Genomic DNA, 574,942 nt, shown 5'->3' with positions numbered 1-574,942 from the left:
AGGTCTTAACACGAATATAACATCTGCAGTCGAAGAAACCTCATATTCTGACTCTAGGAGAAACAAAGGTGAACTCAACAACATCCAAGGTCCACCTTCTATATCCTGGATACTACTTACAAACCCTATTCATGTATAATTTTGCACTCGCCGTCTTCGATAGGGACGACATATCTTGCTAGCGGGAAGAAAATCTTGAGCCTTCAGAATTCGATGTTATGTGGTTTAGAACAATGACTCAAAGAACAAAAAAATTCTTTTGCTTCTTATACAGACCTCCTAGCGATACCCGTTTCAAGCAGTTATTCTCAAACCTTGCCGATAAAATCGATTACCTGCAATCAAACTAACCAAACGGAGATATTGTTATGGCTGGATACTTTAATGTTCATCACATCGACTAGTTGAATTTTTCCAACAAAACTGACGATGAGTAGGCGGAAAGCAGAAACTACTGCCAACAGTCACAGACTGATCCAACTTATCAATGACTAAGCTGGAATTTCTGGAATCATTAGTGATATTCACCAACACTCACAATGACACTGTCTGTCGTGCGTTTCCATAACCTTCAGAGACTGAAGGTAAACTCAGATCCCGATCGATATGGTGACCTTGCTAACCAATTATACTTGATTCTAACAACAAAATCTGATCTGTACAACGCGACTACTCGGAACATCAGATCACAAACTAATTACAGCCACGAATGAACTGATAATTTGAACTAAGAATCTATCAAGACCACGTAAAGTTTGGCCAAATGTTGGTCGGCCAAATGGAAGCATTTAAAGTATGCCTTTTTTATAGTTCCTAGGAATGATCTTCTTTCTCCCATAATAACGTCTAACGTCTGTTCCTTCATCGAAATCTCTCCTCATTTGGTTCTAGATTGTCAGTACACCTCTTTAGTGGTCAACATCTACTCCGTGCTCAAATTGGAGATTTATCCTTTGGTATTTTCCAGTCTATCGTCTGTCATTCGACTTATATGGTTTTTTCTGTTGAGATATCATGTTTTCCTGTGAGATTAAAGATATTTAATAATCTTTGAAGATCATATTATGGCGTCATCATCATAGCAGAGGATTTTCATTTCTCTGTCAATCATTCCGTAACCTTTGCCGAGCCGCACAACCTTTTTTATAATTTCAGATTGTCTCGTTTTTTTTGTAGTTTGCAGCTACCTTTGTGAACGTTGTGGATAGTGCCTACATTGTCTTGATGTTAATTTGGAGCAAGTATTCTTTAGACACAATGGAAACAAAATGTATAGATAATGACTTAGTCTTGTATATTTTGGCGCATACTGTATATTATAGATAATAAAAACTGTAGAGTAAACAACTTTTGATTAGAAAATGAATAAGTAGACAAATGTCAGGGTGAAGAAGTTACAAATAAATGACAAGGAGATAAATCAAGATAACTTGAAAACATTGCTGCATTATAAAGAAAAGAACCTCGAAGTTTCAAGTGCTGTAAATTGTGAACTGTGTGTGAAGACTATAGAGGTAATCAGGGTTTGGTTGACTTCTTGAATGGTGACTTCCACGTTATTCCTTATGCGCAGTTTGCTGGTTTTCTCAGTACCTTATTCTTTAAATATCTTGGTTAGATTGTCTATAGATTTTTTTTCTGATATTTGACTCTATTCGCAAAGTTTAGTTATTTCTTTTCGTTGTTGTCTTAGCACTCACGAGTATTGTTCTCAATGTTAGCTTTTTATCTGCCTAACTAGTGAGTTAATCTCGTTCCTAATCATCTCGTTCATAGGTGTTTCTTCTATTTTTTCCCCTAGTCTTTTCTGATATACATCCCTTGTTGATTTGTTCCACAGGATATCTATTCTCTTTTTTTCCATTGTTACTTTTTCCAGTTTTTTCCTTGGGGATAATTGTATTCGTCCTTTCGCCAATAAAAGACTGTAAAGTCGATCAATGATATGTGTTCTCTTGTGTTTTTGAATGTATACTTGTATATTTCTTTGTGCTGGAATATATATTAATTATTCTTAGATCTTAATAGTCTGTTTGCCGACGCGGGCGTTGAAATCTCCTAATAATATATTGGCTTCCTCGGCAAGTAGAAAATTCAGCGTGTTTTGTAGGTATAAAGCCTCCTTATCGTGTTTGGGTTTGCCGTCTTCTGGGCCATAGTATGTTCAGTTTTTATGTCCGATGGCAAGTTTTAGTATTGTTTTTATATTTTTTATGTATTAGTATGCTCCTCCTTTTGCTCTTTTGTCTTTGCCCACTCCACTTAAATAAATTCTTCGTTCACCCCTTGATCTCTTTTATTGAGTGACATTCCAGATGGTTATTCTCATTATACGTTTGTTTCTTCATTTCTGAGTCATCATCGTTGAATCCTTCCATATCCGAGACTTTATATCGGTACTTTGGGCTAGTTATCTGTTTACTGAGGGTTGGCTGCTAGCCTGGACCCTCAACCCCCTGTTTTTCGTGGGCTTGGGACCAGCTACTCAATTTATCCAGAAGAACTGCAGGCAGATTTTGCTTGGATTCCTATGGCTATTAAGTGTGTGCTAGCGAGATTTCGGAAATAATCACGGTTGGTATTGAAGCCTATATTTTTTACTCCTTCAAGGGCTTTGAGGACGACAATAATCCATGGTTTGATAAAAACTGCAGTCAACAACAAAGATGCTGTTTATCACAAACTCTAGCACCTAAAATCTTGAAAACTACCTGTAAGCAGACAATAGATGCTTGCAAGAAACTATGTAATTAGAGAGTAGAAAATAAAATCCTCAATTGCTCAAATGGATCAGAGATCAAAGCATTCTAGGTCAAGGTGGTCAAGCTGATATGGGATATGTCAACATAGAGCAGAAATATAGTTGGATGAAAAGATCTTTATTGAGGGGAGAATGAGCGAAAAGGAAAAGAGGGCGTCTTTGGAAAAAACAGATAGAAGCATTAGCTTGACTCCAAGACTAGGATCTATAAGGCATATTGAGCTGTTTAACAATATATTGGTAGTTTAAGACGTTTTCTTACTTTTTGAGTTTGAAAGGTGGTTACTATCGCAACATACATTATCGGACCCACTACTGATAATACTCATACATACTAATACAATCGCATTTGAGCTTCATTCGTTCTATATCTCTATATGTTTTTTTTTTATTTTATTCACCATTCTCCTGAGGTTACTTGAATTTGATCAATGTCCATGTCTCACAGTAACCAACTTCCACTCTTTCTACTAAATTTGTTTATTCTGTATTAGAATATTTTTTTATGTAAAAAGCAATCACAAAAGGGTAAACTCGAGTAATTCAAGTAGTCCCTATCGTGTAGAGATGCCTGTGGATATTGATCTTGAACTTCTGAGTCAAGCCTAGTTCGTAAGCACGTTTCTCCAATTTCAGAAAGATCGATGCACGGCTATCCACTTAAGAAAGACCTTTACTTACCTTCTCCTCGTTCAGAATTAGTTAAGGGCTCAATATTTTACAATGTAAAAAAATGCACAATCATTTGCCAATTGAAATCAAATCGATATTATCTTTTCCCGCATTCCGCAATAATTTGAGGGAATATTTACTGGAAAGTGCCTTCTACTCTGTAAACGACTGTATTCTAATAATAATATTTAATTCCAGACATGCTATATACTGGTTTAATTTTTGCTATGGACTTATATACGACTTATATACTAATTATTACCTATTACTATACCTATAAATTTGTTACTCAATGTGGTTTTATTCTGTATATTGAAATTTTATTTTATTTGTATCTTTATTTAGTTATTTTCATGTTTGTTTTTTAGTTTTTACAAGTTTTTGACTACAAATTGTAACAAATTTTTGATGATAAAGCATTTCTCTCTATATATAGTTGTGGGTTGGAGCATTTTTTTATTTCGGCAGTAGGTACTGCCGAACATTATTTTTAATATCAGTAGTGTAGTTATTATTTCCGACAACTTTGTTTTAGTTGGTATTTGTCTAAAAATTCTTAATAGTACTAATTCAAACTATATGCTAATATAGTTTATTTTTTTTCCTCTTCCTTGTCGAACATTCGGCATGGTGCCCCAAGCCTTACCATTAAATTAGTTTATGTCTCTGTTTAACTATGCTTGTCCTAGCTGAAAGGACTATCATTATATAATAGAATTAAAAATCTTTATTACTTTAAATTTCAAGTGTTTTCGACGTATCTTATAAAACTTAAAATATTTTCAACGTATTTATATACCTATAAGCGAATAACACATTATTATTATTATTGTAACTATATATTTGTGAACGTATTACAGTTAAATATTTCATGTTTTCTTGTATATTACGGAACTACACGGCTTCAGTTCTCTGATGAAATGGAGTTTGTCGGTTCAATGTTCTCGAATAAGCGGTCATTGCCTGCTATCTTGTCAGCCAAGTCTTCAGCACCGGTACATTCAGCAGTTACCTTGTTGGACCTTGCCACACTCTCGCCGAAGACGACCTTTTTTCCAATACACGTATATAAATTATTTACTAAAAACAAAGAATTGAAGACTCTCACTATGCTATAGACCTGGGCTATGTATTTAGCTTTTATTAACTAATAATACATATGTTCGAAATGTGTTTGAATTACAGATTGTATTGGGTGTTCTAAGTTTAAACTTAAAAATCGGTTGAGACGAAAGCTTGTCGATTTAATTTAGAATTACTACGAGGATTGTTCTGAAAGGTTTCGATTTCAACACATAAAAGTTTGAGAATATATGGGATTGTGTTCATAAACTATATTGAAGAAGGTGAAATAATGACAGGAAGGTATTAAGCAGCATTGCTTGATAAGATAGATAAAGAGACGTGCTTTATTGTCAAAAAATTATTATGATTTGTAGACTGAAGCTTGTAAAAACTAAAAAACAAACAAAAAAATAACTAAATGAAGATGAAACAAATAAAATGAAATTTCAATATACAGAATAAAACTACAACGAATAACAAAATTATAGGTAATAATTCGTATATAAATCCATAGCAAAAATTAAACCAGTATGCAGCATGTCCAGAATTAAATATTATTATTAAAATAGAAGTCGTTTACAGAGTAGATATGCCCTCAAATTATTGTAGAATGCGGGACAAGATAATACCGATTTGATTTCAATTGGCAAGTGATTGTGCATTTTTATACATTGTAAAATATTGTGCCCTTAACTAATTCTGAACGAGGAGTAGGTAAGTAAAGGTCTTTCCTAGGTGGATAGCTGTGAAACGATCTTTCTGAAATTGGATAAGCGTGCTTACGAATTAGGCAAAAGGATTCAAAGATAAATAAGAAAGGAAAAGTCAGTATTTTTAATCTTCTAAAAGAGTCCCTGCTATTTAGTCCAAGTGAATATCTAACAGCTCTGTTTTGTAGTTTTAAGATTCGCTCAAATTGAGTACCCCAGAAGGCAAAGGCATATCGGATATGCGACTCAACAAGGATATAATAAACTGTTTAGGTGGATAAGTTCAGTTCTTTGGAAACTGATCTCCGCGCAAAGCAGGAGGAACGTGATTTTTTAGATAAAGTGGCAATATGTAACTCCCATTACCAGGAATTGTTCACAACAAGCCCTAAGAATTTTACAGGGTGATTAGGTCACTGGATATGGTCCTATGAAGTGCCGTGAGATCAGGGATGGTCCAAGATAAACTATTATCGTCTGCGAAAAGACATATTTTACCACTATGTCTAGATAGGCGATGTCGTTTATAAAGAGAAGAAACCAAATAGGGTCTAGTATTGGGCCTTGGGGCACTCCACATTCTATTGGCTTACAAGAAGTCATCGTTATATCAACCCGTACAAGCTGACTTCTGTTGGTAAGTAAGACTATTTTTCAAGTAAGATAGTGCTTCAAAGTGTATGTTTTGTTAATGATTTGATCAAAAATGTATTTATTTTTTAGATTTTTTAATTTTTAAGCACAATGGAAGACCCGCTTTCAGTGTTAGATGATGAACAGCTTGTGGATCAGATATCCAATTATCTAGAAATTTATGAACCTAAACATGAAACCTACAAATTGTACACTAAAAAAGAAACAATATGGTTAAAAATTGCAAAAGAATTGAATAAAACTAGTAAGTATTTCAACAACAAATTTATTGTTATATAGGTATGTAGGTACATTGTTTCTTTTTGTGTAGCGATTGATGATTGTAAACAAACACTATTCATTTATCATTTCATCCTGCCATTTTACTGCACCTTCATTGACAAAGTAATTTGTGAATCTACTTCTAACGTCAAAACCTTCTGCACGAGCAAATCCCCCCGTACCTTTCAACGGTATCATATTCTCAGTAGGAAGTGGGAAAATTTCGTCTTCAAAATTATTTTTTTTTGTTTATTTGAAATATATTCTTCGCGCAACATATTGTGCAAACAACAGTATGCTAAAATAATTAAGTCAACTGTTGACGATTTCACGTTAATTGGTATAAAAAAAATCCTAAAAACATAACAATAAAGACCAAAACAATTCTTAGTAAGCCTTCTTGCTCTCGAAAGTCTATAATTGAAAACTGCTTTTTTATTGTCCAGTAATATTTATTTTTTGGGATATATATTTTCATAACATTTTTATCTAACTTAATTGCATCGTCGCCAACTATAACATAAGGCAGGATTATGTTGTTGGAATGAGGAAGTAACTCAGGTTGGGGAAAATTGAATTTGTCGCTGTAGATTTGTTGACCGGTTTCAGATTTTGAAAATATACCTGCATAACCTTCTTTGCCGTAAGATCCGATATCTACTAGAACGATTTTCTAGTTAGCATCAACAAGTGCTAAAAGAACTATAGAAAAATAATTCTTGTAATTTCCCATCAATAGCTGCAACGAGGTTGAGGAAATCCCAAATTTACTTCTGAAGGTGGCGGTAGATACAATGGCTTTAGTTTTTTACATATATTTCTTAAGACTTCTTGGATAAATGTGCTTATGTAGCTGTGACTTATACGAAACGCAAAATACAACGATCTGTAAGAATCTCCTGTTGCCAGAAATCTGGAATAAAAATACCGAAATATATATTTACTTTGCAGGTACTGTATGTAAAAAAAGATGGAAAAACTTAAGAGACAACTATTATAAACAAAAAAAGTATTCAAAAAAACCAACCCGAAGTCAAGGAAATGGCTTAAGAAAAAGGATTTTTAGACGTAGTGGAACACGAAAGAAGGTACACATTTTTTTCTGTAAGATAAGTAATTAGTTGTTCAGTAAATATTTTGAATTTTTGTTAGAAAATTTTAACATTAAAAAAAGTTAAGTACATTTTTATGGAAATTAACAAATCGTAGTGGAAAAAGAATGTTTCATTACTGATTTTAACGTAATTAGTACAAAATTAACATTGTTTTAGATTATTGACGAATGCTGAAGTTGAAAAAAGTAGGGATCAAACTTCGCAGCAAAATGAATTACATGAGGAATCTCATAGGTAGGTACCAGTTAGACGGCAAAGCCAATGACACATTTATGGATGTCACTGAATCTGCAATTGATTTAATAAATCCGGCTAAACATACCGCAGAAACTGGTAGTACTTCATCGACCTTAATAGAGGTTTCTCCAAAAGATTTACCTCAGAAAAGCGAAACATCGCAAATTCTCACTGCAATAAATAAAAATAATTTGGAACGAGAGGCAATAATGAGTCAACTAACTGTTCCTCCTGTACCTGCTGGCGATGAAATTGGTTTACTTTTCAAGACCTTCGTGAAAAAATTTCTCCTATTTTTGTTGGCACAAACAAAAAATAAAATTTTTAAAGTGATTTCTGATGCTGGAATGAAGTTGCTACAAATCATCTCCTCATCCATGCACAAACAAATATCAATGCAGAACACCTCTGCCAACTCCCTCACCTAATACTTCTTCTACTGTTAATAATAACTGGGAACAGGGCCATCAAATTATGTACTCGAATACTAATAATAGTCCCCATGAAGGTCAACTCAGTACAGTACGTTATTGTGCAAATTTTACCATAAATAATGAAATTTGTTAGTTTTTGTATTATCATCATTATAAAAACATAATAGGTTTGAGAATACCCATTTCTTTTGCTTTTTTAATTTTTAGAAAAATATGTTGTATAATTAAAATTGAGGTATATCAAAATTTATTTGTGTTCTTTTATTATTCCTCTTCAAAAGTAACATTTTTTTCTTTAAAAAATAACAATTTTACTTACCTTAACGTCACGCCTAATTTTTCTGCTGGTGTTATTGGTTCCTTAACACGATTATAGGGTGCTTTCAGAAGATCGTACCCTATTAGTTCCAATATGTAGTTAAACTGATGGAGGGAAATTCGGAAATATTCTTTAAATTTTGATTCATTATCAACCAAATGTTTATTAATCAAAATAGAGTGGAATCCTTTATACTGCCTATTTTTAAACATTAGCAATACCTTTTCCCGCCTTCTTTCAGACTCTAGAATAGATGAAGCAAATTTTCATTTTGAGTCTGATAATGTAGAAGCATTAAAATCACTCTTTGTTTAGAAATATTCATTTTATTATTATAGGTGTAGCATAAAAATAATTCTTAATACAAATGCGACTGCTATAAAATGAAATTTGTTGACGAATACAACAAGATCCGATCGGAAGAAAACATCTCTTTGTAAAATTCGTCGACGAATATAATCGTTGCGACTTTGGTCACAAATGTGTTTGAGCCAGATTATAACAATGCTTAGGAACCCCATGAAGACATCAATAAATGTCATTATAACAAAACTTAAAAGATAAAACATTATTAATATAAAATATTAATACAATGTAATACTTTGCATTGAAAAACTGTCATATTAGGGCAGCAAATTATGACTAAAGCACTTGAGACAAATTTGTATAAGCCATTTCCTCATAATACTCCGGAGCGCCATGAAATTATCAAAAAATGTCATTATTACAATAAAACTCAAATTTTAAATCCCTATTAATATAAAATATAGCTTTTAAAGACTCTTGTCATACTATGGCAGCAAATTGTGACTAAAGCTCAATAAAGGACACAAAAAAGGACAATAAACCCAAATGCTCAATCCTTACCAATATAAAACATAAAAGCATAAGACTTTGTTTCGATATGCAGCAAATTATGAGCAATCGTCTAATAAATATGAGCCAGTTTCTGAAAAGACTTAGGACCGCCATGAAAACATAAAAAAGTGTCATCTTATTATAAAAACAAATTCTAAATCTCTATCAATATAACATATAACCGCGTAGACTTTGCTTTGAGAAATTCTGTCATACTATGGCAACAAAATGTGACTAGACCCTGGACGACAATATGTACAAGCCATTTTCTGGAAGTACTTAGGAACACCATGAAAACATGAAAAAATTATCAATAATATAAAAAAGCTAAAAGCTGAATATCTATCAATATAAAATATAACCGGGTAGACTTTGCTTTCAAAAAATCTGTCATACTAATGCAGCAAATTATAACTAGAATCTGGGAAACAAATGTGTGAGAGCTCGTTTCAAAAAATTCTCAGAAATCCCATGAAAGCATAAAAATATTATTATTATAATAAAATTCAATACTAAACGTCTATTAATGAAAAACTTAACAGCGTAAGATTTGCTTTGAGAAATCTGTCAAGAGCCAGTTTCTAAAAATATTCAGAAAATCAATAAAACTCACAAAAAATATCATTATAATATCACAAATAAAATGTTGAATGCTTTTAATATGAAACATAACATCATGACACTAGACTTTAAAAAACTGTCTCACTAGGGTAGCAAGTTGTGACTAGAACCGTTGCGGCAAATGTATATGAGGCATTTTTAAAAAAAATCAAAAATTCCATGAAAATATAAAAAATATCATTATTTTAATAGAACATTATATGTTCAATGTCTACTAATATAAAACATAACAGCATGAGACTAGGTTTTGAAAAACTGTCTCACTAGGGTAGCAAATTGTAACTAGAACCATTGCGATAAATGTGTATGAGCCAGTTTCTACACAAAACACCGAAACGACAAATGTCATTATTTTTATTATGGTGTCGCCTAGCGTAAAACTTTGGTTCAAAAACTCTGTCATATTATGACAGCAAAAAATGACTAGAACCCAGGCGATAAATGTGTATGAGGCAATTTCTAAAAATGCTTTGCAGCCTACCTCTTGGACTGGTTTTGAGACAATACTTTTTCACTAGGTGGAAGCTAGTATTTTCCTCGGTATTTTCATAAAAAGTTGACAGTTGGATATGTATTATAGTTTCCTCCTTTACCCAAATCAGCGACCCTGGTTATGTTGTGTCAGTGATAAGCACATTCTCTGCTATTAGGTTTCTAGAGTATTGCCTTTCATCTATTTAGCTGCATTACTTTCAATAACTAGTTTAAGAGATATGACTTTGTTTTCTCCCTCGTCTACAGCTTAAGGTGCCTTAATCTTCGATTAGAGGACTCCTTCTGCAGGATCAGGCCTTGTGAACCATTGAGTGGCTTCAAGCTTTTAAATAATTATTGCATTCTACAAGTTAAGTTCATTAATAACGCATTTATTCTCATATCCTCACAAAGATTCAAGACATTGGTAGATATAAGCAACACTGAATTATCTATAACTATGTAATATCTCAATTAAAATAAAAATGTTTGTTTGATATTATAATTAATTGAATTATCATACAACTTGACTTACCTGTTTTATACTGAATTTTCCTACCAATACAACTTTTCCCGCGAAAATTAATTTCCGCGTCTCCTTGGCGGGAATTTTCACATTTATTCCTTGACTACTAAACTGTAGAGTGGGCTGTAAGAAACTAAGTGTGAGAAAAGCTTACATAGGGACAAAGGTCCAATCCCTTACGGCCCACTCTATAGTTTAGTAGTCAAGGTATAAATGTAAAGAGCGAAGATTTCCGCCAAGAAAGTTTACCCGCTGTTATTAATTTTCGCGGGAGAAGTTGTTTTAGTGGGAAAATTCAGTATAAAACAGGTAACTCAAGTTATAAGGTTTAAGTTTACCTTCAGCCACTGAAGGTGATAACTTGGTTATCGAAATGCGCGCGTCAGACAGTGATTGTTAATGTAGTGGTAGTGTAAACAGTGTTTAGTAAGTTCGGCAATAATAGCTACCTTTACTGATCAATGGTGTGGATACAAGTCAAAGGGAAAAAAAATTCAAATAAAGTGTATAATTTTAAATTTATACATAAATGATGATACATTAGATTAAAATTTGGCAATTCCATTCTACAATCTACTTATGAAAGCTAGCTGTAAATATTGTTAAGCTGCTGAGTACATCGTATAAAAGTTGATCTACGAGACAGCTCTTTTAATTTTGACGCTCCAGTATATGTACAAGCACTACGAAGACCTCCTAAAATATCTAAAATTGTATTTTGCACTTCTCCTTTGTAAGGTACTTCGACAGTTTTGCCCTCTGATGCTCTATATTCTGCTACTCCACCTAGAGGTACAAAAATGGATTACACTTTGGATGATACACATTTTATAATTAGATAAATGTATACCTGCATGTTTATCCATTGCTGTACTAGATGACATTCCATAGAATAACTTGAATTTCTTCCCATTTTTTTCTATCACCTCACCATCACACTCGTCATGGCCAGCGAACATTCCTCCGGCCATTACAAAGTCAGCACCAGCTCCGAAAGCTTTAGCTACATCGCCAGGACAAGTACATCCGCCATCCTAAAATATAAAAATCTTACTTACTAGTTCATTGCGTATCGATGTTTTAAATGTCATTTGACCAAATTTTAGATGAATCTGACATTTAGATTAGTTAGTGAAAAAGGAGGAAAAGTTGCGTAAATATTTTCTCTGTCTCATGGAATGAATGATTTGTACTCGGTAAACTACTTTTAAAAGTGGCCATATAAAAAACGAATGATGAACTATCGAGTTTATATATCATTGTAACTAATTCAGAAAGGTCCGTGATCATGTACTTGAAGAATAAAAGTAAAAAATCGAGTGTTTCATTGATGGACTTTTGAATTCATATGGACTCTTCTTATATTTACTATATAGTCCAGATACTCTTTCGCCAAACACCAACTGCAGGTACTAGTTGCGATTTGATTTCTGTCTAACCTTATTCGAGGTAGCTGAGAGGAATTAGAGCCACCTCGAGATCGAAGGTATGAGATGGTATACATGGAAGTGAAATTAGAGTACTTGGGTCTTGTAATGAGGGGACAACTGTGCGAATTCCAGAGATTGATGATGCAAGGAAAGATAGGGGGAAAGAGAGGTATAGGACGACGAAGAATATCATGGCTGCTAAAGTTAAAGGAGTGGATTGATTGCACACCAAACCGATTGTTTAGAGGAGCTGTGAATAAAATACAAATAGTCATGATGGTCGCCAGCCTTCGTCAGAAGATATTTATTATTTTATAAATAAAAAAACTAAATTTCATGTGAATGTAATAATTAACAATAAAAAAAATATAAAAGTTTATAAACAATTGAGTTAGAGGTTTGTTTTAGAGCTCAATTTGTTTAATAATTGGTAACTAACAAAGAAATTTTAAGCATTTTTATTGTATCGTCAATAGTTATTTTATTAACAATAAATAAAAATAGAAAGAAAACTACAAGTCCAAAAATACAATATGTTTATAAGTTATATACAAAATATGGACTTATTTACTAATTATTACCTATTACTATTACCTATTAGTTAATAATTATGGTTTTCTTCTGTATATTGAAATTTTATTTTATTTGTTTTATTTTTATTTACTTAATTTTATGTTTGTCTTTTAGCTGCAAATTGTAACAATTTTTTGACAATTAAGAGAAATAGACAACCCAAATAACAAGCTTTTGTAGTCGTGGTTGCCTTTATGTTTGCGTTATTAGAGATTCACTTTATCCCATGAGAGCCCAAATAATTTTTTTTCACTTTTTTCAACTCTAACTAGTTTATATACCAACATGTTACTAAAGTAATACAAAAAGTACATTTTTTTCTATATGAACGTTTTTTAAAAAAAAACAACAAAACAAACTATTCCTGATGGCCTTATTTACATAAATAGTTTTTTAACGCTTTTTTTATTATTAATAAAAAAGTGAAAAATTTTTCACACGAGGATCTTAAACCTTTTTAAGATTAGGGTTAGATTCATAGTTTTGAAATAATCAGCGTTTTCATGTTAACATTCAAATGGTGAAAATTAAGTAATTAGCTAAAAAGCTTAATTAATAGAAAAAACTTGTAATAAAAAGTTTTTGTTGACGGATTATTGTTAATTGAAATGTTTACTTGGTACCCAAATTTTTTTATTCCTTAATATCAATATTTAAACAGTTAAAATAATTGTTTTAGTTCATGAGTCAGATTGGGATGAAGCACGCATTTTTACCCTTATTTTCTCCGCTAAATTAAAGTTATAAATATTGTCGGTATAATTCCAGGAGGTGGGACATTTTTTAGGATATATTCTGCTCTTTTTTTCAAATTTTGATTATCTCAAATAGTTTTTGAAATATATAAAAAAAACAAACCCATTATTTTTTTGTTTTACTTTGTTGTTTCTAACTTTTGCATTTGTTTCCGAATCAAATGAGATCAAAAGCATAATTTTCAGTGGACCAAGTCAAATTTGAACGAAATAGGACTTGTGAACCAGACATAACAGTGAGTCAGTCAGGACATGTTTTTTTGTTATATATATTTAGTTAGTCGCTTCATGACGTGCATATGACATTAGAAACTAATTGGAAACTAATTCTCTTATTAAAACAATATTTACCCACCGAAATAATGTGTCCTTGTAGTCCATGAGCAGAATCTGCACATTCTATAACAGCTGAAAGTTGAGGATACCCAACTCCCGTCTTCATTCGTGTTGTACAAACTGATCCCGGACCAATTCCAACTTTAATTATATCAGCTCCAGATAAAATCAATTCTTCTACCATTTCACCTGTTACCACATTACCTGCCTTCAATGAAAGTGGTTGTTATTTTACGTAACAAATATGGAATTGTGTGTCTTAATGTACAGAGTGTTCTGGGCCTTGAATAAAAAAATTTGGAAGTGAGTAGGTCATGTGAAAATAATGCTGAGTCATGAAAAAAAAAGTCCTCGCGCCACCCCTCGTTTCTGAGTTATAGGTCTTTAAAATTGCGAAATCAGAACTTATGTTTAAATATATTTTCTAAATTACACATTCGAACATTATGAATTTTTAATGGATTATCACGAATATCCATATAGTGTGTTTAACGGAATAAATAATTCTACTAGCTAAAGGCCATTGAAAATTCATAATGTTCGAATGTCACATTTAGAAAATAAACTTAACTTATGATTAGGTTAGGTTAGGTTAGGGATAGTATGACAGAATTTTTTTATGTCTCAGTATTATTTTCACGTTATCTACTCACTCCCGAATTTTTTGCATCAAGTTCCGGAACATCCTATATAAAATAAGGCATAAGTTAATATAATCTATATAAGGTGTTTGGTAGATCCTTGAACAAACGAAAATGTACGGTAAGTGGTGACCATAAAAATTTTTTTATAGGTTTATTAGCTGCTTTCATACCTTTCAACCTTTGTAACATTTTTATAGCTAGAGCCAATTTTTTATTAGCATCTTAGAGGATAATTATTACAGATTATTGTAAACAACTAAATTATGGATCCCTAAACCTAAAAAAAAATCCGAACCTACCCTTTTTGTTACATTTAAAACAAAACAGTAAGTGATGGAAGGCTTCAGATTTTTTAAAAAGCGACATATAATTAATTCCTACAAGGATGGTCCCAGAATTACCTGGCCTAACAAAGGAAGCACAAAAATTTTGGAAAAAAGTGTATTTATTTTTCAACGTAATCTCCTTTTAGCACCATTCACTTTTCTCAGCGATGTTCAATAAGTTCGATAACTTTTTTATAATAAGAATCGTCAAGCTCCTCAAAATAGCCATTAACTTCCGATATCACCTCTTCATTATTGGAAAATCTTTGATCACCGAGCTATGATATATGAATATATATGATATATGAAATAATCACTAGTACTTTTAAAAAGATAATCCATCGTACAGGGTGAATAACATGTGTTGTGTAATGACATCAACAACTTTTAAAAAATAATCAGCGGACAACCCGATTAAAGAATTGAGGCATTAAAAATTTGATGGAATTTATAAAAATAACATCGGAAATATGGCGACTTTCTGCAATAATACACACAAGTCTATGTTCTCTATAACTCATGTTAAAGTGTCATACGATACTGCAGAAATGTCTTCAGGTATTGCAGCCTTCAATCGAGTACGAGCACAGATGTCCCTGTAGGTGAAAAATCTGCAGGCAAACCGCTAATAGACTGGATAATGTGAACGACAATGAATTCCAAGTGACCTGATTTGAAGAAGTCTCCTTACGGTGATAAATCTGGGAAGCCTATAGGTTAATAGTGATCGCTATAATGTGAGATCTCGTGATCAGAAAACATTTCTCTAATGACTTTCATAGATGTATTTCTTGTATGGGCCGTTGATCTATTAAAAAACCATATTGCTGCTCTGTTGATCCTCAAAGGTCTATTCTACAAAATGACATCGCAATCACGACAAATCATGAAATGGCTTACTTTCGAATTGAAGCACTATGATTGTCGATTGCTCAAACGAGGCTGGATAGGTTTTTCTGCTAATGTAGTTTTCGAATATTCTGAGTTCTTAAAACTGTTCTTATTATGTTTGAAGAACTTAGAAAGAGAGGGATTGGTTATTGAAGTGACACACTACGCAATGGAGACAGAAATGAGGGAAAATTTCAAGACAGTTATAAACTATCATTTCTGTAAATCCATTGGTGTCTTTAATAATTGAATTGGAGCTTGGTTTTTAGCAGTTTTTTTTATTCCTTGATACCTCAAGAACCATAATTGTTCATAGGTTGTCCTCTGTTATATCGCTTTCTATTTTGTACAGAAGTGAACAAAACGAATGAAAAGTGAATCGTTAACAGAAAAGAATATTTAGGAGCACTCAGTTGTTGCCTCACCTTTTCTGGATATTTTTTTTCTCTATTCATGCGATGTCTGGGTTTTGATATAACTCATGGCAATTTCTGTGCGAATATTTTTCTACAGATGTCTTCGTTGCCATGGTTCACATAATTCTTACTTATTGCCATATAGAAATATCAAAAATTAATGATATCCATGTTTCAGATATAGCTAAAGCATGTGCGTCAATTGAAGATGGCATATTATACAGAGTGAGTTTAATATATGGAAAGCCTCAATTATCTCGGAAACGGCTTGTGTACAAGGGTCTTGTGATACGGCCGGTATTACGGTGGTATTTACATTGTTGTCAGATATTTCCCTTTTCTTCCGGAAAAATAATGAAGTTTGTATTTTTCGTTCTTCGAAATTCTTATTATTTTTCGTCTAATATTCTCTAAACCTACATGCCATAATTTTGGAGTTATGGCTACATTTGCATTATTTACGCCGAAATTAAAATCATACATTTGGGTGGCTACGACTACTACAATAACAAATTTGACGTTTCAATAAATTATTATTGTTGAAGTTTATTGATTATTGATCGTTTATCTGAAAAAGAACGAATTGATATTTTACTGATATTAGAATATGGCAACAGGCATAGATGTCAACAAGAAACGTGTAATATCTTTAATAATTTATATCCTAACCGAAATCTCATAACAAGATCTATTGTCAGTAAATTAATAAAAAAATTTAACGAAACTGGTCCAGTAGAAGATTTATCCAAATCAGTGCGCAGAAAAACTGCATCAACTTAAAACAAATATTTAGATGTTTGTGCCCTGCAGAGAACTTTGATATGCGTAATGAAAATTTTACGTGATAATAAATTCCATCCATACAAAGTAGCAAATACTCAAATTAAATGAATTTATTCAATAGTAGCCATCTAAATGTACAATATTTATTGTAACTTTGGTGGAGTTAATGTAAATGTATCTATAACTCCTAAATTATGGCATTTAGAGAATATTACATGAAAAATAATCAGTATTTCTTAAGGATTTATATTAACACAAAAGATATAGGGTGATCCATTTGAAATAAAAAAGTTGATTATTTTTCCGGAAAAAGGAAAGATCTGACAATGTTGATACCATCATAATAACGTCCGTATCACAAGACTCATGAGCATAAACATTTGTAAAAATCGTATGTGATGTATGTAGAGTCATAAGAAGAAGAGGTGAAGTTTGCAAGTTATTTAACATTTCCTGGAAAACGTTCCATGAATACTGAAAGGGGTGTATTCAAATCCGTTAAGCGACGAAATTTTCAATACTACACCAGATTACACGAGAATTGGAATAATACATTATGGGTAAATGTTTTGTTTTATTGATAGGAGTCGATTTTGCATCAATTCATTTGACGGAATAGAACCAGCAATTTAATTCCACTCCCACTCTCGTTTTTGCTGAAAGTTAAGTAATGGTTCAGGATGGAATGTGTTCGAAACAAGAGCAGATTTACTAGCGATCTATGGTGTGTAGAATGCCTATGTATATAACCGGGACGTTCTGCAGGATCCTGTCATGTCATTCAGCTCTTATAACAAAACAGACTTTTCACTCATGCACTATAATTCTCATCACAATAAACATAAATGTAATGTATTAAGCCAGTAAATTTTCCAGACCTTAATTCATTGAGTGTGATATGAGAAGAGTCTCTGTAGTAGATAAACGGTTGCAATCAAGATTTGGGATAATAATAATTCCGTATGTATTAAATTTGATAATATACTTACGATGATAGTGTGCGTTGGGAAGGCTGCTCTAACTTTTCTAACATAATCGACAAAATGTTGAGAGTAACCATTCGCTACATCTAAACAAATAAATGTTACACCAGGTACTGCGTTCAGTATATCCGATAATCTAACAAAATCGGCGTCAGACATTCCTGAACTGGCAGCTACATGTTTCAAACACTCCGGGTGATTTTGAGCAAATTGTTTCCATTCATCTACGCTATAGTACTTGTGGACACAAGTAAATAAACCGTTCTATAACAAAATGTTTTCTTAATTACAAAAGGCTTTTATATCCTGATAGAAATTAAGAAACTTCCTCAATTCACAATGTTATGCTTTTAATACAGTTTACTATAATCATAATACAGTTAGTTGGCCGTATCTAAAAGGATCAAGCCCCTATCGCAAGTGGAATTTAACACACTGTTTGTTACTATTACACCTACACTCTAAAGTATATACAGGCTAGTCCTTCGAGCCTTCGATGTGACTGGCTGTATTTACTAAACTGACTTTAAATATACTTAATGTTCATGAATGAGGTCAATAAACTATATGTCTATCTATCTACCTACCTATGTATTTATACTGTCTGGTCCTTCGAGCCGGATATGACCTATGGAAGGCGTTTATTAACAGCCAGCTGTTTCCCGCGACTAATTCGTAAAAAAAAATAAGCAAAGAGAATGGAACACTATCTGAAAACTTATCGAAACGCCCGTTAGATAGAGAGATTCTTAGTTTTGATGTAGTAGTAGCAGTAAACAGTATATTCGCTATAAATATCACTAATGGTTCCAGAAATTCTTATCAGCATCTATTATATTAATCATTTTTAAAGACCAATGTATCAAGAAAAAATTGTTTACTCAATTTGTTTATACATTCAGAAGATATTGAGGTAGTTGATAAGAAGGGATGTGGATAGTTTTGATGTCGTATAGACTAAGCCGTTGAAAGGAAGGCATGTGAATGGTTGCTTACCAATTAGGGTCGATTCCTAGGTAGGATTGAAATCCAAACAGGTATATTGGAAGGATCAATAGTGAACCGATTCCAATTTGGGAAATCAATGAAAGAAGAAATAGAAGATTGTCATTTTTTTTAAAATAATAAGATCTATGGATCAGTTTTAAATATTTGCTAGATATATTTATTCTATTAAAAAAAAAATAAAGACCACAATTTAAAATTATTGCTACCATCCACATTTCGATAAGAATATTGTATTTTATTATAAATAGAAGATAAAATATTGTAATGGCAATAAATACTTAAAATTACTCTATATACTATTCCAGAATACACATTTGAAAGAAAGACGTATGGATGGTTGCCTATCAAATAGACCAGATTCACAGTTGGGATTCAAATCAGAACAGGTGTCTTGCTCATCAGTAAACGAGCGTTGGAATGTGGGAAATCGATAAAAGAAGAAGTTAAAGAAACAGAATATTGTCAATTTTTTTAATCAGTTTATCATCATACTACTTACAAATTTCGGCAAAATTGTTTAAATTCGACCTCATATACTTTATAGTAGGTCGAATAGTAGTAGTTTATAGTGAGGTCGAATCTATAATGTAGATGGGTGAACATGAACATCAATTATGAAGAACTCGATAGACTAAAATAAGAGGGACTTGATAGTAATGTCGCCCTTTTGTGTTTTGTATTCGGTATGGTGCCGATAAAGTAATAGCAATAGCAATTCCGTGTGTTGGAATTTCATAATCTTCATAATTATATGGATGACCCAAACATTTGCTCTGCTCGTTTTCCTCATCCGATGCAAATATTCTTGGATGGTGGACCAAGGTTAGATAAGGGTATTTAAGAGTACCGTCATTGTCCGACATGGGTTTGCTCCCACTTCTGCCCTTAGTATATCGTTGCCTAATAATGTTGGTATTCCTGACCGATGGGAATTAGACAGATCAAAATTATTGTATTTGAACTTAGAGAACCGTCTGTGGCATTTACGAACAGAAGCTCCTATATAAATTCCAACAAATAGCGAACACGTACAACATGCAAATATCCACAAAAAAAAAACAAAATCTCTGGCAATATCTAAAGAACCGAGAAGATGTAAACTAGCGATCTACGATCAGAGTGTAGAACAAGTGATGTCCTTCACATATCTAGGGACAAACATAACAAGCGATAGAAATCTAAAGAAAGAAGTAAAAGCACAAACAACGAAGGTAGCATTAATATCAGGATACCTTAAAGATTTAATTTGGCGAAATAAATACATGAGCACAAAATGTAAAATTAGAATATATAAAACTTGCGTAAGGCCGGTCATGACATATGCAATAGAAACTAGAGCGGAGCACACAACCACTAAACGCCTCCTAAGAACAACAGAAATGCGGACTCTGAGATCAATAACAGCACATACGTTACTCGATCGGAAGAAAAATGAAGAAATAAGGGACATGTGCGATATTCAGGTTGTAGTAAGATGGGCAAGGATCCGCAGAAGAGAATGGAGAGACCATGTTGACAGAATGCCAAATGAACGGTTAGCAAAAATTACAAAGGAAAAGAAACCAGACACAACTCGACCTCCTGGACGACCACCTATAAGGTGGTATTGAAGCTAGTCCTCAGCATCCCAACTACTCCTGGCAAACCCTTGATGAAAATACAGGACCTAGTCCTAACGTAAGAAGAAGAAGAAGAAGTATTTCGCCCCAAATTGCAAAAAAGTCTAATACTCCAATATTTAGAAATAAAAAAGTCACAATAACCTTAAAACTTAGTCGATATGACTTCAAAGGACACACTGACCTGACAAATAACAATCATGTATCGACATGCGCAGAAACGATAATACTTTTCAGCCTCCTAATAATAAACTACACAAAGACTGTTAGATGGATTATAATTTTGGAAATCAAATTTGTATATTTACATAATATTAAATACACTGTTTACTACTACGAATACTTACAATTACACTATCTGACGCGCGTCTTTATAACCAAGTTATCGTCTTTATAGACTGAAAGTAGAGTGTTGGTATATTGGTAGCAGTCGAGTGGGTTCAGTATGAATATCACGGATAGTTCCGGAAATTTCAATTTAATCATATCTCGGAATATCATCAAGGATTGAAATTATTGTAATTCTTACTTTTGCAAGAGCATGTGCCATCTTGAAAGTGCCGACAGTGTCCATATTTGACGCCATAACAGGGATGCCTTCATAAGTTTGTTTTGAATTTTTAAATGTAATATTCCTGTATAAGTTAACCTGAAAAAAAATGTGTGTAATTAACAATTATAATTGGTTTGTATTATTTCTGGAAATATTATCAAATTACATGGAGCCAACACGAACCTTATCTACTAATTTTATGAAACGGTGTGTTAGTTCTATTATCAATTTTTTTTATCCGAAGATAAGGGCATCCGCACCATCAGTGGCCATACGAATCCGACGGTGTGTGAGGCTGTACCTGTACGACCCACTAAAACCCTTCCTCTTTAATCTATACCTTTCTGAGGCTCCCATTCTGGACCCGCGTTCACATTCCACAGAATGGCTGTTTTTCGCTTTGCTTTTGCTCTGTTAGTTCAATGTTTTGTAATATCTTTAGCTGCTGCTTGGCGTGATCTGGTCATCGACTAAATCGTCCCGTTTCTTCGTCCGTACGCTACAACGTCCCAGTTCTCTTCTTTCGCGATCATAATCTCTACGATATTCTCGGAAGTGAATTTTCCGATCTACAAAATTCCCTTATGAAGATTACTTTTTTCAGTTTTTCGACCAGAAACATCGAGAAGATAAACCGTGATGAATTTACGGTTTTATAAAAAAAGTGGCATTAAATCATCGATCAGAACAGTACCGATATCACTGATTAGTGTTTGAAATCCGAACTTATAATGATACATGCTGATATTTTCAGGATGAGGTTCAGAAACTTTTCAGACAATCTTCGTACTTAAGTGAACATCAGTATTTGATTTGCTCGAAATTTTGATCTTAAAGATGAACTCTGACCTGGTCGTGAGACCGTTTAGAGCGAAACTAGAACTAAAAAACAATTTGGAGCCATTTACGGAAGACTGGATACAACAAAAAAGTTACATACTTGGGTTCCACAGGAATTAACGTCGAAATATATAACGAATGATTTCCTTTTGCGAATCTCTACTGAAACCAACCAAAATGGACGATAAAAAGATTACGTAAGACAATAATTTGCCAAAGACATAGTAGTTGGAGCTCAAAGAAACCCGTATTAATGCGAAGGACTGTGATGGTTGACGTTTGTTAGATTGGAAGAATATCGAAAAAAAAAATTGATTGATGGGAAAGGTGATGTATTTAACGTCCTTTTACATCATTAGCGACTCTTTACAAATTGAGATGTTTAGTCTTAAATTTGTGATGCATGTTCCACTTTCTACAAAATTCCCTTATGAAGATTACTTGTTTCAGTTTTTCGACCAGAAACATCGAGAATTTCAACACTTATAAAATTATGGTTTTATCAGAAAAGAGATCGATCAGAACATTACAAATATTATTGATTAGTGTTTGATAAAAAAAAAACCGAAATTTTTGCCAGTCAAGTATAATCTTTGTATGTCTGAGAGACTCTGGCTGTACTACTTACACTTCATTCCCATTATGTGAGAATTCTAAACAACTAGTGATGCCGCCATGTCATTTTTGACGACTTATTATCATAACACATATCGACCAATAAATCTTAGTTCAATATCATTGTAACACCTGTTTAATAAAATATGATTTTAATAATTTCAAGTTATGTTTCATCATTCGTTGCGTAAACATTGTATATCATTTAATATTTCCCACTTAGCTGCATAGATATTTGATACTTTAATAATTAAGTACATGGAAAACCCAATAATCAACGATAAGACATGTAAACACACATTCGCGAAGTGAAGTATCCGATAAAGTTTTTCTTTTTATAATTTTCTAAGATATCTCTGTACTTTGTTCAAATTGTATAATTTCCTTTTGACTCTCACATGCGTTAATAAATACTGGAGACCTCACTATTAAGTAAATGCCACGCAGTTGGTATTTATGTTCAATTTTCAAATGTTATTTTCCTAAATATAAATAAGCTGAAATAGACTCGTTCATTATACAAACGAATTACAAAATTTCGTTTAAAATCCTGTAAAAAGCTTTATAAAACACATGAAACATATTTTAAACGTCCTTGTAACCCTCTGCTTTACATGTTGTTTACAGTAATTGCAAAAGATGTTTAGAATGTAAACAATTATTTGTTTATCCCAACAATAAATAAATGTCGTTATCTATATTTGATTAAGTTTGAGAGAAAATTGAATATAAAATACTTAGGTACAAAAATTTGACTAGTTAATCCTGGCAAACTGACAAATTTATAAAATATCCTTCTTAGTTTGTTCCTTCTCAGTCAAAAGGAACACTTTTAGTATTTAATCTTCTATAAAATTATATCTAATCAAGCTCATGTAAGAGTTCAAATGAAAATACTGAAAATGGAAAATTTGTACTCATAGGAACCACCAAAAGTCCATTTTTTCGTCATCAAATAGACTTAACTTCCAGTACTTGGAAGTGTTGCTAAAACTCTCACAAAGACGTAACTTTTATTACTTGAACATTCTACACAATTGTCTCACTCAAGATTATGTCAAAGTATGTCAAAATATTAAGATAAATTTCTTGCGAGCAAGAAATATTGCCAATATTTTTATTGCATGCAAGTTGCAATTCTAGGGAGAGGTCCAGTTACTTTTCGCGTTTATTTTGCAGCCTGATAAACATGCGAGGCAGCGGCAGATATAATAGTTGCCATTTATTCACTAACAACTTTTTTCTTGATCATTTCACATTTTGTTATTTTCATTTTTAAGCCTGTCACAAAATATTAAATAAAATTTGCGTTAGGAATTTGTTTAATTTACATATGGAATTTTTGTTAGTGTTGGTAGTGGTAATGTCAAACGTCGCGAAATATTAATCTATGAAATATTTTGACTTTTGAAAAAATTGCGTGCAATATCTTGCCAGTTGTCTTGCACCATGTCAAGCTGCCTTTACAGAAACCTCCAAAACCCCATTCCCTTACTGTCCCACATGAACGTTACTTTCAGTAACTGAACCTCCTATGAAATTGTCTGGACCAAGCTCATGTCAGAGTTCAAATGAAAAAGATCAAGATTTCATAGTTACAGAAACCTCCAAAGCCCCATTTTCTTACTGTCTCTCATAGGCACAAGTTTCAGCACTAGAAGCTCCTACGAAATTGTCTTGATCAAGCTGGTGTCAAAGTTCAAATAAAAAACCACTAAAACTCCATTCTCTTAAACTCTCACTCACAAAGGCGCAACTTCAGTACCTGAATCTCTTACAGAATTGTCACGATCAAGCTAATGTTATATTTCAAATGAAAAAGATCAAGATTTCGTTGTTACAGGAATCACTAAAACCCCATTCTTCATTGAGATTCCCTGTGTTTTCAGTGACAAATAAAAAGACAATAAATGATAGTGCGTTTGAAATTTTCAGGTGGTAGGATTTTTAACAGGACTACTTGATGGATATAAAGAAAATTTTTAGGTCTATGAATATTTACATAAAATGATTATTTTTACTCTGAATATAGTTTTTAACCATATTATTAAATAGTTCTCCATTATTTTCAAGTATTACAAGAATATCATAAAGAGAATCGGATTGGCTATAATAGTAAAGCAAGATAGGGTAGAGTTGGAGAATTATTTAATTTTGAAAAAATAATAAGATTTCAGGAAGTAGGGTAAAAATCGTATTTTGATAAATAATGTAAAACCACAAGTGAGTTTCAGTATAACTGCCACTTTACACATTAAATCAAATATAGTGTGAAATTTAAAAAATATATGGAAGAATTGAGGCCTCAAATTTTTCTCAAAAATGACTTTAAAATGACGGTTGGAATTTTTGTTGATACACGAATTAAAAAAAACTTTATTTCATTGAAGAATTTTCAAAACTACTTAATAGTGCTCATTAAATAAATTAGAATAATTAAAAAACAGTAGACACCAATATTAAGGAAATTAAAAACAAAGAGCTTGTTATAAAATCTTAGAAGAGGTTGTAGAATCTCTCTAAAGAACTTATGCTGCACGTTCATTTCAATAAACATAAAAACAACATACAGTTGCATACAGAAGAATAAGGAGAGCTTTTTCATCATCAAAGCATATACTTTGAACAGTGTTGAAGTCCTGACCAATACAATGAATTTATGCTCAAAATTTTGAAAATACTTTATTTCAAAAATGACTAGAAAGTGACCGTTGAATTTTTTGTTGATACAAGAATTAAAACTTTCATTGAAGGGTGTCCAAAAAATGTTAGAAGAGATTGTAGAATTTATTTGAAAGAACTTTCATTTGAATAGACCTGAAAAGAACATTCAGAACTTTTTCATCAACAAAGCATGTACTTCGAACAGTGTTCTAAGTCCTAATATAATGAAAATGTATGGGATTTAGGGAGTAATACTTATAAACACAAAATGTAATGTAATAAGGATCATTTGTTGACTTTTAAAAAATTATATATGTTATTTTCATGAATCAATGAACTCAATTTTTGGTCTATAGTAATAAATATTTTGATAAAGAACGAAATTAGGTCGAAATGTCAATAATCTTATGTATAAAAAATAGCTTTATTCACTCATACAGACTCACAATTCAGATCATATAAAGAGATTTGAGTATTAAGAAACTAAATTTATTTATTTACATTTATAACTAAAAATCTAAATTTGAGGTTCTTAAATATTGATTAACCATTTTCCAAAATACAAAAGCAAATTTTTTTAGTCCATATATACATATATAGTTTTGTCGATTGAAAATTTTTCGAAATCTCATACTCTTTTATACAAGTGAAAATTCGCAATGGACCTGTATAATAGTATTTTTCAAAGAACTTTTTATATATAAAAAATGAGGTAAGAACAAATTAATTGATTATAAGTAAAATAGCGCCAAAATAAATTTCCATTTTTGAAAATCAATATAAAATTGCGTACTTACATCGTTTCTACTTTTTATCGTCGATCTTTTAGGTCTCAGAAGAACGTCTTTAAAATCTAATTTAATTTCATTTATAATATTAGGCATATTTTATTTTGTCGATATACTAAAATAAATAAATTAAAATAGCATTCAGCTGACTGTGTTACGTCAGACTGATCGGGAGACTTTTAACGCATTCAACCGCAACACATTTCGCACTATAAATCGTATCGACGTTAGAAGTGGCTAAACAACCAACTAGCCTAGATTTAATATCGCACTTTCCAATGAGTCTGAAAATGTTGTCGGGTTTAAATTTTTATCTAGTACTAATAATAGCGCTGATATAACTTATTAAAATATAATATTTTTATTACGTCCTCAGTTCTTCTGGCAACGTTTGCTTGCGTCACCAGCGCCGATCAAGTTTCTTCCGACAAGCTACAGCAGCATTCACATGTTTTATTTTATTATCCTATCGCGTCGTATTAGTTCTATTTTTTGTTAGGATGTAGAAGCCTGAATCGACAAAAGTTCGTTATAAATATTGAAATATTGTATTGTATAAACACCACTATTACTGCCCCAAATAAAATATTTTTTAGTATCCTTAAGGGTGTGATGTACTTGATGTGTGATTTGATGTTAGGTACTTTCATTTTCTAAATAGCATATTAAAAAACTTACGATACAGGGTAGCTTGACGTATTATAAAAATAATGTAATATTTGTATGGTGTTACTTGTGATTAGATTTTTTTGTTTTTTGCATTGGCGTGGCGTCCAGACGGGAACTAACCTGAATATTGTTGAAGAAAAAAAGGACACCACTGGTTTTTTCAGAACTAATAACTTTTAAAATTCATGTTTAACATTTAGAAAATATTGACCTGTAGAGTATTTTTTAAAATGAAAAATAAAATCGGTCTAATTGTCAACTACTGTGTGAATATTAAAAGCATTATAATATTAATTTTAATATAATTTTGGAAAAGAAAAACAAATTTTAAAGTTTAAAACTGTAGGATTGTTTTACACGACGACCAAAACTATGTTGGGACGTGTTAAAATCAGACGGGTTGAGCCAAAATTTAATTTACCTGTTTCAATAGAGTCAAATTATACAAAAGATAGATTGAATTTTTAGCAGAATATCTATACGATGTTATTCCAGAACAACTACCTTTATTCAAATTTAAGTTTCGTTATTTTAAATGTTTGGCAACTTTATTTAAACAATTGTCTCGTACTGGACCACAATAAGGTTATTGATCGATACGGTTTAAAATTTTTGACCTATAAATCACAATTATTATATTGTTGTTAAACATAAATACCGTTAAAAGTGGTACAAACTGATTTGTAAAGCACAAAACCTTCAAGGTCTTTCTCTCTTAAGATCACAGATGATTTCCACTTTCTCTTTACGTTAACTTGAAAATTTGTCAAAGGAGAAACAATTATATTCAGGGTTATTCTAAATGTTGGACCAATTTTTAAAAATTCATATTTATTAAAGTACAAATAACCAGGGTGGCAAAATAACGAGCTTTCGTTGATGGTAGCATGGAAGTTCACGATGAAATCTTGTCTCGGCACAGTTCAATGTTTTGCAAACTTACCTCTATAAATTTACACCTCAATTTTTTATATTTATTGTAAATAGTGTGGATGTGTTTGACAAATTTTGTTAATACTCAGGATTTGTAGTTTAGTTTAGACTTTCCTGAAGGTGTCTTCAATTGTGCGGTTGGAAGTTTTGATCGATGAGAACATAATCTAAAAGCTAAATTATTCTTGACAAAAAAATTTAATTCCAGTTCCAACTCAGTTTGAAAGTCAAGATGAGAGGGGAAATTTTAGTTAAGCGAGCAGTTCCAAAAGCTTTTTATTGCTGATTACACCAATTGTCTTAAGAAATAGTAAAAAAAATAACAAAAATAATTAGTATAAATTATAAACCGACAAACAATACATATTCAAATTCAAATATCTACTTGCTTCTCTTGTTTTGTATGTCCGTAAATAATTCGAAACCATGTAACGGATTTTAACGCGGTTCAAACCAATCGATAGAGCGATGCAAAGGGAATATTTTGATGTATGATGAGTCGAGGTTTGGTGGAATACATAGAAGTTCAACACATATTCAAAATCAAAAATCTACGTTCTTTTACTGCTGTAATAAACTCCAAAAGATGGGAGAAAGAATACAACGCAAAGTAGACAGTGAACGAAAAAGTAAAGACTATGATTATTGGATGTCTTATAATATGGATAAATTAGTATTTTAATAATCCACCCTAAATTTCAGAAAGTGATTCTTAAATATGTTAGTTTTTGGTCAAAATGTGAATAAACTATGGATAAAACATCCATTTTATTATTTGTATAGTACTAAAAGGTTGGTTAAATGTAAATGTTATTAAGTTGTTGAGTACATCGAACAAACGTTGATCTACGAGGTAATTCTATTAATTTCAAAGATCCTGTATATGTGCAGGCACTTCGAAGACCACCTAAAATATCCAACACTGTATTTCTGACTTCCCCTTTGTAAGGTACTTGGACGGTTTTTCCTTCTGACGCTCGGTATTCTGCAACACCACCTAAAATTGATGATACTTTGATAACATTATAATATTTGACATAAAATTTTTATCATAATTCATTTTATATAATATTAGTCCTGTATAGTAGATGGAATATATCGAGTGTCTGTACCGAACTGGCATTCTTTACCGCATGGATACCGACACTTTGTCATCAAATAGAAACATTCAGATTGGACGGTAGGATTAGTTTTCGGTACGATTTGCTCTCGGTATGCAAGATCAGTCGAGGCTCTGCATCATCCGAGTGAGTAGTTGTGCAATATTTAACATTTTTCTGCATTTATTGTATGAAATAATATCTCTAGAGTTGGAAATATAAAAATTGGTGCTAAAGATTGAAAAGTACCCGTGTCTGTATAATTACACATTACCTGATTTCACGTATGGAGCTTGAGGAAGCTTGGGTAAAGGTAAAATACGCTCAACATATAAATAATAAGTCTCATTATTATTACTAAACTCATTAGTTACATTGCCATGGAAGGACAATTGATGGCTTTATAAAATAATTTGATACCTGCAGACAACTATACTTTTTGACCTTTGAATTTATAAGTGGGTTCTTCTTGCAAATCAAATTGAGCTGCCCAGGATTTGTGGACCGGCGTGGCGTACTAAACACCGTAATTTATGCGAATAAAATTGTATAGCACACACACACTCTTTATTATTTTGAATATAGTTGTGTAATTAAAGCATCAAATTGATGTTAGAAGCACCTGAAATTTTTGCGTCATCAGACGGAAAGTACATTCAATTGTTTTTCTTCCCCTAATGAGTCTGTAATTGAATATTCTATTATTTAGCTCCATCGCTTGATAAGGGTGCATTATATTGTGCCTCAGTGGAGATACAGCAACTGCCACAATGAAGTAGGGTACCTCCTGTTTTGTCTTAGCGTGAGGCAAGGGTGCAGAAATAGGAAGTAGAAAGCCGTCTCTTTCTAACCAGTAACTTAAAGCAGATACGTCTCGGTATTTTGGCGAAATTCCGGGAGTTACAGTGACCCTTTTTACGTCAGTGTCTCGCACTGCCACACTGTTAGTATAAACTAAATTTTTAACATCTTTCGAGGTGAAGTGTTGAATGAATGCAACTACATTCTTTAGAGTCTTTTGACAGCCTTTCTTGTTGTTGCATTTAGAGGTGGTTAAATTAGGTTAGGTTAGATAAAATTTTGCACTTACATGACCAGTAGACAACTTTTTTAAATGTTTATAATATATTTAATATACCGCTTAAGAAAAATCGCAGGTCGCCAGAATGATACGCCAAAAACGCACCTCTTTGAATTTTTTTCAATGTAAGCATGTCGAAGCATAACGAAACGATATCGATAGATCAGAGAGCAGCCTATGTTTGCAAATGGTCAGGGCTGGCGAAGCCCTTTATAATGAGTATTTTATACCACAATTCATTAGCATATCGCTAGAAATATTTCTTATAAGCAAATAACTGTTCCTAATCCAAATAGTGTATTTTTTCTTTTTTCTAACCTAGTGGAGGTTTTCAAGAGTAACTTCAGCTATTTAGGCGTAAAATATTTAGTAGATTGAGGTTGAAATGTTACCGCAAAAATTCAATAAGATTGTCAAGATTTACTTAAATAAAAATTGTGTAGCTTTCAACACATATTTTTTGGAATAATGTTATTGAATGATAAATTTATGTAGTTAGTTTTTGTTGTTATACAGTCTAAAATTAGGTTGGCATCCCTGCTTTTATGTTAAAGATATCAGTAGATTAATTGAGTTTTTATGTTCATTGTTTAATCCAATCCTGTTTTCTACTAAAGAAATACATTTTTTCTTCTTCTTCTTCAACGTATTGTAGACCTGTAGTTGCCAGCTTCTCATTCTTGAGATGTTGATGTCTATGAATCCATCCATCTTTTTGGAGGTCTTCCTAAAGATCTTCGTGTCCCTGGTTTACCGTTTCGTGCGATCTTTGCTAATCTTTCTCTGGTCATCCTATCCACGTGTTCGTTCCAAGCTCTTCTATGTTTACGTCCCCATCTGACTATGTCTTCCACCTCACATCCGTGTCTTATGTATGTGTTTCTCTTTCTGTCTCTTAGTGTGTATCCACATATGTTTCAGAGTATTTTCATTTCTGTTGCTCAAATTATGTTTTTAGTTCTTTTGTTGTCCACCATATGTTAATATGAGTCTAGCGTAGGTTTTGTATATTTTAACTTTTAAGTGAAAAAATAAATTTCAATACTACAATAACTACTTTTAGTTATTACTACTGCACAACAGTTTATATTTTGCGTTTACCATAAGACTATTTCGAATGGCAATTACAAATAAGGGTTCCAACCTAAAACTTGTATCCATTCATTTATGGTAATATATCAAATATTCAAATTATAGAGAACAATATCTAAAAACAATGAAAGTTTCTTTATCAACATATAAATGTATACCTGCGTGTTTTTCCATTGCTGTACTGGATGACATTCCATAGAACAGCTTGAATTTCTTCCCATCTTTTTCGATAACTTCACCATCACACTCGTCATGGCCAGCGAACATTCCTCCGGCCATTACAAAGTCAGCACCAGCTCCGAAAGCTTTAGCTACATCTCCAGGACAAGTACAACCACCATCCTATTGAGAATTATTGGAAAATTAAACAATAAAATCATTGTTATATTTTTACACTTGAATCGGTGGGGTTTGGATTTGATTGGCAGTTCGCGACTAGCCGGCATCAAAAAATGTCTGACATTTTTGACAATCGAACAAACCAATTATTCTTATTGAACTTAAGTTCTGAATCAGAAACGTATGATGCTGAGGAGAAAATGTTGTTTTATTCCTTTATGAATAAGAAATTTAAATTACCTAATAACTTTATTCTATCGAAGAGAAAAAACGACTAAAATGAGTGATACTGATTTTGCTAATTATTTCCGAATGAATCGATACCAGTTAACTGAAGTACATGAGAAGATCTGACGAGACATCGACATTCTTCAGTTTCGTATTCATATCATCACCACTTTTTGTATCGTAAAACTCTCTGTATTCCTTTACCACCTCTATTAACTTTTCTTCTGTCATTTTTTCGTAACAAAATTCAGGAAAGACTTGCTAGTTACCCACACGTGTGGTACAGCAAACTGTGTCTGAACTACAGCGGGATACATCTACGAGCTCACGCGTGTCGTATCAGCTTGCGCTGCGTCAGCAATTCGCGTCAATATAATCAATCTTATAGATTACTAAACTACGTGCTGTGCTGAGTCATCTCGCACGTGCTATATGTGTCCCAATTTGAGCCTTGCCGTACATTTACTGAATTTGAACAATAATTTCTACTTACAGATATAATGTGACCCTCTAAACCATGAGCAGCATCTGCACACTCGATAACAGCTGAGAGCTGGGGATATCCAACGCCAGTCTTCATTCTCGTTGTACAAACTGATCCCGGACCAATTCCAACTTTAATTATATCAGCTCCAGATAAAATCAATTCTTCTACCATTTCACCTGTTACCACATTACCTGCCTGATACAAATATAACTTCAAAATTTTTTGGCAGAAAAAACTTATTACATATTTGTTGTTCAATTAAGAAGAGAGAAAATATAATCGGTATGATGAAAGTTATTCAAAATAATTAAAATTATGTAATTATTAGACAGGATTGATGATTTTTTTGATAAAACTATTCTAAAATATATAACAGTCCGCCATGATATGCAACTTGAGTTGTATAGTTTACTACAATTTCTACAGTAGAACTCCGTGCGCTTTATTCGGGCGGAGGATTTCAGCACGTGTTTTATTTGATTTTTCTATCAAGTCAATCGAAAGAATACCCAAAATATTGTAGCTACCAGTCTTTTGGGCTTTTCGTGACATTTGCTTTTTTGACACGGGCCTGGTTCTCACGGCAATACTCTAGAAATCGCTCACAACATTCTACTTGACGCTGCTTTGCACTACGCCGACAATTCTAGGAATCCACCTTGCACTGATTTTTATCATATTTAATTTATAAATAATATTTATTTAGAGCACTTGTGACGCCGGTCAGTGGTCACAGAACAATTGTTCCACTGATTTAATGTTTTCTGAAGTAGTTATCGTCATAGGACCTCCCACACGTGGGTCATCTTCCAATTATTCTCGTCTCCAGCGAAACAACCAATTTTTAATTGTTGAAAATTACGGCCACAAGTCACCGTAAACAGCCTCCATTCTGTTTTTGATTTGTGTTGGTGTTCAACCTTCTTGTTGTTGAAACTTTGTGTAAAGCTGGTTGAGACTCGTAACAACGCACTCTTTTTACTATATCAGGTCAAGAACTCAGGAACCACACTACGCACTTTTGGAGAGCTTGATGATGCTATGAAGAGGTGGTTCTTGCAGAGAAGGTTCCAATATTGAAACATACAAAGGTCGGCATATGTCAGGCAACACATTTGCATCAAGGGAAAAAATGCAGCGTCAAAATGAATTTATTAAAAGGGATTCGAAAAAGGGTTACTGTAAGTGTTCAAATTGATGCCCATTAAGATCAATGCATTTTCGGAACGTTTTTTAACGAAGGGCTTGTCAATCTGTCTGTAAAGATTTGAAGTTCTCCCAATAACCACACTGTAGATTGGTTTGGCTGCTCAACTATCGCCAGAGCTTCTGTTTCCATATTTTAGTTAGTTGTTACAGATACAGGTTGTCCAGAAAGCGGCGCGATGGCAACAAAGCCCTTTTTTAAGAATGGCTGGTACGTTTTCTATACTGTTGAACGATTTGGTAGCGGCGAGTTCGGAAATTGTTCCGCGAACGTACGACAGTATCCTTAGAGACCAGCTGTATGAGCACCTGGTAGTGGTTTGGCGTCTCAAAGACATTGGTGCGTATGATTAGAAGTATGACGATAGGGAACGGCTCTGGTACACACAGAACCTTACAAAGGTTCTCACTATGTTCTAGCACCTAACTAATTGTCTCATTTTAAGAAACATCTCATAAATACGAGTAGAGAAATTGAGGTCCTTTTTCATTGAAGCATTAAAACGTAAATAATGAAATTTTTGGTTCAAATATGGATTTACTTACAATAATAGTGTGCGATGGGAATGTTGTTCTCACTGTAGACACAAATTCAACAAAATGTTGTGAATAGCCATTAGCAACATCTAAACAAATAAAGGAAACATCAGGAACTACTTCTAATATATCAGACAGTCTTTTAAAATCATCTGCCGACATTCCAGCACTGACGGCCACATTTTTTAAACATTCCGGATTTTCTTTGGCAAACTGTTTCCACTCATCTACGCTATAGTATTTGTGTATACAAGTAAATAATCCATTCTGGAACAAAATATTGTCTTTGATTTTTTTTTCTTATTTTCAGTACAATTTTGGTTCTTATTAAATTATAATTTGATGTCTGGTGCTACATAGGTGCCGCTATATATTTTGAGATACAAGAAAACTAGCTATTCAAAAGCTTAATCTCAGTGATATTTTGGAATGCTCTCAAGAAATAGGGTACTTGCATGCTCTGAGAAAAATATAGTTTTGGGTAGTTTATATACAACTTTTTTTGTTTAATGTTTAAACCTATATTTATAGGCAAAAAAATTATTAGAAATTCAAAAATCTTGTAGGTAGTTTAAACATTTTAGTAAGGCCGCCATATTGCGTGACATCATAAGTATAAAATAAACACTGAACATATAATACAAAGTAAATACGACAATTATTGTTTCGGTTATTCTAAAATAGGCGTTATTATTAAACTTTGATTGATCTGAAAAATGGTATATAAATCGTATTTTGTATTTGGATGTAAAAATACCACGACTAAAGCACCAGATAGTTTTTTATGATGCCAAGAAATTCGAATATACAATAAGGATGGTTTGAAAGTGTTGGTCGTTTTGAGGATCTTGTGAGATGTAATTATTATTGTTGCCACTGTTTACACCATCGCTACACCAACACTCACAATCACACTCTCTAACGCACGTTTTGATAACCAAGTTATCGTCTTCAGAGATTAAAGGTAAACTGTATTAAAAGTATTTTTGTTGCCAGGATCATTTTTCAATGTAAGATTCAAATTTATCTTGTTTTAATATTTTATAGTAAGAACTTAACCTATAAAAGGTTTAATCACTTTATTATTATATATAGAAAAATATTTTATTTAGACGTAACTAATAAATAAAAATAACAGCACATGCTACGTTGCCGGTAACGATAACCTCGTGATCATCAAGTAGACATCTGTTCAATGTTTTTTTAAACTGAAAACCAATGAGAATCGTTTTGTTATGTAGTTGAAAATTTAAAATTTTTGCGATTTTCAAATGAATATTTTGATATTGTTTTTTCAATTTTAATTAAATATTTTACTTTACAATATTTTATATCAAGAACTTATAAAGTAAACAAAAAAATATATACTCTTTGAAAAAGTATGACAACACTGATCATGCATTGATCATTGTTTTGGTTCGCTATTTTTCTTCGTTGAATACATTTTGGTTAGGTTAGGCGACGCACCATCAAATCTTTTACTCACCGCAGATGATACTTTGATTTTACTTCAGTGTAAATTAGTTGAACACTCCACTAAAAAACTCAATAACTTACAAATTATAACATAACCTCTCTCTTTTTTCTGCTTTGCCATTTCTAAATTTTTTAACTCAACGCTCAAAACGCCTCGGAATCCATTCCACTTGGGTTTACGACTATAAAGCTCTGGACTAAGTAGAACGGGAAAGATCGTCGTCGTGATTGTCATGAATGCTTAGTGGAATGCACCCGTAATCTGTTGAATTTAAGTTGGACGCGAACGAGGGCGTCATAAAATAAATAAAAAAATGTATACTGTTTAAAAAATACAGTACAAATATTGATGAATGAATTTATCTATCTTTATGTGATGATTATCCACTGATCATTGTTTTGGTTCACTATTTTTCTTCGTTGAATAGATTTTAGTATTTGATGCTAACAATTAGAATAATTTCAACCGTTTTAAACGTATGCTTCTGTTATTTGAAAAGTTTAGAATTATTCATTCACTGATAAATGTATCTTAACAACAAAAGTTTTTATTTATATGTATGTACGAGTATTAGTTTCTTTAGATGACTTTTCCCTAGTTCTCCCGTTTTATACAACAATGTTCTTATTGGTTTATGTTATATAGTTTGTATAAATTTTTATTCCATATGTGTGTCATATTCATTTATATACACGTACAATAGATTTTTTATATTGGTTACATTACACTTATCTGATTATTGTTTTACTTTCCAATTTGAAAATTTTTATTACTTGTTTATCTTCATCAACATCAGGAATGACATTTACATATAATATTATTATCTTTTTTGGACATTATTGAATTTACTTACTTTTGATAAAGCGCGTGCCATATTGAAAGTTCCAACAGTATCCATGTTTGAGGCCATAACAGGAACTCCATGATAAATTTTTTTTGAGTTACGAAAGGTAATTTTTTTATACAAGTTAACCTAAAAAATATGGAAAAAATTGAATGCTGAGTGTTTATAAAATTCGTCAAATTAATAGATTAGATTAGAAATGAGTTTTTTTTCAAATTCCAAAATTAATATTTCCAAGTAAATTGTAGGAGAATATAGAAAAATGACTTGTGGATAGAATATTGTAGTTTCCCCCCTAATTATTTAGTGTATGCAAGTACTAGAGAGCTAGTAATATGACCAAATATGTATGACAAAATGGTTGAAGCTGGTTGAAAGATAATAGTAAACATAGATAGCAATAGAGAATTAATACTTCTGATTAATTTAAAATAAAATATACTGAAATATTTATTGCCACTTCTATTTATTTCGCATTTTTAAAAAAGAGGACAATGAAAAAGAGGTATATTTCTTGTTATAGTTTTAATTTTTGATTGTAACATTGTGTCTTTTCAGCAGCAACAACGGAAAATGTTAAGGAATTAGCTAGTGCCATTTGTTGCAAAATATATGAGTAACAAATTGTTAATTTGAATTCGTTTCAGAAAAAATCGGTATAATAAACGTAAAACAGGCATGTAATAAGGAGGATTTGTAAATGCCAGCGGTAACGCTTTCGTTGACGTTACGTTCGACTTCCCGTTGGCTAAATTATAACATAACCTCTTGAGTGTTTCGCTTCTTTTCTTCTGCTTTGCCATTTCTTAATTTTGCTTAGTGGAATGCACCTGTAATCTGTTGAATTTATGTTGAACGCGAACAAGGGCGCCAACGTAGACACGAGCGTAAAAATTTATAAATTGACGGTTAACATAAATTGAGATAACGCGCAATGGCGGCGATAAGATACCCCACGATTACATGAAATAATTATTTTTAAATCCAAATATATATTCTGCTGTATAACAAGCTCCTCAAGATGATTGTTTTATAGTATACCTTTACATTAAATTGTGTGATGTAAATTAAATTTATGCTGATACAATAAGGTTGCGAAATAATTGTCATGATAAACGAAGAAATCATTCTACTCCATTTGTAATGTATTATTTTATGTGCTTCAAATACATTCATGGCAGTTTAAACCACTCCATAATATTCAATAACTGTGTAATTTCATAGAAAAAGGCCAAATTACAGGGAAAAGAAGAATGTATTCAAATAAACAAAACATTTAGCACCCTTCCAATATTATAAATAATTTTTTTAGTCTAACTTGGTCGAATTTTTACTATTTAGTATTTTTGAGTGTATAAACCCATTTTAAGATGAGAATTTTGAGATTAGAAATGAATACCTAGATAGAGATCTCTATGAGAATTTTGTATTATAAATTTTTTGTTACGGCAGTTTTTTTGATTTCTTCATAGTTTTCGAGTTATTCGCGTTTCAAAATTTTTTTTCAGTCGCAAGTTCCAAAATTTGGAAAATCCATGCCCGTAATTTTGTTAAGAGTTGCTAGACTCATTCAGAATCCCAAAACCGCCCAATTTCATTTAAGGTTTCAGCTCAAAATCACAAATATTGTAAAATTATTTGAAATGTACTAATACTGATTAATTTTTCAAACAATGACCCTTATAAAAAAATTTCCAGATATTCATTGTTACTAATAAAAATTATTGGGGACAAGTATTATCCGACTTATAAATATCAATATATAAAATATTATTACCTATAAATAATATATTACTACCATATTATTCATTAGGTACCTATAGTGAAAATTTAAAAATTTTTACAACTTCTATTGGTTAGAAAATTAGTATATTACACTACAAGCGACGAATGTTTTCTGCCCTGTGCGTCATAATAACCTCGGCTTCGCCTCAGGAATCATGACGCGCAGGACAGATTTGAACTTTCGGTCCGTGTAGTGTATAGATTTTTCTTCATACTTCAGTCGAAGGTACATACTTTTATGCAGTTAACAAAAGTTAAACAATTATTTTCGCCTCGGGCATCATGACGCGCAAGTACTTACTATCGACCGAAGTATGAAGAAATAGTATATTACTTAACGAATTTGAAAAGTGACACATTTCGTACCAATTACTGTATTGCAGGAACTGCGTTGCGGCGATTGCTGAAACGTAACGAGTCCGAAATACAGGTAAAAAATTCTTGAAAAAACGTATGTTTTAAATAAGAAAGCCAATTAAACAACATCACACATGAGTTGAAAGGTATTTCAACACATGTGTTGAAAAATATATAAACACGTGTGCTGAAAAGTTAAAAAAATCCTACAAAATATCCATTAAACTACTTTATACATTACCCAGTAATAGTAATAACACTTAATTTTAACGTTTAAATTATCTTGCAGACACTAGTATGTATTTGAATACAAATCACAACAAACTTTATTGCAAACACTAACATAACCTCAAAAAACCATATTTTCTACTTCTTGTCTTCTTAAATTTGACCTTTTGCCTTTTAGCATCCAGCCAGATTGATATTATATTCGCGTATCCCTCAATCGTTCGAGATCATATATAACATAAAAAAAAGAAGCATTTCAATACATGTATGTTTTGTTATTTTTTAGTATATGTGTTGAAATATGGTAAAAATGAGTGTCCAATCTATCATTTTCATAAGTGGTCGTAGGAAGTAGCTATTTGTATAACAAGAAAGGAAAATGCTATTTTTCCTGTCGAGAAAATCTACGACTTTAACCCGTATAATGAGGCTAGGGAATGTATATTTTGGACAGAGGTAGAGGAAAAAATATTTTTACGAATTTTCAACCTAATCTAATCTAAGTTGATTTTTAATAACAAAATGTTTCTTTTAAACCTATGTTCGAAGAGTTATCACACTGAATTCTGTTAATAATGCTAAAACATTATTAGATTATACGTAAATATGGAGTGCAATTAAATAACTAAAAAGTAATATTATAAAAAAAGATGCGTTAACATATCTATAGTTTTTAAAAACAAAATGTCAACTTACATCGTTCCTACTTCTTATTGTTGATCTCTTAGGTCTCAAGAGGACGTCTTTGAAATCCAATTTAATTTCATTGATTATATTAGGCATATTTAGAGTTTTTGCATTAGAACAAAAATTATTTTCTATTGATATAAACAGACTAATAGTAATATCACTAATGAGTAATCAACTCTTTTCACAATCGGCGGTAACCAACAAATATAAAGATAACCTTATGAGCGGATAACGTTATCAAATCGAACACTAGTTAAATGTGGCTACTAAACCAACAAAACTGCATTCAATTTGAACTTCTACTGAATGTTCAATTGAATAATCAATGTTGATTGAGAATTATATACAAATATATATTATATATATTATATACAAATATATTATATTATATACAAATATATATATATATATATATATATATATATATATATATATATATATATATATATATATCTCCAAGAAAGTTTTTTTTAAGTCTATCAACATTGTAGAAAACCTTTCTTCTCAGGCTTTTAACAGAAAAGAGATGGAGTTGTTTAGGTTTTGCTGTTACAGGCGATGGAGAATTGATTGGATATATTGAAAGTGCCATTCAGTATCTTTCTCATTGAATTAATTTTCGCGGGAGAAGATTTATTAGTGGAAAAATTTAGTATAAAACAGGTAAGTCAAGTTATTAGATTTTAGTTTACATTCAATCTCTGAAGATGATAATATGGTTAACGAAACGCGCCCTAGACTGTGTAATTTTGAGTTTTCGTGTAGTGGTAGTGTAAACAGTATGTTCAGTATGGATATCGCCAACTGTTCCAGAAATTCTAACTTAATTACTAAAACACATTACCCCTATCTCAATGCTATTATATTATCTGATATTTCGAGTCTTCCATGGGATGTTAGGTCATATCCGGCTCGAAGGACCAGATAATGTAATTGGTGTAGCGTTGGTGTAGGTATCAAAATAATTACAAACTTTGAACAAAAATTTTTATTACAAATATACAAATTATGTTTTTCTTAATATATTATCGTTTCCTTTTTTGTGCAGCTTTTCCAAATACTTTGCCTTTCTTTCCTGTTTTATTATCCTTTCCTTTTTTCTTCATTTTTTGTTGGAAATTACTTTCGTAACGCAGCTTTTTAACTTTCTTGTTTGAAGTATCTACCAAATCGGAGAAATGAGATTTCCTTTTTTTCCCCACGTTTCCATTACTCTGGAAACTTTCATCTCTAACTGTATTAATTTTCTTTTGTTTTTGTTTTCTTTTCGCCAATCTCGCCTGAACTAGCGCTACTTTATTCAGTTCATTGTTTATTCTATCTTCAGAATCGTTTTTGTTTTTTCCTTTCTTTTTAATCTTATTTTTGTCGGTCACATTTTTCAAACTGAGTTTTTGTTTTTCTTCTTTTCTTTGTTTTTTCGTTTGGAACCACGGACGTACTTCCTGTTTTTCACCTTTCAATAATTTTTCAGCCCGATTCGCTTGATTTTCAGTTTTACTCAACAACCTCTCCTGATATTCCTCTTGTAAAATTTTATTTATTTCATTTTCTAGCGATTGAATTTTTGTTCTATATTTTTCTAGAATATCAGGTGGAATTACTCTGCTTTTTACTGGATTTTTCGCACGTTTGATCACCTCTTTCACCATTTTTCTTTCCTTTTCTCCAGCCAAACTTACGGATACACCCGCCCTTCCTGCTCTAGCAGTTCTACCAACCCTATGGATATAATGCTCAACGGTAGCGGGCATAACGAAATTTATAACCGTTTGAACTCCTGAAATATCAAGACCTCGAGCAGCTACGTCAGTTGCTATCAAAACGTCAACTTGTTTATTTTTAAATCTTTCTAAATTTTCTAATCGTTGGGGCTGCGTTAAATTACCGTGTAATTCAGCCACTTTAAGTCCTAATAGACCCAAGAGTATATGCAAACGGTGCGCTTGTTTCTTAGTTTGAACAAACACCATACAATGTTCCCGGAATGTTCTACAAACAAGAGCTGCTAGTATCGGTTCTCTATCAGTTTCTTTATCGGATCTAATTCTTATAAACTCTTGCCTCAAATTGAAAGCCACGTCTCTATTGCTATCGACGAATAATCTAACGGGTTTACTAAGAGACACCGCTGCTAAACTTTCTACTTCTTCTGTCATAGTGGCAGAAAACAACATCGTCTGCCTCTTTCTGGAACACTGTTTGATAATTTCATTCATTTGTTCGGCAAAATATTCGTCCAACATACGATCCGCTTCATCTAAAATAAGTACTTCTATCGAATCCAAACTGAACGTCGGGGTACTCTTTAAATGATCTATTAATCTACCAGGTGTTGCTATAACTATGTCGGGACTTTTTCTCAAAATATTTTCTTGGGTTTTAAGGTCGAGACCTCCCACAGCTAAGCCAACCTGTATGTCAGTAAACTGACATATTTGCTTAGTTACTTGGTATACTTGAACACCCAATTCCCTAGTTGGTACTAGGACTAACACTCTTATTACTGGAGTGCCATCAGATGGCCTGTAAAGAAGTCGTTCTAGAGTTGGTAACATGTAAGCGGCTGTTTTTCCTGTACCCGTTGCAGCGCAACCACATATATCTCTACCTGAAAATAAAAAAAAAACAACGAAATTAATCACAATCATATACATGGTGGTCCAATGAAAGGTACCTACTCTTAATAACAGCTGAATTCATAACTTTCGAAAGAAATGGTGAAACACTTCGAGAGTGATTTCAAGAAAAACACATTTTACCATATTATTGATTATGTAAAGGCATCTTTCCACCCATATACACTGTGCCCCAACAAAAAGTATTCATGCTAAATAGTTAAATAGATAACTTTCTAAAAAGTGGTGGAACACTTAAAACTGATTTCAAGGAAAATACTTTTATACGTAGCATCACCTCTTTTTCCATCTAGACAGCAGTATCCACCCTATCTACTGAAATTATTTAATATTTAAATGAGGCTTCAGCAGCCGTTGCAGTAATTTTATGTTAGAGTGAACACAGCGGAATACTAATAAGTAAATCAAACAATGAATTTAAATAAATTAGATAAGTGTTTACTAATAAATGTTAGAGAATAATTTAGAACAGATCGGCTTTAGGAGAAACCGCAGCACCGAACTGTAAATCTTGATAATAGTAGAATATACTGCTCAAAGTTTCAACCAGAAAGAGTTTACATGAGTAATTTTCCCATACTTCTCAGACGAATCTCGGAAAAAAACACTACTAGAAGAGAAAGAAGCGGAAACATCAGATGACGTGACGTAGATAACATTAACGAATGAGTATTACAACGGAAAAACAATGGACTGGTAAAAATAGCAAGAGATAAATATCCAATTGAAACACAGGATTGAGATCGACCACGAAAGAGGTGGAGAGAGGACGTTAGAACCAGAATGAGTAAATATATCGAAGAAGGAACATGCGTTTAGAAGAAAGAAGAGGAATTCATATTGTTACATACGCGCTCACTGAAGTAACCCGTGGAACTGACCCTGTTCTATTATATTGATGCATGTTAAAGTTTGGCGAATGCGTAGGGTACTTTTTGTTAGATCTGTTTACCTATCTTTTGTTACATGTCTACATTATGTTGTGACTGTTTTGCAGAGAAAATTTCCAACAAGAAATTATTTTTTGTTTGCAGCAAACTAGCGATTTCCAGTAAACAAAATATCTGGAAAGGGATAATAATATTTAAATTAGGCTCTAGCAGCCGTAGTAGTCAGTAAATAATTTCGTGTCAAAGTGAAGACAGCGAAATAGTAATAAGAAAATCAAACGATGAATTTAAATAAATTAGATAAGTGTTAGTAGATAGTTTAAGCTTTAGGAGAAACAGCATTGAATAGTAAATCTTGATACTAGTAGAATATGCTACTCAAGGTTTCAACCAGAAAGAGTCCACAGGAGTAATCTTTCTAGACATAAGCAAAGATTTCGATCGATTATGGCACGAGGGCTAGCTTCTGAGCACTTACTTCAAAGAGAGGAAGTTTCAGGTGAAGGTTGTAAAAAAAGAAATCGGAAGAAGTCAGAAAGCAGCAGGCGGAAGTACCGCAAGGAGCTGTGCTATCACCGATGTTGTATAACTTATACACAGCGAACATCCAAAAAAAGGAGAACACCATGACAGCGCTATATGCGGACGATACCGCAGTAGCAACGAGGTGAAACACATCACGAAAAGACTCCAAAAGGCTGTTAACGAAATACATAAATGGTGTAAAACATGGTAAAGCGACAAAAGCCGTTCTTTACAAGAAAAGAACGAGAAATCAAAAATCAACGACGAAGTAATCCAGTGGACAAAAAGGCCAAATACCTAGGCGTAACATTGGATTAAGGTCTTACTCTCAGCGAACACGTGAAAAATACAGAGTGAGACAAGCCAGAGCAATACTGTACAGATTGATCGGTAGAAAAAACAAGCCGAAGACAGATACAAAACTCAGGTTTATCAGGAGTATAATAATACAGATTATGCAAATCGAACGCAACAAAAATAAAACAGGCCAACAAAACAACGCTGAGACAAGACAAGACAAGAATGACTTTCTAAAAAGTGGTGTAACATTTAGAACTGATTTCAATGAGAATACTTTTATACGTAGCTTCACCCCTTTTACGATCTAGACAGTGGTATCCACTTTTTCTACTGCAATAATTTTTTAAGAAAGCAGTGGAACGGTGTCTCAACGAAGAGTGCCCACCCTAATTCACTGCTGAGGTGAAAACTTCCTAAAAAGTGATGAAACACTACTGATTTCTAGAACATACTACACCCTAATACCCCAATACATATACACGGTGTCTCAACGAAAATTATGCATAACATCAAACCTCTTTTTATATATAAGGTGTTTCAACGAAAATTACCCAGCATAGATATCCGCTGAGGTTATAACTTTTTGAAAAAAGTCGTGAAACACTTGGAGCTTGATTTCAAGTAGAATAAAATAAAAATAAAGCTACAATAAAAGTTTTAAGTGGGCACCTTGCACATCTACACAGTTCCGGAGTTTACGGAAGATATTTACTTGAACTTGGAAGAGCATTCTAAGATTCTGCTTTTAGCGTCACAATATGAGGGTTATTCTATCTATAGTTTCGTTCATTGTATTTACCGGTGTTGCATATACCAAGCTTTTAAAATATCTCCATCGTGCTTGAACCACATGTATCTGCGAATGTTTAAGAGGAATATCACATAAAATGGGTGGGAAATCGATTTGGAGACATTCTAAGTATAGCTGACCATTCAGGTTATTATCAATATTAATGTCCCGAGTGCATGTAAAATTGTCGATAATTTAATTTTGAGAAATTATGAGACAATTTGACATGCACGAGAGGGCATTTTGGCAGACTATTTCCTGAGAAAAATTTAATTTAAAATAAACTTAATTCTGTGTTTAAAATTTGTTATTCTTTAAATTATAATAAGAAGTGGTGGAAGCAGCATAGAAACACCATCGTCGGCCTCCAGTAAAGTTGTATATTCTAATTGCATTTTCAATAATTGTTCATTTTCTTAAAATATAAAATTAAAACCAAATGATGTTTATTAATCCTAGACGAAAATTTGGCACTAGTGCAAATTATCGATAATTTGCACTAGTGCAGTATTATCGCTGAAATTTGATCGTTGCTAGGTAAACATAAAATATTACAGCTTTTTGGTTGGCTTAAATTTTTCGAAGGAAATAGTCAAAAAAATATAGACCAACTAAATTATTACCTACTATTGCTGCCCCCACATTTACACAAAATCGATGTTGATTCTTTATTTGGATTGTACAGTGAGGATTATCATCTGCCCGTAAATGTAAATTATGGGAATTTATATAATCGTCTCGTGAGACAACATTCTAAATATCCTCTGTAGACTCCGGGTAAGATGCCCACTTCGAACATTTTTTTGTTTCTATTTGATAAGTTGTAGGCTAACCAACTAAATTTTTCTATATTTCAATTTTTTTCTTATGTAAATAACACGATGTTCGACAATATGTAGTTCAGTTAGAAATATTTGATTGTGTTTTAATACCCCCGTAAGTATTTTCAATAAATAATTACAATTTATGATAATTTTCTTCAGAATGTTTCTTTATGGCGAACGGTTCCTTGTCATGTACAAAGATCTAAAAATCTACATACCTCCTAAACCATAAATTTCATCGAGTTAAATAAAGAATAATTTTTTGTTAAAAAATCGATTGAAAAAATCATTTTAGCTATCTTTAGATTGTACAGGTTGTCCCTGTAATGCTGGGGCCACAATAGCGGCAAACGTCAATGCCCATTAGCGCGATGATTTTTTTACCCGCTAAAGTGGGTGGCTACACTCAACATGAATGCCCATCATTGGCGGTAGAAACTGCTTTAATTTTAGTTGAATTCAAGCAAGATGGACGTTGACAGAGCTCTGTATTTCATGAGTGTAAATTTTTATTATAAAGACTTTTTAATTCTGTTTAAATTTCTTTTTCATTTCTTCAATAGTTGTTTTAAAAGGTAATCATTCCATTATTCGTCACCAAGCATCACTTTGCATTCCAGGATTCTTGAAACTTTTCGAGTTGTAGATCCCATAAACATAGTTCTGTTTGTAGAATCTCGAGAAACGCAATTACTTTCTTGTTACTCCACTCCATAGTTTTTTGTACGTAATTCAAAGACGAACATGTGCGATCTGACAAACACGCACACTGTCAATACGTAGTGTGGCCGCTATATGGTATTAATTCTTGCGTTAATTTCTTTGATGTACCGCCACTTGAGCTATGGCCTAACGACAAACGGCAATGTTAATGCCGTTGTTAAATTATCACGTTAAGTCGTGGCTACACCTACGGTTAACGTCCATTATCGCGATAATTAATGGCATTTCTCGTTAGTGTGGCTCCAAAGTAAAAGTTACGAATTTTTCAACTATTGGACATAAGCCGCCCTTGGCATTAGGACGTCAAACACACTTCATTAAAAATTCATAATGTTCAAATGTATAATTTAGAAAATATACTTATGTAGAAGTTCTGATTTGGCAACTTTGAAGGCCTATAACTCAGAAACGAGGCGTTGCATTAGACAATTTTTTTATGTCACAGTATTATTTTCACGGCACCTAGTCACTTCCGAACTTTTTGCATCAAGTTCAGGTCTAGCATCATTTTTAAGCACATTTATAATAAAAAAAATTGGAAAAATTGTTCTAACAGAATATTTGCTATAAATTTTATTAAACATGGTGACCACAGAGTTTTTAAAATAAAAGTCCCTGACTTTTCCAGATCTAATTTTAAAACTGTTTAGTTTAGTTTAGAAAATATTCGATAAGTATGATTAATAGATAACTGTATTTAAAGAATATTACTTAGAAGAAGTGTAGTAAATAAGAAATTACCTTCTATTTTACTTATATTTATTAAAAAAATATGAAAAATTAACACTTTTAGCACAAAAAAACGAAATAGCATATGTGATACATATATACTCTTTTCTTTATAATACTATTATTATAATTATTCATTTTCATCATCTATGGATGAAATATCTCGATGACTAGTTTCGACAAGAGCTTTCTTTTTTTCTAAAAAATTTTTCAATTGCTGTTTCTTTGAATATTTATTCTTATTATCAAAGTCATCTAATTCTTTATCTTTATTCATTTTTTTAAAATTTTTCTTCATAATGGCTTCTTGAATTCTTAATCGACTGAATCAGACTATTCGATATTTCAATATTTTCAATGCCAACATTTCTCAATTTATCATAAATTAATCTTTAGGCGATGAGCAAATCTTCTTGAAGATTTTCAATTAAGCAGTCTTTATTCATAGAAAATCCTCGTTCAAGAGATGAGTTACCATGAAAAAATGTAAAAATAACTTTTATGTATTTGGTCAATTCTTTAAAATCATCTGGTGTAGCCATAATATTATCTAACCACAAACAATTTAGTTTTTTATCATCTGACTTAAAATAATCGCTCAATGATCAGCTGGTATTTTTTACGCACACATTTTCGAAAGATAAAACAGATGGTACTGAATAGTACAATGAAAAGTACGCTAGACGGTATGGCAATTGCATGCGCGCCAATTTTTCAATCAAACGAAAAAATTATAGTAGTTGAATAATTTTAAATAATCCTAATTGAAAATTTTCAGTTTTTCCAGATTTTTAGAGAAATTCCCTGACTTTTCCAGTGTTGTGGTCACCATGTTAAAATGAAAAAATTCTCACCTAATAATGCCACTGGGATAGTAGCAGACTGAATAGGCGTGGGATGTACAAATTTCATTTCAGCAATAGCTTTTAGTAGAGGCCTAGACAAATTCATTTGATAGAAACTAATATTATCTTCCACACTCAATTCAACGTCCTCAAAAAATGTTTCATTGTTATTTCCATTCTCCACATTAACTTTTTTCTTTTTCTTTTTTTCCTTATGTTTTATTTTATCAGGTTTCAGTTCATCATCTGATAAAGATATATCAGACTCTACAGCATCATTGATAGTTTCACCCATATCTGCAGGTTCTTCTGCAATCTGAGGACCTCTAGCCTTTTTGATTTTGTCATCAGTTTTCTGTTTTGCTTTTCTCTTGATATATTTAGTGAGATCATTCCATGTATCTTTGTTATATTCCTCAGTTGAGCTGACAAAGTTAAAATCTGTGTCAAAGTCATCTTTGCTTCTAGTTTTTTGTTTAGATGGTTGGAACTAAAATGGGACAAATAATATTATATAGTATAGTAAAAGCACCAGGCAATGTATAATTCTTCCAATATCAATTGCAGAAGACAGTTATACTAGGAACAAAAAATAAAGAATCAAAAAATGTAATAAACGAGAAATGAAAAATAATTAGAAAAAAAATAATGTGAAAGACAAATAAGAATAATAAAAAATTTGAAACAATTGTGAAAAAAATGAATAATGGTTAGATGAAAAAATGGGAAAAAATATACATCTGAATTGGTAACTAAACACTAACAATACTGTACTATCAAATGTAAGGTAACAAATTCATGTATAAAATACTAACAAGTGATAATATAATTTAAAAAAAACACTAGCAATACATAAAACATTTGTCTGGCCTTTTGGCTCGGTCCAGTGCCATCTTCCTAGGAAGAAAAAATTTTAAAAAATCTGAAATATAAGTTATATCCTTTCATGTATGAAATTCCTATGAAATATTCATATTGATACCAATTCTTATATAAACTAATGATTACAATGTGATAGAATATATGGAAAAGTTTCATATTAAGCTTGGTTTATGCAGTCAAAATTAAAAATTAAACTAACAAATTAAATTACTAGTTGAAAGACACTGAAATGGTACTTGTAGTACATGCAGAAAATTAACAGTACATTTAAATTAGAATTAAACTATGAGTTCCTCAACTAGTTCTCAGTTTTATTATAAAAATAAGAAAAAGCATTGCCTGAAGTCAGCAATGTCCTTTAGAAGATGGAACATGATAGACAGTGTCTGGAGCTTTCCACATTTTTATGACGAAAAGGATCTATACAAGGAATTGTATTACCACCAAGAAAGTTTTTTAATTTAGTTATAATTTTGATTACATAAATTAAGCTTTTGATGGTATCAAATTATAGGATTTTACCTCGACTTCTTCATCACTATTTTCAGACAAATCCTCCACTTCTTCGTCCTCTTCGATAGTCCTTATGATGGTATCATATTTCTTTAGCGTTTTTATCATTTTACAATAGATATTTTACTTTTTTAACTTTGTTGTACACATAACCCAACTTCCAATAAACACACGTGAAGCTGATGTATTTTGTGTCACATATGACAAAGGGAAACTTATTTCATTTGCTACATTCACAGCGTCATCTATGGTTACATATGAAGCTTGTAAAATGGAAATTTATGAAAACGAAAATAAAATTCAATACTATTTATCCTCACATTTTTAAAAATAAAAACTAGATAGTATTGCATGTTTTTCTCGATTTCCGCAGTTATTTTTTCATAAATAATGTACAATATTTTCGGTACATATATTTTAGAGCAGATTTTAATATTGGTAGAAGTGAACCGATCTAAATCTGTCATTTATGTCACAAATGGATCATGGCTGCTAAGAATATAGCCAGTTATTTGTTTATTGTTTTAATTATACATCAAGCTACAGGTAAACAAAAAATATACGGCTTTAAATATTGCCTTAATTCAATCACTTTACAATATATAATGATCTTCTAATAGTTTCAATACTAACTTGGTTCTTAGAAACCAAATAACCATTAAACAACTTGTTTTGCTTCTAATATATATGGAAATTGAAATGTCCTTAGTTTTTTGCATTAGCTAACTCTATTTTCCACTTAATGTATTCAATATACTAAACTAGAAATAGTGTGTAGTTCCTACCGTGTACAACTGTTACTGCTAAATAAATTCTACTTGTTTTGCAGTTTGTTCAAAAGCTTGTATTAATAATAATAATAATAATTTTTTCTACTATTTACCATTACTTTTCTATAACTGCATACTATCATTTTAAGTATACTCGTTGAATCACAAGCTTTAATTGGTATTTTGATTACTTCTGCAGTTAAAAAACAGCTTGAAACGTAATTTTTTTCATAAATTAAAAGTCAAATGTTAATCATATTGAAGTGTGTAGTTTACTCTATATCATTTCCGAAGTTTATACATACACATTTTATTTTTGGTACTACTGAAAAATTCATACCTATTTTAGGAGAGGTTCAAAGACAACCAGAACTAAGGGAAGATTCAGAAGATGATTATGACCTAATTAATATAAATGATCCTGGTGAACCTCCTCCTCCTGATCTCATTACTAAACAACATAATCCAAATTCCTTACAAAATACAAATGTTAAACGTTATAAGTGCCACTCTTGTGAACCACCAGATTGTTCTAAACCCACCATTTGCCAAAATGCTGTTCAGTGCTGGAAGTCCCGTGTTAGGGAAAGTAATGGAGAAGAAAGTATTACAAGAGGGTGTACTATCTTGCAAGAACAGCTTCCTCTTTATTGTAGAGCTGGTTCGATAACAGTCCAACACAAACGACACGCAAGTGGGCAATTCAAAATAGATTGTTGTATAGGAGATTTTTGCAATGACGGAGAGTTTCCTGAATTACCTCCAGTGGTTGAAGAAAGTAATCAATACAAAGAATCAATATTTTACGGACTGAAAATATTTGCGGCTATTTTGGGACCTTTGGTCTTGTTTGGTACTATTGGTATTATTATTCTTTATTTTATGAGAAGATATTATAGAAACAGGTAAGTTCAGTCATAGTATTTGATATTATACTTATGAGAGGTAACTGTTATTGTAATTGTATTCTTTTTAAGAAAGTTATGAATAATGTTCAATTAACATTCATTGGACATGGTCAATAGGAGAAATTACTTAATCATTATAATGCAATTTTAACATTAACCCCTCAATGCAGCTTTTTCTCAAAAACCCCAAAAAAGTCAATTTTGGTATACTGTGCTTTTATTCCAAAAAAAGGCTATATTTAACTCTTTAATAAATAAACGTTGTAGCTCACAATCCCTTGTTTATGATAAATATTGATAAAACGGTTTTTTTCTTTGCTTTCAAATTATTTTTTCCAATTACATTCGAGTGAGAAAAATTAAAGCAGCATAAAATACAGCACTGCTCAAGTTAACTCGATCATACAAGTTAAGAGGTTAATTAGTTAGCATTAACAATAACTAAACCAACTTTTAATGAAGAGAATAACAAATGATTTTCTCAAATAAGGCAAAAGAGATATAAATAAACACTATTAAAAATCAATGTATTGACTGGGCAAACATAGGCAATACATCAAATAATATTGGAAAATGGTAGAAGACAGAAAATAGTGGATGAAATGGAGGAACGTGAGACCAGAACCTTAACCAGCCACTTAAAAAGGTAAAAAGTAAATCAAAAATTTACAATAAGAAGACAATAAATACAGATGAGGAAGGATAATGCTAAGGATAATTTTTGGAAAGGTAAAGGTCGTATTAGGAAGCTGGATAAGAACAAATTAGCTAGACTACAGATATAGACTAGGAATTCCAGATACATGATGAGCAAAAAACATGTTAGGAGAAAGTGAACTAACACAACTTGAAAAATAGCATAAGGTAAAGGCACCGATAATTGTTACAATTAGAATCTCTTATGGTATTTAAGTGTTTTTTTGGAAATCCAATAATTGACACCTATTATTCAGTTGTTGACACACCAGTAATGGATAAGTAATACCAATGATTGACACCTTATCACATATCACATTATCAGTTAAAGCAAATGGCTGCTACAGCTTAATATCACAGGAGTAAGAGGCTGGTTTGGCGGATAGGGGACTTTTTGGAGGTTTTTTCTTATACCATTGTAAAGCAATAAAATATGCCACCCAATTAATATTTCCAGCTCATCCGAGATATTGCAGTTTGCTACCATAACTTAATACTGCAAATAATCCAAAAGAATAGTTATCAAGTTAAATGACCGGGAGGTATTTCCATAAAAATATCATATATCATACCATCTTAAAGCAACAAATTAGCAACAAAATATGACAGCAGGCTCTTTTCGCTAGCTCCCTCCGTTAACGAGACCTTACAATTGGTTACCTTAAGTTAATATTATGGTAGGGGACCACTCATTTATTGGGAAAGGCTGGAACAACAAAATCAATCATCAAGTAAGAAATTTGGTACCAAATAGCAACAAATTATGAACTGGGTCTGGAACTTGCCCTCCAAAATGGCATAATGTATATTTGTAATGGAACCAAACGGTTTGTTTGCACTGACTATAGATTTATTTGTACTCTTGTGTTCATAGAAATCGGCCCACTGTAAACTTTTGACTTTAGTTATATATATTTTTTAAATATTGATCAGTTAAAAAATATGCTATTTTAAAAACAATTTAATATGCTTTAATGTAAATATAAATTTATTAAAACTTATTTCGACTTCCTATGTGAAATTAATACATTAAGCAAATTAAGCTTTTTTATAATTAACATAAATAAGATTATTAATAATTTAAAACTTAACCTTAATTTCTTAATAATAGGGATGACCTCCTCTTGTCCTAATAACATCTCTCATACCACTAGGCATAGATCTAATCAAGTTAGCTATTGTTTCTTGTGGGATGTTAGCCATTCTTTAACTGCAACAATAAGTTTTGGGATCGAGTTTGGGGTAGGAAGTCTAATTTTTTAGCTCATCCCATAAATGTTCTATCACATTTTTTGACTGCTCAAAATTGTCTTTCCTTGTTCTATTAATAATAGTTCCAATTATTATGTCAATATTACTTATACTGTCACCGGGAAACTGCGTTATGGAAGTTAAAATGGAAATATAACTTAAGGTACCTCACTAGTAACGACCTAAATGCTCAAATTCTCGCCCATCATTTTCGATACAAGCGTTTATTCTTTGAAGAGTAGATTGAACAGCAGTCTCAATTTCTGCTCTCGAAATTCTCTGAATAGTAGTGGGTCTAATTGCACAAACAAGGTCCTATTCACCTATCAGGGTAAGCATTATCTAAAAATTCTCTAACTTGTCTGGAGAAATACGCCGGACACACATCGTGCTGAAACAACAAAGACCTACGAGTAGCTAAATTTGAAAACATAAATAAATAGCGCCCTCTAGCGTATACGTTACTCATTAGGTGGTTTCGAAATTATAACTCTTACATTGGTAGAAAGGAGCTCTCTTCAAAAAGACTAAGTTTGCATAGATAGGTTAAGTAGAACTGGACTTACATGCGTTTTTTCATAATGAAGTTCCCGTTTCCCCCCACCTCTTATTTTAAGAGATAGACTAAAACTTGTAAAATCAAATATACACTGAATTTCTTGAAAAATCGATAATCATAGTTTAAATGCATCTTAATTAGGAAAATTTGTAAATTATTCATTTTACAATTTTTGGTATTTAATTACGCCCTCTAGCGGTGGACCTACAACTCTGGAAATAATTTCCAGGTTTTTCTCGAGGTTACTTTTGTTATAAATTTTTTTTCCCAAATCTGTACTATAAATGGTTCCCGAGATATGGCCGATAGCCATTCTTATTGGGACACCCGGTACATGCGGCGATCTTTCTCAGCCAGAACTAGTTCACCTCTGGGACATAAATAGAATGACGGGTGTTCTAGAACATCTTGGTCATTTTCTAGTAGATCAAGTGTTTATTGAACCAATGTCTAATTTTTTCTTTGGCGATTAATGATCGAGCTCTGTCAATTCATTCGTTCTAAATATTTTAAATAAATTTGTGGATATTCACGTTGAAATAACTTAAACGGCAAAGTGTTCCAATTGTAGCCACTAAATGTTTATTTGATATTTGTTGATTCGTTTTCGGCCATTCAATGAATTAGTAATCAAAAATAAAATTGAATAAATATTTGATAGCTAAACTGATACTATAAATCCTAATAAGTGTCCCTATGCTTAATTTTTTACAAAGTAACTTCTTACAGATCAAACCAACCTTAAAGTAACATACCTCGTTCCTTATAGAAAACAAACTGAACATACTACTATTTCTAATTACAAGCTCATACTGAGAATGCATCAAACGCAGTTGCCGAAATTTTATTGTGGATCGATTTCTACACTTGCAAGTTTATATTACATACCAAATACTATTTATACACCATTCTATTCAATAATTTTAAAGAATAATGATGAAATTCACTTCATCTACAGTGTACTTACTATGTAATAAAGAGAATAATTTAAAAAAATTTCTAAAAATTCATTAAATTTTTCAAAATCCATTTATATATAAATAAAAATACAATTGACAATTAAATAATTTGGTTTTATAGAATGTGTAATGAAAATAGAGATGACCCAGACACATATTATGCTACCGATGAACTATTGAGAGCTACAGCTGCTGGAGATAGTACTTTAAGAGAATATTTAGAACAATCCATGACATCTGGAAGTGGTTCAGGTTTACCACTCTTAATACAAAGAACCTTGGCTAAACAGATATCATTAGTGGAGTGTATCGGTAAAGGGAGATATGGAGAAGTGTGGAAAGGATTGTGGCATGGAGAAAATATTGCTGTTAAAATATTTTTCTCAAGAGATGAAGCGAGTTGGTCTAGAGAAACAGAAATTTATAGGTAAGATTGTTTTACTCAAAATTAATATCAACCAATAATTTTAAATACTTACTTATATTGATTTGATATTATGTTTTATGGAAAATTAGTGGAATACAAGTCCTCTAATTTAAATTATTATCCTTTCGCCAGGTGCTACGCCTGTCGTTGGACAGCAGACAGGTGCTTTCATTATTATAGGAAATGGAAATTTCCGCCGACTTTTGTGTTCAAGTTATTTTAACTAGTATTAATCCTCTACAATAAAAGCGTAAAAGTAAACCTCAGTCGTTCAATGAACAGTTAACAATGAAGGGAAAGTTGCCAACTGTCGTTGATATTCAAGTGTCAACTTAGTTGAGAATCTTTTAGCAAAGAAAATTACATTCCTGGGCACCTGAGGAAAAATATATTGGCTATTCATCTAGAATAATCAATGATGATTTTGATCATATAATGAACGTAGCTGGGATCAACACACAGATATTGTTTACTTCAGGGCTACTAACAAAAAATCCTCATCGAAGAAATATTTGTCTCTGAAATCCTAAAAACTGGTTCAATATGTGATGAAAAAACCTTACCGTTGATGTGAAAGCTTCTCTAAGCCTTCGTTATCAGAAAAGATCTGTTGAAGACGTTGAAGAGACTGCTACATCTTCAGTTGCAGTGCCCAATAGAAAGCGACCAAGAGGTTAGTGTAAGCAGTGAAAAACGTGAAATCGTGTGAAAAGTGTTCAGCATTTCTGTGTTAGAAACATTCCAAAATAATATGCGAAGATTATTTAAATATCATGAAAGGTATTCCTAATATATTGTGGAATAAATATATGATTTTATTTCAAATAAATTCATTTGTTGTGTATGGTTATGTTGAGGGATAACGCTTACATCATTGGGTTTATATTTACACTAAATACAATTTATATCAACATCACTTCTATAAACAATTCTATATACTACTGTAAAGTAATATTTTATGTGATTTATAATTGTCTATATATATTTTCTTTCATGGTCTCTATTTATCTGAGACTAGTAGTAAACAATTCACGCTTCTGTTCAATTATACAGATATTTTGTTCACATAAACTCCTTAACTAACTTTTAAATGTTTAACAATATATAATTTTGGTTTCTATCAACCTTGTCCTCGCGTCGATTCAGCTTTGTATGATCTTAGGGGTTAATAACCACCATACATTTATTTTTTCGTTAATTTATATTTTATTTTAACCTATAAAAACAACAATCTTTTACTAATAACAAATAAAATAAGCAGTAAGGGTGAATTAGGAAGTGAAATAGAATAGAATTGTGTGCTGTCCAGAATACGGTTAGCATCTGGTGGTATTGCAAAAGTCTAAATACCTAGCGGATCTGTAAATACATTATTGTAATACTAATCTCGTAATTTTTTGGTTTCATGTTTTAGCACAATACTACTTCGACATGAGAACATATTAGGTTACATAGGATCTGATATGACATCACGCAATTCGTGTACTCAATTATGGCTCATTACACACTATCATTCTTTAGGTAGTCTCTATGATTATCTTAATCATACTTCTTTATCTCATCAGCAACTAATGAGGCTGTGTCTATCTGTAGCTAATGGTCTTGTACATTTACATACTGAAATATTTGGAACACAGGTATGTAATACTTTGCGGATTGAAACTCTTTTAAGTGAAATATTAACATTATTATTTTTATGAGAAAATTTCTAACTTGAGTAACCTTACATTAGTAGCTCCCAAGATAAAGGGATAATTAGCACTACTTCCAGGGAATTCCACATCTATCTAAATTCAATAGTCAGCTTGGTGTATTTTTTCATGTTTAGTAGTTTCCTAAGAAATCAGTTTTATTGGAAACACTGGTATTCATGCTTAGAAAATATTGCTATTTATTGTTTGGTTTTAATATGATATTATCGTTTTGACGAGAAATAATTATTTTCAAAGTTGTTTTGAATAGTTTTCTTAATTATAAATCCACTTAAAATTTTTTTATACTTTTCATTGCAAGTTAAGTTGTGTTCAGTGTCTTTGTATGGAATAAAGTTCAGTATAAATTTTATTTCAGTAATTTTGTCAAAAATAGAATTTCTGTCCAAATTTGAATCTATATTTCTCATATATTCTAGCATTATTTCCAACAATTTCTTTCTATGGTCTTCCTCTTTTTATTCCTCCTTAACATACCGGCTATTATTTCTCTTCTTCTGTTTCCATATCATTGTTTGCTTAGATTTATGACAGATAATGGCAATTATTATGTTGGAATTTTATTCTGAACACATTGTTTCAACTACCATTACACCAATACTCACAATAAACCAGTTTACCTTCAGTCACTGAAGACGATACCTTGGTTATCGAAGCGTACGTCAGACAGTGTAATCTTGAGTGCTGGTGCAGTGGATAGTATGTTAAGTATTGTAATAGTTACTTGTTACGTATTGAGAATTAACATGATTTTTAGGGAAAACCAGCAATAGCACATAGAGACATTAAAAGCAAAAATATATTAGTGAAAAACAATGGTACCTGTTGCCTAGCCGATTTTGGGTTAGCTGTAACTCACTTCCAATCCACCGATGAATTAGATATTGGATCTAATCCGAGAGTTGGAACAAAACGATATATGAGTCCCGAGGTTCTTGACGAGACGTGAGTAATTAACCACTATAATTGAATCTGTCACTCACCAATTAATTACAATTCAAGCACCCAATCGAGCACATGATTGCACAATGCATTTTGATTGATTTAAATTTACATTTGTATTGCTTAAAACAAAATTTTCTTATATTATTGCATTGAGAGGCAAATTGGAAATATGCATTATTACTTGATAAAAGGGCTTGAGAAGATAGTCAAAAATATAGTTTCAGAAAAGTACTTCTGTAGTATTCGTATTTTTTATTAAATTAATCAAGTATCTTGTATTTCGTATAGGGCAACAAATAAACAATTATTTTGTGACATGCTTTCAAATTTGACCCTTGACACAAAACTTACCGAAGTTTCTTCCAATTCATTCTCGTGTATCAAGTTCATGTGTCCACGGGTTTCATGCACAAAATGCTCAATACATTGGAAAGAAACTATTGTACAATCTGTACAAAATCCGATTTCAGGAAATCAGGAAATAAATAATTGTTATAAGAAATTTGAGCTTTCACCAACTTTGGAAATTTAGAAATTTATTTGATTTATGCAGACGGTTAATGTTTTAAATTAAATTTTCACATTACCAGTCAACTTTAAGTACACAGTATATTAAATTGTTACGTTTGTGCTGATGTCTCTTACAACAGGGTGTTTAGGAGCCTTGAAAACCGGGAAAAAAGACGGGAATTTTGCAGAGCCGGGAAAAACGAGAATTTTCACTAATTTTGAGTGTGTCAACCAGGTATAGCTAATTGGTTATGGTTTAGCTTAAAAACCTTTCGACCGATTTTAAAAATCGTACCGAAACAACATTTTGAACCTCCTTCTTAACTGCACTCTTATGGGCACACGTATCTTTGGTTGCCTAACTTACGGGCTCTGATGGCGCCTGGTATTGACACCAGTTTTGGGATTCCCCTGACGCTATTAGGGTTTCATGCTGTTTTTTACAAAATTATTTTAAAGTGAAGTTTAGATTTGGTGCAAGGTTACCTGCCAATTTGCTTTATTTATTTAAGAAATGCGATTAAGGTACATAACCGAATATTTTATGTTTCATATTAGTTTTCAGGTATTGTAAGTCAGGGTTGTTTTGCTTTAAACGTTTTGTATGTACATTTAAAACATATATTTAAAAACATTTAAAACATATGTTTAAAAATATTTAAAACGCATAAACAGTCGTTTTTTTCACAAATTCTGTATCTATAAGAAAAAATCATAGTCAACCATTCAGCAAAACATGATGTAAACCATTCTTCTACTAAAAAAGTATGTAAATAAAATAGTGGGCAATAAAAAAAATTTTTTTCGGAGTAATTTTTAAAAAGTTGTTTGAGACAATAAAAATCGCTTAAAACATAAAAAAGAAATGTTGGTTGCTTTGATTTCCATCCAAAATTCTGTTCTGTTCGATGGGTGGAAAACATACCTGTTTCTGAAAAAAATCAGTCAATAGATAATAATCTACTATTGGTTGCACTAGCATTCTTTCAGTCTCTATCTGAAGAACTAGAAACATTCCTTAAAAATTTTGGTTGGCCCCTAACTCCATTTCTATATGAAGACCTGATTTCAGTTCTGAATAACTTAATGAAGTGGTTCGTTGCAGGCGAAATTTTTCAAAGCACTCCTATTTATAAAGACAGACATTTCCAAGAAATAACCAAACTTAAAAAGGAATGGCTTTGAAGTCATCGAGTCAAAGATGAGAACATGTTGGTCTTTCATAAGGATTGTAGAAACTGTTAGATGTATATGGTTTCCAAACTTTTGGAAAATACCCCTTAGTGTTCAAATTTACTAAAGCAATTAGTTTCCTTAATCCCTATAAGACTGGCAAGGATCAAGATCACTCTGTGCTACTGATGTCTGCAGTATTTGACTTTTTGTTGACTGCAAACAGATGCAACGCCACTACATTCGAAGAAGCAGTTAGGGCTTTTAGAGAAAAATGCTAAGAACATTTTTTGCTTAAAAATTTGTTCCTCTATCAATGTCCGCGGTTATATCAAAATTTTCATCTTCTAGTTGGGGTGAAATTTACCTCTATGGCAAAAGCACACATCGGTGTAGAGTAAATTTTGATTTTTGAGGTATTCCCCACATGATGTCAAAATTTCATTAAAATCGATTCAGGTTCATGGAAATCGAAGGTGAAAGCCTTGGTAACCTGGACTATATATTGAGGCTTTTACCAAAAAGGGACATACATTTTGTTATAATGAATATTAATTTTTTTTATAGATCAATTAATATAAATTGATTAAATAAGCGAATGAATATTAGAAAATATTATTAATTGATTACAAAGAAATTTTTTTATAATAAATGTTCAGTTTTTTTATAGATCCTTTAATATAAATTGGATAAATAAGTGAATGAATACTAGAAAATATTATTTTTTGATTACAATCAATACAAACAAATTTTTTTATAATAAATGTATAAATTTTTTGTAGATCAATTGAAATAAATTGAATAATTAAGTGAATAAATACTAGAAAATATTATTTATTGATTACAAACATTACAAACAAATTCCCCTTGAATATTTTGCTCTTCCACGCCTTAAATCATTGTACCAATTGTATCTAATTTCTTTCATTAAATATCCAAAGGTACATTTTTCAAATAAGAATCATGTTATAGAAGCTAATAAAAACTTAACAATTTTACATGTTGAATGTTATTTTTTAGGATACGAATGGATCATTTCGATTCGTTTAGGAGAGCAGATGTTTATGCTCTGGGATTAGTGTTTTGGGAGATGTGTAGGAGGACAATCAGTAATGGCATTGCCGAAGATTATAAACCACCTTTTTATGACGTTGTACCTAGTGATCCAAGTTTTGAAGATATGAGAAAAGTTGTGTGTGTTGATTGCCAACGTCCTAATTTACCCAACAGATGGGCCAGTGATACGGTATGTAATATCATTTCTAAAAATGATTTAGCATATAAAATCTCACTAACATTTTGGTAGTATTGTAATGTCCCAAATTTTTTTCGATTTGCCTTGGCTTCTTTTTGTAGCTAACTTGATCTACCGTATTTTTTACTATTTTATTATCCCCTATTCAATGTAGTTGACCCCTTATTAACTTATTGTTTCTCCTCAATGTAATCTAATATTTTCATTTTTTTTTAAACATTTATTTCTCACCTCTAAACAGATAACAATAATCTGGCATCAAGGCCTTAAATTATCAAATATCATAACAGAATACAAATAAATAATGTAATTCTAGTCTTTTCTATTATTTCACTCCATTTCTTAATAGCTTCTTAAGTTCTCTATACACAGTTTTTTGACTTTCCTTTATTTCTGACTTAAAAACACTGTTATATGCAGTTATACTTGCAAATATTGGAGAGCTTTGAGCTTTTTTGTACATAAACAATTGTTTCTAAGTGCTTCTTTTTTCCGCAGATTGTAATTGTAGTAATCTTGATTTTGTTTTAATTTAATATCAGTTTTTATTAGGTTTTTCTGTATTTTATGTATGAGTTCTATTTGCTCATTTTTTTTAGTTTGTAGATGTTTAGGAATGGATAGTCTTTATATAGTGAGTTACTAGGTGTGTTATATTTTTACACAAATATAATTTTGATTGCTTTATTTTGCAGTCTCTGTGATTTATCATTTAGTGCTACAGTGGTATTTCCTCAGCATGGGATAAGGTACCTTATATGTGGTTCAATAAAACTGTTATACAGAAGGTACCTAGCGTTAGCAGTCAACACCTAATATTCAAGACACTGTTTATATTATGTTTTCCACATGTAATTTCCACGTCAGATTTTCTGTAACTCTTAACCCTAAGTATTTCTTTCTAATATAACATCATTTATTTTTATTACCATTATCACCATTATTGATGATTATTTTTTCCAACCTGTTGTACAACCATATATACAGTTTTTTCTATATTCATTGTTAATTTATTATAATACAACCATTGATAATAACGTTGAAGATCACTACTAATATTTAGTGAAGATTGCACTTTAAAAGTAGAATGGAAAAAAACAGGTGCTGAATATCCAATCATAGCAGCCAGAGCTTTAAAAATTTTGGTATCGTTTGCTACTAATTATAGGTTTGAAAGTGGTTTCTCAACTTTGCTGACACTAAAAACTAAGGTCAGAAATCTTCTCAATGTGGAACATGATTTGAGATGTGCTTTAAGTTAGAGGAAACCTAATATAATACCAAACTTGTAAAAATGAAACAGTACCAACCTTCACACTAAAATTTATAAATTTATTTTATGTTTTCCGAGTTTTAGAAATTACCTAGCTTATGACTGTAATTCAGAGTAAATTTTTTATGTGCTATTTTTTTTTATGTTTAATAAAGCCTATCTAAGTATTTGTATATTATTTGATTTCAACGTTGGGAGGAGGGGTAAAATCAGTGACTCTAATTAGGTCATAACGGTAACAGACTTAAAAAGGTTAAGAACCACATCTAAAGAAAATTATTATTTTTAGTTACTAGCTGGGATGTCGAAACTTATGAAAGAATGTTGGCATCAAAATCCTAATGTCAGACTTCCGGCACTTAGAATAAAGAAGACATTATTGAAATTAGCGAGCGCAGATACAGTCATCAAAATGGAAGATATGGAAATTTGTGTTTGAGTAAGGTATTTTAACAAAGAGCAATTTGTTGGTAAAAAACATTTTTTAGATTAGAATACAATTATAGGAATGAACTGATAGAAGTTTTGTAATGTTTAAGATTTATATTTTTTCCCATCATAATTTCATGAACTGAATAGTAATAGTTAGAATTAACGGTCTTATTTAACAATTTAAACTATCTTTGATTCTTTCCTATAATTGTTTGTTAGACCAGAGCAGAAGCCATCAAAAATAATAAAAAGTGAAAAAAATATGGTAGGATAAAACCTATTAGGCAGAGAATGTAAAAAGAATGAAGGGAAAATAAATCGAGAGACGATCTGAGTTCGGGTAGTGGGTGGGGGTGAGCTTTTAAGGTAAAAATGTTATTTTTTATTTGTTTAAATTTGCACTTTGATTACTCAAAAAATGTACAAATATATGCTCAAATTGTCATGGTTCTGCAAAATGCTCCAATGTAAAAGACAAAAACTATGAGGGAGTTGGTGATTCAGATGAAAGTCTGGATAAAGTATCAACGCAGACTAAAAATAATAGCGCAATCTAAAGATTATGAAACGCCATCGAAGAGACAAAAACTTATAGATAAGTAATTACAATTCAAGATAAGATAATTCTAAATAACAAGTTTATTGGATTTAAAAATATTATAATGCATAACGTAATCAGTATAAAGTATGTAAATTCAACATTACGACTTACTTTTATGAGATTTTCTATGACATAAATGTAATAAGAATTTAATAAATTAACTATTTTACTAAAAACAATGGCAGCAGTCGCAATTTTTACATGAAATCTCCTTTAAATCCAAACTTTAATATTTAGAACAACTATTTTCGCATGGTTTTTGCAATCTTTATGTTCTATAGATTTGCAATTTTTGTCGATTATCAATATAAGATATATAAGTAATAAAAGTGTAAATTTTAATAAATAGCTCAAAATTGTCCATAATGAAAAAGATATTTAAGATTCGAGCTTTTTTGGTTATTTTGCATTTTCTAAATAATTTTCCATAGTATTGTATATTTTTTTATACCATCAGAAAGTAGGGATTTCAACAAACAAAAACCCACCACATTAAAAAAATAAAAATAGGGTAAAAAAATAAATATTTTAAATCAGAACACTTACAGTGTGTTTAAAACATAGAACGGTAAGTTTTTAACAAATTTCGTAAAAAAAATTGTTTTAAAAGATAAAACATGAATAAAACTAAAAACAATAGTTGTAGATCTTTTGATTCTTTACAACTCTACCATTCATTTTCTGTAGAACTTCGAGTTTTGGCAGAAATAAAAAAACATTTTTTATCCAGAAAAACTCGCCACCACCCACTACCCGAACCTCTAATAGATTTCATTCTACTATAATTTTTTTCAGTTACAAAAATGATCGACCCTGGTCTATGTAGCATTGTAGAATCTACAATTCTAAAAGGTTTGTTGTGATATGGAACAAATGATTTCCATATTTTTACAGTGGTCATGATTTTTATTAGTAAATTATACTAGAACTGAACGATATTATTTTTGTTTTGAATTTTAGACTAATGCAAAAGTTGAAAACGGTGAAAATAGAGATATAATTCAAGAAATACGCGCGGTAGATCATCAGATTCAGAATTATGTCTATATAAATGTAAATTCGGATGGGTGGAAGTCTTCCATCAATCAAATCATAATTTTTGACAATTCAGTAGAAATAATTGTTATGACTAATATTCCAAAAGTCGGCCTTTTACTAATTGGTAGTTGAAAAAGAAATTAAACGCACCAGTTTAATTAATCTAAATATTTACAATATAAACACAAAATAAAACTAAGTTACATTGAGATAATAATGAACACCTACAAATTAATCGAATATGACCTTAACATAACCTTAATTTGCCGTATTTTTTCCATAAAAGTTTGTTTTTGCTGGAAATGCATAAATAAGCTAAGCTCATACCTCAAAATTGAAACAGAAAAAAATCAGTAAAAGAGAATAAATGCATATAGGTAAACCCTAATACCGCGTAGGCCCTCCTCTACTTCTTATCACTGCGTCGCGGCATGCTTGATATCAAATGTTCAACAAAAGCTTGGGGTATATTCTCACATTTTCAATAGCGACCTCTATGAGTTGGTTGTGATTAGAAACAGAGAGACTCTGACTTCGAATCCTTTTTTTAAGATAGTCACATAGATGTTCTATTAGGTAGCCATTCTAATAAAGGGATATTGACATCATGTAAGTATCCAATAACCTGTCTAGCCACGTGAAGACGGGCGTTGTCCTGCTTGCTTAAAAAAATTCGGTTCAATGAACGGAGCAAAAGGCATTACATATTCGACAATAATGTTGCCTAAGTAATATTGGGCACATGTAGACCTCGTACGTATAGGGACCAATTCCGTAAGAGCATCGAAGCGAATTCTTTCCAAACCATTTTAGAGCCACCACCAAAAGGCACTTAAGGAGAGATATTACAGTTGGCAAACCTTTCTCCTTGCTTTCGCCAGACACGCTCACGTCCATTTGGAGCTTAAGGCTAACTCTAGTTTCATTGGAGAACAGAACCCATTTCCAATTATTGATTTAATCTTTCATATCCGAACTTCATGTTCACTGGTAATCAAGAGTTTTTTAGCTGGTCTTCTATTTCTTCCGCTCCATGTAAACGTCTTCTAACCGTTAGAGACGATATTTCAAACATTTGATAATTCATTTCATAATTCATCCTGGTCTTCGATGGTACGAACGTATCGACGAGTGGAGGGGACAGGAGTGCTAGCAATCCACACTCTCCATTTATTATGTATTCATCCCGTCAAGTCCTTTGACTTATCCGAAAAATCGACAGGGACGTGAGCGCACCGTTCACATTATCGCACTCGCGTTCCCTTTTGTAGAGAGTGTGGATCGGGCATAAAATCCAGCTTCGAGATAAACATTAATTGATCGTGACTTGATATTTGGGGTCGTGCTTTTAAAAAAAAGCGCCCGATTTAGAAAGATTTTGTAATTTTTGCATATTCCGATTAAGATTACTTGAAAGGTTGATGTGATTATACTTTTATACTTTATACTTTTATGCATTACTTGAAAATCCAGCTCTCAAAAGAGCTACTACGACCTCCTTGGTAATATAAAAATAGAATAGGATTGCTTCTATTCTATTAATATTATCCTTGATTGATGTTAAGGAAATATCATAATGCATGTTTTGTTAACCATCATTTGCCATCCGTAGATAAAAATTGCTACCTTACCAACTACCTTATCATGTAAATGTATGGAATAAGACTAACAATTTTTCCGATTAAGAGCTTGATTCCACTCGACCCCACTTTCTTTCCGCTTTTGACATTATTTGACAATTCACTTGCGGTCTACCGTGACGTGTTTTATAAGGTAATACTGAATAACATAACAAAACCAAAGGAGCTCTATTTCTTTAATTTGAGTTTTTATCAGTTTCATATTAAGGGTCGTTATGATGTTTTGATTATGGATTCTATCTGTGGCTTTAACTTCAGAAGGTGTCAGTCCTGTACGTTGAGGTGGTTAATAGACCTTGAGCGTAAACGTTGAGCTCTGCCGTTTTGCTGACTTCTGTTTTTCTGATATAAATCCTCTAATTATGGCATGGTGAAGCTTTCTGATTGAAAGGTTTGGTTGGTGTAAGAAAATAGAATTTTTCCACCATAGAAATTAAATATTTTTTCAAAATTCAAATAATTCCCTAGAATGCAGGCTAATCTCGCTACAATGAGAAACAAAATGATCAAAGTGAAATTAAAATAGTAAATTTATTAATTAGAAAAATTTATAAAACTTGTTCCTGATAAATTATTTGCCGATATTAGATGAATATATTTCAAAATAATTTTTATTTTTCAATGACGTTATTTGTACTAAGTAATTTTAAACATTTTTTTACTTGCTCTAAAAATTATATGTCCACTTGAACTCACTGCATATGGATTTATTATTAAAATTATGGAAAGTTATTCTTCTTAAAAAGTTCTGCATAGTGTAATACTTCAAATACAGGCATCACTTATCAATATTGTTCAGTCGTGTACATGTATTTTTAAAAATATGAATTATATTGTATCTACGTTCATTTTTAATAATATAGAAAATTGTTATATATATATATATATATATATATATATATATATATATATATATATATATATATATATATATATATATATATATATATATATATAGATAGATATATATATCCAAAAAGGAAACAAGTAACTCATTTTTTTATCAAATATTTGATAAGCGCAATCACAATTTAACATGTTTAACATTATGTTGTATATTTTACTGAAATAGTGTCCCAATTATATAAAGAATTATTTTTTTAGGATGCTACTCTCATATTTCATTATAATTTACAATTGTAAATATATTTTAATGATAACTACTTTTGTTTCTATAAAAATTGAGGTTACTCCACTTTTGAGCGAAAAACGAATTTTTTAACATACATATGACTGAAAAATTTCAATGATTATAACTTTTGTTTTACATAATGCAAAACTTTTTTTTAATTAATAATAATATATTTCCCATATAGTGCAAATTAAAGTGGATGTATTGTATATTCTCTACTGACAATCAATATTTAGACTATATGTGAGTTATTAATTTTTTTTATTCTCATAGTTTTCATTTTTTTGTGTTATAAGTTGAGAAAAACAAGTAATGAATTTTACAAATTAATTATAATTCAATGTGCCAAACTATTGAATATGTTCTAATATGACTAGTATGTCGAATTTAACTTAGCTCTAAGGATTTAATTTAGTTTACTGATTGTCGTTAATGCCTTAGTGCCATTTTCACTTTATTAATACGTTTTTATACTCATTATTGTTAACGTTTTAGAAGTAACAAAGTAATACTTTAAATTGTAAAATAATTATATAGGTTTCTCTTATGTATAAAAAATGTTTCCCAAAGTTGTATGATCAATACTTTCTAAGATGTAGCAGGTCTTTTCTCTTAATCAGATACTCAATTCACTTATCCCCTCGTTTACACTGAAAATAGGTTCACGGCAAAACCATGTAAAATCAAATTTCTGATTTAGTCATTTATTTAAGTAAAGATTTTTTAAAAATCCACCTATTGAACTCATTATAGATTAGAATCAAAGAAATATTCAAGGAACTTAATGTGTAATGAGTTATTGGTTGTTATCAGTCTTTTTCCTGATTTTCATGATGTCACTTTCATTGTTTGAACATTTCTGATGCTGAATTTCTGGAACTGTTGTTAATATTCATACTAAACACACAATTTACTAATGGCTTATCTTTAACTTACCCTTTATTATTATAAGCTTTTTATGTCTCTAAATTAATTAACCAGTACCAAAAAATGATTTTCTTTAGCGTTTATTCAACCAAAGGTTAAGAAATAAAACTCTTACAATTTCAATTATCCTTTATTGAAAACAAACGTAAAAATCAGTCCTTTTAAAACTAATAATAAACATTTTAAAAATCTTGAGAAGAAACAGTCTTCTGTAATAATTTACTGCACAATTGATGCTTTATTAGCGTAGGCTGGACGTCTTCTTTTGCGTTTCATGCCAATAGGAATAGCTCGTACCTCTGTAGGGGGTTGGACATGCTTAAGCCGAATTGCCAATTCAACGAGATGCTTGCAAATATAATCTTTGAGAAACTTTGGGCAATTGCATGTACTGTATAACCAATTTGCTTTTTCTTGGAGCATTATTACTTCCCACTCGCTAAATGTTGCTCTTTGTATTCGTCAAAGGTCTCCCACGACCTTTCATAATTTTTACAATCCAAATCCGACCCAGATGGAATTCTGTATGAGCACATTAGCTCAGTGTTAATCTTTAATGCTTCGACAATTTTGCCCATTGGTAACTTTATGTCCCCATCTTTATATACATTGTCTTTCAGTATTAATTATGTATTCGTTAGACTAGTCCTTGACTATTTCAGAAGCAATTACTAAGAACTGCGCCAGAAGATGACGCTCACCAATCGTGCCACCATCTTTTATAGTTTTATTGAAGGTATCCCCTTCATTACAAAACCAGTCCAATCTTTTAATTTTTGTTTCCAACAATATAACTTTTCATATACTCTGTCATGTTTTTTATATTGTGGAAGCATAAATATTGTCACTAATTAGACAAGATTAAAAATTTATAATACTCTAATACATAAACTCACGTGGTAAAAAATTATTAGGATTCATATTTTCTTAATGTATAATGTAGTTCAGATTGCAGAGTCTCTGTTATTACCATCACTGTTGCTAAAAATTTTTTAACAATATATATTTTTTTCAAAATTCGTTATTTTATAAACCATATCAAACAGAAACCATTTAGATAGGGTGATAAGTGTACTATGATAAAAAACCAATAATTTTTGCTTTGAATTTGGAGTAAGTAATTTCGCTTTGGGGCTTTCGATGATGCTGTGCCTTTTCAAAGTATGAATTATCATACATTTTTTCATTTAACTTGATAAGTGTTATTCAAATAAATACTTGAACTGTGTTTGTTGTAAAACATAAAATGTGATTTAATCAATATACGAATATTTGCAAATTATGAGGCTTGGTGCAAAAGTCATGTTTTTTTTATAATACCAGTCTGGTTGAAAAATGTGACATTTACAGATCGAACGACGTTTTAACTACATGTGTGGAGAATGAATAGCACTAAAATATCGTAAACCTCTAATTTATTACGGTTCTATACAAGGTATTATGGTTCAAAAGAATGATAATATAGTACACATAAAGTTGACATGACAAACTTGTGTCTAAAAACTCTCAAAGTAGTTCCCCGCTACTGTCACACGCTGCTAACGGTGTCTAAGGCACTGTATGTTAACCGCTTACCACGTTGGCTCCTTAATCTCGTAAATAAGATCAGATGTCGATGAGTGCTCCAATTCTTTTCATCCCCAACGTTGCAGGGTTACTTCTATCTCGCACAGCATTCACCAAATGATTGAGTCCACAGCCCTCACTGCACTACTACCACCTATCACGGATCGATGTGTTGCTCTACATATTCACTATACTAAAATAGTTGCCTTGACTTGTATTCCAACCCTCGAAGTTTTTTATTTACATCCAAATATCGGTGTTTTTTTTTATTGTTCTACTTTCCATCTTGATGTCCATTAACCCATTCAAAATTTTTTATCGAGTGAATTTAGAGATATTCTATTAAACTCCGTTTTTCTAGTTCTGATATAACAATTTCTATGATAGAAATTAAATTGAATAGTATATTTTATCACTTTTATTGTCATAATTTGGAAACCCGAGAACCTCGGTCAGTTCTGATACTTTTCCGCATAGTTTGAGGAGAAATTTTTGTATGTTTTATAATAATGAAGAGAACGGTTTTTATACATTCGGTTTTTGTGTTTAGTATACTTTGTTACTTTAAACAGTATATAGAGAATATGTTGAATTTTAGAAACTTATTATATTTAAATGGTTAGGTTAGTTCTGGTCTAGAAGCTTAAATTTTAGGCATTTTTGAAACTAATGTAAAAAATTGAACCCTGGTTGACATGTTTACAGTCTTTATAGTAATCTGGAACAAAAATTTTGGAAAATTCTTAATCTGTAAAGATGTTGCTATCGCATTAACCTTAGCCAAAAAAAATTGACAAAATGACGTCGACTTATTAATTTTTTTGCCTCTTTTTTGACCAATTTAAATTTTTAAAAAATACTCCAAATTGAAATTTTTTGAAATGCAAGGCATACGCGTAAGAGAGATATATAAAAAAGATTTCCACCAAATTTCAAAGGAATAGAACTTGAGATATCACGTCAACCACTTCAAAAAAAGTTGTTTGAGAAATAATTCTAGTAGAATAAATCGTTCCACTCGCCGGCTCAGACGCTACGTCACAAAATTTACTGTATCTCCAGAAATAATGCGAGTTTTTTAAAATCTGTTTAAGGACATATTTTTAAGGGTCTAAGCTTTGAAAACAGTCTAAATTCTAGACCAGAATACCCCCTTAATACTTGTTTAACGTGTTTCGACATATCTTGTGTTGCTTTAAATATTCAGGTTTTTCTTTTGTATAAAGTTTTATAGAAGAGTTCAGTAATAGTTGATAATCATCCCTTACAAAATGAGTCAGATTGCTCTTTATTTACAAAAAAATATGAATGTAACTAAATTTTTGATATAATTTAAGTATGTTGAACACCAATGTGTTTGTTATCTGATATTAGGGACCTCAAGCTATCCGATATTAGGAGCCGCCATGTGTACGAAATGAACACGGTATTACCTCAAAAATGCCATCTAGAATAGAATAAACTAGGCCTGGTTGCTTGTGCTACAATATTTGTAAAATTGATTAATGTATTGGAAATGGAACTTTCTGTACAACGCTTTCAGAATCATTCGAGTAGATAGTTATCGAGGACAGAGCTGGTGAAGGTTGCGGCATTGTTACAGTTACAACTGGTGGTATGTTTCTCAATTCTGCTTCAAACACTAAGTTACTTATGCCAATTTTAAGACGAACTTGTTTATTGTAGGAAAGTTTTTTTCCAGTTTTAGCTAAACTTAAGAAAAATTAATCGATATCATCACTGGTAGTTTGTACTGCAGTTTGATGTGGCGGTTGGATCTGAGTCCTCATGAGGTTATTTGATTTCATTATATCCACTAAGTCACACATTGACTTCTTGTTTTTTTGCCTGAAGGTGGTCTAGAAAAAGAATAAACATTTGGTGTATCAAGATCGTTTTGTTTCCTTTATATTTAAGGAAGCGAATTAGGAGATTTGCTCGTTGCATGATCTTCATCTCTATCGTTTCAGTAATAATAGTCATACATCTGTCTTCACTTTGACTTTCTACGTTACTATGTGATGCTTTCGGATCAAGATGGAGTGCCAAAAAAGACATTTTATTTTCGAATTTCTAAACTCGGCACAGGTGGTGAATATAACCCACAACACTTTGTAACTCTTCTGATGAAAATCTGACCAACGTAGATATTGAAAACACGCGTTATAACGTGTTAAAGCGTGTTCTCGGTAGATGTATATAAAATAACGTAATAGATATTTATGTATCACGTGTTAATGCGTGTTAACACGACACGTGTCATTAGCTTAAACAGTGATTTCAATTCAAGTGAAATAGATAAAAAATGCCAAATAATCACTGCGAGAAAACTCCGTTGAACACCTTTATTGCAGGATATTTTGACACAATGAGAAATAATATGTATTTGAAGAAACCTAACTCTGAAAACATTTTTAATTAATATATTGTTATTTCTATACTCCATTTCTTTATATTCGTATGAGAATATTCTTACTTTTAATTTGTTTGTAATTAAAAGAGAAATCTGGTTCATTTTGTAATCAATCATAGTATATTGTAACTCAGTACCTTTGTAAATATTATGTTGTATATAATGTGTACATCATAACGTAAATATCTTGATATCATATCTGTTTTCGAACTGCTCAAATTAGACGAGCTTTTTTCGTGTAAGTTAAGCAGTTTATTTAATATTTCTTTTATAATTGATTCATATCAAATCAGTAAATAATTATGAAAATACTCAATACATACTCAGTGTTATCATAATCAGTATTTTGTTGTATTCGTTAGGTTTAAATAGAAAAACATATGTTAACATTTTGTATATACGTTCATGTCATCAAATGGGATATTCCTTGAGCAATATATTTAGTTTCGAAATTATCTCAGACTTTTATTCATCTACAAAAATATTAATTTCAGGAATCCTGTTTTCCACTTACTTTCCAGAAATGACACTGTCTCATGGAGATAACCGTATTATGTCAAGCAGTTGTAAGCACGCCACTCATCAGTGCGTATTCGTGTACCTTCTTTCACATGTTTTAGATTGAGTAGAATAAATGTCCCTCTATCTCGGCGATTATCCGAAATCTTTTTTTTTTTCTAAGGATTTTTAAGAACATTTACGGATTTACGGTCTTTACGGATTTGATGTGCCGAGAGAAAACAATAATGGTCAAAGACTTACATTGGTATAGCAATTTTATATTCCACCTCAACTTACACACCCAACTTCAACACCATTCGTCATCGGCATGAGACGGAAGTCTAGCTCATATTGACCGTTTTTTTTTTATTTAATCAAAAATTACAAATATGACTACGAAACTATCAAAATTAGTCCTTGGTTTCTTGTTCGATTTTCATTTATTTATCATAAGATTTTGCTCTATAAGTACCATTAGCAAATAAAAGTTAGAAATTTTATTTTAATTCCAAGAACCTCTTCTACACAAATTTCCCCGAAAATAGGATCTTAGAGTTTTCTATATACTCTGGATTGAGACGGAAGTTTAGCTCATATTGATATGAGATTTCTTTTTTTTATTTAATCCAAAATTATGGATATGACTACGGAAATATTAAAATTAATCCTTGGTTTCCTTTTTGGGTTTTTATTTATTCAAACAAAGAGAATTAGTATATAATGTTTGGACAAATATTTTACGTACTAAATAAATGATATTCTCCTTTAGCTAGAATATTAAAAAGTGCTGAAAAAGAAAAAAATGCGATTACTTATTTTAAACAATTGACTTTCATATTTGACTATAAGATTTTTCAAAAGACTATTTTTTGACAGGATTACTCACTTTAAAATCTGTGGTTGCAATACATTTAGTCATCTTTAAAACTAACGTGGTAAGAACTTTTTCACCTGCAAAAATAAGAAATTACAAAAAATAGAATTAAATTATCCGACCAAGTTAAAAACTAATAAATTTCAACAATTTGTATCAAATATTAAAATACAAGACGTAGACTAAAATTTTTCATATTATGATGTTATACAGTGCGTTTCTAAATTGCCGTGACAAAATTCAGGAGGTGTTTGCTCGTATGAAATAGATGGGTCTTTCCTATAACATTTCTTGAATCAACCCCTTTCCGAGATATCACCTTTGAAAGGTGGTGACTAAAATTGAGTGTTTATTTTTTTTCTTCAAATTTCAGTAATGTTAAAAACTTGAAATTGTGTAATTTTCATACACTCACAAAGAGCTAACTACTTACATTATACGGGAGTGAATCGTATTACATTTTACTTCTTTATTAAAAAAATTATAAATTATGTTATTAACTTTTTCTCTGCAGCTATTGGTTTAAAAAAATTCAAGAATGAAAAATATTTCTAAATAAAACAAGGATTTTAACTTATAATTTTATTTTATAATACTATATCTTGAAAAAAAAGTTTTGATATGAAATAAAGTAGGGATCGATAATTTCATATAATGTAACAGGAATATTGAAAAAATACCCATAGTTAGTCCTTTGCGAGTGCATGAAAAATACAGAATTTCAAGTTTCTAGCATTACTGATATTTCAAAAAAATAATAACAGCTCAATTTCAGTCACCACTTTTTAAGGGTAATATCTCGGAAAGCGGTGGATTGAAGAAATTTTACTATAGAGTAGACCCATCTCAATTTCATACGAGCAATTTCCTCATAAATTGAGAAACACCCTGTATACAACACGGGAGAATTACCGGAAGAATAGCTCTAATCGGTATTTATAAGAATTCCCAAAAAACAACCAATCCAGAAGTGTAACGGTCACAGTTTGATAAGTCGTATAACTATGGTCCATTTTTATTAACGAGAGAGTAATAAAACATAATAATTTATCTAGAATTTAGTATGCTCATTTAAATATTATTACAGAAAACAATATATATATATAACAGTAAGCTGTAGAGAACAATAGAAAAAGGTTTAAACAAGCCAAAAGCCCTGTGTATGATAGATTACATAGCCGTATCATAAGATTTGCTCTGATGAGACGTAATAACATCGAAACTAGTCAGGCGATAAAGGGAAACGTTAAAAAAATAATTCTTTTTAAATGAGTGATATTAAACGGTTGTTCTTCACTTGTTCTTTGAGGCCGTAAATAGTGTCATTCAGAAAACTAGGAAAACACAGTAAATCATACATAAAATTGAACAATATTACAATATTACTGATGGAATATTAGTTGCACTAGTCCATTATCCGACTCTGGATATGAAAGAAGTAGCTCTACTTATTCTATTAAATTATTGTATTAAAATTATTATTTATGAGCGTGAAATTCTTTAAAAGTCAAAGTTTAAACCCTTATACCTATATATCTAGTATGACTCAATGCTCTTCATATCTTTGGCAAAAAAATTACCAGTTTACCAATTATCAGTTGTTTGGAAGTTATAAGCAAGTAACGAAGAAAGTTTGGTGGATACTCTACATTAATCGTTTTGATGCTTCGACGAAGTTACCTAAAAAAAACTCGAAGTGAATGTCCACACAGTCGTGCAATTTCCCTAAGAACTCATTGTGTTCAAACATTGTCTTACTGCGAATCCTTTGATTCCGATCAAAAACCAAGAATGATCGGAAGTTTTAACTCTACAATATCTTATTTGTCTCACTTTACGAGTAGAAACATGGGGATATGGAGGTAAAGGTAGGAATAAAATACGATTTATTTGCATAACTACCAATTGATAATCGGTGGAGTCGCTTTGGCAATGACAATCATTGTGACTAGAGATTTTGTATACATTTAGATTATATTTTGAAAAATAGTGATTAATTTCTTGTTAGGTTTGTTATACTATAATATTTAAATTGAGCATTACCTACAGTTTTGTCGTGACAAGTTCTAACCAGGTTTGTTGATAAATCGGCAATATTCGATGGGGCCATTTCATGCAATAGCTCGAAATCGATATTTCCTTTTTGATCCATCTGCAAAATGAGAGTAAGGAATTTGATATAAACCAAATTTTTGTCATCAAAATAATAGTGAAGTCACGTTCCCACGGATCGAAGTGTATTGATCGATTTAGTGGTTTAACAAAAAACGTTTTATACAAACATAGCTGATCAACTTTTCCGTGAATTCACAAAATTTCAGTTCCATCAAGTTTTTATATCTATTGACTATATCTTGATCTATAGGACTTTTCGGGACCTATGATCGGGTTAATATTTATTCATTCATACATTTTTGTTTGGAATCTGATCGAAGCAATCGTTCCATAGCCATATTTTATGATCCTTACTGACCTAATATATACCGGATATAGGTACCCTGGCAGAATAATGATTGATTTTATAGAAAAATCGTTAATGGTTAGCTGCGTTTTCATTTGTACTATCAGAAAATATTATTAAGCAATTTAAGCCTTTCAAAAAAGTGAAGAAAGAGAAAAAACCGTGCCCATTGTAGCGGCTGATCCGCCCTTAAATAATCATTGTATTCTCGGTTTTTAGAGGGGTGCAAATATAGAATTTTAAATCATTAGATGGCACAAATTTTTCTTCACTTTTTGGGGGGTTGCAAACTATTTAATAATAGTTTTCTGATAGTAGCCATGTACGATTTTTCTATAAAATTAATCATTATTCTGCTAGGGTATTTCTAGTCTAGTACATCATGGGTAAATATTTAATTCCCCTTATCTATTATTAATTCTCATGAGCAGCAGTAATTAGCATGGTTTGTTTTTGAAATTTTTGGTTTTGTAACAAATTATGTAAAAGCTCATTGATGTTAAAAATTAGTGTCAAATCAAAACAAAGAAAAATCACAGAGATATAATAATATTCCTTGGAAAAATTGAAAGTACGAAAATAAAGTAATAAAAAGTGTTTTGTAGATCGAACAGGACGTTCGAAAACCATATTTTCCGAAAAACCCTTACTTTAAACTCGTATTTGAATAGACAAAGTTGCCTTTCTGTATGCAACATTCACTTGCGTAAATAATATTTATGCAATAACTATGGCGCGGACTGGATTCGTGAAATGCGTACGATAATTTTTCCTATACCAAGTGCCATCCTAAAATGTTACTGATGGTAGAATATAAATGGATTAACATGGTAATTTGATGCTTACCAAGCCAGATGTAATCCATACGCAGGTCCAGTATTCCTACAAATTTGAAATTAATTCGTTAACCACAGTGAATACGAGGGCTGCTACTTAAGTTTTGAGATATGGCAACACCGATGTGAATATGCCAAATCTAACATTGTAATCATGAAATTTGACATTTTTAATGGTGAACGTACTCAGAACGTGTTGTCATACGAGTGCATTTGAATTATTTACAAATACTTGAAACATTAATCTTGGTCAATAAATGGAATTAAATAGCGAATATTTTCGTGTGATGATTTTCTGACTTTCGACGTAGATTAAACGAACAGCAGGGTACCCATTAACTCGCTTCGACTTTTGGTGAAGAAGCACCATCACGAGCCACCGTGTTTTTCTGTTTTTCCGATTTCAATCATGATTGCACTTCGCTAAAAGTTGATTTGCGTGAAGGTCGACCAAAATCGGCTGTTGGGCCATAAAACCTCGATAATGTGCATAAACTGATATTGCAAGATCGTCAAGTAACATACCGTGAAATTGAGGCATACATAGGCATTAGTTCCACTCGCATACATACAATATTGCATATTTGTTCGCGTCGGATACAGCAGAATTGAAAAATACTAAAAAAAAGCTTATGTCGATTGGTGCAAATAAATGCTGGAAAAATTCAATCACAGTGCTTCATAAGAAGTTTACAAGATCGTGACCGGCGATGAACTAAACAACAATCAACTGTATGGATCCTTCAAGACGAACCAAAACTAACAAACGTTATTCGTACAAAAAGCTCATCGCCACTGTTCCATTAGAGCAAGGTAGAGCGGTCAATTCTGAATAGTACACCATTTGCCATAAGTGTGCGAAAAAATCAAGGCCATCAATTCCAGAAGATGAATAATTCTCCACCACGAGAATGCGAGCTCTCACACAAACGTTTTTGAACAGTTAAAACATCGAATTGATGGAATGGAAAAAATGCTTCGAAAATTGTTCAATCTCATGCAAAAGTGTATTGATCTCAATGGAGAATATTTTTAAAATCAATAAAACCATATCCAATTATAAATATTTATTATTATTTGTCAAAACTTAATTAGCAGCCCTCGTATGTCACCAACGTTTCCATAAATTATAATAAAGTTATAATATAAATATTTAGTTTTTCATAACAATAACGGCAATATTAATAAACTGCGCGTCAGCGAAAACGGGCCACCTTATCCCATTTGCGAAATGATCAATTTTTAATAATTTTTATTAATTCAGTGAAATGGGTTAGTGTGTATAAGAAGCAGGCACACCGGCCCTCTTCAAAGGAGAAACAACTCGGAACCAAGTAAACGATATAATTGTTAGTTGCTGGTTACTGGTCAAACACTACGAGTGAATGAAAATTGTGATTTAAAACGTTTGCGTTGTAACATTTCAAGTGATTTTGAGTTTTAGACGTTTCGTTGTACTAAAGTAGCCTCCATAGTCATGCCATGGATGAAAAATATCGGAGACTGTTGAGATTGAAATATTGCTGGATATTGGAACGAGTCAAAAGAACAGTCTGTACTGTGATGTCTCACCCATGTTCTGTCGTTTCCGCCATCTGTCAAATGTTGTGTGTGTTTATTTTCTATGATCGCACCCATTATCTGTCTTATTGTCTATGATACAATATCATATGTCGTTACTGCCAACTTGGATGTCATCTGTCATGTTTGCTGTGTTGTCTTTGTCAACTGTCGTTTCTGTCATCTATCGAAAGATCACAAAGAACACACCAGAGATTTCTGTCGACCGGCTCTCACCAGCGACGGCCGGTACGGGTGGAAAACGAAAAGAACAGCTTGGATGGATCGCAAATTGGCTTTCAACAAGCTCACGGAATATCAGTTAGTACGTCTACTATTCGACAAAGGTTCAAATAAAGTGGTTTGACAGCTTGCACTCCAAATAGAGGACTCTTGTTTACCCAGCTCACAGAAGGCGCAGACTTGATTATGCTTGTAGACAAAACAAAAGGTATTGTTCACGGATGAGTATAGAATGTGCCTGTATGGCAAAGATGGTAGAAATAAGGTGTACAGAAGCTTGAGAACGGTATGCTGCCTGTACTCGATTACCACAGGTTGCGTATAGGCGTACTGTTTTGGGAAGGTATTTCTTTTGATGCATACACGGACCTTGTCGTGACTGTCAGAGGCGCAGTAACGGCACAACGATATGCTGTAGAAATCTTAGAAGATTATGTACTACCATATGCTGGATTTATTGGTAATGGTTTTCTGCTAATGCAAGATAATGATCGACCGCATACGACAAGAATGGTAACGGAGCACCTTGAAGAAGATGGACCAATTTTTCTCAAGCAAACATTCAGATCGCATCCTATATTGAGGTGGCAATACGCTTTTTTGGAAAATAAACCTCTTCACTTTTTTTGTGTGCTTTGTTCAATTATTGTAATGTCAACTGAAAGTGTTGTTACTTAATAAATTTATAAATTTTCGGAAATAAAAAATAAACTACATATAAAAATTTGGATAAATTTTCAAATTTTTGGAATGGCCCGTTTTCGCCGACGCGCAGTATAAACGGGTATCAGATAGACATAATCTCAGAATGCTTTCGTACTCTGCACCCTACCAACAACTTTTGGCCGGTGTATAGTTATTCTATTCTATGTTTTACAAAGAACTTTTTCTTCAAATAAAAATAATAATAACTCAAATATGTACCATTAGTTTTGGGTCACGATCTAAAATTCCTTTTTTACCTTCCTCTATAGATGCTTCTGGCACACCGGTTTTATCTACACATACTTTGTGCATTGTTTCTGTTAAGTTTTTCAGTTTTGGATCCGTAATCTGAAACATAAATGTTCAAAAAAATTATATAAGAATTAAAATGGTGAAGTACTACTTAAATTGGAACCATATGGAAAACTTTTTTATTAGGGGTTTTATGAAAAAAAGTTATACTTGATAAAAAGTTCTGCATGGTCCAAATATTAAAATGCAACTATCAGATATCTATTTTTCAAAACAGTATACGAGGTTTGTCAAAAAATTTGAATTTTGTGTAAGAGTAAAAAAAACTAACAAATAAAAATTTAGTTTCATGTTTGGAACTTGACAAGTATTGAACCAATTTTATCTAAAATTCCTATGCAAAGCCAACGCTCCCATTTAATTTGTTTGCTCAAATGTGTTATTGTTTTTTTATTTTAAGTACAAGTTGCATTTTCAGTGAAGACAGAGAGAGAGAGAGAGAGAGAGAGAGAGAGAGAGAGAGAGAGAGAGAAATGCTTTATTGTCAAAAAATTGTTACAATTTGTAGACAAAAGCTTGTAAAAGATAAACAACAACCATAAAAATAACTAAATAAAGATACAAAATTATAAGTAATAGTAATGGGTAATAATTAGTATATAAGTCGTATAAAAGTCCATAGCAAAAATTAAACTAGTATGCGGCATGTCCGGAATTAAGCAATATTATTAGAATAGAGTCGTTTATAGAGTAGAAGGCACTATCCTGTAATCCACAAATTATTGTGGAATGCGGGAAAAGATAATATCGATTTGGTTCCAATTGGCAAGTGATTGTGCATTTTTTGTATTGTAAAATATTTAGCCCTCAACTAATTCTGAACGTGAAGTAGGATTAAAGGTGGTGCTCAGCATTCCTAAGCGGATAGCCGCTGATTTCAGCGCAAATCAGGGTGAACTTAATTTTTTAGATAACGTGGCAATATGTAACTCACATTTATAGGAATTGTTCACAACGAGCCCCAAGTATTTTACAGATTCAACGACGTGGTGGTGTTATTTAATAAAAAAGGCAGCAATGTATTTTTATATGATAAAAAACATTAGTTTTAGAAACGTTGTAACAGAGAATATTAGAATCACACCATTATTGTAGGGTGATTAGGTCAGTAGATAGGGTCCTATCAAGTGCCGTGAGATCAGGGTTGCTCCAAGAGAAACTAATGTAGTCTGCAAAAAGACATATTTTACCAGTGATGTCTAGATAAGCAATATCGTTTATAAATAGAAGAAACAAAATAGGGCATAGTACTGAACCTTGACACTCCACATTCTATTGGCTCGCAATATGCCATCGTTGTATCAACCCTTACAAGCTGACTTCTACTTGAATAACTATGCAAAGCCATCGCTTCCATTTGTTCGCCCAATTAATTGTTATTGAAATACAAGTTGTCAGTCAGTGCTTTATTGTTTTATTTTTTCACTTAGATTAGTTTTTTATGTGAATACCATTTATTATTGGCAACAAAAAATTCTGGGGCTCTTTAAAAACTTTGGAATTTTGTAATTGTAATTTCTAGATGATATATTATGGAATTCTTCTCCTTCGTTAAGTAAAATAAATGAATATATATATATATAAAGTTCAAAATATTAAAACATACCTCCATTAAAGGATTTGAAGTTGCTGTTGCAAATATAACAAAAACTAGAAGATCCCGAAACATGGTGTGCGACTTTTTTAATAATGACATGCATGATACCATATTTATATGTTTTCAATTAATTGATATATATATTCATACCAATTTATTTAATTATAATTCAATTACTGTTAATTACTAATGTGATTATACAAATTTTTATTGAAGACAACACGAAGTTGTATTGGGTAGTCTATTCTTTCAACCTTTGGTGTGTGGGTTATTATCATAATATTTCTGTTTTTTTAATCGAAGCTGATTCACATGATTATTTTAGAGAAAAATAGACACTTTCAAAAGATAGAGACATATAAAAAGTATTTTCTGATTCTGACTTAAATAAATTAAATTCAAATTTTTCTTTACTAAAAATCGATGTTCATTTAAGTTAATGTGTATTATTACTAACCATGTACCTTTTGCCATTTTATTGGTACTTTCATAATTTCATCGGTGAAGAATTTATGTGGTTTAGTGGGAAAAAACTTAGCCACATTATTTTCCATTTATTCCATCAAGAACGTTTTATAATGACAACGGCTGATTATAGTCAGACGGTGCAATATTGGGGCTATATGGTGGATTTTTGACAGACGTTTTGGCGTTGACAGACTGGGGGCGCTTCTTGTAATATGGTGAATTGTTGATAGTGTAGTATCGAATTGACTGTTTGACCAAGATTAAGGATTTCACGTAAATCGTCAATCTCGATTTAGTAGTCTTTTGTGTTACTTCATTATCACACTCAGATGCTTAACGATCTATCAATCAATATTATTTTTTGAGAAGTGGATCCATTTTATTACGCTTGAAGAAAGTATTCAATTCATGCGGGAACCAAACATCAAAGATTTTTTTATGACCAGCATTTCTTTAATGATACCAAACTGTTTTCTAATTGACATCTAGTGCATTAGCGATGTCTTGGAAGCTAACATGCTGATCTTTCAATATCAATTGCATTAGAAAATCCAAAAAGAGCAAAGTATTATTAAAGTTGGGAACAAAAAGAAGAAATCTTTTTGAAAAGACGACAAGAAAAGTTATTCTTCATAAAAAGTCCAAGAGTCAAGTACTTGTACTCATTTTTGACAATTGTTATCAAAAAAATTTTTTCTGCCATGAAAAAATTATTTTTTTTTGGGGTTTATTAACTTCTCTGTATCAGCATTGCTCTGAAAAATTTAGGAGATTAGCCATTTGCGTATAGAACGATTTAGGAACGATCTAGGATCCACTGACAGCAAACGTCAAATCGCTAGTTAGATTTTATAAAATACAAGAAATAACGGTTATAAAAGATAACAATTATCATCCATACAAACCCCAGTTTGTGCAAACTTTGAAAGAAAGAGATTATGACAGAGATTATTAGCGAACTATTCCTGAAAAACCGTCAACGTGCATGGTTCCAACAAGACGGTGCTACATGCCATACCACAGTAGCTGTGAGGGAATACCTTGAATCGACTTTCAATAACAAAGTAATACACAGACATTCGCACATTTTTTGTCTGGCTAGATCTCTAGACTTAACCCCTCTGTATTATTTCTTATGGGGCTACTTAAAACATAGGGTTTACCAGCAAAGTCCTTTTCAAAATATTGATCATTTGGAAAGGACAATTACAGAGGCATGTCAGGAAATTACTGCAGATATAATCAAGCATGTATTAAGGGAATTTAATAGACGAACCACTAAATGTTTAGAAAGAGATGGTGGATATGTTGAGGCTTTAGTCAATTGAAACAAAAAATAAATTATTTTACTTCCATTTTTTTATTATCTTTTGTTCAAATATTGAAAAATAATTATTCGAAGGATTCATTATATTGTTATGAATGTTATTTAATACTTATTAGTTAACTTTTCATTTGCAAAATTAAACTATTCAATTGCAATGTACATTGTTGCATAACTTAATAATGAACCGAAAGTATATCATGTCTTTCAATAAAATATGAACAAGATTTACATATGCATGTATTTTATTTATACCCAAAAATATTTTTCCATGGCAGAAGGGCAATATTGGATATCTGACAATAGTTTTAAATTGTAATTTTCGATTTTGTAAAAAATAAAAGTACCTTAATCTTGGGTGGAAATCATGTTTTTTGACGAACCTCGTATATGACTGATAAAAGATGTCATCTGATGGTTGAATTTTACGTTTTAGGCCATGCAAAACTTTTTTGTATATCGCATATTAAATGAAAATTTGGAGAAAGCTGTGCGGAAGATAGGTGCCCCGTTTGGTCACAATGGAACAAAAAAAAACGCCGTGAAGATGTTTCCATCGAGTGTTTGGTAATGCTTCACAGATATAAAGCCTAATTTTAGCGCCGTTTTATAATCATGGATGAAACTTGGGTTCATCATTTCACACTTAAAACAATTAAAACCATGGAAGAACTAGCTCCAAAGAAGGCAAAAACCGTTCCATCTGCATGCAAGGTCATTACATCGGGTTTTTGGGATGCGCGTGAGATAATTTTTATTTACTATCTTGAAAAAAGAAAAACTATCAACGATGAGTATTATGCGAATTGATTGTGACGTTTGAACGAAGAAATCAAGCAAAAACGGTCACATTTAGCTAAGATGGAAGTGTTGTTTCATCAAAACAATGCAGTAACTAACACATCCGTTATTGCAGTGACCAAAATTGATTAATTGAAGTTTGAATTGCTACCTCATGAACTCTATTTACCAGATTTAGCGTCCCGGATCATTTTCAGTTTCCAGACTTGAAAAAATGGATCGGTGGTTCAAGATTTCCCAACAATAAAGAGGTGATTTCAGCAGTTGAAGGCTATTTTGAGGAGCTTTATGATTATTATTGTAAAAAGTGTATCGAACTTCTCTGGAAAAAGTGTATGGAGCTAAAAAGAAAATAAATATATTTCTCTCCAAAATGTTTGTGTTTTCTTTCTATGACCAGGTACTTGGACCATGCTCGTATGTGAGGCGATGTAAGGAAAAGGCCGATGTAACTTGCGGCAAAGTGTTTTTTAGCAGCAGGATAACGCATCCAAGCTTCGCAACAGCATTAAGAAGTTGCATAGTGAATGATTTTCTTTGGATAAGTGAGTTATATTTGTGATAAATCAGAGGATGGACAATCTTTCTTTTGAGATGTATTATAAGTACTCGTACATGCCGAGGAAAATCTGTTTAACATATCTCTCAAGGAGACAAATACCAAGAATGTGTTAAAAGGAAAATAAACTTTAGTGTACTTGAATGTGATCAATACAAATAGGAAGCTATTTTTTTATTGAAAAACAATAATAAATTTTCTATTGAAAGAGAGCCAGGAGCAAGGCAAAGGAATCAGCCATTATATATTATATTTTGTTGGTATTCTTTTATATTGCTTGTGAATCTGTGTTTGCACTATAAAAGTTCTTCCCCCTTGCATTGGCAGAAGATTTGAAGTGGAGATTTTCAATACTATATAAATGTTTGACTATTTTCAAAAACTCAATATCTAAGAGATAAACTTTTATTTTTAACTTGCCTATTATCAAATATAAATAATATCTCTATTTTCATCAATTAGCTAATAATCTTTTGTTTTTTTTTTCGATCTTGAATGAGGTTGTGTTTACTGTCTGCGATGAAATAGAGGAGAATGGAACGACATTTACCGGAAGAAAACGAAAAGAAAGCTCTTGTAAATAAAAACGTTTCTCTCTGTTTGGGTATTTTTTTGTTTGTTTTCTGTGAGTTTTTCTATTTGTTTTATGATTTGTTATAGGAGTAAGATTTGTTAGAGTTGGCCCTGATATAGGAGCTGCTCCTCTGCAGGGCTGGGGTTGTGTTTGCGGTCTTGGCTGGAAAAGTGAACGACATTTTCCGGAAGAAAACGAGAAGAAAGCTCTAGTAAATAAAAACGTTTTCTCTGTTTGGAAATTTTTTTGTAAGTTTTGTTTAGTATGTTTTTTAAAAATTTTGTTTTTTTTTCAAAATTTAAATGGGGCTGAGCGGGTACAGGTACAGTTGCGGCTGCATCATCCCCTATCGTCGGCCATTTGGCTGGTGATCCGGTTCACCAGGTTACAGGGAAACCGTAAGAAAACCTGAAACACCGACAATGTTTAACAGAGGTGCTAGTGCCTTTTATATTAACGCTGCTATAATTCCATGCACAAGAGTGAGTTTAATTTGATGGACGATGCAGAGCGGAAGATAACGAAAAGCAACAAGTGGATAAGCAAGTGTCACACTCCATTGTAATATATTTATTATAATATATCTCATTGATAGAATGTATGGAATAAGACAACTCAATAGGTATTTCGAAGAGAAAATCATTTTATCATTAACAAGAGGCAAATGGAACGAGAAGGTTTAATTAAAGCTGCCTATGTTGTTTTAAAAAATAGCACGAATATCTATTAAAATGTAATTTAAATGGAAGTAAATATTATTCAGTATCAAGGTGAAGCAATTATTTGGAAAAATTGCTATATTTGAAGTATTAATATTTGTTGCATGTGTGAGTAATTACACATTGCGATTCTCAAACTAATCTCCTCTACCGCTTTTAATTAATAAAAACATTAATTTATTCCACAACTTTATTTCAATTTATCATCATTTTACAGTATATAAAAAGTACATTCTTCTTGAATTTATGAAAAGCTGTGCTACAAACATTCACAAATGGCGCTCAAGGAAAATTTAAATTTGAAGTTCCCATTAAATTAAATCGCGCGTTTCATAACTGCCATTTAGCCTAAATGTTCTTTACTTTAGCACATTAATGTCTCTTTTAGCAACAGACGTCAAATGCAAACATATACTATGTTTTAATTCTTTAGTTAAGCCCGGAGTCTTTTTCATAAGTTTTAAAAAATAAAAGGTTTATGACACATTCGCTATATATCTTGTTACATTAAGTTCAACTGTATCCGATGCTCGGTTTCGGACAATTAACATTGTAGTTCGTTGGCCAGGTTCCGTTCACGACTAGATAATATTCAATAAGGGCCTTATGATACTAGCGGATTGCGAGCGTTTTCAAAGCGGAGCAGGTGCGATCACGCGCTGCGAATTCGTTGGGGACGAGATCGCTGCGAATAGTAGCATAGACGTCATTTTGTACTGTCTCGTACAAACGCCAACCCGTATGCCCCACCTCACTTCAGTCCGTAACGAGACCAGAATGTGAGAGGTCGTAGGTGCTCACTAGTCTCGTCGTGACATCATTGGCATCTTGGGATATTGATACAGAAAGATTTATAAGTGAAATTTAAAATCATTACGTAATATGGGACCAAGAAAGCAGAGAATTTAATGATCATAATTAAAAAAAAAGGGATGGGAAGAGGATAAAATGATTACAAAGTTAATGCAAAGGATGAACGAGAGGATGAATAAAGAAAGTGAATCCAAAGACAACTTTTTGTTGTCTCTGATTGAAGATTTAAAATCAATTCATGCAGACTATAAAATGGATACTTTACCATAGCCACCCCGGAATAATTCATTGCAGCCAATTAATTATTCACCAAGTGTTTATAACGTGAACAGTAAGGCTAAAGATACAATTTATAATGATTCTTTTTACTGAATAGTAATTTCCTAAATCCTGGTACTTACCACCTTTCATCATAATCCTAACGTTTTATCACCAAATTAACAAATTCAAATTAGTATTTTCTGGTTTCTCTTATGACCTTTAATTGAAATTAAGTTTTTCACTAATGCACTTTTTCTCATTTCAAATCAAGAGAGAGAGAGAGAGAGAAATGCTTTATTGTTAAAAAATTGTTACAATTTGTAGACGAAAGCTTGTAAAAACTAAAAAACAAAAATAAACAAATAAAAATACAAATAAAATAAAATTTCAATGTACAGAAAAAAGCCACAATGAATAACAAAATTATAGATGATAGTCATAGGTAATAATTATTATTAAAATAGAAGTCGTTTACAGAGTAGAAGGCACTTTTCAGTAAATATGCCCTCAAATTATAGCGAAATGCGGGAAACGATAATATCGAAATGATTTCAATTGGCAAGTGATTGTGCATTTTTTTGCATTGTAAAATATTGAGCCCTTAACTAATTCTGAACGTGGAGTAAAGGTCGTGCTCCGCGTTCATAAGGCGGCAATATGTAACTCCCATTTCAAGGAATTGTCTACAAAAAACCTTAAAAATTTTACAGATTCAACGTGGTGGTGGTGTTATTTAATAAAAAAGGCAGCAATATATTTTTATATGATAAAAAACTTTAGTTTTAGAAAAGTTGAGACAGGGAATATTAGAATCGCACCTTGATTGAAGTGTGGTTAGGTCACTCGATATAGTCCTATGAAGTGCCGTGAGATCAGGGTTGTAGTGGAGTGATGGATGTTTAGGCTGGATTAGACATTATTCAGGAGGGAAAGTATAACATCATTTATGCATTTGTTACTTAAAACCCCAAATTGATGGGTAGTAAGTATTTTATATTTAAACAGAAATGATAAAAGCCTCTTTTTGTCCAATCTTTCTATGATCTTAGATAACATGAGGAGGAGTGCAATTGGTCGATAATTCGATGCTTGATTTTTATCTCCTCCTTCATGCAGAGATCTAATTATAGCCGTCTTAAGGCAATTGGGGAAAGTGCCATTTTGAAATAAAACGTTAATCTTCACACCTTTCTCGTATTAATTTCGTAAGCTCTGCAAATTAACATATCTGCCCTCCATGATCTCACAAGAAAACTAATGTAAAAAAACTAAAGGAGAATCTGATTCGATGATGTTCAGATGGTAAGAAAATCATAGATCACCTATATGGGTGATTCCGTTCTAACTGTGATTTTTTGTATTCAAAATTTCAAGATTTTAAAATTTAACTTTTCTAACTTTTTTATGCATATTATTCATCTATTTTACTGTAAAAATAAAACTCTAAGAGGAATTTACTACAACTTCAAAGTATCACGAGCAAGACACAAATGTCGGATTTTGAGTTCCACGGTACTGACTCATTTATCCACGGTACTGACATGGTAACTTAAGATATTAAACAAGTGCATCAATTTTCCTCAGTTTGATCATAAACATTAGAATTTATAAGGTAATTAGTTTAAATCATTTGTTACGACAAAAAAAATTAATAATTTATCGGTAAATTCTAGGAATGGACATGACACGATACTGACATGGTAACTTAAGATATTAAACAACAAGTGCATCAATTTTCCTCAGTTTGATCATAAACATTAGAATTTATAAGGTAATTAGTTTAAATCATTTGTTACGACAAAAAAAATTAATAATTTATCGGTAAATTCTAGGAATGGACATGACACGGTACTGACATTCAAGTGATGTAGTATAAGTTTTCTTTAAGTGGCAAGTTATATTGTATAAAAATAATGTTTAAATATCTTAAGAATTATTCAATTAACACAAAATTTTTATTAATTGATTATTAATTAATGACTAGTACAAAAAAACAATACAGGACATTGAATATCACAGTTAGAACGGAATCACCCATATTTACATGGATAATGACAATGTTATTTGTTCTAAACAAAATGACGTCGACGGGGGGTCTGAGTCTGAACTACTTATATGGAATACTTCATAAAATAGTTACAAAATAAGTTTTATTAATGGCGCGTAATTTAAGTAATTTAAAGTTAGTTCATACTTTTACCTCAGAACTAATACATTTTCAAATTTACCTATATTTTTATTTATAATATTTTGAAATAGCGTATCTAAAAGATATAGTATCTTAAAAGATGGAATTTTGAGAATTATTAGGAAAAAGACGGTCAAAAATTGGCTAAAAGGCAACACTATATGATATTGAATATAAAGTTGAATTATATTTTCAAATAAGAAGTGGGAAAAGACTGATTCAAACACACATAACACTTTTATATTTTTTTATTAAAATTAATAAATTTTTTCTAACATACAGTCCAAATCTTTTAGTTAATAATATAATAAATAATTGAAAAATTAACATATAAATGGTAAAAATACACACATCACACAATCATAAAAATCACAAATACAAACATTCAAACCAATATATACAATTATTTTAAACTGAGAAATGTAAGCAATACCAAGTAGTTTGAAACAAAAATAAGTGTCTACCTTTGTTCAAATTGTCCAAAGTTCAAATACAAATCATTCAATGACGGAATGAATGTTGTTCCGAAAAGTTGAACTTCCCAATTTTTGCTAAAGCTTTTTCTTGATTATCCTAATTTCTAAAAGGATTTTTACCGACAATGGTTCATTTTTTCCCAAAGCCCCCTCAAAGTTGTAACAAATTTACTAAATATCTCCGAAAATTTTTATTCTAGAGGTGTATTATATTTATAATTGTACGCCGGTGTATCATTATGCGCAATGAGCTTTTATATATGTAAATAAGAACTCATGCGCACGCCTTATATCTTAGCAGATGTAGATTTTGTTATTCTTACCAATAGCCAATAATAAAGGCTTTTATAGCGATAATTTGATTAACCGCGTATCTTAAAAAGAGAAAAACGTTTAAAGCACGCAATGAATATAAGGTAATCTACATTTTTTAAGAGAATTTATTCTTTAATTTCTTATATCTTCTAGATGTTCTTGATTTTAGGTCTCTTCTGTTTTAAAATTACTTTTTTTTAATTTTTAAATGAAAGATAAAAATAGACGTTTCTACTTATTTCAGTCTTTTTCCAAATATTTTGACGCCTTTTATATTGAATACGGATTGCGTTACGAAAATTTTTTACCGAGCAAACCCCAAATATTTTTCAGTTTTCTATCAATCATTTAGAGGGGATCACCTTTTTTTGAAACACCCTGTATATATAACCTTTTTTGTAGAACTTTTCATAAGCTTTATTATTTGTTTGCAGATTTTTTTCTCTAAAATCAATATTTTTATAGAGATTTAGTAAAATTGTTATAACTATGAATGCGATTGGGGGCAAACGATTTTTGCGGAGCTGCGGATTTATATTGATGAATAATATATATGAAAAAGTAAGCAATACACATAAAAAGTCAAAAAAGATATTAGAAGAAACTTAAAAACGAATATAAATCTTTTTAAAGTGGGGTATGGGGTTCGCAATAAATTAATTTCGTTTTAATTTTGGAAATTAAAAAATTACTATTGCGTTAGAATAATTATTTAACGAAGTTGGTAAAATATTTGATGAAAACCGACATTGGAATGTTTAAAAATCTAAAATCGCATTTTCTTCAAAAAAGGATTTCCCAGTTCAAAACAGTCAACAGTAAGTACATAATTCTAAAAATATATCAAGTACAAATAAAAATGTATCATAAATAATTGATAAATTTGGTTATTTTCAATTGAACGTTGAGAAACTTGCCAGTCATGTAACAGTAGAAGAAATTAAGTTTGGTGTTTTATCATCTAAAGCTGCTTTCTTATTTAATTATTTTTATTGCTATATTGAAGCTTGGAATAATGGTGTTGTTTCTATAGGAATTGCTCTTTAAGTATACTGTATTTAACTTTTATTCCATTGACTTTCGATGTTAGTTTTTAAATGAAACAATGATTTTATGACTCTTCGTTTTATTAGATAGTAAAGAGTGTTAATCAATGTTCACTAGATGTTCAAAAATTTTCAAAACATTGCTACGCCTCATTCAATTAGATATAGGAGTACAATTTAGATGAAGTACTAAGAGTAGAATGTTAAATTCTGTATTAAAAATTTCAAGATTTATATTCAATCTACCTTTCTCGAAATCATGTACCTCCTTACTCTATATAATTTCTCTATAATGCTGCTACTTTCAGATTTTGGTACAGAGTACCTAATTCATTCACTCACGAGCCACCACTGAACTGGAATATCACTAAAATCATTCAAAGGATGAATTATTTGAAGGGGAAGGAACTGTTTCATTCAATAACAAACATTTTTTTAGAAAAATAGATCGAACAGAATCTTCTTAACATCTACTTTTTATGAACAACGTGTAAAATATGAAATAGAATATTTATAATGTATGAATAGAGGTGATACTTTTCTATTACAAATATAAATGGTTAGGTCGAAAAATTTTCATATTCGTTCTAGGTGAAACCGTTTGTACACATCAACGGCTTTGTTCATATACTCACAATCACCTTCTTGGAGTGTTTTCAACGTTAAATCTCAAATAAATAAAAAGACGCATTTTAATTTGCACTTTCATGATCTGTAGGTTTACTATATCCATACTTAACTAAAACTTATTTATTAAAACCTTTTTTTCCTATCGGGTGATCGCACACACCTCCCCCTGTAACATATTTCTGTTTCGTGCGATACCTCCGTAGAAGTTGATGTTCTTACCAGTTTCATATCCCAGGGCTCAACTTGAAATGGAAACGTCTTCTTTTCTCGTTTTTCTTCGACAACCGGAAGAGTTGTAGGAAATTCTTGAAGAGTAGTAAATTCTGTCGATGATTCTGTAACATTAATAGTAGGAGAACTTGCTTCCGTTAATTCTTCTGGGAATGTTGGATTTGAGGTAGTGGTGACGACTGATTCACTGTTTATTTCTATTTCAGTAGATGTAGTTGGTGGGACTGTCGTTGAAATATCTCTGGCCATTCCGAACATTTCATAAATAGAATCTATGAAATCCTCCTCACCTTTTGTAAAATCTTCTGTAGTAGGTGTAGTGGTAATTGTCCCAATTTTGTCGTAATTAGTTACAAAGTCATTGTCAATATTTTTAGTTGTCGTTTCTTGGGTTATATATTCAGTTGTGCTTTCTTTATCCGTATAAGTTGGCATAGTACTATACGCTTCTCTATTATCATTTTGATTGGTTACTGTATAATCAGTGAAAAGATCGTTTGTTGTTGTTTCATTTTCCACCTCAATATCAGCTGAAATAGTATCGTTATCGTCAGTTTTGATCTCTGGGTTAGATATTGATTGACGTTCTAAATGTATATAGTTTGGTTTTTGATAATTATTGTGTTTTTGTTCATAATTCACTTTTTCAATGTTATTAAAAGAATTCAATACTGAAAAATAATTTTGAGATTCCGATGTTTCTAGTTTGTCTACTGGTCGTTGTTTAACTAATTTCCATACTCCTTTCCTTCTTTTTTTCTTATTTGTATCTTTCACTGATTGGTTATCAAAGCTATTGATGGCGTCAAATTTCTCTTCAATTTGTTTTGAGGTATTTTTGAAATTTTCGTCAATATTTTCCGTGGTAATTTCTTCTGAAGATGCTTTGATTGGTAAAGCATACGGTTGATCAGGAAATGTTGGTTGTTCTGGTAGCGGTTCCATACTTGGCAGATCTTCCGGCTTTTTTATTATGTTACCATGAGTTTTATCTGCAAAAAATTTTTAATAGGATTGAAATATTGGTTTACAATACAAATAAATTCAAAAAGTGTGTTCATCAAGTAGCTGTTGATATTTTGATACCTGTTTATCAAAGTTTTTTCAAACAAATCAGACTATATGCATGAGTCGATTAAAATTAACTTATTTTTACGGTTCACCTTGTATATATTTTTTGTTTTGCTTGCAGCCATTCTCGACCGTTAATTGAGATACAGCCTAAATATCCTTCTTTTATATCTGCCCATATGTTGCTTTGTTGAGCAATTTGATACAAGTTGACCCTGCTTCTTTCCTGATTTGATTGACATTTGGGCGCTCATTTGATTTCTTGACGTCTCTTGGGTAATATTGTTTTATCTTTATGGTGCACGTGTTGTCGGTCCTTCTTGCTAGCATTGCTACTCGAAGGATTTGATTCTGTGGATAAAACCTGTTACTTCAGTCATACACCTTTGCTCAACCTAGGGTTTCTTTATGAGATTTTGTTCTAGTGGCCAAGTTTTATAGCCGAACGTAATTACTGGTAATATCAGCTTTCTTCTTAGTCTGGGCTTTATTTTAGACTTAAAGATACTTGCTACGCAATATTAACTTTCTGTTAATTTCTGGATATAGTGAACCAGAAGTCATATCATGATGGTCTATCATTTCGATGTGCATGACCTTTTTTTTGTTCCGGTTCATCTTAATGTCTATTTTATTGTGAACCAAATTGAGGTCGTTGATCTGTTGTTGTAGTTCTTTAGAATTGTTTGCGATTAGGAAAATATCGTCAGCGAATCTTAGATAGTTCAGATTTTATCCATCTAACCTTTAGATCTTTTTAGTTCCAGTCCAATTTCCTAAAAATTTTCTTTAAGGTGTCGATAAAAGTTTCTAAGATATTCTAAGACTGCTCTGCATGTGGGGAACTCCTCTAGGGTATACTAGCTGTCATTAATTTTGTTTGAATGTTTTAAAATTTATCAATATTCACTTTAGTAGTACATCACCCCACTTAAGGGTTCAAAATTACTCAACTGAAGTTTTTTAAACAAGATTGATTGAAAGGATGAGCACAATAGAGTAGCCAGATAGTTTTACTGATTTATAAATTTTGACTTATTCCTTTCTAGGATTATCTGTAGAAAAATGTATACAATACAAAATTTGACTTATGCAGATGGAATGAATTATTTGAACTTCTATTAAACATTTATTTAATAAACCGTTCATAAATCGAAATATAATAATAACTTAATAACACACTGAATGTTACAAAACACTATAGACATTTTTTTATTAATATTAGTTCCATATAGTCGATTCCAATGTAGTATGAGACGTTTTTGTGAAAAAATTCTTGACTTTTACTACAAAACTATTACCTAGTGTGATGTAAGCAATGTGATAAATAAAAAGAAGAAGAAGAAGTCCTAAGGTTTGGATACTGCCTCAAAGAAAAGTTCGTACATCCATTTTCTAAGAGTGAAGTTTGAAAATTTAGAAATAAATCGGAAAATTTAATTCCTTGATATTCATTACTGCTAGATTCATAATTGCATTCAAATGATTCTCATGCATAGTAAAAATTAATAGTTTTTATTTGCTCCTGTAAAGTTCACCCAAAAGGAGTTACGCATTCTGATAATTAAGTCTATGTGTTTGTTTGTTTGTAACTGTCCTTTGGACAAAGAGCAAGTGACTTATTTAATAATAGAAATTTCGTTCGACAGAGAATTCGAGCCTCCGATCTCTGTGTTGGAAATTAATCATTTCGATAACCTTACTATCTACACAGCTGCGGCTCGAAACAAGCTTCGACGAGATTTAGTTATATAAACAGCGAAGCCTTAATATTAGTTTGGTATCAATTAGAAAACTATAAAGCGAGAAATAAATATAGTTTAAAAAACACAAAAAAATTTTTAATCGAAATTCTATTTGAATAATGAAATCTTTCAACACTTTTTCATAAAAATACAATTAAAAAGAAATGGTTAAAAAACGTATGTCTTCAAATGATGTTTGTTCTATACGGTAGTTGATAACTATAACCGCTCAGATCAATATAAAAAATAATTTGAGCGGTACGTTCACGAAATATATCTATAATGCTTTTGAAAAGAGTGCGTATTCAATTATAGAACTTACCATCGCTAATGTTATCTGAAAGAAAAGCATCATGCCAATTTTCAGGAGAAGCTACGACGTTGAGTCTTTTAATAGATGAATGCGGTGCTTGATCTTCTTCATATTCTTCTGGAGCTACTGTTATTTGGAATTCTGGTCTTGGAGTCGTTGTACCTCGTTTTTCTTGAAAGAATTGAGGATAATTTCCTCCTTCTACTTCAGCTTCTTCATCTACATTTTTCTTGAGATTCTCGGGTATCCTATAATGAGTTTTACCCCTTGATCTAGAGTTTATGTTCCTTCTTGTTGCTTGTTCCGAACGATCCTGATGAGAAACAGGTTTACGTACGTTTGCTCTTGTTCTTGCTCTAATTCTGGGTCTTGGAGTTTCCGTTTCAACTTCTCTACTTGTATATTTAGGTATTAATTCTCCAACAAATTTTACCGTAGAACTATCAATGGTAACGGGTACCTCATAATCTTCTTTATGTTGACTTGGGGTCTGATAAGTAAATATCCTGGGCGATGCAGGTGTTGTTACAATTTCTTTTTTTAAGGTCGGAGGTGGTCCAAAGTTCGGCTGTCTGAAAAATCCAAAGAAGTCTTCACTGGATTCTTCTTTTTCGATAGGCTTTGGAGTAGTCACTTTTCTTGTTACTTTCTCTGTAGTAGTAGATGTAATTCTTGGCCTGTCTCGAATTCTACCCCTAACTTTCACTTTAGGAACTTGCTCTTGTTCATACCGATAAGTTTCAGCAGGATGTGTTACTTGAACGTTTATTACAGGTTTTGGGGAAGAAGCTGTGTTTTCGTATTGTAAAATTGGTTGAGCAGTGGTTATTCGTATTTTAGGGTACTCATCACTTAGTACCGGCTTTTCAGATTTTTGATCTATTTGTTCATATTGCTGATAAGTTACTGATACATCAGGATGAGTACGTAGAGTTATTGGTGTAGCTGAGATAGGAACTTGATGTACCTGAAACAGAATTTATAATAAGCTTATACATTATTCAAGATCATGATGGTATTAACAAATTGGAAAGTATATACAGAAGACTGATATTTTGGTGGTTTTTGAAATATAAATAAATAAATATAAATTTTTCCATAAAAAATGGTATTATCAACTTACAGAGCTAAAATTTTGTATAGTTTTTCTGGATAGTCTCTGTCATACTTTACACACTTACGCCACCTCTTTCGATTCCTTTTTCGTAAAAATCTCTGTTAGGTAACCATTCGTGCGTGAAGGATTCTACCTACGCATTGCTTTCGAATCGCAGCCCGATAAGTGCCTCTTTCAATGGATCAAATAAATAATAGTCCCATGGTGACAAATAAGCACTATAAGTGTTTTCTAACTCAATTCGTTAGAAATTTTTATCGTAAACCAAGCTGTATGCGGTCTAGCATTGTCTTGCAGCAATATCGCAATACCGACTGGAATATTGCGTCGTTTCAATCTGTAGATACCAAAACTGCAAAGACTAGTAGAGTACTACCAGAGAAAGAAGCTGCTAATACTCGTAGGATGCGATGCAAATGCACACAACACTGTTTAGGGTAGCAAAGACACCAGCAGAGGTGAGCAACTCTTAGCATTTGTTCTAACATTCTAAAATTTGTAACAAGAGTAAGGGAAGAAGTTTTAGATATAAAAATGAGTAATTTGAACCTAAAAAACTGGTGGGTATAGAATTAGCCGTCTCTCTCTGATCACAAAATAATCATGTTCGGACTAGAGATAGATTCCACTGAGCCAGAAATCAGTAGAAATCCCAGAAAAACCGATTGGGAAGCATATAAAACCAATCTACACTATAACCTTGGGCGTAACCAGATCAGTAAGGCTAAACACCATATGAGTCTGAAGCAAGACCTCACAAAAGTGAGTGAGGCCATACTCGATGTATACGAATCGAGTTGCCCCATACAAAAAAGCAAAAAAGGTAGCGATGCTCCCTGGTGGAATGATCGTAAGTCCAAGCTAAAAACCGAAACACGAAACCTCTTTAACAGAGCAAAGTGTTCCAGGGACTGGCAGAGTTATATCAGTAAACTCACTAATCACTATAAACAAATAATAGAAGCAAAGCCAAAAAGCTTCAGAAAATTCTGCGAGGAAATTGACTTCACATTTGCGGTTTCAAGACTTGACAAAGTCTTGGCGAAGGACAAAGTCAATACAACCATGGCATTAAGGAAACTGTAAAACCAAGTGGGATAAAAACATCATACAAGAAATGAACAGAAATGCCATTAAGTGGTATAGGAATGTATCAAAAAAACTGGAATAAGAATGTACGGGCCCAGAACTAAACATTCTGAAAGTTTGGGTAGCGCACCAAGCATTTTTCAAGCAGAAATTTATGCAATTGAAAAATGTGTTCGGTTCAATCTAGAGAGGAACTATCGCAAACTCGTTTGGGATTGCCTAGAAAAATTAAACGAGCTAGGTAAGAAAAATAAAATTACCCTACAATGGATTCCGGGACACATCGGAGCGAAGCGGGATCAGATAAGCCCTTCGTGGGACCTGACTCTCTCTGTGGCATTAGCTAGAGAGCAATGGAAAAAGCACTGAAAAAGAAAGTAGATAGGAGCAAAACCAATTATTAGGACAACAAACAAAGGCTGCGACAGACAAAGACTCTTCTGGGAAACTATAACCAGAGTAGATTTGCAAAATGTATCAACCTAAGTAAGAACAATCTACGAATACTAACAGGAGTTCTCTCGGGGCACTGTCGTTAGACCCAGCAGATAATGAGGGGTGCAAACTTTGTTGCACAGAGGACTAAACCTCTATCCATATTCTCTCGAAGTGTGAAACAATAAGGAACTCCAGAGCACTGTACCTGGGAGCGTGTGAAATAGAAGACGAAGATCTCTGGAAATTGAAGGCATCCTACATTCTAGACTTTTTAAAAGGCGTGGGATTAATGGATCAGCTGTAAACATAGGGTTCTCCAGTGTCGCAGCAAGAAAGGAGAACACAATAGATCCTTTGGGTCGCAGTATATACGAGACACCAAATCCATACATACATACATTAATTCACAATACGCATTGCTACAATTTTTCAGATTGATCATTGAGTTTTGATTTAGAAATGCGATTACTGTTAAAAAATCCATAGTCGTATCGATACATCCATCAATATTATGATTAAGGACTCAAACTTCAGGATATTTTTTTTATGTTTATGAATGATATTTTCACAGTATCGTTTAAAAAAATAGTCCCGGTCTAATAAACTTATCAGAAGGTTTAAGAAATAAGAAAGTAAAGAATTCTAGAAAAACAATTTTTTCAATATTTCGTTTTAATCCTTATTAATTTACCTCGTTTTCAGTTGTCGATATTCTCTCCGTTATAGAATTTGGTGTGGTGTGTCCCCTGGTTCTAAATCTCTGTTTGGTACTATAACTTTTAGTACTATAGTCAACATCAATTGGATATCTTGTACGTTCGGTTGTTACTCTTGCACTAGTTGGTCTCCTTCTGGATACTGGTCTTCTGGTAGTACTGCTGTCACTATATCTACTTCCTCCTCTTGTACGACTGCGTGTACGGCTGTGATGAGCGGTAGTAGATTCTATAGGTTTTTCGGTAGTTGTAGTTGTAGTCGTTGAAATAATTTTCTCGGTAGTTGGTAAATATGATGGACCAGTATAAATAGAATTGGCTGTCGTCGTGGGTACCAAGAGATTTGGAATGAGTAGTGATCGAACGGATGGATCATCAAAAGGAGTCAAGTGATGTATTGGTTTTTCCTCATACTGTTCCTGTTGTTCTTCCTTATATTTTCCTTGAGATGTAGGAATGTATTGATTGGTATAAGGATCGACTTCAAATTGTCCTTGTTGCTCGTATTTTGGAGTGGTTCGTTGATTGTTTAAAATTTGGCTGTCCATCAAATTTTGATTCAATATATGCGAATGCTGCTCAACTGGTATTTTGTCTGTATATGAATTTTGATTAGAATTTAAACTATAAACGTTTGTTGGAATATTTTCAATTTCTGTAATAGAATCGGAATATTGAGTAACACTCGGTTTTTCATTCGAAATTGGCTCTATCTCGACATCAGTTTGAACATCGTAATACGTATTAGTTGGTTTTTTATATTGAGGAGTAGATTTATCTCTTACATGAAATTCTTCGAGCACTGTATAATGTTCTTCGGGTTGAGGTGTAGTTGTCGTCGAAGTTGTTGTAGTAGTTGGACGAGTTCTTACTCTCCCTCGAGATTTACTGCTAGGTTTGGTAGTAGTTTCAACGTAGCTATCTCTTAGGATCGATAATGGTGTGCTAGAAAACCGGTGTAACTCTGGATCGAATTTATATTCTGTATTTTCATCTTCTTGACTTGGACGTATCCTTTGTTTGCTTTGATTTCTTAAATATTTATATTCTTGTTCATCGTTTTGAGTTGGTCGAGATCTGTAGTTGTTTTCATATCTATAATCAGTGTCTTCATCATGTTGACCAGTTTTATAATTATTCTGATTCTTGATCCTAGGTTTTTCTTCTAATTGAGTATTAATTTCATGTAGCTCGAACTCATTTATCGCTAATTCTAAGGGATTCACATCAGGAAGTCTACCTTTTTGTTTATTTTCACTTGAATGTGTTACTGTTTTTTGTCTTGATGGAAGTTGGGTTACCGTTTCTGTTTTAGGTTTGATATTTACAATTTCTTCTTGTTGATCTTGCGTTGCATCTTCGAATGAAGTTGCAATGGGCTCGTACCGATTTGTGTTTTTGGCACTATTCTTATTATCAGTATATTGTTGTGTATAGGCAGGTGTACTTATTCGTTCCTGGTCAAATACAGGTTGTGATGATAAATATGAGGGATTTCTATCAGGAACGTCATACTCAACATTTTCAGATGGTCTTAACTGACTGTAGATATCACCATTGCTAGAAGGAGTCGTTACTGTTGCTATTTCGTCTATATATGCATACTGAAACGGTCGTTTTGTTGGATGTTTTCTATTTAGATTATCTAGATTGTTCGAAAAGCTTTTCATTGGTTGGGTATATTCGGTTTTTTGTGATTTTTTGTTATAACTGGAGTTTGGTATCGAGAATTCTTGTTGATTTTCGTTTACAGCAAAATGCAGCAACTGTGGTTGTGGTGATGGAAACTGCTGTTGTGGTGATGGAAACTGCTGTTGAGGTGATGGAAATTGCTGTTGAGGTGATGGAAACTTCTCTTGAGGTAATGGAAATTGCGCCTGTGGTGATGTAAATTGTTCTTGAGGCGATGAAAACTGTTGTTGAGGTGATGAAACAAATTGTACTGGTTGATAATATGATTGTCCAATATAAGGTTGTATATTTAATGAATCATAGCTGTTTTTAGGTTTAGATGTGGTAGTTGAAGAGACATCTTTAACGATTTGCTCAACGTTAGAATTACTATACTGATTAGGTTTTATAGTAGAGCGTTTGCCCTGTAATTCGTCTTTATTTGAAATAACTACTGATCCCACGTGAGGAGCTGGTAAAGGTATTTTAGAAAAACCAGGAGGTGCTTTAAAACTAAGTGGAGCTACAAAAAACGGCAAGCTTTCTATATTTCTGTTTAATCTGCTACCATCAATAGCGTTGAGATATGGCAATGGAAACTTAGAATATTCTGATGATTCCAATGTTGACGGTCCAATGAATATTTGAGGTGAATCATGCTGAATACTATCCTGAACTGCTATGGATTTAGCATCTTTCAAAGCTTCTAGAACGTCTGAAATAGCAACTTGTTGTTTTTCACCTTCGACGTATACAGCTAGAGGAGGTTGATGTGGTTTTCTTTTTTGTATCGGCTTTGGAGTTGTGGTTGTTTGGAATAAAAAGGAATCTCCGTGATGAATTTGTTCCTGAAGCTTTGTGGCTTGTAAAGCCTGTTGTATAAAATCTTGTTCGATTGCCGCTAGACGGTGTTGCTTGTCAGGTTGATTATCGTATTTAGGTGATTCAATCTAAAACAAAGTAAAAAATTTTAACTTTTACAAATGGCTTCAAATTCAATATATTTAAGCTTCTCTGAATAAACTGCAAAATTGATTTGTCTTGTACAATTTGTCCATAATGTAATGTAGCGTACTTTTTTCAAATAGTGTAGGCCATCTGCATAAGTAGAGTGAAAATATACTGAGTTATCGTTTGAAATTGTGATTATTGAAAAATGTATGTATCAAAAATCTTATAGATGATCAGTTCAAAACATACAAGTCGAATGGCATGTTACATATTACTAGTGTGTAAGCCAATTTACTGGTTTATTTCTCAAGATCAACTTATCGTCAATCTCGATTCCAATAAGTCGACGTTTTCACACTACATCTCGCTGGATCAATATAATCCTTTTTTGATGGAAGAAGATTCAAATATGCCACTACTGTGTAAGCATTTCTTAATTGTGTATATTTCTGGTTGTAATGGAGTCTATTGTCGATTATTTTCACTCAATATGTGCTTATTCACAAACACGTTGAGCCAAAACCGAGTCTTATCCATGACCACATCGGAAATCTCACTGAACAGCAGTTAAGGATTCGTCATTGCGCGCAAAACTGTCATGGACGACTACGAGTCGTCGGAATTGATACTTATTTTCACAATGAATCTGGATAAATCCATAGCGTGATTGAAGCGTCAATATATTCAAGATTATTTGCAAGAATTATGGAGTAGAAAGAAGGATGAGTATCTCATATGAAAGAAAAGTTTAAAAAGTGTCCTGCTGTACGTTAAATTACAGTTCAAAAACCTTTCATAATGGTGTAGACAGAAGATATGGTATGAATGTAACAATTGTAGATGAGTTAAAAAAATTAACATCATCGTTCATTATTGAACATTCCAACAACTTGTGTTGTACAGAAGTTTCAAAGTTGTCCAAGAGTGAGCAATTTTTGGCGCTTCCTCATTTAATACATTTTGACGGACACTTATTATACTAATATACTAATATACTAGTATATATACTAATATGAACAGTTATTCATTTTACCTGTTTATAAATAGTTTGGCTGTCTTGTGGAACTAGTCGACTATTTTCTTTCAGATTTTCCAATGGGACATAAACTAATTGCACAGCTTCTTTTTCTATACCAAAATCCGTCTTCGTATTTTCACCTAGAACTTGTTTACTCTGTTGCAGAGCCCTGTTAAAGTTTGCATATGTACCCTCTGCACCACCGTTAGAATTTTGATAAATCTTATTATGCTGGTTTACTGTTTCAGGACGTTGGTATTGAAAACCAGCTCCACTGGGACTTTGGTATTGAATATTAGGTATATTCATGTCTTGAAATTGAACGTTTCCTGATAGTTCTTGATTAATTGATACAGGATTAAATGCTTGATAATAATTGCTATCATTATTGACAGGAATGGTGAGTTGTGGAATATTATTGAGTACGTTTGAGGATGGTAAACGGTCTCTAACAATCGTTTGTGAATTCTGGAAATATTGTGATTGGGGTGGTGGAGGACGATATATTTGTTCACCTTGCTTCGGATGATACGGAAATTTTGGACTACCTGAAACACACAATATTTAATTAAATCTATTAATGTTCAGGGAAAATTTTTTTTCAGTTCTTAATAAACTATAAACATCAGCCTATTCTCCTTATATATAAGTTTTTTTTTAAGTAGATATAATATTACGAAGCGCGAAAAACATAAGTGATGAAGTGTGTGAAATAAGCTAGAAATGAAAAAAAAAAACATAAGAAAAACAGCTGAAGAGAAAAGAGAGAAAGAAGGGGAGAAGGAACTAGCAAAAGTAGATTATAATAAACTGCTCGTGAATGGAAAACTATGAAAGTGGGATAAGAAAATAGATAGATAGAAGCAATAAATAGGTGTCAAAAGGGGATAATCTACAGTGATAGAGCAAGGACATAAATAGGACAAGAATCAATAAGTGCGATAAAAAATAACGGAGTATTAATAACTCAGATGTGGTGAAAAAAGAGAGACATGGAAATAGGAACAAAGAACGCAAGAAGTACGTAACAAGAGGGAGTTTTTAGGAGACTGAAAGAAATAATGGAAACCACAGCTTACGAATATTAGCTTTCTAATGAGCTGAACAAAAAGAACAAGGAATAATTCGGTTAGCAGATTATACAACGTTTATCAGTGAAACAGAAAATGGAAGCTTCGTACGACACAGTTTGTAGACAAAAAATATGTGAATCAATGGAATACCTTGGAATACCAATTATGATAATGAAGTTAGTAAGCATGACTTTGGAAAAAACTACAAAGTAATGGTTAATGGTTTAATATCATCTTTCAATGTAGGTAGAGGATTAAGATAAGTTGACCTCCTCTCGTCGTCGTTTCTCAACATAATATTGTATGTATGTATTAATATTGGGAGTATCATGTACACTGTGACCCAAAAATCTATTGGGTTCCTCTTTCTTGCTGCGATACTGGAGAACCCAGTGTTTTAATTCCACTCCATTTAAAAAGTCTAGAAAGTGGGATGGCTTTAATTGCCTGATATTTTCGTCTTCTATTTCACACGCTCTCAGGTGTGGTGCTTTGGAGTTCCTTAATGTTTCACACTTCGAGATAATATGGATAGAGGTTTCGTTCTCTGTGCAACAAAATCTGCATGCCGCATTATCTGATAGGTCTAGCGTCTTTAGGTGTCCATTGAGGCAGTGCCCCGATAGGATTCTTTATATTATTGGTACATTATTTAAGTTGATACGTTCAGCAGATCTCTGGTTATAGTTCCCAGGGAAGTCTTTGCTAGTCCCAGCCCTTGTCGGTTGTCCCAATAATTGGTTTTGCTCCTATCTACCTTCTTTTCCAGTGCTTTTTCCATTGTTCTATAGATGGTTCCTCAGAAAGGTTCAGATTCCATGAATGGGTTGTCTGCTCCCATTTAACATAATATTAAAGGCCATTATGAAAAAAAAGTCATATCATACTACAGTGAAGTTTTAATTTTTAATTTTAAATGTGATTTTTGATCATGTTTAGAATATCCAGATCAAATCTGTTAAGCTTCATCACTTAAAAAGTTATTATTAATATATTATTAGGCAAATTTATTGATTGTATTTATACCTGTCACTGAAAACAATGCGTACTAATTATGTCTTATATTTAAATCAAGTACACCGGTACCGTTATATAAATAAAGACAGTGTTTAACTTTTATATTATGTCTATTAAAAACCTCTTACATAACTGATATATTGTTATGCAATCCTAACAAGAGAACGCAAGTTTATGGTATACGAAGCTTCTAGTAGGACGACAATCTACTAAAGAGCAAGATCACGTCAAGTGGACACCCCAATTTCCACTTCATCATAAAAATAAATTTTTTTCATGAGTAGTTACCACGAAAGGTTAATCCCCCGAATGATTTTGGAGAATTTTGATTTTAAGAATAATTTTTTTACATCTGGAAAATTTTTCGGACTTTCCTGAAGAATAATTATTATCTTCATTATTTCCCGTAATAATTTGCCAATTCAAAGTGATTGTTGGTAGTGCAAAATCTGCATTGAGAGGAACAAGTCTTATGGCAGATTTTATTCCATTTTCTTTGGAATAACCTTCAGTTTTTGTCATACAAAAATAGCGATCATCAAAATGGTTGGTGTGTTTTCGCTTTACCATTAGAACTGCAAAAGAGAACTTTCTCTCTTCCTGTTTATTCACTGAATCAATCACACACTACAGCTGCTACAGCACATATAGGCAGCCCTCTGTTTATTTTCATAAATATTTTCTTGTCGCAAAAAAAGCTTTTTAACATCACAGGACTTTTTATTTCAAAAACCAAATACGAACTATGAGAGAATGTATAATCTTTTCTATGAAGTTTTCCTGCTTATAAACACATGCCAATTTAATAACCTCTCATAAAATTAATATTTTAGTGAAAATATGTGTGACAGAAACCGTTTAAGCTATTATAAATATTTCCTAAATTTCCGTGATAAATTTTCTCTTTTATTCATATGCTATACACTTTTCTTTGATCTTTATTAAACACCAACTATACCAGGATTGGTACTTAAATTGTTGAAGCATTTTTCCAATCTCTCCAAAACATGTGATTTGAATTCATCAATCGCTTCTTCAGGTGTAGAAAAACGTTGACATCGCAATTTATTTTTGATCTGCGGGTATAAGAAGAAATCAATGGGTGCCAAACAAGAACTGTACGTATGTTTTGACTGCGTCAAAAAAGTTTTTGTTTGATCTGATGTATGAGAGATCGCATTGTCGTGGTGGAGAATGATTCGTCTTCTGTGATTGGTTTCCCTGAGCCCTTCTGGATAATAAATGCTGGTTTAATTTTCAAAATTGACCGTTCTACGTTGATTTAATTGATCGGGAGCGAGATGTCCAGCTATACCGCAAAAAACAGACGCCCATTTGCTTCGAAGTGTTTCGTGCGCGAAAAAATTTTGTTGGATTTTGCTCGTCCTGAGAGACCATTACAATCATCGATTTAATAGTTTAGGGTTCATATGGATTCATATGAATCATGATTCTTCGCCTGTCATGATTTTATTGACATATTTTGAAGCACCACGATTGAATTTTTTCTGCACCAATCAAACGTGCTTTTTTGAGCGATTGTCAAATTAAGCGGCATCTAACGCGAAAAATCTTTTTAACAACCAAATATTTATGCAATATTGAATGTGTGCGAGTGGATCTAATACCCAAGTATACTTCAATCCTATGGTATGTCACATGAAATATCTTGAAATATCAATTTACGTCCAGTATCGATGTTTTCTGGCTCAACAACCGATTTTGGTCGACCTTCACAAAATTAAACCTAAAACGAAGTGCGACCACGATTGAATACAGGAAACAAGTGAAACACGGTGGCTCGTGATGGTGCTTCATCACCAAAAGTTGAAGCGAGTTAATCAGCACAATCCCATTTTTTGACCAAGATGTTTCAAGTAAATATTGTTACGCACTCGTCCACGATATGGTCCGTGGAATTGGTTCTGTTAGGTTATAATGGAACTCTAAAATTTGGCGAAAACGGCGGCATGCCATAAACTAGTGAATATTAAATCATTCAAGTAGTGATAAGTTAATTATTATATAAGTATATATATATATATATATATATATATATATATATATATATATATATATAATAGTATATAAGCTAAGTAAGGGTTCAAATAAATGAAATCAGTAAGAGACAGAGTCTATAAATTCACCCCAAGAATAGAAATAGTGTTAATAAATAAGAAGTTTGTAAGTGGCAATAAAGCTTGAACCTATTATAATTATGTCGAAATTTTATTTAACATTTTGAAAACTACTTATCGGATTCTAATTTCAATCGCAAGCTATTATAAGAAAAAACCCAAACAATTGCTTTTCTCTTTTTCAGTAACCGTATGTGTTCCATTCTTGGCGGAGTACTTACAATGTATCTAATGCTTCCACCTACCTCTGTTGTTCTTTTAAGTAATTTAGAAAACTACTCATATATAATCATATAATCAGTATGAATATTATTCAGCAACATACCGATACACAAGAAATTATGTAATAAATGACGAATAAACTTACCATTTTGTGGGAGTGACGGAGGCAGCTCGAATTTGTAGGTGCTCTCATATTTGGGCACGTTATACCTATCCTTTTGTTTAGGCCTTGACTGGAAGTTTGGTCTACCTTTTTTATAATTCAATTCATCAGGAAAAAATTTTTGAGATGGCGTGTCAAGATTTAGTACTCGACCTTGCGCCTTCTTTTGAATAATTTCTTCACCGGGTTTTTGGGTCACTGGAATCCAATCGTTAGTATCGTATGATCTATCATTTTGTGTTGCTACTAAGCAAACAAGATGAGCGGTTATTGCTAAATACAGACGCTTCACTTTCTGCAATAAAAAGTTATGTATAAGATGTTGACATCTACTGGGTTCAAATAATACAGGTACATCGAAAATATTCTTGCATGTATAGTTCTTCCAATATCAATTACAGATTATAAAAACCTTTGTCGACAATTTTGTTTGATCTACCATAGGCGTAGATACCTAATTTTATAAATTTATTATTTTTATAAATACTTTTAAAAATATGTATATCTTATGTACTTAATTGTAGGCCCGCTTGGAACTTAGAAAAAAATCATTGTTATACCTCGTTAACTTACTACAACTGAGTATTAAATTATAAAACGTAAATAGACGAGTACAATGAACCTGTCTGTAAGGAAGTTTGGTTTAAACAGGATACCAGACGTGAACTGATCCTTTTTTGTACTCTATTCGTCTATTAGAACATCGGTAATGAGTGTTATGATGGAAAATATGTGTTTCTCCCACCCTTAAAGTACTTTCGGAGCACTAAACAACAACCTTATATGCGCGACGAAGTTTTTCAGGTGTTTTTGGGGTGGAGCTCCAATTCTAAATAATTAGCGAAAAATGTTATAAACATGAAGTATATTCTATAAATTGTTCCCCTTTTTTTTAATTAATTAGCTCACTATACCCGCATGAGGTTCCTTTATATGATTTAACAAATTCTATAGCTTCCTCATGTTCGGATTTATATCTTATCCTTCGCCATTGGGTATTGAAGCTTGCATCAACTTCAATAGAGAAAGTGGATTTTAATAAATAGTTGTATCCAAGTGGTTATGTCCCAGATTACTAACTTATTTATGGTTGTAGAATGTACGTTCTAAATTATACATTTCTTTTTTTATCATTTCTATACGTATCTGTTAGTTGATCGTTCCTTAACGTAATGACACGTTAACTTCTATATGTACCGGATGTCACAATAAGATTAGCTCTGGGTTATATATATGAAACATTCCGTAGAATATTGATTTACAAATTAAAAGGAAAATAGAAACTACAGAAATGGATGTAATAAGAAGGGCATGTAGGACATCAAGATTGGAAAGAGTGACTAATGACAGAATTATGGAATGTGTGTGGAAGAGACAGTTATAACATGTATAGAAAGTAAAGAAATTGTATGGTACGGGCATGTCCACACAATGACAGAAGCAAGATTACTAAGTGAAGTAATGAGATGAATACCATCAGAAAACTAAGGAACCAAGGAAAAATGATTGGAAGCAATAAAATGATTAATAGTCTTTTTCAGCTATATTATGAGCGGTTTCTTATTGGGAACGTGGCAATGAAACACCACTGAAGTGGAGTAACTTCAATATATTTTCCGAGCTTTCGAATTCTTATGTATTTATCGTCTGGGAAATAATTAATTAAGATTTTCGGTGGTTTTATTTGTGTTATTAAAGGATCAATTGTATCTTCAAGCATGTTTAGTTAGACTTCATCAGTTAAATTTACAGGAATAAAAAGTGGTCCTATGATATGATTTCCTAATTTGCCCCACCAGACGTTTATTTATTGAGAATATTGGGTATGAAATTCACGGAATAAATGTGGGTTACCATCATACCAGTAACGGCAATTGTGCCTATTTAAAGCTCCATTCAAATCAAATCTGCATTCGTCGGAAAATCAAATGTTAAATAATAATTGCGGATCTTCAATTAAACGCTGGCTCATTGTTTCACAAAATTGCAGCCTTCCATCAGGATCATCCTCATTTAGTTCCTGTACTAGTTTGATTTTGTACGGATGAAATTTGTACGCTTTTAAAATTCGTATTATGGACGAACGGAAGACACCTGAGGCTTCAGCAAGTTGAAATCCCATTTTCCTTTAAATTGAATAATTTAGAAATGATTGTAGTTGTTCTCACTCGTAACAATTAAAACTTATTTGTATTTTTCGTTAATACCAAAATTATCGGATTAATGTCTTTAAAGCTGTTTTCGCATTAACTGTTTCAGTAAAATTCAACACATAGGGTCTCATTAGACAGACAATTTTGTGCCCTTTCAAATAATATATCAGTCGACCCCTCTTTCTATTTAAAATCTCAGGGTTGTTACTCATCCCCGCTAGGGGGTTAAAGGCGCAGATCGAATAATATGTTTAAAATGTGTTCTCGACGTGTCCGAGCATTTTTTAATTTAATTACAAAAAAAGGAGAAAAGCTAAGTGCAAACTTTTCGTTGAACCACCCTGTATATTAGTTCTTATCTAACACAATAATAATTATAAAATTAGATAAATATATTCATGGTACTTTATAGTCACATTAATAATAATTAAATAATAAATAATTGAAGATGATACCTTAATGGGATTAAAGTTGATGGTAATAAATAAGGGTTGTTCTGGATTACTTGAATCTATCTTACTGAAAATTGCCTAAATAGTAACTAAATAAATCATATCACAAACATATTCCTCTCTACCTATATTTAGAGAGTTTTTATCACAAATATTCAGATTTAAGCACGTTGCTGTTAAACATCAATACTTTCTTTCCTTGCAAAGAAATGCATTGCTTATTTAAAGTCAATAAATTAAAATTCGAGTCTTTTATTCTTAACTCAACAATTCAACGAAATTCTTATGTATTAAAATGTCAATGTCATAGTACACTTTTCATTTCATGGATCGTGCTGTAACTGACAATCGTTACCTTGAAAAGTCGTGACCTCTAGAAACATTTAGTAGAATGATTCGTTCTAATGTTGAATACATGAAAACGAAATGAAGAAGAGTGTAAACCAAGTTCTAACAGTAAGTGACGGTCATCGACAGCGGTTATTTACATATTTATGAATGATATTTTTGATACTAGGAATTTTCACCGCAGTTCCAGGTATAAATTCATAAAAATGTGGTATTTAATGTGAAATCCATATTATTAGATCTCCAAAAAGAATAATTACACGAGGGTTGTCTGGAAAGTTTCCACTCTCAGCTTCAAGATTTCAGCAATAACTTGGAAAATATTTTTGCAAATACGTTGAGAGATCCTCACAAAACTTCTAGTCATTTTGCTGTGATTTTTCCGAAAATAGCAGAAATTCAATTTTGAGCTGTCTTAATTATTTGTTTTTGAAAGGCTAGATAAGAGAGGACTTATACTAACGTGATCAGACGTCCTGTTTTAAACGGGACTTTCCCTTTTTAAAATTACGAGTCTTGGTGTCCCCAAAACGAACGCTGGGACGCAAAATTGTCCCGTTTTCAGAAACCCCTGAATTTGAATAGAAGACTAGAAGCTATTGTAGTGAATATTTTGACACTTAAAGCGACGAAAAATTAATCTTAATAAGTGCAGTTGTATTACAATACTAAACGACGCTTCCAACCACGGCAACAAGACAATTTTCAACCTTACGTAAGTGTGCAATAGAAAAAATTAGTTCTCCAAAACCATTTGGTAAAACTTCTGACATCATTGTCAATTAAATAAACCAAGTTGACAGATTTGACAGCAAAAGTTGTGGCGTTTGTGGTGACAAAGCCAAAGTTAATTTCGGAGGTGCAGCTAGGCGAGGAATCATCTTAGTCAAAAAGCCACTTTTTGACTGAGCATTGAAAAATGACCCCTGTTACTGAAAAACTTTTTTGAAGAGCCCACATCCAAATTGTGGCTTCATTTTTTACCTGCTCATTCAGCAAGTTTGATGCAAACTTGCTGAAACATCTTGAAACTTGAAGACTGTATCGGTATTAAATCGATAAATTAACAGACGAATTAGCTTCTTCCATTTATAGTCCGTCACTTAATGTTGGAATTGAAAGGTAATGGTACTGATATTGAAGAAGATTTTGTGAACAGGACAGCTACAGAACTTTATAAAACAAGTCGTGAATATCTGCAGCAGCAGACTTACTTTCTTATAAAAAAAATTGATATTATTTTACTAGGCAGATTTAAAAAAGATCCCCACTTGGGAAAAGGCGTTAAAAAATCTCTGGATGTATTACTTGAAAAGCAATATATTGACAATAATAAAAGTACTGAATTTTTTGACAAATTTACATTAATTACTAATTAAATTATATTGCAAAAAGTAATAAATTGAAATAATTTAAATTTTTCTCCTGAAACCCGTTGGGTGGAACTTATCAAACACTTTTACGCCAACAATTTTCAACATGAAAACTTTTCTATTTTAACTGAATATATTTTATGTTTACCTGCAGCAAATGCTCCAGTAAAAAGAGTATTTTCTGTTATGAAAAAATTCTTAGGCGATGTTGTTAATCAAGGTGAATATAAAAAAACTAGCCAAGAGTTTCATTCTTACTTGAAATCTCACTTGAAATCAAATAGCTATATATAAGCAAATTAAATTTATGTCCTGCTTTGAGTCAAACAATAAATGGTCACGTTAGACACTATGTATGGAAACTGTGCCATTATTTAAGATCTAAGAATTTTGAAAAGCTGAATTCAAACATTGAATCAACTTGACTGACGACGGGCGTTCGGGATGCCCACAAACTGTGACAACATATCATTAGAAAAGTTCATCAAATGGTACTGAAAGAAGGTCCTATTAATGTTAGAGAAATAGAAGAGGTTATAGGACGCATTTGCCATTTGACTGAAGAGTTTCCGAATGAACATTTCCTAATCCTTATTGACACTATTTTTTGCATCGTTTAGTATCTGTAGAAGAGAGATATCATGATAGATGAATTGAATGACAAGGTTCGTCTCGATTACTGGATCCCATCATTAAATTTTTTTCTTATATCTAAAATCGAAGGTCATGCCACTACAGCTGGCAATGTTGCCGTTTTAAAATAACGTATTGTTGCAGAATCTAGAGATAATTCTGTAAATACATTTGAAAAAGTACAAATAGTGTTTAAATGGAATATTTAACTGCCAGAAAGTGAATGGAGCTGACTTCAAGCAATTAGTATCATAGACCCTTAAATCTATAATTAATTTTGATTAGTAAAATTCAAATTTCGTTCATTATCAACAATCAGAAACAAAACTAGTATCATTGAGAAGACTTCTTCAATACCTTTGAAAATGTTTCGCTGGCCATAGAGTTCCAATTCAAATTATTGTTTTCAATGAAGTTATATTTGTAGTATACGTTATCTATTTATCATTGAAAGAGTAATACTTCGAGTATTCATCTCATAAATCAAGTTTTAAAGGTTTTTCAACATTACCTGGTAGCTTTGAAGTGACAATATCGACACGTGGCCTACTCCCACACGGAAGTTGGGTCTTTTCACATTCACTCTCGAGTAACCGACAACATTCAATAGGTGATATTTTGGATTCTAATTACAAATTTCCAGTAAAATATCACAAGTAACTTTCGAGATGTCGACTCAGCTAGTCGCCCTGTATAATCATTCAATTGCAGGCTAATTTAATTTTTACTTTGTAATTGAAAGTAACTAATTTTGTTTCATATTACTTTCAAGAACCGCTAATGAACGTCTTGTACATGATATTTTCTAAATTGTACAAAACAGAGCGTGGAAAGTTGAAAAAAAGAATTCTCTGATATGAAGAGAAAACAAATCAACGCGGAACAAAATTCCAAAACAGATTGTAAATTTGTGTACCAGTTGCGCTGGAAGATATATTTTTATTGCAAATGTAGAAACTTAATTGACGGCAAGCTACTGTACACAGTTGTGAGAACATAATTTTTTTCAAATATTTTGTAGTATACAGCAAGAAATAATGTTATGAATTGAATATCTGTTAAATTCCTGTTTATTAATTTGAAATTTTTCAATTTGTTTATCACAAATACATGGTGGGCCATAAATTTTTCCACTATATACATTGCCATGAAAAAAAAAAACAAATTTTATTTAAACATTATGTTAATGTGAAACACAGATCGTAAAGTGGAAATTATTTCTTGAAAACAATATTGTTCAGGTGACTGTCATCTTGTGATTTCTGAAACCAGACTATTTCTACACATAGCGCTGGGTACGTTACCCATGTTTTGATGAATGTTCTCCTTCAATTGTAGTATTAGTTTTGGTTTATTCACTAGACTTTCAAAATAGATCACCTCTACAAGAAAATCAGATTGTCTCAGCTAATTCACTTCTGGCATACACAGACGATTTTCAACATCAGAAAACGAGCTTTAGGAAATCTGCAGAGCCTTCATAGAAACGGCAGAGACAGAAAATCTACAAGTCGATGAAGATAAATCAAAGTTCATGATAATGACAACACCACAAAGGAAAAAAAGCAATGAACTTAGAGTAAGTTCAAAGTTATGTATATCTTGGAGTGGTTATCAAGGACGACGATGAATAGAAAGGAAATCTGGAAGCGAGTATGATGGAGGGAAGTCACAGAGCGATAATAAGTCCCAAAGAATCTCCAGAAAGACGAAGCTACAGTTAAACAAAACAATAATAAGATCTACAGTGAGCTACGGTGACGAAACTTGGATTTTCAATAAAGCAGAAAAAGAGAAGTTAGATATACCGGAAAGAAAAATACTAGGATACTAGGCGGTAAAATGAGGGGGATTTATAGCTGAGGAGAACACACAATGAGATAAGGAATCTATTTGGAGAAGCAGAACTAAACAAAATAATAAGATCCAAAAGTATAGAGTAGCTAGGTCACATACAGAGAATTCCAGATATTAGGACAGCATTAAAGGAGAAACAAGAAAGAAAGGTATAACAAGGAAAATATGGTACGCAGATTTGATGGAAAATCTAAGAGATAGAAGAATTAGGGACTGCAAAACGAAAGCAAAGATAGAAAATAGTTACCCTCACCAATAGTGCTAGATGGCATTGAGAAATTCTACGCTCTTTATGAAAAATAAAGCAGAATGATGACAGGTCAATGATAACACATAAATATCTATGAGTTGTTACTCAAAAATTACATATTGCGGCAGTGATTATCCTGCTAATTATTGAGGGTGTATCGTTACAAAAAATGGAGCTGATGAATGAAGAAATCATCAAGACAACCAGTACGAAAAGTATAATAGATAAAAAATGACACTTCAGTACAAATAAATAACAGAAATAAAAGTGAAAATTGGCCGGGTTTCTACCGGGCCAAGTTGTTGCATCATCATCTAGCGTTAGTTAGAATACAAAGTAAGACATCACAACTTTTCTATTCGATCAACTTAAGAAACAGGAGCAGATGTTCCAAAAATGTGATGAACGTTGAACTCGCTTAAACATAGTTGCGAAGAAGTTATTCCAAAGAAAAATAATGGAATGAAACGATAATGGTCTATTATGACACCAACAAGAATTGTTAGCAATCCTGAAATATTTGTGTTTTGTGTTTTAAACTGAAAATACAAATTTATTTCAGACGGTATGTTATTATAGTTATTTTTTGCTAAAAAAAAACACAACCGTCTTGTGAAAAATAACACGGTTTTTTCAAAATTACCTATAATATTTGTTTTCGTTTAGATCAGAAGTTCCCAAATATCTTCTCCTTGTAAATCAGTCATTAGTTTCAATTTACACCAAATTACAAACTCGTCAAAAAATCAGTTTGAACTATGAAACTTCAAGTACACTCCTGTTGTAGAGCTTCCCATGGACCCCTGGGGTGCACCTGCACCACTTTGATAATCACCATTTCAGATTGAGGCTACAAAAATTGGAAACTAACCTGATCTCTAGTTTTTGAGTTATAATTTATAAATATCAAAAAAAAATTATTAAGAGTTGTAAAACATAAAATTTGATTGTATTTCATCTAGACCACTTTCCTCTAAAACGCTTCTCACCCTTAAGGTGGTTCAGAGTACTGGAAAAATAAAAATTCGATAGAAAATTTAGAAATTATAAAGAACAAGGGCTTCTATTGAAAACTAAGAAGTGAAAACTGGAAATTTCAGTTAAGACGCTTTATTTGAAAAAAAAAAAAATTTCATAATACAATTTTTATATTGAAATATTTTTATATGAAATAGCTCACATGCGTGCAACAGATAGTCAATCTATTTTTTATGAAAGTCTATTTCCTGCAGGTAAATATCTATCAACATAAATCGAAATTTATAAAAAAATTGAAAATTGTATAAAATTTTTTGGGTATAACCCGTTTTAACTGAAATACCAATTTTTATAAATGTTTTTAAATTTTCATTTTTTTTAGTGATCTGGGGTAAAAGGATGCGCCTTAGAGGAAAAGTAGTCAAAATGAGGTAGGTCTCCATAACATTTATTGATATTTTTGAAATATATAACCCAAAAATCGTATTTCGAGGCAGTATTTAATTTTTTCGCCTACTGGTGCTCGAGAGCTTTTTTACTTGTACGTATTCTCTTGATGATTTCCATTTCACAGTTTATTTGACTGGACTAACACTTTTTGTCTGTTATTCATCAGTTCTAGGCTTTTAAATAAGTTGATGAATCACTCGTTATTTGTTTAAAATTCTTTTATTATGATCAATTACTTACAATCAACCTACCAACCACACCTAGAATTTTATTAGACACGTTTCATTTTTAGGCTAGTCGTACTACCTCTGAAAGAGAGAGAAAAAGGGAATTCTTACAAGCTTAACAGGAAATGGTAGGATAATAAATATTGTGAAATAAAATACGTCTGAATATTTACAGCCGTTTAAGGGGGTTGAAATGAATGAGGTTTTGTGTTATATAAAAAGTTGAATAAACGGTCATCCAAAAAGAATTTTCCTTATTAAATTGTGATGGTATTGAAATGCTTATGTATTATCACTATCCATGAGCTTGTATTTTGATATTAACAATGATGTAGACCTTTCATTTAGTGAAAATAAACTCAGTAACCCAATTTTCGAGGTCTCCTTCATTAATCAAGCTTTCCAATGGCCGAAAAAAAATAATTGTCAAACGATGTAATGTCAAGGTGCATAACCAAATTGTCGGGTCATTGAAGATAAACTAATGCTGTGGAAGAACACTGACAAACTTAGAGAGCTTCTTTTGTAATAACCTGCAATGTACTCAACTGTTCACAGTATAGTACTCAATTAACCGACCAGGTTTCAGAACTTCTTAGTTTATAGTTGCCCTTCAAATCCGTCATACACACATCATCACCTTATCAGGGTATTGTAATTCTTTGTGTCATTTCTTCCCTCTTCAACTACGATCGTTTGCGTTTAATGTTCTTTTTATCCATTTTTTCATTGTCTGTTTTCTTAGTAAAGGCCTCATTGCACCGATTCTGAATAAAGTATCACATATTTCCATACGGTTAATCAAATGTCTTGCAGTCAACTCTTGCGGCACTCAAATATGGAGCTTTTTCGTATACTATTTTCTTTTCAATGTTTCAAAACTATTTGATGGATGATTCCCAGTATATCAGCGATGTTTGAGAGCTATCTTACCAATCTATCTTGAAATTTCATCAACTTTTTAGTCACGAGATGCAAATCTATCTTAATCAAATAATCACCACTGAACCATTATTAGATACGGTATGATATAGCATTTTTTTCGAAAACAGCACAAATTTCTGTAGTGAAAAAACATACAACGTATTTCCTCTCAAATTTTGTGAATATATACTCCGCCGAAATATCATCTGTGGAAAGTACATTCAACTCACTCAATCGAACTAGCGTGGCTCTCAATATAACGCAACCAGCATTTACAGTAAGATCTAAGTATGAGTTTCTGACCTCAATGTAAAGATGTCTCAGCACTCACCAATATAAGTTGAGAAATATTTGTATGCTTGTGTTGACAGATTCTCACCAAAATTTTACCTTTTATAGACGCTAAGATGCGAAAAATATTTGGTCTTAAAATGAAAATTAACCTAAACAAATAAAAGAGGAGCTAGACACTACTCGTATCTAAGAAGATTTTGATCATTATTTACGACCGTAAAACGTTGGGCAGCTGAATTCAAATGTGACAATTTCAGCTTGACATGCGACCAGCATTCGAGACGATCAAAAACTGTGAAGACCAGCGATATGATCGAGAAAGCTAACTGGAAGACAATCGTCTTGAGGTTAAAGAGGTAGAAGGGGCATTTGCTATATAATGAGTAGTGAGTGTTTAAGCTATATGGATGCCGTTTGGACCAAAAGCATTAGAATAAATATTTCCCAGATCTTATTGTAGTAGTTTAAGCAACGAGTCGAATTTTCCGCGTCGATTCGTAACTGTAGATGAAACCTGGATCAATCATTACAAGCCTAAAACGAAAGAACAGTCAAGACAGTGGATTGCATAGGGCTACGAGGCCAGATGGCAACCGTTTTTGGAATAATCCTGGGATTTTGTTCGTTGACTTTATTCAAAAAGGTGACATAACAACAGGAGAGTATTATGCGTCATTGCTTGTATTAGCAGAACAAGAAAGTGCTTTTCCATCAGGAAATAAAAAACATGTGTTTCATCTAATTCTGCCCATTGTGCTTGTTGTTTATAAAGATCACTAAATTATTGAAATGCTATATAATAGACGAGAAAATTGACCAAATTTTGAGCTGTATACAGTTGAAATTCAATTATAACCAAGGACAGATATTTTGTTGTAATCCGAAAATGATTAGACGCGAAAGTTATTTCATTTCAATTTCGTAATTTTACTAATTCTAATTCTTAATACTTGAAAAAATAAAGATTTATCCCAGTAATTTCCTCATTTGTCTGAAAACCTGTAAACCAGTGCTTGCTTTTTTAACAATTCAGCAGCACTTCTTAAATCACAACAATATGATCCAGAAATTAAAAAAAAAATCTGCTAAAATTACTATTAATAATTATAATTTTTCATTGATCACATACTATCATTTTACTTCAACATATGGGGTGTTTTTCTTTAGTTCTCTTAGGTCTCTTCTGATTAAGACTTAGTTTCTTTGATAATTTTTTAAAAAAATTAAATCAAAAGAGACCTAAAGTCAAGAACATTTAGAAGTATAAACATATCAAAAGGTCTAAGAAATAAGGACTTGAAGAAAATTATGGTTTTCATATTTTTTTCTGCAGAAGTTTTGGGGAAAAATTTAAAAATATTCCTAAATAAAACGAGGATTTTAAGTTATGATTTTATTTATTAAGAAATTTTAATACAAAATAAAGTAAGGGCTGCTAATTTCACCCCCTCATAATGTAACAGGAATATTGAAAAAATATCCGTGGTTAGTCCTTTGCGAGTGCACGAAATTGAGAGAATTGAAAGTTTCTAACTTTACTGAAATTTTGGAAAAAAAAATTTAAACTCAATTTTAGTCACCATCTTTTAATGGTAGTACCTCGGAAAGGGGTGGGCTGAGGAAATTTTATTAAAGGAAATCCCATCTTAATTTCATAAGTACAATCGCGTCCTGAATTCTGTCGCATGAATTTATAAACACCCTGTATATAAATACGGAGTTAAAAGATCAAGAAGAAAGGGTTTGAGGTTATGTTTAAAAATTGATATAAATTGAATTTGTATAACCTTCAATTATCGATAAGTTTTCTGATTAATTACTATTTTTTATTAAATGTAACGCAAATCGGAAAATCGTGATGCATGCAGCAAACTAATCGCATATCCACGTTAAACTTAGTATATTTCCTAATTTCTTTGTTGCTGTCGAAATAATTAAGTATTTTAAATAAGGAATTAGCACTACAGACACTAATAGAGAAAAAAATATGTCAAAAAATACGTAATTCTAATTTTTTCACAATTTACTATATTTCCATTTTATAATATTGGAGTTGAAGTCTTTGTTAAAAAAATAAGCCCAGTAGGAGTTGTTTTTCGTAAAAAATCCTTTAATCGCGATTTCACAGATAAATCTTCTTCATCAAAAATTATAAATTTCTCTGAAAATACTTAACTTCCGAAAAAAGACCACTACTTATGAGATTGTAAATATTTCCAATTATGCCATTTTTTATAGGGTTGAACTTTTTTATAAATCTAAAAGTAGAATTTAAGAAAAAATGTTTTTTTTTTCCTCTTTACTAAGCAATTTTGAAAACTTATAAATACAAATGTTCCAGAGTTCATTTATCTATAACTTTTCCAACGTAACGAATATTTCCTAATAATTTCTAAATAAACTATATCCCACCCTTAAGCGGCTGTGAACATTCGGGTGAATGTTTTTTCCCACAATATTTTTAACACTCTTACTACCATTTTCTGCCAATTTTGTCCTGTAATAACTTTCTGGCCTGACCTATTGATTACAGCTGATTAATAGACAAATAAATATTCAACAAAACGGTTAACCGCTATATCATTGAAAATGAGGGAGTACCACGAAACATTTTTCAACTTTCGCTATTGCTTAAGAGATTTCTGATTTTAAGATGTCTCTGAGATATGTCGAATCTACTTTTATCTTGAAAACACTTTCAAATTTTGATCTAATTCTTAAAATGACGTTGATCTAAGTAGCTTCCGTTTGTGAAGGTCAACAATAGAAAGGCAACTATAATTTTGTTATATCATTATAGCGTACGGTTTATCTAGTTGATTAATATTAATGGCCAATTATTATTATTCGACGTGACGTCAAATTAAAAAGTACGGAAAATTATTTAAACAAAGTAGTATCAAATTTTACTCAATCTCCTTTAAAGTACTGTCCTTATCAACAACGAATCAATAATTGAAAGCATCTCTGGAATGGATTAGTGCTAAATCTGGTAAGTAAAACAGAAATCAACAGACAGGAAGGTTTTAAGTAGTCGAAAACTAGTAAATCAACAGCAGCTTGCAACAAGGCGCGTTTACAGGAGGAAAAAATCTACTTACTTACTTAATCCTGAAACCTTGTTTTCAGGTGTAAGGCATGTTGAAGTTGAGTTATTACGTGGGCTTCCTTTCCCACAGCAGTTTCCATTATTCCCTACCCTGCATCTTTTGTTTTATTTCCTGCCATCTTATTCCTCGATTTTTCACTGCCATCATAATTTCTTTTGTCCGTCTCCTCTTTGGTTTTCTTTTCTTTTTAATTGTAAGTTTGTGCTTCATATATCTTCCATATTAATCGTTCTTCTCCTTCCTATTTTCTCTCATAGTGTAACTCCTTATTTTATATCTTGATTTATTCTCTATTCTTTTTTTGGAAATCTTATTTCAGAACTTTATATTTTACTTTTTTTGTGGAAGTGTCCATGTCTCTGATCCGTATGTGGCTTTTTTTTAAATATTTCTGTTTTTTTTTTAGTTTTGGTATTTTCCTTTTTGACTGAAAAATGTGTCTTAATTGCATTTTAGAAACATCCAGCTGCTCCAGTTCTCTCGTTTATCTTTTGTTCTAATCTTCCATCTTGTGTTAGTGTCATACAAAGCTTTTGATGATATTTGATTCTTCTAATTTTTTCAATATCTTGTCGTAACGGCTATAACGGCTATAAATGTCCAGGGTCTCTAAATGTTGTCCTTTCAGCGATCTCTTTAGCCGAGTGAACAAAAAAAATCTAATGGAGTGAGGTCGGGGCAGGTAGTGATGAAGAAAGATTGAGTGGAGGTGTTCTCGAAGTTGACCTTGCAAGAATCTTTGATCTCCGACGTGATGTAGCTGCTTTTTCATTTAATTTTGTAGAACTTTAACCGTGACCTTTAGTAGCGAACAGTTGGTAGATGTAGATTTGGCAAATCACTATGCGAAGTCAAGGTTCCTTTCATCTCCATTTTAAGATCTTATTAAGAATGGAAAGTACAACTGGAATCATAAAGGCTCCAATGCTTTAATAAACAACCGATTACTTTTTCATTCAATGATAAAATTAATGCTCGCACTCAATCAACATTTCTCCACATCTCAGCGGAATATAATAAGATATTTGTATCTAAAAGAAAACAACTACCGACTATCACGAAGGTATCAAAGTAAACTTCATTTTTGGCTTCTACAATTGACTTAATGGTAACAATTAAATTAAATCTAGTACATTAAAAATTTAAGCTTATTAGTATACGAGCAAGGTTATAAGTTCATATCAAATGTTAGCTTCTAGATTTATGTGAGGGGAATGTAGAACTACTATCCCAAATCTAAGCTTCTTCTATCACATCTCCATTTTGAGATTTCATTTTCAATGAAAAGTATAACTTGAGTCATAAAGGCTCCAATGCTTTATGCAAGTTAATAAATAACCGTTTAGTTTGGCATTCAATGAGAAAGTATCTAGTAAACAACTGGCGAAGATGTCAAAATAAACTTCAAAGTTGGCAACTATTATCAAAGCAGAGTTGATGGCAACTGTTGAAATATACCATGACAATTCTAAGAGTGGAGACATGGAGCGTGTGATACGTACTACAATAGATGGAGTCACTTTATAAGCATATGAGTCTGGTATTTTATAATGGAGACGTGTATACCAAACAAGACTGAACCCACAGTTTACGCTACGACTATTCAAATACTCACATGTACACTAAAGCGCGTAGTGATGGCACAAACAGTAAGTCCACTACAAATATTACCAACGTTTCCAGAAATTCGATATTAGTTAAATCAGAATATCATAACTAACTCAGATGCCTCCAACAATTGCTACTTAGTTTCATGTTTAGTTAGCTAGATTATTGTAAATTTTACAATACATACAATACAATGAATGGTTATGTGAAACATTTTTAAATTGAGTGTGTAAAACAAATACTTCTAATAATGCCCAAAGTTATGAAAGTATTAACCAATTTGAATCAATAGGTTAACTGTCTAATAGTGTATTCGAATAGAACAATGAGTTTCAGATATATATTTAAAAAGCAAAATTGAAATTGTGATAAAATATATGATGAAATATTACATAAAGCTATTCTATAAGAAATATTAAAAACGTTTGCTTGAAAAATTGACATCAAGAAAAAAGTATATCATAGTTTATATTATTTGCGGAATTCGAATTAATCATGCTCTAATTCTACCGCTTATTGAAAATTATATCTAATAGAATAGTAGAAAAATGTGATGTACATCGGAGCATAAAAGAAATGTTTTGTGGTTTAATCTAACATGAATTGGATTTATTCGATTTCTATGAGTTCACTGATTGTAAAAAAAAACTTTGTCATTATTCGTAGCACGTTATCATATTCTGGCACTGGGCAGGATGAAGAGTAGAAATTTTTGATATAATGTTATGATATTATGACACATACTCTACAATAAGAGAGTTGTCTGAAGAGAAGATGTTAGCACTCATAACTATGAGTTGGCATATATATACACCCCATAAAAATTATCGCATCACTGGTATTAAAAATATTACATACTTGATCGTTTTCAAGTACTTAGTAAGAACTCTAGTAAATACTATAAACCAGTTAAAGATGTGGTTATTATTAGAAAAAATGTACACCTAGGAAGAGGTAAATTTGTTGGTGTAAAGTTGACAAAGCTGCTCTCATCTCTTCGTTGATCGTTCTGAGGCGTTTTCTTTTTTCTTGGTTTTTATTGTTGTATTGTGGTAAGAGTGGAAAATCCTAATTCACATAATAGGTCACAATAGGTCACCATAGGTCGCAAATCAATCTTAGGGAAATAGAAATTACTCTGCAAGAAGCTTTAATTAAAGCCTGAACTACGAGTATTTTTTCCGGATCAGCTGCCATGACATTCGGAAACATTTCATTATTACCATAGGTAGCGAGACTGATCCATAGTTCCAATTTAGCGTGAAAGCTTTCAATTTCAACGATGTTAAAACATTGGAATTTCTGCCTTACATACTCTTATTGAGTTCATTTAAGTGAGCAAATATATTCGCCAGATATGCAAGCCGTCCATCTTTTTTAAACAAATACCAATCGATAAAGGTTTTTTTGAGCGATTGTCAAATTGTGCGGTATCCAACGCGAACAAATCTTTCTGACAGCCAAATTTTCATGCAATATTAAATGTATGCAAGTCATATGACCATATCAGTTTACGCAAAGCATCGATGTTTTCTGGTAAAACAGCCGATTTTGGACGAGAAAATCATCGCACGGAAATGTTCGCTTTTTTGACCAAGATGATTGTTTCAATTATCTGTAAACAACTCAAATATCACTCGTATGACAACACGTTCTGAGTACGTTCACTATTAAAAATGTCAAAGTTTATGATGTCAGATTTGACATATTCACTTACTCACAAAACTTAAGTAGTAACCCTTGTATAAACGTTATGTTTTTATTTACTACTACAAATATCATAAAAATTTATTTTTAACTAAGAAAACTTGAAGAATACATACATTGATTATAGAGATTACTATAGCAGACCACAAAATCATGTTATTCTATTAATATTTTAATTTTATTCCTGTTAATGATTGAAATTCTCCATAAAAATCATTTGAAATTATTACCGTCCAGAGTAAAAACTTTAATAATTGATTCACATCACAAGTTTTTTCTCGAATTTCATAAAATTATTTCTTGGTAAGCATCTAATATAACTTTTTCAAGCATCGAAAAAACTCACCATTTCTTCTAAATACGTTTAATCCAAAAAAAGTCTTTGAATTGAGCGACTCACAGTCACAAAAAAAACAAATAACATGCACAAGAAGAATGTCGCTGACACTACCACATCTCACTGAATGTAGCACCTTAATACGACCGTAACCCTATCGAGAGCGCAAGTGGGTATGGCTGCAAAAGAAAGTCTTCAAGAAACTTACTAGGATTGTTTTATACTTTGCTAGAGGGCTTGAAGATTTCATGTAAGCGTGGGGATCTTATCACAGAAAGGAAAATTTCAGTCTGCATACCTAACGTATTTTTCATTATTTGTCATCATCAGGACGATAAATTTTTTTATTTAGCTCTGATTGATACACTTCACACTTTATTAAAAGTGCAATTTTTAGGGTGCATAAGAAAGTATTCCAACAAAATAACCAGCATTTATTTTTTTTCTGATTTCAAAAACACAAAAACCTTATTTATACAATTTTTTAGTAATAGAATGTTGAAAATCTTAGTTAAGCTGGTTGCTTTGATTATGAAGACTTTTACCAACGTGAATAATTTTAAAAATAATTACGGGAAAGTGTAGTTGAAACAAATCAAAAAGAACAGCTAGAGATACGTTAGCATTTTAACGGAAGAGTACGACACAAAATGTGATCTGAGAGAGCTAAATCAAGTGAACAAGGCGGATGAAGCAATAAATCTTAATGCAGTTCAACTAATTTTTCTACAACAAAAGTGGATAGGAGCATTGTCATAACATTGTCTATAACTGAATTCATGTGGTTTGATAAGAGATGGCGTAACTTGTATATTATTACATCGTTCCAATATTTCGAACCTGCGTTGGACAACTACTGTTATTGTAAGTCTTTTCAGTATATGTCATTCATTTGAAGCGTTAACAACAATAATTTTTTTCCACTCAAATATGTTGAACTTAGTTCCTGAAAAAGTGTTTTTGCGGGGAGTGCTTCTTCATTACTTTAATATGAAGAAAAATGCTGCCGAAAGTCATCGTATTTTGGTGGAAGTTTATGATGGAAATGCTCTGGCCAACGTGCTAAAAGTGGTGTGTACGATTTAAAAGTAGTGATTTTGGCTTCAAAGACGATGAACGACCTGGGCAGCCAAAAAAGTTTGAAGATGAAGGACTGAAAACATTACTCGATGAAGATTGTTGCCAAACGCAAGAAGAGCTCGCAGAATCTTTGGGTGTCACTCAAGCAGCCATTTCGAAACGTTTAAAAGCAGCTGGATATATTCAAAATCAAGCAGAGAAACGTCGAAAGGCGATTTTGCATGTCCGAAATGCTGCTGGAACGCCATAGAGGGAGCAGTAGCTGAAAAACGTCTGGAATATGCGACCAGACACGAAACAATAATTTTCTATCTTGAAAACCCTCGGCCCCAAGTTGCTATTCCGGTTAAGAACTATTTGGAAAACAGTGGATGGGAAGTTTTACCCCACCCGCTTTATAGCCCAGACCTTGCCCCTTCTGACTACCATTTGTTCCGGTCGATGCAGAACGCCCTCACTGGAAAAAGGTTTATATCAGAGCAAGATATCAAAAATTCGCTTGATTCATTATCGACTGCCAAGCCGGCGCTTGGGATGGGATCCACAAATTGCCAGAAAGATGGGAAAATGTCATAGCTTCAGATGGGCAATACTTTGAATAATATTAATGTACATGTTTTCCTTCAATTTTCAAATTCTGAAAAAAAAACCGCACGAACTAAGTTATAGACCACAATAGAATCAAACTCTTTTCTTCAACAAAGGTCAAGTTCGATATCAAAACATATCAACAAATCAAAATTATATTGGCGAGTTATGCTTCTCTATTCTTCCGAATAAACATTAAAATTACACTTTTGGAATTCCAGAACACTATAATCATGACTTTACTATTTTAGAAAAAAACGGTTTTTGATTTCTTTGATGCACCTTCCTTGGATAAAGTCAATTGTTTCGATAATATTTCCATTTCTCACAACGTGCAGACCGTGTATAAATTCTTGGCTGTTGACTACCAAACGCGTAAAACCTACGCTTAAGTCATCCTGAATATCAACGAAAATTATTATCAGCGATGATATTTTAATCTTAGCGGTGTTGCAAATAAACTAAATTATCACTTAAGGGGCACTTAAAATTTTTGTATCACCAATTAAAAAACCATTACATCTGCTCAAGTTACTGCGTCGTGTGCTGTTTACGTTGGAGAAGTCCTTGGCCCATTTTTTTCTAAAGGCCTCAAACCAAACGACGACTGCGGTCAGCGTAAGCTACAAAGTCATGATTATCAAACTAATAAATTTGAAATGGAGAGTATACGGTGTATACCGATATTATGAAGGAAGGATTGCTTAATCTTTCGTGATTTGCTCTAGCAGGTAAAATTACCCGATTTAACCGTACCAGACTTCTTTTTATTGTTTTATTTTTTCAAATTACGAACTTACATCAACAGTCCTCAAATACCTGAAGACATAAGTAGAATAATCACCTAGAAGGCGGTAGCCTGTCGCTCGAAATTATGGCCAGAAAACGAGCCCGAATAGTCATCAGCTCTGGCGGCTGCTACTTGGCCAATATCAACTAGATGGAATAAATTCTAATTGATTAAATGAACAAATTTTCACAAGTACAACAAAAACTTTTTAGTTATCAATACATCCTCGAATATACAGCCATGAAAGTAAAACCAATATTGATGTAATTTTTTCCGTTTGTACCAAGGGAAACCTCTGATGTTTTATAATGATCTCAAGGTTACGAAATGGAGGGTTCCAGCAAACTATTCGACATTTAGAAAGCCACGATGAGGTAGATGAAAACATTTTTGAAAGAAGCTTCCCAGAAACTATTCTAGTCATGGATTCTTAACGTATTATTATGCTACTACCAGGTTTTAACGTACCCTTTTACTTTTTTTTTAATAAAATTATTCATCCTAGTGATTTGATCATACCTCGTATGAGAATATATTAGAATACATTCAGATGAAAGTTAATTCGTTTACTTTATCAGTATAAAGTAAAGTGCTAACAAGAATTCGTAAACTACGATAATTAATTTTAGAGAAAGTAAAAGTTGCTTCAAATAAGATTAAATTTCTATATATTATATTTAGTGGAAGTACTAACTGGAATGGAACGAATATCTTTTAATAATTTGAAAATAATAACTAGATCTACGATGTTATATTAGAAAAATCAAGAAATAGCTAGAAGTTGAAAAATAAAATCATAAAGCTAAAACCATCGGTACGTATCGGTGCATTAGTTGGACGTACAAATTAATGTGTCGGTGTCTGAGTTTCAAAAAAATTTTAGTAAAAAAGATGCGTCGGGAGCAAAGTTATCGATTGAATCGTTCCACTCGTTGCAGAAAAAATCTGATGGAATAATATCCAATATAACCAAGTGGAAAATTAAGAAATGATTAATATTAGTTTTAAATTGCAAAAATACTAATCAAAACAATATATGAGTGTAAGTTTTATACATTCTACATTGCAAGCTCGAAATTACAGCAGGGGAAAATCTGGATAAGGAAATATAATTTCAGTCCCTACTGATTACTATATAAATATTCGAAAGCTAGGAAATGTATAAGAAATAGTACACATTGGTATTCAATTTTGCCACAATCTTACTACGAAAATGGTCATTAACTAGCTAGCTTATAACTTATATTGTGCTTGACCATAATTTCCAAACGATGAATACATAATTATTCGAAAGCTCAGTAATATATTAGAGTTAGTACATTTTGGTGTTTATTTTTACCATAATATCAATATAGCAACTCTCTTATGAACCATCAAAGTGTACTAACATTAATATATTACCGAGCATTGGAATACTTATGCATTCATTGTCTGAGACTGAAATTATGGTCAAGTAATATAAAAATATGTTTAAAAGTATAGAAATAAAAATGATATTAATTAGTTAAGAGTTGCGGCGTTCAAAATTTCATTGTCCTACTTAAAAGGCATTAAATTCATCGGTTTCAAAAATCAATATTCGAATTGACGCTTGATAGAAATATTAATGTTATTGGTTATGGTTGTTATAGAAATCGTTAATTTTCATTGGTTAGTTTATGAATGACATCAAATTTTATAGACTAGAATATTCTAGATTATTGGGAATGTGTTTGAAGATTGATTGGTTTGTTAATAAATGACATTAAGTTTTAATACAATAGGTCGTTATGGATTGAGTTGAATATTTATTGGTTCGATTATCAATGACACTAAATTTATAGGTTATAAGTGAAGTTCAAAGTTCAATGTAAGGTTAATTGGTTGTCGATGGCGTTGAATTTCTTTTATAGAATTTGTTTTCTCATAATCTAAGATATGCATAGATTACACAGGTTATTTAAATCAGGTTTCTTATTAATACATTGATCATTTGATCATTGTAGTAGTGTTTCTTAATTTTCAAAGATTTGGCGGATTCATAATTCATATGAATCTTGAACGACATGTGTCGCTAATGAACACCTATCAGGATCTAAATTGTTATGAGACATTAACCATTAACCTTTGAAGAGAGGCGGAATACATTTTCGGAATTATTTACAAGGTAAATAGTAGAAATCCTTTATTTTGATGCGACACTCTTTGACGTTGTCTTCAGTTCGGGTCTCCAGCTCGAACGAGGGGTGTTAAACTGCTCTGATGAGACGTAATAACGTCGAAACTAGTCAGTAGTTACACCCTCTCCTTGCAATTACGAGCCATTATTGTTAATATCGACAAAAAGGTCGATTTACATCACGTTCCTCGGAGAAGTTGTAATTCAATATTTGTTAATATGCAGATTGAGTACTTGGAATCAACTAAAGAAGGTTATTTGTCCCTTCTTGCCAATGAACGAATAACCACCCTAACCCCATCCCTGTCCTGATAATAGTTTCAAAGTGAAAGTCGAGAATTTCAACGCGGTTCAAGCCGCGAATTTAGCTTTTTAGTTGATATAATCATGAATCACTATCAAATACATATATTCCGTTGTAGATATAGTTTTATTTCGAAAATAGTGGTACTGTTGAAAAACAATGATGCAACTCACAAAAATTACATAAATATATCAGGAATATTCCGGTTAATATTTCCATCAGAAATTTCACGTTCAATTTCCTTTTAATTTATACTGGTTTGCGATTACCATTCATTTTATTTGTTTATTATATAAGGTTCAATTGGAGTGAGTTAAATAACTGTACCTAAACGCAATTAATTGTTATTATCACCGTTACTTCATTCAAATAACCCGTAGGAAACATTGTTTTTCGTAATATTGTGGTAACAATATTTTAACAATCTAACGCGTGAATTTTATTTCCTTTTATAAAGAGGCAAATCTCAATATATAGGATGTTCTACTAAATCAATACCTACTATTACAACTAACACGTGAATTATGTTGATAAATTACACCATTCGGTGTAAAACCGGCTTTATACGTCAATGAAGATCATCATTCCGTTGTATGAAAACCAAAGCTCATCAGAGTTGTCCAAAATTAGGCTGGCGTCCACAATTTTGGTGTTTCATATACTATACATCCACAATTAACAATTAAATGCATATTAAACTACATATGCCATTATTGACGACGATAAAAAAGTCGCAAACATGGAAATGTGGAAGGAGGGAACAAGCACTTAAACCGTAAAGAGAAGCCTGAAGTATGATTAACTTATGGTGAAACATATCAGAGCGTATTAGTCTTTATCAAGTGTTCTTACATATATCATCTTTTAAAAAGATATTTAACGTTTAATTTTCAACTAAAATATGAGTGTTTCATAATAAAATTATTGAGAATAAATTTAAAAAATTATTATGCGTCTCAGGAGAGAAAAAATGAACTGCCAAATATAACTTCTGGTATTAAAGCGAGCGTTAGCTAATAAACTAGATAGGATCAATGCGTGTAAATGAGGGTTCGAGAAATCATAAATAAGAGTACCGATGATGTGGGTTTCCAGTTTTAAGGGCCCATTTTTTAAGTAACGTATCCACAAGGTTCGTCTTTGACTTGATTTATGGCACAATTAACACAAAGATTGTAACCACCGCTTCTTTGTTTTCGAACTCGGTGCGTAAGGGACATACAAGACATACAAGGGACAAAGATTTAGCCAAAAATACAAGGTTTTAATAAAACAATAGCGAATTACAGCCGTTAAAAAGATTTCCATTTCCGGAAAGCGTCGCGCGTCGTACCTTACAATTGATCCATCTCGAACCATTGGCAATGTAAATAAAAACTAAACTTGAAATAAAAAGTAGTAGTTTAGTAGTGTGTAGTTCCAGCTGTACATCGCTGAAACGAAGATACCACCCTGAAATTTATTGAAAGAAAGTCTATGGAACACAAAAAGTGCTGTGGCATCACATACTTCGGGAATAAACTTCCTAATTGTTGGTCTGGACACGCGAAATTGTCTTTGTAAAGTTCTAAAACTATTTCGATACGATAAAGATATTTAATTTAATTTTATTATTGACGAAATAGCCTTCCTCATAAGGAAGTCAGAATTCATTATGGAAGGACCAATCTTACGTGGCAGTATGTCAAATTGTTGCTTGGATATTCTCTTTATTAATTTCCTCGTATGATACAACTATTCATTCTTTTACGACTGATCTAAAATGTCTTAGTTTAATGTACGCCATTTTAATTCAGTGACTAAACAAAAAAACAAAAATACTAAATGGTAAGTAACTAAATTTGGTAACTGGCTTTAGTTACATGCTTTAGCTACTATCCCCATGTAAATTCGCCTTATTAGTGCAGTAATAAGTAAAGGTTCTTCTCATGGAACATCTCATAGTTGAGTTAATGAGAAATTGCTCAATTACTCGTTGAAATTCAAAGCTCAGGAAAGAAATTCAAGTTTTTCATAATTTTATGCAATTTACTTCAAATGTATGTTTAATAACTTGTGTTATGCTTACAAGAATTACTTTAATAATAATTTTAGAATTAGATTCAAAAAATGTTATCTAACTTTAATTTTCTTAAGTCGAGGTAACACAATACCGTCTGACGCGCTTTTTCATAACCAAGTTATTGTTTTCAAATACTAAGGTCTGTATAAAAAGACTGAACATCCTGTATTTCCTTAATTGATGATTTTGAAGTCGATAAAACCATTAAATAGAATAATAAAGGCTTTTAAATTCTCCAAAAGTGACCACGGTGCATAATTGGTCCGTATTTTCCTAAATATGCACGTGGCTATTCAGTAACTATGCTGTAGAATATGTTAGAATGTTACGAGATTTTATTCCACCATAGTTACTTCATTTTGAAGGTTATATAAAACATGGATACAGTAAGCTGGAGCAAACTACACCCATGGAAAGTTTACCCGTGGTTAAAGAAATATTCCGAGACTTTGATCGTCGTTGTTGCAGGTTTTCTGCACTTTTCCTGTAACCTGATGAAGCGGTTCACCAACCAAATGGCAGACGATAGGGAATAATGCTGTCGCAGCTGTACCCGCCACATAAAAACTCGCTTTTTACGAAGAACCCTTTGTTTGCTTCGAGCGTTTCTTTTTTTTACTTATTTTTTTTTCCAGTACACATCACTCCACCGTCCACCGCAACTTCAGTGCTACGAATCTCTCTTTTTCTCTGTACCAGACAAATCTCGCGCAGAGAAGAAATTCCATCGTCCCCGCGTGGCCCAGAACTATCTCCAGCTGATTTTTATGGGTTTTCTTAAAAATTAACTCTACATGGATAGACCAAGAACTATACTTTTATTAAAGGAGCATACTCGTAAAGAAATAGGCACATACTCTGCGCTATGTATCGAAGAGTTTACGAAAAATGCAGGTTAAGAAACAACATTAGGCAACAGGAAAATTAATTTTTCCTGGTGGATAAGTTTATGTGTTTCTTAATTCTTATTAAAAAAAAATAAATAAGAAAGGCGAAAAAAAATTTAGTCACGTCACATTTTTGTGAGAAATAGATTTATTGAAAAATCTTAACTATTTATCAAACTCGGGGCCCGGAGTATCTCTAATTACAAACCAAGAGTAGTCTGCTTGGTTTTCATTTGTGGCGATATCTTCAATAAAGCGCATTCCATGTTCATCACTTAAGACGCCCATATTTTCTGGGAAAACTTCACATAGTTATGTGAAATTTATAATTGAGCATTCTTTTATGAGGTCAGAATATTGAGAAAATCAGTAGTTACCCAAAAAGTTTTCAGTACCTTTGACAAACGCCATCCAAGTAAGTTTCTCTTTCTTTTTCATTTAAGGTGGTATGGATATCGTATCTTCAATTAATGTTTTGACGTCGTATCCAACCAATATTGATTTTAATGTTACTCAAAGAGGTAATAGGAAGGTGGTAATATCATCTTTTTGGATTCAACTAATCCCTCAATGTATTTACAGTACACTGAATCGTCCTCTTTAGAAAACAAATCAACATATGAACTGTGACGTTTATGGTACACGGTAACTCCAATTCTTCATGTTTCAATTTCTTCGTTTTCAGAATTGCTTGATATTTCTTCAACACCATAGAGTGGAGAAGGCACACGAACATCTTCCGACTGAGGGATTGCTTTGTTACACCTCCGTATATTTTAGCGTATGCTTTGATTTCCTTGAAAAGCCTTTGATATTGGTCAATAAAAAATAACAATCACTTATGTGATTAGTAAATTTGCGCCATATCATTGGCTGTATATTCTCCATTGAACCAACCTGTCAATTTTTTTAAGACAAGAGATAAAGCAGGTGTATGGCACCCAATATCGTTGTTGCGAATATGTATAATAGCCTTTTTTGACTTTTAGGGGTGTCGAGAGACGAGAGAATTCAGATATTTGCTTGATATTTTACACGATTCAACTATCAACTAACTTCCGAAGGTGAATTCGCGATGATAACTCTGAACTACTTACAGAAAAAAAATTCAAACGATTTTAGACGTGAATGACAAAAACCAATTTGATACGAGTAACTTTGAGTATTGCCTAATGTAATTTTCCATTCTATATTTTTTATTTCAAGAGAACATTCCTTTGAGTATAATTTGTTTGCTTTTCTTCATAACAATTCACAAAGTGTAAAAATTTATGGTATTTTAGTTAGACAACCCGATATATCTCGTATTCTCTCACATACGAATATTTACAAAAGGAAGAGATGCAGCAGGTGAGTGTTGTTCTTCCAGGTAGAGATATGTCAATTAGAAATAATCAAAATAAAAATATAGAAAAGTAGAGGCGACTTTTTTTAGATAATTTATTCCTTCTCAAGATATTCAAGATCCTGTGCTGATGATTAATAAACCGAAATACGTACAACTTGAGATAAGTATGCATAATGGCTTTTATTCTTAGAACATCGATAATATTTTGAAACAAATGAGAAAGTTTTTATAGTAATTACACTAACACAAAATTATTTTGCTAAACACAATCGTGTCTAAATTGATCACATTTCCAATATGATTGTTTAAGAAAACGTGAGGCCATGAATCATTGAAATCTGATAAGAATATCACTGCAATTAGATTTAACAATAAAAATTGCTTAATTGGCACAGTCGAATTCCTCTATATATCGTTCAAGGTTAAATAACTTTGAGAAAATTTGCGAAACGAAGACATTTGAAAAATTAGTAGGTATGCCACATTCATTTCAAACAGAATCGGCTCAAGCTCGCACGATATCAATTTATCTGTTGGAAGTATCACATAAGAGTCTTCCATTTTTGTGTAAATGAATCATTCTGCATTTTTGTGCGAATTTTTATTAAATATTGTATATATGAATCATATATAATTGATAAATAAATCTTTTTAATCTATATTCCAAACATTGATGTAAATAATGAATTTCATCTACACGTTTAGAAACCAAATTGATATTTTTATAAACAACAATGAGCTTAGTTTGCTCGTGAGTAAGTTAAAAGATGTTAAATTGAAAAAATAGAATGAATTTTCGTAAACATTGTTACTATTTGAAATAGTGACTTGAAATTGGATATGAAACACAAACAAGGATATTTGAGATATAATGCATCTAAATGTTCTTGACTTTTGGTCTCTTCTGTTTTTTCAATAATTTTTGGAAGATAAAATTTGACGTTTCGACTTTTCTTTATCAATATATTATATTGACCCTGACAATTTGCGTATTTATACATCAAAATAAGAATAAAATCAAAAAATAAATTTGTTCTGATAAGAAAAATTAATTTTCCTTCAGTCCTTACATCTCAAATATGTAGCAGTACTTAAAAAATCAAATTATTTGTAGTTTGGAATTTACAAAATAGAGCTATAAATTTTACTCAAATTATTTAGATCTTTTTTATCATTTATAGCTTTTTCGTTCTTATGAATGTGAATAATTTCTAAAAATTCTCTTTTTCGAAAAAAGCAATAAATGATAAAAAAGACCTATTATCGATCACGTTGCCAGTCATAATTATGAAATAAATATGAATAGTGTAAAATTGTTAAATTATCGAATAATGAATTGTTGGATACATTCGAAAGCATAGGGATTGTTCAATGTATGAACACTTTAAATAGGCACAAAGGGACAATTTCTTACAGTCCACTATAGTTTAGCTGCTAAGGAATAACTGTGAAGTTTCCCGCCGAATAAATTTTTGCGAAAGAAGGCTCATTGATGGGAAAATGTAGTATAAAACAAGTGAGTCAAGATATTAGATTTTAGTTTATCTTCAGTCTCTGAAGACGATAACTTGATTATCGAAATGCGCCTCAGACAATGTAGTTGTGACTGTTGGTCTAAGACTTTTCAGTATAAAAGAAAACAGAAATCAAAATATCATTGAATCTATCTATAAGTAATTAACCAATTTCATTTACAGTTTGATAGATGTTAGAAATATCATATAAACAAACAAAATCACAATTTTTTTTTCATATAGGAAGCCGGTTCTGATTTAGTTTTTATACATAAGTGGCACAAAGTAGACAATTTTCCGTTTTATATTCATTAGAGATGGTTCGAATTTGTGTTTAATGTGGCGAGCGTTATGTAATTGTCATTATCAGACTCTATTCGAATAACCTGAATTCGTTAAAGCGATTAGTAATTATTTTTCATTATTACCATACTTCGTTTGAATTACAATACTTATAGAGAATATAAAAAGGAGGTTAATAAACTGAAAACAATAGTTATGAGATAATCCGTGCAAATAAATTGACATGGTTGGAAAAATTTGCATAAATAGTTAGACAATAATATTTGAAATATTTTTTCCTGGTAAAACTATTATTGGGCACTGAAGCAATCAGAACGAGATGAACAAGAATTCTATATCTTTTTTCCTTCATTTTTTTTTCAAGCATGCAATTAATTGCATATTAATACCTGACCCAATAAATAAAACACAAAGGTTTTGGAAAAAAATTTATTTATTTTTCAACGTAATCTCTTTTAGCTTCAGTGATGTACAATAAATCTGATACCCCTTTTATAATAAGAATCTTTGACCAATGAGCCATTTTTTCAAGTCTGGGATCAGAAAATAAATAAACTTAAATGCATTAATTTTGGCCATTGCAATAACGGATTTGTGAGCTGGTGCATTGTCTTGATGAAACATTTTCTTCTTAGCCAAAAGCGCCCGTTTTTGCTTTATTTCTTTGCTTAAATGTTGCAATAAGTTCGCATAATACTCGCCGTTGACAGATTTGCCTTTCTCAAGATAGTCAATGAAAATAAAAAAAAAACGAAGCTATGACCTTTCCTGTAGATGAAACGGTCCTTGCCTTCTTTGGAGCCGGTTATCCCTTTTCAGTCCATAGTTCTTTTATTACGGCTGTATGACCCACGTTTTATCCATAAATAAGTAAAGGCACAAAAATTCCCCTTTATTTCTGTAAAACATTGCCCAACACTCGATGGAAACATCTTCACGACGCTGTTTTTGTTCCATTTTGAGCAAACGTGGCACTCTTCTTGCGCGCAGCTTTCTCAGGTCCAAACTTTCAGTTAATATGCGGTGTACCGCACTTTTTGAAATGCCTACTATGTCTGCTATCTCGCTTACTTCCAGTCGAAGAAAATCCAGTACCGCTTTGTGGATTTTTTCAACATTTCTCGAGTCATCTCATTTGGTCGACTACTGTGATGTTGGTCCACCCAATATTTTATTGTTGTTAACGAAGGAGTAATCTTACTCAGAGTAAAACCTAGTTTAGCTTTTATAGTGGTTGAAATTATGCCTTTCAAATAAAAGTATCGTTTCACAGAACGATGACCAATTCTTTACATGTTTACAAATTCACTGAAAACGTTTACTATTGATAGCTGTCAAACAAATGATAAACAACGTAGTGTCTTCAAACTTGAAACATACGCTGTATAGATTGTGTAATTTCTAATAGAGTAGTATTTTTCAAGCAACTATCGCCATCTCTAGGTCGGGCCAGGTACTTATAGGACCATTGTCGTATTTAAAAATGTGCTATCAACAAGCATCTGAGATCTCATTAATTTGACATAATTTAAGTAGTTACACGCGAGTCTGGTTAAGTTGTTAGGTATTATTACTTTTTAATAATATTCATTAAATATTTATTTCAATATAGGTATTTATCTTGTCTTTTAAAACATGAATTCGTCATGAAGAAATTGTAGTTATAATAATGATTCATTTTATTATATTTGTGGTGTTTATATAACATACAAGAAATATCAAAGACTTAGTGAGGAACACTTAGTTAGATAAAGCATGAGTTCCTCATAAATAAAGAAACCAAAATAAGCAAATCATTTTGTAAAAATAGCAAAAAAATCTCATTCATTTATTATTGATTCACAAATAAGTTGATATTTTAATTTTTGAAAGAATGAGATAGAGATGCTTTATTGTAAAAATATTGTTTCAATTTGTAGACAAAAGCTTGTAAAAACTAGAAAAGAAACATAAAAATAACTAAATAATGATACATATAAAATCAAATTTCAATATATAGAAGAAAACCACAATAAATAACTCCACTACACATTCTGTTGGCTTACAAGATGACAACGTTGTATCAACCCTTACAAGCTGACTTCTGTTGATAAGGTATGACTTAAACCATGCTTAAACCCTAGTACTGCAATTTTTTGATTAAAAAATTGCGATTAACTCAATCGAAAGCCTTAGAAAAATCACAAAAAGTTGTTATAATGGAGTGATGAAAGTCTCTTTTTGACCAATCTTTCTATGGTATTAGATAACGTAGGAAGGACATACATAGTTACTAAATTTTTTACAAAGTTCTCAATTAAAAAATTTTGTCTTCTGCCTGGATATAAAAACTTTTTCCACTTCAACTGATAGGGGCGTTTTTATAATACTGATTGCTGCAGGATGCAAATTAATGGATTCAGTAAAATCACACCCTAAATAAAAATCACCTACTTGGCTAAGAAATTGATATCCACAATTTTCTTCTTCTTCTTCCTCTTTCGATAGGACCAGGTCATATTCAATCCTGTACGTTTGGCCCTCTTCCTGAATCTTCCCGAGAAGCTGAACTCCAGCTTTCGTGCCACCTCTTTGGTGGTCTCCCTACAGGTCTGCGTGTGTTTGGTCTCTTCGTTTTAGTCACTTTACCCATCTGTCTTCTGGCATTCTTTCTACGTTATCCCTCCAGAATCTTTTTCATACCCTGATCCATCTCACCACATCCTGTACGCCCAATTCTTCTCTCATGTCATCACTCCTTATTGAGTCTCTGAGGGTGACCCTTGATGGTTCGCAATATTTTCATCTACGTGGTCCTCATTAATTTTTTTTTATTGCTGTCTCTAGTTTCTGAGGCATATGTGAGAATAGTTTTCACACACGTTTCATAGATTCTGGTCTTGCTCTGTAAGCTCAACGCTTTGTTCCTCCACACTATATCTCTCAGATAGCCAGACAGCCGCCGACTTTTGCTTTCATCGCTTGTATTCGTGTCTCCTCTGTCAGGTTTCTTTCACCAGATATATACATTCACTCCCAGGTAATTGCGTCTTGTTGACTGAGATGCTCATATTAAAATTTTCATCTTATATATTAGACGTTGTAAGTGGTCTTTATTTTCTGTTACGGTAATACCATCGTCTGCATAAAACAATACCTTTAGGGAGCGGTGACCCATTCTGTATCCTGCATTGACTTTGTTGACTTCCTCGATAATTTGATCCATTATGATGTTGAATAGGGTTGGGCTAAGACTGTCTCCCTGCCGAACACCAGTATTAATTTGAGCTTCTTCAGAGAGTCCTACCTTAGTTTTAATTCTTGTTCTGGTTCCGGCATAAAGTTCTTTGATGACTCGTTGGTACTTATAGTCTCCCAGGCGTATTCTATCAAATGCTTTGGTGAAGTCAACAAAACAGACAAACATGGGTTTATTGAATTCTATCAACTTTTCCACCAACTGACGAACTATGAATATTGCGTCCACTGTTAATCTATTAGACCTGAATCCTTGTTGTTCTTCGGAAGTTGGTATCTTATTCCTTATTTTATTTACCAATATCTTATTAAAAACTTTAAGAACCAAACAAAGCAAAATTATATTCCTAAAATTATTCGAATCTCTTTTTTCTCCTTTTTTGTGTATTGGTAGGGATATACTCGATTTCCATTCATCTGGGATAGTGCCAGAAATTATAATCTATAAACCGGAATAGTCGCGTAAGTTCTTTTTGTAACTCTGTTCCTCCGTACTTAGTAAGAGCATTGTTTATATTATCAATGTCAGGCGTTTTCCGGTTATTCAGTTTTTTTGTTGTTTCCTGAACTTCCTCCATCGTTATTTCGGGTTCATTTATGCCGTCATTTGTAGTGATTTCAATACATGCAATTTTTTGAATTGTTTCATTAGTTTTACACTTCAGGTTAATGCAGATTACATGCATTTATTTTTCTTATTTTTTTGGAAACAAAGATATAATTGGTTTTTATAAACGAAAGTTGTTGTTTTTTAGTTCTCTTTTTTGACAAGTTAAATGTTAATTTCATATGGATTCCATCCCACACCGGAATAGAGCGAAATGATAGAGTAGATGGATTAGCGAAAAATGCATACAACAACGAGTAATCAGGAAAGAGTAGCCATATAGTACACACCGATTTTCAGACATTTGTTAATAAGGAAATTCAAGAAAAATGGCAAGAAATATTAAATCAGAACCAGCACGAACTTTACGTTCGTAATAGCATGACCACAATGTAAAGTATTTTTCATTTTTGTTAGATAGCATATGGTATAAAAGCTGCTGGATACCAGCCAAAATCACCCGATCTATTCACAGCATGTGTGAAATTTCTGTAATAGTACCGGTTAATATGAATTTTAAAGAGATGTAGGAATGCAAACAACTATCGAAAACTAAATTTTCTTTTCGCACCGTGACGTTTTTTGACTTTCTGTGAATTAAAATTATCATTATTAGCATATCGCCTTATCCTTAGGCTAATAATTTGATTTAAATAATAATATTTGAGAGAAAGTATCAGGTGTTTATTTTTCCATTTTCTACCCGTTTATTAAACGTGAAAAAACCCGTTTAGAAGTGATAAAAACAATAACGTACAAAATTACTTTAAAAGAAACAATATTCCTCGTAATACATGTTGTTGAAGTCGGTTCAGTTTTTTAATTATCTTCTAATTCAAGCTCAAGTGAAACGGTACACTTTCACTAATAGTACAGGAGCTTGTCTATCCAGAAAGTCCTTAGATACTGTGATTGCAGATATATAATTTGCAGATTGCAGATATATAAATTGATAGTTAAGTATACGGTTTTTAAAAGCACGAGCTTAACATCGAAAGCTTTAATCAAAACATAACCTTCAAAACTATCATCTTTATGACTACATTTTAATAAAGTTCAAGCAAACAAATGTGATAATGACGTTACTGTAAGAAAGTCTAATTAGTCGCACTTACGTATCTACTTTTACTCCACGTATTTCAACCGAATTAAATGATTGATAATTAGCAAAGATCGTAGCAACCATGAATGCATCTACCTTAGGTAGATTGTCCGATCTTGTTTCGATAAATTCTATTTCGGTCATCATTTCAATTAGAATAGTCTATGAAATCCTTACAAAAACACGATTCGCATTAAACAACCAATTACTTCCGCTCACTACAACAGAATGGTGTTTGAAGGCGACATGCGGTGACCACGTTTTAGTATTTACTTACTTTCTACGTCACAACCGCAGTAACCAATAGAAAAAGTTGCTGAACCAGTAGAAAAGTTGCTCATTTGCTGTTTATTCGAAGTCAGTTTATAAGACCCGTGCCGGAAAATTTGATTTGCTTGGCTACACATTTGTACAGTATTGTTTAGCTTTTACAAGACATTTAAAAACTACCTGTTGTAAGTAGGTAGCTGCAATATTTGGGGCATATTTCGCAGGGGCATGTCGTAGAGATGAACTCTACATAAATTGAGTATTAAAGACATAGAAGAAGTAGGTTCAATATTAATTGTGAAAGTTCCATGTTCAAAACTGACAAGGAACAAAGTTTTGTCATTAGAAGTGAAGTTGAAGAATGATTAAATTTGATCAACATATAACGTACAATCCAGGTCACTGCTTCAGAAAATCATCCGCAGATACTCGAGCATATATACTTAAGCTCAAACGACAAGGCGGATGGAAATCGTCGACAGTAACAGAAGAATATGTAGAACAATCACTTGCAAACAAACTCAATGTTGAAAAAAAATATTTCAAGCTGAAGAAAATGACAATGGACAGATACCAAGTACTAGTACATTTAAAGAAGTCACAAATCAAGAAATAGAATTAAAAAAAATTTCACTAAGAAGTATTAATATTAAAAATTGTACATTTACTTTTGATATTAATGGTACAAATAATATTTAAGTTAAATTATTCATAATCACTAGTTCCTAACTTTATCAATGTTAACCAATAGTTTTAATTAATTATTAAATATTTTGCTCTTAAATCACGCTTTTTATTTTTCTAACCCAAAATAAAACATTTTTTTCATATACGTAGAAAAAATATTGTACGCAACTCATACAAAAAGTGATTATTGCACGCGACAAGAATATGTCTAACGAGGCAGTTAGGCCGAGTTTTCAACACATCGAGTGCAATAAACACTTACTTTTTGCATAATTGCACTTACTATTAATTAGTGGCCATTAAAAATGAAATGCGTGAAATAAATTTTACTTACTTTTATTTGTTAATTATATAGCACAATCATACCCCATTTATTTGAATATTGCATCAAAAAATTATCACAATCAATAAAAAATGAAATGAGCTCGTTAGATGAGTAAATACGTAAACGAAGTTTTACACTGAGAGAAGCGAACGCCCAGATTATCATCTTGCCTCGACGTTCCTCGAAGTTTCTTGGGGTACCATGAATCGGTAATCATTATTGAGAAACTTTATCAATATATACTATATAACTATTTCCAGAAATTTAAAAAAAACTGATCAAAATCGGATGATAATTGGCACAGTAAATGAATTAAAAAAAAAAACTGTTGCTTTTTTTTCGTAGTTTCCATCGTATTCTGGTGATTTTTTTTCAATTGTGGGTAGCAGAAACAGACATTTTGAATAGAGCCATCAAAAATAATATTTCATTGAGCCAAATGCCAAAAATTTTTAAATATACAATTTTTTTCAAATTTTTTCGGAAGTTTTCCGGCCTGCGAAACTTTTTGCAATATTATAACACTCTTGGGACAGATCCCAAAAATCTAGGTAAAAATTTTGGCGCGCGTACCTAATAGGTTTTTTCACATGAATTTTCCGGCACTTTCGATCACTTAATACGAGGACTTTGTGGCATGCAAATTTTCTTGCACTATTACAGCGCTCTTATTTGAGGTTCAAACTTCAAATTACAAAAAGAATGATGCCGTGTACCACATGAGGTTTTAGCGACTATTTTTTCGTCCGGGAAAACTGGCTAGCAGTTTCATATCCAACCTGCGCTGACATTATAAACTACCGTTTGATAAGGTACTAGGTTTGTTCTTCCGGTTTACAAGCTGAAACGGCGCGCACCTTAACGACCTTATTTTTGTAGCAAGCTCTAGAAATATTTTCTCTCAGTGTTTCTAGTGATGTCACTATTTTTTTCTTCTTTACTGTTTATTATATCAGTATTTCATTTCTTAGCCTAGACCACATTTCTATGCACTGAATTGTAATTTCCATTACCGTCGTACTTAACAACATTATTTAGATTTATCTAGCTTGAATTTATTCTAGCTCTTTTCGTTTCCATACTTCTCAGTTTACTTACAAACTCTTATCAATATCGTTTTTCGTGGCGCCAGTAAAACAAAAATTTTTTTACATGTCAGCTATTCTAGTAGCCAAGATTCTTTTATTACTGTATTACCAAACAAAAAGCATTTTGCCTGAAAAATTTTTGATGTTTTTGATGAAGTTTTTCCATAGTGAATGAAATTTTTCTCATCAATTTTTTGTGTTATATCTTCATTAAAGATCGACTTTGAATATATGTGATTTGACAGGTTGACAGTTTTGAGTTGGAAGTGCAGCTTGACAATATTGACAGTGTCTCTACAGTAAAATAAATAACATTAATAACATATTCTTCAATGTGACATAAACGAATTATTTATTATAACACGTAGAAAATACTCAAAATGTCTCACCCTCAAAGCCGGAGTATATGGGCAATGATAATAAAAAATTTCATCAATTCCTTAAAACCTAGACAATTTAGAGGAACTCTCGTTGGTACAGATTATTTCGGCAATCAATACTACGAAATTCCAGCAGATACCTCAGTCGGTAAGACTCGCTATAGTCGGTGGTTCAATCCACCAAAAAAAGATGATTTCATGCAAGAATTGCCGGCAGAATGGGAGTCATGGTTGCGAGGAAGAAGGAAAATTCCACCGACTGACGAAGAGATTATGAAAAACGTAGCCATTATGCAAATGAAAAAGAAAAATGCCATTAAAGTGAATGCAGAAGCAGGTCAGATAACACCAATGACAAAAGGTTTTGAATCATTTCCGAAAAGATATGATTACGAATCTGTACCGGGAAAAGGAAATTATAGTAGTTAATAAATGTTATTAGTTTCGTTTCATCTAAAATAAATATGTTTTTCTTGTCCAATTTATATGTATTCTGCTCTGCTCGATTCAAGCACTAAAAGATTTTAAAGAATAACCCAACGCAAAAAAATTAAAATAAACAATTTTATTGGTGAGAAATGCATGTTTAGGTGAAGAATCCTAGGAAATTATAGATAAAAACGTCCATAAAGCTAATGTACGACTGCGACTCAACCAATTTCATGTCCAATATAAAAGATTTCGCTCTCGATGAAGAAGACGTAGAAGCTTTGACGTAGTCCCTCATGAAGAGTCCACTAAACTATAACAGATTGTGACATCGGAGCTCAAAGCTCTAATAACTGCTTGGTTATTGGACAAGATGTAAGATCTCCTGTTTGCGATAATTCCTCTCCAAGTTGAATTGTATTCATTTCTGCTTGGAAAATACTTAATGCATTGCCCAGATTCTAGAGCTATCCACGTACCTTTTGATGGCATTTTTATTGACTTGACTATTGACTGAATGTTTGAGTTCTGCAGTCACGCTTTCCAATCATATATGGAGAGGTAGAAGATTCATAATGTCTATAAGCAGCCGTTGAGCACGTTCTCATGACCTCATTGGACATATATAGGCATTTCTTCGTAATTTCGAGAAATTGATTCTCGTGGTATTCAGCCCAGCTTAAGTTCCTTTGACCAATGTCCGCCGTATACAATAGATTCTTTGGACTAGAAGTCAAATTCATCCCTGTGAAGTTTCTCCTAACCATTTTTTTGTGGTTTTATTGGTTGTCTCCTTTCCATCTTTGTTCCAGAGAATATTACTATCTAGAGTTAGTGTAAAATGTTTTCTCTCTATTCGTCCAAATTGATGTGTTTGAGTCTTGTTTAGGTCGACATTCAGTACTACATTCAGTACTACCGATAGACACAGTCTTTGCGTATAGTATCCTCCTCAAACTATGTAGCAGAGTGGATTCTCAAATCCTCATTTGTGTAAATCTCGTCGGGGTATGCCAAACTTATTCAGTTCTCAATAGTTCATCTACTACCAGACTCTACAGAAGTAGAAATTCAACTACCTCTTGTGGAGATTGGAGCTGCTATAAATTATATCTTGCTGATGTAGTGGTTCATAGTTGTAGCATACCTGTAGAGGTTGCCCCATCTACTTATTTAAATAATAGACGTCTACTATGTCCAATAATGTAAATTCTCTTTGTTCGTCATAAAATTCGGAATTTTATTTGTGAATACTATAAAAAGAGAGGTTGTGAAGCTATCTAGAGACTGATAGCCGATATTTCTTGGTAGAGGAAAATACTACGAAAATTTTTCATACAAGTAGTCGAAAGCAAATAATAGAAAATTATCTGCAGAATTTTCGAAAAATCAAGAGCGCGTTTATCATTCCGGAGCCACTCCTTGTAGATACAGGTGAAGGATTAACAATAGTGTTGATCAATCGTAATGATGGAAACGTATACCATAAACAAGCTCAATTGACAAAGCACAAGAATGTTTGTCATTAACATCGATACAAATTATTTATCTAAAATTTAATAGAATCAATGTCTACTTATAATATAATCTCAGAAAATAAATTTACAGTTTAAAAAAAGGAAACCGTATCCTTAACAACTGTACGTTTGATACAAAAAAACCTACGGCGTCGTGCAATATGTCCGTCATACCTACACCAGTTGCACAAAGTAGTACTATTATGCATTACTTCTTGGACGCACTGTAACTCAACTAACCGTTCACTTAACGATAGACAAGTAAAAACCTTCCTTTAGGCCAAAATTATCAAGCTATTAACGGGAAACTTGTCAAGGATATCTACTTTTAATATTTTGAACTGCATTAAGTTATGAAATAGTGAACTGTAACATTTCGAATAACAGGAAATCGCATTTAATGACGAAATTATATTCATGGTTGAATTGATATTAAACGGCAAGCCGCAATGTAATGGAGGTTGCAAATTCATGCGAAAATTAATTCAGTCAAGATGATTGAAGTGAGGAGTCGAATTTCGAAACAACCCATGTCCTTTTTGGAAAACTATAATAAAATCATAGTCGTCTAGAAATTTCACAAACGTTTATGTTTCTAAAACATCTAGATTTTATATCTTTTCTGTTTTAAAATTAGTTTTTTTTATAATTTTGAAAGACAAATAGAAATTTGACGTTTCGACTACTTTCAGTCTTTATCAAAATATACATTAAAATAAATTATGTCTGTCTTCCAGAAATTATAAAAAAAACTAATGTTAAAACAGAAGAAACCTAAAATTACTTGATATTTATCAAGATATAGATTGTTTATTAAGATACAAGTTTATAAGCAATAGAACTGGAGCATTAGATAATATTATGACAACACTTGAAAAATTGTATCAAAAGTTTACTGATTCTAATTCAATTTGAGCTTTTTAAAAAAAATCTGTAGAAATTTCCGATAGTGGAAGATTTATAATGAATTTAAATCCTTTTTTTAAACCAGGTCACAACTGCCACAAATAATTTATTACTAGTAAAATCAGCAAAATTTTTACTATCCATTTTTGGATTGGAAGGACAAAATAAGTCTAATAGCTTTCCAGAAAACGTAGTAATTGTTTATTTTGATGAGTAATATACTAAATTATGACGTACATAAAACAAAATCTGAAGGATATGAGTCTAAAAAAGCTAAAACAAATTAGATAGATCAATTTATTGGAGAATCCTCAGATGTTAAATATTTTTATTCCAAAGTAAATAAATTTTAGTTTTTAATGTATTTCAAGAGTAAGTAAGATGCAAACAAGGCGCGGGGGAGGGGCGGCGCAGGATCATCATGCCGTACACGGGAGAGTAACGCTCGTTTTATGTTCGCGCGTATGTCGAGAGCAATCGATCACTTATTCGAGTTCGACTGTTGTATCGCAACATTGCGGAAGCTCCAAGCAACGCAACAACTTTAGCTTGGATCCAGACATTCGATACTACAGGAAACGCTATAGGCGGAATTCATTAGGACCTTCCAAGGACAGCAAAAACGCCTGGAAACGTTCAATCAGTAGCAGATTCTGTAAGACGATAGCCTCGACTCACCGTCAGAAAGCGTGAATCTCAACTGGGATTATCAAGAGCGACAATTCACCGCATAATGCGATCTGATTTACACCTCAAGGCCTATAAAATTAATTTTGTGCAAGCTCTACATGAAAATGATTACGTTATAAGATTTTGTGAATGCAATCTTAGAGAGATTCAACATATTCTTCAGCGATGTGGCACATTTTCATTTAGATAGATGTGTAATTTACCAAAATTGTCGTTTTTGAGGGAGAAAAGAGTCCACAGACCTTACATAAATGCCCGTTGCATATCCCAAAAGTCACCATGTAGATCGCTATGTCGGCGAACGGCATTATTGGGCCATACTTTTATGAAGATTACAGAGGACATGCAGTGCCCGTAACTTCTGCACTCTTGGTCGACATGATACGCAATTTTGTCTGGTCTCAACTGAAACAATATGAGCTTTATAACCGGCTGACTTGACCCCGCCTGATTTTTTCTTTTGGGGTTATCTTGAGAGCGTGGTCTACGAGAATAATCCACGAAATTCGACACATTTAAGAAAATATTGAACAAAATATCATGAATATTCCTCGACCACTTCTTCAAAAAGTTTTTGAAAATGTACGCAAACGGTTTCCCGAGTGTGTAATTGTGAGGGTTGGTATAGTGGTATCAATAAACAGTGTATTCAGAATGGATACATACACTTCTGGATAACTTTATATTGCCAATATTTGTTGAAAATAATTTCTTCTTCTCATACCATGTCTCAATAAAACACTGGTTAGGCCAATTGAAAGTTTTTTAATGAAATCACTAAAATACGTGCGTGTCTTTGAAACTGTGTCATTTGCAATGCGTTAGACGCATTTAGGTAAAACGTGCACGTGATGATAAATTAATAAAAGTTTTAAAAAACAGACCGTGAATAATTGAAAAAATATCCAAAATTAAAAACATTCCGTGTGTTAATTGAGTGAAATTCTAATTACACTTGGTGAGTTTTATTTATTATAATGAAGTTTATTAAATGAAAAGTCAGCGCAAAGCAATTGCGGTTTAATTGAGATTATCATTGTCGTATGTCTTATCTATATATGGCAACTTGAAAGACATTAACGTCGTATAATCTAGATGTCACACAAATATAAAGAAAAATTTCGAATGATTTAGATTTTTATAGTTGGACCGGAATAACTAGACATCTGAGAAATGAATACGCGCTAGTAAAGTTTCCATAAAGCCGCATTTTCTTCCGCGATCGCTAGTCGTAGAAATTGATTCACCAAGTCATAAGTAGTGCTTTCCAAATACGATTGTTTTTCTAGAATTTACTAGTGAACGAAAAAAGTGAAACTGAAAAATTGTTTATATTTTGTTTTGTTATGTATTAAATGTTCTGGTAATAAAAATGACTGAAATTCTTCAGTTTTTTTTCTGTTTCAACTTCATTGTATTGAACTTCATTTTGACCGAGGCGAGTGTTTATTCTTTTTTGTTGTACAGGAGTCGTATTTTTTCAGAAAGTAAAATTAATTACTTTTATATTTTATACATTTATAAAAAATCACTTGCAAAGGAATAGGGTCTGATTTTATAATGTATCTAAGCTTTTCTCAAAAAATATACCCAAATAGGGTATTTTTATTTTATTACATGAAGATCATGAAGATCAATAATCAATTTTTTTCTAATCTAACCTAACTGACATGGAAATTAACAACTGCTATAGTCCTACGCATTAGTATATTCTTACTGTCATTTAAACTAGCTCACTAACTCAAACGGTTTCATCTTATTGCGCCTTCTCACTAAATTGGAATTGTCGAGGAATTAGATAACCTCAACATTACCATGCTGTAGTATTCGTTGTTCATGGCTACTGACGAATTTAGCTATGGACGGATCAACAGTTTCTACATCGAGGTCTTTATGGAGATCACTCCTACGACAGCACCAAGGTACATCAACGATGTTCCCATTTAGAAAGCATTGTATCGTTCGAATGTTTCTTTTACAGATATATCTCCAAAGCTGTATACCATATGTCCGACGAGTTTCAATATTTGTTTGTAGAGAAGCAGTTTGTTGTGTGTAGTCAATTTTCTTCCTAGAAGCCAGTACATCTTTTTATATTCTATATCTAACTCTTTTCTTTTCTTTTTAACGTAGACTCTCTAGCGAAGTCTAACGCCAAGTTTCATTCCCAAATACTTTGTATTGCTAGTATAAGGAATTGTTTATTGTTACTAGAATATTTTGATAGGTACTTTTGAATTCTGTTCATACGGATGTACACTTTACTCGCTCACGCGTACGCAGAGGGTTGTGGCCCATCATAGAGGTTTTTTGACATATTAAGGCACTCGAAAAGATTACACTGTCATTTGTATGGGAAGAAATAGAAAACATGTACCCGGGTCCCTCCATACTGAGGGTTGGGCGCTTTTCCCACGCCACCGGGCGCGTCTACAGGTTGCGGATAGAGGAGTCCGGAGCAAGCCTGGGTGAGAGTAATGTCGCACAGGACTCTCCGGATGATTGCTAGGGAAAAACCGCAACCTTTACGAATAGAAGTACCAAAACGCTTATTGATCTAACTTTGGCCACTAACTCGAAGGGTTTAGCGATTGAGAATTGGAGGGTAACTCCCGAATACGCGTTCTCGGACCATGGAAGAATATCGTTTGAAATCAACTGCGAACCAGTGGCGGGGAAACTCTTCAGGAATCCTCGGAAAACCGACTGGACGGGATTCGTAGAGATCGTGGGGAAAAAACTCGGGGAGATGAGAACCAAATGGGACTCGAGACCCGTACAAGCCTCAATTGAGAAGTTCGAAGAAATGGTTGGCACACTGAGACATATTATTAAAAGCCTTCAGAAAATCTTATCCGATTAGCCGAACGCGCAAAGAAACCAAACCATGGTGGAATGCGGAGTTGAAGCAAAAAAAAAGGCAGAGACTAGAAGGCTGTACAATATGGCAAAGCGAAACATAGAAGATGATAGCCATTGGCAAGCTTATAAAGCTAGTTTCACTGGCTATGAAACAGAGATCAGATGCCAGAATATCGAAAACCAAATGCCAAAGAGGCAAAGGGAAACGATTCCAGAGCACAATGAGGAGTTGATTAGAAGAACAATCACCAAGGAGAGGGTAGTGTGGGCGGTGGGCTCGTTTTGGTCCAAATAAGTCTAGAGGACCGGACGAGATCCTGCAGAAAGCTTTGGATGAGATAATGGAAGTGCTAATTGAGATCTTCTCAGATTGCCTACGGCTCGGACATGTTTCGAGAAGATGGGGGTAAGTAAGGTTTGTTTTTATACCTAACCTTACCCAACCTAGCCTAACCTAACTTAACCTAAGCCAAGCAATACCTAACCAAAGGATTACAGACCCATAAGCCTACCATCGTTTCTGCAAAAGACACTAGAAAGGCTACTGGATCAAGTTGTCAAAGATACAAAAATAGAAAAGTAGTGCATAGCTCAACACGCATACCTGAAAGGGAAATCCTAAGAGAGTGCTCTGCATGAAGTTGTGAGAACAGTTGAAAACTCCCTTGAAAGAAAATACACTATGGGTGCATTCCTGGACATAGAAGGAGCATTCAACAACGTCAAAATGGAGCTCAGGAGAATCACAAGGTTGACAATACCATCTCAAACTGGCTGGTATGCATGCTGGAGAGCAGGCAGATCAGTTCGGAAATGGGAGAAATCAGAACCAAAAAGAGGACTAAGAGGCACACCACAGGGGGGTGTAATATCCCCAATATTGTAGTTAATAGTAATTGAAGAAATCCTGAGAAAACTCAGGAGTAAAGGAGTAAAGATAATAGCATATGCCGATGATATCGTGCTACTCGTGACGGGCAAGCACACACAGACACTAAGCGATTTGATGGAGGCATCTCTCAAGGAAATCATCGATTGGGCAGAATACAATGGACTTGAGGTAAACCCCGAAAAGACCGTACTGATTTTATTCACTAGGAGATACAAGATACCCAATTTTTGGCTACCAAAATTGAAGGGGCAAACTCTGATCCTCTCAGTGGAGGCGAAATGTCTGGGATTAATCCTAGACTCAAAGCTTTCCTGAAAAAGGAATGTGGAGGATAGGATGAAAAAGGGAATCAACGCTTTCTACATTTGCAGAAAGATGTTTGGAAGAAAATGGGGACTACAACCAAATCTTATACACTGGCTGTATCCAGAGGTTGTATACAGATGTTGTAAAACACAACATTTTCTTTAGAAAAACAAAGGCTAGGCCAAGTTTTTTGCGAGGCCCCCTCAGGGGGTCGCTGACACCTAGAGCCGCCACTGGTACAGAATCTTATATATTTCTGACTCTTTCAAGAACTCATCTAAGATATTGATCCAAAATCATTCCAATTAATTCTTTATGGTTTTCTTAACCATTCGAATTATTGCCAAAGAAAAAATGATGAGAAATATAATGAAATAAGAAATTTAGTACAAGATTCAAGAATTATCACAAAAATAAATTATATGAGGCGTGACACGCGAGATCAAAAACCTCCCAGAAAATAGTCGGAGAAAGTAAAAGATACGACATAGTTCCGTTAAAAATTTCTTGATGCTGAAGGTCATAGAAGTGTATTCTTTTCATAAGTAATTGGTCAACTAATTGGCTATTAATTATCAAAGATTTGTATAGAAAGTGAGTCAGTTTTTTGCGTAATAAGCTTTTACAAGACACTCGTTATAATAAGGATGCGTGTAGAAAAGTAAATTTACACATTGTATATTGAATATTTATAACACACTCAATAAGTCGTGTGACTAACTAAGAGAAACACATTTTTGCCAAAAAATCGTTTTCATTCATCAATGTGATCTAATTCGAGAACAATACAATCATTTCAACGCTTCAACTTCTCGATACCGTGCTTGCCTCAAAATAAACTTCAATTTCATCAATGGCTTCTTCATTTGAGCTGAATTTCCTACCAGTAGTCACTGGATATCAGATCTTAACTATACGGGGGATAAGGAAGCAGTCGAAGTGTGATTCGTGCAATATAACCGTCGTTGCCATCGACTTGTGAATCGGGGAATTGTCTATATAAGGCTGTTTTTGCATTCAAACGATCCAACAGCTCTATTACTATTCGCTATTGATTGTTTCTTTTGGAGATAATGATATAATCAAGACGAAATACAGAATACATTGTTAACTACTAGTCTCTGAAGAAGACAAATTGGTTGTCGAAACGCGCGTCAGACAGTGTAATTGTGAGTGATGGTGACTTAGTGATGTAAACAGTATAAATATCACCAACGGTTTTACAACTAATAAAAGCAGAAATGAAAATTGATTTATCTGAATTGGTAATATCGTCGAAACAGTTGACTCAATCTATTTTGATATTGATGCACTAAACTTCTCTAAACTCTAAATTGGCTTACTACTACTAACCATTGAAATAAAACTGATCAATTATTCATTTATTTTTTTAATATTTCAGTTAAATGAGATTACATTGATATTGAAAAAGAGCCTTGCATCAAAATGAGATCATATGAAACGGTATATTTGAGTTATTAACTTGGAAAGTTCCTTTCGGTGAGAATTTGTAAGGCATTTTTGGTGAGCGAGGAGTATATGAATTTTCTCCTTTCAGAACGGATTCCGCTGTTCTATACAATCTATTCAAATTTCCTGGATCTTTGTTTTTCATTACACTATGTTGTTTACTGGAAATATTAAAAAATGTGAGTACAATTATTTTTTAAAAAGTGTGCAGAAATTATGAAAATTATGCCCCCAAATAATCATAGCAGCTTATTAATGCTTTAATGAAAAGTCCGAAAAAAGAGTTTGGAAGGAAATATTTAAATCAACATTGCAGTTTGAAATTGGTAAAATCAGTAAATGAGAATTAGATATTTATTTGAAATACTACAATAGATTCTGCGAGATAGTTTGTCTGAAAGTTTCCGACCTCAACCTGAAGAAAACAGCACTTATCAATATAAGTTGGGATATATATTTGCTCATGACTTTAGAGATTCCCGATTAAATTTCAGGTGTTTTGTATACTTAGTTTCTATTTGGTAATTGTATAAGTGAGTCGTTGTGAAAACTCCGCCATACGGAGACTCTGCACCATTACGTTTCTTTTTATATGTCTTCTGGTATCACCTCTGACTTACGTGAGTATTTCATATCAGGTGTTTGAATTTTGCTTTTGAGTAGTAGCACCTAGCTTTCACTACCATTTATAAGAACAAGTCGAAATATTGATTTGTACTCACTAATTTTGGGGTTTTTGGTATTCTCCCCAGAAAATTTCGACGCATAATAAAGTTTGATTGCGGCGCTCGTTCTTTCATTCACCTCTACTTCTTCGTTTCCATTGTTATGTATGTCTACGTCTAAATATTTAAAACGCTATTCTATCTATTTCGATTCTTCTTGTTTCTTCTTGTTTCTTCTTGTTTCTTCTTGTTTCTTCTTGCTTCTTCTTGTTTCTTCTTGTTTCTTCTTGTTTCTTCTTGTTTCTTCTTGTTTCTTCTTGTTTCTTCTTGTTTCTTCTTGTTTCTTCTTGTTTCTTCTTGTTTCTTCTTGATTCTTCTTGTTTCTTCTTGTTTCTTCTTGTTTCTTCTTGTTTCTTCTTGTTTCTTCTTGTTTCTTCTTGTTTCCCCACCACCATTTTTATCTTTTCCATATTGATATCCATCTTTCACAATTTTGATGCCCGTTTTTATATTAATAACTTATGTTTCAATTCTTCTTCACTTTTAGCAAACAATAATCAATCCTCGGCAAAAAAAGTCAGAGATTTCAGCCATTTCCATATTTCTGTAGATATCCTACTGGTTTATGTTTCAATTCATGTTTTACGTTAAAACATGTCGCTAAAAGATTGTAGAGGAATCCCATGAGTTATTGGAATGAGAAAACTAAAGATGATCATTATGTCAGCAAGAAAAATGCTGTGTACAATAGGCTAATTAACAAGTACAACCCTATTAGTCCTAATGCCAATAGGGAGACGTAGTAAAGAAAAAAATAACCTAGCTAAAAGCCTCATAGTTGCAGACAATCTTTCATGAGGACTTGTTGCTTATCTCATCACGGAATTGCTTTTTTGTATTGGCGGTGTAACTAAAAGCAGGAGGTGTCTCTTCATTCATCATCAAATAATTGTGCCAGTCTTTCGGGGAAAATGTCAACTCGTTTAAGAATTGTTTGTAAGAGAATGACTTTCTTTTAAAAAGCCAATCATTACACCACACACTACGTGAATTTCTTTTCTTTTTGCACAAGGCTAGCGCAAGCACTTCATCGTTTTCCATCACGAATGACGTTTTTCTTCATAGTTTCTGCCGAGAATTGACGATCGTCGCAGATATCATAGATATGTAGACGCACAACCAACGTACGATAAATTGAGTTAATGAACTATGAAGTTCGTTTGCGAAGTTTTATCGCTGTCGGGTATACCGGCCATTAGTTTATTTTGCCAGCTAACCAGCTTTTCTTCTTTTTTTCTTTACTGCACCTATATGATAACTTAATAACACCATATTGCACGTAATTTTTTTACTACCACTGTCGTATTTTCCGATTGGTTCAAGTTAATAATGGTTGTGGACTTTTTTTAAGAAAATATACTTTATATAATGAAATAATGTTGCATTTTGTCAATATCTACCTCCTGTTATCGAATCCACAATGAGAATTCATACACCAACCAACTGGGTAGGCGACAAGCAATGATGCTACAAATTACATTAACCCACAGCGTCCTCTTTTGAGGACAGTTTTCTAAGATTTTTTTTCGGCCACTTGGCGGTAATATAAGCAGCTTTCACCCTCCCTACTGTAAACGTCAAAAATCGCATTGTCAACATTCCTTGTAAGGGGCCATCCATAAAGTACGTCACACGTTAATCGGGAGGGAGGGTATCACCGAAGTGTGACATCGTGTGACAAGGGGCATGGGGGGGTCAATAATTTTGTGACGTCACATGTTAAAATTTAAAATACTAAAACGCAAAGTTTGGATGTGAATTGAAAATTTAAAAAATTTTATGAAATGTTGGACTTTATGTTGATTTTATTAGATTATTATTTAATAAAAATAAGTAAAAAATTAAAATAGCTGTTTTCTCTCGATTATTTTTAAATACATACATAAATTTAAAAAATGTGTGCCGTCACATCAGGAGGGGGGGTTATAAAAATGTGACAACCTGTGACAAGGACGGGGGGAGGGGTTCAAAAGCCCTAAAATTCGTGTGACGTACTTTATGGATGGCCCCTAAATTCATTTAACAATAACATGCACGTGCGTTTTGAGAAGAAAACTTAAACTTCTTGGTTTAATTGAATTAAAATCAAATTTTTATTTACGTAAGACTTGGTCTATTTACACAAATTTAGTCAGTTAAAAAACAAAAAACTTTCAGAATTAGCGAGATATATTGAGGATTGAAAGAGTGATGCCCCTAAATGTAGGCAGCACATTATGCAAGGACACGTTTTCTTAAGTAGCATGCATGAATGGGCGTAGAAAAAGTATAGTACGTTACACCAGCTATAAGCTTCGTGCATAAAATTTTTCACTTCGTGCGTAATGGGCTACTTACAACTCTTCTTATACTTTTTTGGGTTTTAGTAACGATTATGTGCATGACATAACTCTATTCAGATTTCTGCAAAATTCTTTTAACGCTGAACGTTGATGTTTATCAAATTTATGTATTTGGTAAATCTTTAATTGATAAAGTTTTGGCAGCAAAATGTCTCGAACACTCTTCAAGAAGTTCGAAGAAGGTATGGATTATTTATACTCGGAAAATATCGAGGCCAACATAATTCTTGACCTTCCGAGGTTGAAAATCTCACCGACGAAGAGGATGTGGATAATGGCGATCTGCAAGTTCCCAATGTCTGTGATATCGATGTGCATATTGAATAGGACATGCCACGTCATGTTGACTCGAGTGACGATGATTTTGTTAGCGATGACGATATACCTTTGGCACTATTAACACCGTGTACAACGCAAAATATAGAGAAAAGGAAGATAATTTTGTCTAATTGGAAAAAAGTTCCTACACATTAGAGGTCATCCGTTAATTACGTCACACGTTAAGGGGCAATTATATAAGAGGCAACAAAAATTTTTACCTATCGCGAAGTTTCTTCTTCAAAGAATTGCTGCTAGACGTACCAGAGAACTTCTTTGTATGGATGATGAAGATGGTGCTGAATGATCGAATGAAAAAGATGTTGGACGACTACGAATGTAAATTCGCTCCACTATTACTTCAGTTAGCTTTGGATCTCCGAGAGTTATCACATTCGAAGTAAGTTACATATGATAGCTATTATCCTATTAACGAAGCAAACTTGGTTAAGCGATCATGTAGTATCTGTGGTCTACATTTTGCATCATACAAAGCCACTAATAAACACAAGCAATTACATAAGAGCAACAAGAAGATTATTAAGCTTATATCTTCAACTAATTTAATTCTATTAATATTTTTCTGTTTTGTTAATTTCTTTAATATAATAATTAATCGTTTTTTGTTTTGTTAATTGTTTGATTTGATGTTAAAAAATCATGAAATTCGTGGACTTAGTCAGCTAGACAATTGGATATGATCCACAAAGCGGTTCGAAGATTGTGTCAGCGTTATTAGGAAACTGAATTTTTGTATAAGCAACCTGAAACAAGTTGAAGACGTTTTCAACCGCTTGTGTTGACCGCTTTATTGTGTCAATAGCATTAAGAAATCGCCACCTTAAAGCAGTAAGAATAAGACTGCAGGAAAATAATCTGATCCCTAAATCACCCACGATTGGACCAAAACTAACTTCAGCTCATCAGCAAAGACGCCTTCGTTTTGCACGGGGTCCTCTAAATTGGACGTTGGAACAATGGGGATCTGTTCTGTCCTCAGATAAGACCAGAATATGTCTCCATGGTAGCAAACGAAGAAGGAAATTATACTGAAGACCAAGAGAGCGATTTGCAGATTGATTCTGGGACGCAGGGAATTCCTGCATGGTCTAGGGTGCAATTTCTGTAGGAGCAAAAATCAACCACGTCGAAGTAGGGGCGACCGTGTTCACGGAGAAAGAGGCTTAACGGCTGATAGATATATCGAGAAGATCTTAACAATTCATTTGGTACTGTACATCAACTACATTGGAGACGAATTCACCTCTATGCATGTCAATGTGAGGCCGCACACCTCCAGAATTATGCCAGATTATATTGCAGAAGTCGGATTAATATCCCACAAGAATCAATAGCTATCTTGATTAGATCTTTCCCTAATCGTATGAGAGATGTTATTAGGACAAGAGGTCATACCTATTTTTAAGAAATTAAGTGTTAAGTTTTATATGGTCAATAAATCCATTTGTGTTAATAATAGAAATAAATTAATACTCACATTAAAGTATATTAAAATGTCTTTCAGACAGCATATATTTTTGATCTGATTAATAATTTAAAAATTAGATATAAAGACAAAAATTTACAGTGGGCCGATTTCTATGCACCAAGTATATATTATCCACACACTTGGTCATGATATCGAAATGAAATATTAGAAAACAAAAAAAAATAGAGATGATTAGAACTTAGTTCTTTGTCCCTCCTATAAAATATGAAATATGACACATGTTGGAACGGAAGGTTTCGGATATAACTGTAGTTTTCAACTACACCCATCGAATAAAATAAAAAATATGCTACTTACTTCAATTTTGAACCATTTTTATTGTAATAGAAATCGTAAGCGTTAATCTCCTTTATTAACCGATTAATGAATTTCTTTCCTTCAATGGATCTCTGCGTATATTCGCTTGCCAGCCGGTTTTTTCGGTAGGGCTCATTAGGAATCGCGTCAAAAGAGAATGGTTTCATATGAATGGAATATAACCGACTACAATATCTGTTCAACCGAAGAGCTCTACATGATAGAGGAATTCGTAAAAGAGATTGCATGAATGAAAAAGTAATCTAGAACTTTCGATTTTGATTATACTAATGTCAAAACGGACATATCACATATCACAGATGATTTGATTTTGAAATTTAATTATATGATTTAAAGGGACGTTCATATAGATGCGTACAAAATGCAAAGTCTTGAATAAAGCTTAGATAGTCTTCATATATTTGCATGGAACATGTGTAGTGTGGCGAATTAAAGAAAGTCTGCCTTTTAGGTAATAGTTTTTTAATTAATATTATCTAAAAGTACGTCTATTATTATTTTTCGTTTTTTATATATAAACAAGTACCATTTTCAAAGCTGTGGAAGATTCAATTTAACAATTATTTTACATTAAATGATGTAATGTAGAAATATCTCACGTAGGAAAATTTGAAAAAGTTTTTTGCTGTACGCTGTATAAATAATTCAAAAATTCATCGTGACGACGCTGATAGAGATAAAGCGTATGAAATATGTCTGATTTTATCCGTCAATTTTGTTTAAGAGTTTGCTCTTCCTACCTAGAGATGGTAATATTATCTAAATTATTGAAATGAAGTATGGAGGTGCTATAGGTTAAATAGTACCTATTGAAAACGGCACCAAATTGTGTGTGAAATTGGTTCTCACTAATATAATGCAAGTAAAATAATGAAGATTATTAATAAATCAATAAAAAACGCCACATCACACATTTATACAATTTATTTTCAGTGACAAGTAATTTTGAATGATACAGTCTATACAATTATTATCAATTATAATTACTTGGTTGTAAAGCTTCTGCCTGGAGCATTTTGGTATTTGTCTTGTGTTTTGGTAATATTCTTCATAATTTCTTTTTGAACTTTAGATAATCTAAGTTGTGAAGGCTGGTTTTCTATTAGTTTCGCATTTCGCATTTCTTGAAAAATTGTATTATACATTTTCTCTAGATTACCGGATAAACCCTGCTTCAGAGAACTGCGTTGAAGGGTTAAAAACATATTGATTTATTTATAATTAAATAAACACAAATATTTCATACAAGCGATATTGACGGTATAATTTATTTTGACATTTATTGAAATATTTAACAAATATTTAAATTGCAACCGCCAAGTTGTCAAATGATTACCGCGATTTGATTTTTTTGTTTTTTAAGTCAAAAAGATTACATGTAAGAAGAATAAGATAAAATTAAAAGCGATAACAACCCCAACCAAAGACCATAGGAGAGTGTTTACGTCGTACCATTATGCTCATCTGATTTTCGATACACTTGACCTGCAGATTTATGTTAGCTTCGACTTCTACATTCTACTAACCTTTGGTCAGCAGATCTAGGCTGACCTAGTTTCAATAGAATTACTGTGATATGTGTAGAAAACAACCCAGGTACAATCCTATCGTATACTAACATCATTAAACGTTTTAATTAGCTGCTTTTATAAATATAACGAAACTTCTGGACGCACTTCAAAAATATTTCTGACCAAAGAAAGATCAAACCTTGTAGCAGAACTTTACGGTGTTGCCAGACTTAAAATAAAGAACTTCCGAAAGGCAGGCCTATCCTTTTCACGAGACTTCAGATAAATAAAAATAGAGTGTGACTGCTCTACCAATCAGAAAATGATAGAAAGGTAACGAAGAAGAAGAAGAAGCCCTCAAAAGGAATAATAAAACACACCGAACACCTACGAGGATAGATAAAAATAACAAAGGAAAATTGGATCAAATATTAGATTTAATGAGAGGCATGAAATCAGAAATGATTGATATGAAAAATGCAATTAAAAATATGAGAGCTAAACAAAAGGAACTTAAGGACGAAATAAAAATAGTAAAAGAAGAAAACGGAATTTCACAAATAATTATGAGGTAATAAAAAAGGAAAATAAAAAAATTACCAAAGAACTAAGCGATATTAGAAAAGCAGTGGGGTGGTTGGAAAGAGGAAGAAGGAATAAAAACGTAACGCTTATTGGAATAAAAATCGAAATTACAGCTTAAGAGGAACTGAAAAAAAATTGAAAATTCCTTGAAACAAATCTAAACGTACATGCAAAGATGAAAGAAGTGCGAAAACTTGGGAACAAAATGCTCCTAATCGAATGCAATGACAAAAACAAAAGAAAAAGGAGAAGACCAAAAAATGTAAAACAATTGCAAAAATCTTTAAAGAAAGAAATCTAACGTGGAATGATGCAAAAGAAAAAGCAAAAAACAAAATAGAATTCGTACATAGATAACAGATAAAATGTATAGGTGAATTTAAGTGGAATGTCTCTTGCAAGAAATGAAAAATTTTAAATTTTTATATTCATAGGGGGACATTGAACTAATTCAAATATTAAAAAATCGAGATTTTCTCGAAAACTATCCAAAAAACCTATTTTTCTGGAGGGTTAAGTGTCTAACATCTAGACCATTGGTTTCCAAACTTTCTTGTTCCAAAGACCACTTCCAAAATTTTGCTAGATCCGGCGGACAATTCTCACAAATTATATTTAGAAAACTTCCCTTTACCAAGCGATAAAAAGAAATATAATAAATGTTCCTGTGTTATAGGTATTTATTAAAATAAATAAATTATTACAGTTTGGCAAATACAGGAGTGAATGTCGAGAAATGTACGAGAGACACGAAGTTAAAATGAGAAAGTATTCAGACGAAAAAGAGGATAATAAGCGCTTGGTGAATTAGTATGATAAATAATGAACGTAGATATCCACGCAGTGTTCTTCACTATCTAACAGACACAATAGAACTGACAATAGTAGTCAAGTATACCTGCTTGCAGGACCGTACTAATCCCTACTACCATCATCTATAAACGCGCATTGATGGGGGGGGGGGCTATTTCACACTATTAATTATTATTGTTATAACAGTCGTAATATAACCAAAGCTAAACACTTTTATCGTAATGTACTTCTTCAATAGTAATTACAGATAAAAATATAATTTCAATGAGAGAGTTGATCTTGATAGATTGACAGCAAATTATTAATACGAGACTTGAGTTTTGTGAGGAATAACCGCAAAACTCCCCGTTCTGTGATAATCAATCTGATCCTTTTTTGTTAATAAGTTTGTAGCGTCACTGAAGCTTTTTTTGACGAGATATGACGAGGATAATCCAGGATATTTTTACCAGCAACTAAAATTTTTGTACCCACTTTTAAATGTCACTTCCAGCTCCTCATTAGTGCTGACATCGAGTAGCTCCTCTTGTAATTTCACATCCTCCACTTCCGTTTCATCAAATGGATTTATGTTGGTATTTCCATCGACAGAATCTTTTAAAATCATCATGCGCGCCTATCAAATGTTGAACGTATATATGAATATCTTCATCAAGGCATCTTTGTTGCGACAAGTTTGAAAATCGTGAAATTTTTTTTATGAGGATGTATTGATATCTAGTTAGCCTATACCAGTTCTATGCATAAACAAAATATTGCGTTACCATAGCAACGAATAATAACGTATTAGAAGTGTCAGTGTAAAGTTTGACGTCAAAAACGTGAACCAGAGTTACGCAATAAATTAAAAGAAAAAAGATGTCCACCGAAATTGTGAAAATTGGAGTATCGAGTACCTGTATTTAAAAGCGTTAAGAGATAAGCAGATCTACGAAGATATGCTTAATACCCTTGGTGATCAATCATTGTCCTTCGTATGTGACCGTGAAAAATTGATCTGCAAGCTTCAAAAGAGGTAAATTTTCCATTGAAGATGATGACCGATCGGGAAGGCCAGTTTCTGTGTCATTCCCCGAAAATATCAAAGTAGTTCATGACATGATTTAATAAGACCGTCGAATTGGGCTAAAACGTATATCTGAAGCACTGAATATTTCATACGAACGCGTTCATCATATAGTTCACGTCAATTTGGACATGAGAAAAATTGCTGCAAAATCGATCCCCAAACGTTTGAATGCTGACCAAAATCGTGCAAGGGTAGAAGCATCGCGTTCGATCTGTGCTCGATTTTAAAACAATGTAGACTTCTTATACCGAATTGTTACTATAGATGAGACTTGGGTACATTTCTACGATCCAGAAACAAAGCATCAATCGATGGAATGGCGACACTCTAGTTCTCCAAGATCTCCAAAAAGTTACGTGTCCAAAAATCTGCTGGAAAAGTTCTTCCTTCAATTTTTTGGGATTACCATGGAGTAATCATGATTGATTTTTTGGATAAGGATAAAACAATAACTGGACATTACTATTCGACATTACTGACCACTCTAGGGGAAAAAATTTAAGAGAAAAGACGTGGAAAGCTATCCAAAGGTATTTTGTTTTTGCTGGACTACGCCCCTGCACAGACATCTCATGCTGCCATGCAAAAAACTCGTAACTTCGGGTTTGAATTACCAGAACACCCTCTCCCCAATTCACCAGATTTGGCTCCGTCCGACTATCATCTCTTTCTTCAACTGAAAAAAAGTTTAAAAGTTCATAAATTTTCTTTCAACGAGGAGGTAATAAAAGCTGTGGAGGTCTAGTTTGCAGAACAAGAAGAAACATTTTTTTTTGAAAGGTCTAGAGACGTTGCACGTTCGCTGTAATAAATGTATCCAATTAAGAGGAGAATATGTTGAGTAATAAAATATTTTGACATTGGAATTTTGTTTGGTTCTATAGTAGGCTGAGAGTTTTTTAATATATCCTCATAAAAGTTCACAATAAACTATTTCAGCTTTGTAATAATTAGCATCTTTTATTCAAATCATTCTTGAAGACCAAGTGTACCAAGAATAAGTAATATTAAAAAAAGTGTGGTTTTTTATTTTTCACCTAATTATTTGTTATAAATTTACACCCACGCCAATAATTTTCCAAAATAAATGCACAAGTTATTTTATTTTATAGTTTGTTTTTCCTTTTGACCATCACAATGACTAGTAGTTTCTTATATAAAGCATCAGCTACCCAAATTACAATCCGTATCATGAGGATACACACACTGCTGCTTTGATAAACTAAACTGCAAACCTTCGGGACAATACATAGTGATTGGAAAACCATGAACACAAATAATAAATTTGTCGCAATCACTAGGATGCTGCAGGTAACTTCCATCATCATTCTTATAACAGATAGAAATTAAATTATCGCTAGAAGTTGTACAGCTTAGAGTGACAAGTCTTATCGGAATGACTCTACTTATTTTACAATTAGATTTAGCAGGTTCTACACAACTAATTAATTGGCTATTAAACCACAGATTGTTGTTACATTTCATGACATAAGCTGTACCGTAAGAACAAGCTACAAACGAAGTGCAATCATTGGGGTGAGGCGCTATAAAATATTCAGAGGATAGATCTGCGCAGACATAGTCCATGTTTTCGGTAGTAGCCACAGTTGTTGTTATATCTTCAGTTGGTATTGTTGAAGATATTGTAGATAGAAATGTATATTCAGTGGGCATTTGTGAAGATATTGTAAATAAAGATGTTGCATCTTCAATAGGTATTTGTGAAGATATCGTAGATAAAGATGCTGCATCTTCAGTAGGTATTTGTGAAGATATCGTAGATAAAGATGTTACATCTTCACTAGGTATTTGTGAAGATATCGTAGATAAAGATGTTGTATCTTCAGTGGGTATTTGTGAAGGTATTGTAGATAAGGTTGCTGTTGTATCTTTAGTCTGTATTTGTGAAGTTACTGTAGATAAAGATGTTGTTGTATTTGATATTTCTGATGTTATAAGAGATACAGTACTTAAATCCGGAGAAGTAGTTTTTTTGGTCGTATAAACATTTTCAGAAGTGGTTGATAATATCGCTTCAGTTGATACAGATGTAGAAATTATTAAAGAGCTTGTTGTTGCTTGCGTAGTGATTGGTGAAGTTGTAATAGTCGCCTCGCTTGATACGGGAATAGTTTTCCGAGTTCTAGATTTTGTACACGCTGTAGATTTTGTAGATGTTGTTGTAGTACTCATTGAAGGTACCTTTGACGTTGTCGAAGAAGCAGTTGTTGATGTGTATGGGGATGTTTCTTCGGTAATAGAAGTTTGAGTTTTATCAGCTGTTGTCGTTTCTGATGAATCTGAAAATACATATTAAAACTACGATCAGTGGTATTGAAAATATTATTCTCCAACTTAATTTCCGAATTAAATCATCGAAATGCAGAAATCAAAATGTAAGCCATATAGTTAGGATTGCGGCAAATTAAACAAAATCTGATAATAATGTAATGATATAGAAAAAGATTAGTAAGAAGTACTTTTATTAATAATATTATTTTTTTTATTAATAATATTATTAAATATTCCAAATACGATTCACAAACACAATTCAGAGCTCAAGACTTCTTATTCTTATCGAAGAGCATCCCAAATACTCAAAATAGGCAATTTTCGCCAACTCTAATATAAATACTTTGCGAACTAGTGTTATACAGGATGTTTCAAAAAAAGGTAGATAGAAAAATATTTGGGGTTTGTACAGTAGAAATACACATTTTTTACAATTTTGCCGCAACTACTGATCGATTCGGAAAATGGTTAATCAATTAATTACAACACCTTCTGTCAAAGTGCGGTGGAGTTCCATTGTGCAAAAGAAAATTGAGATCTTCGCTTGCTTAGCCCTAAATTTTCTAATATCTCTAGTATGTGAATGCTTAAAAAATCCAGGTTTTATCGATGAGGTCTCATTTACGCGACAAAAAATTTTCAATTCAAACAATGCTTATTAATTAATAATAATAATAATTAATACCTTTATCTATACTTCTTATCAGTTATTATTTCATAATTTTCAATTCAAAATATTCCGAAAACGAAAGTATCGAGTTTTATCAAAAGTAATATTGAAAATGATATGTCCAATACTACTTGGTGCGAACCATGTAACTAGCACTCTCATTCAGAGTCAGACATAAAAACAAATTCCTTGAATGTATGAGCTTCCAAAATATATTCGTATAAAATTTGAATACGAATGGCGTTACGCAAACCCCCAATATTTTTCAGTTTTTTATCTATCCTAGAGACGGGATCACCTTTTTTTGAATCACCCTCTAGGAGGCTAAAAATACCCAGCCAGACAGATACAAAACAATAACTTGAACATTATTGAGATAGTGTCAAATGGTAACACTTCAGTTAGGATATGGAAAGGAGTCGACAAAGTCTGTAAAAAACTAATAACCATCCATCCATTCATTGGAAATAAAGCAGCTGATCTGTAAGGTTGACACATTTTAAGGATACAAACATCTTTTATTTGATAACCTCTTTATTAGAAAGGAAAATGACTAAAAATTTTATGTTTTTTTTTTGTTTATTTTAAATTTAATTTGGGGTGGGTGGGTACAGCTGCGGCTGTATTATTCCCTATTGTCGGCCATTTGGCTGGAGAACCGGTTCACCAGGTTGCAAGGAAACCGTAGAAAACCTGCAACACCGACGATCGACGAGCTGTATAGGGTGGGTGTTGCGGGTCGGAATTTATCTGATTGATATGGGGGAATGATCGAGGAAGTTGAGTTGGATTTCAGGGAGATCATCGTAGGAGGGAGTTTTTTTTGGGTTTTAAGCCGATGGGCCGCATATTGTTGACCCAGGGGATAATAAGGGTTTCTTTCGCAGTGGAATTACGAGTAGTTGATTCGATGGTACGAATCACAAAGCGGGCTTGGAGGTCATTTAGGCGGCTTGGAATTGTTGCTGGGGCTAAATCTACACTTGTATTGGCAGTACCTGCGAATGGACTGCTCGCAGGTCAGGAGTTTTTTGAGAAGATATTCGGCCAAGGTGCTGAAGACGTTTACTCTATATTCGATAATGGGGCGGATGTATGTTTTATACGTATGAAGTAGGGTGAGGGGGTGGGTTCGTCCGGAATTTCCTTCGAGTGCCTTGATGAGACAGACTCGTCTCCGTACTCTGTTTAGAGTGTCATTCAGATCGGCCGTTTAACTGAGAGTGTGAGTAAATTTCACACCCAGATAGACGGCTTCTCTGCAGATTTCGAACCGCTCTCTCCAAAGTCTCCAGTGGAAGTTTTAGGTTGATGTTTGCTCTTTGAAGATACTAAAATATTAGTCAAAAAGCCAAATAAACAATTGATATGAATCTAATAGGCTGCTGTCATTTGTGTATTTAAAGTTACTAAAAGACGTCAATATAATATTTGTAAATTTAATTATGGCTCATTTGTTCGAGACTCAAAGAATAAACAATTCGATTATGATTGGTTGTGGTTATAAAACAAGAACTCAAAAGGAGGTTTGTGAAATTTTTAATAATAAATACCCTAGTCAACATGTTTCGCAGTCTACAGTTAGCAAAACATATAAAAATTATATATAAAAACCAGGTAAAAATATTCAATTTACTGATGAAAAAAAGTTAAATGTACTTCTAGAGATTGAGAAAAATATGCGTAAATAAAAATACCACCCTTACAATGTTCAAAAACGAAATATTTTTTTCTGAAGCAGCAAAGTTTCATTTAAACGGAACGGTTAACAAACACAAAAACACAACTGTAGATATTGAAGCAGAAAAAATCCTTAACTGGATGTGTGAGACTCACACTCAATATGGTATAATGGTAGATCATTGACAATAAAATTATTTGCCCTTATTTTGTTGAGGGCACAGTTAATGGTGAAGTTTATCTAGATTTTTTAGTGCCTACACTACAAAGACTTTATCTATTTACTACCTACAAGCGGAAGCTCCACCGCATGTTGCACGTACAGTTAGAAATTATTTAAACGAATATTTTCCCAATGGGTGGATTGGAAGACGTGGAACGATCGAATGGCTGGATAGATCCCTCGATTTGATAGACCAGACCAGAAAGTATATTTTGATAGACCAGACAATATTGCTGACGATAACGAAAACAATTAACAAAATAACCCCTGAAGTCACACAAAATGTTGTACAACAATTTCAAAATCGCCTTGGTCATTGTCAAGAACTGAGTGTTGGTAATTTTGAACATTCAATTTAATTGTAAATTACATTGAAAATACATTCTAAATATTATGGGACATTATTAAATTATGACCAAATTTCAAAAACTTCATAGTGCTGAATAGAGGACTAAAATCCCAAGGTGCCACACGACCCGACCCCCTTTTTTATATACAATTTTCGCATGGGTGCTTATAATTCGGAGAATATTTTCTTATCGTAAATTGTCAGTTTGAGAATAAAAATCGACCTGTTTCAGGTTTTTTCACATAGTACATAATAACGCTAAAATTAACCTTGATTTACACGTGGAAATTATTTGAAGGTATTAGAATAACTCATAATTCAAATAACAGCTGTGCCATGAGATTGCGGATATATTCACAAACAAACAAACAACGAAATAAAGTTAGGAAATTAAGGAATGTTAAAAATTTGAGAAAAAAAAATGAATAATGTCCTATACACAGAGAAAAACTCTGTGAGATATAAATTTGAAATATCTTGATGAAATTAACTCACAAAACTAAACTAATGAAATATTAAAGATATTGCTGGTGGAATTTCAAACAGCCACCAAAAATTGAACGCGATTTTCAAAAACTATGATCAAAATGACTATCTGGATTGGGATTTGCAATGAATTGATAGGTGATCTATCTAATTCTGAATCATAGCTTTCGAAGAGCCCCAAGATCTGTGATTCAAGTTTATAGTGTCACTGAGGTTGAAGAACTTCCATTTTAAGAGAAAATTTAAATTTAAGTGCAGAAGATTTTTAATACATTACATGAAATTATAAATATCTATTCAATGAAGGATTCCCTCGGAAGGTTCAAGAAACCCTACATTACATTTTCCTAATTTCTCTACAAAATTTTATTTCTTTGTATTTATTATTTTTTTTGGTTATTTATAAAACAATATTATGATATATGCTTTCTTTTGTTTGATAATACTTTAATCTAGAGTAGTAAAACTCTAATTAGTAGATATTAGAAATCCTCCTCCATAAACTCAGATGAGACTCAACTTTCTGGAGAATAATGATATCAACTTTATTATTGTTTTGAATTATTTGAATTGTTTCTGAAATTGATTGTAAAAAAAACGGACCAAACAAACAAATATGTCTCCCATTTATTTTATACTTCATTCCCGCATATACTCAACTCTCTCAAAATAAAATATGGAAATTCACGACTCGATGTCACTCGTACACAGTATACACTAGTTTCCGTATAATACACAAAAATTAGTTTAAAAATTTGACAGAAAGCACCCCACGCTTTTATAATAGTGACATTATTGTTAGTAATTTTATTTTTATGCCAATAAACTGGTGAGAAACTGGTACAATGAGGCAAAAAGCAGAAAAAAAGGAAAGGGAGAATAAAAGAACTTATAACCGAGGGCCGTACATAACAATAATCACCTTCTGTTGAAATTACACATCCAACATTCTGGGGGTAATCACAAACATTCAACTCAGGATTGAAATGAAGATTTGCTGGACAATTGAATAGATATGGGAGTCCATTTGAGCACTGCCAAAAACTCCCACAGTCTTCTTTATTCGGAAAATACGCCGCATTAGAACCGTCGCGTGGACAATCAGCTGTAACAAATGAACCCAATTTTAGTAAAACATATTTATTCAGAGTATTTTGATGCTCATTTTTGTATTAGTAATTTGTTTTACTTATTTAAAATACACTGTAGCGTATCTGAATCCGCGTTTCAAAAGGGTGATTGCTTTTAAGTTTCCATATAAATAACCCAAAAAACCTATTTTAAATGTCAACTTTTAAATAATTGACTTGAAAGGTGTCAGTATCTTAATGTTAGGACTTTTCGAAAACTATGATCAGGTTAAACCATATCATGATCTGAAATTGATCGAAATATATGACAGGATCCTTTCTATCCTGGTAGACCAGTGAATAAATGCGGTCGGATAATGGATAGTTTCATTTTTCTATGTTTCTAAACTTTTGAAGTTCTTTTGAAGTTCTATAAAAAGGGATTTATTACCCTTAAATGACTATCTACTGCCAATTCTAATGAGCAGCGTCATTGATAGGTTACTGAGTTTTGCTGTTTTTATACTTTTCGACACTTCAACATATTATTGGTATTTGTAGTAAATTTCAGTACAAAATCGGTTTGAGTGGGTAAATCGTTGATAACTACTCAGTAACAATTATTGATTATCTAGAATCTATTATACAGTGTACCTTGAAATAAACCGTACTGAACTTGTAATAATTTTATTGTTTCAAGAAATAGATATTTTTGACACTTCATTACACGTTCTAAATGTGCTTCTCCTCACTCAAGACAGAGTACCGATGTTCCAAATTTCTAAGGGTTATCTCAGGTCCTCGAAGAAGAATCTAACGGCATTCTTCATTCATTCACTAATGATTTGTGGTGCCCGTTTAAAAACGGTAGTTTTAGCCCTGTGAAGTGAAGTTAGTAAATCGTGAAATGGATCTGCTTTGAAAATATTTCTGAAGAAATTGATGAACTGCGGTACCAGTATGGCAAGTTGCCCTGTCCTGCTGGAAAAATTAGCTTCGAAATGCCAAATTACGTTCATGACAGAATTGATGTAGATCAGGGATAGAGTGTGTTAAAATTTGTACGTACTGTTTCAAAAAATTCGATTTTGATTTTGATTGACGAAAAAAAATCCTGAGAAATTTAGAACTCTTAATATTAATATTAAGAGGTGCCGCGTCGAAAATTTGATTAACGTGGTAAAACTTTGGAATTCATTAACCATTAACTCTTTAACAAGTCATCGGACTAGTTATGTCAGTACATATTTTTGTAGAGAATTGAACGCTCTGCAACAAAAAATTCCTATAATTTTTTGATATATTTACTTTTTCAAAAGTTATTTAACGCTAAAGATGAATTGATTTAAAATTTTTATATTTTTCTAATTTTTCGACGCAACCATCAACTTAATGAAAAAATTGAACTTAGCTTTTGATAATGGTTTGGACCGATTCGGACCGGTAGATTTTGAGAAATCTTAAGAAAGCTACGAACATTTTTTTTTAAATTTGGTTTTTTTGGAATAACTTTTAAACGGCTTTACCGACCGATTTCAAACAACAAAAACCACGTCAATCGCCATCAAGCTGATCAAAATTAGTTGATTCGTTAGTGAGTTATCGTTGACGTACAAAATGAAAAAACAGTGAATTTTCCAATTACACCGGAATTTCCGGTCTGATTAATTTAGGAACATCCAGGAACTATGAATCTCGCTCGTTGGATGTCGAAGGCAATTTATTGTCTGAAAATATTTATTTTTAGAGGCGAGTTCAAACTCAGTGCTCATGAAGAAAATAGTCTTGGTTTTCTTCATCAGAAAGACAAGGAGAAAGATGTAAATTCTTGAGCTAATGAGGAGCTGGTTCATAACATATTACATATGCTATGTTAGCTTGCTGTATCTCAGTGGAAAGTTCGTCAGCTGGTAACTTGAAATGTGTAACGTAGAAGCATCTATCACTTACTGAATCTTATCAGCTGACGACTTTTCCCTTGATTTACAGTTATTCTCTTTTTTTATATAAATTGAAGTTATACATAAGCCCTTTTTACATTGTAGCTAGATTGTGAATTCGAATTACCCTCTGTAGATGTTATGCTATAGCAGAGCGTAAAATGCTAAAGGTACAATGAGAGGGGGCAAGATGTACCCATGACTATATACAAAGGCCCTTTGTTATGTTGTATAATACAGATGGAAGATTCTAGGTAGAAAAGAAATAGGTGGGGAATATAATGCATTTTCACGAATAAGTAAATCTAATAAAATGTCAGAAGTGTTACCGGACAAGATTACAACAACAAATTTAATCGATGGAGAATGTGAAATTCCGGAAATATTAATAAACTTTTATATAAAAGTAATATCTGGTGAAAATTATCGACGGAGACAAAATATAAGAACAAGATGGCTAGCCAAATCCTTTTCTAAAGATATAATTTATACTATTTCGAATAGTCGAATTAAATTAATCGAAGCATATTTGTTTGAGCATAACTTTGAAAAGTTTAACCAACAGCAAAAAAATATAAATATTGTTAATCGGCATGGTCATTGCTGTAGTTATAGTACACTAGAAGGCCTTGAGACTGAGGCAACATTCACTTCTTGCGAGCTTGCCGAAATTTGTCTAGAAGGTATTTTACGAACATCTCATTTGTATACTGGAGTTGCATTCGACAATTACGATCGTTTCGTAGACACTACCACTGGCAAAGATACACTCCACGATAATGTAGGTATCATTTCCCAAATTGAAAATGATATCGTCAGTGAGGAAGCAGTTAATGAAGCAGTAGTTGAGGATGATAATCTACATCAAAATCTTCAGACGGACAACAATGTCATAGGTGAAGCAGTAGTTGAGGACGATAATTTACAGCAAGATCTTCAGATGGAAAATAATATCATCGGTGAAGTAGACACAGGCATCAATGTGGATAATGTTTCGGTATCTCGATCTCGCAAACATAGACGAAGTTTTGATATTGTTACTCCATAGCTTCATAGGTTGAACAAAAAAGATTTATTTCCCAAAATTCAAGAGTTTACTTGCCAAATGTACAACTTTAACCGATTGAAAAAGATAAACGACACTAGGGTTGCGATATTCCAAAAAACTTATAAGTTTTTAGACAATACAGATGAATTCAAGTTGCCCAAAAAAGGTATTGACGGTTCTTCGCTACTCCCATGTGAATCAGAACTTATAACCAATATTTAAGGGCGTGTTACATTGCCCAAATTTGGTCTCACGCACTCCTTGAAGTTCCTACAACTGAACTGGGACTCAGCTAACATTAATTTTCACTCACAGTAACATATAAACTATCACCAGATTAATTTTTAGTTGAGAGGTAATCATTGAAAATATAAATTATTTTTACATATTATGGTCAGCTGACTTTATTTTTCCTTCAAGATATTAGATAAACTATCATTCGAGAAATTTTAGAATGGGAGGAAATAACTTAAAAAACTTTTTTTCCTTTATGCGTGGGAGGCTGCCGCTGCCTGCCCCACTACACAAGCCGGAGCCGCAGCTAACGATCGCGAAGCTTCATAACACAACTTCCCATTGCATTTTACGAATTCGTGATGAAAATTTGTCAGTGGCTCCCGGACCATTAGTCTCGGCTAATTCACAAAAATTCAGTTAGCAGTTAGATTTAGCGCGTACTCCGTATACCAGCTCCCAGGACCGTAACTTGTGAACCACTTCGAATATCGAAAAATCCTTTGACACACATTTTTTACAAATGTTATAGATGTGATTTATGAAAAAAAAAATCGATTCATTCGACCCGAGAAACTAGAGATCCCCTTGTGTGACGAAGTTCAAGTTGTGCTGAGTTGCAACTTGCAGTGTGCAGTCTCGTGTAATTTTGGAAAATTTGGAAAGGCCTCGTGGATGCCGAAAAACCGGTCCTTTAACTTTCGAATTATTTCATTGTTGCATTTATGTACAAGTGTTGTGAACACAGTGGAAACAATTACGCTTGGTGTTGGAAAATCTTCGAGTTACAGAGTTAATAAAGAGAAATATGGCGAGTTTCAAACAACTAACCTAACCAAAATTTCATATATGATATAATACAAAAGAATGACTTCGAAAGAAAGTGTATTCATTCTTTTTAAGAACAATAATGTTCGACAGTAGGTTCGAGATGATAAGAATTACTCTGAAATTACTCGACACACATTATGGAAACTTTTAAAAGAATTAGGTTGTGGCCGAGTAAATTATTCCAAAAAATCTATTTAAATAGAGAGAACGATATTGTATAATGGATAGAAATTACCTAACGACTATAAAAGAAATGAGTAACCGAAATACATTTTATTTAGATGAAGCATGGATCAACGAGGGATATTCATCCAATAAATTTTGGCAAAATGAAACTGTTACAAGTCGAAGACAAACTTTTTAAAAAACTTTATCTACTGGTTTCAATCCACAATCAGAACAGATGCTTTGACTTATAATAGGGCTCATTGGTAGTTGAACGGTTTTCTTGAAAGTCGTTTATTGACTTCTGAATCTACTTCTACAGGTTACTACAATGTACTGATGACAAATCTTCTTCCTCAGAACTGTATAATAGTAATATATGTATGTAAAGATTGGGTTGTCATATACACTATGACCCAAAGGATATGTTGTATCATCCTTTCTTGCTGCGATATTGAGGAACCCAGTGTTTACAGGTGATCCATTAATTCCACTCCTTTAAGGAAAGTACAGAATGGGGGATAGCTGTAGCTGCCAGATATATTAGTCTAGGTGTAGTGCTCTGGGGTTCCATTGTTTTTCACACTTCAAGATAATGTGGATAGAGGTTTCGTCCTCTGTGTAACAAAATCTGCATGCCGCATTATCTGCTAAGTCTAGCGTCTTCAGTTGTCCACAGATGCGACAATGCCCCGATAGGACTCCTGTTAGTATTCTTAGATTGTTCTTACTTGGGTTGTTCCATTCAGCAGATCTTCTCTGGTTATAGTTTCCCAGGGGAGTCTTTGCTAATCTCAGCTTCTGTAGGTTGTCCCAATAATTGGTTTTGCTCCTCCTATCAATCTTCTTTTCCAGTGCTTTGTCCATTGTTCAGTAGCTTTTACCACAGAAGGGTTCAAGTCCCATGAAGGACTTGTCTGCCCCCTCTTTAGCGAGTTTATCAGCTCCATAGTAATAGATAATGCAAATTATGACTCGAGAAAAATTACCCAGAACCAACAATATTGGATAAATTCAAAGAATATCAAGTTTAATCCCGATACTGCATTCTTTGTATGTTCCATTCATATAGAGAAATTCAAAAAAATAAAAAATTGATGACATGTCATTGCAGAAAATCGTAGAATGACGGTGGTTAGATTACCACCGTATCATTCCGAACTAAACCCGATTGAACTGGTATAGCCACAGATATAAAGATTAACATTGTAAATAAAAAAAACTACGTTCATTGTAGATGATTTGCGTAGACTAAAAAAAGAAATAAAGGGAAGGCTAATATATCAGTAATGCAATTTCTGATCATTTTTACTAAAAAAATGATGTATTCTAACAAATCTTCATAACAAAGTTCACAATGCCGAAATTGTCATGGAACTCACTTTTATAGTAGTAAAGTAAATTCAAATTTCGTACTTACGATATGTTTTCACAGCTACAATTGAAAGGAGAAAATAAAATAATCGTTGAGAATACATAAGTACGGAGGTACATTTTTTAACGCTTCTATAGGAACTATACATTTTACTGAATATGGTTCAATATTTTGTTGATATCGACATATGAATTTATGACAGGTTTAAAACATGGGAGATAATCTATGAATTCGACGAATACAAATTTATAGATATATTGTATAGTTTTAATCTCTTTTATATTGAAATACTTGATTGAATTTTCCAATGGATTGCGGAAATAATTTATTAATAAAGGAGTTTCATATTATTAGGAGTGTTGTTGAAAGTTACTACGAAGTAGCTTCACTAGCTATTTAAGAGCGCGTATGTTCTTTGATTTCATCGGTATATCAATTATTTCGTCATCGATATACGATTTGAAAATTCTGAAAATCGCTTTCTCTTCCCTTTGCAATTTAGTAATACATCCTCGCAATATGCGGAGTCACATGCAGAAAAAGTCGGCTATATCGTCGGCTATATTCCAAAATTTCACGTGTATTGGGTATAGATTCCATATATTTTAGGATCGTTGGTTCCAAAAATAGCTCAGATACCTCAAATTATGGCCCTGACGACGACGAGTCGATGGACGAAAAGTAACTAGTAAGTAATGACACTTATTGTTTTGCCGCTCATGTGGTAACTCTGGAGCATCGATTTCCACGACGTAATGTGGTAATACCACTCTTTCCATATACAGAGTGAGTTTTATGCATGTATCGCCTCAATTATCTCGGAAACGGCTTGTAGGATTTTAATAAATTTTTGTGTACAATGGTCTTGTGATACGGCCGGTATCATTTGTTCTTTCAAATTGATCACCCTGTATATTTATTATTTTTCATCTGTTCCCTATACCTAAATGCCATAATATTGCTTTTAGCTACATTTGCGTTATCTCCGCAATAAGCTGAAATAATACATTTAGGTGTCTATTACAGCTATAATAACAAATTTGACGTTTCAATAAATTATTATTGTTGAAGTTTATTGAAAGTCACAATGGATCGTTTATCTGAAAAAGAACGAATTGATATTTTAATGATATTAGGATATGGTGATAGGCGTAGTAATCAATAAAAAACGTGGAATATTTTTAATAATTTATATCCTAACCGAAATCTCATCTACTGTTAGTAAATTACTAAAAAAGTTTAACGAAACTGGTTCAGTAGTAAAAAATTTATCCAAATCAGTGCGCAGAAAAACTGCATCAACTGAAAACAAATCTTTAGATGTTTGTGTCCTGTTAGAGGACGATCTTCACTTGAGTACTAGACAAATATCCAGGGAACTTGATATTTCGCAAACATCCATAATGAAAATTTTACGTGATACTAAATTCCATCCATACAAAGTAACGTTCAAGAGTTGTCAGATGACGATTTTGATAGAGGTTTCAGACCTAATAATGGAAAATATTACAACCAAAACGCTACAAATTTTTTAAGTAATGTTACGTTTTGCGATGAGGCTACTTTTTGTATTAATGGAAACGTAAATCGGCATAATTGTAGATACTAGTCACGTAACAATCCTCATTGGATTCGTGAATCCCCGACCCAATTTCCCGAAAAACTGCATCTATGGGCTGGAAAAACAGGGGGCAAAATAATTGATCCCTTTTTCATTGAGGGTAACTTAAATGGACCGGCGTATTTAGATTTATTGAAAAATATACTTGAGTTGGCTCAGACATTTTCCAATCCCAATAAGTATTTTCAATTAAATTAAAAAAAAAAAACTTCATTATTAGAAATTTTCAAACAATAACAATATCCCAAACGACAATATTTGGCTACAACAAGATAGTGCCCCACCTAAATAATGTGTTTCCCAGGAGATGTATTGGAAGGCATGATCACGTCACTTGAAAAACATCGTTTATAAAACAAAACCTGCCAATATTCAGGAAGTTTTAAAAATCGCAAGGATTGTTGTATTGAAGTAAATGGACAACATTTTGAGTATCTGCTGTTTTTGCCTTTACCAGTGGCGGCGTACCAAGCGTACCAAGGCCTCGCAGTGCTAAGGGCCTCGCGCCTCACAGCCGAAAATAAATTTAAAAAAGTATGGAAAATCCAAAAGAACACCCCAAAAGGTTTTTCTTATTCTAGAGTATCTGGTAGATACTCGGCACCAAGTATACATTCGCCCCACTACCACACTATATACGCGAATAATCTTGAGTGACGTCATTATAAAATGTTTGGATCCCAATATCTCCGTAATTACTGTATATTATGCGTTTATATTCTACAGGTTATCAATATCCAAAATAAGCTTTTAATTGAATGTAAAAATAAATTAAAGCTTGCTATGAAGCCTTTATCAGACACAAAGTGGGAAAGCAGAGTCCAGGAGGTGAAGGCTGTATTATTGCAATTTGATAATGTTGTTGAATGTATAAAAAACTGTTCTTAAACAAAATGTTTAGTTTGGAATTTATCACATCATTACATACATGGTATTAGTTATTAACTGTGTCAATACCATTAGCAAATTATGACAATCTGTACAAGTCCATTTAAGCATTACTCGTGAACATTTGCGTACATTTTGTAACTGGATCAAAAATATCGACAAACTGGATTCAAAAAATGCTTGTCTGACGCACAAAATTTCCTGATGTTTCCAGTTTTAATTTAGTTATAACGCCCGAATGTTTGCCACCCATGCCAGGAGCGCCATTCGTAGTTGTACTGCTAAGTATATTCCATTCGAGCACATATTCTGCTATTAAATGCTCAATAGCAGAATAAATATCATTTGCTGTTGTAATACCTGACAATGGAACGCACTTTAATTGTTTATACAGCAAGTTGAGCTATATAAATAGTATCAGTGCTCTCGTCAACAGCCTTTAATTGAATAACCAAATTTTGAGATAAATCATTTATTCTTAACCTTTAACACCATCAGTGAAAAATTTTGATCTTTTCGCGATTTCTAATGCAATAATTGATTTCAGAGCATATTCTCTTTCTGTATTAGCTTTAGTAAACATCGATTGTTCACCTTGAAGTTTAAATTTTCAAAATTACAATGTGTCGATTCTTATTTTTTAAGTGTAACATTCGAATTTTAGCTTATGAATCGTATCATAGTGCCTCTTCAAATTGAACTCCTTACAAACAGCAACTGTACGATTACAATTCAAACACAGTGGTTTATCTTTCCATTCTATGAAAAAATATGCAATTTCCCATTTAGACAGAAAAACTCTGCACTTACTGTCAACTTTACGTTTTTATGACATTATGCCAAAATCGTAACAATTATGGAACTCGACACAACAATTATGGATATCGCACGCGCACGACACAATTACAATTAAAATCCTTCTCCAACCGTATCGCTTCGATTACTGAACTCAACTGACTCACATCGGCCTAGAGGCCTGTAGTCCGTATCTTTGACGTGAATAATAAAGGCGTCGTCTTTGTGGACTACATATTCAATGTTGAGATCTGAACTCACCGTGGGCAAAAATGTTGGTATCAAGAATAGTACATTATGCTTTTGGCTTGGCGAAAGCGACGGTCAGCAGGATACCATGGAAAAAAATCGGAGATTTTGACGAAGAAGAATATTATTAAATAAATCTGTTTCTTAGGTCGCAATGATAATAGGGAGCCTGCAGGAAGGCTGACTGACGTATATTCCGAGTAGCAAAACTTTCTTAGTTAAAGATATTTGGGCAATAAAGGAGACGCTGAAAATCATTTCGCCAACTTTTTTCCACAAAACAAATTTATTAATGATGTGATTAAGAGTCTAATCATAATATGGCAAGAGGTCAAGGATACTAATTGCATTTTGGTAAAAAAAAATTATTCACAAATTGAGTATGTATGGATTTGGGGTTTAGTATACACCTCGACCCAAAGGATCTATTGTGTCCCCCTTTTTTGTTGCGATATTGAGGATCTCAATGTTCACAGCTGATCTAACAATTCCACTCATTTAGAAAGTTTAGAATGTGGGATGACTACAGCTGCCAGACGTATTGTATACGAGGTTTAATGCTCTGCACGTTGCACTAACTGCCAAACCTAGCGTCTTCAGATGTCCATTGTGGCAGCAATGAGATCTTTATTGATTATAATTTCACACGAGTCTCAATCCCTGTAGATTGTCAAGTAAATGGTTCATCTCTTTCTATCTTCTTTTTCAGTATTGGAAAATTGAGGAAAAACTTTATAGGTGACCCCATCTAGATTAAGAAAAATTATTGTCGGCGCCTTTTTTCGGATAAAAAAATAACTACAAAACTATAAACAACATGGCGTAATATTAACTAAACAACGGAAGTACCTTCTTCAGTAAATAATGATACAGCATATAATAAATAATCTATTTGTTTATCATCTTTATCATTAAATTCACAATCGCTCACATTCTAGTTGCTAAGGTTTATTTTTTATTAAAATATAGATAGATTAATAACAATAAAAATATATTTACTTGTCACTGAAACATAAAACTAATAAAATTTTAAAATGCGATATATTTTTGTCTAATTACAACAGGTTATGGGCCATTAACCAATAAATGACGCATATTTCCAGAAATATTCAAATTTATACTTGAAAAAATAACATATATTATATTGCTGTAACAATCTACAACAATCTACTGGAATGGGAAGAATCACTAAAGACTTATAGATGGAAGAAGAAGACGACTGTCAAACAAGAAGAAGAAGAAGAAAATGCTGTATTGTGTATAAGACAAGAGCTTGTAAAATGTACATTGTAATGAAGATTTAAGGGCTTTCCGGAAACTAAAACCGGGTTCAAGTAGATAACTTAACAGAACAAGATTTACATCGCAGTTTCCGAAAGTCGCATTCAATTTTCGGTGGAAATTTCAAATTAACAAATGATTTATAAGAACTTTGGGTTTCTATCATTTTTTATTGCGTTAATTCTTCCATGATTTTTATTTAGTTGTAAAATAGATGTTTAAAAATTGGTATTGAGCAGTAGTCGATGATTTAGCAGAAATATTTGTCACATCCATGGACAAGCTGTTCAAAACCTTATTCAAAGTAAGTTGCCGCCAATGTAGCCTAACCGTTCAGTAACAATAGAGTACAAAACAAACCTTGAAACTTCTGGAAATTCCGTAGACAAAAGCACTAAGAACGAATCTGTCCTCTTTAACCATTCTGTCAACTCGTTGAACCAGGTAATTTGAAACGACAGATTTGCGTCATTGGCCCCCTTCATCAATACAGCCATCTTTAAACTTTCGACACCATTCTCGCACAAAACCATCACTCATGAAGTTTTTCCCATACACACGACTCATTCTCTGATGGATTTCTGCAGAACTATTGCCTTCAGCCTGTAGAAAACGAATCACAATTCGCAATTCACACTTGGCGGGAGCATCAATAATGGCGGACATGTTTACGTGGTTGTAGCACAACGCCGAATGACGCCTGAATGTCAACAATAGTGATCGAAGGTTAAAAAAACGGCCCTCGTATGATTATAACACACAAAGTCTCCATCTCGAGAATAGACTTAAAGAGCTCATCATAATTTCGAGAATGGCTTATTTTAGTTTCATGAAGAAGCAAATTTCATGCTTCTAAACGAGCTCCTAGGAGTTTCGATTGAATATAAATAACAAAATGAAAAAGTGTAGCAGAAATGATTGAGCCTCCATCGTCACTATAACCTGAAGATAACAATGCTGTGAGAAAGCTTAGAACGTTTATTCATGAACTTCAACTTTAACCTCAGCTGATACTTCATCTACATATAATGTGTTTATCTTTCTTTTTCTATAGAAAAAGTATAGTGTAGAACACGTGAAAAAACGTGTTATTTCTCCTTCACTTAATTAGCAACAAAATTCGCAATTCCCACATGGCGGGAGCATTAATAATGGTGGACAGGTTTACGTGACTATAGCACAACGACGACTGAGGCCTTAATGTCAACAATGGCGGAGTGTGTAGTGCGAGAGCTTCACAGTCGCCTACAGGCTTTTACTTACTTTTAAGCGAGAATAAAGCCTTTTTTATTACGAATTATTTGTTTGATTAACCACATACCTTAACAACAAGAATATGTTTGCCATCCCCGCGTTATATGGGGTAATTCCAGTGTTGTGAGGGAGATTAATGTATGTTTTCTCCTCTTATAGACAGTGCATGATTTAGCACCACCAGTACCCTAGACGAAATTTCTCCGCCGCCCCTTAACTGCTAATCAAAACTATACGAAAAAAGGCAGTTATCAAATTCATTCAATATGAAACTACATTGGCGATAAGATCCAAGAAAGGAGTCAACTGATCAACGGCGTTGTTGCCAATAATGTTGTTTTAACCGATGACAATGATGTTGTTGGACATAATCTACCATTAGAGAAAGATATGAAGTACAACTATGGAGATAACTTAATCGCTTTAATATTTCTATAATTTAAAAATAGACCAGTGAAAGTATTCAAAATATCACAAAATTAGAGTTCTAGGAGATTTACATAAATTTGTAAGAGATTGTAAATTCGCAGTAACCGACAAATTTTCTTATCACATAACTTTTTATCTAGATTGTTTGGGAAGTCGTTTTGGCATTTCAGTCGCTCTACACCTATACCCACAAGATATTTTGATCAAGACTCTAAATCTAATTCTTCTGATCCCAAAGGAAGTTATTTTTCTGATGTTTTCGCGTCCCACTTCTCAAGGTGTTAGTACCCATCCTTCAAGGTACTTAAGCGTTTTAGCGAAATTGGCTTAAGAACACAGTAGGGCTCCTGTTAATTATTGCTTTTAAGGTTTGTTTGCACTCCCACGCTAGTTTAGATGTGTACTCAGTAACTTTCAGAGCCTTCAAGTCTATCTGAATTTGAATATGGTTTTCAAAGAAGTTTCTACTTAAATATTCCTGAGCACATTTGTTCATTGCTAGTTACTCCACCTGAAAAATGATGAGTGATTTTCCTAATGGTATGGAGAGCTTCCATTTTGGTCTATAGATGCCCAATCCAGCTTCTTGTGCTAGCTTCCAATTAGAGAGATAAAGCCAAAGTGCCGATGAAACAAAACTGCCGACATTTGGGCTTTTTGGAGTTAATTATACATCTTAGGAAAAGAAACAATTAATACAAAAAACAACCTGGTCTTGTTTCTATTTTAGAGTTATAACAGATTGGAACATATCAATTCAAGGACTTCTCTTTTTTCGTTACTCTTCCTACCAAAATAGTATTCTAAATATCTCGATCATTTTAGTATATTACATCAAATTCACTCATTGTATCGTCAATATCATAACTTCAACCACTTCGAATCAATTAAACTGAAGTGGTGTTCGAATTTGGGATATATGTCCTTATTTTTGATACAGTTGAGACAAAATCCTTTACTATTAATGCATACTACTAAGGAGATACGAGCTGCTTTTTGTATCTGCAATGCTTATTTCAACATAATAATTTCCCATTTGAAATTATTCAATTTTAAAAACATTGCACGAATGTAACCCAGACAAAGATACAACCTATTGTGTGTAAATTGTCTCACCTCCTAATGGAACCATTAGGATTTTAAGGATTAATGTATTCATTAAGATTTATGGTACACGATCCTAATGGGGACCCACATCATAATTAACTGACTGCAAGTGTTTTTTGGACACTTTATTTTATATCGATGTGTCTCTAAGGACCATACATATAATTATTTACAGCCTTTTGTACAATAGGATTTTAGTATTTTAAAGCGGTCTGTAAATAGATACGAGGTCTGGCATTCGTCGAGTATAGTGGATTATTGAAACGAAGTTTAACTAATGATTTTATTGTTTAATAAATAGTTTATTCCAAAGTAGTTTTAATGTTTTGGTTAGGCCGAAAATACATTTACACTTGTGTTGTTGCCTCATTAACATATAAGCAATATTCATAATGATTCTGTACTGAAACAACATAGAGAGAGATTCGTTGAATAGAATTTGGTAGGATAAGAAATATTTTAATAGGAGGATTTGTTGGAGTGGGTCCTGATATAGGAATTTTTCTTCTGCAGAGTAAAACAACATAATAAATAAATAAATACTTTATTGAAATGGTCCTACATTTGATTCTAAAAGTATTTTTAACAAAAAACAAATACAGGGTAGCCCATTTCCCTCATATTTTGAAAATATCAAGAGATAGGTTACAATAGACTTATAGTAAAACTTTCAACTAATAGTTAGAACAATTGAAACGTTTTTGAAAAAACAGCCATAGTTTATAATTTTCACGTGCACCTCATGAAGTAAAATGAGTTTGAGACTTTTAGTAAAAATTACAAGAGGACCAGCTTGCGATGTTTCTACAAGTCTGTTGAATGAAGGGTTTTTCAGTGATAATATACTTAAAATACAAAATTTGTTCACCTGATTGGTTTAATCTCTATAAAAAATACTAATACAGTATAATAATCGATTAATAGAGCAAATTAGAGCCATCAATCTGTTGTGAAGCATTCACAATACCTTAACGACCAAGTCAAATTATTGAAAGTTTTTCCTTGTATTTAATTTTTTTTTCCAAAAATTGTAATATGTTGAGTGGATTATTGATAACAGAAAAAAATCTTCACCAACACCAGAAGCTTCAAACTCATCACGGGTAAAATCTCTCCCATCTCATTGGTAAGCAAAAAGGTTAATTCAACAAAATGGGAATATATGACAAAGGATGTCACCGAAAACATTAGTAATGGAAATTGAAAAAAGTTGCGTTGAACGTCTTTTTGTTTGCAATTTTTGATACACATACAGTAAAATATTTTGGTAATAGTGCAAGTTAGAGCCATCAACTTGTTGTGAAGCATTTTCAACACCTCAATGACCAGTCACATGATTGGAACTTTCCCGTAGATATCATTTTTTTTTCCAAAAATTGAAATATGTTGAGTGGATTATTGGTATTATTGGTAACAGAAGAAACTCCCAGAGAACCACAGTAATACCAGAAGCTTCATTATGAGGAAAATCTCTACAATCTCATAGGATTGGTAAGAAAAATAGGTTAGTTGAATAAAATTGGAAAATATAACAAACGTTGTCACTAAAAACGTCAGTGGAAGAAATTGGAAAAAGTTGTTACGTTTTGTAGAGATCGTGATGAACCTCATTTTGTTTTCAACTTTTTTATATACATTTCAGAAGATAATTACCAGAAAACCTACAGCAACTCCAGAAGCTTCAAACTCATCGGAAAATTTTGTAAAGATTGCGTCAAATCTCATTTTGTTTCTCATTTTTGATATATTTTTTACAAACTAATTCATTTATACTATAATGTGATTTCTATGTTCTTTAAAAATAACAATTTTTGTTTATACTTTATATCAAAAGTAAAACCCAACCAATTCTTCGCAGGTAATTTGATGTTTTAACCGTGCTTCGATTCCTAAAACAAGATTGTTTATTGCTCCCCTGTAGTCATTGAAGTTGTAACCAATTTTGATGTTAAAAAAGTTCAAGTGAAAAGATTACATCAGCAGAGTCTCATGAGGGGAATGTATAGTAAAAAAAAATACCTTAGACTAACTGAAGAAGCGAAACAAACCATGAACTGTAATCAGTAAGATTAAGATCTTGTATAAAGAAAAAGAGCAGACCAAGAGGATCACAGAATGTGGCAAAATGCTCAGAAATAAGACATATTATGAATAGATATTTTTGGTATAAGATATTCAGTAATAGATGTAACTTGAACCCTATAATATTCAACAAATGATTCAGTTTGTGAACCTTTTGATGAATTTTTTTCTACATAATTTAGACTATGACTGTTTTTGTTATGATACCAATATATATATATATATATATATATATATATATATATATATATATATATATATATATATATATATATATATATATATATATATATTCAATTTCTTCTATCAATAAATACTTTATAAATATTATTGTCTCAAGAGAAGTTGAAAAGTTATTTTTTTGGGAGTAGTGGAGCTATGTGTATGAAAATTCTTTTGGAAACTTTGCTTTTTTTAACTATAAAATGAAAGGCTACCGAAACTTACATAATACTTCAAATACATGAAAACAGAATACCCTGCATGATATATATTTTAATGATTTCGACGAAACATCCGATTGTAGGTGATTGAAAGCGATTATTTATTAATAAAACGTATATCAGTTTGGTCATTAACTTAATCAAGGAAATTACTAAAATAAAACGTAACCTAACAATTCTACTACAAAAGGCAGGTACTAGCACATAAGATTCAACAAAGAGTTTGCAAACGCCATCGGTTTAACGTTGGGATGGGGCTGAAACAAAAAAAAATAAATTAATATTTGATTAAATAAATAATTTAAAATTAATAAACGATAGTAAAATTTGAAGCCAATCTTTGTAAAATTAAATTAAAATATTCTTTAACTAAAACATAAAGATCTTTTTTTACACTAATTATAAATGCAAGCCTGGGAAAAATCGAATACAGCATAACATGATAACAAACATGTTTTCATACTACATACTTCCCATGTTCAAGTTTTTAGTTCATTCTGTTCATGTACTGATCAGTGATGTAATTCTGACAGATAGGAGTTGCCACAAATCACATTTTCATAGTTTCCTAATATTCTAAGTTAAAGCAAATTTTAATTCCTAGGACACCCAATGTTTTGCGAAAGGTCAGGGCGTTTTTAAATGAAGGAGCTAGCAAATTTGAGGTTACTTTTCATTTTTTATGAATTGTTTTGTGTAAAATTGTATTAATGTAAATTAAGAATTTACGGAAAACAGGTTTAGCGTATTAGAAGAAAACATTTTTTTCTAAAGGCCGCTTGACACGCTGCAATACAACGTGCAATGCAATGCAAAACACAATATTTCTTGATCAAAAGATTGCGCAGATGAAGTTCAGCTGATTTTTTCACTTGCAATTGCACTTGCAATTTTATCGAGTCTAAGTTTCAATTTTATAGAGAAATGAGTTACTGTATATATTACGGTTTATTCTCCTCGAAAGTTTTTAAAATGTATCTTCATCCATTCTCAACTAATTTTACTATGTTTTAGGCAGACATAATTATTGCGAGTGTTTGAGGTTAGCAAATTGTTTACTTTTATTTTGGAATTTTGATTAGTGGCCATTGCCATCAGGGTTGTCAAGCGGCCTTAAGAAAACGTGTAGTTGAACGAACAAATATCATAATTCAGGGGCTGGTAACACTAAAGGACCCGTCATAGCGGAATCAAAGAATTTTTATTTAAATAAATAGAAATAAATTGCAGAAGCAATGTAAAAAAAATTATTAAAAAAATGAAAAAAATGTATTACCGTCATCGGGGATATTATTTTTTTTATGTATTCGACAGTAAATTTTATTGGCTTTTAGAAAAAAATCACGCAAACCACTTTTTTGGCGGAAGAGTCTGGTATATCTATTTGAAGTGTGGTGAGATGAGGGGTAAAATTTCTCCATCATGCCGGAAACTTTTTTTTATTTTATTTTTATGTAATTTCTAAAAATATCTTGGTCTCAAAAACTGCCAGAAAAATCCCGCATACCACCTTGAAGTACATAAACTATATTAGCATCTACACCTAAATGTTCGATCAATAAATTTATTTTGGAGTAAATGCTTTTTGTGGATTTTTCTTTGCTTACATCAAATATGAGGGTTAATATGATTCAAGGAATAATGGGAGAATTTTTATATTAGATAATTGAAACTATAAAATAATATTGAAATATATAACAGGAGTTTATTCTCAAACTTAGTATATTTATTAATAATCATCGAAATAAATTTCATTATATCACAACGGTTTTCATTTTCTGATTCTTCAAGTTCTTCTTCATTTAATTGGCTACTAAGAATTACTTCAATTTTTGAAGCTAATGCTGCGCCTTTTTACCTTAATGGTTCCAACGAGGCATATTCTTCTCTATAATTAAACAGGTGTAGGCGTTCTGTAGCATAAGAGATGATAGTCGTTATCATTCAAATCATTTAAATTTAAACTTAAATCCGCATATTTTAAGTTTTTCATTGGTCTGAAGCATAGCACACTTTGACATTTTTTAAAAGATTCTTCTTTCGAGGTGAACGGTGTTATCTTCTCCTTAATAGATGTATTGCAAATAAAATATTTCATTTTAATTTGACACAGATATATAATTGTTTTACCTCAAAGTACAACACACTGAATTAATTGTCACTACGACACAGTACAAAAAAAAAACAATATGAGTTGATAATATCCAAAAATATAAAGATGCAACATTTCTTACCAAAATATAAAACGAAATGACGAAACATTCGACACTTGAAGGTGGAGCAGACTGAAATGACAGAATAGCTTCTACCTTCTAAAACGCCCAAAGACAACCTTACCTAATTTGAGAAAAGTAATAAATATATGCATAGAAACCATGGAGACTATATAGTTTATTCTCTACGAAAGAAACTATTGCAACTATTCCAGCTCCTGCGATAAGTGGCGAGAGGTACCCGGGATATGTAAAATATAATCCTTCTACTTATTAGTAATCAATTCTTTTTAATGCTCAGGGTATCGTTTATGCCAGCCGGCAACATCGTGACGATTCCAATTTTAAAAGGGTCGCATAAAAATTAGACGAAAAAGCGCGAGAGAGTCAGTTGCTCAGAAGACGTGAGCACTGATGATTTATGATATTCTATAAAGATGTAAAGACGACGGATCGCTTAATCCAAAACTTGTGTAGATTAACCATTATTTATTCTGTTACATTTATATCTCCATAGTTCTTTTTTTTAAATTTACATTATTAACGTTTATTTCTGCGTGAATTATCAACTTTTCATCTAACCCGCCGAAATGTTTTATTCCAAAATTCCCTAGGCAACACGACCTAAATAAGAGCCCTACAATTAGAATCGTCGCTTTCATCTATATCATTTTCATCCCCAGATAATATATCAGCATATAACTCATCAGTCTCATTGCAAATATTATTACATTCAAAATCATCTTCTTACATTATAATTATAAATCAGGTTAAATAATTAATTTATTTATAACTATTTAAAATCTGATTAAATAAATCGACTGTTTGATGACAATGCAACTAAAGGAATAATGAAACAAAGTTAGATACTGGATTTCGAGTAAAAAATAATATATTACTATCAGAGGCCATTCATGGTTTAAAAATTATAATGTGAAATTTTACTTACCACAGCTTCATAAGTAGTATAAATGGGCTTCATAGATTTTCCCGTTAAAGTAATAAATGCACCTTTATTACCCATAGTATCACTGAAATAGAAAAATACAAAATCAGAATAGCAAAACTCGTAATTTTATAATTATTGTGGTCTTTTTTGATGTTTTGTGTCCTCAATTGGACGACCAGAGCATTCACCATCCTCGCCAACGTTTAAATTCAACAAACCAATAACAAATGGTTCTTTTCGATGAAACAGAGTCCGGATAACACTTTTAAAGCCATTGCTGAGCTTGTATACGAATTTTTTTTTGAATTCATTGTTTTGAAAATAACAAAAGTAGCATGACTTAAATGGCTGTCGCTTTTTTCTGAGTAATCGAAATGTCATCGAAATGTCATTTAATTTCACACATAGACTTTTGAAAGTTGCTACCTCATAAACGTTATATGGATTTGACAATGGCAGCGCCATATGTGTCTAAGTCACACGACTTAATAAGTTATGTAATATGTGTTCAGTGTTTCATCCTCTTCTCCTTAAAAGCTATAGACCCCAGCGTTTTTCATTTTTGTTCTCACAATGTGTTCATTTAAGCGACTATCCCTTGAGAATCCGTAGGTCTGCTAAAGTCTTCTTATACCTTTTGCGGTGATAAACAGTATCCGATATCTAAGACCAAATATAGGTTATTCAGTACCTAAGAGATTCATCGATATAAATGGATCACACTATATAATTGAAACTAAATCTATTTATAGATCATTATACTTATAGTTAATAATCAAAATATAAGGCATTGAAAATAAGCAATTTCTTTCTACCTATCTTCAAGTGTGGGCTATCTCCATGACAATTTGGTTGAATTGGTCACTATCTGTGACTACTCAGAATAATTGTTCTACTCCCAGTCAAGTCCAATATCTTCAACCTTTCCCTGAATAATCAGGCTAAGGGTGTGATGTTTGTGTGTGCGAGGGTAGCTCGCATTATATACCCGAAATAACTTGACATTCCTTCTTTTTATGATGTTTTTTTTATGTAAAAACCCTATTACACTCAAGTAGTTCGAGTGGTGTCGGCCGTGTGGAGATGGAAATATTGATTGATTGAATTTTTGTAGCATTCGGGAAAGAAGTGCCTGGTGGAGAATGATTCGTCTTCTGCGATTGTTGTCTGGTGTACCATTCAGAATTGAACACTCTACGTTGCTCTAATGGAATGGTAATATGTCTAATTATTTCAAAAAAAGTTATCCTGTAGCAAAGGGCGACCACGGTAGAATTCGGAAACGAGCGACATACGATTGTTCGAGATGGTGCTTCATCATCAAAAATCGAAACGAGTTGATCGGCGCACTGCTGTCGGTTTAATCCACGTCAGTCAGTCTGTAAATAACTCAAATAGCACTCGTATGACACACGTTCTGAGTAGGTTCACCATTAAAAATGTCAAATTTTATAATGGTAATGTCAGATTTGACATATTCACATCATTGTTGCCATATCTCAAAACTTAAGTACCTACTATTGTATTAATTTGGGTAGATATTAAAAAACTTACCAATAGTTAGGAGCTGAGAAAACTGTTATGCACAATCCATTATGAGCAACCTCGTAACCATCATTTTTGACTTCATGACTTCTAATAATATAATCGAGTTTATTCAAGTCTAGGAATGTCTTTGTAACATCAGGTCCGAATTGACAACCTACACCTCTTTTACTAGGTGCTCTACCAGGTTGGGGTTGAGGATCTGACCATAATAATTCACACATAGGTCCTTCTTCGGGAGGTTGTCTATTCCTATCAATTTTTCTAATTTCGTCTAATGTAACGTCGTCTCTGGTAAAAAGACCTCCGTGCATTACCTAGGGTAGCAAATAGTTTTTAATACACACAAAGCTATGAAACATAAATGAACAGTGTACTTGTAGCATTCCACAAATATCTTTAATCATCCACTTATATATATATATATATATATATATATATATATATATATATATATATATATTTACCAATTTTTAAAATAATTCTGAATCTTTGGATATGACTGAGAAATCCAATGATGCACAATCAAATTAAAGAATAATGGTAATGGAACAAATCCAGTAAGATAAAATTTATTTTTATATATTCAATTTAACATAGAAACTAGCTTACCAGCACTCTCTTATTTAGGCAGTGAGCTAACGGAAGCCAATTATATACTTCTGTAAATAAATCAGCCATTTGAGCAGTATATTTCGACTTAACTTCTCCATCAAAACCATACACCTGATTCATTGTAGCACTCTCGTGGTTCCCTAAAGATAGAAAGAAAACCAAATAATATTTCAAGTCCTGCATTTTACCGCATACTACCTAACAATGTTAAGATACAACTTTATTTTTTCTCAAATAAACACTAATATTTGGAAAATAATGTGATTCATTATAATAATAGTACAGCACTGAACCACTATTGTTATCTAATCAAAACAGAGTGCTAAAAAACACTTGATTTAATAAACAGTAAGTCTCTTCAACTTGGATTCCTGATCATATAGAAAATACAGGAAACAATACACGGGAAAGGAGAAAGAACGCGTTTTATTAACCCAAAGCTTTCTATAAGAGAAAAAATGCTCCTATGAGAAGGAGTTTTAGAAAAACAAGGAAACCAAGAGGATCACTCTGTAGGTATCTTCATGGTAGACTTCATCACAGCTTTAATACTGCTAGCAACAAAAAGTATTTGGCTGCATAAACCAAGCTTAGAAGTTAAAAGTTAGCGAGCTCTAATTTAATTTTAATTTAATTTACTGTTAATTTTCAGCTTAAGCTATAAATACCGTATCAGTGTCTTTCAACTAGTAATTTGGTTTGTTAATTTAATGGTAATTTCCATTTTGGCTGCATAAACCAAGCTTAAGAAGTTAAAAGTTAGCGAACTTTTAATTTAAATTTACTGTTAATATTCAGGTTAAGCTATAAACAGCGTATCAGTGTCTTTCAACTAGTAATTTGATTTGTTAGTTTAATGGTAAGTTTTAATTTTGACTGCATAAACCGCAAGCTTAAGAAAATAAAAGTTGGCGAACTCTTAGTTTAATTTTAATTCACTGTTAATTTTCTGCATGAACTACAAGTACCATTTCAGTGTGTTTCAACTAGTAATTTAATTTGTTAGTTTAATGGTTATTTTTAATTTTGACTGCATAAACCAAGCTTAAGTCATTTATAAGTTGTTTTCAATTTATAACTGCTTTGTGTTCTTGAGTATGCAGTTAACACAAATCATATTAATAAATTTATTATTGCTAAAAATTTTTTTTATTGTTTAAAGCAATTTTTATCAATTTGGCGAATCGAGGTATCCAGGATAGTTTTATTTGTAAAATTAGATTAATTTTTTTAAGGTATTTTTAGCTTTTTCTTAATTTTTTTGTCACATTAAAGTGGTGGCGTCCAATTCAATATTCACCCCATCTGAATATCATTTATGTATAGTTTAATTGGGACGGAATATTACTTCCAGTGGAAGAGTTTTGAATAAGATCACTAGATTATGATTAATGTTATTAATAAATAGTTTATATTAACAAATCCTTTTTGTTTCAATATTACCATCAATACTGATTGCAATTTCATATTTATCAGGTCTCCTCAAAATATATAATTTAATGAAAAAATATCTTACCTCGAGACATGAAGAAATGGTTAGGATACAACAATTTAAATCCAAATAAAGTAAAAATACATTCAACTGAAAAGGATCCCCTATCCACAAAATCTCCATTAAATAAATATGGATTCGTTTCGGACGGAAGACCATTCAATTCAAATATGTTCATGAGATCGTAAAATTGACCGTGTATGTCTCCGCAGACTGTAAATTTGGCGTCGTCTTCAATTGGTACATCAACTAGTGTGGGTTGCTTCATGAAATACGCTTTTATATCTAATAATATCTACAAATTTCACCAAAATTTTATTTGTTTATAAACACATATAAGATAATTTTATATTTCTAAATCGGAAGTAATTTAAATGGAATGATAACACTTTCAGTGTACCAAGAAATATGGAAAAGTAAAATAAGAAGAAAGTGAAATTGTGAGAAAGATCTGGGAAGGATTGGAAAAACAAAAATGGAAAAAAATAGGTATTGAACAACACTGATTAGGGAAGATATTAATAAATGTAAGAACTTAATCAAAAATACTTTAAAAAGGTCTAATTACATCAACAATACCTTATAGGCATATTTTCGGTGGAGTTTTCCTTGTTTTTTATAAAGTTCCATTAAATCTTTCATAAATTGAAGAGTGACTTTACCGTCTTCTAATTCAGGCCCCGTATATTCATTTTCTATAGCTGTAAAATAAAAATAAAATTAACGTGATTTCATATTTTTGAGTCGATTTATATGATTAAATTATGATTCATTATACAAGCAATTGTTTTAAACTGATGAGGGCTAGCAAACATTTTTTCGTTGCAATAATAAACATGTGAGACATCAAATTTAATTCTAATATTTTAAAAAATCATAAAAATAATTTATTTTGCTTCACCAGATGATCTTCAAAAATCCTTTAATCTCACAGGAAAACAGTATAATATAACTATTTCGACAAAAAAAAACCTATACATGACAATATCAAGAGCCCATTAGATACAAATTAGAACTAAAAGGTCAAATAATACAACAAAGAATGGAATTCAAGTACCTTGGTATTGACATAACCAGTTATGGAGACGTAGAAGACGAGAAACGAGGACAAGTAAAAAATGGAAAAACGGCAGGTTACAAGGATAATTACAGAATGGAGACCGAACAAGTAGAGATTGCTTGGTAGACCAAAAAATAGATGGAAAGATTAAATTGTGCAAGATATGCAAAATTTGGAAATAAGAGACTGGAACAAATAGATGCAGGACAGAGAGAAATGAAGAACAATACTTGAAACTTCAAAAATATGTGATAAGCTGGAATTAAATAGTGATAAAATAAAATAAAACTACCCACAAAAACACAAGGTTAAAAGAGTTGAGCATCTACAATTCTCAATAGAATGTATATTCTGGTATATATTTATATATAATCAATGCACTGACCGCAAACAAACTAAAAACTTCTGGCACTTGATTTAGGTGTACATTTGTTTCTTTTTTTTTTAATGTTATTGCGAACTTACTCATTGCATCTAGATTTATTGAATCGGCTATATTTTTCTTATTGTCATCTACAGCTATCGCCCGTTCAAACGCTAGTTTTTTAACCACTTTGTTGCATTCAGTATACTTCATTTTAGCATCTTTATCATTTGGCCTTACTTTAGTAACCTGAAAATTAAGTTATGGATTTGAGAAATCAAATTGTATCTTCAACGATAGTGAACAAGACAAACCAATGAATATTCATATAAAACTAAGAAAAGCAATCAGCAACAACAAAACTAAGATGACTGAGTAGAGGACAGTTGATATAAAATAGAAAAGTTTTATCAAAAACCCCAAAAAAATATGTTCGAGAAGCAACAGTAAGTACAAAATTTCAGAAGAAAATGCCGTAATTCTGTGAAGAAGAGGAAGAAAAATAAGGAAAACCTCATAATTTCCAGAATAAGTAAAAACAACCACTAGAAACAAGGATTGTAGTCATAATACCCACCAGCCTCCCACCCAAAAAAAAACAGAAATCACCGCAAAAGTAAAATTCAAAAGAAGTACAGTGGGAATAAAGAAAGTAAAGATAAAGTTAAATGATAGAAATACTACAGGCAATGATGAAGTAGCAAATGCGCTATTGAAATATTGTAGAACACTGATGATATAGTTATGAAAAAATTATTTTCAAACTAAAATAATTCTTGAGAATAATAGTTATAAATCAGAAAGAATCGATGTAAAATTTACACTGGCACCAATATTGCATGGATTGTGGAAATTCTAAGTATTCATGTACCTTATGCACTGTTGATGTTGAGTTAGTAGATTGATCTCACTCAAAGATTAAGTGGAATTCTTCAGTGAAAAATTGCTGCTTGACACTTGTAAAGCTTGGTACAATCTATCAAAATGGGTCATTTAGATGAAGGAATAGAAAAGGTATAAACCTTTCTTAACCTTAGGTTAAGTTGGAATTTCTGGAACCGTTGGCGATATTCATAGAAAAATTGAAAATATGTTAATCAATCGTCACAGGTTTAAGAAATCTCTATGTGAAACCACTTTTTTTCCAAACCCAAAATGAAAAACAAGAAAAATTTGCTTTGATATCATTCAATCCTATTTATACAAAAAGATTGGAAGGAATATTTAGCAGAGTAGGTTTTAAATTGGTGTATAAATCCAACAATACATTTAAACAATTGTTGGGCAATTCTAAGGATAAAATAAAAAATTTGCTGTGGTGATTGTGACGGAAAGTATATAAGCATATAAAACTTTTAAATTGGTGCATTGAAGAAAATAAAAAAGCAGCAAAATAAAAAGTACAAAGCTATGAAGGCTTTTTAGTATTTTACTTCAAATAGAGATAGGATTATGTCGTGCCTTATATTATAGACTAATCATATGAAAATTTATATTTAAATTATCTCACTGTAAGATAGAATACTTACATATTCATAGTCTTTAAGGGCTTCTTTGAACTTTCCTAATGACATATGAGCGGCAGCTCTACGGTAATAACCTTTAACATATGACTTATCTAGTTCTATTGCTTTTGAAGCATCTGTTAAAGCATAACCAAAACATTCTGTTTTCAGATATGCGATACTCCTGTTTGCATAATAAACAGCTACAGTAGGATTCTTTTCGATTGCTTTGGTATATAGTTCTATTGCATTATTGAAATCTTGTTCTGTAAAAAATTACTACATTAATAAAAATTATTTAAAATGTATTAATTCGATAATCATAATTTGTATGGAATCATTACGACACTTATTCTAATAAAAACATTTGTCATGCGGTTTTTACATGTTATAGGTTAATTACTTTTAAAGGATTCATTAGCATCCGACTTGTACTTTTCAGCTATTTTTATATCTTCGGTTGTTACTTCTTGATTAGTTTGTTCCTCAGTAGTCATTTTTGATAATTTAATACTAATTACAATAAATTATTTCTTTTAATTCTATTTACTTGACCATAACACAAGTACAAAATTAGAAAATTAGGAATATTTGTCTTCTGTTTAATATATACTTTTTGACTTGACAGTTTTACAAAGCACTTGTCGATTTGAATATTGGTTTGTCTATCTGTCAGTTATTTCCATAGAACTGTATTAATTTTATTCGGGAGATTATTCTTAATTGATTTATTGAAGATTAGCTAATTGTAACGTAAAGGGTTATATATAAATATGGCTAATAGTACCATATAATTTTTTTCAATAAAGAATAATCTTTTTGAGTATCCCATTCTTAAGCTGTGTAATTTAGGAACGATTAATTTATTCGTATTGACAATTGATGACACTCTGGGATTAATTAAGTTCTGTGCGGACTTGATAACAACATAATGGTAAATGTTATTTAAAATTATAATGAAATACTTGTTAATTTTAAAAAATAACCATAAGCGTTCTCTTTTCATTTATTAGAAACTTTGGTAACAATAACTATAGTTATCAATTATTCAGAAACCCCAGTTTATCTATAAAAATTTAATACAATTCAGGACTATAGATATTTAAAACATGTAACTAATCTACATCAAGGTTAGCGAATAATGACTTTTTGAATTGAATGATGTAAAATATGATTTGACGTTTTTTTTATACATTTTTATAATGTTACAATTTTTAAATTCTCATATTCCCAATTGTATCGTCTATGGTGCGACAGCGGCATATTTCAGAGGTAAACAGTAATCTAATAATTATTTGTTTTTTTTAAGTTCTTAAATCATGTACGTAATTGATAAGAATTAAAAGTTTGATACAATTAAAATTAATTAATCATTGTTGAAACACAGAATTACAAGTTTTGTAAGTTTGAAATTTTAATCCACAACTTTATAATTTCTATCAGTACTTGATATTGGTATTATATACATTTCATCTGATCTCATTGTCATCAGGGCTATTAATGTTTATTGGGTCATTTCATTAGTTTTTGATGTTTGACCCTTTTTAAATAAATGACATTTTCTCAGTTTTAAATACTTTTTGTTTGTCGTTCTTTATTATCTTTTCAAACTGAGCTTCAAGGTTTAAGTATTTCAAAATATGCTGCATATCATCAATTTGATAATTTTATTGAATATAAAGTACAGTAGAGCGTCGATTATGCGAACTAATGTGGTCAGAGGTGGTTCAGATAATCAAAAGGAAGATCTAAAACAACAAATTTGTAAAAAAAAGTTTGTTTATTTATATAAACATAGTATGTAAGTGCATAGTGAAGAAAAAAGTGTTATGAAGTACATAAATATAAATTGTTTAATTTAGCTACATGTACATAATGAAAAGAATAAAAATATGTATTTAAGTGTAAGCTATACACAATCATTTAAATGAATGGAAAGGGCCTCACAAGAACAGACAGAACAGGAACAAAATAGGTAAACAGTTCTAAGTAAACAATACTTATCCAACATCTAATTTCATTGAACAGACATACACTTATGAAACAACTACAAATATGTAAGGAAGCAGTTTCTAAGAAATTATTCATCATGGCTTCCATTATAGAAAAATAATTTTGTTTTTGTTAAACTTTTTTCATAATAACAAAAACTGGTTTCGATAATCTAATGTTCAGATACTCAATGCTATACTGTATATACATATTGTAAAAAACCATCTATGCCTGGAATTCTGCACCAGTTTTTGTACATCTACTTTATGTAGCTATGTTTGTTTCTTTTCTGTCTTTGGTTATAAATTTATGCCCTATTATCTCAATCACTATTTTCTATATTAGCTTCTATTATTTTTATTTAGAAAATATATGTTACAATTTGAACCTTGTTTCACATTGACTGTCACCATTGAAGAAAATGGGGAGTTTATTGATAATATAAGTGAGCACATCGTGTAGAGATAAAATACATAACACTAAAAAAGGTCTAGATAAAGTCTAACTGGGATTTCTTGGTTATATTCACACTAAACACACTATTTACACTACCACTACACCAACACTCACAATCTTCGATAACCAAAAATCGTCTTCAGAGACTGAAGGTAAACGGTTTATAATGTGTTTAGTATAGAGTCTAACATAGACTTTGTTGTAAAATGGGAAATCCTTTATTCAATAGTTATTTGATGAAAATAATAAATATAAATAGATACAGATTTTTATTGGTAAGACTTAAGGCAAATATGTTTTTTTGTTTCTTATTAATATAAGAGAGAGAATGGGTCATATGTAGCAATTATGATGATGCCAAAAAAATTTTGTAGATACTCTCTTATTTTAAAATTATCTGGATGAAACCAAGAGAAACTTTTTTGAACAATCCCGACATACATTATTGACGTGTAACTTTTATTTTGCAATGCACACAATGGAAGCTGCCAAAAGCAATAAATTTTAATAATTTTCTCCTATTGTTCACAGTGTGATGTTATATAGTCTTTCTTTATTAATGACTTACCCAATAGATGCTGATATTAGCAGGTTCATCCAAACAGATAATATATTCAGCTGTATAATAGATGTAACTGAGGGTGGTGTTTACCCTATTGCCTATTACCTACCTACTATAATTTGTGTTGAATGAATAATCTTATCATTGTGACAAGCAATTAATTTAATGAGTAAATATGAAATTTAAAATTTGGAATTGAATAATTTTCTGAAAATTCTTTAATTTTTGAGTTTGATATTGACCAATTTTGTTCATGAAATATTGTTTCTTATTATTTTTGTGCGAGGGTTGTTGTTAGTTTTCTGATTCTAATATAAGATTTCCATTACAGTTCGGGCTCGTCTGAATAACGGATTTAATAGATTTCACAGTAATCAAGTTACTATCGCATTACAAAAAATGAAGATCAAAATTCTTCCGGCTCTTTCGGACAACTATATGTATTTAGTAAGTATCAATTGAAGTTTATTATATACATTCCTCATAAAAATCAACACATGATTTTTTATTTGGCTATAAATTTTATGGAAAAACGTTCGGTTTTTTTCTGGTTCAATTTTGTTACTGTCCAATTTTTTTTAACTGGAATCAAGTTAATTTTTTGAAATTGATAAAGACTCATGGGTCTTCTCAATGACTATTACTAATAACTGTAAGTCATAAACAATTTGCATTCTTAGTTGTTCTACGTGCATTTGATAAATCCCCTTATAAGGCTAAATTGTAGTACTCGAAGGTATTAGGCAGGTGTCATTTTAGCTTTTATGTATAGGTGAGACAAATATCTTTTTAGAGACCAAGGACTTAACTCCTCTTAGCTAAATTGTAACCTATCCCTTTAATTTTATCATTACTTTTTGAATCTATTAAGTGGAAAATTCTGAATATAAGCCATTATATAGAAATTTGGAAAAATGAAAGAAATAGCATCATGGTTCATGAATTCTTTTATTTGAATAATTGAAAATAGGAATAATAGAATTATGAGAAGAATGGAAACAATTTTTTGATGAAAAATTGCTACATTTTGTTGCAAATATTGACATTCCATTCAATCAGGAGAAAAAAGGTGTACGATTATAGAATTGTGTTTCTCGCTACATATTTTTATGAAAATTTGGAATTAATTTTAATTTACCCTGTAGATAATTTTTCAAAAGTTTTTAGTACCGGCTTTTTTATTCTAAAGGAGTGAGAACCACTCCTTATGCAGAATAATTAAAAAAGTTAAGTTGAAAAAATACCTTGCATGAATTGAAATCAAACTTTTCAATATAAAAAAAGTATTGTTACATATCGCGGAATATAATTCTTAAAACATTTATCATATTTCAACCCCTATAAACTACCCTTAATGATAACATAAATAAAAAGATTTTTTTCAGCCTTAAGACGTTTTTTCAATGCTACATAATAACTAATAATCATTGTAATACTTACAAATATTTATTCATAATAATATTTTCACCCTTAAAAACGACCCTTTTATCATGAAAAAAGTGTAAACCCTTTTTTACTATATTTCTCAATTATTGAAAGTCGAAATTAAAATAATGTATATAATATTTTTTTTATTAAATGGAATGTTTCATCGATACTTGGATACTTTCGATTTAAGCGGATCTGTAAAGATAGTCTATCCTACCCAACAAGCTAACATGCTTTGAGTTTGAGGATATAAAAATGATATGTTCTGATTAATATTTCAGTTTTGAGTTTTTCAATTTTTAAAAAAAAATCCCCCCCTTGTATTGAAATCCTACTGATGTTTGAAAATAAGAGGCTTAAGTGGTGGTGACTTGAGCATTAATGCAAACAGCGTAGCTAACGCCATCAATCAAAAATGTTTCAAACTTTCTTAAACATAGAAAAATTAAAACTCATGAATTGATAACTAACTATGACTTAGAAATTTTGTTGTAGAAAAACAAAAACATTTTTATATCAAACTTTATTTTCTTAAAATTTTTGTAAGATAATTCACAAGATATGAACATTACAAGTCTTACAGTGTGGGAAGACTGAATGGATTATAATTTAATATTTCAGTCAATCTACAATAATTACAGAAAATCCTGAAACTCATCAAATTCAAATTATAAGATGAGATTTCTATCTGGTGACAGGATTTAAAATTTAGAAAACCAAATGTTATTCTTGTTTTAAATTTATTATAACTATGTGTTACTTCATTATTTAATATTTTATATTTATAATTTAAATTTAATGGTAATTTCAATAACTTCATTATTTATATAAATATTTATGACATTCTATTTACCCATAACATTTGTATTTTCTTTAGTTTTTTTCTTTTATCGACTTGAACAAATTTGTATAATTTACTGATGAGTAATATTCGTCTTATTATTATTAGTATAATCTTTTAAACCATATCCACTCATTTCGTTTGTATTATAATTCATACTTTGATACTCACCTCCCATTTATAGTTTTCCTTTTTATCTTGGTTTTCTTTGTACATTTCTGTATAACATTAAATTTATCTTTTTTTTTAATTCTTCATACTCTGGATAATTCCAAGTTTCCTTGTTTCTATTAAGAGTGAAGCCGACATGGTGATAGTTGAATATTTTAATAAACACAGGTACATTTTTGACGTATAAGGAACAGTAGTTGATAAAAAAATGTGTCTTAATGCATAAAATGTCGCATACAATTACCTTGAAGAGATCTCAATTTAAGAAATGGTAAGGTCAGCTAAGAACTCTGACCTCAATCCAATAGAACATTGAGGTGTGATCAATAGCTGCTCTTTACCAAAATTAAATCAGAAATTAAATTCGAAGCATTTCAAACGCTTTCAAATTTTAATCGATGCCAGAAGAGGAAATAAGTACGCTTTTATCTCAAATAATTTTTTTTGTTAAATATCTGTATTTCTAGATGAGTATTGATTTTTCATTTGTCATATTAATTTCAACAGATATACAAGTATATTTATCTGAAATAACATTTCTTCAATGTAAAAGTGGCGCATAAAATTGTTTGTAAAGGTCTAGAGATTTATATTTCTTTATAGATTACATGTGAGAACACCAAGGAGGCAGCTGTAGTAGATCCTGTTGAACCTGATACTGTTCTGGAGGCCGTCGAAGCAGAAGGAGTAAATCTTACAAAAGTTTTAACTACTCATCATCATTGGTATGTATTCAAATCTAAATATAATAACTTCGTTGTATAAAGATTTCATTATTGATTCTACCTCAAATTATTTTTAGGGATCATGCTGGAGGTAACGAACAACTTGTAAAAAAAGCAAAAGGGTCTTTACAAGTTTTTGGTGGTGATAAAAGAATTGGTGCTTTAACTACTGAAGTGAAACAAGGTGATAGTTTCAAGATTGGTGACATTACAGTTACGTGTTTATTCACTCCTTGTCATACATCTGGACATATTTGTTATTATGTAACTGCACCTGATCAACCACCAGCTGTTTTTACAGGTAATAATCTATTGATTATTGACCTTTTACTGTTAAATTTAATTAATAATACTGTTCCCTAGTTCCCTAGTTGCGGCAAACATTGTAGTAGATTTAAAACAATTTTTAAAAGATGTGGCTCATATATATATATATATATATATATATATATATATATATATATATATATATATATATATATATATAAAACAGCATAGCAGGCCTTATAGGCCATTGCTTGAAGTGTCTCTACTGCTTTTCTCCAACTCCCTTTGTTCAAAGCTGCATTGTGCCAATTCGCTATGCCCGTCTTCTTTACATGCATCTAGCCATTTACTAAGTGGACGCACTCTTCTTCTTTTTGCACCTCCTCCACTTGTTAAGGCTTCTTTCACCTACCTGTCCTCGTCCATTCTAGCTATATGTCCCAACCAACGCATTTTTTTGTCGATCTATGCCTGACCATATAACCTTTTAATCTCTGCATTCGTTATTCTCCATTCATCTTGTTCGACTCGTATGCATCCAAACATTTTTCTTAACACTTCTCCTTCCCATGCATTTAGCCTGTTCTCCTCTTTCTTATTCATGATCCAGCATTTAAAACCATATAACACCGTAGGTTGTACTCATATAACTGTCCTGTAAATTCTTAGCTTCGCTACCGTCACTTCCAAGTATTCGGACTCTTGTAAACTATCAAACCATAACTCCTCGTTTTAATCTGTTATGATTTTCAATGGGCTGTCATTACCAATTTCCATATACTTGGTTATATTTTCGTTGACACGTAGGCCATATCTTTTTGCCTTTTTGCCGTCTTTTCAAGTAGTAAAAACATTTTCTGTAGTTCCTGTTTTGTTCTGGTTGTGAGTACTTGCCTTTTGCTGTTATAAATTATTCCTTGGGATCGTAATCCACTATCCCTGAGAATCACCTCTAGTAGGAAATAAAACAAAACTGTTGATAACGGGTCGCCCTTGTTTAGTGTCATTTTCACCAATTGTATCAATTTCTTAGGAATGCCAAGCCAGAACTTGGTGCAGGTGTTTTCTTAATATTGAATCATATGTCTGTTTAAAGTCGATAAATAGTAGCTTCACATTCAGACCTTGCTCTAAGCTATCATTCTGTATTGTTTGCAACACAAAAATTTGATCGCTAGTCGATCTTCCTCTTTTAAACCCGCCTTGATATTCCTCTACTTGTTGGTCCAAGTATTTGTTTAACCTGTTTTGTATGATTCTCGCTAGCACTTTATACACAACTTCCAGTAAGGTAATGCCTCTTTAATTTCCGCAGTCATCCTAATCTCCTTTCTTACGTATGGGACAAATAATTGCTCTACCCATTGGCCTGACATCTCTTCTAGTTCCCAAATTTTGTTTAATATGTCGAATATGCCATCTAAAAATATTGTGGAATAATTATCAAAGTGGTATCAAAGTGTATATCACTTGTTGTGTGTTTTGTTTGTTTTCAATCTTAAAATAATTAAACTGAATTTTTATTAGGTGATACTTTATTTGTGGCGGGATGTGGAAGATTCTTCGAAGGAACTGCAGAACAAATGTATTCGGCGTTGATAGAAAAATTGGGAAATCTTCCAGACAATACCAGAGTATTTTGTGGCCATGAATATACCATACAGAATTTAAAATTTGCTAGATTTATAGACAAACAAAATCCTGAAATATTGAAGAAAATGTCTTGGGCTGACGAACAGAGGAAAAAAGGTTTACCAACAGTAAGGGAAACATACTTTGATTTACTTTTGAACTAACTCACTATTTAAAAGTTAACTATTTTGTTTTTTTAATCCCCATTATAAATAATACTTTGTAAGCCACTGGTTAAAATACTGTCTTTTGCATAGCGTCCATGTATTATATACATTTAAAAAAAAATTTTATATAAATTTACAAGGATAATTTGTATAATAAAAAATAAATCAACTTAATTTTGCAAGTGCTGCTGCTGAAATACCGACAGGTGCCCTTTGCTCCACAGACGATGATGAAGAGTTTCCAAGTGTAGAGCATTTTTGTGAAAATATTTTTAATTATTAATTTTAAATGTATTATGAAAAGTCATAATCGAATATACTCAAGCTATACCATTATGGAAAGAAGTTTGGAGGTATTGAAGTAAAGATCTTTGATTTAATCATGTGCTACATAGACTTGTAGATTTATCATGCCTATAGAATGAGATAGGGAAGAAATAAAATCACGACAAAAATTCAGGATCATTCTTAAGAGTTTCTTTGACAGCAATTTGTATCTTGTCGTATCTTTCAAATTCAACTGGATAGGTACATGATTTACAAGTCAGTAATGAACCTGTTCAATGAGAGAATATAATTTGAAACCTAAGGACTACTGCCTGATTTTCTATGTTAATCATATACTACCAAAGAGTAAGACCATGTTTTACCAAGGAACAAGTAAATAGAATCAGGCTGTCTGGGAATGTGTACCCTTAATGAATGTGATCATGTATTGTGTACAATATGAATTTTATACCCAAAGAAACTTCTTAAATCCCAGGGTAGTGACCACACGGCTATAAAAAATTTCTTCTTAATGAAACAACGCCAAACCACATGCTATTTACAGATTACCAGAAATTATATGAATTAAGACTCCATACCACGGAATGGTTATCTTGATCTTAACTCAATAGAAAACTTGTGGATTTAATACATATGTATGATTTACTATGAGCTAAAAGATCTATTGTACCCCTTCTGATAACTCTTTTGGAAACTAGTAGTTCTTCTATTTCTTATAATTTAATCATTGTTAAGACATCGGTCGATTTCAGTACAGGTAAATCTATCTGCTAAATTCAATATGCTCCCAACCACCTCTGTCCATCAGTTTTAGATTATTAAGAAATCCAATCTAGCACCAATGTTCTGTTAGAAAGTCTGATATGTTTTATGGGGAGAGAAAAGAAACAAAGTTGTTGTGGGTTAAGAGTTTATACAAGACTACTTTGTTGATAAAAATAACGGAAATTGGACAAACTTATTGTTATAAGACAATGCAGTTTACAATACTCTCAATTAAACTATTTCGGCGATCTACACTTAGATGGCGCTACTATGAGTGCCCTTTCAATTATTGATACAACATAATAACATGATAAACTTGTAGACTTGCTCTGGCTAATGTATTTATTTGATCTCTTCTGGTCATAGTTTCCCAATAGTATCTTCAGTTGTCTTAATCCTACTATGTAGTTCAACCATTTATTTTTTCCAATATTGCATCAGTGCTGATTCCAGTAGAAGATTCTGGTCTCCAAGAAGATTTTATGGCCTCTTTTTTCACTAGTTTATGAACTATTTCATTTTTTTTCTGCTTAAGCATGGTGTGTCTAAGCATTCTCGAACCATTTTGGAACATATATAGAAGAGATTACTGATTTAATGACTGTCTAGCCAACCAACTCAATTATTAGTATTTACCATCTATATTGAGTCATGCGCACTTCCCTATAACTTAAATGAACGTGCCTTAGGTTTTTCCAAGCTTTTAGATTGTTTTGTTCCAAATCCGTACACTCATATTCCAGTTACTTTCTTTGTTTTCCAACTGTGTGTATACCATTTAATGGAATTATTTATTTGTCTGGTAATAATGTTTCGATACTGTATTATATATTGAATTTCTTCCAGAATATATTTTTTTCCTCATTTCATCCTATAGCATATTCCACGATTTGTGTTCCTTGACTTCCAATAAAGTTCCACAACTTATGGGATATTAAGATTAAGAATGGAATAAATCGGATTAAATAACTTAAGGATGTTTTTATGATTTGTATGGGAGATATGAATACACTCGTTTTCGATTCATTTACTGTCCCTTTAGAAACTTTTACCAAAGTCTGAAATTGACCAGTTTTTTGAGACTTGTGTTATTGTGTGCTATAAAAGTTGTTCAACTTTCAGGTGCCGTCGACTATTGGAGAAGAGAAAATATATAATCCGTTTATGAGAGTTATGATGGGCGAAATTCAAAGTCATGCTGGTACCAGTACTCCCGTTTCTACAATGCAATATATTAGACGAGAAAAAGATGGTTTCGTTGCGGCATAAATTATTGAATTTATTTTAATAGATTTTACGTTTCTTGAATATACAAAATTAGTTTTTCCAAAAACGTTTTTTATTATTTCTAAAATGTTTGTTGAGCTTTTTAAGACACAATTAAAAAGCATCACGAAATTGGACAGCAAAATAAAGGAAAAGTAAAAAAAAATTAACTGTAGATTTATTTATTAGGAAATTGTGAGAGGTATAACAAAATATATAACAATCCTTATAAAGTTACAAGTTTTGAACCACAATTGTCAGTCACTTTTATAATGTATAATAATTTGTTGTCTTTTATTTTAAATGCGTATTCAACTATATCAAGGGTCGGTAACCTTTTGGTTACCCCACGAGGGCTAAAAATTGAAATTACAAAATTTCAAAAGTTTTAAAGAATTACAAAAATTTTTGTTGCCAATAATAAAGAGTATTCGGCATAAATAAAGTTTTTTGGTAAAAAAAAACATATTTTTCCATCAAAAAAATTATATGGAATTATTAGATAAAACTTCATATTAAATTGTAAGTACTTAAAATTGATATTAATAGCTCAAACTTGGCGAGAATTTTTTTCTATACGTAGATTAATGTTTTTTTCTAGTCTAGGCACATTTCCATTCAATGGAAAACGGACCAACTTCCAAGGATAAGGTAGGCACGGGCAAAACAGAAAACCTCGCCAAGGAACCAGAGAGCACGTCATCCAGGCATTTTTAAGCCATGGCGACCCTCAGTGTTTTCGTTAGGATCGTAGTAACCCCCTAACGATTTCCCTTCCTCTCGTGCCATGTATTACTACTCTAAAAGGGTAACAGACAAGTTTCTTATCCTTGAGCCGTTCTGGCACTGGTGAGAACAAATGCCCTCCTACACAGGAAGGACTTGGTTTGATTCCTATATAAAGTCAAATCAAAAGTTATACTAGTGAAAAGCAAATTTATTAAATATTATAAGGATTTACTTTGAATGCTAGAGTGGTTTTGATTTGCTCAAATCTGTCAACCAATTTATCTGTAATTTTTCTGATTATTTCAAATTTCGTGGTTTATTTTGCTCTGAAGAATCCTTGTTGTCTATCATACTTCCGGCTCCATCGGTTGCTATTGAAACGATTTTATTTAAATTGATCCCATTATCTTTAAAGCATTTTTGCACGACATTCGCTAAATCTTCCTCTCAAGAACGGTAACAATTCTAAAAGTTCTTCTTTTTGACCTTGGGAAGGCGTATATCTGACAATGAGAGCAACTTGTGCCGTGTCTTTTATGTCGTATGACTTATAGATAGCAAGTGATAAGGCCGAAGAAAGTTGAATATCTTCCACCTGGAAATATGAAGATTAGAAGACATTTTATCTATTCTATCTTGTACTGTTGTTTTTGAAATCTTGAAACAGCTCTTCAGACAAAGCAATCCTTGAGGTGTGTCACGGGGAAGAAAGCGAAAAAAAGCGTTTACAATTATTGTTAATAGATTTAGAACGATTTTTAAATATTTTGTTTTTTGAGGATATCAATAAAATTTGCGTGTGGAAGTAAAGAGCCGCAAGTTGCCGACCGCTGATCTATATGTATAGTAGTTCCAAATCCTGAAAAGCTATTAATATTTTGGAAGAAAACTTTTTTTTTTTAATTTCGAACTACTATGCAATATTTTGCTTGTAAAAATTGTAAAATATAGTAGAGCGTAGAATATCTAAACTAATGTTTTCAGAGGTGGTTCGAATAATTGCAGTCGATAGCTAATGTCTCACCCAATTTATTTTTTTCAGCCGTATATATAAATATACATATATAATAATTTCCATTTCATCTTTTCATGACAGAACTACTCGTTATATTTTTGTTGACGACATATTTAACACAAATTCAATTCGAAACCTTTCTTTGTGAGGTGTATACCGAAAGTAAGCTATCCACAACCAGTCGAATGAACGGAAAGGGTTTCACAGAAATTCAATGAACAAATTAGGTATACAGTTTGAAATAAACCAATACATATTCAACATCTAGTTAATGATATTATTTTCGTTTCATTTTATTCGAAATAACAAAAACCAGTTTGGATAATCTACCCTCTACTGTAACATTATATCATTACTAACTATGAAAGATAAACTAATAAATTCTAGAAATGTATAAAGAATATATGAAAGTTATGTATGTAGATATGTAAAAAAAGTGAACTGTATTTGAATATTCTACCATTACTTCTGTGTATACTGAAGAAGATCTATAGCGGTGACGATTCCAATAGGTTCTTCTTTTGTTCCTGAAACAATCAATTATTGTAATAAATACAGAGACTATATTATATTAATATGCAAAATAACTCTGTTTTTTACAGCCAGATATGAACACAGCAGTTATTATCACTACACCAACACTCACGATTACATTGTCTTACGCAGCGTTCTGATAACCAAGTTATCGTCTTCAGAGAAGAAAGGGGAGGAAGACTCATTTGATGAATCGTACCTATTACTACTAAATATTTTGAATGAACTAATGACTTATGGAAGGCTTGAGGGACCTGATAGTTTCAATGTGAATATTGGTGTAGTGCTTCAGTATAAATATCAATAAGATTTCCAGAAATTTCCACTTAGTTGATTAATAATAAAAATTCACGAGAAACTATGTTTTACATATTGAAGAGTTTTTAAGAATTTAGAATAACATTGTATATTTATTGTTTCATTGTTATTCAATATCATATGACTGTAAATACCAATCAGGAAACAAGCTGAATTATGTCATAACCAGGGATGTAATGGAAGTGGTTAAATAGGAACCGAAGTCGGAGGCAGATTAGAGATGTGCTATACTTTGTCCTTTCGTTTATTATCTTTTTAGCAGCTACTGTAGAATGTAACTTTTATTTTCTCATTATATGTTAATACAGTAAGACCCCGTTTAACGCTGTTTTCGTTTCGCGCTCTTTTATTCCGAAGATTCCCCGAAATTGTACACAGCGCTTGGTTTCCAAGTAACATATCCGAAACAGTGAATGTATTAGATAATTAGCTAGAAAACTCAACAATTAGCTGAAAAAATTAAAAAAGTATGTAAAAATTTCAAACATTAACTATAAAACTCAAAAATTAGTTAGTAAACTCATAAATTAGCTAGAAAACTGACAAATTAGCCAGAGTACTCAAAAAACAGCTATAAAACTGTACAATAACTTAGACAACTTCAACATTAGCTAGATAATCTCAAAAATTAGCTAGAATATTTAAAAAATTTGCTTGAAAATTAAAAAATTAACTAGAAAAATAAAAAATTAGCTATAAAACTGAAAAATTAGCTGGAAAAACTCAGAAATTATCTAGAAAAACTCGAAAATTATGTATGTGTAGTTATATTGGTTAGGGAGTTGCGATGCAGTACGGACGCATTTTTATCAAAGCATGAATAATTAGCTAGAAAACTAAATAATTAGCTAGAAAATCTCAAAAATTTCCTAAAGAACTTAAAAATTAACTAGAAAATTCAACAATTAGCTGGAAAAATTCAAAAATTATGTAGAAAATCTCAAAAATTAGCTAACCAACTTCAAAATTAGCTGGAAAAACTTAAAAAATAGATAAAAAATTTAAAAAATTAGCTATGAAAACCTAAAAATTAGATAAAAAACTCAAAAATAAGCTGGAAAAACTCCGAAATGATCTAAGGAAAACTCGAAAATTAGCTATAGAATTTAACAATTCAAAAATGTGTGTATATTGCAAGTACTGTATAACTTTATACTAATGAAAATGACACTTTATACAAAATTGCCATTTCATTTTTGTCATATTACCAAAAATTCGTATGCTATGAAATTTCATATTTATATAATACTGACCTTTAGAATCCAAGATTAAAACATATGATTCCCTTTCCAAAATTCTGGAAACAACACCGAGATTTGCGGATTTCTGAACTTTAGGATATATTCTAACTAAACATCTTTCGATACTGCCTTCAGGCTTTACCTTACCAGATAGTAAACCCTGCATCAAATTCTGTAGAGTCAACATCCCAACCATACTCCTGAAAATAATGGACATTATTAATTAAACTTGCAATAAGGATTATTGAAACTTGGCTATAGTTAGTATTAATTAATTTGTATTGTTTTTTATAATTAAAATGACATTGAAAATATCAACATGAGATTGTCAGTAACAACGTTATATGGGTGATTCCGTTCTAACTGTGATTTTTTGTATTCAAAATTTCAAGATTTTAAAATTTAACTTTTCTAACTTTTTTATGCATATTATTCATCTATTTTACTGTAAAAATAAAACTCTAAGAGGAATTTACTACAACTTCAAAGTATCACGAGCAAGACACAAATGTCGGATTTTGAGTTCCACGGTACTGACTCATTTATCCACGGTACTGACATGGTAACTTAAGATATTAAACAACAAGTGCATCAATTTTCCTCAGTTTGATCATAAACATTAGAATTTATAAGGTAATTAGTTTAAATCATTTGTTACGACAAAAAAAATTAATAATTTATCGGTAAATTCTAGGAATGGACATGACACGGTACTGACATGGTAACTTAAGATATTAAACAACAAGTGCATCAATTTTCCTCAGTTTGATCATAAACATTAGAATTTATAAGGTAATTAGTTTAAATCATTTGTTACGACAAAAAAAATTAATAATTTATCGGTAAATTCTAGGAATGGACATGACACGGTACTGACATTCAAGTGATGTAGTATAAGTTTTCTTTAAGTGGCAAGTTATATTGTATAAAAATAATGTTTAAATATCTTAAGAATTATTCAATTAACACAAAATTTTTATTAATTGATTATTAATTAATGACTAGTACAAAAAAACAATACAGGACATTGAATATCACAGTTATAATGGAATCACCCATATCTATAAATGTGGAGCAGAACAAATGGGAGCTGGAATAGTCAGTATTGGTACCCGATGTTCTCTACTAGACTAGACGACTTTGAAAAATTCCTGTGGAACTAATGCTGTAAAATCTGAGAAATATCTGGATTTTCGTTATAACACCTCACTGGCTTACTTACTGGATACTCCCACCTCAGGAAGCACCTGGTGTAAAAATCGGCAAGTTCACGATTTCTGTAGGGAATATAAAGAAACACCAGATTACCTAGTTACAGAATGAATTGCCATTATAAAACAATGAAGGGAATGCTTCGGATGGAAAACCTGTAGGAGTAAGGATGTGACCTTCTTGAAGCCAGCCTAGATATTAGAATTCAATAGTAGCAAATAATGCTTTTACAATATCATTTGAACATTTTCCAACACATTTTGCAGAATAAAGTACAAAATATTGACATATTTTCAATATCGAAAGTTAAAAAAATATTTCTAAGGTTTACATTGTTTTTGATGGCAATTCATGTAAATCAGGTTGGAAATACCAACATAGAATATTTTCTTGCTAGAGTTTTATATCTGAATACAAGTTAAAAATTCACCAGTAATGAAGAAAAGGTGCTATAGTAGCTAAGCACATGATATCATTAGACCCAGTATTGGAGATTTTCAAAGATACTTATTAAAGAAACTATAAAAAACCTTAACAAGTAAATAATAATTATTCAGGATTCCGTTAAAAATTGAACAAAAATCTTTTCTGCAACAAGTTTCCTGCTAAAGTTCACTTTACTAGAGAAAAATATGAAAGAAAATATTTTTCGAACTTCTTGGGCTTTATTTGAAGATTATCGTTGACTAAATAATAGCGAAGCTCTAACAATTGAATAAATAAAAATCTTGTGTAGAAAATATTTTCCGTTGTTTATGGTGACAATTTTTGTAATTGGAACGGCATTCAAAATGTCTGCATCGAAGTAATATCAAAGTACTGACAATTCAATACTAAATTACTTATTTTGAATCTTCTGTTAAAAATTGAAACATGCTCTTGCTGAACTTTATATTCTGAAAATAGGGAGCTCTACAAACGAATTGGCAATGGGAAAAAGTATCAACGCAGCAAAGATAATCCATATTTTTTTAACTGTAGCTAGAAGGGTTTTAAAAATAATGGCATAATAATTAACAATCAGAATTACTATTTTTAAACATTTTTCTGAAAATTTAACAAAAACCTTTAATTGAAAACTTTCCAAGCTTGCATTGTATTTGACAATTTTTTAAACTATATCCTGAATTTTAAATTGCAGGTTTTTGAAAATAATTCACATAATAATAGCAAAAACTAATAAATAAATAATAAATTATTAATTTTAACTATTCTGTTGAAAATTAAAAACTATTATTTCAAATTTGAATGTTTTTGGTGGGCAATTTCCATAACTGAAACGATATTTAATATATTTGCGTAGGATTTGTTATTCTTTTAAATCCTTTACAGGAGAATTTTTTTCAAATTTATATTGTTTCTTTGGTTTTTATTCTCTTAACTAAAATAAAATTCAGAAAGTTAACATGGGAGTTCCATAAATGTATCGGTATGGTAATAAAAAGGTACCAGAGTAACAAAAAAAATATATCTAATGCTTATGGATGCTTAAATTGGAAATTTTTTGATACTCAATTAAAAATTAAATGAATATTTATTCTTCAAAACTAATTCTTCAATATTTTTATTGCTGCTGTCTTAATATTACCCTTTTCAGGCAAGATATATATTGTTACAATTAGTTAGCAGGAAATGAATATTAATTTAACAAACAAAGAATCAATTTTGAACTTTTGTATAATTTCACATCCACACAACTGTGTATAGTGCCATGTTAGTTATTGAATAATGACATGTACAAATGAGCATTTCTAGGTATACAAATAATTATAAATAAAACCGTTTTTTCAATCCATAAACTGAAGTAGCATAAAGTTTTAAATAGCACAACCGCTCCGCCATATTGTAGCGGATTTTTGGCACTTTATTTAGAAATTTAAAATGAGATAATCGTACATTGTTGTCTGATAGAAAACATAGTAGTTGTATCAGATACCAACCCATCCAGTAATACCAAACTGAAGTATTAACAATTACCGAGAACGAGTAGATCAAGTTTCATCCTTAGGTTCTCTATTTGTCACCAATTGAGCATATCGGTTATACCACTTACTCTTTCAAGTTACTTTAGCATAAACAACATTTGAACATACATTTATGGTTGAAATAATTCGAACTACTCACCCTGTGCTATCCACTGTTGGAATTTGATCAATACCAGCTTTTTTTATCATACTTAAAACTTTTTCACACTTCATACCAGCTGTAGCCAAAAGTAATTTATTGAAATTTAACTTTGTCACTGGATCATTCCACCACCTGAAAATAGTATCAAGTTTTTTCATTTACCAGACTTTATAAATACGATTTTTGGTATAGTGGTAGTAAACACTATGTTCAGTTAGATTTTTCCAAGAAATAATTATAATTGAAAATATTCATGAGTATGAAGTATATACAAAAGACAATTCGCTAGTAATAATTCCTAAAAATGTTAGTTTTCAAGAGTATCAGTAAGATTCCACATTTTTTTAGGTGGAAAGCCATTATTTCGAATCTCACTGTTTGATGCCACTACATCAAAATGTTCAATTTCATTATGAAGTTTTTCGAGTCATTTTGATGGTTTATATCCGACCCAAAAGGTCAGACAGTGAATTATGAGAGTTGATGTAGTAAATATTGTGTTCAATATCAATAGAATTCATTTTTTTGTCAGCTAAGGTCCTATTTTTTCCATTTTTCTAAACACACTGTTTATTAACATTACTCCAAAGATTGCCAATTACAATATCTGGTCCTTCGAGCCTTCCATAAATCGTTGGTTCTTGACCGGCTCGATGGACCAGACTTTAAAAATTCGACTTTTGGTGTAGTGGTAGTAAACACTATGGTCAGTTAGGTTTTTCCATCAAATAATTGTAATCGAAAATATTCATGAATTTGATGAAGGTACAACAGACAATTCGCTAGAATTAATTCCCGAAAATGCGTAGGAAAAAATTTTTTGAAGCATATTATTTCTTACCAGTGATTCATGGTATTCTTAGGCATCCTAAGGTTTCTAGCTTCCATCCATTGATCAGAAACAAATTTTGTGATGTAATTTCTTATACTATCAGGTAAAACAACAACAACTTTTTTACCTGACTCTAAATGTTTCGCTGCTCTAACTGCCGCTGCTACCGCTGCCCCACTACTTGATCCTAAAAAAAACTCAATAGTGAACAAGTATATTGAGCTTGAAGAAAAATAGTTTTTGTTTTTTTTGAACTTTTAGGTTAAGTCATAAAGAGCTTTTCAAATATAACTACAATCCCTTTTGAAAAACCAACGTGATTTTCCAATTTCGACAAGCAGTAATATTTCATTTGGGTATGAAAACTTACCAACTAACAATCCCTCTTCCTGAATTAATCTTCTTGCCATAGGAAGTGATTCTTCGTCTGTTGTTTTGATCCATATATCGACAACATCTCTATCCAAAACTGTTGGTACGAAATCATATCCAATTCCTTCTACTTCATAAAATCCCGCGTCGGTTTCATTAAGAGATTCTGGTAGAGCTAAAATTGATCCTACCGGATCGGCAGCTACGATTTTAGTCTGTGGTGATATTTCTTTAAATTTGCGTCCGACTCCCGCTACCGTACCACCTGTACCTGCACCCATAACCTTCAAACAAAAATCGATAATTTGATATGTTTGAAATTACGATGGAGGACCCAGTAATAACCGAATTTATTTTCTAAAAAAAACTTTGATTCCAAATTTTTCACAAAACAACATTTTTCCATCGGTATTCTACTGTTCTACGAAACATTTTTTGTACTCATGTGTGAGAATGATTCACGGCTTCTTCCTTATTTTTTCGTGTTCTCTTCAATGTTATGGAATCGGTGTCCTTTCAGGTAAGGAAATAAGAAAATGTCACAGGGGAGGGGTCAGGAGAACAAGAGGCTAAGGTTAGTGTAATCATGACATTTTCAGCCAAAAACTGTTGAATTTAGATGGCTGTCCGTGCATGTGGAAGCCCCACCAGTCTCCTGTCTGCCACAAATCGAATCTTTTTGACCAACACTATTATACTTTTTTTTAACACTTCCAAATAAAGGGTTTGATTAACGCTTTACCCTGAAGGGAACAAAAAATGATGAACTTAAATAGCTGTCTATGCACGGGCATTGTCATGGTGGAAGAACCAGTCTTCTGTCTGCCACAATCGTATCTTTTTGACAAACATTGTTATGCTTCTTCTTAACACTTCCAAATAAAGGGATTGATTGACACTTCACCCTGAGAGAAACAAAAAATGTTGAATTTGGATGAAAGTGTATGCTCGTCCATTATTAGGTTAGGAAACCATTCTTCTGTCTGCCACAAATCGAATCTTTTTGACATTGACATTTTGACGCTATAGCCTGGGGGGAATCAATTTGCATCAACTACACTCTTGCTATCACAAAATCAAATCAGCATTGTTTTAATGTTTCGAGTTGACTTGGTGGAATTTGTTTGGAAATGTTGACGTGGCCTCCTTCATCAATATGACTGTTTCTTCGATTCTGGGTCACAAACATAGTACCATGACTCATTACCAGTAATAATAACCTTTGATAGAAACTCTTAGTCAACATTGATACGGTTTCAGCTGCATTTTTACTAAGTAGTAAAACAAAATATCACAGTTGTTTAAATTACATAATAAAAAATGAAACAATGACAAAGTAGTGCTAAAACAATTACCGTCGACGAATAGAAGAAGCCAAAGACAATACTGCATTGGTATTGAGTTCCACTATCCAACGTCTCGCAGAAGAAATTAGTGTTACCTAAGCCTCCTAGGCAATGCTTTTGTTGGGTCTCCAAGTAAATGATAAAATACGACAATTTAAAATGTAAAGTTTTTGTTGCTAAATTCTTCAACATTATAAATATTGACACGTTAAAAAATACTTACAATCATATCAACTTCTTTGTCGCATTGGTCGTAAATTTCTTCTGCCGTGGTATCATAATGTGCCAAAGGATTTGCAGGATTTGAATACTGCAAAGATTTAGATATCCAATGAAATTAGTAAATCCCAAGTTTAGACATAAAATTATATAAAAAATGAAGAATTTTGAGATGCATATACAAAATGTTAAATATTATACCTGATCCAATATAACGGAATTCGGAATTTCTTTTCTTAACTTATGCGTCATTCCGAACATTCCTTCAGCTGAATTTGAATCTGCATTCACCGGCGTTCTAACTATTTCCGCTCCCAAAGCGGATAAAACAGATACCTTTTCATTAGACATTTTTTCAGACATAACAATAATACATCTATAACCTAAAAATGGAAACCAAAAGTTGATATAATAAACGTGATAATACAAAATGGAAAAGGAAAATGTCAAAAGCTGAATTTGAGCAATACATATTTAAATTTTCGAGTACTAATATTACTGCTTTATACCTGGAAATGTGCGTCTTTGCAGCTTTGTTGGAGTTTATTATCCCACATTAATTGTTGACGAATTTGAGGTAGATTTGGTTGCAGCAATATTCTTATACATGTCTTCTACTTTTATCTTTCCAGTTTTTGTATCAAGTTGCAGTCCTTCTTGTACCCATTTCTTCGCCTAATGTTTTCATTCTTTGACGTTTCCAGTCACCAACACATCTGTCTTAATTCTTATGATATATCCACAAAAATTCAGCTTTTTCTTCTTTATTCTTGCTTCTTGTATGCAAGGGCGTATCCAGGGTCTTGACAAAGGGGGGGTCATTAGTATTAGGACGAGTCCTCCCCCAAAAACATGGTATTTTAATCCTTTTACCCACAAAATATAAGTTAATTACGTTGTTTTTAACAGCATAATGACGAATTTTACGCAATTTTTACTTTAAACCTCAATTCCTCATCGACTTTGAAACAAAAAACCAAGTTAATTAATCAGGGTTTATGGGGGGTTATGACCCCCATGATCCCCCCTCCCTGGATCCGCGCTTGCTTGTATGTATCTTGCTGCACTCAATTCTTCTCAGCTTAACGCCTATGATTTTCTTTCCATTTATATCTTTATTCTTTTTGTTCCATTATTGTTGTATTCATTAGTATTTTCATTTTTTCTATTTCCTACGAAAAGATTTTTTGGATTCTAATCTTAGAATTTGCTATAATGACTAAATCCTAAGGATACAACAGGAAAACCGATCAAGGTGTTCCATGGTCCTTTATCCAATTTTTGTACTTAGATGTTTAAAATGTCTTTGTTTAGGTAAGTAGTCACTGATTGAGGTCGACGTGTCTCGGGTACTCCCAAGGACTTTTCGACTAGGACTAACCCCACATACTCTAAATTTGTGATGTCACCAATTACAGCAACCAAGTAGCCATCCTATGAAAGCTTTAATCTCGATGACATTGACAAGAACAATGGTAATATTTTCTGATACCGCTGTCAATTAAAACAATGATACAGTTGAATACTAATTTAGAAGCTCCAACTTGGAAAAATGGAGTTAAACTTATTAAAATATGATGTACTGTTCAAATTTTCATTGCTCACCTTATTATAGACCTTTTTTTAAGATTTTAATATTGTTAATGTTAATCATTTTATTAATTTGTTATGCTAAGAATCACAATTTTCAATATGAAATGAAACAATATTCTAGTACAAGGATGAACTGTCATATAAGTCCTGAAAACATTGTGTATCTTTTTATTTTGAAAAATAGAATTATTGCAAAAAAAATGATAAAATAAGATGAACCTTTTATTGCTGCTGCCAACGCCAATCCGATTCCAGTGTTTCCAGAAGAAGGTTCGATGATAGTCGATCCTGGTTTGAGAATACCTTGTTTTTCAGCATCTTCAATAAGCCTCATACCGATGCGATCCTTAACTGATCCTCCAGGATTGAAAAATTCACATTTAACATCTGATTTATAAAAAACGAATATAAAAATAGTTATTATAGGTTAAGAATTGAATTTTAATTTGTATTAAATACTGGTGTAACTGTTATTTCCATAGGTCACACAAATGTCGATAGCTCAAGAGAGTTGTACTCTATATTGTTCTACAATCTATTAAAGAAGCGACTTAGATTATTGAACTATCCGGAAATCAAAAACAGGTTTAATTTGGTGAAAAATTGGCGATTTTAAGTTTAAATTGGTCGAAAATTTCCATTTCTAAATTTAATTATGTCAACAACGAGCTTTTTTATATTTAGCTTGGTCAAAATATGCTTTTGTATTATAATTTAGGAAAAATTACCTTTAATTTCTTTCAAAACTCAGTTTTCTAAGATCGAGTGTATCAAACATTCGCTTCTCTATGTTTAATTTTGTCAAAACTTCATCATTAAATCTTTAATTAATAATTAGTTCAAAAATTGGATTTTCGTATTTAATTTTGTCAAAATCGCTTTTCTAACTGTATTTTGGTAAATAATACTTAATTTAGTCACAAGTGTGATTTTCTTTATATAACTTGTGCACAATGGTGTTTTTCTTTTTCGTCATTCTATATTTAAATTCGTGTTACTAAAATTAATTTGGCCAAAAATACCCTTTATAAGTTTAAATTGGGTCACATTAATGTAGTCAAATATACGTTTTTATAATAATTTATAAGTTTAGTTTCGCCAAATCCACTTACATAAAATATAATTTGGTAAAAAATTCACTTTTTTAAATTGGGACAAAAATTCACCTTTAAACCTTTAGTATAAAATTGGAGAAACTCGTATTTATCTATATAATTTGGGAAAATAGCGTTTTTCTAAGATCAATTTGTCATTATATGTTTGATTTGGTGAAAATTTCGCATTTCTAAGATCAAATTGGTCAAAATGATCCTTTATAAGTTTTAATTGATTCTGAATAAGTTAATTTTAACATAATTACTTTGGTAATTTTAATTTAGTGAATAATTTACGTGTATCTATTTAATTTGTTCAAAAATGTGCTTTTCTATATATAATTTGGATGACATAGTATTTATGTAAGACTAATTTGCCATTTATACATATCTTTAATTTGGTGAAAAACATGACTTTCGGAATTAATGTTTGCCATAACGCTTTTATAAAGTTAATTTTGTCAAATAATGGATTTATGATGTTTAGATTGGTCAAAATTAATTTTTCTATAATTGAATTGACGAAACCTTCGCTTTTCTAAGTTAAATTTAATTTGGTCAAATTATCGCTTTCATTAAATTAATTTGGTAAAAATATCTCTAATCTATGTTGAATTCGTTCAAAAATTTACCTATCTACATCGACATACACTTGCTTTTTTCAAGTCCAATTTCGTGAAAAATTTGTTTTTAACAATAGTTTTGTCAAATTCTCTTTACTAAGTCAAAAATATGTTTTTCTAGATTTGATTTGGTCCAATTTTCACAAATCTATATTCAATTTTATCAATAAATCTATTGTGCAAGTGTAATTTGTGAAAAAATTGATTTTTCATTATATTTATTATACATACATATATATTATCAGTTATTTGCATATTTTGTTTAAATTACATAAACGAATTACAACATGATGGGTATTTATTCCATTTTTATCTTATAGAGTTTTGTAACTAAACAGCTAGATAACAATAATTGAAATTCCGACTTTAACGCGCATCATACAACTATGTAAGTACGAGGGTTGTTTTAAAAGTTTTCGTCCTCAACCTGTCGGTACTTATCGATGTATGTTGGGAAATATATTTGCAGATTTCCACTACAATTTTAGATCATTTCAAACGCTCCGTTTCTGTTTGACAATCGTATTAGTGATCCCTTGTAAAGATTTTTCTTATTCTTCCTACTGATATTAAGTAGAAGAAATGAAGTAAACAAAATGTCGTTGGCAATTCGCCGCAAATACGTTCAAAAACGTTCTTAAGGCCCAAAAGATTTTTTTTGCTTTAAACATCTTACAATTATTCCTAGCTCAACTCTACTTCTCATAATAGGGTCTCTCTCTCATATCTAAGTTAAGAATAAGTTTTTTAATTGCAATTTAATAATCACAACATCACATTAACAGATTTTGTGTTATGAATCATTGGTGTACTATTTTGTCCATTCTTCTCCTTCACGTAAATGTCCTTGGGTTATTACTTCTAAAAAGTAATAAACTTGTGTTCTTTTCAAAATGATTTATTATCCCGAATTCGGGATAATCTCTCATAATCTAATAGATCCATAGAAATGTGACTAAATAGGATCCTAAAATCACTGAAACCACAACAAGTACATATTTCTAAATTTATACTAAAAATACAATAATTTTTGCCACTTCTATTACAGCAAAAACAACTGATACCATTGGGAAATCCCTGAAATGGACACTTATCTGAATTTTGAAACGTAATTTTCAAATTATCTAGTTAATAATAAGATACTATACTACAATAAACACAATTGATCAATTAGTTAATTTGAAACAAAGATAAATGTAAAGAACAGTGTGTCCGTTGGCAAAATTATGATTTAAAATCTATACTCGTATATGGTGTCGCCAGGGAAGGAACAATCATAAATGGAATCATTAATGAAAAAAACTTAAACTGTTCTAAATACAATCATTTATGATTATTTTAATGAATGTGTTGATAATTTATTTTAATTACTTAGTAAATGAAAATTTCTAAATTAAGTATTAACATATTTGGAAATTCTTCACCAAAAACCTGATAAGGTTCTATCATATATTCAATAAGACATTAATGGAGTTTTCAACAAGTTGCGTTTTGATTTAATTAGAAATAAGAACATCGAAGTTATGCGAAGTTTACTCATATTTGAAAATTGTAAAAAAATAATTAAAAAATTTCCTATATCAATTCTAATTTTAACTCTATGATAAATGACCTTCCAATAAATCTTATTGATAAATTTTGTTTCTTTACTGATAAATTTTCATAATTACTCAAGTTTAAACTGTAGTTTTATATATATATATATATATATATATATATATATATATATATATATATATATATATATATATAAACAACAATTTTGTTTTTCCTTGATGTTTTGTCTATCACAAATTAAATTTCTGCAACCATAATATTTGACATTTGACAACCAATTAAGTCGATCCATCCTCTATGCCGATCGATACCTCACCCTCAGACGAAGAGGGCATCCTTCTATCTTTGTAAAGATTACCGCTACGTGCGCGAGAACTTTCTTTACTTCGGTGATCCTTTGTGATAGTGACATTTCAAGTTATGTGCTATTTTTTTGTTGATCTTATGTGATAAGACACTTTACTGCTAACATGCGAGTATTTTGCAACAAGATGAAACTGCAAATGTGTTTGCGAAGCAGTTGTTAGGCATTGAAAATAATAAAGACGCAGTGGACCAATCACATTACCCACAGATTTCTGTCAAATCACACTCTCAAAAGAGGAGCTTATTCGGCGTGTTTTACTAGATATAGCTCAACAGTTCAATAACCATAATTGGTTAGGTGAACGAGCAAAAAATAAAGATGTCGAGGATCTCAATGCGACCATTCAGAATTTTCTTCCCTGGCAGTTAGTTTCCTTCAAATCAGTCGAGACCGTTATGAACCAAAATAACATAGTCAATTATCCCAAAAATTTTTTAAATTTACTGGAATTGCTTAGATTACCAACTCACAATTTGCAGTTAAAAGTAGGATCAGTTGTCATCAACCTCGACTGTGCAATGGAACAAGACTGGCTGTTAAAAAGGTGATGAATAACGTCATTGAGGAAATATTTAGAAGTGGGGCTCCACCCCAAACTTACTCCAAAAATTTTTTTCGCTCATTTAGTTGTTTCTTAGTGCTCTGAAAGTACTTTAAAGATACATAGGTACATATTTTTCGTCATAACACTCATTACCTTATGCTTATTGAATGTCAATAATTATCCAATCATATCGGAATAGGAGGTCATCTAGAGCAATAGCAGATGAGGTGTAAAAACAAAGATTAGAACTTAACCAGCCTCCTTTTCTTTCCACCTCTTCTATTGTGTAAAATTTTGAAATGGTAGCTAGCTCTGCTGGAAATTTTTTTGCGATTTGTCATTATCGAAAAAGGAAAGGAAGTGGATACCAAAGAGCCTAACACCAGGAGTCAGAGGGCACAGCCCCTAGTGTAGATAGTAACTCTTCTCGTCTCACAAAATCTTATCTCATTCATTCGTTCATTACATAAACCGTTGAAAGCTTATTGTGAAAAATGTATGTATTTCTTCTATATAATATTATAGGATTCAGGCACTCGACAGTTAATTTGCAATGTACTTGTTAATTATTTTGTAATTATAGATAATTCATAATAAAAAATATAATAACTTTTTATTGATGTATAAAGAAATCATAAAACAGTAAACTAAAATTATGTTTAGAATAAGAAATACTTTTTTTATTACTCCTTAAAAATAATGTTTCCTCTATCTTTACATAACTTATTTTACACGCTACAAGGATCTGAAGTGCAGCAAAAAATTTTTGTGGTAAGTTTGGGGTGGAGCCCCACTTTTAAATATTTACCCTTATTCCACATAAATGCCTGTTATACTCACAGTACATGAATTTAAATGAGAATCAACTTGATCTACTATTATGTGCAGATTTTTTAACTGTATTGATAAAATTAACAGTACAAAGTTAATTAAATTAATCAGAACAAGAGTCCAAACACAGGAAAATTTTTTCATTAGTGAAAAAATCTACTTTTCTGCATTTAATTTGCACTCAATAAATTGTAAAATGATATGCATGATTTTAAAAATAGATTAGACCAGATGACTTGCAGAAACAATAATTACGTGACAATAACATTAATATAATTTATATAACACGAAATGTACTTACATAAATCACATTTTAGTCCTTCAGCTTGAGGAATTCTATTAAGTTTTATCATTGGAGTATTCCCAATAGCAGCAAGTGCATTTGGTAAAATTTTCGAAGTTCTTCTCCTAAAAAATTTTTCAGAATTTTTTTGTGGTTTTAAAAATTTTGAATATTTACCAATCATGGACTGTATGTGGTGTTGTTGTTCTGTCAACATTTTTATGCCAGGTACAACTTGATTTTTTATCTGGAGGATTAAAATTGTCATTTAAAGGTGACGAAAAAGTTAAACCAGATTTAATTTTTTTGATGTTATCTTGATTAGAGTTTTCTAAAATTTTGTTCATATTTTAACTGTACTAGTAAATCTTATAACCGAAACTAGCGAACACGTGTACCTACTCAAAAAATGTAAACACAATTTAACGACTGCGAGCAATGTTGCCTGATGATTAATAAAGCTGTTAAAAGCAAGAAGTGGGAGATCGAAGGGGAAACGTGAAAAAATTAATGAGTGGAATTTGAATTTCCCATTATAGGTTAAATATATTTAAGCCCAGTCTACACTCAGCGTTTCTATCTTATTATACAGTGAAGTGAATTAATCTACCGTATCGTATCGTAGAAAGTCAATATCAAGGGGTACATTCCACTCCCGATAATCACGTTCACGACCACGATCTTTTTTTCGTTCTTCTTAGTCCGAGCATTAAAATTGTAAACCCAAATGGAATAGATTACGAGGCGTTTTGAGCGTTGAAATAAATATTAAGGAATAACAAAACAGAAAATATAAAGCGAAGATATAAGAGTTTATGTTATAATTTGAAAGTCATTGAATTTTTTAGTGGAGTGGTTAACTAATTTATATTGAAATAAAATCAAAATATCTTCGCGGCGACAGTAAAATATTCAACGCTGACTTCGATCCACCTCTTGTCAAGGGTCTTAGCGAACGTTAGTTATGACGTCATGAATGACGTTCTAGCCGGAGGAACACCCAAGAGTATTTCAGGCGCCGTGAACGCTTAGTGGAATGCACCCAATATAGACAACTATAAATTTTTAATTTAAAACAAATGTATACAAGTTTATTATCTATTTGATTTGTTATTTTTATTGTTAATAATAAAGAGATTAATCGTTAAAAAATGTATTGGAAAAACGTAACCTTACAAATACTCTCTAGTATCCGACTTATGCTACATTTCTGATTACAAACACTAAATTAATTTCAAATTATATCTGAATGATTTGTTAACAATAACTTATTTTGGTTCTGAATCTATCATTCCATGTAATAATAAATATAAATAAATAAAAATAAATGGAGTTATTATTATTTCTATTTATTTCAGACAAATCAATTACGGTATGACACTGTTGTTAAACGCTGGGTGTAAACTAAGACTTATTATTTTTTTAGTTTAAATCGATTATGGTACATAGAATAATTAAAACGATAGAGATAACGATTTGTAGAAATAGTTAGATATAGCTTCTGAAATGTATACAAATTCACAGAAATTTGTGTCTACATGAAGGTAGAAATAGGGAGCTCAACCAAGATTTATTTTTATTTGTAATTAAAAAGTTTGTAATATTGTCAAACCACAAATTAAGGTTCAATTTTTTATAATTAACTCAATAAAAAGACAAGAAATTTGTTTTCTATTATTATTTGAAGATTAAATAACAATAGAAATATTCAAATACATCATCAAATTTTTCATCTATTGTATTCTTTTGGAACATGAAGTATAGAATGAACTCTCGAGTAATCGAAGTTCATTTGTCAAAAAAAATTTCATAAACGTCAGATTGCTGAATCTTTGGTTATGTTTTTAGCAGTATTAATAGTCCGGAATATATTAAATAACATCTAAATGACATTTGAAAATGATTAGACGATTGTTTAGTGTGCTAGAGGCAACAATACCATCTGAACAAATTTCTTACACGCACTCAGTAATAAAAAATGAAAATATACCTTTTGGATGGCTTCTTACTGTCGCACCATGTTTCTCTATAAGTGGTAAAGATATAACGATTTTAACGGAACCTGAAGAATTCTACAATACTCTACTAACAAACTGTTCTACTGCCAAAGAACGTATTACCTTAGTTAGTCTATATTTAGGAAGTGGTAATTTGGAACAGAAACTATTAGAGTCCATAAGGAATAACAAGAGTTATAGAAATAAAAAACTCAGAATTAATATTTTGTTAGATTATACTAGAGGAAGTAGAGGTACATCGAATTCTAGAAATATGATTTTACCATTAATTCAGGAAAATACTAATTTGAAAGTATCTTTATATCATACACCAGAATTACGTGGTTTTCTTAAAAAGATTGTACCTGATAGATGGAATGAATTATTAGGCTTGCAACACATGAAAATCTATATTTTTGATGATACACTTATAATTAGTGGTGCAAATTTATCAAATGATTATTTTACTAATCGTCAAGATAGATATTTTGTAATCAAGGATAAAAATTTAACTGATTTTTATTCTGGTTTAATTAATGAAGTTCAAGATTTCAGCTTACATTTAGATAAACATGACAATATTGGATTGTCTAAAAATTGGAAACAATTGCCATACGAAAGCAATAAGAAATATTTTATCGAAAAAGCTGCCAATAAAATAAAATATTATATACAAAATGCTATGGATAAGAACTGCAACTGCAACGATAACAATAATTCAAAAGGTAAGTGTATTGATGAGAATTATAAAGATTTATCTTAGGTTCATTTTAAGAGGTAACACCACTGTAGAGGCTGGTTTTTGAAGATAATTTTTGGATTTTTTTTTAAAAAACTTCTTTTCAGATGCAAAATCTAATTAGATGACTTTATTATACATGTTTTGAAGTAATAGACTACATTTTCGTATTTTCTTTGATAAATTTTACAAAAAAATACTTTCTGGCACAAAACACATCACCATCTTATACAACAGTAAACTAATTAAACACTTTTTAAATAACTTTAAAGGATACACACTACCTCACAAACTTTGTTTGGAAAATGAACTATAACAATATGATCGCCATAACCAGAGTTGCCAGACGTCCCGTATTTCAAGGGACAGTCCCATATTTCCTTAACTTTTCCCATATCCCGGAACAAAGTGAAACGGGATGCTGCTTGTCCATTATTTTACGTTTATGAGTAACAAAATTGTCAAACAAATGAAAAATTACGTAAAATGTTTTAGTAAACATTGTATTGTCCAGCCATGTCATCCATTTCACCATTTGTTACTCAGTTCAGTTCGCGACAGATGAGTTAAGCTCTAACTGAATGAGGTTGTTAATTTATATACTGTTTAAGTAGATTTGGCGTGTGTTTTAAAAATCTTTTTCTTTTGTAATATAGTAAATTTAGGCTATAGGTACTGCTGCTAGACTCTTCATATATACAATGAATCAAGGAAAAAAAGGAAAAGTTGAAGCACTGAAGATATGCCAAAGAAAAAGTTGTGCGTAATAATCAAGTTGATTTAAACTAAACTTTCGTTTATTTATTATTATATTTTAATAATTTGATTAAAATGTGGTTCAAAAATTAATATTAATTATATTAATACTAAGGTCCAGATAATACATTTTAGAAAAAATACGTTTTAAAGGTTATTTTTTTTAACCTTGTTTCTTTATTTCAATGAAAATTTTCCCCCTCTTGCTTTTCGGGAGGGAGATTGTCCCTTATTCAGCAACCAAGGATCTGCCAACCCTGGCCGTAACGTCACGCTCCGCTTGTCTATTATATTAATTTTTACAGAGGTTCAAAAACAAAATAACGTCAATACAGAGCTATAAGCATAAGAGGAATTTTTAGAGAGGCCACACTACCGGCAACTTGGCAACTTTTAGTCGTAGTTATTGATCTGAAACATAAAAATCTATTTTTTTCTTAATGTTTAAAATAAAAGCAAGAGAAGTACGTAGGGGTTTAAAAAATATCAAATTTTAACAAAATGGCGGAAGTTTGAAAAAATAATTTTTTTTTCGTATAAAAAAATCATGAAAAATCGTTCGTAAAACAAAAAACTTTCAATTTATTCTCAAAATCGTACTTAATTCCTTAGAAAATGATGTTATAAAACTTCTTCTATCAAGGTTTTAAATTAATAGGATCAAAATTGGCTGAATTATTATGATGGTAGTGTTAAAAAAACACGTTTAAAGTTTTAAAACGGAGCGAAAAGCATAATGCACTGGTCAAACTGACAACTGACGCTACACTAATACATTAACACAAAGACAGTTCATAAGCTCACTAGTGCCACCCATAGGTAGTCGTGTTTACTATTTACTAGTAGTAATAGTCCGGACAAATTAGACTAATAAATAATAGGAAGCTACATAAATTTTCACCAAGCTGAAAATCGGTAAAATTGCTTAAAATGCTACGCTCAAAGATCGAAAACGGCCAGTGGTTGTTTAAAACAGTCACAACGTGTGCGACAGGCGTTTGCCAGAACGCGTTGTTTAACAAAATAGTACAACACTCATTATTTAAATAAATATTTAAGGACAACGTTTTTTTATGTTTTATATCCATATAGTCAATCAATAGTTAATATAAATTATTAACAGTCGATTTAATGTAAAAAAGTATATTACTAAAATCAATCTTCGCTGTATATCCACTTATTTGTTTTTGCCTGAGGAATAAATTGTTGTGGCATTTTGAATTGAATTGAACTTTATATTTGACGCAGTTAGGTTAGGTTAGTTATATTAACTATTGACTATTTGGATATAAAACATAAATAAAAACGTTGTCATTAAACATCTATTCAAATAATGAGTGTTGTAATACTTTGTTATCAAATGATTATTAATAAGCAGCTTTATATGTATTACGTGAGCTGACGTCTTCTAAATCTAAAATAATTTCATTCGAGTTCTGGCTATATCAGAACAGTCACAACGCATTCTGGCAAGCGCAAGGCGCACAGAACGCGTCGTGGCTGTTTTAAACGGCCACTGACTGTTTTCGGTCTTTGAGCGTATCATATACACACATTTGAGTGAGGTGTTTTCTTAATTTTTTTCCTAATATCGGTTTTAGACACATGGATATACCCGATGGTACAAATGGGACAACTTGATGTTAATCATGACGCCTTGATTACCAATAAAATATTGGCTGATGCTCCTCCAGGGAGTAAGTTGAAAATAGCTACTGGGTATTTTAATTTAACAAAAGATTATATGAATACAATAATAGATAAATGTGAAGCAGACTGTGACATTCTTATGGCTCATCCTAAGGTAATGTGATGTCGTAGGGGCATTGGGGACTTGAATAACACGATTTCAAATGAACTTTACATGTTTCTAATAACAAATTCGAGAATCGGTGCTTAGTCATGAAGATTCCTTGAAAAATTATTTATTAGGTTCTGCTTTGATTAAAGTTAAGGCTCGTTCAGACGGTGACATTCATGTCGTGTCATCAAATGCTGTGACAGCGTTTGTCATTCGATGTTATGACACTAGGTGTTCACACTTCACCAACACTTGTGTTGCGATATACTATTATCAGAAATGGCGGAGCTCTTAACTGCAGTAGCAGATGTATTAGAGGAACTAATTAATTGAAGTTGAGGCAGTGTGGGTAAGAAAGTAGATTAGACGTAGGAACACATTAGGTGCATCAGGAACACTGCTGAGGGAATTTGCAATTGGAGGACCCCAAGTCTTTTTACAATTTCCATCGTTTTTTGAAAGACAGGCGTGAGCAAAATTATATCAGTGGGACTTGGGCTTATAAATTTCATCAACACCAGAACCAGTTGTCATTGATTTTTTCACCTTTCGAAATTCATTGTTGTATGTTCCTCGAATTGATCTAATTTTTGCCCTCAATGCTTTTAAATTTTCTAATTTAAAAATGTTCAAAAACGCTTCGTCCGCTTGATCCCTTTTATTTCTATCCTTAAATGCTGAAATTGACTTATCCCATAGACAAGGGTATTGCTGGTAACAATCCAGAAATGTAAGTATATAAAACGAAGACATGATCGAATGATAAACAGCAGATTCGCGCCAAAAAATACGTATTGTAGTATCGCACTCTCAGTACTGTCACCGTCGCCGATGTTCAAACGATGAAACAAGCGAGACATTTGATGTCACTGCCGCGACATCGCCGGTGTCACGATGTCGTATATCAAAAATCTTTGATATGCGGCACTAGCGTCACGACATCGAGACATTCAACTGTTCAGACAATGCATTGTTGCGGCATTCACGTCACGGTATTAGGTGCCACGACAGAAAATGTCATTGTCTGAACGAGCCTTTAATCCCACTAGAAATAAGTCAGTTAGCCATAACATTCGATCTTGACTTACTATCTTTCTAGCCAAACTATTCCTAGTATTTCTAACCAGTGTTCCAGTACAGTATTGGATTGTTGTTTGTAGCTTTTTAGGTTATAGGGCACACCAACCTTAAGGACTATTGTGCTCCTCTATCAGAGCTGTTTTTGATATCTATGACTAAACTTCAATATCTGTTCTGTAGATCTTCGCACCTAACGGTTTCTTGTAGAAGAATTTTTGCATATGATTGCTACTGTGAGGCATTCTAGAACTATGTCCACAGAAGTCTGTTCCTCCCCACAGAAGCTATTCTCTTCGGGTACTTCCTGCGTCGATAGTGTCATGTAAATAAGCTAGTGTGGTGGTTTATTTTCTTTTTACTAATATCCAAATACTTTTTAACCTCCTTTTCGTCTTTCCTGAGCATTTTCCTGTACAACATAAAAGCTACCGTGCAATAAAAGACGTTTTTGGTAAAAGTATTGTCATCTTTGATGCATGTATGCTTCGAAACAGCAATTAAAGATACATTTTTAATCTTTGTTAATACTAATCCTATCGACTTGAAATGAACACCATTATTGCTGTAAATTCGAGTTGAATTTAGTTTTATTGAATGTTCCAACCCCATTGGCTCACGCGCGTTTCGATATCCAAGTTATCGTCTTCAGAGGCTGAAGGTAAACACAATGTGTGGTACTGTAAACAGTGTGTGCGGCTCCAGAAATTCCAGCTTAGTTGTCTTATATGATAAGAGGATGGCGATTCATCAGTATTCTTTAGCACTTCCATGTCAGTTTTGAGCTGGTGATATAGGAGGTCGTTGTTTTAATAGCTGCTTCATTATAGATAGTTTCTTTCCATTTTCAATTGTACACATAATTCTTTTGAATGATTTTGTTAGTAGACCTAGAGATTTGATCTAATTATATAACATTGGTAATATTTTATCTAAAATCTGATTGTTAATTTTATTTATCGGTTGATTATGATAGATACGCTAATTTAGGGGGAAGTTCCATAGTGTAGAACACTTAAGATTTTTATAATTTTTATAATTAAAAAAAAAACTATTTTGAAAACTTATCTTTATTGACAATTTAACTAATTCAATAAATTTTAACTATTCACTTTGTCTTTGGAATTTCATATGTTAGGTGTTTATATCATATTTTTTAAGCCATGAGTAAAGCTTTTTGAGTGCGGTTTTTTGTTTAGTACAAATTTCGAAAAAAAACGACAATTTAATAAAAAAATCAAATTTTCGCGATTTTTTCCCGCTAAAAAGTAATGCAAAAATGTACTATCGAAAAAACGATCCATCATTTCGTGAAGACATATTTTCTGAGTATTCTCTCCTTAAAATATACCGTTTAGCTCACTTTTTGTATTCAGGTGTAGTTCACACTGTCCCGATCTATTCACTATGCCATTTAATTGTTGATTGACTTAAGGCTGTTAGACTCTCGCTTTATATATTAAAACAGCTTTCTGGAACTTCCGGATTCTTAAGATCCCTAGAATGCCGTAATCAAACGAAAAGACCTTCTTAGAAGTTATCTCTATGAAAACAGTTACAAGAAAAAAAACAGCTCCTACAAAAAAATGCCCGCGGCATTCGCCAAACTTTAGCTTCTATAACATAACAGAACCAACTTCGCGGTCTTTATTAGTGGGCGAGTAACATAAATAAGAAAGTTAACAAGTCTATATCAAAAATGTATGAGAAAGTGCAAAAGTAGGAAAAGTATATTAGATAACTATTCTTTTTAATTTTTCGTAATTTTTTCGTAACTAAGTTAGAAGTTCCGGAATCCTTAGGGATTTCATACTGAACACACTGTTTAAACTAACACTACACCAACACTCATAGTTCATAGTTGTGGGCGGCTAGGGAGCCGTTGAGCACATAGGCCTTCAGATAGGCCCGTCGCGCCCCACTTGACGTTACCAGATGCCGATGTCCTTTAAGAAGCCAATCGTGCGCTTTAGCTTGAACCGTTTAATGTCATTAGCCAAGTTGTGAGGTTTGCCTACGCAGATAACTGCGGTTTCGTTCTCCTCCATGCACCAACGGCACTCCGGATCGTCCGTGATTACCCATGGTGTGGAGTTGGCAGTGTCTGGTTAGAAGTCCGGTTACTAGTCGGATTTCGCGCCTATTTAGCTGGAGCAGTTGTTTGGTGAGAGACGCACGGGGTCCGTCTATATGGGCCTTGGCTTGTCTCATGCCAGATGTCTTTATCCATATCTGCCGCGCCTGTCTCTGAGTAGACCGTTCAGAGACGCGATGAGAACGCTTTTGGCCACACCAAGGATGGGTTCTGCACCCATCGGTGCAGAAAAAGATTCGCTTATTTTGGAATGTCCTCCCCAGAAGCCTTTTTCGGTCAAGCCATTCCTCCTGGAGCCATCTGTTTTCCAGGCGGCTCCATTATTCAAAATAGCATGGAATCACCATTTCATCGCTCCTGCTCAGTGATGTGTGCTACACCAACATTCACAATTGCACTATCTGACATGTGTTTCGGTAAATAACCAAATTATCATCTTCAGATACTGAAGGTAAACAGTTTACCTCTGAAGAGGATGTCGGTCGTATAATTGTGAGTGTTGGTGTAGTGATAGTGTAAACTGTGTGTTCAGTATCTAACTGATAATAGTCCTATCGATGCATAAACTCCTCAATTCATAAGACAGGGCAAGTAAATCTGTCATGAAAATGAAACAATTAACACAGAAGGTGATGTGCAAAACATAACCTCGAAATGCGAAACTTCTCTCTATGTATCGAGTACTCTGGGTTGATTCCCATTGCATGGAACTAATTTTTTTAGGCCAATGGTTTTTTAGGAGCAAAAGGTTTGGCTGGGGGGATTCCCTATGCATATTCATACATAGCCAAGAATTTTAAAAAGTTATATGAACAAAAAAATCAACAACATAGAATTCGCTTATTTGAATATTATAGAGAAAGTTGGACATATCACTCTAAAGGTTTATGGTAAGTATTTCAGTGTAATTTTATGCCGATTAAAGCTATTTGTATAAATAGTTCTTTACATGTTTTCTTCATATGACCACTTTAATATATTTATTAATATTCTCTAGGTATTACATGCCAAATGAAAATGTTCCCTCGATGACATTGATTGGATCTCCGAACTTTGGAGAAAGATCGGTGAAACGAGATTTAGAAACCCAAGTGGCAATAGTAACAAAAAATTCAGATTTGAGTAATCGCTTGAATCAAGAATGTTCGAGGTTATTTGAATTAGGATTGAAAGCAGAAACAGAAAGGAAAGTTCCAGTTTGGGTTAACACTTTTGTTTTATTTTTCAGGAGTTACTTTTAAAACATATTTTATTGTAGACTTTGTTGATTTCATTTTTGAATATATTTAAAGTTGCCAATTGAGTTTACATCTTTGTCCGATCGCGGTTCAAATCCTTGGGCAAGCCTCACATTTTGCATAATAACATCAAAAGGTTCAAGCCATAGCGCCTGATTGCCTTCTCAAAGGATTTTGGCCTTTGGTAATATCAATTGGGGCACGGTGGGCCTATCAGAAGGCCTATGTGCTTAACGACCCTTGGACGCCCACAACGCTACTATCAACATGTTTGCCTTGCTTTTTAGCTTACTTTCCATGGTTTGTTGAACCACTACTCTATATAATCTAAACATGATTTATTATCTAGGTTATGTTAGTACGGGTATGTTTGATCTAGATTGGTCGTGGTTCACTCGGAGGCCTGAGGCCTATTGTGTTACCCTACATTTTTCACCAATTGGAAACTTAGTTAACTAGCTAACCGATAGAGCACTGTTAGAGAAGATACTCTATGGTCTCTTCTTCTTTGCTACACTCTTTTCAACAGCTGTGTAGTTTTTGGAGTATTGTGCTAACAGTACAATGTCGAGTATTTACTCCAATGGTCTTCTTACTTTCTGTGGTTTGTTAAAGCACTACTCTATATATTCTAAACATGATTTATCATCTAGGTTAGGTTAGTACAGGTATGCTCGATCTAGATTGGTTGAGGATCACTAGTAGGCTTGAGGCCCATGGTGTTACACTACATTTCGTACCGTTTGGAAACTTATTTACCTAGCTAACTATCCTCCCATGTTTCAAAGTCGTTTCTCACTTCACGATAGAGCAGATACTCTATGGTCTCTTCTTCTTTCCTATACTCTTTGTAATAGTTGTACAGTGTCACTCCCCATTTTTGAAGTCTTGGTTTAACAGTACAATGTCGAATGATCATATCAATGGTCTTCTTACTTTTCATGGTTTGTTGAACCACTCCTCTATATATTCTAAACATGATTTATTATCTAAGTTAGGTTAGTACGGGTATGCTCGATCTAGATTGGTTGGAGATCACTCGTAGGCTTGAGGCTCATGGTGTTACCCTATATTTCGTACCATTTGGAAACTTAGTTAACTAGCTAACTCTCCTCCCAGGTTTCAACGTCGTTTATCACTTCACGATAGGAGCACTCACATAACAGATAATCGATTAAACGATAAACGACCATATAGACAGTTTTTATAAGTGAAAGCTGTTCCGACTAAGGAGGATAGAAAGGCAACGATTTCTCTATCCTCCGAGAATGCATTCTCAAACATGTGCAACCTGTACGAGGTATTTGGAACGAGAAAGAAAATAGTATATTGTCGGCTTCACTGGGACGCTCTTCTAGAGTCAGGCCAATGAAGCTTTCCCGGCTTTGCCCAATTTTAGTAGGTTTTCAACATTTGACTGCTGCAACTGATAAAGTTAGTCCCATAATGGATTTCAGAAATGATTTATGAAATGAAAAGGTTAATAGTAGGACATTTTAGTTTAAACTGTTCATATACGAGGGCCATTTTTTATCAACGTCCAATCGCTCCATACATACGCTACGCGGACAAGCACTGTAGACGACTGCGAAGCTCTCGCATTACACACTCCGTCATTGTTGACATTCAGGCGTCAGTCGGCGTTGTGCTACAGCCACGTAAACATGTCCGCCATTAATGATGCTCCCGCCAAGTGTGAATTGCGATGTGTGATTCGTTTTCTACAGGCTGAAGACCATAGTGTTGCAGAAATTGGCGGCAACTTTCTTTGAAGAGGGTATTGAAAAGCTTGTCCATAGATATGACAAAAGTCGCAATCTCTTTAGTGATTATGTCGAAAAGTAACCGTACCAATCTTTTAGTAATAAAATTATTGTTTTATATAAATTTGTCTTTTATTTACAGCCTATCGGAGGTTAAAAAAAACCGTCCTCGTAGAAATATTCCAAATATGGAAGCATTATAAAAATCATTCAGTCATTTAGAGTTTCAATAAAAATACACTTAATTTTAAAATCACTTTAATTTTTGCTTTTTGTTACAAAACAGTTGCCAAAGCATAACAGCAACGGTGTTTAAAACAAAAATTGAACATTCGTGAAGACATTTGAATAGTTATAAAAACTATTTCTAAACAACACTGTTTCTACCTGAGTATAAAAATACAATATTTCTTTGCGATAGTGGTATTCTACCTTAATAAGGCAATTTTTGTAGTTTCAACTGGGTAAATATTAATTAACTAGCACTTTCTTTGGTAAGCTTTGCTTATTTTAAATTATATGACTAGTTATTGTATCACTGAAAACAGTGGTTTAACTTACACAATATAGACTATACATTAAAACACGATTTTTTTATCATGAGAGAGTAATAAAACCTATTAAAAATGAAAGAAACTTTGAAGAAAGAGGACTAAAAAAATATTAAATGAAAATGCAGTACGTTCTGCTCAGCTTCTGATAGGCAGAAAACGTATCCTCCATCATGACAATTTGAAAGGAATAATGTACTGGAAGTAATAATTTGGTCATCACAATCGCCCGACCTCAACCTGATTGATTTTATGGTACAAATTGGACAGGGAAGCCGGAAATCGGTTTCCTGCTTCCACTTCAAATCTTTGGAATATCTTGAAAAACGAATGGAGTAGTACAAATATTATTTTTATTTGTTGTTTTTCACGTAAACTATTGAGTGGGTAACAAATTTTGACTGGTAGTGTATAATAACAACGGAAAATAGTAATTAAAATGTTCTTTTATCAATAAATGTTACGTTAAATAAATAGTTCTGGTGTTATAGTAGTAAAGTTTTGTTAGAAGTATTTCTTCTTCCGTTGTTTCTTTTTGTTGTGCTTTATTAATAGTTTATTCAAATAAATATTTTATCCTATAACAATGTTAATTGGATATTAAGATATGATTAATTCGATAAATCAGTACAATATTGAAATTCAACAAATTAATAGTAAAACATATCTTGAAACCAAAAATGCAGTTGAATAGTGCCACTTGTTCATTGTTATTTATAATAGCATGACAATACTATTCTACATTATTCAGATATGAGTGTTTGGATCTATTTCACCTGCTTATATTCAAAAATTGGAAGAATCTACTCGCAAAATAAACAAATAAAGATAAGAAATAGAACTGTTACAATAGTGAAAAGAAAACAGCGAAAGAAAGAATTAATTCTTCTCTACTCTGATTGGACATACCCTGTCTGAAGGGTCTGGGTTACCACTAATTAAATATTTTTATTCTCCTTTGAATTATAATTATTCAAAGGAAAACTGTCATTTTTTTTAGTTTCATAATTTTTTTAAACAAAAGATTATAAATCATTGTGTTTCTTACTGAACAAAATACCGTAGAGTGAAAATTATTATAGTGACTCTTTTTTATGGAAATCAACCATCATTGATAGGTATATGAGGATTAAAAGTGAATGCATGAACACCAATGTTGGTCAATGATCAAAAAGTCAAAAAAAGGTAGTTGCATCAAAAGTTTTGAAAAAGTTCCAAAAATAGCAGTGAAATTAAGACTTCCCAAAGTTATCATTTGATATAAGATTTTTCATGTTCAAATGCTCATGTAGGTTATTTGACCGCATGGAGAAGGAAACCACAAAGAAACGCCTCATATGCAAAAAGAAGAAAAATTTTTGATAAATAAAGAAAATGCACCATGTGAAATGATGATTGAAATTAATAAATTAATTGTTTCCAACTTAGTGTAAATTCTGATGTAAAATGAAAAAGCACCAAGTGAAATGATGATTAAAATCAATAAATTAACTTCAAATTGTTTCAATACCAAGCATAATCTTCAAATGTACTTTCCCAGAAACTAGTAATTGATTTTAGAGTGAAGACAACAGAATAAAATTTAAAGAAGTAGAAGACATCACATAGTTGCCTTATGGATATGTTTGCACGTTCAAATGTCCAAATAAAATGATGTCAGCATGAAGAATCTATTTCTGAATTGGTACCTCGTTTCCTGACTATTACTGAACATTATTTGACCGAACAAAGAAGAAAATCACAAAGAAAAGCCTCATATGAAGAAAGAAACAAATTTTTATATTCACAGAGACAATAGATCATGTAAAATTATAATTAAAATTAATAAATTAACATCATTTTTTGTACTAACCGTATGCTTCAGATGTACTTCCAGCGACTAGTGGTTCTTTTCAGACTCAACAAATATTCCAAAGAGAAAAATATGAATAATTTGAAACAGAAACCTTTTTGGGAACAAAGAAAAAAATCATTCTAAAAGTTGTACAGGATCACTGGAAACTGTTTTCATGAATAAAACTGAAATTTAACTGAAAAACTTGTTTTTTTTGCTAGACCAGAGACTTCCTAATCGATGTATCTTTGCTAATTTGGAATTGTAGACTATTAATATAAAAAAAAACGTGTTTTAAGGCAACTTATTTGGTGCAAGTAAAAATATTTTATTCCAAGCTAAAGAAGTTACTAATTGTAGTTAAAAACCTATCAGTATTTTTTTTTCGATATAAATATCATCTTCAGCTTGGAGGTAATACAGTGAACTTACTATATATACTATAATAGAAGTTATTGTCAATTATAACATTATATTTATAAATAAATGACAATAGTAAGACATTTTTCACTTGTTAAAGATTTTAATAACAACTACATCAGACAAGTGAGTATCTAAGATAAAATAAAAACACTGTTCAAGGTATCTTAACATCAAAATTAATGAAATGTACTAAGGTTTTCAAATAAATAAATATATTCATACAATTTGCAATTTTTGTACCAAGATAGCAAGATATGAATACAATTTAATCAAAAACTTTTACTCTACTAACTAAATTCTATATAGAAAAAAAATGAGCTACAGTTTACTTAAGCCACGGGATAAGTAATAAAAAGTTGACACAATATTGACAATAACTTCTATTACAAACTCTCTATTCTAAACAACTTTTATCCAACTCAGTCTTTGGCTTGATATTAGAAATAAATAAATTATGTACATAAATAGTGTATAAACACAAACATACTCATTCACAAAATTCTTCTAACAAAAACCTATACAAAAAGCACAATGATTATTTGACCATTATGACAATACTAATGACATAAAAATCAGTACAATACACTCATATAATTTAACAACATATTGTATATATATTATACAATCAGAGACACAAATATATTTTTTTGAAATTTCTGCAATTCGGAACATAATACTACACAATTACTCTGTCTGGTCCTTCGAGCCGGATAGAACCATGGAAGGCTCAAAAGACCAGACAGTGCAGTATTTTGTGAACAGTGAACGATTAAAGAGGAAATAAATCAAAAAGAACTTACAAAATAGCATAGAAATTAATTGAAGGTTACTATTAATGATACAGATTTTTGAAGATAACCTTGATCATGGATTATATGAACTAAATCATTTGTAGTAAAAAGATTAGCTTTATAAACAATAGGGTGTGTCAAAAAATATTCGATAACTTTTTTTAACAAGTGACACAGAAAAAAATTCTCACCAAACAAAGATTTAGATGACTCCAACAGATATCATAATTATGAACCGAACTCTGAATGTTCTGATGAGGACCTAGCCTTTCAACTGTGCTCGAAATAAAATTACCTGGGAAATGTATTGCAAAATATATCTTATAACCTTAACCTTTTCAGTTACACTTTTAATTTTTAAAAAGAGCTCTTTGGGTAGAACTGTCTCCAGGGACATAATTTTTCACAGCACTAAATGAAGGGATTTTATTCTTTTAGCGTTGCATACATATTGTACCTTCAAAAGCACATAATTTTCTAGCTATTTTGTGAAGTTTACGGAAAAAATATTAGATAACTTTTTTGTAGAGCATTAAATTTCCTGGGAAATTTCTCAAGAACATTTCTGTACAATCAATCTATGATGAAGTATAACTTTTTTTATATTAAATTGAGAATAAATGGAAAACTGCGATGGGGGGATATTCCTAATCAAATTAAGAGCTCATATTTGGTAAAATTTTTTTAGGTGTTTAGCAACCAATTTTTCCGTTAAAAAAAGTTATTGAATATTTCTGATCCACCCTAATAAACAAAAACTAAAAGAAAACAAAATCTTTTTGTTTCATGAAATTTTCTGTAATATTGGTCATGACTTTTAATATCCAGTTGGAAGTGTCTCTGTTGTATATTATTTGAAGCACAAGATTTTTGGTAAATATGTTGAGAAATCAAATTAACATTTGAAAAATTTTTTATATCAAGAAAATCAATGCATTTTTACAATAATATATTATACAATACCTAAAATATGACATGAAATGAATAGGTACAGTAAGAAATTTTGGAACAGCATGGAAATTATTGTTTTGTATTGAAAAAAATAGAATGAAATTGGCTCTCAAGAAAAATTTTGAAAGTTTTCATTAATTTTTTTGGATTATGAAAAAAATTTGCATCAATTTTTTTGTATTATGAGAAACAATGCATTTAATACATAATAATGAGGAAAATACTTAAAGCATGACATGAAATGAACAGATATAAAAATAAAACTGTGAAATAGCTTGCAAATTAGTGACTGCTATTGAAGAAAAAATACCACAAGAAAGTTTTCATCATTTTTTCTATATTCAGAGAAAAAATGCTTTTTATACATTATAATGAGGGAAATTTCGAAAACATGACATGTAAAGAATAGATACAAAAAGCAACCGTAAAATAGCATGAAAATTAGTGATAGCTATTGAAAAAAAATTACCAGAAGAAGAAAATTTGCATCAATTTCTCAATATTAAGCGAAAAAATTCATAAATATCTAAAAATAACATGTAAACAATATGTACAAGAAGCAATTGTGAACTAGCATGGAAATTAGTGATCGAGTATTGATCAAAATGATAACCGCAATAAGAAATTAGAACATAATACAAAAAAAATATAAAAATCCAGAGCACTATTGATAAAAAATTATGTGGTCCAAATCAGTGATCAACAACAGACTAGTAAGTAGTATTCGGTAAAGCAGAACTAACCACATCAAATCAAAACATATGAGGATGTAAAAGAGGAAAGTGAGCACAAATTGTGAATGAAGGTCAAATAATATAGTTATATCAATTTTGTATTTCGATTTGATCAGATAAGCTATACACAGTCTTAATTTGAACATCTCGATATCTCACTAATAATATTTTAAACAACATTTTTCTTCAAATGACATATGGTAGGAAAATGGAAAATAAAAAAGTAAACAGTAAGAACGACCAACATTCATTAACAAAAAGATGAGTCATTTTGATTACAATGCAGTAATTCTCTTGTAATAAGACATATTTTCGAAAAGAGTACAAATAGCTATTCGAAACAAAAAGGAAAGCGTTTACAAGGTGACATATTCCTAATCAAGTTATTAGATATGTGTAAACGAATAGTGGAAGTGACGTACTTCTTACTTCAATAAATGACCCAATTTAAAAAAAATCCACTATTTTATATCTATTAATAACAAATATTATGTTATAAATTTTAAGCAATTATGACATAATATCCTAAATGGTGTTTGTGTACATTAGATTATAAAGTAACAATCTTTAACAATAGTGATGTAAATATTAAAAATTCTACCTAAATAGAACCATTATTATATTAAAACAGTGCAGGTACCTAGAAATTACCTTGTTTGTTCATATTTAATCGTCAAATAGCTAAATTGTACTCTATAGTATAACGGATTAAGTGTTACACCCCCCATTTGTTATACATTACATAATGACTATTTACTCCATCTCCTAAATTTTCACTGGCATCTTCAGTTCTGTTCATAACGTTGAACAAAATGGCGAAAATGGTACAGGCTGCGTACACTCCTAAGGCCACCCACCATAGGAGTTGTTCGTGTAATTTTTGTTCGAAATTTTTCAATACTAACAGACCGATTGTTAATCCTGCAAGAGCTCCTGTCAAATGAGCTACATACGACACTGGTAAGCCCATTGCATCATATCTTGAGTAAATTGCGTAACCGACATCACAAGATGCTGGAATAAAAAAAATAGAACGTTAATTTTGAGCCTGATATGTACGAGGTATATCCAGAAAGTAAATTCCGTTTAGTTATATAAAAATTATTCATTGTATAACAATCTACAAATCTAGAACAAGTTTTTGTATACCTTCTTCATAGAAGGTTGTCGTCTGTGTTTTCAACATGTTCTTTTAGTTTGACCAACAAGGTAGGAACAAATTGAAATCGCTTAGAGCGAGGTCCGGGCTGTACGGAGGATGATCAAAAGCCAAATTCCTTAAGAGTTTTTCTTTTCGTGGAAAGAAACGACACCTTTTGACAATAACCCTAGGCGCTTGTTCTTAATTGAGCAATTTCTTAATGGTCTCGCAGGAAATATATGCATTGATTGTTTGGAATTATGGTAACAAATCAATTAGCCTTTTCTTCCCCAAAACCGTGTAATGAATTTTCGAGGTGACACGATTTGCGTAGGTTCACCTTTTATTGGGGACGAAGTGTGTTTATATTCCATTGATTGTCGTTTCTAGGTTGTCCCAAGATATCCAAGTTTCATTCTCCGTGACTACTCGAGGAAGAGAATCATCACGAAGAAAACACAAATATGTAAAGCGCATATTTTATATATTTCCATATTATATGTATTTTTTGAATATTTGCATATATTCTCAATAAAAAAAGATAATATTGAACAAATTTTGAAAGAAGTAGAGTTCTGGCAAGCGGTTCAAAACTGAAGCAATTACTCTTATCGTTGTTTTCAAGAAACTATATCTTGAAGCAGGTTTAAAACCCTAAACCCTAATTTCTGTTGGGCGGTGTGTATAGGTTATAGTCGAATTTGTGTCAGCTCTTATTGATAGGTGTTCTTAGTGACATTCTTCCAAAATTTTACGATGTCGCTTCTAAAAATGCACTAACAGTGACCAGATTTGTACAAGAAGCTCTTTCAACATTTTTTCTTCCTACGCTGTTTACTTGGTTGTAAGTCGCTTTTTTATCGCACAAGAATCTTTTTTTTTTTCGCCGAAACGTCGTTGATTTGAAATTTTTTTCGAAATATCTATTGTGGAGATTCCAGAACTATAGCTCAGACAAACTTCCCCTAAATCCAATTCTATGGTTATATGAAATTTTCCAATACAATTTTCACTAATTTCTAATAAACTTAATGACTTTCTCGATTTTGATATATATATAATTCAATAGTTCTAATTTGAATTTTTCACATTATACAAGGTCTGGCTATTAAATAACGAGACTGGTTACGAAAAAAGGTTTTATTATAGAAATTATTCTACATTCGAATGCTCCCCTTCAATATAATCCTCTCCCCTTGCCACACATCTTTCCAAACGTTTTTTCCATTGATCGAAGCAGTGCTGGAAGTCTTCTTTGGTGAGTGCCCTTAGGAGCTCTGCAGTTTTTTGCTTTACCGCTTCCATAGACTCAAATCGGGTCCCTCCGTTTGTTTCAAACCGCTACTGCACAAATATTATATTAGTAACGGAAACGTGTTTTGAAACGTGCATAGACAAAATATCTACATACCCAACGCACTACTCGTTTGTTACCCCACCTATCTAGGGCGTTATCTCGTTATTTAATTGCCAGATCTCGTACATTCGATTGATTTAACATTCATAATGATTTTTTTGTAAAATGAGATTTTGAATGTAAAATAGCATTGATGGCTTGATGGTCTAAAACTATTTTCAGTTTCATATAAACTTTTTGTAAAAGACCATAATTTATTTAAAACGCACAAAAAATGAAAAATTTTTTGCATAAATTTTAGTACAATTGGTCTTTTAGATATATTTAAAAGCTAGATGCTGATGATGTAAGTTTAAAAATATAATGTGAACATATAAGTACAGAAAAGAGAAGGAAAGTTTGTCTTATGGAAACTTCTACTTTCCAATAATTAGCTGAAAAATCCGCTATCAAGTAAAGTTGAAATTCATCGTTTGGATACTAATGTACAGTGCGATAGAGTCAAAATTATTAGAAAATGGTTGTAATATGTAACTTTTCCAAGTGTTGTTTGAAAAATATTGTTTTGTACTTACCAATGGCGAAAATTCCGAATAACCTCAATATGCCACATTGCATATTATTATAATTGAGCAAAACATTAGCTAAATGTGCAGCGAGGAGTGCGTACACTCCTCCAGAGGCTCCAACTAAATAAACGTCATTATCAAAAACAGACGTTCCCAAAGAACCGGCCACAACGCCAGCCATGTAAATAAGCGCTACTCTCCCCGAACCGTGGACCATCTCCAAGGGCAGGCCCACTAAAAGTTGAACTACCAAGTTGAAACCGAGATGGAGCCATCTGAAAATGAAAATAAGATCTCAAATATTAAATTATTTGTAGTTTTATTAGAATTTACAAAATAGAGCTATAAATTTTAATTAAATTATTCAGGTTTTTTTATCATTTATAGTATTTTCGTTCTTACGAATGTGAACCATTTCTAAAAATTCTCTTTTTCGTGTATTAGATTCCGTTTCAAGAATTTTTGAATCTTTATATTTGAATTTATGTTTTCTATTTTTTTTATCGTTGTTTTTTTGATATCTCATGAGTTCGTTAATGTAGTTCTATTTTTTTTATCGTATTGATGACCTCTTAGTCTATTTTCTAAATACTGAGATGTTTGCCCTATATAGACAGCGTCACGATTAGTACAAGGCACTTGGTATATATTATTTCTTTTGTTTTTTGGTGTTTTAGATTTTAATTTAGTGAAATATTTGGATAATGCCTCTGAGCAGATGATTTCCTATTGGCGTGGTGCGATCTTCTCCAATGATGCGACCTCTTCGATCGTTTCTTAGATCAGCTGAAGATTTCCTTTTGAGTCTTATATTATCTTGTTGTTCTAATAATGGATGTGTTAACGGGTTGTGTGCTTCTAGTCTTTTGTAGTGTTTTCTACTTTGTTTTGCAATTATATCAAGTGCGAAGTGTATTCTTTCTTCTTCTTCTTGGAGCGTTAGGTTTGACACATACCAAGGAGCGTCAGTTTAGTATTTTGGTTTGGAGTTGTATTTTTTCCCGTTAAGCTTTGAGTTGCGATGTTTTCCTAGATACTAGGGGATTGGGGAAGTTAATATTGTTAAGTTAAACTGAAGGTCACTTGGACAGATATCGATTTCGTTTTGATTCTCCACTTGTGTAACCATGTCTGGAGTTATAAAAGATGTTAGATGTTGCTACTGGATTTTCAAGGCTGCAAGAATGACGGTATCATCTGCGAAGGTACCAGCGATAGTTTCATTGGGTTTGTTTCATCTTTAGGTTAAGGTCTAGCCCGTCCGTATTCGTAACAGTCAATCAAGACAGATTTGACTACTTCCACCATACTGTACAATCTGTTTATTGCCACTACACTTGAACAAGCAATACATATTCTGCTACTTGGAGCCTTGATAGTTTGTTGATTGATATCCGGCTTGAAGGACCCGGCATGTGGAAAATTTTCAGCCTAATTGGATCAGTTTTCCACAAAACAAAAAACGTACGTCGAAATAAATAATTACCAAACTTAATTTTTAGGTTTAAGAAATTAGATTTGAAAATATTTAGATTACACCTTCCATATATCGTTCACAGGTGGTTTTAGTTAATAAATTGACTTTAATTTGGGGAACATGCGTATTTATATGTAAATATAGATATCGAAGGTGTATAACCTATAATTAGGTTTTTGACGTTTCATCTTTGAATTAAAATTCAACCTCGACTATTATCATCTAATTCTTAGTCAATTTCATAATGATACGAACCGTGTGGCGTCTATTCATCGCAGCTAATTCGAATAATAAAAAGAAGAGTATCTTCAGAACACAAAAAGAGGAAGTCGTTATAACTGTACAGGATGTTAATAGTTAATGCAACATTAACAATTGTTCTCTATTAAGAGGTTTTATGAAGCTACGAATAAAATAATTAATGAGAAATGTGTGCTATTTACGGTGAAATTATATGATATTTCGCTCGATTTATTAGTTCTTGTTACACAAGGTGTCGATTCGGAAACATACCACCCACGTTATACTTTTATGAGGGACTGTTTGCTCGGCCCGTGGGGTCCAGCGGGCCGAGTAGAAATTACGATATCTTAAAAGTAAAGGTATGGCTAACTGATACGTCATTTTAAAGATCGTTCAATTAGCTGTTTAAGAACACACTGGTATACAAAAATAAGTCAAAGACAAAAAGAGAGCATGTAAAATATACGTGAATAATAAGAAAGACAAGGAAAGCTATAACATAAATACAAACTAGTAAGAACAAAGGTCAAAAAAATTATTAAGGGAGAAAAGAAAAATACATGAAAAGACTGAAACTGGTAACATTATGCAGAGTCTATGGCACGACGAGGAAACGACGAAAAAAGAAATATAACCCTGAAGAAAATGAAAGACAAAAGAGGTTGCGTTTATATTTCAAGGAGACGAAAGTGAGAAAAAAAGAGAAGTTGTAGACGAATAAAATAGAATAAATCTGGAAGAGGAAATTACATTAGAAGTGATGCCAATAGCAATAAGTAAAACCAAGGATCACGATAATACGATAAATGAAATGATAAACGCGCTACTGGAAAGGGCTTGGAGTTATCTACATCATCTAATGAAGATCACAATGAAAATTGGAACAGCCTCCAATTGGGAATTAAATTTAAATATTTTAAAAGAGAGATAGCCATGAATGACTTGTAGCGAATATATTTGCCAGAAAAGATATTGAGGGAAAATTAGGAAACAGCTCTAGAAGAAATTCAATTTGGATTCCAAGCCAACAGAGGGACGAACAGGACGCGATATTTACAATGCGACAAAAAACATCGGAGAAAGCAATACGAGAAATCACAAATTTACACCTGCGTTTCATCGATCTTGAAAAAGCCTTCGATATAATAAATATAGAAGACCTACGGAGATATTAGAGCAGAGAAAAATAAACCAAAACTTAATAGAAAGCATTAAAAATCTCTATAGCAACAACTAAAAGAACGTAACATGGAAAATCAATCAATATTTGAAACAGACAAGGTTGCATACGAAGATGGACCCAGAAGTACCTGGCCCAACAAAGAAAATCTCCTTTAAGCTCCATACACTTTTCTCAGCGATGTTCATAAGTTCGATACCATTTCAAAAAGTGCTGTGCATCGTAAAATAAACTGAAAATTTGGTCATGAGAAAGCTGTGTGCAAATAGGTGCCGCGTTTGCTCACAAAGGAGCTAAAAGGAGATTATATTAATTAATAAATATATTTGTTTCCAAAATTTTTGTGTACTCTAAGGTACTTTGATTTCGTTGTATCCAATCTGCTGTTAATTTTTTATCGCAACTACAACTTGTACTTTCAACTAATATATTGAAATATATTTTTATTGATTTACTTACCCAGCATGTAATAGCATATACAAGAGGAACCTCCATACCTCAATTCTTTTATCTGGTCTGTATATAAATATCGAATCTACTAGTACTGATCCACTCGGATTCAGCTCTCCTGTTGTGAAGTAATAGTATAAGTAGAATCCCAACTGAAAAGAAAAAAAATAATTTATTTAAGTATTGTTTATTAAGGTCTTTAAAACCAGCGCTTTTTTGACCACGACTGCATAACTCGATTGCTTGAAATATATAGAAACTTATACTTTGAAAGCATAAATACTGATATTACGAGGGTTGTCTAAAAAATTTCCGAACTAGCAAAGAAATTAGACATTTTTCCAACTCAACGCTAAGATAGCTTGAGGTCACGTATAAGAGATGTTTGACTCATTCTACCAACTAGTTAGAAGTGCTATTGTCATAAACACTTAATAGTTAATAGAATAACAAAAAGTTCATTGCTTCCGCACAAGTTGGGGGGTTGTTACCCAGTTAGAACCGTCCAAACGATGTGCAATATTATATCGTTTGTCGGCTACCAAGATACTAATGAAAAAAGTATGAATCAAGTTTTTTACAAATGAAGGGTGTTTTCAAACTTCCTAGATCCTAACCTAACCTAAATAAATCATCATTCACAAATGTATTATTATTTTTTTCTTTCATTTATTTTAGGGCTTGCCTGTATTCTCCAATTTCTTGAGTTTTGATCTTGTCCATATTTCTACCCATATCTTTGGAGGTCTGTCTTCTGATCTTCTGGTGGTTGGCCAATCCTCCCCTGTTCTGTCGATGTGTGCCTTCCACTCGTCTTCTCCTCCGTACCCATCTGACTACATCCTCATCCATTTATTTTAGGGCTTGCCCTGTATTCTCCAATTTCTTCAGTCTTGATCTTGTCTGAATACATTTGTTATCTGTTAATTCGTTAATTATTTCTTCTTTTCTCTCTCATCGATCATTTCAAACAAAATTTAATTATTATTCAGTTTAATTATAAAAGAAACAAAAATACGTCTCTGTACTTATTTGTCTAAATTTCAAAGTTTCTTTCAACATTCTTCGGCTAATTTCTGTCATTAGAAATGGGAAACAAACGGCATCTGGTGAGGAAGCTATTAATTTACTAGTAACCGGTGTTTTTCAAAGTTTCTACAAATACGTAAACATATGTTGAAAAAGGCACGCGCTTATTTCTATTTTGGTGTATACGATTCAAAATATATCCAAATAAATAGGTGAGACACTTCAATTTAAACAGAGCGGTACTAATTTAGTAGATTCGAAAATTTCTAAGGTTTGATCGATATAAAGTAGTTGAAAACTGTTAGGTTATATATTTAATTTATTGTATTCACTTTATTGACCTTTATGAAAAAAACCCATCCTTAAAAATGACTCCTTTCACCACCAGTTTCAACTGATGACCTTCGGATATTATATACAGTGAAGCGCGAAATTCAAGGGACTATTTCGAGTAAGGGAGATAAAGAGATGAAATAAATTTACTTCGAGTTAGAGAGGTTAACATTTTTTAATCAAGTTTATTCTTGTCGATCCAAAAATTTCACACAATTTAATTGAAAAAATCAATTATTTTTCTTTGAGATTTTGATTTAAGAGATTGAAGATCTATGATATCACCGATGCTATGTAAAGATGAAAAAATATTATCACCATTTTCTTCTGATCTCTCTAAATACGTTCTCAATGTATCAAGGGCACGTTTCGCATCATGATTTGGCACAGAGTGTAGTGTCTTTATTTTTCGAAATCGTTGACAATGTGCTACTAGGAATGTCAAAGTCTTTTGCTATGTCTTGCTTATTCTTTTCACTTCGATCCACAGCTTCTATAACCTTTACTTAATCAGGAATGCTCAGACATTTCAGTTTTCTCTTAGCACCTGCCGTGACAGTAGTCAAAATGTAAATACCGATGCCAACTCATACGTACTATTTATATGCCTTCAAATTTTGGCATTTCGAGTTGCAGAGGCTTGTGATCGTCTCTTCGAGTTAAAGAGGCTATTAGGGCTAAATAGTGAAAAATAAAGGACTTTGTCGGTCGATCAGACTTCGAGTTGTGATTTTACATTGATTTTTTTCAAGTTTGAGAGGTTTTCGCACGGCACAAAAATTTTTTCGAGTTGGAGAGGTTTTCGAGTTAGAGAGGTTCCACTGTATTATAAATTGATTTCGATTAAAAAATCGTAGCTATACATTTATGGATCCGATCTCACCGAATAATAAAAGGTCCAGTTGAAAAAGTGTCCAGCTGTAAACAGCAAATTATAATACGAAGACTCGTCAAAATAGCGCTAGTATAGCTAGTGAAAATGATATGAATTTTGCAGTTATATACTTTATGTACGATTTTCGAATGAATTTGTAAAATAATAGTTTCTTTGAAATAGTTATGACTTTCAAAAGAGATTTCAATTTACTATTCTAGCCTAATAGTTTGTGGCGCACTTTTTAAAATTCTTCCGCTATTATAGCGCCATCTTAATTTGCTTGTTTTCAACAGACACTTTTCGATACCCCGAGATGGTTCTCCTTAGCTCTACCCTCCATAGTCCAGCTCAGTGATTGTCAAAATGAAGTCTACATGTTTGGCGTTAAAGGTTATGGTGCATTCGATTCAGGAGAGCCTCAGGAAACTTTTTGAACAAAAATTATTATGGATAAGAAATGATAAATGTATTTGTGCAAGGAAAAAATGCATTTTGATGGTTAAAAAAGGAAAAATATTGCTGGAAATAAGTGCAATTTTACTACTGGGGGGTTTTCGAGGTCGCTGAACACATAAAAGAACTACATGGTACATGGTGTCCAGGGTAGTCGACATCTACGTCGTCTCCTGGAGCCCCGTGGAAATTCGTTATGAAATTAGGCATTTATATATCCAATCATGGGGGTTTTCGAGGTCGCTTAACACGAATTTCACGATGGTGATGACCTGCGAGTTACCTGGTGATCGGGGTGGCTGGTTAATATGTCGTCTCCTGGAGCCCCGTGGAAATTCGTTATGAAACTGGCCAAATATGTATATCCTGAGGGTTTTCGAGGTCGCTGAATACGTATATCTCGACAGAAAAAGTGCACTAGGTTCTCATCATTAAGTTTTCATAAAATTTCAAAATTTTTATATAAAAAATGAAAAACAAAAATTCTGAGCGAAAAAAGCGAGAAATAATCGTGGTATAACGCACGATTATTGGAGAATATGTCTTATATAATAATGAAGGTGTATCACATAAGTAGCATACCTATAAATTAAAACCGGGAGATTCTTCTTCTTTTTGTTGATATTCGTAAAGATATTTCATCAATGCTGTCAATTCCATTAAGAGCCCTAAATTTGGAAGAATTTATTCGGAGTTTTTCAATGTAGTCTCTGCTTCAGAGAATCTGCAGAGACTTCATTGAAACGGCAGTCAGTTTATCTACGAGTCAACGGAAATAAATCCAAGTTCATGATAATGACAACACCACAAAAAAAGGGGGTAATGAGAAGTTTCTCAATACAACTACAAAAGTTTCCAGAAAGGCGTAGGCGATTATTTCGTACTGCCTCAATCGATAAATAAAAGACCTCAAATTTTGTATAAAATAAACTTAAAATAAACAAAAAGAATCCTTTTTTATTAAAACTATTACCGATCAAACGGTAGGAACTACAAGCTATCCTTTAAAATAAAAGAAAATACTTTTGAATAAATGAACAAATCGTATTGTACTTTTTGAATTGTCCTTTCGCACAAAACACTACTCACATTTACAAATTCGACAACGACCAATTGATTTTAGATTTTATTAATTAATCAATTTTATTTCACCTATTTCGTATTTATTTTGTCGCCGCCTCTGTTGGGCACGTGTGTTTTGTCTGGCCGCCGTTTCAAAAAAGAAAGATATTTCCTTATTCCAAAAATAAATGAGCATATTTTTCGACACATTTACCCTAATTTGAAGTAGGAAACAAAAACGGGGGAGGTTAAGATATCGCTTCGCAACTGACTCGTGCTTTTCGATGTACAGTGCAACTTAAATAATTCGGATCTTTAATCAACTGTGTACGAGGTCTGGTTATTAAATAACGAAACTGGTTAAAAAAAGGGTTTTATTATAAAAATTATTCTACAATCGAATGCTCCCCTACAAGATATTCTCTTCCCCTCGCCACACACCTTTCCATACGTTTTTTTCATTGAACGAAGTCCCTTTCGGGTCGCTTTCGAAGCAGATTTTATCTTCGGAAACAAAAAAAGTCGCACGGTGCCAAATCTGGTAAGTACGGCGCGTGTTTGAGCATTGGAATGAGCTTACTGGTCAAATTCTGCTTTACAGATAGCGCGTTATGGGTAGGTGCGTTGTTCTGGTGCAGAATCGTGCCGTTTTTTACGAACTCGTTCTCGCAAAACTGACAAATCGTTAGTCTTGTTGACAGCCCCTTCCTTCGGAACCCACACGATACCGTTAATGTAGAAAAAACGATCAACATTGCATTGAATGTAGATTTGCTCTCTCGGCCCTCACTAAAGTGGTTACACCACTCAAAAACACACGCACTAGATAGAGAATTATCTCCATAGCCCTCTTGCAACAATTTATAGCACTCAGTCGGAATTTTTTTTTTAATTTAAAGAGAAATTTGAGATTGAAACGTTGCTCCTGTTTTTCGGCACGTGCAGTCTCGTTATTTAATAGCCAGACCTCGTATATTATAAGATGCGATAATTGTTATCATTGTTTTAGATGAATTTATCATTAAATTTTATAGTAAAATATTGGATTTTCTATATTTTATAATGTGTATTTGGGGTTCACATAAACATTGTTTTAGTACAATAGACCTTTCATAGTTCATAGTAGAATAGTGGATGGCCAAAGGACGTTAAGCACATCGGTCTTCTGATAAACCCGTCGTGCCCCACTTAAAATTAGAAAAGCCCATCAGCACTATGGTTTGGATCTTTTGACGAATCAGGATGATTCCAATCAGCCGAAGACGAAAAAACTGCTGTGATTGGCGGTTGAAGACCGCATGATGGCTCGCGTCGATAAATCATAGCAACCATTCTTTTGTGAAACCCTTATCAGATTGTAGCACTCGACTACGGCCAGCATCACGATTCGATCGTTCCTCTGATTCCGCGTAGTTAACAGGCTTAACAGGCCTTACTTGGACCTCCAGTTTGGAAGCCCTGGGTAGAGGATGATTGGAGGAACATGCAATCTTAGAATCCGCAGCCTTTGAGACATGTGTCGTCTCGGGAAGGGAAGAGAGGTATCTTTCATGGTCCCTACTCATGCAGGGAACTTAGCATTGTTCGCGACACCCTGGAATAAGTCCATATAAATGAGGCGTCCTTTGCATCAGCCCCTTCCTTATGACCACATATGTGTGCCCGACGAGGGCGGCTGCTAGGACCCCTTACCAATGTCAAAGTCAAGAGGCTACTTGAGGGGCAATAGACTTTTGTATATACGTGGAACCATTTGTAAATATTCTTTTTTTCTTATATTTGATTCTATTTCTAAAATTTCTATAATTAAATGTATGTTATTTTGACTGATGTTTTCTTGATGTTTTATTTTTTTTATCGTATTGATGGCCTTTTAATCTATTTTTTAAATACTGAGATGTCTGTCCTATGTAAATAGTGTCACACTCATTACAGAGTACTTGATATTTCATATAACTTTCTTGATTTTCAAGTATTTTATATTTGAGTTTAGTGAAATATTTCGATGCTGTATTATGTCCTTTACGACTTATAAGAAAATATCTATTGAAATCATTCGATAGTTGTCTTTGTACGAGTACATATGGCAAGGAAAAATTATTTTATTGGTTTAGTTTCTATTTGGTTTATTGATTTTTCATAGTATTTGCTAGTCTTTGTCTGAAATATGTCATTTATCATTTTTCCGGGATAATTTGAGGAAGTTTTTATTTTTTGAATAGCTACGCATTTCAATTCAGGATCTACTAGTCGTATAGCTTTATCAGCCAAATTCATTGTGAATCGATACGAATTAAATTCTTCATTTTTGTTTTCAATTTCAATTTTTTGGTACAGCAATAAACGCGCATCTATGTAACAAAAAAATAATGGAATATTCATATTAAAGACAGTTTGCTTAAGATCTTCCATTACTAGTTGTGCTATAAGACTGTTGTGCTAGTTTGAGATGTGTCAAGTCCCGGATGACCAAAAATAACATCAATGCTAAGATATGAAGGTAGGTTTGTTATTTTTGAGTATATTTAAATTCCTATTTTTAGGATACCCCGTACATTTGTTTCCAATGAATTAAAAAGCATATGGAGAAAGTGTATCTTTGGATCGGTTTTGTTTAAACAGACTTTGTCCAAGAAATTAAACTTTCGGAAAACTAAAAAAAAACTGTTTAAATCATAATATTTTATTTGGAATATTTTCAAAAAAATGTCAACATGTAAAGAAATATACCATTAAATTTCAAGTAAAAACTGTAAGACAATTACTAAAAATATACCTAGTATAATTACTTAAATGAGTTTAAAAGTGGAAAAAAACCAAAGATGCAGATTTGAGGCCATATATCTGATTTATGGGTCATAGTTGGTTTCTTCAACCTCGAAATCGCTGGTAATCTCTTAAGATCTGTCGGCCAGTTAGAAATTTCTTCGAAAAATCCCCGATACTCGTCTGGAATGTAGGATCTCAGTTTCTTAATATCTTCCATCTTTGCAGTTTTTATTGGTACTCGACCTTGGTAAACGTTAGAGAGTAGGTGGAGAGAGAGTATCTGCTATTGTAGGGTAGGCTTCAACACATCCTTTTAACTTAGATTCATAAACAAACATAAAGAGAGTACTAATCTGAAAGTACATTTTATCCGTCTAATCTGTGTTTTTTCCTTTTATTTTTTGTGATATACACGATTTTTTGTAAAATCTATTTTGCAACTTCTTGAAATCTAAAACTATGTCAGATGATGTAACCTCTTGAACACTGAACATATTAAATCGTGACGAGTTTTTCATAATTATGTCAGTTATTTCGTGAACATCAAAATTGCAGTCATGTTTCTTTAAAGTCTTAGATATTATTCCGAAATCACTGTCAGACGGGAGGAAACTGTGGCCGCGAACAGGGAAATACTGAGTGACCTTCTGGAAACGACTTGAATGTCTGTCAGGTATAAGCAGAACCTTAACATCGCTTGGTTTTTGTTTTGGCCTGAACAGTTATCACTGAACAGACGAAGCTCATCGTATTGGTTTGTACTGGACTGTACAAGGAGGTTTAGTAACATTCATTACAATATTTTGGAGGTTATAATAACAATAGACAAAAATGAGCAGTAATAGCTGACTGCAGATAATAGGAGAAAGTCCAGAAATCAAACAACAGAATCCATAGAGGAAGTGGACTTTTAAAAAAACTATTTGGACTCGCGTCCTTTTAAAATAAATCAAAAAATTAAAAAGCTGATTGGATCCATTGTGATAAAATCGCCCTTTTAACAAAAATTTATGCATTCTGATGTTTAGACTACAAAACCACCAAAACCTGGAAATCGAAAAAAAATGGAATAAAGCCCGTTATAAAAGAAAACCGATTCATTTAATGCACTCATCTGTCATTATAGTATAAAGGTTTGTGATCAAGACAAACATAAAAATTCAAATGAGCGAAATATTCAGTATTTTTTTTTTGTTAGATTATAATACGTTTCAAAAAATTGCGGATTTTAATCCATTATCAATCATATTTATTATGTACTGGATTACGAAATTACTGGAAAATACAGTTTATTCTAAAATGTCATATGATTACAATTTATAAACAAATGTCTCAAATACACGCGATCATTACTACTATGATTTGGATAATGCAACTCTACAGTTCTAGAAATGTCAATAAAAAAAGTCAAAAGCATTCAATGGGGGACACATTTATCAATTTCTAAAGGCCGCTTGACATAATGCAATATACCGTGCAAGGAATAGCACGCAAGTCTCGGTAAACAGTAAAAGTAAACCAATTCCTAACCTAAAATTTAATCTTTTATTTTGTACCTAGTTTAACAATGAAAACAACGAAGCTAAGTTGTACGAAAGTCAACTGATCTGCATGATTTTGATCAAAAAATATCTTGCACTGTATTACACGTTGTACAAATACACCAAATACTAGTAGTAACACAATAGAAGTCACAAATCAAGAAGTAGAATTGAAAAATGATTCACTAAAGGCCGCTTGACTTGATGCAAGACAACATGCAAGAAATTGCATCCAATTCCTCAAAATATTTCATAATAGTTCGCGTCATTTAACATTATGTCGGTCTTACCACTGCATTATGATTGCCACTAATCAAAATTCCAAAAGTAAAAGTAAACAATTTTCTAACCTCAAACTTTATTTAATATTTTATGGGCAGTTTAAGATTAAAAATAACAAAGTTAATTAAAATAGACAAGAAAAAAAATGGCCAGTGCATCACTGGCAATAATTATATAATTATATCTGCCTCTGCTTTGCTTTTGGAGTCTGATGCACAGATTAGCTAGTGAATTAGACGAGAAAACATAGAAAAATTAGTTGAAAATGGATGAAGAAACATTTTAAAAACTCCCAAGGAAAATAAAGCGTAATATCAGCAGATAAGAAACTCATTTGATCAAGAAATATTTTATACGTTGTCTTGCATCATGTCAAGCGACCTTAAAAAATGTTAATATTGAAAATCGCAATAATTGTAAATATTAATGGTACAAATAATGTTTAAGTTAAATTATTCCTAATTACTCGTTCCTAACGTTCTCAATGTTAACCGATAGAGTTATAATTAATTATTAAATATTTTGCTCTTAAATTACGCTTGTTATTTTTTTACACCTAAATGAAACATTTTTTTTTTTCATAAACGTAGAAAAAATTGTATGAAACTCGTGCAAAAAGGGTTTATTGCACTCGACGTGTGGTCAAACTCGGCCTAACTGCCTCATTAAACAAATTCGCAATACTTTTTGTATAAATAACTCTTTCCAGCAGTATAATTAATATAATAGGGCCTTACCTCGGCTAAAGTAATAACTAATATAAAAATCGGTGGTGGACAGCATGTGTAATGGTCGGCATAATATTTTCTATCTCTGTCATCTGTCAGAAATTCATTCGCGACTATAGTAACCATCCTGCAAAGAAATTATACTATCAGTAATTTATTCAGTAATTACAAATTACAAAAAAAATTATAAGTAATAGTAGAATAGACCGACTGAGTTTCAAATTAAAAATTTTTCATGATTGATCGATAAGAATTTCTCTTACACAATGGCAATAAATATGCCTCGATGTTTATTCGACATTAAGTATTTGAAAAAATCTTCCGAACATCTTGAGTTGATTTAGAATTAAATTTGTTACTTAGATTACAAATAGCTACAGTCTCCCTTTACTTTCTATGTGAATGGGCTAGTCGTGAGAAAAGCCAACATTACGTAAAAAAGAATGGTCAAAAATAAAAACGTTGCGAGTTGGAATTTGGAATCTTGAGAGAAAGAGACTTGTATATTAAAAAAAAGTATTATTTTCACCACTTCGCATAAAATTGGGGTTAAGTGGAGGGATTATCAAAAGAGAGACTCTTTTATATAACTTTGTGAGCAGTTTATTGATATATCCAAGGAAAAACTGATAGGAGGTTTACTCGGCCTGACATCAGGAAAGGGATACTAACTTTGAGGATATAAGAGTCAAAACAAGACACAAACTATCAAGAAATCGTCGTTGACATGTTGAACAAATCCATTTTCTACACTCATTCCATCAAAACACCAAAGAAATGAAGAGAAGATATCAAGGAAGATGGAAGGTCAGCGTGAAAATAAAATACTGGTTGATGTTAAAAAGAGATACATTGCCACCCATTTAGGATTTTACGATGGACCCAGTATAGACCCAGACTTTGGTCAAGTATGTACAACTCTGGCCCTAGCTTGGAAGCCGTTATTGGCTCAAACTTGGAGATACTTTGGGATGATAACAATGTCCCTCGGTTGGTTTCGAATCCAGGACCAGGTCTGGTTGCTGGTAAAAATAGATTTTTAATATATTGTTAATAAAATTATAATTTTATTACAAATTTCTATTAATGCACTCTACTAATTTTCTGTACATAAAAATATTAGTTAAATAATTACACATATTGAGAAATGATACTATTTTTCATTGTTTTTTATAACTTTATATAACTTTTATAACTCTTTGAATAACTTTATGTAGTTATTCAAAGTTCATCCAAGCCTGGCTGACTATAGGATGGCCCAGGCCGGGTTATCCAGAGTTCAGCCAGGCGAATATGGGATGGTCGAGGTAAGGTTATACAGAATTCAGCCAGACATGGCGGACTATAAAATGGACGAGGCTAAGTTACCCAGACTTCAACCAGGCTTGGACTATTATTGGTTTGTCAAGGGTTTCCTAGCGTTTGCCCAAGCTAAGCCCCGTTGTTCCAGTCTGGGGGCTGCTAAATGGGATGGAAAATTATTTTTGGCTCAATTCCAGAATTGATTTCTTCCACTGGTTTCGAGCGACAGAGGATCGAGAAGTCAAGGCGTACATTTTAAAATTTACTAAAACCCTTTTTTTTGCTTTTTCTTTTCTTCTTTTATTAAAATCTGTGGGTAATACAGACCAAAATGGTGTTTTAATTAGTTATACATGGTGTTCCGGAACTTGATACAAAAAACGCGGGAGTGATAATAATGCTGTGACATAGTGCATATATTTAAGTATACATTCCAAATTATACATTCTAATATTATGCATTTTTAAAGGATGATTACAATTGTCCAAGAAGTGTGTTAGACGGAATAAATAATTCTAAACTACTAAAAATCCGACACTTTTACAGGGACAACCTGTACAATATAAAGATAGCGAAAATTAATTTTCAATTCGATTTTTCAACAAAGAGATACTCTTTGTTTAACTCGACAAAATTTGTGGTTTACGAAATAGATTTTTAGATCGCTGTACATGCCAAGGAAACCGTTCGCCATAAAGAGACATTCTGAAGTAAATTATCATAAATTGATTATTTATTGAAAATACTCACAGGAGAAATTAGAACACAATTTTTTGGAGGACTAATGAATAAATTAATATTTATATATTAAATATAATTAAAACATTTGTACTAAAAACTATCGAAGATCATATTACTGGCATAAGGAAAAACTTGAAAGAGATTAATAATTGCAATATAAAATTTAACATTTTTCCTAATAAGTGAATTTGTCGGGGAGGTCTATTTGCATGGCCAGCATGTTCCCCTGAATTAAATACCTCAAAAACTTGGTATATGGAACACCGGTAAATAGAAGGAACGAAATGATCGATAAAATTAACTTCCAATTAACCAACTAAATTTTTCTACATTTCAATTTTTTCCTTATGCAAGTAACACGATGTTCGACAGTAGGCAGTTCAATTAGAAATGTTTGATTCTGCTTTAATACCTCCTGTAAGTATTTTCAATAAATAATTAGAATTTATGATAATTTTCTTCAGAATGTCTCTTTATGGCGAACAGTTTCGCGTGTAATCTGTGTAATTAACTGTTACTCGAAACACGTAAATTCGATTATCATTTGACTGGCCTATACTTGAAATTTTGGCGAGAGCGCGTCAGTCTCGCCATGGAAATCCTCTCACTTTCTTATACGTATTTATTTATATTCGAAGACAAGTCTGGACTTGAAAATATCAACGGGTCATGCTTTCGGAATGTCTGTAAGTTCTATTTCGGTTAATATGTCCGTTATTTTTTTGTTGTTTGAGTATATTATTTCTATTATGAGTGTTGAGATGTGGTCGGATATTTTTGGTATGTAAGAGACAATTTTTAAAAATTAATCTAAATATTGATAAAGTATACTGAATTATAGATGCATAAACTATACAGTGAGACTATTTAAGCTAGAAATATCAAATTTGGGGAACGTTTAGGCAAAAAATGTCGAGTTTCTTCAAGGTGTAGATTAAGTTTTGCTTTCAATAACAGCCTTTATTTTTAATAGCATATCTAAATATATTCCAAGATATATCACAATATTTTCACCTGACAATATGAGAATTCTCTAGTATGCATAGAACTCTTGAATAGTTAAATTTTAGCACGTTAATTATTTTTTTTATGTGTAAATTATATCCATCAATTGCCTTCTTATTGGGATAACGAACCATTTCATTATTGAAAATGCTTTATAATGTTTCACTAATTAATGAATCTATGTATCTATTTTTGTATCTTTGTGAAGAGTATATACGAGGGTTAGGTTAGGTTAGGGTTGTTTGAAAAGTTACCCACCTCAACCAACATGCGTTGGGAGATTTTCTCCAAAATTCCAGTCATTTTGGACGATCAGCTTCTACTTGACAATTGTTAAAAGGATTCCCTCCTTCCTTCCCTCCACACCGAATGGGTGCAGCTTTGGATAGAGGAATAGCCAGTGACCAATTTTAGGTGGTCAAAGGCTTGAAAACCACAAATCACGCCGAATGGGTGCAGCTTTGGATAAAGGAAGAGCCAGTCAGCAATTTTAGGTGGTCAAAAGGCTTGAAAACCACAAATCACGCCGAATGGGTGCAGCTTTGGATAGAGGAAGAGCCAGTGACCAATTTTAGGTGGTCAAAAGGCTTGAAAACCACAAATCACGCCGATTGGGTGCAGCTTTGGATAGAGGAAGAACCAGTGACCAATTTTAGGTGGTCAAAAGTCTTGAAAACCACAAATCACGCCGAATAGGTGCAGCTTTGGATAGAGGAAGAGCCAGTGACCAATTTTAGGTGGTCAAAAGGCATGAAACTATCCAGAATAAATTTTCTATTCCAATTGAAAATCTTTTCTTCTAGGAGAGATAATTCTTTACATTTTGAAGATCCCAATACAGGTATAAACAAAAACTGGAGATCTTCTAACAGTTTGGAGTATCGTATACGACTCAACAACTCAGTAGTCGTTCACGAATATTTTTAAAGGACAGTTCAGTTTTACTCGTGCGTCAACAGTAGGTAACGACAACATTGATATCGAGGCAGATTATGCCCATATTGATGATAAATTAATTTTTTCTATAAATTGCGAACATATGTGTCAATTCGTAAAATATTAATTATTAATCTTGCTAATAGATAAAGCGAATTTAGAGCTTCGAATTGAGTCAATTGAAAATTGAGGATCACGGCAAACAATATGATAGTGCACGCGAGGATGAAGACTACCAAGCAACAGAATAATTTCAGGACCTAATTGTGACAAAAATGATTTATGACGTTTTGTTAATAATTAAGAGAGAGGCGTAAATGTTCTTGAACTAAAATAAGTCTTAGTTCTTACTCTCCTTAAAATATACGGCTAGCCGAAGCATGATTTTCGTATTGTTGGTTTCCTCTCTGGTTTCTATTCCGTATGTTATGATTGGCCTGATACAAGTCTTATAGATCCTAATCTTGCTATCCTTTCGCATGTATTCGTTCGCCCATATTATCTGCCTTGAGGAGTCAGATATGACAGTCGCTTTGTTGATCTGGCTTCTTAGGTCCTTCACTGCGTCGTGGTAACTCGACATGTGGGTGATTCCGTTCTAACTGTGATTTTTTGTATTCAAAATTTCAAGATTTTAAAATTTAACTTTTCTAACTTTTTTATGCATATTATTCATCTATTTTACTGTAAAAATAAAACTCTAAGAGGAATTTACTACAACTTCAAAGTATCACGAGCAAGACACAAATGTCGGATTTTGAGTTCCACGGTACTGACTCATTTATCCACGGTACTGACATGGTAACTTAAGATATTAAACAACAAGTGCATCAATTTTCCTCAGTTTGATCATAAACATTAGAATTTATAAGGTAATTAGTTTAAATCATTTGTTACGACAAAAAAAATTAATAATTTATCGGTAAATTCTAGGAATGGACATGACACGGTACTGACATTCAAGTGATGTAGTATAAGTTTTCTTTAAGTGGCAAGTTATATTGTATAAAAATAATGTTTAAATATCTTAAGAATTATTCAATTAACACAAAATTTTTATTAATTGATTATTAATTAATGACTAGTACAAAAAAACAATACAGGACATTGAATATCACAGTTAGAACGGAATCACCCATGTGCATACTCAGGTATTTAAGTTGTTAAGTTGTGAGACTTGTTCGATGATTTTGTCCTGAACTACCAGTTTACATAGTACGGACTCTTTAGCAAAGGTTATGCTTTTCGTTTTTTCTGGGGATATAGTCATGTTCTGTAGGTCGTCCTGCGTTTCCGCGAAAATAGCTGCATCGTCGGCGTAGCCTATCATGTTGATTCTTTTATTCTGTCCCGGGACGGAAATTGTATTCGTGCTAAATTGTGTGCGGATCCGCGTTTTTTGTCACTAAGCCATAGTACTACCCCGATTAAATTAAAAAAATGGCAAAATATTGTATTCGAGAGTCAAATTTAATATATATAAAATAGTTTAGCAACATGTAGTAGAGCGTTCTTACCTGCGAAATAATGGCGGTTCCACAAGAAGTAGATGGAAGTCGTTTTCTGACGAAACTTCGCGATCTCGATGATGGACGGCACATTTAAAGCTTCTCGATCTTTTTCCAGTCATCTGAAACCAACAATTACATGCGAATTAAATTATACTGCTTGCATCAAAATGACATTAGAGTGACAAGGTAAATTAAATTAGAGGTTACACGATCTTGAAACTTCGAAACAATAACTTTTTTAGCGATTTCTGATAGATATTTTCGAAAATAAATGTGCCCACGACACCATTGGCAAAATTGGAAGGTTATTGATTTGATAGTGACATTTATCACAATCACGTCAAGATAAAAGTTGAAAAATCTTTTCAAAATAAAAATTAATGATTGAAAATGAATTAATTAAATACATTGTCTATTATGCTCCATATACGAGGTTTGTATCGAAGTATCTGAGATTTTCTGAAAATTGCAAAACTCAAATATGAAAGGAGTGAAATTTTGGATAGTTGAAATCGAACGTTGTCGTATCAGCTTTACTGATGACGAGTCGTATCATCGAAAAATTCACCAAATGTTCATTAATTCCGAATAAGGCAAAGACGGCTTCATCAGCCAGAAAAGTGATGGCGACCTTTTTTGGAGATAGTTATGGGATTATAATCATCGACTATCTTCATTGCTTCATAAGTTACAGTAAGAAATTGCTAAAAGTGATCGCGTTTGAAGAAAAAGAAAGTGCTTTTCCATAAGGAGAACGCATCTTCTCACACTTCCTTAATCGTCTTGGTTAAAATTCACGAATTGCATTTCGAAATAGTTGACCACCCACGGTTTTCACCATTCTTTCTTTTTTAAATTGCTTTCTGTTTTAATAATATTTGTATAATTAAACTGATGTTTCGTTTTTATGTTTTGTTGGAGCTGTGGCAGCATTTTTTTATTTTTACACACATATTTGTGACTTTTTGTTCTATTTTCCAGGTATTGGCTTGTTTGGCCAATATATGAAACTAAACAATTATTACAATGAATTTCATTAACAGTATTGCACTTTTTTGATGTTATTGATTTCATTATAGAAAACTGTTTTAACAATAGGTTATTAGGTTTAAATCATATTTCTTGAATAAATGTTAAATTGTTGTGACAATCTATTTATGGAAGGAAGAGATATAAATTGTTGATTATTATTTTTTTTATTATTATTTTGTGGGTTGTAAAATTCTTTTATTCTGTCTTTGAAAATTGTATTAATTAGTATTATGGGATAAGCATTTAATTGCAATGCATTTTTTGCTTTGACGATTCTAATTTTTCGGTATTATAACTGAATTTTTTAAGAAAAAAGGTGGTTTGAGTTACAAGTAATGTATCTAAATGACCATTCTGTTTTTAAATTGTTATTCTTGTTATGTAAAGTAGTATCTAGAAAGTTAGTTTTATTATTTTCTTCAAGTTCCATTGTAAATTTTAATTTTACATGAAAACTATTGAATTGTTTTATGACATTTCCTTTTTCGTTTCCTTTAGGTATTGTTGTTATGCAATCATCAACATATCTATAAAAAAATGGGACTTCATATTTAAGATTTTTTATTGTTTGCTCTTCAAGTTCTTCCATAACTATTTGTGCTACAATGCTGGATATTGATGAACCCATTGCACATCCGTCTATTTGTTTAAAAATTTTCACACGAGAAGTAAGTAGAATTAAGGATTACTTCTAAAGAAGTGGGGATAAAGATAAAGTTAGGCAATATGTGATTTTCGAGTACATAATTATAATGGAGGCCCCTAGCAACTATTTCCTGTTTCCTAACCTTAAAATTTTACTTGCACGAAGACATCGATGAGTTATGCGATAAGAAAAACACGACACAAGTTGGTATTCCCAAGGTCCAAAAGTAGAACCCGCTCTCGGGTAAAACTAGAGGGAAAGATATAGCAAATACCGTGCCAAAATGTCTTAAAGACAATGGGATCAATTTAATTAAAATCGAAAATAAACACTTCCGACCGAAATAGTTGTGGTTATGAATTTGGTAATCAAAATTGTTAAAAGCGTCTTGTCAAAAGCTTTTTACTGTCACCAAAAAATGGTTGCAAAAATTTTACTTTATGGTGGATATCATTTAGAAATTGAATGTACTAAAACTAAGATTACAAGGAAAGGGAAACCCAATATTTTGGTAGAAGAACTGGTTTGTTTTGAAGAAGCGCTTTGTACCCAAACATTTTGGTATAATTTTGTCTAAAACCTTTTTTCGAAAAATTTAGACAACACATGCATCTCTAAAAATTTACAGAAAACATTTAATATCTGGATAATGCTAAGGTTTAGCTATAGGAAAGTATACATAAATTTGCCTTATTTTTTACCCCTGAATGCATTAAAAAAAACGGGTGTTTCTATTTGAAAAAATAAAGAAATTTGATATTATGAATTTAAACTTTGCAAACTTTTTATACATACCCTGTATAAAATGAAAAATTTTTCTTCTGCTAGAAACGGATGTCAGCCAACTTTGAAAATATTTTAGTTAAAAAGATCGTATCCGAAAACCCAAACGTAGAAATTTTCATGATTTTACTATAAGTATTTTGCCATATACAGATAGTTTTAACTCGTCGTGGGAAACCCTGTATATTCAAAGCGGTAAATAACTTCATTTCCAATTTTTAAAGCAATATTTTGGTAAAAATGAATTTGCTGACAGATTTGTGCAATTCAAAACCAAGTAGTTGAAAAGTAAGTTAGAAGAGTTGGAGGTCCAGAAATGTAAGTATCTAACGCACCAAAAGTGGAGAGCTCTGAAAAAAATTAAATTAAGTCAAGGCCCTTATATTCAACGCATAGAATAGTCTTCTAGATTGCTTCAGTGACGTGAAGAAATTGGCATTTGGAGTGCTGAAATGTTTGAAAATATTTTTTGTTATAAATCAAAGATAAGTTTGTTAACCAAAAATTTTAATCATGCAAATATTAGTTATTATACAGACGACAAAACATTTTCTGCCTCTTTAAAAAATTTGTAATTTGTAATTTGTAATTTTTGGCTCTCCTGACTTAAAAGGTGTATATAAACATGATTATGAAACAAAAATTTTATTGTTTCTTTGTTAGTTCCAAACTGAACGTTTTTAAAAATTGTTGGTAGATTAAGATGACATCAATTAATATAGGCATGTGATAAAACCTAGAATTTGTTGGATAATAAAATGTAAGAGAATATACTTAGTACATGTAGTAATTTAGAATGCGAAATCAATTACCGCGGTGTGGCCCCGGTAAACGAGTTTTCGAAGAATTTTTCGCTGGGCGCACTCAATAAGGATAATAATTGGACATGCAATGGATTTCTGCTTAAATATACGTGTTTCGAGTTCCGAGCCAGCACCTGCCACTTTGATGATTAAAACTAAACGCTAGTATGGCATCTGTGTGCATCTCGGATCTCTTTTAGTTAATACCAGGACCGGCGTACAACAAACGTAAGGCACGTGCCTAAAATAGTAAACAGCTTCGTATTTTATGACCACCAAACAACGGTTTATGTTGACAATATGGAAGTATTCGTTTTATTTTATTACTTGAACACAGATAGCCCTAACTAAAACCACCGACACAATTGAGGGAACGCCAAAAAAGTCGATTTTATTAAATAATTTGAAATTGGACAAAATTTAAAATTGTGAATAGCCGCCGCGAGCTTTAATTAAAGTTTGTACACGATTTCTCGTGCTTTTGACTACTTTGTTTTGGGATAAATTGCCCCACTTTTCCACAAACGCCAATTTATGTGCATATATTTTATTAGAGGTTCGATTCTTTTGTCGAACCCTTCTATCCAGGCAGGCACATCGGATTTATATCCTAGGATCGTGCTAGCAAAGTCATTTGAGTTATGCCCACCTCATCAAGCAATTTTTTCATTATACGCGCGTGTGTTATCATGCATGGAAATAAAATTTTGTCTATGAATGTGATTAAAGACATGACAGACATGGAGTTCTAAAATGTCTACCACGTATCGATCCATTAGTGACGAGCTCCGTACGAGCTCTCAAACATATACCATCACTGAATTATGAACATATGACTCAATGACGATGAAATTTACTCTATTCCACGACGTCTCTACATTCTTTCTCTCCCATCCACGATATTAACGCTAAAACGACTCTCGTCTTGGAGAACCAGGATGTCGCAATTCCATCGATTGTTGCTTTGTTTCTGGATCGTAGAAATGTACCAAAGTCTCATCCATAGTAACAAATCGGTTTAAGAAGTCTACATCGTTTTCAAATCGAGCACAGATCGAACGCGATACTTCTACCTTTGTACGCTTTTGGTCAACATTCAAACATTTAGGAATCCATTTTGCAGCAATTTTTCTCATGTCCAAATTGACGTCAACTATATGGTGAACGCGTTCGTATGAAATATTCAGTGCTTCAGATATCCGTTTTAGTCCAATTCGACGGTCTGGTAAAATCATGTCATGAGCCGCCTCGATATTTTCGGGGACTGACACAGAAACTGGCCTTCCCGATCATCTTCAACATTTACCTCTTTTGAAGCTTGCAGTCCAATTTTTTACGGACGCATACGAAGGATATTGATCACCAAGGGCATTAAGCATATCTTCGTAAATCTGCTTACCTCTTAACCCTTTTATTGCGTAACTCTGGTTTACTTTTTTGACGTCAAACTTTACACTGACGATTCTAATAAGTTATTGTCCGGTTCCTTTGGTAATGTAATATTTTGTTTATGCATGGAACCGCTCTAGGCTAACTAGATATCAATACATCCTCGTATTTGATTTATGGTTATAATTATTTCGATGAAAAATTCTTGATGTTAGTGAATCGATTTTGTAGTACCTGCGTTATCAAAAATAAATCTTGATTATTATTCGTTACTCTGCGGTGTTTTGGTTCAGGTCTTTTTTGGTTCATATTAATGTAAGAACCTTTTCTATGAACGTACTAGGAAATTTTTCACTTCGCACCACTCTCAATAACATTAGAAATCAATAATAGCAGCAGATCAACCCAAACTGTGTACTAAAAATAATGTTTCAAAACTAATATTTTTTGTTTAATATCGTTTTCTCGAACAAAATTTGACAAAAATGGCAAAACAAGGTAAGTTTTCTTGGAAACATTTCATTTCAACACATAATTTTTTTTACTACGAGCTGCCAATACGAGGGAGGATTTTATATTATTGCTTAATGGAGCTTCGTACCATACGAAAAAAAAAGTATTGAAATGGTTCGACTTGGTTCCTAGCTGTTCTGACTTATTGCCAATAAAAACTGTATAAATACAATGTCCTGGGTAATCCTTGCAGTAATAAAAGTTAAAGCAATTTAACGCATTGGTAAAGGTGCGTTAATGTTTGTGAAAGGCAGTTCGCCTGGTGTTTTATTACAAATAATTAGTATATTGATTTTTTTTACTAAATAATTTGTAAAATAGTAATTATTGATGCTTGATGGAAAATAAACAAAAAATCTTTTAACATATTACTTCATCAGAGCTAGTGGAAAAAAGATAAATAGTTTGTAAATTTTAGAAAGAAAATACGAAATGTACTATTTAGATTGAACCTAGTTTAATAAAGTACATTTTCTAACAAAATTCTGACAAGATAAATTCTGGGTGTATAACATGGCAGTTTGCTTAATATTTCTTACAAATATTACCATGAAGAAATGAATGCTGGCATTTTTTAAAGGTACATATTAGATGGACTGAAAATTTCGTCGACGTATAGATGGTGCTACTAATATTGAATCAACAGGATGTTGAGTTAGCTCTAACCTTTAAACGATGCACGTAGTGGATGCTCCAAAGAGGCTGTTATCGACGAAAAGAGTCCACAACATAATTTCGGATAACCGTAACGCTGATTTATATAGCTAAGATCCTAAGACCCAAAGAACTGAACTTATTCACATCCTTAACAGTTTATTATGCCCTTATTGAGTCGCATCTCCGATATGCTCTTCTCTTCTGGGGGTACGTTTGGAGCGATTCAATTTGATCGAATCGTCAAACTACAAAAGAGAGCTATTAGGTATTCGTAAGCACGTTTCTTCAATTTCAGAAAGGTCGTTGCACGGCTATCCACTTAGAAACTCGGAGCACGTCCTTTACCTACCTACTCCTCGTTCAGAATTAGTTAAGGGCTCAATATTTCACAATGCAAAAAATGCACAATCACTTACCAATTGAAATCAAATCGATATAATCTTTTCCCGCATTTCGCAATAATTTGAAGACATTTTTACTGGAAAGTGCCTTCTATTCTGTAAACGACGTTTGTTTTTCAGATTTTACAAGCTTTTGTCTACCAATTGTAACAATTTTTTGACAATAAAGCATTTATTTCTCTGTAAGATATCAAAGGCACGTGATGGAGATATAGTCAATGAATATTTATGTAAACAAAAACTCTGTTCAAAGTGGGTGCGGCACGAGCTCATAATAGACCAAAAACAACAACGAATTGATGATTCTAATTAAAGTTTGGATCTATTGAATAGTAATGAACCCGGATATTGGATTCGATATGTGACAATGACTGACATGAAGATGATATCTCCAAGCTCCATAATATACGAATTATGAAATTATAAAAAGTATGCATGAAACGAAATTACAAGCCCGAAGTCGGTTTGACTGTGCAGTTATTTTTTAACCTAATTTTCATTCAACTTTACACATTCAGTCCGGCGAATTTACTCCAATTTTTTCAAACAAAAATGATATTTTTTCAGATTTAAGAACCCGTGATCGGAGTGAGTTAAATCAGGTGAATAAGATGGATGGAGCAATAAATCTTGATGCAGTTCCGCTATAAGAATACTGTAATGATGGAACAAAGCTCTTCTTCAACAAATGCGGTAATGTTTTTAAGTTCGCCATCAATACAGTAAATTATGGTCTCGAACGTTTAGCATTATCCGTATTCATATGAGCACTTTTAAACTCAACACTCACAAATCACTCCATGAGACAAAGCACTTTTAGGATAATATTTACATAAGGTTTTCTCGGTTTATTTATTTTTTCACGTGAAAAACATATTTAATTGTAATTTAGCCAGTTATCGATGGTGGAAAAATTATGTAATCACAGCAGAGAAAGTGATGTTAACCTCTAAAAAGTGATTCTTCCTTTGAGCGGGCGCCTATTAAATAATTCTTATAAAGTCGAAACTATTTTTAAATTGGAACCGGACCTGTTCAGTATTCGGATCGCCTATACCTACTGAGTGAACGCGTGCTGCCGACACAACAACCCAAAGGCAGTAACCCTACGATTATATTTTTATTTTTTTAAAAGATCACATAACGTGCTCGAAATAATCAAAAGAGGATTCCTACCTTTTACATGTTTTCAACAATTTTCGAAAATACGCATGTAGAGTATAATAAGGAAAAATAAAAAAAGCCGTTAACTATCAGTCTCTTATTTTGGGGTTTAAGTCATTTATACAGCAGATTTTTGAAATGGATCATAATTTTATGATAATATATTAGGTGATTACGTCGAAATAATATTTTGTTAGCCAGGAAGTTAGTCTAGTTCACCTAAGAAAATCGAAATACGCTATACGTTAAATGAATAAATTTTTTAAACAAAAGTTGTAAAGATTTTAATGTTCTACAATATTGATAACAAATGCAAATAGCGTAAAACTCATAGGAAACTAGTTATTTGCAAAAAATGTGCAAAAAATCGATTCTTTTTTTACTTTGACCCTCGATTTTTAAAGCCGCTCACATCGAATTACATGTGAGTTTTGAGAGAAGTTTTAGGATGTCAAATGAACAAGTTTAAACGACTTTATAGCTGGGTATATCGATTTTCCGAAATTCTTGCCTAAATCTACTTAAAAGAACTAGAAAAAGTTGCAGTTTTGTTAGAAACTACAGTTAAATGTAAAATATTCTCACAATCTTATAGTTTAATTAATATATATGATAAACATTGAGAACTTCCTTTCCTATATTAAAAAAACCAATTAGTATAAGCATTGAATATTAGATTATAGCAGCAGTAGAAATGACCATATAATATAAAATTCAGAAAAACAATTTCTTTGTAAACTTCGATTCTTGATTTACAAATTTGTATACTTTGTATTCTTTATCAATTTTTACTTGAAGGACTATAAAAAGTTTCAACTTTAAAAAATAGTAAGCTCGATAAGAAATCCTGAAAACATACCATCTACTTCAAGATCAAATATTTTGGTAAAAAAAGAAAATACAAATATGACATTACCGTGTCTAGTTTCCAAACATTACGTTTCATCATTATAACAATGTAACCGTCAATATTGTGAATAATTAGATATTTGTTTCGAACCTTCAAAGAAAAATGAAAATACCGTTTCTTCGATTTTTGTGCAGTTTACATTTTTATTGTATCTCAATGAAAATTTCGAATGACATGTTATTCGTTATATTATTTCGCTATTAATCTATTAAAGACGTAGAAAAAGTATAATGTATAACTCACACGGAATGTTAATTTTCCATTCGTATGATTTGCAGTCAGTTGTAGGCTTCATACTATGTTGGAAAGTATCACCATCAATGGCAGGTTTACAAAAAAGGTTATTAGTCCAATTAAGGAATCTAAGGGCCTTATCATACTAGCGGATTGCGAGCGTCTTCAAAGCGGAGCGGGCGCGCAACGATTACGACGCGCACGTGCAGCGAATTCGCTGCGAATAGTAGCGTGGACGCCATTTCAAAATCTTTACGTAATATGGGACCAAAAAATTAGAGAATTTAGTGATCACAATTTAAAAAAAAGGCATTGGAAGAGGGTAATATGATTACGAAGTTAATGCAAAGGATGAACGAGAGGATGAATAAAGACAGAAAAAGTACTGAAAGTGAACCCGTAGAGTGTTGTTTCTGGTTGAAGATTTGAAATCAATTTGTATCTCTGCCACGTTCGCAACGTCCTCGCGGCGTGATCGGGACGCATTCGTAAAAATGAGCTGAGTTATTTGTCAGTTTTTACACCTAATTATTTTCAGTTTTACTGCGACCGACATTCTTAAAGAGTTGCTACTTGAAGAAGTGCGAAATTTCCTTCCGGAAACGTAGCTTTGTTGTTTTTATGCAGTGTTGTGCTTAATGTAGGTGAGTAGGTATCAGCAACAGCTGCTTTCAGTATCCGTTGAAATTAAGGCCAGGCATAACTCCGCTTCGTTTGAATAATGCGGTATAAAACACCTGCAACTTTAGAAGTCCAGGATGTATCTACACATTTCCAGTGAATTCTTAGTTGTTTGCTTTATCACTAAACATACATATCACAGATCTAAACGAGTTTGGTTTTAGTTATTCATTGAAAATTTAACACGAGCTTCTGACATTCCGGTATGACCGACCACTCACTTAATTACCAGATCTGACCCTCAGCTACTTTTTTCTGTTTCCTAACCCAAGTTTCATATGATTGTCATCAGATGAGTACGTTACGGCATTTGTAAATATCTATGATTATGGAAAAAAACCTCGTTTTTCATGCTTTTTTGTTAAATAATAAATATAGTTCAAAAGTGAACTAAAGGCGAACTTCAATAAGATATCTATGGTTTTTATCTATATTAAACATGATATGAGATCTGTTTCTCTGTAAATGAAATGTCATATTCGTGAACGTAACTTAAAAAATTGTTTTAATTAGAAGACAATCAAATTTAAAGTATAAAATTACTACCATATTGTAGCTCCACCATGCGGGGAGCACTATAAGCGCTGAAATCTTTGATCAAAATCTGTGTAACCTCAATTTATAATTTATAACGGTCATTTTCAATTCGAAATGACTAATATGCTAAGTTTGTTAATGTTACGTTATATTCTAGACCAATCAAGCAAATAAGTAAGTAACTCAATGATACAATTATTCTATTTAGATAATTAGCACTTCGAGTTATGTCTCCATTGGAGAAGACAGACGATGAAAAGTTGTATCAAATTAATCTATTAGTGTCGATTTAACTTTATATAAACACTTCCTGTTTACTAATTAGAATCAATTTGTGCATTAGAGGCCGTTTGACAACTCAAAGCAAGGTCGAATTATTATTTAGAATGGGTACTATGTTAGTATCATAGTTGCGATAACCAAAACTAACCCTTTTCTCTTTTATGCTCCTGTCGACTCTCCAGAATTTAAGGTAATGTTACGAACGTGTCTCCGCCCTAGAGCCTGTTTGATGTTTGTTCTATATAAGTTTTTATTATAGCAGATAGTTTATTACATTATTTATTTAAAATAATTTCTAGAAAGGTCTATTTATTAATTTTTTTTGTTTCTTTATGTTCTAGAAGTTTGGCTAGCTATTTGTTCTAGTTAGGTTATAGTGAATTATTATAAGTTAGTTAAGTGTAGTGTAAAGTAAATTATGTACTGTAACGTTTAGTGTATTTATTTACATTCTTTCTTTTCGTGTGGTGAATTAATAAACACTGTCTCTTACGTTCTTAATTTATTTACACACTATACAATACACTTAATTTATAATAATTTACTTATAAATATCACTTAAATAATTTCTGCGATTACTTTTACTAATTCGTTCTTTTCACTACGACTATTTATATAAAACTAACTAATTGCGCTACATAAACTTATTTCTATACCACAAATAGAGTTCTACAAAGTTCCAGAACAAAAAGAAACAAAAGAAATAAATAAATCGACTTCCCTAGAAATTATTTATAAGAAATAATACTGCAGTAAACCGCCTTCTATAATAAAAATTCCATCAAAGGGGCGTCCACCACCTATAAAAAACCAGATTAAAGGTGCCACGCGAATTTCCCTAATTTTAAAATTCAATTGTAGCTGGACAGAGTTGACCTAAGAACCCATTTCGCGAGCTTGTTCGTAACATTACGTAAGAGAGTCTTTTTATTTACCTCACGAATAGAAATCGTATTAATAGAAAACCTTGGGGTGCTTTCTATGACATCTTTAATAAGCCGGGAGGGATTGGATCGAAGTTCGTTCGCGATTTTTTCTTTCGTTCCATGTTTATAGAACGATAGTTTATTCCTAAATCGTTGATAAACTATCTTTCTATAAACGTAGCAGGTAGAAAATGTCAATGGAACCACAAGGATTTTTCCAGAAATCTCAAGTACTTTGTATACTCATTCAGTACTCCAAGAAGACAGGAATTGGAAAATTGTGGACAATCACTGGTCCAACCCCTCCCGGTCTATATTAAACTAACTTTGCGTTTTGTAGACAATACATCTGAATGTGACTTCCCTGTCTATTATTCTTTTTTCTTCTTCTTGGCAGTGGTGTACCTCAGGGTTCAGTTCTTTTTTGGTATTCATTAATGATGTCATAGACCTACGAATTAAAGATAATTTACTTTATTCGCAGATGAGACCAGTGTAATCTGGAGTGGTCCAGATATAGAAGCTTTACATTATGCCATAGACAAAAATATCATTACTATAAAGTCCTGGTTTGGCGCGAACGGTCCCTGTTTAAACACAGAAAACTTTTTGTTTTATCTCTAAAAGTCAACAATGATTTAATACGATCCTCAAATTCGATCTTGGTATCTATAATGATGGTGCCTTTTAAAGATTTGTACGTGTACAAAACTTATAAAAAATTTATCCTTTGCTTGCTTTGCAAGCTTGATTCTAGTACTGCTTTAACAACTTACTACTCGTTGTTCGAACCGCGTCTTCGCTGTGGTTTGCCTTTCTGGGGGTCTTGTAGTATGCACCTCTTCAAATCTATCTTCTCTACGGTAGCTTAATTGGTAAAGCTTTTAGTGCGTAACCAATAGATCTGGGTTCGATTCTTATTTTGGGTCATCTGAAATATTTTTCCCCTACCCAAATAGATCTTCACTTTCCTTTATCCTCCATTTACCTAACTCCAATCAGGACTCGATGTAACTTGTTATAATTTTTCACAAGTTTAATTTCGTATTTCAATCTCTTCTATATTATGTATATGAAAATAATATTTTTATCGCCGCTTTGAAAAATTCAACATTAACATCGCTACTACTAGCGATATCTCCACACAGGTAGCATGTAGCGAGCCCGGGTTTTATGCATTTAATCTCTATGCAACTATTGATTTGCCGGAACGGCGTTATTAGTAAGTTTACAGAAATAACTGAAATTTTCAAAACATTTATTGTAGGCTTATTTTTGCGTTATTTACGATTATAGGTAACCAAATCGCAGGTAGATAATAGCGAGTAAAGTAAACTTTTTTCACAAGTAGGGCGGCAATTCCTACGAGTGGAAAAAATTACTTTACTGACGAGTGTCATACAAAATTTTTTCTACGTCTGTAGATTAAATTCAACAAAACTTTTATCAATTTTTATTTTGTAATAGTAATATTAAAAGTACAACTGTTAGCATTATTAATTTGAAGTTAAGAAGAAGTTACATTACTATTGATACTTGAATTGGCAACATTTAACGTGTTCAAAGAAATAACATCGTCTATAGTTGTATTAGTACTTATTGGATTGTTGTTAGGATCGTGAACATTTACAATGTTGCTTGAAGTCGAACTAGTTGTTCCCGTTAAAATTTTCACTGCAGAATCCATTTTGTTTTTTATTGAGTCGTCTACGTAACCCTCCGCAACTGTGTTGGATTTCCACCCACCGTGCTTCTTTACTTGAATTATATCACTATCGGAATCCACTAAAAGAGACGCCGAAGAGTGTCGAAATGTATGCCCAGTGTAGTTTTTTGGATTAGGTAAATTCAAATATGTTGCGATAAGCGAGGGAATTTTTGAAAAGGTATTGATACCTACTATTTGGGTTTTGCATTTTCCATTTCTATACTGCAAAAAGAAATGATCTGTTTTGACATTTTACCAAGTTTACTGAGTTTAATCCATTATATATAAATCGACATTAGTCCGATTATTCTGTAATACAAAACAAATGGATCCATTTTCGAAATATTAGTTGAATTATTGCGAGAAATTCTCGAACGGGCCGTCGCGTCGCCGGTCAATATTTAATTAGTCGTCAGTCGGTCGTTCGCATAACTTTAACGTGGGGTTTTAATTTAGTTAGGTTAGGGAGAAGGCGTGCATCTTAATCATGCCGCATTCCGATCTAATCGAAATAAATTATGAGTCAAGTGGTGGGCCTTTCAGTGGACCTGATGGGCCGCCAAGTAGTTAGCTGCTGCTGTTGCTTCTTCTTCGTTCTAGACCCTCCAGACCGCTCGCCGATTATTCTCTCTTCTTGTTTATAGTTGGGGAGCCGAAGCACTTTCACATATCGCCAAATATTTATTTTTAGAATACAAATATTTAAAATGGGATGCTTTGTTAGTTGATGCGAGATTTCAATGATTTGAAGTTTAAAACGACGATTTCGAACGAAGTATTAAATTATACAAGATCTTAATCACCATCTCGTTATCTAGACTTTGGTTAAATGATACAAGACTGGTGGATTGGTCGATGGGCTGTAATAAAATGGCCATTACCAACGTACGGCTCTGCGCCTGAAGATAGCCTCGATATTTTTGGAAATGTTTGAGTTTGAGAGCAGAAATTATCCATGGGAAAATTCTTAAAAATTCACTACAATAAGTTTTTTTTTCATTATTTATTTGACATTTTTTGATAGAGTAGTTGAATAACATCCTGTATATTTCACAATTTAATAAACTATTTTACCTAAAGACCAGTGTATTTCGAAAGGTGTACTGAAGATAATAAGAATCATCGTTAACAACCACCTGCTGCTTTGTTCACAAAATTGATTTGATTGGTCAAAATTTGGATTTTAAAATTGATATACGCATTCCTGGTCAGTTTCCTAACTATAACTCAAAGGTGGTAATCGACTTTGGCGACCAGCGTCGGCACTTCTCTGACGAAAGAAGGAATAGGACAAAAGTCGAATCCTATAATTTCCGCCACCCGCAGTTAATGTATCCCAACGTAATTATTGATGAAAGTTTTTCATGAGAGGTAAACACTTTTTAAAATATAGGCGCCTGAACCATAAGCGTAACTTAACAGCGTGAAGGGATGTTATCATTTATCACAGTACCACAACCTTTGTTGAATATTCTGGAGATGCCAACACACAATCGAAATGCGTCGATATTCACGGAGATATATTAATGATACGAGGGTTGTTTGAAAAGATTCCGACCCAACAAAACTTATTCCATAATTACAATCATTTATTTTCAACATTCCAAATAATAGCTGCCGTCTCCGCAAAATAGGCATTTACGTATACTATAAAGTCCTCGTCTGATGAAAATTTCTTTTCAGCAAGTGAAAGTTTAAGGTTAGAAAACTGGATTTTGTCGATGGAGGCCAGATATGGCGAATATGGTGGGTATTTAACCAATTCGAAGTTTACTTCGTGAATTTTAGCCTTGGCGATCACCGAATTGGGAGCAGATGCACTTCTTTTTCTTCAAATGCGATGGGTTTTTTGCAATGTCCACTCTCACCATTGTTTCGCCATTTTGATGATAGTTAATAAATACAATCCATTGACAATCCCAAAAAACCATCACTTCTCCGGCGTATGAAGTCTTCTTTGCTTTTTTCGAAGCAACTTCGCCCTTTGTAATCAACTGTATTCACTGATTTTTCGACTCAATAGGTGAGTGACGGATCCAGGTTTCATCTAGTTATGAATCGACACAAACATTAGACTCATATTGCTTCAAACGCATCAATAAGGTCTGATAAATGTTCATTCGAATATGCTGTTGGTGAGCACACGCGTTACCAAAACGCAGATAACTTTCGCATGCATAATTCATCAGTCAGTACATGACAAATACTAAAGGCAATACAAAGCAATAAAGTCACGAAAAAAATGGTTACTACTTGCTCCAAGAGATCTTGTAAGCTACACAACTTCAATTTACGTTTGTAAAGATAACTTTGATTCAAAGTTATCTATCCAACTGTTATTTATATAATGAAATGGAAACAGAAGTAAGCCAAATATAAGTTCAATGTAACGAAATGAAAGAACATGCCAATAATATTTGAAATTTCAACTTTTCTAAATTAAGCACCTCAGAAAATGGAGACTTGTTATTAAGTTTTGAGATAAACAAACGTTTATAATTGGATATGGCTGTATTGATTTCCAAAATATTCTCCGTTAAGATAAATACACTTTTGCATGAGTTTGAACCAATTGTCGAAGCATTTTTCCCATTTGTCCCTTTCAAAACATGTGATTTGAACGCATCAACCTCTTCTTCAGGTGTAGAAAAACGTTGACCTAGCAATTTATTTTTGATCTGCTGGAATATGAAGAAATCATTGGGTGCTAAATAGACACTGATCCATCAATTCGATTATTTGAAATTAGTCTTCTGCGACTGGTTTCCCTTATTTTTTCAAGACTTCTTGCTAACAAATTCTGGTGGTGACATGTCCAACTATTCCGAAAAAAACAGCGACCATTTTCTTTGATGTGATTCGTGCGCGTACAACTTTTGTTGGACTTTGCTCGTCAAATTATGCGGTATCCAACGTGAACAAATCTTTTTGACAGCCAAATATTAATGCAATATTGAATGTATGCGACTGGAACTAATACCCAAGTATGCCTCAATCTCTCGGTATGTCTCATGAAGATCTTGCGATATCAGTTCTGGTACGGCATCAAGGTTTTCTGGTACAGCTGTACAGATTTTGGACAACCTTCATGAAATTCATCTTTTAGCAAAGTGCGACCACGATTGAATACGGAAAACCAGCGAAACACGGTTGCTCGAGATGGGGCTTCATCACCAAAATTTAGCAACTAGCACAAGACACGAGAAAATCCCAATTTTAGTGACCAAAACCCGGACTTGGCAACAGGTTTTTTTAAACATAGCTAGTGTAATAAAAAATACAGTTAAAAACGGCATTATTAAATTATTAAACCTCACAAATCTACTTTAGGGTCAGAAGATACTACAAGTTGCTGAGGGCCTGATCTGATGAATACGACGGTCACCGCCTTTTCCTTTTTCTAAACAAGATCGTCCTTTGCAATCCACTATATTGAATATTTTTTCGTTTCAGGAATGTAGTGGTGAATCCAGTTTTTATCTACAGTTATGAATCGACTAATTTTAGGTCTGGGAAATGTTAATTCGAATGTGTGTTTTGTCCAAGATCAGCAAACGCTGCGCCCAACGCACACAAAACTTACGCATTCATAGCTCTTCAGCCAATATACGACAAAAACATTGTTTTGATAAGAAGATAGCGTCCTCTATCTTCCTAACAATGAAACGGCGATCGTCCAGTCCTATTTGGTGAACTTTTTCGATGATATCACAGATTGCCAAAATTTTTGGCCGCCCCGAACGCTCTTCGATAGTCAAGCTGATACGACTACGTTTGAACATAACTGCTCAATATTTTCCAGTCGTAAATGATGGTGCAGTAACTCAATACTTAGTTTCTAACTCCTATTTCATTTGCGTGGACGTATTGCCTTTCAAAAGCAAATATAAAACTCACTCATACTATTGTCAAACACAAACTAATCATCCACTTCACTTATCTAATAAGTGCTGACAGGTCGGAAGCGTTTTAAACAACCCTTATATAATGTTAAAATCATGTATGAAAAATTAGTTGAAGGAAATAGTAATATCACAAAGTGTAGACGTTAGATGTATACAGTCAGAGAAATATGGAAAAAATCTTAATGATGTGCGTTAGAGAAAGTACCTAATCCAATTAGTTTATATATGTCAGTTGTCAATGTCAGATAATATTTTAAAATGGACTATAATGAGGTCGAAACGTATAGTCTTTTCTATAAACAAAAAAATGACGTTATTTATCAAAATAACCTAAAATCGATAAAAGAAACATAATAAATTTGTAATTCTAATTCAGTTTCTACCAAATATTTCTCAGTTTCACATATTCTTGGTTATTAGCATATATTGCAACACAACTGCCCAACGATATCGATTGCTTACATAAGTTCGGGACTGGCGCCTAACCGTAAAGTAAAAGTATATTGCCTCTTCAGGCCGATTTCGGTCGTGCAGAATAACGATTTTTCCAAATGTATCAACACATGTAAAAAGTACCATTTCTTTCATGTTTTTTTTTTATTAAATGAATATTATACAGGGTCAAAGCAATTTGCTTATTTAATAGTTTCTAAATGTCAACTGAGCGTTGTTTAACCCTACAAATCCTAGGGTGCCCTTTATGTCACAATAGAAAGTATCACGGGTTTACCATCGTTCTTTCTTCTTTTTCATTGTATGGGATGAATCACCAGTGCGTTTACCTGTAGGGGGTTCCGACAGTCAGTTTAGCGCAAATAGTGAGTTCACACAGTTAGTATTTGTGTTTCTATTACAGTTTTAAAATTGGCCTACAATGAATTTAAAATTTTAATTGTTCCTGTTTTGGTTTCATTTGGCTCTAAAGATAAAGCACATATTTTCGTTTTAACTCACAATATGTCACACTCGGATTTAGAACTAGGTACCTTTGTTAAATTTTTGTTTTTCAACTCGTCCAAAATCACGTAGCAGTTGATATTTTTAAAACAACAGTAGTTTTTTATAATCGTTTCTCAATTCTGCTTTTACCTTTTAATTACAAAAATGAATAAATGAAAATATATAAACAAAATGTAAATTTTGGGAAAATACATAAGAATAGGAATATAATTTCCTTTTTCCTTTTCCTTAGAGTCTAAATAACAGAAAAATCATTGAGAAACAATAAAATTTTTCATAATTTTTAATGATTTTCGAGATAGCCTCTTAAGTTATAGTTGTTCCAATATCAATTGCAAAAGACAGTTAAGGATCAATATTTCATAAATACGCACGGTACTCGTACCAAATTAAGAAATGAAAAATAATGTTTACTCCCTGTATAAAATAAAGTAAATATCTATCATCTCAACTGTTTACCAATTAAAATATAAATACATTACTATTGGCCGAAGCTGTCGGAAGGCATATGTACACAATTTCTTTGAAATACTCCTGCTAGACAGCCTGCGATAAGCAGTGGCGTGGCTCGGTGAGATTAGTTTCAACAATTTCTTCAAATAAATAAAAATATGTCGTTTTCAAGACCATTGGCGAATCAAGACAATGAAATTGCACAGTGTAGTGAAAATAAAGACAGGTATGAATTCAATAATAAAGATTTAGATATACAAACACAGCAAGTTATTTTAAATATATTCGAATGTTTAAAAAAGGAAAATATTCAGCAATTTGATAATGCAATAATAATAAGAATTGCTGAGTTAACTAGAGTAGTCACGAAAGGGGTTGCAGTGGATCATTCACAGAACCGAAAAACATGTAAAGAAAAACTGAATATACGGATTTCAATAACCGAATTGTCAAGGGTAGTTCGATGGCAACGAGATTATTTGCGTCACATAAATTACTACAGAAGTTCTAATAGACGAATAGGGTACAAAAAGGGTTCAGTTCACGTCTGGTATCCTGTTTAAACCAAACTTCCTTACAGACAGGTACATTTTACTCGTCTATTTACGTTTTATAATTTTATCTCCTAGATACCATTATTTTTATTTGTAAAATTTTCAATAAATTAAACCTAATAAAAATTTGATAAATAAAAATAAACCTATCAAAATTTGAATTTGAAATCACACCTTGTGTTTTAATTAATTTTCTCGATTTCTGTACTAATAATAATTTCCGGTTTTGGAGGGTTAATAATAGCAACAAAAATAATGGTATTGAGAAAACAAAAAATTCAGTTGGCTGACTGCCTATTATCCTGGGATATTAGCTAAAATCCCAAATTGTTTATTAACCTACGACATATAAACTCCCTAACCACAGATGGACAGCTGAATAGGATATATCCCACTACACAATCTTATTTCACGCATAGTCTCCTTTCTTTCCCTCTAGCTCTAAGGGAGATTCATGGAGGTCTTCTCGTGAAGGGCTATACACTCTCGCTCTGCTTAATTCAATGGTAATTAGAAAAAGACAAGGGGTTTACCAGATTTGTTAGCCTATTATGTGTTTTTATGTCAAATTAGAGAAAATACAAATGTGAGAGAGAGAGAGAAAAAATTGTTACAATTTTACAAAAGCTTGTAAAAACTAGAAAACAGACATAAATTTTACTAAATAAAGATAAAACAGTGAGTTGACGGATCTATATAAAACTTCAGTGCAAAAATAAAATGGTGAAGCTCAATGAAGAACTATATGTCCACATCAGTGGCGTAGCGTGCTTTGGAGGGGCCCTGTATCAAAATTAGTTGGGGAGCCCAAATTAAGGGTAAAATTTTCTCAAAAAAGAAACAAAAATGCGTGCATTAAATTAAAATAAATATTTATCGATTAGTTATTGCTTCCTCCTGAGCTAGCCAAACAATTTAAGTTAAATGTACACTTTTTTTGCCTTTTTTTCGGCAAATCGATTTATTAAATCATCTATAGCTGAAAACGATTTCAGTTTTTCTAACATTTCTGCCAATGACAATAGTGACAAGTCTGATAGCCGTTCCTGCCCCATCGATGTCCTTAAGTAATTTTTTGTCAGATTTAATTTTGAAAAACTTCTTTTAGCTGTTGGGGTCGTAACTGGAAGTGTCAAGAATAGAAAGCATGCTGTTATTACCTCTGGAAAACTTGATGCAAGGATATTGAATTTAACAGCAATAATTTCATGCGTTCTTTAATGGAATGAATTCTTTTGAATTACAGATTTTAAGCATGTTTTCAGAGCAATTAATTGTTCATAATAAAAATTAACTGATATGTCTTTACTGTGTTTAGCCGACAGTTTTCCGAAAGCATTTTTTATCACTCCGTTTGAAGAAGAAAGTAGTTTCTCTGGTTGTTATACTTTAGGGGCCTCTGTAGCCCGGGGGCCCCGTATCATTGATACGGCTGTAGATACGCTCCTGCTCCACATCAAAAATATGTTTTGTTCTCATTCGTTGGAATTTATTGACTCGACCATGACTAATGATATCCTTCCAAAAAAAGTTAGCAGACGCCCTTGTCGGATGTACCCGCATTTTTTAACATGCTTTCACAGTGCTGATAATTATTTAAAGGCATTGTTCCAGAACGCAGTTTTTTGTTAAATAATTAATAGGTAGCGTCGTTTCTTTCTCTTCCCATTGTTTTTATCATTTCCGCAAAATACAGAATAAAATATACCACTTGATTATGCACTGTATTGTTCTTCAGTTTGAAGACATGATGTTACATACATATTCAATATACGAGGACCACTTGGTAAGTAACCTTTACTCGTTAAAGGTGGTTCAAATATATTAATAATAATAACAATTTAAATAAAATTCTCGTCCTCAGAGACAGTTTACTTTTATTCTCCGTTGCTTGAGGTGTATACCCCAATCCAGATTCTCCGCGAGGCCACATACTCACGCGAGTGCGGGAAATTGGACGGTGTACTCGTGTCCACTCGCTCTGCCATGCAATCGCTCCTCTTCGTGTCGGTTTTTCGAGCGAGATGATGAAAATAAAATGAATCCATAGTGTGAATGGCTAGCAAACCCAAGCTCTGCGGAGGAATAGAATCCTATATCAGGGTCATACATATTCATAAAAAACAAACCAAGGAGCATTTTTGTCTCATTCTCGTCAGGGTCCGTCATTAAAACAGCCCGAGCCCTGCGCCAATATTTCTTCAAATATTTATATTGAAGAACACCAACCAACGAGGACATTCCCTCATTTGATCTTCTTCTTCAGGTCCCGTCATTGAAAACCCATCCCCTGCGGAGAAATAGAATCTTATATCAGGGCCACACAAATCCATAAAAAACACATTCCACCGAGTATTTTCTTCTCATTCGCTGTTTTTCATCAGGTTTGGTTATGGCCAATCCAAGCCCTGCAGATGAATAGAGTGCTATATAAAGGTCATACGAACCATACTTTAAATATCCAAAACCTAAATGAAGAACACAAACCAAGATTCTCCTTGGTCAGAGTCAGTCATTAAAAAAACCCAAGCTCTGCAAAAATGTAACTACCAATATTCATAATAAATTAAAGAACACTAATCAATGAGAACTTTCTCTCATTTGCTCTTATTTTTTAGTCAATAAAGACACAAATCAACGAGAATTTAATCCTCATATATAAGGGTTCGTCATTAAAAATCTAATGGTGGGTCCACACGATACAGACATCCATAAAATTCTATAGAATTTTGTCTGTGGAAACTAGACAGTATAGACAAATGTCGATGCCATCCAAAAGTCGGAGTATACATGTAAGGATGTATATTTATCGAAATTTAAATTTTTAGAAGACTGAAACTTTGGAAAAATCTGAAGTTTGAAGTAATGAGAAGTCTGTACCAAATGTTTGGGTAAAATTTTTTACTCCAACTTCATGGTCTGTACAGATATCAGTACGAACAAAAGGCTGTATCGTGTGGACTCACCATAAGACTTGAAGAGGTTCCGTCATTGAAAACCCAACCACTGCGTAGGAATAGAATCCCATATCAGAGTCATATAAGTCAATGAATAACAGAAACAAGCCAGATATCGTCTTATGTCTTCACTCCGATCAGTATAGTTGTTTTATTTTCTATAATTTTTCAAAAATGAATATGAGAATTGTGCAGATAATCTTTTTTTTTTACTTTCTTTCAATATATTTCAGTTTTCACAAGAGATTTACAAGAAATATTGGTATTTACCACAACGGTTGAAAGGCGGTAACACCTTCACACTTATAGAAAAGTGAAAGTTGTTTTCGTTGGTTAGAGCTGGGTCGATAATATTTGATCGCAAAAAAAAAAAAATAGTAGATGAAACCCATTGAAAAAGACGAAAATATAATAAAAATGAAAGGAAAAATATTTTATGGGCCAACTGAGGTCGGGAAAGGAAAGGGGGTGAGTTTTTAAGGAATAAAAACTATTTATCTCGATTTCCAGCAAAACTACAAATGCTACGAAAAAAAGTTAATTGGCAATGTTGTAGGTAATAAGATCTACAACCTTTGCATTAACAATTTTTTACATAACTCCGAAATTTATGTGAAAATTTTAAATAATCACATTTTTGTCGCGAAATTTGGTGATTTTTTACGAAATTTGGTAAAAACTTACCTTTTTATGTGCCAAATACACTGTAATTTATTTGATTTGGATATTTATTTTATTTTTTGACTTAATATCGAAAAAGCACCCTAATTTTCAATTAAAAATTCTCCCCCATGATAGCAGGTTTTTTCAAAAATTCAGAAAGGGCACAAAAATAAACGAAAAAAACCGAAATTTGTACAATTTTTAGCTATTTATCAAAATTTTACACTCTTATTACGCGATAAACATGAGGCTACAATATTCATGAAATTCATAAAATATTCATAAATATCTAAAAATTGTAGATAATGATTGAAAAAATTTTAGAATGCGAATCTTTTTGTCATTTTTTTTGCTTGTTCTGAGAAAATTTGCAATCAGAAAGTAGAGATTTCCACAAGCAAAAAACTCAACCATTTTTTAAAAAAGCTGATATATTAACGGAAATATTTTTAATTAAAAATTAGATTACTTTTACAATATTAAGTCAAAATAAGGTCTAAAAATAAATATTTCAAATCAAATTAATTACATTGTATTTGGGACATAAAAAGGTAAGTTCTTACCAAAGGAAAAATGTTTTTGTAAAAGTTGAAAATAAAAACCAAAAACTTGGTTATTTCAATGTTTTACATAAATTTTGAGGTTATGTGAAAAAAATGTGAGAACAATAGTTATTGTACATCTTTTGCCTAGTTTTGCCGAAAATCGAGATATACAGTTTTTTACCCTTAAAAACCCCCTTCCCGACCATATATCGCTTGTAAATTATTTTTCCTTTCATTATTATTATATTCTCCCCACAAGTCACGTCCTACTATTATTTTTATTTAACTTTTTATCATTTTGAAAGGCTACCTTGGTCTAGTATATAAAAGTCAATAATGAAAAATAGAAATTTGGGTATTTAAAGAACAAACTTAAATAGTTTATGATTTAATCGGTGAGTATGAAGTTTTGAGATGAAAACCAAGTACGATTTGTTCTAGTATCACTTTGATTTACCGTAAAGTAATTGTTAACCTCAATGTTAGGTTCCCAGGACCTACTTTCGTATTTGTTAACGATCGTATTATTTATATAAGCTATAAAATAAAATAATATTACCCGTTTCTCTGGGAAAATTAATATTTTACACCAAAGTTTCATGGTAAATTTAACGCTAGTTAGTAATAAAAAACGTGGCGTATTGGACACTGTAAATTCTTTGATAACTACAATTAAAAAAAAGAACTTTGATATTTAAAACTTTCTTAATTTGAACTAAAATGTTGTGCAGGGTCGGTTATAGGAGTAAAATAGATAATTTACAAGGTGTTCCGGGACTTGATGTAAACAATTCGGGATTGAGTAGATTACGTGAAAACATATAAAAAATTTGATCATACGACCTCTCATTTCTGAGTTATAGACTTTTAAAATCAGAAATCAGAACTTATGTTTAAGTATATTTTTTGAATTACACATTAGAACATTATGAATCTGAAGACCAGAGGCGGCTGATGCCCAATGGTTAACAATCTGTAACTTTTATAGGGACAAACTGTACAGCCTAAAGATAGCAAAAATGAATTTTTCAATCGATTCTTTGTATAACCCGATAAAATTGGTGGTTTAGGAGACATGTAGATTTTTAGATCGTTGTACATGCCAAGGAAACCGTTCGCCATAAAGAGACATTCTGAAGAAAATGATCATAAATTGTAATTATCTATTGAAAATACTGCATACTGCCTAACTTCATGTTACTAACATAAGAAAAAATTGAAATGTAGACGAAAATTTGGTTGATCAGCCCCAAATGAAAACAAATAAAATTATAATAAATATTCGAAGTGGGCACCTTGCACTTCTAAGCACTTCTAGAGTCTTCGGAGGATATTTCTTTGAGCTCGAAAGAGCATTCGCATTTCTCCTCAAATCGTCACAATAGGAATTTATTTTATTAGTTATTTCGTTCCTCGTGTTTACCGGTGTTGCATATACCCAGCTTTTTAGGTATCCCCAAAAAAATTCACCTATTAAGAAAAATATTATTAAGTTGATTTTTTTACATCATTCAGGAAGTGGGGAGGGACTCCAACGAGCATAAACCCCATCTCTCTGCGAATGTTTAGAGGAATATCACATAACATAGATGGGAAATCATTTTGTAGAAATTCCAAGTATGCTATGCAGTTCAATTAGAATGTTTATGTTTCAATACCTCCTGTAAGTATTTTCAATAAATGATTACAATTTATGATAATTTTCTTCAGAATGACTCTTTATGGCGAACGGTTTCCTTAGCATCTACAACGATCTAAAAATCAGTTATACTAAGAATACCTTTTTGTTACAAAATCGATTGAAAAATTCATTTTTGATATTTAGATTGTACAGGTTGTTTCTGTAAGAGTTACAGATTGTTAACCATTGAACATGAGCCGCCCCTGGCCTTTAGATAGTAGTGTATATAAACACATTACATGGACATACGTAATCATTCATTAAACATTCGAAATGTTCGAATGTATAATTTGATTCTGGAACTTTAAAAGCCTACAATTCAGAAGCGGGGGGTCGTATGAGAAAATTTTTTATATGTCACAGGATTAAGTATTTTCACGTAATCTACTCAATCCCAAATTTTTTACATCAAGTCCCGGAACACACTATCTACAAAAGAAGATATAAGAAATAGAATGCAACAAGGGTAAAAAGCTACACAAATTCTAAACTCATTGTTTTGGCCAGAAAAAATTGAACCAAACACAAAAATGACAATATACAGAGTCATAGTGGAGCCCATTTTGACGATGGGTGCGAGTGCTGGCATCTGACGGATAGAAAGGAGAAGATGTTGCCGGATATCCAGTGCAAAGCATGTGTACGAAATGAAAGGATACGATGGAGAACAGGTCGAGTATACACAGAGAGAACAGAGACTAAGCAACTACTCTGCTACGGACACGTGATGAGGATGGAGCAGAATAGGTGGTCAAAGAAAGCATCGATGTATCAACCACATTTATCTACATTGAATTTAATCCAACGTACGAATTTGAGATAGTCACGAAATTTATTTAAAACATAATTTGGGTTTTAACCCATGGATCCAGTGTTGACGGAAGACAGAACAAATATGGTGCATTTTTATGGTAAATGTCTATATACAGGATTCCAAAGCAGAAAACTAAATATTGATAAAAGTCTTATCTTAAATTTCAATCGATTTTAGTACGACCACACCGACCAACCTCGAATATAATACACCATAAAATGGAAATGAGAACACCTGAGTTATTAACCATTAATTGTACGAGATCTGACGATTAAATGATGAGATTTTTTTGCTTTGTCACCGATCTTGAAATTCTTTACAGATTTAATTTTACAATTCGTTGTATTTTTTTTTTGTTTTCAATAATATGCAAAATAAGCTTCAATTTTGGCGATAACCTCTTCGTCGACGCAAAATTTATGTGCAGCGAGCAAATCTTGAAGTCTAAGAACAAGAAAAAGTCTTTAGGGACCAGATTTAGAAAATTTGATTGATGTAGAATCAAATCAAAGCCATACTCATGCAATTTTGCTATCTGTTTTGTTGATTTGTCTTGTTGAAGCAGCACTTTCTACTTCTATTCCTTCAAATGGGGCAGTTTAACCGCGATGTCGTCCTTCAAATGCTCCAATAACGCTACGTAATAGTCACTGTATACTGTTGTTGGACTCGGTTTATCACGTGCAGTCCACAAGGCCACACTTTCGATTGGATTCCATTGTGTAATGTTAGAGCCATGGTTCATCCACTGTCACATATCGACGCAAAAATTCGGGTTCGTTATAAACGACTAATATTGCTCAGAATAATCAATTCGTTGTTATTTTCTGTTGATTATGAGCTCGCGTGCCATCAACTGTGAACAGAGCTTCTGTATACCCGTATACCCAAAAATTCAGTCACTATATGTCCACCACGTTCCTATAATATCTTTAGGGTCTCAGCTATCTCAATCAGCTTCACTTTACGGTTATACGAAATTATTTGGTGGAATTTTTTGATATTTTAGTGAGTGACAGCCTCTATGGGGCATCCCAGACTTGCAACGTTTCAGTTAAGAATTAACTCAAAATCCTATGGATTCATTTTGTGGAGTTTTTTTATGTTTTAGTGGGTGACAGCCTCTATGGGGCATCCAACACGTTTTAGTTAAGAACCAACTCAAAATCCTATGGAATAATTTTTTCTTGTCAATATTTGTCAGAAATTCAAGCTAACCGTCATGTTATAAAGCTTATATAGAATTAATCTCCTAAGATTTTTGTAAGAAAATATATGTTACGATAGTATTTTTTGTTAGAAAACAAAAAAAGTTGTTTCAGTCAAAATTCTGTAACTAACAAACTAATAGTACGATAGTTATCAAATTTATACACATGCCTTTGGAAGGTTATGACTAACTGAAAATACTAACTTTCAGCCTAGCTAATTTATTTATCGTAGAGAAATTGCTCTCTATGAGATTAATTTAATAGGAACAAATATTTCATCTACCAATTCTCTTTTTTTCCAGACAACTTTTACACTGTTATAGTTTAGTTTTCTTTTCAAACGAAGTACTAGTGAAAATTTTTTATGGCATGTGCTGTACTGTTCATAAAATTTATTTGGTTGGTCGACAGAAATTATTATTTCGATAGAACCGATAAATTAATCAAAATTAATTTTTTTATCGTTTATATTGATCGAAATTGATGGGAAAAAACTGTTACACAAAAATATTTTCCTTTTGTAACATCTAAATATTAAAATTAATCGAAAGAATTGTCTATGACTTTTTTAGGGAGTGTTAAGTCTGGTCCTGTAGGTAGACGTGTTCGTATTATTTTAATATTTATTCTATATATATATAGAGAGACTTAATTTTAAAATTCTGTCCGAGATCTGGAAAGCGGCACCGTGGGTCGCACGCGTGGGTAGGGACAACAAGACCCACGCCGGTCCTAGCCCCGGTCGTCCCCGATCTACTCGGTACTTTCCTAATAGTGAGGTAACTGGTTCGATATCCGTAGATAGAATCATTTTAAAATAACTTGAAATAATCCTTGAAAACTCTAAATTTTAATAAATATAAGGAGCAGTACTTCAAAATTTATGATATACAAGTAAAGTTTCATCATTTTATAATTTCTACCAAAGCATAACTGTGCATATTGTAAATCAGACAAAGGGAAAAGACAAACCCCTTTCTTTAAAAACTTTCTCATACTTTCAAGCAACCCAGAAAATGTAATATTTTAGTGAGTTAATATAAGGATCAAGGAAGCTCCTTATTTAAATAAAAAATTACAAATATAACCTAATGACAATGTATTTGGAAAAGTCCCAAAAAAACTTGGCCAGGACGGTTGCCAATGAAAGACTCACATCTTTGTCCTTGATAGCCACTTTATACGAGGGTTGCTACTAAAGTTTTGAGATAGACAAATAAAAACAAATATTTAAAAATGGATATGACTTTTCACATATACATCGTGCTTTGTACGCGAACAAATTTTTGTTAGATGTTGCTCGTTTTGAAAGACCAATACATTCGATTGTTGTTTAGTTGCATAGATCCATGATTCGTGTTAGGATCTTATAAAACTTCTTTGGAAGCACCACGATTGAATTTTTTCAGCATTTCTACCAATCAACACAAGATTTTTTTGAACGATTGTCAAATTATGCTATATCCAAGCGAACAAATTTTTATGACAGCCAAATGTTCTTGCAATATTGAATGTATGTGAATGAAACTAATGCCTAAGTATGCCTGATTCTCACGGTGTGTCACATAATTTTGCGTAGCGAACTGCAGCCACGATTTAATACTGAAAACCAGAGAAACACGGTGGTTCGAGACGGTGCTTCATCACCCAAAGTCGAAGCAAGTTGATCTGCACATTGCTGGTGGTTTGGTCCACATTGAACGTCATAGAAAATCATTGCACGGAAATATTCGCGATTCAGTTTCATTGTTTCACCAAGATGAATGTTTCAAGTATCTGTAAACAACTCAAATAACACTCGTAGGATAACACGTTCTGAGTACGTTTCCAATTAAAAATGTCAAAGTTGGCACATTCACATCAATTTGAGAATTGAAATAAATTCAAAGTACTGTGAGAAAAAATAAAATTAAATCTTCACATTTTAAAGGTTGATAAAATTAACATAATATATTGCAACACTTGCAAGAAAAAAATGACTAAGTGAAAAAAGTCCTCGTGATTTTCTGATTAGTCCTTGCCGGGTTTTTGAGATCGAATATTTCTTCTTCACTCCAACAACAACATCTAACCTCGAAAAATTTCTAAAGTTGTCTTGGATTAATTTCTATACAAGGATGGCTTTAGAAAAAAACTCGATTCAGCAACGCCATGATGCACAGTAACGATGATCATGTTTAAAAATTGACTTCTTCCAAAACAAGATTAGATTGCCTTTACAGACGGAACGTAGTATGACACCATGAACAAAAACGTTCTGCAATATTTTTTTAAGGCAATGAGTCGGTAAGCATTAGAGATGAGACCTAGACATTTGAGTATGACCCCAAAGTGCCGGAAACTAAGTCATCAGTCGATTAAAATGGATAAGAAAGGTCAAATAAAAGTTGAGATGTTCAAATGGCGACCAAAGCAATTTCTTATTCTCCAAACAGTAATTGGACACTTTTATGTTATATATACTCCACGCCGGTTATTTTATCATCGATTGTGCAAAAGTTTTTGGTAAAAAAGTTAATCTAATGTAGTATGGATCACTTGGGCCATCCCCATCACCCCACGTCTCGGATTGTCCGCGGGTTTTTCAAATGCCGTCAGGTTTGAAGTGAACCTGCGGCTAGACAAACGCAGAAGTCAATGCTATAACAAAATTCTTATTTAAGAAAAAGAAGAATTTTTTATTACTAGCTACCATCAACAGAATATTTAAATATAATGAATCTTCATCGCAATTTCAAAGTTCATATATTATTTATACGGTACATGACTGTTTTTTTTTCTCTTGTTACCATATCCACCCTTTGCGACTTTTCTCCTTTCCCAAGATGAAATTACAGCTAACGAAACTCATCATGATGGCGAGGAGTAAATGACAAAAGTTGAACAAACGGTTCAGATAATTACTGTGGATGTTTGATTGGTAGTATCTTTGCGAAGACTAGAGAGAGACAAATGCTTTATTATAAAAAATAATGTTACGATTTGTAGACAAAAGCTTGTAAAAAGTAAAAAACAAACATAAAAATAATATTATTAGTCATCGTTTACAGAATAGAAGGCACTTTCCAGTAAATATGCCCTCAAATTATTGCGGAATGCGGGAAAAGATAATATCGATTTGATTCCAATTGGCAAGTGATTGTGCATTTTCTTTGCATTGTAAAATATTGAGCCCTTAACTAATTCTGAACGTATCGTAGGTATGTAAAGATCGTGCTCCACGTTCCTAAGTGCCACGACCTTTCTAAAATTGGAGAAGCGTGTTTACGAGTTAGGGAAACGAATTCAAAGATGAATAAGGAAGGAATAGTTAGAATTTTCAATCTATTCAAACTATACTATAATAAAAGTCAATAATAGAATGTTGCGTGAGCTTGTTTTTTTTTTATCGATATATTCACGGAACTAGATTACCGCACCTGGTATATACGTAATGGAAATGTGTGAAACACGTATAAAATATTTAAAACATGTGGAAGGTGTGTATTTATTTTTCAGTCTATCGGTTAGCTCCTAGACTATAAACGACACAGTCAGCGAGAGGTTCCCACGACTGCCGCGAGACTTGTCTCTAATTTTATTTGCACCACAAGTTGAGGTTAATGTCATTACACGCGTCTACTAGCAGTCGGACAATCGACGCCAAATCATTGCATTTCCGCAACTTGATAAAAAATTGATTGAAATAAGAATGTGGAAATAAATACCTAGTTTGATTAATTTATTTTTTATTATTATAATCCGATAGTGGATAATTATAATCGAGATATATTATTTTTCTTTATGGTGTTGTTTGATATATTTTCCCACAATCATGCGGAAAATTAACTTTTTCACATGATTCATCATATAAAAAAGACCAGTTGACCGCAAGGTGTCTGTATTACATTGTTTTTGATATTATGAAGGAATATATGGTAATTTCATACTTTTGCGGTCCCCTCGTTTTTTGGCTGTAGAAAAGCGGAAAATCATCCGAATTTTTTCAAAATCTACGGCGGATTTACGAAAAAAAAATATGGGAGATTTCATGTAGTTTTATGGCTTTAAATGTGATCATAAACGCACTTTTTCGCATACAATCGTTCATAACTTTTCAACAAACGCAATTCATATCTTTTCTTGTTAATCTCCACAAAAACACGAACATTTTGAAAAAAAAATTGAAAAACGTTTATTTATTCATTTTTTATCTCTAACAGTCATTTATTTAATGATTAAAATTTTCAATTTTCAAAAGTTAACTTTTAATATTGTAACTTGATTACAATAAGTGATTTTAAGAATGTTTTTGTTCATGTAACTTTGATGATTTGATGATGAATGAGAAAAGGTCAATTTTAAGAGAACTTGTTATTATTTTTAATTGTAAAAACATCATAAATCAACATTTTTGTATGAAATTTTTTCTATTTCTTCGTTTTTTGTGTAGGTTATGAAAAAAAATAAGACAACTTCATTTGAATGTGAACATTCACTGCCCTGAAACAAATATGTTTTTCTTTTTTTATTCCCATATTTTTTCATACATCCGCCGTAAAAACGAAGATTTCAAAAAAAATTCTGTGAAATCGGATGATTTTTCAATTTTCTAGAGCCAAAAAACGTATAAAATTACCGATTTTATATAAAATTTTATAAACTGGTATGTTTTAATGTCTAGATTTGGTAAAAATTTGATTTGATAAAATAATTATTCATCACACAAGTATGTGAAGTGATACTTTTGCGCAACTCAAGCGCAAAAGTACTTAACGCGGGAGTATTATACAATATTTTATCCACGTCCAAATTAAAAGATACTTTTGTTAAAATTATTTATATCATTTGAATTTATGGTAGTTTCCAACTTTTCCTAGAAATATGTAAGAACGTTTTCCGTGTAATTATTGATTTTTTTAGTATAACACCTATCCAAAAAATCGCCATATGACTTCATGCATTTTTTTCTTGATTTTTCCGAAAGCAAGTTTTGAGTTACATTGCACGCAATTTGTGAAATTACAGGAGAAGTGCGTGCAATCAGATTCTTCTTCCATGTTTATTTAGTTTAACTATCAGTCTTTTATCAAAGTGTGCGGCAACCTCAAGTTATTGGGATTGCAGATTGGTTGTAGTTCAATATAAATTGCAATTATAAAAACCCTTGCTTGCCTTTGAATTAAACAAATCTCACCAAGCCACCCCACTGTTTACCGCAGACTGTCTAGTAGGGATTTTTCAAAGAAATTGTGTACATACGCCTTCCAGCAGCTTCGGCTAATAGAAATTCATTTATATTTACGATTCGATGTTTTCATTGGTAAACAATGGGGATGATGAGTCCACGTGGATTGACGGTTTGTTAGATGTTTTATTTTTAAACGGGGACTAAACATTATTTTTCATTTCTTAATTTGGTATAAGTGTCGTATGTATATATGAAATATTGATTGATCTGCAATTGATATTGGAAGAACTATACTTGCAATTTCATTTTTATCGTTTAATTGCGGTCGTATTTTGTGGATTTCTTTTGTACTGAGTGCCGAGCGTATTTATGAAATATTGGTCGTTCCTCGCATCACTTTCTTCTGCAATTGATGTTGGAAGAACTAGATACTATTATTTTCTTTATTTGTGGGACAATAGAGTGAAACAACATCATTATGTAAGAAACGAATGGCCTTAAATACGAGCTGTTGGTAGATCCCAATAACATCACTCTACACCTTTTATTGGGGTTCAAGAAAAATTTTGTGGAGGCGCTTGACAAAAACAGTGATGCTTTCCGGTATTTACAAAAAATGTTTCCAAAAAATACAGACAGAAAACTGGAGGAGGGTATATTTGTTGGCTCACAAATCCGTTTATCTGTTAATGAAAAATTTGAAGTTAATCAAAGTGATTGTGGGAAATGAAAATTACCAAGAAATTGTTATCGATTTATCGGAAAATTTGTTCGAGATGTCGAGTTTATTACCTGAAGTATCAATGACGTTCAAGGAGGACGTTTTTACCAAAAATTTAAAATTTTTCAAAGAACAATATCAAGAATTTTGGAAGGATGTTAGGGGATTAGATTATTATGATAGAAATTAATTCAAATAGATATAAAAAGAAAGTACAAATTGGTCATTTTTCATTTTTATTAGTATTATTACCAAAATTATGTATTTCAGTTTAGTTAATAAATAATTTTTTAAGCCAGTTGTAACAGGATTTTTAAAATTTTTTTTGATAATTTCACGTAAATGAATAATAAAATAATAAACTTTCCGCTGAGGTATAAAAACCGTGTAAACTAGTGTATCTTGCAGTATGATGGAATACTTGTAAAATGAGTATTTTTTAAAAGTAATTCTTCTTTCTCATATACTGAATATCTTGTAAATGTGAATCTACAACAATGGTAGCGGTTCTTAGCTAAAAGTTTCGTAATACCATTTGAAATGACATCCTATTAAAAGATACAAATTTTCTTTGAGAATATCCTTGACCGCATTGTATGGTAAAAATATGCGAATCATTTATGTACTTTCCGGCTAAACGTACCGCCTATTTTTATTTATCACCGTCATTCATTCACGTACCAATACCAATTGGTTTGTTAAAAAGATTTTATCATTCTTTTTATATACCGAGCGCGGCTAAACTATGGAACAAATTCATGAAAACAAAAACATAGTGACTTCTCAATAGTTTTGACATAACGTAATTTTCAATTTGTTCAAATAGTACTGAAGTACCTCGTATATTTCTACGGAGTGAATAAAAATTCATTATTTTTTAATGTTCTAAAAATTATTAACAATAATTTATTGCAGTACACTATTTTAAATGTTTTATGTTTTAGTACAAAAGAAATCCACAAAATACGACCGCAATTAAACGATAAAAATGAAATTGCAAGTATAGTTCTTCCAATATCAATTGCAGATCAATCAATATTTCATATATACGCACGACACTTATACCAAATTAAGAAATGAAAAATAATGTTTACTCCCCGTATAAAATACAGTAAATATCTAACAAATCGTCAGTCCACGTGGGCTAATCATCTCCACTGTTTACCAATGAAGACATCGAATCGTAAACATAAACGCGTTTCCATTGGCCGAAGCTGCCGAAGGCATATTTACACTATTTCTTCAAAATATTCCCCTAAAGGGCGCCCTAGACGAGTGGGGTAAAAAACGAGTGGTGCGTTTGGTATCTAGATATCTTGTCTATAAACGTCCCATAACACCTTTTCGTCACTATTATAGTATTTGTGCAGTAGCGGTTTGAAACGAACCTATTTTTTTCTTATGCCGAAAATCATGTCCAACAGGAGTGACGTATCAATCTCGTTAAATTGAAAAAAACTTCCGACTGACTGGAATAAATTGTTGCAAGAGGCCTATAGTGCTCGTGTTTCGGAGTGGTGTAAACGCAGTGAGGACCAAGAGAGCACTGAAGATGGCCAGCACCCAGGTCACCCTATGACTGTTTCAACTCCGGAAACAGTGACCAAATTCAACCAAATTGTGCGTGCAGATCGTCGAATGAACATCCGGATGAGGCTGTAAACGCCGATAAAGAAACGGTTAGAAAAATTTTACACGAGGAATTACACATGACAAAATTCTGTGCAAAGTTGGTGCCAAAAAATTTTACTCCTGACCAAAAGCTCTTGCCTCAACCGGTCTGCTCAGACTTCCTTGAAAGGTTAGAAATGTTATAAAAGTAGGATTACAATTAAGTGCATAAGATATACAAGTTTTTAAAAGTATTTATAAAAATTAAAATATATTTATAAAATGAGGTAACTACGTCTATGGTAGATTAAACAAAATTGTTGGCAACTGGTTTTTATAATCTGCAATTGATATTGGGAGAACTATAACTAAATTTTAAGCAAACGTGGTGCGGGTCCATTGGTTATTAGCCTAGCATAGAAAAAAGGTAATTAATTTAAAAAACTGTTATTATTCTTCAATATATTTTTTATTTATTTCCACATACTTTTCCGAACGTCTGACTAAAGCTTCTACGCCACTATAAACATATGAAGCATCTTTAGAGTCAAAATGTTCATACACCGCCATTTCATCGTCGCTGTTAAATATTTCAAACACACGAAAGTTTTTTGAATCCATTGTTTTGAAACTAACAAAAGTAGCTTTACTTAAATGGCTGTCACTTTTTTCTGACTACTCGAAACGACATAGTCTTTTGAAAGTTGGTACTTCATAAACGTCATATTTATTTGACAATGGCAACGCCATCTGTATGTCAGTCACATGATTTAGTGAGTGATGTAATACGATCAACCGTCGGCCATATATCAGGAAAGGATTATAACAAAAGTAGCGCTGAGAAACACGTGAACATCATTTTAGAAATTGTAGATGTTTTGAAATAAGAGAGATGAGGGAGAGAGGGAAACTTTTGAAGTTGCTACTTCATAAACGTCGCGCGTCATATGTCAGCTCCATCTGTGTGTCAGTCACTAGACTCATTGACTGATGTTATCAAAAAATCGGCATTATAATCGATATTATAATTAAAATTAACACATATGAGTATTTTTCTGTGATGAATTGTTGGTAGAATAATGAATTTGTTTTATAATTTAGTCGCGCTCTGTATATTTACTATAAGCGGATTTCGTTTGTGTAATAACTAGTCAGTTGATTGTGTGACTCCTAGAACCGAAGCGTTTTATAGAAAGTGAAATGGTATGTCCGGTTTCTTCCATTTTTAAATGAATCAGAAAATTTAAATATATTATATGGTGTATAAATGTAGGTAAGTATTAATTGCGATCGTGGAATAGAACAAAACTATGGATATTTTTTCAACAAACTCGATCTTTTCGATTTTAATGGCAGTCACTAAACTCTACCGTAGTAGCATTTAGGATCTAGGCTTTTTTTGGCAACACTGTTTTTGACAGATCACGTCTTCAGCGACAAAGTTCATTTCTGGTTGAATGGATACGTCAATAAACAAAATTGCCGCATCTGGAGTGAAGATCAGCCAGCAGCATTGCAAGAGATACCAATGCATCCCGAAAAAGTCACTGTTGGTGTGGATTATGGTCTGGTGGCATCATCGGGCCGTATTTATTCAAAAGCGACAATGGCAGGAACGTTACTGTGAATGGTGAACGCTACCGTGTGATGATTGACGATTTTTTTTTGTCCAAAATGGAAGAATTGGACATGCCTGACATGTGGTTTCAACAAGACGGTGCCACATGCCACACGGCACGCCAAACAATGGACAAGATGAGAGCCGCCTTCGGTAAATAGTTCATTTCACATTTGGGGCCCGTCAATTGGCCTTTGGACTATTTCTTGTAGAGCCATGTTAAGGCTAATGTGTACAGGAATAAACCAGCAACGATTGACGCACTGGAAGCCAATATTGAAGCGTTGATTCGTGAAATACTGGCCGATATGTTGGAGAGAATGTGCCAAAATTGGAGTTTGCGCATGGGCTATCTAAAGCGGAGCCGCGGGCAACATTTGCACGAAATCATATTCAAACATTAAATTATACTGACTTATACTTCTCAAAAAATCACTGATTACATTTTCTATTTTTCTGATTTGGAAAAATATAAAAAAATCTAAGAAATCGTGGCTGTTTCTGAAGATTTTCGAAGACTACTTTTATTTTAATTATTCATTGACGTGACTGAATAAATTTCTATATTTTTTAAATCAAATGATTGATACGTATTTTGAGGCCTGAGTAGGGTGTTGGACAAGTTGGTTATTACTAACTCGTTCTTGAGTCACTGTTACCTAAACACGTGCAGAATTCTTTATTTAAAGTCACGCTAATGTTGTTAATACATTTTTTAATATTATTGCCAAATTTTCTGATAATATACGTAATGTGAATGAAGAAAGCGTATATTATACGTTCATAGTGCATGTACAGGATGTTTGAAAAAATGATGATCCCGTCTCTAGGATAGATAGAAAACTGAAAAGTATATGGGGTTTGCTCGGTAAAAGAATTATATAAATTTTTTACGATTTGAAGGGCATGTTGTCAATTGACCTTTTGCCGATATTAACATTCCCAATGGCTCAAAATTGCAAGGAGAGGTTGTAACTACTGTCTAATTTCGACGTTATTACGTCTCATCAGAGCAGTTCGGGCTTGAGACTCGAACTGAAGACAACGTCAAAGAGCATCGCTATTTGGTTCATGTAGTTAAACATTTCCTTGCGAACGCTAACTGGCACCATCCTCACTTCCAACTGCGAACCCCTGGTCAGGTAGAAATCCAACGTAGTCACCGATAATATGTAAAGTGTATCAAAATAAAGGTTTCTATTATTCACCTCTGATATAATTCTGGTATTCTGCTGATCTTCAAAGGAGAAAACAACTACTTTCCTGGCTAATAACACCATTGGGGGTGTTAATATAAACAAAAAGGTCGATTTACATCCTGCTCTTCAGAGGAGGTCGAGGTAATAGCCAGGAAAGTAGTTGTTTTCTCCTTTGAAGAAAGGCAAAATATATCAAAGGTGAATAATAGAAACTTTTATTTTAATACATTTTACACACTTCATGTACCATCACAATTTACCACATTTACCACAACAAAAGAACTAGGATTACGGATTGAACTACGTTGGAATTTTTTTGAATATTCTCGACGTTTTGGCTCCCGTTTTGGAGCCATTATCAAGGAAAAGTGGGAAAAGGGTGGTTGTTCGTTCATCGGTAAGAACTGATCCGATTCCGTGGTCTCCACCTGCCTACTCTACACAAGGAATCACCCCTTTTTTTGGTTGATTCCAATGTCTCAATCTGCCTTCTTCTCTATTTATATTGTAGTTTCTCTGATGATGGAAAGAAAACTTCGTGAAAGCTTGGATTTTTCGTTTAATAAAGAGTTCTCATTTTCCAAAATATGGTTTCTAGTTATAAATTATTAGGAAAAACTATCCGCCTCTTGACGCAACCATTTTTGGCCCATAGCATTGAAATGATCAACTTCCACTCTTTCCTATTTTTTGCTTTCGTTTTCCAGTCCTGTTTTTCTCTCTCTCTCTCTCTTAGGTCTTCCAACACCTCTGCGTTCCATATTTTCCTTGGTCTCCTCTTTTTCATGTTCCTTCCTGTTCTAAGTCCATCATTTTTTCCTGTTTGTCTAAAATCTGGCATTTTCTGTATGTGATCAAATCACTCTATTCTTTTGGATGTCATTATTTTGCTTAATTCTGCTACCCCAAATAATTTCCGTATTCCATTATTCATATGTTGTCGCCTTTTCTAAAAAATGAATTTTCTCCTGTTTTGCGCTAAGATCAGTTTCCAAAAAATTTAATGTATCCGCTTCCTCAACATTTTATTATGCCCTTATTGAGTCGCATCTCCGATATGCCCTTCCCTTCTGAGGTACATTTGGTGAGATTCAAACTACAAAAGAGAATTGTTAGATATTTACTCGGACTGAGCAACAGGGCTATTTAAAAGATTTGAAATTCTGACTAATCTTTCCTTATTCATCTTTGAATCTGTTTGAGTTCGTAAGCACGTTTCTCCAATTTCAAAAAGATCGTTGCATTTAGGAACGCGTAGCACGACCTTTACATACCTACATCACGTTCAGAAATAGTTGGGGACTCAATATTTTACAATGCAAAAAAAATGCACAATCACTTGCCAATTGAAATCAAATCGATGTCATATTTTCCCGCATTCTGCAATAATTTGAAGGCAAATTTACTGGAAAGTGTCTTCTACTCTGTAAACGACTTTATTATAATAATAATATCTAATTCCGGGCATGCTGCATACTGGTTTAATTTTGCTATGGACTTATATACCCTATAAATCACCTATAATTTTGTTTTCTTCTGTATATTGAAATTTATATCTTCATTTAGTTATTTTCATGTTTTTTCTTTAGTTTTTATGAGCTTTTGTCTACACATTATAACATTTTTTGGTAATAAAGCATTTCTCTCTTTCTTTACCAAATATACCTATGATATTATTAATTTGAACCCACACAAAGATAATATGTAAAAAATGTCGTGGCGTACGATCTGGGTGCGACTTTATGTATCCATACCGTTACTGATTGGAAAAGGTGTGTGTGAAAACTTCTATATATATATAGAATAAAGAAAGTTCAAATAAGGAAATAGACTAAAAAGCAATTAAAGTTGGTGACAATAGTTTTTTTTTTCTAAATACTTTGTCGATTTTGAAATGTTTAAAATGAGTAATTCTGAATAGGTAAGTGACAGTTTTTCGGTTTCGTTATTCACCTAACTTTACCTAGAAAATTATTTCACACGATCGATTTGAACAATTACTCACAGTCCGCGTCGGTCATTTGATTACTATCATTGAAAATTCCGTAAAATGACGGCTAATAATAGATACAGGAATATCATTCAAGGTGAAAATATCAGAATAAGTTCATTATACCCTTCACTATTTGGATATCTATTTATACCGGGTGCCGCTGAAGATAAAATAATAACGAATTTTCCAATTAAGGTTAAAATGAAAAGTTCGATATAAACCAATTTACTCCTAATATATCTAATATATAAAATTCTCGGGTCTCCCGAAACGGCTTGACCGATTCTCAAGAAATTTTGTGTGCATATCGGGTAGGTGTAAGTGTCGAACAACATCTATTTTTCATCCCCCTAAATGTTTAGAGTAGATACATTTTTTTGGTTTTAATTTTTTATGATACAGCATTAAAAAATACATACAACCATAAATTTTCAATCCTTTACGATTAAACCCTACTATTTATTTGTATTATAAACTATAAACTATAAAATAAGAAATATTATATTACTCTGAATTTTTTCTCCATTGCGATTTTTTTATTTTATCGGCAGATCCGCAATAGGATTGCAAAATGGCGATCGAATATAATATTTACTATAATTATAGTACGATAAATTCTTATTTATAATTTCAATTTCCTTTTCGTATCCAACATAAAAGTGACTGTTATACGTATAATTTTGATTTTTCTGTGCTCTCATGTTAATTTTACTCTCATAGTAAATTTATTATCAAGTTGCAATAATTATGTATTGATAACTGAAAAAAGGTTTTTACTCTCATGTGAATAAACACGTGTTGTGAGCTCCCGCTAACAACGGCCATTATCGTACCTGTACATATTGTACTTAACATTTTTTGCAAATAGTTTTAAATCAAAACAGAAACGTGAAAGTGTTTAATAAATATACTTGTTCTATTATTGTGAAAGGTAAGTCAAATAATAAGCAAGCGAATACAACATAAAATCACTGTTTTTAACAAATAAGTATTTTATTTAATTTATTTACTGGTTGTATGTACATTCAGCAATGCAAGCAAGACTTTAGTGGACCAATTTGAGTCCTCAAACAATCAAATCTCATGCTTATAAGAGCACGAACATCAGGCGAACAAAAATGCAGATGTGCTTGTGAGCCATGCACGGATCCAGGGGGTCATGGGGGTCACGATTAATTAACTTGGTTTTTTTTTAAAAAAAGGCGTAAGTAGGAATATGCAAAAGTTTATTTCGAATTTCAAAACAATACTTAATAAAACAAAAATAAAATATTCGAAAAAAGACCCGGGAGTCGGTCTAGGTGTCTATGGATAAACGACTTAGGAGTGGGTCTAGTCGAAAGAATCAAATGTCCGTAAAAGAACTAGTAAACTTATAAATCGACTCACTAGAAGTGTAGGTCGGTTTTCGGGATAGACGAGAAGGTTGAACTAATGAGGGAAGGCAAGGAAAGTCGCAGTTTTTTTGGAATCGTTCGAAAGAGCGTGTTTTTAGATGAAAGATTCAAAATAATCGATTTTCGATTCACTTGCCCACCTCTGGCACCTCTACGGGGCTCAGTCGCACCTCGGCATTCAAGGTCCTACTCTCGAGTAGTTATATTTTGTGAGTAAAAGGCTTAAAATGGCATGTCTTTGGGGGAGGAATCGTCCTAATACTAATGACGTCCCTTTGTCAAGACCCTGGATCAGCCCTTGGTGCGAGCACGGCGCATTTATGTCTATAATTCTAAAAAAACACTTTAAATATCAATTAGCTCTACTTTTTCCTTTTATAAAGGGTTGTAGTATTTCCACAAGTTTTAATATCTTGGTGGAACGTTTCACCCTGCTCATCAATGACAGCTCCCAAATTTTCGGGAAAAAATGTCAGATTTTTTATTTAATTTTTATATTATTTACCCTGATACTGAAACCCCCCATAAGAAAAACAATAATAATAAAATAAAACTAAAATATTCCTCACGCCAAGAAATTTTTTTAGACAATTTTGGCTTTAAAAAATTCTTGATTTTTGAATTTTTTAGACTCAAAGTGCACCACGAGAAGGTTAGGTTAGGTTGTTATATAAAAATATTAAATGAAAATAAATTTTTCCAACTTCAAGTATCGATATCTCGAAAACGAAGCGAGATGACGAAAAATTTTATTCTTCATTTTCGACTTATTTTGGGTCGATTTACATAATGGCATAGTCAAATCCAGGCGCCACGGAAATCGAGCTCGTGCCAAATAATTGGTTAGGTTAGGTTAAGTTAGTGTAAGTAAAGTAAATAAAGTGTAAGTGCCATACAGTTTATACAGTTTTTTCATCCCTCCTGTAAAAGTCAAAACTGACTAAGGATGTTTTGAAAGTAAGCCGACGATATAGAAAATACATAGTGTAATAAAAAAACGAAGTATTTTTTCAATTTAACTCATTCTTTACTGCCGCAAGCAAGTCTTCAAAATTTTTTTTTATTTCTGTTTCCAGTATTTCTCTCTGTTTTCTAGTTTTTTTTTCATTCTCCAATGATCTTTTCTTTTTGTGCTGCGCCATATCTTGAGTATGCAGCCTTAACTCGTATTTGTAGCAAAACATTTCAAAATTCTGTTACTACAACGCGTTATTTCAAATGTCAAATCATTGATGGACAAAAACGATAAAAAAAAAGTCAAATGCCGATCAAAACAAAATCAAAATGTACGTCAACCATGTTTTGCAACATGTCCACTTATTTATCAATTTAATTCGCATTGTAGAAACGAACCACTTGAAAAATATATAAACCGGGAAACCAGGTAAAACCACACACAGACTTTACGAAAACATGTAGATTCTACATGTAGAATGTGACAGGTAAAAAATATTCAACCTAAATTTTAAGGTGTTTCATGGTTTGGATAATGATCAAGTATGTATTTATAATAATTATCGATATTGAAATAACATTATTACATGATATTTAACATAGTATCGACATTCTTTATAGGACTAAATAAATTATTATTTAGTTACTTACCTACCCATTTTTAAACAAGTTAAATCAACTAGACGTCAACACTATAGATATATATCTACCACCTACAAAATATAAACACAACCGTAGACACTAAATTTCGATCAACAAAGTCTTAAAACATCATACCGGTCCAAACAAACGACTAAGAATGACTAAACCAAGATACAAACCGAAGCGAACTGAATACTGAATCACCGATCCGAAGAATTACGCCAAACAGTGTTGCCAGTAGTAATTATAAATCTCCTTATATAAAGTTATTTAATTTTATGGTTGTTGAACGGGATTTAAACTGTCAATATTCTGTCAAATTATATTCATTTTTGTAATTCGCTAAAGCCAACAATTTAATTTTGGAAATGTTCGAAACCTACTTATATTATAAAGAGACAACAACAAACTTTCCTTGACAAACTATTATAAGTACTTTAATGCTGCTTGACTTGATGCAATACAATGCAAGACACAATATTTCTTGATCAAAAGCATGCAGATCAAATTTAGCTTCGTTATTTTCATTGCTAAACTATGTATAAAATATTAGTAAAATTTGAGGTTAGGAATTACTGTTTACAGAGACTTGCATGCAATTTCTTGCATTTCAAGCAGCCTATAAGGTTAACAATGATATGTGTTGGGATTTATTTCATTTTTATTTTTTTGGAAAAATTTAAAACTCCACTTCTTTCATTGAAAAAGTTACTAAATTTATTCAAAATAAGAAGCCTCCAGCATGAATGCAAACGGTGTAGCTACCGCCATCTATTGAAAATTTTGGGAAACTTTTTAGACATAGGAAAGTTTCATAAAAGAGCCCAACTGTATGTATTTAGGAACTGTTTTACAAAAAACTGTGATTTGTCATTACGGCCCGTTTCCGGAAGTTCCGGACCAAATGCTGAAAATGGTATGAGTTCAATACCATCACAAATTTAAATTGAGCCTTTGAAATTTTTATATATGAAAACCGACGTTATTTATAAGACACTGTTTGTACGAATACGAATGTCTAATTATAGCTTCAACGAAATATAATTTGCAAATGTAAATCACCATTTGACAAATGGTATAATTTCCTAATAGATAACTAATATCGGTGTTATATGGCAACGCCGATGATAAGACCGCCGGTAAGCTAAATGATTTGGATTATCGAATTCCGCATGGACACAAAACGTGTAGTTATCTCCCCACCACACTAGTAGTTCGCAAGAGCTGTTACATTTATATAAAGCGGTCAATAATACAATATGTATTTGTTTATATAAAAGTTATGGGGAATTTGCCGCTTTTATAAGATGTGGTACTTAGTATTTGGCCAATGGAAACGCCGACAAAGAGTATAGTGGGAACGAAGGCGGGTCGAACATGTGATATGTTCTGATAATTTTTTTAATGAGTCTTAATATGGAGATATATTTATTATGTTTTAATTAAAGAGAAAAGTTCAACTAATCATAAAAAAAACTGAGGAACATAACCTACCTGATTTTATCAAGAATATTTTAATATTTTTCGATGAAAATGTTGATGATCATTTGAGGTAATTGAAATTAAAAAAAAATAGAAGAATACGCCGATCGAAAAATTATTTACGTAACTTATTATGGAAAAACATTGAACGTGAATGGTGTATAACTGTACATTCACAAATACGGGGTTGTATGAAATTTTCCGAAATAACAAGTTCAACTAATCATAAAAAAAACTGAGGAACATAACCTACCTGATTTTATCAAGAATATTTTAATATTTTTCGATGAAAATGTTGATGATCATTTGAGGTAATTGAAATTAAAAAAAAATAGAAGAATACGCCGATCGAAAAATTATTTACGTAACTTATTATGGAAAAACATTGAAAGTGAATGGTGTATAACTGTACATTCATACATACGGGTGTTGTATGAAATTTTCCGAAATAACAAAGAAACATTTTGAAGTCTAGCGATCTTTAATAAGTTTTGCTGGAGCTTAGACGCAGCTGGCGAGTATAGGGCATAGCACACTCGAAAAGCGTGAATTGTATGCTGATATTTCTTCCATTTTTGCTGGCACAAGAAAATTGTACACATCAAAATACTGTATTTAAAAAAAATTTAACCTTCAATTCAAATTTCACAATAAAAACTTTGGAAATTATTCAAGTAAGCAGCAAGTTTTATCAAAACAACGAAATGAAATTAATAATACACGGAAATATAAAGAAAATGTTTCTAAAAAAGTTGGTGCTTTCCAATTTTCCAATTCAAAATGACGCCCGCGTCTAACTGACTTGTTTATCCAAAGAACCCTAACAATTTTGAGATGCGGTTTGATGAAATTGACAGACTTGCATCACTGAATATGAAAACGGTATTTTTAAAATGCCTTCTATGTCTGCTAGGTCTCGTACTTTCACTCGACAATCATCCATTACCGCTTTCTGGATTTTCTTCTGCATTCCTGGAGTCGCCACCTCATTTGGTCAACCACAGCCATGCTGGTCTTTGCAGTTCGTATGCCCTCGTTTAAACTCAGCTCCCTAATATTTTACTGTTGATAACGAAGGAGCAGTCGTCTTTTATATTGGTTGGGCTGATGACTTTCAAATCAAAGTATTTTATCACATAACGTTGAGCAATTTTTTCCATGTTTACAAATCCACTGAAAATGTTCACTATTGGTGGCTGCCAAACAAATACAAAATAAATTTGAAACATTTGCTGTATAGATTGTGTACTTTTCAATATAGTGTTTTTTTTCTGGCAACTACCGCCATCTCTAGTTCACGCCAGATACTTCTGGAACCATACTCGTACTGTCACCAGAAAATATTGTTTATAAAATAATAGCTAGTGAAGAAGTCTAGAACAAGTAATTTCATATGGTGACGAAGATAATAAATCAAAAATAGAAAGTCAGTTTACGTGGCTACCATTTTGAATTATCAATTAGAAAATACCAAATTTTTCTCTATATGACCGTAAGTTATAAATTTCATTTTGTTAAACAACAATTTTCGTAAAATTAGAGATTGAAAAAACTTTCTTTGAAATGTACTTATATTATGTTATGGGGCATAAGATTTGCCATAAATTTCACGCATTTAAGATGCTAGTAAATCTTTTTATTTATTTATAAGTATGTTAAGCTTTGTAAGTTTCTACAAAATTACTCTTGATCACATTTTTAAGCTTTAAGAATGTGAGAATAGCACGAGCTTCAAAAATTTGTTTAGACCGTGAGAAATTTCCTATCTTTTTCAATGAACCACCCTTTTATTTGTGAACTACCTAATTCGTGACAGGTAAAATGATGGGACCGATTTCTTTTTCTATCATTTGTGAGAATTTCGGCTTCTTTAAATTTGTTAATCTCATGCAGTACTATTGGACACGTTTTCTAACCCAGCACGACCATCGTAAGCCTATAATACAATAAAAGATTATTCTGATATGGAAAAGGAATATTTCGTGAGTTTATGGAATAATAAACATTATGAGGGTAGTGGGATACTTTCGGATTTTGTCACGTTTTTCGAGTCTATTGTAAATATTTGAGACAAATGTGAAAAGTAACACAAATTCAATTCAATGTACTTTATTTATTGAGGTATATTAAAAAAAATGCAAATCCTATGAAAGAAGCTAAACTTAGGTAGAAAGTTATTATTGAAACACGTACCGGATACTTCTAGAAATTATTTCGTTTACCGCCCACTTTGAAAATTAATTATTTTCTAGGGACCTATAAGTATTTCAAAATTAGGCCAGGAACCAGCCGATTCTCTCGTCGACTTTTGATAATAAAAGTCGATTTTCTGGAAACGATTTTTCATTTTATCAACAAACTTCTGTAAATTCAATAATAGTAGAATTATTGCTCGTTGCAGGATGGCTATTTTTAAGAAACCCCGAAATTGAAAACCTTTAACCTCAAATAACTTGAGTTTGATGAAATTTTTGAAAAAAATCAAGAGATCTTTTTCGAAGCACTTAAAAAACCTTTAAGGTGAGCACTGTCAAAAATCTTTTACATAAGATTTGACTATAATAACAAAAATAAAGTTTCTTCTTTTTTCTTTTTTAAAAAAATTTAATAATTATACCTTCGCCATTACCACCCTAATTGAAATTACTCGTAATCCACTTGCAATTAACTTAATTTGTGTATTATTGATATTATCAATGTGATTTGACCGGTTTTGAAAGCTTATTTTAGACAAGATAATTGATTAAATTGAACATTGCATTCCCATAATATTGAAAAAAAATGAATTTTCCTAAATAATCTACTGTAGGGTTTTTCTTTTCAAAAATTTTGAGCTTTTTCAAATCTATGTATCATGAAAATTGAAGGAGATACATTAGTTCAAAGTTTGCATTCGCGTACCAAATGTGTCTTGTACAACCCCTTTTAGCTGCACCCTTTTCGAAACCAGGGGTTGAAAAAAGTTTTAATTGATATGACGTTGAAGTACTTGAAATCCCCTACAAAATTCTTTTTTAAAAATGTTTTTATCTTGGAAATTGAGCTAATTATTATCAAAAACCAACTGCTCTTTTTTTAAAATTTCGAAGCGCGTATTTTTGAGCATTGGAGAAAGAGAAACGTGGAGCGTACAATTGAGCAGCAGCTGTCATGAACGAGAGAAGAACAAAATTATTTTTTATCTTATTTTCTGAATAAAAATTTTTATTGATTTCGAAAATACTTCTAATTTTATTTTTTATTATTTCTGAAAAAAAATATGAACGCAATTTGGAAAATTTTGGTCATTGAAGGCGGGTTTCATAAGGGTTGAAATATTTAAAAAGCAACATTTGTCAAAAATACTAACGAAATATTTTCAATTTAATATAAACGCACTTTTGAATAATTTTTAATTATTAAAAAGATTATTTTTCATATGATTAGGGTATGGTTTGGGGGAGTTGCATGAATCTGATTGATCATAAACGTGTTTAAGAATGTCAACGAATAATACAATTAACCATCATTTTACCCGAAACATGCATAAAATCTGAGATTTTCATTTTTTTTGCAATAAGGAGTAGTTTACACCCCCCAAAATATAAAAAGCCCAGTTCGGTACAGGGAAGATTTCGTAGAAGAGGGTAAGTAGATCTTGATTTCAGATTTTCGTGAAAATCGAGATTATAATGAGTTTTTAAAAAAAGCTTTCAATATTACTACCCTAAGAGGGGTTGTATGAGACCGATTAATCAAAAAAATGTTTGAGAATATCAACAGTTCTACGAATAATTCATTTGAACTGTATATTACTCAAATACATGCTAAAATTAAAGATTTTTAAATTTTTTACGATAAGGGGTAGTTTTCACGCTTAAAAAATAAAAAGCATCCTTCGGCACAAGACACATTTTGAATAAGAATATCTTTCATACAAGTAAAATAATTAATATAGATATTGATAACATAGCTCTACAAAAAATACTTTTTTATAAAATGACGTGACATTTTTAATTCAAGCTAAATTGATTAATAATACTTTCATACCGAAAAGAAAAGAAAACTTTTGGTACTAGTGTTAAAAGTAATAATTTTATAGAAAATAAGATTTTTTAAATTATTTATTCATTCATTTTCCGTGAAATATATTTAATCAAGGTTAATTTGTGAAACATTAATTAGGAGATTCGGAATATTTTTCATCAGGTTATCCTGGCGAGGTCCACATTAGGTTGACCCTATTAAAAATAAACCAAATTTTTTTCAGGCTTTCCTAGTCATGATCATGCAAGGATCTATGGATCTCCTTACTAAAATAAAGACAACTGCATATAAAATAAATAATTTTCATCAGGCTTTCCTGATCCTGTCTATACAAAAAACCACTCAGTTTCATGTCCATATAAGGAACCTCACAGGACCCCTTTAGTGGAAAGAAAAATATTTCCAATTAGGTTATCCTGACGAGGTCCACACTAGTATCACATGAAGTCGATCCTATTAGAAATAAATTAATTTTTCTCCAGGCTATCCTGGTCATGTCCATGCAAGGAATCTCTAAGGATCGTTTTACTATAATAAAGACATTTTCTTATCAGGTTATCCTTACGAGGTCCGCACTATTATCACATTAAGTCGATCCTATTGAAAATAAATTATCTATCATGAGGACTTCCTGATCATGTCCAAACAAGGAATCTCTGAGATTTATCTTACTGGAAAAAGTCTTTTTGAATATTTCTATCATCAAATCACTAATTTTAAACCATATAATTGGAACCTCCTATGAATTTCAATACAACAGTTTTCTCATTTTAGTGAAAAACAATAGGAGCTCTTCCACTGAGACTTAGAAGTAGTGGACGGGTGGTATCGTCAGAAGATACAGAAGAAGATATAATAACAAACGAAGATAATAGCATTGGAAGGAGGAAACATATCAAAGAGATCTTTTAGAGGGAAATTATGTAAACGAGGTAGAAAATAAGGATACTAAAGGACAAATAGAAGTAGTAGAAACTCAAACAACAAAAGATAAAATAAGCTGTGGAAAAGAGAGCCCACGTAATGGCTCAACTCCATGAAACTGAAAAGGTAGAAAGGCATTAGGATTAATGAAGTACACTCATCATTCTTAAATACGAATTGTAGCAAAATTTACGCAAATATTTGATATTCGTGTATTTTACATGAAATGCTGTTTGTAATATTTTTTTTTAATAAAACTTCCTTTTCATTTTTATATTCCTTGAAGTGGATCAAGCGTATCCAAGTATAGGTATTACCTTAGTTATTCTATACATGTTTTCTTAACAAACGCGCATTCTTTGTAATCAATTCTATCTAGATACGCATATTGAATATTTAAACTTTCAAATAAAAAGCGGCCTGACATTTTGTTTAGTAAATCAGTTCTCTGAAATATTTATGATTTTTTGTGGTATTTTTTATGAGACTAAATTCATAATTTACAGTGAGATATTTCGTATTTTTAGAATGTACACACAAGTTTGGAATAAAATTGAAGAAAGAAACATTTTTTCAAAACAAACTTTTATTATTTGTTAATAAAATGATCTAAAAAGTAAAAATAAACTAACTTTAATAATAAATATAACACTTTATAAGTTCCTTGTAACCTTATTGCCCTAATAGCACGCAATTAACTTAATCCTTTCCGACATACTTGATAGCACATTTTAGGAAGAACCTACATACCTACATCATTGTGCCTTTCATACTGTTTTATGACACCCCTTCCTATTCTTCACTAAAACGAAACAAAACAAGATGGTGGATCGGGACAGAGAAGCGAGCCAATTTGGAACGCCTAGATCTCAGCGGAGCTACGCTGCTCCTAGAGATTCGGTACGCTATCTCTTCGCAATTCCCGGCCTTAAGACTCATGCCCATAGTTCATTATTATCTAATATTTTTCACTATAGTGTCTTAATTCGTAACAAACCACAAGGCATTATCACACATAGCATCTTAGACTGGAAGCTTTCGATTTTTATTTTTTATTGATAGTTTTGACTTATGCCCAATAAGCCAATAGTTTTTTGGAATACCAAACCTAGTTGTTTCCGTTTAGATCATATGTGAGTTCTCCAAGTTAAAGTCTTGTCCAGATGCATACCGGTTTGTCAAAACAAAGGGAATTATAGTCTAATTTATTGAATAAGAGAATATTAAAATTCTGAAGCATTCGTAATCCATAGGCGTATCACACAGTTATAAAGTTTTTTCATAACTTTTCTAAAACGTTTCACAAGGTATGAAGAACATTGTGTCAAGCTGGTTATATAAGTGTAAACCGATTCTTTGAACATTGAAAAATAAACTTGAAATTATATTTTTTTCTTCAAACACTTCCGGACGCACGTATTCTTTGTCTGTACTTTGATTTCTTTCCGGATTTACTAAGAATACGTAAACTAGTAAATTTCATTTTTTTTTCTAGCGAATGAATATTATGAGCGCTGTGTTGCCAGCTCTAATTTCTCTAGCATCGTAGCATCTCAAAGTATAAACAGTGGCTCTCATATTGAGCGGAACATTTTGAAAAGACTAATAATTCTCAAAATATCATAATCTACACTAACCTCGTAGAAATACAGTCCAATTACTAGGCTAAACTTTTGTCTAGCGCATGGACATTATAAGCGCTATGTTGCCAGTTCTAATTCCTCTAGCTTCGTAGCATCTCAAAGTATATGGCTCTTATATTAAGCGGGACATTTTAAAATGTTGAATGATTCTTAAGATAATCATAATCTTCAGTACCGTTGTAGAAATATGGCACAATCACTAGGCAAACCTTTTTTCTAGCTCCTATTTTGATCACGAGTTTTTACTGTCTACGAATTTTATGTGGAGTTCTTATGTTTGTTCCAACAATGACTTCTAAGTACAATTTAACGATGACAGCACGTGTTCTCACGTGAATAGATGGTAAATTGTTTGCACCTTAAACAACACGTTTTAATAATACTTCAGCTTTATTTATAATTATTCTTCTAGGCAGGTGTTTTCCACTTGGATTCAAACCACTGCCAATGGCGTGTTTGCGTAACGGAACCGAAGTCGGCTCGTGCCGGAAACGCTCTCTTTCGTTTGCCGCTCTGTCGGCTATATCAACCGTAGGGAGGGAAATTACAGTGCCCTTTTGTTTAACCATCGATCCAAAGCCTAACGCCAATGTTGTCTTTGTTTGCAACGGAGCAGGTGGACTTTTATAACTACCTTATTTATCTATTAAATATAAATTGTTGTGTAGTCGAAATTAGAATGACGGTGATGCTTCCAACACAGCAGCGTTTATCTGTGTAAATATAAACAACTGTAATTTGGACTTAATTCAATAGTTTTTTCCGAAAAATCCTCACACTCGTTAATTTTTATATTCAATAATACGAGGATTGCTACTCAAGTTTTGAGATATGAAAACACTGTTGTGAATATGTCTTTCATGTGATAACTTTCTATGACTTTTGACATGAATCACACCAACATCAGTGCATCGCAAAAGATCGTGACATGCGACGAATCATGGATCTATGCATATAAACCCGAAACTAAACAACAATCGACTGTATGGGTCTTTCAAGACGAGCCAAATCCAACAAAAGGTGTTTGCGCACGAAGCAAATGGTTGCCTGTTTTTTCGGAATAACTGGACATGTCACAACCGTTCCATTAGAGCATCCTAGAACGGTCAATTACAAGTGGTACACCATCAAGATGTGTTCGTAAAAATCACGGGAACCAATCACTTGTTCTTACTTGGTTGATACATTCAGAAGATCTACTCTGGTTATAGTTTCACCGAAGACATTTGTCTGTCTCAGCCTCTGTAGGTTGTCCCAATAATTGGTTTTGCTTCTATCCACCTTCTTTTCCAGTTCTTTTTCCATTTTTCTGGGGTTGGTCTGCCCCCGCTTTAGCAAGCTTATCAGCTATTTAATTTCCCTTCGCTTCAGTGTGCGCGGAATCCATTGTAGGGTAATTTTAATTTTATTTCCTACCACGTTCAATTTTTCTAGGCAATCCAGAAAGTGTGGATTTTATGATATTGGAGCTTGGAGCTCTAATGGCTGGTTGACTATCAGATAGGAAGATGTTCTTCTGTTTGCGATAGTTCCTCTCTAGATTCAACTGAAAAATTGCAATTGCAAAAATTTTTGTTTGAAAAATGCTTGGTGCGCTGCCTAGGCTTTCAAAGTGTTCCATTCTGGGCCCATACGCTCCTATTCCAGTTCTATCTGCTGCTTTTTATCCATCCGTATACCTTTTAATGGAATTTCTATTCATTTCTTGTATGGTATTTTAATCCCACTTTTACAGTTTATTATTGAGGTGTAATTTTTCTCAAAGCTAAAATTTTTCGATGCAACATCCTATAGTATGTTCCAGGGTTGGTCATTATTTAGGAACGGGTTTTCTTTGTCCGTCTCTAAACATTGTTACGTAAAGTGATGCTACCACGCTTTCCAGTACTATGTAGAGAGGTGGGAGATTTAGAATCACTACTAGTGCTGCTGTTGAGCAAGTTTCCATGGCCCCAGTTGCACATGAGTCCTGTACCCCATATGTGATGATTGGTCTCACAATTGCTATGTACAGCGACTTTAGGATATTTGGGTCACAACTCCAATTCTTTCCTGCAAAGTTTATGCACACCCTCAGAGGTTTTGTGGCTTTGGTGAGGATTATGTGTGAAGTATCATTATAAAGAAAGAGAAATTTTTCAATTGGTTTTACAGCCACGATACTGTTCGTGAAGCCTGGCTAAATGATAATTGGAAATGCTCATTTCAGGGCTAAACGCTTATGCATATTACATTGCAAGGGATAACAAGGTTGGGTGGATGATGCATTATTTTTATGCTCCAAACCTATTAAGAATAGCTCTTTAGATTACCACTAGGTTATTGAAGGGACCTATTATCGTATTATAGGTGAAATTTTTTAGAAAGAGATTTTTGGAATTAAAATGAAACAAAATTTCTAGTCTTCATTGGGAAATACGTAATTATTGAACCAAATCTTTTAATACGGCTGTTTAATCATTAATTCACAAGGCTTTGGGCCTGTAAAAACCTTTTTCTATAGTTCTGTTGAGCTGTTAGGTTTTATTACTCTCTGGGGCTTGGAAATAGAATATAGGTGGAGTTAATCGAACCGCATTGGGAATTCACTATATAGTGACGTCATTCGCAGCTGATTGTAATGTCTGTTTCTGATTACATGACAAAATTTTTGGGCTTAATGAATATCTTATATCTGATATCTTGTTGTTTGGGAAGCAGACCAAATGTGAACGTTTGTTCTGAATTTATAGCAGCTCCCCTAACCTAACCTAACCTAACCTTGCCAATCTAAGTTTTCTTTTTTTTTTATTTCCATATTGTTTTCATAAATCCGTCAAAAAACGTGAGAGCCGCGAAAGTATAAAACTAAAACAAACATTCTTCCGAATGACAACTTATCAGAGGTACTAGGATAAATCAACAATTTCATGTGTTATATAGTCCTATACTCCTATAGAATAATTTCTTACAAGCATACAAAAAATATATTAGATATCGTAGTTGAAGAAGGTCATTTTTGGTAACTACTCTGTAGTAATAAAATATTTTTGATAACTGACTTTGGTCTGAATGTTCTGGTGTTTCTTTAGAAAATTTATTCAGTTCCTCTAGCGTAAAGGTCCTTGCTTTTTCAATTGATAGCCTTCGGATTGCTATTTTAGGAAAACTTGCAGATTCAAATAAGTTTCCAATCATGTATGTTATAGTGAATAATGAGAATGGTTTTAGCATCTAGTAAACAAGATTGTGAGAACTTGTATTTAATTTTTAATTAAAAAAACTACCTGAGTAATATATTTTCAGAATAAGAAGTAGATTTTTAAGTTGACTGCCAACCCATGAACTTTCTCTTTGATTCTGGAGGTACCAGGTACTTGTACTAGGTAAAGCACTTGAATCAATCGTAGTTTTCATTTTATATGTGAAACTAACAAAGCTTAAGATGGAAATTTACATAATACCCCACCTACTTGCGCCAGAATTATGCATTTAGATTTGATTTTTACGTGACTTCAAGCTTTGATGATTTAATAACATTACTCCATAGAATTGTCAATAATATTCTATTGACAAAAGTAAGAAGTGTCAACATTCTACATAGTAACGCATATAATATATAATAGTTGTAGATAAAATATTATTTTCCGATATTCGGAGTCAGATTCATGGATATTTGACGATATCTACATTTAAATAAGTTACTCTCGATAAACTACAAAGTTCCATTAGTTCCATTGTCTCAACTACTCTTCTAGTCATGTCTTCTAGAAGATATTATAAAAGATCAAGAAAAGAATAGAGAAACACAAAAGTAAAAAGGCAAACTAATATCTAGAAAAAAATAAACAAAACAGAAGAAATAATATTATAGCATCAAATTTTTGAAGGATGTCCATGAAAACCTTTGCTATATAGGCATTCAAAAATACATACCCGTACTAGACTGCAAGGACTCTGATGAAGAATATAGAAAAAGTATGTGAAAATTGCAGAAAAAGTATATGAAAATTGCAGAGCTTCCATAAAAAATAATACAAGAGAACACCAAAAATATAGTTTAATGTCACACTTGAGCCCAGCTACAACGCTTTTTGAAATCATGTCAATAGACAACGTTGGAGGCTTCGGTGGTTCCTGATCTACAAAAAATTCATGATTCTAATGTTAATGAGTATACGTCACGAGCCCAGATTATTATTTTCGAATTTTTACATCTATACAGAAACTAAAAAAGCTTCTTGTCTATTTTTTTAAAAATGTTCAACAACTTTCGAAATATTTCAATCAATCGTTTAAAGGACTATCACTAATGTATGTATATGTTTTAATTTATGACCTACCTTTTAGATACACCCCCTATATCATCTTTCAAGCAATTTAAGCAACAATATTCTCGAGAATTAACTGCATCCGTTATAAGAAATAGTCTACAGGTAAATATTTAAAATCAATGAAAAACCGCCGCTCAAACCCAAAGAATACCCAAATCCAATTTCAAAAATTACATTAAAATGGTTTCTAGGTAAATCTGTAGCATGTCATTTAATGACAATAAATATTTTCGAATAAAAACATCGAATTTCAATACTTTTCAATGCCACACAAGTTATAACATTTATATCTCAAACCGTATGGGGAGCAGTCGTTGAAACTGCCTGTGATGATTTTGTTGGGCTTGGTCAAAGGAACACACACACGATCGCCCACTCACAATTTTATATATTCATTGTCTCTCTGATTGTATTTTGTGAGTCATATATAGTGTCTCGGCCTCGACCAAGACCCTGATCCGTGAGAAAAGCATCTAAGTCAATGTTCTGGGGTGCTATTTTCGTATCTGGTTTTCGACATTTAAATAAATAGAAATAGTCAGCGCACTACTTTAACCGAATGGCGTTATCGAAATTTTAGTTAACGATGGTATCTTAATTCGAATGATTTTATTTACGTTGTTGTCAGATCTATAATTAACTTTCCACATAAGTGAAAATAATGACAACAATGACAATAGATCGTTGATTCGAGGAAAAACTAATTTAGATTCTAATTCTTATTAGTTGCGTATAAGTCGAAAATCATAAACAAAATCTAATCTTCCTTGTAGTCAAAAATAATGTTGAATTATGCCACATTCAATGGCGTCCCATTGTTAAAATAAGCAAGTTTAGTATTATAATGGAGAGTTATGTTATATACAGTCGAACCTCGGTATATCGAAGCTCAGGGGGAACGGAAAAACTTCGAATTATCGACGATTTTGATATACCGAGGTTCGATTTATTGAGGTGATTTCTGACTGACTCATGATAAAATATGAATATACTCAATGTAATATAGAAAGAATGTGCCTGTTTTATTAAAATATTATACATAAACAACAATACAATTTATGCCAATTAACATTGCTTGAGATTGCTATTTTTTGAATATTTAAATGAAGAATTTTAATGACAAACATAAAAAAACAGAAATAAAATAATTACGTAACTAGAATAAGAACAATTCTTGGTCATTATTTCACAGTAAAACAATTGACTTGAAAATAAGATACATATTGAATGTGCGAAGAGAAAATTAAGCTGAGCTTTGAAAAAAATCGGAAATTGTAGTTTGTCTACCTGAAAACGACACTTTGTCCAATGCATCATCCAATATTGCAATAAATTGGATTGCCCGATTACTCATTACAGTTTTCTTTTGCAAGAATTTCCGCAAAATGGTAATAGCACATCGAGCATCACGAAGTGTAGGGTTTGAATCCGGTTCCTCGACCTGGCTGTCCACATTGTCCTCGCTGTCATCTTCTTCTGCGTCTGTGGAAACGGATGCGATGATGTCTGCATCGTTTAACACTCCGCTAGATCATCGTCAAAACTTACAAATTCCTTGAAAGTGAACTTTTCAATGTTTGAGCTCTTTGTAATTTCGTTACATCGTGCAGGAGTTTCATCTACATTAAGTGGTGCATCAACAGCAATACCGTCCTCTTCAACTGTTCCTTCAATTCACGATCTTATTATTTCCGTTTTAACCCGCATTTCTTGAAACAATTCTCAATGGTTTTTTCTGTCACATTTGTCCACGCCTTCGAAGTCATTCACATAGCATCAAGCAATTTCATTTTTGTCGGAATTTTATCGTGGAGAAACTGGCGCACCACTTCTTTTCTGTAAAGGAATTTAAAGTTTTTTATTATACCTTGATCAAGAGGCTGTAGTTTGGATGTGGTGTTCGGAGGTAGGAACTCAATATTTATGTTTTTGAGTTTGGGAAGATCCCCATGTGCTGTACAATTGTCTATAAACATGAGAATTTTCTTTTTTTGTCTAGGTCCGTTAACCATTTGCCAAAAATGTCAGATTTCATCCAAGATCTTTGGTTTGATGTGTAGTCCATTGGTAGGCCTTTCAAACCCTTTGAAACATCGAGGGTTTTTTGCTTTTTCAATCATTAATGGCCTAAGTTTCACAGTGCCGGTTTGGTTTGCTGCAAGAAGTACTGTAACTCTCTGCTTGCTGTTTTTTCCACCATGACACACGTCCCCTTTGAATGCTAAGGTTTTGTCCGATAAGCACTGATAATAAAGTCCAGTTTCGTCAGCGCTAAATATATCTTTAGGATTGTATCCTTTTGTTAGTTCAAAAAGTTTTTCACTCCAATGTATACACGATATGTAGAGTTAAAAATAACATGGGAAAGATAGACAGATTGAAGGAGAATAGAAAAACTTCGATTTATCAATGAATTCGCTATATCGAGATTCGACTGTAATAGAATTTTTGATATTGGAATTATATGTAGATTATAGAAATTTTTAGAAAATCTATCCGAGTTTCTCACAACTTAGTTTGGCCATAAAAATATTTGCCCAAGCACTTTAATTTCGAAGGTCCAACTTTTTAAGATTTTTCTAAGGCTTTCGGTTGTGTTATTCATAATACGAACAAATTGAAGTATTTCAGGGGAACACCTCTCGTATGTTTGAAGTCATACCTTACCAACAGAAGTCATCTTGTGAAAATTGATACAACGATGTTTTCTTGCAAGCCAATAGAATGTGGAGTGCCTCAAGTACTATGCCCTATGTTGTTTCTTCTACCTATTATAAATATGTCATTTGAAATCGACACTAGTTTCTCTTGGAGCAACCCTGATCTCATGGCATTTCATAGGACCATATCCAGTGACCTAATTACCCTTAAATCATGATGCGAAATTCTTAGGACTTTTTGTAAACAATTCTTTGAAATGGGAACTACATACTGCCGCCTTATCTGAAAAATTAAGTTCCTCCTGTTTTGCGCTGAGATCAGTTTCCAAAGAACTGAACTTATCCATCTCCTTAACATTTTATTATGCCCTTATTGAGTCGCCTCTTCGATATGCCCACGTATGGTGCGTCTCAATTTGAACGAGTCTACTACAAAAGAGAGCTGTTAGATATTTACTTGGACTAAACAGCAGGGCTCACTACCTGGACTTCTTTGAACGATTAAACATTCTGATTTTCCCTTCATTATTTATCTTTGAATCAGTTTCCCAAATTCGTATGCACGCTTCTCCAATTTCAGTAAAGTCGTTGCACGGCTATCCACTTCGGAATGCACGACCTTTACCTACCTACGTTCAGAATTAGTTAAGGGCTAAATATTTTACAATGCAACAACTTGACTATTGAAATCAAATCGATATCATCTTTTCCCGCATTACGCAATTATTTACTGGAAAGTTATATCTTTATTTAGTTATTTTTGTTTTTTATTTGCTCTCTGTATCTAGATAAATTAAAATGTCGGTATCAAATTCTTATTTTTACAAAAAGAGAGACGCCCTACTGCGAACTGAATATTAAACAATTTGTCCAAGTCCACATCACAATATTTGATTTTCAAAATCAGTTAATCATTTAAAAGTACAGATAAACAACAAAAATACACAAAAAATAATCCCTTGAAATTCATAAATAAAACTGGTTACTAAATCGAATACTGAGAAAAAATAAACGTGAATCCGATATTTTACATAATTCTAAATGTTTTCTATAATCATCAGGTTAGTAGGGTTACCAGTTCACAGTATTAAAGGTCAAATTCTTCCTTAATAACAGATTTATGAACAATAAAGTATATAGCAACCGTGGCTTCAAAATCAGCCGTCAATTTGCAGATTCGGTAAACGTCCTACTAGAGCCTAGCATAGAGAGATCCTAACAGTTAAAAAGAGATGGCAAATTCTTCTCAGACTACACTCTACAAAATTGCAAATCAAGGTGTGACGCATCCTACGATATCCATTCAGTCCACTGCTCATAAGTTTCCCTCAATTCCAAAACAAGACAAAATTATTTAGAGCTTTTATATTTAGAGTTTAATTTACATATTTTACCGCGAACAACAAACTTAGTTAGAGAAGTAATACGAGTTTATATTGAAAAATTCTTAGCCTACTATAGAACCAACATGGCAACATGAGATTTGTGTGCAGGGACGTTGTCCTGCAAAAACAAAACACCAATTAAGTTCTAAATCAAGTTTATCGTCTTTATTTTCATTTCGTGCGCAGTTAAATAGGAGCAGAAATATCCGCCATTTTTGCTTAGGTTAGGGTACGTTAAGTTAGGTTAGGTTAGGTCCGGTGCGTTTACTATCAAATTTATATTTTTCTTTCCTTTTTCGTTGCACGAATAGGCCTTTTTTGATCGAATTTTTAATTCAATTTTCCAGGTATATTTTCCTAGTTCTTATTCGATTGTGACCATTTCCTATCATTTTTACCTTCCAATTCCTCTTGGCGTTTTTTAGAAATTGATCCAAAAAAAGAAAAAAATGAAATGAAGAACTCCATTAAAAATCAGTTTAAATACATATAATAAGACCTAAAATTACATACCTATTTACCTGTATATAAATATTTTCTAAGTGTAAAAGGCTGAATTCTGTATTTTAAAATACGATCCTCGTAAAAATGTATTAAAAAAAAATTCGAAAAAAAAAACTGCGTTCAACCGAGTCGAATGTAACTATACAAACAGACCACCTACACTATCGTCGGCGTTAAAGAAATCGAAATTAACCGACCCCAGAAGTTTTCGAATTAATGTCTTAACTCATTTTGTCGACTGACACTCGTCCCATCTTTTACATATAATTAGGTACCTTGACGTATTGTGTGGTTAACTTGAAAGATCCGTAGCTTATTGTCCGAATATATACATACCTACATGGGAAAGGAATTATATAAAAGGGATTTTGAGATTTGGGAATGAATTTAGTTTTGCCTTCGCTTACTGGACACATTTTTTCAGCTGCTACCTCAGAATTCAATATATATATATATATACAACTACCGAGTTAATTTTACAGGGTGTATCAAAATCGACGCTTTTCTTTTAGTTCGTGAAATAAAAAATTAATTATCAATTTAAATCTGGCGTTTTATATTTTGTTTATCTACAAATGGTTTATTAAAAAATAATTCAGTTTTAAATAAATTATTTACCAGTCACGTATCAAAATGTATAATTATTTTTCTCTACGACGACCATGTAATAATCCACAGGCTGTTTCAAGGTGATTCCGTCTCTAGGGTAGATATAAAACTGAGAAATATTTGGGGTTTGCTTAGTAAAAAATTTTCTTAACGCCATCCGTATTCAAGATAAAGGGAAAACTACTTGAAGTAACTGAATTCAAATCTGTACACCGGACATAGCTTTCAAAGGTTTTCTGCCACCTTTCTGGTTGATGAAGGTGAGATTAAACTACACGGGGCTGATGATGATGATTCTTTGACAAAAAAAAAATGTATACTCAAATAAAATAATTTAATCGGTAGAAACAAATTCACCCGCTCAGCGGGTTGACAATACTAAATGTCTGGAAGGACTGCATCCGATTAGTCATTTTCGGAGTTACACTCGTTGTTGTTTCGCAGACTGTTATCGTCACGCGTGTAGCCAGAGTGAGGTTATGTCAGTGCCGTATGTGTTTAATTCACATGTACACGCTTAAGCTCTTTCCTTGTTTATTACTATGAATAGTTCAAGCAAAAAGCCGAAAATCTTTCACTATCATGCAGAGTGGGAAATCGATTACTTTTTTACTCAAGTTAAAGATAAATGTGTGTGTTTACTTTGTAATGTGAGTGTGTCTGTTGGAAAGAGAAAGGAAATGTTGAGCGTCATTTCAAGTCAGTTCACAGTGGAATTGAAAAAGATTATCCGCCGAATTCATCTCTGAGAACAGAGAAGTGGATGCAGTTAAAATATCAACTAAATGCACAACAGTCAACTTTTCTTAAAACACTTAACAAGACCAATGGTGAATAAGATGGTGAATTGATTAAAAAAGCATTTTTAGAAGCTGCAGATACATTATTTAATAACAAAGCTGAGATCATGTCTACTATTAAATCTGTTCAACTTTCTGCTAATACAGTGATGCGAAGAGTTGAAGCTATGAGTTCTGATTTAGTTTCACAACTTAAAACTGATTTTGATCGTTGTAGTTATTGTTCCTTACAACTTGACGAATCAACTGATATAGTTGATACAGCTCAGGCTATTTTTTTAAGAATGGTATTTGAAGATCTGGTAAAGGTTGTGGCGCTTACTGGGCATACAACTGGAAATGATATATTTCTAGCATTTACAAAGCTCATTAAATCTGAAAACATTCCTGTGAAGAAGTTGGTGGCCCTAGCTACGGATGGAGCCCATGCAATGATAGGGGTAAAGACAGTGAAATACCAACATTTTGGTCTTACCATTGTTACCATTGCATCATACACCAGCAGTCACTATGTAGAAAGTTCTTAAGTATGAACAATGTCATGAAAACAGTTGTCAATATAGTAAATAAAATAAGAGATCATGCACTTCAAAGACGACTATTCAGAGAATTAGAATGCCAGTATGATGGTCAGTTGCTTCATAAAGAAGTTCGTTGGCTTAGTAGAGTTTAAAAGAATTGCTACCTGCACTGGTGAAATTCTTGAAAGATCGGGGTGAACATCTCACCGAACTGGAAGATCCAACATGGCTACAAGATTTTTCCTTTCGTACTGATATAACTGAAAAGTTGAATTGCTTAAACTTCAAGCCAAAGATAAGAACATGGGTGGAATGATTTCAGATGTAACATAATTTTCAACAAAGCTCGAGTTGTGGGAAAAGAATATAAACCAGTTTGAATACAAGCAGTCTGCAGCAGATCGTTGCCAAACAAAATCCTCTATAACACACCAGCAATAACCGAGAATACGTGGAAATTCTTTCAGACTTAAGGCAACAATTTTATCAACGATTCCAAGTTTTTAAAAGCTTATTGATTGAGGCACTGTTCGTCAACTCTCCCTTTGTGGAGATCGATGCAGAAGATTTTCCAGCTTGTCTTGTAAAGCATTGTGGTGGAGATCAGGCTGCCGTTGAAATAGAAGTTGTTGATTTTCAGAATGGCCTGTATCTAAAATCCCTCTCTACCCGTGACAATGTCTGGTCTCTAATCCCCAAAGAATAGAATCCAATTGTGGTTCAAGTTGCATTGTGATTGAAAGCTATGTTCAGTTCTACATACTTGTGTGAAACATCTTTTTCGAGTATGAAATTCATAAAAAACAAATATAGAAACAGACTGACTGATGAATATTTGGACAACTGCATCAGAATGGCGGCTACAACATACTCTCTAAAATTCAAGAAAATAATTGATAGCGACCACTGGTGTAAGACAACACCATCAGAAAGTATAAGTGCAGGTTACAATTATTAGCAACAAACTACAAAACATCAAAAACCGTCGTATTTGGCACACATCCATTATTGCAATGGCCAAAATTGATGAATCAAAGCTTGAATCGTTAGTTTGTGCACTCTATTCGCCAGATTTAGCTCCTGATTATTTTCTGTTCCCTTGAAAAAATGGCTCTTTAGTCAAAGATTTTCCAACAATTTAGAGGTGATATCGGCGATTATTGGTTATTTTGAGGAGCTTGATGATTCTTATTATAAAAAGTATAACTTTTGAACAACGCTGGGAAAAGTGTACGGAGATAAAAGATTATGATAAATGAAAAATAAATATATTTTTTTTCAAAATTTTTGTGTTTTCTTTATTGAACCAGGTACTTCTGGGACCATCCTCGTATTTCTTTATTAAAACATCAGTGGGCTCGAAAATTTATTACTTTGTTGTGCTTTTTATCATGGATTAATTTTTAAAGTTTAATTTTTCTTAGCTGATTTTCGAGGGTATAAAAATTGAATACAAGCAGGTATATAAATTTCAAACACCTTCTGTTACTGTTATCTGTTCCGCAATATGGTTCACGTCTCTCGGGGCGGGGGTGTAAACGTAAGATGAAACAAGGCACGCGTCCTTTAGGACAGATGGTTTCTAACAAAGCACCGGGCAATATCAAATATCTTCTGGTTACTCAAACACCTGGATAAACTGTCTGCACTTTTCTACTTTCGAATTATACCGTACGCCCATGCACCAGCGTCTATAAGGTCGATTTTTACGGGTAAATAATCTATTTACCCGATGATTTAACTATAATAATATTTTTCTACAACCCGATTAGTTGGATGTAAAAAATCGCACAGTTGACATTCCTTGTAAGTGACATTTAACATTAGGATGCACGTAAATGCAACCTCATAACATAAACGTACTTCACTAAGTTGGAATCGTTGTTAATATTCATACTGAACACACTGTTTTCATAACCACTACACCAACAATCACAAATACACTGTTTGATGCGCGCTTCGATAACCACGTTCTCGCCTTCAGAGACTGAAGGTGAACAATTTTTTGAAGATTATGACGACTGTGTTTTGTGATCGGAAGGGGGTACTCCTCATCAATTTCATGCAGCCTGGGACGACAATAAACTCAGAAAGATGTTCGTTAAATATTAGACCAAACTTCGGCAAATAATCCAAATGCTCTGGAGGGAGGAATGATGTAGGGAGTGATGCTTCTTCACGTCAACATTTGACCCCACGTCGTACGTTAAACACAAGGGCTTTTGAAGAAATTTGGATCTGAGCAGAGGCCACACGATTCCTCAACGAATTGGTAGAAGACTTCAAACCCGAGGAAGGTTCTAACCACATTTTACTACCGGAAAATTAGGAAATAAAGTAGAAGTTAACCAAATAAGGGAATTTCTGTGTATTATTTTCGGTGTAAGAGCTTCGACAATGGGTTCCAGTCGAGGCATCCAACTGGGAGCCAAATGACACAACAACAGAAATTGTTAACAACGAATTATTATTTTCAATTTTTTATTTGGAGAAACACTCAAGATCCTACTTCGACTCCGCTCTGCATAATAGTTTCAGCTCCAGGACCTGGTTTTTGTCCTAGAGAAATCTAAAACATTTTCTTTCTCATTTTTATACGTTCGAAGATTTTTTATAATTCTGCGGATGGATCGGTACCGGTGGAAATAACGAAAATAAGCTGGAATACCGTCTTCAAAAGTGTGTCGGAAAAAAATTGAGACTATGTTGGAAAATAAGCAACAACTAGCTGACCCGGCACACTTCGTACTGCCTCAATCGATAAATAAAAGATCTAAACTTTTGTATAAAATACAACTTGAAACAAACAAAAGGAATCCTTTGTTCATTAAAACAAATAAAAAAATACTCGTTATGAATAAAATTTTATTATTATTTTCGACAATTTAGACAATGTTGTTTACTTTCAAAACAGTTTTCCTGAAATACTGGCTATTTATAAGGTTTCAATTTGATATTAACAGTCACATACAGTTATGATACAGTCTGTTAATCAATTTGAACCTTTCTGATAAACTATATTTTTTGTTTTGTTTTATTATGCAAAGATGACGTATAATTGTCCACACGCGAAACAGGGAAGTTCATTTCGCAAACTTCTAATGACTGGCCTTGCGATTTATTTATGGTCATCGCAATGGTCAGACATACCGGAAATTGTAAACGTTTAAATTCCATTGGAATCATCTGTATACGCGGGATTAAAACATTATTCATCACTTTTTTCACAGCCAGTCTTGTTCCAATGCACAGTCGATGTTGATGAGGCAATTCTAGTGATAGTTAACTACGTCATCCTGGTTCGTAACGGTGTCGACTGTCAATTTTATTTTTTGTTCGTTTTCCCAACCAATTACGGTTATTGAACTGTTGAGCTATATCTAGTAAAACCCGCCGAATAAGCTCCTCTTTTGAGTCTGTGATGTGACAGAAATCTGTGTGTAATGTGATGAATTCTGACGAGGTGTCCACTGCGACTTTATTATTTCCAATGTCTAACAACTGCTTCGCAAACACATTTGCAGTTTCATCTTGTTGCAAAAATACTCGCATTTCAGCAGTAAAGTGTCACTTTCACAAAAGACCAACAAAAAAAGCATTTAACTTGAAATGTCACTACAAAGGGACACCGAAGTGAAGAAAGTTCTCGCGCACGTAGAGGTAATCGTTTCTCACAAAGATAGAAGGATGCACTCTTTGCCTGAGGTGTCGATCCACATATAGGATGGATCGACATATTAGTTGGTTGTCAAATGTCAAATATCATGGTTGAGTTTATAAAAATTTAATTTGTGACGTAAGATTCATCAATCTGCATATAGTTATGCAATTAGCAATTTTCCCGAACATCTTCCTCAATAAAACAATAAAAGTTCGACCCCTGACTGATCGATACCTGACCCAAGGAATTCCAAATAACCTTTTTTTCGGAATTCCAAGTCACCTACCTTTTATAACGTTGTTTGTAGCATTCAATTAACTTCGATATACCTGGTACACGTTATCGGTAAAACATACTTACATGAACCCAGGTGATTCGTTTTGAATCAAGGAGAAATTCGGAGGAGCTACGCAGCTTCTAGAGATTCGTCACGGGCGACTTAATTTAGTTTTTCGTTCTGTATATTATTTTGTTGGGTATTTCTCCTCGACCTAAGACTAGCGCCCATAAAAAAATCGTTTATAATTGTAAATAATATGAAAACCTTTCTGTTGATAGAACCCTCGTACAATTTAAATTAAGTTGACAATAAAATATGACGTGGCATATCGTAAACTTCAGACATTCTAAGAAAGGAAGTTGATTAGTCATCTAAAACAAAAATCGTCCGGTACATTCAAATATGATAGCATCACTTTCAATATAACAGACTTTTAAAAGTATAGTGAGGTATCGACGACGAAAGACGTGTGCTGGTAATTTAATAACCTTTTTCCTCTTATACGTACGTTAGGTATGAGAAATAAGGAAATATTTCCGGCCGAGTACTTTGCCAGGATTCAATTATTAACAAAAGGATATTGTTTGATCAGTAGCGTACTATAAGCAGATTTAACCGTGAAGGTAATCGATGAACTATTCTGTGCAGTTCGTTTATTGGGATCTCTAGCATTCGGATATGCTATCTGGTGGCGAAATTTAATATCAGTGTAGGTAGAACGAACCGATAACAACTGATTGCAAGTATACAAATATTTATGTAGAAATAATCATATTTTTTTTCCTTGATTGTGTATTATTTAAAGTTAGTTCCTAAAAATTGAAAAATTGTTTTAAAAAACTTTTTTTGGGTATGGAATTCCTAGCAAAGAAAAAAAGTTAATTGTGTTGTTATGTTATAAACATTTGGTGAGAAAGAAATGATTGAGAGACATATGGGTGATTCCGTTCTAACTGTGATATTCAATGTCCTGTATTGTTTTTTTGTACTAGTCATTAATTAATAATCAATTAATAAAAATTTTGTGTTAATTGAATAATTCTTAAGATATTTAAACATTATTTTTATACAATATAACTTGCCACTTAAAGAAAACTTATACTACATCACTTGAATGTCAGTACCGTGTCATGTCCATTCCTAGAATTTACCGATAAATTATTAATTTTTTTTGTCGTAACAAATGATTTAAACTAATTACCTTATAAATTCTAATGTTTATGATCAAACTGAGGAAAATTGATGCACTTGTTGTTTAATATCTTAAGTTACCATGTCAGTATCGTGTCATGTCCATTCCTAGAATTTACCGATAAATTATTAATTTTTTTTGTCGTAACAAATGATTTAAACTAATTACCTTATAAATTCTAATGTTTATGATCAAACTGAGGAAAATTGATGCACTTGTTGTTTAATATCTTAAGTTACCATGTCAGTACCGTGGATAAATGAGTCAGTACCGTGGAACTCAAAATCCGACATTTGTGTCTTGCTCGTGATACTTTGAAGTTGTAGTAAATTCCTCTTAGAGTTTTATTTTTACAGTAAAATAGATGAATAATATGCATAAAAAAGTTAGAAAAGTTAAATTTTAAAATCTTGAAATTTTGAATACAAAAAATCACAGTTAGAACGGAATCACCCATATAGCGTTGAAAATCGGAAAAAGTATAACTGCCAGGATGAGAGTCTGTACACTCCTTTTTATTAAGGACGATTTTCTACCATCACGTAAGTATTTTTAACAATTATTCTTTCTGGTGATTATGAATTACTCAATCCATAAATTTATTTATTCCATAAGCACTTTTTATCACTGCAAGTGATCATTTGCAAGCTTTTCAAATCATTTGTGTAAAAATAAAAACCACTGATAGAGAATAAACTGTTAAAAAACATCTTACCGGTTACAATAGAGCAATACGACAAGAATATGTTTACATATACCAATAGATGAGCAAATGCAAGACCAAGACGTAGACCGGCTTAGACTTGGACTTACATGTGTAGTGTTGGTCTTGCAAGCGAGGTTTTGGACTTGCATGCATGGTTTTGGAGTTGTATGCGAGGTGTTGGTCTTGCATGCGAGGTTTTGGACATGCATGCGTGGTCTTGGTCTTGCATGCGAGGTTTTGGACTTGCATGCGTGGTCTCGGTCTTGCAAGCCTTTAACTAGTCTTGCAAAAAATGCAACACCAAGACCAGTCTTATTCATCACATCATATACCACTTAAACCAGTCTTACATGATTAACTCATTGCAATTATTCGAGCGTCTTTTATTATTTCACCTGTTAGTTCATTAGGATTATATCTATTATATTAGACGTTTGTAAACAAAAAGCGATACCCAATTTGGATTTTGCGTAGGTATAGGAACGGGGGTAGCACAAGACAGCTTATTAATACTTTTCCAGAAATGTCGTGACATGAGGAAAGATGTCTGTTTCATGGACTATTCATAGACTATATATAAATCTTTATTGGAATGTTAGATATGGACAAACAACATCAGAACCGGTGTGTTTAGAAAAGGGGGTAGAACAAGGTTGTGTTTTGTGGACAATGCTGTTCAAGTTGTGGAAGATCAACTAGGCATGAAAATTGTAAATTGCACCACACAAATGGTGCAGCGATTTCAAAGAAGGACGTCCATGACGATCAACATTCTGGTCGGTCATCGTTTTCGGACGAAGTCATTTTGAAAGTGGAAGAAACATCGAGGAGTGACGGCTCGGAACCTCATCCAGATGATCCTTGATATCAGCAAGTCCTACATTTACAACATTGTGAAAGAACGCTTAGGATGTGTGAAGGTTTGGGCAAGGGGAGTCCCGAAAATCCTGACGGATGACAAGTGGCCTGCGAATTCTTTTTGGGACATATTTGGTGAATAAGGTGGGTAGTTAACCAGTTCTAAGTACAATTCGTGAATTAAAGTCATAACTATCACCGGAGTAAGAGAAGGTGCGTTGTCATGATGGATAATCATATAATTTTTCTTCGAACGCGGTTGTTTCTTTGCAATTTCTCTGTTTATCTATTAAGCATGCAAGGGTAGAAGCATCGCGTTCGATCTGTGCTCGATTTGAAAACGATGTAGACTTCTTAAACCGAATTGGTACTTTGGTACATTTCTACGATCCAGAAACAAAGCAACAATCGATGGAATGGCGACACTCTGGTTTTCCAAGACCTAAGAAGATTCGTGTCCAAAAATCTGAGTGAAAAGCTCTTGCTTCAGTTTTTGGGGTCGCCATGGAGTAATCATGACTGTTTTGTTGGATAAGGATAGAACAATAACTGGAGATTAATATTTGACATTACTGACCACTCTACGGGAAAAAATTGAAGTGAAAAGATGCGGAAAGCTATCCAAAAGTGTTTTGTTTTTGCAGGACAATGCCCCTGCCCACAAATCTCATGTTACCATGCAAAAAATTCGTGATAGGGTTTGAATTAGTAGAACACCCCCCTTATTCACCAGATTTGGCTCCGTCCGACTATCATCTTTTTCCTCAACTGAAGGAAAGTTTAAAAGGTCGTAAATTTTCTTCTAACGAGGAGGTAATAAAAGCTGTGGAGGTGTGGTTTGCAGAGCAAGAAGAAACATTTTTTTGAAAGGTCTAGAGACGTTGCAAGGTTCGCTGTAATAAATGCATCCAATTAAGAGGAGAATATGTTGAGTAATAAAATATTTTGATATTGAAATTTTGTTTGGTTCTATAGTAGGCTAAGAATTTTTCAATATATCCTCGTACAAGAGTCGCTACTGGTATACAGTCATGCGAAAACTATCGATGTACATCATTAATAAATTAAAAAAAAAAAAACATTCAATCAACGTCCATTTATGATATTAAACAATACAAGTACGCGATGAGGTATCGCCGAATCTCTAGAACCAAACAAAAGTCCATTCGCTATTTCCGAACACAATGGTGATTTCGTTTAAAAAAGAAAATTGAGAGGCTGTTCGGTCAGGAACAATTGTTGAATTGAAATATCTACATACAGTAGAAATAATACTCGAGAAACAAACAGCATAGTAATTCCACTTCCGACGGAAGTACGCATAATTTTTATTCATTTAGGTACTTTGTCTTAGACTGCCCGTAATAACGACCCCAAATATTCCACCGAAAGGTGTTCGATGCAGCTGATAAAAACACGTAATCCGCTTTGTTATAACAAGAAAATACTCCGAAATTTTGAGGGTGTCTCATAAATAATGTCAGTTTCTAATATTTACTTTGTTCATTAAATAATCATACGAAAATAAATCTTGAATAATCGAAATTTCCGCTTATCGTATTCTGTGACGTTCAACAAGCACTTAGATCATAAAATCAACTACAAAAACGTATGAATACTTTTTTCCTACAAGCCACTGTTTCTGAGATATAATGATTCAAAAAGTTGTATTCAATGGTTTCACCAATATATTTTCAGCAGTAAACTTTTCTTACAACATTGAAATGAACCGAGACTTGTTGTAAGTATTTGTAAGAAATTTCTGTTGACTGGTGGTTCGACGATGTTGGTATGCAGCTTTGGTATTTCTCGTGCAATCATTAAATACGATAGTAACTCTGAAACAGTATAACTTTCACAACTTTTTGTAGATAATTTGATGGTCTACAATTTTTGTTTAAGATATTTTCATAATAAAACTTATCGTTTTGCTGATAATCGCGAAAAACCCATTTTTTGACATTTGACCTTGAATAATTTTTTTTCTATATACGGAAAGATTTTATTATAAATTGTATTTTAAACAATTTTACTGATTTTCAGCTTGATGGGAATTTATGTAGCTAGTAGGTTCGGATTAAATACTGGATGTTGTAAGAGTTGGAAACCATTCAGTTTAGCATTGTCTTTTGGTCAACTAGACTTGGATAAGTCTCCAATAAAGCCTTATACGAGGGGGTACCCAAAAATAGCCGGAATTGATTTTTAAATGCTATATATTTACAAATATTTACAAAACAACCTTATCCCCTTCAAAATACTCTCCATTACAAGTAATACATTTGTCCCAGCAGTGCTTCCACTGTTCAAAACATTGTTTGAACTCATCTTTAGAGATGGCTGCAAGCTCCTGTCTCATTCTTTTCTTGATGTCTTCTATGTTTTCAAATCGTCGTCCTTTCATGCCCCTTTTCATGTGTGGAAACAAGAATAAGAACCAGTCACCTGTGTGCTGAACCGAGCTCAAGCACAAGCTCTCGAATTCTTTCAACATTTTCATCGATTCGGGCAGTTGATGGACGTCCAGAGCGAGGTTTGTCATCAATCGACATGACGCCATTTTTAAATCGAGAAAACCACGCATACACTTGAGTTCAACATTAAAATAGTTTCAGCAGCGTTTTTACAGAGTAGAAAACAAAATTTCACAACGGCACGTTGTTCATTTAAATTTGCCCATCATAAAAAAACGAAGCAGCAGTAAAACAGCACTAGCCAAAACGGTCACTAGTGACGAAAAGAACGTGGCAGGTCAACGGCCCGCGAGGCACTGAACTGGCGATGAGTTATAATACGCAGGCCCTAGCGGCAGAAATCAGTACTACCACCCATGGCAATGCTATTCCGGTTACTTTTGGGTACCCCCTCGTATATTCGACTGTCCAATTTGCAAAGTGGTACGGAGCTTGATGCAAAAAATTCGGGAGTGAGTAGACGACGTGGAAATAATGATTTCGAAATCACTTAACATTCATATATCAGACACACAAGACTTTATGCCTCAAGTGATAGGTTTCGGTACGTAGTGGATTCCATGAGTTCTTGGCCTCATATAGCAAAGTGCGTTCGCAGAAATCTTTATGCACGCGTCAGTGACAAGTCTCGCTCGACAAATTTTGGACAAAGTTTCAACTCGCTGCTTGAATCCATTTTAATATAGTAGAGCTCGAACGAGCACACAGTCAAGTTGTCTTAATGTGTCAAAATGAGTTTTGTAATAAAATGTTTGACTACAGAAGGATCAAAACACACAACACAAATCAAAAAAAGAAACCAGGCTGTTTACGATGATTTTTGTCTATAATTTTCAACAATTAAAAATTGTTTCACGTTGTTGCGCTGGGGACGAGACTATGACGGAGACTACTCCAGAACTCATTAAATTAGTCGAAGATATTGTTCTTATAAAAAAAAATTTATTATTAGCTAGAATCATCAGGGATCATTAGTATATAGCAGAATCTTTGGAATAAATTTGTTCACCCACTTAAACCGATAGGATTAATTCAAAATGTTGCACACTTAGTGTGTGATTTTGCTCCGATACATCCTCGACATTGCTATATTCTTCCTCGTCATCATCTTCTTCTGCCCCTTGCGAAACGGATATGACAATGTCTACATCGCTGAGTATACCGCATACAACCAGTTCTTCATCGAAATTAACAAATTCCTCTAATGAAAGTCTGTCAAAGTTCAGTGTCCTCGTTCCATCGATCGGGAGTTTCAATTGGATCTGGTGTATCACTAATGTTAGGACAGTTCTCTTCATCATTTTGTTTCTGCTGTTCAAGCCCGCTTTTTTTGAAACAGTTCTCAATTGTCTTTTCAGCTTTTGTTCCAAACCTTTGAAGCCATCTACATGGCGTCAAGGACATTGATTTTTGTTGGGTTATAAATTTTCTATTACTCCTTGATCCAAGGGTTGTAGCTTCGATGTCGTATTTGGAGGTAGAAATTCAATTTTTATGTTTTTGAGCTTTGGGATATTTTCATGCACTGTGCTATTGTCGATAAACATTAGAATTTTCTTTTTTCAGTTCAGCTATCCATTGACCAAATAGTTCAGATTTCATCCAAGATAGGAAAACTTCGAACCCCTTTGAAACATTAAGGGCTCACATTTCACACTTCCGGTTTAATTTGCTCCTAGCAGCACAGTTACTATAAGCTTACTGTTTTTTCCACCATAGCAAGAATCCCGTTTAAAGGTAAAGGTTTTGTCGGGTAATCACTGGTAATGAAGACCAGTCTCGTCAGCATTAAATGTATCCTCTGCTTTATACCACTTGGTTAGTTCAGGTAGTTTTTCTCTCCATTGTGTACAGACCTCATTGTCGACACATGCACTTTCACCAGTTATCTTTTTGAAAACAATTCCATTCCTTTTCCTTTTCAATTCCTTTTCTTAAAATTACTAGGATAGAAGTAACTTTCACTTTTACCAAGTTGTTGAGCAAATTGACTGGCTTTTTCTTGTAGAATTGATCCACTTATCGATAGGTTTTTATCAATCACTGCAGAACGCAACCTTCGATGTCTTTTAATTCAGCTCCTTCAATTCTCTTTGATGAAGATGCTTTCTTTTCGTGTTTTTTTTTATTTTTCAGTACTGTGGACAGTGTGGTGGCTGGTATACCAGATTCTTTAGCAATGTTACATTTTTTCTTGCCACCGGTGTTCACAGCTACTATCATTTTAATATTTTCTTCATAGGTTAATGTTTTTCTTTTTGCCTTCGCACAAAAAATAAAAATCACGTGTAACATGTTAACTTTTAGACTTTTAACTTACTTCGTATTAAAAAAATTGACATTGACACAGTACTAGTCTGCGTGCAGTGTTGTAATTCCCCGGTATCAAATCTGTAATTCCCCAGTGTCAATGGCAAATCGGAAGATGAAAGTTTTTTTTACATACATAGTTTGTTTACTTTGTGTTTTTTTTATTGAAAAAATTTATATATAGAGTTTCTTCAAGCCGTTTTTTGGATATATAGAGGTAAGAATAAAAGGAAAGATAGGCAAATTCAAGGGGAATAGAAAAAATTCGATATATCGAGGTTACATTGTAATTACCTTTTTAATTCTTTATTGTACTGAATCTTTTTCCAACAATTACCCTAACAAATGATAATTCACCATTCCGAACAAGTAGCAGTAATACAAACTGCCAAAAACTAATGCTAGTAATCAGAGATTTTGAAAAAAAAAACTCAAAAAATTGATGGAATTTTTATTGGAATATATAGAACGATCAGTATAATTTAATGTTGGAATATGATTTCGTGCAAATGTTGCCCGCGGCTCCACTTTAGATAGCCCATGCGCAAGCTCCACTTTTGGCACATTCTCTCCAACATATCGGCCAGTATTTCACGAATCAACGCTTCAATATTGGCTTCCAGTGCATCAATCGTGGCTGGTTTATACCTGTACACATTAGCCTTAACATGGCTCTACAAGAAATAGTCCAAAGGCCAATTGACGGGCCCCAAACGTGAGATGAACTGTTCACCGAAGGCGGCTCTCATCTTGTCCATTGTTTGGCGTGCCGTGTGGCATGTGGCACCGTATTGTTGAAAACACATGTCAGGCATGTCTAAATCTTCCATTTTGGAGAAATACGAACCGATGATGCCACCGGACCATAATCCACACCAAACAGTGACTTTTTCGGGATGCATTGGTAGCTCTTACAATGCTGCTGGCTGTTCTTCACTCCAGTTGCAGCAATTTTGCTTGTTGATGTATCCATTCAATCAGAAATGAGCTTCGTCGCTGAAGACAATTTTTCGATGAAAAAGTGGATCTCCCTCCAACTTTGACAGCACCCATTCACCAAATGTTAGACGTTGTGGAAGATCGTGTGGTTTCAATTCTTGCTCCAGCCATATCTTATAAGGCTCTACACCCAAATTCTTCCGCAAAATTTTCCAAGTAGTAGAGTATCAGATGCCCATTTGCTGCAAACGGCGACATTTCACGGTCATTAGTAACACTGGCGGATACAGCCACAACATTTTATTCGGTCCTCACTGTACGTTTACGTATTAGTGGTTTAATGTCCAATAGTGTAAACTAGGTTCGAAATTTAGTCACAAGCTGCCGAATAGTTCCCTCAGTAGGCCAACCAAACTGCCCATAAATTGGAAGAAGTGCACGATGCACTCTTTTAACCGAGCTTGAATTTTTATAGTAAAATTTAATAATTTGCAAGTTATTAGATCGTAAGTCGATTTATGATTAAATTATATACCAAACTGAATAAGTTTGACAATGACACAAGACACGATTCACTCGTGATCTGTCAAAAACAGTGTTGCCAAAAAGATACTATGAGGGAATGATTATATAATGACCTGAATTGAGAGAAATTTTGAGTTTGTTGTAGACAATAGATAAGTCATAGTTTCAAACAAATTTTTTAAAAACTTGGGACATAGTGAGGGAATGATTTTTAGAGTACTTACTTTTTATACCTCACAAATACAATCCCAAAGTTATTACCAACATTTTTAGCCTTGATAATGTTTTTTCGAAGAAAAAAAACGTCCAAGTCGGTTTATTATAAAAACTGCTGGAATGGTAGTTTCAAGATTTTATGAGAATTACCCACAGGTCAAATTTAACTATCAACACTTGATACCGAAAAAATATTGGTGTAAAAGACTTTATAATTTCATTATACTTGATAGTAAAAGTGACTTACCACGTTGACGAATTCTTGAAACGTAATGGCGTGCGTACTGGACGTTCTGAATTTCTCCAAGAATATTTCCCTTTTACCCGCGCTAACTTTTTGACAGAATTCGGTTTGGGACATTGCATTCAAAAAATCCGACCAAGGAATCTCTCCAAATCCTTCCGGATCGTAGTTGTCAAAAAACTGTCGCCATTGCTATAAAAATTTCAATACATATTTGTATGTATTTGTATGTATGTATCTGAATTGAATTTTGTAAAAAACTGTGTTTACAAAGCGTGGCTAGTAGATATACGAGGATGTATTGATATCTAGTTAGCCTAGACCAGTTCCATGCATAATCCATAGCAACGAACAATAATTTATGTGTGTCAGTGCAAAGTTTGACGTCAAAAAAGTGAACCACAGTTACGCAATAAATTAAAAGAAAAAAGATGTCTACCGAAATTGTATTTAAAAGGGTTAAGAGGTAAGCAGATTTACGAAGATATGCTTAATATCCTTGGAGATCAATGTCTTTCGTATGCGACCGTGAAAAAGTGGACTGCAATCTTCAAAAGAGGTAAATTTTCCATTGAAGATGATGACCGATCGGGAAGGCCAGTTTCTGTGTCAGTCCCCGAAAATATCGATGCAGTACATGACATGATATTATCATACCGTCGAATTGGACTAAAACGGTTATCTGAAACACTTAATATTTCATACGAACACGTACATCATATAGTTCACGTCAATTTGGACATGAAAAAAATTGCTGCAAAATGGATCCCCAAATGTTGACCAAAAGCGTGCAAGGGTAAAAGCATCGCGTTCGATCTGTGCTCGATGTGAAAACGATGTAGACTTTTAATCCTAATTGTTTCTATGGATGAGACTTGGCTACATTTCTACGATCCAGAAACAAAGCAACAATTGATGGAATGCCTATACTCTGGTTCTCTAAGGACAATACTGACCACTCTACAGGAAAAAATTAAAGAGAAAAGACGCGGAAAGCTATCCAAAGGTGTTTTGTTTTTGCAAGACAACGCCCCTGCACACAAATCTCATGTTGACATGCAAAAAATTCGTGATTTAGGGTTTGAATTACTAGAACACCCCTCTTATTCACCAGATTAGGCACCGTCCGACTATGATCTCTTTCCTCAACTGAAAAAAGTTTAAAAGATCGTAAATTTTCTTCCAGCGAGGAGGTAATTAAAGCTGTGTAGGTTTGGTTTGCAGAACAAGAAGAAACATTTTTTCTTGAAAGGTCTAGAGACGTTGCAGGTTCGCTGTAATAAATGGATCCAATTAAGTGGAGAATATGTTGAGTAATAAAATATTTTGACATTGAAATTTTGTTTGGTTCTATAGTAGGCTGAGAATGTTTCAATATATCCTCGTATGACCACTGTATTTTCAAGTTGAAGAAAATATTCGTTATCATTTCTACTGCGATACGGTGAAAACAGACGAGGAACCGACCTCTCAAAAAATTACTAAAGTTCAATATTTCAAATATTATCACGTTGACTGCCAGGGCAAGGTTCAGAAATTCCGTTTAAAATGACAATTTGATTTAATTACATCATATTATTAAAAACTCAATTTCTAGTGCGTGGTTATCACAAGAAGCATAAAAAATGTGTTTTTTTTTCTGAAAAGGTGTTACGAGTTATCTTGTAGTTGGTAGTCTGGAACATAAATCTCGCGAAAGCCAACTACGAGTTAATTCGTACGCAGACACGATTAATTCTAACTTACAGTTTAAACATGTACACCAAAAATAAAACAAAATAGATCTGCTTACGTCTCTTAATAATTCCTTTCTAGTATCTTCTTCATCAACTTCACTTCCTAGATCAGTATGATCAGTATCGTACTGATCCAATTCGGGATTGCAGGGAAGAGAAGCAAGACTTCCTGTGATAGTCGCAATCTGTCCGGGTTCAATTCCTAACAAAAAATTTTACTAATAATGACATATATATCTAAAGTTGCTTTTATAAATTGAGAATGGAATGAACAAGAAATTCCAATTACAAATATTTTATATAATTTCCCCCTCAAGTTCACGACGCGCAGGAAAATGGCGCATGCGACGTGGGGAAATAACCAAGGTAATAAAACATCCACGTAATGGAAGAGGCAGCCCGTGGAAATTCCACCCGGTCTATTCGTAAGCGTTCACGGGCATTAAATATACCTAATCAACGTTACAGCAGATTTGAATTAAAGATAATATAAGATAAGTTTCAACAATACAAAATTCAGCTAAAGTCTATTTATCGAAGAAAAATAATGAAGCGAAACAATGATCAGTGCGTGATCAGTACGTGAATATCCCAGGCGAAACGCGGTATCGCTGCAGAAGCCGTTAGGAGTAGTACAGGAAGATTATATACATTTGTATGTTGCGTAATTTTCTTAACACGTGATAAACTTTCCCTAGGGCCCATATGGGGTGTGGATACAAGGAAAAATAAGATTTATTTCGAATAAAAAGTGCAAAAAATGTTTTTTGTGTGTATTATACAAGTTTGGAGTTAGACAGAAAGCTGCAAGTAAACCAAACACATTCAATGGGGACATTGCAAAAAACTAGGACTGCCCATAGACATTGTTCGAAAGAAGCTAAAGAAATGAAATTACTAGCAAAGGAAACGACAAAGTAATAACAATACTAAAATGGTGCTTTCTACAAAGTATGCTGATGAGATAATAAGCATTGACAGACGATCAGAAATGGTTGTAAAGCCTTAAGCCATGGTCGACTATAACAAAAACAAATCTTTTATAGATCTGTCTGATCAAATGCCAAGCTACAACACTTCTTTGAGAAGGACGTTGAAGAGGCATAGGAAAATTGCTATTGAGCTATTATTTGGTACAGAAATGGTAAATGCCCATAATATTTATAAAAGAATATAGCAATCACTGATTCTCAAATCCTCAAATCAGTATAGGTAGCAAAGAAGTTACTGACGAAAGAAACTACGGCTGTTGCTGATTAAGAGACGCCAAAATCAAAAAAACCCATTGCCTAGTGAAGAAAGAAGGTCCAAGTCACAAGGTAAGGAAAGATTGTGTAGGCTATAGTAAAAAAATCTTGTGTAAGGTAATGTTTCAAGAACCAAAGACGGTTCAACCAAATTGTAAGACATATTTAAATATGGTCCCTTGGGCCGCGGAGAAGGTTCGAAAAAAAATACTTCGTGCGGTCCATAGGACAACTGTGGGCAGTGAGGAAAGTGCAGTTGCGGGCCTATGGACCGCACCGGAATTCAACGTGTTAAACATGTCTGACACGGATACAGCTGATGAAGTTGTTGACATTAGCTATACTCCACACAAGAAAAGAACTAAAAAGCTTCATTTTAACGCTAGCGAATAACAAATAATTGTGAATATTCAAAAAAAGGAAATGCAAGAAAATGATGACAAGAGTGTTGATGACGTTATTTCTAAAATGGCAAATATTGCGGGAGTATCTTCTTCAAGTGTCTACTGAATCGTACAGAGTAAAGAGCTAATCATTCAGTGCCGACCCAAAAAAGTAGCAGAGTGAGCACCTTGCGGAGTCTACGAAGGATATTTCTTTGAACTTGGAAGAGCATTTCAAGATTCTGCCTTATAGCGTCACTAACAAATACTCCTAATAAGAAAAATGTTACTAACATAGGAAGTTGAGAGGGGCTCCATCGTGCATGAACCAATTTGAAGGTGCCCACATCGAACATTTATTAAATTTTTTTCTTTGTTTTTATTTCATTCGAGATAAGTAACACGATGTTCGACGATATGTAGTTCAATTAGAAATGTTTGATTGTGTCTTAATACCTCCTGTAAGTATTTCAACAAATAATGACAATTTATGATAATTTTCTTCAGAATCTCTCTTTATGGCGAACGATTTCCTTGGCATCTACAACGATCTATAAATCTACATATCTCGTAGACCATAAATTTGATCGAGGTTAACAAAAAGTACCTTTTTGTTAAAAAATCGATTGTAAAATCCATTTTTGCTATTTTTAGATTGTACAGGTTGTCCTTGTAAAAGTTACGGATTATTAACCATTGGACATGAGCCCCTAGCCTTCAAATGGTAGTTTAGAATCATTTATTCCATCAAACATGGATATACGTAATCATCCATTAAAAATTCATATTGTTCGAATGTACAATCTAGACAATATACTTAAACATAAGTTCTGATTTCGCAACTTTAAAAGCCTATAACTCAGAAACGAAAATCGTATGAAAAATTTTGTCCTATGTCACGTCATTTACTCACTTTCGAATTTTTGCATCAAGTCCCAGAACACCCTGTAGACCAATAGGATTCGGTTATGGGGGCCAAAAGCCAAATTTCACCTTGAGATGACAGAGAGGTTTCAGTCCAAAGTAAAATTACCGACGCACTGTGATTCAAATCCAACAATAAAATCAGGAAAGATCTCCAAGTGAATTCCTTCCTTCCTGAAGGCTACTTAAACAAACAACCACCCGAACGAGCTACAGTGACTACAGTGAAGAAAAACAAAGATTAAATTTAATTCCGCTATCAAATGTGACACTTAAAGTCACTCCTTGACATTAGGAAACGTCACATTTTTCATAATCTCATATATCAGTTATGAAAAGTAGTTAGGTAAAAAATTTACATAACTTTTTATGTTTCAAAGAAATATTTATTTATTACTGTAAAATCTGACAATTTTTTCATTATTTCAACTGTCAATTAACTAACTAAAATTGAAAACAACATTAAAGACACAATTATTCAAAGTAAGTCCATTTTCTGGGTGAATATTCTCTTAAACTTCTTGTCTATTGTAGACCAGGTACTGAGCAATCTTTGCTAGTAATTTTCCAATGGTATACTTTTTGAGGATGTCAACAGGATTGAAAACAGCAATATTTCCAGCAGTCGCCACAAATTGGCGAATAACATGTGTTTTGCTTTCTGGAATTGTAATTTTAGAAAAGATGGGTTTATAAAATACGTCTCCTTCTCATAGGAACGTCATTTCAGCCTACCTGAAGGCTCCCGCGATCCCTATTATCATTACGACCTAAGGCACATATTTATTTAATAATTAATTATAAACATATCTCAAATTAAGTCGTACTTTTGCAAATATAAATATTTCGTCTTCAGCCTCTTTCATATATATATACTCTCCTTCGACGAAATCTCCGATTTTTTTCCATGGTATCCTGCTGACCGTCTCTTCAGCCAAGACAAAAGCATAGTGTACTTCATGATATAGAAATTTTTGCGCTCGTCAAATCTTTTGAAAAATTAATGTGATTTTTCTAGCTTGCCCTTTCTCAACGTTGCATTAAAACGAAAATATGAACTGTTTATTCGAAACAAACAAGACCAAAACAACAGAAAAAGATTTAAACTTTTGACGAGTTTTATCCCAGCCCTCAATATATCATTCAAATAATAATAAAACGATAATTATTAATAATTAAAAATTTACCTGATTCTTCAGATTGCGCATGGATTAAATTTGTTGTCATTCGTTGGAGAGTATAAGGCGACAAACGGTGAGGCCAAGCTGAATGCGAGAGCATAGTCTACTTTTGATCGGGCAGTATAAACTGAAATAAAAAAAATAATTTTTCTACTACAGTGTATCTAGTACAGTTCTACTACACTTTCGAAAGCGTAAAACTTCACTTTACGCACTAGTGCATAGAGAAACATACTTTAAGCAATAGCGCGTGAAGAAAATTAAGGTCTCCGGAACGTAGTGGCTAGAATACTAGGCTCACATGCATGAGGTCCCAGGTTCAAGTCGCTCTCATTCCTATTTTTATTTTTCTCTCTAATTATTTTAAAATGGCATTTATGCATGTCCAAGTGCACATTTAATATAAGTAATATTAGTCATTAATTTCGTCTGTTGTTTTGTTAATTTGTTCTATTATAAGAAATCAATAAAGGCGTTATAGTTGATTCTACCGAAAAATTAAACTTACTTTATGCACTAAGAAGTGAAGAAACATAATTTACGCTGAAGAAAATTACCATTAAATTGTATTTTGCTAAACTTTTCGGTAGTAGAAAAAATATTATATGCAATTCGTGTGTAAAGGCCTTTTTTCGACTCATGTAAATCGTCGAAAAACGACTACTTTACACACTTGACTCAATAAACTATAAATTTGGCTATTTCAAATATTCACTCATTAAATTACATGAATTAGATTGGAGTTGATGTTTTTACAATTAAAAAATCGGGCGTTTGCGAAGTAAATACGAGAATTATCTGAAACATCTCCGACCTCAGCTTGAAGATTTCAGCTCAATGTATCTGTGTATGCGTTGAAAGATTCTCAAAAATTTCAGCTACAGTAATACCCGACTTACGCTACCTCGTTTTAAGCGAATTTGGAGATGCGCGGTTTTTCATTTTGATTGCCGCGCAGCTTTCTCGCTCCACGCTCTCCGTGTTCAGTTTGCGACAGGTTTACACGTGTTCCGCGCAGTGCGTTTTACTTATAACCTCTAATTATGTCATTTCTTCAAACTCTGGTCCAGATTAAACATACTTTATAAATATTTATATGCAAAGTTGAACCCTGACTTACGCGAATTCGACTTACACGGTAATCGCACGGACCCACCTACTGCGTCCGGGGTATTACTGTATTTTGGACACTTAGTTTCTGTTTGACAATCGTATAATACAACAGTAAAATTATGGGCAGCTGGTCGTATCAGCGTAATTGACGTCGAACGTTCGAAACTGCGACAACCAGCAATATCATCGAAAAAATTAACCACATGGTACTTATCGACCATCAGATTAGTGTTAGGACTAAAAGTACAATCAAATGAGCATTTCTTGTTGATGCGTTAATGCGTAATTGAAACCTGGATCCACCTGAAACGAAATACAGGTGACACAGTGGATTGCGGAAGGCGATCCTGCTCTGAAAAGGGCAAAGACGCTTTCATCGACTGGAAAAGTGATGGCGACCGTTTTTGGAATAATCAATAATGTGTTGTTTCTTTGTTAGGTTTGAAATTTTCCAGATAACCATCTTAATGTTATGTGGCGATCACTCCATGTGCATTTAAAAATACATAATAGGAGGTACATTTCCATTCACGACATTTTTCATCCTCCCACCGGATTCCTCGAATAACTTCCTCAATAAAAAAATAATCCTTCGACCCCTGACTAATCGATGCCTGACCCAGGGAATTCCAAGTTGCCTCCTTTAGAAAATTCCAAGTTACCTTTCTTTTATAACCTTGTTGGTGTCCTTACAGTATGCAATTAACTTAATCCTCTCCGATATACCTAGTAGGAAGTTTCAGGAAATATCTATGTTACATTCCTCTACCTTCCACGCGGTTTAATGGTACCCCTTCCTATTCATTACTTTACGAATCCAGGCGAGACATTTTGGATGCCTAGTCACATCTAGTGGAGCTACGCTGCTCCTAGAAATTAGGCACGAGCGACTTAGTTTAATTTTACGTTTTGTATATATGTTTTGTATAGGGTTTCAACATTTTAATGGCTCAATATGACTATCATAGGTTTTCCACTCGTCGAAGTTGTGCTAAAGTGAGGCGGGAGAAATGTACCACAAAAAGGGTATTTTCGCGGTTTTGCGGCAATATCTCTTAAAGGACTCACAATATCAAAAACATGGTTATTAGAGAAGTTCTAGAACATTAAATTCTGCATTGAACGAGACTGGTTGCACTTTTTTCTGACCACTACTTCCCATACTATTGCACATTAAAGTTCTATTCCACATTTTCAAACATTTTAACTTCAGATTTTCGGTAATATCATCTAAACGAACCCATTTTTCAATAAAGTGATTATCATAAAATTTAAAGAGATATAAATTCTGCGTAGAATGGAACCAAAAGTGAACTTTTTCAACCAAGGTCTCCATACAGTTTCCCTTTTAACTCTTTAAGGCGAACTGGTAAGTAAAGCTACTTAAATATTTTTAAAACCTTTCAGAAAAAAGTATAAGTGGATGTGACACAACGTCTGCACTCTTCAAGCAGGATAAGAAGAAGGTGGTGAAGATTGAAAAAAAAATGAATCTCTTCTCGAAGATATCAAAACTTTCTTTGACATTAAACATGAAGCTATTGCCGAAACTGGCCTTCGATTGTTAACAACACTTTATAGCGACAGGGAAGGAGATACTTTGGATAAAATGGGTTTCGGCTACTTTTCCAAAGCCCTTGTGAAGTCTAAATTCAACTTACCATCCGAAGCAGCTCACCAAGATTACTTGAGAAGATACCTACAAGTACAACTGAGGTTAGGACATCCGATCCTCTTCACTGGGACTGAAAGGCTTTAAGGTTTGGTCTTGTTCCTGTCACCACCTCCAAAGAACCAGTTCCTTAGTCACTTCTCTCTATAATTTCCTGCAAATATAACAAGGGTTGAACAGGTCGTTGTATGTGTCAGGCTATGATTAAGTGCTCGTTAATTTGTGCTAACAGCAAGGGGACCTCCAGGTCTAACTCCCTCCAGCCTAAAGGCATTTCAGAAGACTAAGACTCAATATACGAGGTGACGGACGCTGAAGAGTACATTTAAGACTTTAAGGAGTCGAGTGGTCTAACGACCTTCCATTTTTCTATTTATTTTCCACAATTTTTCTTATTGTAAAATAGAATCATCATTAATTTATAACAAGAATTGTATTGTTTATTAAGCCGTCTCCACCGTTATATCAATTGAATGGATCTCATCGTATTTGATATAAAACTATTTTTTAATATTCGTTGTGCCTAGTATGTAAATTAACACTTATTGAATAACAGCAGTTAAAGAAACTTCCAAAACTGATGATAATTATGATAAAAAATAACCTAAATTTAAATTGACGTTGAACGAAGACGGTTAGTCAAAAAAGTTCACTTTTGATTCCATTCTTCGCTGAATTTATTACGCTTCAACTTCAATAATAACCACTTTATTGATAAATGGATTAGTTTACATAATATTACCAAAAACCTGAAGTAAAAACGAGAATTTTTCAAAAATGTTGAAAACTTTGATGTGCACTTGTATGAGAAGAAGTGCTTAGAAAAATGTGCAACCAGTTTCATCCAATATAGAATTTGATTTTCTAAGGTTTTTATTATAACCATGTATTCGATATTACGAGTCCTTTAAGAGATATTACCGTAAAACCGTAGAAATACCCCTTTTGGTGGTACATTTTACCCTCCCACTACTTCAGTACAACTCCAGTAAGGATGAAACCTAGGATAGTCGTAATGGGGTAGAAATGAAGCCATTAAAACAATAAAACCTTTTGTAGCAATTAATTCCGAATAGAAGTTTAATTCTACTGGACTATAACGTCATACTACACAAGTCGATATGCAACCAGTATTACAAAATCAAATAAGATTTGTTATTAAATTAATATTGCGCCATGCTCTATTATCATTTAGTTGGCACGTTATAAACCTTCTATAAAGACAACAATAAAATCTACATGATGTCGTATTTTCAACTACAGTTTGTCCTATTTTTTTTTTCATAATGATAACGATGATAAGTAATCGGTCATTTAAAGTGTAATATATATGTAAATTATATATTATCTTAAACATCTATTCAGTTGAATATTTCTTGTATGTATTAGAAAAATATCAATATTATTAATAAACGACGAGTTATGTAATTTACCTGATCGATTTAAATTATTATTTCACATTAAAAGACACTAAATTACTAAATCATATCAACACATTCTGATACACATGAAAAATTTCACAGAAAATATAAAAAGTAAACAAGAAAACGATGAAAATAACAAAAACACTGCCGAGGATTCTGTCAAATGTCAACTGACGGAATTTTCATTTCACTGCTTTTCACTTTCCCCCTAAAATTTCAACCCCAAATATCAGTAGAAGCGGGAAGGGATTTTCAGCAGGAAAGGTACATAAATTGGTGTAGAGATGTGCACGACGGAATGGAACGTGTTTACTTACTATATAATTTATTGTGTTTTCGTGAGCAGTTAAATATACGAGGTATTCTCAATTAAATTAATAGAGTCACGTAGAAAAATCGTATATGATTGAATGCAAGAAAGAAGAGCTACGAAGTTAAAAATAGTGAGATACTTGAAAAAAGATAGATATAAAAATAAAAAGTTCACTTGAGTAAATTAGAAACATGTCAGAAAGCGGTGATGAGGAGGGGAAATTAAAAAATAATCCACTGAAGACGTAGGTAAAACTTCAGTATAGCATCCATCTTTGATCCTGATGAAACTACATATTCATAATGTACATTCAATGATAAAAATTATTGACCAAATTTGGTTCGGCGGAAACGACTAAATTCGGAAATATGGAAATTCGAAGTTTTAAACTGAGGAAAGGAGATGATGGGCCCTGATTTCGGAACTAGAAAATGAGTTTTCTTGCTTATGACGACGCGAGCCATCGATAAGCTGCTTCACGGAACACCAAGAGGAGGTAACAGATAACACGGGGTAGGCATTCAAAAGTACAAACCTAACCTAACCTAACCTAACTAAGCCTATTCTAACCTAATCCAACCTAACATCTCAAACTTTATTATTGACCACATTATGCGTCGAAGGTAAATCAAATTCTCACGCACGCACATTGGAGGAGAGAGAGAGAGAGAGAGAGTGATGTAAGGGGGTTAGATGGATAGAGAAAGGGGTAGGTTATTTTTTAGGTTTGGCCCAGATATAAGAATAGTTCCCTTTACAGGGCTGGGAGTGTATATAGTTACTTTAACTGTGCAGTTCAACCACTGCATCAGGAGAGATTAAAAAGAGAAATGCTAGGGGCCAAAAATATCCCAAGGGACTAAAAATCTTATGCCATTATAATAGATTCTATTTCCATCCAATTAAATTACACAGTGTAGTGAAAATAAAGATAGATATGAATTTAATGTCAATTTTCAAAGAAAACTAAAGGAGGTAACAGGAACTTGTAGAAAACACATCATCGACTCGATTAGGGTAAATAACAGAATTATAACTGAGCCAGAGGAACTATGCAATGCCTGGATGGAATACATTCAGAATCTAGTTTACGATAATAGAAGGATAGATGTAAATATTTCTCAACGGGTCCAAGAATAACAGAAGCTGAAGTGGAATTCGCTATTAAAAATTGGAATAAAACGGAAAAGCTCCTGGATGTGATAACGTTAAGCTTGATAAGCCACGCACTAAAGGCTTTTTTGAAGATTATACATAATCGAGTATTTAAAAAGTGCGAAGAGGTTAGTGGTGAAACACAGTTTGGGTTTAAAAACGGGCTAGGTACCAGGAAAACACTATTCTGTATGCAGTTACTAATTCAAATAAGCTATGATCACAGAAAAGATGTTTTCGTTTGCTTTATAAACTACCAAAAAGCGTTTGACTCTATTCAACATGACTTCCTGTTTGACATCCTAAAGGATGTTGATATCGATAGTAAAGACATCAGGATCATACAGAAGCTGTATGCAGATCAAACAGCGGAACTGCGAACTAGCGGCTCTCTTTTAAGGAACACCTTCAGATACTTAGGGGAGTCCGTCAGGGATGCATATTCTCACCCATGCTATTTAACATATACGTAGAACGAATTTTTCAGCTGGTATTGAAAGACCATCGAAAAGATTAAAGTAAATGGAACTCTAATAACTAATATTAGGTATGCCGACGATACTGCGACATTAGCCGACAACGTAGAAGACCCACAAGAGCTAGTCAATTCTATCAACGAAATTGGAACCAAATACGGACAATAAACGAGCATAAAACCAAACTAATGGTCATAAGCAGACAACAACACGGCCAAGCTCAATTACTTGTCAATGGAAATAACATAGAGAGAGTCAATAAATTTAAATTCCTTGGATGTATGTTAAATGAAAAATGGGATTGGCACGAGGAAGTTAAAACTCGGATAGCAATTGCAAAAACAGCTTTAACAAAGTTTAATGCGCCGAAAGTCCCCTTAAGCCTTAGATTGAGGGCGATAAAATATTATATTTGGCCAATCGTTTTGTATGGTGTGGATACGTGGTCCCTGAAAGTGAGATCCTTTAACAGAATAGAAGCAATGGAAATGTGACTGTTGCGCAGACTTCTGCGGATCCCATGAACCGCGCACATGACGAATGAAGAAGTACTGAGGAGGGCAGGTGTGGAAGGAGAACTGGTCGCGGTAATTAAACAACGAAAAGTATCTTATTTGAAACATATCTTGCGAGGACCGAGATATTCAACTCTCAAGCTCATACTTATACAAATATCGACGGAAGGAGAGGACCAGGGCATAAACAATATTCCTGACTACGGAATATAAGAGACTGGTGTGGCATTCAGGGTGCGGCAACAATTTTTCGTCGTGCAGAAGAAGGGTGCCTTCAGATAATAGATTAGAAATTTTGGACAAGAGAACACCTACACCCTGCAAAGTGTATGATACTTGAAGAACAGATAGATGAATTTAATGATGAAGATTTAGATATACAGTGATTCTTCTTAAAAATTTTCAACCAAAAATCTCCTTATTGACAAAAAATCTTCTCTCTTCTGTCGCATTGCCTTGAGAAGTTATTAGAAGTTGTACCATCTGTTTTAAACTACTGTTTTTGATCGTCTCCATTCAAAAATCTTCCTCTATCACATCTGGAATAGTTTTTCATCTTATTTAGAGTTATCTGATTCGTCAGAATATCTCTAAAAGTCCTGTGTACTTCTTCTAATGTAGTGACGTTGTATCTGTTAACAATCAACAAAATGCTAAATGCTTCATACATCAGATGCGCGGATTGTTCTAGATCGTTGCCAGACTTGTTGGGATTAAGGAAACTTACTGCTTTAGTTAATTTGAACGCACAATCCTTGCGAAAAAACAACATAAATATCTTACACTTTTTTGTGGTAGCAGAATCAACCATTGGTATCTTTTTTCGAAAATGTGTATTTTATAAATAGGAGTGATTTAAAGAATTTCGTTTTCTCATCTAATTATTCAAAGCCGAAATCAGGTTTTTGTAAAGGAATGGAGTTAGGGGCCAATCACTTCCAAAATTTTTAAGGAATGGCTCTAGTTCTTCGGACAAGTACTGAAATAAGGATAGTTCAGCCAATGGTATCCAAAGACTTTTCTACGGTTTTAAAACTTTCACATTATGATTTCGAATTCGTGTTTTGTAGAGAAGATATAAATTTTTTCAAGTGCGAATATAGTGATTGAATTTATTGAGAAACAGGTACATTCTCTACCCATCGTACTGAGCAGCCAATAATGGATAAGAGCATTACTCGTCTGGAAGGACTATCTTTGAACAAATTATAACATGTCCTCAAGAATGCAATAATATTCCAACCTGTTTTTGATAACAGTTTTAAACGCGACATTTACAGTAATATTTGAAAATGGGAATGGAGAATCTTCAGTCTCTTCAATTCATCTTCTAGAAGAGGTTTGAAACAGTTTCTTTAAAAAAAGACCTCGCAAACCAGCTTTTAGACCTGAAAACAAATCGACAGCTTGAACCAGATTCCTGCCGCTATCCCAATTTAACGTAGATGACCATTTGATGTTTTTGCGCAGCTTTAGAAATGAATTGTGTAAAAAAACAACATAAGACCCTAAAAACTTCAGGGGAATCCCAAAACCGGTGTCAATAACAAGCGACTTCGGAGCGCGTTAGTTAGACAACTATAGATACGTGAACCCGTAAGAGTGCAGTTACGTGGAATGTTAAACATGTTTCGATTGGTTGATATGATTTTCGAAATCAGTCGGAAGGTTTTATATCAATATCAACTTACTATACCAGGATGGCTCACTTAAAATTACTGACATTACATCTTTTTTCCAGTTTTCAGGGCTCTTGGACACCCTGGTGTTCCTCTGTAGTAGGATTTGCCTGTTAAAATAAACTACATGCAGTGCAGCAATTGGACACTTTGGGAATATTCCGGCAAGCAAGTCTCGCTAGCAGTGCCCTTTTTCGCTCAAATATCACGCTAGAATTGTCCCTTTTCGCTCAAATATCTCGCTAGCAGTGCCCCTTTTCGCTCAAATATCTCGCTAGCAGTGCCCCTCATCGCTCAAATAACCCGCTAGCAGTAACTCTTCTCGCTCAAATATTTCGCTAGCAGTGCCCCTTTTCGCTCAAATATCTCGCTAGCAGTGTCCTTCTCGCTCAAATAACCCGCTAGCAGTAACTCTTCTCGCTCAAATATTTCGCTAGCAGTGCCCCTTTTCGCTCAAATATCTCGCTAGCAGTGTCCTTCTCGCTCAAATAACCCGCTAGCAGTAACTCTTCTCGCTCAAATATCTCGCTAGCAGCGTCCCCTTTCGCTCGAATATCTCGCTAGCAGTTCCCGTTGAAATATCTCGCTAGCAGCGCCCATTTTCGCTCGAATATCTCGCTAACAGTTCCCGTTCTCGTTGAAATATCTCGCTAGCAGTGACTTTTCTCACTCAAATATCTCGCTAGCAGTGACTTTTCTCGCTCAAATATCTCGCTAGCAGTGCACCTTCTCGCTCAATTTACCTTGACTTACCTTAAAGCCCTTTTCACACATAAACGGTTTCCGTATAAATGACAACCGTTTACACGGATGTCGACGTTTCACACGTACACGGTTTTCTTACGGTTTCTTCGCAGGTCGCTGTTAGTAAAAACATAAGCGCATTTTGTTTTATTTTTGTCCGTTAATGCGACCGACTATAATGAAAAGATAAGCAAACTAAGACACAGGTGCTACTGATAGATGACATCCGTGTGAACGGCAACAGTGTACGTGTGAAACGTCGATATCAGTGTAATCAGCTACAATGTACGTCTGAAAAGGGCTTAATCTCGCTACTGGGAATGTATACCATTGGAAAAGTAGGTAAGGTTTATAATAATAAAAACACAATTACGTTTTCTTAATCTTTAACTTTATCAACATTAATATCTATTTTAACAGGAACAAAGGATTGTTCTTCAACTGGTATGGTAGCTGAAGCGATTTCAGTTGGTTCTATTTTCAATGGTAACAAATTACTAATCGGCATGATAATATCTTCTTTATTTAAGAACGTTATACCTTCTTCCTGTAAAATTTTTACACTAATACCTAATTTTGAAGCTATTTGACTTGGCGGATATATAATGTGAATACACTTTTGCACGAAAGGCACTAGATCATCTGAAAAACACATACAAAGTCTAGTAAAAGCATCCCTAGAATTTGCAGAAAAAGCTTGCTGCTCTTGACTATAAAGTTTCTGGAGACCTTTAGCGATAAGGATCATAGAAGTTTGAAGATTGTCTACGACTTCATCGATCAAAGCTATAGGTGGACACAATCTTAACTGATTTAAAGCATTTAAAATGTTATTAAGATATTCTGCTAATGGGTAGAATTCTAATAAATTATCCGGGGGCCTTATACTATCTTCCTTTGAGAGTTTCCAAGGTAGGGAAGGATTCGTTTTATCAATCAAAGTGAATGTTTCAATGCTTCTCATAAAATCTTGATCAGCTTTTATAATATAATTCATAAAATTTTTATGTATGTGCTTGGTGAATATTGGAAGAAGTAACGGTCTGAAATCACATCCCACTTTACTGAAGGAATGACCAAAGTACATACACTGATCAATAATCATTTCCAAAGTAGTTACATCTTTTAACAAAATATCCAGTTTTTGAATAAAAATCGAAATTCTATGTTGTAACCAACTTTTAAATATAATTGTCTGATTAATTGTTTTATTTGTTGATCCTATAAGTGGACTGTGTTCATCATCATTAAATATGGCAGTATATTGAGTTAAAATATTAAACAAATTGATCCTAGTAATTTCTACAGTTTTCGTCAAATGGACCATTGGGTCATCTTTACTTAAATTATTCAGCTGCTGCTCTAACCAACATGTTCTTGCTTGGAGGAATTTAAGCCTGAGTTCGGGTTCTAAAACAAACATATACCAGATAACCTCCACCATGATATACTTCAGAACAAAAGTTTAAGACCACTTCAATTAAAGTATGAAAATTAAATAAAACTGTTATATCAACCAATGAAACACTTTTTGGCAATCAATATACTTGAAAATCGTGTGACAAAACATTAACAGTCCTTGCTAAAAAAGGTTTTAGTAAGCTAAACTGATTTTTCATCAAAAAATCCGTTTTTACATTCTATGACTTTTTTCACAAGTATCGGCATAAGGACAATCAATTTGTTCTCAATAGCATGTGATCTATTGATTTATCCACATTTTTTCTCACAAGGATGCACCATAATTATGGACGTTTGTATCAAGCTTACCCCACAAAATTTTAATAGAATTGAGATCCGAGTTCTGAGAAGGCAAAATCATGTTTATCAACACCACTTGTGCTTATTTCTCTTCCAATATCCTCTGTATAATTTTTAACTATGCTTCAGATCATTGTCCTGGAAAATTAATCAATCTCCAATTAATCACAAACCAATTCCATAGTTAGAAAAGCAACCCTAGACCATAATTAAGCCACCATCATGCTTGATTGTCTTGCATAATCTCTTCTTGGTCGAATGTGAATACTTCTTGGATTCATCCATCCAAAGAACTTGTTGAAAACCTTTTTCAGTCCAATCTCGATAGGCAAGGGTAGTTGTTCACTATTAATTTCCCATGCTTTTCCGCCTTTTTTCTTCACTTTTAACTCTTTCCTTCAAAAGCTGGTGGCATCCAATTCAATATTGATTGTTGTCCCATCTAAGTACCAGCTATTTATATACTTTACCTGAGACAAATACCACTACTTCCTGAGTCTCCATCCGGGAAATAAGGTAACATGTTTGAATAACTTAAGTTAATTCTATACAGAAGTGGAAATATTTATAGTATTTCTATGTTACAAAAAGCACATCAATTTCAATATTGGTATAAGTACGCAAACACATTATTAAATCACTTGTCTACATGTAGTATAGACAATAGAAAGAAATAAAATATAAACAAATATTATTTTTCTCATACCTCTATCCAAAGTACATACTTTCGTCCCTAATAGTTGATATGAAAGTTTAACATTTACTACCTATGAGAAGTACATGTTTGCATTACACTATAAGGCCAAAATTTGAATTTTCTTTTTTAAGTGTCATAATGCCCAAAGCAAAAAGCTGAGGGCATCACAGGTAAAAAATGTTAAATTGTCCTTGCACGAAAGTACATACTTTTGACAGGCTAGGAAAAAAAATTGTATACACAACATGGGCTTTTTGCCATGACATGCAGGGCCAAAAATGAAAACTCTTTCAGTAATGATATGTTAACATATATAAAGAAAATCAGTGGTGTGAATTGTAAATAATACCTGTGAATAATTCCATTCGTCTTAAATGCCCTACAATCTGTAAGCATTTGGGTAATGATATGTCCTGGCGCAGTTGTGACAATAACTGATGGAGCAAAAGAATCCAGGCTTTGTTAACATCATCATTAATATTTTTGAAAATAGCTACATCACAATGCTTAGAATATAATTTTCGTACATAGTTGCACAGTTCCAGAGCATCTTTATATAGTCCATCTCTAATAAATGAGTCCATCAATTGTGGTATCTCAAGTATTTCAAGAATTTGAGCACTTTTCGATAAAGTAATAGAATCTATTCTACGTAAGGAATTTATTTCACTGGATACTTTTCCAAAGTTTTCACATTTTTCTTCAAATATTGGAACTCCCTTAAGAAGATCGTTAACTTTTTCTTCTATTACACTAAATTTAGTAAAAAGATCTTTAGAACATAATGCAGTCTCTATAAATGTTTTATAATTTGTGATTGCAAGTTCTTGAATTTGCTCTTGCAAAATAGAGGCCTCTTGTTTTAGTTTGTCCGGTTCGGAAGTTAAATCTTTGATTTTATAGGATCCTAGTTTCGTCAGATAATCATCGACAAAGTTGTTATATTCTAAAGTCTCTAAAGATTCGTTTGGAAGTAGCTTGGTTAATAACTCATTCTTTGACATTTTAAAAACTAATGTGATACATCCCGTTCGATAAAAATTAAAATTGTCAGTATATAATTTTCAAAAAATAGATATACCAATAAATACCAATGTTTACGAATGATGACGTTGACAATTAACTGACATATCTCTAGTGACAGTTGAAAAATTTAGCATAATTATGTATTATTTCTTCTGTTTAATTTGCATCCGAATATCAAATTAACACGTATCTATCCCAATACTTGATCAGAATATGTAATAGCAAATATTTCGTTATAAAACGCCAACGATAGCGATTGCAGCAGCCTGCAAATAATAGTACGTATTTATTGCACATTTTTAAAAATCAAGTCAAATAGTCATATCATATTGATACACAATTGGGTGCATATGAATGTCTGATACTGATTAATCAGAATTTCGATTGCATACATAAAATCACCACAATCAATCGAATATCATCTCTTTTGAGGACCTCTAATTTGAGAATTGAGTCTATAACATTAAACAATTTTGTTTATATATAGCGCTAGCTTTACATATAAACAAAAATAATATAGACAGCCCTCCATACTTTGGTATATAAAATAAGGAATTTTATTTTTTGAAGTATGAATAGTTACATGAAGAGTTCCATATTTCAAATTACCCAAATATTTTTTGTGGGAATTTTAAGATCATCGAACTGTATTTACATTCTTCTATTGACATTTCCCCCCCTCTCCTCTAAGTACGATCTTTTTGACAAGTGTAGTTTCCTTTAAGCTGTTCTTTCTTTTTAAATTGGAGGTTGAATTGGTAAGTATAAAATGTATATGTTAAATATATTAGTGTTAATTTAAAAAAAATCACCCATTTGTGTTCTTTTTGGAATTGCACCGATAAAATGTTGGGCGATTGCGAAGATTATCGCAGATTTATTTTTTTTTAAGGTTAAGTCCTGCGTGGTATATATATATATATATAACCTTAATACTCATCGATGATTTTTTGCAACTTGATTAATTTCTTTATTACAGTAAAACCTCAAAATGGTTAACGGTAGGATACCGTCAGTTCATTCTAAAACTTACGTTACACCTAGACGTCCATATGAAAAAGCTCGTTTGGACCAAGAATTGAAAATTATTGGTGCGTTTGGGCTTCGTAATAAGCGTGAAGTATGGCGTGTTAAATATACTTTGGCTAAAATTCGTAAAGCTGCCAGAGAACTTCTCACCTTGGAAGAAAAAGATCCAAAAAGATTGTTCGAAGGTATGTACAACAATTCATTCTTAACTATAAATTCATACATTCCATAATTATGATTTCAAATTTTATTGTTACAAATTAAAAGAAACACATTTCCATAAATACTTTTGTTTATTTTAGGTAATGCACTGTTACGTCGTTTAGTGCGTATTGGAGTACTTGATGAAAACAGAATGAAGCTCGATTATGTGCTTGGTCTTAAAATTGAAGATTTTTTGGAAAGACGTCTTCAGACACAAGTGTTCAAATCTGGTTTGGCCAAATCTATTCATCATGCTAGAGTTCTAATCAGACAACGTCACATCCGGTAATACTTTTTTAATATCAATTTTTATTAACCTGTTTGAGAAAAAAATTCGTGTTTAGAACACGTTTCATAAAGGCCACTTAGTCAAAAGACTAATGCCTCGAAATATGTCTTGACTGTACTATAAAGGTAAAAGACATTTATCATTATAACTCTTATTAATTTCAATGTAACTTTAATCCTTAAGACAGAACCAGATTTTTTTAGCTATGAAGTACATCTGCCTCGCAGGAAGATATGAGGGCCATTCCATATGAAATCAACAACTAAAATAAAAAAATTACTTGACCCCCTCTAATTTATTAAAATTTAAGTTAAAGGTTGTTCCCATAGAGATTACGAAAAATGCTAATTTGTAATCTTTTAAATAGTTTTAGAATTAAGTTTATGTAAAGTTTCCCAAAATATACCAAAGAAAAGTGTAATTGACATATCTTGAAATCATTACTGCTTTTTTCCTAATTGAGCTAACAAGATAGGGTGGTGTCATTTTTTTTCTCAGTTTTAAATGTTCTTTTGATATACAACACCACATACTTTGTTATAAAAAGTGCTTCCAAAGAATAAAAATTTGTTTTAAATGACATAGCGATTGTAACCTTGTCTTAAAAACGCTCTGATTGGTAATTCATTGAAAAGTGAGTTTCATGGTTTGATTATCTCTCCAATAGCAAGTTGGCGTTGCTATAGGTGAAAAACCTATCTAATCTCGAATATTGTATAGAGATGTTGAACCTTCCTCGTAATTGCATTTTTAGCTCATGTAGCTATAGTTGCCTATTTAATGTGCTCTGACGTCGCCTTATATTGATCTGGTTTTGGGATTCCCCTGAAGCTTTTAGGATCTCTTTACAAATTCATTATTAAAGCTAAAGATTAGTATTCGATTCTCTATAAAAAGTTGGTGGACTAAAAAATGTAGATATTTCAAAATCTATGATTCTGTCTATGAGGAATGCCTACGCAAGATATGGCACTGGCAATATTTATAATCATAAAACTGTAAATTCAAGAAATTTCAACCAGGAAAATATTAAATCAACCTGGAAACACAGGGGAATTTGTTTTTTATTTTCATTAAACACCCCTTACTAAATACATAATTATTAACATTCTAAATAATTTAAGTAAAGTTAGGGTACATTCTTTTTTAAAATTATTGTTTAACTATTAACCCATTAGCTTCTCACTTTGAAATTTTCATAATCAATTACCAAAAGTTCCATCTTTTTATAGGAATTTTTTGAAAATTTTCAAAAATACACTTTTCCCAAAGTTTTATTAGATTTTGATTATACTTCTGACATTGATTATCTACGAAGATGACTGAAAGTGGTTTTATGAAAGTACTCTCCACTTTTCCCATGACTTTTATTGATATCATAACCTAAAATTTATCAAGTTATGTATGTAAGAAGTTAATTAAAGATATAAAAAAAATATGTACATATTCCCTATTAGGCGAACAGCTATGGTGATTTTAAAATATGTCTACGTTTTTTGGATGGAATATGGAAAACTTTACAAAGCCGTAGTTTTTAAACTGTTCGAGATATTTGAAAAAAATTGGCATTTTTCTTAATCTCTATGGGCACAAACTTTATACCAAATTTCGTTAAATTCTGAGGGGGTCAGGTTTATACCTTGTGTTAATTTGATATGGAATGTGAACTTAGCTTCTTTTTTGTGAACTCTATATTTTAATGAATTTATTTACCTCATCTTAATTTTTTTTAACAGTTCATAGGTGACTAATAAATAATTAACAAAAACTTATTAATCATAAAATTATTTATCTTTTTTTGACTATTTGCCAAACACAAGAGAGTTTAATACAAGAAAAATATGCCAAATATCATGAAGAAGTAATTAAAACAATGAGGTAACTTGAGCAATTACAGTCAAATACAAGAAAATCTGCTTATGATCTGGTAAAAGGAGTGAACATACGTTATCAGTCACCCTTTACCTGCTCCCTAGCGAGGTTTAGTACCAAATCTGCAAACTGTATCCATCTGACAGACAGATGTTCCATTTGAAGGATTAATGAAAAAACTTATATGAATAAAATTTTTTATTAAATCATAATTGAAAATAGTTTCGAACAATTATGTTTATAAAGTAAGAGTTGCAAAATCACAGAAAAATAGATGTGGAAAATTGCGATTTATGGTGAGGGTGTGAGAATAATAGTTCTGAAGACTGTGATGAGTAGTGACAAATTCTGTTCTTATGTAAAGTGTCGAATGCCACCAGTCTCACTTTTCATCACTGGATGACGATGAAAAATTCTGGTAAGACTGGTGACATTCGACAGTACACCAGAAGTAAACCTTGGAACTCATAGTTTCCAAGGGAAAATGAGGCACATCTTGAAAAACACTGAAATCAATATCGTGGCGAGGCTATCAGTTTTTGAAATGAGACTGATTGCATTCAACGGCACTCTACATAACAACAGAATTGATCACACACTTCCTGGCACAGAACACCTTTAGAACTCATTCTCGTACCCTCACCTTAAAACGCAATTTTCCACCTCCTATTTTAAGTCCTCAAAAATGAGCCCCTATTTTATTTATTTTCAAGAGTAAAATTGTCTGATAGTGTGTATCATAACAGTCATGCTTCCAGAAAAGCTCATTTTCAAAAAAAAAAATTATTTCATCTTTTATGTTTTCAGAGTTCGCAAACAAGTTGTGAACATTCCTTCATTTATCGTCCGATTGGATTCACAGAAGCACATAGACTTCTCTTTGAAATCACCTTTGGGAGGTGGTCGTCCAGGACGTGTAAAGAGGAAGAACCTCACCAAGAAGACCAGTGGTGGTGGAGCAGCCGAAGAAGAAGAAGATTAAACTGTATCTGTTGCTACTAGTTTTATAACTAGTACATCAAATGCTAATATACTTTTTTAAGTCATTCAAATAGTTTCATTTCAATATTATTTCCCATCATTCAACTAGAATTTACTACTGTGGTTTCATACAGAGGTGTTTCGAAATTGATGCCTGGAAATCCAGCATTGTCATCATATAGAATATTTTAATACAACCAAGGGAATTGAATTGACAATAAATTTAAAAATTTTATTTGAATTATTACAGATTTCTCAGTAGGTAGGTTTAAACAAATAAAATTTACAAGTATAAACTAGAAGAAAATACTATATCTCTTTTAATTAGTTTTATGGCCGTATTAAATTTATCTTCCAAATCTGTGTTGCCGATAGTTTTGGAAGCTTGTACCATCTGCCTCAAAAGTTCTTCGAGTCTTCGCATACACCGAACTATGGAACCTTCGAAAATATCTGTTATTTCACATAACGTCTTGAATGGACTACCACTGCACCAATTGAAGACGACGTCCATTAAAAACGGTTTAAAACGTTCGACATAATCATCTTCGTCAATTGTTAGTTTAGCTTCGTTGCTAACTTTGGCTATCCGTCTAGCTAGATCCTTACAAAAGTGAAAACTGTTTTTAATATGTTAGTAATCGGAAATTATTCACTTACTTGCATTATTCTTAGAGGTCCAGATAATTCATCAGATAACTTTATTGTTTTTTGGCTTTTCTCGTCGCAAACAAAACAACTGAGCAATGCACAACTTTGGGCGGGGGTTAAAGTTCCAAAGACACCATTAAAAATCAATTCGGTAATTAATAGTTCATCTGCACTAAAATGAAACAAATGTTTATCACAACCAACTCGGATGACATGTTTTGACTGTAGTTAGGTCTCATCAGATTATGGATTATTTTTAAATGTAATATAATAGTTGCACTACCTGAAGTGTTTCATGGAAATATTAAAAATATAACCATCTAATATATTTTTTATATCAATTTTCAAAATTATCGAATTACGTATAAAAGTAGACATAATTTATTTAGAGGTTGCACCAAGCAAGTCCCATCATCGACGTTAAACCTTTGAACACGTCAATATTTTGCAGTAACTTTTAAGATATTTAGTCAAATTATGCAGTATTGGAAAATATTTTGGGCGTAGGATTCAATCTACTAGTGTGAATTTGATTAGAACGTGTGATGAATTATATTAAACTGTTTCACTGGATTCCTATTCCACTCTTTGAGAACCCTACTAATTAGAATCAAAATCGATCAGTATCAAAACTAAGAGTGTACATAAATGAGAATTTTGAAGACATCTTATCGTAATAACATCTCTAAACTCTAGCTTAATATATAAAGATATTACAGAGATAGTTCATCATTCAATTGTAATTTAATACAAAGTTTAATATATTTTACCCTGAATCTATCATTATGTGTCTCTTTTACAAACATGTTGATAAACATAATACCAAAGAAAAAACTACTGAGATAAATCTGGTGAATTTGGAGGATACCTGAATCATCGTTCAATTGTCATTCTCATACTAAGTTTAATAATTTTTTCCCTGAATCCACCAATATTTCCAATAGAGGTTAGTTGTAATACTTCTTAATGTTGATTATTAAGTAATATACGGTGTTCAATAAATAAAACTCTTAAAATACGGCGGGGAAGATGTATGGAATGCCCTCTACCCTCAACTGGACTGTAAAACAGACATACAATGGAGAAAATTATGAAGGAAAAGTACCAATTTCTAATTCAGACGGAAACAAAATTTATACACAATGTCAACCACCCACTATATTTGAGATTTAACTCTCCCTACTTAAACTTATAAGTATATATATAATCTAATTTGAATTAAATTTTGTTACAAACCTGCTCAATTCGCAGGCAACTCTGCCTTTTAATTGGATTACATCTGTGTTTGTACAATAACCCAATCTCCGTAACACTCTTTTCCTTGATTTTAATTCATCGAGTTGTAAAACGGATTTGGCATCCATCAATTTTTTTCTGGCAACTTCTAATTCTGCTTGAGCGATAACTTTTTGCTCGTATTTAGGATATTCTGTGGCTAAAAGTTCATCTTTGTGTATCGGGTGTTCGTACATTCTGAAATGATAATTGTATAGTTACTTCTTGAGTGAGTTGGTTTTTATCAAAGAGCCAAAGCAACAATGGTATTAAACTAATACATCATCAAAAAATTAAAAGGATGAATGTAGTGATACAATATATATATATATATATATATATATATATATATATATATATATATATATATATATATATATATATATATATATATATATATTGAGCTAGAAGAAATAAAAATAGTACTATTTAACAAAATAATCGTGAAAAGAGGATAAAAAAGAAGGTAAAACCACAGATAAAAGAAAAAAAACAGAAACAAATTGCAAGATTATATATTCAAGAATCTACAGGAAATTGGGCAATGGAAAATAAAAATGGCAAAAAGAGAATCTGCAAGAATTTAGACAATAGAAACATATATAAGACAAAAAAGAAGTAAACATATTGTTCAATAAGTATAAAAATGAAGAAATGGTCATATAATAGATCATAATAAAAAATCTATGAGAAATGAGGAAATAAACAAGAAATAAAAATATTGTTCAATGGGTGTAGTTTATAGTAGTGTTGTGGGCGGCCAAGGGACATCCTTGTAAGAAATCTATACATAATTGAGTAATAAAAACACACAGTAGATAAAGGAGACATGATGATACACTATTGAATGGGCATAAAAAGGATGTCATATAATAGAGCCCAAAAAAGTATCTGCAGGAAATTAGACAATAAGAAAAGATAAAATATAGAAAAAAGAAGTAGATCTAATGTTCAATGAGTATAAAAATGGAAATATTGTTAAATAAAAAAGAAATAACAATAAATCTACAAGCGACTAGGTAATGAGAGGTTTTTGAGGGATAAATTTCACATTTAAAATTTTCACTGAAAATAGAATACGACAGTAGGAAACTCCGATCTAGATTAGGTTTCGCAATCAGATGATAGGCGTGATAGTTTCCAAAAAGCCCTATTGATTTATATATTTCTTTAATTTCTTAAACCTTTTGATATATTAATGTATCAAAATGTTCTTGATTTTAGGTCTCTTCTGTTTTAAAATTCGTTTTTTTAATAATCTTTAAGTCTTTATCAAAATATTTATACATTGATCCATATTAGTATCAATAATTTAAAAACATAAAATAGTGAATAAAATATACCCTATCGAATGGTTATACAAGAAACAATTCATTTTGAACATTTATCCTTTTGAGTAATTGTAATATTTTTTCTGCAAGAATATGTAAATATACCAAGACCAACTAGAGCCATAGTAACATTTTTTTATATGAATCAAAGATTACTTACTTTTTTTCTAAAATTTCAATTTTATTTACAATACTTAAAAATTCCGGATCTTTTATTTTCATATCTGTGATGGGATTTAATAGAGGAGGACCATCGGGAAATCTTTTTTTCACTTCTTTTATTGCCTTATACATTCCTTTTCGACTATCTTTAGTCCTCAAATCATTTGGACAGAACAATCTTACAGAAGACAGATGGGTTATCAAAGTTGAGTCTACACTAACAACTTCTATCTCTCCTTTCTGAAATAAATTTATTCAAACTTAGGATTTTACTATTAACATACTGCCACATGAGGACTTTAGATTGGATTCTTCGTAAGTTCCACCCCCCTTTTCGATTTGTCAACATTTCTGTCTTAGTTGAAGTCTCCGTGTTTACTACATTTTTGTTAGAGTGATAGATCAACCTTGCAGAGAATATAACTTACTACTTCAAAGACCAATTTTCGGAGACTCCATGAATATTACAAATGGTTCCAGAACTATTAACTTATTACTTACCTGCTCATCTGTACATGGCTTTGGAATAACCGTTTCTTCACTCAATTCGGAAACTACATGAAGCAATATGTCCACTTTTACTTTCGTTTGCGTTTTACTTTGACCTTGTTTATTTTTACGACCTGGTACAACTTCTTGAACTTTTTTAAAATTCACTACTGCTCCCCAATCGTATTCGTCTTCTTCTGTTTTGATCTACAATTTAAATCTTTTTGTGAATCACACTTGTACAATGTTAAAACTCATCCAATTCAGCCGAAGAAAATGAGAAGAGCTTTTAAAAAGTCACGACAGAAGCACCCGCTGGAGAAATTGGGACAAGAACCAATCACTACTACAGGATCCTGCTTAAGAGACTTTTTGAGAATAAAGTAGAAAACTGACATGACATAGGCATAAAAAACAAGTTCTTTTTCAACAAGGTAAACGAGGAGGCCAATGCAATTGCCGGAAAAGGAGAGTGAAAGTTTTTAACTGAAGCAGGTACAAGTGAGAAACATCAATATTACAAGATATAAAAAATATATGCCTCTTAATCAAAATGAGCTACTGGCTTTCTTTCAGGACACTTCCATATCTGAAGTAGCTATGAAACTAGGTCTAGAAGAAATTGACAAATATAGGTTCCATGGAGAAGGAGAATAAACTCTTGTTACAGAATTCCCCACATCCCAAGCAAACACAAAAAATACTTCAGACAAGAAGCTTGTAGAAGCGAGAACAAGACTTCCTTGAAGCCATCCCAAACACTGAAGTTAATTAGAACTCGGGAAATAGAGGGCACGATCTCTATATATAATTGTAAATCAGAAGGTAGAAAGCGAACGTATTAATAGAAAAAAATGGTAATACTGCTGTAGACTTTTCAATGACTGCAATAGTGGTTGTACCATAAGATAATGATCAGGTGCATTTTGATTTGATTTGATTGCCCTGTTGAAACATTTAATCTCACGTAAACGTAGAAGAATACCAGCTTGATAACTTACATGGAATTGTGTTTATAGCAAACAATTATTACTAACATAGCACCTCCAGTTTACTACAATTACTTCTATATATTATAATACTTACTTTTAATAGTCGACCAGGTTGTAGAAAAGGTATAAGGTACTCCGATTTTGTTAAATATATTCTAAATTGGGCACCTAGAAGATTTAATTCTTGTCTAATATTGTAGTAAGTTGATATTTGATCTTCTTTTTGAACATCAAACGAATTGAACTTTTCTAATTTATTATGATAATCTAGAATAAAAAAAAATATGATTATGCGAAACTTTAAGATGTATATTATCCAAAAATTTTTAATAGAATGAATCATATATTAAAACACAAACAAAAATGCATCTAGATTAGGATTAATATTTATTTTAATAGAAATAATAATTAGTCTGTTATGATCTACAAAAAATATACCTTCATAGTAACCGGGAATTGCGGTTTGATTTTGAAATTGAAAGAAAGATCTTTCCAGCATATATTCAGGATTGATCTCCTCGACTCTCAAGAGGTTCAATACCATATTGTAAGTTAGATGAAATGCAGAATTGATGGGATCAGCTTGACCCTTAACTATATCTCTTCCCGTTGTCGGAGGCACCTTTTCATCTACCATTAGGATTACAATGCCTAAAATAATGTATATGTGAGTGAAGAGTGAGACGGCAAGAAAATTTAATGTCTACACTTAAAACGTTTAAGAGTGGAATAGAGTGAGCTATATACCATTTAAGTGGAATGGAATCCTCATTATCAGAAGCTGAGGAATTCGTCAGGCCAATATTGAAGCTTATGGTTGAATTTTATTCATTTTTATATTAAATCGATTAAGTAACAAATTTATTTCTTTTGATTGAATACATGATATTAACAGTTTTTCAACATTACAACATTAAAATAAAAGTCAACAAGACTTTAGCGGCCATCGTTTAATATTTATACGGTTTTTGGGCTATTCAGTCGTCGTCGGTTGTCGCTTACTCTGTCAACCTCTCACCAAAACAAGAGGTTGACATCTTCAGAAGCTGTGATCAGTTTGACTGTTAGCGAGCTACCGGAACCTGAGGTTGCCTGAGTTCGTTTTTATGGGTGACTCTGCGGGACCAACTTTAGGCCGTGACGATTGTTGAGGTGTCTTTCTTCGGTCGAGACGATCGTTTTCTTTGTTGTATGAAGCGATTTTAGCGTTTTTTACAATTGGAATCCATGTTTGATGTACCTTACCTTCACCATACATGCTTCCACTTAAGCACAGTATGCAGTATGATCTAGAAAGAGGGCTCCTCTTGCCTTTAACGGATCTTCGCCTTTTTTTTATTTTCTTCGTTCGTTTGTATATCGTTTAATTTATAACATGAACCAACAAATGAAATAAGCCTTAGACCTACTAAAGACTCTTTCTGCCTCATGTACCTCCTCATATTCTGTATATGTGGAAGCGTATACATAGAAAGAACAATCTATCAATAGAATTGCCTCAAAAAAATCAATATTTTTAGTACAGCTAAGTTCGTTATGCTTCCTTTATATACACTATCAGTCAAATATTTTTGGCTTCACTATAGTTTGCGTGATACATAACAAAACAAAGATTTTTTGATTCATCGATGTTCAATTTGTCTCACAATAACTCAATAGGGTTTTGCACAGATTCGAGAAATGCTTGCGATAGTTGTCATGTTGGAAGATAAATTTTCTGCTGATTAGGCGCTGGCCAGACCAGACCTCTTTCTTCAAAACATACCTAAACCATCACCGAAACTCCGCCATGTTTTACACTCTTCTCTCAATTTTATTTTATGACTTAAAAGAGGTTTCTTCACTGCCACCCTTCCTAATCTAACCAAAAAGGCCAGCTCAGTACTCAAAAGCAGATTCCAGATTCATTAATCTAAACTGTTATCTCGGGACCTTTGAGTCTTCGATCACGTTTACTGATCAATATAATACGTTTATCTTCAGCAGTTGTGATTTTTCGAGGCCACCCTGAACGTTTTCTATCTCGCCCCGGTGGATTCATATTTTTTTCATGTTATAGCCCACGGTATTTTAAATTCGGCGACAATAGTACGGTTACTTTTGCGTAGGATATGAAGTCTTGCGATGAATGCATAAGTTTCTACTGATAGTTCCTTGGTTTTAAAATTTATAAGTCTGAATTTTCGAGAATGAAAATAATTTTATTTCTGAACCTCACAAAAAGATACATCGCAGTGTATACAATACCCCAAAATCCATACATACATATACCTCTTACAATTGATATATCAAGTGTTTGGACTTTAGCTTCATCAGTCAATTTTTACCATTTTTTCTTTTATTTTTTCAGATTCTGTCACAACTGAATTGAATTATAAAACAGTTTGTGTCCTTATCGATCCTTTTAGTTATCTCATCATCAATAAAGGATTAAAATATTTGTAATATGTTAGTATCCAGACTACTGCTGGTAGTAAATGGAGTTGATCTCAAAACATACCCAGATATCCAGAGGATATCACCAAAATCAGAAGGTACATTTAAATCAATTGCCTTTTGATTTGATTTCATTAATACTGTCTGTTTTATATCCACCTAAGTGGATATAAATATGCTATATATGATTATACTCATCAATACACACCACTAAGTTATCCACGCGAGAATGGCAAAGCCTTACAAATGAGCCACATGTCTTTATATCAAGACTACGAGTAATGCTTTTGCTTTTAAAAATATTTATCTTACCCTTGTCATCTAATCCTCTTCTTCCAGCTCTTCCTGACATCTGAATGTATTCACCAGAAGTGATCTATGTAAAAGAAACATTATTACAGAAAACTTTGTCAGAAAAAAATGTGTTTATATATTTTTTTATTATTATATTAATATTTGCTAACACAAAGGAAGAGCTACAAAGAAGTGGATTAATGACATGACCCAATACAGAGTACAGACACATACATACAAAAGACAAGAATAATGAAAATATTAAACAGGAGAAGCTAAAGTATCCAGGAATAATGGTAAGACATCGATTTGGAAGAATTGACGAAGAGATAGCCAGTAGGTTATACATGACAATATTCATCTACATTAATAATAGAAAAGGCCTAGAATCAAGAAATTTATTCATCTACATAGCACTGTACAGAGTACTCTTCAGGAAAAAAGAGGTAACAAAACATACAATAACGAAAATTTATGAGCCAGTATTACTATCAATACCTACCTATGGTAGCGATTCCTTGGTGTTAACCAACAGATTGAAGCAGAAAATAATGATGGGGTGGCCCTATAGCAAGAATGGAGGAGGACAAACAAAAAAGTCAAAAAGCAGACCCAGAAGGAAATGGAATGTGGACATAGCAAACATCCCGGCAAAAAGAGGGCTGAACTGGAAACAAGCTAAACAAGAAGCAAAGGAAGGAACCAAAAGGAGAAAAAATATTACCTCTACCTACACCTATGGTTACAATTAGCCCGGATCTTGTTTTCTTACCCAACGATACGAACTACCATCGAATTTTCGCATTCCAGTAAACAAAACGGTTCTTGCAGGCATATTTAAGCCCATGGCAAATGTTTCTGTCGCAAATAGAGCTTTTATTAACCCCTCTCCAAACAAAATTTCGATCGTCTCTTTAAGTATGGGTAAGAGGCCTCCATGATGTATACCAATACCTCTACGTAGAAGAGGTAAGAGATTCTCAACTTGAGGTAACTGTTTATCATCATCTGACAGTACATCCATTGCGTTATTGAAAACTTCATCAACCAGTTGTTTTTCTGCAGCTAAAATGTGAAGTTTGGATAAAACAAATATAGTTTACTAGTACAGATAGGTTACTCAGGATTACTTAGGAGTATAAGGCAAAATTATTCATAATAAGTAAGTGTTAGATAATTATATTTTTTCAATTTTTCTGTATAGCACCAACATCACCCCAATCCATGTTGGAGGGTTTCTAACATTTTAACATATATATTTGAAAACCAGCCTGTAATATAGGGATTCAATTTAAATAACAACAAATTAAACCTCTTAAATTAATTATTACTGGTGAACATGAAGAACTACTAACTGGAAACGCCTAAAAGTTAATTAAAAACACACTAAATAGCCTCAAAATGATTGAAAACAAGTCAAATTGCATTGAAGTAACGAAAAAAACACAGACATTAACTGAAAATCGTTCAAATTTACTAAAAACACACTTAATAGCCTTAAAATGATTAAAACAAGTAAAATTCACTAATATTAGTACAAAAATAACAAAACCAATCAAATTAAACCTGAAAAATTGATTGAAACTGCTGAAACTAAAGAATTACTAACTAGAAACGCTCCAAAATTAACTAAAATCACACTAAAGAGCCACAAAAAGCGAAAACAACTCAAATTGCAAAGATGTAACGAAAAACTACAGAAATTAACTAAAAATACTTCAAATTTACTGAAACCACATGAAAACAAGTGAAATTGCTTCAAAGTTTTTGAAAACAAATAAAAAACTATAAAGACATAAAAAATAATGAAAAACTTTGTATTAAACTACATATTAAGCAAAACTACTGAAATTCATCAAATGCAACCAAAAATTATTAAAATGATAAAAAATTGTTAAAATCGTTTATAACTCATTAAAAATTTACTAAAACAATTTAAACAAAATCAATTTTAAAAAACAGGTAAAATCAGATATCAAGTCGAATAAAATCTTTCACAAATCACTTGAATATTGATAAAGAGAAATGTGAACAAAAAACCATTCAAATTTCTAAAATGAAAATTAATTAAAATCAGGTCAAAACAAAGAAAATTTTATTTTAAAACCATTATTATGTTTCAAATTAACTCTCAGAATTCGTCTGAACAAATTATCCCCAAGAATTTGGCACCTCACTATAAGGTTACAAAAATTTTGATGGTTAGGTGGTACACAATGGTTGTTCTAAGTTTGATTTATATTGTTTTAAAAATAGTGTTCAACAAAAAATAATTTTTTGCAGAAATTTCGAGTAAATTACATTTCATCAACTTTTTAATGCATCATTACTTGTAATAATGATATGTCTTGATTTTAGCTACCTTTTCTATATATTTTGAAATCAAAATAATCATAGGTAAAAGAGGTACTTGAACCCTCATCCAACATCTGAAAATATAAAAAACAAGAACAAAAACAATAGGGAATACAAACGTACTAGTATTGAAATCCAATTTGGTCATCTGCATTGCATATACTTCACAATCTTTTTTACTAAAACTGAACACAATAACAGGAGCAAAATTTCGTTCCATAATCATTTTTGTAACTTTAAATATATCAGTTTGGGTCGGATCCTTATTGGCAAATCCTCCTTTCCTTCCTTTTTGATCACCTTTCGCTGCATCTCCGGAATTTTGAAGAACTGCCATTGCTGCATTAAAACTGTCATCTTTAAACGTACCCTAAAACAAACAGAATATCCAAGTTTGTCAATTTTTTTTAAATAGAATTTTGGAAACTGGAAACTTACTGTTTCGTCTACAACCATATGTATTCCATTACCCCCAGCTGGGTAAATGAAATGTTGTAAAGGAGTAGGTCTATAATCAGTGTATACAACATGACAAGGTTGTTGATGTAAGTGTGCTACCCATTCAACGAACTGTCTAGCGTTCGGTATTGTTGCAGACAAAAAAACGAAATGTACGTTATGCGGCAACAATATTAGAGTTTCTTCCCAAACTACTCCTCTTTCTTTATCACGCATGTAATGGATTTCATCGAATATGACCCAACCGACTTCTCTCATGATTTCTGAACCTCGATACAGCATGTTACGTAAAATCTAAAATAAGCACAGTTTTAATATAAATTAATATCATAGATCTTCAAAAAGAATTTGACAGCACCAATAGAAAAGACATGATAAATCCTAGAGTATAGAGGAAAAAACAGACAAATAATTATGTCTGAGGTAGGAAGGAGGAATCAAATAGGTTCTAAACAATAAAAGGAGTATATTGAGCCCATTTTCACTTATAACAGCATTAGATGAAAAAATAAAAAAACAGTATAAAGTCACACACTGGAAAATTGAAGATACTATACACAGATGACATGGTAATATTGGCAGAACATGAGAAATCTTGAACTCAAACTTAAAAATATAAAATGTAAGTTTACATATAATAAATATGACATAAACAAACACAAGACTAAGACGATAATGATATGCTTGAAGAAGAAGACACATAAAAAAAGGAGAATATAAAAAATTGAGCTGGTCAAAAGCTTCAAACATATTTGCATGACACTAACACAAGATGAAAAACTGGAACAAGAGACAAACAAGAGAACGGGAGCAGCAGGAAGATCATTCAACACAATCAAGACACAGTTTCTAGCCAAAAAGGAAATATTAAAACAAATAAAAATAGAAATATATAGAGAAATATATAGAGAAGTAGCCATACCCATATTGACATATTAGAGATATGGACATTCACACAGGAACAAAAAAGGAAAGTACAAAGTGCAGAAATGAGGTTTCCAGGAAAAATAGACAATAAAAATAAAAATAGACAATAAATTAATATACAATAAAATAAGGAATAACATTATTCCATTAAAACTTAAAAATCAATTCAAAAAAAAATTGTAAAAAAAACAATTAAGATGGTTTAGCCATGTCATGAGAAGATATTTGAAGCACTAGCTTACAAAAAAAAGAATACCTAGGAAGAGCTGGATAGTAGAAATTAAAATAGCATGGAAAATCGAGGAATAAGATGGCAAAAAATAAAACAGAATACACAGGATAAGAGAGAATTGAAACAGCTGTAGAAAAGGGAGTCCACATAATGACGGAACTCCAACAAGCCTTACATCTGAAAAGATAAAAAGTAATTGAGTAAGTAATAAAAAGGATCTGATATGCCACCAAAATCCATGGAGAAAATAGATTATAGGAAAGAAAATAAGACTATGTTGTCAGTGTTACAGGTATTATAGTCTCATACCTCTGTTGTCATAATTAAACAAGACGCACTTGGATTAATTGTCACGTCTCCTGTAATCAGACCAACATCTTTGAATTCTTCAAGAAATTCTCTATACTTTTGATTCGATAATGCTTTTATTGGAGTAGTATATATTACTCGTTGTTTCTTCTTCAAACTCGTTGCTATTGCATATCTAAAATAAAACCAATAAATATCAACTCAAAAAAAAGAAAGGAAATAGAATTGCAGAACAAAAAAAGAAGGCAAAATGAAGGTAAGATTTGAGAAATTGGGGGGGCATTTCAAAACACAGAAATCAGGCCTTTACACAATAAAAAGAAAAAATAGGAAAATGAGGCAAGGTTATCAATAGTTAAAGAAAACAAAATTACTTGGAAACACCCGGCAGGAAAAATAGAAAAACAAATAGACCCTAAACTAGCTACTAAAAAGATTGGCCTAAAAGTAAAGGACAACAGATCATACAGAGGAGCAAAGGCGGAAACCGAACACTATTTAATAATAGCAACATTAAAAGATATAGAGCTAACCAAAAAAATACTACATCAAAACAAGATAAAAAAAATTGGAGAAAGATGCTTAAAAAAGTAATGAGACAATAAAAAATATGTGAGTAGCATACTGAGGGCAAACTGATAATACAAGCGATATAGAAACACAATGGAAAGAACTACAAGATAATATAGTAAAAGCTGCAGAGCAAATATTAACAAATAAAACATGCAAGAATACAAACAAAGTCTGGTATGTCGAAGAGGGTAGAGGAGCCAGAAAACAAAAAAAACATGGCAAGAATGAAATGGAATGATAAAAGAGAAGAACGAAACAGATTATCAGAAGCAAAGAAACATAGCAAATATAACACATAGAAGAACGAATAAGAAATTAGAATAAATAAAGCAAGAGAGAAATAAAACAAATATGAGACAAGAGAGATAAAACATCAAACCTATACCACAAAACCAAAACGGATAAAAGATATGAATGGTATAATACAAAATGATAATAAAATAATTGGGAAAATATGGAAAGAGTACTATGAAAATAAAATATACTGAGATGGGAAAAATATAAATGAGGAAAATTCAAAAATGACAAAAGAAGAAGAAATGAAAAGACTAAGAAATGGAAAAGCCACTGGAGAAAGTAGAATAGAAGCTAAGCTGTTAAAATACGGAGGTGATGTACGTCAAGTAAGCAAATGTCATAAATAAAAAGGAAGAAGAAGACCTGAAGATAATTGAGAGAAAAATACTGAGAACTATACTTGGACCACAAAAATGGTGAGGAGGATAATACAATGGATATGGCTAAGAGACAGACCAAGAAATACCAGGTGTAACCAAATTGAAGAAGATACCAGATTCCTAGAAATAGTGGACTGGAAAACCAAATGCAAAAGCAGAAAATAATGGAGAAAGCTGGCAAACGAAGCCAGAATCAACGAAAAACTAACAAAATAACAAGGGGTGTAATGCACCCCAATAAAGGGATATGTAGGCGCCCAAAGTGCTAGCCATAATTCAAGAGATTAAACAGCATGATGATGATGATAAACAGTGAGTGCACACAGATTACTGACCAAATTTTCACTTTGACTTAACTGCCACAAATGGCATTAATTGGAATATAGTGGACAAGCAATAGGAAATTCTTACGCCTACTTCATTTTAGAAACCACCACTGCCTGTTACTCCATATTCTTTCTTGGCAAGTTTAGAAAGGTTTGGAAATGAAAATACTATTCAAAACAGTTTTTTTAATAGGCGACTTTGGAAATAGAATGACGTTAAAATAAATTTTTCTTTTCATTTTTTCTTACATGCATTCACAAAACAAAGGTATGATGTTAATTGTAAGTCAATAAATGATATAATTAATTAGGTTAACACAAATAAAATATAATTATTTCCATATCTTTGAATATAACAAATACATCATGTGTTGAATAAAACCAATTTCAAATATTGCTTAAAAATTTATTAAAATAATTCAGAAAACTATCATGGTATATTTGAACAGAGAATAAAAAATAAGAAAACAAAATAACTTACTCAGCTATGACAGTCTTGCCTGCAGATGTGTGAGCAGAAACTAAAATGGATTGATTATTTTCAACACAGAGAATAGATTCTTTTTGAAAAGGGTCCAATTTAAATGGAAAATTTTTTGCAGGTTCACCTCTTGCTGGTTGCAAAGGAATATATACTTGTCCTGGTGGACATGCTACTTCATGGGTGCACGAATCTACTGTATCAATGGTATGAACAATAATGCGATTTTTCAGTTCCTCAAAACTAGAAATTTACAATGAGCAATTAGTAACTTTGATAATAAGCTAAATATGAAAAATTGAAATTGAATTGACTTATACTACAAAAAAATTTTCATTCTTTGTCCTAAAGTATATATTATGATTTTTCGGTCAATAATACACAAAAACTAAAACACCCTTTTTTCAATTTTTTTAATCAATTTCAATTAGTTATAATAAATTTAAAAATACTGCAAAATCAGAGTAGGGTTTTTACATTGACTTGAGAGAAAAATAACAATCAGATGTGTTGTACATGTATAGAAAATGATAAAATATCATTGCAAAGGTGTAAATATGATTCTGAAGCATTTTGTATTGTATGTAGTGAATTATTGAAGACCGAGAAATAAAATATGAACTAAAGATGTCTCATGTTCTCTGTGAAGTCTACGAAGTATATTTTGACTGTCCTGTTCGGAATGAAGACAAGCCAAGGGCTCCACATATTGCTTGTAGTTATTGTAAAAGATGTTTGGAAGGTGAGCAAATTTCAATTTATCATTAAATCAAATCTTATAATTTTTATTTCTTTATATCAGGTTGGTATTGAGATGAGATAAGATCTATGAAATTTGCAATACCAAGAATCTAGTGAGAAACCCCCAGACCAAGTCAATGGCTGCTACTTTTGCATTTTAAATCCAAGTGAAAGACATAGAGGAAAGAATACAAAACCTATCGAATATCCCCACCTTTGATCTTCTGCTCAAATTGCACATGACCTGACACAATACTTGAAAAAGTTTTTTCCTAAGTTATCAGAAGCAAAGGTTAAAGCTGGGGTTTTTGTTGGTCCATAAATTAGACAAATTTTCGCCGATGAATAATTTCCAAAGTTACTGAACCGTACTCAAAAAGCGAGTTGGAATAGTTCTTAGGCAGTAGTTTCTGGATTTTTAGGAAACAACAAAGCTGAAAACTACAAAAAGTAAGTTGAAGACATAAGATAACCACTTAAAAAAACTTTGCTCTCCATCCAGCCTCTTTTTGTTGGTGCTTAAGTCATATCCGCATGTTTCTACTCAACCAAAACTCTATATTATATTTTTTACTTTGAATTTGTAACCCTTTGCCGAGGAGCAAATTAAAGCTGTGGAATTCTCTCTTCCTGCAGAACTTATCATTCTTATGCTTTGAACTCCAGTTTGATGAACGACTGAGATAATGATGTTAACAGTTTTATGTAATAGATCAAAAAACAAAGTATGTAACGAAAGATTTATTTATGCCATTCTCGTATATTTTACAACATGAGGTTTTTTTATTTGTTCCTTTTGGAAAATCTCAAGTCCTCTCTAGTGCGCCCATTTTTAAACCTCTTTTTGATATTATTGACCTAAGATTGCACAATATCCAAAACTTCCTCTCTTAATAAGCCAAAGCCCCACTTTTCCATTGTTAAAAGTCCTTCTTCTAAATTTTTTTTATCCTCATCTGAAATTGTCGCTACACCACCTCTTTCCTTGCCACTCTCAGCCTCACAGCCTTTTCCCCCCTTGTACATCTAACATGATGTTTAAGGGTTGTAAATATAATAAAAAACCACAGTCTGAAGTCCGATTCCGATTATTATCTAGTCAGTTGAGATGTTAACATAGTAAATCTTGATGCAGACAGACTGCATTGCTAGTAAAGATTAAGTTAGGTCATTTGTATACAAGTGTATACACAATTTGTATACAAATGACCATGCCAATAATTTTTTTATGGGATTGCTCACTCTCCCCGGTAACTCACCTACATCACAAACCTTAATCTTCATAATTTATGTGACTTAGGAAATTTACTTACTTAATATCTATATTAATGTCATCATTTTTAATCCTTTTAGAGTTATTTTCAGTTTCTTCATCATTTTTTCTCTTTCCTTCGGGACCACTAAAAAAATAATTAGCTAATACATTCTATTCATTCATTCCTCCAGAAAATATTTGTTTTTTATAAAAAACACTTCCCACAGCATATAGTTTATTATTGGCTTGTCAGTAAATAAAGTATTATCTCCAGACTCATTATGGATAAAAACAAAACCCACAATAAAATGGATTATGTGGAAAGATTAAGCAATAAGTATATTAAAAGGATTGTTCACTGAATAGCTGACAGATTATATAATATAATTCTGTCTTAGATATACTAAAGATAATATTAAAAACGAAATGTTTCCATCTTATTTATCTTTTTTTTATAATAGATTTTGTGGGGTTATACTAACCATTCTAATATTTGTTCGTTTTCTTTACTTGTTGCGTCTTCCTCAAAACATTCAAAAAGATCGTCAATTAAATCTGCCATTTCTAAAGTTTAAATTCAATCAAATTTTAATATAACTTCGTTTTCAATGTTGTATTTGCTTCACGATAAATAATTATAATTTACCCGAAAAAAGAGCATGCTGTTAGGTTATTATTGTTAAAAACAAACTTTAGACATATGTCAAAGTCAGATAGCACGACAGTCTGATAGCCGCGTTCGGTAAAGTTAATCGCGGAACGAAGTGAGCGGAGACACGATATAAAGACTACAAGGTGTGTGTGCTATAGCGCACCAGCTGGTAAGCAGCCAATGAGAATTCGCTCCCAAAACGACGCGTCAATTTGAAACATTTGAATTGAATACTTGTATAAATGGATTTTTTGCAAAATTTGGAAGTACAGTCTTTATATTTAGAATACTTCTTTTACGAAAGTATTCAATACAAATATTTCATATTGGCGCGTCGTTTTGGGAGCGAATTCTCATTGGTTCTTGAGAGATGCGCAGAACAAGTCGAAATTTACTCCTCGGGAAAAGCACACCTTGTAGTCTTTACATCATGAGCGGAGAACGATTTGTATCACGTGATCATAGGTTGTACAGTTTGATTGTGGTAATTGCCGACGAGTAAACTAATAAAGACAAAAAACTTAATTTAAAATAATTCAAATCAGCTAGTCATAACAGTAACTAGTGAAGTATGGAGTCTTATGAAAGTACACAAATTGGATTGCCTAACGATACCGAATAGTCAGAGTCATCAGATTTACATAGCTGAACGCAGTAGATGAGATTTTCGTTCTATGATTTTTAAAAAAAGCTTTGAAACTCGCATAATTCTTTGTATAAAAATTGAGCATTAATAGAAAATCAGTTTGGTACAAAAATACAGAATAAATAGTTGATGTGTGATGGAATATTTCATATTACTACTATATACATTCTATTTTATTTTGAGCACTGGTGTAGGATGTATAATTTTATCAGTTGACATTTGTTATCGTGAGTCGGCGATTTTGGAAGAGTTTGTAAAATTTCAATTTCATATATTGCTAAAAAACTGTCCTAAAGATCAAATTCTTTTTCTTCTAGCCGAAAATCCTAAATATCCGCTTTTCCTCCTCCAGAAAAGTTAATGATTTCGATTCGAATTGAAATGTTTTTTTTTCTTTTGTTTTATTTGCAAAGAATATATTTTATTTTGTGGTCTTCGCTTTGAAATTTTGTTTTCCAGAAAAACGGATGGGGTACAAAAAGGGCTCAGTTCAAGTCTGGTACCCTGTTTAAGCCAAACGCCCTTACTACCGGTACATTTTACTCGTTTATTTACGTTTTATAAATTGCTATTCAGTTGTAACAAGTTAACGAGATATAATGATGATTTTTTTCCAAGTTCCAAGTAGGACTACAATTAAGTGCATAATAACGGCATTAAATGCCGTCAAATTTATAATGATTCGATTGCCTTTTATCGAATACTTCCTCGCATAAGACATAGATATTTTTAAAAGTATTTATAAAAATAATAAATTTATAAAATGAGGTATCTACGCTTGTCGATAAGGGTTTTTTTATAAGTTTTTATAATTTGTCATTGATATTTGAAGAACTATAAATAAATGTTTGCTATTTCATCCTTTGAACAATGATCCATGCATTTGTGTAAAGTGTATAAAATGTTTTGGAAAATGTTAGGTATATCAACGTAAATTGAAGGTAGCACAAATAAAAAAATTTATTCAAATATTATGTTGAAGAAAACAAAGAAAATATTCAAATGTAAAGTTTTTGTATTTTACAATGGAGTTGGAGATCATGCAAAACAAACGAATGGACCAAGTGTAGGATAATATTTCAAGTAGGTACCCAGGACGGTCCAATCAAATTGTAAAACACATTTAATTACGGTCCCTTGGGCCGCGGAGTAGGTTTGGAATAAAATTTAGGGCTCAACGTATGAACATTAAATAAAAAAAAAGATTATGAGTACCTACACCTATACATTGTAAAAATGAAGACAGGTTCGGAATAGAAAAAAAACACTATACGTCGGAAAGAATTATTATTACTTCCATTCTGTTTTTTACACAAAAAATTATTTACAATACCAAGGAAATTGTTGAATAATTAGTTCAATTTTTCATTTAGCTTTAGCGTAAATATACACGTAGTAGTCCAATGATTTACCTCTGCCAGATGTAATTTGCATAGTTACATAATTGTGATCGATTCCTCCTTCCTCAATTTTAATAACTGAATCAACTGAATCCGATGTTGCCGAGATACAATATATTGGAATGTCACCATGATATTCAACCTAGAAAAAGAAACACATTCCTAAATTAGAAATCATTTACGTGACAAAAATGCTTTTTTCATTGAAAAATTTCTACTTTACATGGAAGCAATGGTCGTATGCACCGAACGAAATTGTACAATCGTTCGGTGGCACATACGCTATGAACTCAACACGTTCTGTTGCGGATGCTATGTTTTGGAGCGCTTTTAATTTGTGCTAGGTAGCGGTAGCAGAAAGGATTTTGTTAAATCGACTGTATCCTCAAGTTGTAACCTTCCTTAGAAGAAACATGATTGAATTCGTTTATCAAGATAAGAAACATGAATTGGAACTGCATGAATTATTCTCTATAATTTCGTTGAATTGTATGACAATTTTTATAAAATGCGGTGTCTATTATGTGTATGACATAAATTCAATTTTAGCGTTATTATGAAGTATGTGAAAGAAACCTGTCTAGTTTTTGGTCGTCTTTTATTCTCAAATTAACAATTTACAGTATGAATATATTATCCCTCTCCAGTACCCCATAGAAAAATTTCAAATAAGAAAGGAGGCGTGTGGCACCTTGTTGGAAAGGGATTTTATTAGTCATTTGTTTAGCAATCTAAAGTTTTTCAAATTTGTTGCAATCATAACTGAGAAAATTATTTTTAAAATGTAAAATTTTGATAAAAAATCTATCACAAAATTTTACGTAGAATGAATATAATAATATCTTATAATATTTAGAATGTATTTTACAATTAAATTAAATGTTCAAAATGACCACCATTCATTTTTTGACAATAACCGAGGAGATTTTGGAATTCTCGTATAACATTTTTTATGACCTTAGGTGTTATTTTGATAATTTCTTCCGTTATCCTTACTTTTAAATCAGCAATATTGTCTGGTCTATTCAAATATACTCATTTGTCCGAGACTCAAAGAATAGACATTTCGATTATGATTGGTTAGGTTAGGTTAGGTTAGGTTAGGTTGTGGTTATAAAACAAGAACTCAAAAGGAGGTTTGAGAAATTTTTAATAATAAATACCCTGGTCAACACTTTTCGCAGTGTACAATTGGCAAAATAAAAAAAATTCGTGAAACTAGACATGTGAAAAATATTGAAAAACCAGGGATGTAAAAGTTCAATTTACTAATGAAAAGAAGTTTGATGTACTTCTAGAGGAAAATTCGGTAATTATCCAGCTAAGGTTACACCTCTCCGATTTCGATAAAATTTTAGTACGTTACAAAGAAAATTACGCTGAACTTACTTTTTTGCGTTTAAAGAATCAAATAATTGTAATGATTTTTCAGTGATTGTAATATCTAACCTAACCTTTACAAAATGAAATCCAATCACAAGCAGGGGTTGCTGTTATCGAAAACTCTTCCATGATTTTTTCTTGATGAGGTGGTCGACAATAAATAAAATAAGCGATGATTCTACATACAGTTTGGATATATAATCGAATTTGATTAAACCGAGTGCCATTTAATGCACTTATTGCCCAATTGCATCACACTTTTTTTTCTTCTGTTTTCGCTTAGCACTGAATTATGTATATGTACAGTGAAACCTAGAACCACATTTACAACAAATAATTTCACTTCTTATCACTTTACAATCAATTAAATAATTTATTAGTTGATCACGATCATTAACAATATCTAAAAATTCGTACAGCTTCAGCTTTCACAGTGTCACATTTAAGAATGATGAATCGTGGATTAATCTTAACTAAGAATATTGATAGAATATCAGTCAATTTCAACAAGAATCAAAAAATAAATTAATATTGATAAATTTACTAACGATAGTCGTATGTAAACAAACTAGACTAAATTCTCTGCAAATTTTATTATACATGATGCGATGCTAAACTATGATGCATAAATTATTTTTCTTTTTCTGGAACTTCAAAGTTGAAAAACTATGTGAACGGATGATTTCTACGCCCTACATTCATGTATCAAATTTTTCAGCATAATTTTCTCTATAACATACTAAAATTTTAACGAAATCCGAGGGGTGTAGCCTAATCTAGTTAATTACCGAAAATTCTTATAAAACAACTCGAGAACTTGCCTCCGACAATGATGTCAGTAGATCATTCATTTTGAGAGTTTTGCATAAAGGAAAATACCACTCTTACAAAGTTCAAAAAATCAATTGGTTCAGTAGTTGAATGAAGATGATCCTGATAGAAGAATCGACGTTTCATTTAAGCAGAACGGTTAAGAAACAGGACTGTAGATATTGGAGCAAAGAAAATCCTCACTCGATGTGTGAGGTTCATACTCAATATCCTAAAAAAGTGAACTTTTGAGCTGGTTAATGATAACAACCAAATTATTAGCCATTTTTTTGAGGCCACAATTAATGGTTAGGTTTATCTAGATTTTTTCATTAACTTCTTAGTGCCTACATTACGAAGACTTTATCCCGATGTTAATCATCCAAATGAGATTGTTCGATCTATTTATTACCAACAATACGGAGCTCCACCGCATTTTGCACGTACAGTTAGAAATTATTTAATAGGTGGATTGGAAGTCGTGGAACAATCGAATGCCCGACTAGATCCTTCGATTTGACTCCTCTCGATTATTTCTTATGGGGTTATTTAAAATCTAAGGAATATTTTGATAGACCAGACAATATTGCTGATTTAAAACTTACGATAGCAGAAGAAATTAACAAAATAGTATACGAGAATTCTAAAATCGCCTTGGTCATTGTCAAGAAGAGAATGGTGGTCATTTAGTGGAAAACTACATTCTAAATATTATGCAACATTATTATCTCCATTCTACGTGAAATTTTGTGATAGGGACATTTTTTTGAGGGCACAGTTAATGGTGAAATTTATCTAGATTTTTCTATCCTGACGCGCTTAGTTTTTGAGTACAGTAATCAAGAGAAAATTAACTAAATTAAGTGAAAAAAATATCTTAGTACAATTAATCTTGAACATATGATAAATATTAACTATCAAGCCTCAAAAGTTTGTATTTTTGCAAAAAATATTTTTTTCACGTGAAAATCATTGTGTTCGTTTAAATTAACTATTGAGGCTTTTTTAATCATAATAGAATATTAGGATCAAAAAAATATATTTATTTTAAAAAAATATTTCAAGTTTGAAAAGGATTTGAGGTGTTTGATTATAACATAATTCGTGAGATTCTCTCACAAACAAACAAGGAAGAAAAATTAAGGAGATAACATAAAAAGCAAATAATTACGCGCAATTTATGAAATTGTGAGAACATACAAAAACATTTTCTGATCATGTAGAACAATTTTGGAATGAAATCGGTTTAATACAGCGTGGCATTGGAACATGTAGGGAATAGCGTCAGGATCATTTTCTATAACATGCCACCGTACGCTAATTTTTTTTACATTCTGCCTGGGGAAAATCGATGGAAACAATAATTCTAAAAAAAATATTTATTACGTTTTTTTTCTTGGCAAAACTAATATTTTTCGAGTAATTTGCGGTTGAAAGTAACCGTTTTTTGACGAAAAAATTGACATTTTTACAGATTTTTTGGCGAATAACCCCAAAAGTTTGCTTTTTATCGAAAAAACTGTGGTGTACAAAATTATAGCTTTTAAAAAAACAAACATAAATCCTTTTTTAATAATTTTTTATGACCAACACGAACCGAGATACGTTAAATGCATAATTTGAAAGATTCAAAGCCAAATAATCTTTCTTAAAGTATATAATTAGAGCTTTAAAACAAAAAACAGTCTCTATTATTAAAATTGGGCGACTTATGTTCAAAATAATGTCGAATCCCTAATAAACCCTAATAAAGATATATCTGTGATTCTCTTTATATATTTACTATCCATACACTCAAGAAATTTGACCAATTTAAAATGCCTAATTTTATAAAAATTACAGTTTCAAGAGCAATTTTGTATATTTCACCTCTTACTTCAAAATATCTCCGAAGATACTGGAGATACGAAAAAATCATACAATACTGATTTATAGCTTCTTTAATAATTAAAATTTTCCTGTGTATAGATTTTGTACACAGTTAATATTTGGCGAGTTATAGCCGTTTAAAACCTCCAGCGAACACCTTATCCCAGCCTTTTAAACTCACCCTATTTAAAAATTAAGGTATATTAAGGAATTTATTCCATATAGTCTTGTAACTCTTGAAAAGCCCTACAAAATCATATTTGACAAAACTTTCTATGACTAAAAATTAAGCAGCTATGTGCATAAAACCAATTTTTTTTCGAAAAATTCGAATAGCCGGCTTCGAAGCGTAGTAATCTACATAACCGGTATATTTGGCACGTTATATGTTCCACTTTTTCTACTCAAATCGATAAACAGAGAAGAAGAAACATCTGCTCATGTGACTTCGATGAAGATAAAATTAATGAGCAAGATTTGTAAAGTAAGTTTTGCGTGACTATATATGTAAATCTATGTGTTAATATATTTTTTTTTCTATGAAATTCTACTTTTTTCATGTTCAGATCAATTAAATTATTTTATAAAAACTCTTGTTATATGTTCATTCAACTAATACAAGTCAAATTCTCACCTTGTTAAGGTTTAAAATATTATTTTATAATTTTTTACAATTAGGGTTAGTTTTCACCATTAAAAATCGAAAAGCGTACATCGGTACAATATAGAATATCCCAAATTTTTATACAAATCGATGCAGGACGAAAAAATTGCGCGGTTTCGCCTTTTTGAGATCTATTTCCTGGACTAATGGACTGTCTGAGTCAATCACTGGCTTATTACATGCAAAATGATGTTAATTGTTATTACTTTGAAATTAAATGGATAATGTTGGCCGCCGTGGCCAAATATAACTCTAAATATTGTAAAAAATAAATATTTGTTGTTGTAAAATATACCAAAGATTACTTACTGTCGCGTCCCTTTTTATAAAAGGTATGGCACTTTTTTCCACATGATTATGATATACTAAATTATTTTCGTCAGGATCTGAGCAATTTCCTCGTATAATTTCGTGCTCGTTATCGGTTTCTGGTATAGAAACAACGAACTGAAATCCAATTAGAAAAATTATCGTGATAGTAGTAGAGAAATACATTTTCTTAGAATTAAAGTTCAACTTATCAGTATATTACGGTATCGATGTATTTATATGAATTAAACAATTGTGGATGTACACTTGAAATAGATAAAAATTAATTTTATTATTATTTATGGAAATCTATGATAAACACAATTGAAAAAATTTGGTAAACGTTTTAATAAAATGAATAGATTGGATTGATATGAGGGTTGCTATTCAAGTTTTGAGATAGAAAAATAAAAATATTTATAATTGGATATGGATTTATCGTTTTTCAAAATATTCTCCATTAAGATCAATACACTTTTGCATGCCTTTAAACCAATTATCGAAGCATTTTTTCTATTTCGATTAAGTTACTCCAAAAAAATGTGATTTGGACAATTCAACTGCTTCTTCTGGTGTACAAAAGGTTGATCTCGCAATTTATTTTCGATCTGCGGGAATAATAAGAAATCATTTGGTGCCAAATAAGAACTATAGGGCGGATAATACATAAATTCGATGTTTTGAATATTTAAAAACGCTTTTTGCTTGAAGTAATGTGTAAAGTTCGCATTGTCGTGGTGGAGAACGCGTACATTTTCTTACAGTGATTTTACATGGCTTTCGACGTGAATTAAACCAACAGCAGCGTGCCGATCAACTCGCTTCGACTTTCCACGATAAAGCACCATCTGGAACCATCGTGTTTCGCTGGTTTTCCGAATTCAATCGTGGTAGCACTTCGCTGTAAGATGAATATCGCGAAGTTCAAAATCATCGACGCTGTGCGTAAACTGATATTGCAAGATCGTCTTGGGCATTAGTTTCACTCGAATACATCAATATTCCAAGAGCATTTGGCTATTGAAAAGATTTGTTCACGTTGGATACCGCATAACTTGACAGTCGCTCAAAAAAAGCTCTTGTCGATTGATGCAAACAAATTCAATCGCGGTGCTTCAAAAGATCGCCTATTTTTTCGAAATAACTTATCATGCCACCACCGTTCCATTAAAGCAACGTAGAATGGTCAATTCTGAATGGTACACCAACAAGAAGTATTCGTAAAAATCACGGAAACAAATCGCAGAAGACGAATCATTCTCTACCACGACAATGCGATCTCTCATACATCAGTTCATACAAAAACGTTTTTGAACAGTCAAAACATCAAAGTGACGAGTCATCCGCCCTACAGGCCTTGTTTGGCATCCAATGATTTCTTATTATTCCCGCAGATCGAAAATAATTTGCGAGGTCAACATTTTTACACACCTGAAGGCATCTAAATGGAAAAAATATCTTGAAAAACAAATAAAACTATATCCAGTTATAAATACTTGTTGTTATTCATCTACCTCAAAACTTAAGAGGTAACCCTCGTATTCATCAAAATAACTCGGTAGAGTTTGCTGTCGAAGATTCCACTCAAATACTTCTAGAATTGCTACATTACCTACGAAAATTGTTGATTTCGGTATATTAATGCGGAAGGAAACGGAAGTTAGACCTCCTACGAGGCTTGATTTTTTTTAAGGTGATTGGTGGTAGTAAGCGACTCCGCATCTTCCTCGCTACAACGTTCTGTTACTGGCGATTCCAATTGATCATTTCTCGTTGATTTGAAGTCATGTCATGACTGTCGCTATTGATTGGTGAAAGAAGACACTTTCATGAATGATGGTTTTGTTCGAAAATTTAGAGATTGTCTAGTTTATGTTTATTATGAAGGGGGTCTGTCTGTCATTACAGACGACATCGTTCAGCGACATGACCAAGCGATTAGTGAATTATCGATGCAATTCCCTGTACTCCATCGTTACTGAACAGGTGCGCTGCATAAAAATTTACGCTCGTTGGGATCCAACTCGTTTAATGGGTGCAATCTTGTAATTTTTTGACCGTTACAATACCGATCGAGAAGATTTTTCAAAATCCATTGAGACATGAATTCTTTATGACACTCTCGAAACGAAACGAAAATCACAACAATGGATGCACACAAATTCTCCAAACAGACCTACAAAATTCAAACGAACCTTCAACAGCCGTAAAATTATGGCAATTTGTAACCCAAGAACTCATTTAGCAATTTTAATGGGACATTTTAGAAGAGTCACTATACAGTCCCGATTTAGCACCGAGTGATTTTCCTCGTAGCGCTTCCAACCTGATCATTGGCAGATACATTTTATGAAGAGGGTATCGCAAAACTTGTTAACAGATATGACAAATGTCTTAATCGTCAAGGTGTTTATGTAGACGTATAATCTGTATTGTATTTTACTTTTTGTAATGAAATTTTTTTTTGTATATTAACTTATCTTTTCTTACATTCCATCCGAAGTTGAAAAAGAAACAACTCTTGTATACAAAGTTACGAGTGGGTTGAATAGACGATATAGAAGAAAGTAAATTCCAATACATTTATATATATATATAAATTTATAAAAAATAACATCTCATTATTATTTATACAGCAAACACTGTTATGTTATATTCTAAGCCTTTTCCTCTACCAGATTGCATCTCTATTGAAACATAACTATGATTTACACCTCCATCCGTAATCCAGGCAGTGGAACCTTCCGTTTTATCCTTCAGACTTATAGCCCTGACGCAGTAAATTGTTTCGTCGCCGTACCATTCGTCCTGAAATGAAAAAAAAATAACTCACAATTAAAATTAAGGTCAATTTATAAACTTTTGCGCTTGCGCCTGCGCTGACGCCCTTGGTCGGGTTGAACAGAAATTCAACGTGATTTATAAACACAAAGGCCCGCGCTCGCGTTCAAGTCCGAGCCGAGTTCGTGCTGGGAGATAACCAATTTTAATGTTCGACGCTCGCGTTCTAGCGCCTAGCCAACGAAAACAGGTATCCAGATCATATGACTACACAGGCGTAGCAGCAATAACAAAATTCAACAAAAAAAAACAAATCTTCTACCGTGCAAATGAAATGTATAAATACGAAAAATATGTTGTGGTTACTTGAAATGACATTTTTTCTTGATCCAAATAGGGCTAGCCAATTAAATCATCAGCATCAACGGTAAGACAAACACTATATACAGTAGAAGCTCCGTAAGTCAAACCTCGAGTCGAAAACCTCCCAAACTCGAAGAAATATTTCCTTCCCTTCTCCTTCAAGCACCAAAATCTCCGTGGCTCGACATTTTAATTCTGTATAAGTCGAAGTAATCAATATATAAGTCCCTACAAGATGTTTCTGTACATATTTTATATATTTAGATATAATAGTAGTTAGTTAGGATTTATGACAATTCACATCAACTTTGACCTCCACGTGAAGAAATTGATAGGCACTGAGTGTGAAATGTAAATGTAAAACATTGGATTTTGCTGAAGAATTACTCGAAGCCGTGAAGATTAGTCAAAAAAAGTAAGATGTTGCAGAACAATTTGGTGCTCTTTCGACGATCATAAAGAATTAAGAAGTTATAATAAAAAAATTGAGAGTGGTCAAATCTTATCGTGGTTAAGGAGTATTGTCATGAAAATCTCAGCATTAGTTGGTCATTATTGCAAGAAAAAGCTGAAACATATCCGAAGTCTTTAGGATTTTATGATTTCAGAACAAGCAATAGATGCCTAGAAAAGTTTAAGCGTAGGCATGACATTGTTTCCAAAAAAGTGTATTTGATTTATTCCTTTCTGCTCGCCCCCTCCCAAACTGGAAACCAGTTGAAGCCTGAATCGAAATGTCAAATGTCAAAATATTTTATCAACATATTCTCCTCTTAATTGGATACATTTATTACAGCGTAACTGCAACGTCTCTAGACCTTTCAAAAAAAAAATGTTTTCTTGCTTTGCAAACCAGACCTCCACAGCTTTTATCACCTCCTCGTTGGAAGAAAATTTACGACCTTTTAAACTTTTTTTTCAGTTGAGGAAGAGATAATAGTCGGACGGAACCAAATCTGGCGAATAAGGGGGGCGTTCTAGTAATTCAAACCATAAATCACGAATTTTTTGCATGGCAACATGAGATTTGTGTGCAGGGACGTTGTCCTGCAAAAACAAAACACCTTTCGATAGCTTTCCGCGTCTTTAATTTTTCCCGTAGAGGGATCAGTTATGTCTAATAGTAATCTCCAGTTATTATTATACCCTTATCCAAAGAATTAATCATAATTACTCCATGGCAATCCCAAAAAACTGAAGCAAGACTTTTTTAGCAGATTTTTGGACACGAAACTTCTAATGTCTTGGAGAATTAGAGTGTCGCCATTCCATCGATTGTTGCTTTGTTTCTGGATCGTATAAATGTACCCATCATCCATAGAAACAATTCGGTTTAAGAAGTCTACATCGTTTTCAAATCGAGCACAGATCGAACGCGATGCTTCTACCCTTGCACGCTTTTGGTCAACATTTGGGGATCCATTTTGCAGCAATATTTCTCATGTCCAAATTGACGTGAACTATACGATGAACACGTTCGTATGAAATATTCAGTGCTTCAGATATCCGTTTTAGCCCAATTTCACGGTCTGATAAAATCATTGACACAGAAACTGGCCTTCCCAATCGGTCATCATCTTCAATGGAAAATTTACCCCTTTTGAAGCTTGCAGTCCAATTTTTCACGGTCGCATACGAAGGACATTGATCACCAATGCAATATTTTGTTTATGCATGGAACTGGTCTAAGCTAACTAGATATCAATACATCCTCGTAGTTTCCAACGCGATTGAGAGCGTCAGCGAATTCACATGTACGGGTGTACAGAACGCCAAGGGCGGCGCCAGCTTATGACTAAGAGGGAGGCAATGGGGCAATATTATGGAGGATAAAAATATGAACGCCTGGTACAATCGAGAGCGTGAAGCGTTATACTGTGGAAGTCTATACCTCGATGACGACCAACTTCACAAACGATTTTAAAAACGGATTTTAAAATGTTATTCTGAATATTTCAATACTTTCTACAATATATATTAATTCGTCATGCGATGCGGAATTTATTAATAGGTAATGAAGTCAATTGCTCGCACGACCTTAGGCCTTTGGTCGCTTTGCGGCTAGCTAGATTGGATCTCTGCCACTCCTTGGCGACGATCTTGCAGAACGCACTAACTAGGAAGAAATTTTTAATTTAACTAGGACAAGTTTTTAAAATATTATTAGTGGAAAAACTTGTTTAGTTATTGAAGAGCAAGTGAGAGAAATAATATTCCCCGTCATTAATTGTTTTAAAAATAATAAAGGTAAACTGAATACTTCATTAACAGTGAAAATAGATAAAAGTATTCAATTTTAATTTATGCAATGTACGAAATCATACGTGGAATTGGGGTCAAATAGGTTATTTGTTGAAGATGTTTAAAAAATAAGTTCTATTGAACAAATACAACAACAAAAGCGAGAGACACAACGATGAATTAAACTTTCCAGCATTTAAATAATGAGTCCAAAAGATACCCCCATATTAAATTAGATTAGATAGATATTAGGCGAATGGGGTATATTCGAAAATTTGTCTGACAATTCTAGGGAATGAAAAAACATTTCAAAATAACAACGATTGATAATATTGATAATAATCAGTCTTAGATGAATTCTATACAGTTGTGGGATGCAACGATAGTGTAAGTATCAAAATGTATTTTTGAAAAAAAACTCCTATATGTGATAAATAAAGAAATTAACTTACGGAAACGTCTCGTATTATAAAAGGTATAGCTTGTTTATGTACATGGGCGTTATGTACCATATTTTCTGGATTGGTATTGGAGCAATTACCACTCTCAATATTCAAATCAGCTGTGGAATTTGAAGGAAGTGAATTAACAAGAAGAAAACACCCAAAAAAGACCAGTATTGAAGAATTCATTTTGATTTTTTACGTTCTAAACATAATTTTTCGTATTTATACTTTATTATAATTTAAGATAAGGGTATTAAACGTGAGTACCACCCATTATTTTGTTAAATAAATTTATTGATAACAAGTACTGCCAACAATCGAAAAATTCAATAAATAATCTTGATTGATTTGATTTATCTCTCTCCTCATTTCACTATAATCCAATTTTATCTACGAGAGAGAAATAAAACCCAATTTGTTATACAAAACTCGATAGGGTCATTATAAAAAAATCTAAAACATGTGATGTTAACGCATCAACCGCAATAAATCATTGGGTGCCAAACAAAGACTATACGGCGAATAACCCATCAATTCGATGTTTTGACTGTTCAAAAACGTTTTCGTTTGAACTGATGTGTGAGAGCTCGCATTGTCGAGTTGGACAATGATTCGTCTTCTGCGATTGGTTTCCTTGATCCTCAGTGGAAATTTTAAATTTAAAACATGATTTACTAGAACAGTTTTCTTACATTTTCTTGCATTAATTCTACCATGATATTTATTTAGTTGTATAATAGATTCCAGATATTTAATAATTGTTATTGAGCAGTTATTAACGATTTACGTTTTCACACGGACTTTGCATTTAAGTTTAAAACTAATAAGTTATTTTTATCTTGAAATGCCAAAAGTATAGAAACCACAAACCTCAGTAACCTATTATCCGCGATATGGGTCCTGGAGCATGTCCTGTCCGGTTGTAGTAGAATTCTAAAATTCAGCGAAGGCGGAATTCATTCTATGTTTGATTTTTATATAAGTTTTTATCATAGTAGGCGATTTGTTTATTGTTTCTTTTGAACTTCTAGCAAGGTGTATTTATTTATGTTTTGTTTCTTTATTTTCTATAATGTTTGAGAATTTCATTTGGATATATGAACGAGTTCATTCAGCGCTGTTTAGTTACCTCCTAATAAGTATTCACACTGAACGGAACTAAATAGAAAGTAACTGAAGAATTTAAATAAATTATATAAGTTACTCAAGTATTAGTGATGAGTTGATTATTTTATAAGTTAGTTAAGTGTAGTGTTTGTAATAAATTAAATAAGTAAAAGACAGTTTATAAATTCACACAATAGAATAGAGTATAAATAAATAAGTACATTACACTATTAATGACGCTGCTTATGAGAATTAATAGTAGGGGAAAGTTCAAGAAACCATAAACAAACCCACTGGTCTACCTCGGTAGAAATGACCATAACGTTAACCACGACCCGATTAAGTTCCCAAACAACAGTGATCGTGATCCGGGTTAGTTTCCGAACATTTAGATTATGATTGGTTTTAATTTTTTAGTTTAGCTTCAATATAATTGTATTAATAAAAAATGCGATTGCTAAATCTGCCATTACCCACCCGCTCGTCACATATTTTTTGATAAACGAAGTGCGACAATTTCCACTTGAACTTAAGAACCTTAATAAAACTCGTTGAATAAATAAAAAATTAAGTAATCATGCCCTCGATTATTATTTTTGAGGAAAATTTTCCACTGGATTTATAAGATAAAATATTGAATATTAATTCATATTATTATATCTGAAGTAGGTTGTTTGTTCTTAATTTGTGATGCTATAAGTTAATATGCTGATTACCGATACACCTTCCGAATAGCTTTTTGAGAAAAAGTTCTGAGTCAACGAAAAACTACTTGAGGTACTCGCGGGCTTAACACTTCCAAAAGGATAAAATCACAGGAAAAGGCGTTGATATCGTCTTTTTTTGAGAGTAACACGAGTATCAACATTATTTTTCTCAATATATTTTCGTTCTTTAGACACTTGTGCACCGATAAAACCATTTATGTTCAAAATTGGAACATGCTCTCTGGTGACGTAGACTTTCTAGCTTCATAAAAACACTAACTAGTCTGACATACAATTCTTTTCCTTTCAGGCGTATTAAAAATAAACAAAATAAATCCTGGTCCACTAAAGGTTTACGTATATTTTCAAAAACCATGCGACCTTTATTTTATCTAAGGAAATTCTCGGATAGTGTTTTGTTCAAAAATTACTTGATACTGTACAGAAAAAGTTATCATAAGACAATAGAAGCTGCCAAAGATATTTATTAAAATAGAAGACTCGCCAATTCTCGTAATGTTTCTTAAGAAACATTGTCCATTGTCAATGATCAATCAACTGATGAACTTACATTAAAAATGTTTTCGAGTCTGCCCGATTGCACATTAAATCACCTCCAAAGAGGGCTATAATTATACCTCCGCATAAAGGAAGAGATAAACATAAAGCATCGAATTATCGCCCAATCGCACTCCTTCCCACGTTATCTAAGATCATAGAAATATTGGTCAAAAAGAAGCTTTTATCATTTCTGTTTAAATATAAAATAATTACTACCCATCAATTTGGGTTTTTAAGTAACAAATGCACAAATGATGCTATATTCTTCCTCCCAAACAGCCATTACTCCACTGCAACAAATTTTTGTCATTTTTCTTTCGATTCTGTTAATCATAATATTTCAGGAGAACACCTCTCGCATGGTTTAAGTTATACCTTACCAACAGAAGTCAGCTTGTATAGGTTGATGAAACGATGTCTTCTTGCAAGCCAATCGAATGTGGAGTGCCCCAGGGTTCAGTACTAGGCCCTATTTTGTTTCTTCTGTTCATAAACGACATCGCCCATCTAGACATCAGTGGTAAAATATGTCAGTTTCTCTTGGAGCAAGCATACTGATCTCACGGCACTTCAAAGGACCATATCTAGTGACCGAACCACCCTTAAATCTTGTTGCGATGCTAAACTTCTATGTTTCAACGTTTCTAAAACTAAAGATTTATGATATAAATACATTGCTGCCTTTCTTATTAAATAACACCATCATTGACATCGTTGTATCTGTAAAATTTTTAGGGCTTGCTTCCCTTCTGGGGTACGTGTGGTGCCACTCTATTTGAGCGAATCTTCGAACCACCAAAGAGCTGTTGAGATAATAATAATTCGGACTAAACAGCAGAGTTCACTGCAGGGACTTGTTTAAAAGATTAAAAATTCTGACTCTTCCTTCCTTATTCTTTATTGAAACTGTTTGTCCAATTCGTAAGCCCGCTTCTCCCATTTCAGATCGTTGCACGACTATCCATTTAGAACGCGGAGTACGACCTTTACCTACCTACACCACGTTCAGAATTAGTTAAGGGCTCAATATTTTACAATGCAAAAAATGCACCATCAATTGGAATCAAATCGATATCAAATTTGTTGTATTACCTTTTTATAGCCGTCAATGATCAATATCTTGTCGATTACTAGTTTTTTTACAATTTTTTGGGGCATCGCATTGGGAAATCCAACAGAACGAGAACCTTTCTCTTCTCTAGGGTTGTCTGAAAAGTTAGGTTAGGTTAGGTAGACAAAAAGCAAAATATTTTGAAACGAGAGAACTAGGAGCATTTGATGTGTATTTTTAGTTTTTCCAGAGGACACAGAGGGCCGGAAATAAAAAATATTTTCTAATTTGAATTTGCAACCACGGTTTTCATTAATATCTTTTTCTTTTTATCGAATCAACGAGAAAATTAGAGGTTTGGATTTTCAGAACAAGCATTAAAAATTTCTTTTTTTTTAATTTTTCGGGCGGAATATTTGGCTGCTAACTTGATGGAGCTGGTTATCATTACATTATTAAGTAGTGCGCCAGCAAAGTAGGCAACAACGCATAACTCGACAACGGATGGACGGATTAGGTGGCGGCAACCTTCAGATTGTGTATTAAGGTCCAAGGAACTCATGTACCAAATGGTATCTAATAATCATTAAGTGTAAGGTTGAACCCCTCACCTGGTTAAAGCTTTTTTTCTCGATACGCATATATTTTAGAAACGAGATTTTTTGTTTACATAAAAATATCTATTACAAAATTAAATTTCTTATCTTGTTTCATAATCCCGTGTTTGTGAATAATCTTTAGATACAAATACTGTTAAAAATATTTGGGATACATGACATTATTGCATTTATAAACTACGAGGTGTGTGAGAAAAGTGATTAAACTGATTTTTCATTTATAAAACCTCTGATTTTTTTTCAAATAACAATGTTTTTCACTTCAAAGTAATCAGGCAGCTATACATCATTATAGTCGTTGTACCCACTCTTTGTAAATCCTGAATAGTATGGCTTACTTGCTTTAAAACCAGAATGTAAAAATTCATCAAGAGAGTTATGACCATTACCGCAAGTTTAATACCATACTTTATCTCCACCTAAAAGAATAGACACTTATGCCCACTGTTTAAAGTAACAAGCTGTTAAAGTTCAAACAGCGGTTTAAATCATAATCGCTGGCACCGTATTTTATGCCTTTCAAGTTAAAGTTATGTCATTGCATGGGGAAATTTTGTAAAATTTGAATGAATTCGAATATATTTTAAGGTTATATATATAAGCAGTTTTTTCGTGTGATTTTTTTCTACTTTAAGAGTTTCTTGTGATATTCAATGAAAAAATACATCTTATTAATATCATCGCAAAATTCAAAAGCTTTATTGAAAACAAAGAAACGACAAACATACAAATCAAGAAATATATATGCAATTATAAGCTATTTTTTATTTATGTTATTTTATTCAATTTTTTGCTGCATAAATCCTCCCTAATACATGTTTTTGACGATACTTATATCCAAAACAAACTTACAAGCCATTAGGAAACTCGAGACTATCCTCAATTTGCTCCAAAATGTTAATAACTGTTTGCTTTTGAGGTCTGAACCTTATGAATAAGGTAAAATTACACTGGTCGACAAAACTTCTTTTGTCACACGAAAACTTATACCAAATTTTGACTGTACTATGTACACCAAACAATAATATATCAATAGAAAATTGATTGATTCTTTGTTATAAAATCCAGAACACTAAAATATTGTAAATAGTATAGTATATAAATAGCTATGAATTTCGTGAATGTTCTGCTTCTGGCAGGTTCATTTCAAGTCTCCGACAGTAATCTGCTAGCATTTCTGGACTTTTTCACCTTGATAGCATAGGAAATGTTCTGATGAAATTTTTCGCCTTGTTCGTGTCGCACATTACCCAAATTCTCGGGGAAGAAATCCAGATGAGAATGCAGAATATGTATTTCTAAAGACATATTACATCCCAAAGCTTTGCATGAAATTATAAGCTCATTAATTAAGTATATGTCATTTTTCGATTTATGATTTTTGGACAGCCATCAGACTTTTTCCAGATCATTCAGCTTTCCTTCATTCAAAGTTTGTATCCTTCAATATTCCCTCGTTTGGTAAATTTCTTTTTCAGGTATAATATGCACTGCCTTCTTTAGGCAGAGCTTTTTATCAGGCTCAGCTTTATAATTTTTAATATTCTTCTGCCCTGGAGTAAGTGATCCACGCTTGGGCCATACTTTCTTTGTGTAGGGAATTTTCTGTCTCTGCTGTCCCATTTGCAAATGAAACAGCAAAAATTTGTGTAACTAAGTTGTAGCCCAAGCAAAAGAGCAATGACTTTGAAATCTCCACAAATTTTCCAAACATGTTCACTGTATTTAATTTTTTCAAGAACTAACTCGCATCTTTTCGTAAGTCTTTTTCATATCAGAACCGGCACTGAAGGTTATTTACTTTCCTTGTAAAGCAACACTGCTTTCAAGCTAGTTCTTAAGTTGTCAATGATCAATGATGTAGGGAATAAGAAATTTTCGTACCAAGAGAAAGTAAATTCCAGTCATTTGATCTATGCCCCAAAAGCTCAGATTGTTTTTTAGACACATTCAAATGACGTACTAAATCACTTTGTATCAATAAATGCGGTATTATACACTCTCCTGGGAAATCCCATGTCTACAATTCAGAAAATCTTCATATATGTCTTCTACAGCTTTTACTGCTACCATTTTATGAATTCTTTCAACACAGTAAATCAAAAGAATGTCTTGTTACTTATGAGAGTAGAGATAACAATAGAAACTGTTTAATTAAATATTAAATCAGTTTAATTCTCCGATTTCGGGACACATAATCATCATGTATGATAGCCAAGCAGCAATTAGAGCTCTAAGCTTCAATATCCTAAAATCCAAACTAGTTTGAGAATTCCTGAACAAGCTAAACAAGCTAGGCAATTAAAGGATTCATTCCGGGACACGAAACGAAATAGCTTGCAAAATAAGGGGCAAACAAACCATACATAGAACCTGAAACCTTCTGTGGTATCAGCGACACAACAATAGAAAAAGCATTAGACAAGAAGGTAGATAGGGGTGAAACCAAATACTGGGACAATCTACAGGAGCTGAGAGTCCTATCGGGGCACTGTCTACACAATGGACATCTGAAGACGCTAGATTTAGCAGATAATGCGGCGTGAAGATTCTGTTACAGAGAGGACGAAACCTCTATCCTCATTCTGTCGAAGTGTGATACACTATAGAACCCCCAGAGAACTACACCTGGGAGTCTGGGAGAAGGTGAAATAGAAGAAAGAGGATACAATAGACCCTTTGGGTCGTGGTGTACATACAACGGAATATATAAGAATCGAGGAAGAAATAGAACAGAGTAGGGCGCCAGCAGGAAGGCTCTTTGGAAATATCGAATATATCTTTTTGACAAAGTGACAATGAAATAAAAAATAAAAACATAAATTTTTAAGTTTTAAGTAGTTACACATATACTCAATTTTTGGGCAGAAACACGAACCACAACACAGAGATTTAAGTATATTAGAGCGTGGAGATGAGATATCTGATAAAGATAAAACAAGATTTTACAGGTTAACAAATAATACGTATAGGAAAAATCTAGGAACGAAATCTATGGATACTAAAATACAAAAAGCGACGCTAAGATCATTAGGCATATTATAAAAATGTGGAACGGGGAAGAAAATTGGTTAGAAGAATATTCCAAGCAACAACACCAAAAAAAAGATCAAAAAGGAAGACCAAGAAAAATATGTAATGAGGAAGTTAAGATAGCGAAAACAGAAACATTGAATGGAGTGGGATAAAATGGAAAGTGATGGATAGAAAAGATTTTAGGAGAACCTGGTGGCGTTGCCACAATTAGGATTAAGCAGGCAAAAAAAGACCAAAAAGGAAGACCAAGAAAAACATGGAATGGTGAAGTTAAGATAGCGGGAAAAGAAACATTGAATGGAGTGGGATAAAACGGAAAGTGATGGATAGAAAAGATTTTAGGAGAACCTGGTGGCATTGCTACAATTAGGATCAAGCTGGCAAAAAAAAGACCAAAAAGGAAGACCAAGAAAAACATAGAATGGTGAAGTTAAGATAGAGGAAAAAGAAAGATTGAATGGATAGGGATAAAACGGAGTGTGAGGGATAGAAAAGATTTTAGGAGAACCTGGTGGTATTGCTACAATTAGGATTAAACAGGTAATTGATTAACTAAGTACATAAAAACTTTTATTCAATACTTGTTTTTGTAAATTGGTATCGAAATAATACACAACACATTTAAAACTTCAATAGATTTATGTAGCTAAATAACCTCCATCGATAGGTAAACAACTCCCAGTAATCATACTAGCTTTATCACTCAACAAATAAGTAACAGCATCAACTACCTCATGTACTTCTCCGAATCGTCTCAATGGGATTTTCTGTAGCATAGGCTCTGCTACAGCCGGATCAGACCAACCAAGTTTACCCATGTCTGTCATAATGACTGTTGGATTAACAGCATTAACTCTGATTTTTTTCGGTCCATATTCTAAAGCGGCAGCTCTTGTAAAAGCATCGACTGCTCCTTTAGTAGCACAATAAACAGCGTGGTTGTTTAAACCGGCTAATGAAGCTTGAGAAGAAATGTTAACAATAGCACCGGGTACGTTACGACATACTAGATTTTGGACTACAATTTTCGTTACATTTATCAACGCTTTCACGTTAATAGCAAATAATTTATCAACATCTTCTTCTTGGACTTCCGTTAATGGACCCAAAATCGCTAAGCCGGCGTTGTTTACGAGAAGATCTATCGGTCCAACGTTACTTAACGTTTTCTCGGTTAGTTGCCAATCTGATAGATCTATTGTGATCGTTTTAATAGACGGTAGCTCTTTTTTTAGAGATAATAGAAGGTCTTCGTTTCTTGCTACTGCTATAACATTAGCACGACACTTGACAAGTTGTTTAACAATATCTCTACCGATTCCTTGACTCGCACCAGTAACTAAAGCGGTTTTTCCTTCAAAATTAATCTCCATTTTATTGTAAAATCACTGACACAGAATGACAACTCTCCGCGATATTGAAACATTCACATTGGGGATAGCATATAACAGTTCATTATGGCTGTCTTCAAGGTTAAACGATAAGGTTATTAGTGCGGTAAAGTAATTTTTAGTACCATAGGTGGGTATTAGATGAATTTCAGACAGGATAAAATATATTTCAGATAGAACGACGTTATTATTTTGATTTGAAAAATGACGTTAATCCGAGACAGATTGAAGTGGTACGTTTTGACATTGTGACGTTTTATTATGATCACGTTTTTTTTTCAATTCAATTAAGCCATTAGTGTCGTAGAGGTCGTTAATAACAACCAGACTAAAAATGTATCCATTAGACAGTGTCATTTTATTATAGTATTTATAAAAATAATAAGTGCTTATTATTTATTTTAGGTTGTATACTCCCGATTTCCTTGAAATTTTAGTATGTTATACAGTTTTTTATGCTGGCAGGCAAGGAAACGTCTTGGCAGGCGTAGTATTTTAACAGAAGAGCAAGAGAATGATTTAGTAAATAGAGTTCATCGGCTGGTAGAAATTGGGCTGCCATCAACGCCTAACATAGTGAGAAGAAGTGTATTTTCTTACGTCACGGCGCGTAATATTCCTAATCCATTTTCACAGACATCACAACTAGCAGGCAGAAAATGGCTCAAGTTATTTTTCAAGAGACATTCTGAAGTTGTTAAACGTAAGGCACAGCAAATGAACCCGGCTAGGGCTCACCTGGAAAGTGATTCATCATCAGAATCAGAAGCTTCCCTTCATGATGACTCCTACACAGAAAGTGACAACGAACCACTAATCAAATTCATTTCTGCTTCTACAGGGGACATTACGGAGGAAGAAGTACCTTATGATGATTTGGATATGTCATTCAAAGACATGGGTTTTTTGGTTACTCCTGAAATAAAAGTTACACCGTCACAAAGAAAGCCTGCTATTAATTCAAGGGCCCAAGAAGTAACGAGAAATTTATTCTCTTCCCAGCCAAAAGTCTTACAATCGAAATCTGCTGAGAAAAATGTCACACATCCAAAATCTGCTCCAGAAAAAATCGCACAAGCAAAATCTGCTCCAAAAAAATCGTCGCATGCGGTTGAGTCTTGGTTCTGTTTCCTATGCGAAACAGACAGGCAAATCGATATGAGGTTGTGTTCTCGATGTAACAGATATGTCCACGAAAAATGTGTCGGTTTGACTAAAGCTCACAAAGAAATCTTTATTTGTCAAGATTGTTGAGACTTAATGTTTTTTATAAGAATGTCACTTTTTGTTTTGTTTTTAATAAGAATCTTTTTTTTTTATTTTGTACCTGAGTAGCATTTACGTTACCATTAAGTGTAAATTTAAATAAAGTTTAGTTGGTTATTTTGCTTATTTCAGTGTTTTTAGTGGTGTTCCTACCACATGCCACCACATGGCAATTTTTGGGCTGTATGTTCCAAATATTGCCATTTTGTAAAGTTTTGAAAAAATAGTAAAATAAAAATGTTTATTGAAATTACAAATATGTGGTACGCTTTTGTCCAATACCATAAAAATGAAAAAGGCAATAAGACAAAGACATGTGCTGTCTCCACTCCTTTATTTATATTTTTTCAGGAGAGTCCAAAGGACCTTGAGATGGGAGTTAAGGTTAATAGAGTGTGGATTAACAATATCCGATATACTGATGACACGGTTTTAATCGCTGATAACTTGTCGGACCTACAAGGGATCTACAAAGTAGGAGAACATAGCAAACAATGGGTTTGAATATAAACACAAAAAAATCAAAATTTAAGATCACATCTAGAAACCGGAATTTATACGAAAACTCCAACATGAGATTTAACTCGAGGTCCTTAGAAAGGTAAATTCAAGTTTATATGGCTTTTTGAAGACTAGATAGGAGACAAAGAAATTTATTGCCACATCGACAAGCATTTCTGAAACTTTTTCACTTGTTTCGACTTTGACCTTAATCTACGATTAAATGCTTCAAGTGTGGTCGGTGGTTCTCTGCGGTGTGGAAGCTTGGACATTGAAAAAAGATGAAATCAAAACAACGAGAACTCTTTGAAATTATCAAAATAGCATACTTAGGGCATATAATTCAAAATATATAATATCAATTCCTGCAACAGTAAATTGGGGATAAAGTTCAAAGTCGGAAGGAGATCGGAAGAAAGAAAATGTCTTGGCTGCGAAAAATCTAACAATGAACAGGCCTACACGGCCATTATCTCAGGAAGGCTAACAGATATCGAACCATGGATAACTTTGTTTGATAAAACTCATCAAGATCTATCTATGTGTGAAAAGTCATAATGATTAAAGCATGCGCAGAAGAGTTTCTGTGGAAAAAGTATGCAAATGCATTATTTTCACGAAAAAATCAATAGATAAAATGAAAATTTAGTAATTTTTGTAAGGTTAGGTTGGGTTAGGATAGGTTAGGCTTAATAAAAATGATGTATTCGAATACTTTTTCCACGGAGACTCTTTGGCGCATGCGTCAATCATCATGACTTTTGACACATAAATAGATCTTAATGAGATTTATCGAACAAAATTTATCCATAGTTCGATATCTGTTAGCCTTTCTGAGATAATGGCCACTTCCGGTGTCTCCGGAAGTAAATGTTTCCGCATAAAATAGTTTTGACTAGTAAAAACAAGTTTTAACGGAATGAGTTTATGCAAACTAATATTCCCTTGTGAAAACTAGAATTAACTGAAAACGTATTTAAACTGTAACAGACACATACGTTAAATTAAAATATTAAAATTAAATTTATTTTGGTTATAGATTCCACTGATTGATACGCCTATGGATAATCCGGCATTATACTGTTATTTATAGACTGTTTATATGCTCCATTATGTAATATTAATATTCCAATGAAATATTATCGCTTTATAGTTTGATCTTTATAATTTCATAGTTTAAATAATACGTATTTTCAAAGCAATACGTATAATTTATTGTTTTTAGTGTTTTTAACCCAACATTTTATAATTCTACTAGATAATTTTATTCCATAACTCAACATAATTTAAACTCTCCTAGATAATTTTGTTCCGTAAGACATTTGGATTAATCGGCTGTTACTTTCTAATATCAGTTAATAATTTTTAGGTATATTTATTAAATTAACTAAAATGGAAATAATGGATCAACAGCAATTCCCTAACATATTTTCATCCCAAAATCCTTGATGGGGTTCTTCGAATCTTGGTGAAAACGTCCCCCTTGTTCGTCACTTATACTTCCTAAGTTTTCGAGAAAAAAAAATAGAAATTTCATGATTCAAACACAATGAATGTCGGAAAAACTCATTACCTTTTTAACATAGAGTCAATTTTTGGAGTTTACTCCTTAAGAATCGATTTGCATATATAAGAGGCCCGGTATGAGAAAAATGTGAGGAGTAAAATCTATCGATGAATGACCTCGTTACGTTTTTGGTGAGCACCCTATGATGCGCAACTTTCTAATTTGTCAGTGTCAACATACTTATATTGCTGTCATTGTGAAGTTTTATTATCATTGTGTTCCGCTAAAGTGAACTGAAAATATTTTCAAATAACTATGACAGAAAGAGGTGTAGATGATATTGCCGGAACATCTAACAAACACGTGGTTGCAAGGTACGTTATAATTCATGTATTATTTGTATGAGCATGTGCAATTTGTATTTATTAAATATTTTAATAATTATCGATGTAGTTCATATAAATATATATTTGAAAACAACACATAAAATTAGATAATCAACCCAATATGAATTATCGAGCGCATCCACATAAAATTGAAAATTTCTAACCTAACCAAAAATTAATTTTTTTGTCGATGTCTATAAATTCTTCCACGTTATTATGATTTATTTTATAAATAATTTTTAAATATTAACAACTGTAGTCAATAATTCGATAATATTATCAGAAAAATCGACAATATTTTTTAATTATAATAATGTTTTTATATAATTTTCTTTCGAAAAGTTATTTTTCAGCTTATTTAAATAATTTTCATGTACTATTTATTATTGTATGTAAAAGATTTAGTGACATAATTATCTTTTTATAACCATTTTTGTTAATTATTAAGATAATATTATATTTTAAATAAAAAATTTATTATAATAATTTAAAAAAAATGTTTATAAAAACCTTTTTTTATCAATTTTCTTAAAGTCGGTTAAAATTTTTATAATTATGCATTTATAAATTTTATTTTTTTTTATATTTTTTTACTAGGAAAAAATCTAAACCTCCAAAAACTCCAGCCGAGAGACAGCGAGCTTACAGATTAAAAAAAAATTAATGAAGAAAGCCCAAAATATTCTGGCAATCAACCAATCTTTTTTCAGTTAAATAAACTCTTTTTGCGTCTGGTTAGACTATCGAACTTAAGGAGTAAACTCCAGTCGTACGTCGGAGCTGACACACACAATTTTTTTTAATGATTCTTTTCACTTTACTTCGTTGTTTGTTTGTTTGTTTATGAGTGAATTAGCTGCTATCTCTCCACACAATTTTGATTTGAAAACTGGTGGAGCTAGGCACCTCAAATCCTATTATTATTAAAAATGTCTTTATTTTCTGATTTAAGTCTCTAATTAGATTAGATTAGACGTCTGGATGCAATCTTTCAAATATCCCTGAAAAGCAGCTGAAAAACAGGGTTTTAAATATCGATCGGGAAGAAGGCAACATTGCTGACGTTGATTATAATTCGTATTAATATGAGGAAATTTTAATTTACGTCGATTTTGGTATTAATTAAATTTGGAAAGATTTTTCATCCAAACTATGTGAACCATTCAGTAGCCTACACCCACTGTCGTAGATATCTCCTGCGCGATTTGGACACAACCTGTAATAACAGTAATACATTGTTACGAGCTCGCCCACGATCTCGACCGTGAAACCCGTCCTGTTTGATTATGATAGAAAAGTCTACGTTTGGCGAATGCGACGGTTTTTGTTTTCACATGTTATTATCACAGCGGCGATTTGCTTATATTGTTTTCTTTGATGTGCTCAAAGAATCCAATCACCGAGCACAGCCTTTTTTTAATGATTTTCAGTGGAATACTCACGCTTATAACTTTCCAAAGTTGTATTTGATGAGATACATTCTGTTGTTCAGTTGTAACTAATTCTAAACGATATATAGCCTCTTCAGATGAATAATGTCCAATGTCGAAAATTCTCCAAAACACAACTCACCCACATTTTCTTCAGAATAGTAACAAAACGTCTACGATACATTTATATCTACCATTGAACTTAAAAAATGCTTCCCTGTATAATTTGAAAATTTTGTTATTGTACAATTGTCATTTAAAGAAGCCATATAATCCTTCTTTGCTGGTCACACAAATATTCAAAAGGTATGATTCCAGTGTAGTCTGAAGTCTAGTTTGTCGGGTGTGGTGCTCATAGAATCGAATTCCGACAGTCATCTCATATACAACTACTGAGCATAAAGTATTTTTTGAATGATTTTCAGTGAAATACGCCTATAGTTTTAGTAAGACCTTTTATTCTTCTTTTAAGCTGGAGCCACGAGTATCTAAGGAGATTTAGGTTTGGTAAGCATGTAGGCCAGTAGAGTCTGAAGTTTAATTTATCTATGTGATTCTCACAGTATCCATTTCCGATTATATAAAACCCACTCTGTAACTCATAACTGTATTCTTCTGCCCAATCTTTGAACATAAAGTTTTTTCAAATTATTTCCATCTGTGGATTCTGGAAATTGTCACTGTTGAAGAAATTAATGGAGGTTATTCAAACACAGAAAAAAAATATGAATATATTTCGTTAATAGCATTGAAAATCAGGTATGTATATTATATTATAGATTTCTTTATATTAATCTGAATCATCAGAATCACTAAGTTGCTTCTTCTTTCTTTTTTCTTTTATTTTTTTAACAGGCCTTGAACGTTTCTTTACAGATTTTGGCACGGGAGGTGGAGGCATATTACCGTCTTCTCGTAATTCAAACACTGATTTTATTAGAGTTTCAAGTTCAGTTGCGATGGGCTGAAAATAATAATTTAAATTGTTTTAAATACTAAATAATAAAATATTACAAAAAAAGTAGCTGCAGACTATCCCACCCTACAAAAAGTAGGGTGGGAAGCAACACCACAACGCCAAAAAGTGTACAAGAAAACTATCAAATTCCCCTCCACATAAGAGAACTTGTATCAGAGAAAAGAAGAGTGCGACGTATATGGCAACACACTAGAAATCCCTTAAGCAAAACATAATTCTACAGAATAAGTCACAGACTAAATAGAGCACTATATGAAGCAAATAATGAATCTTTTCGGACTCATGTTTCGAGCCTTTCTCGTGAAGACCACTCCATTTGGAAAGGTGCAAAAAAACTTAAACGACCGACAGTAAGCAACTCACCCTTACTAAAATCAGATATGACATGGGCTCGTACAAAATAGCCACAGTTTTTGCAGAATTCGTTCTCAGCTTCAGATAATAATAAAGATGATAATATAAAAAAGGTACCTTGAAGCATCATGACAATTATCTCTACCGTTGATGACATTTACCCTGTCATAAGTTCGACAAAAAATAAAACTTCTAAATCCCAAGAAAGCTCCTGGGTATAACAGGGGAACTACTACAGAAGCTACCAATAAAAGTAATGGTGCTGTGAACAGTAATCTGTAATAGTATATTACGCCTTCGATACTATCCAATACAATGGAAGTATGCTCAGGTTATCATGAATCAAAAACTAGAAAGACTACTTCTACGTAAAATCAAAACTGTTGTTCCCATAAATGAGCTCATACCACAGCACTAATTCGGTTTCATATACGAACACTCCACAATTCAACAATGCCACAGGATAGTAAATATAATTAAAACAACCCTACAAGAAAGAAAGAAGTATTTCTCGACATACAACAGGCGTTCGACAGAGTCTGGCCCTACAAACTGAATCTACATTTAATGGAACAACTATATTTTATTTTAAAATCTTATATCACCAACCACTACTTCAAAGTCAAAGTTGAGGATACCTTCTCAAATTACCATACGATAGAATCTGGAGTAACTAAGGGTAGTGTTCTAGACCCATTTCTGTTTCTGATATTCACAGCAGACGTTCCAAGCACAGACGATACCTTTATAGCAACCTTTGTAAACGACACGGCAATCATGGCAACAGATGTAGACCCAACTGTAGCTGTAGAAAAATTACAAAATGATCTAAATTTATTACAAAACTGGCTCCATCAGTGGAAAGTTAACGTCAATGTCAATAAATCAGAGCATATAACATTAACAACAAGAAAATCTGTTGTGACCGCAAATGTACATCAATAATATTCCAATTCCGATAAAACCAGTTGTCAAGTACTTGTGGTTGCATATAGTTGGAAAACTTACATGGAAAACAAATATCAAAAACAGGAGAAAACAGTTAGATTTGAAACTAAAAAATATGCACTGGCTACTCAACAAAAGGTTTCGACTAAGACTCGAAAATAAATTGCTCATCTACAAAACTATATTCATACAAATCTGGTCGTATGGAATAGAACTATGGGGCTGCAGTAAACCTTCAAATACGAAGATACTCCAATCCAAAACACTCCTTATGTTGAGTAGAGTCCCCTGGTACGTTACTAACCAAACAATTCATAACGATCTGAACATCCCACTAATCAAAGATGTCATAAAGAATGAAAAGAAAGTATACAGAGAAATTGCATGTTTTGCGTGATGACTTGTCTTGATTTAAGGTCTCTTATCCATGAAAGTCAGTGTAAAATAACATGTAAAAATTGACGTTCGACCTACTTCGGTCTCTATCAAAATGTTTCGATATGTTATTGATCTCTTGACTTTTATCCATGAGCCAAAGCACCGGAATACAAAAAGAACTACAAAATGCTGCATAGAACACGAGAGACTTCAGTAGGTAACCAAGGTGATTTCCAAATTAAAAAAGGAAAAGAAAACATTATAAAAGTAGATTTTTATTTTGAAACTAATCAGATAGTTCTAAAAAAATTATAGATGATCTTACCTTCAAATCTGTTTTTCCGACTTGCTGTTTACTACAGTTTTGTATAATGGTTTTAAAATTCGAGTATATCTCCTCGTCACTTACTAAATGTTTATAAGTTGGAAATTCTTCAATTAATCTTCGGAGTGCTTTGTCATTGTACTTTATCAAAGTCAAACAATACGAAATATGTCTTTGTTGGCGTTTATCTTCAGTGTGCTGGAATTTTGTACAGAATCTAGAGATCACATTTTCTAAATGTTTGGCGTTTTCAACCATATCGAGCAAAATCCTAAAAATATATATTTAAATGAGAGAATAGTCATATTGTATTTGAGATTTGATAATTCCATTTGTTTGAAAGCAAAAATACAACAGAAAGAAAATCTTGCGGTTGACAAGAACAGTTAACGAATTTTTTCGCGCAGGCGTCTTTTCGGAGAGAATCCCTCAAGTAAATCATTAAATCTGATACCATTGGCATATAGTGTAACTTTTTATAAGGATACTTTTCAACTATTCAATTTCGTTCATTATGAGGAATGAAAAAACATGTTGTGTTTTCGCAACATTTGATTTTATCATGAATTTTAAAGTTAGGAGTCATAAATATTAAAAGAATATTATCACAATACGATTCATAAAAAAATTATTGTATAAATCTTGATTTGAATATTAACAGTGATTGTTTATCCCAAATGGTCATTGGTAGATTCGAGTGGGACACAATGTAGCTCTTAGAAGGCAATGACCACTAACCCAACTATAAACTATGTAGGAAGAAAAGATACACTTTTATGCACTAATAAAGCTCTTTTATTCCACTCCTTTTTAATAATATACTTAATAAATAAACTGTATCATATTGAACCTTACATCACTGATCATTTTGGTAATAAAATCCGGAACTTAGGAAGACGCTTTCAACTCCAAGTAAATTATAATTCTTATTTTTATTCATCAGTTTACAGACAACAAATTTGGCACTCACTCTCATCTAAAAATGTTAAACTGCTTTTTATGGACCCATACGAAGTTTTGACACCGTAAAACATCCCTATCTTTCCAGGTCCTTAAATGACTTATTCCCACTAGTGAATCGCTCATTAGACTTCTTCAAAATTACTGTAATTTTACCATAAAGACATGTCAATATTTTGTGAGCTCTTTGGTACTTGTTTTTAAATAAATTTTGATGCATTGTTCAATATATATTCTTCACTAAGCTATTGATATATTAATCTTTTGAATAAATTAGTTCGTCCATTAATTTTCAAGGACCTCCAGAGTCACCCATATTTGATTCATTTACAGTTTCAATGACCCATACCAGATGTGAAGTCCTTGCGTTTACAACATTAACACCGAAGATATTATGTTAACATTTCTTGAGCTTCTTTGGCACTATTTTCGACTTGATGCGTTATATCACATTACTTTTTAATAACACACACGATTATAGTAACAAAACAACTTCAAACTTGTTATTACTGGTCTAAACATCTAAGAGTTAAAATAAATGGTGCTATAAAAATTGTGTCACCATTTTTTGTAGCAAACCTTGTATTTCAGCCTGTAAAACTTTCGGACAGGGCCCTGTTGATAAAGGTACCAGCACTAGCTCCAATGGTATTGATTAACCTATACATTAATCTTTTGAATTAAGTACTCACTTCATTGTATTTCGTAATCCTTCATCATCAATACCGGTATCAATAAAATGAGAAAATATATCTGGAAGAGCATTATAGAGGTTATTTTCTTTGTGAGATAACTTCAGGAAGAACGTTTTACACATTGTTCGCAAATCTGCATCTTCGTTTGCTAAGCATAACGCCATTTTAGGGATATGACTATGCGCTCGAATCATATCTCCTAGTATTAATCTGGATATAATGAAAAACGAAGAACGGCGTACTTCAGGAAGTGGGTCGTTAAGGCTGAAAACATAATTTTGTATCAATAATAGAAAGTAATATAAAAAAAACAGTTGAAAAATAGTCGTTTATAGATTTAGTAGCGTTCTCAAAGTATGAATGTACTAAAGTCTAACAAACAAAAAAATGAAATTAGTCAGTTACATTAATGTTAATAAAAACACTTAAATAAATCACCAGCGGTTTTGTTTTATTATTAAAGTTACCAGGACCATATTTATATTTTGGTACTGGAAAAAAGAAGACAAACCAAGGAAATAGCAGAGCATCTACTCTGCGGATGTCCGGTCCATTTTGCTAAAAGGTTTAGGTACCTTGAAGAAGTAGTACTAACACATAGGGACACAAGAATCCCTTCTTTGGGAGAAGTCTATGTATTTTAGAAGTAGAATATTGAGTAGAGTCTTCTACGATATATCTTCTAGGTATAGATGCAGAGTGGCTGTAAATCCAAAACGACTCCCAAAACAATCAACAAGTATAGGTGACACAATCATCACAAACAGTACGGAGACATTCTTATACGTTTATCCATAGATTTACAAGCTCTAAAAGGCAAAGGAGAGCAGCTTGTAGTAAATCGAATAGTAAACCATAATATTAACGACTATTATGAAGACACGAGTGCAAATCGCTTCGCAGTGCGATTTTAGCTCGCCCCTTAACGCGTCAAAGGTAAGTCTACCGTTATAATTGGCAACCTTCCTATGATAGTGAGAAGAATTTTATACGATGATACTGAAATCAAAGCAGATATAATAGATGCTATCAAACTGCACCTAGTCAGTTAGATTCAATCGTAGACGTGGAGCATTTGCTATATACCAAAATAAATATAGTTACATCATCAACATAGAAGTGGGTATTACATTTTCGTGATGATACTTTTATTGAACCAATTATTCATCAACAGAAGTGGACTAAATCGTTTTAATGTGTCATTATTTTAATTATAATTGTAGTAAAATATTATACATAATTCATATCCTTCAACTACTGGCGATTGAATTCGATGTTTTTATGTACCGATAATGTAACTGACTAGTTTCAGTTTTAGTTTATTATGCTATAACCGCTTTATATAATTAATAATCCACCCAAATGAATTATATTTGAATGTATCCGTTAGATACTAATCAAATGATAATGATAATGGTGATAACATTAAAAATACAATAAATGTTTATAGTGGGGTCAAAATATAATTTTTGAAAAGGTGAATGTTCATCGAAACAATTTTTGAAAAATTGTAACCAAAGTAACCTTGAGAATAATCTGAGAATTATTGACAAATAAAAATTTGTCAAATTAATTGGCATTGGAAAAATGATCATCGTATTTTTATTTCTACAAATTTTAATCTATATTTACAAATAACGAGAGATATTTTCAATCTTTTTGCTTTCTTAGTCATGTTCCACCATTCAAAATTTAATTTTCTTATTATTAAAAATAAATGCTTACCGTTGAAAAAGTCTATCTGTCCAAGGTTCGATGATATTCGGGAACCTGGTAAGTAAGTCTGATAAGTGGATCAATATATTTTCTTTTATGCCTGGATAATTCGTTTTTTCAAAAATTGTAAATAAGAGTCTTATTTGTTTCTGGCAAAATTCACTCGATACTAACATATACCTATAAAGAAAAATGATCTAAATATAAAGTTGCAGCTTTTTCTTCATCAAAAAAGAAGAAATATGAACAAACTATAGTTCCATTATTCAGAGACACAGGATTTTAGCTTGGTTTTTGACCTGACTTTGTGTACAATTAATCAAGTGCAAATTAAATGTAATTATTATAATATTAATTAATATAACCCATGTTTTGACCAAAATAATCTTTATTGTTACTCGTCAAATCACATGCAAGGCGGAATCAATAACAGAGTGACAACACTTATTGTTTAATCATCTGTAACAAAATAAGACACTCTCGATGGAAAGTTGAATATATGTCAGACCCAAGACTTCTTGGTGTTTCTGTTCCTTTCTCTTGGCACAGGAGAGGTTGGTAGCTCCCTCATCTTAAATACCATCACTACAACATATATGTTAGTTGTTACCTTCAATTAGAATGTAATTCTATAGATCACTTTGATGGTGTGTATCCCTTGTGGCATTAAGAGATTTATCTGATCAATTTCTTTTTAATCTTCTGCTCACCTCTTGGAGTAACAGAAAAAGTAAATGCGGCTCTTCTTTTTTTTACGCAGTTTTCATAAATTGTTTTATGGGAAATTTTCTATGTAAAGGAAATTAAAATTTATCTTTTTTTGTGTATAATTCATTACCTCTTGAAGTAGTAGTACTTGGGTGTTGGTTTCCATTTTTTTATCCAGTTTGTGACTTTTTAACTGTGTGATGAGACTTTTATAGTGAAAAGAATACTACTCCGTATGTCTTTAAAAGCATCAGAAATATTGAGGCTTTCTCAACTGTACAATGAGACCTTTTGGACTAGCAGAAACATTAAGTTGTTGATGTATCTTTACAGTTTTGGTATGTAGTTTGTGGCTATGTAATGAGATCTGTCTAGTGAAAAGAATACCACTAGTTTATTTTTTCGGTCCACTGTTTGCTTCTATAAGTATCAGAAATACCAATTAGATGCAGATTTTCAGTCTGTTTCTATATAGTTCAGATATTTTAAATGTACAATGAGACATTTCTAGTGAAAATAGATATACTTAATCATCTCAATTACTTTCTAATCCTCCGTTTGCCTTTGAGTAGCTGGAATATTAATTTGTTGGTGTAACATTCCAGTTATTGTATGTAGTTTGTGACTTTTTTCAATGTACGATGAGACCTTTCAGACTACCAGGAACATTAAGTTGTTGGTGTATCTTTACATTTTTTGTATGTAGTTTGTGGGTGTTGATGAGAGCTTTCTAGTGAAAAAAGATCTACTATCATCATGTTAATTACATTCTTTCTCCATCGTTTCCCTCTACAAGTAGCAAAAATATTTAACGGATCGTGTGGTTGACCAGATTTTCCCATATTTTGTGACTTTTGATCATGATAAGACTTTTCTAGTGAAAGGAAATTGATTAAACATTAGGTCCACTTCTCAGACCACACAGTTATATAGATTCCTATTCCTCCTATTCTCCCGATCAAAACAAAAAATTAGAAAATATCAGAACGAACATCACCAAGTGAGGATTTTCTATTCACTTTTTTAAAACCTGGAATTTAATTTTTCAGATATCGATTCCAATTCATTCATGCATTCCTATTCTTTTTGTATTTCAATTATGAAATTAAATTATTTTTTTAGGAATTATTAATCGATTTCTCGAAACAAATAGTTCTAGTTCTAATAAAAAATTAAAATTGTATTCAACTTTTTTGAAAGAATTTTGCGAACTATGGAAGTATTGAAAATATTTTGCGATTCTCTTAGAATCATTAAAAGCAGTCAAGAGAATAAAGAATCGTCCATGGTCATGCAATATTGTTTTGACATTAATCTTTTTTCTTTCTCTGCCAAAATAGCAGTCCATTTGGTCCTTTCTAATCCATTACTTTCTATTCAGATAAAGCAGAAATACTAAGTAGTTAGTATGGCTTTCCAATTTTTTTACATAAGGTTTCTATCTCTTGAATATAGGAATATGGATGTGACATCTCGTGTTCCATGTAACAAGGACCTTTAACAATTAGTGGTGATTCTTTATTGTACTCTGCAGCGCCATGATACTTTACTTTACAATGTCATATGCAATTTGTTTTCTAGTAATATTTTTGTAATTCTGAGCAACAGAATCTCTTCATGTCATTGAGAATATAAAGATGTTAACTCTAGTTTAATGTGAAGGTTCTTTGGTTTCATTTTAATTATCCATTTTATAATGTGAAAAAGTTAATTTGAAGATGCTAATTTCAGTGGCATTTGACGAATTACACCCAGATCATGATCATATTTAGAGCAAGTTATGATAACAGTATCGAACGTTTTTTGGTCATGTTTCTAAAAACAGAAACCTGATTAATAAAGCTGGATAATAGAGTTATTTCAAAATCATCTTCTTGTGTTTGTGAAAATGTCTCAAATCAAAATTATCACCCATCTATTGTGTACAAGACTGTACAATAATGGTTTGGGAAGTTACTGCTTAGACGATATTCCATAAATCCCTGTACCATCACATCTAAATGGACGTCCACAAGTCTTTTTTTAACACGTCGAACTATGGGGTTTCACTAAGAAACTGACGTTACTTTTTTTCCGTGAATACTAGGTTTAAATCTTTTAAAACTTTTCACAGACTCTGGAGAAGTTAATTCGGCAATTGAAATTGCTTAGAACTAGACATCGACCACCTTCTTTTGTCGATGCCTCTATGTATACAGGAATATATTCAGTTGTGGGGAGGGCAGAAACAAAATTAACATTTTTTTTTAGTCAATTTCTAAGTCTATTACATTACCAAATAATCAAGGTCGATAAGATCTTTCTTCTGGGTGTGACACTTTTAATGGTTGTTTTGTAATTGATCCAAGATAGTGACAAATATTAAGTTTTAAAACAACTTCCTTTAGAATACCATATATTATGAGGTCTTATTAGGAGACATTTTGTCAAATGTTTCGTGAATATCCAAAAAGGATGATGAACAGAATTTTCTGAGGTCTTATTGGGAGATTTAAGCATTTATTCTAGTTATATTTATTATTATTATTCAGTCAAGAAGAATTCTAGTGAATCGTATTTTGTCAAATGCTTTGTAAATATCCAAAGGTTTTTAATTACACTTATCGATGATATTATTGTGCTGAATTTTTTTGACAAAATCATCAAAATTATATTTAGGGCAATAACGATGCTGTAAAGTATGATATTTTTGAAATAAATATCTAAATATAACCAACACATAAAAATTAGTTTTCCTGGAAAAATTGAGAAATATACCTAGCTAATGCTGTTACTCCAGCAAACTGCAGCTCTTCAGTTTCATAAATATCAGGGCGCTCGCAAATTTGTATTATTATTGGAGCCAATTGCGCTAAAAATCCGTTACCAGTGACAATATTTTTTTCGAGAATATTAAGGATAAAATCCGCATCTGTATCTTCAGCTTGAGCACCTTCCATGATGGTATCGTCATCTGTCTAAAACAATGAATTTTTAAAGAAAATTAACAAAAGATCCAACCATTTAAAGTAAGATCAAAAAATCAGTTACTCGAGGGGAATATTCCATAGGGTTCTAGAATGTTCTCGCACAGTACGAGAATATTCGAGAGGTAGAATTGAAAGAGGAAAGGAAGTTGATAGATGGGAAGTATTACAATACTACTATATTGTTTTCAGGGTAGTCGGATTGTTCAAATGGTTATATTCTTCTTCTTCCCCTTGTAACTCATTGTTGTACTACATAATTACAAAGTTATTGAATGTTCTGGAGTATTTTTATGTGCTCTAAACTGCGTTTGAAAAGTTAATGAAAACATTCGACAAATAGAATTAAAAAAAGAAATAGAAAGATAGGAAGTGTTACAATATTATTATATTGTTAACTAAGCTGGAATGTCTGGAACCGTTGGTGAAATTTATACTGAAAACACGGTTTACATTACCAATACGCCAACACTCACAATTACACTGTCTGACGCGAGTTTTTTTCAGTCTCTGAAGACGATAATTTGGTTATCGAAATGCGCGTCAGACAGTGTAATAATGTGTTGGTATTGTAAACAGTGTGTTCAGTATTATTATATTGTGTCGAGGTTCAAATGGTTAGGTTAATCTTCTTTTCTTACACCTCAGCGTTTGTCTATTTTAGAGGGGTTTTAAGCGCTATAGACTGCGTTCAAGTAGCCTACGAGAATATTCAAGAGGTAGAATTGAAAGAGGAAAGGAAGTTGATAGATGGGAAGTGTTAAAATGTAATTATATTGTATTGAGGCTAATCAGATTGTTCAAATGGTTAGGTTCTTCTTCTTTTCCCTGTAACTTGCCAAATGATCGCATGATTACTATGTTATCGAACATTCTGTGGAGTGTTTTTGTGTTCTAGACTACGTTTGAGGAGCCTACAAGAAAACTCGAGAGAAATTAAAATTCGTTAGAAAAGCAATTCTGTATAGTAGAGGAAAGAAGGTTGAAAGATATGAAAAGTCAGGTTTAAAAATACTCACTGCACTAACTGTAATATTTGAAAGTGAGGCTTCAGATGCTCTGGTAGCAGTAAGAGATATTTTTTTCTTTCTTTTGCCAATTTTATTAACATCAGTTAGACTCTTCTTTTGTTTTTTTCGTTCATCTCTAACGTTTTGACGTCGTTTCAATTCCTTGTAAACAGTATCGTCCATATATTCCAATTGCTTGATTGCCACACAACCGCACAACTGACAAATCCTTATGAGGGCGTACTGAGGTACTTCTAAATCGGGATCTTCTTCTAATTTCGCTGAAAATTTTGGAATGATGTTCTGCAAAAGTTGTTCGACAAATATTTCCGGTTTGGAGCTCAACTAGAATAAAAAAAGCTTGATATAAAAGTAAATCGGAGGTTTTGAGGTTTGTGGGATAGTTCCTTAATAACAGTTCTCAAACAACCACGGCTAGAAGGCATTGTGATGCAGTTAAAATGTCGTTAAAGGGTCTTTTAGACTGTAGTTGTAAGGTATTTGTATCCTGACACATGCATCTAAAATACTAGAGTATTTATTGAACTAGAGAGTTCATAGTAATGTTGTAGGTGCATATTACAGTCTGGTTCAATAATTACAAAAATACAACACTATAATCTCATACAATAAATAGATATAATGCATATCAACAAAATGTACACGTGACGTGAAAGCCCTTTCCATCAATATGAATGCAGGATACATGTTCAGTGTTCTAGACTGTTCTGACTGCAATTCGATACAAAAGAATTGAATGTAGAAAAGGTATACGACAGATGGAAATGTAGAAAAACGTCAAAAAATGTTATCTAAGGGATTATAAACCTTAATTTATGTTAATAAATAAATATAAAACCCCTCGAGTGTTCCAATACTTTAATGAGTCGTTTCATTTATCAAAAAAATACGTTGATGGACGGAGAAAATGTCAAAAAAATTTATATGGGAAATTATAAACCTTGATTTCTCTTAATACTAGATTTGTGTTCAAATAAAATCAAACTGCCAAGTGTCAGATTATTATTATATTGTAAAGAGGCTAAGCAGATCATTAAATTGGTTAGGTTATTCTTCTTTCCCTTGTAACTTTGTATTCTCGTGTATGATCATATAGTTATCGATATTCTGGAGTGTTCCTAAGTGTTTAGACTGAATAACATACAAGAATATTCGAGAGAATCGAATTGGCTAGAAAGGCATCATAAGAAGGGAAAGAATGAAGATTGTAAAATGAGAAATTCAACAAGAAACATCAAAATATGTTGAACAGAAAGATATATATCAGAATATAAGTTAATAATTTTTTTTAAATAAATTCAAACCTTTGCGTGTTGTGGCAATATTTAACAGTAAATCATTCTTTTTCCCCTAGTAACAAGGTGATTGCTAGATTACATAGTTATTGAAGATTCTAGAGTATTCTGGGCTGCGTTTGAAGAGTCAACAAAACATAATCGAATTGGGGAGTAAAAAACGTGACAGTATTAAGTAGGTATAAAGTTAGAAACTTTGATTTCTGTTCAATAAATACATGAAAATTCGAAATTGGTGATATACTATAAATATACTCATGAACGCAGACTTTAAATATGTTGTTTACCTTATAAACGAAATCCAATCCAGCATACAAAGCTTCATGATAAAATGGCGATGATTTGAAAAACATTTTGCTCAATATGTTACAAAGATTAACGAAACAATCTTCAGTAGGTTTGATTCTAAAACTGAAATTCTGACTATTCACATCAACTTTTTCGTAGGCTACTGATAAAAGTCTGCAGCAAACGGCGAGAAATTGTAGATTGTTTTTTCCCCTTAAACAAAAATAGTATTATTAAATTTTTATATAAAATTTTTAATATTATGTAAAATATAATAGAAACTTAATTATGAGTTTTAAATTTATTTTGTTTGTTGTACTTGGCACACAAAAATATAGATATGGTTGTGAAAATGAAAATATATAACATATGCAGTAGAAAATTAAGGGAAAATCTGAGGCAAAAATAATGTGATAGAAATAAAACATCTGAGAAGATTAGCGAGAAAAAATAAGTGGAACACGATAAAAAATGAAGATGGTAAAAAAGTAACAAAACATGAAGCTATAATAGAAAATACACGACTGCAGATTTTGCAAGCAAGCTATATATACAGTAGAGAATCTATTATGCAAATGTCCTACTCCTTTGGAGAAATCCAAGTATTTTGGAGGTAGAACATTGAGATACAAAACATCTGCGGCTGGAAAACCAAAACGATCCTCATACAATCTACCATCTGTGTCAAGATTTTACAGTGTGATCCATCCAAAATAATATTCGTTTTAGTCTTTGGTTCGATTTTTCTTTGGAAATACCTCTAACAACAAATATTAAAAACGGTTACCTTTCGTTGAATGCGATGTTGGTTGTTAAATTAAGATTTTTCGAAATTATTGTTTTTCTTCCCGTCGCTGCCATCTTCAACAAAACAACGGCTGCTATTTCGTCTTCGACTTTAGTGGTGACACGTTGAGTTACGATCTGCCATAACATATCGATGACGCTGTTATCTAAAGTACCTTTTGCTATCCAATCTGATAAAATTTCTTGAAGATCGTCTAGATTTGTTGCTGGTAAAGATTTTATTAAACAAATTAAACGCTGGACAACAACGGAACAATGATCACTGAAATAAAGTTAAATTGTAATAAAATTGATAAAACAAGAAATTTAACACAACAAAAAAGTTTTTCACAAACTTGGATTAATAATAGCATCGGAAAATGGGATATTCAATAACTAGATAACATACAGTGTGGACAGAAATAAATGAAATATTCGAGATATTATTATAGCTGAAATGTGTATTCATATTTATTTCTCTAACTTCTTAAGTCTTTTTATATGTTTTTCTTTCTGATAAATGATCTTCATTATGTATAACCTGACATTGACAATTTATTTAAACTTTTTATGACAGTGGGGTAAATTTATATACAGTCTTTTACATACACAACATAAACTGGACTTAATTAACTTATAATACCTAATAATTTATTCAAATTCACCAGTTGGTTTTCTATTTCGTTCTGTTTACCATGACTATTTATTTTAAACTAAGTAACTCCGCTAAGCAAACCCCTTTATATACCCAATACGCATTTCTCGAAAATTCTAGAAAATAAACAAACAAATAAATGAAAAGATCTTCCTAGAAATTAGTTCTAAAAAAACAATACAAGCAAACCGCCGGTGTAATAAAAACAAAATTAAAGACACCACGAATTTGCCAAATTTTAGAATTACATTATAACGGGACAGGAATGGCTACACGCTTTATGTCGTGGACGAGTTTGTAACAATATCAATAAACAGATAGTCTACCATATGAATATCACAATGAAAATTTTTCTTTGTCTTTCGATGTCACATCAGGAAAAAGAAGGAATCCTCAATTCAAATTATTCAGTTACATTGGAATTTATAAAATATTTGGACATTTTATCTTTTAGGGTACAACTCTATCGCCTTTTGACCTTGAGGTATGTGGTAGTAGGTAAAATGTTGATAACAAATATTACAAAAAGGGCGCGCGCTAGACGAGGCACCGGGGGGAATATATAACAAAAGAAAACAAATAGTACTATTTGAAGTTAAGTTAGTATTGTACCCACTGGAACTGATGGGAACAGTGTGCTGAAGATACAAAAGCACGGGATCTTACATTATGAAAAACTGAATGTACAAAGTTTTGTATGGAAAAAAAATATGAGCGCCCTATATAAATATACATGGACATGCTCAGAAGTACCCCAGTAATAACATATTTCAAAGTCAAAGTTATTGGAGAGTTGTACCCTAAAGAATGGAATCACCTATTATTTTATAGATCTTTTTTATCATTGATAGCTTTCTCGTCTCTTTCTATGTGAATAATATTTAGAAATTATCTTTTTTTGGTATATTTGACTGTGAACGATTTTAGAATTTTTATAATTTAAAATTTAATTTTAGCGAAATGAGCAGAACATTGGCAGAGTAGATCCTATGCCATGCCCATCGTGTTAAGGTAGTGTTTGGACAGTGCAAAGACCTGTCAGCAGATCGACCATCATTTGCATGTCGTTTCTGGTCATCACGAGAAGTTTTTCAGACTGCTTAGCTGGATTTTATAATTTTTATAATTAAATGTATGTTTTTTGTTATTTAATGGTTTATTGATGAAGTATTTTTTTACTGATACTCCTTATTCTATTTTTTAAACATTAAGATGTCTGTCCTATATAAAAACATCTGTTGATTGATATAATTATACAAGTTGTCAATGTCAGATTATATTTTCATGAAGATCAAAATTAGATTAAAATCAACGCAATTTATCAGCGAACACATATTTATGAGTGAGATTTAGTTAAAAAATGTCCACTTCCGGTTATACCAATTTAAATGTTTTATTGCATTTTTAGGAATAGAGAAATTAGCAAACAAACTGATAAACATAGTTAAAAATATTATATAAGAAAATAGAGAACGTGGTAAAAGTTAGCAGGAAGACGACAAGAAATAGAGAACGTGGTAAAAGTTAGCTGGAAGACGACAAGTAATTTTGTAACTTACAGAGGAGTGAGACAAGGAGACGTTCTAAGCTCGTTATTCTTCTTATTATTCCGTTATTTCTTGTAGTCATGGACGAAAAAGCTGAAGAAGGAAATAAAACACGCATAGAATAGTATACTAACGTATACGAACGACCTACTAATATTCGCTAACACAAAAGAAGAGCTACAAAATAGAATACAGAAGTGGAGTAATGAGGGACTGCACATTAACAAACAAAAGACAGAAATGATTAAAATATCAAACAAACCAGAAGAAATAACTGTTCAAATACAAAAATTGGAAAAGAAGAGCGTAAACAGTCTAAATTATCAAGGATAACCCAATTCTTCCATACAACTCATATCACTCCTGATACTAACAATACATTTTCGACCTAATTGGGAGTGTGGATACTGTTGTAAGATGTTATTTGACATGAGACGAATAGGTCTGAAAAAGAAGGGCAAGAGGCAGGACGAGTGAGCAGGGTAGCAGATTGTCAAGATCATAGCTTATGATTATTAGTACAAAAAAATGGGGTATGGATTGTTCATAGATGGTTAAGATAATTTGGTATTTTTTATCCAAAAACCTCTTAAATAGAAACGAACCCATTGATACGTCTTCCTACTATTGAAAAATCAAAGTTATACAATTATTGTAAATTCTACTTACGTTAAATTCTTGGAATCGGATAATAAATAAATATTTTTAAACGCACCAATAATCGCGTCTTTACGTTCTTGTTCAGTTCTTTGCATAACTCGCAACATTGCTAAAACAATAATTTGCTTGATAAATAAATTGATGTTCCAATGTTTTCCAATAAATTGAGAATTCAAATTACCTTCTGAGGGATAAGTCAACAATATAAATTGATTTTAATATACATTCAAAAAATTCATTATTAAAAATGATAAGTTTTGAACAAAAATGGGGCTAAAAATTTTCCATCAACTTATTCCAGTTTTGACTTCTTTACAATGAACAATCACAATTTTGGAACATGCTTATTACCCTGTTTTATTTGTTGCCCAATATTTTGTCATTAATTATTGTGTTGTCCTGTTGTATAGCCAATATCTCAATTCAGTTTCATTATATTTAAGCAGGGGCATTTAATTTTTGAATTATTTTCCATGAATTCTTCTACCAGAGGTAAAAGTAAATAAATATTTAGTCATATGTCTAACATATCTTTTTATCTTGGCTATTATGTAGTCCTCACATAAATACTTGTAGATTGTTTTGGGGAGTGTTTTGGCTTTAGAGCTTATAACTGGAAGATATTTTGTATAAGACTCTACATCTTATTGTTCTTTTTCCAAAAAAACAAACTTCTCCCAAAAAACGCTATTTTTTAGGGGTTTTGTGTTCCATTTCCCAAGGTGTTGATATTGCTTCTTAAAGGTTCTTAAGCCTTTTAGCAAAATGGGCAGGACATTAGCACAGTAGAAGCTCTGCTGTTTACTTGGCTTGTTCGCAGAATCTGCAGTTGTCATCTTCTACCGTGCCCATCGTCTTACGGTAGTTTTTAACGGGGTAGTGACCTGTCAGAAGACCAACCACCAGTTTCATGTCGTTTCTGGAGATCACTAGAATTTCTTCAGACTTCTTAGCTGATATGCTTATGAATCTTACAGATTGTCTTGTGCCTGGAGTGTTTCTCCAGTAAGATTCCATCTGATTCTTTTGCCATTCGTTCAGTTCATTATTGATATGGCATCTCATGAGGTCACAGTAGAGTTCTGGTCCAAGATATGGAGTCGTTTCCCTTTTTTTTCGCCCTGGAAGCCACATTAGGGTTGCTTTGATTATGTTAGCGAGAGCTTCTAGAATTTTTTTACACTCCCACACTAGTTTGGACGTGCAGTCTATAGCTTTCAAGATCCTCAAGGCCACTTGGATATCTGAGAGAATGTGGATGTGCTTTTCAGAGACGTTTCTATACTAACTCTACCTGATAAATTGTGAGTGATGTTCCTAGAAATATGCTCTCCTTGCACTAGCTTCGAACCGTCTGTGTACCAGAGAGATACATTTCGAGCCATTTTGTTTGCACAATCTGGCTTTATAGAGGTACTTTAATCATCTAATAATTATTTCTTGTCTCTCTATTAATGTCTATTTCCTGTAAGGGTTAGTAGAGGTAAAGTGGAGTTTATGTTTGAGTTACTACGAGCTGCTGCTTTCCTTTGCCTTTTGGTGATACTAAATCTGTTGAAATATCTTCGTACTGGTTGTGATAATTGTGTCCGGAAGATTTTTTTTCACCCACGATTGGAGGTCGTTAATTACCGCTTCAAATGGAATATCCTTGTCCAACCTGCTATGCATTTGGTCTATTAGTTTGTCCACAAAAATCCTTTCTTATTCATATATTATTTTGAACTTTTTTAGTATTTTTTTCAAGAAATTCTTTGAAGCAAATTCTTTTAACCCTTTCAGTTTCATTAAAATTTGGATTTATGTTTATTTTGAGAACAGAATGCACCAGATTTCTGTCTAGTTTTATTTTAAAAATTATAAATGCAGTTTTTGTGTTTATATTTCATTTACTCATTCCTTAGACGTTTCCATTTTTTTCTATAATATTTTATTGTGGCTCCTAAGCCACAATCACAGTATATCCTGTTAGGCCATTATGAGCTTAAACATAGGAGTATTATTAGACTATGGGATACAACATTGTTGAGAGTTTAAAACAACCCAGCCTCTTTCAAATAAGTTGCCTTAACATGTCTTCTTTTTTATGTATAAATATTATTGAAGCTGTTTTATTGTTTATAGTAGTAAAATAAGTCCTTCCACTTTTTTCATGATTTTTCATTTAACAATATAATCACCATAGCAAAAGTATTGTCAAGCAATGAAAAGTTACTCTTCCATCAAACCACATCAAAACTGTTAAAGAAATTAATATAAAAATTACATTTCTGATGTTATTCGTTATACTTTGTAAAATTTATTTGTAAAAAATTGAAAAATTCCCACCTATCGATATTTTATAGATTTTTTAATAATTTTTTCAAATATTGTGATTTCTAATGTGAATATGACGATTTTATAGAAAATTGTATGCCTACATTTTTGTAATAAACTTTTTGTTTTAATATCTTTTTATGTTTTTGAGTTATTTTAAAATTTATTTTTAGGATAATTAATAATCATTTTCTACCCCCACATAATTTTCGACATTTTTTAACAATAAATTAACTTATTTAAAAAATATAGGCTTGCCTTTCAGATTGGAATTGTAATTTTATTAAACTATTGACTGATTTTTCATTTACCTAAAATTCCTTCAGTAGCTCGATCAATATTAAATTGATATGCGGCTACGAAAAATTCAATAGCTTCCTGCATATCGGATACAGACGTAGTTTCCAGCAATTCCACGCACACGTCTATGGCCGCATCGATGGTTTCTAAAAATTCGACGCACTGTTTCAAGAAATCTATTTTTGAGGATAAATTTTCCATATTTCTTAAATCTTCTTCGGTTACTTTGACAAATTCTTGGTTTTCCATTTGTCCAACAATTTTGGAAACGTTAAAGAAAATGGTATAAAATATCCCCATATAGAAATCGAGATCTTCTATGGAGCTCCTTTCCCTATAATAATTTACTTGTATTAATATTTTTGTTCTGTTACTGATACTTTAAATTTAGACCTTTGATAGTACGGAGGGAATTCGCAGATTGTTAATATTACAAGTTTTATTAATTTATGTATTTGTGTTAAGGGAGTATTCTGGTCTAGAAATTTGGAAAAATCTTAGACCATTAAGAATATGTCATTAAACGGATTTTTAAAAATTCGTATTTATTCCGGAGATACAGTAGATTTTATTATTTATTTAGATATTCTACTGGAATTATTTCTCAAACTACTTTTTTTGAAATGGTTGATATGATATCTTAAGTCATTCAGGCATGTATTGACTTCCTTTGTATTTGAGGCAATTACAAGATTAAAAAAGAAAATAATCATGATCAAGTTAAGTTTTTTTAAGTTTTGGTGGCTGGATTGTTATGGGTGGTCTATCAGTTATTGATAGTCTAGGTATATCAAGTGGAAGTGGTGTATTAGCGTGGCTTGGTAGCTGCTAAATAGTGAATATAAAGAACAACTATTACAGTAGCCTATGAACAAATAAGCTATATGTGATGTCCCTTAGGAGATAACAAAGGAAAAGAGTCTAAAAATGAAATTTCGTTACATACACAAGCTCGCACTGAAGTGGGAAATTGACAAGGGTTTTTTTAGTTTTGGAAGTGACTAAATGACAAAAGTGATTACTTAGCGGTGACAATTGAAGAAATAGAAAAGATATTTGATCAAAAACATATTACAATTTCGACAAACACAATAAAAACAAAATGTATTTAAATTGTATAATTAACCCACTTGAATTTTTCAATGAATGCATTATCTTTGATAGCCATTCTGCACACGTTGAAAGCTTCCTTAAATTTCGAGTCTTCGAGATAGATTTTGATTACCTCTTGAGCTTTATTTGGAGGGATTTTTTTGTGTTCGGATTCATTTTCTGTAAATATATAAAGAAAATCAATTTGATGAAAAATAAAATTGACATAGAATTGAATTTTATTAAATAAATAACTATCATTCGATATTTTTAGCAAAAGTTTATAAAAAAACAAATAAATATGTCACCTTTATCTCTTCCAAGTTCTTTTTCGACTACATTTTTAAGTGGTTCGACAATATCATTCCACTGTGCTTGTAGTTTCATTATCTGCTCCATTTTAGGATCCTCAAACTTTCCTTTGGTGGTTTTCAATAAATTTTTATGCTTCTCCAATTCTTCTCTTATTGATGATAAAGATAACTAAAAAACAAATTTAAACTCAATCAACTCTAATTCATATGCCCCCTCTATGCTGGTGTTTGTTCAGTTTTCATCCACCAAATAAGTGATGCATTGGGATCATGGGTTTGATGATGGTTTTGTATACCTAGTATACAATTATAGGCTCAAGTACCCATTTCCAGCCTACTAGCTTATGTTCATAGGGCCACAATAACTTTGAGATAACCTTGTCTACATCAGGGGTTTCCAAACTTTGAAGCCTTCAGGCCAGAATTATTTTTTCTGTATGTTCCAAAGGCAAATTGCTTTCAGACAAGTAATTTTTTCTATTCATTTAATGAATGAACTATAACAATAAATATGAATACTTACATTCGCACTAAAAGCATTACATGTTAAAAAAGTGGTAACACAATTAATTGCACACTTCCTTGACAAAGACCCTTTATCGCACAAATGTTCTACAGCTTTCTCCAATACTTGGAGTTGAAACTTTAACGGAATCGCCATTTCCTTTTGCAGCCTGGCCAATTGTTGAAACACCTAAAAAAAATTTCGTTTGATTCTTAATTTTTTTGTTTGAATTTATACTTACTTTAGCTCTCACTAAAACAGAATTATCTTCAGTATGCTCTAAAATCATATCAAATAATTCATCTCTAAACTGTTTTTGTTCGTCACTCAAATCATTGCTGGTCAAATTATTCAAAATAACTTCCACAATAACCATTATTACCGAAATTCTAAGGCTAGGGGGCTGAAATGGAAATAAGATACTATTAATTTGTTTAATGTTAATTAAAATAAAGTCAAAAAATATTAATAGGTCAAACCATAAACACTATATGTATTAAGTATTTAATAATAAATGGTATTCTAAGAATATTAATTTCCAGAAAGCTTTCGACTCAATTATTGAAGAAATCTTCTGAATACCTTCAGAGGATCCTGTTAAATAAAAAAAATTTTTTTCAGAAATGAATCACCCTAATATACATATACATAATATTTAAAACCTATTTATCACTAAATAATTGTAGTGTATTGAATTTTTTAATATAAATATTTATACAAATATTATTTACTTTATTGAAATCAATATTGTTTCAGCTTTAGTTCAAAGAAACAGTAACTGTAATGCTAAAAATTACCTCATGATACAAATAGTTATTCAGAGAAACCACTTCTGGCATCATGAGATCTGGCATCAGTGCTGCTAATGTCGAAAGAACTGTAGCACAATTTCTGGCACCCTAAAAATATGTTCATAAGAATTGTTTTTTCATATGAGAGTGAAATGTGAACATGAGAAGCCTATTTTAAAAATTACTTCAATCTTTTGGCCACTGTTAGTCATTTATTGGCATAAAAATCTAACACTGAAAAAATTATTTTTTGTTTTGGAGAGAAAGATAGATTTTTCATGATTTAAAACTCGCATGTTTAAGAGAAGCCAATACATTTGTATAATTTTCATTATACTGTGAAAATTATTGGAAAATTTTATTGAAATCCAATTTGAGATACTTCAATGTTCAGCACAATAAAGTCACAACATGGGACATATTCAGCACAATCCAAATGTAGATGCCAACATTGACAAAAGTTGAGAATTACAGTAAACTTGAACTACTATTTGAATGTATATTTAATAATAATAATAATAATAATAAAAGATCCCAACGCCGCCTAGAACGTTCCATCAATATTATTAGGAGCGAGCTGGACGCCTAATGGAGTATAAAAATTGTGTATAACTCTCTAATATCTAGAAAAATTCCATAAGAAAAAAATTCAAGCAAATAGGTAGTCACACACAACATCCAAAACATCAACATTTCCATGAATATATTTTGAAAGCAAAATACATTAAGAGCACAAAAAATAAGCAACAGTACAATATATTTCATAGCAACTAAAAAGTATTTTACAGGAAAGTTGGGGCTACACCTGATAACAACACCAACCAATTTGTACTATTGAAAGATTGGAAACATGTTGGTCCTGATTACGAACTTTTCTCTACGTCTCTGAGAACAAAACAGCAAGATTTCAGTCTTATTTGCATTTAGCTTTAAATTATTAGTGGAATGTTCAAGAATACTTGACAGATTTCTATTTAGATGTGTAGCTGCTGCTTCTGGACTTGCAGGATCAAAGTAGTGTAGGACCTGATTGTCATCATATGATTGTTTGTGAGAGTGAAAGACACTGTCACATATATCAAAGACATATACGAGAAACAAAAGTGATTAAATTATTGAACCCTACGGCACACTTTTAAGTAAGACCCAAAAAATTTACAAGATATTTCTTCAAATCCCAGATATTTCAGTTTTGTACAAGAAGATCGTGATCCAACACATCAAATGCCTTCTAGTAAATCCAAGGAGACAGATTTGTTGTCAGGGATATTCAACATTGCTCCATACAAAATCCTGACTGATGCACAAGAAGAAGATTATTTTCATGCAAAAAAGAGTTCATCTGGATGTGCACTGCTCATTTGAGGACTTTTAAAGTACTGGCAACAAAGCAAATATTTCAAGTCAGTTGAAAGTAGCCAGTGTCTAAACAAGAATTTATAATGTGCATTAAGTGATTTAGCAATATTTGTTTGAGCATCCGCAACTTAAGATCATCACTTCCAGCTGTATTTGATTTAATCGTAAATACAATTAATCCATAACAAAGCTAAATTTCCTACAATGGTCTATTTCATGACTATTGTAGAAGGCAATAAAAAACTTGTAGGCAGATTTGTAAATATTCTGAAATTGGGGTAAATATTCAAATTTCTTAATAACTGCAAAGTGCATTTGTATTGTTTAGATCTTTTAGAAAATCGTTTTTCTCTTCTGACTGAATCAGATTCAAGATTTCACAGTTCTTGATATGCTTCCCTGTTTTCTGCTAAAGCATTTTACTTTTACATAAGAAGTGCTGTATCTCTCAAGCCCATTAGTATTGAGAATTAAATTGAATGATAATTAAAGCATGTTAATCTACATACCTGACCATCCTGGTGTTTTTCATCAGTTTGCCATTCAGTTAATTCTTCGATCAATTCATGTAACAAACCTTTAGAACTGAAATTTTGCACTAACTGTTGAATACCTTTTGGAACACACTGAACTAAATGTTCGTGTAATTTGAGAAGTTGTGTTATACGAATAATAAAAGTTGTACCATGATTATAGGAAGTCAATAGGTATCCTAAGAAATTGAAAATTTCAGTCAACACTTCATTTTGTTTTTTAACTGCAGGGTTTTGTAGAAATTCGTACGCAATTGCAGAAATTAAATTTATGAAGCTTTCTTCTATTACTTGTGAATCCCAAAAAATATTAATGTCTCTTTGGATAATATTATATAGAATTATTAAAATATTTTTTTTATCTACTTCAAATTCCTCTTCGAGCTCTTTCGTTGACTTTTTACGACTTTTCGGTACTGAAATTTGTTGTTCTCGTTTAGCAGCGTTTCGTTTTTCAAGTTGTAAAATCATTTGAGTGTACAAATATATCAACATTTTGAGAATATTGAGATATTTTAGTTTCATCTCTTCATTTAAACTTTCTTTATCATCTAAAAGAAAGCCTAGAGCTTTATTCAGTTCTACTACACCTGAAACGCACAAATAATTAGGTTTATGATCTAATACCAATTGATAAAAAACATCTTCACCTTTATGTAAATCTTCATAAGATCTAAATATAAGATCTAGAGAAAGTATATCGCCATGATGTAGTACAGAGAAATAGGTATCAAATGAGTCTAGAATATATTCTGCACCTTCTTCACGAAGTGATTGTCTGCAAACTAAGTAACTCATAATAATTACCTACCGATCGAATTAACTTAAGTATATTGTATGGAAAATCACCTTTTAATTCTTTAGGAATGTCCTTCTGTAAGGAAACATTGTTAACCTTATATTCGTCATTGATTTTACTTCTCAACAAATCTTCTTTATTTGCTGGTATCACAAATGTAAAATGTGCCATTCTATCGTTTAGATCAGATTATTTGACCAATAAATAAAATTCTGAACTATTAAACATATACAAAGCGGAAAATGACAGTTATTCAAACATTTAAAAGTCTCACCAATCTCACAGTATGACCAACTTTGTAACGTACAATATTCGGTCAAGGTAAAATCGCTTCCTAATGCACACATTAATTTTTGTACTTTAAGAGCGGGTTTATCAAGTGCAATTTTTATGTTGTAGTTACATATCTGTCGGAAAATAATAACCTATAAATAAAGTTCCAGTTGGGTTCTTTATGTATTTTTAATCCACTATTTTATCGACTGACAGTTAAGAAATGATGGCAATAATGGCTGGATTTATATACCAGACTCGATTGGCTGGGTATTTTTCAGATAGACCAATAGGCATAATGTACGATATGAAACTTTATTTAAAATCTAAAAAACGTTGGTACTTTATTTACCAATCAATAAGTGATTTTAATTATTTACAATTATTTTGTTATCATGGATTTTGTGTATTGGATACGTATTGGATAGTTATGAGGATATTGATACTCCTTTAACACAACGATTTCCTTATGTAGTAGTAAGGGAAAGAGTTGATAATATTAAGAAATGGGATGATTCTCGTTTCTTAATATTAGTATTTTTCATTTTTTTAAAATAAATTTCTCACAAAACACCAGTAAAGATTATCAAAATTTATACAGATTGGAAACCAAATGTGCAACACCGACGTCCTTATTTTCGAGAGACACTGTTTATATATACAGGGTGCTTCGGAATAGCACTCCAATCTCTCGATAAATGATTTTATGGGTAAATATAAGGGAAAAAGTTCCAAAAACGCTTCGTAAACGAGTTATAGTGAGCGATAGATTGAATGTCTCGGGTCTGAAACTGTCATGCAAATTTGTTTGTTCTACACGTTTTTTGACCTGAAAAATTGAATAAAATAGGTCTGAGATCTGTAACTGTAATAGTTTTTACGTTAACTGACGTAAAATACAAAAAACTTAACCCCAAAATACACTTTTTTTACGTTGGGAGTAAAATAGTTTCGTTAAATGTCTAATAAACGCACTAAACTTTCAAATAAAACTTACATACAATTTAATTCTGAAAAGAATGATGTGTACAACCTCAATAAAAAGTAAATGCAAGTTGAAAATATTTCTATTTTACTGAATGAAAATCAAAACAAAAAAGATGTAGGCAAGTGTTACGTTCTGGATAATATTAAGAAAATTATTTGTTTCTATTTTATGAATTGTAATAATATTTTCACTTTAAGCTATATTTTCAATTGTTGACAATTTCAGACCCTAGACATTCAATATGGCTTCCTATTATTGGTGGATCCGGGCGAAATCTATCGCTCATTATAACTCACTTACGAAGCGTTTTTGTTTTGTTATACCAACTTTTTTCCTTTTATTTACCTATAGAATCATTTCCCGAGATATTGGAGTGTTATTCCAAAACACCCTGTATATCTTGTCTCCGAAGAAGCAGCTAAAGAGGTTATATTTTGAAAGCATGTAAAATGAAACAATTTATTTATGAACATACTTTAATATTCATATCTTAAATATAATTATATAACTAGGTACAATGTAAGGAAGACTCATTGAATATATTTCAACAAATAAAGCATTGAATGATACATATCATCTACACATAACTTATTTCTATCCTTCATTTCAAAAAATTGTTTTTGACATGAAATCCACATCTTTGGTAATTTGTAAGGTACATATTTCGTAAGGTAAATTAAATTTTGTAATTATTATGTTATATTATAATAATTGATAGTCCATTATTCAATATTTTGGTTTATTATTTAGAAGATCATTACGAGTTGCCTATTTTTGCATATTTAAAGTCTCTGCATTGGAAGTCTGAACATAATCTATAACGCCCATGTGTCAGAGAAGAGAGAGAGAACTCTGTGTCCTTTTCTATTCTATGCTTTCAAAAAACTAATGGCGCCCGCGCTTGCTCGCGGCGTCGTCTGTCCTGTCATGTGTCATGTGTCATGTAAACAAAACAGACCATATTTGTTTATGTATGTCTATAAATGTTAATGCCTTCATATAACTTCTATAATTTGAATATATGTCCTAAGCATATATGTCCTCTATCATAGACAAAGTAATACTAGACTGCACTTTCAATAAAATTCGTGTTCCAATATTAAAATCTCCTCCTCCGAGCCCTTCAGTTAGTTATTATTTTCTCACTGCTGATATTTTAGAGAATTTTCAAGCATGCGCATATAGATAAAGTGTCTCGAACGAGAGAGAAAATGAATACCGTAATGTAGAGACGTTTTTTTCCCATAAGAACTGTCCATATAGGAGTATTACTCGTACACATATGATTAGAATAAGATACAAAGAAAGTTTCGTTTCAATTTCTTGTATCGTACTCCTTCAATCGCTATATTTCTCTACTCCTTTATCTCGTTTCACCAATTCCCGCATAGTGAAACTGACCTTAGACCAGAGGCTGTTTCTTTCTAAAATTGGCAGAACTTTTCAATATAGAAATTACATACAGTGAAACCTGGTTAAGTGAGACCTGGATAATTATGAGAAACCTCTATTATTGAGAATTGCAATGAGGTTCCGGTTCTTTTTCATTAAATTACCTCTGTTAATCAGATTCTGTTAGTGGAAAGTCGCGCGATGAACTCTGTAGTATATATTCTTCTTTGGACACAGAAGAAGAAGAAAGAAGAAGAAGAAGACTGTGAAGAGACTCCAGTGAAAATTTCAAAGCGTGAGGCAATGGAAGCTTTAGAAACTTTACACAAGTATTTCGAAATGACAAATATTGATAATTCTAATATTTTTGATCAAATTTATTCTATCAAGAAATAGGTTTCAGCAATTAGCAATCAAGTACAAACAAACATAACCGATTACTTTAAGTCATCAACTGTATGTACATTTATACCTATACTAAATTCATAACACCAAAAATACGCATTTTTATTAACATTTTCACCTCTAAAAATGGAATATCGGCACATTTCGACCTTTGTAAGCGGGGGCCTCTGTAAATAAGACAACTATAAGTTTAAACCTGCTTAATTGGAAAACTGGATCATTGGAAACCCTCAATAATTGGTACATATGTCTTGGTCCCTTGAGATCCCAATTAACCAGGTTTCACTGTATCTGTAATATTTCTATATGAACAGTTTCTATAAGTGGAAGCTGTTCCGACTAAGAAAGAAAGAATTTTAACGTTTTTTGATCCTCCGAAGCTCCATCTCGGTTTTGCGCATTCTCGAGCATGTACAACTTAAACAACAGAGAGAAAATATATATCGTCGGCACTTTAATAGGACATTCCTTCTCGATTTAACTGTCTGTATAGAATTATTCCTGTAACAACGTGCTATCAACCAAATATCGAAAAGACCGTCCCGGAAACGGTGCACAATCGATACCAAGTCGGTTGGAACACGTAATCTCTATTGCTCAGAATCGTTACCGTACCGAGGACGGTTTTTTGATGGGTTGGAACGAACCTAAAATATATTCAGTGGTCTAGAGTACTATATCTATGGTTCCATTGGTTGATCATTTAAACATATCATTGGTTCGCACGCTTCTCGTATAGAAAGAGAGAGAGATTCTTCAGTAGGACAAGGAGTATTTTTATAAGGTGGGTATAGCTGCAGTTGAGTTATTCGGCCATATGGCTGGAGAACCGGTTCACTAGGTTATATTAGGTTAGGTCCTATTGGAGCCGCTATTAATTTCTTAGCTCGAGGCCAATCAATCTTGGAACGACCGCTCATCTCCCGACTTTTCAATACAGGGATTTCTAAGTCGACTGCCATCTCGAGGCTGGAAGCTAAATTAATAAGTAAACAAGTTAAATTCACTTGTTGATGTAGTTTCAAATATTAGCAATAAAAAAGTATTTTGGCTTTTCTGTAAATTATATCAATCGTAACGAGGGATAAAATTAGACAATTATTTCAATTACGGTATTAAATCATGAAAAATAATAGTAATTATTTCAATTTTTGCCTCAGCTACATAATGGAAAATGATAAACTATGGTTTTCAATCTATTGTCTAATATAAGTTGTCCAACTTTGATGAGATTTAATTCATATTATCAATAGATTTTACGGAATATAACATTGAAACAGTTATTGCGCAAGCATACAATAAGTTATAATAATTACAGGTGTATAATTTTAATTTATCAAGCCGTATGGAATGTATTCCCTCGGTGGGTAAATATCTGAATTTTTATGATCTTGAGGATGCCCATGGAGAAGTTCCGCCATAAAACTTATGTAAGTGATAGCAAGTCTAAGTGTTTCGATACGAGACAGACGTTTTTCGTAAGCAAATGTTGGTACCTGTAAGTTATCGATAATATTATAATTAAATTAGGAAATAAGAACGTACAGGGTGATATAAAAAAATAGTTTTCGTAGATTTCTGATAATTATTAATTTTCGATGAAACTAGTTTCAAAACTGAAAGAAGAAGGGTGGTTCAAATATAAATCGGAATTAATGGAAAACGCGTGAAAAATGTAGTGTTGTACAAGAGGCTGCAATGGATTTTATAATGGACTGTTCTGAGGCGTACAGAATAGCCGGGACCGCGTAATCTCGCTTTTTAGTGTACTTATATCCATGATGTGAATACTACAAGGTGTGTTCATGATGTAGAGACTACGCTTCGGGAAGCAGCCAATGAAAATTCGCTACCAAAACTACGCGCCAATTTGGCTCTTGAGAGATGCGCAGAACGAGTCGAACATGAGCCATCGGGAAGAACACACCTTGTAGTCTGTACACCATGGGTGTGTTCTTACGGAAGACCAATTTACGACCTCTCCTCCGCAGTCACCAGCTGACTGATTTAAATTTATTTACATTGAGTGTATAGAATAGTTATTGGAAATAAAATGCCTTCTTCTTCAGCACCTTCATGTACAAATAACAATACCAATTGTAGAGGTTAAGATATTAGTTTCCATGGATTAAATTAATTAAAGAATGGAATAAAGTTTGTGGAGAATGACAACCGTACCTCCAACACGGTAAGTGTTTACATATTTATCCTATATTTTCTTAGTGGTTGATTTAATATTCATCAAATATTTATTGTTTGAATAACGAGAATATGCTCGAATCATTTTAAAAAAAGTTGCTACGTGCAAAAGCCCGACTGCTTGATTGTTAGTTGAGATACAAATATCTATGTGTTATCCAAAGATGCAGTGCCGACTGAGAATATATCTACCACTGAAAATTCAACGTGAGTGTAAAAAAAATTAGCAGAAATTTATAATATACCATGGGTGCCAAGGCTTCTGAATTTTGAGCAAAAATTCACACGTTGGGAAGTATGTACGCGTCTTCTGCAACGATATGAAGAAGAAGAAGAAAATTTATTGCATCGAATATTCACCACCAGCCGATGTAAGATGTAAGAAAGAAATTGACGGTACCAGCATTGAACAGATTATGAAAACTAACTACTTAGGCACCACACTATCAAGGAGATGTAGAATCGGAAGTAAAATAACAAATACAGAAAGCCAATAGAGCAGCAGGATGTCTCAATAATACAATATGGAGAAACAAACATATTAAAACGGAAACTAAGACTAGAATTTATAAAGTTGTTATAAGATCCATAATGACATATACAGCAGAAACGCGACCGGACACAAAAAATGCAGGAAACAGCTGATATGAGAATACTGATGAGAATCAAGGGGAACCCACTGAGAGATCGTGTAAGTAGCGAAAAGATGGAGCGATAATATAGCTTAAAAGCACAACAAAAGAAAGAAACAGGCAGAATTGCTCATAGAAAAGATAGAAGAAGAAGAAGAATATTCATCACGCTCTACTGTATTTGGTCGACGACAGACGAAGGCGCGCCAGTTAAAGGGAAGGTTGCACTGTCAGCGGGAAGGTGTTGTGTACCATTTATTGGGACACGGCGAAGAAACAGATCAAAACCGAGCGATGTTGCAAGACAATACCAGACCGCATACAGCTAGGCTTACGATGGAAACGTTGAACAAATTATGTTGGAAAGCACTGGAACTTATGATCCCGATTTTTACGAAAAAGCCAACCGAAAGCTTCTGGAGAGGAGCAAAAAGTGTGTAGAGTGTGACGGAGACTTTCTATAAAAACTGTAAAAAATTTCAGCTCTGTAAGTTAGCAATAAAATTTAATAGCATCTATTTTTCTCATTTCATTTTAATGCAACCAAGAAGGAAATACAGATTGTTCAAATTGCAGATGTTAAAAGATTTCCCTTAATGATTATATTTTCCTCAAGTTCATCAATAAATTTTTCGAATATGTCTTACGAAGGTACCTAATTTGAAGGTGATTTGTGATATATTTCTACTGAGAGTTATCATGGAACAATTTATAAATTTTTATGAAGCTACAAACCTTTCTACGTAGTTTGTCAAATGCTTCATTCAAATTAAACATTCTTCTTCGTTCCCTGATATTGGCGGCTCTTCTTTGAGCGATCGTTGCAACTCTTCTTCGAGTCTTCTTTGGTTGTTGTGTACCATTTGAAGAACCGTTTCGCCCTAAACGATTAGGGACTAAACCACCGCATTGCTGTCTTTGCCATACTAAAAAATTTGAAGTCTTTAAATGTGCGATATCTAAACTATTATTTCTCTCAAAAATGTTTTATAAATTTTACATCAATTTCATTGCTTTTTGCTCTACATAAATTAGCTTGATTTGCGTTATCTTGCATTATTTTCGAGAGAAACCAGAGAGGAAACCAACAAAAATAGGAAAAAGAAAACCCGGACAACCACCTGAGAGATGGATGGACAGCTGGCAGTCCACCTCCCAGGAACTGATACAAAGGAACTTGCAAAACTAACAGATCATTAGATCTTAAAAATGAATAAGAAAAAGAAGTATGCAGAGTTTCAATTTACCAGTTGATTGTTTGTAAACGTTTCTACCAAGATGAGTAGGTACATATTGAATCTATATCAGGATCATTGATGAGTCAATAACTGCTGGTGATGTTACACCAAGAGATACTTCTCCATTTTCTGGATATTATTTTTTAAGTATAATTAATGATCATACGTAGCTGAATAACGTGTAGATATTGATAAAAACTCACCTACTACTTCTTAAAAAAAGTATTTGAAAAAATTGTTAGTAAAAGGACGATTCTAACAAAAAAATACTTCATTCAATTCGTTTGTACATAATAACGGAATATAATAATTATTTATCCACCAAGGACGAAAAACGGTTATATTATTACCTGTAAATTGGAGTAAAACAGTTTTTTATTAAGGCACATCCTACATTTTTTTCTCAACTTATATATAAATTTCCTATTTGTTGTTTTCCATCAAGTTCCTCTCTTTGAACCGCAGATCAAAATTTTTACGTTTTTAAGTGTAATAAACAATCATTTCAATTATTTTTGACTGCGACTCCTCTTAGTCTCCCCTAATTAAAGTACTAAAACATCCATTAGGACTTAACAAAGACTTTTAGAACTACAGAATCGTTTTACGGTTAGTCCTTGTACGTGATTAACCACTTTTTCCACCGAAGTAACAATCGACGTAATTTTACGGTCTATAACCAGCAAGTATAAGTGAGGTTACGTTCAATGCTGTTATAAAAATTTGTACAACGTATTTTTTCCATAAAATCTCAAATTTTCGTTAGTAAAGTGAATATTAGGACTAACGTTAATCAGAGCACGTTTCTGCAAAATTGTTTTACTACTTTCTGTCGGTTTGTGTGATGGTAAAAATCAATTTCTTTTTCTATTTCATTCTCCAACTAAAATTTTTTGAAATATTTAGCAGATTTTATGAAAAAAAAAATCAAATTGAGAGCGTCCTTTATGCATAGGTCTCCCTGTATACGACAAAATAACTCGATTATCATAAAATTTGTTTTTTTTCTATGTTAGAAGCAGAACTTCATTATTATATATTGTTTTTAGTAAAAAATCTATTTTCCAAACGCTTTTTGTTACAAATATTCAATATCGTGGATTCTGTAGGAAAATAAAATAACAAGGTTTCTATTTTTTGACCACCCATCGTATAATAATATTTTTAAATAAACAAATGGTCTTTTTTCTCAATAATTTTCCAATTAATTAAATGAAAAAGTACTTATTTATCATAAATTGTCAGTCACTTTAAAATATTTCGTTATACAGGATGTACACTTACGTTATAGACAAAAAATATGTTTTACCCAACAAAGTTTCGTAATACGACAAAACTCGAATTTAATATTTGGGTGATTCCGTTCTAACTGTGATATTCAATGTCCTGTATTGTTTTTTTGTACTAGTCATTAATTAATAATCAATTAATAAAAATTTTGTGTTAATTGAATAATTCTTAAGATATTTAAACATTATTTTTATACAATATAACTTGCCACTTAAAGAAAACTTATACTACATCACTTGAATGTCAGTACCGTGTCATGTCCATTCCTAGAATTTACCGATAAATTATTAATTTTTTTTGTCGTAACAAATTATTTAAACTAATTACCTTATAAATTCTAATGTTTATGATCAAACTGAGGAAAATTGATGCACTTGTTGTTTAATATCTTAAGTTACCATGTCAGTACCGTGTCATGTCCATTCCTAGAATTTACCGATAAATTATTAATTTTTTTTGTCGTAACAAATGATTTAAACTAATTACCTTATAAATTCTAATGTTTATGATCAAACTGAGGAAAATTGATGCACTTGTTGTTTAATATCTTAAGTTACCATGTCAGTACCGTGGATAAATGAGTCAGTACCGTGGAACTCAAAATCCGACATTTGTGTCTTGCTCGTGATACTTTGAAGTTGTAGTAAATTCCTCTTAGAGTTTTATTTTTACAGTAAAATAGATGAATAATATGCATAAAAAAGTTAGAAAAGTTAAATTTTAAAATCTTGAAATTTTGAATACAAAAAATCACAGTTAGAACGGAATCACCCATTTACTTTCAATTGGAAAACCCTGTATATTATAGTATTATTGAAATCCTATGGTTTGACACAAGAAAATGGTGGAAAATATGGAAACGATAAAAATAAAATTTTCCAAATTACCCATTATTTATATACAGGAATTTTCAACAATGTTAAAGTGATTTTTGGATGAAATTGAGAAAGTTTCGGCTTTAAATTGTTTCATACTTTCCTACAACCCTGTATTTCAATCTAACCCAATCAGTTTTTACAAGTTTCACTAGTAAATGATAATTTTTTGTATTTTATATTATTTTTCGTGTTGTATATGTAATTGTACATACGTACTTAGAATATAAGATATTGTTAATAGCTAGGAGTAACTCAGTTAGAGCTAATTATTATATATTGAGTTATTGAGTATAATGAGTTATAGGGACTTTTCATTGATAGCAGTAACTTGATTTCAATATTAGAAGTAATTTTTCACTTTATACACTAAAGCTGAACAATGATTTACTCCGAGAGTTTACATGAAGCTTTTGGTAACGAAATAAGAACAAAAACTTTGAACAATCAAATGTGGCTCGCCGGAACAGAAGAAGATGAGTATGTGGTATCACCCTTTTTAAAACCCTTCATAATTTAATCAAATGATGACTCTAGTTCAGACGAATCTAGCTACTTTAATTATTTATAAAGATACTTTGGAATTGAAATGTTTTTTTTCTTTTGTTTATTTGCAAAGAAGTTATTTTCCTTTATGATTTTTGCTTTGAAATTTCATTTTCCAGAAATAAAACGAATGGGGTACAAAAAGGGCTCAGTTCACGTCTGGTACCCTGTTTAAACCAAACGCCCTTAGTTCCAAGTAGGACTATAATTTCTCGCTATAATAATATAATATAATACCGCCACAGATTTTCGTGAAATTTCAGTATTTAATTATGTATAGTGTGTATCATTTCAAATGATCTACAAACTGTTACAAACCTAAATCAGAATTAAATGCTGTCAAAATATCTGGATATCCACTTAATGCACTGTTTGGAGCTGAAAGGCAGTGATGTGGATCCCATATTCCTGGGTATCCATTTATATCGGCAGGATATCCTGGATAATCTGGACCCTAAAATAGAAACAATGCAAATTTCATTCAGTTTTATCAACAAAAATGGTATTTTTTTGTTTTAATAGCAGATTGTTGCTAGTTTATTTATCAATGGCTACGTATTTGTCTGATACGTCTAAACAGGTCATTTTTATTTATGAAACTATACTTTTTGAATAATTAAAACTTCCACCGTCTATAGGTAATTAATAACAGTTTCAATGCAAATTTTAAATGCAAAAAGGTCTTTCAATTCCCTATTGAACAATATTGAGAAACGACACTACTTGATAAAAATAAATTGGTCGTTAGGATTGGTCATTTACAATTGAGGAGTAGAAATAACGAAAAGGGCTAAGTGCCAATTTTTCGAAAAATGAGATACGTGCAAAAAGGTTCTATGTCCCATGGACTATGTCAATATCAAACGGGTCAAATGCCAGGATTAAAAATTCCATAAGAAACGGCGCTGTCTGAAAGTAATCGGTTATTTTCGCAACAAATGTGTGAAGTGCCAGAATACGTTTAGTGCCACGCTGCTGTGGAATATTGTCAAGAATTATTCAAAATGAATCCGGAACATCGAAAACGAGGAATGGGGAGATTAAGTGATGAACAACGACAACGAAAAAATGCAGGACAATCCTATAAACAGAGAAAAGGTATAGCAGAAAACAAATGGCCGAACCTACAAATTGATTTTGTTTGTAACGTGGAAGCGTCTACATAACCGCCGGATGGAACAAAAATAAATTAACCCTATACGTTATTCATAAACAACCCTCCGACTATCATGTAGAAAGGTGATAATGATGATTTTTAAAATGCTCTTTTTTCTTCCAGGTAACATGTAAATGCAAATTGAACTGCAAATCGTTGAACAACGCAAAGAGATTGGCTCTTTTTGAAAAATACTACGAGTACAATGTTGACGTCCTTACTTAATACAGTTAACTGGCGTAAAGAGAAGACGGCATGGTTATACTTTTATGAAGAAATATGATTTGACGAAAAAGCATTTGGAAACTATTATAGAAAAGAAAAAAAGCGGCCAAGTAGTTTTTAAAGATAAGAGAACTCGTACAGCCCCTGGAAAATTTACATAGCCTTTATAAAGCGTTTTTGCAGAAATATCCACAAAGCTTGGTCACTTATAAGTTTTATAGGAAAGTATTAGAAAAAGATTTTCCAAATGTTTCATTTAGAGCGCCTCGAAGGGACATCTGTCGAAAATGTGATTCATTGGATTGCGAAATAAAAACACAGGGTGAAAAATTTGCGCAGCAAACGTGTAGTTAGAGCTGTACCATCGAAAGGCAGAAGCAGCTACCATGCTCATGAAAAAAGACATCGCATCTTCACAAGTCCCAGGAAACACTACGAGTGTGTTCTCTGTTCGTTCGTACCTACTTTAACGCAATCTGACATGTTCTACATGAGCCAGTTTTCATGCTATAACTTAGGAATCAACTTTGGGGATAACAAACATTCTGTCATGTGTCGCTGGCATGAAGGAATGACAGGATGTGGTGGTAACGAGATTATAACGATTATAACGATATATAAAATAAAAACAGTATGATTGTGTTTATTTATGTGTTTTTTTTGTGGGCTGTTTGACACTATTGAACATCGATACCTTGTCAGTGGTCACAAGTTTCTTTAGTGCGATAGGTATATCGCGCATTTATAGAGAAAATAAAGCGTAAGTGCGCTCCGATGGTACCTAAGGACTTACACAATGTATTACTGTCAAGTACCCACAGGCCAATTTGAAATACTAGATATATCACAGGAAAAATTTTTTGATGTACAAGCGGCAGCCGACATGATGTTAAATCTCAAACAAGTGCATATTAGTAAAGTTGTACGAATGAAAGTTGATTCCCAAAAACCTGGCTATTTGTTCACTGCTGAATCTAAGGTGTAAAAAATATCTCAATTAACCAGCTTCCAAACATAAATAAGATTGGTAATAGCAAGAAAAAGCACTTAAGATCCATGATTCCGTATCTACAAGATCATAATCGCAAACAGTTTTACAGTAATTTAACGAAATAATGTATTGGCACTTAGCCCATTCCTAAATGTTTTACTTTTTTGAACAATTATTTTGAAATTCCGTTGTTTGTGTCGTAGTCTGTTTAGCCGTAAGGTGAATAATAGATTAGTTTAGTATTTGGAAATAAAACATCTGGTATTATGGTATGAAAAGTATTTTTTTAACAATTTTGTCACTTGACCTCTTTGTTACTTCTACTCCTCAATTATTGCTTCACTTTCTTTCAACCATTCTCTTTGCAATCTTTTTGGCAAAGATTGCAAAGGAATAAAAACCGAATACATCCCGACCACCAGGACAACCACCTACAAGATGGTATGAAAGCTGGTCTTCATCATCCCTACTGCAGCAAGGCAACCATTGATGCAAACACAGAACTAAGTCTTAATGTACGAAGAAGAAGACAATGCAGTACCTACGGTTTTGTAATAAATAGTATAGAGTGAAATTCGTATAATGTTAAGCAACAAATGTTTAACGAAACCATACCAGTAAGGAAAAAAAGTGAAATTGAAGGTAAAGACAGTTAATGATTTAATCGTTTTAATATTGGAGATTTGATGCTGAAGACCGTTCATGTGGGATATTGAGGTTACAAGGAAAGAAATACAAAGCAAACCTAGTACCAAAAACGGACCAAAAGTGATCGTTTGGTTGGACGAATTGTTATTTGTAATGAAAAATGGATTCATTTAAACAACCCGAACGTGGAAAATCAGAGGTTATACAACTACAATTACCAGAGACCATCGCAAAGTGAGATGAGTATATAATGGATAGATAATGCTAATATATTAAGTTTTATCGGAGAAATATCCAGGTTCATTTAACCGAAAGAGGGTTCTCGTACAACAATGCTAAGTCACAGGGGATCGATGGATTTAGTAGCAGGCTTAGTAAGAAAAGTGGAAAGTTTTGTCCAATTTTTTTTTATTTAGATTTACATAATATTGTTCACACGGGGAAGTCAAGCTTTGGAATATTTATAGAAATAAATATACTGTCTTTGTTCCTGTGAAAACAGGATTTATCAAAACTTTCACACAGCACCTCATATTGCTCTGTATAACAAATTGTTCGGGTGAGACAAGCTTTTCTTGCTTGAAAAGAGTGAATAACTATTTACCATCTATTTTGATTCAGTTTCTCAAATTATGAAGATGAAAATTTATAGAAAATATAATTCAAATAATTATGAACCAATGTATTGCGTTGCAGAGATCAGTAGAGACGGTTAAAGATGAATAGCCTACAGGCGGAAAATCTTTAAATCCACAATTGCACCACACCCAGCACCTTGCACCGTCAGATTACTATTTATTTAGATTCATTCTTGAAAGAGATATTTAAAATGCAGTGCGAAAATTTTTCGTATATAATGCCAAAGAATGGTTTTACTTAGGCTTGCTGACGTCGGGTTGAAACCATAGAATATAATGGACTATACTTCGATTATTAAGGCTTTCTTTTTGTATCATTAGATATTTAATAAACAAAGTGAAAACTACAAGCTAAGGTTATTCATGAGACACTTTATATATCTACGATAATTAAATTCATCCATCTCTTTTCGCATGTCGGAATCGACGAGCTATCTGATATCTACTGTTGCCCATAGAGCAACATCACATCACTGGCAATTTAATGAAAAAGTTAATTAATGAAAAGATCTAAATAGAATGGATGAACGAAATAATTCAAAAACTTAAAGTCGCAATTTATAGATCGTCTACCATTAACGTTAGGCTAGAATAAATTGAAATATTACATATGGTTAAAAATTATCCAAAGAAGACCCTCTCAAATATGAGGATGGTCCCAAAAGTACATGGCCTGACCTAGATAGAGATGGCGGTAGTTGCTTGAATACCTGTTGTATTAGGAAGTACACACAATGTTTCATAAAAATAAACCCGGATTTTTACAATAGTTTCATAACCATAGATGAAACGTGGGTCCATCACTTCACACCCGGAATCATCAAAAAATCAAAACAATGGACTGAAAACTGAGAACCGGCAAAGAAAACAGAGACCTTTCCACCAGAAGGCAAGCTCATATCTTTAAGGGTATCCTCATAAGAAAATAATTTATAAGGGTCTGCAACGGTAAATTTTTTACAAAAAAATTAATAACTCAAAAAGTACCTATGCGAAAAAACTGCTTAGACAAAGTATACTAAAATTTTACGTAGATTTCAAAAATATATTAATATACAGGGTGTTTTGTTTGAAATAACAAAGTTACAGTCGACTTAGAACCGGAAGTCGGTCATCTTTGAAAATATTTTAGTTAAAAAGATCGTATCCGAAAACCCAACGGCAAAAATTTTCATGATTTTACTATAAGTATTTTGTCATATACAGATAGTTTTAACTCGTCGTGGGACATCCTGTATACATATTAAATAAATTATTTATAAACTTACGTTACTTGTGTCCCACGGACCTCGATCATTAGGAAATGACATTTTCATTACAAACAAGAAGAAATATCCAAGCCCACTGATAAAAAATTTATTCGAACACAATGTATAACTGATCAGGCTTGTTTACAGACTAATCCCTTACACCACATACAGAAAATATTAAATCTCATCTTTGTTCATTCATATTTAAGGGTGATATATTTTCTTATTGGTCAGAAATAATTCGAAGGGGTGGTTTTATTGCGAGACCAACCAATAGTGCGATTTGAATATGTTGCCAGATGTGATTAGGGAATGTGGACGTTACTTATATGGAGTTAGAGGATAGTTTTGCTTCATACTAGAGTATTGACTTTTGTTTCAACTTTGTATCTATGGTAAACGATTCGGTAATTTATGAACTAAGAACAGAATACAGATTTTTAAAATTTGTACTGTGTATTCTTAGATATATGACCAGAAACTGTGCTGGCACGAACATATAATAAATTGTAGTTAAAAAAAACTGAAAAATACGCTTTTAGCAATAATCAAACCAAAAAGTAATTCTTGGCATAAAAATAAAATTACTGCAGAGGAAATTAATGCCACTAATATGAGAGCGAGTCTCATTTCCAGCCTGAAATATTTCTCTTTACTTTTTACAAATTTTTGAGATGTAATAAGTGAGAAAAATAAATTTTTCTTCTTAAAACAGATTTATATTTTATTATTATTTTGATATTCATGGTGTAGGTGATCTATTTATTAATATAATTACGCAAATCGTCAATGTCAAGACATATTTTGATAAAGATCGAAGTATATCTAAACGTCCATTTTTACACGATATTTTAAGAAGGTATTCATAGAAAAGAGACCCATTGGATTGTGGTAAAACTTAACACCAAAGTGTACTAACTCTAGTATATTCCGAGCTCTCGAATACTTAAGTATTCATCGTCTAGGACTGAAATTAAGCTCAAGTAGATTATATACAACAATAATAAAAATTACTTACATCAATTAGTTGAGAATTGCTATGTAATAAATTTTTAATATCATTTAAAAAACATTTTTCGAAAGCTCGGAGTATATTCGAGTTAGTACTCTTTGGAGTTAAAATTGCCACAATCCCACTCATAATCTAGCTGGAAAAAACTTCGTTCCAATTCAAATATATATCCATAATTTTCTCTAAATAGGCTAGTTGCATTTTTTTAAAAGAATTCATTTTTTTGTTTATTTCATAAGTTCTTCATATGAAATAGTTAAATTATTTAATTAAAAGTGAAAAAATAATATCTAAATATTTACTTGAAAATCGCAAAAATTTCTAATTTTTAACTACATAAGAAAACGCTTCTCATTGGTTTTCAGTTGTGACGTTATATGTTTAATAAAAACATTGAGCAGTTATCTGCTTGATGATGCACGAGGTTATCGTTGTCAGCAACGTAGCGTGGGCTGTTATAATACAGTTTTTATTTATTAGTTGCGTAAAAATAAAACATGTTTCTATATATAAGAATAAAGTGATTAAACTTTGGTTATGTTCTGACATTATTACATAATCACGTTAAAAATTGCAAGCATAATAAAAAAATTGAACCTTACTCACATTGAAATGACCCTGGCAACAAAATTAATTACAACTCGCAGGATCGTCAAAACGACCAACGCTTTCAAACTATTTTTGTTGTATATTCGAATATAAAAACTATCAGGTGTTTTAGTCGTGGTATTTTTACATACTGGTTCAAAACACGATTTATATATATAATAACACGATTTATATATATAATATAAATTAATCAAAGTTTAACAATAACGCCTATTTTAGAATAACCGAGACAATAACTGTCGTATTTACTTTGTATCATATGTTCAGTGTTTGTTTTATACCTATGACTTCACGCAATAAGGCGGCCATACTGAAATGTTTAAACTACCTACAAAATTTTTGAATTTTCAATCATTTTTGTCTATAAATATTGATCAAAGAATTAAAAAAAGTTATAACAAAAGTTGTATATAAAGTATCTAAAACTATTTTTTTTTCAAACTATACAAGTACCCTACTCTTGGAAGGATAGACTAAAATACTGAATTAATTAAGTTTAGAAAAGTATTTTTAGTTTCATGTTTTAATTACTAAATTATCAATTAATTAAATGGTTGTGATATTAGGGAATTATTATTTTATTCAAATATATACAGAATCTGGAGCCGAAAAAAGACTATATGGCTATTAGACTCTCAGATTTCTTTCTAGTAATTCTGAGATTTGTTTCACTATTTTTATCTTGAAAAACGGTGGTCGTTCCCATCGCGTTGTGAATGTTTTGAAATATCCGCACCGAATTGTGGATTTTTGTATCATATATTCAAAGTTTATTCTATACCTTTGACAACACGCAATATGGCGGCCTTACTGAAATGTTTAAACTACCTATAAAACTTTTGAATTTTCAATAATTTTTGTCTTTAAATATTGATCAAAGAATTAAAAAAAGTTATAACAAAAGTTGTATATAAACTATCTAAAACTATTTTTCTCTCAAACCATGCAAGTACCTATTCTAATATTAATTATTCCCAAAAACGATATGCCGCCTTCTACCTTCTCAAAAACTTCCCGACTAACCACCCACTTTCTTTTTGTTTATGTTTTATTTCAGTATCTTTTTCCCCTACTTTTATTTATTACTATATTTTTTAGTGCATTTCTTCAGTGCATTTTCTACTATTACTAGCGTTTTATCCGTTCGCCTGCCTCTATCTGCAATATCAATGTAGCGAGCTCGCCTTCAATTCCTTTATAGTTGTAGATGTGTCAAAACGAAAGAAACTTTGGACATTATAAGGAAAAATTAATTAAATCAACCGGAATGTGATCCCATTGATCCTATAGTCGATTGATTTGAAGTCATTTGTTTTTTCATAAACCATTTATTATGAGAGTAGGGAATTTTTTCTCATTTTTATAAAATGACCATTAATATCTCAAAATAATGAACGAAATTTTCAAAGTTTATAAACGTATCATCATTGGTCGTGACGTCAAATGACACTTTTCTAAATCCAAACAGGGTGTTGGTTGTGTTTGGACGAAAAATCCTGTTTATTTTTGTGTTCCCAAAGTGTTTTTAGATTCTGATTATTCTTTTGACATACAATTTACGACTATGACTGAAATTTGTTATATGAAAGCACTCTCCACTTTGTCCATGACTTTCATCGATATCATAACCTAAAATGTATCTAAAGTAACTGTCTCACTTGAAGTAAACAAATACTGGACATGGCAATTGACGTCATCCAAAGCCCGCGAAAAATAGAAGTGTTCAAAACAATAATACAGACTATATTTTCTATTGAGTTATAGCTGTGTAAAAAGTTAATTAAAAATGCATTTAGTATAAAACAGGTAAGTTAGTTAACTTCCAGTCTCTGTAGACGATAACCTGGTTATCTAAACGCGCCTTTGACAGTTTAATTGTCAGTGTAGTGGTAGTGTAAACAGTGCGTTCAGTATGAATATCACTAACTATTCCAGAAATTCCAACTTAACGTATTGCTAACAAGAATACTTATTGCCCGGGATAGAGGCTTCTGAACACGAAGCTTTTTATTTTCGAAATCGAACATTTTGAATATAAAATGTTCGTGTAAGAATATTTCAAGATATTTATGAGTGAATTTAAAATATATCACTGATTCAATATGTAAGTGTCATCCCTCTCGTTATAGTTATATTAAGAGTCGCGCACGTGTTCATATATAGCGCAAAATTGTTAGGGGGTGGTAAATTTAATATTTGGCTAATACGCCCTTGTCCAAAGCTAATCGCAAACACAGGGGTGTTAAAATACGAAATATCGGTGGTAACAGTGGCATTACGTTAACAATGCGATTAAGAATTTGATTGATTCGTTTAGAAAATTCTATATTTTGATGAAAAAAATTGAGTAATCGGAACAAAGGGGTGTTTATTCACAGTTTTTGGGAAAACTTATGATGACAGCTCATTAAAAGGAGTCGAGCATATTTGTTATGTGCTGAGGTATAAAGATACACTGACATGAACTTGTTAATGTAATGTTTTTCATAGTTTTTTCTTATTTTATTGCAGGGAAAGTTACATATAACGTACTAGCTCCTAAATCGTACCTCTTCAATATCTATTTTACCGAATTATTAGCGTGACACCTTATGAGCGTTCAAGGTCGAGGATGGTGAAAAGGTAGCACAAGAAACAGCTTAGCTATGCTAGGCGTAAAGATCTGCTCTCTTGGCTGTCCCATAAGAGTGAACTTCTCGTCGATCAAAAACATCTCACCTGGGTTTCTTTGATTCTGTTGGTTTTTTCTAAAACGTGTACCAGGTTTATCGGAGAGGATCAAGTTAATAGCATGCTGTTAGGATATTGAGAAGGTTACAAAAGAGAGGTAATTTGGAATTCCCAGAAGAAAACAACTTGGAATTTCCCTGGACCAGGCTTCGGGTAGTCGGGTGTCGAATGATTTTTTTTTATCGAAGAAATTGTTCTTGGAAATGGTCGAAGGAAAAATTTGAATGAAAATATACCCGTATTATATATTTGTAAATGTAAGGGCACTTGGCGTGGTCACCACAACCTTCTAGTATATTTAGTAAGTTCAACTAAAGCGGTATGTCAAAGATAGTTCAACCTAGCTTATACAAAAAAAAATTTCAAATGAAAAAGATGGCAAATATTATTATCTACAATAATGATCTTCACAATTTTTGTCGTACGAGGCGCGGTTCGCGAGATATTTAATAAAACGTGTTTTTCAAGTCCCCCCATGACGCTCACTTGGATTTACATTCAGGGGCCACCCCTGAACAAATTTAAAAAAATACCTGTTCCCTTACGTTTTTTACAAAAAAAAAATCGGCTCTTGGCAAATTGGACATTTCGTTATATTTTCGTTCAAGAAATGAATCTCCAGTACTACGGAGAAATTAGCTAGTGGAGCAGTCAATTTTAAAATTGACATTTGGACATTCGTTCAACAACAGACAAATAAATTCGAATGGAACTTATCTCGAAAATATCTTCGGTAGGTCTTTAGAGAATATGGCTTAATATTATTTACCAATCAATCATAATACGTAATACACCCTTCGTAATTTTGTGTCCCCTCTTGAAATGCTGTCCCTAAAATTATAATATTGCGGACATATGGAATCGGTTTCTTGTTTTGTTTTGTATAGAAAGGGGATTAGCCCTTTTTGATCCTATTACATGCTATCACGCTCTTAATTTAACAACTTTAGGGACCCACCATTGTCAAAATAAAATCACTAAGACAATGATTGTCAATTTGTAAGGCACAAAATTAAGTAAAAGAATAATCTGAAGTTTGGATAGTTTGTAGCATTAGACATTCAATTGATATAGAAAATTCAATATAAAGTTATATTATATAATTGATAATGAAAATGGTGCATTTCTTTTTCATACCCGATCACTCCATTTTTAACAACCTTCCAAGGACGAATTTTCTCAAGTGTCGATTCATTAAAGACGTTGTCTTATAAGTAATATCGGCTTTCATATATAAAAACTCATTTCAACATGTACGACAAGTCTCTAATTCGTTTGCTTTATTTTTTTTAATCGTTCTCTTTTGGTTCATTGACGAAGAAGGACGAGAATGGCCCCAAAGCAACCTGACCCAACAAAAAAAACCCTAAAATTTTGGAAACAAATATATTTATTTTCTTTTCCCAGAGATGCTCAATAAGTTTGAAACTTTTTTTATAATAAGAATTGTCAAGCTCCTCAAAATAATCATTAACCGCCGACCTCAACTCTCAATTGTTGGAAAATCTTTGACCACCGAGCCATTTTTTCAAGTCTGGAAACAGAAAATAAGCCGAGGGGGTTAAATCCGGAGATTAGGGTGCATGAGGTAGCAATTCAAACTTGATGTGCAGTAACGGATGTGTGGGCTAGTGCATTGATTTAACAACACTATCTTCTTTGTCAAATACCGCCGTTTTGCACGCATAATACTCGCTCAAACGTTGCAATAAATTCACATAATACACACCGTTGATAGTTTCTCCTTTTTCAAGATAGTCAATGGAAATTATCCCACGCGCATCCCAAAAAACCGACGCACAGTGTTTCCTTTTCCCGATTTCGTGGCCAAAAACACTTCTAGTGGTTCGATTTTGATGAAAATTTGTTTATTTATGTTTTTCGGGTCGCTGTTTCGAAAATGCAATTTGTTTTTCAAAATTCGAAATGACGGACCCAAAATTGCTGCCATTTTTATTATAAAATGAATTTTTTATTTTAAAATTGGGTTTTTTATGCTGGTTACTGTTTTTTGACTATAAAAATGAAATTGCATTTTCAAAATACAAAATGGCGGATAAGAAAAAAAACTTTTTTCCTAATAAAAGGTATATTGGCTAGTAAAAGTTCTTGCAAGTATAATATATTTAATTACATAATATAATGAATTCTGCTTATTACTAATTATATATATGTATATATATATATATATATATATATATATATATATATATATATATATATATATATTCTAACATTAATATTTAACAACTTGCGCTGCTAGAAGGCTTCTCCGAAAATTCCGAATCAGATTCATCCGATAAAATATCCGAAAACTCTCCCGATGCTAACAATTGCAACGCATTTTTACTTAACTGCTTCCCTTTTTGGCACGAATTTTCCGCTTTCCCGTAATTACAGGGACTGAAGATACTAGGAGCCAATGGAAAACATCATTGTTTTTACACGGGAAATTTTTAGAGAATAAATTTCTCGGTATTTTCTAAAATCTTTATTTCTGGCTTTTCGTGTGCATCTTCAGACAACTCTCCGATTGGCAGCTCGGCAGCCTCGATTATTCGCGACCCGTGAATGAGAACTTTATACACACTAGTCGGCATATTATACCAAAGATATAAATTAACATATAATCGAGCTGTTTCTAAACAATAATGACTGAATGCTTCAACGTCGACTGCAAAACCACATGCAAGTACTTGCAAAATATGATGGAATCGCTGAATCAATTTCAGATCAACACCAGTAATTATTAAAACTGTTTCAGACGATTCAAAGAAACGTCTAGCAGTGTTTCCGTCATTCGTGGTTCCTGTTCCTTGTTTCGGAATGTCAACTATTAGCGATAATTCACTTTTCAATCCATCTTGAATGTTTTTTTTTCCTTTGCTCAATTTTTACTTTGTCGTCACCACGAGACTGCCAAGTTTTAACGGTCATTCCGTACCCAATATGCAGAAGGCATTCCATGAAACGAATTCATGCGTGCAATGTTGACATTCCGTAACATAAGTAACTTTCATTGGCGGGTTTCGACAGAACAAAATCGATTTTATTAAAATCTTTCGCCGCTGCTTCGCATAAATAACAACGAATCGCGGATTTAGTATCGGTAACTGCGTTACAAACTTTGCCGTCTATCATTGTGAAAAACATTTTATATTGAATAGTAATTTTTTTTTTTCAATAAAAGTCAATAAAAGTTTCGTAAGGCTTTAGACATTCGATTTCTTGTACAATAGGTGCAACGTTTTCTATCATAAATTCGACTTTAATTGGACGGCAATGTCGCGGTGATGATGGTCGTGTATTTTTCCAAATAATACAATTATTCGCTGTTCCGCTATTGCTCGACACAAAGCGCAATGGAGCCAGTGAGGTCATAAACATACTAGTATCAGACACTTGACTATCTGTAAATGATTGTTTGTACGGGCTTTGGCCTGAGCTTCCATCGCAACCCCACTTAACATACAATTGCAAATTTTCAACAATTTGTTCGCTCACACTGCATATGACCTCATATTGTAAAACTAATAATCTTTCAACAATATGATCTAACAAATTTTGTAATGGAATGTAAGCATAAGTTTCCATAAGCAGCAGCCCCCTCTAGAGGACCCGAACAAAACCAAACCGGAATGTTGACCTTCGATTTTGGCATTTTTGGCCACGAAATCGGGAAAAGGAAACACTGTGCGACGCCATGACCTTGCCTGCATATGGAACGGTCTTTGCCTACTTTGGAGCCGGTTCTCAATTTTTTAGTCCATTGTTTCGATGCTTCCTTTTTTTCGGATGTGAAGTGACGGACCCACGTTTCATCCATTGCTAATCACTCGATGGAAACATCTTCACGACGCTGCTTTTGTTTCATTGTTTTCAAACGTGGCACCAAGCTTTCTCATGTCTAAATTTTCAGTCGATACGCGATGTACTGAACTTTATGATGCCTATTATGTCTTAGTACGTTTTTATAATAAATAGTATGAACTGCGATGAATCTGGAAGTCAGATATTGTTAAGACATTATTGGATCGAAAGGTTGAAGAAGCCCGTGGTAGCAAGGAAAATATGTGAAATTGAAAATACAGTTTATAAGCTAATGAGACATCGCTGGTTTTAACTGTGGAGATTTGAATCTTAAAATCGTTTGCGTTTAGGTCGTCCACCTACGTGGCGAAGTTACAAGGGAAGCACTGGAAAACTTAAGGCTTTTTTGTATAATTATTCAATAAACAAAATGACTATTGGAAACCGAAATTATTTGAGGGACATCTTCTACATTTCCTGATTAGAGGAGCTTTAATATAATTACCTAAAAAATATTGGGAAAGTTCATAACATTTACACATATTCACAGCACAAGATTTATGGAAACATTAATACAGCAGATTTTTCGTGGAAATATACCAAAAGCACGGTTTTTGAAACTGAAGTAACAGTTTTTATTTGGCTCTCTTTCTTGAAGTATTGAAATGCTGATTCATACCTCTTTTTCTATGTCCATTTGGCTCTAAATTTTTGATAACAAACTGTGAGCTTGATGTTATATTTATAGTGTCGATACGATGTTGACTCACGAAAAAAATCCATTGATTTATATTATGTTCCTAAATGAAACTTCATCGTCATTTGGTGTGCTCTCAGTTTTCATTTTTGATATACACCCTAGTTCTATGGTTATTTGTCATAATCTGTCAGTGCCAGTGCATTAGTTTATAGTTTTGAAAAGTTATTTAGTGAGAATAATTAAATTTATCTTGGACTCAAGATTGCTCGCTTCTAATCGTAATAGTTGAGATATTTTAACGACATACTTTATAATATTAAAACATGGTAAGCATTGATATTTGCCTGTTTTATTCAAAATACGCCAAATATTGAGGTTATGTTTAATGACAAAGCTAAATTTTTACATGTAATTTAAATTTATCTGAAAAATTTATCAAATATCAAGCCTTATTAAATTGCCTATTTTTTAGTCTATTCTTGCTTACAATGGAGGTGCTATGGTGGCAATGAAGGGCGAAAACTGCGTTGCCATAGCGGCAGATAGGAGATTTGGTATCCAAGCCCAAACAGTAGCTACAAATTTTCAAAAAATATTTGAAATGGGTCCCCATTTATATGTCGGTCTCCCAGGATTAGCCACTGATACACAAACAGTAATGGAAAAACTTCGTTTCCGTAAAAACCTCTATGAACTAAAAGAGAATAGAAGGATAGCACCTAAAACATTTGCTTCAATGATTTCAAATATGTTATATGAAAAGAGATTTGGTCCATTTTTCGTAGAGCCTGTTGTAGCTGGACTTAGTCCTGATACTTATGAACCATTTATCTGTAATATGGACCTTATCGGATGTATTAACCAACCCTCAGATTTTGTTGTTGGAGGTACAGCTTCTGCACAATTATATGGTATGTGTGAAGCTCTTTGGGAACCAAATTTGGGTCCAGAGGACCTTTTCGAAACTATATCTCAAGCTCTCATTAATGCCTTCGATCGGGATGCCATATCTGGTTGGGGAGCTACAGTTTACATTATGTAAGTTGTTCTATTGTTTTACATTGTCTAATGTAAGATTCTCTTTGATAATTTACAAATTGAATTCAATCTTCGATTTATTTGCACTTTACAATTTTTTTTACTTCATTATTTATTATTCTCATATCAGAAATAAAGAAAAAATGTACATAGTTATAAATTATATATAAAGTGACCAGAACTTGGTTATAAGTAGTGTATTCTCCAAAGCTTGATGTAGGTCCTCCATTGTATAGTTCGCTGGAAATGATACTTCACAATGTAATCTTCTGTACAGCCACATTTGATGTTTTATTTTTTACAATGATTCCATCTTGCCATATAAGTCCTGGATCTACCATATTGTAATCTCAACTTGTTTATAGATGTCCATGACAACCATTTGCCATAATCTCCTGGTGGTAGAGTTTCAGATGGTATTTTGCTACCCAAGAATTTGGCTTGGCATTTTCTTTGCAGTTGTAAGTTTTTTTGAGAGGTTTTTAGGAACTTCTTCCTTCATACTGTATAGTTTGTGCCCATATAATGGAGGAATTCGTTCTTACTCCCCTTTCTTCCTCTCCTTGTTCCCTGTCATTTCTCTTTAAGTAGAATGTGAAAAAGCCATTCATTTGGAGTGAATTTATCATATTATTAAGAGCATAAGCTGAGTTATACAGGCATATTCTAAGTTGGATCTGATGGTAATGGATTGGAACACTTACATACAGCCAGTTTTCTTAGGAGATTGTTTCTAAATTTCTAAAAGTAAATCTCAAGTTTCTAGCTTTACGACTAGAATCTGACCTACTATGAAGAAAAATCAAAATATGCCTCAATTTCCACATAAAAAGATTTTGTTTAATATTATTTTAGATTATTTAGCTTATTTTTGGAATTCCTTTTTAAAAAATTACTAGCTATCATTGTAAAAAGACCTAATTATTTTCAAGTTAATTTATTTGTCATCAATTTATAATAAACTATCGCTTTAATTCAATAATTTAGTGTTGAAATTGTTTTAAGTTTGTTTTGTTTTAATACTCATTAATTTTGATGCTAATAAAATTTTTTAAAAGTGGAGTCCTCAAAAAAAAAAAAAGAAATCCAGTGCAACAATTGAGTCCAGTAGTAGAATTAGAATTAAGTTTGTTGAAGCTTGAAGCTTTGAACTTTTTCTCCAAATTTTTTCCTATACATATGTATGTATATTAAAGATAGAACATACTGAGCATGTCAATTTTAAAAGTAACTAGTCCAAATAAAATTATTTAATGTACCATTGTAATACTAGATAGAAAGTGTAGGCACTATACATTCTCCTAAATTTGTGTCTACAAGTATATGCTTTGATAGGAGTAAGTAATTTATTGATCTTTCCAAAATTACTTGAGAGATTTTATATTGTAATTTATTTATTTATTTATATATATATAATTTATTTATTTATTTATATTGTAATTTCTATGTTCCCCAAAATATTTTTCTATAATCTACAGAAAACTACAAGTGGTATATTTCTGAAAATTTGTATTGGGGAATTTTTAAAAGAGCTCGTTTTAGTTAGAACATTTTCTGTTGTCAGTTGTTCAGTTAAACAAGCTTACAACATTTTTTGAAATTAAAATTTGTTATATATTGCAATATAACTTCATTTGAAACATCTTGGAAATTATTTAAAACAAATTGCTCAGAAATTGATGTCAAAATAGATTTTCTTAAAAATTGTATAACTGATTTTTTTACATGTGATAACTCCATTTTCCCCTATACCAGATACTACATTAGAAAATAGAATGAGCTTATGTTTACAACCCTATATCTAAAATTAATATTTCAAGTAGAGATGTGGAAAAACTTGAATATTTGTGTTATTATTATCAGTAGGTTTTCTTTTTGGAATAATCGTAAAAAAACAAAAACTGAAGTGTTAACAAACAATATTTGCCAATAATTTTTACAAAATTCATTGTTATAACATCATCAAGTCTTTTTTTTCTTTTACAGAGAGAAGGACAAGGTAACAGTGAAGAATTTGAAGACTCGTATGGATTAGTTAATTTTTTTTCAATTTTTCATTTATATTTAATAAAATAATTTGATCTAATGTTCATATTTGATATAAAATCTAGTCACGACCTTGACCGCCCTCTACCCTGGACAATAAATATTCTTGTTAGCTATACATTAAGTTGGAATTTCTGGACCAGTTAGTGATATTCACACTCAACACACTGTTGACGCTATCACTACACCAACACTGACAATTACACTGTCTGACGCTCGTTTCGTTCACCAAGTTATCATCTTCAAAGACTGAAGGTGAACTAAGTAAATAGTGTAATTGTGAGTGTTGGTGTAGTGTAATCAGTGTGTTCAGCAATATGTTGATAAACTACAGTAAGACCAGTAAGTAAACAGTCAGTTGGTGGTTAGTACATATAAATTTGAAGTGAAGTTGTCATGATACAATTAAATAGCTAAAGAATATTAACAGATGCAAGAAGTAAGTATAGGTACAATATTTGTGGCATCTAATATGACATTTTCATGACTATTTCATTATTTTCTCCATAGAATCCTACACTTTATACAAATTCAGTAGTACATTAATACTAGCAATATACAAAAAAAAATTATCTGAACAATTTTATGCCATTTCGAGGGTCAAAGTATTGGGATTTTAGCTTTCATTTTATTTTTCTCATTTTTTGCACTCTTTCAGATTGCTACTTCATTCATCTGCTGTATTTTTTTCTCTTGTCTTCCTGTGCTACTTGTAGCCAAGTTTTCCTTTCTTATGTCATCTTCTTTTTCCCTGCTATTTTCAAGTTTCACTTCCATATATTAACGTGGGTACACTAATCCAGTTGTGTACTTTTGGTTTTATGTGTTCTTTTTCCGAAAATTGTCTTATTAAGAGCATAGTATATTTGATTTACTTTTCTTATTCTGTTCGCTATCTTATTTTTCTTCTTTTATAAAAATGATTTCCAGATATTCAAAAGTGGTCACTCTTATCTATTTTTTGTCCTTCTGTAGGCAATAATTATCTCCAGTTTATAGTTCCTCTCTTTTATTTTTTTTTATCATCCTATCTGTGACAAGTATAAATAGAAGAGGACTGAAGACTATCTTCTTATTTTATTCTTATCTCCATATATTTCCTTTTATGTTTTCAGATATTCCTTCTGTTATTTTTCTAGGGATTCCAATTTCCCTCATATTATCCCATACAATTCTTTAAATCAATGAATATATGTAATTCTTTTTCCTGTTTAATTTTCTTTAATATTCATATGTTATTTATAGTTGGCTTCTCTTTTCTATATGCATTTTCCTCATTTTCTCATAAATATCTTTCTTTATCTCCATTATTCTCGTATATGTTTTTAAGCCAACTGACGATAAGCATATTGCTCAGTAGTTTTCACACATTAGGTCATCTCCTTTTTTATGTACCAATTGATTTTCCTCCCAGTCTCCAATATGCCTTGCATTTTTACTTTTATATCCTTTCTTTTTTTCTGATCATTCTTATTTCCTTTCCTTTGTTCATCTCATTGCTCTGATTTTTTCAAAAAGTTTCTGTTATTGTCTATTTTGTATGTCTCCTTATTTTCTTCACTTTTATTTTCAATGTAATTCCTCCATGTTGCCTCTTTCTGCTTAACCATTTCCCTGGTTTTATGGCGTTGTCTTTTTTATCGTCCTTCCTCTTCTCCATAAGTTATTGCTTTGAATAAATTTCATGTTTTTTCTAGCATTATCTTTTGTTCTAGTTCATCGAATTTTCTATTCATTATTTTCCTTATATTTTTTTGTCTCAACTTATGTATAGTAGACATTAAACATTAAAATGGTTTTTCACCTCATCTAGTTAACAGAGGAAGAATTTCCTGTCGCAATTAGATGGTCCAATTTTTTCGTGTCACGCACACTTCAAATCTAATTATTGAGAGCCTTCTAGTTGAAAGTGAGGGTAAGTGTTAGATAGACAAAACATATTAATTTGTTAAATTCAAACATGAAACAAGTTATATAATCTTCATTTTTCTTTAAACAAGGCACTTTGTAAAATATTAACAACAGCGATAAATATTCTTATATAAATATAATAAAATATTCAGTAGATAGATCTACTAAAGCGATTACACACAAGTACAATACTAAATGCTGGTTACAATTACTAGAGGGTAGTTTTACAAACCCGAAAACTTTTTTATACATTGTTATCAAATGTACTCATCAATTAATGAATAATATAAATATCTCAATCAAGTTAATCGTCATCTTCTCCCGGTTTTTTGATAACTCCCCATTTTTCTGCTTCTTGTAAGGCCAATCCAGCAATTTCTACAATTTTTTCCCGGCCATCGTAAGGAGTTAACTTCGATAAAGCCATTAGGATTTCAAGAACATCAGTCTGTATTAATTTCTCCGCTACCTCTTTGGAAGACGAAAGAATATTATACGTCACACAAACTCCTCTGTATTGCATATCCAATGAAGGATTAGCTAAAAGACAATGAAGACAATCGAGCCAATTTTTAGAATCGAAAACCTTCTCGCAACATTTTTTGCTTGCGCCAGTTATTATTGCGAGCATTCCAGCAGCTGCCATTGCAGTGTCTTTGTCTTCATCAAGGCATAAAGCTACGGCAAACTTGACCTGAAAACAAAATGAAATTCAATAAGAAAACATGGAAATTAAGTATGAGAATAATTTTAGGAACTGTTGATAATATTCATATTTTACATAGTATCATTACAATTATGTACTATGTCTGGTCCTTCGAGCCTTCCATAGTTCGCTGGTTCATATCCGGCTCGAAGGACTAGTATAATAGTTGGTATACTGATAATAAACAATGTGTTCAATCATTTTTAGCCTATTAAAATAGTGAAGTTTGATCTCTTTATGTATTCTCCTAATACGAAATTCAATAATAAAGACAAACTGAATTTGATTAAGTAATAGAAGCTGAATTTAAAGAAATAAATTAAGATCAAATTTTGGGTTTATTTTATTAAAATTAGGTTTTTTCGTTAAAAAAACGTTGGTTTTAGATATAATGTTGGGTTTTCTTTGTTATGCTAATAACAGAAGACTGAATATTTGCACATAAAATCGAAGAAGGATAGGCTAAGTTGGTTTGAATTCAGAATAGAGGAAGAAACATTTAGAAACAAGAAGCAACAGGGCCGCAAAGGATTGAAATTATTGTGAAATGAGTCAAATTATTTTAGTATATTTCAACTAAATTAATTCAGGATTGAAGAAAAATCAGTTATAACAAATTTCAAAGAAAATAAGTATAGAAATATATATAAAAAATCATTCTAATATATGAAGTATGAATTAAAAATATGAACCACAATATAAAAATAAAAAATTAAAGAGTCAAAGATAAAGAATTGAAATGATTGTAAATGTAATGGAAAGTTTTTGTACATCAATTCTAGATCAAAGAAAAATTAATTTCTGACCAAATACTCCAGTAAATAAGTACAGAAATAAAGAACATACCCAACCTCATATTTAATATATGAATTAGTGACAAAGTACCATTATATAAAAACATAAAAAAGATTTATATGACAAATGAATAGATAAAATGTAAAATGAGATATGATAAGAAAAGAAAAACGGTATGGGAGACAATTTAACTTGAAATCGGAGAAGATTAAACTAAGGTGGTATGAAAATCTAAGAAAACAACTGATATACGTGGGGTTAACAATCGATTTTTTCGTATATACCCGTGTTAGCTTTTCTTGATCTTTTTCGGTGATGAGAGTTTTTTTTTTGTTTTATAGTGTAACGAAGACATAATAATAGACATAAATGTGAAATATTTGTGGAAAGATGATCAAACAGCAAGCAAAACCTTCAAAAAGTAAAAGGCATTGAGTAAAATTGATCTAAAGAGTCATAATAAATTTTAGCCAAATTCAATTGACAACTTTGGTAAATTAACAAAACTATCCTATTATTGAAATTTGATAGCTAATTAAGAACCTTACCCTGTCATTTTCCCCTTCAAACATCTTAATAACCTCTTCCGATTGCGTCATATTACACATACACTGCACAGCGGCTCGTGAAATTTGTTGATGATCCTCAAACATATATTGTTCGATTTTTCCAAATCCTCCTTCCTTAATTATTCTTATCCTAGCCGTTTCGCTAACCTGAGCCATATTGCAAAGAGCCATAAGAGCCTCAAAGTTTTCCAAACCAGTACAGTCCGGATGTAACAAATTGAGTAATGGTCGAATTACTTCCAAGCTCTTTTGTCCTGGAAATGCTATTTCGGGATTCATAGTAATACCTATCCTGTAAATAAAATAAATTATAGAAAATGTTGGTTAAGTAAGAGTTTTTTAATATACAGGGTCTTATTCATCTATTCGTATTTAAACTTATTGAGATAAACAATTTTTTTCTGTACTTACCTCGCTAAAGCTTGAGCTGCTTGTCTTTTTCCCTTTTCAGTACCGTTTAAAGCTAGGGATAGTAATGCTTTACTGCCACCCTGAGCGACAACTACCCCTCTCAACTCTTGTTCACTGCACATAGCGTTAAATACTCTGGCTATTAATTCTTTTGAGTGATCGCTTTCTGTTTTTGCTAACGATACTAAAGCTGTGGTGACATTGGCATGTCCAAGTATTAATATTCGCTTCGTCACGAAATCCGGATCGTCCAATTCGTGTTCTTCTGGAATATGTTGTTTGGCAAATTTAGCCAATTCCAGCATCTCTGGAATAACTTCTTGCTTATCGTAAGCGTTACATAGATTAACTAAAGTTGTTATAACTCCGAATAGAACTGATTGATCGCCTGTTTTAGCAAGTTCTACGAGCGCCTGTAGAGCGGGTTTATCTTCTATTAGTTTTTCTTTTACTTCGGCATCTAATGTTAGATAGGACAAACCTTCCGCTGCCCATTTTCTAATATCGTTATCCTTGCCTGGATGCAAAAGAAATCGTCTGCAAGCTTCCGCTAATTTTAACGACGAACCTATAAAAATTAAAAATTGTAACTTAAGATTTTGTCTAATAAATTTTATTACCTTCGGCGAACGGTTTCAAAGATGCATCTGTACCACCAGAACTGCCCAATTTACACAATCCAACTAAAGCTCTTATCCTTATATGGTCATTTTTCGATTTATACAGCTGTTTTAAAATGTTAATTCCTTGACTTATAATAGCTTTAGCTTTATCGGCCTTACTAGCTGCTGCTATAATACACTCGCATGCAACTTTTTGTTGCAACTCGTCTTCTGTATTTGCCATAACCAGAATCATTTCCATGATACCTTCTTTGCCTACAAAATATATTGTAAGATGAGAAAATATGTATCCAAAAAGTTGGACTCGCAATTTTGGATTTTTCTAAGGAAAAATTTAAATATTCAAAAATTTATCCCACAAATCTATAGTGTATACAGTATTGTTTACTATGGGACATGTAACTTGTGTTTCACTTTGATGAAATGATTTTAACAATAGATTGTGTCTGATGGTGGTAGATTAGAAAGTGAGAATGAGCAAAACCACCCTACGACACACTGTCAGGTGATTCAAGTCAACAGTGTAATCATAAAGTAATATAACTTGCTGTTATTTCGATCTGTAAGGTTTACAAAAAAAGTTCAACAATGGCTTTAAAAAATAATTTGGATTATCTGTATAAGTCGATAATAAGTGTACAAGTGTACTTCAAAATATCTTATTATTTGAAACAGGACCTCAAGTGTATATTTTCAGCGTTTCATAATCTATTACATTACAAATATAACCGTCTAAACCCCACAGTTTAATGGTTCCAACAAAGTAGTAGGTTTTTATGCCATTAATTGTGTCTCAATATCATAAATTAGATATTTTAATTAGGTAATTTTGATATTTTACCAACTAAAAATGAAGTAGTCCACTTATTTAATAAGGTGTATGAACTCAAATCAGAACCAAATGACTATAACTGCAGCTTAAAGGGTTGTTAAACTTTTTGAACAGTAAGGGTCAACTAAAAATAGCAAGACACCCTAACTAAGGATAAAAAATCCTTGGGTATGCATTTGGAATTTTTCTAGATCGTCTTGTAAGACAATCAATCATTTCAAATCGTTCACGACCAATTAATATCATTCTAAATCATTTTAGGACAAACGAGGTCCTTCTAGATCCCTTTAGAAGTCTTAAGATCCTTTTAGATTGTTGCAAGAAAAATTTTTATCGTTCTAGATTAACTCACACCTTTCTAGATCGTATTTGACAACATTCTAGGTCGTTTTGACAACATTCTAGACTGTTATAATCGTTTTAGACCACTTTTGGGATTATTCTAAATCGTTAGAACGTTTTAGAAAAATAGGGGTTCTAGATCATTTTGGGAACACTTTCTAGTGTTTCAGAATATCTATGTTGGGTAAAGAATATTTCACACCATTATAGAAGACTATTAAGCATTCTATATCGTTTTCGATCACGTTTTATATCATTCTAGAATGTTAAAACGATGTAGAAAAATAGGGAGTCTTCTAGATCGTTTTGAGAAAACTTTTTAATGTTCTAGAATATTTCACATCATTCGGGATCGTATTTTATAATATTCTAGATCATTCTAGCAACAATGTATATCGTTCCAGAAGACTTTAAAGTCATCCAGATCGTTTCACATCCCCTGGGACCCTTTTAGATCGTTTTTAGAATATTTGAGATCCTTCTAGAATGATTTAGAAAACTTCTAGATTGTTTTAGAAAGCTCGGGTCCCTTCTAGAACGTTTTAGAAACAATTTTTTTCGTTTTAGAATATTTCACATCATTCTAACATACGTTATGTGGAAAATCATTTTGGAAAACTGCACTACAATATTATGTTAGTGTGAGATATGTCTAAATGAAAAATGAATGTTAATGATCTGAAACTTATCATGACCCTAGAATGAAGTTTTTTGTAAAACCAAGCAGATAGAGATTCTCATTTTATAAGTAAGGCATTCTTTTCCAAAGAAACATATGGCGTAGGGTTTTTGAAAGCTAATGTTTGGACAAGTATTATCGGCATCGATCATTTATTGTAAAAGACAATATGAATAGACAAAAGTATTTAAATTTGTGAATAAACCTGATCCTTCAATAAGAAATGTAGAGGGTAGTAAGTTTAATAACATTTCGTTCCAGTGTTGTTGTTTGAAATAAGTTGAATAAATGTTCGAGAGACAGATTGATTGGGAGGAGAGGTAGCCAACTGAATCTACCGAAATTTTCTTTATGGATATCTAAAAAATCGCGTTCCAGGCAAAAATAACAATCTAAAACCTGAGGTGGAATTTCTGGAACCGTTCGTGATATTCATACTGAACACACTGTTGACACTACCACTACATCAACACTCACAATTACACTGTTTACTTAGTTCACCTTCAGTCTCTGAAGATGATAACTTGGTGAACGAAACGAGCGTCAAACAGTGTTTTCATTATAAACTAAAACCTGACAATCGAGATGATCTAAGGAATGGGATTCATTATGAACACACTGGAAAGTCTCTAGGATTTAGTTTTGCATCTAAATAAATTCCTGGGTATTTTCACATTCTTCTTTTTAAGCTGAAATTTTTATTTTCATTTTTTTTTATTTCTAGTGCAGAAAGTTATTTTTGTAAATTTTCCAAACTTGTACTCCAGATCTGTTAGCAATAAAATTTTTATTGTAGAGTCAGATAAATAAGATTTCAGCAGATTGTAGAAGAGTATTAGTAAGTGGACTGTAATTATTGAAACGAAACGACTGATTCACTATATTATTACCAGAATTAGAATTGTACAAAGTATAAAATTGTCACATGTTTACTCTACAAACTGAAAAACGAATCTGGCTTCTCAACCGTTTTCAACGCAAATTATAAACTCTGGTTGTCTCTAAGCTAGGGGCTGTATTCTGCTTCGCCACGCTCGCAGCGATGCCAGATCTGGCTGAATAAAGATTTTATTAAAAGTTATGGAATTTTAGGGAAATACTCAGAACAGAGAGAATGAATTTTTTGAATTTGGATAGCCAACTATAAAACTAGACTTTATCTATTGATTTAGTACCTACTTCAAATTGTTCTTGTATGATTGTACAGCACTGATAAATTGTGGGAAAGTTCTTCCAATATCTAAACTGATGTTGCAGAAATATATTTAGGCTGTTGTTTATTATTTCTAGTATAAAAACCTGGGAGGGTTTTATGTTGGTGGATACCAAACACTTTGATTTTCAAATAAGTATATTTACTGCTTTTTTAGATGATACTGGCCAGTATTGAAATCTCACATATCTTACTGCGAGGATATCTTTCAAAGTTAATAGTTGTGGAGAGTTTAATTAATTAATAGGGGTTTTCACGTATTGGTATTAAACCAAGAGACGAGCCATAACTTAAGATATGTAGATCGAAAGGATTAACGAGAAGCGATAGATCTAAGGAATATTAAAGGGTAACTAACCTATAAAAGCGTTTCCAACATCCAAAGGTCCTCTTAATAGCGCAGTTAAAGCGACAGTAACCCGAACCTTAGACTCTATATCTGGTGTCAACAGCTTATCTTTGATAAAATTCTCAATTTTTTCCCTAAATTTTTCTTTCAAAGCATCATAGTACATGTTTTCGTAAATTCTTCCCAAGCATACGGCTGCGACGGTTCTTGTAGACGATGTTATGTTCATGGAGCTCTCATATTTGTATTCTTCAAGCTCGCTGGCGCATTCCATTAATCTTTCCACTCCTCCTATGTTCACCAATTGTTCGGCCCAAGAAAGTTGATCGTAATTAATATTCCTCATGATAAGTTCAATCAATGCGTCTCTAGCTAAACCAGAAATTAATCTGTTATTTAGAGCGTATACAAGGCAAGTTAAAAGAGTATCTATTTGTTTTTTATTTCTATCGATTAGTTCTTTTTTTGGTTTGGTATCCCGTTTGTTTTCCATTCCGGAAAATGCATTAATGATAGTTTGCATACAATGTTCAACTACATTAACTCGATTTGCATCTTCTGAATCGAGGATTTCCAGGAACCAAGGCAAACCAACGATTTCTAGAACCTTTTTGGTACGCGTTTCGTTGTGTTTACAAAGTTCGCCGATGATTCGAATGCCGGCAGTTGTAATTACTCTGTTTTTGTCTACCTAAAAATATATATTTTCATTTAACAACATAGAACAATGATCAAATACTGAATACCATTTTGTTTTTGTTATAGAAAAAAAAATATTTTAAATAAAATATTTTTATTATCAGTCATACAGTTGCGCTTAAATTATTGATAGCCTTTTTGTACATACACATATCTCCAAAATCCTTGTCCCCCTTTGTAAACTTTCAAGTTTGCCTATGAACTTTCGAAAAAAAAAATCAGAATTAACTTGACAGTAAGTTCGTTTAAATTTTGTTAAAAATACCGGGAGATATGATTTCTGAGTCTGATCGATCAAGAATCAAGAAGGTTTATCTAATCACCGCATTGCCCTTCGTTTGAATATATCACAGACTTTGGTGAAGCGGATAGTGGCCCTTTTCCAGGAAACGCGAAGAAGTTACATCAGAGAGGGAAAACCGTTATATAGCTAATTTCATCCGAAGAAACCGATTTATAACGGTAACGGTCGTTCGAAGTCACTTTTTACTGTACCGAAGGGCAGTTTTGAGAAGTGCCATCAAAAGGAGATCACATTCATCGAATCTAAAGGCAAGAAAACCTTTAAGGACGCACAGGAATTTAGTTTTACAACAATGGCGTAACGTTCTTTTTTCCGACGAGTCCCAGGGAGACAGAAACGACTTAATTTTTCCAGACAAGATTTCTGGCATGACAGTACATATTTAATGACTTGTTCATCTAATCTTTACATGATGATTTCTTTTGCAATTGTGTCTTTACTCTTCAATACCTTTTTTCCACTCCGGGAAATTGGTTTTTGTTTTATGTCTTTCACAATTTCAAAATATCTTTTAGACTTTTATACCTGAACTTGAAATTTCCACACTGTCCAGTTAACAAATCACATTTTTTTCCAAAAATCGATTTAATTAATCAACGTAATATCCTTCATGAGCAATAAATCATTCCAACACTCCTCTAACTTCTCGATGCCGTGCTTGTAGAAGAATTTGTCTTTTATCTCAAAATATGCTTCAGTTTCAGCAATTGCTTGAGATCAGCGAATAGCCAGTAGTCACTGGGTGCCAGAGCTGGACCTATAGTCCCTATAGGCCAATGGATGAGGAAGCAGTTCGAAGTGTAATTCGTTTAATTTAAACATCGACTTGGGAATCGGTGGTTTTTGCTTTGGAAAAGAGGCCGTTTTCCTTGATTTTTCTCATTCAAACGATCCAAAATCTCTATGTAGTATACGTTATTGATTGTCTCTCCCTTTTGAAGATAGTCGATGAACAATATTCCATGCGCATCCCAAAATACTGAAGCCATAACCTTTCCAGCTGACTGTTGAACCTTCGGATTCTTCGGACGTGGTTCATCGACTGCAGTCCACTCAGAAGATGATCGTTTTGATTTCGGAGTGAAGGGAGGATGGATCCAGGTTTCCTATATTGTCACATATCGACGCAAAAAATCTAATTTATTACATGTAAACATGACCAAACAATGCTCTCAATCATCAACAAGTTGTTGTTCTTGATTGACTGTAAGTAACCGAGGCACCCACTTTTAAAAAAGCTTTCTCACGGTCAAATGTTCATGCATAATTGTAAACACACTGCCTTCTGATATCTTTACGGTGTCGACTATTTCACGTAATTTCAATTTACAATTAGATATAACCAATTTGTACACGTTTTTGATGTTTTATGAAGTAACCACCTCAATTGGACGACTAGAACGTTCACCATCATCGATATCTGTACGACCACGTTTAAATTCAGCAAACCAATAACAAATGGTTCTATCCGATGGAGCAGAGTCGGGATAACACTTTTGAAGCCATTTATTAATTTAAATAGTAGCGTAAAAAATCTGTCGTTACGACAACTTTTTATAATAAACAAAAAAATCTGATATTGTCTTTTAATAATTATTTATCATACATTTTGAAATTGTGTCTTTTATCATTAATAATAAACTGATGTGAAATTATACATACAAATATTTAATGGTGATCTTTCTTGTGAAATCTTAATCCACAATAACCACAACTATGATTTCCAGGCTTATCCAAATTGATATATACTTTCGGGTGACCCGTAGCTCCACTGCCACCGTCACACCAAACGACCCGGTCTCTACAGGGTTTTGGAGGAACTGCTGCGATAAGATTAATTGCAAAATTCATGTTGACATTTTTAGGTCTATCTATAAATCTAGACAACCTATAATCATCTGAACTCCATTTCTGTCCGGTATGAGTTTCTACCTCTTTAGGTAGCCAATCTGATATATATCTAGCAATGGGACATGATAGGTTCTCTTTTATATAGAACATTTTCGATATTTGGGCAAATACTTTAATATTTGACATTGTTTTGACTGAAAAGTAGTGGAATTTGATAAAAACCGTTTACTGTTCAACAATGACACTGACAGAAAATCTTCAACGACTTTCTATACAGTCTACTATAGATAGTTTTTTAATGCTAATTTCAACAGCTGAAAACCTCCAAATAATTATGGTAACCAGTTTACTATGAAAGGGTTTTTAATGCAATGTTTAGCAGTTAAAAATCATTCTATAAGAAGTGAACCTCGGTAACTGAAAAATCTCCAGAGAAGAAATGAGTTATCTTTATGGATTTCTTTTTGTTTAAAACAAATTTTTTATGATAGAACAGAACGAATAGAATAGAACAGATTCCTGTATAGTTAGGTAAGGTTTTAAAAAATATAAATTCAGTTAAAGTAGCTCGTTTTTATTCAAATCTGTTCTTCTCGTTCCTTCTTCAGAAATTTCAATCTGTGTTCCCTCATTTGTTCCTTCCTCATTTTTTCTGCAGTTCTACAGCTATCAGGTTGGAGTTTGAACCACACCCAAAGGACTCAACTAGTGCACTACAAGCAATCAAATTCAACTCAACCCCAACAACTGGGAATTCAGTTGAGGGCAAAATATAGAAAGCTGTAAGTGGTTTTTGTAAGGCAAAGCTCATCAACTAAAAACGCGAGCCCTAGCAGGTGAAAAGCTTCCAGAAGAATTATGGTGATTTGTCAAGTGAACTTTGACTAAAATATCTTAAATAATTATGAAAACCAGTTTACAGTAAATGGTTTTGTAAACTAAACCTTATTAACTGAAAAACCTCACTAAAATTATTGAAATCAATCTGCACTGGATAGTGCAGACTCAACGTCTGGAAAACATCAAAAAATTATGAGAATTAGTCTGCTATAAATGGTTTAGTAAAATAAATTATGAGTGGTTTGTAAAGTGGACCTCGATAGCTGAAGAATCTTAACCCATTAATGCCCAAAACTTTTTTTTGAAAATGTTGTTTAATTGATACTGTTTCAAAATTATATTGAATAAATAAATCATAATCAATAGTTTCGCGCAAGCAACTAAAGTTGCTTCTAATCACTTAAGAAGTAATTTTTACCAAGCAATTCAAGATATAAAGGATTGCATTAGGATAATGCAATTGAAAAGATCTATGTTAAAACATAATATGCAATAGCCATCCTTTGACCACTTTTTTTGGAATTTATTCCAATTCTATATGTGGGTATGAATTTGTGGATCAAATCGATTCCTCCCATATGAACTAGAGTCATTTAAATCGAGATTCCTTTTGGAATACTGATTCGCGGTTTTTGGGGCCCTAGAAACTCAAGTTATCAAAACTGTAACGACATTATTGTCAGTTCATGAGACCCTATTTCTCATTGGAAATTATTTCTCCAGAAAATGTTTATATCCTGTACAGGTAGTTTTTTATAATTTACTTTATGTATACACAATGTCCCTAGTCCCACAGGACATTTTCATTAAGGCTATTTATTTTATAATCTCAAAATATCTTTTCACAAATTTTCGTTATAAAATTGAATTCGTACTGTAGATTATAAAGATACACCAAAATATGAAAAAGTTTTTCAGTTTTTCTTGAAAAAAGCAGTAACTTGAGTTGCATCAAAATTTAAACATAATTTTTTCCAAATTCCATTTTTTTACCATAGAAAAAGGAAGGAGTGATGAATATGAAAATAATAACTCAGTTAGAAAGAAAATAACTTTCATTTTTCCACAATGAAGTCATGCAGGTAACGGACAAAAACAGTCCATTGCATTTGGTTTTGTAAGGCACAACTCATCAACTAAGAACCTCTAAAAAATTGAATTATACTTTACCTTGATAAGATTTTTAACTTGTTGCACTATTGTGGATTTCATCATCAGTTCAGCCCCTGAAGATTGTCTTGCCAATACAAGTAAATTATTCATGGCAGTTTCCCTTTTCTCAATAGTTTCACTCAAATCAAAAGCAATTTTTAACATGCTCTCCAGTTTGCTACTTAGTAGTTCATTTTGTCGTGCCCTTTCTTGTACAATTTTGAATAGTCTTTGCAATATCGGTTGAATAGTTTTATTTGTAGGATCATCTTTAAATATTTGCGTTGCGTCTCTATATGCTTCTTCATATCTGTTAAGATATAATTAATCAATCATATACTGATAAACATATCTTCTGTATGCCTAATTAAAACAACATATCTCCTTATGTACTAACAGAAGTTATATCTAGTTTTGGTTAAATAAATCAATTAAATTTTGATGGTGAAAAGTACAAAATAATAGAACAAACCTAAAATGTTTCTACCCTATATTCGTAATACTGAAATACTATTAGTTATAATAAATAATGTGAATGAAATTTATTACCTTTGTAAGGCTTCCAAAGCTTGACATCTTCTAAAAAGAGCTTTTGGATCCGTTGTTACAATTTTTAAACTTTTATCACAGTCATTTAAAGCAGCTTCATACTTTTCTATCTTCAAATATGCAGCAGCTCGGTTCTTAAGATATATTGATAAATTTCTGGTTTCTTCATTAGTTATATTTATCGCTTTTGTATACAAAATAATTGCTGTTTCCCAATCACCATTCTTAAATGCAACATTTCCTTCTTCTTTGAAAGTTTCAGCTTGATTTTCATTTTCCATGATTCAATATTTATGAATCTTTTAGGTTATTGGCGTTTTTACAAGCGGCTTCGCCACATGCTTCAATATTACGTATTTGTTGAGTAAAGAGTTCTCTAGTAAGTTCTAGTACGTATCATCCTAAAAATAAGAGATTAAAATTAGTTTTTCTATTTATAAACTCATCTACGATAACTCACGTATACTCATGGTTTACTTTCCGAATGTCGGCACTATATAATTGAAAATATTACACCAATGAATATCCAGATATTGTACAAAATAATCATAAGAAAAGTATTTGCTTTTTTCAAAATTGGGCCAATTTTAATCTAATAATAAATGTACATCCCGATAAATGATGTAATTTTTAACATATGTTAAGCTATTAGAAGTAATTAAAAATAATGAAAATTATTATAGTAGCAATAATTTTAATCTTATGGAAACAAGTATGGGATACGCTTGTTTCATATCCAAAAGGTGGAAATAGTCGTACATCATTGGGAATAAAAATGTATAAGTTTGTAGACATAAATATGGTTCATTTTAAAATTAGCGCCGTTACAATAATTCGTAGTTTTGCTCTTGGTAGCTGCACTGGCAGAACTGTTTAGGAAGTGAACTCTAAAGCGTTCTTTGTATCAGAACCAGCGCTAGTGTCACTGTTCTTAGTAGCAGTGCAAGAGAACTAGCTCATTGTACTGCTTGCACTGGGTCTAGAGCCAGTTCAGCAAGGGCAGTTCAAGACAGTGCAATAAGTGTAATCTGGAAACGGTGGCACTATATCTTCGTCATTGGACGAATGTAAAATATCAAAACGTTTTCCATTATTGTTAATACAACAAAGCCTGAATGACATCAATAACCTTAAATACAATAATAAATGAATGCTTCATTGCTCTCTGCACTCTATCATTCTTTGTATTCGTTCTAACTAATTCTATTAACTCAAGAGCACTAGTAGAGGTCGGTATGATCCCAGTGCAGTTACCAAGAACAAACATTAGGTTACTTAAATTGTCATTAGTCATAGTTATTTGTTATAAAACAAGGTTTTTAAATATTTTTATATATAAATAATTTTCCCATATTTTTCATCGAAATCCAAATAGTTCAATTTTCAATCAAAATGGTAATATAAAATGATAGTTTTTTGGATTTTTTACCTAATAAAATCCTTAGTTTCAGTTTGGTTTTATGTTCCCTGAGATTCCCAGGCCTTTTAATATGACCTACCAGTGCTATTCTGTTGCCATGTTTCCTGGAAATGAACGGCAAGATGTAGAAAGAGGAGGAAAAAGTATAATTTTTAATCCCCAATTTCTTAATTTGATTGATGAGACAAACTATATATTTTATCATTTTGGAATATGTGTAGTTATTAACTTGTTTCTTTTCTAGTAATTATGCCTCCCTCAGCTTTGGAGCAACTGACTAGGTTAAATATTAACTACCCAATGTTATTTAAACTAGTAAATAAAAAAACTAATCGCACTACTCATTGTGGTGTTTTAGAGTTTGTTGCTGATGAAGGAAAAGTGTATTTGCCTTTATGGGTATGTACGAATTAATTACTATTTTATAATTAGGTAATTATATAATTTTCAGATGATGCATAATTTGGTACTTACAGAAGGTGATTTAGTTCAAATGGAAAGTGTGTCACTTCCAGTCGGTACATTTTCTAAATTTCAGCCTCTAAATCCAGATTTCCTTGATATTACCAATCCTAAAGCTGTTTTGGAAAATTGTCTCAGATCATTTGCTTGTCTTACTACAGGGGATGTTATAGCTGTCAAATATAATCAAAAAGCATATGAGCTGTGTGTATTGGAAACAAAACCTGGAGACGCTATTAGTATCATTGAATGTGATATGAATGTAAGTTTTTTAAAAGTATTTTCATAGTACTGTTTCCAAGATGGTTGGGTTTTTTCATATCTTTAGAATTCACTTTACATTTCCAAGTGAATTATCCAAATTTAAATTCACAACTTGAGGATTTGTTGAATATATTTCATTTACTGTAACCAATTCCATACAAAATAATCTATAGTTCAATTTCAAATTTGTTTGAAATTTTTGTAACTTAATTTTTTAAAATTACTATTTTTTTCATATTTTTTGATAGTTTCATATTTCAATATTATATTTTTTCTTAAACTGTTTAATGAAGCAAAAAATATTTTTATTTACTGCTGCTACTAAGAATGGGAAGGTCATGTTGGTTCTAATTGCAAGGGTAGTTCTTTTACAGTCCTTTTGGTAGTCCTCATCCTAGCCCAGGGAGTCTCAAAACTGGCTTTTAAATAAGTATCTTGCACTAGGCCACATCTAGGATTTTCCTCTTTGTGTTAAATTTTTGTTTAAAAAATGAAAAAATTATATTGGAAAGTTTATTAGTGGGCTTTTAATTGTGTATTTGAAATTATCTTTGATTGGGATGGGATCTATTTTTTTAACAAATGTAAAAATTATATTGGGCAGCTTGCATTTTTAGTGGGTTTTTAATTGTGTATTTAAAATTATCTTTGATTGGGATGGGATCTTTGTTTGTTCAATTAATCTAATAATTATATTACCTTACATTCCAAAAGATTGAAATCCAAGTAATGGTATGGCCTACCTTTGCTTTAAAAGATTGAAATTCAAGTAATGGTATAGGCAGCTTTATTACTAAATCTGCCTTACCTCTAAAAGACTGAAATCCAAGAAATAGTTTGCTAAATTTGCCTGACTTTCAAAAGATTGAAATCTAAGTATTGGTATGGCCAACTTTACTAAATCTGCCTTTCGTACAAAAGATTGAAATCCAAGTAATGGTATGGCCAACACTATGAAATCTGCCTTTGCTTTAAAAGACTGAATTCCAAGTAACAGTATAGGCAGCTTTATTACTAAATCTGCCTTACCTCTAAAAGATTGAAATCAAAGAAATGGTTTGGACAGCTGTACTATATCTGCTATAGTATTTACATGAGCTATCTCTCAGACTGAAATCAGAAATGATATTTGAAACCAACTCACACAATGTCAAGCTGTAATTGATGAGAGAAAAGGAGACATGTGCTATTAAATATGCCCTTTCATTATTTTTTATTCTACATTTATGAAGTTATAACCCTACAAACGTATAGTAATTTTTCTCCTTAATTTCATTCACTGCATTCATTAAATTCAGAAATGTAAATTATAAGTTAATTTTACTGGGAAGTGTACTTGAAAATTTTAATACAAAATTTCATAATTGTTTTATTTATAATTGTATAATTTTTCTATAGGTAGAATTCGCAGCTCCAGTAGGTTATAAAGAGCCAGAAAAAGAGAAAAAAGAACATGAAGAGATGTCTGTGGATCCAGCCGATTTGATGCCAGAACCGTCTGGATTCGTAGCTTTTCGAGGAGCTGGAAATCGTTTAGATGGGAAGAAACGGAAAGATACAGCTGGAAGTGAAAATATATCAAAACCTACATATGTTAAAGGGATTCCAGATTATGATTATAAAATTGGCACTCTGAAATTCATAAGGAGAACGGTAATGGTTTAATTTGCTAAAGACATAACTCGATAAAAGTGTCATGTCATATTTTTATATTTTATAAACACATTTTAAACTTGAAAATTTTAAATTATATTCTATATAGTTTAAAATTTTTAGAAATCAATTTCTTCGATGAATACCATTAGTTGCAAAATTGTAAGATATTTTCGATAATTTAGATTTTGTGTATACCACACCATCTTTCAAGCAAATTTCCATTAAGTTCATCTTGATAAAGAGTCATGTTGCTTTTGAATAGTTCCATTTTACAAAAAAAGATGTGAAATCAAAATCTAGTTAATTAACATCGTAAACATAAAGTTAGATGAAAAACTAATAGTTTTTTTTTTAATTTTTCCAACATTTGCATTCAGATTCTATGCATAAAAGTTTCGTTGACCATGAACTCCAGCTACTTTCACTTTACGTTCCATCTATACATTTCGGTAACTTGATTCTAAAAAACTCAAAAATGTTCTCTTCCGATCCGTTTGAAACTATGTTGTCAATTTGTTTTCTTGTTGTTTGATTATGTGTATAAAGTTTCCATGGTTTTCATATTAAAGCCCAAATTGTGGTTTCTCAGTACTTTTTTTTTCCACCCTGTGACCGAATTCCGGAAATTAATACTCTATTTATTTTTTACTCTAAAAAGTATTAAGTATTAGTAAGAAAATACAAATATAAATTTTTTTAAAACATCCCATAGCTTTTGACATTGAGCGAGTTTTGTTTTTTTCTAAACCAATAAAAAAATTCTACAAGTGTATTTACTTCACAATTTTTAACTACAAATTTCCATTCAAGGGACTAGTACCGATTATAAGGGTAAAAAATGAGGCATAATTAAGTATTTTCAAGTTTATGGCGCTGATTGCTTAACAGAGCGCACGTGTCTGAATTGGTATAAAAAAGTTCCGCTCTGGATATTTTTTCCTCAAAGATGAGCAATGTTCTGGTCGGCCTACTGAAGTTGATAAAGACCAAATCAAAGTCACATAACTGGAGAGGATAGTCATATAACTCTAGAGGTTGGGCTAGTTAAGAAGTTTGATATTTGTGTAAGGAAGAAATTCATTTAACACCAAGAATCGGCATTTGCGATATGCATCTTAAACGAAATGAAACCGACCTTTTCCTTACAAGAATCATCACTGGTGATGAAAAATGGGTCCTCTACAGTAACATAGTTTGAAAAAGATCATGGAGCAAACACGATATACAAGCACAAACCAAATAGAAAGCTGAAAAACAACAAAAAAAGCTCATGCTGTTGATTGGTGGGATTACAAAGGTTTTGTGTTTTTGGGCTGCTTCCGAGAAACTAAATGTTTACTGTCAACAATTAAAGAAAATGGATAAGGCAATCAAAGAAAAGCGGCCAGATTGTCAAATCGGAAAGGTTTAGTGTTCCACCATGATAATGCAACGCCTCACAAATCTTTGGGCAACTCGTGGGAAACTATTGGAGCTTAGTTGGAAAGTTATGCCACATTCCGCCGCCAATATGGCACCATCCAATTACCATTTGTTTCGAAGTTTGTAGAATTATTTAAATGGTCAAACTTTCACAAATGATGATGATCTGCAATCACACCTGATTCAGTTGTTTGCTGATAAAGACCAAAGAGCGGAATCATGAAGCTTAAAGAAAGATGGCAAAAGATCATTGAGCAAGAAGGGAAATATATAATTAATTAAAAACTATTCTTTGTTAATAAAAGTGTTTTATTTCATTACTAAATTGGAATTTCTGTAATCGTTGGCGATATTCTTACTGGATAGACCATCTGTACACCAACATTCACAAATTACACTGTCTGTATTGACAATTTTGTAGCACTCTTCTTCTTTATTTCACTCTGAAATTATTAGATTAGAGGAATATACACTTTTTAGCTTGTAATCAACTCAGGAGACTTAGGTTTATTGACAGACGGTTTCATGAGATTTATACTGGACACACTGTTAACACCAACACTCACAATCACACTGTCTGACGCGCATTTCGATAACCAAGTTATCGTCTTCAGAAACTGAACTAATATTAAATTGTGACTTTTTTTGCAAAATAACTGAGTTTTTACTTTTTTAGGTAAAACCGAAGTCTAATGATGCACCAGAAGATACAGAGTTTAAAGCGTTTAGTGGTACAGGATTTAGCTTAAGAGGTAGAACGTAAGGTTAAAATATGATTTCTGTGATACTTATATATATTTCTTTCTTTTTCTTAGATTAGTTAATATTTTCTGTTTTACCAAATAAATTATTATATAGGAGTTGTGTTTATTATTTCTTTACAATGACTTTTTTAAATATTATCTTCTCTCGTAACTTTCAAACTATAGTTATATCTGATTTCCACTGTTGTATACATTGTAGGCAACAAAAATAGAGAACATCTCTTCGGGGTGTCGGGGTCTATGTGATATGCAAAAATATTGACAGCAAACGTTTTTTTTTTCAATTATGAGCTACTGACAAAGCTCTTGGTATCAAAATGCTATTGAGAGATTCCTCATAACTTTAGTATAGTACTCGAAATCCATATGTAATTCAAATCGTTATCCATCGTTATAAATTGAATGTACCAACCCCAATATTTTTTCGAATTTTTAGTGATTCATTTGTTAAGGGGTAACTGCGGCCTATAGAACTCTAGGCTGAGGAAGTCGCAAGCGATAACGGGATTCCCTCTCATAGACCTCATGATAGCCGAGATATGTTTCCTATACAAAATAGGAAGTAGACTATCAATAGGAAGATGGCGCGCGAAAAGACGAAAACCCTGATAAAAGATATAAGAAGCCGGGTAACCTGCAAGCACATATCCACTTCCTATTTCCTTACGCAGGTTCTTACAGAACAAGGATGGTTCGGGAACTTCACATATAAAATTCGGAAGACATCTAAAGATCTATGCGCTACCTGCGGCCAAATGGACGACCTGGGTCAAGTCCTGAAAGGAATGAGCTAGAGAATGGAATGGGAGAAATAACGCCAATAATAGAGATTAAAAGATGCAGAGTGATGGAGAGTGTAGTAATTGGTGACTGACTTTATGATAGAAGTGGTGAAGAGGAAAGATAGAGAAGAATATGTGTAAATAGGTGAAGGTATAGGTATAATGGAAGGTTCGCTGATGACATGACAGTATTTACCATTCTTTCGTACATCACTCGCGTGGTGTTCAAAGAGGAGGGTGGTTTAGTGCTCACAGTAGTACAGCATCACCCTCTATGAGGAAATATTTGTCTATCTTCAATGTTTCTTTCAAGACTGGTGTCGCATATTAAAGATGCTATGCATCACTTGAGACAATATCCTGAGCTTGTAGTACCCAGGGCCTCCTACATTGTGCATCAGTTTCTGTAGTTGTGCCGACTTCTTAATTGCATTTCCTATCATGTACTCTATATGGTCTTAAAACCTGAAATTTTTGTTTATTATCACTCCTAAATACCTGATTTTATTTTTAGCGTCGATTCTCTGTCTGTCAATCCTGAAACAACCAGTTTTTTTCTGTCTTCTCCGGAGATATCTTGATGCCATTTGCTTGCGTCCATTGGTCATCTTTCAATAGATAACAGGTGATTCAAACTTGAAAAAATTGGCTCCATTAAAATGAAAAATATGATCTTATGTTTACTCACCGTCAAATCGCACAAAACAGCAGGAGAATTAATAAAATCGAAGGAACTGCCTCCGTTTCAATCAAAAACATTATCTTAAGGGACGTTGAGTGACCCAATACAAGTACCTAATTGTTCTTGGACATTTTCGTATGGTTCACAGACAATGTTTACTCACAGTTAATTGATGTGAAACACGAAATGAGTCAAAAATTTGAAGAAACTAGTTCTGTTCCATTAGTCATGATCTTTGGCACCGTTAAAGTGACTCTATTGAATTAGTTGTTCCTAGCCATCTTCTAATAGACAACAGTCAATGTTTACTCACAGTCAAATCATGTGAAACATCAAGATATTTAATAAATTTGAAGGAACTGATTCCGTTTAAAAAAAAATTCATCTGGAAGGGCCGTTGAGGGACCCTCTAGAAGTAATTGTTCTTGGTCATCTTCTTATGGTTCACAGACAGCAATGAGTACTTACAGTTAATGATGTAAAATAGAAAGTGAGTCAAAAATTTGGGAAAAATGGTTCTGTTTCATAAAAGTCATGATCTGTGGCAGCGTTGAAGTGACCCAATTGAATTAGTTGTTCCTGGCCATCTTCTAATAGACAACAGGCAATGTTTACTCACAGTTAAATCATGTAAACGGCAAGAGATTCAATAAATTTGAAGGAAGTGGATTAATTCCAATAAAAAATATGATCTGGATGGCTCTTGAATAACCCCATAGAAGTAATTATTCTTGGTCGTCTTATGGTTTATAGACAGCAATTGTTACTCACAGTTGCGTGATGTAAAATAGGAAGTTAATTGATGTGAAACAGGAAGTGAGTTAAAAATTTGAAGAAACTGGTTCTGTTTCAACAAAAAACATGATTTTTGGCATTGTTGAAATGACTCTATTGGATCAGCTGTTTCAGGCCATCTTCTAATAGACAACAGGCAATGTTTACTCGCAATCAAATCATGTAAAACAGCAAGAGATTTAATAAATTTGGAGGAACTGATTTCATTTTAATAAACAACATTGATCTTGAGTGACCCTATGGAAAAATCTAATGGTCTGAAGACAATGTTTACTCACTGTAAAACATTGTAAAACAGGAAGTGAGACCATAAATTTAAAAAAACTTAAAGCGTTTCAATAAAAAGCATGATCTTGATGGAATTCATATTCACCTGCTTAAAGACTATTTACAAATAAAATATAGGTTAAAATACAGTGAAGACAGAACACATAATTGTCGAACGCATCGTTGGATTTGTCTTTCATTGACTCAAACGACCGCCTCCTGTCGGCAGTACAGGTTTTTAATGATACATAGGTATTTTCCATCGCCAGCAGTGTATCTCAATATATTTATAAGCTTTTCATGTTGCACCCTGTCGAATGCATATTCATAATGAATAAAACACACTAAAACGTCCTTACGTTGGTCGCTTTCAGTTAAATATTAGAAGTAGTAATAGTTTCTATACCTTTACATTTCTGTACCTATATATTGACGACAATATACTATACAAACCTTTTACTTTTTGGTGCATTTTAGAAAAAATCTTTATTAATTTTATTATGATCATATTTATTTATTCGAATTCAGTAGCTTTGTATTAAAAAATATCTGAATATAGATTTTATTTTTAGTTGTAATAAAATCTTCAAGTACCCCGTATAACCGTGGTTGAAACAATGCTCGTTCTACAGGAATCAGTAAAAAAAGCGACGTGGCCGTTGTCTGCGCAATGTAAAGAAGTTTGTTTGTTTTTTTAATTACTTGCCATCAGCAGGGAATGTTCGAAATGATCTCTGACTGTCTTTAATTCGTAGAATCGAATGTCTCCAAAACGTGACCTGCTACGTTACTTCTTTTCTGTTTCTGTCATTATGTCGCTTCTCTTGATCATCAAGGATGATGCTCTTTAGAGACAACAAATGATTCTCATTCTCACCGTTCGTTAATGAATTACGAGCACCCGATCAACGGCACAGAAATACTTGTTGTTGCGTTTTTTATCGACTCTCTTAGTAGTTCCACATTTGTTCCAACAAAAAAATCTGCCATATGCAAAAATAGAAATATTTGGATCTACATGTTGATAGAATAGAAAACTTATTTTAAATAAAAAAAAAGTAGTTGAATTGCTGTTTATGTATTGAGAAATGAAATTAATTAATTTTTGCATTATTTAACACGTGAGTCAAAACGCGTCAAGTGGACACCCCTTTTACTACTTGATGATAGAAAACTTATTAAAATATAATTATCGAAAGTAGTCATACGTAAAAATCATCCCTCAAAACAGTTTTTGAAAATTTTGAATAATTTAACAACAGTATTATTAACAATAAAAGTTTTCGTCACTTTTAATTAAAAAATTAATTTTTAAAAAGCTATTGAAGATAACTTTACGAAATTATCAGCGATTATAGTAAACTATCTATATATAATTTCATTTGATTATTATCACATTTTTTATTAATTTCTAACCTAACCTAACCTAACCATTCTCAAATTAAAACGCTTTTTTGTGGAAAATTCAAAATATGCAATTTTTTAATTATTTTGAACCTAATATCAAAAACGCACTCATTTAAAAAAAAATAATTTTTTCTATCAATATTTTATATAATATTGAACATTTGCTCAATTTGGAAAATCTTAGATGTTAATGATAATAATTATTCAAAAGTTCGTATGTTTGCCCATCTCTAAAAGTCATTTCAGCAGATCAAATTTTCTTGCGCTTTCGTTGAACGATCTTTCGGTTTCGACAAAGGTAGTGTCGCTAGATGCACGTGCGCTACTCGCTCCCCAGCGTAGATCGCTACAAATTACACAATTGCGAGACTGTGGAGGGGCCTTAAGAAAGTATTATCGAGGTACCTATGTATTAAAAATTATTTTCCAAACTGACTAATATTTTCAGATAAGAAAAAAAGCTGCACCATCAGTATACATTTGTTATTCCTAAATATAAAACAAGTAAATTCCGTCAGCTACAGAGATTCATTTGTTTCTTGCCAGCTTCTTATGGCCCTCGCACACTCGCGAGAATCTCGCTAAGAATATTATAATTATGCATATATTAAAGAGAAAAGAATGATTAAAAAGAAGTGGCGAAAAAGAAGATGGTGGATGACAAGAATTCATGGCAATAGAACAAGGTAAGTACTTTTTGAAAGGCAAGGCTGTTATCTTATCATTTTTATTCCTTAATAATTAATAAAAAAACATTGAACCCGTCGTCTAAATTAATTAATGCTTAAATAAAAAAAGATCAAGATTTCGTAGTATCCCCAAGAAAATTGTCCATTATTTCGTATGCAAACCATATGGGTTTACAAACATCGTCCACATCTGCTCCAGAATTTTCTAATTTCTTAACTTTATTTTTATACCCTCTGTAGCTTGCAAATAACCGAAGTTTTTTTGTTTTTTAATTCATTAAGAGGTACTTCAATCAATGCACTTAGACGATTCCACGCATCATGGTTTTTTAGTTTATTTTTGTAGTCTTTAAAATTTGTATTCCATAAAACCGCTTCCGCTTGAAAATATTTTAAAAACTTCAATTCAAGTTCGTTTGTCCAAGTTATGCTCATATTGATGGCTTGCCGTACACAACACAATCATTCAAATTGGCGACTCGCGTTACTGAGAAATATGCGTTCTCTATCTTTACGCCTTTGAGAACGCCGGAGAACAGCGCGTGAACTTGAGAAAAATACACGAATCGGTTCCACATTCGCGTCTCTCAAATGTTTCTTGCGTTCTCGCGAGAGTGTGAAGGTGCCTTTAACATATCTATGTCTACGACTTCTCACTTATATTCCACATCAACTTCCTGTTTCCTCTCTTTTGCTGCCAGTTTCTCACTCCAATACTGCTCAGATCATCCTCTAGTTCTTTTAACCATTTTGTCCTAGGTCTGCCGCATCCTTTTCTATCACCTGGATCCTATTGCATCATTTTGTATACTATAGATTTTGTTAACTATCTTCATACATGTCCCAACCGCTTAACTCGCCGAGCTTTGATTTTTTTTTATTACATCTTCGCCGCTGAGTTTGTTAGTTATTTCTCGGATCGTTCTTATCCTATATTATTCTTCGGTAATTTTTACTGGTTTCATTATTGTTCATTTCCTTTCCTCTTAATTTTTTTTCAAGATTCCTTGTTAGTATCACTCTTTCAGCTGTATTACTGGTCTCCTTATTAGTTTACTCTCCAATAATTTCCCTGTTTACATTAATTATTTTTTCTTCAATCTCAGCAATCCTGTTTCTTCTATTATTGATCATGAAGTCGAGGTACTTGAACGTTTCTACTTCCATAAATCCATGCTCGCCAACTTTAACCTTTCACCCTTGACATTGCTTTCCAAATATCATTATGTTTGTTTCATTTTCATTGATTGTTAAACCCATCCGCTTTCTCTCGGTGACTGTTTCGTTTAACACATATATGTAGTATTTCCATATGAACAGTTTCTATAAATGGAAGCTGTTCCGACTAAGGAAAATAGAATGATAATCCTTCCTCTGTCTTCCGAGGTTCCATCTCAGTTATGCTCATTCTCGAGCATACGAAACCTATACGTGGTATCTGGAAGAAAAAAGAAACTAGTACATCGTCAGCAACTTAATAGTTGGACATTTCATCCCATTTAAACTATCCATATAGAAGTATTACATATATGGTTTAACATCGTCTCCATTATAGATCTTCTTTTGGTTACTAGTACTATATCATCAACGTAGGCGATTATTTGTCCACCACTTGACCTTGAATTCCTTTTATGAATTCTCCTCATTTCATATTCTAGTGCTGAGTTGAATAGTGTTGCTCTAGATGTTCATAAATGTCAAAGATAGTTCAAATTGTTAAGAAACTGTGTTAACGCATACAATGATTGTGCTTGTACGCGCTCTTGACGTCGAAGTTAACTACTTACTTTATAAGCGCTGATTGTCGTTGAACGTCAAAAAGTTTGTAGTTGCAGATACTCTGAAAAATGACTTATCTAAGTAGAACTCTGATAGAATTTATACGTTTTCTTGAGTCAACAATCGGCTGGATACAAGAACACTAAAATATGGCAGAATTCCCATTTGAAAATTCCAAGACAAGAACCGGCGATTAACTTCCTGATCTAACCGACAATCAGGTTTTTTATTGAATGTTTTATTAAGTCTCTGTTCAATAAGTTCAAAAGTTGATCATATAAACCTCGATCCATTCATCAACTTGTCAAATGGCGCTTTGTATATATTCCTCTACACATTTCATACAGTAAAGTGATCATATAATATAATTCAAAATCGTTGATCACCGTTCAAATTTCTTTATATACATGCACAATTTAGGTTATGTTTACTAACTAACCAGCAGCGTCATATTCGCTTTCATTGTGTGCACCACTTTACTTTGTTAACACAAATTCATCAGTTTCTTCTTTAGGTGTTAGTATTTTTTCCATAAACGATATTTCTTAATTACACACATTGAAGCTCATACAAATTTTAGTCATCTATGTCGACAACAGAGGCTGAGCGATGTTTCCCAATTCTAAGAAGAATTCTTTCTTGAGATTGAAGAAGAAAGAATGTCTGCTGTGGGAGAGCTGTATACAAATTTTGAATATTGAAAATTTCAATAAACGAATAATTGATGTTTTTTGACTTAAAAAGAGCGCAGAGATAAGTATTCGTAAATTTGAAATTCATTATTAAAAATAAAATTTATATATTAATTACAAATTAATTAATTACTACAAGAGCTAGAAAGAAACTGAAAAAACTAAAATAATGAACAGCCAAAATAAACATAAATTTACAATTTTAAGTAAGATATAATATAGAGAAATGCTTTATTGCCAAAAAATTCTTTACAATTTGTTGATAGAAGCTTGTAAAAAACTAAGAAACAAAGAAATAATACTTTATAGGTGTTAGCAAATTCTTGGCTCGTAATTGCCGAATCTTATTGAAATGTAACAGTTCTAAATTTAAAAATTGAATGATTATAATTATTATTGTGGGGTAACATTAATACTTGTAAACTATTTTTTGTCTTGAAGCCTATGCCTCTAGCTCCATTCGACTAATAATAGGTGGAGTAGACATCTTCCTGATATATCGAAAAAATTAACTCGTTTTGAATATTATCAACTTTTGGGTACCACCTTGTCTTAAAGCCACGAGCCGCCACCGGTAATACTATATTAGTAGTATTTGAAAATTTAGTGTATTTATAGTAAAATGAGAAGAATTCCAACACCCCAATGTAATAAAAATAAGCAATTTGCACAAAAGACATATTGTTAGATAACAAATTTTCAAAAATTACAGTTAGCTTTACAATAGTTGAATATCTCACTTATTTTTATGACTGCAGTTATTTTTTATTAAAACTTTTATGAAATATTATTATTTATGGAAGGTATACATTTCTTATTTTGGTATTCTATGAAAGATTTATGATTCTATTAGGGATCCCAGAAAGTAGTTTTTATATTAAGTTCAGGTACATTGTTGGGACTTGAAAATAAACATTGAACTATACTTTTGTGATATACGATACCAATAAATAAAACTGATTTATGGTTGTTCAATTATGTTACATGCCATTTCGTACATTACCAATTCTAATAAAAAATATTATACAGGGTGGGGCAAAAGGGCGAAACACCGAATTTGTGGATTAATTAAAACTTTTAACAAACTTTGTCTCAAATAATTTCTTTTTGAATATTTTATATTCCAATCTAAATTCAATTTGCTATTTTAATACCGTTTTCAGACATGTTGATGGATGCGTGTAAGTCTTGGACTGCCCGCTTACGTAGTTTTTCTACTATTTCTATCTTTCTTAATCTCTTGTAAAGAATAAAAACAGAAATTTTTGAATCCTGGTCAATCTAATCAGGGTAGTTACATATTTTGATCGAATTGTTGTATTGTGGTCAGTATTTGTATGTCAAAGTATAAAATAAGTCTGAACTTGATATTGACATTTCATGTTTATAATGATATTATAGTAAAATCAATGAATAGTTTAACATAATTGTTCCTTGTTCCTTCTTCCTTGTTCCTTGTTCTTCATTGAAGCGGTCAGCAGTAATTCCATGTTGCAGAGTAGACCCAGCTGGTTTTTTATCAAATCATGATCTAATGTTTTCAGCAAGTGTATCTAACTAAAGGTGGACGGAAGGACAAACATAAAATCCACAAAATCTTTTGGGGTGGACTAGTTAAAAGAATAATAATCGGATCCTTTTTATGTGAAACACATCAAATGTTATTGCGATGGAGTAATCTTTTTTTAAACGGATATATGACTTCACAAACACGTTTCTTGATGTTTTTGAACTATATTTTGTTCAAATTCTACAGTATTTTTTACTTTTTTGTATAACTAATTCTAAATGTATCTGTTTGAGTAATTTGAAACTGTATTTTATTTTTTGTCTTTTAGTTTAATTTGATATTTTAATGCCGTCTTCAAAATGACATGATGATAGTTGCATCTCGATTTTGTAAGTCTGCCCATGCATTTTTGAAATTTCTGTAGCTAAAGTATCATTTTTCAAACCAAACGTGGAACTCACAACAAAATATGCTTATTTCATGCAACCTGAGCTGTTCTTCGTTGAAGCGGTCAGCAGTAATTCCATGTTGCAGAGTAGAGCCAGCTGGTTTTTTTTTTCAAATTATGACCTAATGTTCTCACTAAGTGTATCTAACTGAAGGTTGTAAAACTTTCTTCAAAAATAGGCTAGAGGTGGTTCATAATCAGGATGAACATCTTTTATTTTAGATGGAAGTTTTCTTCTCCTCTGAACTGTTGACCCCTCAAAGCCGTGTTTACTAAAATCAAATGCTTCAGTAAAAAACTTTTGAAACAATTCTTCATTTTTCAAACAGGACTACTTCATGAATGGATACATCATGATACTGTTTGCACTTTGAAAGGATGTTAGTTTTTACAAAAAAGTCCTTCTTAATATTCAGTACAAAAATAAACTCAAGCTTGGTAACACATATAATAAATCTGTAAGCATCTCCACTAAGTTGTGAGTTAGTTGCGTTAATATTTTCCAGAGTGTGCAGTATATCTATCAAGCGTTGTTGAACTGTCCACAAGCTTTCAAATCTGCTGCTAAATCTTGTGTGTCACGTAATGCTTTTAAAGATAAACCTAATTTTTTACCCCTTTGAATTCATATCCTGCATGTCTTTTGAGTGAAGTCTTAATTATATATTTTCCTCAGAAAGTGGGGTGCCTCCCTAATCGCCTATAATGATATTGAAGTTTTGGGATTATAAATTAGGTTTTATAACTCTCTTGTAATAAAAAATAGACTATAGAAAGTCAATGAAAGTGTATATTCTCAGAATTGTATGGTTAACTATAAATAAATGTTAAAATGTTTTAAGAATGGCGATTCTTAGTGAAAAATATGACAATTATGTTTGTAGATAATTTTGTTATATCTTTATATGAGTTTTAAAGCTAATAGAACTCTGAGAATAATGTGCAAATTTGTCATTTGCCTTCGTGAAATAAATAAAAAAAAGTTTTCGAGAGTTTTAGAAACATTGTCGGTACATGTAACAGATATTTATTACTTTTAAAAACTTTTCCAAGAAAGAATTTTATGTACGACCGCTCAAGTCATGTCTACGTATCTAAATCAAATATTTACACAGTTGTCTTCGGAGATTGTATAGAAACAGACATCAAACTTTAGGATCGTTCGTAAACAATCACTAATCTTCAAATGGTCTTTAATGTGAAGAAAAAAGTATTTTCGGTTTTTAAAATAAAATAAAACGCTCAGCTACAAAGTTGGAATAATTAGAGTCATATCTTGCTATTGTTTTGGCGATAGATACATACAGTTTTTCTACCGCAAAATATAGGTTATGTACTAGATTTGAAACTGCAATATACAGGGCGTTGTCTGAGTTTAAAAAATCGTGGGTCAATGAGGAGAAGGTTTGTTGGAATCGCTGATCAATTTGTTAATTAATTCCAGGAAATAAATTCTAGTCAGCAGACACAAATTAAAATTTTGTTTATAGAAAATTCGTGTGAACTGACAATGCGTGCGCGAGGAATTGGTTTTCACGCACAGGTTCTAAATATTGGATATTCATTTGGTTGAGTGGATTAACTCTTCCAGGCTACTATTTATGGGAAAATCATGTACATTCACTTAAATTAGCAGTCTTTAACATCTTACAATTTTAAGAATACAATCATAAAACATTTCACTACCAGATGGAGACAAATTATGGGTAATCATTCTAAAAGGAATGTAGAACAATATTATAAACTCCTATAAGACTTTATTTAACTTATTTATTTGGTTTTGTAATTTAAACACTAAATACCACTCTAATACCTGGTATGTCGTGGTCGCAGAACCTTTTCAAGGTGACTATATTTTACATACGTTTCCAACATAGAAAATGCAGGTTAATATCTTGCAAATATAAATCACCAATTTAGATTATTAAACAAGAAGTTTCTTTCACCAACAGTAAATGTAAAACAAACAGTTGGTGATTTCGTTTTCAGTCATGGATGGCAATTTTGTTAATTTACTTACTACATTTGCCGACAAGGGAAAATATGATGTATAATTATAAGAAATGTGTTCAGTTAATACCTGAAGTTGAGTTTAATACATTAAGAAAAAATAAAAATAAGTCTGACATCTTAACTTATTCGAAACAACATTTATTAGCATGTTTTTTGCAGAACCGAAATAATATTAGAAAGTTATGTCATGTTATGAACACACTGTATTAATTCAAATCAAATGAATTTGAATTAAGGTTTATTCTATTTTTATACCTTTGGTACAGAGAACAAGAGCGGTGAACAGTAATTAGAATCAAATTCATAACCACCTTATGTAACAAGAATAAGGGTATTCCCAGACGCACCGCTCGTGACCCTTCCAAATATTTACCCAGAATGTTAACCACGTAATGATGGCAGTAAACATTATCAGCAAATAAAAAAGAAATTTTTCTGAATTCGTCAACAGAGTGTGAAAAATCTTAGAATTTGGAATGTAAACGGAGTTTATTGTTTTAAGCTGTGCTGGGATAATACGAACATGTGCTTACAGCCGGTAATAAAATGCCGGTAAATGTCGTTTGTAATGAGCCGTGTTTCTTTGTTAGGAGATTATATGTGAAATTTCTATCATTTGTCTAACTATAAGTTACTTCAAATGAACAAATAACTGTTTTTAAAACATGTTGATATACGAGGCAGGCTTGACTTGAAATTTATATCTGGGAAAATATTTCAACGGGTGAAAAAAAATAAAAAAACAATATCTTAATAATTGGGCCTTGAATCATAATTTGACTATTCAAGATTAAATAAAATACCATTTTGTTTCATTTTCATAAATCCCTCCTGAAATTGTATTTTGCTTATTCAAGGATAATTCATTCTTAGAAATCAGGATGCAACTTTAAAATCTACCAGGTAAACGCTAATAAACAAATCAACGTATCAATCGATTAATTTGAATGTTACTTTGTAAGTTTTCTTTCAAACGTCCAGCAGTTTATTTGACAATAAACTACAGTAAAGCTGCACTAATCCTTACTCTACATGGAAATAATAAAAGATAGTTAGCTTATAGGCGCGTGCAAGTGAAGTCTGTTGTAAGGTAAAGTTCCGCTCTAGCAATAGGTTTTAGAAATTATTTGTGAAGTATACGATATACAAATTTCAAATAAATATTATTACAACCATTTATTAAGACAACGAATTTATGGAGATCATGTGGAAATTACTGCTTTTATACGAGGATGGTTCCAAAAGTACCTGGCCTGATCTAGAGATGGCGGTAATTGCTTAAAAAATATCATTGTATTAAAAAGTAAACAAAATATACAGTATATGGTTCAAGTTTGAAGACGCCACGTTGTTTAGTATTTGTTTGGTAGCCATCAATACTGTTCGGTTTCAGTGAATTTCTAAATATGGAAAAAATTGTTATATGATACTATACTTTAGCCCGATCAATATAAAAGCCGAACTAGATTCTACTCTGGGTGAGACTGCTTCTTCGTTAACCACAGTAAAATATTGAGTAGCAGTTTCAAGGAGGCTGTAGTACCTGTGAAGACCCGTGTCGCAGTGGTCGACCAAATGAGGTAATGTTAAGAAATGTTAAAGAAAATCTACAAAGCAGTACTGGATAATCGTTGACTGAAAGTGTGCGATCTAGCAGACATAGATAGTAGACATCGCATATTAACTGAAATTAACAAATTCCGCTAAACAAACTCGTTTATATATCCAAAACGTAATCTTCTATTAGCTTCAAACACTTTTTCCAGCGATGCTCAATAAGTTTGATACCACTTTTAAAATATGAATCGCTAGCTCCTCAAAACAGTGATTAACTGCCGAAATCACCTCTTCATTGTTGGAAAATCTTCTTCGCTCAAACTTTGCAATAAGTTCACATATTACCGTTGATAGTTTTTCCTTTTTCAAGAAAATATCTCGGTTTTCCCTTTTCAGTCCATTGTTTTGATTGTTCTGTTGTTTTGGGTCTACATTTCATCCATGGTTATGGAACGGTGAACAAATTTGGCTTTATTTCTTTGAAACATTGCCATACATCTTCATGAAGCTGTTTGTCTTCCTTTGTGAACAAACGCGGTACCCATCTTGCGCACAGCTTTCTCGTGTCCAAATTTTCAGATAATATGCGAATCACCGCACTTTTTGAAATACCTACTTTGTCTGCTAGCTCCGCATTTTCAGTCGACAATCATCCAGTACCACTGGAAAACATTCACGTTCATTTCAATATTGATGGCTGTCAAACAAATATTAAACAATGTGGCGTCTTCAAACTTGAAACACATGCTGTATAGATTGTGTACTTTGTAATACAACAGGTATTTATCAAGCAGCTACCGCCATTTTTAGGTCTATCAGGTACTACTCAGCTGTATTTTTCAAGCATCTACCGCCAAGTTTCTTTGGTTTCCAAATAGCATCCCAAAATCATGCTGAAATGATCACAATGAAGAATGATTCACTTCAATAATGTTTATGGATGGAATTTTTTCTGCTGTACACATATGTAGATATCATATTCATTCATATTTAAAAAAAAATAGTAATTAATAAATGAATAAATAAATTATGATTTACCTTATTGACAACGTCGCGATAATTGCATTCCATTGACCATAATAGTAACTAGTATATTGTGAACTTTGCAGAATAAATTTAATTAAAACATGTTTTTTTTAATGTTTATAATATAAAATTGTCGTTAAATTTTACATTTAGGAATTTTTCCATTTAATTTTACAGATATATAAAATCAGCAAACACGCAATAATCTGAACTGAGCGGGTGTCTTTGGTGGGTGTAATGATTTGCCACATAAAAATTTGGTCTATTAGATTGTAATGTCTTTGGCGATATTCATTATTTCATTCTAAATAAGATACATGTATTACTTCGTCGAATTGCCAATATCATTTACTGAAGAAGAATTTTTAATAATGGTAGCGACATATAAGGCTAGTTTATAGTAATGAAATAAGCGACAGAGATGAGACAGTAATTAAATTTTCAAATATATATTAATGTTTAGAAAAAGATTATGTCTAGGTAATTATATGGAATTCCACACAAACTTTTCTCATACAAGGTGTTTCATAATTATCTGGATATGAGTGATTTGGTTAAAAACATAGTTCTTTTTCTTTTTTTCATAATAGGTCTATCGCCTGTTCCTTCTGTTGTGACTGTCATGGTGAAAGCAGTGTCATCGTAAAATTAGAAACAGTAATAGGATGATACCGCACCTGCGCAGTTAGTAGTGACTTTTTTAGTACTTCACTTTTTTTCAAGTTATCTAACTTTCAAAATATATAAAACTACTGTCAATAGAGTCAGTTTTCATCCAAATCCACTGTTACATACATTCTTCTATATTTTTCCCCATCCTGGCTCTAGATAACCACTCTACCTCGTTCGTAGTCGACCTCTACTTCGTGTTGTGAATATTTATTCCTGTCATTTAGCTTATATAAGGGTTGCTACTTGGGTTTCGAGATATTATGACACTAATGTGAATATGTCAAATCTGACGTTGCCATCTTGAAGTTTGAATTCTAGTTAGTGAACATACTCAGAACGTGTTGTCATACGATTGCTTTTTGAGTTGTTTGCACATTCTTGAAACGTTCATCCTGGTCAAAAATTGGAATTAAATCTCGAACATTTTCGTGGGATTTTGACGTGGATTAAACAAAACAGCGGTGCATCATCTCGATCCACCATGTTTCGCTGGTTCGTCCAAAACCGTCCAAAACATCGATGCTGTGAGTAAACTGATATTGCATAATCTTCATGTGACGTACCGTGAGGTTGAGGCATACTTGGGCATTAGTCCCACTTGCATACATTTAATATTGCACGAACATTTGGCTGTCAAAAATATTTGTTCGCGTTCGATACCGCATAATTTGACAATCGGTCAAAAAAATCGTATCGATTGGTGCAAAGAAGTGATGAAAAAAATCATGGATCTATGCATATGAACCCGAAATTAAAAATAATCGACTGTATGGGTCTTTCAAGAAGAGCCAAATCCAACAAAAGTTGTTCGCGCACGAAACACTTCGAAGCAAATGGCCTGTTTTTTTTTGAATTATGAAAAATGTCACCATAGTTCTATTAGAGCAATTCTGAATGGTACACTAGAATTATTTTGCGTAAAAAATTAGGGAAACCAATCGCCGAAGACGAATCATTCTCCACCAATACAATACCAGATCTCACGCATCAGTTCAAGCAAAAACGTTTTTGAATAGTCCGTGTTTATCACCAAATAATTTCTTCTTAGTCCCGCAGAAAAAAAAATAAATTGCAAGGTCAACGTTTTTTCAAACCTGAAAAAGCGGTTGATGAGTTCAAATCATATGGAGGTACCTCAATCGACAATAAAATAAAACGCATGCTAACGTGTATTGATCTTAATGAAGAATATTCTGAAAAACAATAAAACATATCCGGTTGTAAATATTTGTTTTCATTTGTCTATGTCAAAAATTAAGTAGCAACACTTGTATGTTGTTCACATTGTTTCTCATGCTGTGTTTCTTCTGGCCTTGTATCTGATGTATAGGTCATCATAGGTCTGATTGTTGCTTTTCAAGCTCGTGCCTATTTTATTGTCTAGGTGTTTGTTTCGCCATACTACGTTCTGCTTTCGATACTTGTCTCGTCTTCTACGTCTCCATAACTGGTTATATCAATTCTAAGGTGCTTGAATTCTATTTTCTATTATATTTTGGAAGGACGAATAATCTAGTATTACTATTGCCGGTTCTAAGTCCGGAAAAAGAGGGTTGGGGGACTGGGTTAGCGGCTTACTCCTCAGAAAACAGATAATCAGCTTAAAGCACCGATTTAAAGCCTCGGATATGAACTTATTCAACTTTGACAACTGAAGATACAAATAATTACTAAGAAAAGCCGCCTGGAACTTAACATCATTCCATAACAAGCATCAAGAGGTAGTCGAAGCAGAGCAAAAATAATATGGCATCACATACTAATATTCAGTGCATTATTGCTGTGGAATAGGACATTCAAGTTAACTTTATAATTATTATAAAATCCCAATCAAGATGGTGACTTTGCTAGCCTCTTGATCTGTATCTAACAGCAGACCCTGATCTGTCAAACGTGACTGTACATGCACCACTAGGAATTTCAAATGTGAGTGTGAATTGGAAATTCAAACTCAGGATCTACGTAGACTACGTAAAGTTTGGCATTATATATCGGCATCTAAGGAATTTTTTTATGTTTCCTGGGAATGATGTTTGCTTCAGCTCCAATAACACTTCAATGTGTGCAAACAAGGTTTTGGAAGTATTCTTGGCACGTGGTTTGATAAAAACTGCACTAGAGCAGTCAACAACAAAAATGCTGCTTGTCGCAAATGGCGCTCAAATCCTTGAGTGTGAAAAGCCTAATTTAACCAAAAAAAGAAAAAAACAACAATTACTGTCCGAGTAGCCGACCAGCCATTGTCAGGGTCATGGAGAAAGTCTTTAAGTATCTCCTGGTCTATATTACCAACGTATGGTCTGAAGTTATAGATTTGGTATCGGTATTTCCTATACCTAAATCCAAACAAATGATAAAATATTGTGGCAAAATCAACTGGCGTCTTATTTGCAACGGTTTGGTTGTAAGTTTACATTATTGAAGTATCACTTGACAAAATATTGTATGTATATTGATCTCTTATTAATTTAATTGCTAAAAAATAGACCTCCTTCAATTTACATCATCGAAGATGTCGCCTGTCCCACATAAAGTATACAGGGTGATTCAAAAAAAGGTGATCCCGTTTCTAGGATAGATAGAAAACTGAAAAAATAATTAAAAAAATTTGTATTGAGGGCTGTTCTTTCTTGTAATGTTTGACAAAAATCCACTCTAACAGGTAGATCGTCTGGCAAGAGCTCTTGCACTTTTGGATGTTGCCGTTGTTCTTTAAGTATCCTTCAAGTAATTGAAGAAGACGTATTTGATTGTCTTGCCCTATTCCTTATGCTAACAGTTGGATTTTGATCAATTGATTTTAAAATCATATTTTCTTTATTAATGGTTCTTGTTGTTTTTGACCTACCAGAATTTATTTTTAGGTCACACATTCCTAGTTTCTTGACAACGTCGTTCTATGGATCTGAATGTATTTTTACTTTACTTTACTAACAGCTGTACTAGAGTTTCCTTAAAACTCGTTTAAGGTTAATAACATGTCAGTGTTATCAAAATTTGAGTACATTTTGATTAAAAATATCTAATTTAACAAATAACAAGGTCCCAGAACCGCAATACCTGATCATCAAATTGTTGTTTGTTTTATACTAAGCATCCAATAGCTCAGTGCCCATAATTATTTAACTTTGAAAAACAAGATACCGATTAGATTGAATGGATTTTTGTGAAATGTTACAAGAAACGACAGCCCTCAGTCTCAATGTTTTAAATGTATCCGTTTTATCGATAATGCTTACCAATTAATAATAATAATTAATAACTTTTACATGTTTTTTTTTTCGAAAAATCAATTGGAACCCGTTCAATAACAATCAAAACAGTAACCACTTAGGAATGTGGAAATGAGATTGTATCCGTTTGGGTCGAAAGAGCGTTTCTACTTTTAAAATTTATGTGTATACCGTCACTAGAACCGAAATAACCACTAAATAACCTCCAAAGAAGCATTCAGTTACACCTTTTGTCAGAAAGAATTTATTATTATAATTTTCTTTAAAAATGTGTAACTAAATCCTACGAGAGATGTGTTCCATTGAAATTTTGGCCTTTTTTCGAATACTCGACCGGAAATTTAGTCAATACTCTGAATGGGTCTTTACAATAGAATTCAGATCTCATTGTGTTTTTCATTTTTGAAAGTGCCAAAAATAGGGCTTGAAATCCTGCAGGTAATAACGTAATTCTTTACTATGTTTGAATGGGGAAGAAGATATTTTTCAAACGGGTTTGCAATAGGTACTAATAGTCCAGGAGCCGGTAATACTGAAAGTCTAGTCATAGCAGAATCAAAAAAATCAAACTTACTATATTTATTGATAATCATCGAAATCAATTTCAGCTATCTTATAACGGTTTTCATTTTCTGATTCTTTACTTTCTTCTTCATTTAATTGACCACCAATAATTTCTTCAACTTGTGAAGGGGCTGCTGAGCCTTTATACCACAATGGTTCCAACTTATTTTCTTGGTTCAGTTGCCATCCACATTCAGTTAGTTCAAAGGAAATAAAAATTGGCTTAGTGGCATTTGCATTTATAAATATGGTGCGAAAAAAATTTTTTGACAGAGTTTTCCAGCATGGAGGCATATTGCTAGAATTGAAAGTTATAAGACCTTTGTAAAATTCTTCATTATCACTGGTGCTTGCAAAAAATTTCAAGAATAATTAAAATCTTGCACTTTTAACATTATTTTTGTCTATATTATACATTTCGTTTGTAAATCTTTGCATAAGATCTGTTATATAATTAATTTCTTTACATAATTTATTTCTTATCCATATTTTTTGGCTTTCGAACTTCCTAGACAACAACAGTAATTCGACAAAAAGCATTGAATCCAAAATAAATTTATTGAACATCGTACATTTTGGTGTATAGTTTATGCACTTCAAGGTGGTATGCGGAATTTTTACGGCAGTTTCCGGCAGTTGAAAATTATATAAAACTAAGTAAAATAAAAAAAAAGTTTCCGGCATGATGGAGAAATTCATGTTACCAGCTCATCGCCTAATGTGTTTGTTTAGTAATATACATGGTTGTATATATATTCGTTCCAAGCAGGTATAAAACTTTTTATACACTTTTATAGTTAGCGAATGTGTGTTGCTTTACTTCGAGATGAAAATATACTGTAATTAGTAAATTTGACTTCCCTGGCTGTTTCATATACAGGGTAGAGTACTGTATCTTAGAAACTATGGGTTGTAGTTACTTCCGCTAAAGGATTTTCGTCACAAATAAAGATGGTCGTCTTGGAGCATAACTGGCATCTTAAATTTGGAAGCTTTATTCCTTTGACGAATTTATTGACCTAAAGGGATAGAGGAAAATCTTAAAAAATGAACAGTTTTACTTTTAAAACGACGCGACAAGTTTTTCCAAATACGTTTTTTGTTTAATTTTTCCTGTGATAAATTTAATTTTTAGGGGGCCCATTTCATTGGCCAGTTCTGTCTTTCGATTACTAATCGATTGATAGTTGATCAATCATCGACCGGCGAATGTGGGAGATCAAATTAAATTGAGAAAAAAAAACATAAAATTAAAATCATGAACTATAAGAATTATTCGCACTACAATTTTTATATTCTATTGCCATTTTACCTATTATGGATGTGTGAATAAAATGAAAAAAAGTGAAAATCGCTTTGGAAAAACAATAAAAAAGTTTCAGCAATACATTGAAAAACTAATAAACTCGCATTAACTGCGTATCCAAAAGAGCACAACGAATAAAAGGAGCTATAAATTAAATTAAAGATAAGTCTGGGATTTATCTAAGGAAATTCGGATGACTGCACATATTGGAGTTGGGTTGAATGTTTCTTGTGATATCCTGTGTGGTTGAAACTCCAGCCTGACAGCTGTAGAACAGCGAAAATAAAGAATAAAATCACCACAAATTTACTAAAATTCACTTTGATCCGTCAATAGGTAGAGGAAGAAATCGATTCATTTTCGAGGTTTTATTGAATTTTTCGATTGAAGTGGGATTTCGATAATAAATTAATTTTTCCAAAATTCGAATGCTAGAATAAATAAATCAGAAGTGACTACTGTGCCACAATACGTGAACAAAGGATTATTCAAAATGTTTGTCGAATAGTATGTTACACTTTCATACATAAAAACAAACTATGAACAATTATTTTATAAAAATTTGTTACTATAATATACTTTGTTCAGAAGTCGAACCATGCCACGCCATCATCATAAAAAACTGATAGTACCCCGTTCTTCGTCCTACATACATGACTTGTAATTTTAGTCAAACAGTATATTTACTTTACTTTCCGATTTCTTGCTTGTTGAAGCTTCTCAACACCTTAAGATAATATTTACAATACTCTCGAGTACCCATGGTGACTGGATAGTGAAGGAGGTAATTTACAATTAAATACATTATTGTTATGAGGAACGGTGGTGCTCCGGTACCTATCTGTTTATTGAATCGAATAATATAAACTTGCTGTTTGTTGATTGCTCACATTTTTTTTCCTTATTTGTATAAATGAACACATGCGATGAGAGATTATGTATGCAGGAATTTTGTGGTTACGGTGCTAGAAAACAAATATAATGATACCTCAATCAGTGGTTATGTTATTTTACACTCATTATGGCCTCTAAGTCATGTTTTTAAGTAATACTGTAACTGTTTATAAAATTTGTTAACATATGGAATTACCAAAGTATTAATAACCCTAAAGTTATTAGTTTGTTTTTATTATATTTCTTATTTGTTTACTTACAGGTCGACCAACTTCGCCCTTTCAACGGGAAGTACAATAGAAAGAAGAATTTTAGTCGAAACCGTTGATTGAATGCAGTACCTGAATCAACGTCGAAACAAATTTGGTATTGGTTGACGATAACGATAAAACAGTAGAGGATAGGAATTGCAAGTAGAATATATTTAAAGGAATTATGAATAATATGATAATCACTAGAGATTATTTATTGTAGATGGATTAATAGTCACAACATATAGTGATATTCTTTCTACCTAATTGAATGTTCTATATTGTAATCCTAGTCAAAATTCATTTAAATAAAAATTCGGGTAGAAATTACACATATCTCGGAACAAAAGTAAATGTCAAATGGGACCAGACATCGAAAATACGATCATGAGTAGAAAGAGCTCGAGCTGCGTTTAAAAACAAGAAGAAACTATATATCAGCAAAGATATTTCTTCCCGACTATAAGTAAAACTACGTGCCATGGGACCAGGAATAAAAAAAAACGATCATGAATAGAAAGAGCTCGAGCTGCGTTTAAAAACATGAAACTATATACCAGCAAAGATATTTCTTCACGACTACAAGTAAAACTGGGTTCTACTCGTACATATTTTCTGTTTTGTTTGAGATGTGGAGGATCGGACCACAACCGAGCTAATTTAAAAAGAGTGGATTCTTTCGAAATGTAGATATATCGGCGTATTCTGAAGATATCCTGGACGGACATCACCAACATGGAAGTTATGCAGCGACCAGGGAAGAGAGATAATTCGTCTTTACAGTAAAAAGCGGAAACTGGAGTATTTTGGCCACATATTAAGAAATGAGGAATACCGTCTTTTGCAGTTGATTGCCCAAGTTAATGTAAATATTAAGAGGGTACCATGGAGAAGACGACATTCATGGTTTAGACACGCAGTAAGCAATATAAGAACAGCTTTGTTAAAACATAAAGCTTGCGAGGATAAGACAATGAAAGAAGAAGAAGGGAACTCAATATTAACTTGAATTGGATGGAATAAGCGGCGAGTGGTTAAAAATTATTTTCTATTCTCTTTTTATACCAGCAATGTATGGTTTCTTCTAGCTTCTTCCACGCTTTCTGTATTTCACTAATCTGTTGTTCCGACTACAGTGACAATATTGTCTTCATTTTTCGTGACCTCAAAACGTTACCCTTAACGAACATTTATACTACTACCTAAGATTCTCTATTCTGTTTATGATCTGCGTCGATTTTGAGACATGCTGTGTATATTAAATCAGTAAATTTTGGTCAGTGAGAATAATAAATTTTATTTTTTTTATAGAATCCTCATTTATTCACGTCCTTGTATTGATTGAGACTACTGGATCATTTGAGAAAGTTTCAGAACGCATATCTCATACGATTATAAGAAATCCTTAATAAATATAATTATCTCACTTGTATAAAACAGTGTAGTTTTCAACACAAAGCTATAAAAGTCAATAAACGTCTACCCAGTCTGTTTCTTGCTCCCATTAACAGTAAAACAACAATTTATTAATTAGCTTTTCTTAGATACTTAACAAAGAATTATCTATGTTTCGAAACGGACTTTTTACCTACTATGTACTTATTGGGTCGAATAGCTTCAAGTTAAGATATATTTATTAATAAAAAGTTGAACACACGCGGCATTTGATGAAGTTATTAGGTTTAATGAAGTAATTAGTCCGTTGGCGAATGTTAATGTAGACGTTTACGTTTTTATTAATTAGAAAATTATAGTTAATTATTACTAATTCAAAACCTAGCAGAAGTGCAGCAAGTAGAACATATACAGGACGAAAACGTTTGTCTTATTTCAACGCAAAGCTCTTATCGACTTCTGGGCCTTGCCTTATAAATGTTATTTTTAACCATATCCTAAAAATGAATATCGACTGGTGTAAAATGTAACTTCTTCTTCTTCTTTCTGCTGTGTATAGGCATCATTGCCTGTTTTTCTTCACGTCATTGCCTCTGCTCAGTCACCTGGGAGGTTGTCACTCCATCTTTTCCTAGGTCTTCCAAGGCTTCTTTGTCCTGCTGGTGATTTGTCCCTTGATATTTTCACAATTCGTTATTCCGTCATGCGTTCAATGTGCCTGCATGATCGCTGGGTGGATTGAGTAGCTTAGCGATTGTGTTGTCGGTCCCAAGCCCGAGAAATGGAGGAGGGTTAGTGGAACGGGTTAGCAGCCCATCCAGCGTAAAACCGAATATAGCTCATAGACCCACAAATTTGCCTCGGAATAGGACTGATTTAAATAAAATGTAACTTGAAGACTACTACTCGAAAGGAATGTTTCTCCAATCTAGCGCATAAAATATTTTTGGTTTAAGCAACGATGAATACTCTTATTTTTGTTTCTGGCTTATAATAGAGTTGTTGCATGTCTTAGTATGTATGACATGGACCATCCGTAGGGTTCCAAGGTCCACTGGTTTCTTCCACTTATGAACATACAATTCCAAGCTGAGAGGACGGTACATAGACTAACGTTAACTTATCTAACATTAATGAATTGCAGGCTGGAGAAAATTGCTGCGTGAAAATCTGTGAGTGAATATCCAGTGACACCTGCGACTGTTAATATTGAAGCCTTGGAGGTATTACTGACAGAGGATAGAGGACTCGCGACTCCAAGACAGCAAAGCTATACTTACTTATATTGGAGCTACCTGATGTAGGATGGCTTCAGGAGAATCGATTTGGTGGGAGTTTCTGTGAGGGACACCGTGAAATAAGCAAATTTTTTTCGCTTGGGAAGCATGCTATCGTTTTCGAAGTTATGCTGAAATGTGAGCGGACCATACTTGAACGATGTCATAGAAACACCGCAATCTTAATCTCTTTAGATAGCAGAGTTGCCGTAAAACACATAACAGCTGAGATGGTGTGCTCTAGGCTTCTGCTGCAGTACCGAAAAGTGAGCTGATAAGTGATTGATACAAGGTTCACTTCGTTTTAGTATCAAAACTATGATCAGTCGGTCGGCCAAGTGCCCATTCTTAGTGTAGCCAAAAGTGTTAACATGCCTATCGATATTGGTTTTAAACTTCAATAGGTTATAGTTTTAGGTAAAATGCACTTTAGTAGCTGAATTCACAAGCTATCACTTCTTAAAAAAATGTTCATGAGCTACGTCTACTTCCACTATCACCTCGAGTAAATCTTGCAAATACTGTTGTAGACGGGATCAGTAAAACAGAGTCAGGTCAGTCTTACTTTTTAGCTCTAAGTTGTCAAAGTTTCTGTCAACTTTGTATCATCTATCCTCAAGTCGAATTACTCCTTTCTGTACTAAGTTGGTATGCTTCAGAGTCGAGCTCCAGAGCAAGATTTCTAGGATAGACGAACGTACCTCTTGTAGAAGTTGTTGCAGAATAAACAGCTTTTTGGTCTTAGGGAGACCTCCAAGTTAGTGTGAAACTGCCTAAACTATTTTGATCACATGTTAATGCCACGACATATTATTTCCAACCTCCGTACCAACTGGCGAATTTGAGATGATAGTGATATTTTATAACTAAATTTGGAACCGCAGTGTCAATCATCATTGTAAAAATATCAAACTGAGTCACTGCTGCGTTTAACTCAATAAGATTGATACTACTCTATGTTTTAAAGGCTGGTATTGATGCTATTGATCTGTTGCTGTCTACAGGATTAGGTGTTATCCTAGTTTATTGGGATGATTAATTTAAATCTAGATGAGGTTGACAGTTTTGTCGAGTAAATCTTTTATATACAGGAGATAGAAGGTGCGTGATAAGATGCATCCCTGAGCAACACCAGAGCTAACCTTAAATCCTTTTGAAATATATCCATCGATAGCAATCTGGATGGATCGATCTTTCAGAAAGCCATTAAGCCAATTGATCGGACGGCAAATATATGATCTTAATTTATTTAGAATTTTGGTATAACAGACCCTGTCAAAATATATCTTGAAGGATTGTACGGGATGTCCCATATTACTAGCTTCACTCTATTTGTTGGTGAAATAGCATAGGAGTTCCCTGGTTGATCTATATTTACGAAATCCATATTGTTGATTGCTGGTGATATTAGTGGACTCAAGATAACTCCTTATATGTAAGAACGCTTTAGATTTAGAGTCAAAGATAATGGATATGTAGCAGAATAAACAAAGTTCGATCATTCAGTATAATACATTAAACACACTATATGCATAACGAAAGATTAAACTACGCCGTGCGAGCTAAGTCTCTAGAAACGGCGCAGCATCGCTGAGATCTCGTCGTTCGAGATCCTATCGCTTCGCTGTCTCGAGACAGAATGAATTTCTCCTCGATTCCACGCCTGGGTTTGTGTAAGTATGGAACAATGAGCAGCTAGCCGGTATTGGGTTTTTCACAGTCAAGTCTGACGGGAGGATTGATTTAATTGTATACCAATGAAGGTTACTTGGAATTTTCTGGGTCAGGTATCGGCCAGTCAAGTTTGCTCAGAGAAATACATACCTCTATTAAGTACATTTGAATGCTAGGTCATCCAGCGTGGTTGCCACATATGTTTAGGTTTATCGGATCTGACTTCCTTCTTTCAGTGGAAAACGATTTCAGATAAATGGGGAAGCGATGGCAGATATAAATTTATTTTAGATGGATTGATAACATTGAGAATTTTGTAGCGTTAAAAAGATATTGTATTGAAATAAAATATTTTTTACTGAAAGTAAGAGTAACTTTTTGAAGTCTTCTGTTTTCCGTCATACCATCCTCGTTTTTACGTCTTTAAATCAAGTTTATTGGATTTCAATTGCTCTCAATCGCTTATAATTATAATTTATTAATATTATTATTGTTCAGGCTTTCTAATATTTATGTATGTGTATGAGTAGAAAAGGCACATCCATTTGTAATCAATTCAATTGTAATAATTTCTTATTTATAAGCTTTATATCAGCATTTAGTATTTTATTAGCAGTTATTAAGGTTCAACTTGATATGTTACTTCATGTAAGTGATAAAATATTATCTTGATTATATCTAAGTGTGTTTGAATGTGGGCGTTTGTTGCATTAAATTTTAATGATCATGTTTAATATGACCATTAAAGTGACAGTTACATCAGTAAACATCAAATTAGCACAAACATTTGTATGAAATTGTTTCCATTTCTAAAACAAATAATTTAAAAAAACAGGAGAAACTAGAAACGATGTTAAAGTTAATAAAATGTAATGATATATTTGCTAAACAATGGAGACAAGGATTAGTCCTACATTTTTGTATATATTTTTTAGTAGAATCTATTTAAAAAAACCTCCACAAGTTTCTCTACGATTCTTTTCCGAGAATTTCTTTTTCATTCAAATTCTTATTAGTATCCTGAAATGTTACAATTTGTGGACCGAATATTGCATTTTTTAGAGAACGCAATTTTATTTTTGGGACATGTGTGGGGGGTCAATAAAAGTTTAACTTCAAGTGAAAAAATTTTTATAAAAATTGACCCATGATTGGCGGTCGTTTACCACTTCAGTTACCACTTCAAATGAAATGTCCGTGTCTAACCATCTATACAATTGGTCTATTGGTTTGTCATGGCTTTCTAACTTTATTAGCTCTAGAATCCGTAGAGAGCCTATATCAGATTTCTTGGCTTTAGTTTTACTGTCTAGATTGACATTGCCTCTGTAATACCTAGAGAGATTAGCCTTTGAATCTTGTTTAGTTCTTTTTGTTAATTGTTAATAATATTAGCTTTACATTTGAATAACGCCATCTAGCGGCAATAATAAAATGATTATTAGAAGAGCTTAAATTACTACAGGTAGGCCTCTGTGAGAACTTTCTATCAAGAATAAATCTCGTCTTTTACTAATTTCTGAAGATATCTCGGGACAAAAAAAGATAATCGACATGCGGCTTTCGCTATTTCAACATTTAAAATACGTACGTCAAATCGTATGCTTCTATTTATATTTGTCCAGAGATATCACTATATCTAAAATATATGAAACGCCCTCTAAGTGTCACTTGATTGGGTACGTTTTAAAAAGTTTTTTTTTGTTTTATATTTTCAAATACGCCCTAAAATTCTCGAGGCCGCGGCCGTTCTTAGTTGTCCTCCCAGTATAGTAACCGAAATAAAGAATTCATTCTCTTTGGCCTCCACACATTGTAGAAATTTTAAGTTCATTAACTTTTGAATGTATGTGAATTTCAAGAGATTTAGTAAATTAAGTTTGAAAGTCAATCTATGATATTATAGAACTTAACTGTATATTGTTTAAGCATGAATGTAAAAGTTGATTACATTCGTAAAAAATATATTACGTTACATGTAACAAAGATAATTTCCACGATTGTGTCTTCTCAATCCGAAACACGGAAAAATAATGTAATTCTTTATGGTTGATAAAGTTCATTATTTGTCTGCAATTTTATGTTTATAAGCGTATAAAAACCTGTTAATAATAAATTGGATGGTATATTGACATCGAAAATACAGAGATTTTTAGTATTCATTCGATTTTTCATTTATCTGAGGATGAAAATTGCATCTACTGTCGATCTTTTTTCTCTGAAATCTTGTTTTTCTTCGATATTTTGTTACTTTTTTTGTGATGATTTTGGTCAGCAGCTTACTTACTACTAATCCGGAAATATATCAATTTATAATTTTCTGAATCATTTTTCTTTCCTATACTTTTTTGAAATAATAGATGTAAAAGCGAATGAAATATGCCTCCTCTACTTTTTCCGCAGATTCTGTATTAACTACTGGATTGGGCTTAGCTAACAGAAACAAGTCTTTTAAATAATCTTAATTATTTTTTTTGGTTTTGGCCGTGTGCCACTCAGCAGGGATTAAAGTTTAACAACATTTCGTTTAATTGCATGCTCTTGGAAATTGTCGACTCAAGTTCTGCAGTGTTTTCGGATAACAATCTAATTGGTAATAAAGCATATGCACAGGTGCACCGTGCTAGAGGATTTTATGGAGCGTGGGAAACATAAGCGGTGCCATGAATACAGTTCAACGTAAAGCTTGACAGTTTCCATCTCTAATTTCATTGGTTTCTAAACTTCTTCGTTTCGTAGACCAGTTGAAAATTTTGCCGGGACAGGTGAACAGCTACATTACTACCGATTTCCAAATCTCGAAAAAGAGTGATGACTAGATCTATCTAATGAAACTTCCGTTGTGGTTGAATTTCATCGACGAGCTAACCATTTTCGGAAAAAAGTCAGTAAATATTTTGAACAAATCTGTCAAATATTACATCAATCCAACATTTTGGTTCTTCACTAACGGAACCCAAAAAATTTCATGATCCAACGCTTATGATTGTGGACGCTCCTTTTTTGCCACGCTGAACGTAGACCCCTTCGAGTCTTCCGTGGATCTGGACCACTTTGGGAACCACGGCTTTATACGATCGTCAAAAACAAATAAGCGCCCTAAATAGTCGGGATATATTTCTTAAGATTCTTAACAGATTTTAATATCATCAGGCAGAAATCCAAATATTTTTAGACAATCCTCGTGACACAAATTATAAATTGAAAAATGTTTTTGCTCTGAAAAATATTAGAGATAAACTGAATTTCTAGTTTTAGGCATTCATTTTTCTCAATTTGGTATTCATGTGACAAATTCTTTATGTACGGTAAGCGAAATAAAATATGGAAGTTTTATATTTATCGAACCGTGCTCTGCGAGGTTGACAATAATACACAAAGCTGAAATAATCATTTTTTTTTGTTGTTCACGAAGCAGAAATGGAGCGGACGTTTGGCTAACAACATGGTCAACCAGGACGTCGTGATATCGAATACAACAAACTGCGGTGTCATACTCCACAATGAACGTACTAACAAAGATTAATGTTTTCAGTTTCTGGTTGTCACTTACAAAGTGGACAGTGGCGGTACTGACCTAATATTATCTTCGATTAATCTGCCTGATAATTAGTTTTAATTATCTCGTTATATTCATTATTATTAATAAAATCGCCTAAAATTATACTAGAATTTTAATAAGATAGCCCCACATATGGAAGACAGCTCAAAAGCGGCCGAGAGGACAGGCTCTCGATAGCGACAAGTCACTCAATCCTTCTGGTTGAGGTCTGGTCAGACCCCCTGAGAATAAAGAAATACTTCAAGGCGATGACGATGGTACAGAGACAAGGTGCACTGAGAATCGCCAGCTCTTACCAGAATGTCTCTGCACAAGCTGTGCTAGTGGTGGTTGACCTCCTGGCTTCCGATTGCAAGAGGATGTACAGAAGCAGATCAGATATAACACGACAGCATGCGGCAACAATCGAACGCACTAGAACAATTACTAGAACTTCTACAATACCCAGCCTTTGACGGGACACGGCTACTAAATGAATAAAGTACAAACACCTGAGTGTACGTATTGAGGAAACGACTCAGATGATGCCGACCACACGTTCTTCATGTGTAACCATGGAGGAGTTTGAGAGAGGAGGCAGGAGACTGTAGGCAGCAAAAATCTTGATAATATCGTCCAGGTGATGTCGGTAAATGATCACTACCTTTACAGAGAAAATTCTTAGGCAAAAGAATGTAGATGGCTGCCTGGTATGACAATATCATAATAGAAATGTTTGCAAATGGAAGATCATACACGGACAGACCCACCAACCAGAAGTAATATCACAATAGTCCCTGGTTGGACGGAGATGCCAGAAGATGGCGGCTTCCTGGGTAGGCTACGGGAGTCCTACATATCCATCATCTCTCCTGGTTGAATCCGTTACTTGGATTCTGTATTTTCTTATAAAAAAAATTAAATAAGATAATTAATAGGGAGCAAATACAGGGTTTCACACGAGGAATTCTTGAAGTTATAGTATCCGGATTGCAACGAGCTCATATATAATACGGAACGTAGCTGTCAAATAACGCTACATTGGGTTCCCGTGTCCGTCTAATGCAGCTCTCAACCCGGAAACACTGCCATCGCGACTCGGCAACGCTGCACTGGATACATTATTCAACAAAAGCTAGTAGTAAGCACACAATTTTTGTTAGTGACGACATTTTGAGTAATTTACAACAAAAAATAAGGAGTTATCTAGCTATTGATCTAACTTTATTATTTAATCAAAGACAATCATGCAACTTGCAATATTCGTGATGTATCAAATAAATTGGAGGACAAGAATGAACTCCCAGATCTAGTTAGTTATATTTTTATATATATTTGCTTAATTTCTTATTTCTTAGACCTTTTAATATGTTTATGTTTCTAGAAGTTCTTGATTTTAGGTCTCTTCTGTTTCAAAATCAATTTTTTTAATAATTTTTAAAAGATAAATAAAATTTGACGTTTTGACTTTTCTTTAAGTCTTTATTAAAATATGATATTGACACTGACAATATGCGTATTTATATTGATCAATAGATCACCTTCATGATGAATGTCAAAATAAGAATAAAATCAAACTGTTCTAATAAGAAAAATTAATTTTTCCTTAGTCCTTACATCTCAAATATTAAATAATTTGTAGTATTATTAGAATTTACAAAATAGAGCTATAAATTTTAATTAAATTATTTAGGTTTTTTTTATCATTTATAGCTTTTTCGTTCTTATGAATGAGAACCATGTCTAAAATTCTCTTTTTCGTGTATATTTCATGGTTCGTTTACGCAGTTCTATTTTTTTTATCGTATTGCTGACCTCTTAGTCTATTTTCTAAATACTGAGATGTCTGCCCTATGTAGACAGCGTCACAATTAGTACAAGGCCCTTGATATATAATATTTTTTTTGTTTTTTGGTGTTCTTCGTTCATTAAATTTGCTATTCGTTTTGTACGCCAATCAGATTGGTGTAATTAATTGTAACTAAATTATTAAATCCTCAGTTTCCTAAATAAATTGTTTTAAAAAAAGCAAGTTGGTGAATTGAGCTGTTCATTTATATCTTATCTTCTAATTATAATATATAATTCAAAATATTCGCACAAATAAATATAACTACGAGTAACTGAATGTTTATTTATATCAAGATTACGTTTCAAGTTCTCCTGTGAACCTGCATTGAATATTTGTGTCTCTATTGACTATCAATAACAATTTCTGTAGCACTGTGTCCGTTATCAGGTGGAATCCTGGTGCTTTGTTGGGATTGGGGTTGGGGTAAGCTCATTTGATAAGCTCGATTTCTTCCGTTATTTCTTGATAGTCCGGTCAATTTAAACATTCGAAGTTACATAAATTCCCATCAAGTTGAAAATCAGTAAAATTGTTTAAAATATAATTAAACATAAAATTTTGAAGTTCCCCATCATTCCTTTGTGTGGCAAAACTTTTATTCAAGGTCAAATTAAAAAAAAATTAGTTTTTCGTGATTTTCAGCAAGACGGTAAGTTTTATAATAAAAATACCTCATACAAAAATTGTATATCATAAAGTTATATACAAAAAATGTATTAATACTTTTTTTCCTACGAGCCACCGTTTCTGAGATATAATGATTCAAAAAGTTGTAAAAGTTATTTGTTATAATATGCATACGTTTCCACGCTACCTATGAGGTAGTGTAATTGGCGCGTTATTTTAACGTGGTTTCCCCAGAAGACCTATTCCACGGATCTGTTGCGATCATGTTTAATTTGAAATTATTGCAAAATAATGGAAATTAGCAGAGATTGAAAAGATAAAAGCGATTTAAATAAAAAAAAGTTGTGAAATTTAATAGTCCGAGTTCGTAACTTTCATATTGTCGCCTCTTTGGAATCAAACGGATCCTCCACTGTTGGTGGTTCAATATTAGGGCCTTGACAAGGTCTACATGTCGGAGAACAAAACAGTCAGACTTTTTGCAACCACATTTAGCACTACATCTCTTATGCAGTTGTTGACCAACTCCAACTCCAGTCTGTAGGGTCTAGCTGATAACCAAGCCACCCTTAAACTTGTTAATATACCAGAAAAAGATGTTAATAAGCAGCAACTGAGGTTGGAGGAAGACAAGCCAATTGAACTTCTTTTTTTACTTTTAGTATTTTTAATTAAACATGCATATCGATACTTATCTAAGTATGTAGTTTTTTTAGGAGCTCCATACATAGACATACATACATATTGTTTTTAAAAACTTCAGCTCATGGAACTAAATCTTGTTTCTCAAACATTTTGAAAATTGTTATTTTACCCTTCCTGTAAAATGCAGATGTCGGGTCACATCCAGTTATTGCGTGTAAAAATAGTACATTATTTTGTCAATTCCAAAAATAAATAAACTTTTTGATGAATAGGTACGATTGATGTTGAGCTTTTCCTGGTTTTAAGAAGAAAATAGTTTTTTCAGTTGGAGTAGCATTTTTTGACGATTACAATTTTCGAATCATTATATCTCAGAAACGATGACTCGTAGAGAAAAAAGTATTGATACGTTTTTTGTAGATAATTTTATGATTTACAATTTTTATTTGAAGTATTTTTTTGATAAAACTCACCGTTTTGCTGAAAATAGCGAAAAACTCATTTTTTGACCTCTAACTACTATTGCTTTATCCTTATTGGCTGAGTCTCTATCTTTATGTCTAATTGACTTTTATTTGATGAAGTCTTTTTAAAATCTTCCACAGTAAGTAGTCGGTTGCTTCGATCGGGGTTAACTGTTCTAGATCGTTTTGAAATTGTTCATTCCTTAACTCTTTCACGAGTTGTTTAAGCTTTTCAGTAACTTTAGTAATGAAGTTTCTTTGGAATTATCAAAAATACTTTCCTGGCGAAAAAAATAATACATAAGGATATAAAAACACATATTTTTAAAAAAGTAGTCACTCCAGTCAGTCCTATAATCACTTTCCGGTCGTAAACGTGGACTACAACGCAAAGACAAAGAAATAAGATGAAGAGCATGGTGATCAGATATCTAAGAAAGATAGAAGGAAAAACAAGATTGAACAGGAAAAGAAATAATACAAACAGACAAAATCTAGAAACAAGATCTATATGTACTTAAGTAGAATAAACGTAGCTAAGATGGTTTGGACATATTGCAAGAATGGGAGAGAAGACAAAATAATTAGAAGAGTATAGCAAAGCAAAAACTGCAAAAAAGTAAGAGTAAGAAAAATATGGAATGAAAAAGTTATAAAGCGAGAGAAAACAGATTGAATGAAATAGAATGGAATAAGGTGGAAAGTAATAGATAGAATAGAATAGAGGAGACTTTGGAAGTGATACTACATTGTGGCTAGATTCCACACAACCTTTACACACTTCCTACACGATAGAAAGGCTTAGGAGTAGGTAAATATTTGATAATAAAATATGCAGGTAATTACAAATTTCGATAGCTATACTTAAAAACCTCATTCGCTGATGTAGTGAACTAGCCAACATAAAAACAAAAGCCTCCTGTCATTATAGTTCTGTACACGAAGTATCAAACTAATTTATATGCATATTCCTTTAATGTTAAAGAATCTGCTGTATGCAGGCAGTAACTAGCGAAGTGTAAACAATATCACGTTCTGATATGAATTCAACTCTTTCAATTTTCGGTTGATTCACAAAGTTCAATGCCGTCTGCAAATTATTCTTTCATCGATGCCGTCCGGCCGTTACCGTTTTGTGTGCTCCTAGCTTTAAGTGTTGATTGGAATTCATCACTTCTAATAGATGACCGGTAAGAGTCCATTTTATCTAGGCCGACTCGACTCTCCTGTAACATAGATTCCATAATAAAATATCTCGATACATATTTTATGAGGATTAAATTAAATTAAAATATATAGTTTTTTTTTTTCGATATCGAACAAAGTAATCAGTGTCAGTGTCTTGAGACGAGAAGTGATGAATGAAAACTGCAATGCATATAAATATAAATCGGGTAGGTACATTTTAATCCGCGATAATTAAGGAGGTCATAAAGATCTATGAAAAACGAGGGGATTTTAATGAATGTCCACGTCTAAATGGTCTTTCCTTGATAAGGCGCTACCAATGTTTGAAAAAGACTTTGAATCAATATCCTTGATATATTCCACCAAAATTTAAGTCGAGTTGGTAATAAGAAATGAAAAGATTTTTGCATTAAAAGAAGATAATTTGTATAATTGGTTTTTTTACTACAGTACGTGCTTTAGACACATATTCGAGTGCGAATTACGTTAATGATCTTCGATAAGGCGTTTTTAAAAAACGAATTACACGTTGAGAAACGATTATTGAATACATTGACAAAACAGAATCTACTACTATTACAAGTTTACAATATTTATATGTTTTACAGAGTGCCTTGTCGGCGTTATGCACTAAAGCTTAATAAACACTATTCATTAACGTACCTTGCGTAAAAAAACGTATTATTAACGGGCTACGAGGCTCACATGCGGGAGGTCCCAGGTTCAAATCGCGTTCATTCCGATTTTTATTTTTCTCTTTATGTAGTGATAATTATTTTCAGGTGACAATTAGGCATGCCGAAGAGAAAAGCTGCCTAAAGTGCACCTTTAATATAAATATTTTTAATAATTGCATTCGTTTCTTGTTTCGTTAATTTATTCCAATATTGCTTGAAATGTTGAAAATATTGATAAATATTTAATAAATAAAATCGTTATAGTTTCTTTAAACAAAAAATTAAGTTTACTTTACGCACTAGTACGTGAAAAAAATTACCATTAAACTTCTGTATTTTGAGAAAAAATTCGTTAATAGAAAACATATTGTATGGAATTCGTGTGTAAAGGCCTTTTTTCGACTCATGTGATTGTCGCACATATTTATATTCGTCGAAAAAAGGCTACTTTACACATTTGTTATATAAATAGCTCACGATTCGAACACTCGGGTAATAATAAGATCTAATTACACAAAAGTCGCAAAAAAATTTTCTGTCAATTTTTACTATAAATTATTTTTAGTAATGCATCTAAATGCTCTTGATTTCAGGTCTCTTCTGTTTCAAAAATTTTTTTTGATAGTTTTTAAGAGAAAGATAAATTTTGAAGTTTCGACTTTTCTTTAAGTCTTTATCAAAATATTTAAATATATGTCGTCGAATAGATGCGTTCTAATAATAAATAGTCGATACAAATTCACGCTTCTAGTAAGAGTTTTTTTTGTATCTGCGTACAAATGCGGATTACGTAACTAGATTTTTAGAATTTCAACAACAATTTCCAAACTCACCGCTACCAATCGTTAAATATGGAAAATATACTAGAAATTATTGAAAACGGGTTTTGTTGCCGACGCGACGTGCTGCGTTCTGGACGACCGGTATCTGTAACAACTAACGAAAATATGGAAACAGTAGCGTTGGTGTTAGTTGAACAGCTGAACCTATCTGCAGTGCGGCTATTGGGACAACTTAAAACATGCCCTATGGAGTTAACGGTCTGCCTCTCCTCCACGCACCTCACGAGGTTGACGATCGCAGATAGGAATTTTGCGAGTGCGGATGCAGTTAGGATGATCCGCAGCTCCAGCATTTCATTTTGTGATCGGATGAAGGTACAGGCTGAACGGTACGGTCAATCGGCATAACTGCGTGTACTGGAACCTCGCGTCTTTATTGAAAAAGAATTGAGCCTGCCTGGGGTTTGCATGTGTGGGCAGGTATTCATGCGGAAGGTCTCGTCGTGTGTCTTTACTTTTCGAGGGTCATGTGACGTGTTTATTAACATTTTTAATCGTCCATCAGTACCAGATGAGAATTTATTTCTGATGTCATTTATTGTTCTGCGAAGCTCTGCTAAAACTATGGGTGTGAAGAAGAAACTGCAAATTCACATTAGCATCAGGGAGACATGAAAGCAGATTTTGTGCTTGAAGAAGAAGCCTCATTTTTTGGATTATTCGCATAGACCACATGAAGTTGTTAGTTTCACAATTTTTAATAATTTTTTCCATGAACAAATTGTGGATTGAGCTTTAGTGGAATTGTTTGGACTTAATTTGAAGAATTCCCGATTTCTTGCTTGGTGAACGGAGTTTAATAACTTGCAAAAGCGAATTTAAAGATAAGATTTTTGCTTTTGACTCCATACCTTTTTGCAGTATCACGCGAATTTTTATGGTTTGCCCTAAGTGGCTCTAGGAAATATTTACGATTTCATAAAAATCGAATTCCTTTCTGAATGTACAATAGATAAACGGTCATAAAAATATGGTGGTTAATGTATAGCTGTTTTTTCTCTAGAAATAACACCGTTATCAATAAAAAAAAAAACAAGTTAAAATTGCGTTTCGTTTACAAGAAAAATTTTACAGTTGTTATAAATTCGTTTTACTACTGAGAAATGAAATTAACGATTAATTGAAGGAATTTCATTATTATTAGGATAATAAAATTGAAGAGAAATTCCTCTTTGAATTAAAATGATAACTATACAAGTTGGTATGGAATAAATTGTACTAAATGTCCTATAATACTGATCATAATACAATTTCTTAGGAAACTTTTATAGCACAATTTGCTTCAAAAATGAAACTGAATTACAACTCCTTCTATGCTTCATTATTCCGATATTTTTTGATAGAATGAAGTCAAAGACTAGAATCTGAAGAAACAAAAAGAAGTGTGGATGTAAAACTGTGCTAGTACAAATCAATAAGGATTTCAGACTTTTTTTGATACAAATTATTTGATCTAACATTGATTTTAATTGAAAAATGATTAAAAAAATTGCAAGGTCCTATTTCCGATAGATAAGCTAGTGCGTCTCGGCGCGCTCTCCGTCATTGTTAAAGCATCAGTTCACCTATGTAGCGGGTAGCCTAACTTCGTAACTTACCTTGTAACTAATTCGTTGTTTGTTGCAAGACCGAGAAATTAAACTAACAATAAAAAAATCAAAAACTATATTTTCAAAAAATGTAATTGTGTAGATATATTAATTACGTTAACGATTACTTAAAATCTTATACAAATTTCACTTTTTTTATATTGTCACTGAAATAAAATTGTTGTTGGAAATATAATAAATAAACAATCTTTTACCTTTTTTTATAAAACCTTTATTATATGTACAATTTTTTAAAAACTTACTTATTTACTAAAATTTAAATATATTCATTTAAAATTATTATTTATAAACAATACACTTATGTATACAATTACAACTCCATATTTTTATGATAGTTCACAAAACAGTCAACTAAGTACAAGAGGGGTTTATTTGGACAGGCCGGGCCGGGGTTTTTCTTTGATATTCATGTTCATGTTCATGGTTATATCGTATTCTAACTTCTAAAAGTCGAAAAAATGAACAAAAATACACTGTACGTAATATAAAAACGATATTGTTTTTAAAAGTTAGAATGTTTTATGGAGAAATATATCCCAAAATTTGAAAAATAACTGAAAAAAATTCAAAAATGATAATTCTAAAAATGGTCTGAAAAATAAATGTTTGGTCCAATTTACAAGGATCTTGCGAAGTTATTTATCAAAAATTGTTTTATAAAATAGACTGAACGAAATGGTGAAATTAAATATTTTTAATTGGAAAAAATGTCAACTTATGTTAACGATTTAGTTATTTAGTTGTATTTGTTTTTCAACATGATTTTACTTATATACAGGTGAAATTCAAAAATTAGTAGCTATAACAAAAGTAAAATCTACGAAAAATGTGTTTCATTTACCCGAAATTCAATTTAAAAAAGGCACACTTTCACTTGTCCAGTAAACGGTAAACGGCATATTGTACACTGTTACTTCGAGAATCACGGGAGTACAAACCTGAGTCATTTGGTTGTAACGGATAGTTTGGTATCGAGTTGTAATGTGAAGGGAAACGAGCACGCCGGCACGCTCTCCTTCATTGGTGAAGGGAAACGAGAGCGTGCCGGCTCGCGCACCGTCAGTGGGTAAGGAATCGAAGAGCGCGCCGGAAAGCTCTCCGTATTAAATGGGTTAATAAAGATAATAAAGGCTAGTTCTTCTTCTCGCCTTCTCGTTGTTGATCGCTAGTGACAAAGTAGATATTTAGTGTGGTAAGAGGACCAGGCAGGAGGAAATTATCATTGTTTGAAAAAATCATCAGATGGATCTGATAAATTCCTACGCCTCTAAACATATTGTAGCTTGTCAAGACTGGTATTGATGCTTTGAAATATACAATCGCTTTACTTTCTTTTATTCGCTTTCTCTTTGTTTATTGACAACGCATTATCTACGTTGTTGTACTAAATAGTGTGGAGTGCGGTAAATATGGAATTCGTATATTCTTAAAATTTTACAGAAAAACAAAAGTTTAAAGCAGCTATGGCAGCAGAGGAAAACATTTGAAATTGAAGAGGAAGACACAGTTGATGAGCGAATGTACAACAAGTCAATGCTAAACCATGTACTGAGAGAGTTATGCGAATGAAGACCAAAGAATTTAATGATATTGAACTCTTACAACATCTATTATTTAGTTTGGGCCTTGCAACGTCAGTTTTTATATATCAGCCCAGTCCTCTTTGAGATCCACAACCACTTGAATAATACTTTCCCTGGAAAGTGGATAGGTAGAGAACCAGCTGCACGTCCAGCTCAATCACTAGGACTATCAATAATTTATTTTTCCATGCGGGGTTATGATCAGTAATAAATGGAATGGAAGATAGATGACACTCATAGTATTTTAATCTGAAATTTCGCTTCTTACTGAGAACATTATCAAAAAAAAAATGCTTTCATAATAAGATATTTGATTAATAATACTAAAAAAATATTTTAAAAATTTGAAGAAAATATTTTGGAAAGTAACTTGCTCAAGTATAGCGATTGCTTTATAGAAATGAAAGGATCAAATGCGTTAAAAAAGATTATAGGAGAAACCATTTGAAAATATTATTTATAGTTTTGAGACCTAGACAATACTCGTCAACCCACTACATAGAATGTTTATTTTGTAATGTAATAATTATCACTAGCGTTACAACCTTACAGGGAAGTTTCGACTTTCTCTAACCTCGAACGCCTTTCTTTCCAGTCTCTTGCAAGGATCATACAGTTTGCTGCACCAGTCTTTATTGTCCTGCCCATCTAAGTCTGCCAATATTGATTGTTATTGCGTCTCTGGTTCCTTTCCCAATTACATTGTTGAAAAAATGTCTTTGGTTATTAGATGTTCCAGAGTTAAATTATCCATGGTACAAAACTCAAATTTTTCGAATCAACAGATGGAAAACTGAAATTTTGCGGTTGAGCCACCCCCTAGAACAATCCGATCAATTTCTACTTACAATTACTTAAAGCAGTGAACCAAATTTGGTATTTTTAAGTTAAGGGGCTGGAAAGAAATTAAATTTTCAAGACATTTTTGTTGAGCACTAAAAAGGAGGACATAAAAATCAAGCATCGAATTATCGCCCAATTGGATTCCTTCCCACGTTATCTAAGATCATAGAAATATTGGGCAAAAAGAGGCTTTTATAATTTCTCTTTGAATATAAAATACTTACCACTCATCAATTTGGGTTTTTGAGTAACAAATGCTCAGAAGATGCTACATTCTCCCTCCTCTATCCTAAACAGCCATGACTCCACAGCAACAACTTTTTTTGATTTCTCTAAGACTTTATATTGTGTTAATCATGATATTTTAATCAATAAATTGCAGTACTACGGTTTCTAGGGAACCCCTCTCGCATGGTTTTGTGTTAAGTCTATTTGCAGACAACACTAGTTTCTCTTGGAGCAGCCCTGATCTTAAGGTAGCGAATCTTCAAACTATAAACGCAGGGCTCACTGCAGAGAATTCTTGAAAAGATTTAAAATTCTGACTATCTGACTCTTCCTTCCTTATTAATCTTTGAATCCGTTTACCTAATTCGTAAGCACGATTCTCCAATTTCAGAAAGATCAATGCATGGCTATCCACTTAGGAACGTGGAGCCCGACCTTTATCTACCTACTCCACGTTCAGAATTAGTTAAGGGCTCAATATTTTACAATGCAAAAAAATATACAATCACTTGCCAATTGAAATCAAATCGATATCATCTTTTCCCGCATTCCGCAATAATTTGAGAGCATATTTACTGGAAAGTGCCTTCTGCGACTTCTATTCTAATAATAATATTTAATTTCGGACATGCTGCATACTGGGTTAATTTTTACCTATTACTGTTCCTATAATTTTGTTACTTATTGTGGTTTTCTTCTGTAAATTGAAATTTTTCTTTATTTGTATCTTTATTTAGTTATTTTTATGTTTGTTTTTCAGTTTTTAGAAGCTTTTGTCTACAATTTGTAACAATTTTTTGACAATAAAGCATTTCTGACTCTTTCTTAACAACTTGGTAAGAATTTAAATTTCCCCCAATCGTCATATTTTGTGCTCCCCAATACCCCTCTGCTCTATGTTGGCTCTAAATGAGAAAGTATGACAAATGAATGAAATTTCGGTTTAAAGAATAAAATTAACTTTTCTCAATTTTGTGTTTGGAAATGATTAACGATTGTATAATAAGAACGCCACTGATCAAAGAAAGAAATCCAAAATATCCACTCGATCACAGATCACAGGTAGTTCGGAGGTTGGTTGTCGGACTGGCATTGGATCGGTGTAGATGACAATATAAGTTTGTACCCGTAGTACCCATGTCACACTCGTGTAACTTAATGAACCCAATAAAAACCTGTATCTAATCAAATCTAGTTGGTTATAACAAACAGCGGACGCGGTGGTAGGTATTTTGGACAAGGACAAACATGTTCTTACTGAAAAAAGATACAAATAAAACCGCATTTTTTAATGAGGTACAATTTTAGTATACAATATGACTATTAATTTTTATAACATATTTGTGACCATACGTCAAAATGGGTGCTGTTGTTATGTGTCGTATCGTGCTGTAATTTTCTTGTAATTTATCTTGGTACAATTTCAGCAATAAATCTTAGGTTTCGTGGAAACTGATTGGAAAAACAAATTACCGAAACTTGGAATGACGCTATTTACCTCTATTATTAAAAATTCACGTAATTTAGACTAATTTGATTTGAAAAACGGCTTGGACGTCTAAAAATGTGTCATTAGAGTATTTTATTGAAAATTGTTTTTATCTATAACTGCAATATAGCGTTGTTTTTATAACTTACTTCTTTTTGAAACTACAGTACAGTCATTTTGCTCACATTACATACACTACTATTCAAAAGTTTTTGCTCACTCCTCAATCCTTTTATTAAATTTCAGAATAATACACTTTAACAAATTTCTTTTTTCGTTTGGTTTGGTATCTCACTGGTATACAGTAAGTAGAGTATAGGACTTCGAACACAACCCTGAGGTACTCCTGAGATTGGCATTACTGCTAACACTGCTAACTGCAGACAAAAGAAGCATGAACATTAAACACTTCATCTAAAAAATGTTGTTCTGCAGCAATCTGAGTTTTAAATGAAAAATCTATTAGTTGTACAAGATCTTCTACACCACATCATACCGTTCCATCTTCTATTTTTAACAGAATAAGTTTCTCAAGACTCAAGAATCACATATATATTTCCATCTAGTGACTGAATGAATAAAAGTTTGAGCTCCTCTCACCCAAGCAAGTTCTTAAATATTTCAAAAACATTACTGTCATTCTAAAATCTAAATTCTAGATTCAGTAATTTTTTCTTCTTATTGGCATTTTCGAAGTTTGGATATGTTACAAGAATGTTAGATCACACAATGCTTAGAAGAGTACACGCAGCAAGATCAGCAAAAAAGAAACAAAAAGGAACACCAAAATAACTTGTAAGGAGAAACTTAAGGGACCGGTAGAAAAATGAAATGTTGAAAGGAATGTACTGATAACACTGTTTACTCCACCACTACACCAACAGAATTACACTGACGCGCGTTTCGATAACCAAGTCATCGTCTTCAGAGACTGAAGGTAAACTGTTTACTTCTGAAGAGGACGTCGGTCGCCAGACAGTGTAATTTGTGAGTATTGGTGTAGTGGAGGTATAAACGGTGTGTTCAGTATACGTATCGGCAACGGTTCCAGAAATTCCAATTTAATTGAATGGAATGTGATACGATGGAAAGTGAGGGATAGAAAAGAAAAAAGGATAGTTTGGTAAAATGATATTCCATTGTTTCTCGCCTCCACACACTCCTTACATTCGCAAGATTAGGAGGATGCATCTGGTTCAAATCAAATAACAGATATCCCATCCTTGTACTTGCTACCGAAGTCAAAGAATATTTTTTTAACCAAATTATGTATGGACGCTACTGGTGCATAGAGTTTATTTTATTAAAATCAGTTAGGCCTACACCTACGCCATTTGTATAAAAGCTTTTTGTGTCTGTTCGTATAGAATAAGTAATGGGGGTCAAATTATAACTAATAACTCTATACAACATGCGCATTAACCGATTGTGTCTTGAAATGCCTTTTTAAAATTAAAATTTTATAAAGTCTGGATTGAATATACTGATATCGATGCCATTGAACAATGTTTATTTATCATTATAAAGTGGTTCGATACATCTATGAATCTATACTTGTGTTACCTTGTTTAAGTAAGTTGATAAAATAGTATTTAAAAAAAACCTGTTCATTATATAGAGCGACTTTTATGTATGGAACTCCTCATTTATCTCGAAAATTGCTTGTTATCAGGACTTTCCATTTTCCGGAAAAATAATAAACTTTGTTGTTATTGTTTATTGAAAGTCACAATGGATCGTTTATCTAAAAAAGAACGAATTGATATTTTAATCATATTAGGATATGGTGATAGGCGTAGATGTCAACAAGAAACGTGTAATATCTATAATAATTTATATCCTAACCGAAATCCCATAACAAGATCTACGGTCAGTGAATTAGTAAAAAAGTTTAACGAAACTGGTTCAGTAAAAGATTTATCCACATCAGGGCGCAGAAAAACTGCATTAAATGAATACAAAGATTTAGATGTGCACACTTGAATACTAGACAAATATCCAGGGAACTTGATGTTTCGCAAATGCCCGTAATGAAATATAAATACCATCCATACAAAGTAACGTTGGTTTAACAGTTGTTAGTAACGATTTTGATAGACGTGAAGAGTTTGCAGACCTAATGATGGAAACATGTTACAATCAAAAGGATCCAAATTTTTTAAATGCGATAAAATCACTTTTTGAAGGAATGGGAACGTAAATCGGCATAAATGTTGATACTGGTCACGTAACAATCCTCGTTGAATGCGTGAATCCGACACCCAATATCCCGAAAAACTTTTGTAAGCGCTGGAATTTTAGGCGACAAAATAATTGGTTCCTTTTTCATTGAGGGTAACTCAAATGGTCCGTCGTATTTAGATTTATTGGAAAATAGTATTATAAATGAGTTGGCTCGGATATTTCCAAATACAAGTAAGTATTTTTGATTACATTAAAAAAAAAACTTCATTTTTACTAATTTTCGTACATTAAAGATATTCCAAACGACAATATTTGGCTACAACAAGATGGTGCCCCACCTCAATATGCGTGTGTGGTAAGGCAATACCTAAATAATGTTGAAGATTGATTGGAAAGCGTGGTTTTATCGAATGGCTTCCTCGAACACCCGACATAAATCCTTTAGACTATTTCCTGTGGGATTATTTAGAAAACATCGTTTCTAAATAAAACCTGCCAATATTTAGGAATTAAAAGATAGGATTTCCACAGAGATAAGAATTAAGCAGTCAGGGATGTTCCAAAATATATTAAGCATCTGCTGTAATCGCCTTTACTGTATGTTTCCTAAAATTCGTAATTTTTCTACTTTACGAATGTGGATTTACTTCTAACATGACACAAACATTTAAAGATTTTTCTTCAGTTGCTGTAGGTTTTCTGAGCCATGTTTTGGATGAATCTTTTACAGCACATAAATTATTAATTAAAGAATTATAACTTTGGTGGAGATACTCTAAATGTAGCTGTAACTCACAAAAACACACAAATAACACCTTTAATTATTTTGTAATGTAAACTTTTAACTTCAACTATATTTTTAAGCTGTGTGGAAGACAATTTAATATGCTTTAATGTGATTATAAATATATATGCATAACAACCAGTAAACAAATGAAACGCATTTATGGAGTAATTGTAACGAAAATAACAAATTTGTAAAATATTAAAATTATTGCGTTTGTACAGAAATTTTCATATCATTCGTTTTTTATGATCTCAATAGTTTCCAAATGTGTTGCTAGATAATTGGATAACACTCGTGCCAGCGTTATGAGAAGACTGGATCCTTTCGTAGACGACCTGGAACAGGCAGAAGGCGATTTACAATCCCTCGTGATGCCTTTCAAGTACGACGACAGCTCTATGAGGTGTAAGGAGTCACTTTTAATCATAGGACAGTAAGAAGAAGACTTCAAAACAATAACCTGACTCCTAAAACACCTGCGATTGGTCCAAACCTTAGTCCAGCTCATCGGCAACACGCCTGCGTTCTGTACAGACCAAAATATACCTTCATGGTAGTTACCGAAGAAATGAAGTGTTCCGAGGACTAAGGGAGCGATTTGCAGATAGCTGCTTTGAAGAGGGGAGTGGTTTCTGCATAATCTGGGGTGCAGTTTCCTTAGGAACACGAAGCGACCATGGGTTCATCATTGGGGCCGATCGTGTTCATGGAAGAAGAGGTTTAACGAGGAGATTTTAACAACTCATGTGGTATCTTACGTCGACTACATTGGAGATGAATTCACCTTTATGTGATATTTATGGATTGAACTAAAAAGAAGAATTAGAGTTAGATTTCATACTCCAAACTTGTTCCCAGATTTTATTCTTGCAGTAGAAGAGAAAAAACAATAGCTAACTCAATTAGATATATGATTAGTTGTATGAGAGATGTTATTAGGGCAAGAGGAGGTCATACTCTTTATTAAGAATTGTCAATAACTCTATTCATGTTAATAATAAAAAAGCTTAATTTGATTATGAGACTGGTTACGAAAAAGAGTTTTATTATAAAAAATATTCTGCACTAGAATGCTTCCCTTCAATATATTCCCCTCTTCTCGCCAAACACCTTTCTTTGGTGAGTGGTGAGTGCCATTTCTGCCATTCTGCCATTTTTTGCTTTATCGTTTCCATCGATTCAAATCGGGTCCCTTTTAAAGCAGATTTTATCTTCGGAAAGAAATCGGTGCCAAATCTGGTGAGTACGGAAGGTGTTCGAGCACTGGAGTGCGCTTACTAGCCAAATAGCGCGTTATGGGCAGGTGCGTTATCCTGGTGCAAAATTGGGCTGTTTTTTACGAACTCGTTCTCACAATGTTATCAAAACTTGACAAATAGTAAGTCTGGTTGACAGTCTGACCGTATGGAACCCATTTTGTCATCACCGTTAATGTCGAAAAAAACGGTCAACATTGCCTTGAATTTTGATTTGCTCTCCCTCACTAAATCGCTTACACCACTCAAAAACACGCGTACGAGATAGAGAATTGTCCTCATAGGCCTCTTGCAACAATTTATAGCACTCAGTCGAATTTTTTTTAATTCAACGAGAAATTTGAGATTGATACGTTGCTCCTGTTTTTCGTCACACATGGTTTTCGGCTCGAGAAAAAAACGCGTTCGTCTCAAACCTCTGCTACACAAATATTATAATAGTGAGGGAAACGTGTTTTGGGACGTGCATAGACAAGATGTCTAGATACCCAACGCACTATTAGTTTTTTATCCCATTCGTCTAGAGCGCCATCTAGGCGCGCAGTCTCGTTATTTTATAGCCAGACCTCGTATATTGAATTGTCTTTCAAAAAGCATTTTGATGTACTGAATTATTTAAAAAAAAATAGTTGAATCAAAAGTTTAGAGTTTAACGATTTCTATGCACGCAAGTATACAGGGTGTTTCAAATTAAGTGCGCACTATTGCTATAACTTTTTGAATATTCTTCGGTTAAATTAGCAAAGTATTAGTATTTTTCACGTTGATTAAGAGGAACTTTTATATTCTGCAAAAGTTAGAGCCAAAAATATACAGGGTGTTCTATTAAAAAATATTCTATTTTTCCAATTTACTCGAAAGTGGTATAAGCAATTGTTTTTCTATTTTCACCATCTTAATCAGCGTGAAAAATACTACTACTTTGCTAATTCAACACCCTGTATAATATTTTATGGAAGATTTCTTATGGTTTGTTTTTTTTTTCGCTTTTTTTGAAAAAATATTAATTGTGACTTTTTCCAAAACCTTTCTTTACTGCTTAAAAGTAATCTTGATTCTATAAATTCAAAACTATTGTTTTTGCTGATCCACAGAATAATAAAGTCTGAAACAAATATATTTTTTATTTCAAACTTGTAACACTTCTACATTGAATAAAATCTACGCCAATGTGAAATATATGATGTAAAACTATGCAGACTAGCGGCCAGGCAATATCTTAAGAAACGAAGAAGGATAAGAGAAATAAGAAAAAGATGAGATAAGAAGACGGATGTCACGGCCTCTGCCATCTGAGAGCGCGGCTCGATTTTCGATCACAGGAAATAATGCATGGATGACATATCAAGGTAAACTCCGATCGATCAGTGGTTTACCACTCACTCGTCAGGATACCAAATTATTCCGGCTTAAAAAAATTAAGACAAATTATATGTCAACGTAAAAAAGAGTCTTGGTATGAAAAAGAAATCTATTTGTGTATATATGGGTTATTAATATTCTTTTTTAGTTTATATAGGGAAATAAAGGTATACACTGATAAAAACTAGATAACCGCTCTGGGTGGATACAAAATAGACCATTATTCTCCTTATTCTCCTTATACTCCTCTGTTGGTTTTGCCATTAAATCTGTATCTGAACAGCTAGATTCTCGTACTGCTTTAACAACTTACTACTCGTTGTTCGAATCGCATCTTCGCTATAATTTGCCTTTCTAGGGGTCTAGTCGTTATATTTATGGTTTATAAAACATACAATTCCAGATCTCCCTGCTCTTTTCATTTTGGAATTTGTTTGTTTGGTTCGCAAACACTTTCACAATTCATTGAGAGATTCTGCTAGAAGAAAGAATTTGGACTTTGTCTTAACTATACCCACTTCTGATGTGGTAAAAAATTCCCTCATCACCTTCAATGCCAAAAAATTATACAAATCAGCTAATTTCAGAATTAAAAATGCATTTAATAAGTTTCGAAAATTGACAAAGCATTTCTACTCGAAAGACCTCATTATTCAATGGCAGAATTCTACAATTTACCATAGAATCAAAAGACTGACATAATTCAATAAGTATGAAATCAAATTGTTATTTTATATTTTTATATTATCCTTACTAATATTATAAATTTGAAAGCGTGGATATTTGTTACGCTTTCACGCAAAAACTACTTGACAAATCATCATGAAACTTTGTACACATATTCTGTGGAGTACTAGAAGTAACATACCATACTTTTTATTAAAAAATAATATTGTTTACGAAAATAAAAAAAATTTTCAACTGAAGATAATACTTCAATGGGATTGAAGTGGAATCTATAAAACTTACAGACAGACTGAACATATTCAAAATTTATAGAAAGAGGTTAGAGTTCATAATAATAAATCAGTAATTGATGAGGATGGGTCGCTGTGAAGAGGGTTGTTTTGGATAACTTAACTATATCCTTAAATAAGAGATTTGGAATAATATCTTCAGTGCTGCAAGTTTACTGTTTAGATATGTGAAATGGCTTTCATTATAAAAGTTACAATCACCTATGTAAACCAGTTTAACAAACTGCTTTGCAATACGGCAAGTAGCTGTTATAGAAAATGTTCGTATTTAACCAAGTCGTACATTCTATCATGCTTTTGTCGACGAATGCCAAAGTTTCGATGTGATTGGAATGATGAGACTGAAGAATATTTTTTCGCATCTAAGTAAAATAATTGTATTAATGTTTATAAAATTCTTGTCATACTGGTTATATACAATGTATTAAGTGATACTAATAAGAAAATACATTTATATTTACAAAGTAATTGGTTTCAATCCATCATATTACATTCTATTCGTTACAAAGTTTTCTTTTTTGTAATAAGGCCAAGTATGGGTATTATTAATATGTACTTGTATTGTAAAAACTAAAAACAAGCATAAAAATAACTAAATTAATCCTGTTAACCTAACCTTGTGGTAGCAAATCTATTTTCTAGACACATTGGAGTGAAAATTTGTTTTCTACCGCATCTTTTATTTCTTTTCGGGCTTATTTCTTCTCTGACTCAATTTTCTTTTTATGCGTCGTACACTAGTTTCATAAGTTTTTAATCTAAGTATGTAAATGTTTTCGCATTCACAAACGCCTTTACAGCTTTTTTACTGAGCGATAAAAATAGTCCAATCATTGTTTTGAAAACACTGCATACTAAATAAATTAATAACTGCCAAACAAACAGTCACAGTCCATAAAGTCACAGAAACACGTCCTTATCTTGCGCGATTCCGATACAGGTTTGTACTTGTTTACGTTCCTGTATAACTTCGTTAACACAGTGTTGCCATATTTTAAAAATAAATAGAAATAGGTAGTATATAACAAATCCTTTAAATTGAAATCAATAATAGAAGTTTGAATATACAATAAAAGACTTTTAAAACATAAAATTATTATAAAAATACAGTGCGTCTAATAATTTGGCCAAGGACTGTAGGTCATATACAGTTTGGATTTAGTTGCGGCTATGGGACACGGAAGCCCCTCTTTGCGATGCAGGTCTTGATTCAAAAATGCCTACATCAACAAAAAGATATTTATGCTTGCTTTATCGATTACGAGAAAGCATTTGATACTATCAACCACGACAAACTATCATATCGTTCAGGATTCAACACCAAGGATATTCAGATTATAAAAAATCTGTATTGAAATCAAACAGCACATATCCAATATGGAGACATGAAAAGTCAGAACATAGGTATTGCTAGGGGGGTTGAATTCTATCGCCGTTGCCGTTCAACTTGTACTCAGAGCAAATATTTATAGAGGCACTAGAAGAACGTGATAAGGGCATCAAAATTAACGGTGTACCAATCAACAATCTCCGCTATGCGCTACAATCAATAGTCGACAAAGCTGGTCTTAAGATCAACAGAAATAAAACCAAATTTATGGTGATTAGTAAGAGTAAAATACAAAATGTAGATTTGTATATAGAAACAGATCCCATTGAGGGAGTACACCGCTTCAAATACTCGGGATATACAATAAATTATGAATGGAATCCTGATTTAGAGATTAAGATTAGAATTGAAATGGCAAGATCCACATTCATAAAAATGAGAAAGCTCTTTAACAACCGCAGCCTGAGCATTGGTACCCGATGACGAGCCACGAAATGTCACGTACTCTCCTCGCTGCCTTACGGTGTGGAAGGGTGGACACTAAAAGTAGCAATAATGCAAAGCTTTTGAAATGTGGCTGTATAGACGCGTATATATTTCGGAATGAAAAATACGGTTTGCTACAGCTTATCGTTGAAGGCAAGGTAGCAGGTAGGAGAGGGCTAGGAAGAAAGAAAAAATCCTGGATGAAAAACCTAGGTGAATGGTTCTAAATACCAGAAGCTTCGGTATTTAGAAGCATGCGGTGCAAAATAGAGAAATCTATCAAATGATGGTCGCCAATCTTTGATAGAAGACGACACCGAAAAGAAAGAAGACATGGTGTCTTCTGGAAGAAAAACAATCCTACATCTTCTATGACAATAAATGTACACTTTGGTAAATTTATCAGGATTTCATTAGAGTGGTATTCTTTACGTACCCCAAAATTTTCAGCTTAATGGGAATTCAAACCATGGTATCCCTATATTTTCGTATAATTTGACCGGGCTAACTAATTTAATAATTTTGTTCCTTAGTCCTTATCAGGATTAACGATTTTCATCCAAAAACGCGGCGCGGTCTGAACAAGTACACCGTCAAAGTAAGAATTTCTATAATCTTTGATAAAATTCACACTCAATTGATTAATACTAATTTAATCAAGCTGCCAATATAATGAGCGCATTATTCACTATATTTATTACATAATCACATAATTATACAGTCTGGTTCGCGATGTGTTGGCTGGCTCTGTAGATGATAACTTGGTTAGAATAATAGTGAATAATATTTTCATTATACCGACAGCTTGAAAATATTAATAATAATGATTGATTTCCGGAAGATGGCATTAAGTTAATAGAAACATTTAAAGATAGAAAATTGTCATTCTGGTCGGGCATCGATAGTATGTGAAATTCTGTACGGTTGATAATGCTGTTGTTTTCCAAGGTTATCCCCGGCTGAATAAACTTATGTGATAGTACTTATCCGTGTATAGTCTAAGAATCTCCTGTAACTATGAGATTTCTAAGAACTTTGATTTCAATTTCGGGCCATTTTAATAGAAGGATCGAATTAGAATCTCCAATATCATAAATTTTATACTCTTGAAGTTCATCAAAACGTATTGCCTCTACAAACTGAACTTACTGTTTACACTACCACTACAATACTCTCAATTATACTGTCTGACGTGCGTATTGATAACCAAGTTATCGCCTTCAGAGACTGACTAAAACTAAAGCCTATTAACTTGACCCCCATATTTATACTGATTTTTCCCATCCGACAAACAAATCTAGTGGGAAAAACCTTTTTGGTGAAAATTTTCACATTCATTCATTAACTAATAAACTATATTATTTATAATTATTTGAACTATTCTTACATTTAACAATGTCTTGCTGGATACAAATTATAACAATTTTATATAATTTATATTTATTTCATGATTACTACTGGCAGCGTGCTCGGCAATACCCGATTTTTCGGTCCGTCCATATTTTAAATGTGCTCTTTAAACCGGACATTAACAAAACTCTTTGTTTGGCAAACATACTTCCTGTCACTATCATTACAGCTAATTTCTTACATACCACTCTTTTCATATCTGGTATTCTATCATTATGATTACCCAATAATTATTTTGATGTATTGTTGGATTTGTAAACCAATTTCAAACCCACTTTGTGGTGGTTTCACAGATTTCTATTAACCTGCGACAGTTACGAGGGCTGTAAGCGGGTACAATATAGCTCATTAAGACGATTTGTCATATCTGTGAACAAGCTTTGCAATATCCACATATATAAAATTTGCCGCTAATGATTGATAGTGAGTTGTAACGTTTTCTTTGAGCTCCACATCAGTTTGAAAGCTCCTTCCCCCAAGCCACTCATTTAGTGTAGGCAAAAGATGGCAATCAAGTGGTGCTGGTGGGTATTTGAAAATGTCCCATTGAAATTTCCGAAGCAGTGGTTGGATTACACGAACGCTGTGGGCAGTGCCGGGGATCTGAACAATTTCAAATGTCTGTATACCTCATGCCACTCCGTTCGTTTGACCCCCTTTATCATGAACAGTAGTTCGGTCATCTTCAAATTTTCGATAACAGTAAAAAACAATGCATTACACTCATACATAGCCGGGTTGTCACTGCGGGAAACTGTTTGGCGAAAATGTCTTCAGTCGACTGGACGAAAGGTTTTGGGAATGCGCGATCGGAAACCGGCTGGCTCACTTCGAAACATACAAACAAGTTGCACGAAACAGTTTCGCGCAGTGACAACCCGGATTTATGGATGGATATTTTGATTTAGTTTTAAAATGAAATCTGCTACATTTATTGGTGGAAAAATTTAGTATAAATAGGTAGCTAAAGTTAATAGGTTCTAGTTATCGAAACGCGCGTCAGACAGGGTAATTGTAAGTGTTGGTGTAGTGGTAGTATAAACAGTGGGTTCATATCATCAACAATTCCAAATATTCCAATTTAAGCTAGATGCTTTACAAGATTTGAAGCTGGAGCAGCCTTGGATGAGAAATTTTTCGATTTGAAAGTATGGAAACATTTAGAAAAATTTTATAGAATCCGTAGATCGTACGAGGACTGCTAATTACATTTTGAGATATGGCAACTTTGTTGTGAATATGTTAAAACTGATACTGCCATATTTACTTGTGAAAGACTTCGACTTTTGGTGATGGAGCACCATCCCGAACCATCGTGATTGCACTTCGCTACAGGATGATGAATTTGATAATCGCTCAAAAAAAGCTTGTGTCGATTGGTGCAGAGAAATGCTCAAAACATTGAACTAATTAGTCTTCCGCCAGTAGAGTCCTTGTTTGGCACCCAATGATTTCTTCTTATTCCCGCAGATCAAAAATAAATTGCAAGGTCAACGTTTTTCTACACCCGAAGAAGCGGTTTTTGCGTTCAAATCACATACTTTGAAGATACCTTAATCGGTATGGGAAAAATGCTTCGGTAATCAGTTTTAATCCATGCAAAAGTGTATGGATCTTGATATATTCGGTTGAATACCCGTTGAATGATTAGGTTCTCATCTCACTATAATGAAAATTAAAAAATAAACGATTCCCATAGTCAATTTGATTCTGAACGATCGCGTCACAACATTTACTTTCTTGAAAATAATTTCCACCTTAAGAATGGACTTTTTTATTTTGCGAAACAAGATACATGTATATTCTTAAATTGCGTCTCCCACAACAAATAGCTGCTGTTGATGGTACCTATAATCGAATCGCAATCGGTGTTATCCGATTTGTCTATATAAGGAACCCGTTTATGCTCTGCGTATTAGCAAGAAAGAACTCGACCATCGTATATCTTCATTTGCAATGTTATTCAAATGAGATGTCTCCAAAGTGTGCCAAGTTCGAGCGGAATCTTTTACGTACTGTTTCAGACAAGTTGTACGTACAAGGAACCTACAAATAGTTTGATATTTTAATGAGGCGATGAAAAGATAAATATTTTTATTTATTCATACAGGGTGATTAGATTAATATGAAACATTTTATACATATCTAAAACTACAATTATTCTTAATAGTTTTGGCAAAAATTTAGGAGTTTAGTAGGTATAGAAATTGCATTTTCGGAAGCATTTAACGTGTTATAACCGAATGTTATGAAGATATAATAATGTCTTTACACCCCTAAGCCTAAGCAGAAGTCGAGGAAAAGTGTCATGAATACACCTCAAAAAAATTAGAATGGATACCAAGATGTTATCAAATCAAAGGAAACGATTGATTTTATACCTACAGACAATATAGAAAAGTGTCATAACAATGTAGAATATATAAAAAAGGAAAATTTGCTGATAAAGTTATGAGATTTCGACAAGGGGTATATGAGGATATCTAGACCACATGTGATAAGGGGGTAAGCCGTATATTAACAACTGCCATTATGCAAATCCAAATTTCCTACGTCATAATAACGTACCCTTTGTATATAAACAAGATAAAATTCCTAATTCGACGCAGGCTCGTCCAATTGAGAATTTTACGACTGTTATATTCCAAATTGTTTGATGAAAGGAGGCAAGCCTAAAATGAGGAATAATCACGGCGTAGAATTTTTACACAAAATAGATGTTCAAGTTTTCCAAAACCTAATGAGAGAAAATCACGCCTTCATTTAGCTGAAGTTATTACCATTGTAAGTTGGGGGAGCAGTTGTTACAATTTTTTTTTATTGTTAAAACGACAACAACTACCATACAATTTATTATAGTATGATTACTTTTATCGTTAGTATGTCAATTCATCTAAAATCGTGGCCATAAATATCAAAACCTAAAACGTTAATCTTTTGAGTTTTTTTTCTACCACAAAAAGTTGAGGTATTTTAAATGTTAGCGATAAAATGTAGCAAAATTTTATGCATATTTCAATGTTTCTTTCATCCTATTGTTGTACCAACTTGTGGACAGCAGTAATTCAAGTCAATCAAGTTGTGTTAAAGTCGAGACTAGTTAAATAAAAAATTAATAGAGTTAGGCAGTTAAGTAAACGCGAAGCTGAAACAAAAGCCGAGTTAGTTTGACAGGGACAAAGTTATCGTGAAGTGGTGAATCTGTTTGACGTACACCACACAACCAATGGGAAATTGATGCAAGGATTTCGAGAGACCGGTTCACATTCTAGGAGGCCTGGACAAGGACGTCCTTCAGTTTTAACTCGTCGAGTTGACCGTTTGTTGCAATTAAATTCATTAAGAAATCGATCAATGATAATGTCGAGCTCAAAAGACTTTTACTAGACTAAGATTTGCAAGGCAACATTTAGATTGGAATTTAGAAAATTGGTGCCAAGTTTTATTCACTTATGAAAGAAGAATCAGTCTAAGAGGTCCAGATGGACGTAATCAAATTCGAAGACGGCGAGAAGAAAGATTTGCGCAGTATTGTATCATTACCACTGAGCCGTTCCAAGGAGGGTCTATCATGTTTTGGAGAAGAATTTGTTTTGATGACCGCACAGAATTAGTGTCTCTTCCTAGACCCACCCTTAACGCAGCAAGATACATAACTGATATTCTTGAGAATCACGTCGTTTTTTGTGTACAAGCTAACAAAAGTGCGGAGTACATGTTTTTCATATTCTCGCGATTCAGCATGCGTTTTTGTACCTGAAAATTCTCCCAAATACTCTCTGGACTTAATACTTGTGAACGTTGATGATGCTTGAAGATAAAGTTTCTGCAGATCAGGCGCTGGCCAGAATAGTATCGATCCATCATGTGGTAACTTTTATTTATACTCAAAATTGTCTAACCAAAAATATATAGAAAAGTTTCAGCCTTGTGAAAATACCTTAGTCGAAGTGAAGACCAGCTGTCCGACTTATCGCACTGACTGAACACGCTTAAATCCATTAAAAGATGTTTGTAAATAGACAAATAAAGGAGTTGACCTAAGGTTACCTGCAAATTAGCCTAATGCTTTGTCTCTAGACGTCTCATTGATTTATTGGACCGTGCATATATAATGAGTAAGAGTTATACCGGAGAAATGCGAAAAGTATTTCTGAATCGCTGTAAAAAATGAACCAACAAAAAGGAAAAAAAAATTATTTATATGTACATATCAAAGATATCTTTCTTCATTTTTCAATATATTATAACAAGTGTAGTAATATTGAAATAATTGTTTTTGATTAAAAATACCCGTTTATGATTTCAACTATGTCAAAGCGTTTATTAGTTCATTCAATGTTGCCACAACTATCAATAAATCGATGCGAAAATTGTGATTAATATACGTGCAAATTATTGCTGATGCAATGGGTGTAGCTTCATATGTTTCTATTAATATTTGTGGATGGGCGGTTATCAAAAGACTGTTGTTTTTTCCTTCCTTCCTTCTGATTTTGGTGTACACCAAAGTAATTCATAGTTCATAGTAGCATTGTGAGCGGCCAAGGGCCGTTGAATACTCAGGCTTTCATAGAGACCTGACGTTCCCCACTTGATATTACCAAATGCCGATGTCTTTTGAGAAGCCGATCAAGCGTTTTGGCTTCAAGCTTTTGATGTCATAAGGCAAGCTGTGAGGCTTGCCCAAGGATTTGAACTGTGCTTGTGTAAGTGAGCTGGGTAATCACAGATGACGTGGTCTGCAGTTTCAACTTCCACCATGCATCAACGGCACTTTGGATCGTCCGTGAGGTCCGTGGGGAGATGGCGTCTTAGACGACCGTGTTCATTAAAAGTCTGGTCACTAGTCGGAATTAGCACCTATTTAGTCGGAGCAGTTGTTTGGTGTGAGACGCACAAGGTCCATATATGTGTACCTTCACTTTTCTCATGCCAGGTGTCTCCATCCATCTCTGTCTAGCCCGCGTTGCAAGCAGACCGTTGAGGGAATCGATAGCAATTATTTTAGCTACACCAAACATGGGTTCTAGACCCACTGGTAAGTTTTCAATCACTTAAATGTCGGGAGCTTTTGTGCAATAAGGAAATTTTTCATCTCGATATTTCCATTCCTTGATGTTACCAAAGACCGATGTTCTTTGGGAAGCCGATCAGGCGCTTTGGCTTGAGCTTTTGGTATCATAAGGCAGGATGTGAGGCCTGCCTAAGTGTTTTTAGACCTACAGATAAGTTCGCAGATCCTAGCCTGGTGAGTGAGTTTCCCTCATCGTTGAATTTTTTGTCCAAGTGACCGTGCATCCAAACGAGATGGATCTTGAAGCCATTACTCTCTAGATTTTGTAGGACTTTCTTGCACTCCAGTACTAGGTTACTTGAAACATAAGTTACATTTAACGAGACCAGGACTAAGCGACGATGCAAATTTTTATATTTTGCTGTCAATAGAAGACAACGCAACAAAAATTGCTTTGCAATAAAATATTAGTCAGTCGTTTGTAGTAAAGTTTTTGAAGAAAAAAAAACTGTACCCATACGAAGTTCCACTTGTTCACGAACTCTTGAGAAAAGAATTCTGTGATATATTCATGGAACATTGTGATGAAAATCCAAATTATCTAGATACCCTAGTATTTTCAAACGTTTTGTTTAAATAGTATGGTAAATCTACACAATTCTCCCCACTGGGCTTAGGAAAACCCCTACTGGATTCGATTAAAACACACCCAGCGCCCCGAAAAAATTATATTTGGGTAGGGAAATTTATTGGTCTATATTTCTTTTATGGGAATTTAACAGCTCAGCAATATTTGGAACAACTTTGTATGGCAGTGTTTCTAATTGCGTCATTTCCAGATCTAAATACTAAGGAAAATTTTATCTAATTACTTACAAATGATTGGACTGCCAATTATTGAGAGTTTTTCTGGTGTTAATATTACCAAATCGAGTGCACGTCACAAGAAAATTTATTCTCTTATAATTAATGAAACCGCTTCACTCAATATCCGTTCTAACCTCTCAGCTCTTCCAAAGATTGTCGATCACTCCTTAGTGCTTCAGCCAGATAGAGTAATCCGACAAATGCTTTGAATTCAGCTACCTCGGTAGGTTTTGCGTTTCTAACTCTTAGAAAGTGATTTGGAAGATAGAAGGTCTACTCTCTGTTGTGAAGCACAGAAACTTGGTAGAACAAAATATATTCTACTCATTTTATAAATTGAATGCGCCCGACGAAAGGTTAATATTGTAGAGTATCAAATTCTCTACAACTTTTATTACAAAAATTTTCTCATACGGTGAATTGTTTCTGAGATAGAGGGCAGAGCGCGCGCGGTTAAATTTTTGTTCGAAATCAACTGTTGGTCCAGATTAAATTAATCTCTTATAAAAATTATAAATTATTGCTAAATATATAATTATAAACAATTTTCATGTTTTATCAATTACAATTACATTATATTCAAATATTTTTTGCTTAATTATTTATTTCCAATCAAGTATAAATTCATTTAATAGCACTTACCTGCCCGTTTAGTTTCAAAATCGTAGAGAGAAAAATTTTAATCTCATTATAATTCAAATATTATTTATAGTAATTATTCTTAAATAAATAAAATATAATAGGAAACAAATAAAACTGTAATTAATACTTATTAAGAAATGTCGTTCGATACATTTGTGATTGTTAAAATTAAAAAAAAAAATAGAAATTAATTATAAGGACAATGAGATCTAATTTCAATTTTCTTCTTCTTCATCGTCGTCGTCTTCCCGCAGCTCTAACATTCCAAGGTCGTAATCGTCTTCAATGATATTTGTTTCCAATTCTTCCATGTTTTCTGGATCAAAGGTCTTGTCTTCATTAACATCTGTTTCATATTGTACAGCATTAAGACAAGTTTGTCCATTACACTGGCCACAAGCTAAAGAACACTGCAATCCCACTTTCCTGCATCTACATCTTGAACCGCAACCACTCTTGCAGTTACATAATAAAGTGTTTAGTAATTCTTCTGGAGCAGGTGGTAAGATAGTCGTGACAGGTTCTAAGAACCCGTTACCTATTCCTGGGGTTCCAAATCATACCCTAATCAAGTTTGAACTTGTTAATAAACACCATTGAAATGTTGGTGAGCAGCACCGCTTGTTGGTGGGAGATTTGTTAACTGAACAGATTTATTGCGCTTTGTTAACTTGACGTATTGTGCATAGCGGAGATGATCGATATTGTCCATAGATTTTGGAGCATTATAAACTGCTAATAAGGTTTAATAGTAATAATAATAATAATAAGAGCTCGAATGTCAGGTATAATTTTTAACGTTATAAAGGAATTTCAGAGTTTAGAGATTTTAAACGGGATGTACTAAATTATTGTCTACTTAAAATGTAATTAAAGTACGTCCCTTAGTGATTGTTCAAAGACAGAAATAAATTACAAGTATTTTTGAATTCATAGATAAGTTCATTAATGAAAAAAGTATTTAAATATAATGTAATTGTTAATAAAAAATGAGAATTATATATTTAGTAATAATTTATAAACTTTATAAGAGATTATTTTGATCGGGATTACAAGTTGATTTCAAACGGGATTCTAGCCGCGTGCGCTCGACCCTCTATCTCTAAAATTTTTGGAATAAAAGTTTTTGATGCTCTAGAATATTCATCATAAATACAAATAGCGTAAAATCCATAGGAAACGAGTTATTTGCAAAAAATGTGCAAGAAATCGTTTTTTATTGGACTTTTCTTCACATCGAATTCAATGTGAATTTTGAGAGGAGTTTTAGGATGTCACATGAACAAGTTTAAACGACCCTATAGCTTTTTCCTAGGTGAACTACCTTAAAGGACTGGACTATATCATTCGGTAATTGAACGAGAATGAAGAAACATTTTTAAGTGACGCACAGTCACATCTTAGAATTGACAACAGGTTGTAATGCATTATCATAAATCTGTTCAACGTGATAAATGTGGAAGTTGAAGACTTCAAGAACTTTAAAAATAAGTCAATTCCAAGTCAGACAAAACAGTTCTGAAGTAATTTTATTTAAAACGATTTGAATTGAAAAACCAAATGGAATACCTTAACTATTTCTCAAAATTTAAACCCAATACGCAATAGCAACAAGCTGATTTTCACAAAAGGCAACCAACGTTGTTATCTTGCATGATATACCAAAATTTAATGAATTTTTTCATGTTTCTTAAACTAGTTTTATGCTGAAGAAATTTTTCCAATTTTTTGACAGCTAATTTCATGTACGCGTATGAACCACTACAAAGCAGATGGTCACCTGTTTTTTCGGAATAATTGGAAATTTCACCCCCGTTCCATTCGAGCAACGTAAGATGCTTAATTCTGAAGGGTACACCAGAATTGTTAGATCAGATGTGCTCGAAAAAAAATAAGAAAACCAATCGCAGAAGACGAATCATTCTCCAACACGACAATGCGAGCTCTTACACATCTGTTCAAACAAAAACGTTTTTGAGCAGTCAAAATATCGAATAGGTCATCCACCTTACAGTCCTTGTTTGGCACTCAATTATTTCTTCTTATTCCCGCACATCTAAAGAAGTGGTTGATGCGTTAAAATCACATGTTTTGGGGGTAACAACGATTGGTTCAATGGCATGCAAAAGTGAACTTAATTGAGAATATTTTGAGAAACAATAAAACCATAATCAATTTTAGATAATTGTTTTTATTCGTCTATCTCAAAACTTAAGTAGCAACTCTCGTATATTAAAGTAAATAATTATTTTTTGGTAAAGTTCTAGCTAATGCTAAATAAATAAATTTTAGCGCATCCCTCGTAGTGTAGCGAATTCAGCATTATACTTCTTTAGTTGGATTAGTGACTCATTGATGCTGTTCAATTACGCGGCGGCGACTTGTGATTTAAACGACTCGTTGGAGAATGAACAAACGAACTTTGAAGTGTGGAAAGAACATGGAAACAGCTAATAATACCTCAATTTATGCGAGTACAAGTCGTGTAGAACATGAAGACTATATATTGTATTAATTTTTTTTACGAGTTGACGGTGTATTTAAAAATAATAAAAATCTAAACGAAATTAAGATCTCAATTTATTGATAAAATTGTATACTTTAGTTGGATAGTTTATTATTGATTACTTCTTGCGTACAAAGGGAAAAACTTATATGTGCAAAAACCTAAAACCAGAAATTTCAATGCCTTCTATTTAATTTTGAATTAATTTTGATTTTTGAACCCAATATATATCCAGTTCCTGGGAAATTGATGCTAGTCATAAATGTACTGCTTTACCTATGACAAAACTGCATTTTTTTTCGTGTTTTGAATAATAAAATAAGTTCTTATATGTTATTACAGGTTTTCTTTTAATAATGTTTTTAAAAAATTAATGTTTTGCTTTCAGTGTCATGAAAATAAACAGCATCTAGGTTATATTATAAATCACAGCAGAAATAATTATATAAAAATTTAAAACTTAATCTGTATAAACAAAGTTTATTTTTACTGCTGATTCAACCATCTTTTACAAATATAAGACTGACAGGTTTTGCTTCACGTTGTAGAAAATAACGTGTTGAAAAATAAAACTTTAAAAATATGTAAACTAAGTTTTATTTTTAATATGTAAAATCGTAAAAATACATAAAAAAATATCAAAACGTACAAACCAAATTACCTTTTATCAGTGAAAAGCAAAAAACTAACTAAAATTAATAAAATTTTCTTTTCACGTTTTTCGAATAATTATAACATGGAATCACATTTTACTCATAAAAAAATCAAAGCTGTGCATAAATATTGAAATGCTTTATGCTTTTAATATCCTTGTCCTAATAAATCGTCAGAATTGTCGCTCTGTGGCAAATTTCTGCAAAAAATGTCTTCAGTTCATAGGCATTTTTGGAACCAATGTTTCTTAAATTTTCCTTATTTTAGCTGTTGCAGCATCTTCATCATTTACTCACATACTCACCATCAGGTGGAGTTTTGTAAAAAAACCCGGACGATCCTTTTAAAAATTTTGTCTTGTTTTTTTCGTGGTCGAATGATGTTTTCAAAGTTATAAAAATCTGATTTTCGAAAACTGTATATCTGCTCATCTAGAAGAAGCTGAGCAAGCCTGGAGAATTTCGTCAAAGTCATATAAAGGTTCGTAACTTTCCACTGACATGTACGTGTGGCCTTTAATCAATATAAATCAAGTCTATTTCATTAGTTGATCACAACTCAGAGTTTATATAAGTATAATAAGATCGCATAGTACAAAGAAAAGTCAAATATCACCAAAACAAATATCTTCGCTTATATAAAATGTCCATTGCAAAAAATGAAGAAATTCTATAACAACTTACAATGGTAACACCAAATAAGATTTTATATGCGGTTAATAACGTATAATAGTATAAATCTGTTTATTAGGTTCTGCCATAGATTTAAATATGAGAATATTAACTTTAGCAGAAAGAAACTAAGAAATATACCAAAAATAGCTACAGATAGAGGACAAAAACTAGAGAAAAACGAAAGAAACAAAGTTGAAACCGTATTTTATGAGAAATTTCCACATAGATGGAACTCTAGAGGAATGATAAGGAATGTCAATGTTTTACGATGTAAGTATTAAGTATTATTATCCTACTTATTCTTTTATATATAAGGACTCTACAAGACTTTGGAGCTTTGATTATGATCTGCAGAATGAGTCAAAGTAATCCCAATAATTTCCATTCTCTTAAATTTCTGGCAATAAAACGGTTAATAGAATGAACGCAAGTATGACGCTCTCTAGACGTTCATAATAATCCCTCGGCTAGCGGCAATCGCAGCGTGATGCTGAGTAGGGTTAATGCAATAATCAACACAATAGAAGAACATATCACTAATTCTCCTCCACCGTCTTTTGCTGTTTCTACGGGGACGCCTATGACCACGAAAGCAGGATTACCTAAGAAGCGCATGAAATGGACCAGTTAGTTGAATACAAAAAAATATTTCACAGGAAACTTGTTACTACTCCCAATAAAAACACCAATCAACCTATACCATCGAAACAGACGTTGGAAAAGTGTTGGTCCTCATTGTGGTCAACTTCAAGAATCCACAAGAGAAATGCCGACTGGATAGCAGCCGAAGAGATACGATCATATATTGTTCCGATGCAGTTTGATGATTTCACACTGAAAGAAATCAATGACGTAATCCAATTAACAACTGGAAAGCACCGGGAGTTGATAATATCCAAAAATTCTGGTATAAGAAATTCCCGAGCGTACACAGGGAATTAGCGAAACAATTTTCTCGCCTTCTACATATTCCAACATTTTTAGAACTGGGCTCCACTGAGTGTACGAAAACAGAGTTAAAGGGTATTCAGAGGTTGACACGAACAATGATGACGAGGAACAAAAACCACCACCCGAAGTCATGCACCATTAGATCAACATTCTCTCGACAGGTAATGAAACTACGTGAATTCTTGCATACTAAATCGGAAATCTCAAGTCTGCACCGGATTATATCCATCGTCAGAATCTGATTTAAATATAGTATTCGACACCGAGAAGATGGAACACGAAAGGCACTACACGATAGACATCATCACGACCTCAACCATCCGCATGTTGACAAAGAAGCTTCACTAGTTTACTAGCGGCAATCTCTTTGCAGAGACCGGAGGCTTCATGATGGCTATCCAGGATCAAGCTATTACCACCAACTACATATTATTAAATATCCGAACACTCAATCTGACAAATGCAGAGAGTGCCAGCAAACATCAAAGACCATCCAAAAAATAACATCTGCTTGTAGTGTGTTAGCTAATACCGACTATCTACACTGGCATAACCAAGTGTGAAACATCATCCACTATAGACTGGCTAACAAGTTCGGTCTTCTCAATACGTATACACCGTATTACAAGTACCAGCCGCAGGAGGTGCTCAAAAATGACAATTTTAGACTCTACTACGATAGGTCCATTATGAACGATAGAGAGGTGACGAATAACAGACCTGACATCATGGTGGTTGATAGAAGAGTCAATTCAGTCTTTCTTATCGATGTAGCTATACCGAACACCAAATATGCGGGTCTTGTAATTGAGATTAAACAGATGTGGCACAGCTAAAATGAAGAATTAGTCCCAGTTATTATGTCAGCAATTGGCGTCGTGCCTAAAACCATACACTATAGCATCGTCACACTGGGATTACCAAAGAATACCTTCGCCGACACCCAGAAGGCTGTAATATTGAATACTTGCCACACAGTACACAAGTTTGTCATGTGAACCGAGCCTAATCATTTTGATACTTTGTATCCGGGATAGGTAAATAATACCGGCTGTAAGCTGAGTAGTGCATAAGTCTTTCAATTGATAATAATAATAATATCTAGTAAGTAGATCATATTGAATCCAACTATGTTTTGTTAATTTAGTACTCAGTAATAGTAAAATGTAATCTCTAATAACTATTACATGAACATATTTTTGAAAATTCCCATCCTAACATCTCCATCTTCTAGATTTTCTGGGTATAGTTGCATTAAAAATGTTCATCAGTGGTTCGTAAAACTTCATTCAATAGTCAGAAAATTTTTAAACCAATTATATAGAATTCAAATATTTTTGCCACCGAATTCCGTCTCATACGATTTAGTGCTAAATTTGTGTTGTAGGAGCTACGGTCACAAAATGCGATGCCAAAAATTATGAATTTCGATGTCGGATTAAGTTGAGGTTATTCATCAGTTCAGTTATGCTCCTATGTTTTAGAAACACCCTGTGTAGTGGTATTCACTGTTTTCCACTAGTAGAATTACACAAACCATAGAATTCCGTTATTTATCAGGTAACCAAACAACGACAACAATGTTTGACTTCTTACCGATTCCATATTATTGACTTACTAAAAAGTACCTTATATCCTAACTAAGTATTCTTTATTGAGAACCTTTGAATGATGAATGGTTTTGGAATTCACCAAACGTCAATTAGAGTGAAATAATTACAAATGAAGTACATAGGCGTTCTTAAATTTTTATTTCATATGAAAAATAAACAAATATTCGAAGTGCAAGTACTGAACACAATGTTTAAACTACCACTACATCAACTCTTACATCTGACGCGCGTTTCGATAACCAAGTGATCGTCTTCAGAATCTGAGGGTAAACAAAGTGATTCAAAATTATTCTTCCCATGGAATTCTATTTTTCATTTTTTATCACAACTCCTTCATCAGTTAACATTATTTTTTGTTTCTCTTCCAATTTTACTGATTAACTTCTTAAAATTTGTTTGGGAACATTTTTTAAAGATAAATTTTTAGGGATGCATAAAATGTTACAAAATATCATGTTTTATCGGAAATCTACAATTTGTGATAGTTTTTCAATCAAATAAATAAAATATGGTCGACTGGAATGGTATAAATCATGAAGATATCGATATTAAAACCACCATACCAAAAAAATATAGATGAGTCAAAGATACCATAAATATCAAGGAAAAACAGCCTAAAAATGCTTACATGGAGCTAAAAGATGTTGAGGCAGTAGTGACACTAGTCATATTATAACCAGTATAATATCTACTTTATACTGTTGATATCTTTGAGTTCATAGCACAATGTTGACAGTACCCAATGACCACAATGCAACAGCAAATATCCAGCTGGAATATCAAAATATTAGCTCAAATAATACCCAAGCGCAATACCCAGGTCTTACATCAGTCGTTAAACAAGGCTGTAGGACTAACGTTAATAAGAAGATGAAGAGCTGAACATTATAGTATGGATTAATCGGACGTATTTCTCTACTAACCTTAAATAATAAAGTCTTCTTAGACAAGCAAATGTTTAAGGCAATGGTATAAAACTCTGAGGTTGTCACAAGAAAATTTAACAGCAGAGTCAATAAGAAAGTAGCATTTAGTATGAACGATGAAAACAATGCAATCAATCGTTTGTAATTTTTGATTAATTTATTAAATTTATTGCTAATATTGTTTTTTATTTCCGTTGTACGCCTAAGAAAACAGTCTGACATCGTGAGCTATGTCTCTTGCTGTTGTAGTTGTGTATTATAAAATAATCGATCGTTAGATTGTTGAAGAGCTTTTGTAAAAATTTCTCAGACACTACTACAGTACTTAAAAGTGATCATGGGATCATTGGTTTGTTTAAACCGATATGACCTCCAAAGACGAGCGAATATCGAGCAGGAATTATGAATAATACTATTATTTTTTCGACATCGTCATTATTATTGCCTTGTTAAATTTTGAAGCGTATTGTTAACATTGTCATCGTTACGAGCCAAACTAGAAAGTTAAATTTGAAAATATAAATTGAGTAACTATAAGGACTCGATAAATACAAGGAGTGTCTAAAAAGTTAGGTGAATAGTATAAAAAAAGAAATAAAACAGAAATTACAACAATACTCTTTTGATAACGCTCATAAAGCTTCTGAAAACTGTCAGAATGGGGTTAGGAGACTACGGTGGATATTTAAGAAAAGGTCAAGGCCAAGAAATGCACTCGGGTCTCGCATAGTAAGCAGGCGCGTTGTCGATTAGTAGGATACTCTGCCAATCTCTGCTCAAATGTGATAAAACACACTAGATGCGTCTTAGCAAAGGTTTAAAAACATCCTCGTAAAATCCGGTGTTTACGGTTTGACTCAGGAATAAATTCCTATTGGTTTATTTGATCGATGTCGAAGTAGACGATCAACATTTTCTTGATCTTGGTCCTTTTGGGTTGTGGGGAAGACGGCGAACGCTGTTTCGTTGATTGCCGCTTAGAATCTGGAGGTGTGACCAAAAAGTTCGGTAAATAGTATAAGAAAAGAAACAAAACGGAAGATAATAATAAAATACTGTTATCAGCCTTCAAAGTACTGGCAATTGTATGTAACACATCCTCAGATGGCTCAAAAAGTCCGTAAAACGTGCCTCTTTAAGACCTCCTCCTTGCGGAAAAACAGAAAGTACGTAGGCGCCAGGTTGGGTATGTACGGCGGATATTCAAGAACTATCGAGCCCAGGAAAAGCATTCGGAGATTGCATAGTTAGCAGGCGCGTTGCCAGTTGCAATAAGAAAAATAAAAAGTACAAAAATACATAAAATAAAAATACATGTCACCTATTGTTTGCCTCTTCTTTAAAGCTTTGCGGCGGTTAGCCTTAAAACAACGGCTTACTTGGATCATAAGTTTTTGATCATTGTCCTGGAAACATTGCTTTACCTACTGTGTGATAACTGGCTTAAAATGAGTTCAAAAAGAAAACTAACAACACTCATATACGCTGATAAATTAAAAGCTATAGAAGCAGTGAAAAATGGATTGAAAAGGAAAGAAGTCGCGGTTCAGTTTGGGATACATGTACATTATCAATCATCATTAAAAAAGAAACTGAAAGCTTGAAGAAACAAGAATCATCTTACAGTAAAAAACTGCTTTAGATCCTGTGGTTTTTCTTCTGTGTCTGAAGAATTGAATAAGCACATGTCTGGGTCATACTTTTGAAGACTTCGTTACTTGCGATGATGAAGTAGTCACAGCAGGGACGTTAACAGAGGAAGAAATATTGGATCAGTAAACAACTGCATTGAAAGTGGTAAAGACGATGATTTTAACGACGAGCCACAAACTTCATCTACGAGCGTATCAATCAACGAAGCAAAAAAAGCTCTAATGACTGTATGATTATTTATAGAGCAGTGTAGCAACATAAAAGATAATGTATTCTCCTCTCTATTTGTCATTGAAAGTCAAATCGATTTAGAAATTGTGAATTGTTTAAAACAGAAAATCATAAATTTTTTTAAGTAAACTAAACCTTTAAAAGTTGTTTTATTTTTATGTAATGTGTAATGTCAATAAATAAATATGATTATTTAAATTTCTGTAATTTATTGAACCAATCCTTTTGATGTATTCGAGTAAAAATAGGTACAAGTGTACCACTGACCAATACGTGACCTAGGAAATTTCAAGTAACCTTCTTAATGTCCAAATAGCATACCATTGACTTTATTTTGCGCCGTTTCCAGAGGCTTAGCTGGCAAGACGTAGTTTAATCTTCCGATTTATATAATTTTGTGTTTTATTGTTTTGTTCATATAATACACTAAGTTATCGAACTTTGTTTATTGTGCAACCTCTCCGGTAGTAGATGTATACTTAAATAAATGTTTTTTTCAAGCCACATTTTATTTAAAGTTCATCTGTAGGCTTCACAATCTACACTTTACCTAGAAGCCAGTGAAGTAGATAAAAAGTGTTCGGACACAGTTGACTTAACCTTAACAATAAAATGAAGGTGCTAAAATCGCAATTTATCTGCTTATAACAATAAAATTATACTGAGGGCTCTGATGAATTGAAAAAATTAAAGTATTTTTGATCAAAGCAGAATAAGAGTAGAAAAGAAAAATATTTGCATCTGATGCGTTATGAAAAGTTTTGTATTTATCGTCTATTCTATTTTAAATATTTTCAAAAGTTTATATACTTAATTCAAATTCTCTATATTATCTGTTAGTTGGGCCATTGGTAACTTGACTTCAGAACCTAAAGCGTACGTAAAGCATTTCAACTAATTGAGACGTTTCAATGCGCGTGGTAGACATTGTCTCATACCTTCCTACAGCTGAAGACATAAGAAACGTGTTAAAAAGAAAATAAACAAAACGATATAAAGCTAGAGTCACATTGTTTGAAAATTAGAATTCCAAACTTAATTATTCCCGGTACATGTTCTTCCAAATTAATATAAATTGAGAAAATCAACAAAATAAATTTAAAACAATATTGATTCATTCAGACTTGAGAAACAACTATATTTATTTCAAATCACTGTAGGCATAGAGAAATAGCTTGGAAACAAATCATATCCTGCGTTATATGGTCACTAGAACATAAAGATGGATATTAATTTGTTTTACTTAGAAATTTTTGTACCAGCGAGATTTATTGATAAAAGAAATGTTCGTAAATTTTAGAATAGTTATGTACTTAACCATTTGAGACCGAGAGCCGTATTATTGCACTTAAGAATATGAGTATGTATATAAAAAAATAAAATAAAAATAAAATAAAAAGATTACACTAATTATTTTGGAAAAAGTCGATTTTTTGAAAAAATAATATAATCACGTAATCCAGCGTTGAAAAATACATAAAAATAATGAGTCGCACGTTTTAAGTCAAAAAAAATGCCCAGTAATAAATTTTTGGGGCTTGAAAAATGTAGAGTATTTTCGGCACATGCTTGACATCACGCATTTTCTTGAAATTTGTATATTTATACTCTGTGACAAATTAATTTATTATTAATAATTTATACGTGAATATTTAAGTCTATTTCAAAAATTACCCTTCTCGCTCTGTATATATATATATATTTTTTTAATGGTAAAAACATCTGATATTAATCCTTTGATAGCATGAAATCATAAAATTTATTTTCCAAAAAAAAGTATCAAGGTCCTGGAGCCTTATTTGGGTTTCTAGTATCCAGGGCTGAATGGGTTAAGAAAGTAGAACTTTCCGTATGTTTTAGCTTCAACATTTTTCAGTATTAATATAAGTGTTTTACATTTTCCATTGTTTTGAATGGTATATTCATCAATTTAACAAGTATTCTGGATAATTTATTTTTCGAAAATGCTTAAATAACTTTTTCACAATTTTTTTTACACTTGGCTTCGTTGTTTGATTGTTTATGAGTAAATTTGTAATCTCGCAAACTCTTTGATTTAAGAAACTTAAAGATTTCAAATCCTTTTCAATCTTAAAACACTTCCACAACATTTTTTCCTAATATTCTTTTTTCATTAAAAAAAGCTTACTTTAGGGACAATCATTGTCATCGAGCAAATGGCACCTGTTTAAGCAGATGTAGTAAAACGTTGAGTTCTCTATCTTTATGCGTCGTTTTATGGGATTCGTCCAATTTTGTTGACGAGATCGTTCTTGTTCTATTGTCCGTTGCATTATAATTTAAAGCTTTTTTGATTATGTTTGTTCTCCACAGAGCACAGAGCACAGACCTCCACAGCTTTTATTACCTCCTCGTTGGAAAAAAATTTACGACCTTTTAAATCTTTTATCAGTTGAAGAAAGAGATCATAGTCGGACGGAGCCAAATCTGGTGAATAAGGGAGGTGTTCTAGAAATTCAAACTCTAAATCACGAATTTTTTGCATGGCAACATGAGATTTGTGTTCAGGGGCGTGTCCTGCAAGAACAAAACACCTTTGGATAGCGTCTTTTCTCTTTTATTTTTCCTGTAGAGTGGTTAGTAATGTCGGGTAGGAATCTCCAGTTATTGTTCTACCCTTATCCAAAAAATCAATCATGATAACTCTATGACAATGCCAAACAAATTGAAGCAAGAACTTTTCCAGCATATTTTTGGAGACAAAACTTCTTAGGTCTTCTTAGGTAGAAATGTACCCAAGTCTCATCCATAGTAACAATTCGGTTTAAGAAGTCTACATCGTTTTCATATCGAGTACAGATCGAACGCGATGCTTCTACCCTTGCACGCTTTTGGTCAGCATTCAAACATTTGGGGATCCATTTTGCAGCAATTTTTCTTATGTCCCAATTGACGTGAACTATATGATGAACGCGTTCGTATGAAATATTCAGTGCTTCAGATATCCGTTTTAACCTAATTCGACGGTCTGATAGAATAATGTCATGAACTGCATCGATATTTTCGGGGACTGGCCTTCCCGATCGGCCAACAACTTCAATGGAAAAATTACCTCTTTTGAAGCTTACAGTCCAATTTTTCACGGTCGCATACGAAGGACATTGATCACCAAGGGTATTAAGCATATCTTCGTAAATTTGCGTACCTCTTAACCCTTTCAAATACAGGTAGTTGATGATGGCTCGATACTCCAGTTTTTCATTTTTCACAATTCCGATGAACATCTTTTTTCTTTTAATTTACTGCGTAACTCTGGTTTACTTTTTTGACGTCAAACTTTACACTGACACTTCTAATAAGTTATTGTTCGTTGCTATGGTCTCTATTTTGTTTATGCATGGAACTGGTCTAGGCTAACTAGATATCATTACATCCTCGTAAGGAACAGATTTTACAATGGTCTGAGAGAGTCTTAGTTTTGTTGTCTTTGAGATACTTGTTGAAGACGATATTTCATACATGTAACTTGAAGGCGTTTTGCGCCAGGCCTATTTTTTCGATCACATTTTCAGTACCTCCTATTGTATTTATTATACTGCCTAAATAGCGAATAAGTTCGATTTTCTGTATTTCTTCTTCTTCTAAATAGATGGCGCTTTCTGTATCAGTTTTGGTATTTCGTCATATGTTTTTTTGTTTAGTCCAATTGTTGTTGAGTTATATATCTGGTTAGTTTTTTCTTGCCTCTGATTTCTATTTCTTAGAAATAAGTCATGACATGACAGAATCTATCCCTGTCACACTCCCTTTCGTTTATGATTGTCCTTCGTATCTTGGCTGTGCAATTGTTTTAAAAAACTGTATTATTCTGGTGTATTTATTTGATAGTCCGTACGCTTTTAAGATTCTGCACTATTTATTTAAATCAAAGGCTTATTCAAAATCTATAAAATTTAACTATATACCTTTATGTTGTTTGGCTGCAGTATTATTCTCTCCGAGTCAATTTGTTCAATTGTTACCACACTGGATCCAGCATGGTTTTTGCATAGTTTAGTCGTTCTTCTGTACATATTGATGGCTTCTTAAGCGTATGGCAACAATGTTTTTTATTATCATCTTAAACGTCTAATTGCTAAATTGTTCTGAATTCGAAAGAGACCATTCAATTCGGCTCGATTAATTAAATGTGGAGTACTTTCCTGAAGTAAGAACTGGTTAGAATCACTAAAAATCGATTTGAATTCAATATTACTCCCATTGTCATCTAATATATTTGCACTCGAGTTACCGGGACATACTGGATGTGGTAGATCTTTCGAATGTAATATGGGCTTAGTAACAGAAAGAACTTCGGCCTATATAATATTTGTCTTCTTTATTATATACACAAAAGTAAAAAAATTTCATTACTAGATCTTCTCCATATCATTGGTGAACCAAATGGGGACCACTGGAGTGGGATGATTCTATAGCTTTTGCAAAACATATGAGGCATCCACTTTTTGTCTTGATTTACAACAAGAACCAAAATAATGAATATATTTACTTTTCAACTAATCTATGATGTTTTTTTTTTGAAAATATAAACTGTCCACAAATATAATAAATTTTAAATCAATCTGAAACTAGATAATTGTCGTTTGAAGTACCGAATAGCTAGTTGAAAAAAAAATTTAACTGCTGGAAGAAATTGTGACATGATAAAATATTTCTGCTAATACTTTAGGTTTAAAAAAGGTAGATTAACATACTTAAAAACATTTATTTTTGGTTTTATACGGAAAAGTTCAATTTTGTAAACTATTAATTAATGAGAATTCTCATCGATACGAAGAATATGGCAGATCCACCTGAAAATAACATCCAGGAATAGATACACAATGTGAAAAAGCGATCGTTCTTGGAAGAGCTTTATTAATTTATATGCGTCAACTGAAAGATAAGCGAAATATATTACTTACCAGTCACGTACGTCCCTGAGAACGTCTATGCATGTTCAGAATTTGTCATTATAATCTCAACAATATTATTGATATTCCCACGCATAACGATCGATCTGTGTCTGTTGAATTATTATATACATTACAAGTGAAAAACTTATAAAAGCAAGGACGTAGTATCACTTAAATGATTAATTTGTTGCTAAAATGAATTATTGTCAAGTATTCTCATTCGGTTACCAGTTATTAGAGACGCTATTTGTGTAAAATAACAATCACATTTTCTGGTTATGGCATTTAACCTTCCATTACTCGCAGCGATTTTTTTGGGATAGAAAAATCGCGCATGTTTCAGAGAACCGGGATCCTAAATATGGATCAATATTGATTTTATGTGTTTTTTTTAACATAATTATATAATGTTACATTATTTTATTGATTTGTGATAATATTTTGTTTCAATATGAATTTTACATAATAATTATGTTACAATAATCGAAACGTCACTATTTTTTGCATACACCCATGTAAATACAAAAAACCTTAGGCAAAAAATAAAAATTCGGAAATATTATCAAATTTGTGTATTAGTAACTTAAAGAGAACATTCAATATTAAAACTAATACAACAAAAAAGAAAATAATTATAAGAAACTATAACAAGAACGTTTAGCATACATTTTCATAACATGAATTACACAATGCTGTAACATGTTCCAAACACAAATATTTCGCACATATTTGGCAGTAATATTCAGTTTTCCTAATTTCAACCCATAAACTTACAGCACAGCGACCTTGAACACCGGGAATTCGGGTTGGTACTTCTTTTTCTGCTGGCAAGCTACTTATCTCCCTAAGTCTCATTCTAATGGTTCTTGGTAGATTACTAGACATAGCCCGTACTTTTTGGTAGTCATTTACTAGTAACATTGATAATTGCAGTAAAAATTCTTTACGTCGTGTCTTAGATTCAACATATAAAGATGTGTAAACTACAAAAGAGTTTATCCCTGCTATATTCAACAAACTGAAAAAAAGCGCCATGGGCCATCGTCTTGTAGCACGAACGCAATTATATTGTGCGCATAATTTGCCCGCCACATTTACTCCGCTTTTCATCTGATTATAATATATAATCATCTCAGGTTTATTTGAGACAGGATCAATGTCATCTTCATGATGCATTTTAGAGATAAGTAACACGTTCCGATTTTTTTTTGGAATATGAAAAACTAAAGTAATTGTATCATAAAATCCGAACATCGAAGAATCAATGCCCCTACTATTGCTTTGTACAAATTCTATTGGCAACTGTTTTTTTATTTTTTCGAAAAGTGAATTTTTTTTATTTGAGACTATCAGCTATCACTTGAAAAGGATCAATGGGTTGCTTTCCAACGTAACTTCCAAGTGGCTATATAAGTATAAAGCTGCTTGGCATCAGAAATAGCAAAACATTTTATGCCACATTTATTTGGCTTACTAAGAATATATTGCCTAAAACTACATTCCCTCAAGTTTTTATGAGAATAACATTGTTTCATATTGTTGTTGAATCTATATAGAATTGTTTTATTGGAGCCAGTTCATCTATTTCGCATCTTTCTTGTCTGGTATGAATATTATCAAATCGAAGACGAAGTTCAAGAGAAACAGAAATCTTGCCCTATTCAATACAAGCCAGAAAGATTCAACACCAGTGCCATCTGCTCTCCAGAGATATCCTAAATTCATGTGATTTGCTTTTATCATACCGGCAAGATAGAGACGGCCAATTAGAGCTTTAATTTCAACAAGATTTGTAGGTTTCACATCTCTTTCTCTGCTATATTTATTTCCAGCATTCCCAATTTTTATATTTGTACATTCCACAACTAAATCTAGCATTTCGTCATCGAACATGTACTTCCAAATGCCCAAAGGTGTTACGAATTGTTTGACGGTTGGCAATCGTACATATTTATTCGTGGTACGTGTTCTTACATTTTTCGGTAGACAGTGTTTTTTCCAATCTGTTATTTTATCTCTACCTATAAAGTACGGATTTTTCCTGAAACCATCATCATTACCCTCTGTTTGTTCATCTTCAAACTCTTGTTCAGTATTACTAGATTCAGATCTTTCTTCTATATGATCAATTCCATTTTGTTAAATAATCTCAATAATCTTTCTTGTTCCTTCTCGTAGTCCATATCTATATAATATAATGAATATAATTAAGGAGGAAAAAGTTGAACAACTTCATCACTTACTGATTAAAATTTACCAGATCTTATAAGAAAGTACAAAAATGTGTCGCGCCCGGTGTACTAGACCGTGTTCCCTAATAACGAAGTTACAATGTTGTATCTTACTTAGTAAACATACTTCGCCGGTGGTTGATTCTCTATTGAAGAGGTATATGGAGCGACAGTACCAAATTTCCACTTAAATCCAAGTTACTGAAGAAGAAAGAATCAGAACTTTTTAGTCGAAATTCTTTCTTTCTACTATTATCGTGTTTTTTGTTTTAACTGAATATTTATTAATCAAAGAAATATATAAACAAGTTGGGTCATAAAATGTTTTATGATCAAGGAGAAGCAACTAACCAGGAATGCTCAATATATAGAGAAAATTTCGCATTCAGAGGTTATGTTTTAGACGCCATTTTGTATAGTTATTATTCGTTTTTTCTTGTTGGGAAACTGCAATTTCGTCAAACAATTTTTATTTCAATTTACTCAAAATACAATTTCCACTTCTATATAATAATATTTTTGGCACAAATACACATCTCACACTTGATAAATATCCTACGTTTGGAATTAATTCTACTAAACCTTCTTTCCCTTTAACATTTATTAATTTATAAAAAAACAAATAGCTTACAATGAAGCTTAATGGGTCCAACATTAAAGAATTTTATAATTTTCGCTATCATTTCATATATTTTCGGGTTGTTTTGAAATTTGAATACAATCTATTACACAACAATCTACGCTTTGTGTTTGCACAACATTCAGGGTACTGATCCGTTCGAGGTACTCAGAAGGCGTTAATAACGAAGCAAACTGATAATTTTTTTACAAAATGCGCAATTAAATTGTATGTTATTGTATACTTATACCATATTTTAGATTGAATATGAGATTAATTCCTCGAACAGTATTATGTTAAATAATACAGAATCAGCAATAAATTTTTTTAGCAATGTAAAAAGAGAATTTAACTCATGCAATGAATGAAAATAATGTTTAAAAATTCTTCACTTTAGTGGTTTTTTGATGATTTTTATTGATTTTACAGACATTTTTATGCCTGCATGTTAACATGATGACTTTTTAAATTTCTTGTTTTTCTGAATAATTAATTTGACTTCTTCACATTCTCAATGATTTATGAACGTATGCTAGATTAAATAACTCAACTTTACAACTTTGTATTTAAAAACTATTTTTTTAGCGAACTAAGAATTTAATAAATTGATATTACAATGTTGGTTTCAATAATCTGCCTGGCGTGCTGGACGAATATCAAATTATATGAACGAAGTATTAGTTTTCAGACTTCTTTAAATATCAGTTCTTATCTTATACAATAATAATTATAAAAGTAGATAAAGATATTTATGGTTGAGTACAGTCGTATTAATAATAATTGATTATTTGAAAATGATACCTTAATAGGGTTAAAACTGACAATCTATTAATATGAAATACAAACAATTTGTAGTGATGATAAAGTTAATGAGGTTACAGTTCATAGTAATACATAAGTAATTGATAATGGTACGTTACTGTGATAAGGGCCATTTTGGATCACTTAACTCTAGTTTTTGCTTATACTATAACTAAAATTATGTCTTCCTCAAAAATAGGAGGAAATAGTCGAGGAAATAAATCAGAAAACCTTAGGACGAATCAAGATGTAACAAAGGGCATTCGATTCAGGAGAGCTTCAGGAAACTTTGTAAACAAAATATATGAATGAGAAATCAAAATTGTGTAAGGAAGATGCATTTTGAAAACTTGCCAGAATTGAGTTCATTTTACTAATCTGGAGTTTTCAGGTTGCTGATAACGAATATTATGATATAAAAGGCTTACGTGGTATCTGATACCCATGGTAACCAATATCTACGTCGTTTACTGGAATCCGGTGGAAATTCGATATGAAATCACGACAGAAAGAATCTCATTATGAGGATCTCATTATTAAAGATTGCAGGTATAACTCTAAGTAACTTTTTTTATATTGTTCACAATAAATAGTGAGAAAATAATGTTTATCCATTTTCGTTGTTTCCCATTTCATTTTCTTCGTCTACAGTTTCTTTGTCAAAATAATTTTCGGTATTTGTACAATTTATGCGTGGACAATATTTGCAAGCGACTCTGAAGTCTAAACTATGCTTCCTATATCCACATGAGTTGCCACAATCGGTTGTGCATCTGCAAAATATCATATTAACGATGCTCGGTGGGCCAGGTGATTGTTTCATTTTTATGTCGAACTTATTGAATATCGCTGGAACTAAACGGAGATTATGTGGAGAAATTAATCCTCTAACGCTAAGGGGGTGGGATCACATCCGACCCACTTCCTTACATATTGAGTGTCTCATCCCCCCACCAACTATTTGTAGTAGGAGAGCCCAAGGAACCCTATCAGTGGGCCTCGGGGGACGCTCGGAACTAGATACATTGTTCTGCTAAGTAACATTTCACTAATTGCAGCTAGTTTTCACGCCGCCTACAGTAGGCTCTGAGTCATTCTATTTTATGAGCGGTATCCCTTACGTTGGAAAGGAGATAACGAATAAGAAAGGTGATTTGCCAATTACTGCTCAATATGTTCTAAAGCTCACCTCAACAATAACAGGAACTAATAGGAATGTAACCACTGATAACTGGATCACTTCCTATGAATTGACAGAAGTCCTTTGAGAACGAAAACTGACAATCGTTGGTATACTTTGTAAAAATAAACCCCAGATACCATTATTATCTGCTGCTCCCCAGGGTTCTACCAATTACCAAATAACATGATAACAAAATTATTTTTGCTCAAGCGCCAAAATCTAAAAAAAAAAGGTTCTGCTTCTGTCAACGATACACCAAATGGGGAAAGAGAAGGTGACTCAGGAAAACCGGAAAAATTGAGTTTTATAACTCAACGAAAGGTGGTATAGATATCTCAAACAAACTTTGCCATGATAAAACAACAAAAAGGAAGAGCAGGAGATGACCCATAAATGCTCGACATGGCAAGTGTAAATGCATTTGTAATATTCAAATAGAACTCAGATTGCTCTCTAGGACTATATGAATCAACGTCTGGAGAATCAACGTATTTCGAGAGAATTGCGATTCGCAGTAGGAGCTATTTTAGGCAAGGAACCGCATCAATGGTTAGCTATTGCACCAACAAATAATCTAGAGCAGAAAAGAAGAAGGTTCAGTTATTATAATCCTTCAAAGGACAGGAAGGGTGAAAATTTTTGTACAAAATTCAACAGCAGTTTGTGTGGAGAGCAGAGAATGATTATGTGTCCCAAATGTGCTAATAATGATGAACATTCTTTATTATTACCTTATTACTTGTTATTCAATTTTTTTATTGGTTTATTTTTAATTATTTTTATTGATTGTGATTCATTAAACATGTTATTGAAACCGAAAAAGTACTAGTACTATAACTAGTTAGAAAAATTGCTATTACCAAATAACAACCGAGATTTCCTAAATAGATGCTATTTTTGCTTCAATGTAAAGTTGAACTTTTAATGTAGTTTTCGTAATGAAATAATAATTTTATTGTTATAGATTATGAAACTAAATGTTATTGTTCATAGGTAGAATAAAAACTGTTATCACAAACTACCAGGTGACGAGAGTTGCTTATCAAATAATCATGTTGCTTTGGAAAAAAGTTGAAAAATGTGTTCCTGATTTTTTGAGTTATCAGATTGGCGGTGAAAAATGAATATGAATTTGGTATGTCGACTGTATTTTCTTTGTTGGGCGAGATATTTCTGGCACCATCCTCGTGAATTGACATAATCCTCAAAATGGCACAATTAAAGTTTGTAAAAATAAATTCCACATCTATAGTAGCGTCACACCACCTACTACCACTTGCCAAACTTATGATCAAATTATGTTTACTTTTAGAGTAAAAACTGTCATTGCTTGTCAATATTCTCTTAGTTATCCCTAGATTATGTGATTTTAAAAGCCTGTGTTCAACTATATCTCAGTTTGTTTAGAATATTTTAAATTCCCTATTATGAACAATAAGAAACACTTCAACTAGAAAAAACCCTATTTGTAAATATTATATAACTGCTTCTGTATACAAATACCAATACTTATGATCGTTTCAGTTGAAAATACATCGTTATGAGTTATGACATTTTCGTTCCTCGTCCAGATAAAATTCATTTTCAACAGAGCTGGCCGTAATCCGGATTACTGTCAATTTATAACGAAAGAATGATAAGACGTCAACAAAAATTTTAGTCAAGGTATTATAATGGGGAATAGGGTTTTGAGTGAATATGAAAATTTACCATGGTAATTTGGAATGTGTCCACTTGAGTTCGCAACATACGAAAATATTTATTGTTAAGTTGTATACCAGGTTTTTTGGAAAAAATGAATAATAGAATTTATTGATAGAGCTGTATAGAGAATTAATCTTTAAAGTAATAAAACGATTGTTCTAATGTTTTTATTGAATTGAACTAAAGCTAAAAGTTCATTACACACAAAAAACTGAAAAATATTTGGGGTTCGCTTTACTTCACTTGAAATTTTTCTGAATAAATCTATTATTGAAAAAGTTGTGATCAATCAATACTACTTCGTACGAACCGTGTAACTAGCGCCCTCTATGAGAGTCAGACAAAAAAACAAAACTCATTTGATGTATCAGCTTCGAAAACATATTCGTATGAAATTTCAATACAATGTTGCCAGTAGTTGCGGCAAAATCGAAAAAAATGTGTATCTGTACACTTTATCTTGAATACGGATGTCGTTACGAAAATTTTTTACTGAGCAAACCCAAGTTTTCTATATATCGTAGAGAGAGGATAACCTTTTTTTGAACACCCTGTATTACATCGAATTACATAACTTAATAAAATGGAATCATAAATTAGTGTATTTTTGAGTCCTAATAATGTCTCTATTCAAATTACTGGGAATCCCTAATAGAGTCATAAATAATCCACAAAATACTCTGGTTTTAAAATAGCACACTAAAATCTGGACGAGTTTACATATAACGGGTGGGCCAGAAAATTTTGCTTATTTAAAAAATAATATTAAAAAACTAAATATAATCCAACCACAATTTTTATTTTATTTCAACTATATATCTAGGAAATTCATTTCTTGAAAAGAACATCATCCAGATGTGCACCATCGCTCTGCAAACATTCCTCGAATCTAAATCTCAAAAAATAAAAATAAATAAAAAAATCCGGTGTTGTTAGTTCCGGACTTCTAGGCGGCCATGCAATATCACCTCGGCGAGATATCAGTTTCCCGGCAAATATCTGATTTACGACCGCCAAAGAGACATTACAAGTATGACATGTCATGTTCTTGTTGAAACCATGTCGTACGATTATAGGCTTCAAATTATTGCAGTTGCGGAAAGAAAAAACCCCTTAACATGTCTATATATCGCTCAGAATTCACAGTGTTGATTTTGATAATTCCTGATACGGCTACCCAAACGGTTACTTTCGGCGAATGCAGAGGCTTTTGAGGTTTTGCACTTGGGTTCTCTGTAGTCGAGCTACGGCAATTCTTTCTATTGATATGTCCATTTAAGTGAGCTTCGTCGGAGAACAGAATATTGTTGAAACTCTGAAAGCGTTCCAACATTATTCCAACAAAACCTCGTTTTAAAATTAAATCATTTGGCTGTAATTTCTGCACAAGTTGAATTTTATACGGGTATATTTTAAATCGACAAAATGCGACGCAAAGATGTTCTGGATACCACAAGTTCGGCTGATCGCTTGCGAGTCGATAGACCAAGATCTTCGGTTCTTGTTGATCTTGGGCGTCCTGTAGGCTTCTGATTGAGAGATTGAGAGCAATTGATATTGGAATGTATATATATAGTATCAAATATATTATTCAATTTAATAAGTTTGTTTTCATGAAATTTGGCTTTTAAAATATTTTTGATGTAGGGTCCAGAACCATTCTAATTGGGTTCATGAAAATTGAAAATACCCAAGCACTTTTCTCGACTAACACAAAGGGCATTTCAATGTTTATTTTAACAGAATACATTATATTGTATGGCTTATACGTTTTTATATTAATTCAATAAAAATTTCACTAACCGCTTGTAATCTCAGTTCAATTTCAACATCTGATGTTTTTTTTTCTATTTCTACTGGCACTAATTCTCGATTTTTTCTGCTGAAAATTGCTAATACCGTGAAAAATGCGGATGCGGGTTTATGCTGAAGAGAAAATCTGCCTCGAAACGCCTATTAGCACTTTGGAAAACAACGCGGATATACATGGTATGTAAACAACCCCAGCGGGATGTTTTTAATTGGCAAAACAATGTAACTAATGAAATTATCTTTTGCAACAGCTCGACTGCCCCAGTAGCGTCCTATTAGATCTATGCAGTATAATATAATATTTGAAGAATTGATTTCTTCATTTCTATTCTTATAATTCATTGATACAAATATTTTAATACAAATAATAACGCTGTTAATTTATCTCTAAAGAGATCAGCGAATATTGACCGTAGTCTGTCAATTTGGAATTGCTATTTTAATTTTTTTTTCGGGAAATAAGATTTTTTTAATTTTACAATAGACACTATTTATATAACTGACAAAATCAATTTCATATTTCTTAATCTGAAAGTCTCTCTTTATCTATTATCACAAGTCAACTTATTTGGCTGAAAATGAATATTATGTATATGACATCATTTGAACTAAAATTGAATGAATTTCAAATTACAAAGTCTCTGGTCTATGGAAATATGAAATGATAACAGGAAACTAGCCAAAATTTACGTGAAACTGTGACCTAATTCGTGGAAGCTACCCTTCCATAGTCAAGAGTGACAGTTTTGTGTAACCACGTGTTACGAATCATTTGAATCCTCATACCAGTATAACTAATGCAAACCCTGCTCTTGTTTATGAACTTTTCAAACGGAATCAACGCTTCACAGTGTTTCAAATTTCGAAAAAACTCAAGGAAGTGTCCAATCAATCATCAGAAATTAATTGAGCATTTGTCAATTGCTTCTACCTCATTTCTCATTTAGAAGAAGAATTATCAACTGCCATTGGACATAGGTGTATAATCACAACCTCGAATCAAAGCGTGCAAGTATGGAGAGGAAAAAAAAGACGAAGAAAGTGTTGGGTAAACTTCTTAAGGATTCAAGGAATGTCCTATTGATAGATTTCACACACAAACGTCAGACCATCAAGGAAATCCACTAAAAATATTGTTTCTTGTATAATGTTAAGCTTCAATATTGACGCAAAAAACGAGGTTGTTCCATTCGAGATGTATTGCTCTTTTACAACAATGCCAGGCCTCACACAATAGCTGCAATGCAGCAGAAACTGGTGGTAATGAACTGGAAATTGTCCACCTTACAGCAGACTTATCGTAATGTGAACTTCCGTTGCTTGGATTTATTCTATTGATTAGAGTTTCATAATTTTTACCATGTCCTGTGACTTTTGTCAGCTGAAAAAAGTTTCAATGTATGAAACTTTCTGAATACATACGAGACAAGTTAGTAAATAGCTTCTTTCAAGCCCCAGCTTAGAGCGCATTATCTACAATGCTTAGATGCCCGTAAGACATTTGGCATCAACGACGCTTTCATTGTGATATAGGCAAAAAATCTATATTCCTCCTGAAATTTGTGCTGTATACAGAGGAAACAATATGAGTAATGGAGTGTTTCGGAATTGGTCTAGGACGTTACAAGTAAGCTGGACCAAGAGCAAAATGAGAACCGTCTTCTTGACGGACTATTCTGAGAAAAACGTTAACAAAAAATTCGTAATTGTGACGGAACGCTGAAGCTGAAAGAAGGGTACAAAACCAAGCATTCCAGTAGAGCTTTTACTTCTTTTTTGAGGTACGGCAATCGTTTTTTAAGCCTACGTTACAAGAGAAATAAAACAATATTCTATGAAATAGCGACATCGCCCAGGAAAGTAAACAAGTCATGCTTGGCGTGACGTTTTCAATAATGAAGGTACTTGTAAAAATGCAAGTTGGCAACAAAAATTTTTATAAATATCAAACTACCAAAAGACTTTTAATCCATCATATGGCGATCCTGCTCAACAGGACATTAGCACAAGGGATATATTGAAATGAGACAAACAGACTTAACACTTCAGCAAGTAAAAGAAACAGGAGTGGTGAATTCAACATTTATTCAAAAAATCAATCATGATTACTCCATGGCAATGACTAAAAACTGAAGCAAGAACTTTTCCAGCAGATTTTTGGACACGAATCTTCTTAGGTCTTGGAGAACCAGAGTGTCGCCATTCCATCGATTATTGCCTTGTTTCTGGATCGTAGAAATCTAACCAAGTCTCATTCATTGTAACAATTCGGTTTAAGAAGTCTACATCGTTGTCAAATCGAGCACAGATCGAACGCGATGCTTCTACACTTGCACGTTTTTGGTCAACATTCAAACATTTGGGGATCCATTTTGCAGCAATTTTTTCTCGTGTCCAAATTGACGTGAACTATATGATGAACGCGTTTGTATGAAATATTCAGTGCTTCAGATATCCGCTTTAGCCCAATTCGACGGTATGATAAAATCATGTCATGAACTGCATCGATATTTTCGGACATTGACACAGGCCTACCTGATTGGTCATCACCTTTAATGGAAAATTTACCTCTTTTGAAGCTTGTAGTTCAATTTTTCACGGTCGTATATGAAGGAAATTGATCACCAAGGGTATTAAGCATATCTTCGTAAACCTGCTCACCTCTTAACCCTTTTTAATACAGGTACCTGATGATGGCTCAATACTCAACGCACTAACGCAATATTTTGTTTATGCATGAAACTGGTCTAGGCTAACTAGAGATCAATACATCCTCATAAAACCATCTTATTCCTATATCTTTGAACCAGTATTTGAGTTGTAAGCAATGTTTAATTTGTACCCAATATATTTCGGAAGCCAAATTGAGTGTTTTCAGTTCCTTCTTCTTTTCTTATGTTTGTTATTTATTCTGTTGCTGATTATTCTTTAAAAGTGTTTTTAACACGCAATATTGAACTTTGTTGTCTTATGCCTTATCGCAGTGACTACAAAAATGTACTCAACCAATTTGGTGGAATACAGCCAGTTTTATTAAAAGAGTTCGTTAGTACTTTTATACAATTTTGACCAAGAAGCTTTAGTGTTTCTGAATTCAATTCATCTTTTTCTTTTTTTTGCAGTTTATTACTGTGGACACCTCGTCTTCAATGATACTAGGACCAGTTGTCCTAATCTAATCATCATCAAATAGTTCCAGTACATATCCTAGTTAAAACGCTTTCCAATATCAAGTATTTTTTTCTCACTTTCGCAGGATCTTTTCACATTACGTATATTTTATTACAGCTATCAATTCACTTACATAGTTAAAGTATCTGTATATTAATTCCAAAAAACATACTTACGTTTTTTAAAATAATGTAGACACAATACTTACCATTAAGAGTCTCATACAGTATACCAAATTTGGTATTTTCAAGTAGAAGTGCTACAACGAAATAATTTTTTTTCAAAATTATGGGCTTTGAGGAGATGCAATTTCGTATTGAGGAAAATTGCCACCAATCATCATCATATTTTGAAGTTTCCTTCGAGGATGGTGCCAGTATCTGGCCAAACAAATAAAACACAATAATCTATACTTAAAATCCTTCTGTATTTTAGATGTTTTTGTATAGTTTGTAATTCTCATTTCATATTTTCTTTTGAATGTATCGTGTGAGAAGAGCTGGTAGAGCCACACCCTGTATATTCAATAAACGATATGATTATGAATTCTAACAGACAACCACATTCCTCACATGTCGTCTAGAAAATCATGTGTAATATAGTAAAAATCCGAACGTTTAGGGTAGGCTGTAGAGCAACATTGTTGCAAAACCAGCTATGTTTATCGTCCTTCAATTAGACTACCACTGGTTTGAATGAAAATGATTATTACACGGCTAATGCCCCGAGTAGGGCGCAGAGGGGCGCGCGATAAAGCGCAAGGCGGTCTTTTCTTACTTAGGCGGCATTTTGCATGCTTTTATATACTTTTCCAAGCTATTGCTTTTTACATAGCAATTTATTTTGTTAGAGAAATTGAATATTACTCATGTCGTAAATACAATCGAGTTTTTTATGTAAGACATTATTTCTCGTATTTAAAATATGCGGGCGTAGAAGAAAGTGATATTATGCAAAAGCAATCACAGAAGTTGAATTGAATTAACATAATGTTAATTCGTTGTTGTCACGAAATAGGTAGAAACATTTTTAATTCACTTCATGGCATTGAATTAACATTAATAATTGTATCATATAAGATACTATTTTAAACATTTTTTGAGGTTTATTCTGTTTCTATTTCTATTAGCGGCAGCCACGGTATTATACACAGATCTTGAAACGACTGTTACACGATGGGTTCATTTCACGGGTGCTTAATTTTCTCACATTGTGGCTGCCAGGTCGACGGTAATCTAATAATAATATTAGTTATTATCATTATTTTTATAAGTGATGAAATGTTAGAAATTAAGGTAGTTTTCCACCGAACCCACAAGCTTACAACGAGCGCCAGCGATCAAAAGTTACCAGACACGTGCACGCATCTCCAGAAAGTTGTGTCCTACCTTCTGCAAGACTCGAGCACGTGCACATCGATATTATCTTCATACCGCTGCCAGAAGGGAAAGAGATACTGCTTGAGCTGCGTAGATCTCTTTTCTCGCTGCCAATAACTATCCCAATAATGAACCAGGAAACCGAGAGGATTGCTCGCCGCGCCGTCTGGGAAGGCTGGATCAGCAACTATAGCCACCGCTGACGTTAACAATGATTCACCAACAACCTGCACACGGCTGCCTACCATCCACAAGCCACAAGAGGTTCACACCAGCGATGTGGTGCCATCAAAATGACCAATGAGCAAAGATCGTACCATCGGTCGTCATGGGCATCCGCATGACAAAATGCGAAGACATAGGCATTTCGCCGTACGAAATGCTATTCGAATAATTTGTTTACCTGGGGAATTCTTCGAGCCGACGATTTTATCAAGAAACTATGCCGGCTTTTTGACTTTCTACGACCAACGCCTATCAAGCGACATAGTACACGAACACCTTTAGACTTTCAAGTTCTGGTCATAGCCAAAACACGTTTTTATACGCCACGACGGTGTAAAAAACTTGTTATGCATTCCTTACGACCGACCTTACGAAGTAAGTGAATGAAAGTATATTTTACTTTACCTATACTAGCTCGACAAGTTTAAACGAGGTTCATCTTGGATTCAGAGAGAACAGATTTTACAAGATAGTTCACATGAAATAAAATAATTTTGAGGTTAATTAATCGCGTTATAGGTACTAGGGCAATCTCATAGGTGCTTACTGCTCCACGGTAATCCAAATTACGAATCCTATTTTTCCAAAATCATGGTTAATATAACGATGTCTTAACTTACATTGTATATTCTAAACGGAACTTATTTTGTAGATGTACCTCGTATAATCGAAAGTGTAAACGAGGTTAATCTTGGATTCAGAGAGAACAATCGCTGCCCGACAATCCTACGCTATGTAGATGACACTATTCTTATAGTCAAAAAAGATGACGACCTGCAGCGCCTTCTATACAGATTTTACAAGATAGTACACATGAAACACGATTATTTTGATGTTAATTAATCGCGTTGTAATCCAAATTACGAATCTAAGTGTTCAAAAATCATGGTTAATATAACGATGTCTCAACTTACATTGTATATGCTATGGATCAAGTGATTAATCAGGACACTATTCATAATGCCCGGGCACTATAAACTAAAGCCAAGTAGGGCCGTATAATAAATACTTCAATCCGCATTGTTTGTCATCGTGCCTGAGCATTATGATTATTACTAGTAGCTGTTGGGCGATTTTATAATTAGATGGACAGGGCGCGAGAAACAAAAATAAACGTTTAGGTTTGTTTCTGTTGAAGATATTCCGGAGTTCAGGATTTCACTAATAGGTTAGGTCAAATACAAATGATTTGTACGTAAATGTTCTGCGTACTGTATCTTCTACGATCAAAATAAAGGATTTCTATTATTCACCGCTGAAATAATTTTGGAAATCAATATTTCGAAAATATATTCCGTCGTTCTTCAAAGAGAACAACTACTTTCCTGACTAATATCTCGACAATTATTGAATTATAACCCACAAGCAAGATGTAAATCGACTACTGACTAGTTTCGACTTTATTACATCTCATCAGAGCAGTTCAACATTTGCGGGCTTGAGACCAGAAATGAAGACAACGTCAGAGAGCGTTGCATTTTGTACATGTAGTTAAACATTTCCCAGCGAACGCTAAGTGGCGCTATCCTCACTTCTAACTGCGAACAACTGGTCAGATAGAAATGTAGCGTAGTCGCCGATGATATAGATTTCGATGTTAAACTGGAATCAAGCAGATTGTACACCAATCTGTACTCGTATGATTCTAGGTAGCTAAAGAATTTAGAGGTTGTACCGATTGCAATACTGTTGAAATAATATACTATGAAATCGGCTCAGATATGATTTGGTTCCCACATTCCCACATCCCACAGCTTGGACTTTCTAAAACGAGTGAGTTCAATAGATTCCTTTTTTACAAAATAGGCGTGGATCGAATTGATTTCACCTGTAGCTTCCAAAGAAAATGAATACGGATTAGCTGATGTTATTTTCTTTTTTATATTGGAGACCGATTTCTTCTTCTAAATCAATTTTCACCGATCTTTGACGTATTTATTATGAAAACCTTAGAAATCATCTGATATATTAATAAAAATGATCGATGTTCCATTCATCGACCTCGAAATGTAATTTTTTTCAGTATATACCCTTCTTTCGAGTGTCTCTGTCCACCATGTATACAAAATTGAACAATAAACTCAATGAAGTTTGCGATTATTCTGCCACGCTTTATTACTTTTTACGATTATTTTTTATGTTTGGGAACCTCTGCAGTGGCCTCAGCATGATGGCGCTATACCAAGCGATTATGTGTTCGATCGTACATCTCACTGCAGCGCAGCATACTTCGGCTCTACCCTTTTTTAAAATGAACGTCTCTATGGGGAGAAAAAACCAGATGTTGTTTATTAACTGAGATGGTCATTAATTTGAATTTTATTTATGTGTTTTATTTTTTAACCGAAAATGAGTTTATTTACAACCATGCAATGCAATGCAATGTTGTCATTACTAACGTCATAGAAAGTGTCATATTATATACCTCTACTAACCGCTCTCATTTATAGCGTTAATAGAAATATTTAGGCCACTATCAGCCATCGCTTCTCCAACAGTTATCTCTTTCGTCGACAAATTACTTTGCTGTTGAATGACTAAGGTTTGTGCACTACTTGCAACAGCTTCAGGAGACATGGCACATAGGGACAGTATATTGGCAGTTTTGGTTTTATTCTCGATTGAGCTATCCACATAACCTTCTGTCACAGATTTCCATCCTACCAGCCTTTTTGATTGGAGTACATTTGCACCGCTATTTGCAAGTAACTTAGCGGCGGTTCTTCTTAAAGCGTGGCCTGTAAATTCTTGTAAGTCCTCTAAATCCAAAAAGTAGCAATTTTTTGAGAAAAATTAGCTATTGTATTGTGCCCAATTGGTTGTTTTCTTACTATTACTAATGAAAAATGATCTACTTGTATGTATTTTGGAATCTGGAATCTCTTCAAAAAAAGCAACATCAAAAATTTTCATTTTCACTAATTCGACAAGCTCCAGATACGCCTATTATTAATGCGACCTAAAACAATAAGAAAAATATAATACCATAATAATTAATTCCAGAAGGAAAAAACTCCATGGCAGGAATATTTACATTCATTCCTTGACTACTAAACTATAGAGTGGGCTGTAAGGAATTGGCCCCTTGTCCCTATTTAAGCTACTCTTACATCTAGCAATTTCAATGCTTTCAAAAGCATCCAACAATTTATTGTTAGATACATTTTTTAAAAATTTCACATTATTAATATTTATGTTATGATTGTGACTGGCAATACCTGATTTTCCGGTGCGTCCATATTTCAAATGAGCTATGTGCTCTTTAAACCGGACAATAACGGATTTCCTAGTCTGCCCAATATACTTTCGGTCACAATTACCACAGCTAATTTCATATATACCATTCTTTTCCAAATTTGGTATTTTATCCTTAGGATTGCCCAACAACTGTTTTAATGTATTGTTGGATTTACAAACTAATTTAAAAACCACTCTGCTAAATATTCCTTCAAACCCTTTTGTATAAAGTATAAGCAATTTTTTGTTTGTTTTTCATTTTGGGTTTGGAAAAAAGTGTTTTCACATAGAGATTTTTTAAAACTATGACGATTGATTAATCTATTGACAATTATTTTATCATAACCGTTGAATACAGCCACATCCTCAATGAAGGTCATTTCCTTATCTTTCGATGGTAAGTGGAAAGTGGATTAACCGATGTACCAGGAAATAGAGACAGAAAATAGATGCCATCTAATGTTGGATACAATGAAAATTCTTAAATTCCTAAATACATCAAATTCTAGCCTATTACTATTTCTAATTACTAAAGTATCTTAAAATGGTAAATGTCCATTATTTTCCATTTGAATTCGTCTACGTTTGTCTTCTTCGTATTAAATATGGCGAAAATATCATCCACATACCTGTTCCATACCCTGGAAAAATACTGAAACTCTTGACTGATTTGCTTTTCAAAATGACTCATGAACAGTTCAGCAATAAACGATAATAGGCAGTTTCCCATTGCTGTTCCTTGTTAACTGTAAATATTTTTCTATTACATCAGCTCCCAAATAATGAACTTTCAAAAAAGGAGATTAAAATTTACATAATCTTCTCTTTGTTGATAAACTCTAACAAATTCTTCACTGAAAAACTCTCAGGTTTCATGGGTAGGTTTTCAAACTCCTCCTTTGACCAACTGGAAATATTATAACTAGGTGTACAAATTGTTGAAGCAATAGGTCTCATTGCCTTCCCAGGCTTGTTAATTTTGGGAATGCAATAGAACTTTGGCAATGCTAGGTTACTTACGGATAACTAATACCTAAGTATACCGGTAACAAGGTTCTTACAATTGTTAACTGTTTCTTTCACATTTGTGATCATTTTATTCAGTGGATTCCTTGAGATTTTGGTGTATGGTCCTGTTTCGATTAAGTTGTTCACTCTCTCGCAATAGTCCTTCTTGTCCATTATAACAACCTTGTTTCCTTGATCTGCTTTCAAGTAGAAACAATTTTTCCTCATCAAACACCTCACAGTATTCGGATTGCTGACTGATGGTTTTTTTGTTATTCTTAATAGATGTATTTTTCGAGATTTGACTTCTGCACGCCTCCTGAACGAAGTTCCTAGCGTCTTGAGGAAGATACTGAATTGAACAATATATCCAATCAATTCGCCGATATCTCCATCGCCTGTAACAGCAAAACCCAAACCCTCATTCAAAAATTCAATCTCTTTTCTGTCAAACGTATGGGAAGAAAGGTTTTCCACAATGTTGATTGGTTTCAAAGAAATTTTCTTGGGCTGCGGTTTCAACTTCTTCAATTCATTACTTAAATCAGACATTTTCTTATTATATTTTGACAATGACACTGAACATGTTTCTTTGAAACTCACATCAGTTTTCAAATTATGAATTGCTTAATTTATGTGGTTAGTGTTAGTTTTTTGTAAAGTCCGTATGCTTCTATTTCAAAAATACTTCGTTTACTGTAAAAATATTTTATTTCTAGATCCAGCTATTTCCTTCTCGCAAACTTACAAACTCTGAAACCATGCTCTTGCTTACGTCCACTTTGATAAAACTTGCAAAAACACTTAACCTACGGCATGATTTAAGAAACCAAATAACAGCACTTACCAATCTGATCTTAATACAAAGTTTTACGTACCTGTTCTGTTCCGTATAGCCATCACAACTAAGCTGGAATTTCTGAAACCGTTGGTGATATTCATACTGAATACACTACTACACCAACACTAACAATTACACTGTCTGAAGCACGTTTCGATAACCAAGTTATCGTCTTCAGAGACTGGAGATAAGCAGTTTACACCAACGCTTACAATTACACTGTCTGGCGCCCGTTTCGATAACCAGTTTACCTTCAGTCCCTGAAGATGATACCTTGTTAAATGTAATATTTTAGGTATTTATTAATCTTGATCGAAATATGATGGTTCTAAATAATATATATACAAACTTTGGTAGGAAGTTTCATTCCTGTATCAAGATTATAGCTAAATTAGATGCTTCGCGTCTTGGTTAACTGTATCTAATCTCTGGACAGTAAGGAAATTATTTCCATCGCGGTGCTTAATATACTATTTCTAACTCGGAAAATATGTATCCAGCTGAAGATCACATAGGTAGTTTCCAGTTAAGATACCCTGATGTGATTTCTTAGAAATCAACAGCGAAATGTAGATTTAAAAACTTGTTTAAGTATTTTACCGAATTAAAACATGTTAAGATTTATTTTTAGAAATATTTTTTTAAAATTTTGAAATCACTGTCGATTGTATCATCACTCAAATTCTCCAATATGAAAGAGAAACGAGGATTGTTTATGTATTAGATAGGAACATTAAACATGCGGGGTGTGGAATTATTTTGGGATTGACCCTGATATATTAGAAATTTTCCTCTGCAAGGCTATGATGTGGTAGAATCAGAAGGGTATACCGGTGTGGGCCAAAATGATAAGAAAATAACAAAAAAAGGCTCGAAGAAACAAGCACTCTTCGGAGAGAGTCATGGATCTTTTTTCCTTCGTTTAACTAAGTGGGTACAGCTGCGGTTGTAATATTAATATACAAATATAAGTAACCTCAACGAATTCTAGATATATGTTAATTCCCACAAAACTAAAACTATAATTTTGTTATAATTCATAATTATGAAGCTTTCTAATAAATAAATTTCTCTAATTTCATATTGTCATGCCTCTTTTATTCAATCTTCTACTTTATTAATCATAGTGCACATAGTATTATATAAAGTGAATGTTAAAAAAATAACTTAGGTTTTTATTATATATCTACCTTCGAGACTTTCAAAGGAACTGTTAAGTTTTTTATAACAAAAAAAAACGTGTACTATAGTCATTAAATTAAAACTGTTTATTATACATATGACAACGTTCATAAATTTATAGTGAATACACTTTTTTAAGTAAACTAGAATAACAGTACAGTGATGAATAGTTTCTTCTTAATGAAATTTACATCTACCGACCATATGTTTTCGTGATATACGGCTGTGAGGTATACCAAACAGTAAATTCAAATTAAAGTAGAGAAAACAATGGGTAACGTTACACCTTATAAAAGTAGAAAGTACTTCGAGTATACCACGCCCTGAATTCTCAGGAATTATTGAGTATAAAGTTCCCCTTTATAATAAACCGATAGTTTCATGTGTGATCGTATTAAAAGCTCTAGTAATACAGAGTTATGATAAAGTAATGCACAAAATTCATAATACGTACAACGTTCATTTTTTAAAAAATTCAAAACTCGTCACATAAGAAAAAACTGAGAGGATTTTTTTTCAGTTAACACCATTCAACATACAATCTGTCTTAATAGGACAATAAATAATTAAGAAGTATCTGTCTACTGTTTACTCTAACTTAGATAAGATTGTATGACTAAAATTTATAACTGACAGTTTTATATTTTGATTAGGGTAGCGGGAGGCACGTTGCTGCAGGAGCAGAAGCTACACGCCTTTTTGACCAGGGTTTTAAACTCTTTCATGGACATAATAAGACTCATTTCTTCTTCTTCATCGTACGTTAGGACTGTCTTTGCATCAATGGTTGCCTAGCTGCAGCTGGGATGATAAAAACCTTCTTTCATACCATCTTGTAGTTGGTCGTTCTTGTGGTCGGGATGTATTCGGTTTTTCTTCCTTTGCAATCTTTGCACCTGTTATCTAACATTCTGTCCACGTTGTCTCTCCATTCCCTTCGCCGATTTCTCGACCATCTCACTAGATCCTGGATGTCCCTTTTTTTATCATTTCTCTTGTGGTCATATAATGTTTGTCCCGTTATTGATCTCAGCGTTCGCATTTCATTAGTTCTTAAAAGCCTCTTAGTTATGGTGTTCTCTGCTCTGGTCTCTATCGCGTATGTCATTACAGGTCTCACACAGATTTTTTATATTCTGACTTTGCTCCTGGTAGTCATATATTTATTCCTCTCAGGTACCCTGATATTGATGTCGCCTTTGTTGTTTGAGCTTTCACTTCATTCTTTAAATTTCTATTAGTTATTATGTTCACTTCTAGATATTTGAATAACATAACTTGTGGTGAGTTTACATCTTCTCTGGATACTGTAAAAGATTTGATTTCCTTCAGGAATATTTGCATGTTCAAAGCTTTCGCTATTTGTTTAAGCCTATACAGTAGCTTTTGTAAGTTATCTTCGTCTTCTGAGATGGTTACTGCGTCATCAGTCGGTATCCTCTACCAGCTTGCTTTTCCTCGTCCTCATCCATTATGATGTTGAACAAGATCGAGCTGAGACTGTCTCCTTGTCTGATACCTGCCGTCACAGGTATTCTACTGCTCAGTTTATTTTCCATTCTGATATATGTATATTGTCGGTGTTCAGGTCTTCGTTTACTTTTATTATGTTGGGGTGACTCTTTCTTCTCTCCAGTAGAGTTGTTACATCCCTCAATCGTACCCTATCAAATGCTTGGGTGAGATGGATAAAGTACATATAGGCTGTCTTATTGACCTCTATACCCTTTTCCGTAATGTGCCGGATCACAAAAATAGCATCTATAGCAGACCTGTTCTTTCTGATTTCCTGGTGTTCCTCAGAGATACCAGATGGCATCACTTCTTCCGCTAAAAATTTAGTGAAAATTTCTTGTACTGCACTCATTAATCTAATGCCTCGATAATTTTATAGATCGTTCTTTTCACCTTTTTTGAAAATGGGAACCAAAATACTTTCTTTCCATTCTGATGGTATACTTTTGGTGTCAAGTATCTTATTGGAAATTGTCCGTAGCTCTTCATGCAACGTGGTACCTCCATACTTGATTATCTCGTTTGATATTTCGTCAATACCTTGAGCTTTTCTGTTTTTCAGTCTAGGCACCAATTGTTATATTTTCTCCAAAAATATTTTACATCTCTCAATTTGTTCGTTATCTTGATGTAAGTTTTGTGTTGATGTACTTGTTGTTAAGTCGTAGAGTTCTCTAAAATACCACTCCCATTCTTCCCTAGTGTTTTGTGTTTGTATGGGCTTTTTTCTATTCCCGAGTATGTCCCATATTTTCTTTTGTCCCACGTATTTATTATTTATTTTTTTAATTTAACGACGGAGGGGGGGAGGGGGGGGGTGATTCTCCATGATAATCCTAACAGCGACGTTTTTTTTAGGTCTCATGTCCCAAATTTGACGAGGAGATTTCCCTCAATTTTCGCCCGTCTCCAGTATATCCTGTCTCATGTATATAGCATAAAAAGGAAACGAAAATCATTACGAAATTCATTTTGTATATATATATATATATATACATATATATAAAGTAGATATAGTAGATACTCAAACAATATTGCATAAATATTTTTAACAATACATGAAAACACCAATGGTTTTTATAAAACATTCCAAATAGGATTATGTTCAGGATTGAATTTTCCTTGTTTTGTTGTCATCCGCTGAACGATGAGACCTTAACCAAGTTTTTACATAATCATATGTTTAAATAATTGTGTTATAAATAAAAAATTTGCTAGATTTTCAATTAATATTCTATTTCTTTGTTCATTTAAAAAAATATTCATATTACTGAATCTGTGCTCACACTCTGCCGAAGTGCAAGGTACAATATTTACGTATCGAATTAAGATTTCTACATCTTCAGGAATTACTTTGCCTCCAGTATCAATATAATCTCTAAACGCATTGATACATTGCATCGGCGATGTTAAATTAAATCTGGTGCATAATGACTGGATTTCATTTTCTCCATAGCCAATTTCAGTATCTGCTAGCTACTCCGTTGGATATAGTACTCGAAATTCACTTATCAAATCATTTTCTGTATGTAGTCTTCTAGTCATATTATTAATGAGACTTAGAAGGAATTGATTTCTGTTAATAATAGTAATTTTTTATTATCTGTTAATGTTTATGTTGAACAGCCTCTGATGCTTCTATGCGTTTTTTCCTTTTTTAACGTCTTTTAGTGATTCCAAATAGCGAATAGTTCGACGGATTAGTTTGTTCGCATATACTATCGGTACACTTTTGTTCTGTAACGCTTCAGACAAGATGGAAAGTTCATACAAAACGTTATATATTAATGCCAAGTTAATTATAAACTTTTTTACACCAATGTATACACTCTGATCAGTTTTTGAACGAGTTGCGGCTTGATGAAAATGTTCAGCAAGAGATTTTAAATTTTGCCAAACTGCATTAACAGTTCTGAATGAACTAGCTATCCACCTTATTCCTAAAACACGTACTATTTTTTAAATTTCTTCTCCCAAATTTTCCGCGCATGATTCTAGTTCGCGTTGATTTGATTTACTTTACGCGACAGTATCGTTAACAGAGAACTCGAGACGATGATTTAAACAGTGCAACATTACACTTTTAATAATTCTCGTCGAAGCCATATTTTTCCAAATTATTTAAAAGGTATTCTCTAATGGTGTTTGATCGGACAATTCTATTAAATCAAAAAAAAGGAATCGTGGTTCGCTGATTTTATTTATTTCGAATTTTAAAAATATAATTAGAGTAGATTTCTAGCTTAATGCTGTAGATTCATCAATGAGAATCGGAATCTCTCCATTTTTTTTAAATAATTTCATATTTTTGGATATGTGATTAATTATATTTGTACAGGTATATCTGGCTGGACCGTGAACCAGGTTCCATTTAATTCTTGCAATAAATTATAATAATCTGAATATGGTCGGTCGTGTTTGGCTAAATAATAAGCAATTCTAAATACTAAAGACGTGCTCTTAATAGACCCCTTATTTAAATTGTCTATTACATTTTCTATTGGCTGATGCTGTTCGCTGGTTAAAATTTTTTCTGTTGCTTTCGCGTGTTAAAAATTTTTTTTTCTTAATGACGTTAACTGTCTTTTCGTTATCATTATAAGTACTTGTTGACGTTGATGTTGATGTTGATGCTATGGCTGCAAGTCAACAGATTCCAGTTGATCGGCGTTGAAGTTGGTGTTGGATACTTGGCTCAATGCTGCATTTTCCTGGATCATTGACTCATCTTCGCTGTTAGTTTTTAGTTTCTTTTTAAACAAATCGGTAATGCTACTGTTTTTTCTGTTTTCACTCATATTGAAGTGTCGGTTAAATTTTTTATAATTATGCATTTATAAATTTTCTAATTTTTTTTTATATTTTTGGACTAGGAAAAAATCTAAACCTCCAAAAACTCCAGCCGAGAGATAGCGAGCTCACAGATTAAAAAAAATAATGAAGGAAGCCCAAAATATTCTGGCAATCGACCAATCTTTTTTAAGTTAAATAAACTCTTTTTGCGTCTGGTTAGACTATCGAGCTTAAGGAGTAAACTCCAGTCGTGCGTCGGAGCTGACACACACAATTTTTATTTGAATAAAATATATTACAAAAGAATTTTTCAATTATACAGATTTTGGTAAAGTATAGTTTGGAAGGCATGATGTCCGTGGGCACATCACATTCTGTTTCTTGTATGCTTCTATTGCTTTACTTTCTATGAATATCTCCATATTTTCTTAGTTTTTATATTTATCTATTTATTTGTTTGTTTATTTGTTTGTTTTATAGTTATCTAAAAGCCTTCATATTTAGATTTTTTTAATTTTTGTATTTATTTAGTTATTTGTTTGCTTGTTTGTTTTATAGTTACCTACAAGACTTCATATTTAGATTTCATTTATTTTTGTATTTATTTAGTTATTTGGTTATTTATATAGTTATCTATAAGCCTTCACATTTAGATTTTATTAATTCTTGTATTTATCTAGTTATTTGTTTGTTTGTTTGTTCGTTTGTTTTATAGTTATCTTCAAGCCTTTATATTTAGATTTTATTAATTTTTGTATTTATTTAGTTATTTCTTTCCTTGTTTATTTTATAGTTATAACATTTTAACAATAAAGCATTTTTCTTTTCTTCTACTTCTCCGCCTTAAATAAACTGTGTTTGTTCATTATAGACAATATTTTATAATTTTTTTTTCATAATCTAATGCAAATGGAATAAAATTAATTTAACACTATTTCTAAGTAATACCTATTGAGTTTAACAAATAAAATCAATTTTTTTTAATAAATAAAATCTCCTATATACAAGTTCAATAAAAACTGACGCAAGCTAATTAACTCTAACACAAACTTTTTTCTTCGGCTCTTCTCGTAAGCGTTCAATTCCTCACCTGAATACTATACTCGAGAACGGGAGGCGTAACTTCTTTCCGTAATTAATGGCTTGTTAACACTGTTTTGATGTATGGTTATTTAATGGACTCTGATGAGTATGTTTGAATAAAATTACTCAGTGTATTTTTTCTAGACCTGTAATTATACACTTAAAGAACAATTTCTTCTCTACAGAAGCAACCGCACATCGTCGATTGTGTATTTAAGCACGCGAGTGACAAACAGAGGAGGGATTTTGTGTTTAGAGCTTGCCACCTGCACAATTTATTAAACATTTTTTTAAACTGTTCCGGGATAACAGAATCTATTAATTTCAATGATTTTTATTATTAATTGGTTCACTAGAACTGTAATTAGTCCACTTTTAAATTTAAATGTAATGAAATAGTAATTTCGTACAATAAAAGTGACACTTTCAAATATTTTCAACACAGTGTTGTAAATATTTATGAAATCGACGTTAGGAAGCTTCGCAACACTTCACTAGAATGATGACGTTTCCTAAATCTATTAGATGTTAGGAGATTCTTGTTCCTGATTCTACTAGCAAAAAAGCGGATGATCTACGAAAACAGTGACCTGGATATTGGTTTGGTTCTGGAAGTTTGAGGAAATCGGCATTTTCCCAAATGTATTTGTAACAACTGGATTGGCAGTGCATTGTTTATATACGTATTTCAGGAAAAACGATGATGTTTGATAACAAAAAGGCGCAATGTAATGTACCGGAAATGGTCAACACCTATAATACAGAAAGAACGAGTGAATTTTGTTTTTGTGTTTGGAAATTGTATGACCAATAATTTATTTGAAATTTCTATATTTTCTACTGTTAAATTACACAATTCTACACGCCGTCACGCTCCAAATAATCCGAAAATAGTTGCAACCTTAATCATCAAGTATTTCTCATCTGGTGCCTCGTTTATAAACTTGTTCATGTGTAAGAATTTTTTGATTTTTTGGGACGATTTCCGTTTTGAATATGCAATTATCTCTGCTGAATTGCAAAGAGTCCAGTTTAATTACGAAACTGAAAAGTCTTCTGGAGAATAAGCAGGATTCTGACTACAACTCTTTTCATCTCATGAAAAGGGTTATCTTCATCTAAAGCGTTAGGGTTGTCTTACTTTTTAACAGCCACTAAGTTATCACTTTGCAACCTTAAAAAGTATCCACTCCCGTAATTTAAGTACAAAACAAGCACAAAAGTCATGAATTGCTTGAAAGTTTACTTTCATAATGTGTAAAAGAACTGCAAAAATACTCAGTTTTAGTTGCATTAGTTTTACTTCCACTAGCGGAAAAACTATGAAAAGATAACACGGTTACATACGAGAAAATCAAATGTTTACCCCACGGCCGCCAGTTTGACGTATATCAGCTGCTTACTTACTTTGACATTCGCAAGTGATAGCTGTCAAAGCAGGGAAATTATCACTCATTAATTTTGCAGTTAAGTAAAAAAATTGTTGAATAAATTTAGGTTATTGTTGTAGCAACCTGTGAAAGATGCCATTAGGTTTTTGTTCAAACATTTTGTTCTTTGTACACGTATTGTGGTTCAGTAGTCAATTCTTATATATTTATTCTAACATTCGAGTTTTTGAAGAAATTAAGTTGTTATCGACCTCCTACTCCATTCGAAGCATACGGTAAAACTCCTAAACTAATTAAATCGTCCTCTATCTATTTACATTACACTCTAAAAATGTAAATCAAACTAAAATTTAGTAAAATTTGTGATGATTTTATTTTTTATATTCCCTTGATATATATATATATATATATATATATATATATATATATATATATATATATATATATATATTGTGCTCACAAAATTCCAGTGTCCTTTTGTTTTAAGCAAATTTTGTATTATAGTTTTCATGTAAGTTTTTATTTTCTGTTTATTTGGTCACTAGAGAGAATAGAATAAAACAAATTCTATTTGGATAAATTTTAAAAAATATAAATTCAGCTAGAGTATAAGCTCCTTTTTATTTAAATCTGCTCTACCTACTCTTTCGTTCTTTAGTAATTTCTATCTGTGTTCCCGTTTCCTTACTCATTTTATTCTACAGCTATTATACAGCTGCCAGGTTGGAAGCTAAGCCAAGGTTTAAGCCGATACACCACAAAAAACAAACCTAACCAATACAACTCCATTGTCTGGGAATCCAGTTGAGAGCTGCAACCATCTCGGATTTCCATAAATAAGTCCCAGTCTTATATTGATATATATACAAATCTGAGTTGTTTTTAATTTAAAACTGCTTCTATACGTTGTGCTCTTTTGGAAACGCATTTAATGCGAATTAATTATTTTTTTAATATGTAAATCTATTTAGTGCTTAAACTTTTTTTATTGTTTACAGCAATAAATATTATTTTGAAGAATCGTGTCCGGGGATAGTTTGTTTTTTATTCATTTAATTCAATGTGGTAATAGCTTTTTTTTATTTACTCATAACTAGCTGGTGACGTCCATTTTCATATTATTTTTCACTGCTTCTAACTATAACATACTTTAACTTAGGAATAAGCGATTTAACTTTTGTGACGCCTTATTTTAGTGAGGTAATTTATTTCCCACGTTAAACGCATGGTCTTCAATACAGAATTTATGGATCACTCTAAGGACGTTTTGTATTTGTTGTTACTATAGAAAAAAAAACCAGTTAAATTCTGTAAAAATGAATAATAATAAATAAAGTACCTCGCGCTGTTACAGAACAATATTTCAAAAGAAATCATTGTACTCTATTTTATAAAATTTCTCAGCAGCAGTATGTCCATGTGACAAGAAATATATATTTTTTAATATTATTCATCCACTTCATTAGAATAAAAAATAATCAGTTGAAGCCTTCGAAAAAAAAAAAAAGATATCTGTTATAATGAAGCAGGTAAAAAATAGCTTGGATAATATTTTAAGTTTGTCATAGGAGTGTTATCTGTTGCCCAATCGACGAATGATGGGTCTTATCTGAACGGTAGATTTGGAGAATGTATACAAAAGATGTTTCATGTAAAAAAAAAATAGTTCTTCGTGTTTCTTGTCGTTCGGCTTTCCGGTTCTGTTCTATAAAACATCGTATTTAGAGAACATTTTTCGATATTAATAACGATTAGGGTACGAGGGTGATTTAACAAACGATATACTTTTCAGTTGTTTAATTGTAATGGTAAGCAGAATCTAAACGATCATTAATTTTGACATTATTTTTCTTCAATACTAAATCGATATATGTATATATACCATACAAGATCAATTAGTTTGCGTTGACATAATTTTGTACATTAAAGGTGCAATTTCATGTTGACGTTCGACATTTCCTTAGATAGATAATTTCGACCAAAACATCATCTTAACCCTCTAACGGGTATCATTATAAATAGTAAGGAAGGGTCGGATCCGACCCATCCGGGGTTTTCTTTAAAAAAATGGTTTAGAATCAAGAAAACAATTTTATTTTCTTCAGAACAATACATCAGTCGAATTACCAAATTCATATTCATTTTCCACCACCAATTTGATAACTCAAAAAATCAGTAACACATTTTTCAACTTTTTTCCAAAGAAAAATGACCATTTTATGAGGAACTTTTGTCACTTGGTAGTTTTTGGTAACAGTTTTTATTCTCCATATGAACAATCACATTTGGTTTCATAATCTATACCAACAAAATAATTATATCAATTAGAAAACTACATTAAAAGTTTAACTTTACATTGAAGCAAAAATAGCATCTATTTAGGAACTTCTTCAACCAAGAGGTTTGTTTCCTTCTCTACGACCTCCAACTTTACCCATCATAATCAACTGGAGGATACTAAACCAACTACCACGCATTATCTGTCCCAAATAAGCTTCCTTCATTTAATGTTATCCACAAACTCACTAACCGCGTTTGCTCTGTTAAGAACTGCATCGTTGGCTTGCATAACTGTTCACGGTATCTATATAATCACATTTCAAAAGCTTCTAAGCGATTAATAGTTCTAACACTGCATTAATTTAAGATGAAGCTCTAGTCTAAATTGCACCACGCGACCTCATTTGACGCTCTAATCCAGCGGAAATCATACCTTAAATTGTTGAACAAACCGTCGATATTGGATGAAGGAATAGATAAAAAGACATAATTCACTTGTCACCATATTGAAATAAATAAATGGTAAATTGATTTTCGAATAGACGAAGAAAACAAAATATTTGCGTTATTGTGTTTTAGGTAACACATATTATATTACGGAATGTTGTATCAAAAGAGATTGGGCTCAAAACACTTCTTCAGTAGAACATTAAACAAAAAGCTTCTAAAATTTATACTTCGACAAGGAAGGACGAAAATAAATCAGGATGTCGTATAAATTTAATGATATCAGTAATTTAATATAATAGAAACTAATGATAAATAACAAATCTTCGGTACTCAGTAATCAAAACAAAGTCGGTTGTAGGGTTCACTAGTAATAAATAAAGTCTAAAATCAGTTTTTGTTATTTCTGCTTGTACCAAGACTTTCGTCGAGCATAGATGACGTCCAATTCGTCTGGGTTGTGTTCTACATTTACCACAAATAGAAGGGAGTTACATTTTGACGACGAATCCAAATGTTGAGATAATATCTAGAAATTATACTGTCGATGATTTTACATTGGTTTTCGACCGGATAGCACGCCAAATTTTCAAATTGATGTGTTGTATGACCTCAAGTTTAAACCTTGGCCGACATTGATTGCCCAGTACCCTACGACGACCATCTTTTTCACTGCGCCAATATAATAAATGAAACTTTTTTTTTAGTTGTTCAGGTGCAGTTCAAAATTTGACGAAATGTCATTGCCAACATAACATTACATAGTATTTTTTTTATTTCAGTTTAACGTACCTTGACAGCGCTGGTTATTGGCACAAAAAACAATCATAAGATACATAACTTGAATAAAGAACTGTTACAAAATCTATTACAATACATAAATAAATTATATTTTCTCATACAGCTTGATGGCTTCAAGAAACTTTAAGTTATCAAGTTCCTGTGACTGTTTGATATGAAAACCAACCTCAAGGAGACACTTAACTGCCCGAAGGAAATGAGGAAAGTCGTGGAGTTTCCTAAACCTACCAAGCTGTATGAGGAAATATAATTAATTACATAGCATTTAAGTTATCTAGAGAATTTGGATCTGCTTCTATATAATATAAATTCTCAAAATAAAAAAATGCCACTCATCCTTTAAAAATACAGGCGCCCTTTTCGTTCGACTACTACAAAATGACTCTTATTCAGCGAAGACTGTGGGATCTAAATTTCAAATCCTCAGTTGGTTATTTAAAGAATGTAAGTTAGACCACCGAGAGACATGGGTCCAACATACGACCTAGTATAACGAATATGTGTAAGAAGAGTACGGCACGGTTAGGTATTAACAGATCAGTTATGCCATGGTAGACCGGCCCCAATCAGAATAGAATAGAGGTGTGCTCGTATAAAAGTGTTTTTTTTTTGTTGATTATGTTCCAAAGAATATATATAATTTAGTGCAAATTTATAATTACAGATATAAATGTAAAAGTAGTTAAATAGTCCAGTTACTAGCAGCAAAAAACTGTTAAGTCGTGGAAATTTTGAGAAACAACAACGATTTTCATGAAAACTTTTCTCTAAATCTACCCTGTGGCAAATTGTGTTTTTCATTTTATTATTGTATTGAAATCTTAGAATTATTTGGTTAAAATAGTAGTCGAAATGCATTATTTTTAGATCTCTAGACCTCCTCGAATAAATTTATGATTGTTTCGATAGATACAACCCTAAATTATCTATTGAGAACATCAAGATATGAGGTTTGGCTATTAAATAACGAGACTGTTTACGAAAAAGGATTTAATTATAAAAATTATTCCACATTCGAATGCTTCCCTTCAATATACTCCCTTCCCCAAGCTACACAATTTTCCATACGTTTTTTCCATTGATCGAAGCAGTGCTGGAAGTCTTCTTTGGTGAGCGCCTTTAGGAGCTCTGCCGTTTTTTTCCTTTACCGCTTCCTTTAAAAGCAGATCTTTTTATAACATTTCTAACCTTTCAAGGAAATCTGAGCAGACCCGTCGAGGCAAGAGCTTTTGGTCGGGAGTCAAATTTTTTGGCACCAACTTTGCACAGAAATTTGTCATGTGTAATTACTCGTGTAAAATTTTCTAACCGTTTCTTTATCGGCGTTTACAGCCTCGATAATCATCATCCGGATGTTCATTCGACGATCTGCACGCACAATTTGGTTGATTTTGGTCATTGTTTCCGGAGTTGAAACAGTCTAAGGTGACCTGGGTGCTAGTCATCTTCAGTGCTTTCTCGGCACTCACTAAAGCACTTACAACACTCAAAAACACGCGCACGAGATAGAGTATTGTCCCCACAGGTTTCTTGCAACAATTTATAACACTGTCGGAGTTTTTCTCAATTTAACGAGAAATATTGATCCGCTGTTTTTTACCACACAGCGCTACTGCACAAATACTACAATAGTGACTGAATCGTGTTTTAGGACGTACACAGACAAGATATCTAGATACCCAAGGCACTACTTGTTTTTTATCCCACCCGTCTAGGGCGCCCTCGAGGCGCGCAGTTATTTAATAGCCAGACCTCGTAAACTTGAGAACTTTTGTTATTATAACTTGAACTGATTGAAATTAGAATGAAATTATGATAATCATCTGGCAATGAAGTAAGTTTTTGTATAAGATTTGATAGAAAATCTGACGATTCAATATCATTGGTCTGTCACGAAACCCTCCTTTAACTAAAAATATGATAAAGCTGAGGAGCTTAATATTCTGAATCTAGATCTGCTTCTTATTGTATATATCATTTTCAAGTACGCTTGATTTAGAGAGTCGCAGGTAAAAAAACCTGTAACTACTTCTGTTTATTTTGGAGAAATACCTAGGAGACTCTAATATCATATAATTGAAATCAGATCGTACGTGTAATGTTTCTTTCTCCAAAAGACTACCAATTTTACAACTTATGAATCAAGATGTGATCCAAGCTATCAAGAAGTATTAAAAAAAGTTTTAACAGAAGTCATCAAACGAAATACTGTTCAGATTCTTAAAGAAACGAATTCAAAATATGTTTTTGAAGTAAAATGGCGTTATGAAAATTTTTTTCGGGCGGCATTTAGGCAGAATCTACCATTGATTCACAATAGGCTATAATTTAAGGTCTCTCATTGGTTGTTGCGAATCGCTGGTACGTTTTGTACAAACATTGCTAATTGCGGGTAGATTTTGCCTCCCTGGGAATACCATGCGCACTATTGCCAATAGGAGGTAGGATTTGCCTTGACGTTGCTAATAAGCGGTATGTTTTATCTACACACGTATTATTGCATAGTCCTGCATTTCTGTTTTATTTTTCGCGTGGTGTAGTCAGTGTCTCCTGATTATTATTATACATTATTCACTGGTATTCAGTGGATATCAGAATTTTCTGCCGAAACTAATACTTCTTGGGTATTACGCAGATCCAAGACCGCATCAAAGAAGATAGTATTCAGGTTAGTACTAAAATAAGATCAAAACATCAAAACCAAGAATGCAAAGATGTAAACAATTGGATGCATGGAACATTGCACATGTGCAAGTATAATCCTCCTATAAACTCTGTAAGCATCAGGCTGCTATATTTTTTTATACTGATCCTATTACAACTGAGGCTAAAATTATAGATACTCGATGGCAGTTCTGGCATTAGAAGATAACGCCAAAGAAAGGGATTTTTATGCACCGCTTGTTGAAAGTAAGTTCATCAGCTGCTCAAATAATCCATATTTAAATGAAATAAGTTTAAATTATGAAAATTATGATGCTGTAAATGAAAATACCGAAACACTGTCAGACCAAGAAAGTAAAAATAATAATGATAATGAGTTCGAACATTTCCTAGATGCACTAGGAAAACAACATACTAAGTTTGGTACATGTGAAGTACTTTTGAACAGATGTTTTAAAAAGGCTGGATAAAGCTAAAACAAAAAATAGTTGGGATACATTCTTAAGTACGTGCGGTAGTACCTTTGACCTACGCAGTTGGTGCTTCGATAAGAGTTCAGCCGACGTCCATCTCCAGAAGAAAATCAGGTGTAGCTAGAGGTAGCAAGCATCGACCTGCAAGTCGACCAGCAACTGGTGAAAAAACACAATTAAACAGGAAAATAAATCTCGCTTTCATTGTAAATCAAAATGTGCCAAGTGCGAAGTTGCACTAAACATAAAAATTTAACTGTAATAACTTAAAATGTTTTGTATAAATAATAAAGCCTGTATTGTTCCTTTTACCATATATTTCCTTTTCTATCACCAAGCTCATGAATGAATGTGCACATGTTTAGATAAAACATACCGCTGATTAGCAACGTCAGGCAAATCTTACCTCCTATTGGCAATAGTGCGCATTGTATTCCCAGGGAGGCAAAATCTACCCGCAATTAGCAATGTTTGTACAAAACGTACCAACGATTAGCAACAACCAATGAGAGACCTTAATTTTTAAATTTTTAGCCGCCTATTGTTAATCAATGGTAGATTCTGCCTAAATGCCGCCCGAACAAAATTTTCATAACGCCATTTTACTTCAAAAACGTATTTTGAATTCGTTTCTTTAAGAACCTGAACAGTATTTCGTTTGATGACTTCTGTTAAAACTTTTTTTAGTACTTCTTTATAGTTTGGTAGATTCTGACTAAATGCATTCGTGCGAGGCTGGCGGAAGTTAATTTACATTTCGCTCAATAACTCATTCAAGAATATTATAAAGTTTTTATGCAGAGTACGTATGATTTACGGTCCAGTAAGCTCCGAAGAACTATTATACGTTCCCTTATAATTTGAGCAGAAGATTTTAATGTTAATTTTGCGTCCGAAGATGGACAATGGACAAGATGGACAACTTTTGGTAAATTTCTTACTGGATAAATTAGAACTAAAAGTTAATAATAACAGAAATGATCCTACCACAAGACAAGAAATAACAAGTGAGGTAGTTTCTTTCAAATATCTACTTAATTTTCATTTCTCTTAGAACCACAGTAATTATTGATGTATCCGAAATTAAAAATAATGAATAAAAGTAAAAAATATTAATTCTTCAATGAAATACAAAAATAATATCAAATATTTGTAGGAAATTAATGAGTTTTTTTTTTAATTTTTTACTTCTCAAACCCTTGTACTGAGTGTTTCAAAAAAAGGTGATCCCGTCTCTGAAATATACTGAAAAATATTTGGGGTTCGCTTGGTAACAAAATTTTCATAACACCATCCGTATTCAAGATAAATGGCGTTGAAGAAAAAAAATTTATGTATATTTCTTCCGATTTTGCCGCAACTACTGGCAACATTGTATTTTTATACGAATATTTTTTTCTGGAAGCTTATACATCCAATGAATTTGTTTTTATGTCTGACTCTCGTAGAGGGCGCTAGTTACACGGTTCGTATTGATCATAACGTTTTCAATATTAGATTTATTAAGTATACTTTCGAATGAACTTAAGCATCATTTAATTTTATACTTAAAATGTACTTTTGATAAAACTCGTTACTGTGTACCGCTTTCGGAATATTTTGATTTGAAAATTATAATTATAACCGATCTAGGAAGAATGTGATAACCAAGTGGTTGGCAAAGTGCGGCTCCAGAGTCGCATGTGGCTCTTATGCTCCTTAAATGCGGCGGCGGAGCAGCTTTAGTATTTGTCAATAGTTCTCTAAATGCTACAATAACCGGGTTGAAATTTTCTCTATTTGAAATTGACATTAGTAGCTTTGAAATATAATTGGTGGATTTTGAAACAAGAAGATACGGCACGGTCTCTGTGTGGAATTGGGAATACACAAGCGGTTTGCTTTGAATGACTTGGAAAAGGAAGACATGATCATTTTCAACGCTTGAAATAGTATTTCTGACTCTTACGATCAGGTTCTACATATATATGCGAACAATCTCAAGCATGAAAATTTTCAAGAGTAAACTGAGAAGTCATATTATAGATGAGAACTTGGAATCTTGCTTTAAAAAACAACATACAAACCTGACTTACTAAAACTTTCCAATACAAGCATATTGTTCTCATCAATACCTATATATTCATTAAGAATGGAATTTAGTTTTATTTAGTGTGATAAAGTTAATTAAACAAACAAATTTGGCTCCGATTGTTTTTTAAATTGTTGTAATGTTCATATTTTGGCTCCTTGGCTAATAAGTAAGTGAATTTCCACTTATAACGGGCGCAATAATCTGTTATGCCGATGACGCTGTAATTGTGGCAGAGAGCGAAGACGATTTACAGCAGCTCCTATATGCATTCAACGTAAAAGCTAAAACCTTTAACATGCAAGTATCTACGGCAAAAACTAAAACACTTATCATCTCTAAAGAATCAATGAGGTGCAAACTCGCATTAGAAAATAAGACTATATAACAGGTAATGTCATTTGACTACCTAGGCATACAGATCAGGGTAGACCAGAACAGAATAAATGAAGTAAAAGGACAACAAACCAAGCCAACTGAACATCAGGCACACTCCGGGACATTATCTGGTATAATACCAGTATGAACAGAAGGGCAAAAGTTAAAATATACAAAACCTGCGTTAGACCCATATGGAAACAAGTGTGGACAACAGAAGAACTGAAAACAGAAATGAAAATACTCAGAAACATATGCGGATCCACACTAAGAGACAGAAAGAAAAACACAGACATAAGACGGGAATGTGAGGAGACAGTAAACCAGGAACACGATGACCTTTAGGAAGACCTCCAAAAAGATGAATGGCTTCATAGACATCAACATCTCAAAGGTGACAAGTTGGAAACTATAAGCGTAAGGCCTACAATACGTTGAAGAAAAAGAAGAAGAAGGCTAATACGTTAGTCGACCAGTGTGATAACCTATTAATTTGATACCTAAATTTGCTGCCAAAACATTAATTTTGAATGTGTGTTGGTAATGTGATAACCTTTTGACATGTGGATTCTCATCACACCAGTAGTGTGCATTATGAGATTTAGACATGAGAGTTCTTGGACTTGTCCGTGATGATAAGGATGTAGCTGTTGCTCTATAGCCTTTAACCGCTATCCTGAAAAATTTTCACACTCTCACTACCATTAGTATCTGCTCTATCCGTGTCATTATCAAATCTCAGTGCGACTAATAAAGTTTCAAACCTTCTTCTTGACCTTGTACACCTAAATATATATCTTCCAGTGCCATCAGTGGCAAACCAATCCTCTAAACTCTCTCTTCCTGCCTTAAATACTTCTGTGTATGTAAGCAACCCCAAAAAAGCTCTCATCTCTGCAGCATCTACATCTTTCAATGGTGAATGGTCTTGGTTCTTGTACTTTGTCCGAATTTGAGAAAGTTTACGATTTGTCCAATGCACAACTTCATGCAGCATATTTGCGCTAAATAGTAGTTCCCATACTTGCAGAGGGCTTACATTTTCTCCCAATGCTTTTGCTGAACCTCGTAACCCAGGTAAACTCTTCTAGAATTAGCTGGAGGCGTTGTTTTGTCTATTTTGTAGCGTTTACCTTCTCACGCTCGTAAAAAATCTTGTCTTCTTAGATTTTCTTCAAGTTCATTGTTTACTACCTCTTGTTCTTCTTCATTTCCGGATTGTACCGATTCTGTATCATGCTCACTTTCAGAGACGTAACTTTCATCCTCATCGCTTATGAAATTGTCTTCTTCTAGTTGATTCAAGCACTATTCCTCTAATTTTGGATCTTCCGGATGCATCGACGATGGCCCCGACATCTTTATAGAAAAAACCCTAAAAAAGAGAGAAAAAAAAAACAATAACAGAAATCCAGCACTTACGCTATTCCCGGTAGGTCTCAAAAAATCGCTTCTAACTTACACTTACACGTGTTATTCATCTGATCGCCAGCGCGCTACTACTGGCGGTATGAGATACCGCTAGGTGGCGATTAAAGGTTAATAATCCTCCAAGTACTTGAAGGAGGAGTATTTGTTTGTCTTGCCACATTCCATACGCTAACTGTTGAATTTTGATCAAATAAATTTGAAATCATATTTTCTTTATTAATGTTGTTCTGGCTTACCAGAATTTATTTTTTTTTTTGGGTCTCACAATCCCAGTTTCTCGACAACGTCGTTCAATGTCTCTAAATGTATTTTGTATTCACTTGGTAAGCTTCTTCGAGAAAACTTTTCTGCATAACGCTTAATAGCGGCACTAGAGTTTTCTAAACATTCTCCTAAGGTTAATAACATGTCAGTCTAATTTAACAACAAATAACAAGGTTTCAGAAATGTAATTATTATTGACTCAACGTAATAACTATCAATGAATGACAGTTTTTCATGGTAAACCCAGAGAAAATACTATTGCCGTGTAAAATTCTAAGTTAAATAATTATGGGTACTCAGCTATTGGAGGTCTTAGTATGAAACAAATAACAGTTTGAGTCCCAAAACCGCAATAAATGATCACCAGATTGTTGTGTATTTATATAATTAATAAGAATTATTATATATATAATTAATAATAATAATAATAATAATTAATAACTTTAGCAATACTTTATACTAGGATCGGTTGTTACGTCATAATTTTCAAATCCAAATATACAGTATAGAGTTTTGAAAAAGTACCTTTTTGATGTAAAATTAAATGATGTTTATGTTCACTTGA

General features: G+C 32.5%; 25 protein-coding genes and 2 long non-coding RNA genes across 39 annotated transcripts; 8 read left to right on the top strand and 19 right to left on the bottom strand.

Moving 5' to 3' along the window:
• Positions 1–11,199: 11,199 nt before the first annotated feature.
• LOC130894375 (GMP reductase 1-like) lies at positions 11,200–26,253 on the bottom strand. Its single transcript, XM_057801154.1, has 6 exons — positions 25,941–26,253; positions 21,001–21,120; positions 17,851–18,108; positions 13,821–14,009; positions 11,558–11,741; positions 11,200–11,493 (listed from the first exon to the last, which is right to left on the bottom strand). The coding sequence occupies exons 1-6, from the start codon at positions 26,025–26,027 to the stop codon at positions 11,294–11,296; spliced, it is 1,038 nt and encodes a 345-aa protein (XP_057657137.1). The 5' UTR covers positions 26,028–26,253; the 3' UTR covers positions 11,200–11,293.
• A 1,543-nt stretch (positions 26,254–27,796) lies between these two features.
• LOC130894376 (GMP reductase 1-like) lies at positions 27,797–39,260 on the bottom strand. Of its 3 annotated transcripts, none has more exons than XM_057801155.1 (6): positions 38,991–39,260; positions 35,934–36,053; positions 33,613–33,870; positions 31,867–32,055; positions 30,965–31,148; positions 27,797–28,530 (listed from the first exon to the last, which is right to left on the bottom strand). In XM_057801155.1, the coding sequence occupies exons 1-6, from the start codon at positions 39,075–39,077 to the stop codon at positions 28,331–28,333; spliced, it is 1,038 nt and encodes a 345-aa protein (XP_057657138.1). In that variant the 5' UTR covers positions 39,078–39,260; the 3' UTR covers positions 27,797–28,330. The 3 variants fall into 3 exon arrangements, with proteins under 3 accessions (XP_057657138.1, XP_057657140.1, XP_057657139.1); XM_057801157.1 differs by lacking the exon at positions 38,991–39,260 and adding an exon at positions 38,308–38,397; XM_057801156.1 differs by lacking the exon at positions 38,991–39,260 and adding an exon at positions 38,076–38,211.
• A 697-nt stretch (positions 39,261–39,957) lies between these two features.
• Positions 39,958–48,861, bottom strand: LOC130894373 (probable ATP-dependent RNA helicase DDX27). Its single transcript, XM_057801150.1, has 3 exons — positions 48,654–48,861; positions 47,259–47,739; positions 39,958–41,595 (listed from the first exon to the last, which is right to left on the bottom strand). Exons 1-3 carry the CDS (start codon positions 48,750–48,752, stop codon positions 40,010–40,012), a joined length of 2,166 nt encoding a protein of 721 aa, XP_057657133.1. The 5' UTR covers positions 48,753–48,861; the 3' UTR covers positions 39,958–40,009.
• A 155-nt stretch (positions 48,862–49,016) lies between these two features.
• Positions 49,017–82,281, top strand: LOC130894374 (activin receptor type-1). 2 transcript variants are annotated; one of them, XM_057801153.1, is made up of 8 exons: positions 49,017–49,190; positions 49,764–50,319; positions 53,909–54,214; positions 55,629–55,851; positions 56,684–56,871; positions 59,575–59,800; positions 61,372–61,526; positions 82,149–82,281. In XM_057801153.1, exons 1-7 carry the CDS (start codon positions 49,130–49,132, stop codon positions 61,519–61,521), a joined length of 1,710 nt encoding a protein of 569 aa, XP_057657136.1. In that variant the 5' UTR covers positions 49,017–49,129; the 3' UTR covers positions 61,522–61,526; positions 82,149–82,281. The 2 variants fall into 2 exon arrangements, with proteins under 2 accessions (XP_057657136.1, XP_057657135.1); XM_057801152.1 differs by lacking the exon at positions 82,149–82,281 and having other exon boundaries at positions 61,372–61,817.
• LOC130894377 (uncharacterized) lies at positions 72,005–80,020 on the bottom strand. Of its 3 annotated transcripts, none has more exons than XM_057801161.1 (6): positions 79,930–80,020; positions 78,231–78,359; positions 75,514–75,549; positions 74,250–74,358; positions 72,219–72,283; positions 72,005–72,143 (listed from the first exon to the last, which is right to left on the bottom strand). In XM_057801161.1, exons 1-6 carry the CDS (start codon positions 80,017–80,019, stop codon positions 72,141–72,143), a joined length of 432 nt encoding a protein of 143 aa, XP_057657144.1. In that variant the 5' UTR covers position 80,020; the 3' UTR covers positions 72,005–72,140. The 3 variants fall into 3 exon arrangements, with proteins under 3 accessions (XP_057657144.1, XP_057657142.1, XP_057657141.1); XM_057801159.1 differs by having other exon boundaries at positions 72,005–72,119; XM_057801158.1 differs by having other exon boundaries at positions 72,005–72,283.
• Positions 82,282–88,072: 5,791 nt separating the features above from the next.
• Positions 88,073–121,954, bottom strand: LOC130894371 (uncharacterized). The gene is made up of 6 exons (XM_057801147.1): positions 121,778–121,954; positions 105,050–105,362; positions 100,470–101,002; positions 96,790–99,435; positions 93,464–94,421; positions 88,073–91,317 (listed from the first exon to the last, which is right to left on the bottom strand). The coding sequence occupies exons 1-6, from the start codon at positions 121,778–121,780 to the stop codon at positions 90,218–90,220; spliced, it is 5,553 nt and encodes a 1,850-aa protein (XP_057657130.1). The 5' UTR covers positions 121,781–121,954; the 3' UTR covers positions 88,073–90,217.
• Positions 121,955–140,427: 18,473 nt separating this feature from the next.
• Positions 140,428–140,979, top strand: LOC130894378 (NADH dehydrogenase [ubiquinone] 1 alpha subcomplex assembly factor 2-like). The gene has a single exon (XM_057801162.1). It carries the CDS (start codon positions 140,499–140,501, stop codon positions 140,925–140,927), a length of 429 nt encoding a protein of 142 aa, XP_057657145.1. The 5' UTR covers positions 140,428–140,498; the 3' UTR covers positions 140,928–140,979.
• An 8,495-nt stretch (positions 140,980–149,474) lies between these two features.
• On the bottom strand, positions 149,475–155,050 carry LOC130894370 (uncharacterized). The gene is made up of 2 exons (XM_057801146.1): positions 154,763–155,050; positions 149,475–149,731 (listed from the first exon to the last, which is right to left on the bottom strand). The coding sequence occupies exons 1-2, from the start codon at positions 155,008–155,010 to the stop codon at positions 149,542–149,544; spliced, it is 438 nt and encodes a 145-aa protein (XP_057657129.1). The 5' UTR covers positions 155,011–155,050; the 3' UTR covers positions 149,475–149,541.
• Positions 155,051–155,692: 642 nt separating this feature from the next.
• Positions 155,693–171,278, bottom strand: LOC130894369 (chondroitin proteoglycan 1-like). Of its 2 annotated transcripts, XM_057801145.1 has the most exons (4): positions 171,170–171,265; positions 165,384–165,566; positions 160,522–161,061; positions 155,693–160,476 (listed from the first exon to the last, which is right to left on the bottom strand). In XM_057801145.1, the coding sequence occupies exons 1-4, from the start codon at positions 171,225–171,227 to the stop codon at positions 159,926–159,928; spliced, it is 1,332 nt and encodes a 443-aa protein (XP_057657128.1). In that variant the 5' UTR covers positions 171,228–171,265; the 3' UTR covers positions 155,693–159,925. The 2 variants fall into 2 exon arrangements, with proteins under 2 accessions (XP_057657128.1, XP_057657127.1); XM_057801144.1 differs by having other exon boundaries at positions 155,693–161,061; positions 171,170–171,278.
• A 7,998-nt stretch (positions 171,279–179,276) lies between these two features.
• LOC130894366 (serine/threonine-protein phosphatase 5) lies at positions 179,277–191,675 on the bottom strand. Its single transcript, XM_057801136.1, has 9 exons — positions 191,420–191,675; positions 191,041–191,282; positions 189,613–189,760; positions 188,667–188,788; positions 188,112–188,382; positions 186,593–186,735; positions 185,990–186,297; positions 184,436–184,517; positions 179,277–181,530 (listed from the first exon to the last, which is right to left on the bottom strand). Exons 1-9 carry the CDS (start codon positions 191,511–191,513, stop codon positions 181,471–181,473), a joined length of 1,470 nt encoding a protein of 489 aa, XP_057657119.1. The 5' UTR covers positions 191,514–191,675; the 3' UTR covers positions 179,277–181,470.
• Positions 191,676–191,825: 150 nt separating this feature from the next.
• Positions 191,826–201,643, top strand: LOC130894368 (hydroxyacylglutathione hydrolase, mitochondrial). 5 transcript variants are annotated; one of them, XM_057801143.1, is made up of 6 exons: positions 191,826–191,950; positions 194,358–194,473; positions 197,070–197,191; positions 197,269–197,492; positions 198,986–199,218; positions 201,433–201,643. In XM_057801143.1, the coding sequence occupies exons 2-6, from the start codon at positions 194,426–194,428 to the stop codon at positions 201,577–201,579; spliced, it is 774 nt and encodes a 257-aa protein (XP_057657126.1). In that variant the 5' UTR covers positions 191,826–191,950; positions 194,358–194,425; the 3' UTR covers positions 201,580–201,643. The 5 variants fall into 5 exon arrangements, with proteins under 5 accessions (XP_057657126.1, XP_057657122.1, XP_057657124.1 ...); XM_057801139.1 differs by having other exon boundaries at positions 191,920–192,288; XM_057801141.1 differs by lacking the exon at positions 191,826–191,950 and adding an exon at positions 192,398–192,416.
• A 99-nt stretch (positions 201,644–201,742) lies between these two features.
• Positions 201,743–219,006, bottom strand: LOC130894365 (cystathionine beta-synthase). 2 transcript variants are annotated; one of them, XM_057801135.1, is made up of 10 exons: positions 218,591–219,006; positions 218,432–218,538; positions 213,334–213,501; positions 211,723–211,904; positions 211,526–211,612; positions 209,955–210,240; positions 209,594–209,771; positions 208,750–208,884; positions 205,426–205,613; positions 201,743–203,847 (listed from the first exon to the last, which is right to left on the bottom strand). In XM_057801135.1, the coding sequence occupies exons 1-10, from the start codon at positions 218,758–218,760 to the stop codon at positions 203,783–203,785; spliced, it is 1,566 nt and encodes a 521-aa protein (XP_057657118.1). In that variant the 5' UTR covers positions 218,761–219,006; the 3' UTR covers positions 201,743–203,782. The 2 variants fall into 2 exon arrangements, with proteins under 2 accessions (XP_057657118.1, XP_057657117.1); XM_057801134.1 differs by having other exon boundaries at positions 201,743–205,613; positions 218,591–218,950.
• A 1,198-nt stretch (positions 219,007–220,204) lies between these two features.
• On the top strand, positions 220,205–230,003 carry LOC130894367 (CDP-diacylglycerol--glycerol-3-phosphate 3-phosphatidyltransferase, mitochondrial). The gene is made up of 4 exons (XM_057801137.1): positions 220,205–221,135; positions 223,507–223,709; positions 227,602–227,768; positions 227,876–230,003. Exons 1-4 carry the CDS (start codon positions 220,313–220,315, stop codon positions 228,117–228,119), a joined length of 1,437 nt encoding a protein of 478 aa, XP_057657120.1. The 5' UTR covers positions 220,205–220,312; the 3' UTR covers positions 228,120–230,003.
• Positions 230,004–230,120: 117 nt separating this feature from the next.
• LOC130894364 (protein rhomboid-like) lies at positions 230,121–338,425 on the bottom strand. Its single transcript, XM_057801132.1, has 9 exons — positions 338,381–338,425; positions 335,613–335,733; positions 331,928–332,073; positions 330,139–330,327; positions 256,156–256,268; positions 250,664–250,781; positions 241,590–241,732; positions 238,237–238,505; positions 230,121–236,177 (listed from the first exon to the last, which is right to left on the bottom strand). The coding sequence occupies exons 2-9, from the start codon at positions 335,704–335,706 to the stop codon at positions 235,879–235,881; spliced, it is 1,371 nt and encodes a 456-aa protein (XP_057657115.1). The 5' UTR covers positions 335,707–335,733; positions 338,381–338,425; the 3' UTR covers positions 230,121–235,878.
• A 6,646-nt stretch (positions 338,426–345,071) lies between these two features.
• LOC130894363 (conserved oligomeric Golgi complex subunit 8) lies at positions 345,072–348,298 on the bottom strand. Its single transcript, XM_057801131.1, has 2 exons — positions 347,505–348,298; positions 345,072–346,107 (listed from the first exon to the last, which is right to left on the bottom strand). The coding sequence occupies exons 1-2, from the start codon at positions 348,157–348,159 to the stop codon at positions 345,077–345,079; spliced, it is 1,686 nt and encodes a 561-aa protein (XP_057657114.1). The 5' UTR covers positions 348,160–348,298; the 3' UTR covers positions 345,072–345,076.
• Positions 348,299–348,848: 550 nt separating this feature from the next.
• On the top strand, positions 348,849–352,621 carry LOC130894362 (40S ribosomal protein S9). The gene is made up of 4 exons (XM_057801130.1): positions 348,849–348,939; positions 349,161–349,395; positions 349,513–349,699; positions 352,383–352,621. Exons 2-4 carry the CDS (start codon positions 349,173–349,175, stop codon positions 352,555–352,557), a joined length of 585 nt encoding a protein of 194 aa, XP_057657113.1. The 5' UTR covers positions 348,849–348,939; positions 349,161–349,172; the 3' UTR covers positions 352,558–352,621.
• Positions 352,622–352,774: 153 nt separating this feature from the next.
• LOC130894361 (exosome RNA helicase MTR4) lies at positions 352,775–369,284 on the bottom strand. The gene is made up of 15 exons (XM_057801129.1): positions 369,004–369,284; positions 368,580–368,666; positions 366,526–366,768; positions 364,469–364,643; positions 362,980–363,294; positions 362,665–362,911; positions 360,959–361,251; positions 360,205–360,268; positions 357,895–358,107; positions 357,551–357,723; positions 356,477–356,671; positions 355,974–356,215; positions 354,444–354,680; positions 353,217–353,379; positions 352,775–353,160 (listed from the first exon to the last, which is right to left on the bottom strand). Exons 1-15 carry the CDS (start codon positions 369,081–369,083, stop codon positions 352,840–352,842), a joined length of 3,048 nt encoding a protein of 1,015 aa, XP_057657112.1. The 5' UTR covers positions 369,084–369,284; the 3' UTR covers positions 352,775–352,839.
• Positions 369,285–371,091: 1,807 nt separating this feature from the next.
• On the bottom strand, positions 371,092–376,492 carry LOC130894360 (uncharacterized). Its single transcript, XM_057801128.1, has 2 exons — positions 376,255–376,492; positions 371,092–371,361 (listed from the first exon to the last, which is right to left on the bottom strand). The coding sequence occupies exons 1-2, from the start codon at positions 376,438–376,440 to the stop codon at positions 371,185–371,187; spliced, it is 363 nt and encodes a 120-aa protein (XP_057657111.1). The 5' UTR covers positions 376,441–376,492; the 3' UTR covers positions 371,092–371,184.
• A 2,340-nt stretch (positions 376,493–378,832) lies between these two features.
• LOC130894359 (uncharacterized) lies at positions 378,833–382,376 on the bottom strand. The gene is made up of 2 exons (XM_057801127.1): positions 382,092–382,376; positions 378,833–379,062 (listed from the first exon to the last, which is right to left on the bottom strand). Exons 1-2 carry the CDS (start codon positions 382,269–382,271, stop codon positions 378,883–378,885), a joined length of 360 nt encoding a protein of 119 aa, XP_057657110.1. The 5' UTR covers positions 382,272–382,376; the 3' UTR covers positions 378,833–378,882.
• A 7,345-nt stretch (positions 382,377–389,721) lies between these two features.
• Positions 389,722–391,899, bottom strand: LOC130894358 (L-xylulose reductase-like). The gene has a single exon (XM_057801126.1). It carries the CDS (start codon positions 390,535–390,537, stop codon positions 389,803–389,805), a length of 735 nt encoding a protein of 244 aa, XP_057657109.1. The 5' UTR covers positions 390,538–391,899; the 3' UTR covers positions 389,722–389,802.
• A 1,580-nt stretch (positions 391,900–393,479) lies between these two features.
• LOC130894357 (uncharacterized) lies at positions 393,480–394,891 on the top strand. Its single transcript, XR_009059321.1, has 3 exons — positions 393,480–393,635; positions 393,692–394,203; positions 394,813–394,891. It is a non-coding gene; the product is annotated as an uncharacterized LOC130894357 (long non-coding RNA).
• A 1,471-nt stretch (positions 394,892–396,362) lies between these two features.
• On the bottom strand, positions 396,363–420,277 carry LOC130894356 (condensin complex subunit 1). The gene is made up of 18 exons (XM_057801125.1): positions 419,996–420,277; positions 419,797–419,931; positions 419,123–419,736; positions 417,261–417,362; positions 416,705–416,866; positions 416,482–416,652; positions 415,953–416,127; positions 415,683–415,824; positions 414,564–414,886; positions 411,946–412,045; positions 409,076–409,357; positions 408,288–408,501; positions 406,694–407,029; positions 405,466–405,665; positions 402,010–402,180; positions 400,282–400,548; positions 398,630–398,900; positions 396,363–396,609 (listed from the first exon to the last, which is right to left on the bottom strand). Exons 1-18 carry the CDS (start codon positions 420,114–420,116, stop codon positions 396,436–396,438), a joined length of 3,960 nt encoding a protein of 1,319 aa, XP_057657108.1. The 5' UTR covers positions 420,117–420,277; the 3' UTR covers positions 396,363–396,435.
• Positions 420,278–421,664: 1,387 nt separating this feature from the next.
• LOC130894355 (protein Fer3-like) lies at positions 421,665–434,846 on the bottom strand. Its single transcript, XM_057801124.1, has 4 exons — positions 434,710–434,846; positions 430,102–430,237; positions 426,570–426,760; positions 421,665–424,499 (listed from the first exon to the last, which is right to left on the bottom strand). The coding sequence occupies exons 1-4, from the start codon at positions 434,755–434,757 to the stop codon at positions 424,332–424,334; spliced, it is 543 nt and encodes a 180-aa protein (XP_057657107.1). The 5' UTR covers positions 434,758–434,846; the 3' UTR covers positions 421,665–424,331.
• Positions 434,847–443,720: 8,874 nt separating this feature from the next.
• LOC130894353 (proteasome subunit beta type-3) lies at positions 443,721–446,676 on the top strand. Its single transcript, XM_057801122.1, has 3 exons — positions 443,721–443,878; positions 444,025–444,590; positions 446,577–446,676. The coding sequence occupies exons 1-3, from the start codon at positions 443,876–443,878 to the stop codon at positions 446,623–446,625; spliced, it is 618 nt and encodes a 205-aa protein (XP_057657105.1). The 5' UTR covers positions 443,721–443,875; the 3' UTR covers positions 446,626–446,676.
• A 1,926-nt stretch (positions 446,677–448,602) lies between these two features.
• Positions 448,603–461,332, bottom strand: LOC130894352 (protein unc-45 homolog B). The gene is made up of 8 exons (XM_057801121.1): positions 460,922–461,332; positions 460,462–460,862; positions 459,931–460,222; positions 455,076–455,757; positions 451,649–451,906; positions 451,029–451,596; positions 450,597–450,909; positions 448,603–449,241 (listed from the first exon to the last, which is right to left on the bottom strand). Exons 2-8 carry the CDS (start codon positions 460,740–460,742, stop codon positions 448,852–448,854), a joined length of 2,784 nt encoding a protein of 927 aa, XP_057657104.1. The 5' UTR covers positions 460,743–460,862; positions 460,922–461,332; the 3' UTR covers positions 448,603–448,851.
• A 388-nt stretch (positions 461,333–461,720) lies between these two features.
• On the top strand, positions 461,721–466,545 carry LOC130894351 (ubiquitin fusion degradation protein 1 homolog). Of its 2 annotated transcripts, XM_057801120.1 has the most exons (7): positions 461,736–461,856; positions 461,907–462,024; positions 462,126–462,280; positions 462,333–462,605; positions 464,006–464,260; positions 466,362–466,437; positions 466,501–466,545. In XM_057801120.1, the coding sequence occupies exons 1-7, from the start codon at positions 461,854–461,856 to the stop codon at positions 466,503–466,505; spliced, it is 885 nt and encodes a 294-aa protein (XP_057657103.1). In that variant the 5' UTR covers positions 461,736–461,853; the 3' UTR covers positions 466,506–466,545. The 2 variants fall into 2 exon arrangements, with proteins under 2 accessions (XP_057657102.1, XP_057657103.1); XM_057801119.1 differs by having other exon boundaries at positions 461,721–461,856; positions 466,362–466,545.
• A 648-nt stretch (positions 466,546–467,193) lies between these two features.
• LOC130894350 (uncharacterized) lies at positions 467,194–480,151 on the bottom strand. Its single transcript, XR_009059320.1, has 3 exons — positions 480,109–480,151; positions 467,920–468,197; positions 467,194–467,866 (listed from the first exon to the last, which is right to left on the bottom strand). It is a non-coding gene; the product is annotated as an uncharacterized LOC130894350 (long non-coding RNA).
• Between the last annotated feature and the right edge of the window lie 94,791 nt (positions 480,152–574,942).

This window comes from Diorhabda carinulata, chromosome 5, assembly GCF_026250575.1.
Source record: "Diorhabda carinulata isolate Delta chromosome 5, icDioCari1.1, whole genome shotgun sequence".
NCBI lineage: Eukaryota > Metazoa > Arthropoda > Insecta > Coleoptera > Chrysomelidae > Diorhabda > Diorhabda carinulata.
Note: the sequence above shows the minus strand (reverse complement) of the source record. Positions and strands in the feature narration are given on the sequence as shown.

What these genes read in the sequence shown, in the direction of transcription:
- LOC130894375 (XM_057801154.1), bottom strand. Translation starts at nt 26,027, where the DNA reads ATGCCTAATATTATAAATGAAATTAAATTAGATTTTAAAGACGTTCTT. An exon ending in CGATAAAAAGTAGAAACGAT is followed by an intron (nt 21,121 to 25,940) that starts GTAAGTACGCAA and finishes ATTTTTTTTCAG; the next exon opens with GTTAACTTATACAGGAATAT. An exon ending in AGCAATGGATAAACATGCAG is followed by an intron (nt 11,494 to 11,557) that starts GTATACATTTAT and finishes TTGTACCTCTAG; the next exon opens with GTGGAGTAGCAGAATATAGA.
- LOC130894376 (XM_057801155.1), bottom strand. Translation starts at nt 39,077, where the DNA reads ATGCCTAATATAATCAATGAAATTAAATTGGATTTCAAAGACGTCCTC. An exon ending in CAATAAGAAGTAGGAACGAT is followed by an intron (nt 36,054 to 38,990) that starts GTAAGTTGACAT and finishes CATATTTTTTAG; the next exon opens with GTTAACTTGTATAAAAAAAT. An exon ending in TAGAGGGTCACATTATATCT is followed by an intron (nt 31,149 to 31,866) that starts GTAAGTAGAAAT and finishes AATTCTCAATAG; the next exon opens with GATGGTGGTTGTACTTGTCC.
- LOC130894373 (XM_057801150.1), bottom strand. Translation starts at nt 48,752, where the DNA reads ATGATAAAAACGCTAAAGAAATATGATACCATCATAAGGACTATCGAA. An exon ending in ATAGTGATGAAGAAGTCGAG is followed by an intron (nt 47,740 to 48,653) that starts GTAAAATCCTAT and finishes GTCCCATTTTAG; the next exon opens with TTCCAACCATCTAAACAAAA. An exon ending in TATCCCAGTGGCATTATTAG is followed by an intron (nt 41,596 to 47,258) that starts GTGAGAATTTTT and finishes TTTTATTTTCAG; the next exon opens with GTAGAGATATATGTGGTTGC.
- LOC130894374 (XM_057801153.1), top strand. Translation starts at nt 49,130, where the DNA reads ATGGCTGCTAAGAATATAGCCAGTTATTTGTTTATTGTTTTAATTATA. An exon ending in AGAGAAACAGAAATTTATAG is followed by an intron (nt 54,215 to 55,628) that starts GTAAGATTGTTT and finishes TTCATGTTTTAG; the next exon opens with CACAATACTACTTCGACATG. An exon ending in CTGAAATATTTGGAACACAG is followed by an intron (nt 55,852 to 56,683) that starts GTATGTAATACT and finishes CATGATTTTTAG; the next exon opens with GGAAAACCAGCAATAGCACA.
- LOC130894377 (XM_057801158.1), bottom strand. Translation starts at nt 80,019, where the DNA reads ATGTCATTATTAAAAAAGTCGCACACCATGTTTCGGGATCTTCTAGTT. An exon ending in CTTCAAATCCTTTAATGGAG is followed by an intron (nt 78,360 to 79,929) that starts GTATGTTTTAAT and finishes TTTATGTTTCAG; the next exon opens with ATTACGGATCCAAAACTGAA. An exon ending in TTGTCACGACAAAACTGTAG is followed by an intron (nt 72,284 to 74,249) that starts GTAATGCTCAAT and finishes TTATTTTTGCAG; the next exon opens with GTGAAAAAGTTCTTACCACG.
- LOC130894371 (XM_057801147.1), bottom strand. An exon ending in TATCGACAACTGAAAACGAG is followed by an intron (nt 94,422 to 96,789) that starts GTAAATTAATAA and finishes ATTCTGTTTCAG; the next exon opens with GTACATCAAGTTCCTATCTC. An exon ending in TTCAGATAACATTAGCGATG is followed by an intron (nt 91,318 to 93,463) that starts GTAAGTTCTATA and finishes AATTTTTTGCAG; the next exon opens with ATAAAACTCATGGTAACATA.
- LOC130894378 (XM_057801162.1), top strand. Translation starts at nt 140,499, where the DNA reads ATGTCTCACCCTCAAAGCCGGAGTATATGGGCAATGATAATAAAAAAT.
- LOC130894370 (XM_057801146.1), bottom strand. Translation starts at nt 155,010, where the DNA reads ATGCAATCTCTTTTACGAATTCCTCTATCATGTAGAGCTCTTCGGTTG. An exon ending in AAAAATGGTTCAAAATTGAA is followed by an intron (nt 149,732 to 154,762) that starts GTAAGTAGCATA and finishes TAATATTTCCAG; the next exon opens with TAAACAACATAGTGTAATGA.
- LOC130894369 (XM_057801144.1), bottom strand. Translation starts at nt 171,272, where the DNA reads ATGTATAGTTCCTATAGAAGCGTTAAAAAATGTACCTCCGTACTTATG. An exon ending in TGTAGCTGTGAAAACATATC is followed by an intron (nt 165,567 to 171,169) that starts GTAAGTACGAAA and finishes CATTTGTTACAG; the next exon opens with CTGATTGTCCACGCGACGGT. An exon ending in ATGTGTAATTTCAACAGAAG is followed by an intron (nt 161,062 to 165,383) that starts GTGATTATTGTT and finishes ATGTATTTTCAG; the next exon opens with ATTCATCAGAAACGACAACA.
- LOC130894366 (XM_057801136.1), bottom strand. Translation starts at nt 191,513, where the DNA reads ATGACTACTGAGGAACAAACTAATCAAGAAGTAACAACCGAAGATATA. An exon ending in TGCTAATGAATCCTTTAAAA is followed by an intron (nt 191,283 to 191,419) that starts GTAATTAACCTA and finishes AATTTTTTACAG; the next exon opens with AACAAGATTTCAATAATGCA. An exon ending in AATAAATCTAGATGCAATGA is followed by an intron (nt 188,789 to 189,612) that starts GTAAGTTCGCAA and finishes TTTATTTTACAG; the next exon opens with CTATAGAAAATGAATATACG.
- LOC130894368 (XM_057801138.1), top strand. Translation starts at nt 193,381, where the DNA reads ATGTTACAATTTGAACCTTGTTTCACATTGACTGTCACCATTGAAGAA. An exon ending in GGAGTTTATTGATAATATAA is followed by an intron (nt 193,454 to 194,357) that starts GTGAGCACATCG and finishes TTTCCATTACAG; the next exon opens with TTCGGGCTCGTCTGAATAAC. An exon ending in TTAACTACTCATCATCATTG is followed by an intron (nt 197,192 to 197,268) that starts GTATGTATTCAA and finishes AATTATTTTTAG; the next exon opens with GGATCATGCTGGAGGTAACG.
- LOC130894365 (XM_057801134.1), bottom strand. Translation starts at nt 218,760, where the DNA reads ATGAACAAAATTTTAGAAAACTCTAATCAAGATAACATCAAAAAAATT. An exon ending in AGGACTAAAATGTGATTTAT is followed by an intron (nt 213,502 to 218,431) that starts GTAAGTACATTT and finishes TTTATAAATCAG; the next exon opens with ATGTTAAATGTGAATTTTTC. An exon ending in ACAAAGAAGTTGATATGATT is followed by an intron (nt 210,241 to 211,525) that starts GTAAGTATTTTT and finishes TTTTGTTTGAAG; the next exon opens with GTTATGGGTGCAGGTACAGG.
- LOC130894367 (XM_057801137.1), top strand. Translation starts at nt 220,313, where the DNA reads ATGATTAGACGATTGTTTAGTGTGCTAGAGGCAACAATACCATCTGAA. An exon ending in CGATAACAATAATTCAAAAG is followed by an intron (nt 221,136 to 223,506) that starts GTAAGTGTATTG and finishes TATCGGTTTTAG; the next exon opens with ACACATGGATATACCCGATG. An exon ending in TATCACTCTAAAGGTTTATG is followed by an intron (nt 227,769 to 227,875) that starts GTAAGTATTTCA and finishes AATATTCTCTAG; the next exon opens with GTATTACATGCCAAATGAAA.
- LOC130894364 (XM_057801132.1), bottom strand. Translation starts at nt 335,706, where the DNA reads ATGCTCTCGCATTCAGCTTGGCCTCACCGTTTGTCGCCTTATACTCTC. An exon ending in TGCGCAATCTGAAGAATCAG is followed by an intron (nt 332,074 to 335,612) that starts GTAAATTTTTAA and finishes ATTTTTTGTTAG; the next exon opens with GAATTGAACCCGGACAGATT. An exon ending in GAACCGCCATTATTTCGCAG is followed by an intron (nt 250,782 to 256,155) that starts GTAAGAACGCTC and finishes ATTTCTTTGCAG; the next exon opens with GATGGTTACTATAGTCGCGA.
- LOC130894363 (XM_057801131.1), bottom strand. Translation starts at nt 348,159, where the DNA reads ATGTCAAAGAATGAGTTATTAACCAAGCTACTTCCAAACGAATCTTTA. An exon ending in ACGAATGGAATTATTCACAG is followed by an intron (nt 346,108 to 347,504) that starts GTATTATTTACA and finishes TGTTTGTTTTAG; the next exon opens with AACCCGAACTCAGGCTTAAA.
- LOC130894362 (XM_057801130.1), top strand. Translation starts at nt 349,173, where the DNA reads ATGGTTAACGGTAGGATACCGTCAGTTCATTCTAAAACTTACGTTACA. An exon ending in TCCAAAAAGATTGTTCGAAG is followed by an intron (nt 349,396 to 349,512) that starts GTATGTACAACA and finishes TGTTTATTTTAG; the next exon opens with GTAATGCACTGTTACGTCGT. An exon ending in ATCAGACAACGTCACATCCG is followed by an intron (nt 349,700 to 352,382) that starts GTAATACTTTTT and finishes TTATGTTTTCAG; the next exon opens with AGTTCGCAAACAAGTTGTGA.
- LOC130894361 (XM_057801129.1), bottom strand. Translation starts at nt 369,083, where the DNA reads ATGGCAGATTTAATTGACGATCTTTTTGAATGTTTTGAGGAAGACGCA. An exon ending in CAAATTGGATTTCAATACTA is followed by an intron (nt 361,252 to 362,664) that starts GTACGTTTGTAT and finishes TTCACATTTTAG; the next exon opens with CTGCAGAAAAACAACTGGTT. An exon ending in AAGAGGATTAGATGACAAGG is followed by an intron (nt 358,108 to 360,204) that starts GTAAGATAAATA and finishes ACATTATTTTAG; the next exon opens with GCATTGTAATCCTAATGGTA.
- LOC130894360 (XM_057801128.1), bottom strand. Translation starts at nt 376,440, where the DNA reads ATGTATTTCTCTACTACTATCACGATAATTTTTCTAATTGGATTTCAG. An exon ending in TTATAAAAAGGGACGCGACA is followed by an intron (nt 371,362 to 376,254) that starts GTAAGTAATCTT and finishes TTCTTTTTCTAG; the next exon opens with GTTGAATATCATGGTGACAT.
- LOC130894359 (XM_057801127.1), bottom strand. Translation starts at nt 382,271, where the DNA reads ATGAATTCTTCAATACTGGTCTTTTTTGGGTGTTTTCTTCTTGTTAAT. An exon ending in TTATAATACGAGACGTTTCC is followed by an intron (nt 379,063 to 382,091) that starts GTAAGTTAATTT and finishes TTTTCATTTCAG; the next exon opens with GACGAATGGTACGGCGACGA.
- LOC130894358 (XM_057801126.1), bottom strand. Translation starts at nt 390,537, where the DNA reads ATGGAGATTAATTTTGAAGGAAAAACCGCTTTAGTTACTGGTGCGAGT.
- LOC130894356 (XM_057801125.1), bottom strand. Translation starts at nt 420,116, where the DNA reads ATGGCACATTTTACATTTGTGATACCAGCAAATAAAGAAGATTTGTTG. An exon ending in TCCGATTCCAAGAATTTAAC is followed by an intron (nt 409,358 to 411,945) that starts GTAAGTAGAATT and finishes ACTTTATTTCAG; the next exon opens with TGATCATTGTTCCGTTGTTG. An exon ending in TCGGAAAAACAGATTTGAAG is followed by an intron (nt 396,610 to 398,629) that starts GTAAGATCATCT and finishes TATTATTTTCAG; the next exon opens with CCCATCGCAACTGAACTTGA.
- LOC130894355 (XM_057801124.1), bottom strand. Translation starts at nt 434,757, where the DNA reads ATGAAAATGTCATTTCCTAATGATCGAGGTCCGTGGGACACAAGTAAC. An exon ending in GTCCGTGGGACACAAGTAAC is followed by an intron (nt 430,238 to 434,709) that starts GTAAGTTTATAA and finishes TTTCTATTTTAG; the next exon opens with GGTCCAGATTATCCAGGATA. An exon ending in AGCATTTAATTCTGATTTAG is followed by an intron (nt 426,761 to 430,101) that starts GTTTGTAACAGT and finishes CAAATTTTTTAG; the next exon opens with TATGGCAAAGACAGCAATGC.
- LOC130894353 (XM_057801122.1), top strand. An exon ending in GGAGCTACAGTTTACATTAT is followed by an intron (nt 444,591 to 446,576) that starts GTAAGTTGTTCT and finishes TTTCTTTTACAG; the next exon opens with AGAGAAGGACAAGGTAACAG.
- LOC130894352 (XM_057801121.1), bottom strand. Translation starts at nt 460,742, where the DNA reads ATGGAAAATGAAAATCAAGCTGAAACTTTCAAAGAAGAAGGAAATGTT. An exon ending in AAGTTAAAAATCTTATCAAG is followed by an intron (nt 455,758 to 459,930) that starts GTAAAGTATAAT and finishes ATATATTTTTAG; the next exon opens with GTAGACAAAAACAGAGTAAT. An exon ending in GCAGCTCAAGCTTTAGCGAG is followed by an intron (nt 450,910 to 451,028) that starts GTAAGTACAGAA and finishes TTTTATTTACAG; the next exon opens with GATAGGTATTACTATGAATC.
- LOC130894351 (XM_057801119.1), top strand. An exon ending in TGTAGAAAGAGGAGGAAAAA is followed by an intron (nt 462,025 to 462,125) that starts GTATAATTTTTA and finishes TTTCTTTTCTAG; the next exon opens with TAATTATGCCTCCCTCAGCT. An exon ending in AAGTGTATTTGCCTTTATGG is followed by an intron (nt 462,281 to 462,332) that starts GTATGTACGAAT and finishes TATAATTTTCAG; the next exon opens with ATGATGCATAATTTGGTACT.